At 40.8% G+C, this 540,670-nt stretch overlaps 26 protein-coding genes and 1 long non-coding RNA gene across 38 annotated transcripts; 12 read left to right on the top strand and 15 right to left on the bottom strand.

Moving 5' to 3' along the window:
- Window positions 1-3,160: 3,160 nt before the first annotated feature.
- On the top strand, window positions 3,161-12,464 carry LOC311006781 (uncharacterized protein). Its single transcript, XM_083999733.1, has 4 exons — window positions 3,161-3,616; window positions 9,612-10,037; window positions 10,777-11,208; window positions 12,112-12,464. The coding sequence occupies exons 1-4, from the start codon at window positions 3,349-3,351 to the stop codon at window positions 12,447-12,449; spliced, it is 1,464 nt and encodes a 487-aa protein (XP_083855859.1). The 5' UTR covers window positions 3,161-3,348; the 3' UTR covers window positions 12,450-12,464.
- A 936-nt stretch (window positions 12,465-13,400) lies between these two features.
- On the top strand, window positions 13,401-26,574 carry cog4 (component of oligomeric golgi complex 4). Its single transcript, XM_083995479.1, has 19 exons — window positions 13,401-13,562; window positions 14,719-14,801; window positions 14,933-15,047; window positions 15,435-15,609; window positions 15,955-16,148; window positions 16,963-17,068; window positions 17,175-17,332; window positions 18,783-18,841; window positions 18,931-19,055; window positions 19,387-19,505; window positions 20,440-20,606; window positions 21,346-21,511; window positions 23,410-23,472; window positions 23,610-23,723; window positions 24,070-24,162; window positions 24,246-24,329; window positions 24,440-24,541; window positions 24,885-25,013; window positions 25,735-26,574. Exons 1-19 carry the CDS (start codon window positions 13,410-13,412, stop codon window positions 25,867-25,869), a joined length of 2,340 nt encoding a protein of 779 aa, XP_083851605.1. The 5' UTR covers window positions 13,401-13,409; the 3' UTR covers window positions 25,870-26,574.
- Window positions 26,575-28,842: 2,268 nt separating this feature from the next.
- gnao1b (guanine nucleotide binding protein (G protein), alpha activating activity polypeptide O, b) lies at window positions 28,843-35,216 on the bottom strand (the record flags this gene model as incomplete). Its single annotated transcript, XM_083993086.1, has 8 exons — window positions 28,843-29,030; window positions 29,801-29,954; window positions 30,778-30,907; window positions 31,019-31,147; window positions 31,368-31,528; window positions 31,787-31,928; window positions 34,767-34,809; window positions 35,099-35,216. 8 exons carry the CDS (start codon window positions 35,214-35,216, stop codon window positions 28,843-28,845), a joined length of 1,065 nt encoding a protein of 354 aa, XP_083849212.1.
- Window positions 35,217-38,736: 3,520 nt separating this feature from the next.
- tradd (tnfrsf1a-associated via death domain) lies at window positions 38,737-51,412 on the bottom strand. 2 transcript variants are annotated; one of them, XM_083996060.1, is made up of 5 exons: window positions 51,340-51,412; window positions 46,019-46,172; window positions 44,877-45,157; window positions 42,630-42,777; window positions 38,737-39,582 (listed from the first exon to the last, which is right to left on the bottom strand). In XM_083996060.1, exons 2-5 carry the CDS (start codon window positions 46,167-46,169, stop codon window positions 39,296-39,298), a joined length of 867 nt encoding a protein of 288 aa, XP_083852186.1. In that variant the 5' UTR covers window positions 46,170-46,172; window positions 51,340-51,412; the 3' UTR covers window positions 38,737-39,295. The 2 variants fall into 2 exon arrangements, with proteins under 2 accessions (XP_083852186.1, XP_083852187.1); XM_083996061.1 differs by lacking the exon at window positions 51,340-51,412 and adding an exon at window positions 51,193-51,213.
- A 1,399-nt stretch (window positions 51,413-52,811) lies between these two features.
- On the bottom strand, window positions 52,812-60,394 carry ogfod1 (2-oxoglutarate and iron-dependent oxygenase domain containing 1). Its single transcript, XM_083994434.1, has 13 exons — window positions 60,062-60,394; window positions 58,580-58,725; window positions 58,435-58,481; window positions 56,527-56,627; window positions 56,277-56,393; window positions 56,054-56,145; window positions 55,520-55,648; window positions 54,375-54,488; window positions 54,209-54,288; window positions 53,846-54,114; window positions 53,329-53,457; window positions 53,120-53,178; window positions 52,812-52,997 (listed from the first exon to the last, which is right to left on the bottom strand). Exons 1-13 carry the CDS (start codon window positions 60,273-60,275, stop codon window positions 52,836-52,838), a joined length of 1,659 nt encoding a protein of 552 aa, XP_083850560.1. The 5' UTR covers window positions 60,276-60,394; the 3' UTR covers window positions 52,812-52,835.
- Window positions 60,395-63,658: 3,264 nt separating this feature from the next.
- nudt21 (nudix hydrolase 21) lies at window positions 63,659-68,247 on the bottom strand. 2 transcript variants are annotated; one of them, XM_083992472.1, is made up of 7 exons: window positions 67,978-68,247; window positions 66,676-66,876; window positions 66,510-66,573; window positions 66,128-66,217; window positions 65,820-65,898; window positions 65,616-65,730; window positions 63,659-64,022 (listed from the first exon to the last, which is right to left on the bottom strand). In XM_083992472.1, exons 1-7 carry the CDS (start codon window positions 68,097-68,099, stop codon window positions 64,001-64,003), a joined length of 693 nt encoding a protein of 230 aa, XP_083848598.1. In that variant the 5' UTR covers window positions 68,100-68,247; the 3' UTR covers window positions 63,659-64,000. The 2 variants fall into 2 exon arrangements, with proteins under 2 accessions (XP_083848598.1, XP_083848599.1); XM_083992473.1 differs by having other exon boundaries at window positions 65,820-65,895.
- A 1,422-nt stretch (window positions 68,248-69,669) lies between these two features.
- LOC311008215 (uncharacterized protein) lies at window positions 69,670-87,430 on the bottom strand. Its single transcript, XM_084001684.1, has 10 exons — window positions 87,298-87,430; window positions 76,927-77,082; window positions 75,946-76,222; window positions 74,793-74,896; window positions 73,596-74,061; window positions 73,408-73,500; window positions 73,287-73,323; window positions 72,948-73,019; window positions 71,291-72,856; window positions 69,670-70,322 (listed from the first exon to the last, which is right to left on the bottom strand). Exons 3-10 carry the CDS (start codon window positions 76,042-76,044, stop codon window positions 70,042-70,044), a joined length of 2,718 nt encoding a protein of 905 aa, XP_083857810.1. The 5' UTR covers window positions 76,045-76,222; window positions 76,927-77,082; window positions 87,298-87,430; the 3' UTR covers window positions 69,670-70,041.
- Window positions 78,883-89,692, top strand: LOC311008216 (transcriptional repressor CTCF-like). Its single transcript, XM_084001685.1, has 13 exons — window positions 78,883-79,065; window positions 80,955-81,209; window positions 81,643-81,825; window positions 81,936-82,302; window positions 82,401-82,571; window positions 84,336-84,469; window positions 84,574-84,694; window positions 84,793-84,942; window positions 85,107-85,267; window positions 86,400-86,582; window positions 86,675-86,810; window positions 87,290-87,436; window positions 88,344-89,692. The coding sequence occupies exons 2-13, from the start codon at window positions 80,970-80,972 to the stop codon at window positions 88,622-88,624; spliced, it is 2,274 nt and encodes a 757-aa protein (XP_083857811.1). The 5' UTR covers window positions 78,883-79,065; window positions 80,955-80,969; the 3' UTR covers window positions 88,625-89,692.
- A 4,265-nt stretch (window positions 89,693-93,957) lies between these two features.
- LOC311005636 (uncharacterized protein) lies at window positions 93,958-110,874 on the top strand. 3 transcript variants are annotated; one of them, XM_083998128.1, is made up of 17 exons: window positions 93,958-94,094; window positions 97,163-97,250; window positions 97,417-97,550; window positions 97,713-97,791; window positions 97,934-97,957; window positions 98,081-98,134; window positions 98,548-98,697; window positions 99,521-99,584; window positions 99,677-99,720; window positions 99,826-99,951; window positions 100,754-100,902; window positions 101,887-101,995; window positions 106,495-107,154; window positions 107,248-107,606; window positions 108,102-108,201; window positions 109,142-109,241; window positions 109,387-110,874. In XM_083998128.1, exons 3-17 carry the CDS (start codon window positions 97,459-97,461, stop codon window positions 109,461-109,463), a joined length of 2,187 nt encoding a protein of 728 aa, XP_083854254.1. In that variant the 5' UTR covers window positions 93,958-94,094; window positions 97,163-97,250; window positions 97,417-97,458; the 3' UTR covers window positions 109,464-110,874. The 3 variants fall into 3 exon arrangements, with proteins under 3 accessions (XP_083854254.1, XP_083854252.1, XP_083854253.1); XM_083998126.1 differs by having other exon boundaries at window positions 108,099-108,201; XM_083998127.1 differs by lacking the exon at window positions 97,163-97,250 and having other exon boundaries at window positions 93,971-94,094; window positions 108,099-108,201.
- A 111-nt stretch (window positions 110,875-110,985) lies between these two features.
- vrk3 (VRK serine/threonine kinase 3) lies at window positions 110,986-121,128 on the bottom strand. 2 transcript variants are annotated; one of them, XM_083996021.1, is made up of 16 exons: window positions 121,091-121,128; window positions 119,512-119,711; window positions 119,270-119,410; window positions 118,484-118,597; window positions 118,239-118,364; window positions 116,900-117,046; window positions 116,689-116,744; window positions 116,499-116,565; window positions 115,935-116,019; window positions 115,722-115,824; window positions 115,537-115,629; window positions 114,477-114,609; window positions 113,223-113,340; window positions 112,546-112,604; window positions 112,304-112,440; window positions 110,986-111,433 (listed from the first exon to the last, which is right to left on the bottom strand). In XM_083996021.1, the coding sequence occupies exons 2-15, from the start codon at window positions 119,708-119,710 to the stop codon at window positions 112,304-112,306; spliced, it is 1,578 nt and encodes a 525-aa protein (XP_083852147.1). In that variant the 5' UTR covers window position 119,711; window positions 121,091-121,128; the 3' UTR covers window positions 110,986-111,433. The 2 variants fall into 2 exon arrangements, with proteins under 2 accessions (XP_083852147.1, XP_083852148.1); XM_083996022.1 differs by having other exon boundaries at window positions 119,270-119,383.
- Window positions 121,129-122,368: 1,240 nt separating this feature from the next.
- rab27a (RAB27A, member RAS oncogene family) lies at window positions 122,369-132,915 on the bottom strand. Its single transcript, XM_083992391.1, has 6 exons — window positions 132,679-132,915; window positions 127,981-128,149; window positions 126,455-126,540; window positions 126,251-126,354; window positions 125,742-125,865; window positions 122,369-124,117 (listed from the first exon to the last, which is right to left on the bottom strand). Exons 2-6 carry the CDS (start codon window positions 128,131-128,133, stop codon window positions 123,922-123,924), a joined length of 663 nt encoding a protein of 220 aa, XP_083848517.1. The 5' UTR covers window positions 128,134-128,149; window positions 132,679-132,915; the 3' UTR covers window positions 122,369-123,921.
- A 3,295-nt stretch (window positions 132,916-136,210) lies between these two features.
- On the top strand, window positions 136,211-142,593 carry pigb (phosphatidylinositol glycan anchor biosynthesis, class B). The gene is made up of 12 exons (XM_084001470.1): window positions 136,211-136,602; window positions 137,047-137,176; window positions 137,300-137,417; window positions 137,576-137,680; window positions 138,462-138,592; window positions 138,687-138,827; window positions 138,921-138,972; window positions 139,064-139,275; window positions 139,787-139,851; window positions 140,978-141,197; window positions 142,177-142,354; window positions 142,459-142,593. The coding sequence occupies exons 1-12, from the start codon at window positions 136,491-136,493 to the stop codon at window positions 142,570-142,572; spliced, it is 1,578 nt and encodes a 525-aa protein (XP_083857596.1). The 5' UTR covers window positions 136,211-136,490; the 3' UTR covers window positions 142,573-142,593.
- Window positions 142,538-153,413, bottom strand: ccpg1 (cell cycle progression 1). Its single transcript, XM_084001469.1, has 10 exons — window positions 153,325-153,413; window positions 151,006-151,103; window positions 150,378-150,492; window positions 149,722-149,807; window positions 149,408-149,603; window positions 147,763-148,110; window positions 147,054-147,169; window positions 146,414-146,533; window positions 144,463-145,706; window positions 142,538-143,583 (listed from the first exon to the last, which is right to left on the bottom strand). Exons 2-10 carry the CDS (start codon window positions 151,063-151,065, stop codon window positions 143,394-143,396), a joined length of 2,475 nt encoding a protein of 824 aa, XP_083857595.1. The 5' UTR covers window positions 151,066-151,103; window positions 153,325-153,413; the 3' UTR covers window positions 142,538-143,393.
- On the bottom strand, window positions 153,042-188,293 carry prtga (protogenin homolog a (Gallus gallus); the record flags this gene model as incomplete). Its single annotated transcript, XM_084001533.1, has 20 exons — window positions 153,042-153,051; window positions 159,140-159,429; window positions 159,854-159,967; window positions 160,598-160,739; window positions 160,829-160,952; window positions 161,590-161,745; window positions 163,429-163,599; window positions 163,843-163,970; window positions 164,749-164,935; window positions 165,053-165,148; window positions 171,744-171,932; window positions 173,296-173,601; window positions 175,089-175,253; window positions 177,007-177,254; window positions 177,624-177,783; window positions 177,883-178,179; window positions 178,404-178,537; window positions 178,656-178,800; window positions 186,112-186,414; window positions 188,227-188,293. 20 exons carry the CDS (start codon window positions 188,291-188,293, stop codon window positions 153,042-153,044), a joined length of 3,432 nt encoding a protein of 1,143 aa, XP_083857659.1.
- Window positions 188,294-195,539: 7,246 nt separating this feature from the next.
- Window positions 195,540-224,666, bottom strand: nedd4a (NEDD4 E3 ubiquitin protein ligase a). 2 transcript variants are annotated; one of them, XM_084001151.1, is made up of 29 exons: window positions 224,062-224,666; window positions 222,590-222,663; window positions 221,247-221,325; window positions 221,102-221,140; window positions 220,824-220,877; window positions 207,845-207,895; window positions 207,350-207,411; window positions 207,070-207,172; window positions 206,214-206,377; window positions 206,005-206,134; window positions 203,607-203,774; window positions 203,350-203,433; window positions 202,997-203,116; window positions 202,525-202,728; window positions 202,130-202,207; window positions 201,885-201,939; window positions 201,715-201,773; window positions 201,459-201,524; window positions 201,067-201,296; window positions 199,671-199,792; window positions 199,499-199,569; window positions 199,160-199,255; window positions 198,995-199,068; window positions 198,843-198,903; window positions 198,706-198,765; window positions 198,501-198,608; window positions 198,285-198,381; window positions 197,963-198,035; window positions 195,540-196,548 (listed from the first exon to the last, which is right to left on the bottom strand). In XM_084001151.1, the coding sequence occupies exons 1-29, from the start codon at window positions 224,107-224,109 to the stop codon at window positions 196,446-196,448; spliced, it is 2,733 nt and encodes a 910-aa protein (XP_083857277.1). In that variant the 5' UTR covers window positions 224,110-224,666; the 3' UTR covers window positions 195,540-196,445. The 2 variants fall into 2 exon arrangements, with proteins under 2 accessions (XP_083857277.1, XP_083857276.1); XM_084001150.1 differs by lacking the exons at window positions 220,824-220,877; window positions 221,102-221,140; window positions 221,247-221,325; window positions 222,590-222,663; window positions 224,062-224,666 and adding an exon at window positions 213,453-215,378.
- Window positions 224,667-227,204: 2,538 nt separating this feature from the next.
- Window positions 227,205-247,858, bottom strand: LOC311008199 (DNA-binding protein RFX7-like; the record flags this gene model as incomplete). Its single annotated transcript, XM_084001657.1, has 9 exons — window positions 227,205-233,344; window positions 234,243-234,529; window positions 236,847-237,057; window positions 237,156-237,240; window positions 238,489-238,605; window positions 240,046-240,168; window positions 240,298-240,383; window positions 245,339-245,372; window positions 247,569-247,858. The coding sequence occupies 9 exons, from the start codon at window positions 247,856-247,858 to the stop codon at window positions 230,054-230,056; spliced, it is 4,524 nt and encodes a 1,507-aa protein (XP_083857783.1). The 3' UTR covers window positions 227,205-230,053.
- Window positions 247,856-252,431, top strand: tex9 (testis expressed 9). The gene is made up of 13 exons (XM_084001656.1): window positions 247,856-248,113; window positions 248,785-248,906; window positions 249,469-249,671; window positions 249,782-249,845; window positions 249,987-250,063; window positions 250,297-250,345; window positions 250,456-250,532; window positions 250,642-250,811; window positions 251,091-251,182; window positions 251,333-251,506; window positions 251,622-251,756; window positions 252,090-252,224; window positions 252,305-252,431. Exons 1-13 carry the CDS (start codon window positions 248,098-248,100, stop codon window positions 252,380-252,382), a joined length of 1,392 nt encoding a protein of 463 aa, XP_083857782.1. The 5' UTR covers window positions 247,856-248,097; the 3' UTR covers window positions 252,383-252,431.
- A 234-nt stretch (window positions 252,432-252,665) lies between these two features.
- LOC311008097 (uncharacterized protein) lies at window positions 252,666-276,475 on the bottom strand. Its single transcript, XM_084001532.1, has 27 exons — window positions 276,217-276,475; window positions 271,290-271,414; window positions 270,880-271,094; window positions 270,686-270,785; window positions 270,016-270,240; window positions 269,842-269,913; window positions 269,611-269,717; window positions 269,303-269,487; window positions 267,022-267,179; window positions 266,817-266,917; window positions 266,580-266,726; window positions 265,987-266,121; window positions 265,674-265,900; window positions 264,934-265,074; window positions 264,781-264,849; window positions 264,572-264,687; window positions 264,452-264,476; window positions 261,526-262,489; window positions 256,900-257,106; window positions 255,897-256,024; window positions 255,666-255,768; window positions 255,057-255,286; window positions 254,643-254,859; window positions 254,443-254,550; window positions 253,743-254,000; window positions 252,881-253,006; window positions 252,666-252,785 (listed from the first exon to the last, which is right to left on the bottom strand). The coding sequence occupies exons 2-27, from the start codon at window positions 271,405-271,407 to the stop codon at window positions 252,681-252,683; spliced, it is 4,587 nt and encodes a 1,528-aa protein (XP_083857658.1). The 5' UTR covers window positions 271,408-271,414; window positions 276,217-276,475; the 3' UTR covers window positions 252,666-252,680.
- Window positions 276,476-280,665: 4,190 nt separating this feature from the next.
- Window positions 280,666-282,082, bottom strand: LOC311004501. Its single transcript, XR_014596311.1, has 3 exons — window positions 282,010-282,082; window positions 281,825-281,927; window positions 280,666-281,002 (listed from the first exon to the last, which is right to left on the bottom strand). It is a non-coding gene; the product is annotated as an uncharacterized lncRNA (long non-coding RNA).
- A 1,240-nt stretch (window positions 282,083-283,322) lies between these two features.
- On the top strand, window positions 283,323-374,733 carry tcf12 (transcription factor 12). Its single transcript, XM_084000691.1, has 21 exons — window positions 283,323-283,488; window positions 284,424-284,512; window positions 284,739-284,811; window positions 294,767-294,840; window positions 301,311-301,413; window positions 326,749-326,810; window positions 329,967-330,105; window positions 331,143-331,195; window positions 346,816-346,915; window positions 347,530-347,672; window positions 354,442-354,583; window positions 354,731-354,801; window positions 358,221-358,365; window positions 362,467-362,540; window positions 364,601-364,672; window positions 365,169-365,360; window positions 368,766-368,880; window positions 368,986-369,148; window positions 370,127-370,356; window positions 370,604-370,757; window positions 372,128-374,733. Exons 2-20 carry the CDS (start codon window positions 284,441-284,443, stop codon window positions 370,744-370,746), a joined length of 2,166 nt encoding a protein of 721 aa, XP_083856817.1. The 5' UTR covers window positions 283,323-283,488; window positions 284,424-284,440; the 3' UTR covers window positions 370,747-370,757; window positions 372,128-374,733.
- A 5,654-nt stretch (window positions 374,734-380,387) lies between these two features.
- Window positions 380,388-411,715, top strand: cgnl1 (cingulin-like 1). 2 transcript variants are annotated; one of them, XM_083994631.1, is made up of 19 exons: window positions 380,388-380,579; window positions 383,096-384,719; window positions 385,522-385,616; window positions 387,301-387,406; window positions 387,948-388,049; window positions 388,672-388,808; window positions 389,794-389,932; window positions 390,767-390,979; window positions 401,451-401,657; window positions 401,767-401,871; window positions 401,967-402,119; window positions 402,697-402,867; window positions 405,091-405,252; window positions 405,481-405,570; window positions 408,634-408,717; window positions 408,935-409,059; window positions 409,856-409,964; window positions 410,077-410,240; window positions 410,362-411,715. In XM_083994631.1, exons 2-19 carry the CDS (start codon window positions 383,121-383,123, stop codon window positions 410,510-410,512), a joined length of 3,912 nt encoding a protein of 1,303 aa, XP_083850757.1. In that variant the 5' UTR covers window positions 380,388-380,579; window positions 383,096-383,120; the 3' UTR covers window positions 410,513-411,715. The 2 variants fall into 2 exon arrangements, with proteins under 2 accessions (XP_083850757.1, XP_083850756.1); XM_083994630.1 differs by having other exon boundaries at window positions 383,096-384,731.
- A 6,884-nt stretch (window positions 411,716-418,599) lies between these two features.
- On the top strand, window positions 418,600-429,395 carry myzap (myocardial zonula adherens protein). 3 transcript variants are annotated; one of them, XM_084001691.1, is made up of 14 exons: window positions 418,600-419,162; window positions 419,983-420,063; window positions 424,426-424,518; window positions 425,578-425,742; window positions 425,857-425,949; window positions 426,059-426,172; window positions 426,267-426,431; window positions 426,994-427,119; window positions 427,378-427,506; window positions 427,596-427,690; window positions 427,843-427,948; window positions 428,245-428,328; window positions 428,624-428,685; window positions 428,783-429,395. In XM_084001691.1, exons 1-14 carry the CDS (start codon window positions 419,085-419,087, stop codon window positions 429,381-429,383), a joined length of 1,992 nt encoding a protein of 663 aa, XP_083857817.1. In that variant the 5' UTR covers window positions 418,600-419,084; the 3' UTR covers window positions 429,384-429,395. The 3 variants fall into 3 exon arrangements, with proteins under 3 accessions (XP_083857817.1, XP_083857815.1, XP_083857816.1); XM_084001689.1 differs by having other exon boundaries at window positions 418,601-419,162; window positions 428,579-428,685; XM_084001690.1 differs by having other exon boundaries at window positions 418,602-419,162; window positions 426,279-426,431; window positions 428,579-428,685.
- A 2,741-nt stretch (window positions 429,396-432,136) lies between these two features.
- Window positions 432,137-436,427, top strand: polr2m (RNA polymerase II subunit M). The gene is made up of 4 exons (XM_083994897.1): window positions 432,137-432,458; window positions 433,553-434,149; window positions 434,264-434,486; window positions 435,724-436,427. Exons 1-4 carry the CDS (start codon window positions 432,349-432,351, stop codon window positions 435,865-435,867), a joined length of 1,074 nt encoding a protein of 357 aa, XP_083851023.1. The 5' UTR covers window positions 432,137-432,348; the 3' UTR covers window positions 435,868-436,427.
- A 31,775-nt stretch (window positions 436,428-468,202) lies between these two features.
- aldh1a2 (aldehyde dehydrogenase 1 family, member A2) lies at window positions 468,203-499,107 on the bottom strand. 2 transcript variants are annotated; one of them, XM_083997621.1, is made up of 13 exons: window positions 498,979-499,107; window positions 481,915-482,019; window positions 481,221-481,361; window positions 480,660-480,789; window positions 478,850-478,911; window positions 478,018-478,146; window positions 476,504-476,617; window positions 472,808-472,910; window positions 471,981-472,165; window positions 471,661-471,825; window positions 470,883-471,040; window positions 469,463-469,537; window positions 468,203-469,198 (listed from the first exon to the last, which is right to left on the bottom strand). In XM_083997621.1, the coding sequence occupies exons 3-13, from the start codon at window positions 481,293-481,295 to the stop codon at window positions 469,126-469,128; spliced, it is 1,269 nt and encodes a 422-aa protein (XP_083853747.1). In that variant the 5' UTR covers window positions 481,296-481,361; window positions 481,915-482,019; window positions 498,979-499,107; the 3' UTR covers window positions 468,203-469,125. The 2 variants fall into 2 exon arrangements, with proteins under 2 accessions (XP_083853747.1, XP_083853746.1); XM_083997620.1 differs by lacking the exon at window positions 498,979-499,107 and adding an exon at window positions 490,192-490,392.
- On the top strand, window positions 491,771-504,746 carry aqp9b (aquaporin 9b). Its single transcript, XM_083997661.1, has 7 exons — window positions 491,771-491,893; window positions 491,934-493,416; window positions 494,209-494,335; window positions 497,481-497,618; window positions 497,833-497,951; window positions 498,931-499,148; window positions 502,133-504,746. The coding sequence occupies exons 2-7, from the start codon at window positions 493,315-493,317 to the stop codon at window positions 502,293-502,295; spliced, it is 867 nt and encodes a 288-aa protein (XP_083853787.1). The 5' UTR covers window positions 491,771-491,893; window positions 491,934-493,314; the 3' UTR covers window positions 502,296-504,746.
- Window positions 504,747-506,012: 1,266 nt separating this feature from the next.
- On the top strand, window positions 506,013-513,419 carry lipca (lipase, hepatic a). Of its 2 annotated transcripts, none has more exons than XM_083997640.1 (9): window positions 506,013-506,450; window positions 508,127-508,311; window positions 508,613-508,792; window positions 508,915-509,032; window positions 509,218-509,451; window positions 510,523-510,765; window positions 511,454-511,568; window positions 512,018-512,236; window positions 512,759-513,419. In XM_083997640.1, the coding sequence occupies exons 1-9, from the start codon at window positions 506,369-506,371 to the stop codon at window positions 512,874-512,876; spliced, it is 1,494 nt and encodes a 497-aa protein (XP_083853766.1). In that variant the 5' UTR covers window positions 506,013-506,368; the 3' UTR covers window positions 512,877-513,419. The 2 variants fall into 2 exon arrangements, with proteins under 2 accessions (XP_083853766.1, XP_083853767.1); XM_083997641.1 differs by having other exon boundaries at window positions 506,017-506,450; window positions 508,133-508,311.
- A 138-nt stretch (window positions 513,420-513,557) lies between these two features.
- Window positions 513,558-540,123, bottom strand: adam10a (ADAM metallopeptidase domain 10a). Its single transcript, XM_083969264.1, has 16 exons — window positions 539,808-540,123; window positions 534,032-534,182; window positions 526,423-526,541; window positions 525,383-525,541; window positions 523,449-523,549; window positions 522,507-522,665; window positions 522,115-522,207; window positions 521,772-521,955; window positions 518,560-518,723; window positions 518,274-518,457; window positions 518,032-518,182; window positions 517,342-517,525; window positions 517,126-517,237; window positions 516,763-516,983; window positions 516,498-516,624; window positions 513,558-516,379 (listed from the first exon to the last, which is right to left on the bottom strand). Exons 1-16 carry the CDS (start codon window positions 539,857-539,859, stop codon window positions 516,276-516,278), a joined length of 2,265 nt encoding a protein of 754 aa, XP_083825390.1. The 5' UTR covers window positions 539,860-540,123; the 3' UTR covers window positions 513,558-516,275.
- Window positions 540,124-540,670: the final 547 nt, after the last annotated feature.

Here is a 540,670-nt window from a genome sequence, read left to right as displayed (position 1 = left end):
GTAGTTGGTGAGTTTAATGAGGGAAACCAAGAAATCCCATGAGCCTCCATAGCGTAGCTCTGAGCAGCTCGCGGCTCTGCTCCGCCGTTCTAAAAATAGCTTGCTCCTACAATTTAAAGTAACGAACCTACTCCTAAAACTATAGGGATTATGGCAATGGGCCAATTTGCCAAAATGTTGAACTATCCCTTTAAAATCTTTGTGTAGTTTTACATAACAGATGAGATAACATTTGAATCTCCATTGTACAGTATATAGCATTTTTATATAATTACAAATGTTCTGGTGTCAGCGTGTTCCCAGCGCCAATAGCACCTTATTCTGAATGAAAGTGTTTACCTCAGACGTGAATGTGAATATCAAGTATGAGGGTGATTTGACTAACAAAATACGTCGACCGGCTGCAGTATGGCAGCTGGCAGGATTCAAATAATTTTCCAGTGGAGAGAAAACTCTGTAGATTCAGAATAAGAATAATGGAGCTGTGTAGATTCTTTTTTTTTAAGTGTGTAATAAGAAGCTTAAATTTAGGCTTAAAAAAATTAAGAGGGACTGGTAGGTTTCCGTGTTATGATCTGTCATGGCATACATAAGATACCAGGGATTGAGTAAAATAAGCTATATAGAGAATTGAATGATAAACGTCTGTTTCGTAGCGTCGCCCCTTAAAATATCCTTTTCTTTTTTTAAAGTGGTACTTGATTTTAAATTGAAAATTTGAGTATCACTCAGACCCTATAAGCTGTAAAAGTGGCTTTAAACAGTTGTAGACTAGTTTCCTGCTTCACAGACAGAGCAGCTCCAAACAGCTGGATGGGTTTTGTGTGACAGTGGACATCAGCAGTGACACGTTTTCATGGCATCAAAAACCATCTAAACCTGTTGTCCACTGTCAAAGCCAATGGCCGTCGATTTTAACCATTAAACTGACCGTGTAGGAAGAAACTACCAACTCTCAGCCGTCTCCTGTGGAGCTTACACAGAGGACGGATTATAAGTGGAGTAACACATCGAATCTTTTTTTACATTATGAGAAATGGGCTCGTTCTAAAAAGTGACCTTTTTTATCATTAAACTGTTTAAGTTTTTAGAAACAAAGCCTGAGTTTAAAACGTGCGTGAAGAGTTTGTTTACATGTGTTAACCATTGAAGTAATTTTATATGTTTTTACAAGATTTGTTTTCCATGCAGTCTATGCATTTAAAGTTATTATTACAGATGTTTAAATCTAGAGGATGGGTCTGCCACCCCACCCCCTGAACACCAGTCATCCTGAAACCTTGTTGATGTTTTTGAACATTGAGTTGAACCACTGGATTTGACGTGCACGAGAGTAGAAACGTCGGCCTCTCTTAACACGTTCAGAGGCAGGAAGTGTTGGACCAGTCTGTGGATGTTGTTGTAAGTCTCTCACTGCATCTCAGTTAATAATACTGAAGACAGATGCGGCTCACTGGTGTGATTTGATTGGTCTGTTCTCTTCTTAGACCCACGCGAGATCTGCACATAAAAGGACGCATACACACATTACACGCTTACCTCACGCTATCCCAACAGTGCTTTACAAAAAAAAAACCTGAATCAAGTTTACATTAAGTGTCTTTAACACATTTTGCCTGCAGGACGCTCCATACCACACCACTATTAAAATACATTCCAACCGAGTTTCTACCGTCTTGTTAACGGTTGCTTTTGTTTTGTTTTGTTTTTTTGTTGCTTTTGCACTGATAACTGATAAAATGCCACCTATTTAAGATGCAGTGTAACGCTTGTACCAGCCAGCTCACTGCAAAAATGAATTTAACGTGTGTGTATAAGGAAGACCTTTTGTATTTATTTATGTCTTGGTGTGGAGAAAGTTTCCCCTCGTTCATTCTGTTCAGTGTTTGTATTTTCAGCCTGTGAATTTCTGTTCAAAGCTGTAATATTTATCTTGTTTAGATTTAGTGTTGTTTTAATTGATAACGTGGCTTGTTGAGCACAATGTGTTGCATTTCAGTCGGGAAACTGTACTGTTCATCTGCCTGACAGATATTTCATTTAATAAATACAGTTGTCTTCATTTGGTGTCTGTGGTCAGACCTTGGTTTATTAAATCTGTCAAAAATATTATCCTGTGCTTGTGAGGTTTTAGTCATTGTGCTGAAATGATAGAAAACAGATGTTTACTAGCATTTTTTTTTAAAGATGTGTGGTTCTTAGTGTTCACACCGTTTTTTCACATTTAATATAAGAAGATATTCTGGAAATTAACTTTTTCTGTGCAGACCAGGTGTGTTGGTGCTCTACACTGACCAAGCAGCATGCTAATCAGGTTAAGGTTACTTCATTGTACTCAAAGGTCAACTTGTTTTGCAGTGAAAGTGTAAAGCATCAATTCTTTAGCTATAGTCAGACTTTAAACTCCATGCACTGTGTTCCCTCTTGTCTCCTCCATCATCCCCATAGAGTCACTGTATCTCCATGGAAGCACTGTGCTTTGTTCACATGGGAGCTGCTGAATGAACAGTCTACATGCGTCTCAAACTGCAGGTTTTGCTCTAAGTCAGGGGTGTCAAACGGGCGGCCTTCGTGCCAAAAGTGGCCCGGCAGAGGGTCCAACCAGGCCCTCAGGATGAATCTGCCAAGTGTGAAAATTACACAAAAGACAGAAGAGGCATAATATTGTTGAAATTGCATACTTTTATCAAGAAAATTCAAGTTGTTCATAATATGTTTTGTAAACGGATAGTTCATTACCTGTGAACATCTTAAAAATGTAGCCTACTACAAAGAGAAAAAGTATTTTTATTTATAGATTATCATTTTATTAGTACTGGTCCTGCCCACTTGAGATCAAATTGCTTTGTTTGTGGCCCCTGACCTTAAATGACCCCTACTCTAAAAACTATTGTTCTATTGTTTGCTGCAGGGTAGAGACGTAAACGTTTTTCTGCTTTATCTGATAATCTCTCAGTAAATCCTGTATGAATAAGACCATAAAAAATGTAAATGGTGTTTTTTTTCTCTTATTTAAATTTTTGTTTTATTTTATTTCTTTATTTTCCATGTCTTTATTCTAAATATTTGATATATTTTACATTTCTACATCGAGTAAAGTAAACAAATAAAACGAGTGAATGTCAGACCGGAAGTGACGTAGCAACCGCAGCAACGGTAGCTAGGCTAACTGCTAATTAGCACCGCAACAACAACAACAACAATGTGATCGTGTAGAAATTACAGAGCAGTGGGGAAACTACACGGCCTCTTTTTTTGTTTTATTCACCTGTAGCTACAAAGCTGAGGGACAAAACCAGAGCAACTGGGACCAGGAAGGACCACCGACCGACCGACACACCGAGAGACATGAGCCGCAGGAGGAGGAGCATGGCCTGGAGCTTCTACCGGACCGTGGACGACAGCTCGGTCCAGTGCGTGCTCTGCCGGGGCTACCTGTCCAGATATGTCGAGGGCAGCACCACGGCCATGCTGAGACACCTGCGGTCCAAACACCCCAAAGAAATCGCCAAGAAAAGTAGTAAAGGACGGGCTGAATTTCGAGCTGCTGTAACCGGGAACGGGAACGGTAACGTTAACCGAGGCGCGGAGATGGACAGCGAACAGTACTGCTTCGGTACGGCTCATAGACGACCGATGATCAATAGTAGCTGCTGCTGCAACTACTGATCCAATAATTGAGTTGTCGATTGACAGAAAACTAGGGGACTGTTTAAGACATTTTCAAGCAAAAATAGTCAAAATATGACTGCAGTGAAGTTAGTTTGAAGTTGGATATTTGACAGACATTCGCTCACTCACTCGCTTCTCAATATATTAAAAATCCATATAAAATATTAGATGTGTTCAAATGCAATAAAAACAGGTGTGTCTCATAGAGGAGGCTTAGCTCTACCATCCTGTGTCGATTTTGAGCCAACAGGTCACATGACCTAGGAGTTATTGAGCTATAATGCTCATATTTACTGTATAAAATATATAAAATATTCATATAAAATATTAAATGTGTTTAAATACAATAAAAACAGGTGTGTCTCATAGAGGAGGCTTAGCCCTACCATCCTGTGTTGATTTTGAGCCAACAGGTCACATGACCTGGGAGTTATTGAGCTATTAATGCTCATATTTACTGTATAAAATATATAAAATATTCATAAAAAATAGTAAATGTGTTTAAATGCAATAAAAACAGGTGTGTGTCATAGAGGAGGCTTAGCTCTACCACCCTGTGCTGATTTTGAGCCAACAGGTCACATGACCTGAGAGTTATTGAGCTCTAATGCTCATATTTACAGTATAAAATACATTAAAAATTCATATAAAATATTAAATGTGTTTAAATACAATAAAAACAGGTGTGTGTCATAGAGGAGGCTTAGCCCTACCATCCTGTGTTGATTTTGAGCCAACAGGTCACATGACCTAGGAGTTATTGAGCTATAATGCTCATATTTACAGTATAAAATACATAAAGAATTCATATAAAATATTAAATTCGTTTAAATGCAATAAAAAACAGGTGTGTCTCATAGAGGAGGCTTAGCTCTACCATCCTGTGTTGATTCTGAGTCAACAGGTCACATGACCTGGGAGTTATTGAGCTATAATGCTCATATTTACTGTATAAAATAAATCAAAAATCCATATAAAATATTACATTTGTTTAAATGCAATAAAAACAGGTGTGTGTCATAGAGGAGGCTTAGCTCTACCATCCTGTGTTGATTTTGAGCCAACAGGTCACATGACCTGGGAGTTATTGAGCTATTAATGCTCATATTTACTGTATAAAATATATAAAATATTCATAAAAAATAGTTAATGTGTTTAAATGCAATAAAAACAGGTGTGAGTCATAGAGGAGGCTTAGCTCTACCACCCTGTGCTGATTTTGAGCCAACAGGTCACATGACCTGAGAGTTATTGAGCTCTAATGCTCATATTTACAGAATAAAATACATTAAAAATTCATATAAAATATTAAATGTGTTTAAATACAATAAAAACAGGTGTGTCTCATAGAGGAGGCTTAGCCCTACCATCCTGTGTTGATTTTGAGCCAACAGGTCACATGACCTAGGAGTTATTGAGCTATAATGCTCATATTTACAGTATAAAATACATAAAGAATTCATATAAAATATTACATTCGTTTAAATGCAATAAAAACAGGTGTGTCTCATAGAGGAGGCTTAGCTCTACCATCCTGTGTTGATTTTGAGCCAACAGGTCCCATGACCTGGGAGTTATTGAGCTATAATGCTCATATTTACAGTATAAAATAAATCAAAAATCCATATAAAATATTACATTTGTTTAAATGCAATAAAAACAGGTGTGTGTCATAGAGGAGGCTTAGCTCTGCACCCTGTGTTGATTTTGAGCCAACAGGTCACATGACCTAGGAGTTATTGAGCTATAATGCTCATATTTACAGTATAAAATAAATCAAAAATCCATATAAAATAGTAAATGTGTTTAAATGCAATAAAAACGGGTGTGTCTCATAGAGGAGGCTTAGCTCTACCATCCTGTGTTGATTTTGAGCCAACAGGTCCCATGACCTGGGAGTTATTGAGCTATAATGCTCATATTTACAGTATAAAATAAATCAAAAATCCATATAAAATATTACATTTGTTTAAATGCAATAAAAACAGGTGTGTCTCATAGAGGAGGCTTAGCCCTACCATCCTATGTTGATTTTGAGCCAACAGGTCACATGACCTAGGAGTTATTGAGCTATAATGCTCATATTTACAGTATAAAATAAATCAAAAATCCATATAAAATAGTAAATGTGTTTAAATGCAATAAAAACGGGTGTGTCTCATAGAGGAGGCTTAGCTCTACCATCCTGTGTTGATTTTGAGCCAACAGGTCCCATGACCTGGGAGTTATTGAGCTATAATGCTCATATTTACAGTATAAAATAAATCAAAAATCCATATAAAATATTACATTTGTTTAAATGCAATAAAAACAGGTGTGTCTCATAGAGGAGGCTTAGCCCTACCATCCTATGTTGATTTTGAGCCAACAGGTCACATGACCTGGGAGTTATTGAGCTCTAATGCTCATATTTAGCCTACTGTATAAAATATATTAAAAATTCATATAAAATAGTAAATGTGTTTAAATACAATAAAAACAGGTGTGTCTCATAGAGGAGGCTTAACCCTACCATCCTGTGTTGATTTTGAGCCAACAGGTCACATGACCTGAGAGTAATTGAGCTCTAATGCTCATATTTACAGTATAAAATACATTAAAAATTCATATAAAATATTAAATGTGTTGTAATACAATAAAAACAGGTGTGTATCATAGAGGAGGCTTAGCCCTACCATCCTGTGCTGATTTTGAGCCAACAGGTCACATGACCTAGGAGTTATTGAGCTATAATGCTCATATTTACAGTATAAAATACATTAAAAATTCATATAAAATATTTAATGTGTTTAAATGCAATAAAAACAGGTGAGTGTCATAGAGGAGGCTTAGCCCTACCATCCTGTGTTGATTTTGAGCCAACAGGTTACATGACCTGAGAGTTATTGAGCTCTAATGCTCATATTTACAGTATAAAATATTCATATAAAATATTAAATGTGTTTAAATACAATAAAAACGGGTGTGTGTCATAGAGGAGACTTAGATCTTCTGTTCTGTGTTGATTTTGAGCCAACAGGTCACATGACCTGGGAGTTATTGAGCTCTAACACCCATATTTACTGTATAAAATATATAAAAAATTAATGTGACCTGTTGGCTCAAAATCAACACAGAATGGCAGATGTGAGCCTATGACACACTCCTTTTTTTTATTGCATTTAAACACATTTATTATTTTATATGAATATTTTATATATTTTATACAGTAAATATGAGCATTATAGCTCAATAACTCCCAGGTCATGTGACCTGTTGGCTCAAAATCAACACAGGATGGTAGAGCTAAGCCTCCTCTATGAGACATACCTGTTTTTATTGTATTTAAACACATTTAATATTTTATATGAATTGTTAATGTATTTTATACTGCAAATATGAGCATTAGAGCTCAATAACTCCCAGGTCATGTGACCTGTTGACTCAGAATCAACACAGGATGGTAGAGCTAAGCCTCCTCTATGAGACACACCTGTTTTTTATTGCATTTAAACGAATGTAATATTTTATATGAATTCTTTATGTATTTTATACTGTAAATATGAGCATTATAGCTCAATAACTCCTAGGTCATGTGACCTGTTGGCTAAAAATCAACACAGGATGGTAGGGTTAAGCCTCCTCTATGAGACACACCTGTTTTTTATTGCATTTAAACGAATGTAATATTTTACATGAATTCTTTATGTATTTTATACTGTAAATATGAGCATTATAGCTCAATAACTCCTAGGTCATGTGACCTGTTGGCTAAAAATCAACACAGGATGGTAGAGCTAAGCCTCCTCTATGACACGCACCTGTTTTTATTGTATTTAAACACATTTAATATTTTATATGAATTTTTAATGTATTTTATACTGTAAATATGAGCATTATAGCTCAATAACTCCTAGGTCATGTGACCTGTTGGCTCAAAATCAACACAGGATGGTAGGGCTAAGCCTCCTCTATGAGACACACCTGTTTTTATTGTATTTAAACACATTTAATATTTTATATGAATATTTTATATATTTTATACAGTAAATATGAGCATTATAGCTCAATAACTCCTAGGTCATGTGACCTGTTGACTCAGAATCAACACAGGATGGTAGGGCTAAGCCTCCTCTATGAGACACACCTGTTTTTATTGTATTTAAACACATTTAATATTTTATATGAATTTTTAATGTATTTTATACTGTAAATATGAGCATTAGAGCTCAATAACTCTCAGGTCATGTAACCTGTTGGCTCAAAATCAACACAGGATGGTAGGGCTAAGCCTCCTCTATGACACACACCTGTTTTTATTGCATTTAAACACATTAAATATTTTATATGAATTTTTAATGTATTTTATACTGTAAATATGAGCATTAGAGCTCAATAACTCCTAGGTCATGTGACCTGATGGCTCAAAATCAACACAGGATGGTAGGGCTAAGCCTCCTCTATGAGACACACCTGTTTTTATTGTATTTAAACACATTTAATATTTTATATGAATTTTTAATGTATTTTATACCGTAAATATGAGCATTATAGCTCAATAACTCCTAGGTCATGTGACCTGTTGGCTCAAAATCGACACAGGATGGTAGAGCTAAGCCTCCTCTATGAGACACACCTGTTTTTATTGCATTTGAACACATTTAATATTTTATATGAATTTTTAATGTATTTTATACTGTAAATATGAGCATTAGAGCTCAATAACTCTCAGGTCATGTAACCTGTTGGCTCAAAATCAACACAGGATGGTAGGGCTAAGCCTCCTCTATGACACACACCTGTTTTTATTGCATTTAAACACATTAAATATTTTATATGAATTTTTAATGTATTTTATACTGTAAATATGAGCATTAGAGCTCAATAACTCCTAGGTCATGTGACCTGATGGCTCAAAATCAACACAGGATGGTAGGGCTAAGCCTCCTCTATGAGACACACCTGTTTTTATTGTATTTAAACACATTTAATATTTTATATGAATTTTTAATGTATTTTATACCGTAAATATGAGCATTATAGCTCAATAACTCCTAGGTCATGTGACCTGTTGGCTCAAAATCGACACAGGATGGTAGAGCTAAGCCTCCTCTATGAGACACACCTGTTTTTATTGCATTTGAACACATCTAATATTTTATATGGATTTTTAATATATTGAGAAGCGAGTGAGTGAGCGAATGTCTGTCAAATATCCAACTTCAAACTAACTTCACTGCAGTCAAAAACATGTTGTTTCCAGGTTCTCAAATGTGAGGAATTGTTGACAGTCAAGATGTACTGTTGAATTACTTTATCAGTCTTTATTTATTGTTTCTTGTTAATTTGAACAATATTATGATCAATCAAGACTTTATTAGTAGACTCCACAGGTCCATAAAGACAAACACACAAACAAGCAAGCAAAAATAATTATAAAACAGAAGCAAGATGTGCAGGTGAGATTAAAAAACTCAGAGAGGTTATAGTCCACTGGGACTTCTCCCAACTTTTATGATAATCAGCCATTTTCAGATTTTCTTAGTTTTTATGTCATTATAAAGTGAATAACATTAGAATAACTTAGACACAGAAATGTGTTATCTCCTCATTATATTCAGACAGTGGACAGACTGAACTATTAATGGAGACATGGCTGAATGATTGATTGAAATTGTTAGATATCTTGGTGTTGGACATGATCACTAGTTGCATACCTGGTTGTGATCATTATATTGACTTCCCTGTGTGTTGTAGTACAGCAGCACACAAAGCATTTTTGTTATAGATGTATTATTTTGGTCAAGGTTTTCTCTGTCAAATTTGAGGCGTTGCTGCCTTTGATAGTAAGTTGGGTTTTGGACTGTAAATAAATCTAACAAGTTCTTAATTAGTTATTTTAATCAATATAGAATCAATAGGTGCAGGCCTAATTATAACACCATTTTCCTGTGTTTTAGTGGAGGTGTTACTGGAGGACGAAAACTCTGGCATCCGTACCACCGTGGATAAATCTGCTATTAATGGCATCCTAGAATCTGCACAAGAAGATCCGGCAGAACAACAAAGACATGAAAAGACGAGTGACGATCACTCTGTAAGACAAGGCCGGGGCAAGCGGAGCTTGATTTGGAGGCACTTTGAACGTTTGGTCGGTTCCAATTCTGCTTGTTGCCGCATCTGCATGAGGAAGTTACAGTGTAGTGATGGCAGCACCAGCAACTTGCACCGGCACATGTCAAGTAGACACCCAGATGTGTTTGCTAAGCTGGTGCCTGGCGGGCTAAAACGCCGTCCAACCAGAGCATCACGGGGTTTAACTGCCAACGGTGACACAGTGACCACAGCAGAGGTTTCTGGGTCAGATGAGCAGAGACCGATCTCAGGTAAGCTTTTCTCACCTGTATGAATATGTTTTCTTCAAAACCCAGATTTTTATTAAACAGAGAACAAATAAAAAATGTATGAGTTGATATCTAAATAGAAACATTTTCATTAAAACCTGGAGCCATCTGATCAAAGAAGAGGATTATATATCTGTCCACACAGTTGATGCCAGATCTCAATACTCAATACAGTTTTTGAAACACTGCACTACAAACGCATTGAAGTTACATAATAATGACAGTCAATATGTAAGTTGAATCACTTTATCAGTCCACTGGGAATTCCCCCAACTCTTTTGATAATAGATTTTCTTCGTTTTATGTCATATAAAGTAAATTACTTTGGTCCTTTAGACACAGAAAGCTATTAGAAGTCACCAGGAAATTAGGAAACACCTCATTATGTTCAGACAGTTGACGGACTGAACTATTAATTGAAACATAGCTGAATGATTGATTGAAATTATTAGATATCTTGGTGTTGAACATGATCACTAGTTGCATACCTGGATGTGACCATTATATTGACTCCCCTGTGTGTTGTGGTACAGCAGCACACAAAGCATTTTTGTTATAGATTAATGGTTTTGGTCAAGGTTTTTTGTCACATCAGAGGCTTTGATTGTAAGTTGGGTTTTGGACTGTGAAGAAATCTAACAAATGCTTAATTAGTTACTTTAATCAATAATGAATCAATAGTTGCAGGCCTAATTATAACACCATTTTCCTTTGTTTTAAGTGGACATGTTACTGGAGGACGTCGAAGACCCTGACATCCATACCACCGTGGATGAATCTGACATTAGCTCTGCTATTAATGGCATCCTAGAATCTGCACAAGAAGATCCGGCAGAACAGAGTGACGACCACTCTGTAAGACAAGGCCGGAGCCAGCGGAGCTTGATTTGGAGGCACTTTGAGCGTCTGGACAGTTTGAATGCTGCTCGTTGCCGCATTTGCATGAGGAAGTTACAGTGTTTTGAAGGCGGCAGCACCTGCAACTTACGTCGGCACATGTCAAAAAGACACCCGGAGGTGTTCGCTAAGCTGGTGCCTGGCGGGCTAAAACCCCCTCCAACCAGAGCATCACGGGGTTTAACTGCAAACGGTGACACAGACACAGTGACCACAGCAGAGGTTGCTGGGCCAACTGAGCAGAGACAGATCTCAGGTAAGCTTTTCTCACCTGTATGGATATGTTTTCCGCAAAAAAACACATTTTTATTTAACAGAGAACAAATTAAAAATGATATAGTCACATATCTAAATATCTATTTTGTTAGCCGAACAACATTTTCATTAAAACCTGGAGCCATCTGATCAAAGAAGAGGAATATATACGTATCTGTCCACACAGTTAATGCCAGATCTCAATACTCAACAGTTTTTGAAACACTGCACTACCAACACATTAAAGTTGATGGAGCTACCCAGCTCCATTTGGTTTGAAATATGAACTAAAACTATAACTTTAACCTAGCAGTGTATAAAAGTTTCTCCCAGTCAGTAATTCAACTGGAAATAAAAACATCACCCCATTAATTATTTCCATACTCAACTATCAAGTACTGCTTGATTTTCTCATTAATTTTAAGAAAGCAATTTGGATTCGGAGCCACCATAATTACCCAAGGAACACCTGTGCACCTGCTTATTAATGCAGTTATCCACACAGCCAACCACGAGGAAGCAGTGCAGTGTAGACAGTCATTCAGATACAGGCCAGGAGCTTCAATTAATGTTTGTCAAACATCATCCGAATGAGGGAAAAATATGATGTCAGTGATTTATTGGTGCCAGATGAGTATGTTTGATCATTTCTGAAACTGCTGATCTTCTGGGATTTTCACAAACAGTGGCCTCTGATTCACTCACACAGGGGAATTGAGGCTGTTTTGAGAGCAAAGGGATGCCCCACCCAAAATTAGTGTGGTGTTCCTGATAAAGAGCGTGTAGGTTGAGTCAGCTAAGTGGATTAGTATTGTTTCAAAACAAGATTTGTTTTTCATGTTGTGGTTCTCCTGCAGCTGAGGTTGTAATTAGACTAAACATCTGCTTCCTCTTTTCTAAACAGGTGAAACGAAAGTTATAAGACCGTTTCTACGACAGAAGCGTGTGTTGAAGAGAGAACGGGAGCTGATTGAGGCTCTGAGAAGGACACAGAAGGAGGAGGCCCGAGCTCTGGAGCATCAGAGGGAGCTGCTTGAGAAGCTGCGAGCAGTAAATGCCAGAGAGGCAGCTGCAGAGAGGGAGGAAATTGAGTCACTGAGGAAAGCACAGCAGGAAGAAGCCAAAGAATTAAATGCACAGAGGGAAGAGCTGCAGAGGGAAAAGGAAGAGCTACAGAAGAAGTGGGAAGAGCTTCAGCAGCCAGTCGGCCTGCTTAGTATGGATGAAATGTGTGATAAATAAGCAAATGTTAGTAATAAAGTGTACATATTAACCATACACCTACCGTGTCTTTCTGTTTTAATAGGTATCCTGCTAATAGTTACCCTTAAACACTGAATAGCCTATGGCAATGTAATGAAAATATGAAAAAAATAATATTTTGAGCCAACTTATATTGAAAAAATTGCACATGAATCAGTTAGACAGAACATTAATTTAACCCTCTCCTTCCTTCCCTCTCCATGCATGCAGTGTATCTCCATTTGGTCAACACTGTTGTACTGGAGTGTACAGTTACATTGAAACCAAAGAGAGGTCTAGTTTGGTAATTTGGTGGTAGATGAACTATGAAAGGAAGCCCTGGCCATACTTTGTGTACACTGGTTGCTGTATGTTTATTGTGCCTTTAACAAACATGTCTTTTTTTTTCTCTTTTCTTTTTGACATTGCAAAAGATATTTTGAAGAAAATTTGATTTTGAATTCACCTCTACATTGAAATCACCAACATTTCAGCCCAGTCAGCACAACCACAGCACTGTTTTCATTCGCACCTACTTTCTTTTTGTTATTTGAAATACTTGTGAACCAACAGTGGACGCACTCACATTAGAAATGAATCTTATTGTAGACAGACAGTAGTTTTTTATATGAAAGAACTGCATCAATGTTTATATGGCGTTTTAAGTACCAAAACGTACTGCGCATGCTCCTATTTAGAGTATCTATTTGCCCAGAGGTTTGACTTCTAAGGTACAGCATTTGCGCTGTCACCAACAGCAACATGTTGTAGTTTTGCCTTCTATGCTCGAAAACAATGTTTCACCCAAATCCACTAATACTATAAGACAAAAAAAGACGCTAGTCCATATAACTCACGAGAAACGCTTCCTGACAGACTAAACCGAGTGAGATAATCGCACCCCGCTCTGTTCCTCCCTCCTCCTTGACTCGTCAGTGACCGTTGTGTCGGTGGCGGAAGATGGCAGACACTGGACCCGTGGCAGCTCGGAGATGCGACTCTGGCTCGGCGACCTCCTCCTCCTCCTCCTCCTCGGTCAGTATGGAGACCATCTCCGGCCTGACGGAGCTGGAGGACCTGGAGAGGGTTTACCAGCAGCTCTGCACCGAGGAGGTTCGTAGCAAACGACTGTTAGCGGCGGTTTGTTCGTGGTTGTGACTGACTGACGTTTTAACACAAACGGTTACTCTCGCGATCATCTTGCCTCCACGTAAACACTCGGAAAACAACACGACTGAAAGAAAAACAAGTCAGCTTCAGCAAAAAATAGTGTTGAAAATGAGAGATAAACAACTAAACTAACGATTTGTCTTTGTAGGTAAGGTCTAGATTGCTGTTCACTGTTCTGTAGGCAATGCGGAAACTAGGAGTGACACCAAATTGCCTGGGTGCAAAATATCCCACAACACCTGGCTGTCAAATACAAAGCAGTGTAGAGCAGGATCTAGGATGATGTAGCTCATCTTTGAGTGTAAATTTGTTCCTTTTAGGATTAAATACAGTTTTTATTTTGTTAAGGAAATATTTGACAGAAAAATAGTGGAGGGATATATAGGCTAACATATATTATTCAGGCACCGGTTTACTTTGCTGAAGTACATCCAGTTCACACCACTTCATCCTTCTTTATTTGACTTTATTTATCTGACAGCTTTATTAGTTTGATATAGTTAGTTTGCATATAGCACAAACACACATGTAGATCTTACAGAGAAGTAGGTATAGTCAGCTGTGAGGTAGTAAGTAATAAGTCACTACTGCAATGTTTGTGAATGTGAAAGTAATCATGGTTCTCAGATGTGAGGATTTGCTGTTTTTCCTTTTAATAACTTACACGTATCTTTAAAAATGTTGAGGTTTTGGTTGGTCCTGGTAACTGTAGTAACAGCTTCTCGTTCTTTTTGAAAACCAAATAATAACCTGGTTAATGAAGAAAATCATAATTATTAGCAGTCATCTGTGAAATGGTAAACAGTGCGCTCCACTTCACCTAACTGCAACAAAAATACTCACATTCAACCCCATGAGTAATAGCCTAATGAAAACCACATAATAGTTCAGCACTCATAGGGACATTTTTTCAGGTTTACTCCTAGTTTTTAATACAGTTTCCTTATCATAATAATTGACCGGTTGCGTAATATTTTAGAGAGATACAGAGATTTATCAATTTTACTGCCAAGATTTGTTATTTTCCAGTTCAACTACACACAATATGTTTTTTTTTAAAGACTATTTAAAGATGGATTTTGTTTTCTGCTCACAACAGAAAGAAGTGGAAGCTGAGCTGGACAGACTGGTGGGGCAGGAGGGGACCATTCACACAAAGATGCTGGCACTGCAGAGGATGGGGTACAGTTTGTCCAGACACAATGAATGATGATGATGATGATCTGATTTGGGGTTAAACTCTTTCATTCAACCATCTTTACAAATGGTTTGTGTTGAGTCGTGCCAAATGTGTGTGACTCTTTCCTCCTCAGGCCCAACCTACAGCTGATTGGAGGAGACGCCAGTCAGCTGTCGGGCATGATCACGTTTACCTGCAGCCTGGCTGAAAACGTGAGCCGCAAAGTCAGACAGCTAGACCTGGCAAAGGTAAAAACACACACACTCATTAGGTTAAATCACTTTTTTCACTAACAGAGGAGAGTTTACTTCACTATGTGGACTGATATAAGTGATGGTGACATTTACTTCTTTTATATGGTATACCTACATTGATCTACACCACAACAGTTTCCTACTTTATGTCTCATTTATTGAAGCACTGTCACATTAATCTGCGTAATAAACTGTATAATTCAGTCCAGTGCAATGTTTTGATTTTTTCAAGCAGCTGCTGTCATTGTAATGTCGTCTGATACAACACCACAAACTACAACCTTACAAATGATCCTAGATTGTAAAAATAAAATGTTTTAAAACAGTTTCAAAATGAAGGACATATTGAACCACATGTTTTATTTTTGTTTTTTTTTGCAGACCCGACTGTATAACGTCATCCAGCGTGCTGACGATATCCTCGATCTGAAGTTCTGCACGGACGGTGTGCAGACAGCCCTACGAAACGAAGATTTTGAGCAGGCTGCTGCTCACATCCATCGATACCTTTCTCTGGACCAGTCAGTTATTGAGCTGAGCAGGCAGGGAGAAGAAAGTACGAAGCCCGTTACCTTCCTGTCAAAGTGCATTGCTCTGTGTGGACTCTTACTCTGCAGTGTAGAAGTGCCACAGTCGTGTTTGGTTTTCAATGTTTTTATTTGATTTTCACTTTGAATTTGTCAGCTCTTGGTCTGGTTGTGGAGGTTGATAGAAAGAAAATAATGTGACCAGACTTTCTTATTGGCTAATGCAATCCACCAAAGACATTTTCATAATGAATATGAGCCTGTTAACTTGTTTCACTGCACTGTACGTGTTCCTATGAGCGTATTCCTGTGCTTGTGCATGTTTTGCCACCACTAGATGGATATCATAATAACACTGTGTGATGTCTGCACAGGCAGTGCCGTGGACGCCAGTTTGGTCATGCTGCAGGAGGCCGAGCAGAAACTGAAGGTTATCGTTGCTGAGAAGCTCGACGAAGCCGTGGCTGCAGTCGACCTCGCCCAGGTGGAAAGGTTTTTCAAGATCTTCCCTCTGTTGGGCCTCCACCAGCAGGGACTCGCACGCTTCGGTCAATATCTCTGCAGCCAGGTCAGTAGTAAACTGCACAAGACGACGTGTTCAAGAGTTGGGAGGGTTTGTGGTGAGACGGTTGCCAGTTATAATTCGTTTCTGTTCTTTCTGCTTTCCTGTTACAACTTAGGTTTTATGTAAATGTGCCTGTTTGTTTTTTATTATGTATTTAAAAAAAACAAAAAACTAAAGTAATTCAAATTCTGTTGAAATTCAGGCCATGGGTAAATGTTTTTGTATGCAGCAGGGCTTTTTCATTTTATCATGAATCATTTATTGAGTGAGAAGAGAGTTGTATTCCCTGGTTGCTTAAATGAAGACGAAGTAGAGATACTGGATTTGCTTGTAAAATACGTGCATCCCTCAATGTCTATTATTGCTTGTAAATTTAAGCTTACAATTTCCAGTTTATGATGGATATTTATGGTATTTTTTATTTATTTTTTTAAAAATTTGGGGGGGCTTTTTGCTTTTAATTGACAGGACAGTAGAGAAAGACATGAAGAGAGAGGGGGAATGATACGTAGCATAGGGCACACTGGGGGATTCGAACCAGGGCCAACTGTGATGAGGACTGCAGCCTCTGTATATAAACATATAGCCTCTGCATTTTGTATTTCAAGAGTCAGCTAAATGCTGAAATGTGTTAATATTCTCATCTTGTAAATACATATCTATCTGGTCTTTAAACATCACAAGAAAGCACTTTGTTTCGGTCTTGACAAAGATATGAAGAATACATCTTTGTTTTTTATTCAGATACAGTCACTGACATGTTACACTACAGTATCAGTTATTTTTCTGTCTCTGTTCTTCACACCCGCTCACACAGCTTGCCTCCAAAGCGGAGGAGAACCTGATTTTAGCTACAGGAGGAGAGCTGGGTGAGAAGAGAGCACCGATGATATTTGCTGACACACTAACGCTGCTGCTGGAAGGTGAGAGCTCAAGACCGTTACTGTCACGTACTGTGTGTCTGCAGCGCTACATTTTCTTTTCCTGGTGTGGTTTAGATGTCACTAATACACCGCTACGCGTTCACAGGTATCGCCCGCGTCGTGGAGACCCATCAGCCTATAGTCGAGACGTATTACGGCCCCGGTCATCTGTACACGCTCATCACTCATCTGCAGCAGGAATGTGACCGACAGACCCAGAAAATAGTCGACAAGTTCATCCAGCAGAGAGGATACCACAACAAGGTACGAACTACAAACACAACTTGGTCCAAACATAAAAGGAAATCTAGTGTATTATATCCAATCCAATCCACTTTGTTTATATAGCACGTTTTAAAAACAACAAGGTTACCAAAGATAAATAAAGTTAAAGGTAAAATACAATGAATTTAAAGCATATAAAAGCACTAAGAAACACATAAGATCAGATAAAACACTAAGAAATATAATAATACAGTAAAAGACAAACAGAGACCACACAACTCTCATGCTGTATTAAAAGCCAAGGACTAAAAATGAGTTTTAAGACGTATTATATGGGTGTTACTGGTTTGAATTTGTATTTTTACTGCTTCCACACTTGGACCAGTGTTAATTTATAGTGTTAGAGATATTGCCATGAGCCTGCTGAACTAAAATCTCCCAAAAAGCAGCTTTTAATTGCACAAACTATTTCCAGCAAAGTGTTCTGCAGTTAGTCATTTAATAAGTTTTAGAGTTCAAATGGCAAATTCCTATTTTAATGTCAGATCAAATGCTGTGTGTTCTTGCTCCATTTTAACAGTCAGAAAATGTTTGTGACGTTGATGTGCTTTTGTCTGCAGCTAATTTTGGACTGGCTAGGGATTTAAATCACATCAACAAGTCACAGAGTTTCCAATAACCCGCACGTTCTTGCCTGAAGTAAGATTTACTGTATATCTGCATCCTGTTGTTATAAGGGTCAATGACTTTATGCAACCCAAGTCAAATCTTACTAAATAAATCTGGACTCAAATGTGGAATAAATATAATTCATTAATTTTGCAATGCAACACTATGTTTCTTGGCAGTTTTTACATAATCTGACACATTATTTTGAAGAAAGCGATGTTTTTAGGATATGTCCTGCTCAGTATTGTCAAAATGGATTAAAATTTTAATATAGAAATACAGCAAAAATCTATTTAAATTTAATGTTTTCAGAAGAAAATATAAATTTTTAACAGTAAACTTATATCAACTGTAGGTGGTGTACATTTATTAAAAAGATATTTCTCAATTTCTTACCTGGCAAACCTTATTTGTCACTGACCCATAAATCAAAGGAGGGGAACCATTGTATCTGCTTGTAATTTATGATTGGGTAATGGGTTCACTGTGTAATAATGAGCACTACTGTTGAAGCTTGAGGATTTGTTTTTATGTAGCAAAACAATCTCTCTTTAATCCATCAAGTAGAGATGACACCCCTCTCCCCCCTCCCACCACCACCTGTCTGTTTCCAGCTGCCAGGTGAGGAGGCAGCTGGAGAGTATGCAGGCCGCAGTCCTGATGGTTTGTGTTAACCACCTGTCTGTGGCTCTGCAGCGCCTCTTTAATCTGAGCCCGAGTCGCTCGTCCACACACGAGGAGCAGCAGGACCCTGAGCTGCAGGACATGATTGTTTTTACTGTCGACCTGCTCTCGCTCTGACCTCTGGTCCGTCCTGTAGTTTCAGATCGTTCAGGGCAGCATGATGAAGAGCGTGCCAGGGGAGCGGATTGAGCCCAGGTATTTTTTTTTTATCAACATGCTGCGTTCGCCTCTGTTTTTGTTTGTACTGTATCGTGTTTACACTTCTGTTTTTTGTACACGAACAGGGAACTGGATCCTGTTTTGGCAGAAGTGACCCTGATGAACGCTCGCTCCGAGCTCTACCTGCGCTTCCTACGCCGCCGCATGATGGCCGACTTTGAAGTTGGAGACGCTCAGAGCATCACGCAGGGTACGTTTTTTATATAAACATGTGATGAAGTATGCAAAGATGCCTTTTTGACAGATGGGGCTGGAATAGGAATAGGAATTTATTTATTTAAAACGGGGACAATGCACAAAAACCTTGAGCCAGGTTGTAGCAAGCGACATTTGCTAATTTCCACCTGTAGTCCCTGGACAGGTAAGAACAGATAAGGAGATAACAATATTAAGTTCATTGAAATATGACAGATAAAAGTGATATGATGACCATAATATTTTAAAAATAGACAAAATAAACTAGCAAAAACGGGGAACAAGAGCACCAAAAAGCATGTCTGATTGTTGTCCTATATTTTCAGAGCATCAGCAGAACGTGGAGAAGCTGCTGAAACACTGTCTGCTGAGCACGACCATGCAGGAGCTGATTGGTTACTACATTCCCATGGAGGAATACTACATGAGGGAGTCCGTCAACAAGGTAAATAACTTCTCTTCACATAGTTTTATTTCTATAATTCAGTATTTGATCAAATATCACATCGGATTCTGTTCACAGTTGTTTGGGGAGTTACTGCCCCATATTTGGAAATAAGTGTTGATAAATCTTTTAGTGGCTCCAGTGGGTTCTGCACAAAACTTTGAAATTTGCTGCTAGTAACACTCCAGTTGATGGGGATTGAGTTGCATTGTGGGTAATGTAGGCACTAGGTTTTGTTTTTTTTAAGTGTTTTTTGGGGGGCTTTTTGCCTTTAATTGATGGAATAGAGAGACAGGAAATGGGGAGACACAGAGGGGGGGGGGGTGGTGACATGCAGCAAAGGCCCCCCTGATACGGGATTCGAACCGGGGCCAGCTGCAGCAAGGACTGTAGCCTCTGCATATGGGGCGCCTGCTCAACCCACTGAGCTATACGGCGCCCCAGGCATAATACTGTATATTATAGGAAAAGAATGTCCATAGAGAGGACTCATTTAGGATTTTTTACTAATGCAAATATAGGGATATACTGTATATATTTTAGATATAGATATATTATCCTTCAATAAATGTCGGAAAAAAAACTGATGCAAAAATATATATATATATATATATATATATATATATATATATATATATATATATATATATATATATATATATATATATATATATATATATATATATATATATATATATATATATATATAGTTCTGTGAGTAACTGAGAACATACACTTGATAAATACCAGGTTTGACAGAGAAATAACCATGTGATCCTTTTAAAAACTAATTTTAACACAGAGATAACAACTAAAAATAGTCGCAATATTATGAATGAAGTCCATTGATTGTTGTATATCCCACATTAGATGTAATGCTCACTTATCAGAATGTATTGAAGTAATGAAATAATAATATTTTATTCATCCCCAGGCTGTAGCTATGGACACATATGAGAAGGGTCAGCTGACCTCCAGCATGGTGGACGATTGCTTCTACATTGTGAAGAAGTGCATCAGCAGAGCGTTGTCCAGCTCCAGCATCGACTGCCTGTGTGCCATGATCAACCACGCCAACTCTGTGCTGGAGTCGGACTTCAGGTGCTTCCCCACTCTGTCACTGTCCTGTTGATGTATTTAGTAGTAGAGTATTAGGGGCACATTGAGAAAAAAACGTTTTCACAGACTTTGAGAATAAAGTCATAATATTATGAGAAAAAAGTGACAATTTTATGAAGTAAAAAGTCGTAAATTTATTAGAAAAAAAATCGAAATTGTACCATTAAGTGGATACGGTTGGCTGTTCTGATTCTGAGGTAAATTCATGCAAAACCGCTGATGCGCGTTCCTGTCGGGGGGCAGTTTTCCGGCAAGCGGTCTCTGCATTTACCTCTAAAACAACTCCGTCTCGTAACTTTCCGTTATTATCTCATAGCGTGGTGAATGTGCAGGTCACAACTTGTCCATGAGAGCATTTTGGAGTTGTTGGATTGTGTATTTGATGAGTTTGATGAGGGAAACCAAGAAATCTGCACCAAGAAAATTGCACCGACAATTAAAGGTAACAAACCTACTGCTATGACTATAGGGATTATGGCAATGGGCCAATTTGCCAAAATGTTGAACTATCCCTTTAACAACTTTCCTCCTCTAAGACAACAGGTTAAAATATTATGACCTTTTTCCCGTAAAACTATGACTTTATTCTCGAAGTCTGTGAAAAAAAAGTTTTTGTCAATGTGGCCCTAATCCTCGGCCGTACATATTCAATCTTTTTTATTTATTTTATTTTATTTTTTTTACATCTCATGCATGTAAACGTCTCTTCCGTCCGTGTCAGGGAGGTGTTGTACAACAAGCTGCGTCAGGGCTTCCCAGCGACGACGCTCCAGGACATCCAGCGTGGCGTCAGCAGCGCCGTCAGTCTGATGCAGAGCAGCTTACAACAGGGCAAGTTCAACACGCTGGGCATCGAGAGCGCCGAACACGCCAAGGCTGCGTTTCTGGTAAGATGCACGCACAGTTACACACACAACTGAACATACACACACTTTGAACCTCCATGTTACGATGTTGTAAAGACAAACAGCAGCGATTCAAGGCTTCTGGACACAACTATTGGTGTATTAGATCTAAACTTTGATTTTATGTCGTATCGCCACTTTTTATTCCTTTGAATTATTTATATATTACACATATATTTTATTTTATCAATTTTTTTTATTTTATTTATTCCATTTACATATTGTATCTTAGTTTTTATCCACTCTCTAGTGTTTTCCCCACTGCAAAGTACAAATTGTCGAGGGTAAGATAGCGTTTCTTCAGTATTTTTAATGTTTGGGTGTGTGAATGTGAATGTTTGTAAATGTCCTCTCTGTTTTCATTATTTTTTATCATGTAAAACACTTTGAGCTGCTTCCTGTATGGAAAGTGCTCTACAAATAAAGTTTGATAGATTGATTGAACTAAAAAAAAAAAACATACTGTAAAGTGTGTAGGGTCATTAGGTCTGATGGTTGTTGTGTTTTTTTGTTGCATCATTTCAGCTCCGAAGACTTTGTCAAGCACATAAAATGTTTTTTATTACCTTCTACACTGTTCATAAATCAACAGTGACATGTTCAGGAACCATTGGAAAAACTAAAATGCCTACAAACGTCTTGACCAGCAGGAATCCTTCATTCATCGCGGTCTGTGCTGTGATGTTTCACTCAGAGTTTGACAGACAGCAGTGTGTCAAAATGTGTTAACGCGGGCTCTTCTCTGGACCGTGCCTCTTCAGCTCTCAGGTTTTCACGTAGGGTTTGTTCAAGGCGCAGCAGGAATTTAAGCGAGGGATAAAATGCATGAATGACCTGCCTCTAATTTAAGTAACCAAAGTAGCGCTTTAATTTTTAAAGTGGCTCTCAGCTGAAGGAAGCACTACTTCAAAAACCTTTTAACCTGTTTGTCAAAAGATAAAGTGAAATCAAGACACGCTCAAAAGTCAGATTTACCTTCTCAAAACCAGGATTATATTTTACACAAACCTCCGACTTCATTGAGTCTCCAGAAACCTTTAGAAATTAGTCTTCCTGTGTTACCCAGGTTTGACGAGAAGCAGCTTCTTTGTGACAGAGAAAACAATATCGCAGCTGAATATGGCTCAACATGCCTCTTTTCAGATTCAAGTTTATTTAGTTTAGGATCCGATGACTCTTTTATTTCAGTGGAGCAGTGGAGCAGTGGACAACCTGGGCTTATTCTACGTAGTACTAGTTCAGATGAAGCCAGAAAAGCTTGAACAGCTTCTTTACAAAGAGTTCATAATGCAGTTTTTGAGTTTATTGAACCAGTTCATGTTTGGATCATCAGAAATGTATGAATAAATGAGTCGACATTTAGCCTTAAATTAAATTACTAGGATATATCCAAGATAATCCTACGCAGTTTGCTACTGATTATGAAGGAAATGAGTCGTAGTTGCTACAATTATTAACATCTTACTCATTTTATTCAAGTCTTTAAATATGGGACGTGTAAAACAAGCATTACCGTTATTAATGCAGAGTGAGTGGCTTCTAGGGCAGAGGGCATAAATATTTTAAAGACGAAACTAAATTACCAGTGGAGATGGGAGTTGTAGAAATAGGACAAGATTTCTGTGTTGCTGCTGCTGCTGCAAATCATGGCGGCGGTGGGGAGTCGGTTGCATCAGTCTCAGCATCCCAGCCAGTTCTCCGCCGCTATAAAAAGTCTAAAATCTTTCCACTGATAATTGCAGCCAGGCAGAGAATATCGCTAATTACTGGGATGAACTGTGAGGTTGCATCAGTTTTCTTATCCTCGAGCCGAAAGCAGATTTTAATCCAATGAAACTGTCTGTAAGAATTCATTCACAGTTTTTTCTCTTCTGTTTTAGGTGACTCTGAACAACGTGGAGGTGTGTAGTGAGAATATCACAACTCTAAAGAGAAATCTGGAGGTGAGTCTCACACCTATACCAACACTTGGCCTCTTTTCTTTTTCTTTTTTTTAATCCATTACATGTTTTGTAGTTTATATCTCATTGCAAAGGAACTTACTTTTTATTTATTTGTTTGTTTTGTTTTCTCTCTGTAGAACGACTGCTCCAAGTTGTTCAGTCAGGGCGGCGGCTCCGGTGACCAGGCCAAGATAGAGAGCTGCTTGTCCGACCTCGTCAATACATCCACAAAATTCAAGGATCTTTTACAGGTTGGACACAAACACACACAAAGAGAGCAATAGATGCTAAAAAAAAATGGGGCAAAATGTGTGCCGCCTCTCTAGCGTCACCTGTGGAGATAAATTTTAAGTTATTTGACATTTATTTACCAGGAAAGTCACAGGACAGAAGGAGGCACAGTTCCTCTTTGTTGGAGTCTGTTAATGATTATCGGCCTTCAGACAGTGATTCTGTTATTTTTTTCATTGGAAAAGGAAAAAAAAAACATCTGAATTTTGTTTCCAATAATGTTTTCCCACTAAGCGCTTGTTGCACTGTGTTTTCTTCCTCTCGAGTGGCAACGGTTTGATTCTCTGACGTGGTTTTGTTCCCCAGGAGGGTCTGACCGAGTTGAACACAACGGCCGTAAAGCCTCAGGTCAAACCGTGGATCAGCAGCTTTCTGGCTATTTCACATAACATAGAGGAGGTAATGGTCCCAGAACAGCACACGGAAATAAACCAGAGGTCGATAAAACATCCGACTGTAACTCCTTTGTCTGCCCCCGACAGGAGGAGTTTAATGATTATGAAGCTAATGATCCGTGGGTGCAGCAGGTCATCGTTAACTTGGAGCAGCTCATGGCAGAGTTCAAGGTATCGTCATCTGTATTTGCAGAGCATTATCATCTTTCCTTTCTTGCTCTTTTTTTTTTTCTTTTTTTTGTCTAATACCCTTTCCTCTTGTTGCTCCTCTGCTTCACCAGACGGCGCTCTCTCCCGTCATCTACGACACGCTGACCAGCCTGATGACCAGCCTGATATCCATCTCGATGGAGAAGACGGTGCTCAAATGCTCGTTCAGCAGGGTGAGGAGCTGAGCTCAGCCACAAGATGGCACCGAGCTCCCTGCGCATCAACACATCACATCACATCACTGACACACATGATGAAAAGCCTCCAGCCATGATTTATTAATGAGTCCAGGAAGGCCTGCAGAACAGAACAGGATGCTTCCCTCTCAGCGCCGCAGCAGCTCCTATTCTGAGCTGCGTGTTTCTGCAGAAAACCCCCAAATAGATTCTCCTCAAACGTCAACATGAAGTCTTGAATAAAACATTGCTGTGTGTACATCACACGTCACCATTTTCTTTTTCTCGTTTGTCGCTGTTGTCGCTGTTGTAATAAGCCGTGTCGATCGTTCTGTTGCAGCTCGGAGGGCTGCAGTTCGATAAAGAGCTTCGGTCTCTCGTGGCGTATCTCACCACCGTGACCACCTGGACCATCAGGGACAAGTTCGCTCGTCTCACACAGATGGCCACCATCCTCAACCTGGAGCGGGTAACTCATAACATCTTATACAGAATAAACACCTTTTTTCTTCTCTTTATGACGGTTTAAAATCAGACGTACTCAATCACAGCTTTGCAATATCTTTGAATTTTTTTATTTAATACTATTTTATAGGTAAAAGGAAAGTCCGCACACCAACAACAGCTCCAGGGCAATAATTTATTATCACAGAAACAAGGGAGTAACGTTTCGGGTCAGAAACCATTCCTCAGACTAGTTTCTGACCCAAAACGTTACTCCCTTGTTTCTGTGATAATAAATTATTGCCCTGGAGCTGTTTCCTTTTTCCTATGATTTACTTTTGTTGTCCGGCCACCCAGCGTTTAGACTTGGGGATATGCGTTCCTTTTCTATTGTTTAATACTATTTTATACCTGGATATGTTGCACACTTCCTGCTCCACTACATCAATTCAAACATGTCTGTAATTACAGCTGTTAAAATATGGGGCATTTTTATAAAATATTACACTTAAACTCATATAAAAATGGCAAAATAGCTCCACAAATGGGGGCGTTCAGGTGGTGTTGGGATTTGTAGACACTGACCATCAAACCAACAGTTTAAATCAATCCTCTGTTGTAAAAGTGCCTCAAGCAATGAACAAACTTACACAGTAATTCAGGATAATTGTTTGTATGATGATTTTTTTTTCTGCTTGGTTTATTCCTGGTTGTTTTTCTCACTTGTACTTTTTCCGTTACTGCAGGTAACTGAGATCTTGGACTACTGGGGGCCAAACTCTGGTCCGCTGACATGGCGGTTGACCCCGGCGGAGGTGCGTCAGGTCCTCGCGCTGCGCATCGACTTCAGGAGCGAAGACATCAAGAGGCTGAGACTGTAGCTCATGAACCGTGACGACGGACGGACGGACGGACGAGCGCTTCGGTTCTCAGCGACTGCCGTGCAGTAACCCACCTCATGGTGCTTTTCACTAAAGAGCTCTGCACAATCCAGGTTTAATCCATGTTCCTGTAAATGGACGTGGGCAGGGCAAAGGCAAATGGCCGGGGATTTCTTCTTCTTTTCTCTCTCTATCTATCTATCTCTCTATTTTTTTTTTTTTTTTTTGTCGGAAACAAAAAAAAATGCTTGTTTGCTCTTCCAGGAGATTTCAGCATCCAGAGTTTTCAGACTCGGCCTCCTGCTCCACCCCTAATGTCTAATGCCAGTGCAGCTTTTAAGCGCCACGGTTTGTGATTACGTGACAGGAGCGAGCGACTAATTGACGAGTTCACGACTGTAAAAAAAAAAATATGAGAATCTTCTCTTGAATGTGTAATTAAACGTCTTTTAAGTGTTTAATTGTCTCGCAGTGGGAGTTGGAGCCTTTTTAACCTGTAACTGGCTCCGAGAAATCGAGGACACGCTGGGACCGAGGAGCGGAGCTGTGGGGCTGTCGGTGAAACAGAGCAGTAATGAACATCATACCCATTAAACTGACAGAAGCAGGTCAGACAGCTGATCCAGCCTAGTCATTCAATATATGAATAGCTCCTTGTCTGTGATGATGGAACACTTTTAACCTAATAAATTGAGAGCCGCTGTGCGACGCTCCTGATCCCTGCCATCCGCCACATTTCGCGAAGTGCTGGCCCCTATTGCCATGCAAGACCTGTTCCCAATCTTTAATACATATTCCTGACACTAAACACAAAGCTGTGCTCACCGGGCAGTGAAGCATTAAAAAACGGGTCCATTCTCATAATATTCAGCCTAATTTTCTGGTCTAACCTGAATTCTCTGCTCGGATAAAGCAGGTCAGTGTGTGTTTAAAGTTCTGCTGAGAGGACAACGCTGCAATTGTGTGGTGTTTTTTTTTTTCTCTCTCTCTCTCTCTTTTTTTTCTTTTTTATATCATCAGCCAGCCGTCTCTTACCTTCTCCGGGCGCAATCAGACTCAGACCACGAAGACGGGGGGGGAGTAGTTAGGAAAAGTGTGGCTTTAATGTAAACACAACATTCGATTGGCTCAGCACAAACATTCCACATGAGAGCAACCAATAAAACTACTGAATAGGATGGGGGGTGCAGCACAAAAACATTCACAGTAAAAAAAAAAATCTGGTATAATCATAATATATATATACAGTACGGTGCTTTTTTTTAAGGTGAAAATGGAGATAGGAGGATATGAGGGGGGGAGGGGGATGGGGGGGCTGATATGTGATGGGTAAGAAGAGTATACAGGGATGGGAAGATGAATTTCTGGGTGCACAGGTGAAAATGGAGAGCTGTACTTTGTTTCTCTGTGAAAAGAGAAATGTGACAGACGGAGGAGGGGGAGGAGGGGGAGAGGGGAGAGGGGGGAGGATGGGAGGGGAGGGGAGGGGAGGGGGGGATAATGGTTCCCTGTTTTCTGATCAGAGGAGAAGAGGGTGTGTAAAAACAAACCAACTCCCCACCACCACCACCCTCCCTCCCTCCCACCCACCCGCTGCCTTTAAATAACATTGTTCTCCTCCTCGTGCAGTCTTTCTATTTCTACACAGATTCACATCGAAGGGTAAAAAGCACCACACAGAGAACAAGATGTCGTTGGAGGGTGGCTGCTTTTTGTTTTTTTGTTTTCTTTATCTCTACCCTCTTTTGAACCGTAGACAGGTATCGTGTGTCCGTCTCCCCCCGCCCCCTTTCCCCCCCCTCCCCAGTTTTCTCATGACAGGAAATAAATATGTGGCACGGGATTTTTTCAGGAGGTAGGAGGAGGCATGTAGGGCATGAGGGTTAAATAATTAAATCATTCGATGATCATAAAATGTTATATCTCTTACTTAAATAATATTAGTTGATAGAGTGAGCTATGATTTCTGATCCTAATCCCCTGTCGTTTTTTTCCGATCTGTCGTTCTCAGATGGTTGGCACCGATATGATTTTTTATTTATTTTTTTTCTATGTGTTTTTTTTTTTTTTTTTTTTTTTAGTTTATTTGAGATATCATTGGCTGATAGGCGTTTTTCCTCAGGGTACAGGAGGTGGCCGGTGGCAATGGGGCGGCCAACTCTGAACAGAAGAATCGTCTCTTTCATAGTGTTTTAAAGTAAAAGAGAAAGCGAGAGAGAGTGGAACAGACCTGCAGGCTACTCAGTCATGTGTGGGACTGAAGGAGAGGGGAGCTTTGTCCCTTCTGAAAGTTAAAATAGCCTCCTTCTTTCAAAACCATGACCCTGCCTCAGCCACGAGTACAGCACCTCCCCAACATCAAGAATCATCATCTCCACCTTCACACACACACAGCAGCTTCTTCAAACGGAGCACCAGAGGTTGTATTCAGGACAGATTATAAACGCCTCGAGACTTGCACATTTTTAAAAAAATGTCACATAAAGAATGGGACAATATTCCACGTTGTGCTTAAAAATGACAGTGCACACTCCTCGTGATGTATTTCGGCCGGCGCTGAGGTTTTATATTTTTTCCTTTTTTTTTTTTGCAAAACAAGACTCGAGCTGAATAAAAAAACCTCTGGTGCTGCCGCTTCTGTTTTTCTTCCCAATTGTTGACACATTCATCAACAATAACAACAAAACAAAACAAAAAAAAAAGAATAAGAAGAAGAAAAAGAAAATAAAAGAGAAACATTCAGCTCAAAAACACATTTTGATATGACAAAAAAACTCGGGGGTTGTATAGTACTGAAATCAAAATGAGAGGAAGGGAAGAAATCATGGCAATAATCCAGTGTGGTGTCTGACGGCAGCTCTTTGGGTCCATTTTGGACGTGTAGAATTACATATTTATGTGTTTAAGTATCATCAAAATTATCATTATTAACACCTCATACTCTCCATGACAACCTCTGTGCTTGGCCAGGCCTCAGTATAAGCCACACCCTCTAAGGTTGTTTGCAATAATGATGTCAGTGACGGCATCAAACACTACCTGGATGTTTCCTGTGTCTGTGGCACAGGTCAGGTGACAGTAGATCTCCTTGTTGGGAGAGCGGTTCTTACTCTCGAACTGAACCTGAATATGTGCAGTAGCATCGTCGTAAGTATTAGCACCTGCAGAGAAAAACAGAGAAGAGACCAGAGATGTGACGCCATGAAGGAGGAGTCGATCGTCGGCGTGTGGCTGTGTGTGTGTGGCAAGCCATTTTAACATTTAAAAGCCGGCTGGATATGTGTTGCAGTCAGATATCTGTAATTCAGTTTTGCCTAGTCAAAAAGAATATTTCCGATATCCGCAACTACATTCTTCCTATCCACAATTGTTATTTCAGATATCCACAACTACGTTCTTCCTAGGACAAAATGACGTCACTTTTGCCATTCATGTGTATGGGGTTTGTCATTACAGATATCTACAATTAAGTTGCAGATATCCGCTATGTGAATTATGGATATCTCTAAATGAATTACGACTAGTACTAATTCCAGTTTGAGATATCTACAATTTGATTCTGACTAGTCGTAATTCCAGTTCAAGATATCTTTAATTCACCTCAATTAAAGATATCTACATGTTCCTTTTCAGATATCTTAAATTAAGTTTTGACTAGGCGAAATGACGTTGTAGATGTCTGTAATGGCAAAAGTGATGTCATTTGTCCTAGGAAGAATGTAGTTGTGGATCTGAAATGTACTTTTTGACTAGAGGCAAAACTGAATTACAGATATCGTGAATGAAAAATCCAACTATTCAAAATGTAGTTACGATAAGTCAGAAAGACGTTGTTGATATCTACAATGTTAATTCCGGATAGTCAATTAACTTAGCTTTTAAATGTTAAATCCGCTTGCCATAGTGTGTGTGCACGCAGCGACTCGCTCACCTGTGTATTCTGGAAAACAGATCGTCAGCGGCGACTTCTTGATCTTCTCAGCGAACAGATCCTTCTTGTTGAGGAAGAGGATGATGGAGGTGTCGATGAAGAACTTGTTGTTGCAGATGGAGTCGAACAGCATGAGCGACTCATGCATGCGGTTCTGCAGGAAGAGAAACAATGAGGTTAGTGTTACAGCGATGGGAGACGGAGCTGTAGAGACGCCGCACAGCAGCTTTTTACAGCCGGACTGATACAGCAACTGATACGGTGCGGTGCGGTTTTTGATGATGTGGCAGGTTTATCTGTCCAATGTTGGATTTTTATTTAACATCAGTGAGAAACAAAACAAATAAACACAATCTGAGAGGGTTTTTCCTTTCAGCTCCTGACATAAAACACACAATGTAATGTATACGGCAGGAAAAGAAACTTTAAAATGACCTATAAATGAACTAGACTAAGTGCACATCTCCACCGAGGCCAAAGTCAAACAACACGCACCAGAAATGGTCTGTTTTCTCCCCAGGAGAGAGACGCTGGCATCAATTTCAATGAAAACGGTCAAATTTAGACATTTTAAAATTAAAAGTGAAACCCTCTTTCTGTGTCTTTAAAAAAGAGATTGAATAACTACCTTTTGCAACACAAAAGCTATAAAGACGATAAATGTGTGCTCCAAATTCAATGTTTTTTACGACAAAAGCTATAAAGACGATAGATGTGTGCTCCAAATTCAATGTTTTCATTATTAACATCCTAATGTACAGTATCATAATCATTTTCTATGTTTTGCACCATCTTTATTTAATTTCCATTCTGTATCGGTCATACCCCTGGCGTTATATATATTTGCAATATACATTGTGTATATTTTGTTCTTTTCTATGATATCATTCTGTAATGTACCATTGCTTCAGTACAATAAAAAAAAAGACCGTTAACCCGGTGTCGCTGAGGTCAAGCAGAAGTCGAGTCACACTTACAGTTGTTTCGTCTTCATGGAGCACCTGGTCGTATCCGCTCAGCGCCACGCAGAAGATAATGGCCGTCACATCTTCAAAGCAGTGGATCCACTTCTTCCTCTCTGACCTCTGACCTCCCACATCAAACAGCCTGGAGGCCGGGGGAGAAAAAGGAAAAAGCAACACAAAAAAAAAAGTCAGTTCAGACCGTTGAGCTGTAATCCCTGAATCAACAAAAGGCGACTCTCCGCTCGCTTGCTACCTGAAATGTAGGTTTTTGAAGGTGAAGTGGGTTTCGACGATGCCGGTGGTCTTCACTCGGGTTCTCAGGATGTCCTGCTCTGTGGGCTGGTAGTCGGCCGCCCCGATCCGGTCTAGGCTGTCCAGGTAGCTGGTGACAAGAGGGAGGGAAGATCAATAACGTGTGTGCTGCTGTGGACTGGAAGGGAAGGTCGTTGATGTTGTTGCTCTGGTTTTGTTTCTTGTTTCATTTAAACTTTTCATTGGCAGCCAGAGAGTCAAAGATGAAACAGGAGTTAATCATAGTTACCAATACAATTTTACAGTTCTTCTTATAGAGCAAGAAACGAGGAGAGAGGGGCTCTACTCACTATTGAGCAGAGTCGTTGAGCTGGTATTCCCGGGCGCGGTTGAAACACTCCTGAGTCCCGGCGTCGGTCCATACGCGCTTCATAGCGGTGAGAAGCTCTGCAGAGTACGGCTCCGTGTCCTCCATACGACTGACCACATCACACACCAGCTTAGCATCCGCCTGGACAAAACACATTGAAGATAAGAGGTCACAGAGGTCGGGAGTGGAGTTATATCTGTATGTTTGTTATCTGATGTAATGATGTTGTGGCTTTTTTCACTCAACAACTGAACATCTAAACCCACACAGATGTTGGGATTTATAGCAACGGGATCTTAAATTCTCCTGAAAACACATTTTAACCTCTAGTTTTTTTTTGTTTTTTTGTTGAAGGTTGAGTTCAGGGGGATACATTAGAGTAAAAAAGATGAGACTAACTTTTCTATCCTTGTCTGCAAACTCGATGCCCAGCGAGTCCATGGCTCGGAGGATGGCCGCCAAGCTCTGGATGGTGTTGCTGTAGACCACGGGCTTATACTGCTTCACGTCATCCCCAGAAAAGCCATCTTCATGGATAATCCTGGCGAGCGCACACAGATATTAACACAAGCTCGGACAAAACAGGAAAAAAAAGAGAAAAAAAGCACATATGTCCATATGTTCCTGAAGATCTAAACAATTCCCCTTTCAAAATAAAAGCCCCACATGTTTTTGATGGATCAGTGAGCTCTTGACACACACAACACATCCTTAAGTGCTCTCTCTCTCTCTCCTCTTCTTCCATCTCAGCCTAAAATGCATCTTAAAGTGTGTCAGTGTGTAATGGGACACAAATTGATCACGTTCTCAGTCTGTGATCTGTACTTGGACAGTAATGTGATATTTAGGCCATTTATAATTAATGACGGGCGATGGAGTGGAACCAGACAGAGCACTAATCAATCACACACTACACAAGAGGACTCTACTGTTACATTGAGTACAACGCAGTTTAAACTCCTGATAATCTCTGCAACATTAATTATCCACCTATGACCCCCTCTTCCCCCTCCTCACACTGACCTCACGTGCACTAAAGAAAATCTACAGTCGCATCTTCCTGAATATAAACTTCACCAGCTTCTCTTTGCTTCCTTTCTCATCAATCAATCCCCAATTGATCAATGATTGATGAGGAAAATCAGTAAGGGATGCTGATTTTTTACCTCTTCCTCTCAGCGTTGGAGGATAAAAAGTTTTTTTATAGCCAAGGTCGACCACACTCGGGTGTCGGAGGAGTTCAAAAACATACAGATATCCGTTCAGTTCATCATATGTGATGAAGAAAATCACCCAGTCGTCACATTAAAGCAGCAAAAAGCAGCAAATATTTGGTATTTTTTGCTTTAAAACAATTAAGAATTCAAGCAACTCTCTGTCAATCAGTTAATCAATTGATCAACTCAGTGTAACTGTGACAAATGTTCAGGTTTTACCACCTCCGCTGAACGTTTTCCTTGGGGGAACGCATGTAATTAGGGTAAATGATAAGTGAATGAGCCTCACAAGCCAAAAGACAGAGGTTTAGATTAATAATACAGGTCAGGCTGCGACTAACACACAGCTACACGTTCATTATCGATTAATCTGAAGGTTATTTTCTCGATTAATCGTTTGCCCACCATGACATTTCACAACAGACGTCATCAAAAACAGTAAATATCCACATTGAACATGTGAGTTTCTGCCACTTCTGCTTAACAAACGGCTTCAACGATTAATAGATGATCAAGATAGTTGCAGATTAATTTTTAATTGCATGCACTTATCATCCCCGCCTCGGTCGGCTCCACATATACAGGACGGACGACGGACGGACGTGCGGCGGCGGTGGTGGTGGATGAAAACTTCCCTGACCAATCACAGTCTGAAAAGTGTTAAAAATAGACGCCCTGACATTTCTGCAGCTGCAACTGACGAGCATGGTTAAGTACCGAGTACTACACACACACACACCCTCCGTCGGTGAAGTTGTCTCCTCCATCTTCTCCAGCTGATGTGATGCTGCGTTGATTATCACAGCTTCTTTTCTTTCTTTTCTTTTATTTTAAATAGTTTTTCAGGTTCATTTTTTCCTCTTTTTCACAACCACAACGCCACGAAACTAAAGTCATATCAGGTGTAGTTCAGCCAGGACTGGATCAAACACATTAAACTCTGGACCAGCATGTGATGCTCTGATGATGATGATGATAATGATAATGATGATGATGAGAGACTAAATTCACCATCCAATACCTAAACTTTACGACCTGCAGTGTGTAGTTAAAAAAAAAAAAAAAAACCCAATCCATCTGCTCCTAAAACAAACCATGAGGAGTGTTTGTAAACACTATATCTTGCAGGGCAAAGCCACTGAGTTATGGACAACCAGAGACCACGGGGAGGGTAATGAGGTGAAGGCAAGAAGACGAAGAGAAGCAGCAGGAGGAGGAGGAGGAGGAGGAAGAGGAAGAGGAAGAGGAGGAGGAGGAGGAGGAGGAGGAGGCAGCAGCTATAGGGCGCAGTCGGTGCAGTGCAGGCCGGGGATGGATGGAGGCAGAAAGAGACACAGAGAGAGATAGAGAGAGGGATAGAGATGCTTCCTAGGACAAAATATACAATGGACCGGGCTCCTTTCTGACTGAAACATCTAGAAACTTAACTAAGAGGTTTAGAGAAAACAACAACAGTGATTTAAAAAAAAAAAAAAAAAAAAAACATCAAAGAGTGATTTAGCTTAGACAGAGGAGGGGGGGTTTAGATGCGGTTTTAGAAGCCATATTTCTGCGTAAATCCGCTTTATAGGCAAAGTACTCCCGGCGATATCGGGCACTTAAAGCCATTAAGATTAAAAGCAGAGGTATTCACTAATGGAGCTGTAGTGACCTCACTGTAATTCACACACAAACACACACATACACAGAGAGAGAGAGAGAGAGAGAGAGAGAGAGAGAGAGAGAGAGAGAGAGAGAGAGAGAGAGAGAGAGAGAGAGGAACAACACCCACATATCCCCCAGTCGCACATTTCCCTGTAGTCGAGTCAAACCCTCGTTAACCACATTTCAGCACCGGGGCATTGAACAGCGCCCTGGGACGCACCGGTGCGGCCTCCTCCCTCCTCCCTGTCTCCCTCTCTCCTTCTCTCTGTCTCTCTCTGTCTGTCTGTCTGCTCGAGTCACCGGCACCTCCTCCTCCGGGGCTACGGCCTCTCGAAACATGGCGGCTCAACCAACCTGCCTTAGTAGCACAGATAAGGGAGGAGGAGGAGGAGGGAGGGAGGGAGGCGCAATCTGGGGCCTTTTTTTTTTTTTTTTTTTTTTTCTTTCCCCCTTGAACCGTGGTAGCTCTGAGCGAGTAAATGGTTGCAATAATAATAATGAAATAAAAAGACACTCACTTCATCTGTTTGACGATGGTGCTTTTGCCGGACTCTCCGCCGCCTGTATGGGGGGGGGGGGGAGAGGGAGAGGGAGAAACGGAGAGGGCACAGTGAGTGAGTGAGTGAAGATAAGAGAGCCACCGACCGGCAGCAGCAGCAAGAAGAGAAATCAGTACCACGGAGAGCACCAGCAGCAGCAGCAGCGGCAGCGGCAGCGGCAGCGGCACCTCCGCCCCATGCAGCCAGCACCGTATAGCTATAGCGGCGCTGCAGGAGGAGGAGGAGGTGCAAGAGGAGACTGTGCAAGAGGAGGTGTAGCAGCAAAGCAAAGCAAAAGGCTGTTCTCTTACCGAGCAGCAGCAGCTTGACGTCCTTGGCCGCCTCCTGCCCGTCCTCCTTCAGGTTCCTCTCGATGGCCTTGCTGCGGTCCAGAGCTGCGCGCTCCTCGGCGCTCAGTGTACATCCCATGTTTCCAGGCGGATGAACAATCCCGTCGTCGTCGCTCCGCTGCGCCCTGCTAGAGCTGCTGCTAGAGCTGCTGCTGCTGCTGCTGCTGTCCGCCCGGTCTCGATCCCGGTCCCCTGCTACTGCTAGTGTCTTCTCTCTCTCTCCGTCCAATCAATCAGCGCGCAGCAGCAGTGTGTGTGTGTGTGTGTGTGTGTGTGTGCGCGTCGCGGCTCGGCTCGGCTCGGCGCAGCGCGGTCGGTCGGTCGGTCGGTGTGTGTAGCTGCTACAGCATTAGGCCCCACACCGGATTGAGGGCAGCACAAGAGCCGAGATCCAGAGCCGCTCTTTCTTTTTCTCTCCGTGACTCTGATGAGTGCGAGTCTCTCTCTCTCTCTCTCTCTCTCTCTCTCTCTCTCTCTCTCTCTCTCTCTCTATCCGTCGTCCCCTCTCTTCTCAGAGCAGAGGGGGTTGGGGGGTGGGGTCGCTGCGCTGTGCTGTGCTGTGCTGTGCTCGAGCCTACGGGGTTGGGGTTGTTGTTAGGTGGGGAGGGGGTGTCTCTCTCTCTATCTCTCTTCTCTTCTCTTCTCTTCTCTCTCTCTATCTCCTCTTCTCTCTCTTCTACAGGGCGGCGCTGGTGATGATGATGATGACAGAAGCGGCGGCGGCGGCGAGCGCGAGCGATTTCATCGTATGTGTTCACGCACGCAAGAAGAGGAGGAGGAGGAGGAGGAGGCCCCGCGAGGAGGGGCGCGAGAGCACGAGGAGGAGGCAGTGAGTCCGTGTCCGCGCGAGACTCACTCACCTACCTACCGCAGACAATCTGGCTGACGTCAGAGCAGCCGAGGTTTAATCACGGCCTGTGAAACATTATTCACAGCGGAGAGAGACTCGACTTCACATGGGAGGAGATGAAGATGTCCTCCTCCTCCTCCTCCTGTCAGCGCTCAGTGGCAGTCTGCTGCACAGCACAGTCATCTATAGAAACATTATTTATTTATATATAAGATGAATATTTATAGGTAAATTTAGGCCATACAAGAGAAAAAAACTAAAGATTTTATATAGGCTACACAGTTTTGGTTTAATTGCTACCTGTTTTAATGGAGTTATTTTTGGTCCACTCCTTTTATTCTACTTTAGAAAACACAGAAAGATCTATTCATACCCCTGATGGTATTTTGAGACAGAAGGCACTGGACGACTTTGCTTATAGTATATATCCTCATATAGCCTTTGTCTTTACTTTTCTTACTTCATTTATTTCATTTAACAATGTCAGGTGGTGTATGTCTATTTTGTATGTAGGTTTTTGTGTTGTTTTTTTTCTTCCTTCTATTTTTTGTAAAAAATGTAAAAAAGTGAAAATAAAATATTCAAAAAAAAAAAAAAAAAAAGAAAACACAGAAAGAGATAATAAACATTTTCCTTCACCACATGAATGACTTTTTTATATATTTCAGAGTTCACATGTAGCTAATAGAAGAGTCCTAAATGCAGAGTAGGCTACAATAAATATCTGTAGCCTGCATGTTGTAGTTGTTTTGTTTTGATCCAGTAATCATCTCACAACTGCTTTTCATGCCCAAATACAGCTGTAAAAAGAAAACAGGCAAACAAAAATATGATTTATCTATTGAGAATTTAGCAATCTTGCAGCCTATAACAGCCTGAAAACACAGAAAGAGATAATAAACATTTTCCTTCACCACATTAATGACTTTTTATATATTTCAGAGTTCACATGTAGCTAAAGTCCTAAATGCAGAGTAGGCTACAATAAATATCTGTAGTCTGCATGTTGTAGCCTAGTTGTTTTGTTTTGATCCAGTAATCATCTCACAACTGCTTTTCATGCCCAAATACAGCTGTAAAAAGAAAACAGGCAAACAAAAATATGATTTATCTATTGAGAATTTAGCAATCTTGCAGCCTATAACAGCCTGAAAACACAGAAAGAGATAATAAACATTTTTCCTTCACCACATGAATGACTTTTTATATATTTCAGAGTTCACATGTAGCTAATAGAAGAGTCCTAAATGCAGAGTACAATAAATATCTGTAGCCTGCATGTTGTAGTTGTTTTGTTTTGATCCAGTAATCATCTCACCTCTGAACTGCTTTTCATGCCAAAATCCCTCAAAATAGCAGCTGTAAAAAGAAAACAGGCAAACAAAAATATTATTAATCTATTGAGAATTTAGCAATCTTGCAACCTATATCGTACGATGTAAATTAATTGACATTAAATTTAGTCAAGTTATCATTAAAGACTTGCACCTTATTGTTAGTTTGACGAATGTAACAGTGATAGGATGTTAATTTAAGAGCAGTATAAGTGGTATTAGAGCCATTTTTGCATATTTAGTTTGGTTATTATTATCATTAATATCATTGAACTGGAGAATAACTGTTTAAAAATATGTTTTAAATATTCATAGTTGTGATGAGCCACCTCCCAGGAAATGAGGACATAAAATGGGGGAGTGGGACAGGTGTCTCAGATGAGATGGGGGACCGCTCTCTTTTACTTTTCTATTAATAATTGTAAGTCTTAAGTTGTGGACACTGCAAGAAGACACAAATAAAACTCTCTATTATGTGGCTGATGAATAATAATAATGATAATAATAGATAACATCCTTTAAAAAAATAATGTATATAGGGAATCCTGTTGTGAATAATGAGGGGAAAAAAACTATCATGGGTTTAGGAACAGATGTAAAACATGAGTTAAAACAAGTCTATATTTAGTAGCATCTCCTCCGAGCAGCATGATGTGTTATATGTGGAGAGAGAGAGAGAGAGAAAAAACAAAGTGCAACATTTGCATAAATATTAAATATAATGAAGTCATAATCGACCACAGCCTGGTAGATTATGACGTTAGAAATCTGTCACCGTCGTTCGTCTCTTCAGTGGTAGTTACAGCCCTGGTTACAGCTGATATATTAACTGAGATGTGTGTGTATTTATGACAACTTATAAAACTGTGTGTGTGTGTGTGTGTCCACTCTGGGGGCAGCGGTCGGACCATGCAGCAGAAATAAGTGTTTGTGTGTGATAAAAGCTTCTAATCCACACATCACATCTGGACGGACACGGTCAAGTGGAGTAAAAATGGGGGTTGGGCTTTTTTTTTTTTTTTTCACAACAGCGTGGTGGTCTCTGAATGAAACCGGCATTGGAGACTTGATCCATCAGTGAATCTGCTCATTGACGACCAGGCAGAGATAAAACCTCACAACACACACACACACACCTATGCTCCAACCTCCACCTTTCTGCCCTGAAGCTTTCACACACACACACACACACATCATCAGTAATCAGCAGTTCAATCATATGAGCTGGTGCACGTGTGGGGGAGCGACGGACGGACGGGGAGCGATGGTGGGCCGGGAGGAGATTAACACTAAATTATACCTGAGGGAAATTTGACAAAATTATGTTTTCATTTTAATTACACTAATGCATCAAACACAAACATGAACACTTTTTTTTTTTTTTTTTACAACCATTTAATTTGTATGAACCCATTTTGTAGAAAAAACAATCAATAACCTTCAGTTGTTCACTCATTAGTAACAAGATCCGACTTGTTTCTTGTGTAAATGGACTTTTAAAGCAGAAATAAAAAGGAGGTACACGACCGTTTATACAGTGCTTTAAACTCGGGACAGCGTCTTTTCTTTTTTTTAAACAGTGATAACAGATAATTTCATCTAAATGAAAACAATAATCAATAATACTAGTCATTGAAAAGCAAAAAAACAAAAAAAGAAAGAAAATCACACCACTCAATCCTCACACAGATGTTGCATCCCACCCAACACACACACACACACACACACACACACACTTCCACACTCCCACACACATGTAGAGGAATGATTTTAAACGTGAGGATGACAATCAATCGAGGACAAACACATTCGTATATAAAAGCAGGAAGGACCAGTCGACCTCCTCCTCCTCCTCTTCCTCCTCCTCCTCCTCGTGCAGGGAGGAGACTCACACAAACACGGAGACTCACACAAACACACACACACACACACAAAAACAAAAAAGGCGACAGAGTTGTGTGTTGACTCTGGTGGTTACATGTCCAGTATGTTTTCAGCCAGGCTGGTCAGTTTGCAGTCCTCCAGCGCTTTGACCAGCCGGCTCAGCTTGGCTGCTCTCCCCTCCGCCTGGATGAAGCGGCTCAGCAGCTGATAGGCTTGCTCATACAGCCCTTCTCTCTCGTACTCGTAGGCCAGGTTGTCGATGGCCGGGCCCTTCAGGGCGCGGCAGCTCTTCCCCAGGGCCCTCCCTACGTGTTTCCACTGACGGCCCACTCCGTTGGAAAAGCTCTGAACGTCTGCCCCCGTCAGCATCCGGTCCTCTGACGGCGGGTCACGGGGTGAAAAGGACGGAGAAAACAACAGAAACATTTAATGTAAGCCCGACATAATTGGGATTAAAGATGACAGTGATTGAATGTCTAAATGGTAAACACTTCCCAGCATAAATGGCAGCAGACTTATAGACCTTAACCTTGAAGGACATTAACAGATTTCCTACAGTGGCGCCCACGTTACAGTAGCAGCAGTTTTTATCCATGAACAAAAGCATCAGAGCCACTTGGGGACAGCGGAACAAACACAACACTGACGTATTATCATGCAGTGCAGGGAATAATTGGCACAGAGGCAGACGAACATCATTATATTTGAAGTGCGGTTTCTTTTATTTCACGTCTTCACTGGATAGGACAGTGTGGGCAGACAGCACATAGAGCGCAGAGGCATCACACATTTGAGCTCTCGTGGTGGCGGCGTGCAACCTGACCTAATATTTGCTGCTTAGAGAAGAACAGGATGCAGGATTTGTATCTTAATTATGCTACATTTTGTACCTTAATTAAACAGCTTTGGAGTAATTGTGATGGTTTAATAAATGGCTTGGAGAATGGAGGCTCTCCGTCTTCTACGCGTGTGTCACTTATTGCGTCTCTTGACTGAAAACCAACGCTGCAAGATCTCGTCTCAACAAACGCACCCACCCATAACCCAAAATCTCTTGTTTACGACAGATTAAACTACACAAATATACAAGTTGGAACATTGATATACAACGTTATCCACCACTCCATAGCTTTCTTGCCCTCTTCGTTGAAAACAAATGCACATGGCAGGGAAGGAGTGTTAGCAAAACAGCGGAAAAGTGACCGAACTTGCACAGTTCCTCTTTAAATGCACCTAAAAAATGTCAGTGAATATAAATCTAATGGTATATTTCCCCACATTCCTGTCATCAATTCATGAATCCCACACAACAAAGTTAACGTGAGGTTTACTAGGAGCACAGTCGCCCCTTAAAGGGATAGTTCAACATTTTGGCAAATGGGCCCATTGCCATAATCCCTATAGTTTTAGGAGTAGGTTTGTTACTTTTAATTGTCGGTGCAAGTTATTTTTAGAACGGCAGAGCAGAGCTGTGAGCTGCTCAGAGCTACGCTACGGAGGCTCATGGGATTTCTTGGTTTCCCTCATCAAATAATTTCATGTGCCGAGATGCAGGGCAAATAGATTTAAAAAATCCTGGGTTCCAGTGGCCATTGGTCCTCTTAACAACTGATTAGCACTGTGGTCACTTTAACTCTCTCTGTTTTTATCCAGTGTTGCACTGTTGCACTTTGATTGATGATTGTCAATTGTTGTCCCGTGTCTTTGTTGTGTATTCCATCGTCGTTCTTTTGATTATTAGTTCCATGTCATCGTTGTGTAACTGTATTTTACTGTTGTTTTGCTGCTCGCGCGGCTGCACTGCAAATTGCCCCCCCGGGGAAAATAAAGATTTCTTGAACCTTGAACCTCGAATTCATAAAATACACAATCCAACAAGGTCTCGTGGACAAGTTGTGACCTGCACATTCACCACGCTATGAGATTGTAATGGAACATTACGAGACAGAGTTGTTTTAGAGGTAAATTCATGCAAAACCGCTGGTGTAGGGGGCAGTTTTTCGGCAAGCAGTCTCTGCATTTGCCTTGAAAACAACTTTTTCTCATAACATTCTGTTATTATCTCATTGCGTGGTGAATGTGCAGGTCACAACTTGTCCACCAGAGCGTTTTGGAGTTGTTGGATTGTGTATTTGATGAGTTTGATGAAGGAAACCAAGAAATCCCATTAGCCTCCGTAGCGTAGCTCTGAGCAGCTTGTGGCTCTGCTCCACCGTTCTAAAAATAGCTTGCACCAACAATTAAAGGTAACGAACCTACTGCTATGACTATAGGGATTATGGCAACATTTGGGCCAATTTGCCAAAATGTTGAACTATCCCTTTAAACCTAAAATTTTAGGAGCGCAAGCTGAAAATTTAGGGGCGTACACCATGAATCAACTTGCAAAGCAAATGTTCACATTTCCTTCATTCATGATCCTGACACACACTGGCCTGAAACCTGTGACGACAGATTCTTTCAGTCGCCCCTTCCACGTTTAAACTGTTAAAAAAAAAAGAGGTAAATTTACTGGTTGCACATGTGCAAGTAGATAAAAAATGTACTTACGCTGTCTGAAATTTTAGGGACAAATGCCTCCATTTAGAGGCAGTCTGGAGCCCTGATTACTGTTGACTGATACATAGAAATGTGCATGAATGTACCGTAGGCAGATTCACTGTATGAATGTGTGTAAATTGCTGAATGAAACTAGTAGTGGTCATGTGAGACTAATAAAAATGCGATATAAATCCAAGGCCGTTTACATTTACACTGTAAATGTCATGGACTGCCGAGGCCTTGACAGACAGAAGCTGAATGTAAACCTAAAACCGTAAATCAATTAAACAAGAAAATCAAATTCACTTTCGAGACCCTGTAGTGCCTCATCAGTTAATGCTGATTTCACAGTTCATTATGAGCTGCTCCACAAACCTAAATCAATGCAGCCCAAATACATTATTATCTGCAGCCGCTAATCTCCCCCATAGACTGACCATCGGTTTATAAACGGTCGGATTAGAGAGTCACCTGACGACAGCAACGATTTCATACGCTGTCAGTCGATCGGTAAAGACGAACGTTGTGGAAAAGGGACGTCCAACAACACTCCTCACTGTCACAGATCACATATTACAACCTCGTCGCTGCTATTTCACTGCAACACATTGTTGAACTAAACTGAACCGAGCGGTCGACTGAAAGACAGGAAATCAGTTTAAAACCTCATGATGTGCTTTGGAAAATGACTGGAGGTGATGTAGGGTGTAATATGGGCTTCAGATGAATCTGTTAAATTGCATCAAGCATCTCAAACTGAAGGAGGAAAAAAAAAAAATCTTGATCTGATATAGAAGCTATTTCAGTCTCCACTCTTTTGGTGAGTAAAGGTCACACTGCAGAGGACTCAGAGATAAATAAATAAATGAAAATCTTGACTCACCAAACACTTTGTTCTGAAACTTGAAGCAGTTGCTGGGGACGGACGGCTCCTCCTGCGTGATGACGGCCGACTGCGGCGCGGGGCCGAGGAACTGGGTCTGCAGCTGCTCCTCCAGGCGATCGATCTCCTCGTCACGCAGGCGCTCGGGCTGAAAAAGACAAAGGTCACTCAGGTTGAATAAGATGAACAACAGGATCATTCAGGTTAATTTTCCCTCTGAGAGCAGATAATGTTTATGTTTGAGTGAACGTCCGGACACCGCAGGCTCCTCCCTCCTCAGAAAACTGGAAACACACCAGAGCAAGTTGTTGTAACTCTCAATGAGCTGCTGATATTGATCAGTTTTCTTTTTCAGGTTCATTGGTGAAGTTTAATCTTGTACTTTTGTGCTGTTTGTGTTTTTTCTTCTTTCTTTTTCTCTCACATTTGTATGCAACGTCCTGAGCCCCTTGAATGAAGTCAGAGGCACCGATCCCTTCATTATTAATGTACAGTCCCTTCTTTATAACTTGCAATGTGGCTGCACATCTCTATGTATATATTGTCTAGTGTACACATTTTTCTACTATTGTTTTCTTCTTTACTTTGTGCTAATTTGTATCCAATGGGCTTTATGCACAGCTCCAGGAAATAAAGGAGCTGGCTAAAGTTCAGGAAGTAGTGGAGCTGTGCATAAAGCCTATTGTGATTGAATACAGTTGTTATATACTTTACTTTAACAATCTTTACTTCTCTTTGCTCCTTACACTGATTTACCAAGACAAATTCCTCGTACCTGCAACAACGACTACCTGAAAATAAAAGTTATTCTGATTCTCTGGTTTCTTCTTTGATTCTGTCTCTGTCTCTGTCTCTGTCTCTCCACTTCCTGACCGTGTGGGGCTGTGATGTGTGAGACACAACCCGGGGCGACACCGACGAACCTCTGGTGGTTTCACAGCTTCTTTTACAGCCTTGTTCACACACTTAGATTAAACTAGATAGATATCACAGGTGTGATCACTTTTATCGCCGTTGCTGCTCTGCTGCACTGAGGTTGAGCTCTGGGACCTACATTTTCCAGTGTCGTCTATTAGGGCTGCACAATTAACCGCAGTGTAATCAAAACTGCAATATGGCAAAGTGCAATATCCGAATCACAGAAGCTGCCTTTTTTTTTTTTTTTTTGATAAAAGGTAAAACGTGTCATAACGCTGTCATGAAAACAAGTACAGTACAGAGACAACTCATATTTTCAGGACATAAAGCGACGTGTTTGTTTGATGTATGTTTGTTTAGTGCAAGATTAAACAAAAATCACACAATGAAAAAGTGAAAATGAAAAACAAAAATGACCTTTCAAACTGAAACGACAATCACACTATCTGCCCTTGTTATCACAATATGATGTTTTACAGCCTATGTAACCTGTCGGAAACAGTATAAACACTAAGCTTCGACTTATAAATAATGTGATTATTATAGGATGTTATATTTTTTAATAATTTAACATTTATTGCTAAGCTTCATGGCACGCTCTAAGAAACCAGGTCATCCATGCCAACTAAAGTGTGTCCAAGCAAATTACCATCTGTAGAATTACATGATATAACATAGAAGAATAGGTAACACTTTATAATAAATACACACTATTAAACATTAGTTAAGCATTAATAAATACTGAATTCTTCATTTATAACGCATGAATACTCATTAGTATGTCGTTTATACAGTTAGTGCTTATAAATGATGAGTAAAACATTTTTAACTGTGTTTATAAACTACATACTAATGAGTATTCATGTTTATAAATAATTTTACATAAAGACAAAACATTAAAAAAAAAGAAAGAAGCATAAGACAGAATAAAAACAAACAAAACACTAAAAACAGAGTTAAAAGCAAGAGCAAATAAAAGTAAAAGAAAAAAAATAGATAAAGTTTTAAGTTCTCAGCTATAAGCATGTGAAATTTAATGACTAACTAATGCTTAATAGTGTGTACTTATTATAAAGTGTTACCGAAGAATACATAATATTATTGAACGGCCCCATCACTAAACTTACGTATCGTGTCATGTGTAGGCTGTACAGTGTGGGAATAAAGGTTGAATTTAATTTATTCAACTGTCACAAACTTACTATTTATTACTATTTATCGTACTGACGGAAATTTGCTTGGACACACTTTACAGACGACGGAGGAGCGATGGATACAGTCACTCTCTCTACTGATGTGAACGTGAGTGCAGTGTGGGGCTGAGCGCACCTGTGACAGGTGGATGTGCTGTAGACACAGGTCCAGCTGGTCCAGACAGAGGTCCAGGATGTGCGTCCCGGCCTTCAGCTGCGTTTCCACTGTGAACTCTTGGGACGGCGCGAGGAGCCGGCAGGCGTGTTGGCAGAGCGACTGGCTCACGGCGCCGGAGCTGTAGCTCTCCAGGAACTGCTGACACGCCGCAACGTCCACGAACTTCACCTCCACCCCCAGGAAGGGATCGGCGTCGTGGACCTTCAGGATCTCGTAGCCCCCCAGACCTCCTGCAGAGTCTGACCACAGCAGGGAAGCACTCATTAAGAAACAAAAACTGTAACACTTTACTTGACTGGTGGGTGCACAGGCCATTGATAAGACCTTTCATAGGCTGTTCATAATGCGTTCAGGACAGCTTCATAAGGCATGACTCAGCGTTCATACATTGAGTTACATTGCTAAATGGGATTTTTTTTTCAAAATAAAAATCCCCTAATTGCTCCCCCGAGGGAAAATTTTAATTTTTATGACTATTTCATGAATAGCTTTTGCATGTAATTTTGTACGCCACTTTACAATGTGGTCAGTGAAGGCTTAATAAGGGCTAGGTGTTATTTGTAAACCTTTCATGGATGGTTTATGGGTGTCACTTTGCATGTCACTTTACTATACAGGTGGTGTCTGGTCAACTTTGGGCAACAGGAACAAAGCAAACAATGCATAATTTCTGCACATACATGACATATAATGAAGTCTTTTTTACACCATTGTAGTGAAATACTGAGTTGGTATTTTGTCCCAGGTGTGATAAAGGGACTTTGATGAAAACATCTGGGTAACACACTATGCATTCGTGACTGTGTTATGAGGCCTTCATGAACAATTGAATGCTGAATCAGGGTATTTTGTTCTTGTATTTCCAGGTGCAGTTAGGGGACTTTTATTTTGAAAAGAAATCCCAGTTACTCCATGTGTAACAGGAAGTAACAGGTAACAATGTAACCCGATGCATGAACGCTGAGTCATGCCTTATGAATGTGTTATGCACCCACCCGTCAAGTACAGTGTTACAAACAAAAAACATTGGCATCCAAGAAAATGTACTTATGTAACTACTAAGTGCTTCTAATAGAGACGAACTAGAGTGGCGGCGTTACCTCGAAGTGTCAGCTTGATGACTTTGAAAACGATGAACTTTCCCTCTTGGTCTTTGTAGAGCGACAGCAGGTTGACGTCGGGACAGAGCGACTGCAGGAACATGACTGCACAGCCCGTCCACGGCCCACGATCCACTGTCTTGTCGGCCATCTTCTGTGAAAACAGACGGAGAACAAGGGTTAAAAATCTTTGTCTGTGTGTGTGTGTGATCAAATGTTTTTATTTATATTTTCTTTTTTTTTTATATAAGCAGTGGCATCAACAATTCTGTCAACATCTTCAGTTCAGATGTTTATAAGTTATTTAAAGTAAAGTGAATGGTAATAGATGGGAGAAAAGTGTTTATGTACTTGAGGGTTTTGTGTCTTTTGAGTCCTGCGCTGTGTTTAACCCTCCTGTGATCAGACTGGACGACAACAGACACAACAACACACAAGTCTGCAAAGACACTGAATGTGTAGAACGACCATGGGTTAAAGCCAAAGACGCATTAGTCTGCAGAGTTTATGTAAAATCCTCTGGGAGAAGAATCATTATCCCGTCTTTGTTTGTTCCTCTTCATAACATCATACATTAACGACGACGACTGGGGCTAAACACGCCGGTTTTTGTCATTGGCCTGCGACAGTATCTGTGTTTTCTCAATGGAGAACTGTGTAAACCTGAAGAGAAAAGAGCCATTAACTGTTCACACAGCTACAAAGTTAAGACCCCAAGGGTTTTTTTAAGTTATTAAAAAGCCTCCTGTGACTCAGGGACCTCTGAAGGTTCAAAAGTTACCACCCTCTCTAATGTCGTTTTTTCATCACCTCCACAGAGAAATCAGGACGATTTCTACTTTCTGACTCTCAGGTTTCAAAGCCAACTCACTTACAACACCTATCGACTTAATCCTTCACTGTGTGTACATGAGCGTGTGATAACTTCATGGCTTTTATTTATTTATTTATATATTTTTTAAGTTCTTTCCCATTTGACTTTCAGTTCGGTATCCTCTGTAAAGGGGGCTGATCAATAAACCTGAGTTTATTCTGAGCGACTGTACTGGTTTTGTTCCTTTTATAACAAAGTTGAAGGATTTTTTTTTTTTATTATAAGTGCTATTATTACATAATACTATAACCATAACAGATTATGAGATTAAAAAAAACTGAAACCCCCAAAAGACCAACTGCCAAAAGATTAAGATCACATTAGATAATATTTCAGAACGGACTTTTGAGGGACCCAGGCAGGTACAGTGGGTTTCTATGGGGCGTAATGATGTGTTTGATGATTAATTGATTGGTCGATCACTAGAATTATAATTGACGAAGTTATCAAAGAGTCAATTGTTTCAACTTGTGTCCACTTTCTGTCATTAAAAGTCACTAAATTTACTCTGTCTGTGGAGACAAACTCTATTTCAAACACAAGCCGTCACCTGTGGCTCTATGAAATTGTTTGTCATACATGAAAAAGATTAATAATAAATAATAAATACAATAAGAAGAAATAAGTGGTGAAACAAATCAGTTACAAAGCCACATCTGTTCATCAGATACTGGACTATGCACTTCCTTCGGAGAAAGAAACAATTTCCAATGACTTCTCACCAAAGTGATGAGGAAATGAGTCATATAACCTCCTCCTCATTAAATCCAATGTTAGCCAGGACCAGAAACATCCCAAATGATGTTTATTCCTGGAGTTTAAACCACTTCTTCTGTCCTAGTGGTCCCTGGTGGTGGTTGTGTGGCCTCACTCCACCTTATCCTTTTTACCCCAACCTCCCTTTGAAACCCTCATTACATAAAAACATGTTTAATCTCAGCCCTCCCCCTCCTCTCTCCCCCCTCCTCCCCCCCCCGAGTCCAGCCCCTAACTCCTGCGCTCTGGATGAACCACTGAAGCCCGCTTGGTCTCTCTTGGTTGGTGTTGTCTCCATGCACAGGATGCACATCGCTCTGCGTGGAAAGAGCATCCTCTGAGCTGGATTATACGCATGTCCTCATATTTCACTAATACACAGTATGTCTGGCCACTGGGTCTGCAGGAATCTCCACAACTTAGTACCAGTATGTAATTATATGCTATCCTATCTACCGGTACTCTGGAAGTATACTGTGAGATTAATTCACCAGCTGTATGAGGATTAAGTGATCATCAGGAGCTTAAAATATATCATTTAGCTTTTGCTGCCAAAAGACAATCTCTAGTATTCCCTGGACAGCTCGCCTGACATTTAGGTGGAAATATAATTAATTCACAGCAAGAAGTTGCTTCAACAAACTAATAATATCGCATCTTTGAGTTTAATTTTACACCGACTTGTTTTGTTTGAGAGCTCCAGATGTAAATTAGGCTTGAAATAAAGTAAACTCACCCACCAGGCGGACAAATTATGATTATTTCAGTGTCTATTTGTGCTGGAGCATGTCGTCTTATAAAATGTCACAATGCTGTGACAGTTTTCGAATCCTAGCTGACATATTTCAAACTGATCTTTTTGTCCAACGACCAGTCCAAAACCCCAAAATGATCTGTTTATAATGATCAGAGAAAAGCATCTCCTCACATTTGAAAACAAGACTAGCAAATAAGTGGCATTTCTGATTGAAGACAAATTATCTAAGGTGCCCCAGTTCATATAGAGTATATTATATATGCTGAATATACAGTACATAGAAAGAGTTGGTATCACACTGTCCATACTGGCCACAAAGAGAAACACCCGCCTTGAGGCAAAAGGATCCACACTGAAATAATCAATCAGTTAACCAAACAACGGGAAAAAATGATCAACACAAAAGCAAAACAGCCTTTACACCTTTAAAAGTGGATTCAAAACTTCAGCTGAAGTTAATATGAGGCGTCAAGTCATCTGTGTTAGGCAAATCAAGTCAGCATCTTCCAAAATTAGTTTTTTTTTTTTTTTCAGATTCCCTTTATCTATTAATAGACTTTCTTCTTGCTGAGCTGCAGAGAGAAACACAGAGGAGGAGTCGTCCCACTAAACAGGACAGTGACTTTAGAAATATGCACCACATTTGTCTAACTAAGACAGCTGAAGCCTTGTGTTGACTTTGGCTGAAGGTTAGACAATCAATTATACAGGGGATGGAGGAGGAGGAGGAGGAGGAGGAGGAGGAGGAGGAGGAGGAGGAGGAGACGTCTTTACACTCGTGCAGCTTTCAACGAACACGGACGGACGTGTTATAAAATGCAACAATCCTTTAAAGGATCACAGCTCTAGGTTACACTTTACTCTAAGTGAGCATTTCTGATTGGTATATAAACATTTAATGAATGATTTCTAATACAATACAAGAATATGAATCTGTGTTTATCAATGTGCAGTATTACTGGACACATTTTCTATTATGACTCGTGTTATTTATTACTTTACATTACTACAATTACATTACTGTTTTGTTGTTGGCTGTGCAGCAACTTGTAAAATTATCTATTTAAGTTAGTAAATTTAAGTAAGTAAAAACACAGATTTATGTTGTTGGTGAGTTGGTGATTTGAGAAGGAGACTTTTGTTTTAGTTAGATTTCTAGTAAAAACATGACATTTAAGAGGGAAATCATTACATCCAATTTGTGAAGAAGATTGAAATTGATTGCTCTGAAATGTTTTCCTTTGAACTTAAAAAAAAATCTGTTAAATCATGAGTTGCTTTGGGGTCTTCTTGATTATTGATTAGTGTCTTATAAGCTCATGTGTGCTGGTGCAGGACACTGTAAAACACTCAGAATCAACAACACTCATTATAGTTATTAGCCTATTACGATATTAACAATACCATTTACACACCAGTCAACTAACGGGTGGAGAAATTAATCAGACCCGCTGGCTGCCAACTACTTCTCTGTTCATTAACTAATCAATTCATCTAACTCATAACCTCTCTTGTCTCTACAGCACTAGTTGGTTTCTGAGTAAATAATAAAATTTAAAGAAGTGGTGGCACATCCTGAGTTGTGGAGGAGGACAAAGTACTCAAAAATGACTTTGTTTAATGGCTCACATCATAAGAAAACACAAACACTAATGCGTTTCAGCACACAGCGTTTTCAGGTTTACAAATTTCATTTCAACTGTGTACAGGAGCATCTCAGTGAATTAGAATAACATGGAAAAGTTGATTAATGTCAGTAATTCAATTCAAAATGTGAAGATCCATTACACACAGAATGAAACGTTTCACGTCTTTATGTATTTAATTTCTTATATTCTTTATTGAGATGCACCTGTATATAGTTGGAAAGAAATTTGTAAACCTCAAACACTCTGAATAAGACCATATGCTGAAACGCGTTAGTGTTTGTGTTTTTTGTGAAGTGAGCCATAAAACAAAGTCAACATTGAGTACTTTGTCCTCCTCCACAACTCAGGATGTGCCACCACTTCTTTAAGTTGTATGATTTACTCAGAAACCAACTAGTATTGTAGAGAAGAGAGGCTATGAGTAGATTAATTGATTAGTTAATGAACAGAGAAGTAGTTGGCAGCGGGTTTGATTCATTATTCCATAGAGTTGATGCCTTTTAGCATTTATGAGCAGTATAAAAACATTGAATAAGTTGAAACTGTTGCACTAATAATGTGGGTTGGGTCAGTAGTTAGTCCATTGCTCTCCCCTGCCCTCCCTAGCTCAAGACATAGGGACCAATCAAAGGCATACAACATGATTATACAGTATCCAAAATCAATAAATAGGCCTATTGTACCATGACCCATTGTAAAACTCACCATTAAATAGTACTACTATCCATACAACATCTACACATACAACAACATTAAATAGTATCCAGAATCCGCAAATAGTATCCAAAATCAATAAGTAGTGTATTGTGAAACTCGTTTGTTAGTTAGTAAATAATAAAAAACTGTCACACACACAGTGGTGGCCAACAGGAGCCTCACGACAGGACGTCAATCCAGGTGACCATAGTTACCTGCACTAGGTAACTGTGATTTCTCTCTTTCTTCTTGTTTCACTTATTTCACACCAGTGCAGCGGTTTTTCTGCTCTGTAAACTTCACATTTCACACCTTAAGACACCAGAAAGGTGAAAATATGAAGGTTTTGGGGTGTGTGTGAGTGTGTGAACGTGTTAGTGTAGTAAGTAGTGTGTGTTTTGGGCTATAGCTACGGTTGCTGTGGGTAAAAAAGCTCACGTACAGCAGACACAACTGCCGTAAAAACACCGTCAAAAACAAACCGTTCAAGTCTCCGCCGAGCAGCTGCGAGACTCGGGAGCAGACAAACGTGTCGTCGTTCAGACTGAGCGTGAGGTTAAACTTTAGTTAAAGTCGGAAACAAACTTACCTTAAAACTTTTTGTTATATTGCTCGCTGACGCTTCTTCCTGAGAGATCACACCCACTGACACTGTGAGAACTTCCTGGCCTCTGATTGGCTGAGCGGAAAGCAAGACGCGCTCTGATTGGTGGAAATAATCAACATGCCGCCCGGGGAAAAAATCATGACAGGAAGGAAATGTTTTTTTTTCTTTCTCTCTTTCTATTTCTTTGGACTTTTTTTTTTGTACTGTAAACGTTCATATCTAGTGTTTCGATCACACATCTTTGAAGTGCTATGATTTCTAGGGACTGAAAGTTTGATATTAAAGTGGTCAGTGAAGGCGACAGGCTGCTTCTGTAAAGTAAAAAAAACATGTTATTGATTCAGTTTAACAGCTGTTTTCTCTACTTCCCTGTGTCAGATGTACATGAGCGGTGTTTCTGCGGTTACATAATGCGTTTGTCACTCATGTTGAGTGACAAACCGCTGAAAAACCCTGAAAATGCAAAACGATGCATCAACCTCCTGAGGGGCCCCTTTTGTTCTTTCTCTGTAGGTTAGAGTTATATTTCCAGCAAATAAATGAGTAATCCATAATAGAAACAATCTTTAGATACACCCCAGCTTCATTTTAGCAAGTTTTCTTTATGGAGATTTATCTGACATAATTATCTGCCCTATCATTAATAAATAACAGATAAAACTGCCTTGTTTTGGACCGAATTTGATGTTAGAAAGGGTATGAATGTCAAGTAAAGCCAATTCTTAAATCCATACATGCCCTTTAAATCATTATTTACACAAGTGATCCTTGAAAACATAGAGACAAAAGCTGGTTCAAATGAAATAGTCATAGTTTGACTATGACACGGATTTCACCAGAGTCAAAAGATACCGACAATCAATCCGTCATGCAAGTTATTTCCAGCTCAAACCCAGTCATCTATTTTACAAATTAAAAAGGATCCACTTGTTGTTTTATATCTCCTGCATATCCAAAACATCTTTTCATGATTACTTTAGTGAATGAAATGTTCACAGGACTAAAATATTTTAAAGACCAAGTGAAAGTGTTTGGAAAATAATTATTTTTCACATAAATGAACAAGGTTGAATAGTTTAGTAGCAAAATAAAAATAAAAATTATTGATCTCTCAATTTAACCAAAGACAGGAATCAAACTGTTTCACTTCTTGTTGTTGTAGTAAAGTGAATGGAGAACTCTGTCTCAGCCCATCCTCTCTCACTTCTTTCACACTTAACACTGGCGCCATGTGCAGGAACAACAGTGACAATTTAACCAAAAGCTTAAATTTGTAATTCGCATTACATGAATGTGCATTAATCTAATTCAACTGAAAAATGTAGGCTAAATGAGAATTTACTAATGGGTACGCCAGGGTAAAATAAAGTAAATCTTCCTTTTCCCAAGACTAACTGGTGCTTTACTGTAAAACACACGTATCACACACCAAGAAACCAACGAGACAATATATATATAAATAAATATATGGTGTATATTTATTCATAGTAGACAAAAGAGAAGTCATAAAATGCTCTGGAGGTTGAAGCGCCAGCAGGATCGGAGCAGCTTTTGCTGTTGACGTGTTTGACGAATTTGAGGGTTTCTTTGTCTCTGTAGACGAGGGCGAGGGAGTTGTCCTCCGGGTAAACTGTCAGGAGCTGTGAAGAGGAAGGAGACGCTGATGATGATGATGATGATGATGAAGGTGATGATGATGATGATGATAAGTGTTGGTCACACATGTACATCTGCACTTCACACTGTGATCAGCAGCACTCACCTCCTCATCCTCTTCATTAGCAACGTAACACGTGAAGCCTCCGAACTCCGACTGCCAGTCTACGAGACACAAAGTTCAACAGTTATAAGTTGTTCTTCCTCTGTGTGTGTGCGTTTGTGTGTCTGTGTGTTTGTATATGTATATGTGTGTGTGTGTGCGTGTGTATGTATATGTGTGCGTGTGTATGTGTTGTGTGTCTGTTTGTTCACCTCTGCAGCCAAAAGGTAAGACGAGATCTAGAGCGTACTCGGCCCGTGCTGCCTCTCCATCGTGCAGCAGAGTGTAGCCGCCGTGGGACCATCGACGCAGTTCACCACAACACACAGGTGTGCTCGGCTCTAACACACACACACACACACACACACACACACACACACACACACACACACACACACACACACACAGGTAAGACACACATACACAGCTGTATAAACATGTGGATGAAGAAAATTCACAATGAAATCAACACTGCCAATTCTGTTGTACTTTTGTACATTACATTCTATTTTATTTGCTATTGCTATTTTGCTATTTTATTATGAATAAATTGTTCTTTATATTTTGCTATTTTATTATGTATAGTTTGTTTTTTATAATCTTATCCTTTATATTCTAATACTATATGTTGTTATCGTCACTGTGTGTCTGTGTAATGCTGCTGGCTACACTGCAATTTCCCAGCTTGGGATCAATAAAGTATATCTATCTATAATGCACATTGCACACCTTTCTCTTTGCTTGCGGTCGCTGATGGGGATTCAGTTGAAGACCCTGTGGCTTCTCCATCTTGTTCCTTCTTCTTCTTCTTCTTCTTCTTCTCCTCCTCCTCCTCCTCTTTCTCGTCGTCGTCGTCATCGTCATCAGCAGGACACAGGAAGTGCAATCGAAGGCCAGTGAAGTTGGAGAGGAGCAGGAAGAAAGCCTCCGAACGCAGCAGCTCCCAGCATGAGCTCACACACTCGGGCAGAGTCTCGAGAGACGCCGCTTCGTAGCATCTGAGCGCACAACAAAGATAAATCTAAAATAAGAAAAAAGAAAAAACTTTTCCTACACGAAACTACGTCAAATAATCTGTGAAACAAGAACCACCTCTTATTGGGCGGACCTCTCTTCATCCACTGGATCTGAGTTTGTCGCAGAGCTTCGCCCACCTCCTTAAACTTCTCCTCCTAAACACAAACACGTAAGATCAACGGTCTGCAGGAACTCATGGGCGCAGACGAGGCAGAGAAGAAAACAAACTAGACTTTGTTACTTTGAGAAAGTCTTTGAGTTGGATCTCGGAGCTGTCCTCGAACTCCTCCTGAATCTGCTCTTGGTAGGAAATGTCCAGATACACCGGATTGACCCACTCCAGCAGCAGCGTCTCCTGTCACCAACACATCAACACAACAAACACATAAATAAACATAAACAAACAGCAGTTTTTGTTCAGATTAAACAAAGAGATATAACAACAGTGAGCTTTAAAGGGATAGTTCAACATTTTGGCAAATTGGCCCATCGCCATAATCCCTATAGTCATAGCAGTAGGTTTGTTACCTTTAATTGTCGGTGCAAGCTATTTTTAGAACGGCGGAGCAGAGCCGCGAGCTGCTCAGAGCTACGTTACGGAGGCTCATTGGATTTCTTGGTTTCTCTCATCAAACTCATCAAATACACAATCCAACAACTCCAAAACGCTCTGGTGGACAAGTTGTGACCTGCACATTCACCGTGCTATGAGATAATAACAGAACGTTACGAGACAGAGTTGTTTTAGAGGTAAATTCATGCAAAACTGCAGAGTTTTTCGGCAAGCAGTCTCTGCATTTGCCTCGAAAACAACTCTTTCTCGTAACTTTCCATAATTATCTCATAGCGTGGTGAATGTGCAGGTCACTTGTTTGATGATGGAAACCAAGAAATCCCATGAGCCTCCGTAGTGTAGCTCTGAGCAGCTCACGGCTCTGCTCTGCCGTTCTAAAAATAACTTGCACCGACAAATAAAGGTTGTCGAATTTGCCAAAATGTTGAACTATCCCTTTAAAGATGCTGGCAGAATGATATATATATAAATAATATACTCTTCTCCATGTGCAATATTCCAATAGTCCGATTAAGCTTTTATTTATTATTAAGGAGTGTGATTGTTGTGATGTGTGAATCTGTTATTTGCGGCACCTAACTGAGCAGCACTTTTAATTTTGTTGTATTGTTTACAATATAATGACAATAAAGGCACTTTGACTTTGATTTTGTTGCCTTTAGATTGAGTAACGCTAACCATCCCCCTCTGTTTCCAGTGTTTATGCTAAGCTAAGCTAACTGACTGAAAAGACAGACACTAGAAACTAAAGGTTATTTCACCAAAATGTAATTTTTTTTCCCATGGAGGTGGTAAAATAGCACCAAACTCACGTCTCTTGGTAAGTGTGGACTCCTTGGGACGGGGGGTTCTATGTGGCGGGGCGGACGCTCCAGGGACGGTCCGTGAAACCAGCCGCTCAGAGACAGACGACACTTATCCTGTGACAAAACCTCCGACACCTGGGAAAACCACAACACCTGCTCTGGATTTCCACTTTCTTTTTGGCATAACATCAAATTTGTACAGGATCCACAGAGTTAAGATTTAAGTTAAGATTTCTTTTTAAAAAAGTAGCACAGAGAATAATTAATTTAAATAATTTAGCACACGCAATGAGAAGTAAATGTCAGTTTATTTATATATCTCTCTCATTTTGTCACCACCTCCTGGCAGTATGTGACAGTCAGTCCCAACAATATAAATAATTAATCACTGAACTGGAGGGATCTATGGGATTATCCAGACTTATTTTGCTAAAATCGCATAAAAAAATAGGATAACATACTAAAGGCCTTTGAGGAAAATTAAACCAATGCTTCTCAGAGCTGCAAGGCATCGTGATTGTGAAGCCAGAGGTTTCTTACTTGGTGAAAAGACACTGGAGACACTTCGAAGAGGACGAGTGTGTTCCACGAGGGGACGAGCGACTTCACTATACTCTGTGGCTGGAAATTACCTGATGATAAAGATAAAGAACATACAAGACTTCTGTTGTCTGAAGGCACAGTGATTCACGCACACACACACACACACACACACACACACACACACACACACACACACACACACACACAGTAGGATATTCACCATCTGTCGAGTATAGATCGAGGGTTCCCCCGTCGCTGCTCTGCCACGGAGGCACAAGATACAAAATGAAGGCAACGCGTCGTCCCTCCAACTCGTCATCGTGACACAACAGAATATCTAGACAGAGGAACGAGAGCGTGATGTGTTTGAAAAAGGAAAAAAAGAAAGAAAAAAAAGTCAGAGCAGATTAGTTGTCAAAAGAAAAATGATCAAAAGATCCTGAAAATAAATTTTGTACTTCAGTTCCCACCTGTGTGTTCGTATCTGGCACAAGAAATGTCCACAGTGGGCTCCAGTTCAACCCCCAACACTTCACTGAGCCACGAGCGGAAACGCCCAAACAGTGCTGTTCTAAATATGGTGAAACAGAAAAAATATTTATATATATATACACTCAATATATAAAGTGTTACACTGTGAAATCCTGTATGATAAAGCTGAACCTTTAACGCTGTATGAAATGAGACTTCTCCGAGGCCTCGCCACAACGGACAGATTGTTCAACTTCCTGACAGCCCACCATGACATTTTGTTGTGACTTAAATAATAGATGATGACAAGGGGAGGCCGTTATTGTGCATTTAATTACTGTGTTTATCCTCCTGAGCTGCAGATGTAGTGGCATATAAGTGTTTAGAAGATGTTACATGGTGCTTTATCATATTCATTATGAAAATAAATGAGTAAAAGAAGAGTTGGTGCATTATTTTTGATATCTGACTTGACACCCGGCTCATATTCTCCTCGATTTTGTTTCTTGGACTTGGTTGTGACACTGAGCCTCTTGGCAGATGTGCTGGTCTCTGGCTGCTCAATAATTAAACAGCAGCTTTTTTGTTTTGTTGTAATTTCTTTAAAATATTCAACATTTACACTGTTAGAACGACTTTTGTGTTATGTTCGTGTTCACCGGACGCCAGACTCAAGAGGAAACAGTCTCTCCTCTCAAAGGAGGATTTCATTAACTCTGTTGTGCTCACTGGTGATTCGCTGCAGCTGAATCCATTTTCCATGATGTTGGCTGCAGCAGCAGTTCCCAAAGTTAATGTGAATCATCAGCACCAAATAAAGGAAGTGTTCCTAGTAATTAGGCGGCAGACGTAAACTTTGGCTCCACCTGGTGGAGTCGATACAAACACTCCACCCTCTGGCAACATGAGCATCTCATAATCACTTTGATGCTTCTACTGCTGCAAATAAAAGATTCACCAAATGAGCAACAGAATAAGTACAGTCAGTTTCTAGATACAAAATAATAGAGAATAATCAAGTATCAAGTGTCACTTTGTTGACTATGAGTGTGTATGAAAAGTATATAAAGCATAGACCTCATGTACATAACCTCAGCACTGCATTTACAGCATTGACATTAGCAATAAGTTAAATAAAATAGAGTAAATTGAGTTAAAGTAGAGTAAAAGTGGTTTCAAGTGGGGTGGCTCATCTTTATAAACTATTAGTGATCACTTTATTAGTTACATCCGAGTGATGTGATACAACATAATACACTTGTTCTGATGTAAGGTCGAGTTTTAACGACGCCTGTAACGTTCAGGTCACAGAGGAGTCGATTCGATTACATGTTTGTTTGCCTGTGATACTTTGATAACTGGTTTTAACTCTTGTTTTAACTTTTTTTTTCTTTCGGTTGCTGTTGTAGCACTTTGAGATTTCTTGTTAAATGTAAAGTGCGTTACAAATAAAATGTATTATTTTTTATTAATATGTTTTAGTATTGAGATCAAAGCTCACAATGGTGTTGTACTATATTCAGAAGCCTTTCTAATATTCTGCCGCCTCCCTCATGTATAGAAATGAGATGGACAATTAAAAAAAGAGTTAGAGAATGAGAAACATCTCCAGGTACGAATATAAGTATCTGAATGTTATATGATCCATCTGTGTCAACATACAACTTAAAATCAACTTAAACTAAAAGTGATTAAAAACAAAGCATCTCTTTTCAGAAAGTTTTTGATATTTAATTATCCCGAGGCAGCAGTTCAATCATCATCAATCAAACATCAGCTATAATCCCTGTTTAACCTTCATAAACATCGATCCACCAAATAACTTCACCACAAGAAGTCGAATCACATATTAACTCACACTAGATCGTGTAAAACGCACAGACACAAGAAATCAAACCATGTCTCACCTCAGTCCAGCGATGTGCGGCTCCGTTCTCTTCTTCAGGTCGTCTGACTGGATGCAACAACAATAAAGTGAAGGAAACATAAAAAATAACAACATAAAAGCCACTGGGATACATCAGTGTCAGGAGGATCATTTTGATATTTAACCTGTTTGAATTTGTAGAGATCGTTTGATTTCTCGTGGAAGTTGAGCTGCAGCAGTTCTCTCTGCAGGTTTTCTACGAAGGTCTCGCTGCCCAGGAAGTTTCTGATGATGCAGTGAGGGAACGGGCGACAGTCCAGCTCCAGATCTCCTGCAGGAAAATAACAAACCACGCAAATTAATACAATTTGATTTAAAAAAAAAACTGTGGCAGGAGTACTTGGTGCAAGAAGTACTTTTCATATTCATGTGTTTTTTCTCTCTTCTCCTTAACAATTTTTTTAATATACTTCAATACATACTTATTACTGCCTCTTTACCTTGTATGCTTAAGCTGCTGTTACCTGTACCTTTCCCAGTTGAGGGATGAACAAAGTCTTATCTTATCTTAACTTAACTGTGACAAAGATTCATACTAAGTGAGATATCTTTAAAGTTAAGAATAAACCTCTCTCTAATGTCTCCAAGAAAAAAATGATTTTATGTTCTTCTGAATCCTGTCATTACCAACCAAACAGCAGAGACTCAGGGCATCAAACCTGATTGAGTTGGACTAACTAAGACAAACTTTGTCCAACAGACATTTGTCAAATCCAATCTTCCACAATAGTAGAAGAAGAGAAATGTTTGCTCATGAACAAAAGTATCTAAATCTACTGAGCTGCCATCACCAAGGGAAAATAATGAACTGGTATAATAAACCTTTTAGAAAACTAGGAAGAGATGTCAGTGGAAAAACATTAAAAACACAGATAAAGCACTGAGGTAGCGATTCAAGATTTCAAGATACCTTTATCATCATCGTACTGGTCTAAATAAATAAGAGTGATGGCTTGTTGCAAAGTGCAGTAAAAATAACCTTATTATTAAAGCAGAAGTAAGCGATCCGGTCGTTTTGGCTAACTTCCTGTCAGCCGATGGAGTTAGCAGTCCCCGCCCTCGTCCCTACGTCCCTACGTCACCACATTCACGCGCATCCCTTGGCTGCACACACAGAGAGGACCGCCCCTTTATGCCGTTCTCTCTCCTCATTGGATAAAGGTTGTAGGATACAAGGAAAGTTTTCTCCTCGGCTTACAGCAGAGCAGAGTGACTGACAGACCCGTGTTTCAGACCAAACACTCTATATAAGTGATTGCTGTCGGAAGATATAACTATTTAAGACTTATATTAACACAAATATTCCACTTACTTCTGCTTTAATAACATGTAAAAAGTCTGGTTGAATAAATCGTCCTTGCCTTAAAAAGATATATATAAAAAGTATTGGTGTAAAGATAAGAATAAGAGTAGAGAGAATGTCGAGAATAAATTTGCACTGACTCAATAGTGAGTAGATGATGCTGTCCAGATGTTGTTGTTGTGTTTATATGTGTACTATAATTCCAGATGTAGGGTCACAGACACACACACAGAGAGAGAGACAGAGAGAGAGAGAGCAGAGGGTGTGTAGACTTGTAGCCATGACTTGTTGACAGCCTCCTCACCCTGACAGCAGCCTCTCCCGCGGCTCCACGCCTCCTTCACCGCCTCCTTCACCCGCTCGTCCTCCACAGCTGAGCCGAGCTCCGCCGCCTCCTCGCTCCTCTTCTGCCTCTTCTTCTTCCTCTTCCCCCCTGTTTTCCTGTCCTCCTTCTTCTTCTCCTCCTCCTCCTCCTTTTCCTCTTTCTCCTGTTGCTGCTGCGGTCGTTTTGAGGCCATGTTGGAAACTATACCGACTTGACAACAGAGAAACACGCAGTTTTAAAAGCGCTTTAACAACATCCACGAAGTGTGAGTGTACGTGAGTAAAGCATGGATGTGTTATGGAGTAAATGGACTGAGCGTCGCTGGTAGATGACGTCGTAAAGTAAACTTGACGGTGTGTGTCGCCCTGAGTTCAGACTGTCAGGCTGAGACCTAACTGTGATTTAGCTACTGTTACAGGTAACTTTGTCCCAGGTGGAGAGAGTGAACAAAATCTGTAAAGATTTATCAAGTTGAAGTTCAATTTTATTTATATAGCACATTTAAAAACAACCAAAGTGCTGTATATATCAGACAATATCAGTTCAAACACATTCAGACTAGTGCTATACACAAATTGCACAAGCACACATAGCTGAGTTTTCCAGATTTAACCCGTGTTGAAGGCCAAAGAGAATAGGTCTTGAGCAGGGGTGTCAAACTCATTTTAGTTCAGGGGCCACATACAGAGCAATTTGATCTCAAGTGGGCCGGACCAGTAAAATCATAGCATGATAACCTATAAATAAAAAGAACATTGCATTTTCCCCTTTGTTTTAGTAGAGTAGTACATTACAGTTATGAGCTATGCTTTTACAAAACATATTATGAACAACCTACATTTCTTGTGCAATTTCAACAATATTAGCTCTGCCTCTTCTGTCTTCGATGTAATTTTCACACTTGGCAAATTCATCCTGAGGGCCGGATTGGACACTCAGTTTTGGCCCGCGGGCCGCATGTTTGACACCCCTGGTCTTGAGCAAAGGCTTAAATTGATAGACAACAGTAGTTTTTATGGGAAGCTTATTCAAAAGCTCTGTCACCTTTACTTTTGCATCTCGATCTAGGAACAGGAACCTCCAGGAGAAGCTGATTTGATGATCTTGTTACTCTCGTTACAACAGAACTGATCTGCTTGTCAGATTTATTTTAGTCTACTTTCACTACTTCACTGAATTTGCAATAGTTCATGTGCACATTATTATACACACTGTCTGATGTTGAACTGCTTTAAAAAAAAATAAGTGAATTGGGGTGTGCACAGTGGTAATGTGGGGTCAAGAGGTCAAGACCACCTAACCTGAGACCGAGTCAAGACCAAGACCGGGGGGCGACGAGACCAAACCAATGCAAGACCATTTTCAAGACGATTCCTATATTCAGTACCAGTACTCATGATGATCATATGGCTTGATATTTACATTTATACCTCAGCTAAAAAGAAAAGATAATTTTGTATCAAATCTCAACCATGTTTACTCAAAGCAAAGTTTGGATTGAACAGAACAACAACACAGCACAGAGCCTCCTAAAGCGTTTCCCATTTTTGACACTTGTGCAACCAAGTGTTTAAAATGGTTACACAAGCATATACTTTAGTAGAACAATTTTTTATTGAATTACATTTTTTTAAAGAAAAAAAAGATGTCTGGAGGAAAAAATCCTGAGTCCAGCTCAACCGAGATCGAGACAAGACCAGAGGACCTGGGAAATGTGGTCTCAATTTACCGTGCAATCCTGCTCATATGCGTTCAACTTTAAAATCAAAGGTGTATTAGAGCTCTTTTAACATATACATTGATCCCTGACTTGACTCTTAGTATAACTTTTTTTTTTTTTTTTTAAATAGCATGTGGTTTTTGGTTCATCTATTTTTGGTGATTGTTGAGTTGTTCATATTTTTTTTAACCCTTTTTATAGAGACTGACAGTAAATATGTCGTCACAATAGAAAAAACAACAGATGACTTTTACCAATGGGACAGAAAACACTGAGACAAGTTCTCTCTAAACCGGTGAAACTGGAGTCCCAGGCAGCTGTTCAGCCTTGGTATGATACTGTATTCACATATAGCCTATATACCAACAAAGCTTTTTTCTTTTTTTTTTTACTACAGTTAAAGCATAGTAATGATGATTTGTTTTCATGTGATTTGACCTGCAACTACACAGTATTACATAGTATAATAATGTGACCCAGTGTGTGATGGGATGCCTCCAGCACCCGACGACCCTGAACGGGATAAGCGGTTTAACAGGAAGGGGTGGATGGATATTATGTCATGCAGGTTACAATCAGAAAGTGAGCAGTCAATTTTATTAACCTACATACAAAACATGACCATTGCACCTCCGAGGGCCACAGAGAGAGGTTTTACTCAGCACATCATGAGTATTTATTAAAATGCTGCTATGATAGGGACTGCCCTCAAAGGAAGTCTCGTTGTATAGAAATGTGAAAATAAAGCATCTAATCTATTCACCATTTGATGCTGTTTGGCAACAGTTGGATGCATTTTAGGCAGAAAAAGACAATAGTTGGTACTGAACACCTGTGACCACAGGAGGCGATGGCTGCTCACACTCAAGTCAGATTCTCATTTATTTGACTAATCTATTCATGTATAATTATTATTTAAGCATCATCAGTTTCAGTATTGGGTCTTTTCATGTAAACCAATATATATATAGTGGGGAAAATAAGTATTGAACGCATTATTCTTCTAATAGAGCTGCTATTGACATGAAATTTTCACCAGATGTCGGCAACAAGCCAAGTAATGCACACACACATACAAAGAAATCCAAACATTTATGTCCATAAATTAAGTAATGTGTCATAAAGTGAAATGATACAGGGGATTAGTATTGAACACATGAAGAAAAGAAGATGCAAAAAGGTTTGGAAAGCCAAGAAAGCAGCGGGAGTCTTTCAGTATTTAGAAAGTAAACCTGTCCCCTGTCAGTGCAAAGTAATATCAGCTGGTTTAGTCCAAACTGACGCCTAAAAAGGTTTCTCATCACCAAGGTGTCACACAAGAGGCATCTCATGATGGGTAAAGGCAAAGAGCTTCTCAAGACCTTCAGAAACTTATGTTGCAGAACAAACTGATGCATCGGTTACAGACGTGCCTGAATGCACCGTTTTATCCGTTAGTGCCATTATCCGGAAGTAAAAAGAACAACATTTTACCATAAACTGTCCACAACCGTCCTCACAAGATTTCTGACAGAGTCAAAAGAAAACTAAGAAGAGTCGTCCAAGAGCCAAGGATCACTGACAGAGAGCTTTAGAGAGACCTGCAATTAGCAGGTACAGTTGTTTAAAAGAAAAACAATGAGTAATGCCCTCAACCCCATGGCAACAATTTCATATTCCAGTGCCTCCATCTAAAATTTAAATTAATTATAGGCTAACTGAATAATACACACCAACAATCTCTTCCAAAAAAGGAAAGTTTGAGTCAGCCACTCTTTGAACATCTTAAAAACACACTCAAAGGACAGCTTTATTTAAAATAAAAAAGACACACACACACAGAGAGCGCATTATTACAGGTTAAAACGACAGGAAACTCAATGTTGCAGTTTGTTTAATCAAACACTGGTCTCCTCTGAGACGACATAAAATCAAATTTTGAACACATTGGGATCTGGACTCGCATACTACAAAACCAGCAAGTTCTCAAGATTAAAAAACAAACGAAAAAAAAAGAAAAGACACATGACATTTTCATTTTCTACTAACAACAGTATAAACCCCCCTGTGTTCTGTCAATATACCTGACATGTCAAGCTTTTTGTTTTGTAAGTGAAAGTTCAGCCAGAAATGAGTCTGTTTTTATCACATTGTTTCTCATCTGCAGGCGTCACAGACAGGGCTGCACTCACAGAGACAGCCGCACCCGATCACTCAGGTTAGTTGTAGATGAAGTTGAACCTACAAAAAGAATACAGTCATTTTTAAATAAATTAGAGAAAAATACATTTTCACAATAAGAGCACGGCAAATACACCTCATATATAATAAATATATGCTTTTTTTGCTCATTTAAATTCAAAACAATGAAAAAAAAAGCATTTCAAAGTGATAAACTCTCCCTACACTCTAATATGCTGCTGGTACATTTCATATAAACAAGATCTTATCGCCTCAATATACATCCAGTCTTTATCTGCAGATAACCTGTGAATACATCTTATTTTGCTTCTTCTTAGCCGTGTGGTGTTTAAAAAGTTCTTAAAGTCAGATCCCTAATCTTTTATACCACTATGTTTGGGGAGGCTCTTGCTGATTCTGTTTCATGGTGTGACCAAAGTTAAGACTTAAGACTTGAATGTGTCCAAATCTAAGGAGCTCATAATTGATTTTAGACGTAGCAAAAACACGGCTGCAGATAGCACCATCCATGGAAAAACTGGGTACCTTCATATAAATATCTATTTTTGAAGCATTGTGAAGCGAGGGCAACAGAGAATTCATCTTCTCTGCAAACTCATTCATTAATTTTCTGTCATTGCTCTTATTATCTGTCATTTTTATCTGTCTTTTTTTCTGTGTTTCTCCTTTATCGGCTGGTTTGGAGTGAAATTTAGGGACTTGACCAGTTTTTTGCAACCAACAGAAAAGCAAACAAAATTTTGTCTTCTCCTGATCACGTGCTTGCCAGTGAATTTTCTCTGTTGCCCTTCGGTCGTCGGTCCGTGGTATCTATTATTTCCTCTGCCATTAGTCTCTTAAAGGGACAACGAGGAGTTTCTCCATCGGCAGAACGAAAAATTCTGCGACAATAAAAAAGTCTCGTATTTATGTGGATGAATCTACATTACCCACACACTTGTTAATGGGCCCATTTTCGATAAATATATCGTTTTGTCTCTATCGTTATTTTGTTATTATTAGTGGTGGCGGAGATGCTGGGCGAGCCGACCAGCGTTTCCTTACTTTCGGTTTCACGGCGAGTCATGAGAATAACGCCGCCGAATCGCCGTTTATGGTCGGAACTACGACGGTACGTGATCGCCTTCGAACCTCTGACTTTAATTCTTGATGAATGAAAACATGAGTCTGTCTTGCGCCGGTCAAAGAATTTCACGGTGCGCGCGGAGGCTCATAAATGTAGTGTGAAAATGCTTCGCTTTTCCAAAACTCCTCGTTGTCCCTTTAAATTCTTTATAATCATTTTATTCTTTTTTACCCATGTGCGGTTTTTAATACCTTACTGGTCAACATTGGTAACCCCTTCTATTTATTGATCCTACTATATTCTTTGGCATTTTATTCTACTTGATCTATTTTATTATATGTACTTCACTGTGTCACTGTATGTTAGTATACAGGCTGTTCAAACTAATTACCCCTGGTGGGATTAATGAAGTTGTCTGTCATGTCAGTTTATACATGTCAATGCTTCAGTACTTTCAGTTCTTTAATTTAGCCACTGTGACAGTGAACAGAATAAATGGATGTTTTCAGTTTAATTCAGGATTTTACACAATGAACAGATTCATTAAAAAGACAAAAAAATAATACCTGCTCAACAGCTGTGGTAGACTGGAGATGATCGGTCCATATCCAGGAGCGTTGTCATATAGTTCAAACAACGGCGCAGCCACCAGTTTGTAGTTCTTGGGAACAGCAAACAGAGCTGTAGAAACACAAATCACACACTTAAAAACTTTTCACATCTGGATCTACCATTAAGAAATTTCACACGTTACATTATGATGTCCTGACCTTTTTCCTGCAGCTGGACCAGGAACAGCTTCTTGTGCTCTTTAGGCTTGGTGATGTGAGCTGGAATATACGGGTACTGCTGGACAAACGAGCTGAGGTCAGTTCACATTAGTATGTACCAACATAAACTGTGTCTGAAAGTTCAGGACTAATTGACTAGAGAGGATTCAGCCTGAGCCACAGAGTGCGTTTTTTTTCTTCTTTTTTTTTAAACATTTCACGAAAAATAGCAAGTTTAAGTCAACGCGACCACAACCAGGTTAAAATCTTAAACAAAAAAACCTCAAAGCTACTACTTTTCTTCTAACCTGCGGAGGCTCAAAGTTTGGGCGCCACCAGTTGCCAATACAGTCGTCAATCACCCAGTCCTGCTTCACGCCGTCCTGCCGCCCGAGGATCTAACAATTCAAACAAAAGATTAATACACATGAAGAAAAAATGCTTTGATTGATCGTAATCAGCAGATTTCCATTACAATCACATGATCAGAAGATCAAAATCAATGCATATCACTCTGTGTCTAATATTCTCTGTGTGTGGCTGAGAGTAGCACTGCGTAAAATAGTCTTGTCTCCCATCTTGTTGGCCATGTGAAACTTTAAATAAATGCACGACTGATATAATAAACAACATCATTGATCGGTTGATTTCACTTATATATTATACATCATTCATCATGGCGATAGTTACCTCTGTCATGAGGCGTTTCAGACCCTCCACCTCGTCTTCTCCAGGGCTCAGCTCTCCGCCGGGTCTACGGGACAGAAACCAACCAGAAACCATCAGGTGACCGTTGTTCAGTAAAAAAAAAAAAAACACAGATTCACAGCTGCAACTCTGAACAGCAGCTACTCACAGTTTAAAGAAAGTGGTGCCCAGCTGCAGAAGTAACACGTGAGGCAGCCTGTGTTCGTGGACGATGAGGACGCCTTCCACCGTCCTGCGCATCCCCATTTTATCGAACTCCTCCCGCATCCGCTGGAACCGGGCCGCCACCGAACTGTCCTTCTCGTACAGAGGCTCCTTGGTGCCGAAGGTGTAGTTGGTCAAAGGGTATCTGGAACAAAAACGCACACAGGAACAGACATTAGGCATAAAAATTAACATCTGGTCATTTAATTAATAAATTACTGGGGACGATGCAGCTACTGCTACCTTTATACATATTAACCTTTTATCTGTTATCTGCACAAATTGTTTTTTTTGCTAGACCACATTGATATTTGAGATTCGGCACAATTTTTTTGTTAGAACTTAGGTTTTTTTTGTGTACATATTCTTCTTTCCCTTTTCTCTTTTAACATATGGCGTGCAACTGCAACTAAAATTTCCTGATGAATACAGTTTTTATCTATCTATCTCCAGACTCCAGACTAACTTCTTTTTTTACAAGGAACAAAGTAGTGGCCCTTAACTTAAAATTTTAGAAGTGCAAGCAGAAAATTTAGAGAGGCACACAATAAATTGGCTTGCAAAGCAAAGATTCACATTTCCTTTTCAGTCATGATGCTCACACACATCCCGCCTGACACCTGTAATGAGAGATTGCTGATTCTTTGAGTTGTCCCTTCCACATTTCACCAGTTTAAAAAAAAAATGTACTAGTGGTTGCACATGCACAAGTAGATGATACATTTTAGGGGCAAAATGCCTCCATTTAGGGGCAGCCTGGACAAAGATAAACCGTCTTTGGTCTGGAGCCCTGTCTCTAATTTAAAAAAAGAAAATGTAATCTAGTTTCTTAACTTATTACACCACATCTTTTTTTGAATATAACTGATTATTGTTAGAGATAAGAGATTAAATTAGAGTTAATGTCTGAAAATTGATCCTTTGACACCTGGCACACTTAAAAACGCCTGTCCAGAGATGAACTAAACTATCAGTTTCAGAGAAGTAATAACGATGGGCATTTTTACATCACTCTCAGACAAAAACATCGAGGTTAAACCGAGCTACTTGGACACGTTTTTTTGTTTGCTTTGTTTGTTTTTCATCCCCTGCTGCAGGTCGAGCTGCTTCTTATCACAGTTTCGGCTTCATTTGATCGACGACGGTGCTGCTCGTTTAGCACCGGACACATGTTTTCATTCAGACACCGGTCTCATCAGCGTCTACTCTGCAGCCTGTGTATTGTGCAGCAGCAGCAGCGACTCACAGGTTGATGGTCCTCTCCAGGGTGAGCGGCTTGGCGGGGCCGCTGATGTATTTGTTGCCGAACTGGACGGCTCCACCGCGGGGCCAGCCGGTGGACGAGCGGCTCGGAGGAACCACCGACATCTCGACCGAAATGGATGAAATTATCAAAAGAGCGATACGAAAATGGGGAGAGAGAGAGAGAGAAAAAAAAGAAAGCCTTGCAAGATTTCACCCGGACTTATCCACAACAATTTCTCCACCACCACCACCACCGTCCGTTTCCCCCTCGGCTCGATCCTTCCTCCTCTTCCGGGTGAAGCGCGGTTTGAGCCGGGACATTTTACCCGCCAGCGCCGCCCTGCTGGTCCGGATGGATGACGGCAAGACGAGGAGGGAACAGCACAGATGAAAATTATGCTAAAAAATAAATAAAAATAAATGGCTAAAATAACCTTAAAATAACATATACAAAATAACAATTACAATTCAATAACAATTGAATTGCACAGTTATTTACACAGTTATGAAAAGCTGCTTCTTATCTCAGTTTTGGCTTCATCTGCACTGAAACCATAAAGATCCACAGGTTGAACTCAAATGAAAAATTAAAGGGTAGGCACTTAGCCTACAAGATGAATAGTTTAGAGATCTATGTAACATTTATAAATTAAAGTGGAATTAATGATTGCATTATTATTGAATGTTGATTGATGCCTGACTGTAACAATTTGTGCACAAGATCAATTAACTACAACAACAAAAACTTGATGATGTAGCCTACCAGGGGTGTCAAACTCATTTTAGTTCAAGGACCACAAAATTCAGTAAAATAATAGCATGATAACCTATAAATAAAAATAACTTCCTTTGTTTTGGTACATTATTGAGATGTTCACAGTTAATGGACTTCCCAGATCTTTTTTGATTATGAACAACAAATTTCTTGATAAAAAAATCTGTGCAATTTCAACTATATTATGCCTCTTCTGTCTTCTATGTAATTTTCACACTTGGCAAATTCATCCTGAGGGCCGGACACGTTTGACATTCCTGATGGCTACACGTTTTTCATTTATATTCATGTATATGTGTGTATATTATTTATAAAAGGAAATAATCACACTAACCCTAACCCACTATTGATATGGTATATGGTTATACATATATATATATATATTTTAAAAACAACAACAACTTAAGTATCACCTAGGTTCAGAGAAGTAAAAATCTGGGTTTAACAATGTTTAGTTACATGTTGAAAAAAATGCTTGCAGGTAATTTCACCCTCATAGAAATGCTGTCACATTCACAGTCGCGACACTTTCACGGCTATCTTTGGAAAGTGTTTTCTAATCACACTTTTTAAATCTTGATATCTTCTATCTAATCCTAATTTTAAAAAACAGAGGCTTGACAAGTAAGTCTCAAGTCATGGTTGAACTATTTGCATTTTCCGCAGCTTTCAACATCAACATCTCACTGGCTTTTGTCAGTGACTCTAGTTCAGTCAATTCAAATTCGGCGCCATCTTGAACAGAGACAATAGCACGAGACCAAGACCAGCCATGACAGCAACTGTGTTATCTCCATGACAACCGAGGAAGACCCTGAGATCCAGAAAAAAATTAAAAGTGTAGATTTTTCTGGCCAAAATACATAGAAATAATATATTCATCATGCATTAAAAAAAAGAGGGAATGACTCAATTCAATTCAATTCAATAATCCATTTAATATTCATATCTATGTCTCTTATCCATCTATTGTAAACATGGTGTAATTTACCACAGTAGTTGTCTTATGGTACATAATCATACGTGCAATGCAAAAAAGTCAAACATAAGTTAAAAAAGGACAAAGACACTGCTGGATTTGTTGATTACATCACACCAAGGGGATCTCAGTTCTTTGGTCCGGTGGCCCACCCTCTGTGGTGTGCTGCTGTAATGTGGTGGTCCCTGTAGGAAGTGCCACGGATCGGATCGGATCGTCCCCACACACACTTTTTTTTACCCTTTTACTGTGGCCTCTCCTGCCCTGTCACAGTAGTTGGTCCCATATTTAGCAATTTCTTTATTTTTCAATTACTTCTTCCGCTCTGACTTAGTTTCCTCTTGTTTTTCTTGTTCGTCTACCGCGCCCTCGTTGCTGCGACGCTCTCCAACCTCTTTCCCTGCAGATGGCGTTTCGGCCATTGTGTCTTCTTCTTTTTCAGCTTCTGCGTCTTTTCTTGTTTCTTCCTTGGTGACCAGCGATGGTTTTTCATTCTCACTCTTCTTCTTCTCCTCCTCACCATTCACAATTTCTTTGTTCGCATCCATCTCAGTTTGCTTGCCTTTTTGAATCGTCTCAAGCTTCTCGTCTGCTGTTGGAGGGGGAGAGAAGAAATCACAAAACATGACATTCAGAGTGTCTGTGCAAATTCTTATTCGTCCAGGTCGATGTCATTTCTAGACGGTTGAACCAAGTCAACTGGACTTCGTTTTGTCTTTGAAGACGTTTCGCCGTTTATCCAAGTGGCCAGTGATGAAGCCACTTGGATAAACGGCCCAAGGTCTTCAAAGAAAAAACGAAAACCAGTTGACTTGTTTCAATTGATTTGCTAAATCTAGAGGTGACGTTTAGGGAAATTCATTAAAGGGATAGTTCAAAATTTTGGCAAATTGGCCCATTGCCATAATCTCTATAGTCACAGCAGTAGGTTTGTTATCTTTAATTGTCAGTGCAAGCTATTTTTAGAACGGCGGAGCAGAGCCGCGAGCTGCTCAGAGCTACGCTACGGAGGCTAATGGGATTTCTTGGTTTCCCTCATCAAACTTTTCAAATACAAAATCCAACAACTCCAAAACGCTCTCGTGGACAAGTTGTGACCTGCACATTCACCATGCTATGAGATAATAACAGAACGTTACGAGACAAGTTATTTTCGAGGCAAATGCAGAGATTGCTTGACAAAAAACTGCCCCCGAAGGCAACGCGCATCAGCGGTTTTGCATGAATTTACCTCGAAAACAACTTTGTCTCGTAACGTTACATTATTATCTCATAGCAGGGTGAATGTGCAGGTCACAACTTGTCCACGAGAGCGTTTTGGAGTTGTTGGACTGTGTATCTGATGAGTTTGATGAGGGAAGAAAGGAGAACAAGGAATCCCATTAGCCATTAGCCTCCATAGCGTAGCCGCGCCGTTCTGAAAACAGCTTGCACCGACAATTAAAGGTAATGAACTCACTACTATGACTAAAGGGATTATGGCAATGGGCCAATTTGCCAAAATGTTGAACTATCCCTTTAATGCATGCATACGTCATGCTCACAGAAGTTAAAACATACCTGTGTCCTTTTCTGCAGGCTCCATGCTGGATGTTTCTCCAGGAGTTGATGTCTGTAAATCAGCATCTTGACCTGGACTATCACTGGAGTGGACTGGACTGGTCAAATGGTGAGAAGTGGCACTTGAGTTATCAGTAGCAGGGACGCCAGAAATAGTCGTGGGGGGGGTTGTTGTTGTGGGGGTAGAGGTGACGCTGTTAGTGTTGGGTGGGTCTGAGTCAACCGAGAGGGTGGAGCTAACTGCGCCTGTGGCGTTGGCCGAGCTGGATGTGGAAGTGGTGTCTGCGCGGTTTAAACTGGTGGCGGTGGAAGTGGTGCCCGTCGGGGTTGTTTCGCTGGAAGAAGTGGAGGGAATCGAGGAGTCGGCGGGGCTATCGGTGATGGATGTGGCGGAAGCAGAGGCCGAGTTCATGCAGTCGGTGCTTGTAGTGGTGGTGGTGGATGTGGTGGAGGTGGTGGGAGTGAGGGCAGAAGAGCTCAGGGTGGTGGAGGGAGTGGTAATGGAGGCAACAGGTCTGGACTCTGCAGTGGAAATGGTATCAGTTGTGTTCAATGGTGGAGATGTAGTAGTGTCAGTGACTGATGAAACTACAGTTACACAGCCGGTGGATGTGACTGTCGTGGAGTCATCAGTAGCTTTAGTGACCGAACTGGTGGTGGTGGTGCACAAGCCTGATGACATATTTGATTCGCTGGTGGAGGGTGAAGAAGCTTTGGTGACGACAGAAATGGCTGCATCACCACTATCACCACCACCGCCATCATCGCCAGCAGCAGCAGCAGCAGCAGCAGCAGCAGCAGCAGCAGCAGCAGCGGGAGTGACATCAACTGAGAGAAAACCATCTGGCTCTGGCAAAGTCAGTTTAGTTGACAGATTTGTTGATGTTGTGGTGACTGAGCTATCGCTGCCGGGAGCAGAAACAGTTTGCGAGGTGTTAATGGAAGGCGTAGTAGCTATTGTTGCTGAGCTGGAAGTGACAGAGAGGCTCGGAGTAATGGACTCGGAGGAGGAAGTAATGGAAGTAACTGAGACGACGGCGGCGGTGGGCGGCTCTGTGGGTGTAGCGGTGCTTGTTGTGAGTGTTGTCGGGAAGGTCGAGGTGGGTAGTTCGGTGGTGGTAGTCGCGCTAGCCTCGGGGACGGAGGCTCTGCTGCTGTCAGGCTCTGTAACGGTTGTGGGTGTCGTAGCTGCTGCAGTGGGTTTAACAGAGTCAGTGCATATTATATCTGTATCGGAGGGAGTTACAGTACTCGTAGGGGGAATTGTAAAACTGGCGGAGTCGGGGATCGAGTTTGAGATTGTCTGTGAAGTGGGAGTGGGAGTAGTGGTAGTAGTGGTGGTAGTAGTGAGGGCGGGAGCTGCTGGAGGAGACGGAGCTGCAGCTGAAGTGAGTTTAGTGGGCGTGTTTGACTCCCCTTCCTGTATTTGGGCGAGCTCATTCTCAGGTGTGTTGCGGCCAGATGTTGTGGGGGGCGGACCTGGCTTTATAACTGGCTTTGGAAGCAAAGCAGGTTTCCCAGCCGACTCGTGTGCTGACACACTTGGTCGAATTTGATGTCTCGTATCTAAAGAAAATATATATTAAAAAAATGAATGTACAAATGATTTATATTGTCGTATGGATGAGTGATTTTGTGTCTGTGTATGTTTTTTTACCTGATGAAGCCGACATCGTTCGAGGTTTTGAGAAAGTAGGAGGTGGCTCAGGTTTACTGTCAATGATAGTACCTGAGACACAAAGACCATTTACATTTACCAGCAGTATTAAGTTGCTATTATATCTTTACAATAAATGGAGAACGGCTAAATACTCCTGCGAGTCTTAGGAGCACATTGTCTGGCATATTAAATCTTTTCAAAGAGAGAACTGGTCCATGTCAGAAAGTCTCTTCCTTTTAATACAAATCCGTCAAATTCAAAGATTCATTTTTCTTCATTAACACTGAGCTGGAGCAGAGTGGAGTTTAATCATATTAAACAGATAATGGGACATACCTTCGGATTCTGCTTTTTTCATCTCCCCCTCCTGATTCTACAAGAATTGAAGAAGCACGTTAACACTTACAACGGCGCCAGCAGTATGCAAGTCTAAATTAAGACACAAATATTCACACACCTGTGTCTCTCCTGGTGGTTGTTTGGAAACTCCAATGCGTTGAAGCATCAGATGGAGTTTCTGTTCAAAGCTATGTTGGCCTTCAAATTGTTTCTGAAATCAACCAACACCAAAATAATGAGCTGCTTTTCAAACCTCACGCACTATTATCTACATGTAGATATGATATTTAAACTCTCCTAACTCACCTTTGCAGTGTTTCTGGCATTAGTAGTCCCCGCTGCTGCTGATCCAGACAGTAAAATGAGAGATTGGGACTTCCCCTCTCTGAGAGCTCGGCGGGGAGGCGCCGCTTCTCCCCTCAGCGCTGGAGCACCAGGAACAGGTGTCTCCTGAACAGCGGACTCTCCGGTGACAGCGCCGGGATGCTCTTTTGCTTTCTCCTTTTCATTTTCCTTGTCTTGCTCCTTCACTCTGTCCTTGTCCTTTTCTTTCTCAGCTCTGGCGACCTCCCTCAGCGGGCGGATCAGATCGGCGATGGAGGCCTTTTTGGGACGCCCCTCGTGGCTCGTCTCCGATTTCAGACCTCGTCTCTTTTTGAGTGTAAAGAAATCACCGAGCTTCCTCCTGAGAGTTTTGGCCGGGGGTGGACAAGGGGCAGAGCTGGCGGGAGCCACCTCGTGCACTGTGATAGATTCCTCATCTTGCTTTTTCCTATATAAAGAATCAAATGTATAAAATCTGTTGTGCAGTACAATACTGTTAAAGGGATAGTTCAACATTTTGGCAAATTCGCCTATTGCCATAATCCCTATAGTTTTAGGGGTAGGTTTGTTACCTTTAATTGTTGGTGCAAGCGTTTTTTAGATCAGCGGGGCAGAGACGTGAAGCTGAATGGTATTTTCGTCTTTCCCTCAAAACTCATCAAAAACACAATCCAACAACTCCAAAACACTCTTGTGGAGAATTTGTGACATGCACGTCCACCATGCTATGAGATAATCATGTATAATTATGTAACATTACGACACATGAAGCAAATACTCGGAACTACTTGCGCTTTTTGAAATCACTCCGCCCAGCAGCAGCCGTGTCGGGAATGTAGTTCCGGCTACGCATTTGCCTCGAAAACAACTCTGTCCCGTAATCTTACATTATTAATTCATAGTGTGGTGAATGTGCAGGTCACAACTTGTTGGATTGTGTATTTGAAATGTTTTGAGGGAAAGGCGAAAGTACCATTTGCCTCAATTGTGTTAGCTGTGTTAGTCTGCCCCACCAAAAAAAAAGAAGCTTGCAACGACAATTAAAGGTAACGAACCTACTCCTAAAACTAGGACTAGCAATAGGCAAATTTGCCAAAATGTTGAACTATCCCTTTAAAACAGTATTGTTAAAATCAAGGATCAATAAAGAGAATCTAATCAGTCAGCAGAGATACTCACAGTGTATCAGTAGGAAGTACTCTTTTAGTAAAGAACTCTTCAACTCCTTCATCCACTCGCCCCATGAGCTCGAGGACTTCATTTTCACTCTCAATTATCGTCTCCTAATCAGCCACACACAGACGCAGAAAACACACACACATTTTTACACCAAAGATCAAACAAACTGTTGAAGAGCAACTTGCATTATATATATATAAATATATATAACTTTACATTATATAACCCTCAGATGTGAAAAACCCACACACTCTGGCACTAGTGTTTTCTTCTGCCTCTATAGGTGTATTTTGGTTTGAATCTCTCATCCCAGTCATGCTACTAACCAACCTCCAGGGAGTCAGTTGCTCAGTAACGTACAATGGGGGGGCGTCACTGGCTTTTTGCATGCAGAATGGGACCAAGATAATTCATTTTGCCAATGTAGGTAATGTGATATCAAAATTGCAGCTATACAGTGTTGCATCATCCTGATCATATTAACATCTGTGCCCCCCTACAAGTAGCAATAAAAATCCCAGACTGCAGAACACAATTTTCTTTTTTTTCTTTCTTTTTTTTTAACCAGAAGTCACCGTTACACGATATCCTGTCAGGCATGGGGGAATTGCTTGAATTTGGTCTCCCTGGCCATTTGTCTCCAAGGAGGGAGTGACTATATGTCTACAGCCTATAATAGCTCTGTGACAACAAGATCAGCTCAGTGGAAAATGGAGATGATCACACACACACACACACTCTACATTTTGATAAAAGCCAATAAAAAAAAAGCAGCACAAGCTTTTTTTCTTTTCAATGAGATCAAGAAAAGACATTCAGACCAAGCAAACTGCCACCTGCCCTCGTCACGCTCCTTTAACACAGAATATATAGGCTACCAAAGCAAGTGTGTGCTTCTTCTTCCTCTTCAAACAGCCGGTGACCGCTACAATAGGACTGCCTATATTCAAGCAGGGACCAGGCATCTTTTACAGCACTCCCCCCTCCATCCTTCCCTTCGCTCTCTGCCTCTCCCCTCTGTACCCTATTACATCTCCCCTCTCTCTCTCTCCCTCCCTTCCACCACCTTTTCCTCTCCTCCGACTGCATTTATTGCAAAAAAATGAAATAAATAAAACACCTCTCTCTGATCTGATCTCTCCTTCACAGTTACCTGCGGTCTGCTGGGACGATAGTTCAGTTTTTGCCGGTGAGGTCTCGGTCTGCTCTGGGTGTAGTGCCTGAGCGCTGGTCCGCCCAATGGCAGCTCCATTGGGGAGACACGGCACGCTGTTGCCGTGGAGCTCTGTTGCCGTGGCTCTGTTGCTGAGGCACCGTTGCTAAGAGCATGAGCACAGCAGTATGTAATGCCTCCGCCGAGGTGGGAGGGGCTCGGCCCGGCTAGACTGACAGATCTGACAACAGAGCCTCGCCTTTCACTGCCCCCTCCCCTTTCAAGAGAGAAAGCCATGAGAAAAAAAAAAAGATGGTGATAAAATAAGAGGAGGCTGAAAGAGAGGAGCAAAGTGACCACCACCCTGACGTATATGTTTGTTTTTATCCATACATACAAGCACATCCCAGTAAATGTGTACCAATTTATAGAGGTGGTAGTAGCTGAAATGAACAAAATGTTCTACTGGTTATGTAACAAATTAATAATTTATTTTATATGCGGAAAAAATGCTGTGAAATGCTGTGAAAGTGACAGGCTGACCTGTTTGACTCTTTTATTGCTAAAATGTGTACAAATGCACACAATAGGGCCTAGTAGCTTTTTTCTTTCTTTTTTTAAAAAGTAAATCTAAAAGCAAATTTTGCAGTAATATTGAAGAAAATGTGTATTGCTACAGACCTAATGAATCAAAAGTCATAAAATAAGATGTAGCCTATGCACACATCAACAACGCAGCTTCAATAAATCTTTATACTGCTGGTTCCCCTGAGGGAAAGTGTCACAGGCTTCATATTTTTAGTAGTGTGACAATTTAAACTAGCAAACACTTTTTTCTGGTTTGAAACACTTTGATGTAAATGCATCATTAACACTGGCTAGACTGGTAGATAAGAAAATGCTTTGGATTATTTGTCACTGTGTCAGTATGATTAAAGGAATAGTTCACCAAAAAATGAAATTCAGTCATTGTTGACTCACCCTCATGCTGATGAATACTCCGGAGTAGTTTTTTATTCCTCAAAGTGCATCTGGAAACCCGGGAGGGGGGTTCAATAGGGCCAAAAAGGTCCATCAAACTACACAAAAACCTTGTAATCTTCCTCCATACTGCTCGTCCGATGCAATCCAAGTGTCCTGAGGGGAAAGAGTCCAGAGTTTACTCGAAACAACATCATTTAGGACAATTTTACAGCCTAAACAGTCCTGTATTGAATTTGCCTGGGGTGCGCGCGCTCGAGATAAAATGAATTTCATTTTTTGGTGAACTATTCCTTTAAGAGGCCAAACACCCCAAATTACTACATCTCACAGAAATAACTTTTGTAAATCAATGCCAGGATATCTATGGAGAGTGACATCTGATATTTTAGTTCTCTGGTATAGATGTAACCTACACTAAGTTACTGCAACCTAGAAAGAAAAATAAGTAAATAACCTTAAAAAGATCAATTCTGTCCTGATGGATTAGTGACACATTAATTTACTTATTCAATCTTGACCATGCTTGTTATTGGCTCATGTATCCCCATTTGTAGACCAAGAAGCTGAGCTACAATTATGCTGACAGGTGTTCCTACTATTTTGTCCACCCCATTCAAATCAATGCCACATCAATCCACACACACTACCCTTAAATCTGACCCAGTTTTAGGACTGTTATTGCAGGTTACTTAATAAAATGACAAATGAGTTATACAGTGGTGTAGTATTTCCGTCTGAGTTTAGTTTAATAGGCTAGTTAGTTTGGGATAGTAGTTTGTGTGTGTGTTGCTGGGCCCGCCCTGCACCCACTACATTACTGTCCTCCTGTGGTTGGTTTTGTGAATTGCTTTTTTTCACAACATGTTTAATATCTTGAGTTAACAACAGTGACTCTGGGTTGTTGGTTGGAGGTGTGTGTGTGTGTGTGTGTGTGTGTGTGTGTGTGTGTGTGTGTGTGTGTGTGTGTGTGTGTGTGTGTGTGTGTGTGTGTGTGTGTAATTTTAAGAATATACATAAACATAGGTTATAAAATATTTCAAACTTGGAGCACATATTTAACGGCTTCACAGCTTTTCTGTTGCAAGAGGTAGGTCTCTAGATAGTGTTAATGTAGGACTCCATCTCCTCTTTAAAGGTACAAAAAGGCTCATTTTTAAACACCCTACTTTTATGGATATAAAACTTGGCCAGTAATATGACGAGATTAGAAAGAAAAAGATGTGAGGTCTAATTTTCTGTCATAGTTTGTAAAACCAAATAACAAAGTAGGCTACAAAAGTCCAATATAAAACGACAGATGCTTTGCCATAGATTCTTCGTGTGTTCACTAGTTCAATGCTGCGTTCGAGACAATTCAGAACTCGGATTTTCGGACCTCCTATTTGAAAAAGTGCAATTTGAACGCCACTTCATGTCTGAGAAACAAATCTACCCCGACTTGACGTAACACAACAATCTGCAACCCGTCAATGAATGCAATTTAATGCCAAAATACAGTAAAACGTTCTTTGTTTTGTGTCCTTTGTAATGCTTTTTAATGCCTTAGCTACGTGAAGCACTTTGAATGCAAAGTTTGTCCTGTCCTGGCCCGCCATGTTTTTGTTTATTCTGGTCGTGGTGCGTCTCTTTCAGTCTTTGTTTTGAACGCTTTGAAGTCTGAACTCGGGGTTTTCACCTGGGAGATTCGGAGTTACGAGTTGTCTCGAACGCAGCATATAAGGAAGACAGTCTCTGGGTGCAAAAAGTCACAAAAAAGTGTCTCTCTCTCTCTCATTAGTAATCGGATCATTGATCTGTCAGTTGCATCGATCCCCCCCCCCCTCGTCATGTTTCCACGCCCACTGCTTCAATTCAAATCTGGCGCCCATCAACCCCCACACAGCTGCGTCTCCTCCGCCACTCCCTCCCTTCCTTCCTCCCTTCCTTCCTCTCACTCCCCTCAGTGCCGCTGGGTTCACGCAGCCGTGTTAGCGCCGCTTCGCAGCCGCCATTTTGTGTTAGGCCCACTCTGGTAAAGCGGGAGAAAACTATTACCCCGACACTTGGCGCCTACGGCCGACTACAGCGGGGCTGAGCAGACCAGACGGAGACGCGGAGCTTCGAGTCGGATATAACGGAGAGAAGAAGCTTTCAGGAGTAAGTAAAGTGGCTTTTTTGCCCCCGAACACGGTGAGGTTTTTGTAGGATCCGTCGCCGGCCTCTAGGTGTCACGGTCGGGCTGAGCGGCCAGGCGGCGGCGGCTGGCGGGGGGTGTTTGTCTCCCTCTATCGTTATCCAAAATGCACTAAATCAGTCCATAAACCGTATGTCCCTGTTTCAGTCGAGTGTTCTGGCGATTTTTTAGGCGGATATTTGGCGATTTTCACACAGGGATGGAGGTTATTAGTCGGTGTTTCTGTTTTAAGTTTGTTCAGGCCTGACGTCCATCTTCTCGTGCCCTTTGTTTCCTGTTTTTAGACGCTCGCGCCTCCCGAGTTCACACTAGTTTTACTAGTTTGTATCGATTTTAACTACAAATACTTTATAAAACTGATCAACTCCGAATGCACAGCGTTGGTTTTAAACGACACAGGGCGAAAATGGTAAATGTTGCATAAAATAGGTGAACAAACGACAATCCGAACCGAGGATTGACTGATTGATTGATCGAGTGTGTGATATCTATTATTGGCAAACAGATGAACCTCATCAACGCAGATTAATACATACAGCAGCATATTTCCAGTTCATTTTCAAAACGTTTACCTCGCTATACTATCACAAAAGTGAGTAAAAGTACTCGGCTTACTACAGTTTGAGGGACTTGAATTTCCTGTGTTGTGCGACTTTAAGCTGCAGTAACTTAACGTGGACGAGCTACTGTACCTGTGATTAAACTGTGTATATCTGACAGCTGCTGTTTCCAACTCATTTTGGTGTTTTTAAAATAATGTACAACGCCAAGTCGAGTTGATAGACAGTCAATCCGTGATAAACGATTAATCATTTTGCTATTTCTTTAGGTTACTAAGGTTAGCCTAATATTTAGGAGTTTAACCTTCTCAGATGTGAGGCCTTCCTGCTTTTCAGTTTTGTGAGACAACTACCAATGTTGTCTTTAGTTTTTTAATCAATTGGTCGAATGTTTCACTAATTGATGATTAGTGATGATTCCACATATAGATTTTAATTATTTATTTTTTAAATCTACTGATTAGGCTAACTAAGATTAGAAACAATCACCAGGCACAAGCACATTGAACTCATGCTAAACACATTATTGTAGTAAATGTTCTGTGTTTTCCCACCAAAGACCAGGTTCATTACATCCCTTATTCCCTATGGGGCATGATATACTTTAATGTTTACTGTGGTACAGTAACAGGCAGTTATTTTAGTAACCTGAGCACTATATAACATCTCTAAAACAGCCCAGCCCATCTGATTAGTTTACAGTATTCAATGGCTAAGTCAAGAAATGCAAAACTCATCGATGACTTTTTAAATGATCCACGAAAAGGTTAATTAAAATAACAAAGTAACTTGACCCTGGTTGAATGGGGCCCGGGTCAATGGTAATGCAGTTTTTAATTGGCGCTAGCAGCATTCGGAGAACTGTGAATGATCCACCCACATCTGTGTGGCTTGATATCATTAGGAGAAGTGAAGAGAAACATAATTTTCTGTCTTATGTTGTATTTATTCCTCTGAGATGATGCATTTTTGTCCATCAATTTATTTTTAACCCTTAATTTTAAATCTTCAATAGCAGATATTTCCATTAAATCTTTGGCAGACACTGAAGAGCAGGTCTCTCAATATATTTGTAGTAATAAAAAAAGAAATAACGTTTAACTAGTTTCCCAGACTCCTTGATATCTGTGATTGTGGGACTGGCCCATTTAACATGGGTTAAATTTAAAAGTGGTATTTAATTTCTTTGTGCACACAGATTGAAAACCATGTCAATAATAATAATAATAATAATAATAATAATAAATTGATTCTTGCCTGCTTTTTGATCAATCTGATCTGCTTCATTAAAGAGCGCTGGTTGGCCCATGGCCATGGAGGGCGATGTTGTTTCCATGGAGACCACTCAGACCGATCAGCCAGAGGGCGGAGAGGCCATGATGGAAGGGACGGCCATGGTCGCCCAGGGGGAGGTGGCCGGCAACATGGAGATGATGGTGATGGACGCTCTCGACCCGACTCTGCTCCAGATGAAGACAGAGGTGTTGGAGGGAGGCGGCACGGTGACCGTTACCGGTGGAGACGAGGGTCAGATCATCACGCTCCAGGTTGGTACAGATTCAACTAGTGTTGGTTTATCAGCTTAAAGAGGAAAGAGGAAGCATGCAGGATTTTTAGCTGAACTATTTAACTATTTTTACCTTGATTAAACAGCTTTGGAGTAGGGCTGTCCCGATTAATCGACCTAATCGATTACGTCCACAACTGTTTCAGCCAATCATAGCCTCCGACCCGGTGTCCCAGCTCTCGTCTCTGCAGCACCGCAACACAAACTCGCCCCGTAACCTGTAATCTCTTGTTTATGACAGATAAGACTACACAAATATACACATCGTATATGATAGATAACGTTATGTACCGCTCTATTGATTGCTTTCTCGCCGGCTTCATTGTAAACAAATGCATATGGCTGAGAGGAGGGTTAGCAAAACATAGTGGGAAAGCGACCTTTAAGATGACAGGACGCATTGTGCTTTGTAGGTGGTGAATATGGAGGAGCAGGCCGGAGCAGCGCTAGGCCTCGGTCAGCTTCAGCTGGTTCAGGTCCCGGTCACAACGGCGACCGTCGAGGGCCTCCAGGCCACATATGTGGACGTATCGACTGGTAACAAGGACTCAGAGCCGGTTATCTGTCACACTCTTCCTCTGCCCGAGGGCTTCCAGGTGAGAAACAACACCGCTTTTTCCAAGACCCGTCTTTGTCAACTCTTTTCTTTTTGTTGTTGGAAAGATCCTGTTGCTATAAGAATAGTTTGTGACATTTTTCTTCTTAGGTGGTAAAAGTCGGTGCCAACGGAGAAGTGGAGACCGTGGAGCATGAGGAGCTTCAGGCGGCTCACGACGAGCTTCAGGGGACGAGAGGAGAGGGCGAAGACGAGGCTGCGGGGGGCGAAGCTCTCGTGGCGCAGGAAGAAGTACCAGAATGGACCAAGGACCCGGACTACCAGCCCATCACCGGCATCCGTAAAGGAAAGAAAGGAAAGAAGAGCCGCCTGCGCTATGGAGAGGGCGACCGTGACATGGATGTTTCCGTGTACGACTTTGAAGAAGAGCAGCAGGAAGGGCTGCTGTCAGAGGTGAACGCTGAGAAGGTCGTGGGCAACATGAAGCCACCGAAACCAACCAAGATCAAGAAGAAAGGTTCGACTTCCACTAGAAAGTTACCTAAGACACCTGGAAAAGTTGTAGGTTTGCAGAGCTTTAAACTGACCCGTTTCTCTCCTTCTCTTTGTGTCTAGGTGTAAAGAAGACTTTCCAGTGCGAGCTGTGTAGCTACACCTGTCCGAGGCGCTCCAACCTGGACCGGCACATGAAGAGCCACACTGACGAGAGACCACATAAATGCCACTTGTGTGGACGGGCCTTCAGGACGGTCACACTGCTGAGAAACCACCTGAACACACACACAGGTAATTCAGAAATGTGCCACAATAACATTTTAGTGTAGTTTTTTTTACTCGGATGCACCATAACAGGGTATCCGCGGGGTCTTAAAAAGTCTAAAAAAGTCTAAAATTTGAAAATCTAAATTTTAGGCCTTAAAATGTCTTTATTATTATTGTGTTCAAGTCTTAAATAATTTTAGACAGGTCTTAAATTTTCTTATGCCCAGCATGGGCGAGCATTTTTAAATAAAAAGATGTACCGTATTTTCCGGACTATAAGTCGCGTTTTTTTTCTAGTTTGGCTGGCCATGCGACCTATATTCAGAAGCGACTTATATATTTAAAAAAAAAAACCTACGCTATGACCACAAGAGGGAACCACGGCTTTTATTTCTAAATCCCTCCTCATTCAGTGGCTCATCTTCATCTTCCTCATGTGCTGTTCTCCTCGCTGCGCTGTCTGACCTGTCTCCGTTGCGCCGTAGCGCTTCACTCCGTCAATTCAGAGTATTTTCACAGCGTATTCTGCGGTCAGTCTTCGGTCTCTGCTCCGGTCCCGACTGGGCTCCGGACACGGAGCAGAGAGCCAGGTCCGACAGTGCAAGCCGGAGAGGTCGGCTTCACTCCCGTCCGTCTTCACAGACAGTCCACAAAGAGTTTCTGATCACAGGGTTTCCAGCGCTGCCGCCTAAACTAACGTGTAAAAAAAAAAAAAAAGGAGCGATATTCACCACCGCCGCCACAGGTTGTGGCTCGTGTCTGTTGATCAAAGAAGTTGAAATATTTCCATGTTTGTCTATTCTGGGTCACATTTAGAAGTCATCACATTTCAGGCCAAAGGGGAAGTGTTGGTAAATGGGTCACGTGTGACCCTTAACATTATTCAAGGTTTAAAGCCATCAGCCTGTTGGTTGCCAGTGAATTAAATAAATAATGTGTTACATAAACATTTTTAATTTCACTCCCCAATTTCTTTTTGTGCCCCCAAATAGTTTACTTTAGATGCTCCTGCGACACTTCATTGTGCTTTATTGAATGTATTTTCAACTACAAACAAGCCTAACACGCAACTTATATATTGCAATCAATTTCTAGTTTTGTGACTCCGCATTTCTTTTGTACGTTTTTTATTTGTCATGATAGGTCTTAAATTTAATCCATAATGGTCTTAAAAAGGTCTTAAAAAGTCTTAAATTTGAGCTGGTGAAACCTGCAGAGACCCTGCATAAACTGTCCTCTGCACTTTACACCACAACTGCACGTTACCCCAACAATGTGTCTTATTTATTTTATGGGCTCTTAGGTTATTTACTATCAATTATTATTATGTTCTTAATACATACATACATGTTTTATCTATTTTAACCTACACCCACACAAAGCAGAATACTGACATTGTTATTTATTTATTTTATCTACCCACACATTCATTTTCTGCTTGTGCGTCAGTGTCTTGAGTGCAATGTTTTTCTTTGTTGTTTTTTCTTGCCAGAGCCAAAGAAATGTTTCCATCTCATGTAAGATGAATGGATAATAAAGTTTTTCCGAGTTCTGAGATTACACTGGTCCTGAGAAACACTTTTTATTATTTTGTATTTTTAACACATTGAGCAAAAAAATAAAGAATCTGAATCAAATGAACTGGTTAACTTAAGACATTAGACTTTCCTGTCGGAGCTGGCTAGCTAGACGGTGTACAACTGCTGCTGGTCTGAGTTTTTGCTTTCTAATCTTTACCTAATGCAGGCAGGTAATTTAATTCTGATTTTGCTTTTTTGTTTTTTCCAGGCACTCGGCCTCATAAATGCCAAGATTGTGACATGGCATTTGTGACCAGTGGCGAGTTGGTGCGTCATCGTCGCTACAAACACACACATGAGAAACCCTTCAAGTGCTCCATGTGTGACTATTGCAGTGTGGAGGTAAATGATCTCTACCCGTCTAACTTTTTGTCCTTTTTTTTCACGTGATGGTCTGGTTTTTTTTGTTTGTTTTTTTTTAAACATGTTTCTGTGTCTCTTCCCAGGTGAGCAAGTTGAAAAGACACATCCGCTCTCACACAGGAGAGCGACCCTTCCAGTGCAGCCTGTGCAGCTACGCCAGCAGAGACACGTACAAACTGAAGAGACACATGAGGACACATTCGGGTGAGATATTTGTATTTTCCAGTAGATGAAACGGAGTTTGTCTGCACATTGAGAAGAGAAGCTCATTCACTATCTTGTCTCTTTTTTTTTTTTTACAGGTGAGAAGCCGTACGAGTGCTACATCTGCCACGCTCGCTTCACGCAGAGTGGCACCATGAAGATGCACATCCTGCAGAAACACACGGAGAACGTGGCTAAATTCCACTGCCCGCACTGTGATACAGTCATCGCACGCAAGAGTGACCTTGGTGAGTTACCTGTCACCATTTCTACTTGTGTGGGTGTGTGAGGAAGGCCGGTTCTAGGTCATTCGACTGTCTGAAACTTACCAGGTACTGAATACCTGCGTTTCCATACAACGGGGCCGTGCAGCATTTGTCTGACTGTTTTTCGTGTTTTTTCTGTTTTTAAGGCGTTCACTTGCGAAAGCAGCACTCATTTCTCGAGACGGGGAAGAAATGCCGTTACTGTGATGCAGTGTTTCATGAGCGCTACGCTCTCATCCAACATCAGAAGACACACAAGAATGAGAAACGTTTCAAGTGCGAGCAATGCGACTACTGCTGCAGACAGGTTTGTGTACAGTGTTGGGGAGTAACAAATTACATGTAACGACATTAGGGGTGTGTCCAAACAATTGATCCATCAATTAATATCGATTTTCTATTTAAAAAATTTGATATCGATTCAAAATTATGTGAATCAATCTTTTCAAGTTGTCCCGTTTCCCACATTAATCTTGAGTGACGAGCGAGAAGTAGATGCTGCAGTAGCCTACTCTTTTGAATAATTTGGTGTCCACACATGATTGTGTGATAAAATATGGGCTGACTTACAAAACAGAAACTCTGGGAACATAAAATACCCCTCATTGAATCAGTATTGATATTTAATCTAATCAAATCGGAACCTTGTGAATCGGAATTGAATCGAGATACCCAGCACTAAACGGCATTACGTACTTTAATTACAAAATGTACATACGGTAATTGTAATCCGTTACATTACTGGGGGGAAATGTGTAATTAAATTACAGTTCCTTTGGAAATTTCCATGATTGCAATTTTAGTCACATTTGAAAAATTTCTGCAAAAGCTCGGATTGATCAAATGGTGTCAAATAGTGTCAACATCCTCCTCCCAAAGCCTCAAGCTGGATACTGACGTTCTGATTGGCTCACTCTCTCTCAGGTTGTGAAAGTCTAGATGCAAATTCTCACTTATTTTTCTTCATTTGTCTCAACCCTAACCTACGGTGTCCACAGCTCTATTTCAAATATGTTGGGAGGCAAACACTTCTTGTCTTTAACCCAACTGCATTTACAAATGTGAAATGTTAGACACAAATGTGTCATGATTTTTATTCACATTTATATTTCAAGTTTAACAGGGCGCAAGCGCTGATTTCATTTGCCTAAATTACACTGACTGCTGTGAAAGTTTACATGCAGATATGTGGTGATGGTGATGAGGATGATCTTGTGGAGTTTATTATTATATTCTCTTTAATTCAAACTTAAGACAAGTAATCAAATGCAATTAGTTACATTACTTTGAGATAATTAAAATAGTTGCACTGCTATTACATTTTCAACAGGGTAACTTGTAAATTGTAACCAATTACATTTCCAAAGCATGTAGCACATACAGTGCTAATCATTTTATTTCACCATGAATAACGGCCTAACTTATCCCTTATGCTACAGGAACGCCACATGACAATGCACAAGCGCACGCACACGGGGGAGAAGCCGTTTGCTTGCAGCCAGTGTGAGAAAACCTTCCGGCAGAAGCAGCTCCTGGACATGCACTTCAAGCGCTACCATGACCCCAACTTCGTCCCCACCGCCTTCGTCTGCGGCAAGTGCAGCAAGACCTTCACCCGCAGGGTAGGACTGCGCTCTGACACTGTATCATCTGTTAGAACTAATATTTTAACTTCATGTCACTTAACTATGGCTGTTGTTTGTGCGCCTCACAGAACACCATGCTGCGTCACACCGACACCTGCACAGGTGAAGTCACTGCAGATGAAAACGGAACCCCGACTCCGAAAAAAGGCCGTCGCGGTCGGAAGAGGAAGATGCAGGCCAGGGCGGACGATGACGATGACACAGGTGTGGCCTTGATTCAGTGCATTCATAGCGAAACCTTTAAGTTTGTGTAGCAGCCTCTCCACGGTACATCAAAATATTCTCTATAGTTCAGAGAAGACCATCGCAGTTTAAAGTAGGTATGAAAAGTTAAAATAAATTATAATAATAGAATAGTTTTGATGTTTGTTTGAAATATTCAGTGCAATATTTGGCTTCATGTAAACATCACAGTCCTCGTGACACAATTTAGCTTTTATTTCTGTTTTTTTGTTTCTGATTCTTCAAATGAAAACGGTATTGATAGTTGAAAGTTGTTTTAATCCTGCTATGTACTAGGGATGCACCAATGCAGCTTTTTCAGTCCCAGTGCCGATACCGACACCTGGGCTCAGCGCATCGGCCAAATTAATAAACTGTATAAACTTTGCCATGTGGAGCGTCAGGCCATCAGGCTTGAAATAAACATGTGAATTCATGCCTTATACTTGTTTAATTTGTAGAGGGTGACCTGGATGACATCGAGGAGGAAGATGAGCTGCTCGCTGAGATCGAGGTGGAACAGGCTCCATCAGTCGTCCCTATCCCGGCCCCCGTGGAGCCACCAGTTAAGAGGAAACGTGGACGTCCCCCAAAGAACAAACCAGACAGTACGTCACACTAATGCACTGATAATTTTGAATTTTGAAGTGTTATCACTTCTGCACAGTTAAAGCAGAAGTAAGCGATCCGGTCGTTTTGGCTAATGCTGCGTTCCAGGTAGGCTTTTGAAACCGTAAATTACAGCTGCAAGTCACAACTTACGACTTTGTAGCGTTCCAGGCAACCCACTCGGGTTTTTCCGACCTGTTTTACCGGTGAAAGTCACTATAACGGCCACTCGTAACTTCCGACCCGTGAACTCGTACCAGATCGAACTGGTACGACTTCACGGTCGGAAAAATACGAGTTTCCTTGAACGCACCATAACAGTCCTCGTCGCTACGTCACCACATTCACGGCGTCCCTTGGCTGCACACACAGCCCTGCATGCCGTTCTCTCTCCTCATTGGATAAAAACTGTAGGATACGATAAATGTTTTCTCTTCGGCTCAGAGCAGAGCAGAGGGACTGGGAGACCCGTGTTTCAGACCAAACACTCTATGTAAGTGATTGCTGTCGGAAGATATAACTATTTAAGACTTATATTAACACAAATATATCACTTACTTCTGCTTTAAACTATCAAGTCAAATGTATGGGTTCTTATAAACCACTATACCAGTATGGAAAAGTATATTTGTATTTTACAAAAAAAAGGTTTATTTATCACCGGAAGACAGCAAGGCAACAAAGACACGGTGTAATGTTTTTTTAACGTTTCTCTCTCGCATCCTTCCTCTACGTCATCAGCGTTCCAGCTGTTTTTTTTAGACTACCGCCTCGTGTTAGGTTTACAGTAATACATACTTGACTTTCCGTTTAGTTTACAGGAAAGTAGTATCAGCTCTCTTCTCATACAAGTCCTATATTTGCACTTTATGGTAATGGATTTTTACCTGAAACTCTCCCAAACAGCGGCCGCTATCATCCGTGTCGAAGACGAGGTCACCGGAGAAGTGGACGACATCATCGTGAAGAAGGAGGTCGGAGCCGACGAGGACGACGGCGGCGATGAGGACGCTGCGGAGGAGGTGGTGGTCGGCGGCGGCGGAGTCGAGTCGACCATTCAGATGGAGGAGCTGTCGACCCAGGACGAGACGGCACAGGAGGCGGAGGCGGAGGCGCAGCTGTCTGCCGCAGCGCCGCCTAACGGAGATCTGACCCCCGAGATGATCCTCAGCATGATGGACCGGTGATGGATGTGAACCTGTAAACACACACACACACACACACATCCTTGACCACGTCTTCATTTTAATTATTGGCATTTAGGATAACAAACACTTGCGTCCTGCACAGAAACAAACATCACTGTTGTAATTTAAGATTTGATTGATTTATAATCATGTTATCGATAAAAGATTTGGATGAAATGAAAAGATTTTTAATAAGGATTTACCCACCAAAAATGCATAACGTTACATTTGAGATTGAAGTGGCTGTAATTGACTGTAGAAGTGTCTTGTTTTTGTTGCCTTATTTATTTCATGACTGTGTTATGCAGCGTCTACATTTTATCTACATAACAAAATCTCAAAATCATCAATACTGTATAATGACAAAATCTAGACAGTTTGTGGAATTTAACTTTACTTTTTATTCTTTTCTTTCAAAGTCAATTGTTTTTATTTGTTTTATAATTATTGGTAAGTGCATACTTCTGTACCAATGGGTGTATTTAAAAAGATAGATGGTCGATTTCCTCACTGAAGAGCTCTGTGCGCCTCTCAGTTTATACGTAAAGCTGCTTGTTGTAAAAGTGAAGATGAAAATTGGCTTTTGCAGAGCAGAGGAAAGTAAAACAAGTGAGTATAAACTCACATTGAAAATTATGTTATTAACCTTCATGCAGAAACAAAGGGACGACCTTCAGGAAGATGACACTGCCGTTAATCACAGCCACTTCAATATTTGAAAAATATTTTGATTATTTGTATTTTTTCTTTTTGGTTTATTTTTCTGTGGTTAGTAAATCACTTTTTAAGCCTATTCTAGTTTTTAAAAGCTTGATAGATGCTTATCTTATGCTACTTTTCTTCCTACTGTAACACTCTTAGATGATGCATATGTACTAAACATTGTCTCTGATAAGTGCAAAGAATGAACGTTGTTTCGCTCCCTCGTGTAGCCATTCCACTTTGGGTTGATGTTTTCCTTTTGTACCACTGGCAATGCAATGCTACTTTAGCAGCTTGAATGACATTTTATTAACTGTGTGGCAGATGAGAACAGATGTATGACTGTAAAACCAATAAAAAAAAACAAAAAAAAGATTAGACAATGAAACCGCCTTTTTTTTTTTTAGGTTTCTGCAGCTGTAATAATTTCAATCACGGATATTTAAAATCAGTTTGGGTTGATTGGGCAGTTAAAGGGACAACGAGGAGTTTCTATTCGGTTATAAAAAAGTCTCACGTTAATGTGGATGAATCTCCGCTACCCACACTTGTTAATGGGCCCATTTTTCGATAAATCGCTCTGTCTCTATCGTTATTTTGTTATTATTAGTGGTGGCGGAGATGCTGGTCGAGCCGACCAGCGTTTTTTACTTTCGGTTTCGCAACGAGTCATGAGAATAACGCAGCTGAATCGCCGTTTATGGTCGGAACTACGACGGTATGTGAACCTCTTTGAACCTCTGACTTTAATTCTTGATGAATGAAAACATGAGTCCGTCTTGCGCCGGTCAAAATAATTTTACGGTGCGCGCGGAGGCTCATAAATGTAGTGTGAAAACGCTTCGCTTTTCCAAAACTCCTCGTTGTCCCTTTAACACAAAACAAAAAGATGGCTTAAATCACAGTTGACCCAAATTAAATGTGGAACTGCTGTGTTTTCAAATGTCAAGTGTATTTTTGCTTGCAACTATATTTTTATTAAAGGGAAGAGTTGATATTAAGATCTTCCATCTCTTTGTATGTCCAAATAGGCGCCACAGGGATGTACTGTGGGTTATCACATTTAAAATTGGAGCACAAGATCCTTTTTAACTGGGATTCAACTGAGAAAACAAAACAAAACGTCTTATTCAACAACACTGAGTCAGCGTTGGCTCTTCTACACCACCATGGGTTGTAATTAATTGTACCACTAAAGTGAGTCGGATTTTCCACAGCTCTCGTATGGACCCTGTACAAGTAACACCCAAGTGCAAATGGTGACACACGGCAGCTTCACACCTCCATGCAGCCTCTGTTATTAGTTTTAAAGGATACTGTTCGTGTGGCATCGGCAGTGACACTAGTCGTATTAAATGGTTACACATCTCTGCTAACTAGTACATGCAGCCAAAATACTGCAACAAGTTATGTAGAAAATGTACTTCAATCATATACATGTTCAAATAACCATTTTGTGAGAGCTTCAATCTTTCAGCCAGTTGTCAAACTTGTCACATATGAGAAGCTGAAATTTGGGGAAATGTGTGGTCAATTTGCAAATGATGTTTAAAATAGATTTCAGTTCCCTGTGAACCACTAACTAATCCTCTCAGCTCTAATTTTACGTAATGTAATACACAAGAAAGCATGTATCATAGTGTTTCATGAGTAAAGCCCTAGGTACTCTGCTTACTAAATGAGTGGGTTATCGATCATCCCAACACAAACATTGAGACTGGATGTGGAAGCTTGTTTCCAGTGACCTCTCTGGTAGTTTTAGGTCTATTTGAATCACAGAAAGTCTTTCTCATCAGCTGTTAGTCATCTTTGAAGTTACTCGCTCCCCCTTTATTTATCCTGGTGAGTCTGGTCATGCAATAGTTGAACAAATCCCTGCAATGTAAAAAGCTAAAGGAAACTTAAAATAGGATATGACTAACAGGTGACCGACCGATCCCCCCAATTCTTGCACATTATTTAATTATTTAACAACTGAGTTGTAAAAACTTATTGTCATTGATTATAAAAGCATAAAGGGACATTTAACTGCCTTCACATCTACAGTGGCATGCAAAGGTGGGCACCCCTGGTCAAATTTTATGCTAATTGGAAGATGAAATGATCTGCCAAAGGCATAACGGTAACATAAAACACTCTTTTGCAATATTTTAAGCACTATTGGTGTATTATTTTTGTTTTCTACATGTATCAGACAAGATATTTACTAATTACAAGCTGTGATAAGTTTTCAAGGGGGGGGCTACTAGCTACTAACTATGCTGTGAGCCCTTTTCCTTTTCTGTCATTTTGAAAATGTAGAAGATGAAATATATATATATATATATATACCGTTTAAGATGTAAAAGGAAAGTGTCATTCTTGATTTCGTTTTCCACTTTTGACCAAGGATGCCCAAACTTTTGCACGCCACTGGATCAATTCCCGACCAAAAAAACACCATGTCTAAACTTGTCAAATCTTTACTAATTTATCTTTAACAAGATTAACACTTGATTTGTGAGACACATAGCCTATTTTATTTGTAATAAATTAATAAATAAATAAAATAATCGGTTACTCTGTATTGTAGGTTGAGTTTCCTGTAACTTCAGCATCGTCCGTTACATCGGCTGAAGCCCGTTATTTTAGCAGTTAGCTAGAACGCAGTGACCAACGGTCAGAAGAAGAAGAGGACCGTTCCATGTGGATTCCGGTGGATTCTGAAGAACGTTGGTAACGTTCGGTGACGTAGTGACAGGACCGCACTGAAATGTTTTCTTCTCTGTGTTGCTCTTCTCCCCAAACCCATAAAAAAAAACGTGACTGTAAAACGTGAAGTTAAGTTTTGGACAGGTCTTAAACTAACATTAACATGGATGATTAAGACTTGCGTTGTTGTCGTTGGGTTTTCTTCCCCAGCTGCAACGTCCTGTTTTAGTAGGAACTCAAGAGGAAAGGCGCCACATGCTTCCCCTTCACCGCCGCCCCCTCCCCGGCTCAGTCCAACTCGGACAATCGGCCCTCGGGGCTGTAGCAGCACCTGACTGACTTTACGGCTAAAACTGAACCCACACTTTTTTTTTTTTTTTACTGGGGCCACCCGTCAGGTGACTCCTGTGGTTGTTGTGGGAGACGTCGGTACTTTTTTCTTTCGCTCCTTCCTCTTCTTTGGAAACATCATGCCTGTGTTTTTTTCCGTTGGATTCACCGTGGCGTCGCCAGCGCAGCACAGGCAGCGGTAGTCTGACAAAACAGTGACAGACTGAGGGACATGTTGCCACAGCAACTAGCAGAAACCATTTCCGGTTGGAGAAGACACATTTCAAAATAAAAGCAGATCTTAAATTCATTTTCATGGAAGTGCAATACTGTTTTCACGGGTTTTCAGCTTTTTTACTTTAAGCAAAAAAAGAAAAAGGTATTTATTTTCCCACAAGACTTTCACAATGCTGCTCATATCTTGGGCCATTAGACTTTACAAAACTGGTGGAACTAAATTAGCATTATTTGCAGCCTCACTCTTGCAAAGGTCTTTTCAATTCTGTACACAAATTTTTCAACTGGATTGAAGTCAGGGCTTTGTGACGATGATCACATCTATAGGATTTATTACCATAACTTTGGAAGTATGCTTGGGGTTATCATCCATGTTGTTTCAATATATATGCATTGTTTTTCTTTCTGATAGTACCATCTATTTTGTTCCATGAATGAAGTAGCTGTTTCAGATTTCTGGTAAATGTATGACACTGAGTCAGCAACCTGTCACACTTTCACTTTTACGTAAGTTGCTGTCTGAAGTGATTCATTTGTACCTCTGCGTTTGTGCTGTATCCTTTTTGTAATTTTGTCATTAATTTTGTCTGACACCTTTTCACATTCTTTTGAAGGAAGAAATGAAGGAAGTCTGCAATCCATCAGGACCAAAACATCAGAACAAGTATTTCCTCACCACTGCCGGCCTCACAAAACAAACCCATAGACCCCCACTTACTCTGCCCTCACTGCAACACAACTGGGCGATTCCCTGGACTCCTTTACTTAAACACTGTACGTCATGAATGTCAACTTGCACATACCTGGTCCTATACATACTGCACAGCTCTCCGTATACCGTGTACATTATTTGTTTTTGCTACTGGTTCTGCTTTTTTTTGTCTTTATTTGTATTTTTGTACCAGCACATATCCAACCATTCTTCCTTCTTGTGTTTTTCTTTTGTTGATGACTATTATTTTTCAATTCATAGTAGTGATAGAAGTGGTGGTGGCTATTATTGTTAATAATAACAATAATAGATATTTTGTTATTTATTTTTCATTTTTTATTTGCACCATAAAAATCAGGGACAATTACAAAAACAGAAATGAAACCAGAATAGTAAGTGCGGGAGAGGTTAAAAACCCTAGATGGGCTCCCCAAAAAATACACAAAGATTAAAAAACAATTCAACAACAACAACAAAAAAGAAAGCAATACAAGTGCCTTATTATAGCAAAAAGAGTCGAAATTAAAATTTGATTATGAATGTAAAGTATATTATTATTATTATTATTATTATCCATGTTTGTACTGGAAATTGAGCTTCGTATTTTATACTGAAAACCCTCGACCGGAAGTTGTCTGTGGTAACTTCTGCTACTTTGACTGTGGACACAAAAAACTGCGAAATCAAGGAGAAGGACAGCGCCCAGAATAACTGTAAACCTCTGCGAAGTGTGTGGAGCATCGCGTTGGAAATGGGACTGCGGTCACACTGCGGGTGTTGTGGGACAGTAAAACAGAGGTAGGGTCCGGCCGGGGGGCTTTTATTTCCAAGGTCAAAGCGTAAGAAATCCTGTTGTTGAATTTTTTCCTCTCTACATGGGCATGATGAGTCCGCGTCCGACGTGAAGTTGCTTTATCCTGTGATGTTGTGTCGACATTGCATTGTATCCACCAGCTGCCTCTGATTTGATTCACCCTTCCTCCCCCTGTGTTTTTTTTTTTTTTTTTAGTGTTTATAGTGAAATACTTTGGGGGTCGTGGGTGGGTTTTTTTTTCTGGGGTGGTTGGTGGGGGTCCTGGTGTGGACGGGAGAGGACTTTTTTGTGGCCTGTGATGAGCTGCCTGGGGTAGGATATGTCCAGAATACAAAATCATGGTCTCGGAGTTTTGTTTTGTTCGTTTGGTTGTTTATTGGTTAAAACTCTGTCGGTGTTTTATTTGAAGTAAAGAGCAGGACCTGGGTGTGTGTGTGTGTGTGAGTGTGTTGATCCGCCTCAGTGGCCTTGCTGCTGCCGCCGGGTCAGGAGGATAATCCAGTAATCTGGAACAGAGGTTGGTTGCATTTTATTGTAACACCATTTACTCCTCCTCATCCTCCTTCTCCTCCTCCTCTTCCTCCCTGAAACACACACCGAGACCCCTGAGTGAGGAGTCTGGATGGATGCATGGATGGATGGACACTTGTCTGGATGTGTAGTGGGGTTTAAATCTGTGTTAATTCACTCCTGCAGTCACATAGTATTTGGAAAATAGCTATTTGTTTTGATGTGATTAGGCGATTAGTAGTAGATGAGCCGATCAAAAGGAGATTAATCGCTTCTCGTTTCGATTATGATTAATTAAACTTTTGCCATCTCTAGAGTGAAACTTACTGACTCACAGACATTAGACATTTAAACCCTTTTGATGTTTGTGGCAACTGTTCAGATTGAATAACTTTTTGGTGCTGAAACTTTCCTATAATCAATCATCAGCCAGTTTGATAACTCATTAATAAGGTCATTGATTAGGAAAAACGTTGAGGATTCACTATTTTATTTTGATTTATGACATTGTAAGTTGAATATCTGTCTCTACCCTGTAATGAAGGAGGACATGCTTTATTATTTTTGTGATAGTTTATAAACTAAATAGTCAATTGAAAGATTAAAGCAGCTTGTTATGAATATAATAATTAGTGGTAGCCCCCTTCCTAAAGCCATTGACTAAATGTCAAAAGTAACCGCTGAATAAAAACAGTGCTGGGCCCAGTGAACAGGGCTATATGTGCTTGTGCATGCAGCGAGTGCATGAAAGGCTTTTTTTAAACAAAACTCCAGTCTTGTGAGGTGATTGGAAACAGTGTCCTCTTTGTTCACTCTCGCTCTGTGGAGAGGATTAATCCAGCTAATGATCTCTAATGTAAGGAAAGGGATAAAAGCACATCTGACAGAGAGGAAACCAGGCTACTGGCCCCCATTATTATTAGGCTATTATTATTAATTATCAATACTACTGGTGCCTGCAGTGCAGACCCCGTGTGTGTGTGTGGGCTGTAGTAGGTATGGCTATTTATGGGTGGGTGGGAGTGAACGGTTATGGACGGACTGAATAACTGTGATTTTTAAATTGAGGATCAAAAAAGTGCCGTGTCATTTGATTGAACGAATTTCAATCAGAGTTAGTGAGTCAATTAACATGATGCAGCAGATCTGAGTTTGTAAAGAGACTGATAGGTCGTTAGAATAAAACTAAAGAATTAAGAGTTGGTATAAAAGTCAAGATCTTGGCTTCTGGACCAATATTGACTCTTTTGTTTTTTTTAAACAATGTCCATCCTAAGGAGGGAGTGTGTATGATTAGCATCTTCCTCTGTATGTGTGTGTGTTATGATGATGACTTTGATCTTTTTAATAGCTGCCCCCCCCCCCCCCCCCCCTTCCTCCTCCTTTCTCCTTCCTCCTGACTTGAGCTCTTGTTCTTTGGCCATGTTTGGAAGAAGGTGGTGGTTGGTTGGTTGGTTGGTTGGTGGGTGTGTTGTGTGTTGTGTGTTGGGGTGTTTTATCCGTAAAGGCCTCCTGGTATGGCACCTTTTTCTTTTTCTTTTTCTTTGCCATGTTTTAAACCCCCGACCAACTGAACTGTTAATCCTCCCAGTGTGCAGCAACAGCCAAGATTAGTGGTTTAACTGGACCACTGCGTCCCCCGGGCCCACATCGTCACCGTGTGGCGGGGGGAACATAGAAAGACAGCAGGGCGTATATTTATATATATATAATAAGGCTTTGATTACATAAAACTGTAATCTGCTAGTTTTCCATCTCAACAGGTGGCGTGCTTGATCCTGTCCTGTGATAATCTGACTAATAATAATAATAATAAAGATTAATTTCTCCCCCCCCCCAGTTTTAGTGTGAGACAATGCGGAGCAGATGTCACGCGTGGCTCTGCTCATTCACAGATCCCATGTGTTAATATGGGTTTGGCTCCTGCTTGACAGATTTAGTTTGGTTTTAAGTCTGTAATCTCTTTTGTGACTAGATTAGCTCAGACACGAAACCTCTCTCTCTCTCTTCCTCTCGCTTCCTCTGACTGGGGCATCGTGTTAATCTGTTAGTTTAATACCTTATCTTGGAGCAGAAAGAAAAAGGGGGTCAAGTTTTTACACACACACACTCTCTCTCTCTCTCACACACAAACACACACACACAGCCGCCGAGGTATGGTTTTATATTGTCGGGCCAAACTTCTGTGTAGAATTTCCTGTGTAGAGTCGGCCATGAGACTTCCTGTACGCTGGTGTTGGATGTGGAGGGGGGAGGAGGAGGAGGAGGAGGAGGAGGAGGAGGAGAAGTAGGGAAGGAAGGGGAATCGACGGAGCACGAGCAGACTGTTGCAGCCTGCTGTTGTCAGCGGCGGCCACTGTGGTTGCTGCAATGCACGTCACTCAGACTTTCAACAGAACAACGTCTCTCTGTGTTGACCTTTATAATTATCAGAGTCCTTCATAATCACAGGGACGGTCAGGTACAGTGAAGGATGAGGTGACGCAGGACATTCTTGTCTAATGTCTCCTCTCTTTTTTTTTTTCTTTTTGTATGATTACAGGACATGTCTTTTGGTTTGTTGAAGCCGCAGCGCTGCTCTCAGCTCTCCAAACATGCCCCAGTAGTGTGACCATATCTCTGCTCAGCAGGTGAGCAGCAGCAGCAGCGCTCTGCCTCCTCGCCTCACCTGCTAGTTTCCATGATGTCTGCTTTGAATGTACTTTAATTGAAATAATCAGGCAGCCTTATCACAACTGAGCCCACGCTCTCTCTCTCCCTCCCTCCTCTCTCTCTCTCCCTCTCTCCCTCTCTCAGCACTGTTTGATCCAAAAGAAACGTGCCTTGTAAGGAAGCAGGATGTTCACAGGATCCACCAAACTGCCACCCACTAAAACCCCCCAGCCCGAGCGGCTGGATGAAGTGTACGCCGCCTTGCGCAGAGGCTTACAGTGAGTAAACACAGTCCACACATGCAGTGTTTGCATTGATTTCACTGGACGGCTGCCAGGAGGGGAAATCGCTGAAAACGCAGGAGGATACGCCTGCTTTTAGGTGTTTAAATGAAGAAGTTAAACAGAGGAGGTTGTGTTTCTTTTTGTTGTCATTGTCAGGTCGTACCTGCAGGTCCACCAGCTGGAGCTGGACAGTCTGGGGCAGCAGATCAGAGAGAACAAGAGGAACGGTCGTCTGGTGAGAGCCGCAGTAGTCGAACCAGTCTCACCACTACTGACTGTGATTCAGTCTTCTCTGCTGCTGCTGCTGTTGGATGTTGATGTGACACTTTGTGATGCTAAAACGTCTTCATTGTTTATCTTTTTTGTTTATGTTGCAGGGGTCCTTGTACGAGCAGGACAAGGTGAGAGTTTCATTCACACATGAGGCGTGATTTAAAGGATATTGAAACTGTTTACAGAGACAGAATGAGACCATTTGTTTTACCTTGTCAAGTGTGATCTTTTAATCGTTCTGTGTCTCGCAGCAAGTGAAAGCCATCGAGAGGTTTATGCGCCGCCTGGAGTTTCATCTCAGCAAGGTGTGTATGAATGGACCGAGTTAATGAAAAACAGTCTTGATGTTTAATGTGAAAGTAGTGACGAACCCACAGAGAGTCGTCACTTGACTCTGCTGCTTTCTACCTCGGCTCTGCGGAGCCTCAGCGCCTTTTGATGGATTGTTATGGTTTTTGTATCTGTGTTGTTTTTGTTCACTGTCACGGCTCTGTGTCTCATCACAGCGTCACAGCTTTACACGACCTTTTCAGGATCAAACAGCGGATGACTAACTGTTGAACTACAGTAAAGGGTCTGATATTCAGGAGTCAGGAGACAAAAAAAAAAAAAAAAACTGGAAAAACTGTTGTTATGATTGTGACAAATCTGATGTTTTTCAGTTCAAGTTTGTGCTACAGGCGTTTGCTTAAAGCTGTGTAATGTTTTTCTTTTCCAGGTCGACGAGCTTTACGATGCTTATTGTATACAGCGACGACTGCGTGACGGGGCGAGTAAGATGGTGGCGGCCTTTAACTCGGCCACCGGCAGCAAGGAGGCCCGAGAGAGCCTGAACGAAGCCAATAAGGGCTACAGGGAGTGTACGGAGGCAAGTGACAGAAGCTAAAAGCTATCAAGCTATCACATGTTTCTTTTTTTTTTTTCAATTCTTTTTTTATTGTGATTTTCATGGTTCACATGTTCATTTACATCTCACATTACCAATCTCATCCTTTTATCTGTAAATTACATCTGAATAGCTCAGTAATACATCCACGATTGCATTGACAATACACAGATATGGATGATTGGTCCTCCCACAATCACACAAAAGATGAAAATAATAAAATACAAACATTTAGAACGTAACTCCTTTGGCTTTGAACAAGAATGCTGGGGTGCACATCTGTTATATTAGAGGGAAAAAAATAAAATAAAAAATTAAAATACTGATGCATATGGGTTGACACAGAAAAACATAGATGATGAAAGGAAATGGATATAAAACCTGGTACTAGACAAACGATGGACGAATCGGAGTGACATATCTAATCCATTTTCCCCATCTTTTCAAAAACAGATCCTGTTTTAGTCTTATAGCAAAAGTAATTCTTTCCATTTTAAAAATGTTATAAATGATGTCAAACCACTCGTCCACTGTAGGTTTTTCTAGTTTTAGCCACTTCCTTGTTATAGCTTTCCTAGAAGCGGCACTTAAAATCTGAAACAAGTATTTGTCATTAGAGGAGACATTTTCTGATGGTAAAACTCCTAAATATAATGATACAAACTCAAAAGTCAAGCTATCACATGTTTCATCTGTTTTCCACATAGCTGCTCATTAAGTTTCTCTAAAACAACAAATCATTTAACTGACAGTTGATTTCAATGTTGGAAAATGATCAATAAGTTTGTTTTTTTTGTCTCTGTAGCACATGTGCTCACTTGAGAGCGAGTTAGAAAGCCAGATGGGAGAATTTCATGTCAAGATGAAGGGTGAGTCATTAAGTTTCTACCATCATGTGACTTCCTGCTGCTTCTTTTAGTCCAGTTCTCATTTCTCTGCCGTTTTATTCTTGATGTTTCAGGCCTCGCCGGCTTCGCGCGGCTGTGTGCGGGCGATCAGTATGAGGTAATTAACACCAGTTCAAACACAAACACAAAGACAGAGACTCTGCACTTGATCCTCAATAACTGTTTTCTGCATTCACACTTTGTTTTTCTTAACGCCCGTCAGGTCCTGATGCGTTACGGGCGTCAGCGATGGAGGCTACGAGGCCGAGTGGAGGTCAGCAACAAGCAGATATGGGACAGCGAAGAATACATTTTCCTGCCTCTCGTCACAGAGCTGCTGTCAATCAAGGTAACGAAAAGAAAAGCAACTTTTTACGGAAGACGCTCGCATGACTCAGCATTTTCTCTCTGTATTAGTTCTCTATTATTAGTCCTTATTAGTCATGAAGTTTCATTTTAAAAAAAGGCAAAGTTTCCTAAAACAGCTCTGCACTGTATTTTTTTAAACTTTTTTTTATCAAATCGTGAGCTTAGAATTATAGGGTTCTATCTCCGTTTTGGGTAGTTCCGAGATATTGAGCATCAAAGTTCCAACTCGGCTTGTGTTTTGGTTGATAGAACCTTTTTATTTTATGAATAACTAATTAAAAAAATGTTGAAAATTTAAAAATAACACCACACAGGCATTAACAGACCACTAATGCATGATATTATGCAAAAAACTCAATTTTGAATGGAAAAAATGGAGATAGAACCTTATAATTCTAAGCTCACAAAATGTTATTCAAACAGGAGTAAATGTGCATTTGTTGGTTGTTTACTGCTCTAGGATGGTGCTGCGTATATGAAATACACAATGCAGTATGTGTTCAGTGTAATAGAGTCGACGACGCGTCACATGGTTCAATTATGTGGCTCAGTGGAGGAAGAAAAAATCTATATGAGGTTTTTCACCTAAACAGGAAATGCTCGTTCTCTGTTTAGTTTTGGTCTTTCAGCGTTTGTCGACATTAATAATAATTATAATGAGAATAAGAAGAATAAGAAGATTATTATATTGGACCAAACGCTGTGACTGTGACTGTGTGTCTGTTTCTCCCACTCGTCGTCATGTCTCTTCTTCCTCTTCTCGTCTGCTTCCGGTTGTCAAGGTAACGGAGCTGAAGAGCCTGGCCAATCACGTGGTCGTCGGCAGCGTCTCCTGCGAGATGCTCGACCTGTTCTGCCCGCTGCCGCAGACGCTCGCCGTCGACATCAACGACCTCGGGACGGTGAAGCTCAACCTGGAGGTCACGTGGAGGTCAGGCAACGCAGCTGCTCCTCCTCCTCCTCCTCCTCCTCCTCCTCGTCCTCCTCCTCTTCATCATCATCCTCCTCCTCCTCCTCCTCCTCCTCCTCCTCCCTCCTTCTCCTCCTCTTCTTCCTCCCTCCTCTTCCTCCTCCTCCTCCTCTTCCTCCTCCTTGTCCTCGTCCTCCCTCCTTCTCCTCTTCTTCCTCCCTCCTCCTCCTCCTCTTCCTCCTCCTTGTCCTCGTCCTCCCTCCTTCTCCTCCTCCTCCTCCTCCTCCTCCTCCCTCCTTCTCCTCCTCCTCCTCCTCCTCCTCCCTCCTTCTCCTCCCCTTCCTCCCTCTTCTTCCTCCTCCTCCTCCTCCTCCTCCTCCTCCCTCCTCCTTTTCCTCCTCGTCCTCCTCCTCTTCCTCATCATCATCATCATCATCCTCCTCCTCCTCCCTCCTTCTTCTCGTCCTCCCTCCCTCTCCTCTTCATCTTCCTCCTCCTCCCTTCTTCTCCTCTTCCTCCCTCCTTCTCCTCCCTCCTTCTCCTTCTCCTCCTCTTCCTCATCATCCTCCTCCTCCTCATCATCCTCCTCATCATCATCCTCCTCCTCATCTTCCTCGTCCTCCCTCCCTCTTCCTCCTCCTCCTCCCTCCTTCTTCTCGTCCTCCCTCCTCCTCCTCGTCCTCCCTCTTTTACCTCCTCGTCCTCGTCCTCGTCCTCCCTTCTTCTCCTCCTCCTCGTCCTCCTCCTCCTCCTCCTCCTCCCACGGCGTCAGCTGCTCTGGTTTCTGTCATTTTAAACTGTAACATGTTTACTGAAGTGTTTTTCTCTCTCTCTCTCTGTCTCTCTCTCTCTCTCTCTCTCTCTCTCCTCTCTCTCTCTCTCTCTCTCTCTCTGTCTCTCTCTCTCTCTCTCTCTCTCTCTCCTCTCTCTCTCTCTCTCTGTCTCTCTCTGTCTCTGTCTCTCTCTCTCTCTCTCTCTCTCTCTGTCTCTCTCTGTCTCTCTCAGTCCGTTTGACAAGGACGACCAGACGTCGTCCACCAGTACGGTTTCCAAGCGGCTGCTGTCCAATCAGAGCCCTCCCGACACGCCCTCTATGCGGGAGCAGGTGTTTTATGTGAGTCACACAAACACAGACGCATTAAATCTCATTGTGTTTCTCACAACAACTCTCATCACACCAGTGTTTCACAAAGACAGACTTTAGATTCACATCGAGACTCATCTGTTTGCTATGCATTGTGGGTAAATTCAATTTTTAGTCTTAAAGGGGACATATTATGGAAATATCACTTTCTGAAATTATATCTTCCGGCCCCCAAAATGTGAGAATTGACTAAGAAATCTGTAATGTTCAGGCTCCTTAGGTTGAAATCCATGTGGTTTTATGAGCTGTTCCCTCAGTTGTCTTCCAGTGATGTAACTAGTTTTCAAATTTGCATAATCCCACCCCTACCTGAGACCGGTAGAGGGGGCGGGGCTAGCAGTGGCTCATTTGCATTTAAAGGGACAGGCACTGAAACCAGCCGTTCTGAACAGGGCTGTGATGTTTGATCCTTGGGGTATTTTGACCGAAGCATGTCACAGACACGTCTTCAAGACACCTGGGAACTATTTTATTATGTGGAAAAGGGGCATAATATGTCTCCTTTAAAAACCACAATAAAAAAACAAACATGAGTGATCACGTAGACCACATCAGACCATTTTTACTGGTAAATTCAGCAAAAGAGTGAAATGATTCAGTCAGATTTTCAAGCAGAGCTCAGAGTTTATTGTTGTTCAGCTGTTTGTTGACTGCTCTAAAAACAAACTTAAAACTACAGACAAGTCTCAAATATCTTCATGAGACCAGCTCTAGTTCATAATATGTATGAAATAAGAGTTTGTTAGGGCCTTGTGAATCAATCAAACACTGTTAACTCCTCATTTTCACCACATATACACATACATCCATAAATATATATAAAAAATACTGTCTATTTGCCATTAACTTCACTGATGGCTATTATTACTGTCATGTCATTGGCTTGTTCTATTTCAGCTGCTCTCCAACTGCTTTGTGTGTAGCAGTAGCACTGATGTGTGTGAGGATTTTCACAGACGACTGTGTGTTAGGTCGCGTGGTTGTGGGAGTGGCGTGGCTGATGCGAGGAGAATGAATGAGAGCGGTGGTGAGTTGTGTGACAGCAGCATGTACGAGCGGAGCTGTGGTCCTTGTAGCTGTTTAATAGTGGTTGAGTAGCTCCAATATGTCCCTCCTCTTCCTCACCGCGCTGAAGAGCGTGCCTCACGGCAGGCCCAGGCAGCACCACTCGCTGGTGGAGGCGTTCCACGGCGTCCCGACGGACAGGACGGCGTCCTTGCGCTGTGAACCGAGCCGCACGGCCCCTCGAGTCGCCTCAGTGCAGTCGGTGTGTTGGGATGTTGTCGTAGCTGTAGTTTAGTTGATAGTCTGTGAATACATCTGACTAAAACAAATCAGAGAAATGAAATAACCATCGGGCTGGGTATCGCCACTGATTTACTCAATCAATCTAATTCCGATTCGATTTTGTTTCATTTGGAGATATTTCAGTTTTACTACCAATTTTGCTCGGTTATGAAAGAGATTTTCACAGAACTAAGAAAGATGAAACTCTCTAACATGGTGCATTATCAAAAAAAATCAATGTTTGCATAAAGAATTGGCCCAAAAGCAGTTACATTAATGCACATTTATTTAATATAACCCACTACAGAAGTAAACGGTGCAACTCTTTTGTTGTGGGTGGTAATTGGGATCACGTAGATCTAACAGAGGAAACAAGAAATGGCGATCATCAAAAGATCGATCTAAGGATTTTAAGAATCGATATCAGATCTTTTAAATGAAGATCGATATGAATCGGAAAATCGATTTTTAAAACCCAGCCCTAAATAACAACAATTCATTAACTCAAATGTAATTTTCTGTATCTTAAATTAACTGTTGTCAATTTCCAATCAAATTCAGGATCCTGAAATGATCGTATTTAATTGACTCTTACTTGAACTTGAGCTGCTGTATCAGTTCACTCATTTTTGCTTGTATGTTAAAAAACACTAAACTTTAGACAACTGTTCATATGGTCATCTGTCATCTGTTTAGTGTGTCAAATATTAAATTAAACATAACGACTTATCACAGATTTCCCAGAAAGGTATTTGTCACATATTGCAGTGAGAACAGAGGCTAAATGAGTGGGTGGATTAAGGATTAATGAACTGTTCATCTCTCATTATGATGGAGCAAAGACGGCAAACGCTGAACTGCGAAGCTGCAAGCAGCAAATGTTTCAGTGTTGCTGCGTCTCAGCGGGTTCGGTATGAAAGAAATTAAATTTGTTACTGAAATTGAATTGGACTAATTTATCCGGTGGCTCTGAAATGTTTTCTCTTCCCGTCTCCGTTCAGGAGCAGTTTCATATCCCTGCTCGTCTCCTTGTAAACCAGCAGTATTTTATTAACAACTTACAGTGTTTGGGAAGTTAACAACAAAATAAGTCTAAATGAACTGTTGTAGAATAACATCAGGCCCAGGTGTCACCGGTTTGACTGTAAATCCAAGAGAGTCATGTTAAGTTAAAGGGATAGTTCAACATTTTGGCAAATTGGTCTATTGCCATAATCCCTATAGTCATAGCAGTAGGTCTGTTTCCTTTAATTGTCGGTGCAAGCTATTTTTAGAAAGGCGGAGCAGAGCCGTGAGCTGCTCAGAGCTACATTACGGAGGCTAATGGGATTTCTTGGTTTCCCTCATCAAACTCATCAAAAACGCAATCCAACAACTCCAAAACGCTCTGGTGGACAAGTTGTGACCTGCACATTCACCACGCTATGAGACAGTTACGAGACAGAGTTGTTTTAGAGGTAAATTCATGCAGAACTACTGATGCGCGTTGCCTTCAGGGGCAGTTTTTCAGCTAGCAGTCTCTGCATTTGCCTCTAAAACAACTATGTCTGGTAACGTTGTGTTATTATCTCATAGCGTGGTGAATGTGCAGGTCACAACTTGTCCACCAGAGCGTTTTGGAGTTGTTGGATTGTGTATTTGATGAGTTTGATGAGGGAAACCAAGAAATCCCATGAGCCTCCGTAGCGTAGCTCTGAGCAGCTCGCGGCTCTGCTCCGCCGTTCTAAAAACAGCTTGCACCGACAATGGGCTTTATGCACAGCTCCACTACTTCCTGAAATAAGACAGCTCCTTTATTTCCTGTCTTACGTTATTGGACCAATTGATTAATCCAGGTGTGCCTGACCTCACAACAACGGTCAGGCACACCTGGATTAATCAGTTGAGGGTTAGAAGCTGGCTTATTTCAGGAAGTAGTGGAGCTGTGCATAAAGCCCATTAAAGGTAACGAACCTACTGCTATGACTCCAGGGTTTATAGCAATGGGCCAATTTGCCAAAATGTTAAACTATCCCTTTAAGATAAGTCTCAGCTGCAGTTTTTACCTGCCAAAAATCTGTCCACTGCACTTTAACATTTACATTTTATTTAAATAAATCCTACTGACCTGAAACAGCAGAGCAGAGCCAGCATGAAAGCAACTTTCTTGTTCCTGCTCCACCATGAAACAGATTGTGACTTCAGCTCTGTGTCACATTTTTTTTAGCCGTGTTGTCGTGTCGGTTTCTCTGTGACCGACGGTTTGAGCAGCAGCGCAGGATTAATGAGTCTGATAACTGTGTACAAAGCCTCTCTGTCCGTCCGTCTCTGACCTGCTCCTCTCTCTGAGTTTGAGTTTGAGTTTATTTCGATCAGCAAAAAATAAATAAATAGAACCACAAAAAAACAGTTACACATCCCTCTAAAAGCAGGGCTGCATGGCTGATCGAAAGGGTCAGGGCTGAAGCTACAATAGCTTATAGATGCCCTAACCTTTACACCATATAAATATATACAGTACCTTTACATAAACAAACAAGCATACATGCGATCTACACCCATATACACACACCTACATATAATACAAATACAAAGCACAAATACAAATACCAAGCAAAAAATAGACATTTAACATTTGTCAAATCATTCCTACCTACATTTAAATCATTCATTCATGTGTTCCTTTTTTTTTTTTTTTTTCTTTCAAAAAACTTTATTGAAAGTGACCAGCACATACAAATGCAAATACCATACAATACGTTGTTGCTGGTGTAAACATCAACATAACACCGAGAGAGAACAAAACATTAACAAAGAGATGAGAGGTGAAGGAAAAAAAAGAAAAAAAAGGAGAGAGAGAGAGAAAAAAATAAAAATAATATTAGCAGCAATAAAAGTAAATAAATAGTAATAAAATAAAGAGGTGCGAGAATAAATTATCAGATTACGTAAATACCTTAAAAGTACAGCATACACTCAGAGTTTTGATCGCTTTTTTGTTCTGTGCGGGGGAAATTGTTGAAATATACTGTTCCATTTCTTTCATAAACACAGTGAAGTTTGGTTTTTTGCTTGTGAATTTACATTTGTGAATGTGAAATTTAGCTAACAGTAAAATCAGATTAATAAGAAAAAAAGCATCCTCATTTTTACAGCTGTGTTCATTCATGTGTTCCTCCTCCTCCTCCTCCTCCTCCTCCTAGTCTCTGCTGAAGCGTCAGGGGGAAATGGAGAACGGGACAGTCTGGTCCAACTCCTCCGAGTCCTCCGACGACTCGTCCAGCCCGGCGCTGGCTCATCACGCCCAGCGGCTGACGGCCTCCAACATGCTGCAGACCCCCACCACCCCCACCCCCACCCCCACCACCACTCTCACCAGTCCGCTGTCCCTCACGCCGCACAAGTCCAGCGCGTCGACGCCGTCGCTGTCGTCCAACCAGGAGGAGGACGAGACCGAAGCCTCCTCGGAGGTCTTCGCCCCGCAGAGGGACGCGGTGCCCAACGGCCACCTGCAGACCCCCTGCTCTCGCGGCCGCCACGCCGGCGCCGGCGAGAGCATCCCAGACTGTACCGCGACCGACAGGGCGTCCGTCCAGTCGGCCGACCTCTCCGAGACCTCGGTGGACCTGAGCTGCTCGTTCCCGGACGTCTCGTCGTCGGAACATCCGGTGTCGTTGGAGGAGGAGACGACAACGTTGGAGAGCAGCGTCCCACAGGTGTGTGTTTCTACAGAGGATGTGAAGGAGGATCAGCGGCGTGAGGAGACGCAGGACAGAGCCACTGAGACGGGAGGAGGAAGCCGCCAGGGAGAAGCAGCAGAGAAACTCCCGCAGCTGAAACAAGCGGGGGACGCTCCGACGACGGTGAGCGGAGCGGCGGCGGCAGCGGCGTTGTTTTAGTCTGATGTGTCGATAGAGATTCGTGTTGTTTTGACTCCTGCGTTTGTTTTTCCACAGGTTCCTTTTCCTACTTCCTCTAGTTTCACTCAGGAAGTCGAAACAGCGCTGGAAAGCTTCGACTTTCTCAACTGCTCCGACCTTGAGGAGGAGGAAGAGGAGAAGGAAGAGGAAGAGGAGAAGGAGGAGGTGGTGGTGGAGGAGAAGGAGAAGGAGAAGGTTGTGGAGGTGGAGGAGAAGAAGGAAGCTGAGCAACAAGAAGAAGAGGAGGAGGAAGGAGAGAAGGAGGAGGAGAAGGAGAAGGAGAAGGAAAATGGGCCAAATGAAGAGGACCAAAACAAAGTGGAGGAAGAGAAAACACAGGAAGAAGAAAAGGTGGTGGAGGAGAAGAAAGAAGATAATTTCTACTCTGGAGGAAGGTCAGGGTCACAAACTGGACACTTTTTTTTTTTTCATGTTGTCCTCTAATAGTTACTGTTGCGTTACATTTCTGCCTCAAATTCCTAATGTGCAGCCAAATATGGTTCAAATCTGCATAATTTTTTATATTTTTGTGGATATTTCTAGGAACACTTTAGGCCCATTGTGCATATTCTGATGATTATCTCAGAAAAACCAAAAAAAACCAAATTATTTTAGTTCAGATTTCAAGGTTTTTCAAATACTCAACACAGCACAATTGCATAGAAAACGCCCCAGATTATTTTAATATGACAAAAAGATGCAGCCACAGTAAAAACACCAGTGTGGATCTGTCAGTGTGGAATAAGATATGGATAATAATATTTAGATGTAATAGATAAGATAAGATCTCTTCACATCAAGTGGCTCAGTGAGGTTTGAACAGATGTGTGTGTCTGTGTGTTTGTGTGTGTTCACTGTCACATCAGTCGACTGTTTGTGTCTCTCAGCAGTGACGATGATGATGAGGAGGAAGGAGGAGGCCTTGACATCCTCATGGAGGCGCCAGAAGGATTTAGGAACTCAGATGAAGATCGTTTCTCTGAATCACAGGTAAACAGAGAACAGGTGCTTCAGTATATAACTGTACTGGTAACTATGATATTAATATCTGTAGAAACGTAGTATAATAGATATTGTGTTATTAATACATGTTAGGTTATGTGTTATTAATTCTGTTATCACACTCTTTCCACCTCCTCACACTTGTAGATAATTGAGTTACTTCAATCGCTTGTTACATGAGTCAATGACGTGATGCAACCCAATGTCAAGTGGTGTTACCAGTATTTTTTCATAAAAATCTGACAGGATTATATATATATATATATACAGGAAAATAAATCTGGATTCAAATGTGGAATAAATGCAGTTCACTTTTGCAAATGCAACACTACGTTTCTTGACAATTTTTACATAATTTGTCACATTATTTAGAAGAAAAGCCATGGTTGTAGGATATGTCCTGCTCAGTATTGTCAAAATGCATTAAAATGTAAATACTGAAATACAGCAAAAAATCTATTTGAATTTAAAGTTTTCAGAAGAAAATATGGTAACACTTTATAATAAGTACACACTATTAAGCATTAGTTAATAAATACTGAATTCTTCATTTATAACGCATGAATATTCATTAGTATGTAGTTTATAAATACAGTTAGTGCTTATAAATGATGAGTGAAACATTTTTAACTGTGTTTATAAACTACATACTAATGAGTATTCATGTGTTATAAAATAATAAATATTTATCAATCTTTGGTGGTTACACCATTTGACATTTTCAGGGCATTCAGTCTTTTCTTTAAAAAAGGTGCATGTCAACACAAAATGTACATTGAACAAATCTGATGCATGCTTTTAAACATTTTTTTAAAGATATTTCTCAATTTCTTATCTTGCCAACTTTATTTGTCACTGACCCACATAGGTTTTCTGACTTTGTCTTTTTTTTATACTAACCCCACTCTCTTTTTTCTTTTCTCAAAAGGAGTCGAGTGTGGACGACGTGCAGGACTTGGGGCAGATAGAGATGCCCGAGGAGGTGAAGGAGGAGGAACCCAGTGAGGAAAAGGGAGATGGTGGACACGGTGAGAGGAGCGTCTAGTCTAGTGCCTTGTTTTTCAGAGAGACAGACATTGATCATGTGACACGCCGCCCCCCCCCCCCCCCCCCCCCCCAGCTGGTGGCGTGAGGAGGACTTTGTTAATTTTCCGCGGTTCTTAATCTTTTCAGGAGACGACGACGACACAACACATGATCAAGAGGAGGCCCCCTCCGCGCCCAGCCACTTGGCCACTACCGTCTTTTAAATGACGCAGTGGAGTTGTAACTAAAGCATTTGTCCCACTCCCGATCCGATCCACTCCACTCCACGCCGTCTCCCTCCCCCCCCTCCTGCACCGAGGGACCAGAGGCCTTGAGGGTTTTCCACTTACTGCTCAGACAAACAAGCTCCTCCATTACGATGGACGGAGTTTGTGCACACATTTGCCTTGTTCTGACCAAGAACGATAAAAAAAAAAAAAAAAAAAACCTCCTGGGTTTCTGCATCTCAAGTCATGACTGAAAAACCCACACACACACACGCACACACACTTCTCCCTTCATACGTCCTCGCTCCTTCAACACACACTGGGGTTTTGCCTGGGTTTAAGTGGGATACCACATAAGTTTACACTTTCATAAACTGTTCCTGTCATGTGAAAATTCAATGTCCAAAATGTCCAAAAGCATTTCAGGAACAGCTAAAAGCGGCGGCCTTGTTTTTGGCTTTATTACAGACAGTGCTTTTTTGTTTTTGTTTTAAAGTGATCTTATAATTTTGAAATGGTTTTATAAGTCCAGGATGCATTTCCTCAGAAGAACACAATCACTTAACCGAGTTACATGTCAAGGTTTTTGTCGAAACCATCAGTATTTACAGACGTTGAAAACCCCCTGTTGAGGTTTATGATATTTCAGTGTTAAATTAGCATCCAGCCCAGAGCTGTTTCACTGTCAGCAGGACAGGAAAAGATTTCATGAGCATGTGATGTTTGTCTGAAGATTTTTATCGACATGAGGTCATTTCCAAAGCAGGAATGTTCCCTGAGAAACCAACAGGATATTTTCATTTTAGGGATCTGAGGCGGATAATGAGAATATTCAGAGTGATACATGATTAAGCTTCAAAGCTGAGTAACAAACACACATTATGTAAGAGAACATGAATAGAAACACTTGAAGGAAAACAAGGCAGGGTTTCTCTTCAAAACTCACTTTGGTTCATTTTCTTTTTTTACAAACATGGAAACAATCTGCAGTGTAAAACCTATATTTAAACGTGCATGTGTAGCTGCCTCACACTGCCAGCATGTCTGTATGGAAAAGCTCATCCGATCAGTTTAAAGTGTGTAAGCTAGGCTCCTTTTGTCAGGAAGCCACTGGGTCCTGTAGCTGTGTACAAAAGCTTCCTCACGGGGGCGCCATAGTCTTTCAGCATCATTTGCTTTTTACGTCGTCGTTCTACGAAAGCCTCGTCATTCAGAAAGTGCCTCAAGTGACAGATGGGAAGGTTTTAAATGCCAGAGCAGGAGAGATCAGGCAAAAAGATTAACAGTGTTTATTTTCTGAATTACTTTAAGAGTGTGCACAATAAGAGATATTTACTGTTTCATATAAAGAATTGTATATGTCTTGAAATGTTAAAATGTTTATGTTCAGAAATGTTTAAACTTTATAAAGGTTTCTTTGGAAGTAAACGTTGTCTGTTGGTTGAATGAATCTGCACATGTAAGACACTGTGGTTCAGTTCGCAACAAGAGCACGACACCAACATTTCCTGATGAATTTTTATTCTTAAATGCTGTTTTAATTGATGACGTGTTGTTACGGAGAGCTGCTCTTTGCACTTGTTAAAATCCCTAAAAAAATCACACAAAATTCAAAAGCACACAACAGTAACAACTGACAAAGTGTCAACGTCGCACCAAAATCTGTACATCACAAAGTCAGGTTGAATCTCTCTCCCAGTCACTTTATGAAATGAAATACCGTAGTGCAAATTTTTTTTTTTTTACTAAGGAACCACAACGTGAATGTTTAAAAACAGGATCCCAGTGAAAACACGTTAACACCACCTGACGGTCGACCGCACATAATGAACTCACTCACTCACTCTACTCAGTGCAATAGAAACATCACAGATAAAACACACACACACAGCATGATAAAACAAGTTAAAAAACAAAAAAAAACAGTCCAGTCCAACTCCCGACTGTCGTCTTCTTGTTCAACGGATCTGGAAAAAACAAAGGCAGTACAAGGGACGTCACGATTATAAGATTTTCTTGGTACGATTACTGTCAGAGAAAACACAGTGTCACGATTATCACGATTATTATGCATCAACACTCAACAACACTATGAATGTGTAAAATCAAATATTGTCAAAAAGTCTGCACACCAGCAACAGCTCCAGGGCAATTATTTATTACTCTCCTTTTTTCTTATTGTTTACTTTTTTGTCTTGCACCCAGCGTTCAGATTTTGGGATGTGTGTGGTTTTTCTATGATTTTTCCATTACTAATTATTTACACAAAATATTTTAAGTATCTATTAATATAGGAGCAGTTATTAATCCCCCAGGGGTAGTGTGTGAAATATTCAAGTCATTAATTGTCATCTATACCAAATGTTTACGTTTATTTTAATCTTTTTTTTTAATTACAAATGACACGCTAACATTTAAATTCCTACCAATTCGGTGTTATGTTAAATAAATGGACCTGTATCTGTGCATTTACCTTTACTTTGGCGCACACATCTGCCAATATGGTTCTGACATTATCTTTTTTGGAAAGTGACGGCATTTAGGAATCTTTACAATCAATTAATTGTGCCGTTTAACACTGCGATTAATTGTAAAAACAAGTAATCGTGCCATCCCTACAAACTACTGTATATCCATGAAAGAAGAGACTGTAATGTATTGTGTGTATTGTGCTTTTATTGTTACTACGCATTGTAATTTTACACTTGGTATCAACACTTTGAGCTGAACCTCTAATCATGACAAAAGAAACGATAATTAAACAATCTGCTGAGTCATTACTATTATTACTGAGTTACTAAGAAAGAACCAGAAGCTTCACAGTTAAATGTCCTCACCTAAAAACTCAGCGGCTGCTCCAGCGACCCTCCCATCTGCACCAAGGCGGTGCGGAGTCCAGCCTTCAGTGCCGAGTAGTCGGGCTGCTCGCTGTACTGCAGAGCCATCGCTGCAGTCAGGTAGCTCTGAAATGCACCTACACACACACACACACACACGGATAACAAACTGTGAATATCTGCCATGTATTCACACACACGACTGTTAAAGAGTGTGTTAAATGAGAAACATTTGAACTCACTGGAGACTTTTGTTTTCCCGAAGCAGTGAGTCATCAGAGCGGGGACGTCCTCCATGAACCTACGATGAGACATTTTGAGTTTTTTTTTTTTTTTTTGGATTGGATAATTACTGCATGGATGATTATGTTTCAACTGGCAACAAGTTGTTCAACCCTAACTGATGCAGTCAGTAGCTTCTTCTCATTTCTTAAAGAACCATGTCAGAAGACACATCCTGTGGTCGTGGAAAGATGTTAATCTGTTTCAGAAGCATCAAGCAACTAAAACATCTCAGGAGATTGCTGAAACTACTAAAATTGGGTTAAAAACTGTCCAATGCATTATTAAAAACTGGAAGGATTAGTGGGGAACCATCATCTTCAAGGAAGAAATGTGGTCGGAAAAAAATCTTGAATGATCATGATCGGTGAACACATGACGTTTGGTGAAATCAAATCCTAAAAAAACAAGATTGTTATGACACTGCAGAAGCTTATTGAAACGATGCCACAGCAAATACGTGCCGTAATCAAAGTTAAAGGCCCAACGAAAATATTAGAGTGTGTGACTCTTTTTTTGGACGGGCAATTAAAGGTAACGAACCTGCTGCTATGACTATATAGGGATTATGGTAATGGGCCGATTTGCCAAAATGTTGAACTATCCCTTTAATTGTGTGTGGACCGAACTGTCTCACCTCTGTTTCTGGGCGGCCACCTGCTCCGGCTGAGTGAGGGCGGTCCACGGCAGCGTCCCCGTGTGCCAGCGCAGCATGCAGTAGCCCAGAGACTGCAGGTCGCTGCGTCGCGACGGCGCTGAAAAGCACAAACACACGTAGTCATAGTCGCATTTTACACTTTACACCCTCAAACACCAACACAACATGACACCAACATCAGCCAGTTTGCTTTGGTTTCTAGTTGTCAAACAAGTAAAATGTTGAATCTAACTACACTAACTCAATCAGCTCTGTGAGGAAAAGATCTAATTTCGTTCGGCCCGACAGCTCTGCAGACAGATGGACCGTGGGAGGAACGCAGCTCCCCCCTCGCCGCGGGAGGAAAACTAAACCTGGCAGCGTTCGGCTCGCGCTCTCTCGTAGTGAAACTGTGTCTATTCCCCCGACGCCGGGAGGAAGGAAGGTCTTCATCTCTGTTTGTTTGAGGAGTCGGTGTGTGTTGGTTGTTGACTTCAGAAAGAGGGCCACCCCTCTTCTTCCCCTCCTTATCAATGGAGAGGTGGTTGAGCGGGTAACCCCTTTTAAGTTCCTTGGAACTACCATCCATCAATCCCTATCATGGGAGCTCAACACCAGTCTCGTAATTAGTAAGTGCCATCAGCGACTCTACTTCCTGCGGCAGCTCAAAAAATTCAGGGTCAGCCGACCAGCCATGACCCATTTCTACAGGTCTACTATAGAGAGCATACTCACTTTCTCAATGCTTGTCTGGTATGGTCACACAACCTCACAGGACAAGGCGCGGCTGGAGAAAGTAGTGCGTCGAGCCTCTAGAACCATCGGCTGTAGTAACCTGCCTACACTCACATCACTTTACTCAACCAGACTCGTCAGAAAGGCTAACAAGATCATAGCAGACCACTCTCATCCGGCACATCATCTCTTTAATCTCCTCCCATCAGGCAGGAGATACAGAAGCATTAAAAGTAAAACATCACGCTCATGAACTCACTCAGACTCATGAACTCACATTGACTTCACTATTGCACTTTGCACCATACTGTGTACACGATGTCGCTGGGTACTGTTCCCTGTCATTTGTAAATTGTATTGTATTTTGTAATTTATTCTGTCTCCCGCATGTGTTTTTCATGTGGGGTCGTGTCGTGTTGTATGTACTGGAGAGCAAACCAAGACAAATTCCTTGTCACTGGTTGACATGGCAATAAATTTTCTATGACTATGACTATGAAGCAGAGAAGTGACACACACCTGCTCCTTTATGTGCGTCCAGGCTGATGAACTCTGCGGTGCCCTCGTGTGGCGTCCTGCTGTCCTCGCGGTACTCCACGTGTTGGCCTCCGGGACAGTACCTGAAGGCGTGGCAGTATCCTCCGAGATAGACCTGAACACAAGAAACGCACTGTCAGTGTGTAAAAGACATTTCCATCGTGGACACATTACTGATTTAAAGCTGAGTAACAAACACACATTATGTAAGAACATGAATAGAAACACTTGAAGGAAAACAAGGCAGAGTTTCTCTTTAAAACTCTTTGATTCAGTTTTTTTTTTTTTTAGACAGACAGATATAGTCTACTTGCCAACAATGAGTACCCGGAAATGTTGAGTACCCCAAAGTTTTATGTTAGAAATAGATAGTATGGGTCCCCAGTATTCAGAAACTGCCGGATGCTAACTTATATATATTGGGCAATTAGCATAATTGACATAATTAGCATACATTAGCATAATTGCCTATATGGGCAATATTTCAACAAAATTGACTTGGCTGATCTGGGCAATATTGGAGTGGTTTTAGGGGTTATTGATGATGCTGAATCCATTTCTGACATTTTCAAAATTCAAAATGGCTGTCTAAACCGATTACCAGATTTTGAAATCCATCAAAATCGGCCCACTGGCGGTTAAAATCTGGTCACTTCCGGTTTAGACAGCCATTTTGAATTTGGAAAATGTCAGAAATGGATTCAGCATCATCAATAACCCCTAAAACCACTCCAATATTGCCCAGATCAGCCAAGTCAATTTTGTTGAAATATTGCCCATATAGGCAATTATGCTAATTTATGCTGATTGTGTCTGTTATGCTAATTGCCCAATATATATAAATTAGCATCCGGCAGTTTCTGAATACTGGGGACCCATACTATCTATTTCTAACATAAAACTTTGGGGTACTCAACATTTCCGGGTTCACAATGGGGCCCTATGGGCTGGCAAGTAGACTAATAGATAGACCTGAATACAAGAAACGCGTTGTCAGTGTGTAAAACACATTTCCATCGTGGACACATTACTGATTTCTCACCTGTGACGTCTGTCCTGGTTTGATGTAGATGTTTTCTGCGTTTATATCGGCGTGAACGTACTCGTTTGAGTGGATATACTGCAGGACGTCCAGCTGAGATTAGAGAGAAACATTAACAGCGGGTTGTAAAACAATAAAAGTCTCAGATAAAACAAGTTCAACACAGGCGGCGTGTGAACACTCACTAGTCTGCAGGCGAGCTGAAGGACAGCTTTCTCCGACAGACGATCGTCCTCTTCCTCGATGACGGACTGGAGCGACTGACCCATGTTGGGGAAAATCAAAAACCTGTGACAAAAGAAAAAAGAAGAAGGGTTACATCCAAAACCTGAAGTTAACGTAAAAAACTCTTCAATATGATGTGTAAATGTAATAATATAGAAAGATTTCCTCCACACCTGTAGGACTCTGCATGGGGGCCAAAGCCGACACAAGAGGGAATACCCAGGAAATCCATCTTATTTTGTTTGATCCACTTCTCCACTAGAGAGAGACGACAGGTGTTAACAGCAGAGTTATCACATCAGGCGCACGTGGAATAGAGATGGAGCGATTCCCTGCTCAATTTGTCCGTCTCAGTCTAGGGCATGTACTGTATGTATTGATCAATTCAGGCTTTAAAGGTCCAGTGTGTAATAATTGTCAAGGTTTATTGGCAAAATCTGAATATCCTACCCATGAATATATTTGTATAAGTTTATAATCGCTATAAAATAAAATCTCTTTGGTTTTCGTAGCCTTGTGCTTTCCATTGAGTTGACAGTGTAATGAAAGACAGACTCATCCACATCTTCCTGTGACTGTTGATCAGCATCAAACATAAATACTGACTCTATTTTAGCTTTAACAAACTTTACTTCTCTTGTATTGTAATCAGAAGAAAGACAGAATATTTTCACCAGTTTGCCTGTTTTTTAGTTTTTGGAACCAGAAGAAGAAATGAAAACAGAGGCGACGCTCACCAGATGCAGGTTTAGCGGCTCTCTGCAGGAAGTTCTGCTCGTTGAAAATCCTTCCATCTTTAGCTCCCTAAGAGGAAGAAAAACTTGAGCAATCACACCCAGAGAGAAAAACAAAGAGCTAAAAACACGATGCAATATCGATGATTCACTCTCTGCTGCAAGGAGACAAGAGCCCTGAGGCAGAACTCACCAGTTTGAGGATGTGATTCAACTCCTTGGAGCCGGATCGTGAAACTGTTTGTAAAACTGAAAAGAACAAAGCAATATCAGTCAATTATCATTCATTATTATTATTAATGTCTTAGGATTATATGGTTGGTAACGTCTAAATGGTTTTCATCACTTATAGTGACTGTACCTTCCAACACTTCCCCCGTTAGTCGTCATTCATCCAGTCTCACCTTCGTAAACGATGTCCGTCGTGCTCTGACTGAGCAGTTTCATCAGCTTCCACTTCTTGCCCGTCGTGTCCGTCACCTCCTCGCCCTCCTGCAGCGGCTCCACAGCAGGCGCATGCTTTGCCCTCTTGGCCTTGTTCTTTCCCGTCGCTGTGCAGTCATGCAAAACATTTCAAATTAATTACTTACAGTGAAAAAGTTAAAATCACTAGACATGTAAAAACGATGTACAGAGTGTCTCTTGTTGTTTAAACTTATATCATTATGCCACAATGCTGCTTAACAGTTATTTTCATGTGCTGGATTTCAAGGAAGTCAAATTCATTAAGAATGTATTTAATTCACTCGGTTTCACAGCAGGACATGACTGACTTTCTTTATTGTTAAGATATCATTAGTATCAGGTGTTTTGCTTTTTAAAACCCACTTTTACAGACTTGCTTTTATGTGATGTCACCCTCCTCTTTCATCATCATCATCATGATCTATTTTATCTCAGTTTTACTCAGATGCTCTTAGTTTTACTTTACACCTTCTTCTGTTTTAACTCTTTTATCCTATCTTTTCTTATCTTATTGTATCATCTTATCTATTTTTTATCATGTATACCCTCCTTTTTATTTATTCTATCTAATTAACTGCATCCTGCATATTAATTTGAATCCTCCTGGTCTCAACTTGTTGTTGGGTTCTCGTATTGGTTTCTCTCTCTTATGGTTTTTGGCATTTGTGACTTGTCTCAAGTTTCAAGGTTCAAGTTTCAATACTTTATTGCCATGTCAACAACATTGTTGATTGGGATTTGTTTCAGTGGGCTTCACTCACTGACATAAAAACACAAACATACACCCAATACAATACATAGGTTGTTTCATGAAGTAACTTGTAACTTGTGAGTTTTTTAAAGGTGCTATACAAATAAAGTTATAATTATTATTGTAGAGGATAAGCCAATGCTTTAAGCCACTGAGGCATTTCAACAGGAAACATATCTGACGCTCTTACTTTACCATGAGGGATGGATGAAAAATCCACTCGATTTTTAGTTACGATGCACACAATTCATTTATTTCACATCCAACACTTTTAAAATGACACATCCGCACGGAGCATAATGCTGCACAGCGCAGGTCAAAAACTGTTATTCCTCCTCTGGTTGGAAAACACTGGCCTAGACACAAAGGTTAGGCTGACCTGCCAATCACAGTCCGACTCACTACACAAAACAATCAACATCATAATCTGCTCTTACAACTATTATTATTATTATGTAGCCTCCAAAAAGGCAGAACCGTGTGTGTGTGTGTGTGTGGCACATCTCGTGTTGTGTGATGCAGCTCACCTTTTAAAGGAGACCTGGAGGCTGGTGAGGAGACCGGAGACTGGCCGGCTTTAGCAGAGCCGTCTACTGTCGATTCCTCTGCTTTCCCGCGTGTATTAGGACTGGAGAGTTTTGACTTCCCCCCGACTACACGTAGATCCAGTCACAATCAATAAAGAAATAAAGAAAAGTTTGATGTTTAAAGTTTTCATGGAGGCAAGAACAGATGTGGAACAGATTGTGTTTGTGTTTGTGTTTGAACTCACGAAGTCGAGGGTTTCTAACAACGGGAGACGCTGAAGTCTGTATAAGTGGCTGTATCTCTGGAGTGAGATTGAAAGTGACCGAGGGTTTTGGTTTCGACGTCTGGATCCCGATATCTGTCGATACAAGACACAGATTTCTTGTCAAAAATGAATGTATCACTTGTATTTCTTTATGCTTCATGTTAGATTTCTATGCGTATGTCTGTCTGTCCATCAGTACCGTTCTTGTGGACACAATCTCACAAGACATGGTTTTTGTTCTTGTGAAGGCAATATCCCTACAACGCCGTTCTTCAAATTTGGTGGAGACGCTCTCTCGGACTCAAGGACAAACTGAACACATTTTGGTCAAAGGTGAAGGTCAGTGTGACTTCAGAAAACACTTTTTACTGTAGCCACAACTCAAGACCCAATCAGTGTTTGTGGTTTAAAGATCGCTGCCATTTTGGTAGATTGAAGCCAGTGTCATGAACACATAAGCACTTTGTCAATCACTTTATGTTGCTGCATGTCTAATGTAGGCTATATACTCACTCTTCTTGTATCTCAGATCCAGTTTAATAGTCATTCTCATGCATTTGCACACATAAAAACCATATAATGTTTCGTTTAAAAAAACAAAACAAAACAAAACGGGAGAATAAATAGGATACAAGGAAAGATTTACTAATATTAGTCAATAAATATGCTGAGAATCTATGCTTCGAAAGTGCATATGTTTCTAAAGTGGTTTATTAGAAAACCAAATTAACACTTTTAGGTCAAAACAAATAAAATGCTCATTACCTTGCTTGTTGTCTGCAACAGGATTAGTGGAGGGCACCACAGGTGGAGTGACAACTGTGACATCTTGAGTGGCGAGTGACTTACGAGTCTTTCTCAGTGCAGGACGGGCCGTAACTGGAGTTGAGAGAACAGATGTAATGACTGCAGAAAGAGAAGATTCACATTGTCCAACAATTTACACTTAAAAATAATCTATCGATAACACTAAGTAACTCCTAATACAATACTGCCGTGATATTTACCGCTGCTTTCTGCGGGCTCACTGGATGTGCTCGTGCCAAAAATTGTTTTAGCTGCTGATCCCACTACATCTTTTTTAGGCGGAGAGAGACTTAACGTGGCGACTGAGTTCGGAGCGGGAAGCTTCTCCCCACAGGAGGGACAAAACCTAAAATCAGGCTGCAGCTTTGTCCCACACTGGGGGCAGAAACGGAAAGACATTCTGCAGGAGTAAAGAAACATTTTAATAAACATTCATCCCCCTCAATGCCGTCTAGTCCACTGATGTAATAGTTCACCAAAAAATGAAATTCAGTCATTATTGACTCACCCTCATACTGATGAATACTCCAGAGCAGTTTTTTATTCCTCAAAGTGCATCTGGAGACAGGGGAAGGGGGTTCGAAGTCCAGCGAAAACTTTATATGAGAGTCGATAGCGCCCGACACAAAAACGTCCATAAAACTACACAAAAACCATTTAATATTCCTCCTTACTGCTCGTCCGCTGCACAGTCCTGTAACGCTCTCGCGTTCACACGTGTGAACATCAGTGTGCAATACAGGACTGTTTAGGCTGTAAAAATGTCCTAAATGACATCGTTTGAGTAAACTCTGGACTATATCCCTTCAGGACACTTGGATTGCAGCGGACAAGCAGTGTGGAGGAAGATTACAAGGTTTTTGTGTAGCTTTATGGACCTTTTTGTGTCGGGCGCTATTGACTCTAATATAAGGATTTCATTGGACTACGAACCCCCCTCCCGGGTCTCCAGATGCACTTTGAGGAATAAAAAACTATTCATCAGTATGAGGGTGAGTCAATAATGACTGAATTTCATTTTTTTGGTGAACTATTCCTTTAATATTCAGTATAAATGACCAGAATTGATCCATGCAGTCACTGTGTGAATGTAACTATAACCATGAAAAGAAAAAATAACAACTTTATAAAACCATATAAAATACTCTACTGGCAAAATGTACTTAAATAGTTGTAAACGAAAGTATTCAGTGCAGAAAAACCTGTGACTACTATGAAAGTGATCTGCAGTGCACCGCACCTGTTGATTATGGCTAGTTTCTGTATTGATCATTGAATGGCTGTTTTTCTTAATTGTAACTCCTCTGACCTCAGAATTAATGGATCCATGAGAGGGTTTTTACATTAATAAACTACAAATGACTTTAATGATGTGACAGCTGTCAATCAACCGTGTTACCGTGGTAACATTAAAAACAGCCTAGTTACTTATCTAAGTTTTTACTACACAGCTGCTTTCGAAAGAAACTTCAAATTAGCTACGAAAGGTACAAAGCAGAAGTGACAAGTAAAGGTGATAAAGGTGTTTGTTTGTTTTTCGTTTACACACATTACATCATTTAAAAAACGTTTAAAAGAAGCAACTTCATCCAAAGTTAACAGATTATCGGTAGCTAACTTAGCTAAACATGGAAACTTTTGCAGGATAAAGAAATGTAGTTTTAGTGAGCTGGGCATTTGGCTCTAATTGAAACTGACACGTGAGTACAGATATATACATGCATTATGGTTATAAAGCATTTTAAAAGTTGTTGAAAACAAACTGTGAGGTCCAGTTACCTTCCCCTGCTGCTCCTCCGTCTGATGTTTGGGTTCAATTTCCTTCTTCTTCTTCCTCGTCGCCGGATACAAACTCCTGTCATCGGAGCGGAGCGGCGCCGGTGCTGCCCCCCTGCAGGACGGAAGGAGAACTGCAGCAAGGTTTTTTTTTTTTTTTTTTTTACATTACTGAGCTCAGAAAAACTGATAAATGTCCATGAATGATGATGTAAGGAGGACTGAAAAAGTTTTTGTCAACAGTGATGATACTAAACATTGTATACATTCATTGCAGATAAGGACATGAGGCTATGGGACAACACAAAAAATCAATTTACCTGTTACTGGTCGACAGCTGTAGTGTAGACAGATCCAGGAGGACCTAGAGAAATGTGGGTGACATATCTATAGTTTTTTTTTTTAAAGGGATAGTTCAACATTTTGGCAAATTGGTCCATTGCCATAATCCCTATAGTCTTAGCAGTAGGTTCGTTACCTTTATTTGTCGGTGCAAGCTATTTTTAGAACGACGGAGCAGAGCCACGAGCTGCTCAGAGCTACGCTACGGAGGCTAATGGGATTTCTTGGTTTCCCTCATCAAACACATCAAATAGCTACACAATCCAACAACTCCAAACCTCTCTGGTGGACAAGTTGTGACCTACACATTCATCACGCTATGAGATAATAGCGGAACGTTACCAGACAGAGTTGTTTTCATGGGGGCAGTTTTTCGGCAAGCAGTCTCTGCATTTGCCTCCGTCTCATAACGTCCCGTTATTATCTCTTGGTGTGGCGTGGTGAATGTGCAGGTCACAACTTGTCCACCAGAGCGTTTTGGAGTTGTTGGATTGTGTATTTGATGAGTTTGATGACGGAAACCAAGAAATCCCATTAGCCTCCGTAGGCTCTGCTCTGCCGAAAGTTGAACTATCCCTTTAAGTAAAAGCATGCAAATAAAATATTGTTGGATGTAGTTATTGTATAAATCAGTGATGGCAACACAGATAATTTCCTGTGTTGTGGTGAGACGACAAACATACAGTGATATAGCAGAATATTATACAACAATAGGGTCTATAAATAGGACCTGATAACATCTGTACCTACGCACCAGCCTTCGTCAGCATTTTCAGAACTGATTTACATGTAAATAAGACACAGCTTCGGGGAATACATAAATAAAAATGTTTATTTTTGGACATAATTTACATACGGTTTTGCATTTGTAGCACAACTGAGATGTGACATATTTCAGTTTAGTCTTGGCTAATATGACTCTTCTTTCTTCAATTTTTTTTTTTTTTTACTTAAATTTGTGCACAGATATGGGGAGGAATAAAATAATAAATTTCACCTTTAAACAGGACAAGACAAGCAACGTGTGCATGAAACTAGTAGCCAAAATATAGATTGGACAAATACTCTCACAAGGCCACTCCAGTGTTTTATTAAGTGTAAATATTATGCATTTGTAAAATATGTGTTACACACTGATCTAAAGAGTTGAGCATTAGGATATTAAATATATCCCATCCCAACTTTATTGCTTTACTTCCAAAACGTGCCAATACAAAATCTACTGAAATGAAAATCAACAGACTTGACAGGCTATTTAACATGGTCACATTGATTAATTAACCTGAAACAAACACTTCAACGATGGGATGAGGAATTGAATAAGGGAGAAATCTTCTTGTTTTTTTTTAAACACATTTAAATACCTGGCACTTGCTGTTTGAAATAGCACCTCAGCTCATTTACCCTGAAAGTTATTGATTTACCGTATAATATTATTGTTTTCCAACGTCAGCAGAGATCATCTTTGTTTCAAGCAGGGCGGCCGAAACTCCTACATAATTGAACTTTCCACAAAAATAAGGTTTTAGTCTTTGAACAGTAAAATCTGATCTAGAAATACATTTTGTTAAAAACAGTGAAAATATGCAAAAGAGTTACAGAAAGATTTTGACTTACATTTTTTTTAAACATACTGAATACTAAATTCTACATAATCTGCTAATTTTTTTTTTTTTTTTTACACAGCAGGATGAATTACCTGCATGGTTTACTGTTCAGTTTTAACTATTGCTATTCCGAACACATTTATTCCCCTTATAAAAACACTGATCATCCATTTTTGTAATTACTGGTAAACCCGGTGCTGCACATAATGAAGTGTACATTCAAGCCTGAGTGAGTACTGGTTTAGGAAATAAAATACAGTGTGTGTGTGTGTTTGTGTGTGTGGCACAGGTGAGGTGGCACTTTTCAGCTGCACATTCGGTAGAGCATCAGTAGTTCACATGTGGTTACATAAAGTTTCCTAAAAACTACAATCACAAGCGCTTTCTCTCCACCAACAAACAGCGACTGCATGCATCACAGTCGCTGATCAACTGGCTGCAGAAAGACAAATAAAAGTGGCTTCTTTATTAATTTACAATAAGTGAATCTAAACTAACCTAGAAAAGTATTAACAGTATATTTATATAGGACATCTGGCAGGCAAGGCGAGCCAGCTTTACCGCAACACGGAGCATAAAGTTTATACCTGAAAATATGATCAGCATACCTGGACATTTCATTTAGGCGCACTAAGAAATAAATATCCCATACTCACAATCAAAATCAATTAATCATTCAAAACACCCACGATATCAATCCTCATGAAAATGTCCATATCAAAGGCGCTTAAATCTGGCAAATAATACAGCATGTCAATAAAATGTATGCAGGGTCTGTGAGGCCATGGACACAAATTAATGTTAAGTTGAACCTAAGACAGAAACAAAATATAAACTCCCACTTTGTGAAACATTGAACTTGTTTTTTTCCTATTTCATATCATCCTAACATGCACATTTGCTCCTCTCAGCGCTCTCGGACAAGTCTGGGTTGGCGGCTCCGTTAACTCGGACGGTGCCGTCGGGGATCCAGGACTTGTCGACGCATCGCTCCATCCTCTTCATGATGAGGTCCAGCAGCACGTCCACGGCCTGGTTCACGTTGTGTCCGTTTGCTGCGCTCGTCTCAAAGTACGAGACTCTGGGGGACAGAAGAAAAAAAGGAGGAGCAGGTTATTAAGAGATGATGAAACAGTCTTCAAACGGTGAGGTGGAGTAATCCTACATTTTTCTGATTCAAAAGACCAAAAACTAACAACCTGATATAGGACCTATACGCCTCTCAGTATTTCCTACACTCCCTACCCCGTCTATAAAAACATTTATAACTTCAGAGGAAGTAAATGGTTCTTGTATATCTTTAAAAGGGGGCTCAGTAAAAGTCCTAAAACAGAGATCATTAGTTTTTAGCAAACCTTTATGTTTGTATCACTGAATTGTTTGGAGACCATCTTAAGCTTTTAGTCTCCCAGTGTGATGATGTTGCTCTTTTAGACTTAGAGATACTTTTTTAATCCCAAAAGAAATTCAAGTATCCCTATCCACTACCGCACATATATAATATGATATAATGTAATGTGATATGATATGATATAATGTAATGTAATGTGATATAATGTAATGTGATATGATATGATATGATATAATGTAATGTAATGTGATATAATGTAATGTGATATGATATGATATGATATGATATGATATGATATGATATGATATGATATGATATAAGTCTGGGGATCCTTGCTCCGACTGCTGCCCCTGCGACCCGGACCCGGATGAAGCAGAAGAGAATGGATGGATGGATGGATAATATAATGTAATATGATATAATATAATATAATATGATATGATATGATATAATGTAATATATAATATAATATAATAATATAATATAATATATTTTCATGATATTTTTTGACATTAAGAAAAATACAGATTTTTTATCAACTGTCAGGATCAGTTAGTTTGTCAAGTCTCTGTTGTTCAGGGTTTTTTTTTAGTCCAGTTCTCTGTCTGTGTCTCGTCACTTCCTGTTTTTATTCTGAAGTCTTTCTCTTACTCCTGTTTTCCTGTCCAGTTTCCTGCTCTTGTGATTGTGATTGTGTTCCCCGCCCTGATGTGTTTCACCTGTTGTCTCCCTTGTGTATATAAGCCGTGATCCCCCCTTCCTGGTCGTCTTGTCGAGTGTTAGTCAGCGCTACAGCCATTGTATTTTCCTTATGAGTCTTTTCTGTAAATGACCTACTTCTGTGTTCCCGGTTTCCCTGAGTTTTTGCACCTCTGCCTGTTTGATCCTGATTTCCTGCTTTTGACCTTTTTCTGAATAAACGAAACGACCACTGAGCTGCCTGAACCCTGACTCCTCCTCTGTGTCTGACTGCTCTGAACTTAAAAACCATCAAACACTCATAGATTGCAATGATGATTACATTTTAAAACCGTTATAATGCAGACAAATTGAGTTATCTAGAGGAAGGTAACATGTTATTTTATCTAAACATCCTTATTTACGTATGTTCTTCTCCCGATGACATTTCAAACATCCACTACAATATGTGGTTTTAGTAAAGGTGTGTCTCTCCAGTCACCACCAGAGCGAGATATTTAAAAACGTGCACAAATATTTGCTTTTCGAGGAGGAGGACCAGTTTACAGGGCTGACGTTCTCCCAACACAGACTTGGGCAAACAATGCAGCCACTGCCTCCTTGACAAATGTTTGAGGGAGAGGTTCATGTACAGATGGTTCAAACTGGGACATACCCGTATTTCTCCGCCAGCTCTCGGGCCTCGTCTTCGCTGACCGCTCTCTGGTCGCTCAGGTCGCATTTGTTGCCGCACAGAATGATGTCTGGGTTTTCGCAGTACGCGTGAATCTGTAATTGACCTGGAGGAGACAGTCAGCCATGTCATTTATTTACATATTTATCACTGTCTACATGTCAAGTTGTCATTGATGCGTTATGTAGACATGAAAAAAGAAATGTGAGCAGAGAAATAATTATTAACAAGTGGGAGATCATCCATTTAATCGCACAATATTTCATGTCTACAACAATAATTTAGTGTAAATTCTGCAAGCGTCAGACACAAAAAGCTTCAGTGCACATACAAGTAAAAGGAAATATAATATTAGCAATAGTTTGTATTAATTCAATCATGAATCATCGGTTTTAATGGCTAAAAACGCCCACTTCACTCTGCATCATATACTATACTGTACTAAACTATGCTATACTATACTATACTATACTGTACTATAGGCTACTTACTCATCCAGTTTCTGACGTTGAGGAAACTTTGCTCGTTTGTGAGGTCAAACAGGAGGAGGAAGCCCATCGCGTCTCTGAAGAAAGCAGTCGTCAAACTCCGAAACCTGAAAAAAAAGTTATGGTAAATGCACTTAAAAACAAACAAACAAACAACTGAAAGAAGTTTCATGTTTCAGGAAGTTTCAGTAGCTAAACAGTTAGTACCTCTCTTGTCCTGCAGTGTCCCACAGCTGCATGTGGATTTTCTGTGTTTTACCTGAGGATCCATCAGGACCTGTTGATTTGTAGACCTGAAGGACACAGAGACACGTGACGTTAAATGGATGTTTTCTACACTCAATCGGACCCTGCTTTTCCAGTTAAATAAATGATCTAAACAGGTTTTCTCAAAGTTGTTGAGCAGTTTGTGGAGAACAACTGAAGGCCTGGCTGCTCTGGGTGCTGATCTAGTGTTGATGGTTCATTACTGGAAAGACTGAGTTCAACAGGTGAAGCTGAAAATCTTCATACCACAGAAAAACACAAATTAAACAGAAAATAAAAATCGATTTAATTGAAAACAAACCTCAAATTGTAAATGTGTATTTAAAAAAAATGTTTTACAGTCTAAACAGTCCTGTATTGCGCTCTCGCGTTCATGTGAGTGCGCCCCAGGCAAATTCAATACCGGAGTGTTTAGGCTGTAAAAATGTCCTAAATGACATCGTTTGAGTAAACTCTGGACTATATCCCTTCAGGACACTTGGATTGCAGCGGACGAGCAGTATGGAGGAAGATCCGGAGTCAATAATGAATTTCATTTTTTGGTGAACTATTCCTTTAATACATCTAGGTGTGAACTGTATAAATGAAAAATATATATATATATATATATTTGTATTAACTTTCAAAATCAATACCTACACACACATATTGTATTCTACGTTAAATCTCATCTATATCTTTACTCCTCTGAAAGTATGTCGACCACAGATCTTTCATTTCAGTGGGTTGAGAGGATTTAACATGCCAGACTGTTTGAATCCGTGCAGCCGTGCATTACTGTGGTGTTTCATGGTGAGCTGGATGTCGGCTGCTTGCAGAAACATGTCTGTGATACTGAGGTTTCAGCCAAAAGTTAAGGAAGTGACGATATTAAAAGGCACCAGACTCGACTCCACATCTCATTTAGTGAAAAATATTGAGCCACAAACGACTATACTGTAGGAGCCATTTGTGTATTTGTGAAGTTATCAAAAGCTTCTCTGTAATTCTGTGTCCTTATCTTTAAATGTGAATCTATTATAGCAACACATCATCATAGAGAGATGCTGTATAGTAACATACATTAATTTAACAAAACCGACTGTAAAACAATGATAAAACAATAACTCAGGCATTTTCCTGGAGCTGGAGGTCAGCAGCATAAAGAGAGAGGGAATATTGAGTAAATATGACGACTGTTCAGCTGTTTGCCAACTGTACGAAGTGTTTATTCTTAAGGAGTGTGCTGCCTGCTGCTGCGCACCAACATGAGTCATTGTTACTCAGATTTCTGTTGCAACTTCCATCAGTGGTCTTTTGTTACACGAGTGTTACTTAATGGTGCTGCTGTGGGAATGTATCTAAGCTCCTAATACAGGCGGCCCATAAGTGCTCGCAGTCGATTTAAAACTCAAGGAAAATGTCAAATCCATCGAAGCCGTCTTGTGTGTGTGTGACGTTTTCTCTCCCAAACCGACTGAACTCACCACTCTCTTTTCTCTGAAGTCGATCCCGACTGTAGTGATGAACTTGGAGTTAAACTTTCCATCCGTGTACTGGTAGAGGAAGCTCGTCTTTCCCACGCCAGAATCACCGAGGGCTAGGAACTTGATGAGGTAATCGTACTCCCCATCAGACATAGTGAGTCCTTAATTTCTGAAAAAACAAAAACAAAACAGTTCAGTCGTCCAACTATCACACTATTAAAGTTAAAGAGGGAAGTTGATGTGTTAAATCTTTAGTTTCCCACATGACATCATGGCAGCCTACACCTAAACATGAACACAACATGACAAATTAAAAATAGGTTAATGAATAACAATGTATAAGGTGCTTAAATTAGTTAATTTATAATCTAATGGACCGTATGAAAGTTTGTAAATGAGTACATTCAGGTTTAGTTGGCATTTTCTACATTTTCCCTCTGTATGTTCAAAGTAACAGTGTGTGTGAGCTTAATGCACATGAATCTGAGGCAGTTTCCTCTGTGTCATTTGACGTTCAGTTGCAACCGGCAGTGGGAATAAATACTGTGCAACATCTTTTACACACGACTCCAGTGTTACGCAAGACTTCAGGATGTAGATTTGTACAAGTGATCGTACTGGTTTGTCTCTCTGACGCAGTAACAGGAAGCACTTTAAATTCCTGTCTCTCTCCAGCTTCGACAGAAATTACCCACGCAGACAACGCAACACATACGTTGTTGTTCTCTTATTATCACCACTCATCGTTTATCATCTCTCCTCACAGTGAAGCTTTATTTTTAAAGTGTGTTCAAAGCAGATCTTCTATCATCATAATGAGAAGCCCGTCATCTACTGGGTGTAACGTCCTCGTTTGTGATGGGAGACTAATTTCAGTCAAAACAATCAGGAGAACGTGTGGACGTATCATATGACCGCTGCATAGGAAAGTTTTCCTGCAGTCCTGCATTCTTTCAGCGTTACAAGCCCTGAACCTTTCATCTGGAAACATAAGCAGCTTAAGGTCTTGTGCAAAATCAGGATCCACAATAAATGCACTGGGATGGAAACTTTTTTTTTTTTCCCTCCAACCACCGAACTAAGAAATCCACCTGCTGTGACGGAGGAAGATGAACTATCCCTTTAAAAAGACAAAGGTCTTTGTGTCAGAGCTGCTGGATCAAGATCTGACTGATGAGTTTGGTCATTAAGGAAGACGTTCAATCATTATCCAGAGACTCCTGACTAATACATTTGTTTTGTTTTGAATTCATGACTTGATTTTAAACCACTGTATTTTCAATCTTGTTACAGGTTATTTTTGAACTTATCATGTGTCTTAATTTAGGTGTTGCCACTAGGTAGCTGCATGTTCACTATAAATAGTTTGCGTCAGACTCAGCGCCGACAGCCCGCAGCAGAACTGTAAACATACAGTGTAAAACTACTAAGCAGCTTTATGTTGGTCAGTGAACACCTCGTTCCTCAGACCACATCATGCATGTGTCTTTAAAACCGACACGTGAGCAGCAAAAAAAAACTCTTCTCCTGCCACTTTTCATCTTTCATCACAGCTCTCCTCTGATCTTCCACTGGCAAACACAGAGCCGATCCATCCCTAAACTAAAAACCACAGCTGTCTAACGCAACAGTCCTGCAGAAACTCCCACATCTGTGCAGATTTGAAAGTTCAGTCTTGTTGATGCTGTTTTAGAAAGCTGCTGATTCACGGTCATGATCACTGAGCTGAACTGGCCTGTGTTTGTAAAAAAAAAAGTTTGTCCACTACATTCATATCAACAAGGACAAACGTCCTAAATGACCATGAGGTTGAATCAACACTTGTCTGAACTGGTTCCAGTAAAAAATGATGGAGGAAGCAGGACTGTTTACTTAAACTGGACTTTTTTAAAGCCGTATGCACCAAATAAATTGCCCCCCGAGAGCTCGAGTTCACTGCTGCCTCTTTAATGAGCAAAAAACATGAAAGTGAAAAGTGTCTCTTCATATGTTATCGACATTTAAAAAACCCTTGCAAAACAACTTGAGTCACTAAATGGTGAGTGGTTCAGTAAAAAACAGGTCACAGAAATGACACAGTGAAACAAAACCACAGCCGGAGATATAGATTATGTCTGCAAATTTCTGTCGTCAACTATTATCTGATTAATCAGATGAGTCGTTATAAAGATCCTGTTGAAAACATGAAATAACAAGAACACACGTTGGAGAAGATTATAATTAAAAGGAAATAAATGCTTATGCATTGTAGTACTGTAAGGTGTGTCAATACACAGAGCCGGGCTAAAATCGAAAAATGGTTTTGGCCATTTTCTAATGAAACTGCGCTTCGTCTTATCACGGCTGTAAAAAGGAAGTGAGTTCGTATGATGAGTTTGATCTTGACCTGTGTTGTGTAAGGCAAGAAAAGAGTGCACAATCAGGAAAACAGCATTGTCCTAATTACTGCCTTACACAAACCTTTACGAAACAACAGCAGCATCCCTCCTCGACAGCAAATAAACATAAGCATTAACATAATGCTGCTGATTTAATGTAGGATAAGATCTGATAATGAAGGAAACCGTCAGACGTCAGACATCAAAGCCATAACCTCTCACAGCGGCACCGATGTCCTGCTAATTAAAACATAATAAATTAACTTTCCTCAGTGAGTTTACTGCCTTTGAAATCATTAAAGTTAACCTAATTTATGGCTAAGAGGGAAATAAAGTAAACAGTCTCATGTTTCTCTCACCTTTTTCAGACTAAAGGTCCTGATAAAACAGTAACTGTCCTTCAGAGGAAAAGGCCTCAGGAACAGCACTGACACCATCACTGATTGATTCAAGTGACTGGTTTTAACACTGTGGCTCATCAGTGTCAAATCCAAACTTAAACTATGGTGTCATTGGTCATACATCCGACTATTACAGATACTTTTTAATGGAAGTAGACGTAGACTTAATACAATTTAGCCATTAAGTCAATGAAACATCAAACTAACATCAATTAGTAGTAGTAGTAGTATGAATAGGTCAGTATAGTGCCAATAATCAATGGATATGGTTGAGTAAAGCTGTTACCAACTGTGAGAAACCAAAAAGCTGCAGTGGGTATGTACTTTCTTTTTTTATATGGCACATTTTACTAAAAAATAGTATGTGCATCTCAAACATGACCACAAACTAATAACTAACAGATACAAAATGTGTAGAAAGTGTGAGAAACAACAGGGATTAGTAGATTCCCACAATGCACTTTGGTCCCAGAAGTGTCAATCTGTGTGCATCCTAATTAAAACTAAGACTGGATAAAAGTTTAACAGTTTATCAAAAAATAAAATGTGTCATCTCAGGACCAGCTTGACTGTAAACACTGACCTGTGTTAACTTAACTTATTATAACTTAATGAACTGAAATCTGCTCTACACTTGTTGGACTGTCGTTATCACATGGCTCTTGTGAATTTAATTGGTTTTTGGTGCCACTTGGTTTGGCTAAAGTATCATTAATGTTTTTTTTTGTTTTGTTTCTTTACATTATTAATATGTTTTGTTGTCCGTCTGTAACTAACTGCTGCTCTTGCCTTTCTTGGAAAAGCCATTCAGGCAAAAACCCAACAACAACAGATGTTTAATCTCGGTGACTTTCACATTTTAAATAAAGTTTGAGGGAAGTTGATAGCTGCTGCTGCCAGTATTTTCTCATGCAGTGGGAGTGGACCTACAGTAGTAGCTGTGTTTGCCTGCCTCCGGGTCATATAATAATACTACTAGGCTACTACTACCACCCATGTAGAGTCGACCATGGAGCAAACAAAAAAGTGCTTTAATCATTTGTCAGGGAGAAGTGGGAGACCCACCCTGCATTGGCAGCCGTCCAACAGAGGCAGGCACCTCCTTGGGAGACATCCAGATATGGACATGACATAAAACTTCAGTATTAACTTCTTATCATTAAAAAAAAAGAAAAAAGGATGATGATGTAGAATAAAAGTAAAGTGGCTGCCAGAGCTGTCAGTCAACTATCTAGTCATTAAAATACCTTGGGGGTATTTATCTCCACCAGTCAGGGCAGCAGCAGCAGCAGCAGCAGCAATGAGGAGCAGTTTTATTTAACTCATTATTACCATGCTGAAAACACACAAATAAACTGTCAAATCGATTAACTGAAACAAACAAGACACTTGTAATGACCCTCAGCTGGTCCCTCATGTGGCTGTCACTGCTGGTCTGGTCTGGTGACCTCTCAGACAACAGATAATCACCTTTATAATTAGGCCTAACTTTTAATCTACTTCCTTTTTCCCCCCCTTTTAAACTTAAAAGGAAGAGTAGGAAGTGGATACTAACTTTATCAGACACCCTGGGAACAAACGTGCCTCAGCAGCAGCAGCAGCAGCAGCAGCAGAGTGACACATGTTAGGGAGAAGCGGAGCTAACAGACCGGAGGGGGGGGGCAGGTGGACAGAATGTTTCCCCGGCTCGGTGGCTCTAAGAGCGGCTGGAGGAGGCAGGTGGGGTCGGTGTGTGGTGGTGGATCGGTGGTGGTGCCATCTGTTATTGAATTATTACACCGAGGAGGAGAAGGAGGAAGGAAAAGTTTCTCCTCCTGACAGATGCTACACTGCACAGCCTGAGTTTTTTTTTTTTTTTTTTTTTTTTCTACTTCGACTGACATTTCCTGAAAACACAGCAGCGCACAGCTCGTACTCACCGGCCCCGGGGCGTAGCTGCCTGAGCTCGGGTGTCGTGTCGTTAGAAAAGTCGGTGGTGAAGAAGTAGAAGAAGGAGGAGGAGGAGAATAATAAAAGTGACCGCGGCTGGAGACTTTAACCGAGGCGGATAAACGAGCACTTTACTTTCCCATCAGTCGACATGAGAGCAGCAGCAGCAGCAGCAGCTTCATCCACAGCAGCAGCAGCAACACTGACTTCTCTCCACTTGTCTGAACACCACCTTAACTTTTTGTCCGCGGCTGACGTGTGTTTGAGAAACTCCTCCCCACGGAGGGATCACTCACAGCCGGGGAGCTGCGGGGGAAACGGGCGGTGCAGCTGCTCTGACATCCAGACCAGACTAGAGCTGCTGCAGCTCCTCCACCTCCACAACACTGTGTCACTTTACTGAAATTACTGTAAACTCAGATCTACTCATCCTACTCTTATACGTTTCAGCCGATTATTCTGACAATAACTTGTAGCCTAGTGTGATACTCAGATAGGTAGCTACACCCACTGAAAATAGGTTACATTCATAGTTCAGTAGGCCTATCTACCCACTACAACAAAACTAACTACAGTCTATAATATAGCAGTAGCCTATACCCACTACAATAAATTAGACATCACCACTGCTTCAGCCTAAATAAAATAGCCTATCATTGATCTGTGAATTTGAACAGCTCATCTCAGATATTTATTTATTTATGTTTTAATCGTTTTCTTTTAGTAACATACACATAACTGTATGTGCCAGCTGGGCACAAAACATACAACATAACATGACATGACATGACATTACAGAGGGGGAGAATTTGGGCATTAAGTAAAACAGCAGAGTCAACAAAGGCACATCATACATAAAAATATTAAGATATAGCCTAGATATTTCTTTGTTTTTGCTTTGATTAGTATTTGATTTTTTATTCCCTCCCCCTCTCCTTTCTTCCAAGGGTTGGCTATTACATGAACTACCACTGCGGCCTCCCATATGCAAATGTATTAGCCTACATGGGCACATATTGAATTTTCATATATTGAATAGAAAACACCTATCAGATGTTTCATTTTTCCATATATTGACAAGTGTCTTGCTCACTATGTTTACATATAAGGTTTCTTACACTTTGCCACATTTTTCTTTTTACCTTATCTCTAAGTTTTCAACAGGAAACACTGACATGTGATGTGTAACTGTCACAGTTTCATTTCAGGCTGTATCAAATGTATGAAGCCAGAATGAGCAGCTATGTAACTATTATTTAATATTTGGCAGCCAAGTGTGTGTGTGTGAGTTCCCACACCCAGAACGGATCCAGACAGTTTGACAACATAGTCGAGCAGGAATATGAACAAACAAGCAGCCAAAGTAATCTACATAGCTATTTTCTTGCTTGTCTGAACCACGGTCTGTGTTCAGATGTGATTAGATGTGAATTAACGCCTGTGGGGAAGAAGTATTGTGACGAGCCAGTCAGCTGAAATACATCCAGGTTCATACTCTGGTTTGAACATGGTAGTGAATAACGAACACCACAGTCTACAGAGGCCACACTATCATGGTTTATGAGCACTTTCGTCATGTTCGGAAATAGATTTAAACTCAGATCTATATTAGGACTCATTTTGGTTCAAAAAGCCAAAGTTCAACAACATTTATTCATGTCAAAAACCCAGGGTGAGTTTTGTCTTAGTGCATGTGCCTGCTACAGCCCAGAAACCCATAAAAACAAGCAGCGTGTCATGATAAACAGATGACAAGGCAAACAACCTAATATTTTATTCTGTACATTCACAACCACACAGATTACTCCAAGGAAACATGGATTCATCCATATTGGTCTTGTCCTTGTTTGGCCTCCAGCTTTGACAGTCCAGCAGCATCTCGCTGACTCAGTCCCTCTGGTTTCTGTCCGTGAAGTGTTTTTGTGGGAGGGATGAATTCCTGCTCTTCTTTCAGTCTGTTTCATCCTGTTTTTTTGGCACTGCTGTCTTGCTGTCCTGAGGTCTTGGGAACTGGCTCAAAATAAGGTCTGTAGATATAAATACCACCAAAGACTCCGAGCAGCGTGGCAAAGGCCATCTGTGTGAAAGGTACTCTCCGTCGAAACATGGCTTCTTTTTAATAAGGAGTACCAATCTTGAGAGATAAGACGACCCTAAAAGAAGAAGAAAGAAGTGGTGTTATCCAAGACACACTCAATTATTTTTGTACAATTTTACAGTTATCAGGCTTTATTTTCTTTCGTTACTCATGTTCTTACAAAAGCAACTAAATTTAATCCACAAAATCACTTTTTGCATCTACAAAATCTTTCCATATTCTGCCAAGGCAAAAATAAACTAGTGCTTATTATTACAATTAGGTCAAGTTTCTCAGTAAGTATCACTAGGCCATGATTGGTTTGTCATATTACCTTTTTAAAATGTTGTTTTTTCTGCCCCTGAAATATGTAGGTTTGCTGTTTTGGCTGCATACACTGACACAGAGGGAAATATGCAAAGTGCGATTGTTCAATATTGTAATGATGATAAATACTCAATCGAAACATTAGACAGGCAAAATGAGATTTCGATTTTATGTTCATATTAACCATGGCCTAATATTTAAGTGATATTTTTCCTCTCTAAACAAATTCCTCTAAAAAAAAAAAAAAAAAAGTAAACACAGGTTTCATGAGTCTTATTTTGAAAAGTCCAGACCGGACGTATGAGCAGACCGTCGCTCCTCTATCTCGCCTGACGGAGGTGAAATAATCTCAACAATGTCGCGGTTTACACTCAAATCCTCTGTCACATTAATTACTCACCGAGGAGGTAGATTGTCCGACGTGTCTGTAATCTCAACACACAGATGAAAACCACAGAAAACCACACACAGACACCCAGAGACACCACAGAGGACACTTATGTGCAGCTAACATGCACTTCTTCCTCTTCTGTGTATGAAATGTTTCCAATCGAGAACCGACCTGCATCTCGCCCCCTGCTGGAGAGAGTGAGCACTAACACACCCAAAATAATAATAATATAAAAGACAGATTTTAAGCGTTTTAGACTGGAATTAAATACTTAAATTGGATTATATTTATGCAATTATACATTGATGATAAATTGATGTTTCATGTCACAATGAGTTGAGATTACAAGTTTACTTTATTTGTCACATACACAAGTTACAGAGTAACATGTAGTGATGTCTCCTGGTTGCTCCTAGACTAGCAATATAAGTAAAACAAACAAGGAAAAAAATATATATAAAAGAAATATAAGTAAAATAAAAACTATAGTAATGTAAATAATGTAATCAGAAATGCAAAATATATCAAAGAGTGTACACCTGCGATGTAACAGTGAAGTTGCCTTCACTGTTTGCGTATTTATTGTACAATAATATCATAATAACGCCAACCTGTGCTGCAGAACTGAGGCATAATAACGTTTGTTGAATCGAGCTTTTATTTTGAAGTCAGGAAACAGCGCTCCTCCACCGGAAGTGAGTCTGAGTGCGGAAGCGCGATAAAAACATCCCTGTCCTCTGTGTCATGTGTGCGCTGTGGAAGTTTATATCAATTTATTGTTGTGTAGTTGGAGATGAAATTTAATACCGTTAGTTAAATAAATAGAAAACCTGCAGGTTGTTTAAACGCAGCAGCCATTAGCTTTTTTATTTGTATTTATTTTTAATGCTATTTCCGTCTGTGTGAATGGAAAGTTTGACTTCCTGCCACTGAACTCACCTGTCCTCCTGCATAGAGACAGGTGAGGTGAGCTATGTTGGCACTGAGCTGTACACACAGGCCCACTCATGGAGAGCTTCCGACAGCGTCTGAAGTTTGGAAACAAAGTCGAGGATGTGAAACTGAGGAGGAGAAAATCTCAGCTTTACTCGGAGAAAGATGAATGTCCCCTGAAGGACGGTGAGACTTTTATTGTGAAATGTTACTCACACTTAAGTAGCCTACTTAAACTCAACTCATATGATTTGACACTACAGTAAAATATATGGATCATGATAATATAATTTAATAGCTGTTATTATATTGCGATGCTGTGTTTTTTTCCCCTTCTTTTATTAATTTTTCTCTGGAGATCAACAAATGATAGCCTACTTTGAATAAAACACAGGAGATGAACTAAAATCATAATTGAATTTTGATTTTAAAAACACAACTCAGAGGTTTCTTTTTTTCTACACACTAAATACTCTTCTACCTTATCATACCATTGGATGTTTAATGCTCTACCTTCATCGACGTTGACTGTGAACAGACGGCTCATGTCCTTTAGCTTTGTGCTGAGAAAGTTGATATAAATCCAGTTTATCGAACTAAAATGAGATTTTTTCCCTCTGAACCCAACAGGTGTGCTGAGAGCCAGACTTGTTGTGTTTTCTGTGGCGTTCAGACTGATCAACTGCTTCCTGGTTCAGACCAGCTTCGTCCCTGATGAGTACTGGCAGTCTCTGGAGGTTTCCCATCGTATGGTCTTCAAATATCCTTCTGAGCAAAACTGTGATTTATGCTTTTTATTTTGTTTTTTCTAACTAAGCCTCCAACAATCAGATGAAACTGTTATTTTATTCTTGTTGCACTGTTATAACCTTAACAGTGTGACTTATGGGTATCTGACCTGGGAATGGAAAGAAGGACTGAGAGGATTTTCCTATCCACTCTTCTTCGCCTTCATATACAAGATATTACACCTAACAAACCTTGACTCGGTCCACCTCCTGGTACGTCAACATACATCACTATTTGGACGACTTATCCTCTGCATGTCTCTGACAAAATGAAATTCATACTTGACAAACATTTCAAAGGAGGTTAAATCGAAAGCATTTATATAATGAGAATATGCACCGGCTTACTTGACAAACATGTTTCTCTGCAGATCTGGCTTCCACGAATAGCTCAAGCTCTCTTGGCTGCGTGCGCCGACGTGAAATTCTTCTTCCTCATCCGAACGCTGGAGAGTAGTGATGTTGCAAAATGGACAGTGAGTATTTTTACCTGTAGGCTGCGTTTTTTTTTCTTGTTTTTTTTTTACTGCAGTTCACTTCAAGGGATAGTTCAAAAATTTGGCAAATTGGCCCATTGGCCCCATCAAACTCATCAAATACACAATCCAACAACTGCAAAACGCTCCGGTGGACGAGTTGTGACCTGCACATTCACCACGCTATGAGATAATAACAGAACGTTACGAGACAGAGTTGTTTTAGAGGCAAATTCAGAGACTCAACCTACTCCTAACCTACCCAAAATGTTGAACTTTCCCTTTAAACAGAAAAAGACTCTAATAATGTGTGTTTGTTGAGGTCTAATTTTCTGATTTTCATTCAATGTACTTATAGAAGTGAATTAAGTACGGAAAAGTTACTCTGTACGATGATTTGAGAATTAGTTTGGTCTCTTATTTCAACATGTCAGTGTAACATTTTAAATTTTAATTCATTTATTTAGATTGGGGACAGCGCATATTAATGGACATTGTACACATGTAAATATGACAGATTATAGCCATGGCTATTAATTTCCGTCTAAAGTCCCCAGGCAGGTTGTTGTAATAGTAAAAAAGACACATGAGAAATAAGAACCACAGAAGACCAATACAAGGAATATTACACAAAGAGGAACAGACTACTGACCTAATGAAGAACATACACATGCAAGTACAATAAAACAAAAGTAGTACATATCAAAATCAGCAACAAGAAAAGAAAAGAAAAAACAGTTTAAAGCGTCACACAGTTGTAACCTGTCGTTTTGTCCTGTAGTTTTTCTGCCACCTGTGCTCGTGGTTCTCGTGGTTTTGCTGCACCAGGACCCTGACCAACAGCATGGAGACCACCCTCACCTCTCTGGCTCTGTTCTACTTCCCCCTGTCCGGCTCCAAGACTCACAGCAGGTCTCTGCTTTTCAACACTTTTAATTTCTCATTTTTATTTAATACCCTCATCTCACTTAATCTTCTTTCTTTCTTTCTTTTTTTCCCCCTCCAGCAAAAAGTATTTGATCCTCGTTGCCTTGGCCGTCATCGTTCGACCGACGGCTCTGATCGTCTGGTTTCCTCTGCTCATGTATCATTTCTGGCAGGAAGATGAAAAACTGAAGCTCATCACTAAAACCTGCATTCCTATAGGGTTTGTACTTTTAATCTACATTAATTTACACTTTATATGATGCAGGAAAAAAAAAGGAAAAACACAGTTAATCATTTTGTCTTTTTTTTTCAGGGCTTTGGTCCTTGTGATTTCCACAGTGATCGACTGTCTGTTTTATGAAAAGGTAAAAAAAAACCAAACATTTCCAAACATTTTTCTTTTTGCTGCTGACGTACATGGTGCTGTATGTAACAGCTGCTCTCTCTGTTTTCTAGTGGACCGTGGTGCAGTTCAACTTTCTGAAGTTTAACGTCTTTCACGGCGTGGCGGATTTCTACGGCTCTCACCCGTGGCACTGGTACGTCACCCAGGGGTTCGCTGTCGTCATCGGGCCTCATCTCCCCTTCTTCCTCCATGGATGCAGCCTCGCCTTCAGAAGATACAAAGTCCTGCTGGCAGCCGTCGTTTGGACCATCGCAGTTTACAGGTAAAAACATCTGGGGTCAGAATTCATCAAACTACACTTTAAAAACGCTCTTAGAGACGGAGCACAGTGGTGAATCTGGTGTTAAAACCTGTGCACAATCAACTTTACACATGATGATTCGTCGTGTTTACCTGTGATTGAGCCGGTGAAACATGATGACAACACTGAAGAAAACTCTGAAGAGAAATCTTCAATGTTTCTTTGCTTCCAGATTTCTTCTTGTCTGCCTTTGTTGGGTCAATAATGTCTTTGCGTACCGTCGCCTCCCGGTCAGAGGAGTGTGAAACCATTGACAGGAGTGTGTGATGTGTGCGCAAGAGCAAACAAAACTGGGGCACGCTCATGAAAATATTTCTCCATAACACTGCATGTGGTCAAAAGTGCGCTGCGTTGCCTTTACAGACAAACTTAAAGACGAACCAACTGCTAAAACTATAGGGATTATGGCAATGGGCCCATTTGCCAAAAATGTTGAACTATCCCTTTAATGTATTTTCTGTCTTTGTTTCAGTTTCCTCCCTCACAAGGAGTTCAGATTCATCTATCCTGTGCTGCCGTTCTGTATGATCTTCTGTGGTAAGCTCCTGATGTCACATTCAAAAGATGATATAATAATACATTTTATTTGCTCAAAGACACTTTACATTTTAAAAATCATAAAATAGAGCAAAGTCAGAATAAATAAAATTCAGAAACAGCAATAAAACAATATAAAACATAAACTTATACATCAAAGGAATAATTCACCAAAAATTTTTAATTCAGTCATTATTGACTCACCCTCATGCTGATGAATACTCCGGAGTAGTTTTTTATTCCTCAAAGTGCATCTGGAGACCCGGGAGGCCGGTTCGTAATCCAAATAAATCCTTATAAGAGAGTCAATAGGGCCCGACACAAAAACGTCCATAAAACTACACAAAAACCTTGTAATCTTCCTCCATACTGCTCGTCCGCTGCAATCCAAGTGTCCTGAGGGATATAGTCCAGAGTTTACTCAAACGACGTCATTTAGGACATTTTTACTGCCTCAACAGTCTTGTATTGTGCACTCATGTTCACGCGATTCACGCCCTAACTCTAACCCACGTCATTTGTCCTAAATGACGTTATTTCGAGTAAACTCTTGACTATCTCCCTTCAGGACACTTGGATTGCAGCGGACGAGCAGTAAGGAGGAAGATTACAAGGTTTTTGTGTAGTTTTATGGACCTTTTTGTGTCAGGCGCTATTGACTCTCATATAAAGTTTTGTTGGACTACGAACCGGCCTTATGGGTCTCCAGATGCACTTTGAGGAATAAAAAACCACTCCGGAGTATGACTGAATTTCATTTTTTGGTGAACTATTCCTTTAAAAGATCATTTAAAGAAGTGAGTTTTGAGCATGGTCTTGAATGTTGGTAATGTGTATGTATGTATATAATTTATTTACTTTTTTGTTGACATTCGGCAACAAATGATACATGTGCACCCATTTCAATTATTAGTAATAGAGTATCAGCATAAAAGTCCTTTTTTCTAGGACTAAAAGAGCATAAATAAAGAAAAACATGACAAAAATATGAACACATCAAGTCTGGCCATCGTCCATCTACAGTTAATCTCTCCATCCCTTGTGCTGTCCATCCACATGTTCAATGTTAACAGATGTTTTTAGAGAAACAGTCATCTGTTTCACTCCACATTTCACTCCTCGACAGGAATATCTTTGTCGACTCTGAAGACGTGGCGTCGAGCAGCAGCTCTCTTCCTGGTCGCCACCAACCTGGTTCTGGCTCTTTACACCGGCCTGATCCACCAGCGAGGAGCTCTGGACGCCATGAGCCGCCTCCAGACTCTGTGTCCGAACGGCAGCGACGCCGCGTCTCCACAGCCGGACGTCCTCTTCCTCATGCCCTGCCACTCCACGCCCTACTACAGGTAGCGACGCAGCCCGCCACACCTGTGGTGAACTGCATCATGGGATTTGAGCTGTTGATGTAATGTGGCTTCGTCCCTTTAAAATCCTTCAGATAAAAACTTTTTGGTCACTTCTTTCCATTATTGATTATTTTAAATTTTTCAAACATTTCCAATGGCAAGTTAACAAACCTTTTCCCGAAGTAAAAGCACCAGTTAATAAGTAAATTTGTCAATATAATATCAAGTATTAAAGGGATACTTTACCCCCAATTCACCAATTTTCCACTCACCGTCATGCCAAGGAAGGGTCCGAACTCTTCCTTGGCGTGACGGTGAGTAGAAAATTGGCGAATAATCAATTTGGGGTGAAGTATCCCTTTAAGAAATACTAAAGAGCTGACAAAACATCTGATGCCAGATTTTTATATTAATACTTTCTCCCTCTCTGTTCTACACATTTTAGTTGATACTTGATACTTTTTAGTTGATACTTGTTCAGTACCACACCTAATACATCATTGTGTTTTTATTCGCCAAACTTTCATAGCTGTTGTGAAATGTCCTGAACAGAGTTTTGAGCTGTCGTCTTCAGTGCATTAGAGCTGCATCATAGAGGAGAAATATTTTTAAATGCTCAGCCTGATCCCGTCTAATATTTCCAAAATTTTTCACCAAAATAATCTTGTTAACTGCATGTAATTAAAATGTTTTCCATGTCTTGGCATCATATGCTATCTAATTGGGAAATGGCTTTTCTTAAGCGAGTGATCAAAAACATACAGTATTCTTTGAAGAAAGATGTATCACGTTTTCTTACTCACAGTGAAAGGATTTTTTTTAATAAAAGCATTGTAGACAGGTAAAACTCCCTATAGCCACACAATTTAAAATCTAAACTTAATTAACTTTTACTTATCGACAGTGACATTGAGTATTGACTGATCGATCGTCCGCTACATACAGTACAACAGTTGATGATCTCCTCTCCTCCTTGCAGCCACGTTCACTGCCCGATGAAGATGAGGTTTCTCGAGTGTCCTCCCGACCTCGGCGAGGACGGTTACGTTGACGAGGCTGAGAGATTCTACGACGACCCTCTTCACTGGCTCCAGACTTCGTTTCCCTACAAGTCGTCTCTGCCCACTCACCTGCTTCTGTTTGATGTTTTGGAAAAGGTACGATACTCACACACGACTCTGCTCACATGTGTTTGTGCAGATGTTTGACTTCACAGTTGCCTAAACTTTCATGTGTGTTTGTGTTTTTGGTTTTTTTGTAGGAGATTTCTGTGTTTTTGCGGGGGAATAACTTTGTGAAGGTTGCAGAGATGTTTCACACTCACGTTCCTGAGGGAAGAGTTGGAGGAAGCATCTTTATTTATGAAAGGCACTGACAAACACTGGAACAATTGCAGTTTTCTTTGCACATGATGTCATATGAATCGATACTGAAATAAATATTTTAACTCAAAATGTTTTGAAATATCACTTGTCAGAGGTGCTTTTTCCAATTTATCACAACTAAATTTGGCGTGAAATTATAATTCCAGCTTTTTTTTTTTTTTCTCAATATCCCAACTCATGTTAAAGTAACTTTAAACAGTTGGGTCCAGTTAAAACGAGCCTGAGGTGGAATGTAAGAAAACAGTTTTGTCAAAGCGAGAGAGAGCCACTTCACACAGACCTGTCGATAGCAGCAAATTAAAACAACTACATGGATGAACATGGAAACAAACTCATAGAGGAGGATCAGGGCCACATTGTGTTTCTCCTGTGGCCCTGATCCTCTTCCACACATCCTTAATGCGGCATTTCTTTTTTTTCTTTTTTTCATTTTTCTTAATAAGCACAAGATTTGGGTTTACAATTAACATTGCCTGCTAAATATATATATTTTTTAAAAGTGCTGTGGTTGAAGAGGAGAATCAGTGGTGCTTCAGCAGGAAAAATAAAAAAATTAAGTGGTTTACATTTGATCAATTGTTAAATGAACACAAATCTCTCGCGTCACAAACACATTTGCCACTTGTTTCGTTCAATTCTAATGCTGATCACTTCACTAAACACCAAACAGCTCGAGGACGTTCAGTAGCATTAAAAAGTCGTTAAAATGTTGTGCAAACTTACAAAAAAACAAAAAACAAAAAGAGAGAGAGAGACTTTGCATCTAAATACAACCAAAAAAAACAGACTGTGCAACTATAATATCAAATCCTCAGTATTTGGGATCAAACGGCATCGGACCCAGTTCTATTTTGACGTCGGCCATGTGTCTGTCTGTGTTTCTTCCTGATCTGCTCCACTTGCGTTCACTCTGTGGTCGAGGTCGAGCTCTCTGATGCTTGCGTTGATGTTTGGAGCGCGACGACTCCTTCGAGTCTGTGTCTGGTCTCTCGAACGGCCCGCTGCGAGTCAAACACAAAACAGCAGTGACATCAACATGTTGGCTGAAAACAGGCGTTGGGAGTCACTTCTCCTCCGTTTTGCTAACCCTCCTCCCGGTCGTGTGCGTTTGTTTTTAACGAAGCCTTTGATAATCAATCAGTGGATTGATTAATTATCATATACATGTTACTGTGTGTGAAAACAAAACAAGAGATTACGGTTTACAGGGCGAGTTTGTGTCGCAGACTCGCGGTGCCACCAGGACGAGAGCTGTGACACCGGGTCAGAGACTCCACTCTGATAACAGAACGTTATGAGACGGAGTTGTTTTAGAGGCAAATGCAGAGACTGCTTGCCGAAAAACTGCCTCCGACGGGAACGCGCATCAGTGGTTTTGCATGAATTTACCTCTAAAACAACTCTGTCTCGTAACGTTCTGTTATTATCTCATAGCGTGGTGAATGTGCAGTTCTCTATCGTGTCAAGACTCTCCACCCTACATATTCCATATGTATGGGGGGGAGGTTACAGTGTAACCATCCGGTCACAACTTGTCCACCAGAGCGTTTTGGAGTTGTTGGATTGTGTATTTGATGAGTTTGATGAGGGAAACCAAGAAATCCCATGAGCCTCTGTAGCGTAGCTCTGAGCAGCTCGCGGCTCTGCTCTGCCGTTCTAAAAACAGCTTGCACTGACAGTTAAAGGTAACAAACCTACTGCTATGACTATAGGGATTATGGCAATGGGCCAATTTGCCAAAATGTTTAACTATCCCTTTAACTATTGCTTTAAGCTATGAACAACTCTCTTGTTCCCTCAGTTCTTCAGTAAATGTGTGAAAAGGTTTTTAAGAAGAAAAGTTGTGAGGAAACTTTTAGCATCATTAACTTGTTAGTTACCTCGGGCCGTAGCTTTTTGTGTAAGTCTCTCCGAAGAAGTGCCTGTAGACGTAGTCGTCGAGGTCTCCGAACACGTCGTCGTCGAGGCCGTGGTACTCGTGCATGTCCGTCAGGTAGTCCTCCACGCCGCTGACAAAGTCCGTGAACAGCATGCGGTCGTGGATGAACACGCCGTTGTGGAAGAAGTTGTTGACGAACATCTCCAGCTCCTTCCAGTGGTGGAAGTGGTCGACCTCCTGCTGCAGGTAGCTCTGCAGCAGCTGGTAGAACTCGTCCGCTCGGATCGGCTCCATGGCTTTGTTGAACAGACTCATGGACTCCTGGTAGGCGCAGTCGAACACGCCGGAGCATCCCTTGAAGTTGGTTTTGTGGCTGTTCTGACCTTTATCCTCGTGCGCTTTATACCCCGACTTCCGCGTGTTGTACTGCGAGTCTCTTGTAAACCTCTCGTCGCATCTCTTCTTGTAAAACCCTCGCGCCTTGTCGATGAACGTCGACGCCGAGTCCTTGAAGTGTCGAAAAGTCGACTTGACGGAATCTGAAAACTTCCTGAGGTTCTCCTTCACGGCCTCTTTGGCTTTTTTAATCTGCTCTTTGTGGTGGTGGACGAACTCCTTGGTGGAGTTCTTCACGGCGTCGAACGTCTCCTTCACTTTCCCCGCCATGCCCGGCTTCGGCTTCTTCACTTTGGACTCCGTGTCTCCTTTGGCTCGCTCCTCTTTGGTTTCCACGTACAGCCGCTCCCACAGGTCCGAGCGCTGCTGTTCGAAGCTCAGCCGCTTCTCCAGCTCCATCAGACGAGACTGGAGCTCTTCCGCCTCCGAGCCCGTTCCCCTTCCCGCTCCGGGGACGCGGCTCCTCAGACGACTCAGCTCTCTCCTCAGCTCGTCCGTGGACCTCCTCTCCTTGTCGAGCTTCTTCCTCAGCGCCTGCGCCTCGGCCGTCAGCTCCTCCCTCTGGCCGTGGAAGCCCCGGATCAGCTGCCGCTCCTCCTCCAGCTGCTCCTTCAGCTTCTGGTTTTCCGACAGCAGCGAGTCGGCTCCGGCTCCCATCACCTCCAGCTCTCTGATCTTGGAGCGCAGGTTCCTCAGCTCCTCCTGCAGAGCGGACAGAGACTTCTCCTCGCGTTGCAGCGAGTTTCTCAGCTGATGGTTTTCAGCCGCCAGCCTCTGCTGCTGAGCCGCGATGTTGGTCCTCTCCTCGGCTTTCTGTCGCAGCAGCGTTTCCAGGTCGTCTCTCTGGGCCTTCGTGGGAAAAACACAAAGCAAAAGAGACACATCTGGATGTTAAAGTTTTTTTTTTTTATATATATATTGTGTCAATAATCATGTTTCCATCCACACGTTTTTATTCTAATTAAGCTATATTGGATTAAAAATACCTCATGGAAACAGTAATACGGTCGATCTCATCAGATTTTCTTTTGATCGATACAAAGTTAATGTGACAAATGCTGAAGGAAATTGTTCTTTGCCGATGAATGTGAGTTACGATCATGTTTTATGTCAATTCCGCTACATATTCCCGGCTGTTTAAAGACACAGCGGGAGTAAACAAAGAAAGATGCAGGTGTACAGGCACCCGACCTCGGATAATTGGTTAAAGATGAAGGATGGATGTCCTTCTGTTTTGCGATTTAGTACAAAAATGAATGGAAACTATTAAGATCCATTGCAAGAAAACAATTCGATGCACCAATATGATCGCAAACCAGCACATTACGTCATTACGTAAAGCTTTTTATTCGATTTAAAGGTCTCAGGTGGCAACGCACTTGAACCGGTATTATTTGCAATAATATTTTTTATCAATAATAATATAATTCGATCCACAAGTGGATGGAAACTCGGTTAATGTTCACTCGAATCATCAAGATGAAGAGTAAAACAAAACGTAAAATAAGATTATAAATCAAGTAAATACACGGAAGAATAAAGCCAGCACTTCTTACCTGAATGTTCACCTGTTTGATATTGATCTCCTCGTTCTCTTTCTTTATCTTTTCGATCACCTCCGTGAGCAGTGAAATAACTTTCTGTTCATCCAAGTCTCTCAGGGCGACGTCTCCTCTCTGAGCACGAAAGAAACAAGGAAATAAAAAGTGAGTCACAGTTTTATGTGTTCATCCTTATTGAAGACAAAGTGTTCACTCAGTTTATTAAACATCTAAATGAGTAAAATGGTGCTTCACTATGGCGCCTGGTAATATTATGGGATGTTCCTCCTCCTCATCACACAGACTGACCGACAAAGTAAAAACAGCTGCCTGATGTAATCCACAGAAATATGACACTCAGTTTTGTGGTGGAAAAGGATTTGTAACTTCAAACTGGTGAGTTGAACAAACAGCTCTATGAAACATATTAACAGTTTGTTATTGATTTATTATCAGGACTATTGTATTAGGTTATACTGGAATATGAACTCTTCCTTAGTCTTTTTCTTTCTGACTGAAATTCACAACATTTAATAATTGTGTTAGAAAAAAGTAAATATGTCGAAGCCTTGTACAGAATGAGATCATGATTATTCTTATCTTATTAATCCATTTATTATTTAAAACTCGAGCTGTGATCTGTGTCGTCTCTGACCTGGTTTGTCACATGTTGCTCTCGAACATGCTGCTGCAGCAGATCCCTCACACTGTCGAACTCGTTCCCTCGGACTTTCTCCACAACCTTGTGTCTTTCTTGAATCTGAACTGTGCCTGGAAGTTAGAATAATGACAAAGCATTTACACATTAATTATTTATTTACACACAACTAGGGAAGCATGATGCCTAGTTTCCCCACAGAGACCGATAACCGATATCTATCTGCTTCTCATAACCAATGCCAATAACATTTTTAGTAGTTTATATCCACACGAGGTTAAGAAAATCTAAGATGTAGTGAGTAAAGATGAATTTAATATCTGAATTGACCAAATAATATAACCAACATCACAACAAAAACAGTATGACTCTTCAAAAATCAACATTTGTTATCGTTTCAAATCAACTTAGGGGGCAAAAGGACTGAATTTAGTGAAATCAAAGCAGTGTTGACCAACTGTAATTGGCTCTAGTAATCGGCAGAAACTTAGCCTAGAAATCTAGACGCACCCTAGCGGCAGCAAATATATTTGCTCCGTAGGTTGTACATTTTAATGATATAGTCTGGCTTGTCAGGCTAGCAGAAACTGTCATTATCTGTGTAATTATCGGTACCGATAGTTATCGTCCATCCGTACACACAACATCATCATTACACAAGACATTGTGAAGGAGCAGTGGTGTATAAAGCCTATAAGCGTCTCACCATAGAAGTGACCAAAGCCCATGCTGATGGCTATGATGAGGGCGAGCAGGATACACCTGTTGAGCGTGCTGCTGCCCCGACCGTGGACTTCCAGAGCTGCAGCAGGTCGAACTTCACCCTGCTCCTTCTGCTGCGTCTCCTCTCCAACCTCCTCTTCCTCCTCCTCCTCTTCCTCCTCCTCGTCTTCACTCGGACCAGACTCCAGTGCCTCCTCTTCCTCGGGCTCTGTTGTGATGCTCGTGGTATTTTTCCTCACCCGTCGTCTTCGTACGGCGGTGCCGGCGCTTCGTCCCGCCTCGTCCTCGCTGCTGCTCGAGTTCGTCACTGCTGGCTGCTGCACCGGGAAAACTGCAGCATAAAATACACAGAGTTAAGGCTGCAGGGATCATTATGATGGAAGAAAAATAACTAATTTTATAACTTATACAAGAATAACTCAGACAGCAGTGATGTTAATCGTGCAGATAACAAATATTTTGTCCCAGGTGTTGTAGTGAGTCGGTCCTGAAGGGCTGCTGCTTGCTGGCACAAATAGGCAGAAATCTCCAAAGTGTCATGAAGTTTTATCCCTCCATCATTACCATACCATAGTCTGGACACATTTTAAAGAGGAACTATGCAAGTCCGGTTGCTTTTTCGTTTCCGTTTTGCTTACCCTCGTCTTGGTCATGTGCATTTGTTTACAACGTAGCCAGCGAGAAATCAATCAATAGAGCCGTAGATAACGTTATACGTTATATATCATATATGATGTTACGATGTGTATATTTGTGTAGTCTTATTGGCGGCGCCGATCTTGCAGCTTTGTTTTTCGGACAAGAGATGCTAGGTGGAAGGCAGAGAGCCTCCGTTCTCCCTCGTTAAAGGGATAGTAAAAATGTTTTAAAGTGGGGTTGTATGATCTACAAATAGCCCATAAGTACTTTAATTGCAGTAGAAGACTCTCTGCACTCCTCCCGTTATCAAACCCAGCCCATAGCCCTGCCCAGAGATTTACAACATACAGACCCAAAGACCCAAAGACCCAAAGAAACGGCTTATCTTCGCAGCGGTTTTACCTGAAAAAAAAATACACAGTTCCATTGTTCGCTATAATATAATTTTTTCCAGCCCCTCAAAGTGCAAGAAAAACGCAGTTTTTATTTGGACCAAATTTTGCTTCTCCAAAGAGTGAAAAGACATTAGTGCCTTAAATCTGCTGATCTCTGTTGTATCTGCTTGCAGTGCAGTGTTCTACAAACACACACGCACACACATGCACAAACTGTGAAAGAAAATTCACACAACATTTTATGTTTTTCTGTGGACAGACGTGCTCAGAGGTTCACACCATTCAACAGCGTGTGTCTTTGTGAGCATCATGATTAGTTCGGTGCCATGTTGTTGAGCAAGCTTAGCATCGTATTAGACGCCACTTCACTTCACATTTCAAATCCGGCCACCTGCGAACGAGCGGCGTCCGGTGAGCTGGCTCCGCAGCTGGTGGCCTAAGTTCACCAGACTCTGAGGAAACTTCCAGTGACTCATCGTCAAACCTGCTTTGGTGACGTAGAAAACAGGGCAAACGTGACATTTTCTCTGTGGAAATGAGATCAGATGGCTGAGAAAAGGAACGTGAGGAGGACACAGGTGAGCGGGGTCGTACCAGTCTCTCCGGCGGTGAAGGCGTACTGGCTGCTGCAGGAAGTGCCGAGGTAAAACTCCTCGTTGGCCGCCGCCGTCTCCTCTTCCTCCGTGTCTGCATGGTCGTCATCCTTCAGGTCTCCCAGGGTAACGATGTCGGAGTGATCGCTGGAGGACAACAGAGAGACGTGCCCTTTCCCCTCAGCACCGTCTCCGGCCTGCGGGGGATTTATACGTTTGAGAGGTTTGGCACATAGAGCAGCGGCGGCGGTGGCGCCACAGTGGCTCTGGATCGTTTACAAAAACACCCTGCGGATTATTTTTAGGTCCTCTCACCTCAGAGACGCACAGTGTCTCATCTACGGTTCGTTCTCCCAGCGTGTCGTCAAGGGAATCGCCAGCTCTCTCCTCAACACACCCAGCTGAAACACAATCAGTATGAATTATGATTAACTGTGTGAGTTAGAGTTACTGTTGACTACAGCGAATACAACAAATATTAAACCATGCAGAGAAAATGTATGATGATCAGGTGCCATTAACTATTGACTATCAATTGACAGAAACTATTACTACTAAAAAATGCCTGGCATAATTTCTCAGTCAAATTTCACATGTGAGCAAATAATCATGTTTTGCTTTTCTTAAAAACGGACGGTAACCCTTTAATTCACAGGCCGTTAATTATGTGATAATGTCAAGAAATAGCAAAGAAATAACGGTCAATTTCATAGTAATGTCGTGAAACATAGCCAAGAAGGACCGAGACAATTGATGATGAGGTTTGTTCCCCCCTAAAAATAGAAATAAATGTTGTAGTTTCAGTATCAATATGTATGAGTCACACCCAGAACACATTAAATAAAACTGAAAGTTGTTCAAGAGGCTGTTTTTTCAGGAACATCCGGTACTTTCTTTCATTCTGATCACCTCAGGCTCCTTAAACTGTCTTTAATTAACCAATATTTAAGTGAGTTGCAGTTTCATTTTACCAGATGCAGAGGCCCGTGTGTCCTGCAGCTCTGCCTCCTCCACTGGAGGGCGCTCTAACAGCTCGGCGCCATACTCCACTGCCGCCTCCAGCCCCAGTGTTTCAATATCTGAACCCTGTAAACACAACGAGCAAAACACTTTGTGTGTCGATCACTGAGAATATCCTGAACAGTTTTCAGCTGGATAATCGAGGTCTTTCATTAGAGCTAATTATTAACTGAGTAACAGAGGGATATAATCCTGAAAGCAGCTTAAAGTTTTCTTATCCAATTAAACAAAAACATGGTGAAACATATGAGAAAAACGACTCATTTCACAAGCTTTCAGATTGTCTCTATCCAGCATCACAGAGTTGAACTAATTTACTAATAAGAAACCAATCTCCAATACAGAAGAGAAAATTGTTCCAAGCAGTGAGTTGGAAAGAAATTGTCTAAATGTTTAATATGTTTGACAATCTGCTTGACGTTCAGAACGATTTGCACATTTGAATCGATCAAATAAGCTAAAACGTCCCTTGTTGATGACCTTAAATATGTCAGGCATAATGACAGGCAGCACAGCAGTAATAATAGTATTAACAATAGAAATAGCTGTGATGAAAAATAAAGAAAAAAAGGTTCATACTTCATTACTAATAATGGTCCAGCCACAGGACGACTCTGCATCACTTGACGTCTCTGACATTTCTGGCAGGTGTCAACAAAAAACAGGAAAACAGGGATCTAAAGGAAAAGAAGAGGTGAATACTTTGGAGACGATAATATGATAAATAATATAAAAAACTTAATTTATAGAGCACTTGTGCAAAGTGCTTAACAGAGATGATAAGGATGACAGTTAAAACTTTAAAATAAAATAAAAGCCAGCATGAAACACAAAAATTAATAAAAATAAACAGAGGATAAAATCATTCAGTAGAGAGACACTGGTAGGTAAACTGGAAGTAGGTAGTTGACGTCCGAGGTAAAGAAACATGCAGCTTAGTTAAAAGCAGGAAATGCTTTATGAAAGAGATATGTTTTGATAATATGATGATATCGTGAAAAAAAAGATTAAATCTTGCACATTGTCTATCAAATTATCAATTCAAACTGTTCAAAATGAGCTTATCATTTATTCATTATGTTATATTTCCAAGAATTTCCACAGCCTAAAAAACAACAAACACATGTGACTTTATAAAGAAAAGAAGATTGTGTCCATATGCAAAGACACTGATGTTTCAGGACTTTTGCACCTCTTCAAAAACACACAAAGTAAAATATCTTTCCAAACAATAACCAGGTTGTTTATAGCAGCATTAGATTTAAGGCTCCAGCATTAACAGAGTAAAGCAGCTGCTCCTCTCACTAGTGGATTCAATGGATTAACCAATAACGCAGAGTGAAATCACTCTCGTTACCTGCACCAGGTGACCTCCAACACACCTGAGCCCAGCAGCCTGTGACTGTTCACTACAGGAGACATGGAAAGTCCCTGTATTTCACCTGGGAGGTCCTGGCAGTACCGTATGTCTGTTTGTTTTTGATGGGGAGGTTCATCAATAAAACAGGCCCAGCATTGTGTCATTCATTCACCACCTGAACTTTGTTGTGCTTCGTCTAGTTTCTTAATTATTCAAACTCATTCAACAACATTAAGGCGAGAGACTATAGGCAAAACATTTGTCTATTTTGAGAATTTGGGCCATTTTGCTTCATTAACATGTCTTCTTTCAGAATAGTGGAAAGAAATGGTAGAAAATCCACATTTAGGTGTTTTTTTTTTACATTATTTTGTCTCTTTCATCTGTAGATTTCTCCTAAATTCACCCAAAGTTAACATGCTGCTGTGGCAAACTGTGCCCTGCCTGTTCTTTCACCCATGTTATGTTAGGTGTCGTTGTAAAGCTCTCTTTCTTCTGAACAATGTTGTGGGCTCCAAATTGTCATTCCCTCCTTATTATATATTTACTTATACTTATTAATATATCAGCAACCAATCATAAAAGAAGTACGATTGACAATAACAATCTATGGAATTTTACAGTAAAGGTTGTTTCTCAAAATGTGTTTTTCCTCAGCTACTTACAGACACCAAACCTTCCAGTTTTATTCCTTTCTATATTCTGAAGGTTTTTACAGAGGGGTTTGATGATATATCATTCACAGCCTGAAAATGAATTCTTGCCATGTTCTTAGGATTAAATGTTGTATAAATACAACATTTAATCCTAAGAACATGGCAAGAATTCATTTTTTTAGGGCTGGTGACAGTATTTTCTCATTTACAGAGTGGCAAAAAAGAGATATCCTAAATCCCCTCTGTAAAAATTCTGACTCTAATATGTCAACAAATAGAAAAAATGTGAAAAGTGAAAGTGGCTTCATCCATTGTTCAGATTTCTGTTCTGGAAATGTAATTAGTGCATTTTTCATTAGATATTGCCTCATTTACATATCTAAACATACATTTTGACAGAACTTGTAATACAAAAAATATTTCTCTTAATGTAAGTGATAAACTTGGGAAGTTTCATGGTGATATTTAGTTTAAATGTTTACCTATGTAGTAGTGTCTCTCACAGACAGACAGACAGACAAACAAACAAACAAACATGGCGGTGTATCAGCGGCCTCTAGCGGCGACTGGCCGCAGTGGCAGCGCACTGGAGATGCCAGCTACTGCGGCCTGGATCAAAACAGCCCAATGGTTGATTTATCAGCAGAAAAACCAGAATATGTGAGCTGTGAATTAAATTACAGTCGAGCTTCGACGTTAAATAAAGACCGTCAGCGGTTATTTTCCAGACAGTTAACTAACTTAACTGGCTGGGGTATTAACGTCACCTCTCTGAGCATCGTCGGGGCGTGTAATTAAAGCCTTGTCGACTGCGTCCGGCATCTTTAACTACCACTTAAACCTATTTCTCTTGAAAAAGAACAAGAAAATTATAAAACTCACCGTTTCTTTGTGGCCGACAACGAGGCAGCTGTTTGCAAGCAGCCCCACAGTTGTTGCAATATGCCCGAGCCAAGTTAGCCGTTAACAACACTTCAAAGCCGACGGTGGCCGGGAAATGTAGTCTTTCAGTAGAACGCCGTGACGCACATCACATCGCCCTGGGCGAACTGTTTGGACTACATTTCCCATAGAGCAACGCGGTGGCAAAACAGGCCCAGCGAGGGGCGGAGCGAATCGTGTGGAAACAAATCTTGTGGTTGCGAGGAAAAAAACGTAAACACGGAAACGTGACAAGCGGGACCGCACGAAGAATTAAATAAGGGCGAGAAGGAGGCAGCAATTTAAACTTTAAACTTAAACTTAAGTGTCTCATACTCCATGTTGTAGCGTCAGTGTGGGTTTTTTTTAAAGGCACGTGGTTGATGTTGATAAGTTTTAAGTGTCCGACAGGAAACACGTGGTGTTTATTGTTTTGATCTGAACCCTCTCTGCTCCCTGTTTACATCCTGTTGACACACTGCCAACGTGGTGAATGAAGCCTATACTGCACACATGTAATGTTGCTCAACCGGTCCTGTAAGGAAGTTATTATTAGACGTGCCCATCCCTTGAATACAACTGTGCATGTTGTTTTTGCTTTCTTATGCAGTTTTGCTATCAAGTTTGTTGATTATAGTTTTTAGTTTTTGCATATTTATTGTAAAGATGATTTCATTGTGGTTCAGCAACCCCACCAGACAGGTGTTGTCGATATTATCTTAGTTTTTGTAAATTGTAGCTGAGTGACAAGACAAGGAGTGGTGTGTGTGTGTTTACTGAAAACTACAAGTAGTTTTAGATAAGACCAAAAGAAGTACAACACATCTAGGAAAATTCAGTTTTTGGCCATTAAAGCACAATAAGCTGTGTTTTATGCTGTTACTATGACACACCCCTCAACAACAATGTGACTGTTGTGTCTATAGCAAAGAACAGACCCGTTGCTGCTACACTAAGATAAAGCGATAAATTAAGTGATAAAATAGAGTTCCCTTTGTATTTTAATCAACACAAGAACTCAAGTCTTGTAAAAGTCTTGTAAAAACAACAGCAGATGACAACATTTTTTCTTAGATTTTTCATACTTTATTATTTAAACTGAGAATCAGATGATTTTATAATTAACCATTGTCTAAAATCTCCTATCTAAACATTTTTTGGCAAAAACCAACTTGCAAGTAATTCTGCAGACGAAGACAAACTTACAAAATATAACAAAACATGAACAGAAATGATCAGAAAACAAAAAATAATTACAAAAAGGTACATTCAGTTTTGACACCTGCTTTGTCTTTTGAGGCGGAGCAGCCGCGGGTCCCCCTGAGTTTGACTGAAAATGACCCGCAGCGCTCCACCGCACATTATTCACGCACAACGTTACTGCAAAAAAGGGAGAACGAAGAGTGGCTCTGTTCACATACAGATCACACTCTGCGTTTTATCCCTTTAAATTCACATGCTCGGACAGGAACATAATTCCAACATAACACCATTCACGGGATAAGAGACAGTGGGACAACAACCTGGGTCCTCTCTGTGTTACATCTTGACCTCGGTCTCACAGACAGTAACGACCCAGTCCTATTGCACCTGCATCTATCACATGAAAATGTAAATAATAAAAACCTGAGGTAGCACTTGTGTATCTGTATGAGCGACAACAAACCTAAATCAGAATCTGTTTGACATCTGTTTGGTGTAACAATCACAGCATTTTTTTGTGTTTTGAGCTCATGAATAAGCACAAGTGCTGTTTTCAGATTCTGGATTGAGGCCGTAATGCTCTGCTAATACAGATAATATGAAAACATTATTGGGTTCAAGTTAAAATGTAAATGTCTTTTCAGGATAAACACAACTCTGCTTTATCAAAAACCCATTTTATCTTGAAATAAAACATATAAGACAAAAGTGTGGATATTGGAAATAAATGGTGATTAAGAAACAGAGTAACGTTTTCCATCTGTTTTCTTGTCGTACGACACATTATACAATTGTAAAATGAGAACACTGAAAATGACAACATTTCACACAAAGATAGGATGCTTTAAAATGGATCTCTTGCCAATATGCAACGGTGACATTTAAAAAAAAAATTCTTTGGTTTACGTTGTTTGCTTTTTGAAAAATAAAGTTAAACTGATTGTGTCACTTTTCATCCCAAATCTTTTCCCATGATTGAATCCTCTCTGTAGATTCCTCTGATTAAAATCACAGCAGCGTGAAAACATATGTACATCCACTGACCTTTCCGAATCTCTTTTTTGCCATAAATTCATTCAAAACTACAACAACCTCCATCGGTGAGACCTTAAATCACGAACTTCTCAAAATAAAGACTAAAAAATATGAATAAATCGTCACATGATTAACAGATTTCTTGTTTAAAATGTACTTCATTTATGTTTCTAATAAAGAAATCTCCCATATACAAACATTTAATTCATGTGGTTAATAGTTTTTCATTCATTCACAAGGTGAAAAATCAGTGGGTGCACTTTTACACAAGGCTGCACTGTTGCTTCACAGACCACTAACAAATATAATACTGTATTCATCTCTTATTATTTTCACCTACAATGTACAGACGTCTGCTCGCAACAGTTTTCGAGGAACTCTCCGACAGGACAATTTGTTTTTTTTTCGTGTGCATAAGACTGATTATTAATTGTCACTCTGTTTTATCATTAAGCGCCTGTGAATCCCGCTGGCACTTCCTCAGAGTTTGAACCCACTGCTGTCGACGCTCCTTTTCGTCGCGGGTCAAGGCCACTCATGTGCAAGGCTTCGTTTGAGGAGCGGCCCCTCAACTGATCTCCAAGGCCACACTTCATCTTTGGTCTAATGTGTTTTGATTATTTCACATTCCTCAGTAACCTTCTGCCGGAGATTAGTCGAGAGGCTAAAATAAACTCAGGTAGCAAACAACTCTTTGGATACTAGCGTCACCGTCACCGCTGCACATTGGCTGATAATACAAAAACTACTTGGCAGACAAGTGCTAATCTTTATCTACTCTACAGCAAAACAAAATAACTATTTGGAACAAAAGTAACTGTAGTACATTATCTTCTAACAAAAATATAGATTTTTTTTGTGGTGTTCGTTAATTTCTTCACTTTCATCTCTGATTAATTAAAAACACTTCCATTGCTTTTACTGCCATCATTCTTCATGTGTTGCATCCCCATGTGGAGCTTCTCCCCCTCGGAGAGATTGGGCTTTGGTTTTGGCATCAGAGGGACGATCTCCACATTAAGGCCAATTATTATAAAGCTTTTCTATACCGACATGCCACTGCAAGCACTTCTGGTGTGAATCTTTACACGCATAAAAAGGAAGAAGTCAACAAACAAGAGTCTGTTGTAAAAAAACAGACATTGTAGGACCTGAGGAGAAACTACAGAGGAGGGGGGGTTTCCATCTGCGAGGAGGGCAGCTACTGGCACAGATACATTCATAGCATATTCTAGTAGGCAATTACACACAACAACGGTTTAGTACTGAGAAGATACCCTGTCAGTTCACCATGTAACACTACATGACTTTTCAAATGTACTAAACCTTGTTCCCTGAGTTTAGGAAAACAACGACGACGAGACAATAACATAAATTCTTAAATGAGGTAGTATAAAACAGGATTAGCAAGGGCAGCTGCACACTGACATAGAAAACAAAAGCAGACATTCATTATTTCTTTCATACCATTACTCAATAATGGACAAAAAATAATATTATTAATACTGGCTCAGTACCTCAGCAACATCTGAGGGGATAAATAACAAACTGTATGTGTGTTTTTGATACTTCAGTCCACACAGCAGGTGGAGCGAGAGGAAAAAGCTGCAGCGCCCTTACAATCCAGTAAAATCAGGACAAAGCAAGAGAAAAAAGGACAAAATGGGATGACGATCGGGGGAAAGAAAAGTCATCAGGAAGTATAAAATGCAATGCAACTGGAGCAGCGTATCACATAACGTAGGTATAAGTAGTTAAATATACAGTGGGAAGTTTACCCAGAGGTAAACCGAGGTAGATAATCAGCGAAGAGGACTCACTCTTCCCTTTCGCTCCAGTGATAAACTCTCTTAAATAATGTCAGAAATGTCACTTTTTTCACATTCTTGACTCGTTTTTAAACATTCATGGTGGGTGAGATTTTTTTCTTTTCAAAAAAAAAAAAAAAAAACATAAGACAAATTAAAAGAAAATTAAGAAAACATTCATAAACATTCCTTAAAAGAAAGTAACAAATAATCCGCCCTGCCAACATTCACAGGTTGGGACATTCATACAGGTCATTTCTTTACATCTTTCTCTCTCTCTTTCACACTGACACTCAGGCCTGTGGTGTAGGCTACACACAACAGAAAATATCTTCAGCAGGGTTTTGTGAATGAGACCTGTACATAGTTAAAGGAATAGTGAGACAAGTTGGGAAATCTGCGTCATATTCACTTTGGTGACAAGAGTTTAAAGCAGAAGTAAGTGGTCCGGTCGTTTTCGCTAATGCTGCGTTCCAGGCAGGCTTTTGAAATCGTAAATTACAGCTTCAAGTCACAACTTACGACTTTGTAGCGTTTCAGGCAACCCACTCGTGTTTTTCCGACCTGTTTTACCGGTGAAAGTCACTATAACGGCCACTCGTAACTTCCGACCGGTGAACTCGTACCAGATCAAACTGGTACCACTTCACGGTCGGAAAAATACGAGTTTCCTTGAACGCACCATAACAGCCCTCGTCGCTACGTCACCACATTCACGGCGTTCCTTGGCTGCACACACAACCCTGCATGCCGTTCTCTCTCCTCATTGGATAAAAACTGTAGGATACGATAAATGTTTTCTCCTCGGCTCAGAGCAGAGCAGAGGGACTGAGAGACCCGTGTTTCAGTCCAAACACTCTATGTAAGTGATTGCTGTCGGAAGATATAACTATTTAAGACTTATATTAACACAAATATATCACTCACTTCTGCTTTAACTTAAAAAACTCTCTCAGACATTTATTTCCCCGTCACAAAGTGAATACGCACATCGTGTCTCTAAAGGTCCAAATATTCCTTTAATTTCATGTTAATTCTCCTGCTGTCCTGCCGGGTCAAGGAAGGAAGGACAAAGGGAAAGAAGGAAGGAAGGAAGGACAAAGGGAAAGAAAGAAGGAAAGAAGGCAGGACAAAGGGAACGATGGGAGGAAAGAAGGAAGGGAAAAAGGAAGGAAAGATAGATAAAGGGAGAGAACAGATTGGGTCAAGAAAGAAGGAAGAAGTAAGGACGAAGGGAAGGAAGGGAGGGAGGGAGGCAAAAAGGATTGTGGAAAGAAGGAAGGGGAAAGGAAAGGAAAGAAAGATGGAGGGAGGGAGAGAAAAGACCAGGTCAACTGGATCAAAAGAGGAAGGAAGAAGAAGTAGGGAAGGAAAGAAAGAAGCAAGGGAAAAAGGATTGTGGAAAGAAGGAAGGGAGAATGGAAGGACAGAAGGAAGGATGGAGGAAGTGAACAGGTTGGGTCAATTTGACCCAGAAGGAAAACAGGAGGGTTTTAATCTGTGAAAATAGAGACGTGTATCACCACGGCCTTCACGTCCACACACACACACACACACACACCTGCAGACACACTCACACGCTCAGAGAGAGTGCAGACTGGGAACCTCGCTGGGCGTCATGGTGACAACATCCGTTCTCCTTCAGCTCCGCCCGACTCTCCTCCTCCTCCTCCTCCTCCTCCTCCTCCTCCTCCTCCTCCTCCTCCTCCTCCTCCTCCTCCTCCTCCGACAGCTCGTGCTGCGGCTCTTCGGCGGCGTCGCTGCAGTCCGAGCCGCTGCTGCTGCTGCTGCTGCTGCTGGCGCCGGACAACAGCGTGGTCATCTCCGTCTCGTCGTGAGAGTAACGGCCCGAGTCGCCGGTTTCGTGGCTGCCCTCGCTGTTGGAGGACCCCTCCGTGTCGCCGGGACGACCGAGCAGAGCCTGCAGAGTGGCGTGCTGGTCCTGAGCGACGGACAGCTCCTCCTCGTAGGTCAGCACCGTGGTGCCGGGCGGGTAGGGCGCCGCGCTGTGTCTCAGAGTCTGCTGCTGCTGCACAGAGAAAGTGTTTCACAGCTTTACAGGAAGTTTAAGTTGTCTCAGTGTCATTAGTCGGCGCTTTGGAAGAAAGTTTGATATTTATATTCTTTAATGCATCTTCTGAAAGCTGAATTCATGTTTGCCAACCACAAAATGAGTTCCTTCTTAATTTTACTGCTGCTCTAACATTACAATTTCCAAGACGAGAACAACTTAAGCTGTGTCTTTGTTCTTTTTCACTGCTTTTATTGTTTTTAATTGTCTTTACTTATTCATTTTTATTTATTACCTATTGTAAAGCACTTTGGTTCACCGAAAGGGTTGTTGTAAAGGGCTGTATAAATAAATAAAGTACATTTACATTTGCATTTATCTACAAATTACTGATGGAAATGTCACAAACATGGTTCTTCATTCTTACTCTTACCTGTAACGTCTTATTGTCCTTTTTCACACTATTGCTGAAAGAAAACCACTTCTTCTTCTTCTCAACACTGGGCTGAACAGGACCGAGACAATTGATGATGAGGTTTGTTCCCCCCTAAAAAAGTGAAATAAATGTTGTAGTTTCAGTATCAATATGTATGAGTCACACCCAGAACACATGAAATAAAACTGAAAGTTGTTCGAGAGGCTGTTTTTTCAGGAACATCCGGTACTTTCTTTCATTCTGATCACCTCAGGCTCCTCAAGTTATTTTCATTGAATATACAATTTTCATAACGTCTGTCTGCAAATGTCGGTAACCCTTTAATTTACACGCCGCCAATTACGTGATAATGTCAAGAAATAACAATGAATTGCGTCATAATGTCTAGAAATAGTGTAAAATAACGGTCAATTTCATAGTAATGTCGAGAAAAATAGCCAAGAAATAATTGATTGTAATTGACAATTGCAATGACTTGGTAGGAGAAAAAATCTGGCCTTTCCCTAAAAAGCATGAAAAGCATGTGTAACCTTTTGCCTTTATGAAAGACATGACATTACCATGACATTGACTGTTATTTCTTGACTATTTCTTGACATTATCACGTAATTAAAGTAAATTAAAGGGTTATCTAAATGTCTAATAGAGTATCCCTGTTTCAAATGTCATGTTTCCTCAAAGTATAACAACATTATATTAACATTTATGAGACCACAATACTGTGACAAGTGTTAATTTTACCTTGGTATCGATGAAATGGTTTTGACTCATCATTGGTACGGTCACATCAGCGTTCTCCGGTTGTCCATCAGAGCCCAGATGTCCCGCAGCCGAGGCGGAGGTGCTCACTCCTTCTCCGTATGTTTTCACTGCTGACAGTTTCCTGAAGGGAAAAACAAACATGATATCACTGTAGTAGAAAGAGGATACTCAGAGAAGTTAGGGCTGAATTACTGTGTTCAGAGTACATACCTGTTTTTGCCTCTGCAGACAATGATGAAAGCGCAAATGATGATGCAGATGAGAGCGATGCACACGCCCACAGTGATCCCAGTCATTGACTTCTGGTCCAGGTGGTAGAAACCATCAGAAAAGGCTGCGGGGATGAGGCAACATCGTCAAATTAGATGAATTTTATTTCGAACATGTCTAAATGTCTAAATAAAATAAAGAAATAAAGAAAAAAAAAACATATACATACATACATACATACATACATACATACATACATACATACATATATAAAACAAACTAAAAATAATAATACAAGCATCATCAAATCATATATACACAAGTTCGAAACAGAGTGGAAATAAGTATGCACTTTTAAAAAAAAATTCCCACCCCTTTCTACTCATCACAGTTTATATATCTAACTGTCTATCTACTACATCTTTATCCATATCAATAAATATATATACTTCCTAGATATCCATATCAATAAACATATTTATCACATCCATTAAATTATATAATCATTGGCCTACATACTGTAGTATATACTACATAATTATCCATATCAGCTTATAATATCCCATATGTTTTGCAATTTATTTTATCCCTCATCTTCCATATACCTATTGAGAGAAAAATGTTTGTACCTCTTTTTAAATATATTTATATTTGTACTTTTAGATTAGATGCATAACTTGTGAACGCCATGTTTCAGTTTCAACAGACTCGTATCGTTGTGTATTGAGTGATGGTGTGAGAACGGCGATGACGGCACCGACCTGTGGAGTGGCGGGGGTCCGACGTGAGATCTGGCCGTACTGTCAGCTCCAGAGTGTGTGAAAACGGTCCGTCACCCATGTTGTTGGATGCTGAGATTTTCACCAAGTAAACCTGACCGGGCTTCAGGTTCTCCAGCAGCGCCATGGTGATCGTTCCTGTTGGTGAGATTTCACATTGTGAACACAGAACAGGATATGGTTCTTATCTACACAACTGTTTTAACATGATGGCTCGATCAGTTTATACACATTTTGTCTGAGTTGGTGATTATCTACTAATGTTTAAGATGATAAGATGATCACATCAGTCAACAGCTTTTGTTGTGGAAATTTCATCTGCTCATTTGTGGCGAGAAAATGACAACATTTCACACAAAGATATTATATTTAAAATGGATCTCTTGCCAATATGCAACGGTGACCTTAAAAAAAAAAAATCTTTGGTTTACATTGTTTGCTTTTGAAAAATAAAGTTAAACTGATTGTGTCACTTTTTATCCCAAAATGCTCCCATGATTGAATCCTCTCTGTAGATTCCTCTGATTAAAACCACAGCAGCGTGAAAACATCTGTACATCCACCAACCTTCCTAAATCTCTTTTTTTTTGCCATCAATTCATTCAAAACTACAACAACCTCCATCTGTGAGACCTTAAGTCACGAACATCTCAAAATAAGGACTGTAATCCTACATCCTACAAATCAACATTTATGTTGTGGAAATTTCATCTGCTTACTTGTTGAGAGTTAGATGAGAAAATTAAAACGACTCTTAAAACTACTCCATAATAATATCAAGCTGCAAATCATCATTTTGTTTTTCAAAGACTGGAAACAACAGCTCATAGCTCCGTCCAAAGGACAAGAGAGTTTATCTTAAATAACAAAACAATATATAGCTCCGTTTGTTTAAATGTTGCTGTGTTTTTCTTAGCTTTTTTGGTTGGACAATTGTTCAGCTTCTAATTGTGACTTTCTGATTAAGTGAAACACACAACCAATAAAAACACGGTTCTCTGCTGAGAGCTGATATGTGGGAGCAGCCTGGGGTGGGGTCAGGGGATCAGAGCCATACACATTCCCCTGTCCAGTATCACCCAGTGTCCAAACCAGCAACCGAAGGGGGAGGGGTGTTCGGTTTGAAGTGATAGGGGGCTGGGCTGAGTTGGAGGGGCTTTTTGTGATCGGCTTTACTTTTGACCCCTTGGATGGCAGTAAAGAGTAAAAGTTCTGTGTCTTTCCTGTTTTTGAGTTATCAGCACTTAAAAAATCCTACGCTCACTCACAAACCAGATACAACAACAGCTTTATAGTTACTGACTCTTGTTTCGGAGGCAAATGTTTGATTTACCAAGACTTATGTAGGATTGTTCATTTGTTCATACCTGTATTCTCTTCTGCATAGTTATAAACACAATGCAACGAGATGTAATGTACAAACTCTAATATAGCAGTTGCCTGTGTCTTGCTTATTTACAATGAATTTAAAGCTGGATTCATCTATATTTTGTTGATCCCTGGACCAAATGCAAATCAAAGATCAACACCTGAGAATAGAAGACTAATAAGTGTTTTTGACTCTGCTGCACTGCTGATGGGAATTTGTGGTCTTTGTTTGTAAAGGGTCAAAACGCCGAACCAGAGTGAGCTTGACCTGTCCTGGCACCATTCAGAGATCACAATGAACAGAGACATGGACTGGACGATGAATTACTGATTTCCAATGGACCTTTTTTTATCTTCGACAGGAGAAGAGTCTTTTGTGTGTCTCCGTCCCCTTCACATCTGTGTAACCTCTTTCTCTCACACTTTCTCTTTTCACTCTCTCCTCCTCCTCACCTTCTCTTTGCAGCACTTGCCATTCACCGGCTATCCATTCATGTCTGGAGGCGTACAGGATTGTGTAGTGTGTCACTGATAAGTTGGGTTCATCTGGGGGTTTCCACGAAACCAGCGCGGTGTCCACCTCGATCAGAGTCGCTTTCACATTGGAAGGAGGAAGCATGGGAGCTGTGTGTAGATGGATGGAAAGAATATGGTCAAATAAAAACACTATGGACACTAAGAGAGGGCATCTTTTCATAATTGTGAACTTTGACATGTTCACACTAACTAGAAATGAAGAAAAAAATTCATTTTCCTCACAAAACAGCATCAGTATGTAGTGCAGCCTCATCAAAATCAAATAAAAACAGACACTTCATACAGAGTACACAGTGAACAGTCAATGATATTAAATGTTTTAGTTCTCACCTTCAGGGAACGTGCTCTGATAGACGACGGGGCTCCAGGGACTGGACAGCTGATCAATGTGGAGACGAATCGCAAATTCATATTTGGTGTTTGGCTCCAGATCTCGCACCAGGAGGTTTTGTTCATTCCTGCAGAGTCAAGACATGACACATGCTTAAAGGACCAGTTCAGTGATTTGCTGAGGTTTAAAAGATGTGGATTGTGCATGTGCACGTCATACTGATAAAATTCAGTCAATTTTACTTTGGTCAAAGTTTCTTTGACATGTCTCTCTTGAATTTCACAATTCTGCTCATCCTGCTCATCATTTACTTGGTGTTTGGGGTGAACTGCCCCTTTAGAAACGGCCAATAGATGGTGACATAGAGCTGTGCTAGCAGTGAGGGTGGCGGGACTGGACAACACAGAAATACTAGTGACCTGTAAACTTTACCAGAACAAGTGGTTGACATGAAGTTAGACTTATCGAATGGCCTTCTATGATACATAATCATTGTATCCTCTATTTTCTTTTCATCTTTTCATACTTGGATTGTTTTTACTTTGTTCTGTTTTGCCTGGTTTCTACGATCTTTATTGTTTTTATCTTATTTTGTTATTTATTTTATTGTCTCGTAAAAGCATATTGTAACATTGCTTTTGATAAGTGCTTTATAAATAAAAGTATTATTATTATTATTTAGCTGATTTTATGCTGTTGTCATAAACTACTGCCAGCAAGAGAAGATTGTGTCGAGATAAGGTCTGATCTATGGCATCGGCACTAAGCTATCATGCAGTTAGCCGTGCAAAACACACAGGTGCATGTTTTAATCATCTAGTCTCATATTTCTTTTCTCTGCCACATGAACCTGGTAACGCTGCTTTAAATGAAAGAAGCCTTAAGCGTTAACAAGAAGTTCTCACGTCTGCAGGTAGAGCACCAGCGAGGCGTTCTGGAGGCCCACTGGGTTGCAGCGGACGGTGTAGTTGACCGCGTTGCTGGAGGTGAAGGCCGGTCGGCCCCAGTGCAGAAACACGGCGGACGAGCTGTTAGCCTTGGCGTTCACGTTGTGTGGAGGTGGCGGAGGCGGCACGAGGCGATCTCGAACAGCTGAGAGACACATGGACAATAATGGTTTCATGCCAACTGCAGCAAATAAAAGCAGCACTATCATAATGTATAGTATGCAAATGAATTTTGTTTTTTAAGTATTATTGTGAGACTTACAGACGCATCCAGGGGTGCTGATAGTCTGATCAGCCTGGTAGCCATCTCCGACAAAATTGTAAGCCAGAAGTTTAACGTGGTACTTCTTCCTTGGGTCTTCATTGAGATAGAGACAGAGAGAGAAAAACCAAAATGTGTAAATTAAACATCATGTAAAATGTGAAAAACAAACTTCTTGGTCTATTTGGACTCTCTGATCCCATCTGGTTATAATTCATCACAATGCCAGATGATGTTGTGGTTACTACAGGAAGCAGCAGGGCGGCGCTACGTGAAGTAGTGCTGGACTAGAAGTGCGTAGGTGTGGGGTCAGAGAGGTTTTTCGGGTTTGATAATGTGGTGGGAACAAGAGGTGAGGCGGCGGCCTGACAGATGCTCGGTGTCGTGAGTCCTTTGGTCAGTTTCTGCAGCAGAGCACAAGAGCCGCCGCTGCACTATCCATCACCCTGTCACCAAGTCTTTTCAGTGCAAATAAAAAAGACCCAGCCTCTCTCCAGCCCCGGTCAGGCCTGCTGGTCAGTGGTCAGCCGCCACCTATTTAGGTCCACAATCTGGGGGTTAAATTGACGGACAAAATCCCCTGGGAAGGACACGGCTGACGGTCAACAGCAGTTCTAGGCTTCAGTGACCCTGAAGAAACTCTTGAACAAAAGCCATTTGACCAAATGTCCCTTTTACCCCTTAAAAGAATAATGACGAGGGTCCGATTTAAATGTTGCATGTATTATATTGTGAGTCATTGAGAGAAACTGTGGCAATGATCTCAAGATCTGTACAAATATATTCCAATTCAAGAAAATGTTAAAAGAAATAACAATCAGAATGTAATTAATGACTTATTAATGAAAAAATGTCAGATTGAAACTTTGTTTTGTTTGTTTACTATATTCTAAGACTGTTGCTCAGTCACAGAATATTTCAGAATAATTACATAATGAGTGAAGGGCAGGCAATATAAGATGTATCTTGTCCCTGCTCCTTTCCAACCAGGGAATAAGAAAGTGTTGTGTTTTGGTATGTTTATGGCTGGAACAAAATGAAATGAAAATGAAATTGATAAATTACGTAGAATGTGTTAATAAAATGGCAGCGGTAAAATCTAGTAGTAGTCAGTGAATATCAACTGTTGACTGGTTAAAATGCTGGATTATACATGTACGTAGATGTCAGTCTAATCCAGTGTTTGCAGGCATGTTGTTATTTTAACCTTCCAGAAATATCAAACTTGACATTTGCATCAAACACAAACCATCTTCACCTTATCTCTAAAAGTCTTTCTATTAAAGTTTGAGACATTTAGGGGGCTCGGAGAAGAGGAAGACCACAGGAGATGAATCGGTGTTCACAGAGGTTATTGGGAGGTTTTTTGGGAGGAGGGGGGGGTTAAGTCGAGCTACTCCCACCCCCCATGCAGCCCTGAGGAGTTTCAGTGGAGCCAGAGCAGGGCTAGCAGGTCAGGCCGAGATAAAACTTTGAAAGAATCTGGGGTCATGGCTGTGGAATATGAGATGAGTTTCTTTTTTGCATTGCCTGAATCTTGAGCAGCCATTTTTTTTCCATTAACAGTAAAGACTAAGCAAAAATATTTAATTAACATACTAATGATGAATTTCTGGGAAGCAAATAAAAGTTTGATGATCGGCATTAAAACAAGTAACTTTGTTTGAGTACATCTTTGCAACAAGATAAATGAAATCACAAAGTCTGTGTAACTTTAGTACAAACTACGCTCTCTTGTCCAAACTTTCTGAGCGGTTTGTTGAGCCTGTCCACCTCTAAAGAGGAGCAGGCATGTAGCGTGCACCTCTCCACAGCCCCACAGTACAATGGATGTGCCGTAATTATGCGAGAGAGGAGCTCTGCGAGGGGGGAAGCTGTGACATCTGGGCCACGACCTTTGACATGGAATCTTGGCAAGCTAAATCCTGCAAAAGGAGGAGGGTTACGGCGCTCGCTCTGAAGGGGGAGGGTCAAGCAGAGGAAGTGAGTGGAAAAACAGGGAAACACCAAGAGTCAGAATAAAATGAAACCTAATGGGGGATGACGCAGTGCTCTGATAAGAGAAACAACACAGTGGACAGATTTGTTGTTGACACCTGAAGCTCTCGACAACATTTAGATATGATTATCCCGTTTAAATAGATCTTCATCTGAAAGATCCGATTAGATTGATCTTTTAATGTATGCCGTTGCACTGTTTACTTCTGTAATCTGTCATGTTAACACTTTATAATAAGTACACACTATTAAGCATTAGTTAAGCCTTAATAAATACTGAATTCTTCATTTATAACGCATGAATACTCATTAGTATGTAGTTTATAAACAGAGTTAAAAATGCTTTACTCATCATTGATAAGCACTAACTGTATTTATAAACTACATACTAATGAGTATGAATGTGCTATAAATGAAGAATTCAGTATTTATTAAGGCTTAACTAATGCTTAAAAGTGTGTACTTATTATAAAGCGTTACCAATACATAAATTATAAACCAGGTTAGAGAGTTTCCATCTTTGTACAATTTGCAACATTAGTTTTGTGATAAATCTCTTTCATAACCAAGCAAATTGGTGTCAAAACGGAAATATCTCTAAATGAATCAATATCGAATCGAATCGGGAACTTGTGAAACAGTAGTGTTACCGAGTCCTAAAAGTCACCAGTTATTATTATCTCCTGTGGTGCACACAAACAAACAAGAGCAAAATTAGAAACAGAGTCTAATGTGAGTGAGTGTGACTTTTCCATCTGTACCATCTACGTCTTTTCTTGTTTACTGGTAGAAAATCAAATTATATTAATTTTACAGTGATGCAAAACTGACAACAGCAGCCGATCTATCTACATTTACACTTCTGGAAATACTTATATTTGGCATTTTGGGTTTAACTAAATTAACTGACGATCAAAATAGCTGCCAATAAACTGTCAATTGATCAGAAGATTGTTTCAGCATGACTTGATAGAGTATTGGAAACAAACTTCTGTACACTAAATGTATTAGGACATGTGCTGCAATGAACTGTACGTGTTATTCCTGAAGCGGAGTCCTTCCCCGGGAGAGAAATCCCACATGGCCCTTTTCCCATAAATTATGCTGTTTGTATTTAAGACATATTTGAACCATTTGTAGTGACCCTTTTTTACAGCCAAAATGCAGATCCTGTTGGCCTCTGAGGTTTTGTTGAGCCTTGCAAAAGGCCCCCCAGGCTGCAGCAAACCAGGCCTGAACAGGGGCCATAAATGTCAACTCCTGTATGAACCCTCACACCAGCATCTATCATCTCTCTCTCCTCCCCCCCCCCCCCTCTCTCTCTTTTGCCCTTACTCACACAAATCAACACACACACACGCACACACATACAAGTAAAAATGACCTTTTTAAAATGTCGTGTGCACAACTGCAGATAAATCTACAGTTGTGCACACAGCTCTGCCTGGTGCCAACAGGTATGAGAGGTATTTAAACCCCGACTACGACAACATGTTCCCCTCATGGGCCGTGCAGAGAGTACACATGTAAGGGAAGGTCACATCTCTGTGTCATTTATACCCGACCGGAGCCCCTCACACACACATTCCTGTCTCCCAGGGTGTGCTTTCAATCATCCGAATCGTCATAAGCGATAATTTAACTGCGACTCAGAGCATGTTCCTCTGCTGCTGTACACGGAGCTGGATGCACAGTATCCAGTTTTGTTGCAGTTGATAGTTTAGAAATCAATGCTATTGGCAAAAAAGGGGATGGCTGCTGTGTACAACATTTCAGCAATTATAGGAAATGCAATTTACTGTACAAGCAGATTTAATTTGCAGGATCCCCTGCTGAGATAATCAACATTGAGCATTTTGGTAGTCTTGAAGATAATGTGGAATATCTGGATACACTGTAAATAGTTGAAGCATAGACGTGCAGGAAGTAGGAGCAATAGGAACAGACATTTAAAAATCTATGAAATAATTCACAGTTTAACTTTCTGTGTATTAAAGCACAGAAAACAACAGAGAAAAATGAATCAACCAAAGACCTCTTAATTCAGCTGCCATTACTTGAAGTGAACAACTTAAACTGGGTAAAAGCAGCTGAGACATCGCTGCATTCATTCATAATTAATTAGTTCAATAACTGTCTTAACAGCTAATACAGTAAATAACCATTCTGGATACAGAGAAGTTACCGTTGAGTCGAAAGGAGCCTTTTAAAATGCAACTTCTCAAAGAAATAGCTACCTTTCTTCCTCATGCAAATTAAAAATGACATGCATTGGCAAGAAACCACAAACTTGCGCAAATTGATTCACTCTTACTATTAAGTGAGTTCACCGACTTTATATCTTGTCATCTTTTGTGTTACTGTCAGATTAGCTTTTAGCATTTGGCATAGATTCATATCAGGATTGCCCAATTTTTCAGAAATGTTTAAATTTCTTGTACTCATTTTTCAAGCTTTTCAAGTTTTTCAAGTACAATTTTAATCTAAGGTATTTGAATTCTGCCATATCAATACACGTGTCTCGCGTTTGACAAATGGTGCTGCAGCCATGATAATCAAAAGTAATGTCTTTAAGAAGGAAGTAATGGTAAAAAAAAAAAAAAAAAAAAAAGCTTCAAAGACATTTAGTCAGATTCCTGCAGCACAGCTTTCTCTGCTGCAGGATGTTGGCACACAGGTCAGATACTTCACTTTGCACCTCTCCCCTCATGCTCCTCAGTTCTGCAGCTAATTCATGAGAAAAAGATCTCAGACCAGCAAGATAGTGAGCTCACAAGACCAGCTCATTGTTTGGCCCACAGCTCAGTTGGTGAGAGGCTGCATTTCCTTAATGCCCTGGCTAATAAACTATCTTTGTGGCTCTCCAAGCCAAACACAATGAGAGTCTTTGATGTCAATGCTCCTCCAGCAACACCGCTCAAAGCAGTCATAAAACACATAGTAAATCAGCCTCCACAAAACAGCTCCCCTCTCTTCACAACACAGCCCTGCAATGCTCCTTTATCAAAGAGGAACAAAAAGATCATTCTTTTTTATTCAGCTAAAGCTCTGTTTTTGATGTCCGAAGCTAATCTTGCTGATTGCCTTAATAATTTAATCAGCTGATAACTTCCTCTTCTTCGCACATTTATTCATTATTCAGATCGATCTGATTAAGGAAGAAGGAACTTTGAGGGGGAAAAAAAAACATCCATGTGACTTTTATGAACTGCTACGACTTTACTATTATTAACAACAATACAATCATTATATGCCAATAAAATTACATCATATGGAAGAATTTAAATGAATTATATCAGCAGTAGTTGTTAGCATCGGTCAAAATAACAGCTTAAACTATTGAACTAAATATCTAACTAACTAAATGCCTGCAGGAGTTGGAGTTAACACCTATAGTAATTTATAGTTCCTCCTCGTCTCTCTCTCTCTCTCTTACTCTCTCTCTCTCTTTGTGATCCTGTTCCAGCGCTGAACTTCCTGATTTACAAGTCAGCTGCTGACCACCTGGTTGACCCCTCTGGCCACAGATGGTCAGTTGTCCGCTGCATTGGCCTGAGCCCCCTCTCCTCTCCCAAACAAAAAAAGCCAAAATGAATCTGACCTAAAGGCCAGAAGAGCTGTGATATGCCCCAAACACATCAGCAGCTGCTGGAAGACACACACACACACACACACACACACACACACACACACACACACACACACACACACACACACACACACACACACACACACACACACACACACACACACACACACACACACACACACACACACTAGATCTCTGGACAGAGGTTGGGGGTCATGGAAGTGGGATGTGTTGCTGTTCTATTCCACGCTTCATGAAGCTCTGACCAACACATGACAAGACTTAAGCTAATTAAAGGAATACTTCACCCAAAATCAATAATTCACTCGGAGAACTTTCTGAGTTATCAAAATGCTTTTGGAGTTCCAGGGGGGGTCCGGCTGGCAACGAATTTTCATATAATGGCGGTGGATTGAGTTCACTTTTGAATCGTCCAAAACACACACGATGAAACATCCAGATACCTCCATACTGCTCGTCCGTACTGACCCAGGTGTCCTGAAGCCGCCACATGAAAAAGTTGTTCGGAAAAAATTAATTTGATCTCTGTTTCTAGTCTTGTTGTAGCAGTAGCTCCCAGCGGCTGCGTGAGATTTGCTGTGAGATGTTCTTCCGTGTTTACATCCATTGGTTTACAACAATGAACGAACATCTCGCACAAACATCAACAGAGCCACTGGGAGCTACTGCTAAAACAAGGCTAAAAACAAAGATCAAATACATTTTTTCCCAACAACTTTTTCATGTGGCGGCTTCAGGACACTTGGGTCAGTACGGACGAGCAGTATGGAGGTATCTGGATGTTTCATAGTGTGTGTTTTGGACGATTCAAAAGTGAACTCTATCCGCCGCCATTATATGAAAATCCGTTGCCAGCCGGACCCCCCCTGGAACTCCAAAGCATTTTGATAACTCGGGTGAAGTATCCCTTTAATCACTCATAAGCTCGGCCGTCACCCGATGCTCCTTCTTTTAACCACATTTTTCCACCATGACCTATTATTACACCAAAGACTTTATGAGCTTGGACAACGTAACTTTACTGTTAAAAGACGCAGGTTCGAAGTGAATCTCTTTGGGAAAATGATGTAAAACAAAACTCACCGAGGCCTCCGATGGTGTGTCTGTTATCCAAGGCTCGTAGCTGAACCGGGGCGTTCTCCGGTTGGCTCTCCTCGTGGTAGAAGAGTCTGTAGCCTTGTACGCCAGCTGAGTTTCTGGGTGCCAACTTCCAGCTCACCAAAATAGTGGTGCAGTTTAAAGGCTCCAAACTGAGCTCGGGAGCCGTAGGAACTGTTGAGAAAAGATTCAGAAGAACGTTTTACATGACAGTTTCATTGAGATATCGCTCTGTAAATTAAAATAAATGAGGCTGCCGGCATTTTTTTCATTTTCATACTGTGCTACAGCAAATTATCGTGATACTTCCTGAGTTTTATCTACAGCAAACAAGACGTCAAAGTCAACGCTTGTTCTTAGAAAACTTGAAACCGTGTTGACGAGTGTTTACGTGATGGACGGAGGAGCTTTTACTTTGAAAAGTGAAACTACCATCTGATGCCTCACCAGCTGTTTCACACTCAGACCAAAGACGGCCACACTAATAGTCAAGGGAGAGATTTCACACATTTTTATTTTAGGAATGAGGAGAATGGAGTTTACCAATCGAAGGCTCCTGTGTGAGTTTAAACTGGAGACGGGGGGAGAAATAGAGATGGGCAGGAAAAACGAATCCTCCCCTCCTCCCGCCTCAGAGCTTCAGATGTAGCTCTAAACAGCCATATACTCTTTCCCACCCGGAGGCCTGAGTCGCTCCCTTTATGACCCATGACTGAAACCCTTCCAGTGTCACTGACAGTGGAGGGCAAAGGTCATAGAGTAACAAACGCAATGCCTTAACAAGATTATTAGAGGAAGCTCCTCTCTTTGCTCTGACCCATGGCTTAAACTGAGGAGTTCAGTGATAATGTTGATTTTTGTGTCAACTTCTTTTTTTTTTTTTAATTTGTTTTTTAAATGGGCCTGCACATTTGAAATTCTGAAAAAATCACAAAATGTCATGTCATATTTGTAGTTACACACTGCTATTTCAGATATCATGAAGACAAATCGATAACACTTTGACGCCTATCTGTATAACGCATTATAATCATACTTATAATGAGTTATAATACAGTTATAGCACTGTATAACTATAGTTATAAACACTCATAAATGATCATAATGCTTTATAACAATAAGCATAACACATTATAGAGCATTATAACTCTATTATAATACTTGACCTTATATAAAATGCTCTATGGTGTGTATGCTTATTGTTATAAAGCATTATGATAATTTATGAGTGTTTATAATGATAGTTATACACATTTATAAGCCAATTATAACACATTATAACTATATTCATAATGCATTATCGATGTGGGCATTGTCAGCGAGTTACTAACAACTATAACGTATTATAATAAGTCATGATAAAATGCTTTATAGTGTGTTATTATTGTTATAAAGCATATAACATATATGATCATTTATGAGTGTTTATAACTATAGTTATACAGTGCTATAACTGCATTATAACTCATTATAATGAGGTTATAATGCATTCAGGCGTCAAATAAACTGTTACCGACAAATCTTTCTAAAGTTGTACCTCGAGCACTGGAGGCCTTTGGGGTGCGGTGAGACGTCCAGGCGGACTGCTCACCCCACCCTACGCTGGTGGCAGCAACAATACGCAGGAGGTAGATGGCGTCAGGCTGCAAGTCCTCCAGGAGGTGGTGGGTCTTCTCCCCAGGCAGCTCTATCTGCGAGACGGTATTCTCAGTGCTGGTGCGATAGGACAAACGATAGGCAGAGACTCGGCCACGACTGAGCTTGTCTGGGAGAGGCTGCCACGAAACCTGGATGTCTGTGGGGCTTCGGCTGGTGAGGCTGAGCTCAGGGGCGCGGAGGGGAACTGTGGACAGACAAAACAGGAGAGTTAAGACTGAACAAAAGTCCTTAATCATGAAATTACATGTGTGAACAAAAATTAAGATATGAAAAACGTCTCATATTCAGATTTTTAACATATTGTGCCAGCGGAGAAGAGAGAGCAGATAAAAACGAGGGTTGGGCAATGAAAAAAAGTAAGACTATATAATTTTGCAGACTACTATAACCTTATACCTTCACCCTATCAATTGCATGAATATCCCTGGTTAAATTAGGCCATTATGTGGGCAATACTTTTTCATGGCACTTTTGAATCAATATGACAGATGACCGTGACCTATGAAGCATTGAATTTGATGAATTAGCTGAAACAGACATCCCTGTCTGGATATTTAATCCACAAACAGCTTTTCAATCAATTTTCCAGGGAATATAAAGCACCGTGATATTACGCTATAAAATGATAAAGGATCTTATCCGAACACAAACTGATCGTGAAACTGAAGGGCTACAGAAATTATGGTGGCTGCAGCTGTTGTGATATTGACTATCCTCACAATATTATACAGCCACGCATCCCACTTAAAAATATAAAAGTGGTAAGCAGCTGCACGTAGGGAGCTACAACAAATATTAGCATATGGGGTGCCTAAGACCTGTTTAGTGCTTTATCAATGTAAATTCTCAGACAAAACTGTTACTCCTAGTGACGGATATTTGATCAAAATACTACTGGTGGCAAGCAAGAAAGCTGGGGAAGAGAAACACCACCAACGAAAGGTCATTGGATAACAATTGTGTAAGAAATCTTTTTAATGGAAAAACTGACACACATACTGAGGCAACAGGAAGCGCAACTGGACAGAAAATGGGAAAAAATGGACCCGATACAAGGGTACGATACGATGATACTGGACTGGAATAATAATTGAAGGATATACCAATCTGCAAGACTGTAAGAATATTGTGCATGTGTTAAGTTTGTTTGTATTTGTATAAAATATATATATAGTATGTATATATAAATGTATATTATACTATATTATATACACAAGTGAAAATGAGAACACACATGATTAATGGTGTGAATTAATTTAATTTAATTGAATGTTGATCACATCTTCTTTACAAAGTGCTCACCTAAGGAAACCTTGAGCACAGATATCTATGTAATATCATTAAATAACTTCAGTCATGCAGAACAAACACATGGCAGTCTGACCCAGAGGCTAAAACTATGAACAAAGGGGGTTTGAGTTCAATAATACTCCTGGGGCATGAGTATAACATACGTATGTAGAAATCTGTATACAAACAATTTGATTATTTTTTATGTTAACAGCAAATCTAATTCACTGTGGATGAAACGTCTCATAAACAAATGGTCACTGGGGTCCCACTGAAATAACAGAGTCTAACAGTTTTAAAAGATCAATTCCTACTCTCCCTCCCCATTTTATTTTTTACTATGGAATAAACTCTATTGTCTTCACTACGTTTATGACTCACCATCCTCAAGCGTGTGCTGGAACACGTGGTCCGACATGCGACTGGCTCCCATCGGCATGTAGGCAACAACGTAGAAGGTGTAGTTGCGAGCCGGCTCGAGGTCGTCAATAATGTAGCGAGTTGTATCGTTTCCAATGACGACCTGATATTCCTCGTTGTTTAATCCTGGATAAATGACAACATCATAACACAAGTTGAAATGATTATGACCTCTTATCATCTTATGTGAACCAATGAATAGTAGGATGAGAAGCTTTCGTAACAATTTCAATAACTTAAAGCATATTTTAGCAACACTGAAAGGTGTTCAACATCAAAACCCATCCCATCAGACAAAATAATTGTTGCAATGTAACACACCTTTTGGTGTTTATGATCATGAATATGTGTATGAGGAAATGCATCTTGTGTCCATTCATAGCGAGTTATCAATATAAACGTCATGTCCGCAACAATTTTAACTCTAGCCTAAAATCCTTTTCAAGTATGATCATGTTACTACACAATATTTTACAGCTACTGTGTTTATTTCTGCAATATTTGGTGAAATAAAGTGACATTCATCTTTATGTCACACACACACTATCTTTATTATCATCAACCTTTATTTAAAAAGGCAGAAATGCTAAGAAAACCTTCTTAAAATTTAAAGCAACGGGTCTTACTTTTGGCCTGGTAAACAAGGTACTTGAAATTAAACAAAAGAGCATTCTCCACATTATGAATGTGTCAATAAGCCTCCCTTAAAAAAGTCGAACAAAGTCTGTCCTCCTGTTTAATTCAAAATCTCCCACTGCCCTCGCAGAATGCACACTTCTGGGCTCTCCATCACACACAGACTAATTAGTTCTTCCTTTCGTTAGAGCCTCCAATTAGTGCCAAGCCTCTATGTCTGCGTCCTCAGGTGCAGAGCTGACAATCTGATACTCTGTCAATGTCAATGAACGGCCATTCTTTGTGACTGGGAACAAGGAGATTGTGTCACTAAGTCTAAATCAAGTACAGAAAATCCTTGAAAGATTCCAGTTATTCAAGAATAAAACTGAGGGATTTTGTTCAGCATGCTCCTTTTATTTTGACCTCCTTATCCCCAACAAAATCCAGCAGGTGTTTCTTTTTTACCAAGTGAATTCTGTAGATCTCACTCCCCCCATGGAAGTCAGTGGCATTATAATTAAGTGCAGTACTTGAATGAACAAGCTAGAGTTTTTTTTCCTGAAATGTTGTATTGTTTGAATGTGACTCTTGTTAGCAGCGAGAGTTCCCAGGGAAGCTGAAAGGCTTTCAGGCCTTTCTGCTGCCACACTGCGACCGTTGTGCTTTTTGTGAATAGTTCTGTCTGCATCCTGCATTTTATCAACCAAGAGGAAGGGACCATGGATCTTGAAACTCCACAGGGCTACGGTCTTTGGATGACGAAGTCCTGCTTGTCAAGAAAAATCCATTGTTCTACCTCATTTTGAGGGAGTGCTCCATTTTCTTTACCTTTGCCCACCAACATAGAGTGGACAACTCGTGATTAGCTAATACCTATACTAAGTAGACAGGCAGGCAAAATTTTAGATCCTGAATTGCTGTTTCCTAAGGCTACTGTATAAAGATTAGGTCAACAAAATGTCTTGATTGAAAATGAAAATGTATTATTTTGCAAGACAAATACATAAAACATGTATTTTATTCTCGTTGTGTTTTAATGATAAAGAGAAAGGAAATCCTGGTCCATTGATTTTTTTCTCTACTGTGATAGGAGTTTGTATTTTGCTGCATTTGTTGGTTTAAACGTTGCTCTGACGTGATACTATCGCACGTTAGAAGACCTGATGGTGTAAAGATCCTAAACATAAAATGTCTTTATGTTTAAACACATTCCTTCCTAATTTGTTTTCCTTATGGTGCAAAAAAACACTTCATGACTCACCTTCTGCCTTCATGTAGTGCACTGAGTAAGCGATAACTTTATCAGAGTTATAGAGAGGCCTCTCCCAGGCCAGGAGGATGGCGGAGCTCGACACCGTGTCAGCTCGGATATTCCTGGGCGCACTCGGACGGTCCTCCGACATCACCACAATCAGCCTGGCCATGGATAGGACTGATCCCTGCTCGTTCTCCGCCTGGCATTGATAGATGGCATCATCCTCAGGAATGATCTGGTTTATCACCAGTTTACTGAAAAAAAACCACATACAGAAAAACAGATGAGGAATTACGCAAACAGATGGTTTCATCCCGAGGCTCCTTTACCACAGTGTCGTCATCAATAATTACCTCTAACGAGCACGGGCAGTTGAGAAAGAAACAGGAGTAAATTATAGGGAAACCAGCGAAGACCCCATCTAGACTGCTTTAAATTATTCAGTTTCCTTATTACTAAAGGGACGGTAGTGAATTATTAATCCCAATTGTCTTAAATTGGTCAACAATGACTGTTAAATGAGTCTCAATAGTGTTGCATGCTTAAGGGAGTTAGAGTTCTGCATCTCTGTGCATATAAAGCGAAATTACAGGTATTATCCTTTAAAATGGGGAGAATGATACCTGTTGTACATCTTGATGCGACCATTGGAGTGAACTTTCTCTCCGTTCTTCAGCCAGGTGATGTGAGGTGTTGGGACTCCGTCAGCTTGACACACAAAGCGGGCGGTGCCGGCACGGGGGCGCGTCAGGCTCTCCGGCCACTCCACCAACGATGGTGGCGCTTTGGAAGAACATCAACAGTGAGACATTTGCACACATATAAGAAGCTTTTGATTCATGAATTATCAAAACCAAACATCTAAATAGTGAATGTCTTTACCTAAAACGGTTACGTTGGCTGAGGCGACGGTGTAGTTTCGTGTGCCAGGAGTTGTGGCTCTGCACATATACACTCCTCCGTGCTGGCGCTTGATGTCTGTGATAATGAGATTGCCGTTTCCCAACACTTTGGTGTTATAAACATCAATGGACTTGCTGTCTGCTCGGCTCCAGGAGATGATAGGTCGGGGATTGCCTGTGGCCATGCACTCCAGGACGGCATTCTGGTGCAGCGACACCGAAATGTTCTGTGGCCCAGCGATGATGCGCGGCCTCTGGGGAAACTGGGGGGTGGGAGCTGCAGAGAGACAGGGAAGAAAAAGCTTCAGTGGTTTTGATTGTGGAGATTCAACATGAACTTTATATGTTCCATGGCAGTATTTGTTTAAATATGGTTGCACCATTCAAAAAAAGCTCCCATCCCATATTCCCTGAATCTAGATTTTGGTAATCATATATGCACAAAACCCACTGTCTTGCTCTTTATAAAATACATTTTAACAAGAGAGCTAGGTGTCACACCTGGAGCGACTGTGAGCGTGGCTTCAGTGCTTCGCCGGCGACTGGCAATGTTGGTGGCAATGCAGCGGTAATTTCCAGCATCCGCCCGCTGCACTCCGTGTATTTGAAGGACGCCACTGGGCAGGACTGTGATTCTGGGCGACATTAGAGAATACATTTCATGTCCAGCTTTGAAAAAAAAAGTCTACTGTAGAGTAACTACATACAAAAATAATACCGTGGTGTTAAACTGAAAACAACAGGAGTGCGTACCTTTCAGTGGCGAGGGGTAACGTGACCCGATTGTGCTCCCAAGTGATGATGGGAGGAGGGTGGGCACTGATTTTGCAGGAAAACCTGGCGACTGAGCCTTCAATCACCACAATGGACGTTGGCTGGATTGCAAAAGACGAGATACCTGCAGCAAAACAGACAATTTCAATTAAAGACTTTACATGGTCAATTCATTGATTATTTGGTTAGCTAAATAACTGTTAGTAACTATTAAGATAAGTGATTAATCGCTTCAGTCACCTCTCAAGCAGAAATGTCAAACATTTGCTTCTTAAATGTGAGTATGGACTCCCTGTCTTTTCTAAGTCATACATCATTGTAAACTGTGTCTCTTTGGCTCGGACTGTTGGTCAAACAAAAGACATCATTCACAGACTTAGCCCTGGGCTCTGAGTGATAGTATATAATGGCTTGTACGATTAACGATTAATCAATTAATACAACTTTTTCAAAAGGCAATAAGTAGTACTGGCAGAATATAAAGCGAGAGCAAGAGAGTATTCATGTTTTTATCCCTAATATGTTCTTCTTTTTAAAAAAAAAAGATAATGTCAAAGGAAACTCCTTTGCCTGGGGGTGTTACTTTGTTGTGAAAGCCAGTGTTGTATTTCGCTCCATTTGTTGTCTCAAACCTTGCTTAAACATAATACAGCATATCTGTGGCATGAAGTCAATAATGAAATCAGTAAAACGCCCAACCAGACTGCCCAAAGCCCTTAAACCAGCAAGAAATATGATTAAGGAATTAAATCATCATAAGTATAAGAAAATTCTTCAATGTTTTTTTACAGATGCTATTTTTGAAACACCACCCTGTTTTTCCAAACATATTGACGCGTTTCAAACGTCCATTCATCTCCGTCAGATCCAGTGGGCGTCAGAAAACAGAGATCCCTGTTACCTAAAGCTACAGACCTGCTGAGTGCTGCAGGAAGGTGATGAGTGGAGTGGAACAGTTACATCCTGCGTGGATAGGGTTTCTCTGTCAGCCGCCAGCTGAGCAGCAAGCAAATGAGGCCTGACGTGAAGCACAATAAAGCCTTTTATAGTGAACCAAACAGCCAGGAGAAGTGTATGCATTTTATAATGATTTAAGTTGTTTTAGCTCTCTTTTTTTTGCAAATAAATGCTCCCTTTGACGGCGGTTCCTCTTGGGCCATAAAAGTCCTAAAAGCCATTAAAGGTCACACAGTGTTGTCCCATCCCCCCCCGCTGTGCTCAAAAAGCTGCAGAAGCCTGAAATCAATCATTTGTTAAAAGAAATCAATTGCACTGCTGTTCTGATAGAGCGCAAATACTGACAGCACCAAAAAAAGAAAACATTGAGAATCACAGCATGTTCACATTACGTTCATTACCACAAATAGATCAAAACATCCAGGACATGGAGAAATCGATAAGACCTAAAAGGATTTTTCACTGGGGCAGAAAAATAAAGTTGTGTAACTGTGTATTCAACCAAATTGCTTGTAACTTCAGTAGGTCTGCTTCAAGACGCCTGTTGTCAGGATGAAAGTATCACCTCTTAAGTAATGGATAAACAAACACACTGCAATGCTCTTTTAGCCTCTGTGCTTCCACCCAGAGTTTCATCTGCAGCAGTGGGTCACAATCTTCATGCATATGAAGTGAGGCACTAACCATGAAACAAACATAATCCTTTGCTTATGATTTACACATCACCTACTGCAACTGAGTTTATTTATTAGGAGTTTGTTACTATTTAGGATCAGAGGGTCCAGTCCGGCCCCTCAGGATGAATTTGAAGTGTGAAAATTTGAAATTGCACAAGAAATTTCAAGTTGTTCATCATATGTTTTGTGAAAGGAATAGTTTATTAGCTGTAAACATATGAACAAACAAAGGGGAAAAATTCAAAGTTCTTTTTATTTATAGGTTACCATGCAATTATTTTACTTTTCGGGCCCACTTCAGATCAAATAGCCTCTGTTTGTGGCCCCTGAACTGAAATGAGTTTGACTCCCCTGCTTTGGAGTATGTTTTTTTTTCCACAAAGACACACAACACCATACTGAGGTAACCCCTTTGCTTTCGAGAAAATCCCTGCTCTGTAATAAAAACGCGGTAGTGTGTGTAGCAGGGGCCGTGATGGATGGCTCTGACAGTGTGGGCAGTGATGCCAGGTGTTCTGGTGTGAAACAGCAGCTTGACATTTAGTGAATTATGACTTTTATGACTTTTTTCCAAAAGTATTGGGGAAAATCCTGTCTTGGTTGGTGTTGTAGATCTTTTTTTATCATGACCACAACAAGTTAAATCTCCTTGTGGTTGTTTGGTGTGAAGACAGAAGCAGAGAGATGCTCCTTCCCCTTAACGCAGACTCCTACAAAAATGCCATTAGTGTACTGAAGTGATATGACTGCAGGGCATGAGAGATTAGCTCCACTGATCCTCTGCCTCTCTACTTTGCCTTTTCGTGCAGTCAAATGACGCTGGATTGACAAACAGCAGGATAATCATTGATTATTGATAAACTACTAAGACAAGGTGGAAAATCTATAGCTGCTAGGCTTTGTCGAGCAGTGGACAGAGCACTCTGAACTGAAAATAGGAGCCTGACCTTGTGGTTTGAGCAATGATGTTTGCCAAAGGGCATCTAATGTGCAGCTGAAATTATCAAGGCAATCACATCAAGTTCTTTGATTCACTTTACATGTATGTCTTTACTTATTCATTTATCTATTTTTCCCGTGTTACTTAACTAAAATGATGAAAATGTTTTTAACTTTCACAGAGAGTATGTTTTCCAATTCCTCTACTACATCAAAATGTAACTATAAAGCAAGAATAGACAAGTAAATATAAGCATAAAACCCTTAACCCCAGAGTAAATACCTCTGCCTATTCCCCAAAAGCACGAAGAAATAGTTCTGACCATCTGCCCTTCCCAGCAATCTCACCTCTCACCTCTGACCTCCACAAATCCTAGCGCGCACCCAACTCAAGCAGAGCCATGCATGACCACACAGAACGAGCACTGCCATCCTGCAAACTGCTAAAAAAAAAAAATCTCTCACATCACTCACCAGCTGTGGAAGTTTTTAAATGCTGTTTTGTAATCATATCCTTTTGCTGCTGTATCAGTGACATCTGCCAGTAGCTGCTACTACAACAACTAAACCAACACATGTACTCCAGCTGCTGCAAGTTATTACACCACAACTAATATGGGGAATTAAAAAAGTAGTGCCATGTGAAATCGCAGCGTTACAATAAAATCATGCTGGATTTAAAGAGTCCGGTCGCTTTTCCTCTGGTTTTCTAACCCTCCTCTCCTCCATGTGCATTTGTTTTCAACTAAAGCCGGCGAGAAATCAATCCATGGAGCAGTGGATAACGTTATTTATCATAATACGATGTTACGATGTGTATATTTGTGTAGTCGTATCTGTCGTAAACAAGAGATTATGGATTACGGGGCGCGTTTCTGTCATGGTGCCGCCGAGACAAGAGCTGGAACACCGGGGCGGCGGCACTGATCTTGCAATGTTGGTTTTCTGCCAAGAGACGCTACGTAGAAGCAGAGAGCCTCCACTCTCCCTCGTAACAAGTTACAAGTCATTTATTTAACCATCACAATTACTCCAAAGCTGTTTAATTAAGGTAAAAAGAGTGAAAATCCTGCATAGTCCCTCTTTAAAGTAAAAACACTGTCAAGAGTTCCAGACACAAAGTTGGAGATAACAACTAATTAAGCTGGAGATACAAACAAACACGAGTCTATCCGGTATATTACAGTATGTTGTTCACACTATGGTCCACAATGAACCTGAAGAGCAACGTTGTGGTTTCTTTCCCCTTCAACTTACAACAGATGGGCCTATACTGAAGCCAGCACCTCAACAAACTGAAGGTCAGTGGACAGGTCAGGCCCAAACAAAGGTTCCCTTACAAATACCAGGAATTAGTTCAGCCCTCTCTCCTCTGGTTACCCTGGTCAGTTTCTCAGGCACAGCACAGCACAGCACAGCACAGCACAGCACAGCACAGCAGCATACTTTACCTGCATGTTGTGTGCTATAACTACAGTTACTGCACTGTATTGGATGCATTTTAGTCATGCTTTTAGTGTAAATCAACACTTAGGTTACTTTTAGTTTTTATTATTATTATTATTATTATTCTGTTATTGTTCTACTGAGGATATTAAGTAATTTTACACACCTACTAACACCTACTGAAAGACACACAGCTATTTAATTGAGTGATGAGTCTTTTAACATGTTATTTGACTCCACTGGAGATTAATAAAAGGCTCTGGGAAAGAAAAAAAAAAGCACGAGGGCTGATAAGCAACAAGGAGAAGAATGCAAAGCTGAAAGAGCCCGCAGATCAATCACTAGCTGGTTGGCAGATGTGCTGCTGCTCCACACAGGCGGCGGCAGGAGGATAGTCAAGTGACCACTGGTCAGGCCAAACAAAGAGCTATTCCCATGAGCAGTGTGACCTCTCAACAAAAACGGACATGGTGTGGTGGTGGTGGTGGTGGGGGGAGTGGTGTTGGAAGGAGAACTCATCCCCTCCTCCAGTCTCTTATCTCTCCTACAAAGTTTTCCAATCATTCAACAGCAAACCTCCACCACTCACCGCGGACAGTGGCTTCATTGTCTTTAATCTCCAGATCAGGACACAGACTTAAATAAGTCAATCTGTAAATACCTACTTTTTTTTTATTTTTTTTATTTTTTACAACACTTTTATTTTCCTCTTTGTTGTGTGGGACACAGAATAAAGTGGCAGCTATATAAAAGTTACATTTGTGTTATTGCACCAAATTTAAGCGAGAAACATGTTACTGAAAACAAAACTGATGACTATTGAGGCAATGGATAAAACTAGACTCTGCCTCACTGCCCTCTATCTATTGAACAATTTAAAGAAACCTTTGACCTCTGCGCCTGCCGTTCAGGGGAACCATGGTAACCTTTCGTGTCCAGCAAGGGGGGGAAAACAAGACTCCATGCTTTGAGCCGTCTCACTAAATGCTAAAGTGTTAAGTTCTGCCACTAGGAGTCTTTCAATTAAAACAATAACAAAACATGGTATTTGGTGATGTTGTGAAGTAACATGAGACTTGGCATCAGCTTCTCTCAGTTGGGGGTCCCTTGGGGGGCAAATTATCGACAGCCTACTCTTCAATTCAAACAGAACTGGTGATTATAACCAGTATAAATACATAATACACCAGTTTAGTGTTTGGTTGAGGCTATGTGGACATGAGAGTTCAGGAGTTTGCTAACCTTTGTTTCCATATATTTCTCTGATAACTTAAGATCCAGATGTTCAGGAGGTGTTTACCAGCAGTTAGTAAGGTAAGATAAACTTTGCAAGTGACCTGCAACAGCACTTTTGTATATCTTTCTTTCTGACGCGATCCAAACTGTGATGCTGACATTTCTCACCACCTAATTTACAAAGGCAAACCCACCTGTTTTTGAGCAATCAGATTTCTATTTTATGCCATATCATGTGTGGTCTCACATGATGCACGTAGAAAAACACGTTGCCAACTCCGCCAATCTTTCTGAAATCCCCATCAATCTGAAGTCTATTGACTTAAGTCACATGATGAGGCTCATGTGTCACATACCTTTTCATCAGGACTAAATCCTCTCTCACCTTTGCGCTTTAGCAGCACCACTGTTTCAGGTTACCCTCCATTACCATCACATTCCTCTAAGAAGAGCAAGCAGGTCCACAGCTATAGGATTGAATACATCCTTATCATCATTGCTTTTCTTCACATCTTATGAAGAACTAACGCACAAACTGATAAATATATCAAAGACAACTGAACTACCTCATTGCCAACTTCTTTGAGCAGACGTTGATGCAACAGGAAGGTGATACAAGAGAGTCATGCTGTTTCATTAAGGATTAGGACCATGACACTTCAATCAAAATGTAAACTTGTAATCTATCTGTGTTCTTAAACTTTTACAATTAATGTAATTAGCCTGGCTGTGGCGAGCAGGTCCAGCTGTTCCATCCACTGACACCAGGACAAATAGCTGCCACCAAGGAAAGCCTTTTCTTTTGCGAGCACTGGGGGGTGATGTGGACAAAAAAAGAAAAGCTTTTCACTCTTTCACCAGAGTAGCGAGGCAGAAAACAATTATGTGCAATGCCTCCAGCCCCTACTGACCTGCTAAGGCCTGCAATAAAAGTTTGGTCATTTAGACTCTCCGGGCAAGGCAGTGGTACTGGGAAACGACAATTCACATTTGTGTGTGTGCACGTATGTGTGTGTGTGCACACCACTCGCAACAACCCCCACTGCTAGCTCTGTGTCCTTCAACTGAGCTTTTCTCAGGTATGTGCAAATTTTATGAGCTTCCAGATAGACCCTCAAGCATGTCTAAGTGCCATTTTAAAACAGACTAGTAAAGCTTACAGGCAGCCTTTATCACCTCTTAACTCCTATATAGCAGGTAAACTACTCAATTAATTAATAAAACTACATATACTTTTAAGTACCGGAAGATATTTGAGCTCCGACTACGACATCCACCCAAGAGCACTGCAATGTCGTAGATCTTTTTTTTAATTTTAAATCAACAGTTGTTGCATAGCACAGACTGATGCTTGAAGTTTCATTAACGCAAAGTTCATAAACAGAATTTATCTTCAGCGGGTCAGACGTCACTTCAACAACTACTTCTCAACATCAGCATCACACTGGAAGGGGAACAGACATTAAAGTAAAACAATCTTCCAGCATGGCATCACATTAAAACTGTGATCCCAGGACAAGATATGCAAAACAGCCATTTTCAGTCTTATCAATTCAATCAATTTAAACATTGCTTGGGGATGTTAAAAATGCATGTTTTGGTACAGATGGGCATTGCATGTGCGGCGAAGGGTAAAGATACACTCTGAAAAAGTGGCACAGCGAGATCCATAGCCTTTAGGGTAGGAGGAGGGGACCTTAAAGACTATAACGGCCTGAAGCTTCTCCACTCCCCCCTAAAATACAAGGCCGACTCGCACAGAGCTGCAGGAGAAAGAATTCCAAAAGAACAATTCCTCAAGCAATCAGGGTGCAATAACATGAAAGCCCCGGCCTGTGAATAGGGGTCATCTGCTCTTTAGCATTGCAGAGCCAGTATCCTGGACAGCTCCTAACCTTTCAAATCCCCTGATCCTTCATTAACACACCAATGGGTGTATTCCTCTTCCAAACAGTATTTTCTTGGGCTCTAACTTTGAAAGACTTTGTTTTTCTTCCTACAACCGCAACCAAAGCTGCACTGAGCGCACAACCAAGCAGCAAGAAAATGCAAATAAATAAAACAAACTGTTATGTGTATAAGTTTAAATCATGATTCATGCAACAACAGAGAGATCTAACCTCTTCTACTACGCCACATGGCCGCCACACTGATGTTACAAATGTGATGATGATACTCACTTGCGATTGTAAGACGGGCTTTCTGGCTCAGGATTGCTCCATACTTGTTCTGAGCGAGGCACTGATAGAACCCTTCATCTGATTTGTCTCCTCTTCTGCTCTCCACCTCAGAAATATAAAGGGAGCCGTTGGAGAGCAGGTACACCCGCTCATTCTCCAGCACTCTTACTCCGTTCTTGAGCCATCTGACATCAATGGGTGACTCTCCATGCGCCTGACAGTCCAAAATAGTGGCTTCTTTTCTCATGACAGTGACATCATGGGGCTCCTTGATGAAAAACAACTCACTAAAGCATAACACACCTGCAGAAAGAGAAGGGGGACAAAGACACAGAAACACATGAGGAATGGTGATGGCCATCAGGACTGAGTGTTTCTGTCAGGCACAGAGGCCGAGCACAGCAAGCAGTTCAATAAAAAGTTTAAAGCATTTATACATGGTATGTTTTTTGTTTTGATTATTTGACACATACCGGAGGCTGGGTTAGGTTAGGTTAGGTTAGGTTAACTTTATTGCCCCCAAAGTAAAATCAGTTTGGCAGCAGTGTTCACATAAATTCAAAGGGACAACATAGAAAAACGAAGCAACGAACAAATAAACATGATACATATTAATACAAATAAACAAAACACAATGTGCACAATTGCAAATAAGTGCACACAGGCCAGGATAAGTGCAAGGAAACAGTTGGGACTGATTACTATCGAACATATCAAAAGCACTTGATGAAAGACACATAGTCCTTTAGTCCTACAAACAGGTGCCCTGAAACGAGCACCAGCTCCCCGTGGAGCAGATAGAAAGGTATAGAGTTAGTCCTGTCATAAATATGGCTAAATATCCCGTGGGATGGGGTTTCACAGTGTCAGATACAAGTGTGACACGGATTAAACTGTCCTGCTAAAGTAAAGTGTCACGTTTGAGAGGCTTGGAGGTGTGCCAACATGAGGTCTACTGTTCTGTACAGTAATCACATTGTAGCTGTATAAAGGCTCTCTGCTTTGCTTTAATCCAATTACTTATGGCTTATAAAGTCACTAGCTGAAGGTGAAGCAGTTGATCCTATTAGTTCCAGTAGTCTCCACAGAAACCTACTGCCCAACTCTCAGCATGATCTTTACGTAATGTTTCATTAACGTGACCTTTGAGGACTGAATAGAGACACTCTGTCATTCCTAAAAGGCCACAATCTCATATATCTGAACAAAAATACCTTGCAGGTCCTTCGCATACTTCAAACAAATAACATTACAAGCTGCAGATATGCAAATATTTTCATTTACAACTAGTGTTTTCTCCCAGATCAATGGATGAAGAGGGGCATGCATGAAGCCAGCATCTCCCCACAGTCATTTATCTCCAACATTAGCTCTGCCATTGATATTGATTTTATATTAGCAGATTGTTTTGGTTAGGAGACAAGAAATGCTGCTGGTCTCAGTTTTCACTACTCTGTAATTGTAGCCCCTATGCCTCTAGTTATAGAGGATCACTAATTCCCATGTAGATAAATAGTTTGAATCAAACATCAATATGAACACCACTGTTTTTAGATATAGGCAGCATTTTAACATTTCCATACTATCTAGGGATAGGTTATACACCTACTGTGGTTTGCTATTCAGTGAAAAAAGATGTTTTAAAAGAGTTGGAGCTGGTTAAAATGAGGAGGCGAGTGACGTCACATATATCGCTCACAGTTGAGTTTCTATGGTGACTGACAGTTGAATTAGCTAAAACACAACGGGTAGTAGTAACTGTAAACTTTATTTTTTAGCATTTATTTGGACATTTAAATGTAGTAATTTAACTTCAGTAACTTCAGGTTTGCTTGTTAGAGAATATAAATGTCAAAAAACAGGCTTTTCAGGTCACAAACTTATGGGTTATTTGCTATTTTAAGCTGTTCGTAGCGTTTTGTCAATGTAAAGTTTGACGTTAAAAGTTTAAAAGTTGAACGTTAACGTTACGTTACGTTACGTTACGTTGCACAGCAGCGGTTAAAGCTCCCGGTCGGTCACAGTGATGATGAACCCTCCACAACTCAGGGCAAGTGTTTTTACTCTTTCACCATTTGGTATTAAAAAAAAAAAAAAAAAAAAAAAGCTCCTTACCTGAGATTGGCAGAAAAATGCCGAAGAACAGCAAACGCTGGTTTAATTTCCTTGTGTAAGGCGCCATTTACTTGAATTGTCCGTGCATGCTAGCTAACGTTACTCTCTCATAGTTGTTTCCTCCAGATGAGCTGCGCTGCTACTGACGAGCAGCAGCACCGGCGGCGTTGAGGGCTGCAGCCAGGAGGACAGGACAGCTTCCCAGTCCCTTCCCTCCTCTGGGATGGACCGACTCCTAATCACAGCCCCCCGGTCACAGGGAAGTTTAGTCCAGCGTCCTCTGGCTGCAGAGACACGGACTGCAACCAACCAACCACACATCCTCCTCTGCATTGACTCACTCCACTCACTCTTCATCACACTATAATCATTGATGTAGCCTACATTTAGCCTATTTATTTATCTAGTTAGATCTTCATGAACTCATAAGCAATACTTCAATGTATGAAAAACACATGTAACAATTTCATTTCTTTATACATATAAAAGGAACATAAATTTCACAATATCCACATACTTTTGCTGTGTAAACAAGTACAATCATAACATTTGTCTCGGTCTAGAAACCATCTGAGTGAACACCCAACACTGTAGGTCAACAAGCTCACAGGAAAGATCACAGATTGATATTTGACTGAGATAAACAGTCAGACTACCTTCTCATCTGCTATGCAGTTTATATCAATGCCTAAAGGCCTAAATCCTTTCCTGAAGCCCATAATAGACAAGAAACAGTTTGGTGCAAAACGCAGAATCCAAGTAGGCTACAATCATAAAGATGTCAAGAAATAAGGTAATTAAGTCCAAGTCACCATTGCTCAATCTGTGCAAGGTGGCAACAGGAAAAAATGACCCTCAGTAGAGTAAAATAATGATGTCTGTCTATCAGCAAAGACAGACAGTTGTTATGTTGACAGAAAAGTATTAGAGAAAAGCAGAGCGATTGTTATATAAATTGCTCTGGAGAAAAGTAACTACATAACAGAAGCTAATTTATCAGAAATGTTGTTGTGTGACCTCCACAAATACATGTTGGTTCAGGTGGTAAGATGTTTTTCTCTACTGTATTCTAACATTTTGGAAACAAAAACCAATCATTTAGACAGCTGAAAACTGTCAGACACATTGATAAGGCACATACAGTAGTTTAAACTGTGCAGCTCTCCGAAAGCCATTTAAGAAAACGCACCATAGGCTACATCAAATTCGCTCAGTGTGAATAAAAACAGTATCAGGTTTTAATTAAAACAAGATTTCTGAACCCATATCCTCCAATTGGTACCAGGTCGACACGATGGAGAGGTGACCAAGGTTTAAAGCCTACTTCAGATCACGTGGACCCAGTGGATGTGGATAAGGAGTAAATAGAGTTTCCAAGCATCGTATTTGACCACTTTAGTAATGTTAACACTACATGCTGCTTTCTGTCAATAACTCCACTGTTTTTCTGTATAGTTCAGGTCGGACACCAAAACCCTGACTGACTCATGATCAATGTTCTCGCTTGCTCCACCAAGAACCTTTCACTTTTCCTATCAATACAACAGAGGCTGTATTGATGAGAGCTGATCCCTCGGTATCAGAGACCAACTGCACAACACCACATGGCCGCTACAGGACGAAGAAGAAGAAGAAGAAAAAAAAATGTTAATGTAAATGAGTTTGTCTCTTGTCCTTTTAAAACGGGACCATGCAATTACGAGGAAGCATTGATAGGAGCAGGACAGCTGCTGTGTCAATGTCGATATTGATCCAACGTCCATCACTTATTGTGGAGAGGGATCAAACCCCCTTTCCTCCCACGGCCCTCCCCCGTCCATATGAACCTTTACCCAGCAGCAGCCGGACCGCAGCCCAGCTGTGATGTCCAGCCAATCAGAAAGAAGAGGAGGAAAAAAAATGCTGATTCAGAAATAGAAACAGATCCAGTATTGATGAAATATTAGTGATATTAACGGATGTATCACTGATCTATCACAGATAGGTGTTAGCAATACCTGGGCTATATGTGACATATCAAGAATTTTATTTATTGTGTATTTTGGTGGGTTTTCATATCTGGAGGATCCTGTGTTCAAAAGTTCAAGTTGAATGACATTTTTTTTTAGCAAGGAGCTTTATATTTGTTGTTTTTTTGTATCATTACGATTACTTCACCTGCTGTAACTTATTCTTTCTGAATATTTTATTAGAGAAACAGATAAGTGATTCTAAAATTGTTTACAGTAACTTTGGTCAGATTATTTTAAGAAAAAAAGTGTAAAAGTGTACCTCCAAATTTAATCTGTTTTATAGTGTTATCTGCATGAATAAAAGTGGGGGGGGGGGAAAGATGTTAAAATAAATGCTAACTTTAATATCCAATGGTTCAAAATGCAAAATACCCACCTTAATTCCAAGACAAACCCAAATCCAACCCAATCAGTTCAATTAATCATTAACATAATCAATCATCTGACATGCTGTTATAACTAAATGCTCTTCAAAACTAACCTCAGCAGCAACCATTGATAAATTAATTGTTTTATAGCTATGTTTCTCTTTGAAGAACTTGTACTGTGTTACATAACCTACTACTGTAGATGATCAGAGCCTCAGTTCGGGAGGCCGAGCCCTTTTCTTACATAACGTGAGAAAGTGAGAGCCTGCCTGGCCTCATTCATGGTCAGCGAGGGGCTTTCTTTCCCCATGGGTGTTTAATTAATCAAGAATTCAGTTTCGGCACCTGCCAATATGGCCCAGTTTGTGGGTGGAGTGATGCATGTGAGCTCCGGTCAAGCTCTCAGGCCAGATCGATGGAAGAAAAGTCATTATCAGGTTATGAATGTTGGTGAGGTTGTGGGTAAAAGTCTCCCAGTGCCTGCTGCCATTGGCTGAAACCCCCCATGCCTTTTCGCCTACCACACACATGCCCATCCCCACTGACCCCAGAAGTGTCCAAAAGGCCCGGCCTGAATCGTGTGTGACCTTTCCACTGACCTGTGTGCATGGGGAGGAGGAGGGTTTTTAGTGCCACAATAGGGGCGGGGGGTTGAGTTGAGTTGAGGAGAAATTAGGGCTCTCTGGGCTCTTCAGCTGAATCACACAAAAGACCCTTACCACAGAGATGCTGACGAAACTTCTCGAGACGATGCTCTTGTTAACATCTGAGTGAAGAAGACCCAACGCTGTCGGTCAACAAGCTCAGGGGAAAGATCACAGACTGAGATAAAGATAAAGTCACACACTGCTCTCTCAGCTGCTGAAATCAATGTTTCCATGAAGCCCATCAGAGGATAGGATAGGGATTTATTTATTTTAAACAGGGACAATGCACAAAAACATTAATTTCGTGAGACAAGAGAAGATGCATTGAGCCAGGTTGTAGCAACATTTGCTAATTTCCACCTGTAGTCCCTGGGCAGTTAAGAACAGATAAAGAGATAACAATATTAAGATTGTTGAAATATGATTGATAAAAGTGATATGATATGATATGATAGACAAAATAAACTAGCAAAAACAGGAAACAAGAGACGGGAAACAGTTTAGTGTAGGACACAGAGCCCGAGTAGAAGAGCTGATGTTTTCCAAGAGTTTCTATGATTTGAAACAGTTTTGTTTGTCAGGAGGTGAAATGTTTGGCACACTTCCTCAAGAGGAATACTGTGTGTTTCATCTCCCCCCGCTGGTGTAGCTCAGTACTACACTCCCAGTCCCCAGTGTGTATAGGTACAGTATCTTATTTATGGACAAGATGGATATGGTTTGGTCAAACAGACAAAATACAGCTCTGCAACCAAAACGGATTTAAGGAATTTAAAGATTGGAAAGATGTGAGATGTCAGTATTAAGCCTGAGCTCATCTCATGCTCACTTCCTGTCTCCTATTTCCAGACCGAGGGTGATGGATGTGGGACAAAAAACATTTTTATGTGGCACAATGTGGGACCACCAATACCAATGAAAGGTAGTCTTACATTTTTTGAAATTTTTGAAATCATCTTTTTATTTGGAGAGGTAAATTTTGATCACATACATTAATAACAGCCTTAGTCATTCACGAACATAGGAAAAGATGGAGGCAGAAAGTGATATTGTTCATACTGCCTTTCTGGGATATTCTTTTACGGACCACTAATTGTTCCAGTTGGGAACAATAACAGAACAGCGCACCACTTCAGACAATTAAAACATCACATAAAAAAGAGGGCAGGTTCACACAAAGCACAAGTACAGTCAAATTAAACCAGATCTGATTGGTTTTACACACTCAATCCATTTCGTCCAGATTTTATAAAATTTTCCTTTTTCAACTTTGAGGGAAAAATATATTTTATCCATAACATAGTTGGACGGATTTTGCTATGTTTCAAAAATTAAACACAGAGAGAGCAGGTTTTCAATTAAACTACTGGTGCTTTCATCCTCCAGATGCAAGACTGCATTATAAAGTAAAACATTTTGAGAGTGACATGGGGGCACAGCTTAGGTGTGATCACTATCAACCTAGATATCGAACCCACAACCTTTCAGTAACATCAGGAGTTAACACGTTCCACACACGCAAATGAAACAGACACATGATATCTCTCTGTCTGACACTTACAGTACAAACCTATAGAAATAAAATGCTTAATAATGATTAATACTCATGTGTACCTAAAGATCCCATTAGAGCTGCTGCTGACGAACGATTTGCACACATTGTATTGAATGTAGATTATGTTTATATATTCTCTATAAATAGCAGGAGTTAAAGTGCGACTGAGAACTGTGTTAAATGAACCAAAAAATCTAAAAAAATATAAAATATTGCATTTATACATCACTTTCCTGATTTTATCGACCACCCAAAGACACAAAAACAGGACGGAGCAGCAGCTCAAGGTGCATGTCTGCCATCGGGAGTGACTGAGAGTTCATTGTGTTGCTCAAGGACACTGCGGCACACAGACACCCTGAACACTACAGTGGCTGAAGAAGAGGGAGAGTTAGACAAGACACGAAGACACTGCAGAATTGTTTTTATATTTTATTATTCTTCAAATAAATCTATTTTAAATTTGGTGTGCTATAGGTCATCAAATTGGGATTTAACAGCTACAGTTCATTTTACCCCTTTAAACTGTTTATACATGTATGCTGCAGGTATGTTGTTGTTGTAATGCACTTACAGGTGTTATAATTGAATTGTATAATAACAAAATTTGATATATCAGAAATGAAGTATTGACCGACTCAATATTCTTCAGAACAGAACAATACATATATGACAGTACTTTCATTTGGAGATTATAACATCAATAAACACAAACAGATTCTACAATATATTACAAACAAAGGCCTTGGTATTTAATTTTAAATATCGGTGAAAGAAGAGAATGTGCTTATTTTCAGCGATGTTCACATGTAAACATTTAAACACATGTGCACTTGAAGCATAGGATCATGCTTTTAAAGGGTGATTTAAGCAGTCGGCAGGTGACAGAGTGGCAAAGATTCAGACAGTTCAGAAGTAAGACTCCAATATTAACAAAGTGCTTCACTTTATAAAAGCATAAGTATAAAATTGTGTTGTCAGAGACAAGAACTAGCCCACGATATCTTCCTTTATCAACAAGCTGTAAACATGGCAGGCAGTGTAAACACATGTTTTACCATTCAGAAAATGTTAAAACTACTGCTTAAGTACAGTTACTTTCTTATAAAGGTATTACAAGTGATTACACATTTTGAAAACAATAATCTGTACACATTTTGACAACCAACAAAACAATTTTTAAAGTTGTACTCTTAAAAATAGAGCACTGTGCTGCAATTAGACACCCATGATGAGTAGAAGAAAACAAAATGATATCACTCATTGACAAAAGGCAACAGAACATGTTTAACATACTGTATAAGGTCAGTTTTGTCTGAGAAGGTTTCTGTAAGCTCATGATGTGAATATATACATTTATTTACTATTTGATACATAAACAGTCAGTGTTGAACTTGGTATGAATGGCTTCTGATAATAGTTTTTTCTGTTAACAGTTTTAACACCAGTTGTTTTGACAGTCTGTAGAAAGCAAAGTTGTATCTGCATGTACAAGATAATGTGTAATATCTGTGAAACTCAAAAAACTAGAGATATTAAACTGCTATGTAAATATGTACAATTATGCATAGAGTTTCAGCACAGTCTAACACTGCATGTAATCACTTCTTTTGATCTGTGAACTACACAGATGACAACAGTATAATTAGTTTATAGCCTTTAACTGGTCCTGATATTGGTACGTCACTACTATAATGCTTAATTGATACACTGACACGCTTTGTTTAAGAGGAGTTGCTCAAACTTGTACATGACCTGCACATTTTTCTGCTATAAACGCTTCTGAGGCAAATGGATTTTAGATTTCCTGCGTCTGTGTTTCTAATATACTGGAATGAAAAAATGTATAATTATATAAACTGAATTTAAATGACATGAAAATGGGAGAGAAACGCCTTCACATCTGTCTTTATCTAGGTTGAATTACCAATCTATATATAAAGATTTGTTGTTTAAAACATCATATACCCCAAATTAGAGTGACAAAAGATAACATACATGGGCAGGGAGAGAAAAAACTAAAGAGATTTCAGACTGTGAGGGAAGAATATAATTTTAATTTAGTTTCCTCCAAATCAACATTATTTGAGAACAGAAAGACGTATAGTTAGTTAATTTAGGAAAAGAGACTGAGGTAAAGATTTTTCCTTTAACTTGCCTATGACTCTGAATGCAGCACCAAAATTATTTCCAGGAGAGACAATTCACCTTCCCAGGGCGAATCATACGAGGCACTGTGTATGTCAAGGAGAAATGGGACAAAGACGGTTATAGTCGGGGTTTCTCTCTGGGGAGAAATGACTTTGGTTAGATTCTCCGTTACCGAGATACAGAACTATCAACATGGGATCGTTGAAGGCAAGACCAGGCCAAAAAATGTGAATTGAAATCATATCTGTTCGTCTTGCCATGTTCTGTCCAACTAGTGGAAGAATATCCATGAGGATTTAGGAAGGTCATTAGAAAACCTTTCTTTCTCCTTCTACATTCAATGTTCTGTCTCTGGAGTGAAACTCATGAAGAGCACGATAACAACTCTACCGACTGCAGGTACGAAGCCATAAACTGCAACTCATTTAATTCCCAAAAGTAAATCTACCAGTATTTAATAATCTTTACGATTATTTAATTGTGGCGTTTAATACCGCGATTAATTGTGAAAACAAGTAATCGTGACATCCCTGCTACCAAGGTGGGTTGGTCACATCTGACCCAAAACAATATTTGAATATTAATGTCCCCCGGTTGTTTTGTGTTGTACCAAGTTCTGCTCTTTGGTACCAAAAGTGAACGACTGTGAAATATTGCCAATGAGGAGGAAACCTGATAAATCTCAATCTGGAGATTCAGATATGTTTTATTATGTTCACCTTGCCCTTGATCAATATGTTTTTTTCTTTATTTCCTTGAGATATGATGAATTGTCACTTTTTTTTTCTCTCTCTCTCTCAAGCACTTTAATTTTGTCGTGATAATATATGAATGCAAAAATAGGAGTTAGGTTAACTATCTGTGACTGGCTTCATCTAACAATATCTAAGTGACATTGTGTTATGGTTGAGCTAATCTCATGTTTAAAGGGATTTTGGACTGAAGCAATACTGTACAACTACATTAAGTCTCACTAATACCTGATATGACAATCTGAGCTTTATGTGTTTCTGAGGCAGTTCAGCCCAAATGAAATTAATGTTTTTTTTTAAGTTAGATAAAATTTTTTTAGGCTTCACATTCACATTAATGTCTGTAATATTGTCATTTCACAGAATCGTGTTCTTTAAATATTTAAGCATTTTAGCAGAACAAATAAAAGTGAATACACTTTTGAGCAACTTACAATACAGAATCAAATAATAAGAAAAGCTGATTTGTAAACATTACAACACGTGGAGTAATTAAATACCTCCATCTCTCCAGATTTAAAGTCTAACTTTGTCCAGGTGTGGTGTGCCCCATCGGAGGACCAAACTGAGAAGCTGTGAGACTGTCCTTCATCCGTCACACAGCTGGCAGGTTAAGATCCAAGTCTGATGCACAGCTTGTTTCTCACACCAGCATCAACCACATCAAGCTGCTTGTTAACCTTAACTCTCATGGCAGCAAATGTCACTTCAGCTCATTCACTGCGTTGCCTGCGTTAATCCACCCCGTCAAAGCCTTGTGCATTCTCGATGGCGATGTGAAGTTTCTCCCTCAGTTCCTCAAAGGACTCGTAAGGAGGAAGGTCCAGCCGGTTGAAGCTTTGAGGAGGAAAGTAGAGACAAAGACAGGTGAGTCAAGGTTAAAATTAAATCCAAACAGGTGTCATTAAAAGGTGCATCAATTTAGATTTTTTGCTCAGATCCGATTTTTTTGTTTTGCTGTTCTCATTACCATCTAAAATGTGGCCTATATCAGATTCCAATGTGAATGGTTTGCGGTTCTGAACTGACCCGCATGCGCAAAAGAACAATAACAACAACACCAGGCGCAGCAGCTGTTGTACAGGAAACGGAGAGGGAATGAGTATTTTCACTTTTATTTCAAAGTGTCTGTGAAATGGAAGTTGGAAAATGTCTGAGCAGCTGCCGAGGAGGAAAAGAGTGAAGAAAAAGAGCCAAACTCTGTATCTTAGTCTCAGTTACCATTACGGTACTTTAGTTTGTACCCTATATAGGAATAAACCTCCTAAAGTGTCTCAACCCGCTGGGCAGCGTTCGGTTTATTAAGAAACAACATCAACAAGATTATTACAACCCAAAGTTGAACACTACGTGTCCTTTTTTATTTATAATATCTCATGTTCGCACTACAGCTGTTCTGTTGTCGGTAAACACGCCGCTGCATGTCAAATTATCCAGCGTTTTATTAAGCCATTTTTTATTGCTGTGTGTGTGCCGTGTGTATGTGGTCCTGCTGCCGCTTCTTAAAACAAAACCTAGAGTAAACATTGTAAAATGATGTAAAAGTCGCATCAAATCCACCTTAGCTGTTCACACTGGGGTCGCATTGGAAAAAAATCAGATCTGAATCTGATTCAGGACCACATATGGAAGTGGCCTGATTCTGATTAGAAAATGTCAGATTCAATGCGACTTATGCTGTTCACACTGTCAAAAGCAAATCGGATATGGGTCACTTTTGAGCGAAAAAATCGGATTCAGATCACTTGTAACTGCACTGTGAACGTAGCCATAATAGAGTCATCACTGAAATCACTTCCCCAATAGCTGAATAAGAGTTGTTACTGTTTGGAGCCACTAGAGGGCTCAAACCCAATGAGCTCAATTTAACATCAGTTTGAACTTCTTTCTAACCTTATTTGAAGACATTATCACTGAGCTGTGGATTTTCTGCACACAAGGTTAACATTATTTATAGATACACTGCAGCAACATTACAGTCACATCATCATAATGGTGCACATTTCTCAGTTGCAATTAGCGCCAGAACGGAAATCCCTACTCTCATTAAAAACCTCACAGCTAAACATAAAAAAAAACTTAGCAGCACTGAGAGCTCAAAGCTGTATAGTCTTTTTTAATGTGCAATCTCCTGTAGCCTCATTACACACAGGCAAACACTTTGAGTTAATCTGAAAATGGTCTTGAATACACTGCTAAACATAACTGTGCTAGATGTTAAAAATAAATAAATCAAAGTGAATGTGCTCACCATGTGTGGGCTCGTGGGAGTTTCTCACGTGTCCCCCACTGCTCGATGGTGAACAGCTGTGGTCCGTTCGACCCTGTGAGATAAGAACCATCAAACATCAGACAAACACATACGTACATCATTTCAACTGGAATTAATTTTTCTAGAAGAAAAACAAAGTTCAAGCCACCTGTACATTAAAGTATATAGAGTACAGACAAAAACACATAATACTGAATGGAGAATGAGGCAGAGGAAAGAAAAAGCTGGTGCTAAGTGGAAATAAGAATGAACAATCAAGACAAAGACATATACAACAACATAACAATGCAGGTCAGCTCACCATAGAGTTCAGCGAAGCCGTTCATTGGGACTCTGGAGGTTCCCGTCACAAACTGTAAGAGACGGATTCGCTTCTCTGCATCCATCAGCAGCACCGTCTGCAACAGAAAACAAACAAACTAGTCATTCAAAGCTCTTCTTAGTGGAGGAACAACAGACAGGTTGATCCCATCCAGCTCCAGTTTGATGTGGCTGCAGGCGTGGAAAGTTGTCTTACTTTCCAAAACCACTGGATAACCGGGTGGTTGGCCATGTAGCTGTTCTTGTACTTGGTGTTCTCCCTCCAGTCGTTCACATCCACATCTCCAAGACCACACATGAGCAGCTGTGGGAGGAAAGAAGGCAGGTACACAGATTCATTATTCACCTTGCTTGGGATCAATCTGATTGATTTCAACAAGTTTAGATCAACTGAATCTCACCTCAAGCTCGTTCTCATCAAAGATCTTGATCAGGTCTTGTGGTATCAGCTCAAAGAATCCCTGAAACACCAAGAAATTAGTTAGATGGTTTGTCAACGGCTGTCCAGATGTTTGCTAAGTTACAAATAAATTGTTACCTCCTTGAAAGCGGTCATCTGCTTCTGTATCCTGTTCACAAACCTCCATTGCATCACCAGACTGTCAAACACAAAGCAGATTATAATCTCAAACCATAAATTAACAGTTCAAATATCTATTTTTTTTTTCAAACAGGAGTTGTGCTGCTCACTGGATGTATTCCTTCTTGTTTTCATTAGTGACGACAATCTCAGCGCCGCCTGGTTTCAGTTCATGCTGGTGAGTCTGAAACGCAGAAATGGGACATGTCGTATGACTTAACACAGAGAACTAATTATCACAAAACGTTGAGGCAGAGACAAGATGCTGCGCTCACCTGTCCAAACAGCTCCTCGTCGATGGTGAACGTCATATCCAAGTCTGTTGGGTCATTCTCCAAAATCCACATCAAGGAGTTGAAATATTCACTGTCCTGAAGATAAAATAAAATAAAAATAAGTATTAGCTTCATTTGTAAACAAGATCACTCTGCTTTTCAGGGGAAAAAAACATCAAGTGTAAATATTCCAGATAATAAAATGAATTAAAAACTACAAACTACAACAACTACAAGTCTATTTTTTAAAGAAGCCTTTTAAGAAGTGATTTTAAAAGGACAGGCACATTTACCAAAATGAAAACAGATCATCAGTAGTTTGAAGAAAGTGATACTCACAACAGACTCCATGTCTTGGAGGATGATTGGCTTCTGCAGCATCATCTTGTAGAAGGGCCGAATGAAGAAAGCTTTGAAGACAACAAGCAAAGGCGTCAGGATCTGTAACGTCTTATTGACTGTGGCTGTCGTTTCCAACAGCATTTATAAAGATATTTGCATCACCACTCACCATCAAGCAGTTTTCCATGATAGACAGCCATGCCTGCCACTCGGCCGATGAACTTGAAGTAGGACAAGTGGTCCTCGTTACACAAACCTGAGTTGGGGTTAATCTGCAGCGTGTAGTTGTCCCTGAAAGACAAATCACATGATCACTAACAAGACAACATTTCTGTTTTCTAACAGCTGTGCCAGTCCCCGACTCCCTGCTTTTTTATGTGATTTAAATTGTGACTGGCATGACTTGAAAGCTGTATTTTCACTGATGCAAACAGGATTAAAGAGGCTGATTCCAATTCATTTTCCAGTGTAAAATCACAGTTTTCCAGACCGTATGAGGAGGTTTTTAGTGGAAAAAAGAGGTTGGGACATTTGAGTCTTTAAATATGGCCAGCAGGGTGTAAAAAAGAATTAATCTCCCCAACAACAAACATCACATGGGGTTCATGATGAATGTACAAAATGAGAAGTGATACAATATAATTATCTGGAGTTGGTAAATTTGCATATTTCCCCAGAATTTCAGCGCATACAGGGCCGACTACGTTACAGCAGAGTGGCCTGACACTGAGTAGGACGTTGGTCTCTTGTGCTAACACTCATTAGCTATACTGTTATCTTTACAACTAACAGTAAGTCTATAAAACTCTCAACGGGCTGGCCCCTCCCCCGTTGGAGGAATTTTTTTAGATGGAGTGACCACACACTCAGCACCAGATCTGCCTCCAGAGGGGACTGTGACTGTGAGGTGCAGTTCAGATGTAGCCACATGGGCCAAAACTCTCTAACTGTTAAGGGCAGTACATGTTGGAATAGTCTCCCAACCCCGATGAGAGACAGTCCCACTTTTAATGCATTCAAAAAACATCTTTCTTACTGTATCCTATTCTTTATTGTAATTTATTGTGTAACTGCTGCAAATATTCAGTATTCTCTTATATTTATGCAGATAACAATGCCATGCAGCGCTGCATGGCATTGTCATCTGTTTTCTTATTTCTTACTGCTATAACTGCTGCTAGTCTCTTATATTTATGCAGGTTGTTATCCATTTTCTTATTGTTGTAACTGCTGCTATTATTCTGTTTTCTCTTATACAGAATTTACGCAGGTAGCTTCCTTAACTGTTTTTTATGGTATGTCTGTCCGTCTTTAAATGTGAGGACTATGGATGGGAATTAGCTTTGAGCTAAATCCAGCATATTTACATGACGTCATGTGTGCGTCACCAAGTGTTCATTAATGTGCATTGTCCTTGTCAAATAATAAACAATGAATGAAAAATGAAACAACTAGTTGACATCCACCGGTCACAAAATAGTTACAATATCAAAATACACCACAATAAAACTCAGACACTAAATGTGTGAGACTGACGGAGAAGGTAGACAAGTTTTTGAACTTACGTGGCAGAATACTCAAACAGCCCATAGTACGGGTTGAACATCTCCTTGGACATGAGGAAGAACCACTCTCTGGCCAGGCCACCGTAGTCCAGCCCTTTTTCTCCCTCAAACTCCACCCACAGTCGTGCTTTGAGCAAGTCTGGCCTCTTCACTGAGAGGATGCGTCGGTACGAGTCCTCCAGCACAGTGTTTCGCCTCGTCTTCATTTCAAAGCGGTTTGGGATGTCAGCCTAGGTTCAAATATATTAAGATCATTAGGAATCAATTTCATATTTGAAAGTGAGACAGAGAAACTGATATTGGAGGTAAAAGCAAGCGACGATTTTCTTTCCAAATATAATAGGCAGAGTCACCAGTCATGTAAACAACAGCTGCCCTATGAAGACACTCACTGGTTTCTTCAGCTTCTTCCGGAAGTAGTCATACTTCTGTTTATAATCTCTGGAATAAGGCACAGCCTATAATAAACAAAAAAGGCATGTTCAGTAACAAGAACATCAATCTTGATTTAACAGCCTACACGGCGGTCAATGATGGGAATAATGGTCAGAAATGACAGATCAATATTTACAGGAAATCTGTAATCTATAAAGAAATGCTAATGACATGTTGCTGAAGGATGATCTGTTATGTAACATTGATACTCACTGGTCCAGTTATAGCTGAGTTCTGTAATCTGGGATCATCCCATTGTGTGGTCCTGGTGTCTAAGAAATAAAATCATCAGAGGCCATTAATATATAAATAAATAACAGAGAAGACATTCATTATCAAATGAGTCATAAATGTCTTTTTTTAGTATTCAACGTTTGACGCACTGTGATCTATGTAGAATATCCTCCCATCAGTGTGGACTCTCTCCTCCCAACCAGGCTGCGAAATGAAGACAAAAAGGTGCATTTAGACTATTACATACAATAGACTGCCCTGTCAGGTCTGGTAATACGTATATAACAACACTGAGCACACTGAGGAACATTGTTCAACGTTTTTGCCTGAGATCTAAAATGATCAATGTTTTCCAATTGATTGGTAGATGATTTCCTGTAATTGATTAACTTACTGGCATAGCACCGAGATCAGAAGGGTCAAGTGAGGGTCTCCTCCTCATCTGTACAGGAATCTTAAGCCTGGGATCTTCCTGTTCGAAAGGAAAACAAGACAGGCATTGTTTCAGTCCAACAGGAAATGCTCACACAAGAAAGTCAGAGATAGTGAAAGAGACTCTGTTATTCACATATTTTACATAACTCAAGTTCAGATAAGTTAAATGGGATGCTTTCTTGTTGTGGAAATAAGAAACTACTGGCTTTGCATCTGTTGCTGGATGTTTTTCTACTGACATTCTTTAAAAATCGGCCACGAGGGGACATTAGAGGAGCTGCTCCCCCGAGAGAGCCGTCATCACTTGGATATTAAAAAGAGAGAGAAGCCCTCTAATGTGCGCTGCTCTCTCACCCAGGTAGTCGTCTTTGTAATGTGGTCGATGAAGAAGGGTCTTCCATTGGGAGCGCTGCGAACTTCCCATCCGGTTGGCAAGCCTGACGTGCCCTCAGGACTTGGGGTGTGCTGAGGAGACACCTCAGGGGACACAATTTGGGGCGGTGTGGGGCTTTGGGATGAACCTGCACCACTCCGCGCTGCTGGTAACTCCGAGGTTTTCTGTGCAAAAGAAAAAAGTATATCTTTAGATTTTAGTTAAAAAGGTATAAAAAATGACATGCAAGGTGTCTGTATGACAGTATAAATAAAAAAGCCCGCTGTGGGGTGTAATTTAGCTCAGTGGGTAGAGGCTATAGTCCTTGCCACAGCAGTGGCCCTTTGCTGCATGTCATTCCCCCACTCTCTGTTTCCCCATTTCCTGTCTCTCTACAGCTGTCCTATCAATTAAAGGCACAAAAATACTTAAAAAAAAAAGCCTGCTGTGTACCTGAATGAGGGGTCGTGTCCATGTCGTAATTCGACTGTGGTGGTTGACAAAGTAGCGTCTTCCTTTACTGTCCCTCTTCTCCTCCCAGCCTGGAGGGAGCCCAGCTGCGGCTGGAAACGGCTATTGAATGACATGAAAACGAAACCAGTGATCAAAACTGAAAACCTCAAGCTCAATGGCATAATGAAAACTATTTCTTAACTTCCACACAACAGGAAGTGACAGAAGCCTTGACCATTGAAGAAAATACCTGTGAGACTTGAACACTTTTGTCTGTACACTGACACAGCAACATGCTGATGAAAACACAGAATGGGGGGAGGGGTCATTTCAACAGAGACTGAAACACTCACCACAGGATTAACAGGATGTTCCTCTCTGGCTGAAGTCTGGGCACTTCCTCTGAGACTGGAATGGCTTGAATTACTAGCGTGATCCTGCAGCACAGGGCAACATTTTGAAAGACAACAGTCGTCACTTGGCCAATTAATGCAAAGATACTTTCCACTCCCTGTGAAAGCTCATGGTTCATATTAATCTCATTAAAAAAGTCTCTCCCCCTCTAATTTTTGGTAACCAGAACCTTATGCTGTGCACAACAATGACTCACCGTCTGGGAGGTGCGCTGCTCGCCAGCTGTGGCTGCAGAAACTTGCATGTTTCTCAGGTCACCACAGAAGGAGTGATACTCCACAGGCGTTTGGGCTGAAGGTGACATTGGCTGTTGGTTGTTGCTGTGGTACAACGTGGACTCATCCTCTGTAATCACCTCCCAGCTCTACAAGGTTGGAGAGAGAGAGAGGACACACCGGTGAGGTGATTCAAGGTCATGACGCAATGACGAATTAACCAGTTTATGTGTGCAGTGTCGGAGTGCAGCTCTGTTTTGTGGCAAACCTACATGTTGGTTTGTTTAGTGTTGTTGACAGTGGTTTTCCTCAAGTGCTTGTGCTAAAACTCCCACAGAGGCCTGGTCTAAGAGGTTCAAATCTTAACCCTGGAGTTATTATTATGACAGTGGCTCACTTCTTACCAAGGTAAATCACCATGGTAACTCAAGCTGCACATATACTGTAACCCACTGCTGAGGAGGGATGCATTCAAGATAATAATAATACACTTTATTTGTAAAGCACATTTCACACAATATATTGTAGCTCAAAGTGCTTCACAATAAAAGAAGGAACATTAAAAGAAAATAAGAACATTTAAAAAGAAACATGACAAGAAAAGAAAAGAGATAAAGCAACAATAAAGTACAGAGCATTAATGATGTGTCAAAGCCATTTCGTTGAGCTTTTGTATATCATCATCCTACAACAGAGACTGATTGAAGCACAGAGGTCCAGCACTTGTTGCAAAAGAATTGAAAGAAATGTTTAAAAAAGAAAAAATAAGTGCTTACAAAAAAGGAGAAAGAGAAAAAGAAGGGAAAAAAGATAGATAGACGAGCTGTGTCCATTGCTATTTTGTTGTTTGTTGTTTTCTTGTTGTTACTATTGTTTCATCATCTTTCATTTTTTGAAATAGTGTATGATATTGGGGTTGATACTAAGCCAATGCAATTATAACTATAGAAAGGGGCAGGTACTGTAAGTTTTTCTTCATCCTGCTCCTTTTCATTTATGGTGATTATGTGTACATCATGTAAATACTGAATGTGCAATCATGTAAACCATGAATGGAATAAATTGAAACAAAATGAAAGTTAGGTTTTTTCATTTCCTCCAACTGAAACGGTTGAACGGATTCACACCACAAGAATTCATTGAAGCAGTTAGTTTGTATTTTGCTTAAATGCTCCATGCACTTTGCTAAAGACCAGGCTGTAGTCCCTGTTTACGGCAGGTCATATGCTGCAAACACTGCTCCTTTTTATGTGAACGCACTCAGGAAAGTTGAGTTGAGCTGATAATCATCATCATGTGCGTGACTGCAGTTGTTAGGACGCTGAGCTCTGCAGTACAGGCCTCTGGACTACGCTGCTATGACCCCCACTGCCACTGCAGAGATAACAAAACAAACCTCCCCCATTCCTCACACAATAAGCATTTTTTTTATTGTGTTGTGGACAGGATATGTGAATATTCTTCTATTCTTTGAGCCCAAATTTCACTCTCCTCTCCATGTAGCTTTGTTTTCTGCCTCTACCAACTCCCGAGGGAAAATATTTGGCACTTAAACCATTAAATTCCCCTCTATGTTCACCAGATGTGTGTCTTTGTGGTTTGGTGCTGCACAGGTAGTGTACAGTGGGGTTTTTACTTTTTAATTCTGGAGTCTAAAGTTGCTGCCTTTATTTATACTGACTTTATACTTATACACTTTACCTGACTAACAGTTAACAGCGTTATCCTAGATCTTATATCTTATACAGTGCCTTGTCTGTGCACATGCTATTTATACTGATGTGTGTTTCTATGTCATTTTGCGTTTCTATGCTTATGTTTTAATGCTTTTTTTCTGTGATCCTATGAGCTGCAACCCAAAATGCCGTTTGGGACATTAAATAAAACTGAGCTGAAGAACTATGCAAGTTTGGTCGCTTTTCCGCTGTGTTGCTAACCCTCCTCCCAGGCCATGTGCATTTGTTTACAATGAAGCCGGCGAAAAATCAATACATGGAGCGGTGGATAACGTTATATAACATACACGATGTTACAACCTGTATGTTTGTGTAGTCTTAACTTTCATAAACAAAAGATTGCAGGTAACGGAGTGCGTTTGTGTCCCGAAGCCGCAGAGACAAGAGCTGGGACACCGGGGCGGCGGCCAGGTGAGACACCAGAGAGACAGCCTCCATTCACAAGTCACAAGTCATGTAGTTGACCATCACAATTACTCCAGATGTTTTTAATTAAGGTAAAAAGGTAGCATAGCCACGGGAAATATCCTGCATAGTTTCTCTTTAAGTTACCGTCATAAAATTACGATAATGAGCTTAATGACACCAAACAGGTAGATCTCAACAATAATGGAAATTTATAAAAAGAAAAAGTTGTGTTTACCTCAGGAGACTCCTGTGTGGTGTCCTGTGCGGTGTTTTCATCAGGGTCTGAAATCTGCCTGCGCGTAATAAATGCATGCTCCACGTCCGTGTTATTTCTCTGTCTTCTTTGCATCTCCAAATCACTGTCCCTGTTCAGGACACACACATCAGTACTGTACCACCAATGACAGTGGTGTATCTTTGCTTGGACCATGGGAGAAGTCTTACTGTATTGTGGGTCGTTGCCACTGTGTGGTTCTGCTCTCGTGATTGACAAAGTAGATCCTTCCCAGGTTGTCTTGACGCTCTTCCCAGCCAGGGGGCAGAGGGGGCAGCAACTGGCTTTGCCTGGGCCCAGACATGTCCTGAGTCTCCAGAAGCTCCCAACCAGGCTGCACAACATGTTTTGAAAAATTTAAATTCGGCGTGGCATCAATTGGACAGAGATAATATCCTAAAACCAGCTGCTTAATTACACGCTTTCAAAACGCCTTGGCAGCCAGGGGAAAGTTCACTGGCTCAGATGAGGACTAGAGCTTTCAGTTGGCTGAAACTCATTCTAAAGAAAATTACACGGTGGTTTAAATATGAAATGGATTCATCGACTTACCAATGCAATTCAATCTCAAACAGCTCATATTACTAGTGACCATTGATTGCTGAATACAATAACAATGCCAAGATTCTGTATGTGTTTTCAATATGATCCTTGTCATGTTGCAGCTAATAAACATGCATCAGTGTATTTTTTTTTATATATCTGAGTAAAAATGTGCAGAATTGTATTAATGAATTTATATTGTTCACAGTTACAGTTCGATCACACTTGCTGTGACTCAAATACACGTGCAAGTAAAGAAAACAAAATCTTGCAAAAAATACCCCATAGCTATTTTGGAGGTTGCCTTTCTTTTTACGGTCACCTTCAATTTTATTCTGGGTAAATATACAACAATAAAATGTCAGAATCTGGTTTATATTGTAAACTCATAAAGGACCGTGAACAGAAATCTATGATGCTTTGGTTCAGTTACAGGAGGGTGATGAGTGATATTTGTTTGTGTGTGATATTAGCCAAACTTACGTCGGCATCTTCAGTCTGATCTGCTGTTTCCTCCTCTGAGCCTGAGTTTTTTGGCAGGTAGGTCATTTTGAGACGTAAATGACCTTTGACTCTGGACTTGTGGCTGCATGAGAAACAGAATACGTTTTTGAACGAGCAAGAAATAAATACTGTCAGCAATGATTGAGAATAAAATATGAACTTTGGCCTATCATTGTTCCTTCAAATAAATATATATGTAAAAATGGAATGTAAAACAGGAAAAAAACAAACAATTAAATAACAATGAAATCATGCCAACCTTCGTGGGTGAAGCAGAAAATCCTTGAATGTGTATGGCCTTTCTGTATTAGGATTTTCTGTCTGAGAAACAAACAAGAAACAAAAAAAACTTTAATTCTAACACTTTCAGAGCTGCAAAATAAACCTACTGCTTGGCAAAGTATCATAACAAAGTATATTTAAAGATACTATTACATTTAACAACAATGACAGTGTACCATGTGGGCTAATGTGGGTGTTGTATTTATAATAAAACAAAAGCAAGGCTGTAACATAAACATGACCGACTGTGTTTCCAAAACTATAGACAACGATGTGGAACAGACACTCGACTAAGGGTATTCGTGTTTATATTTAAATGGCAGTGTGGGTGAATTTGAGGTCGAGAGCATGTACAGTAAAAAAAAAAAAAAAAAAAAAAAGGTACAGCAAAAACAAAATGCACTCAACTTACAATGAGACAATGACATGCAAAGAACAAAAGAACAAGGATTTCCTGCAACCTAGGACTCACCGGTATCTGATTCAAGGGGACGTCCACCTGTCCCAGAAAGTCATCACGTGTCTGACAGAGAGAGTGAAAAAAAACAGTCACTGTTATCTGCTCTTCATGACACCATCTTTAGAAAAGATTTTAGTGATATTTAATTTCCTATTTCTGTTGTGTCAGGACATCTATCTATGATTCACTATTTCTTGTGAAATGTGCTCCCTTCTTTCCAGTAAACTTTCCTCATCATTAGACAGCAGAACAGACCGAAGCTCTCTCTTATCCTCTGCACTAACACTGCACCATTCTCCTACTTGAAACAATGTCAGGCAGTTGACTCTTGTCTATTTCCATATATATTTAGTATGTAGCCCGGACTACCAGCCCAGAAGTGAATGGCTGCTCTGTGTTAGTGCTAGAGAGGCTGTGACCAAAATAATGAAGCATTTGTCAGATAAATTGTCTTTGCTTTGAACGCGTCGCACATTCACTGCGTGCCTTTACGGCAGCCGTTACAGCCTTGAAGGCAGAGAGGGCTAACACTCTGCAGTGTGAGAGCCAACTCTGCGACCAAATTAACACCCCAGCAGATCAGACTGTGTAACGGTGGTATAGAGCGTTTACATAGGCAAATATAGACGGAAGACTCCTTTGTCCTGGCTTTGTACTTCTAACAGTGTGACTACGAACAGTGATACAATCTAGGTCAAACGCTACATGTTCATCAGGAGTGACCAGTCAGAATAACATTTACATTCATGAAACCCATTCAAGTATCTGCGACAAATTCTAACTACAACAGCAGGTCCCATTTCTTAGAGTGAGTTTAATGAGCAGAGGTCACTGGTGGTCCAGGGATGATTTCTTTTTTTTTAAATCTATGCTACAGATTGCTTGTAATTTGGTTGATTAGGGAATTAAATCTTCTTCCATGGCGGCACTTACTGAAAATCACTCTGGTGAAATGGAGATCATAGTGTACAAAGTAGAAGTGCAAATAACAAAAAATTGAAAATGAGTGAAAAATGTGCAGATTTTTCTTTAAGCAGCACTTCAGTTTCAAATTCCCTTTATAATTTGTCTGTTTTTTTAAATGCAGTTTTAATTATAAATTAAATATTAAATATTTTAATGCATTCATGTAAAACACTAGAAATGTGCTAAAAATGTGTATTTGCCTTCCCTTTCCATTTATGCTCTATGTGTTTGTTATATTGCTATTTTTTTTTTTGCAAGCTGTTGATTTCCATTTCAGTGAGTTACTGTAAACTTTGTACACTTTGCTGTGTTTCCTTGAAAGTGAGGACCTTGAAAATACACATTTTTAAGAATCTGTTTTCAAGCTTCAGTACTACTGCCATTAATGTTGGATATATTTCTTTCCACATCCCACAGGAGTGGTCAGTCAAAGGACGTCAAAGTTTGTTGTATATATTGGTGTTATTTACATATGGCCTCTACAACGACCAGTGAACTGGGGATAGATAAGTGTATATATAGTATAAACAGTATATGTAGTGTTTTCATATAGAACATAGTCACGCATTTCCTTCTGGTTGTGTATGATCACAACAGTTAATGTGAGTAATGAGGAGAAAATGAATATCTCATTTCGACTAAATGCGACACAATAAAAGGACATTGCTGAACTTCAGTGTGTCACATGTTGTCTGCATGACTTATCTCATATCATAACATTGTTGCCCAGGTCCTCTAACTCTAAAACCACAGTGAATTTCTTATAATAACCCAAGAACACGTCACCCACTGATTCTGTAGTTTACAATAACAACAATATAACAATATTAAACCATTTTCTACTGTCGTTCATAACATGTAACACTCTGCTCAGATGATCAAACCCAAACTGCACTATCACAGACTAATTGGGCAACTGACCCCACAGCTTAATAACCTCAACTCATAAACAGAAATTGATATGGAGCTAAAGGCTAATGCTGACAGAAGTCCCTGCTGATTAAAACCCTCACAAGACCATTCATATATCTCTGACAGACAGAAGCTTCCTGGATTGCAGGGTGAGATGAGGCCAAGCTTAACAAAGAGTAAGAGGATACGTAGGACAAATGAAAAGACTGCCCAAGATAAAAAAGATAATCATAGATGAAAAATCATTCAGAGCATCCCCGAAGAGTCATGTGACACTAAAAGCGACTCAGTTTAGCATGTGGCATTAAGCAGCGCTGACCCCATACTGAAAGAGGCCGTGGCAAACGGTCGGCTACAGACACATGTTTTGGTATCTGAAAGAAAGCTAAACGATATCCATCTCAGCTCGGCAACGACAAACTACTTTTGACAGGTGGACTGCAGCTTGTGAAACTTAAACTTCTTAAGAGCTACACGGCTAATGTTAATGGAGCGGTGCCATAAAGCAAGCTAAAGAAAAGTAATATTTTGGCAAACATGCTTAGCAGGGAAATGAAAGCTGGCTCATGAGACTGCCAGAGCTGTGAGGGCCTCTGTTGTTTGTTGTGAAAAAGTTAAGTCAAAAATGTAAACTGGTGTGAGACGAGGTTCTGGTTTTCCAGACCTGGAACCATTTGCTTTCATTGCAGGAGACAGACACTTAACGTTGTGCTGCCTGCAACCTTCATTTGTTATGCTGCAGGAGAATATATAAACATAGCATATTTATTTTAACGCCAAAATGAAGAAAGACTTCATGTTTTTTCCTGACTGCAGGCTATATTCCAGTTTACCAACAGTTTAAAACCTAAAACTTAAGCTTGGTGTTGAGCATGAGGGGGAAAGGACAATTTTTTTGTTTTTTGGCTGCACCAGCCCTATAATCACAAATGACTGACTTTTCATAGTTCCACAAATGCAGTGTCCATGCAGTTCACTTTTCCTGCGCCTTCTGAACAATATTGTATATTAGCTGTGATCTAAGCAGATGACTTGCTATTGCATATATACCCTGGACACTAAAAAATATATAGAAGTGACCACGGCTGCTGATAACAACAACAACAACAACAACAGGACTGGTGAACCAATAGTTTGATCCAAGGAAATAACAAACACACATGAAACAGCAGCAGAGCAGCTTGCAAATTACTTGGAAGACGATGACACTTAGTTGTCTCACGTTTAAGTCAGAGTTTCAAACCTGTTTTAGTATCTGACACCAGAAGCAGTAAACCATGTGAATGAGACCTGCTTCATTGATAACTGGACTGTTTTTTTTAATACTGTATATGTGGGAACAGAGGAAGGGAGAGAAGCTAACGGATAAAGGGCTGACATAAGACAGAATATAAACAGCCTATGACTATGACATGGTCCAGCCATTTACCGGGATTTGACCTTGTCCTGTCTTGTTATAATGGGTGACTGATCTCTTTAAACCATGTTATCACTTTTAAAGGAATTTGAGTTCCGGCTTTAACAAGGAAATGCAGCCGCCCACCCCACCCCCCCACTTCAAACACTGCGGCAGTGGCACAAAACTTCAAAACTTGGATAGTCAACAATGGCAAGTAGGTTATGTTCAATGTTACATCCTGGAATTAATTGTTGGCCCAAAATTTAGCATAATTAAAATTTCCGGAGACCACAACCTCTTAAGTGAATGATCATTCACTTATTAAAGAGCTAAATTAGCCTATACCTTCATTAGGTTTTGTAAGGCTATAAACTTTGGGGTGATTCAAACAGCAAAGAGATTTCTGGTTCACTCTCACCCTACTGGTGTAGGTACTGTGGCCAAAGCTGGTTGTTCATTTACTCGTGACATGATATAAGAGGTTATGAGGGCACTGCAGATAAGAACAGCAGACCTGAAATTTTCATAAAATTTTCCATTACATGATTCTTTTTAAACACCACAGCCAGATGCATCACAAGTGACATAGTCCAGCTAAACAGTTTGTTTTTTCCTTTGATTTTGAAATAGCATTTGAACAAGTCAATAACCCTGAAAGAAACCAGCACCAACACAAACATCTGGCCTGTATACTGTAGGTCTAGGGATAGGGTAAATTTTGTTTTCGTTTCCTCATCGTCTGACAGAATTATCATCTTAAATCAAAAATTCTCTCTGGTAGATATAAAACATTGGATTTAAACGTTGTTTGATTTGTACGCACTGGGTGACTAATTTGCGAACACAAAGCTCATTTAGCCACATAAGTCAATGAAGTCAGCACCAATTACTTTGAAATATTTTCATTTAAAAGATATGAGAAACACTTTTGCATGTGTTTCCTTGTTGTTTAAATGATCATGTACTTGATTAAAGTCACCTTAAGAGTCTGAATCACACTGTTGTTGCTCCGCTGTGAATGGGCACCAATGTTAACGAAGGTGTGTAGTATTTGATGCAGACTTCCAAGAGGGATGTGTGTGACATGACACTGGACTAACTATGCTTGAAGGACTACAGTATGAACATGAAAGTTAAAGTGCAAAAATACAGGTGTAATATACTTGATACTTGTTTCTATTTGTCGCCCGTGAAACTTTTGGATGCGTTTTAAAGCATGACAATACAATCTACATTTACAAAAGCAAATTTAGACATTTAAAAAGTAAGTGAACTGGCTAATTACTGGAGGAGACTTCTCACTTGACAACCTGCTAAATGCAGGGGTGGGGTGGGGGGCTGACACCTGATACTTCACAAACACTGCCTGGCAGCGAGACCCATAAGGAAGGAACACACCACCCCTTTTACTGGGAAAGGCTCAGGCTTCCATCTTGCCTACATTACATTACCAGCACCAACACACACACACACACACACACACTCACAGACACACACACCATGTCCACAGATGGCTGACATGACTGTGCGCTGCTCTAGTATCATGCTGTTAAATTTGAATCCACGGGACTGGGCAGTGCTACAGACCACCAGACTATCTGGAGTCAGGGGGAATATTTCAGAGGCACTTTATTTATATCAGCAAGGGGTACTGCTTTTCCCACCACTAAAATTAGCACGGGTAAATACTTAAGACGATTACTCATAGCGCTAACAGAATAATAAAAATGGAGAACTATTCTAAAGTTGAGGATGAGTTCACACTCATACACAACAGATAAACAAACTTGCAATGTGAAAACTTTTCGTTCTCATTTATGTTTTTCTTGGAAACCAGTATGCAATTGGATTTACTGTAATGTAACTGAAAACCTCTGAATGTTTGTCCACATTGGGCTTGTTAATTGCATGACTTAACTGTAGCGATCTTCTCAGTTACCGAATGTCGCTTTAGCTTGTGGTGAGCCTAATGGCCGACACTGAGTAAACAGAGTTTTAAGGATTTGAATGGCGGCAACAGTGAAGGAGAGCAATGTTACCACAGCTTATTTTTCAATATTAAAAATTATCCAATGCCAGAAAAAGAATCTCTTGATTTTGGTTTATCATCAAAAAATCTAAGTTCTGAAATTTAGCAAATCACCAATTTATGGATTTAACATGTGTAGACCTGAGCAGTCGAACCAAAGCAACATGTAACCTGCTTTAACCAGTTCAACAAGATTTTATATTTCATGTATCTGGAAAAAAACAGTCAAGTCAATGTTTGGTTTTGGGCTTTCTGGCTCATTCACGGTGGCCAAGCAGCATCAACTAATTCCAGTCAAGAAATTTCACACTCACCTTGGTGTTTTGACCTGGACTCTTTGATGTATTATTCACTTTGTGGCTTGAGCTTAAATTAGTAACAGAGCTGGGCAACTTAGCTGGGCAGCAAGGAGACAAATGAATGTGCACATGTGGAGAGCAAGGGCTGCTAAGTTTTGGGTTCGAAACATGACATGAAATTCCAGTGTTGGCGTAGGGCACCTCCAGGGAAAAGCTCCTTTGTATGGCATGGTGACAGTGCTTTTCCTCTGCCCTTTCCTGGCCTTTTCTGTACAAACAGACGTTATGGTTTTTCTCCAATGGTTTCGTCGAGGAGAACAAACAAGCAGAAGTACTACGATACAGTTTTTTGTGAGGTTCATGTACACTCTCAGGTTGTGTGGCTGGGTCAGGAGGGTATTCCATATTGACAGTCGCTGTGGTTGTAGCTCCCTTCCCGGATATTATTGGTCTCTGGTGGGCGAAGTGCAGCAGCACGCTGCTAGAGTGGCGATTAGATCTGTCTAGAGTTGATGACAGTTCCATTACTTTACTCCTGTCCTCCATTTTGCATTTTGGTTCATCCTGTAAAGGAATATTAAATTGCACCATGTGCTTGGTGTCTCCGGCTAAACAGCTTCCTTTTGGGAGATGGTAGCCACATATTGCCGTCGTGGTGGACCCTTTGCAAGTCACTTCCTCGTCATGCGACCCCCTCGCTGGTGGGAGAGCAGGTAGAGCCACTGGACTCACAGGGGAAGCAGGTGGGGTGCTACAGGGGCTCTTTGGAAATATAACCAAGGAAGAGCACCGTCTTAGTGGGACCTTGGACTTGCAGCGGCAGAGTAGACTCCTCTCCTGGGTGGTCCTGTGCTTTTCTGATGCCTCTGGTTCAAAGATGCTGTTGCTGCTACAGTACCCGGCATCACTGGCCATGCTGCTGCTGCATGAGCCTCCATCAGAGCCAGTGCCTGCTCCTCCTTCAGTACCTCCCTGGTCTCCATCCTCTACAGCGCCATTCAGCTCTCCATCAAGTTTACCATAAGGCTGAAGCGAGATTTGCAGAATGCTCTTCTTATTGCATCCACCGGTGTTAACCCTGGGTATGAATACTGAAGAGTACTGCTGTAAATTAGCATAGTCTGGTGACAGAGGAGTCACCTTCAAGTGGACAGAGCTGTGCGCCAGACTCTCTGTGGGGCTACGAGCTGACACACTGACTCCACGCTCCTCACCATGGCTGCTGAGGCTTTCTGACAGAGGGTCCGTGTTGCTTCTCCTTGACGCAAAATGCAAGCGGAGCCGACGTGCCATTCGTTTAACTCTCTAATCCCTGCAGCGCCAGTGAGAGCTGCATGATCAAACTTGCTGGTAGGAAAAAAGGAAAGCAAAGCAACTGCTCCGAGCTCTGCTCTGTGATCACAATCATTAGCGGCTGTACATTGCCAAAATAGCTCTGGTGACAACCTACATTCCTCTCCAGGCTGATCTCAGCTTTTAGTCAGAGGAGGTCAGTGGTTCTGTTTGGAGGCATGACCCAAACATACGACCTTTGAAACTAGAGCATTCCCGTAGGTTAGCCCCTTTAAGGAGCTCAAACACTATATGGTAAACAAAACAACACTGAATCTTAAAAAAGGACAGTGTCCAGTGCTGATCTGTTTTTACAACTTGAGCTTAGCTGCTAGTTAAATGTACCTCTTGAGTCCCAGTCAGATTAATACCTAACAGCTTGTCTTTCCCAGCCGCCTCACTCCTGTTTACCCCAGTGGGGGGGGAAAAAACTACAAAAAAACACGAACAACAACATGGTAGCTCTGTGCGTTGCATCTTAGACTTGAAGCTCTAGCAAACTGTTACATCTGCCTCAGGCCACTCACTCAAGACCCTACTTCCTGCTGCAACTCTGCTTCTAATGTTTCTGCTGCTTGGTGCCCCCACAAATATTTTTACCCACTGCTATTGAATTACAGGAAATCAAAGGGAATGACTTTCAACATAATTCTGATTCAAACTAAAAGCTGGGCTGCAAAATAGCACAACAGGCACATAAGAAATTCTCCATAGCCTGTGAAAATTGTCAACGGCAAGAGTCATTAAACGCAAGAGAAGAACTAAAGCTATAAAATGTTTTTTGGTCTTTACAGTGGACAGATAAGAATGACAAAGAACTGGGATTGCTTTGACAGTGACATGACACCTGTTACATGACACCTCATGTAACAGTCAGTGCTGGTCTGATTTCCTCTCCGTGGCTGTTGACAGTCCTAGTATTTATTAATGGCAGCCTATTGAGCCAGACAGACCTATTTCAGGACATTACTCTGCTACCAAATCAGTATAATGTTTAATAGTAAGAGGCACCGCCAGGATAAAAACATGATTCACCAGAGAAGACACATCACGTCTGCAGTGGACCTCATCGTTTATTTTTTAAACCAACACCACGAGCTGATGGGAAACCTCATGACTGGATATTAATTGCTCATCTTGCCCAAAGCAGGATAATTGATGGTGATGCGAAAGCTATAAGATAAGATGGGTGACGCACACCACACAGTTATGCCAAGTCATTAGGTAAGGTGCCGATAATAAAACGTGCAACGTGCGTTTGCAACCAAACGATGGTCATGCCCAAAGGAAACACAAAAGGAAAGGCTATATATAATGATACGTCAACACGTTTGAATGTCATTAAAAAGTGCGTCAATATTGGTATTGATAAGCAGCTGGTAAGCAGGTATTAAACCAGTACCAGTCATACAAAGCACCACACAGACAACTTTCTATGAATGTAGAATTATGGCAAGAAATATTTTATTTTTCTCCACCAGTTGGTTTTAGTTGACACAGATATATTGACCATATTCACAGTGTCGCCATCTTTCCTTACGTCATCACTCGGGGTGGGTAAACAAACCGTAACTGCTGCGTCCCAGACTGCAAACCGTACAAATGTCGGGAGTCTGATAACCTTTCATTGCTTTCCGGTTGATACAGATTTAAGGAGGGCATGGGTTGTTAACGTCCGAAGGGACATCAGGCCATATACATATAAGTAAAACAACATTTGGGTTAAACTGATTTGAATTAAGTAAGTCGGCATTAGCTGCAACTGCTAACGTTAACGGTAACGTTATGTGAGTCTTCCCACCCCGAATGATGACGTAAGCAAAGATGGCGACGCTGTGAATATGGTCAATAGCAGTTGAAATGACGTTGCTACACCCAGACTCTGTCCGAAATCATCTTTCTATCTACTATAATAGTGCTAAGACTGTGTAACATTGTCCACTATTTAGTAATGGAACAAAAAAGTGGTGCTCATGACATGTGCACTATGTAACAATGCAATGCTGTAGATTTTATGGATATAAAAAGCTACTGTTGACTACAACAACTTTCAGTGATGAAGCAAGATGATTAATGATGATGACGACAAGTAAGCGTTGGAAATCACTGTCCTGTTGGATCTGTTGAGCCAAATATTGACAAGAATCTTTCGTTGACTCCCCGCGTGACCTTTCAGGAGCATTATCTGTATGTCCTATATAGTACAGCTGTTCAGTTTTTCTGTGATCAACGTGCTGCAACTCGGCGAGCCACTACTCATTCTCAATAACTATTAAGGTCAATATTATTAACTACTGAAAACGTTCATTAGCCTATGTCTTCAGAGTTATCAAATGTTCTTGTTCGTTAAAGACAAAGTAAGGTTTTCTTTTTACCTTCACATGTTTTGACCGCTGCCTTTATCATCTGATTAACCACTGTTATTATTTTCATCCTTGTGGATTACTGTATGTGTATGTTTAATAGATTAAGTACTGTGATCTGGGGCGGTGTGTGGCACAGTGGGTAGAGCGGCCGCCCCACGTAGAGGCTACAGTCCTCAACGCAGGCGTCCCCGGTTCGAATCCCGCGTCGGGCAGTCCTTTCCTGCATGTCATTCCCCCTCTCTCTGCCTCCCCGTTTCCTGTCTATCTCTACTGCTTGCTATCAAATAAAGGCAAAAAGCCAAAAAAAAACATAAGTACAAGTACTGTGATCTGCCTCCTATGGAGCCTTAAACTTGAACTTTCACTGGTGTCTTACTTAATTTCTTTCTAGAATAAAACACAGACTATCGAATTGGACCATTACCATTTTTAAAAATATGTAAATCCAATGTCCTTGTTACTGTAACGGTTTGTTCTATTTGTTTTGTCATTGTTTTATGAATTGTACGTACTGTACTAAAAACCTACAAGGTAATCAGGCTCTTCACCTCTCATGTAAAATGTATCCAACTGTATAGCTGTGGCATAAAGTGCACTGAATACAGCCTGAAGATGTGTAGATGCCTGATTCTATTTTTAAACTTTTAAACTTATCAGCCTGATCACAGTCACCTATACCTCATACTCTGCTTGTCTGAGGACTGGTCTGACTACCAGCATAAGTCTGGACCATGTGTTTCCTTTTTTTTCTTTACAGGAAACAGTGGATTTGATTTGCAAAGCACCATTGCTCCTTTTCCCCCTCTAGCATTCAGCTGTCTGTAAAAAAATCTTCCTGAATTCTTTGTGAATCTGTTTGTGCAGACAGTTGGACAACAGTTGTTTACAATTTCTGTCAGTGTTTCCATTACCCCACCCTCTCTATTTGAATTCATGGACGAGACGGTAAACACAGCAGGTTTTGCATATGGTGATGTTACGTTCATAACCTCTATCCATGCTCTGAAATGACATCTTCCAAAGTGCAAGTTTTTGTTTTTGATGTCTACTACTATCTGTGAGTATGTCTCCACATCGTGGTGAGGTAACTTGAAACCAGGAAGAAGCTCTGGGGTATCTGGAGGTCCAAAGAACGTGATCGAAAAGAGAGAAAAAGACTTGCAACAGTGTACCTGTGCCAAATTAAAAGTACTTTATAATATAAAACGGACAACGGTTCAAGCCGGCAGGGTGTATCTGGAGGTGTAGCCTCAAGTCTTCATTCTCCTCCTTCTCTAAACAGTCTAACTTGATCGGCAAGCAGCAGAGGTGTTGAACTACCATTTACAAAGTGACTGATCAGAAGCTGCAATGTTCATCATCACTCTCAAAATAACAGTAAAGTGTTTTGCTAGTAAAAGTCTTTCATAGCATCTACCTATTTACATTTATGTGGTATGACATAATTAAATGTATTCCCCTGAAAATAACATTCACATCAGGTCATTTTTGTGGAGGCCTCTGTTTACAGCTAAATACCTGAACAACAAGAGAACAGCTACATTTCATCATCTCTAGCTGGCAAACAACAAACTCACTCATCACAGCCAACATGTGGTGAGAAGTGGGACAGTCAGTGCAGCTGGCTGTTCACGTAAAATCACAATGAACACAGATGAATGACAACATTAATGACAGCAATGATTACAGGAAATGTGTCCCTGTCTATTCTACACACACACAGTGTCGGCCGATTACACCTATTACACCTTCTGTTTTGTACAGCAGGAGGGTTGTTTTGTTTCATTTGATTTGTGTGATTTACCCCATACACACTGAAATACCAAGCCAGTGTTTTCACAACACTGAGGCCAATTTGGAAAAGGTCCATATAGGGGTGGATAAAAATACCATTTTAGTCTGGACAAAGGGCTGAAAGAGAGAGGACATAATGCACTCTAAATGTGGCACAAGAGAAAGTGTAAGAAAAAGCAAAACCTCAAATCTGCTAAAGAAATATCACACATATCTGCCAGGCCATGCTTCGATATTTCTTTGTTGAAATGCTGATTGATGGTACTGTTACAGGAAACTCACAATGGCACTAGGTGAAAGGTCAAAATGTGGATTAGTAGGATTTATCAGTGTGACCGGTAAACAGCATACGTCATATCTTGTGAGAGGGACGACGGGGTAACCCAGTTTCATTCTGCTCTGCTGCCTGGTGAGAGAAATAGGTTTCCTGTCTGCTGCTCTCTGCATTTCTGTTTGGCAGAATACCAGACACACACACACACACACACACGTTCACAGAAACACGTTCGCAGCACTGACACACCCTCCAAATAACCACCCAAATCCACCTGGAGAATGACGAGGCAGATTTGATTCAGTCACACCCGGGTTTGTTTTACCACGTGACTGTTAACCCTGTGACGTGGTGACAAATTCTAGAAACATTCAAACTAAAAATAACAGAGTGAAGAGGGAGCTACGTTTACTTGGTCTATATGTGCATGCATGTGACTCTGTGGACTATTTTTTTTTTGTGTGCGTGTCCTACTGAGGTACTGCAAAAATCAAATCTACACCAAAACATGTTCATCTGCATCTGTTCAACGTTGCATACGCTCCTTTCTAAACGAACCAGAGGGAAAACAGACTTCACAAGGACACAACACACAAACAGAGAGAGAGAGTGTGGGGCAAAACAATCACATGGTTTTGTTTTTTACTGCACAGTGTTGTAGAAATATGACATATTGTACGAATGAACACAACTGGACATCTGACACATAGCTGTGCTGTCACTTGTCTCTTCTGACAGCCTCCCTTGCTGCTGAGCAGACTTAACCAGTAAGACAGGTTGAAAGATATCCCCAAACAGAACTGCAGGGCACCAGAGAGGGCAACACTGGGGTTGAAACAGCTCAATGCTTGTGTGCACTGCATAACCAATCAAAGGACTCCTTTCTAAACAGATACAGCACGTAACTGTGCAATTAATAAGAGGACACCAGTAGATAGTGGCATCTTTATTCACTGGCGGTTGACTATCGCTTAACTCAATCAACAAGTACACAACCACCCAAACTGCACAACTACACACCCTACAGTATGTATACGTGTCATGACAAACCGATTTACTACATACCACTCTACACATAATAGATCCATTATTATCTACTTGTACCATACAACTCTTGTTATGTTCTTCAACAAGTGTAAGCGGCAGCATTTACAACACCCTTAAGGCTGCCAGATTTGCCCGTATTTACAGTTATGAAAAGCGCACACTGACTGGAGGATACCTTCATCTACAGAAAAGTGACACATTATTTTGTATGCAGGTGCTCTGACTTTGGAGTATCCAAAGTTCCAAACCTTCGTCAGACTATTTGCTGGTTTCAGGATGTTTGTTCACCCAAATCAATGTTACACCACCACTTACCACGGGTCAGTCTAAAGCAAAGGAGCTCTTTAAATAGTCTCTGGGGCCAGTAGACCCGTCAGTAAAGAGCTTGTTTTTAAGAACAATTCAGTTCATAAAACACATACTTCTGTAATTGTAACTGCTATTTACCAAGGTTAACCACCTTTTTTTCCTAACATTTATAGTTTGATATCTCAGCACAACAAGCTACAGCCCCAAGAGTTCAGTATAATTAAATTTATACACAGAGAAGTTGAATACAACTTAATTACTCACCAGGCGGTTCTCATCAAAAACCTCCAAGAGCAGACGATGCTTACTGGGATTAACCTGAAACGTAACATAAACTGTAAAGCAAAAATGCAATGCTGGGTTCAACCAACAATGTGACTCATTATAGTTAAATATGATTACATAAAGTAAATTAATTTAGGTCTTTGTTGTAAAAAAAAACACAATGATCTTCTGGAACATACACTACACTAAAAGGTTAGACATTCACACAGCAACAGAGCGAAATATGTTTGATGTTATTGACTTCAAACTTCACTTACTCTGAAAAAGAATTCCTCGTTCCATTTTGGGTCCAGTGTCTGCAAGTAACACGGGATGACGTATAAAAATTGCATCAGAATAAAATACCTACAAGACCACATATAAAGCAACCATAGCTGAAAGAGCTGATATTCACTTACTCACCTTTTTAATTGTTTTAGTCTGAAGACTAGTGATTTCTCCATTGACGGGGTCGTAGAGGGACAGCCTTGTGTATGGATCACTGCAAGAAATTAGTGGGAAACATTTAGACACATTGAGTGAACATCCATCTGGAAAGATTCAAAGTGTTATGCACTGTTATCTACTTTCTGTGCTCTCTGCATTTTAGTGGTTTATGTGATTGTTCTGCTGCGAGTCACTACTTGATTTCAAAGGGAAGAAAAACACTACACATTATTCTCTGATCAGATCACGGCCTGCACTCAGACTCGAGAAACATTAACATAATGGGTCCAGCTACTCCATGCTCGAAACAAACCTGACTGCAGTTGTTATTTTATAATCGTTTGAGGCATTGTGACGCTATAAAAACCACAGCCATCAATTATATTGTCCATTACCCAGGATCAGTGCCACTTTAAGTCTGCAGCAATAGTTGTCATTTGTCATTTTATCACATCAGAGACAAAACAGGGAGATGTAACATGAATGATTAAGCTTATAGCCGAATGAACATAAGTATACAGTCGGACAGAATCACTATTTCATGAATCTTGATTATATGACATTGTGAGAATATGATTCGGGGTTATGGAGAGGTTTTAATGAAGAGTTTTAAAGAAAACTACAAGTAGCACAAAAACAAGGTTTTAAGAGGTCATAACCAAGACATTAAGGCAGAAATGTCACGAACTGTTTGTTGTTACTAAAACTCCCAACAACATGCTGATTAACCTATTCAGCACTTACTGTAGCCTACTCCCAATTCCTGCTTTTAGAGGAAATGCCTTTGTTGCAAAAAACCACACTGTCTGCGCAACATTTACCAGGAAAACATTTTCGGTTGAGTGTTTTACATTAAGATTCCTGGTAAGGCTGATGGTGCATTTCATTTGTTTCACTTGAGATTGCCTTACCATAAGGATTTTCTCCTCTTTTATAGCAAATTCCTGATCTGAAAATAGTAGAACAAACTAATTCTCGCCCATTAGTTAAACCAATAATACAAAAATACAGTACTTACACAATAAACCAAATGTTTAGATATGCCAGTGAACAACACAGAGCTTAATGGGATTTATCAGGAAATGACAGACTAATGAAACAAACTTATTTGTGGTTCAATGGCAAATGGCTGCTGTTAATAAAAAGAATCACTGTCTTTAAATCAACAAACAGCAACTTCCTGTCACTATTATAGTTTAGAGGATGAGTTTTGAGCAATGTCTGATTGTCGAGCCTTACTACAGATAAGACAAAAAAAATGACAGGGCATGATCACCACATATACAAAGGTAGTTTTTTAAAGAAAACAAGTAACTTACCTGGCTCCAAGAATGTCTTTTTTGGCCAGTCCAATTCCACCGACGACTTTCACTTTTAAGATTCTGGTGTCATCCTAAAAAAGATAAATAAAAAATACTATTAAATTTATGAACAATAAAAACCACACAAGACATGGACACTCAAGAATGAGATAAGCAAATAAACAATGAAACAAGATGTGCTGATATTGAACTAATGCTAAAAATTAGGACCACACTCAATTCTGATGTGATGTTACACAGTGGCAGTGCCTGTCTGGTAATATTGTTCTGTGTTGATTACAGCTCAGATGATTGGTCAATAAATCAATCATAAGATATTTAAAACATACAATATACATACAATACATACAATCAACATACATTTTCACACTAACACAACATCAACCAATGACATATCAGTTTTACCGTTATTCATTTTGTAAGGAAAATGCCAGAAAACAGTAAAACAAAACAGCTGTTTCATTTGTCCAACTATTCAAAGCTCAAAGATATTGAGTTTATTATGATGTGTGACATGTGAAAGAATAAAATCCTCATATGAGAGACGCAACAAACCACAATTATGTGACATTTTTACTTGAAAATTGCCAAAAAAATATCATTTAGTCAAAACAAACTCATCAGCTAATGACCTCATGGTTTTATGGCCCTTATGTAGACGCAACAAGGTGCCTCTGTCCATCCATACACTGTATATTATCAGTCAGTCCAGTCAGTGTCACATGCTCGCTGTTCACACCCCCCCAGTACAATCAGTGTTACTTTACTCTGAGACACTGATGTAATGTCCTGACAGTACTTGTTGGCTCTCATGCACATTTCCTGTCAATAGCCAGCCTCAATTATTATGCCTTTACTGCTTAAGTTAGTGAATCACCACGAGATTTCGCAATAATCGATCTGGCGTGTGCTAAGTTATAGAAACGACACAACAACGACGGGCCCCCAAAGCATAACGTTACTGGCGCCTGGATCCCAGGGTTAGTAGTGACAGTATTAATTATTATTAATGAGATATTTGAGAGTTTGGTTATTGTTGTTGTCGCTGTGTGTAAGAAAGAGGACGGGAAATAAGCTCAGTACCGACTGACTGAGGGAGAGAGGGAGGCGGTAACAGCCTGTCAGAAGCCTGTTGTCGTTGGGTTTCCTGGTTGATAAACTACAGTGCACAGCTGGAGCTCTAGTGTGATTAAAAAAAAAAGTCACGGATAGAAAAGTCACGACTTGTAAATCTCGTCGACTTTTTTTTTTTTTTTTTAATCACAAAAGTAGCCGAGACAAAGCTCCAACTGTGTCGACTTCACAACATTTCCCACATACATGAACCACGGTAACTTGTTAGCCAGTTAGCCTAGTGAGCTAGTTATCTGGCTAACGCCTGGATCACATGAGCAGCAGCCTCGTTAACGGCTGGAGAGAAAAAAAGGGGGAGAAAAACCGTGACAGGAGCGGATTTATTATTATCTTACCTCGTCTGCGGGCAGTCCTCGGATCTGTGGAGAAAGTGCAGCCATCATAATATCCTCCTCGCCCGCCTTTTCTTCTTCCTCCCAGAGAGAAAGAGACAGCGAGCGGACAACGAGGAGAAGGAGAAGAAGGAAGAAGACGTTGACTACGGTCGTCCGGCCAACGACGGTCGCCTCGCGTGCGGTTACTACGCCTCTATTATTCCTCCTCGTGCGTATGTGTATGTGTGTGGGTAAGGTTACGCTGGTAGGAGCCGTGAACCTGACCCTTCACTTAACTGTGACACCGTCTTCCCTCACTGTATCCCTGCTCTATCCATCCTCTTCCTCCTCCTCCTTCCTCCTACTTCTCCTCCTCCTCTTGTTTCCTCCCCCTCCTCCTCTCTCCCTGTTTGTTACCTTCGCCCTGACAATACAGCTTTGGAAAAGTACTGGAAAAGTAATGTGAAAGTTAAGTAGTTAATTATTTTATATTACATTCAACAGATGCCAAAACAATTGTGCAATAAGATTTGTTTACTTTTTATTGTTGTTAACTTTTTGTTTAACTACTTAAATGCTGTTGGCAGTGGTGTTGTAGTGGGCATAGCTACTGCTTTTTAGGTGAGTAACTGGCTGTATCACATCACTACTATAGTTATAGTTTACTGAAATATTAATGCATTTTCATTGAGTATACTGAGTAACCTATACCTATCACATACACCTCTGGCCTGGAGCGCCGAAAAGGGGGGGTTAAAGAGACGGATTCTAGGGGCCCAGAGAGGCCCCTAATGATGATGAAATGATAATACAGTAAAAATGACACCAAGTTATTAACTAACATATAATCACAAATGTTTTATTTTCAATGTCCTGGTAACAATAACTTTATTGTTTTGGAAACATCAACGCCTGCAATAATAATACATTTTACTACAGTCTCAAAACATTACAAAGGTGAATCTGTTTTGGGAAATGAAAAATGAATTCCATTGTATTCCATTGAGTGCTCAGTTCTTCCCCTACTGTACATGTCAACTGTCATGTTGTTCCTCTTTCACAAATATGGTAATGATAGTCAAAAATACCATCAAAATGCATAATTGTATATAAAATAGCATCAAAAAATTTCGCTGCTGTGTTGGGGGCCCTGTAAAGATTCTTTTCATGGGGCCCAAAATCCCTAGCGGCGCCCCTGCCTCTGGCTGTTAGGTAGTTTAGTCCTGTGGTTCCCAAACAAGTTGAGTCGCAGGGCAAGTCTGGGATTATCAAAACCTAACTTTTGCTAATGAATTACCCATTATGCTTTGATTTCTCTAATATCTGTGCAATATTGGATGTTTTTTTCTTTTTCAGTGGGAACTTTGGAGAGGCCACAGCTGCATACTGGGAAAAACATCATTACACTCTTACTGGATTTGATACTGATCTGTGTCATATGGAAGGAGTATAACTAAGGTAAAGTCAGTGACCTGATGTCCCTGTTCTATCTCAGTCAGTTTCACTACGACTGTTCATAGTACGTAGATTTACTAACAGCAACAAAAAAGCTGTATTTATAGTGTACAAACAAGGGTCAGACATGTTTGAATTGTATTATTATGTTTGTGTTAAGAACTGTTTTGTTTGAAATACCTTCACAAAAATCTCTACAGTTTTTTTTGCTCTGCTTTACTGTATCAGAATTTAGTTTTGAGATGTGTAATGGTCACATGTTGGTATGAGGATGTGGTCGCACTATCTTCATTTACTCATGGGCGGTAACGTGTACCGGTAAGTTGATGGTCACACCTCTTGATGAATCTCACGCAAGTGTTAACTTTATTTTGACAGATTAAGAAGATTGGAGATCATAAGACATCAGGCCTATATGTTACTGCAATAGTAGACAATAAAAGTTAAACATTAAAAAAACAGCATCTTCCCTCATTCATGGCGCCCCCTATGGATGACAGTGCTGCTTGCATTTATCTATATGTAGTACTGTAACACTCCTACATAAAGATATGCATTTGAATTTATTTTAAAGAACAAAAGTATTATCTGCAAATAGAATATCTTCGGTCAGTTACATTGCTATACATTAAAATATTGTTATTATTGAGGCAAACTGGATTTATTACCTGACTAATTTCAATCAATTTACATATGGGTTAGATTAATCTGCAATATTTTCCAGTATTCTCACCTTGTAAATAATTATACAGATTGTGCTCATCATTCTATATTCTGTATTTAGCTATAAAGCTTTCAGGTGAATATGTGGAGTGAAGGTACTATAAATGTAGAGGATATGTAAGAAGCACAAACAAAGCTAATTAAAGTGCAAAAATGTCACTTTGGTTCAGTTTTTAAATGATTAAATGTGCATAGCAGTTACCAGCCACCACAGTGGGAGTGGTGACATTAACCAGATTTACAGCGATTTTGTGTAAGTGCTGTACAGGATTGATTTTTTTCTCGGATTGTTAATGGCCGCACCATATCTGGTGAGCTGTTATCGTGTGCAGCCACTTTTGGCTCGAACACAGGATGTTTGAAGCAACGTAAACAGCAGTTAGTCAGAAAAGGGCAGTGGCTCTTTGGGCTGTCATCAATCAAACAGTCCGTTTTGCTCAGACAGGGCACAGTGTTTTGAACTGGTGCACTAAAAACAAAGAGTTCAAGTTTCAGCTGCCACGCCACTGTACTTGACCGGGACTGGTTTCCAGTAGCTACGGCTTTAAATGTCGTTCGAGCTCTTGTCAGAGTTGCAACTATTATTGAGCAGAACTTTAATGTTTACATTTACCTCAAATTAAAATTTGCACTGGAAATACACACGTATTGAGTAGGCTACTACTTTATAGAGATTACATAAACATCATCTTTAATGATCTTTGAGTTTAAATACATAAATATTTGAATATTTTTATATGTATATGTCAAAGCATGATTTATCTAGTTTAATACAGTGATGACAAGATTTATGCAGTATGAAGGAAATATATAAGGGCGTTTTCACACCTGCAGTTGTCGGAACAACTGCAGGTGTGAAAGCGCCCTAAGTGTCAGTGTGTATGAACATGAGGTCACCAAAGTTCATGCACTCATAAGAATAACAAAGGTTGAATTCTTTTATTTTCATTTTTATGCAGATATTAAAGAAAAAACAATTCCAGGATTCTGAAGTACTTAAAAATGTTTATTAGTGTTAAAAAAGTCTTTAAAAATCAGTATCAATTAGCACTTCCTCTTATAAAATCACCTGCTAAATTGCAAAAAAAACAAAAAACAAAAACAGTCCCCTGTAGACTGAGCACAGCGACGTGACTACAGTGGAGGGCAGTTCTACAGCTCTATACCACTTATAACAAGAGGAAGGGTAACGTCTTCATAAACACAAACATGAGTGCTGACAAAATAAATGCAAATGTTTTCACATACACACAGTTAAGAAAAGGTTTTTCCTGAATACTCAAGTATCGAGATGAGATTATATGATACAATCTGCTTTTACAGAAGTTCAAAGTTCTGTAATCTGTATAAAACAACCGTCAATTTATCAACACACTCAAAGATTCAGTTAATATTACACCATCTAATCATGCATAGTCTCATTTCAATTTTGTAAAACGTGTGCAAATCTAAAGTGTGATAATTTTCTGCCAAAAATCCAGTTCTGAAAGGTTTTACATTTTACAAGCTGAATCTTGAGGGTTTTGGTAAATTTTCTCATCATTCACCATCATCTGCAGAAAAAATAAAGTACTGTGTATGATAAATGGTAATATGACACGTGAAATAATGCTAAGAAGCAGTGCGAGTTATTGTGAATACGGTACACAAGGTTAAGTGGTTTGCAAGGTTATGCCTTCTGTACAAACGGCACACTCTAAATAAATAAATGTAAAACAAAACACACAGGACAACTGGCCACAACGATCTGTACAGCAAACAAAGTTAATGTGACCGACAATATACACTCAGGGAACCTAAAGCTACACAGGGAAACTCCTGAATCCTGAATACATTACAGTGTATTTTTATTCCCCTCCATAAAAACACAATCTACCTGTTTGATTTAGAAAAGCATCAACAATCATAACAATAATTGAAAAAAAAGAAGAAAATCCATAATGTTGTACTGATGCACTTCCAGTGCTGCAATTTTTCACTTTTTTAGCCTGCATTTGATAGAATAAGCTTGTTTTAACTGTTCTCATCCATCACATTGGAGATTTATATTAGACACCCAAGATATTAGTGCATGTTATTGCAGGTTATAGTCAAAAGTCTTTGGTATGGACATAAGGCTCAGAAACCAAAAACCACCCCGAAGCACCTCTGAACCAGTGGTTGCATCCCTTCTTTCCGCACTGCTCATCATCGGTGTGGAAGATGTAAAAGACTTTTCACATTTGATCAGTACTGTAGCTGTTACACATTTTGATTCATTTCTCAGGTCAGAATATTACTTTATCATCCAAACCAAGCACAGTGCATTGCTTTTTGTAAAGAAAAAACAGCTCTTAGAGATTGTCAGTGCAGTTTGATGAGTTAAAGTGTTTATTTAGTTCCTTTCATTTTGAGATGAAAACTTTCCCCTTTAACTTCCAATCGGTTTTATTTAATCATACTCTAAAAGTGCAGAAACTTACCCTAAGGGGTTTACTTTAATCCCTATATAGATGTTTTTGTCCCAGTGTTTGGATTTCCTAATCACTAAATGCTTCATGATGCCCTATGTGATAATTGCAGTATAAATGCCATGTAAACAGATGCATAATTAAAGCTATTTTTACTGCCTCAGTGCTCCTTCCAGGTTTAATGTGTCCACACTGAAAAACTCAGAACCAAAAAGAGAACTTTTGTCTTCCTTTGACATGAATCTGTATTATCTTTTTCATATGGCTGTTATTTCTCAATATATCTTTGGATTAAACAATGAACAAAGGCTGCTTCTGCATGCAAATTAAAGGGATTGATTAGAGCTTCATAATTACAATTACATTGTATAGCAATTAAGCAAATGTGCATAAAAAGCCAGTTATTATCATTATTATTATTATTATTATTGACATTATCTATAAGTCTTTTAAATCCTAGACAATGTGGCTATGATAACTAGGCATATGATCACTTTGTAAATGACAGTTATATGACTCATATCACTTCCTTTTATGGCTCTGTTACACTTCAAAGTACTAAAAGATACTCTTCATATATTCAACTATTACATTTGTGATTAGATAAACAGATAAAACATTTAGTATTAGTAAATCAGCCACGCCCCTATATACGTTCCAAGCAAACTCTTTTAAAGTCAGAGATGACTCATCATGAGATTATTTTTAATGGATTTACATGGATGAATTCAGCTTTTGTCACTTTATGAGATTTCTATGAACTCCACGTGTTTATACTTTTAAACATGCTTCGTTTGCTACAGTGCTGCAGGCTCCGACACCTGAGGCTCCTACAAAGACGATTGCACTTGCACAGATGGCAAGTTTCTTCATACTTGGTGCATGTCATATTTTAGTTTTTCTAGTGACTTTACACACAAATGTCTCAAATACAGTCAATTTTGTAATTTTGTACTTTAAGATAGTGCCTTGGATTTAGATGCAATGATATTAGTAGATGTTGTTAGACCCTTATTAATTCCTCAATTATAGACACACACATATATATATTGTTTTTTTCTTTAAATTACTGACACTGCATATTCAAACATAATATAACAAGACAGGATTAGGATTCGGTTTCTTCTTTCTTTTTTTTCAGTAACCTGTGTTTACCTGTTGAAAATGCACTTGTTCAGACAATGTGAGGGGATGTTCTCTGATTAAAGGGAAATGACCAGCATTTTAATCAGAGAGTTGCAGCATCTTTGCAGTTCAGTCTGGCACTTAAACTGGACAAACCTCAATGTGTCCAGTGTTGCATTATTAAAGTGTAAATGCCTGAAAATAAATAAAATCAAAACCACCAACCAAAGATTAACACACTCTTTTAAAAAGCTAAGCCCTCAGCCCATCAAACCGACGGTTGGATGATCTTTGCTCTCTAACCAGTCGAGGCCACTTGAATGCGACGTCTCGCCGGTAATTTGCTGAAACAGAGCGTCATTCGCCAACTCGTCCGGAGTAGCGTTTTGATATTGCCCCTGCTGCTGGTTGGGGTCGAACAGCAGGTTTGTGTCCAGTGCGTTAAGGTCGTTGATGCTACTCGAGAGCTCTGACGTCATTCTGATTTCACACGGGAAGTCCGGCCCGCCCGTCGCCAGCTCCGACACCTGTTCGATGAGCTGACCGCCGGCAGCGAGGCCGTTGTCCGTCAGCAGGTCTTTGACGGTGCTGCTGAAATCCAGCTGCTGGTGCTGCTGCCGTAAACCTTCTTGCTGCTGCTGCTGCTGCTGCTGCTGCTGCTGCTGCTGCTGCTGCTGCCTGTTGAAGCTCAACAACATGGACTGGGCCTGCTGATGCTCTCCAGAGGCTGATTGCATCCGGCTGTCGTTTGCGGAGAGAATCATTTGTTCGTTAATGGCGTTTTCTATGAGGTAATCCGGCCTCTGCATCTTGCATGTGCTGGTGCAGTCGGAGGTCATCAGGCCGAGGTGGCCGTCGGCGCAGGGGAGACCGGGGTCGGACTCGAGGATCTGGGTGAGGTTCATTCGCGCAGTGTAGCTGGAGGATAAATTATTGATGCCCAGACCTCGCAAAGCGTCGTCGTGGTCCCCGTCCAGCTTGCTCAGGAGGACGCTGCCGATGTTCTTGCTGGTGCACTGTTGGCGCATCGGTGTGGGCAGGACCTCGGTCTGCATCATGATGTTGAGCGGCACGGAGCGGCTCCGCTGAGCCATGCTGCTCGCCCCGAGATTCGTCTGGCTGTTCGCAAAGATGTTCGACACCTCGGGCGTCACGGGAGAGTTAAAGGGAGACACCACCGATCGGAGGATGTTGGGAAGGGCGCCGTTTCCTGCGCTCCCACTGAAATTCCTCAGATGCACAGCGGGGCTCACGCTGCGACATCGGAAATTTGCGACAGGCACGTTGGTGGTTTTGCCATCCAGAGGCGCGGGCACAGCAAAACCCTCCTGCTTGGTCATGTTGGCCATGCTCGCTACCTGCTGCTGCACGGGCGAGATCGGAGTCAATCGGCCAAAGTTGCCGTCATGGTGGCGTGCGTGAGGGACGGCGAAGGCATGGGGCTTTTGAAAGTGGTCGTCGATCAGGCCTTGGTAGCCGGGGAGGATTCCCATCCCGCTGTTGGACTTGTTCAAGCTCCCGCTGACGCTGCTGCTGCTGTTGTAGCTGTTGTTCATCCACTCCAGCCTCGTCTTGTCCGGGTGCGTCGCCATCGGCCGCTGCATCGGCTTGACGGGGCTGCTGGAGACGGTGCTGCCGTCGTGGAAACCGGTGATGCTGGAGTTGATGGGCGTGAAGGCGAACGGGTTCCTGCACTCCACCGGACTGGGCGGCACGGTGGTGCTGCTGCAGCTGGAGTGCGGAGTACCAACCGGCGTGTGGCGGCTGCTGCCCAGCGCGCTGTCCACCGGCGTGGTGGAGGACGCCATGCGGGAGCACGGGCTGAAGCCTTGGACTCCTCCCATCATCTCCGACGTCGGCGTGGGAGTGGGAGTCGGGGTTGGAGTTTGGATCAGGTTGTTGTTGTTGTGGTAGAAAGCCGGCATGGTCTGACCGGTGGACATCATGCCGCCGGGCGCCACGGCGTGCTGCGCCTGCAGGCCGACGCAGTCTCTGAACTCCTGCAGGTTGTTGAGCTTCATCTGCTCCTCCATCTGCACCAGCTCCTCCACGATGCTGTCCTGAGTCACGTCGTCGTCAAAGGTGAAGTAGTCCATGTCCGTCTGCATGGGGAGGTGACTGGACGACGGCGGCGCTTGGCTCAGGAACTCCATGGGTTCGGCGGCGGCGTTGGACTGAGGGAAGGTTTGTTGATGAGCTCCTTCCAGGCCCCCGGGGGTCGGGTTCGAACTCCTGCCATCACCTGGATGTTGTGTCTGGAGGCCGGTGTTATTAGGTACGATATGCACGTTAGTCATTGTGTGCCCCTGCTGTTGCTGTATTAATGCGTGACTGACTGAGGCGCCAGTTTCCATAACAGTGGGAGTGTTTTTCCTCTGCATTAAGCTCTGTGTTTTGGCAACAGAGTAAAAGCCGCTGGCTCTGAAAGAGGAGGTGCAGAACGCATGGGATGGAGTGGAGTTCATTTTCACCTCCACCTCTCTGGTTGCTGGTGCACTTTCAGGTCTAGCTCGGGCTCCTGCCCTGGAGACGTAACCGCCTGCGTTGCCTCTGATGCCGTATCCAAGACCGGCGGCGCCCCCTGCTGGCTGCTGCTGCTGTGGCATAAAAACCCTCTTGATTGGTGAGAGGTCTGGGCTGAGGCCTGAGCGCTTCCTGAGGCTCTTAGTGGACAAGAAACCTTCCTTTGTTGCTGTGACGCTGCTGCTGTCTCCAAATGAAGCTGCTCTGCTGGTGTTCGCTGAAGAAAGAGCACTGTTGCCCTGAGTGGAGGGAGGGAAGTGCAAAGTGGTTGCGTTATTAGCACTCATGTTGCCGCTCTCAGCCGCTGCCGCTGCTGCTGCTGCAGTGTTGACGCTCGAGGACTTTCCATTGCATTTAGAGATGGTTTCCTCCAGACTCAGGAAGCCTTTAGTTTGAGGTATGGGCACGCTGGCGGCCCTCTGCACAGCCCCGCAGTCTCTATTCGCCATCGCTCCTTGAGACAAACTGAGACAGTTCGGTTTTTGCATTTGACTGTTTTTATGTATAGCTTCAACTTCCATTTCAACATCGACGCCCTGGATGCCGGTCGTCTGCCCCGGCCGGGCTACCGGGGCCAGGATGGGGACCGTGGAGGCGCTCCTCGTGGTCTGACTGGAGGCGACGTCTTCTCCAGCTGCAGAACTGCTGATCCCTGCAGACGCCGGCCGCAGGGCTGCGTTGGTGAGGGACGTGGTGTTGGTGCTGCTGCTGGGCGCCAGCGATATGGCGGTCATCTTGACCAAACTGACGGGGTGACACGTAGTCATCACCGTCTTAATGGGGCTGTTGGCGATGATCATGGTGGAGGGCGAGCGCAAGGTGATAGCAGTCGTGGCCGAGGGTTTGGGGAGGATTTGAGCGTAGCGCTGCCGAGCCGTGCGTTCTCCCGCCGGACTGGCCAGGATGTTTTGCGGGGTCTTGGGGCTCTGTTTCACCGGCTGCGTCACCATTTGGAAGTTGATTGGCAGCATTTTGCTCTCCATCGATCCCACCGGACTGGGAGACATGAGCTGTCGGCTCCTCTGCACCTGAAGGAAGCAGAGGTCAATCAGAAAGTGGAACAACTGGATTCTCTGGTATTTTTTACAGCATCAAATGTCACACCTGAAGGGACTGCTGTGGGTATAATAACCATATTGATAGATTATTCCATATGTCTAAAAAAGATAATTCTATATTAAGTATAAAATGGAGAAAGTTTTCGCTTTCTGTTTGCATGTATGGATAGTTGGTCCTGAGTGATGTTTCTGGCTTTGAGATGATTCATGAATTACTAAAAGCTGCGGTTTTATAAACACCATGCAAATGTGTGTTTTCTAAATGTGTAAATATATAAAAACAGCAGCGATAATGTCCCAACCATAAATGGAAGATACATTTCCTCTTTGATAACTACGGTATTATTATCTGTCATTTTAAACATAATTTTAAATATAATTTGCATCAGTTTGATTATATTGATTGATTTTAATGAACAATCAGACTCTACTTATCTTAATAAATGTATCCATACAATGAGTAAACCCTGAACATAGCACCAGGCAACAGCAGCAGTGAAAGAGTCCGAGTTGGATAAAAGAGAAAACAAGTTAAAACTATTACATTTTCAGAGGTTCAGGAGAAAAACTTGAATCCTAGTGTTAAGATAATATATTAATTAATCTCAGGGTTAAGAAACTCTGAGTTATCAGTACTGAATATTGTCTGTCTTGCCTCTCGACCGTTTTTGTGCGTGTGTTTTTTCTCTTCCTCTCTGTGTGTGAGTTAAGGAAGGGGTTTGGAGCTACGTTTCTGTATTTTGTTGTATTTTGTTGTATTTTGTTTCTGTATTTTGTTGAAAACTGTAAATAATATATTCTTTAAAAAAAGAAAGAAGGTTTTCACCAAAGCCTCTCTCCTCTCTCTGAAATAAACCTGTTCTCTCACCGTGATGGGGCTCGGCACAGCAGCCACCACGATGCCGATGGCCGGCTGAGGCGACGGCGGAGTGGGGCTCCCACACAGCCCGCTGTCGTCCGCCCTCTTCGTCTGCCCCTCTCCGGGTGACGGAGACTGCAGCTTCTGCTCCTGCTGCTGCTGCTTCCTCTGGATCTTCCTCTGGAGCTGCTGCTTCGCATCGACAGAAGGCGACGACAGGGTTGTGGCGTGAGGCTGGAAGGAGTGAGCCTCGGCGGTCGGCATGAACGCTGAGACCGACAGTGGAGACTTGACCTCTGGAGAGACAAACACAGGAGGATTTAGGAAAATAAGTATTGAGCGTGTTAATAGACTTGCATTGTGAGCATGCAGAGACCATGGTGGTGGGGTAGATGAGCTGACAGAGAAATATATTTCCCTTTGGGGATAAATAAAGTAATTCGTATTCGTATTTGTACTCATTGTTTTTAACTGTACCTGCTTACTCCAGGCCTCTCTAAAGCTCTCTTCTTGGTTTTCTTTTGACTCTGTCAGAAATCTTGTGAGGACCTGGCCAGTTTATGGTAAAATGTTGTTCTTTTTAGTTCCAGATAATGGCATTAATGGATGAAATGGTGCATTCAGACACTTATGCACCCACACACACAGTCATCCTCATTTATCCACGCATGCACATGCACATGTACGTGCACACACATGCACATCCACTACAATGGCTACGGTCTGCAATTTTAAGATTTATTTTTAATTAATTTTAAACTCTACACTTGCACTTTCATTTATTTTAACTTATTTTATGGTATGTTCTTGTGCTGTCTATGCTCTATGTTAGTTTGTGCTCATTTGGATGAATTGGTGTAGCTGTCGTTATCTGTTTTTTTTTTTGGGGGGGGGGGGTTTGTGATGAGATCCCTGACATTTGAATTTCCGTGCAGGGATGAATAAAGTTTTACTCTACTCTATTCTCTCTATCTGTAACCGATGCCATCAGTGTTCTGCAACATAAGTTTCTGAAGGTCTTGAGAGCTCTTTGCTTTTCCCCATCATGAGACGCCTCTTGTGTGACACCTTGATGATGAGAAACCTTTTCATAGGCGTCAATTTAGATAAATACTGACAGACTCCACTCCAGCTGGTTTCTTGGCTTTCTGTACCTATGTGTTCAATACTTGTTCCCTGTGTCATTTCACTTTATTACACATAACTTAATGCAGGGATGCAAACGGGTCAGGACCAAAAAAGAGAGGAATTTCCCGGGGGGGGGGGCTCACCATTAACAAATAAGTACATTACAATATCACGGAAAAGTCAATTTCCAGTAGTTCAACCCCAACCAAGTAGTGCATATAGATGGACATAGTTTTCAGAAGGCCAACATTTCTACGGTATATTAAAAATGCTTTAAAAAAAAAATTCCTTTGCAATATTTCCATTTTGGAGATACTGATTTTTAGGTCTTCACTGAATGTTAGTCATAATTATTACTATTAAAATAAACTGAATAAATAAAGACATGGGATGTTTCATTCAGTGTGTAATGGACATATAGTGTTAGTTTCACTTTAATTTAACACATTCTACATCGCGGAGGCGACGTCTTTCCACTCAGAGCTTCCTTCACCTCTGAAACGGGGCAGAGCTCCGTGGAAACATCTGCCTGACACAGCAACGTACGTAGGGAACCGTGCATGTCCGCGGCGCACAGCTCCACGGTGCACGGGGGGAAAAAACGGCGTCGCCGTCGCACCGAGTCCGACTGCACGCGGATACGCGCCGCTTTAATGAGCGCGCACGTCGCGCGTCAACATTGGAGGTAGGCTGTTATCAGTATAATCAGAGACAACCATGAATGAGTTCGCCTCAGTTTCACGTGATTGTCACTGTCAGCCTGTTAGAAAAACATTTTACTGACCCCAGCTGAGACGCTGAGACCCCCCCTCTCAAAAACAAAAACTCTTCGGATCTGAACGATTCACACAAGTCACCTAATTGGTCATGAAAAAAGCGAGTTTCGCTTTTCGGCGCTGTTTGCATCCATGTTAATGTATGGACATAAATGTTTGGATATTTTGTATGTGTGGATTACTTGGGTTGTTGACCACATCTGGTGAAAAATTTAATGCCAATAGCTCTGTTAGAAATATATTTGGACGATTTGCACTGACGCTGGCGCAGGAAGAGCAGTGCTGGGAGCTTCCGCTACAAACAAGCTTAAAATATAGACTTATTAAATTTTTTTTCGGAACAATTTCTCATGTCGGGGCTTCAATACAAGAGGGACATTACAGACGAGCACTATGGAGGTATTTGGATGTTTCTGGTGTGTCTTTTTGGACGAAGAAAAGTGAGCCCCGTTCTCAACTGTTATATGGACATGCAGTGCTGCGCCGAGCCCCCCTGTAACTCAGAGAAGCCACGGAGGACTCTGAAACTTCTCCCAGCCCTTAGTCAACATGAGGGTGAGTAGATAATGAGTGAAATTTGAATTTTGGGTGAACTATCCCTTTAAATGTGACTTCAGCGGGCAGCAGATGGAGGCAGTAAGCGCAGTAACAGGTGCAGGCCACCAGATGTCCCCATTCACACAAGGCAATGAACACCACATCGTCCTACCTGCTGTGCCCGTCACTATGGTGAGCGCTGCCAGGGACTTGTTGCTGATGTAATGGCTGTCGATCAGGAAGCGAGCCAGATCTTCCACGGCATCGAACTGACGTTTCAGCACCTTCTGGGCCCACTCACACACCAGGTCACAGGCCGCAAAGCGCACCTCCTCCTTGATGCCGCTCAGCTGGCCCGGAGACTCCAGGACGTCGCACTGGAGCTTCACACACACATAAAACAGGACAATTAGTCAGAAAACAACGACACAAACAAGATTATTCTGAAATACAGTTAAGTAGGGTGTAAAAATGTTCTTACTCCTTCTCCTGTCTTATGGAGGTCCAGAGTGGGCAACGATGGCATGTGAACAAAGGGTCTCTTCCTTAGTCCACTATAGCAATATGTACAATATGTGGTGTTAAGATAAATAAACAGATGGCAATGAAACATATCAATAAAGGTAGATATAGAATAATATGGTGAATGTCTGATTCATGTCACATTTGTCAGTTAAAGCAGAAGTAAGCGGAATGTTTGTGTTAATATATATATAAGTCTTAAATAGTTATATCTTCCGACAGCAATCACTTATATAGTGTTTGGTCTGAAACACGGGTCTGTCAGTCACTCTGCTCTGCTGTAAGCCGAGGAGAAAACTTTCCTTGTATCCTACAACCTTTATCCAATGAGGAGAGAGAACGGCATAAAGGGGCGGTCCTCTCTGTGTGTGCAGCCAAGGGATGCGCGTGAATGTGGTGATGTAGGGACGAGGGCGGGGACTGCTAACTCCATCGGCTGACAAGAAGTTAGCCAGAACCACCGGATCGCTTACTTCTGCTTTAAATTTGCCAAGGAAACAAATCAATAAAATAATATTAATAATGGGTCGATGCTTTCCTTTTTCCTTTATAGATTACAGAAAGGCTTTGCCATAGTCACTGTGTGAAAGAGCAATAAAAACGTTACAGTGTGAAGCCATGAGCTGCTGCGACAGTGAATGAGAACTCTTTATTAACTTTAGGTGGTAATCTTTACTGAACTGATTTACTTGTAGCAACAGTGAGTCTCTAATGTTTATTAACGGTAAAAAAAAGGGTATAAAATCTTTTTACATTTACTATAATACAAAAATATAATTTTCCTGTGTTTCCCGAGGTTCGGCGAAAACAGAAAGGCAGCTACATAAATAATTTCTCATGATGTTGTGTTTAGGCTCATTTAAACGCTAAACATGTGTTTTATATGTTGATCCTGAGCTGGTACTTTTATATATTCTTTAAAACAACTGTTTTACTGAGTACATGAAAAAACTCATCATCATAACCAATGAAGCTAATTACCAACAATGTCACACAATGATAATTTCATTGCCCTGAATGACTGGAGGTCAGGTCATAATAATAAAACAAGTTTTACACTTTGATGTCCTCAGCAAAACATGATAATTAAATAAATGAGTGCTGAATGAGTGGTGAAGGTCAAGATCACGGTGACTCCCCGTCGGTCCCTGTATTATGCTTCTGCTTCCGAGGCGGAGGGGACTTTATTCCATTTCACATCTATATTTAGAGAGCTTATGAACTACAACAGCAGATGGTCTGTGACCAGAGACAGAGGCCAGACCGTTACAATCCATTCCAGTAAAGGATATTTTGATTTTCCTCTCATGCCAAGTCGACGCGCCTTCATGTTCGGGAAGACATTTTTCATCATTTTTCCGAAGTCGGCAGCACTCAGTGGGTGGTAATTAAGATTGTCACAGAAGCTCCTGAAACACAAAACAGACAGAACAGATGTAATCGACCAAACCACAGCCTGTGCCCTCAATCTTTTGGTGAATGAGACATGTTAATATCTTTTAAAATTACTAACTATTTGTCCCTATTGTACAATTAATTTAATTACATTGGTTGTAATAATTACAGCTGCTGTAATTATCAGTGTTTCATTAGGAGAGGATTAAATCACTTGATGAACTGTCAGAGACTGGCTTCATTCTGCACAGCACAAAGCGTTAGTCAGCTTGTTGTTTTGTCATGTTTTTCACCCATTTTAACAGCTTTTAACATCAGTTAAAAGGGAGTTAATACTCAACTTACATCTATGAGGTGGCAAGACACATGACTCCAGATGAATAATAATGTTTCTCTGTGACTGACAGGTGAGTAAATACTGAGTAATTCATTTGTTTCTTCAGCCTCATAAGGTGATTTATTGTGTTGTACAACTTTGTGTTACTTTTTACTGGTGTAATATTATTATGTTATCATCTATTTAATCATATACTGTGTAGAATTGCAACAACAGAGAAGTAGTAGTTGTATAATAGAAACTTTAGTCTGACATATTTCTAAAATAAGACCTTTGTAAACTGAACTCTAAGTGACAATCAACAGCTAATATTTCTGTTTTGGTATTGATTCCATATATCACCTCTCCTATCTAATATAAAGTGCCCTTCGTCGTTACAAGCCCAGAATAAGTGCCACACATTGAGCTCCATTTAGATCTTTGGATACAGATACTTTCCCTTCATTTGTCAGTCACACAGTTGAGATTAACTTGTCTTTATTTATTCTAGTTCAGTTAAATACTTTACATGGTATGTGGCTGTAAAAATACAGTGAATATCACGTGAACTAACTAAATTAGAAATACTTGAGTGGTCATTGTAATAAAATCTGAAAACAGCTGTGACATACGTGATTACTTGCACAAAATACAATGTTTTCATTGTTTTGAAGTGTAGCACGCAGAGTCTCTTCAAAGCCTGATCACCTGTCTATCTTAAAGGCGCCAATATTTCTGGAGGCCGCTGTATTTCTGTTCTGGTAGAGTTAAAAAGGCAGTTACATAACACTGTCAGAGCATTTCAATGGCTGTCTCAGACTTTCCATTCTAATATTACCAGCACATGCTGCTGTGATTCTCATGCCTGCGGCGTCTATTTATACTGGCGCTTTAGCCGCCAGTAATTTGTAGGAGAAAGAAAGTGGCACAGTAGTAGCCGTGAAGTAAAACATCACTGATAAGGAGCAAACAAATCGTTTGCCGTTAAGTAATGTAAGAAGAAACTGATTATTTCAGCCTCTGAGTGTTTTATAGTTTTGTGAGAGCGTGAAATTGGTTAGTTATGGAAATTACAAAAACATTAACTCTCATTGAAACTTGTAAAAAAAAGTGTATTATAAAAGAAGAAAATACATACTTGTATTCATCATAAACCTCCTGTTTGGGCAGAGAGGTCTCTGGGTATTCCTCTAAATGATTGCGGATCCAGTTGAACGCATGCATCTGCTGTGTGCGGCTCGATGACAGGGCGCTCTGGTCACTGAGGAGAGACACGTAACATAAAATGATTTGCGTTCTTTCTTTCTAATTGTTTTTTTTTTTTTTTTTTTTAAATAGCCGCAGATAGAAATGCTGTGAGTGATTGATCAGGGAACAGGTGTAGCCTTACCTTTTATCAGTGCTACTGCTGGGGCCAGAAGGCAACTTAAGGTAGAGGTAGAGCTTTTCGATGTCGGAGAACTTCTCCACATCTTGCTGTAAAAAAAACAAAAAACAAAACAGAAATAATGTTTTAGTGTTTGCTTTTCCAGTCCACCAGCGCAGAGTGAAACAAAATCACAAAATATCTGAATGTGAGAAGCCGAGACCGGTCGATGTTATTGTTTTAGCTACCCGAGACAGGGAGAGAGTAGATTGTGGCTATAAATGTGACAAATATATATAAAAAAGATCAATAACACATCAAAAACAGCTGCAACATCTAAAGCTCATTCTGCCCATTTTGCTTTCATCAAGTCCATACCAACACATTCAGGAAGCCTAGCAGAATTTAAGTCCAGCCTAAAGCTCTGGCTAAAAGCAGCACAAAAGTGTAACCACCAATGATTGACAGGCATGTATTCATTGCATTTATCACACTGATGGCGTTTTATGTATTGTTTTTATGTATTGTATTTGTTGTTTTGACTGTCTTTGTTTCTTCTGACTACCTGTCCAGGGACAACAGATGTAAATTACCTGTGAGCTAACTCTGGTGCAATTACTTTTAATTGTGCGCTGCTGTCCATCTACAACTATTCAACCACAGCAAAGGTCATTAGGCCATGATTCAACAGTGGCTCATGCCTGTAAATCATGGATTGTACATGGTGATTCATTCATTCATTCAACACTAAACACACCGAGCCAGTGTCTATCTAGTAGAGTGGAGTGGACTGACTCAAGGTCCATGAGCTACAAACTGTCTCCAGCCGCTCTAACGCCGCTCTTCAAAGAGGAAAAGGAACATGATAGTGTGACGGACGAGCAGTTTAAATTCTGCAGCAGACAAAAGTGTTGGACACCGAGCCGTGCTGAGTGAAGCCAGTGGGGCGGCGGGGGGGCACACACAGTTTACAGCAGCGCCTTTCAGAAGTGTTCACCCTCCCTGGAAGATTTTCATGGTCAATTCAACATCAGTCAGTCTGTCTCTGTGTGAAAAAAATAAGTCATATCGAGCCTTTTTCCGCTGCAGGGGGAGCAGTTAGCGTCTGTTAGGGCCGAAGACCACAAGTCTGAGAATGAAAGAAATCTGGGGGTGGGGGGGGGGGGGGGGGGTTGGAAGCAGTAGTGAGGTTGCCAGAAGCGGATGGCTGCGGCTTGCTCGCTCGCTCGCTCGCTCTGCTGCAGGACAGAGGCTCCAGATTATATTAGCTGCTACTAGTAGCTACCCTCAAAACCTCAACTGAACTGTTAGTGGTTGAGTTGCATTGTGGGTAATGGACTGCAGGCACCAGGTTTGGACAAGGAAGCAGAACATGTCAAATAAAGTAATAAAATAGATTTACAGGCTCAGATTGGAGAGACGGTGTATATGACAGTACAGTAGTTCACGCAAATTTGTGAAGCGTTTCCATATTTTTTCATAATTTTATTGTGACTCTTTTTGTTATAATAATGCACTTGTATTGTTTTCTTTTTTGTTGTTGAATTGTTTTTGAATCTTTGCGTATTTTTTGGGGAGGTATTTTGTACAAGCCCATATAAGGTTTTTAACCTCTCCCGCACTTACTATTCTTGTTTCATTTCTGTTTTTGTTGTTGTCTTTGATTTTTATGGTGCAAATAAATAAAATTAAACTAAAACTAAAACTACTTTGTGGTAGAGTGGCAAAAAGAAAGCCACTTACATGACATCTCACCTGAACAAGGTGTTTGGTGAAAGCCAAATGTTGCACATTATCACAGCCACAGCATCCCCACAGTGAAGCACTGGGAGCTGGGGAGCCATGAACACAGTTTTATTCTGACTTTAAGCCTGTGCAGTTCACAGTAATGAAGCATAAATATAGTTCGATCAAACAAAATGAGACCGTGCAAAAGGTGCAGACAGACACACAGAGACAGACTGGCTTGTGCAGAGCCTGTAAGGTGAACTGGCTGCAAACACACACACTCACACACTCACACACTCACACACTGCCAACACATGCCTTCACTCAGACACACACACGTCCCCCCCTCGTTCAACTGGCCTCTAAGAATAAACACCACCAGTTATGCCGAACACGGACAAAATCATAAAATAAAAATGCTCATAAATAAGCACTGTCATTTTTAAACTGGGTTAAATCCTCGCAGTGATCGGCCTTTCCAGCGTGACTCACTTCCTGCTCTGCTGAGGTCAGGTCTGCACAGTCAGTGAACTCTGTTGGCTCTTTAACTCATTTTACCTTGAAACTAAATGTCAGGTGTGCAGGCGCAGGCGCAGTATGGGTTCAGTAAGTAGACAATGTACAATTAATAGTGAAGTCGACTCTTGACATAAGATGTGGTTTTGTTATTGTATACCTGTGGGGAGCTGGACTGGATGGCTGGACTGTGTCTGTGCATGTGTGAAATTCAGGATGTGGTTGAAACTGTTGTGGAAACACTGCATACAAACGATATGATCATGTTGTGTCAGCCACTATCGGCCCTTCATCTGTTTGCTTCTCTCACATGTACAGTACGTTGATAAAACTGGATTTCCAGTTAAACCGATCCTATTTATATGTTTCTGTTCATTTCAGTGAAGCAAAGTTTGAAACTGTGACTGAAACACGGCCAATTAAGACGTGTTACATGGTAACCAGCAGTCTCTTCTGAGACATTGCTCCTGATTTTAAAGGGATAGTTCAACATTTTGGCAAATTCACCTATTGCCATAATCCCTATAGTCATAGCAGTAGGTTCATTACCTTTAATTATCATTGCATGTTCTTTTGAGATACCAGGTGCAGAGACGCTAGCTGCTCAGTGAACACAATGGAGGTAAACGGTAGGTCCCCTGTCCCTCAAAACTCATCAAATACACAATCCAACAACTCCAAAACGCTCTAATGGACAAGTTGTGACCTGCACATTCACCACGCTATGAGATAATCATGTAACATTACGAGACAGAGTTGTTTTTGAGGCAAATCCGTAGCCGGAACTACTTTCCAGACACGAAGTGATTTCAAAAGCACAAGTAGTTCTGAGTATTTGCTTCATGTGTCGTAATGTTATTTAATTACACATGATTATCTCACAGCGTGGTGAATGTGCGGGTCACAACTTGTCCACAAGAGCGTTTTGTTATTGTTGGATTGTGTATTTGATGAGTTTGATGGGACCTGTACCGTTCACCTCTATTGTGTCTCTGCCCCGCTGATCTCAAACATGTGCCGATAATTAAAGGTAATGAACCTACTGCTATGAGTATAGCAGGGATTATGGCAATAGGCGAATTTGCCAAAATGTTGAACTATCCCTTTAAAACCACAACCTCAAATCATCAAACAGACAAGTTAAAGACACGGGCTGTGCTGTGATTTCAGCTATATTTACTTGTAAACCGATCACACAGAGAGAAGGATAGAAGCGACAGAATACCTTTCTTATTTTGTCGGTCACACAGCTTCTGTCTTGGATCCACAACAGTTTTCACCTACTGTATTTACAAACATAGATGTTGTCCCAATCCCATGGTTGGCACCCATACACCATCCCACCATATGCTAGGTTTATATCTAGTATACTAAGTAGTAGTAGTAGTATATTATACCTGGTCATGTTTGAAAATAACGGTCTAAATCTAGAAACAAATGCACTACTACTTGGCAACATTGACGGCCGTAAACGCCCCCCTAATAAAACCTAATTGTGCCAAAACAGTTTGAAGGCGTGACTGCTAATGGGGAAAATACAACTTGGTCATGTGGCATTCAGCTGACCAATAGTGGAAATATGATCAGTCAGTCAGTCAGTCAGTGACATTCATGATTACAGGACTGGCCACAATGTTGCAGTCCAGACAAAAATTAATTATTGTTATATCGTCGTTAAACAGCAGCAAGGGGACGTCCAACTATCTCAGTGTAGTTGTACAGTAAAGTGTCACATTATCTCTCAGTAGTTTCTTAATGTAGTTACAGTTGTGAAATTGAAGTGTGTGACTAAATTAGAAACAACACCGGCTCTGCCACAATTTACATATTTACAACTGTGGACATCAAAACCAGAACTCATGATGATTCATTATTCTGCGCCACACTACAAATAAATACACTGTAAATATGTACGTCCTAGTCCTAGTCCTAGCATAGAATGTAAACAATCCTAATACTACAATGTGTGCACAGGATTAAATATCAAAATGTTATGGGCAGTGAAGTAGTGTGTAATAATCATCGCCAGTTGACTGTGGTTGACTGAACCAAATACACGAGCAAAGATAGTCAATAAGCTGATTGGCTTACCGATTGATTTAACAAACATTTAATTCAATTTTGCTCATGAGGATCTGCTGCTTGTTGTCTTCTACACATGACCCAATTGTCTTTCATTTAGCGTCACCCTTAATGCAATTACTATCAGTCAACAGGTTAAAGCAGGAGTTAATACATCTTTTGTTCTTTGGTTTTTCTTATTTTTAAGTTTTTCTTTCGCAGTTTAAATCACAATGTTTGATTTGACCTTTAGGAGGTTTGACATATTGATCCACACTCCATTCACAGAAGAAACAAATAACGCCACTCCACTGAAAGCATATTTAACCTTTACATGAGCCTGGGGTCACGGGTTAATCCCTTGTTAGTCTCTGTTCCTGAACTCACTGGTCGATCGCAGACCCACATAAACGTTACTTTTCCAAGCCACTGTATAGTTTTACAAATATTATTCCCCCATTAATCAAAATTCAATAACAAAAAGTGGTCAATGACTTTGTCATTATGTGATACAGGATGATATCTTGATCTATGAAGCGGCTGTGGACCGATTTTCTTTCTTTTTTTTTCAATAAACTATACCAAGAAAGATACAAACACATAATAAAACAAGAATTTTAGCCCTATACATGAGAACCCCTAAATAATACCCAGTTATATTCACAGATGAGCTAAATAAAATAAAATAAAATAAAACAGGTTGATTAAAAAAAAGAAAGAAAAGTAATCTATATATTAAGAAAATGTCAAAAACACTCACCAGAATGTTTTCCACTTTCGATTGAACAGATTTGCTGTAAAATAGAGACAAAGTATAAATTAGTATGAAGCCGATGTAACATGAGCTCTTGAGTCTAAAGTGTATTTATTTATAAAGCAATGGAATGTTTGGTATGAGAGGACCCTCCCTTCAGCATCTCTCAGGTCATGTATCCCACCATCAGGAACACATGTTGTCATATGTAAAGAGACAGAGACAGACGCTGTGCAAACATTGTCTCAGACAGAGGTTCCTTATCATTCAAAGGAACCTAATTCATCCGTAATCACTCAGCAAATCGACTGTAAATCAGCTCCTTCTTATTTGGATTTCAACTTAAAGGAGGATTTATATGAGACAGTTGATTTTCAAACTTTATAATTAAAAAGGAGAATGAAAATCACACATGTAAATCCTTTGAATGTGTCATATTAAACATAGTCATTCCTTCTGTATTCTGCAGTAAAATTAAAGACAGACACGGACATCCTGTGCATTTAAGCACAAAAAAAGCAAAACAATGGATGCATCTTTTGTTAAATCGGAGCTGTGTGTTCAGAGGAAGATACATGAGTAACTTCTTCAGGTCTAATTCCTATGGGTTGTCAGGTTGTTTTTGACGGCGAGACAGAAGGTAGGTCACATTTAAAGACTCTTACTCAGTGACACCGGGCAGGTCTGAATCAGGAGATCAGTCTAAGCCATGACAGGAACAGTTCACTTTAATTCACTGTTACTAGGGGGCCGGGGATCTCCCGGTACTGAAAAGCCATCATTAAGCTGTTTGTGTGGCAGATTTGGCAGGTGCACTGAATGGCACCCAAGGCCATTTTTAACTGAGATTTCCATAAGAAAAAAGAAAAAAAGAAAGAAATATAGGCTAAATCCAACAGTGAATGATATATAATCCAACCAGAATTCAGGCTTGAATGAAATCAGGCCAGTGTCGTGTGGACCATCACTTCAGGTGAAGACAGGGTGACGGTGTGGCTGCAGATGAACTTGCTGACCCCAACTAAGACGGTCTCGCTCTACTATGAACCACTCAGCAGGTTGTGGAGGTGAACATCAATATTTACACTCTAATCCTCTTAAGAGTTTAAAGATGTAGGGGGGTGGGACACATATTCAATAACCCAATATGTTATTGACAATTGAATCTAGCAAAAACACACAGCAGTAGTTTTTGTCGGAGTGTTTCCTAAACAGTCACACCTCTAACTACTAGATGGTTTGGCCTCTTGACATTTTATGACTATTTTATGACTATTTGCTATTCAAATTACAAGTTTATTAACTTTCAGATCACAGATGATGTTTTGGGTCAGAATATGACTTGTTGTAATCCTGATGTTGTTACATTTACAAAAACATTGCTTCACTGTTTATGATTAAGAGTCATGGTGCCAGTTTGGCTGGCTGGTTTATTTTTTAATGCAAATCCAGCAGCACTGAAACTATAAATGAACATAACAGATCCTGCTACTACAGGATTGTTCCTGTATGTAGCAGCTGGTTTCAACATGCCAGTTTATAGGGTCGATGATGGAAATAGAGGGAACATAAAACAACACAACAAAAAAACTGGTTTGACAAACAGGCTGTTACTGCAATAACATCTTTAACCAATCAATAAACAAGTAAGACACAAGGGGTGGGGGTGTGAGGGGAAAACAGGGGTGCCTCTACTTAAGCAAAAATACTAAAATTACATTCACTCAAATTAACACAGTGACAGGATGTGTGAAGTTATTCAACAACTTTACACTTTTTGAAGAACATAGTCTATAACTACTTTACTTGAGTATTTCAGTTTTCAGCTGCTTCCTACTCCTCATGTTCCCATTCATTTCAAAGGGAGATGTTGTTCTCAACACAACTTATCTAGCAGCTACAGTTACTTACATAAGTGAACTTCTATAAATAGGTTATAGTATATATAGTAATCTATATCTGTGTATATAAAACTAATCAACATGCCTCCAACATATGCTACTTTGGGATTAATGCATCATTAGCTATCCACTGAAATAATGTAATAAAAGATGGTTATTATTATTCTGCTTATTCCTGTTTGCTTTAGTAGACTATCAATATGTCACACTTTAGATGCATAAGGAAGATAACCAGAAACACGGTAAACTTTCTCAGTTTGGTATCTGATGATGATTTGTCCCTACAGTAAACACAACATGCATGCACACACAGTACTGGTACGTGAACGCCTCACCAGATGGAGTTCTTGATCCGGAGCTGCAGAGCGCTGGCCTCGGCCCCCTGCAGCCCGGGGAGCAGGCCGGGCAGGCTCCCCGGCTGCGGCTGCTGCTGCTGGGGCTGCGGCTGCTGCGGCTGCTGCTGGGGGTCCTCCTCGGCCATCACGACCACCGGGACCGGAGATCTCGGGACCTCGGCTGCAGCAGAGACCACCACCACCACACCGGACTGGACGAGAGGCGCGGAGGAGGAGGAGGAGGAGGAGGAGGAGGACGCGTGTAGTCGCCCGGCAGCGTTAAACAACATGGACCGGAGAGCGTCGCGATGCTAATGGGACATCAGCAGCAACAGCAGCAGCAGCAGCGGCAGCAGCAGCAGCAGCAGCAGCAGCAGCAGCTCGCCGTGTTGTTGTTATTGCCACCCGGCCCTCCTCCTCCGACATCGCTCGCTCCAGGTCCAGACACTTGCTGAATTTAGAGAGCCGCCGGTGCAGCCAAACTCGTGCCGCTGTCAAACGCTTGTTTGGAGACACATGTATAATATGGATGTGGATGAATGCAGGTAAAACATAAAATAATGGAATAAAATAAAAATTAAAAAAAAAGGAGTGAAGGGAGAGCAGGAAAACAAGTGGTCCGTCCCTCCAATGAGCTCCGTCCCTCACGTTATGGGATTTCTCTGCATGTGCATAGTGAGTAGGAGCTGCAGGGCACACGCATGCGCACTAGCAGCCCCTGCATTAAAAACATGTAAACATGTCAGCAGACGACGTTTATCGGGCATGCTCTTGTGAGAATCATTTCATTAATTCATGGATATATATTTCTGAGCTGCTGATATCAATTCAACAGTTAGCCTACATAAAAACAATTATTAAGCTTATTAACCAAATAATAACTAACGGCAAAAAAGACTGAATACGTTTACATAAGTATTGTATTTGAGGTACTTGTGCTTTACCTGAGAATGCACTTCAGTGGTGGAAGAAGTATTTTTGTTATATAAAGTATGTTAAAATATAGGCTAGATACCTTTTAGACAGAAATATGTAAATATAGAAAAAAAAAGAATACCGGAAATTTACAACAACAAAAAAACACACACACAATCCAAGTAAAATTGCTCAGCACACCAAACACTATATAATGCCGTTGTTTTAGTGTTAAACTATACATTTTTTACTGATGCACTAAAAAGCGAACAAATTAATATTGCCTTAAAATGTCTTTCAGGGGCTCCCGTACTGTGTGCATGTTGCTATGCAACCAGAGCCGCGTCCTCACTCCCTCTGATGTCTTTTCCAATAATGGCTGAAAGAAGTTGCAATAAAAAGGCCCAGTCCGTCGTTTCTCAGGTTTGTGGCGTTATTTTTTCATCTTTATACCTCGGAGACTTAAACTGAGTAGTTTCTGAGCCACAAGTTTACAGATTAAACCTGATAAAACCTTTGTTTCCAACAGGGGAAGTCGATGGTTTTATTACCTGCGAATCGTCTCTTTACCATTGACTCCAGTGTTTAGACAGAGGAATACAATACATTTAGCATTGTTAATATTTATATTATAAATCCTTCTAACAAAGTGTTTGGGTATTTGGTTGTCTCCGTTTAAATGTGAAACTCTTCAGAGAGCCTCAACGTTTGTCAACATAAGTCAGCGACAAACAGCGAAACAAACAACACAACAAAACGACACTCAGGGGCACAAGTTTAGTAGCAGACAGCATCCGCTCTGATATGAATCTGTTCATTAATATGATGAGTAATATGAGTTGTATATGATGTAATATTGTGAATAATATAAACTCATTCATTAGTTATGGGACAATCAGATTTTCAGATATATCCATTGTTGTTGAAAAAAAAAGTAATAAAATGTAATTAAAAAGCCCCTACTCTGTGTTGTTTGGCTGTTTAGACTAAGAAACGCACTTCCTCAAGCTCCAAGGCTGAGAGGTCCACGAGGGCTGAAGTAAGACCACGGACAAAATCTGCTTCTGGTCCAACAAAGAAGGATCCAGATGACCTTTTTGCAAAGGAAGATTGTTCTTCCTTTGCCAAAAGGTCATCTGCACCAAAGAAGGATGCAGATGACTTTTTTGCAAAGGAAGAACAATACAAGTGAGTTTCACTTTGACAAATTACAGTTTTCAAATTGAATTGGAGAATGAATTAGCCTATGTAGAAAAAACCCCAGAATAATTCATTAAAAAAAATCTTATCTCAATCAGGCTCTTAAATGCTGAGCTGGAAGCCAAAACAGCAGAACTAGTGCGACAGGCAGAACAACTCATGGTAAGTTATTTTTCTGTTTGCATTACTAAATTGAAAAATAACAAACAGTTCAGAATAATTGTACTTAACACTGAAGTAACGGGGGGCCAGACCTACAGTACTTTAAACTGAAACTGGCTCTTTGTGTTTATTGGGTTTTAGAGAGATCAGAGTGAAGCTCTGTCGAAGCCTTTATCCACCCTCCTGTTGACAGAGATTGAAGATGAAGAGGATTCAAGGTAAGAAACATCTAAGACTTGTACCTTGAGAGGGTGGAGCATGCCAGAAGAATAAGAATAATACGGCCACTGTCCACCTTTATTCCTGTGAAACTGTTCAGCATTCAAACAGGCCTTTAAGAAAAAAGAGAGAGAAATAACTTATTCAACAAGAATTATGCTTTGATTTCTGTCTTTCTTCATGCATCTATATCTACCAACCTCTGTCTGTGTGTCTGCCTTTTCGCCTACAGGATGATAAAGCCTCAACAGATGAGCTCTGTGCAGGAGCCTGGTGCAAAGGTATCAAATGAGAATATTAAAACTGTGAAACTTAGACATTTTGCTCTGTGAAAACTGTTTGTTTATGCCATGTGTTACTGTGCTACTCTTTTTGCTGTTCCTTTACTTAGGTGGTGACTAAGAAAAGGGTCACATCAAATTTACAAAACATGTGCACTGGAAAACAAGGAAAAGAGTCTAGGACGGCGTGAGTTTGATATTGTTACACCATTGTAAACTATGTCTCTCATGAGATAGACAATAATGTGTTGCCACAATGTTCTCTAAAGGTTTTCTTGTTGGTGGCTTGATTACAGAACCTCGAGGGCGTCGCGTTCAGATGAGTTAGACACAGCAGAAGACTCAGCTGATTTGTTTGTGGCACAGACGATACGTAGCATGGAGGAGAAGATGAATGACGCTGTCACCTACGAAAATGTTGTGGATGATCATGATGAATACAACACAGGAGGCAACGTTGGATCAGGTATTTTGTTATAAGAAAAAATTGCAAATACTCATATAAGATGTGTGATTTTGTTGTATAATTACTAAAGAAAGCAAGATATGACAAATTTCATCAGTCAATTGAAGTATTTTTTATCAAATGTTTTCATATAAAGGCTTTCTGTTAGTGTTCGTGCATGTGTGATGTGAAAGTTGCTGCTCAGGAAACCTTTAAATCTGCATTAACACTTTCACATTAAATAATTAACATTAAATGAGTTCCTAAGTCTGATTGTGTCTCTTGCTGTGTTTTGTGAAGCTGTTTCAGATGCTCAAATACGAGTTCTCAAGGCAAAGCTACGGATTATGCAGGAGGAACTGGACCAACTCTCCAGTGAATATTATAGAAAGGTACAGTAAAGTTACCTTAATCTTAAAAAAGAAAGAGAGATTAGCAAATCAACGACGGACTTTTGAATCACTGTGTCTAATATGTTATATCAAACTTACCTTTTGACAACACTGTAGTATATGTTCAACATCATGTGTCTGTTTGTGCAGGATGATGAAAACGCTAAACTCAGTGCAAAAATTAAAGAGATTGAGGAGGATCGAGTCAGACTACAGAAGACCATGAGCATCCAGAAAACACAGATCGACAAGCACAGAAGTCTAGCAGAGGAGTCTGCTAAGAAATGTGAAGGTCTCCAACTCCAAGTGTCTGGTTTACACAAGGTTTGTGTCAACGCACAAACTGTCTTTTGTGTCTAATAATCCTTAACAAATGGTGAAATCTGACAACATCTTTCTTCACCTGTGTGTGTGATTACTTCCTGGTTGTCCTGTGTAGGAAATAGAAAACCTGAACAGATCCAACAAACAAGCGGCAGTGGTCCACGGCACAGCGGAGGTTCGTCTGAACAGAGCTCTGGAGGAGGTGGAGAGATTAAAGACTCAACTGAACAAGATGAGACAGACAAATGAGGTGAGCAAATTACAGTTCTGATAAATACACATGTTTTATTGATCAATTCAAATTTAGATGTTTCATCATGATTAAGTTATAGTCTCATGTACAAAAATAGTGTTAAAAACTATGGTTTATTTGCAGGTGCTTTCATCTCTATGTAAATATAACTGATCAATGTATTTAGCCATGTAATTAGGAGTAACTCAGTATTATGTTACGTTGAGTAGACAGAAGATTTACTAGTACAAAGTGTCACTGAAAACACAGGTGACTTCACACAGTAATTAAGTGTAGAAAACAGTGCTAACATTAAACGTGAATCTATTTTCTTGAATTCTGTTAAATAAGGACAAGATAAGCAAGGAACATCAGAGTAAAGAAAATCTTCTTGCTGAAAACAAAATGCTCAAAAAGCAGAAAGCAGAACTTGTCGTGGGTTTCAAGAAACAGCTCAAGTTGATCGACATTCTCAAAAAACAAAAGGTAAGTGCCTCTTTTATACCAAAACATACCCTGTTCGTAGATATTAATCAAACTCTTAACAGAGTGTCTTCTGTGTGCAGATGCATTTTGAAGCTGCCAAGCTGCTGTCGTTCACAGAGGAGGAGTTCATGAAGGCTCTAGACTGGGGAAAGTCATAAACACTGGGATACTAAGCATGTAATGTGTGTAAAGTTGAAGTGTAAGGGATTAAAAGTCTTTCACAAGTAGTTTGAATTAGTTTGAATAATAAAGAGTTCAAAGCTTGAATTCAGAGAGAAGTTAGATGAAGAGATTTCTTTCCTTGTTATTCCCACATTCACTCATCAGATGTTTTTAGAATAGATTTTAATCAATTTAAATGCCATAATGAGCATAAAGAAACAACACAACAATGCTACAAAGAGTTATCAGTGTAACCTTAAGCTGCCCTCTAGTGGCAGACTGGAAGAACAAGGTTTAATCTTCACCGTCCCAGCCGTCTTCAAAGACAGGCGGACGTGGTTTAAAGTTCTTTCTGAAGTCTTCATCAAAGTGATCCAGGTCGTCTTCGCGCAGTAAGCCCTGAAAACAGATACGCTGATGGTCACACACTCGTTTGATCTACAGATGAGGTGAAGCTGTGTAAAATGGTTTATGATTCACACACGGCCACAAACCTTTGGTAAGTATCCCAGGAGTTTTGTGGCGTGACGTTTGAGAAGCTGCTGCCTCTCGTCTTCAATTATCCGTCTGCGCAGCGCCTCCCTCTCCTGCTCAATCGCTCGTTCTTTAGCCTCCAGTTCCTTGAAGAGAACGATTCAAGTATTGTTATCAAAAGGAGGTTGTTTAAAAGTGACCACGAAAAGTTGATACAGATGCACCACATGTTATGTATAATGTGTTTCACTGAATTTGCTCAAATAAAACTCTGTGGGAAAATCTGTTAGTAATCTTTCTGACTCCAATTTCTCTTGTCATACTCCCAGTAATTTCAAATAAACATCAGACAGCAAGATAAAATCTGCTTACTTGTTGCCTTTCGTAGTGAAACTACTAGGGAAGCATGATAACTACCAGTAGAGATAATTATCGGCCCGATATTGGCTGATTATTATCGGCCAAAATACACAGATGAGTCCGATAATGACAATTTTTACAGATTATTAGAGCCAATTATAGTTAGTCAATATTGCCTTGATTTTGCTCATTTTCAGTCCATTCATTCCCTAAGTTGAAAGTTTATTTGAAACATTTTTGAAGAGCCATAACTGTTCTTGTTTTTGTCATAATGTCAGTTATATTATTTGGTTAATTCAGAGGCAAAGCTATAATGTTAAATTCATCTTTACTCACAACATCTTAGCCTTTCTTAATCTCAGGTGTGTACGTATATATAAACGTATTATGTATTATATAACTGTTATGTTATCAGTTATCGGCATTGGTTATGAGAAGCAGATAGTTATCGGTTATCGGTACCCTAAAAACTACAGCACCTTATTCCTGATGTATAGCTGTACAAACAAGCGTAGTTCATACCATGTCAGCCTCACGCCGGCGTTTCTTCTCCTCTATCAGCTTCTCCACCTCGCGTTTGTGCTCTAGTTGCTTCATGCGTCGTTTCTGGGCGTTCATCTGCTCGATCCGGTCGTCCTCGGCAAACTTGGCCATCATTATTCTCCTGAAGGCCTCCTCCTCTTCTTTCTCCGCCTGCCTCTGCATCTCTTTGAACGCCAGCTGCTCCTGGCAGGTCTGCTGCATCATCAGCCGCTGTCTGATCTTCTTCTCCATCGCTTCCTGTCGGAGGAACATTTTAAGAAGATTTTAGGAGAAGTCAAGCCCATTAACACAGGACAGTCTACTCTGTTCTGTGTGTTCACAGAGGGAGCGTATAAAAAGAGCAGCAAAAATACCTGTTAATTGAGAGCGACACCTATTCTAGTTGCTCAGATTCAGTTTGGTTTGTGATGGAGATTGAGAATGTGTCACTAAAGAGTCTGTCACTTCAAAATAATTACAGCAAGACCTCGATTATAACTTCTACAACGAATATTTAACTGGTTCTGATTGGTCACTGTTTAGCGACAATGCAAAATGTCCAACAGCTCTGGTTGTAGATGTTCAAATGAGTAATCATTACATAAAGCCCTAAACACAATATTTTTTGGGATATCTCCTTATCTTATCTCAACTGTCATATGTATTTAAGCCCGAACTGCTGAACAGTACTGATCCTTACAATTTCTCTCCGTCTGTTTTCCTCTTCTTGTTCCTCCAAACAAAGCTCTTCACGGATTTGCTCCATCTCCTCACGCTGCTGCTTCTCCTCTTCAATCTTCTTCGACAGCTGGAGCAGAAGAGAAGGGAGTGATATTTCAAACCAGCATGTGTCACTGAATGAAGGGAGGAATGGATGACAAAAAAGGAAGTTATCTCAACCATTTTAAGGAGATGGTCTTTGGCTTCTTCCCTCTCTCTGATCTTAGCCATCCTGTCCTCTTCCATGTTTTGCTGACGGGCCACAAACTCCATGATGCGTCTGTTCTCCTCTTCCATCCTCTCTTGCTCCATGCGTCTCCATTCAGCCTGTTGTCTCTTGAATTCATCGATGTGCTGCTGAGTGGCTCTGACCTTCTCCAGTTTCAGCTGACGCTCCCTTCAACAAAACAACAACACTTCTTTAAAAAAAGGCTTTTAAAACTACTGCAGTTTTCATGTTTCCTGTACAAGGAAACCAACCGTGGAGTTCACTTCAGGTTTTGCTCCTAAAGAACTTGAATGTTAAGCAAGGACAAAGTTATTGTACTCACTGACTCACGTTAAGCAGTTTAAAACTAGTAATGAGGGACTCACATTTGATCCTCCTCATAAATCTTCCTGACAATCTCATCCACCAGGAGCTTCTCCTTGAGGAACTCCTCATAGGCGTCCTGTCTTTTGCGCTCCCTCTCCACGAGCTGCTGCTCCAGCTCTCCCTGATACTGCACCATCTCCTCGTGACGTTTCTGCTCCAGCTTCTGCTGCTCCACAGCTGCTTGCGCCTGTTCGTACTTCATCTTACGAGAAAAGTCTGCCTCCTCACGCTAATGAAAGAAAAGGAATACACAGTACATGGTATATATGTAGGCATCAACACAGAGCTATGGTTTTTGTTTTTGTAATTTTCTGTTAAAATTAAGATAACATTGTAGTTGAAAATTAAGTGAAAAGAAATTTATTCTCAAAGCATCCAAACCTATAGGAAGAAGAAATGCAATACTTTCTTTCTATTCCTTTGTCATTAACAGGAATAAGATGAAATCACTTTTTTTTGGTGTAATTCTACATATGTCAGACAAACACAAGCCCATAGCTGAACAGACAGAACATAATTCATTTTAGCCATCGCAGTCCCCTAAAGTATCTGCTATATATATCAAGTTCAAGTAGTAACTGATTGAAATCAACGAGGACAGTGCTCACCATTGTCTCAAGCCTCAGAGCCTCATGCTCTGCGATCTGTGCAGCTCTTTCCTTGTTCAGATATGCAGATTTTAGTTTTGACTCCAGTTCTCGAAGCTCTGTGCTAAAAAGAATAAAGTTTGAAACATAAGTTATGTAGAGCATGGTTTGTAAAAACTGCACAAAGCAATGTGTGTTGCAGTTGAATACTAACCCAGGATATATAGGAAGTTAAGGTAATGAGGTGTGTACCTGTTCGCTTTGATGTACTGCCTCATTTTCTCATCTCTTTGCTTCTCATGGTTGATGCGGGCCAACTCTTTGGCCATTCGCTCCTCCTGTTGAAGTTGCTTCTCCCTGTTAATTCTCTCCTCCTCTGCCTGCAAATCAAATGTAACTCTGACTTTCCGCTCCTGAGCTCAGGTACAGAACACATACAATACCTTGACTTGTTTTACCAGTGATTATCAATCCAACAAAAACAGACAAGTTGTTGCCTCAGTGGAGATGTTTGTCATGATACTCAATCTGCTCTAACATTTATTAATTTGCTGATTAGGTTGAACAGCAATTAAATCTAATCAGAGAAGTTACGTTTTATCAATTTGCATGAATATTTTTGCATGAATTTTTCAGCGTGCCAAGTAATTACATAGGATATTTGGGCAAAGAAGCTTAAATCCATCACAAGAGCACTGTAGTCGTACAATTTGACATATTTGACATATCTGTTATTTTTTCATAGTAAAAAAGTAATTACTTTTCTTTGAAGCCAAAGTTAACATATTTAGATTTACCCGGCTGTCAAACACACGCACATGTCGACTTCACTATCACAAAGAACTAGCAAACAATCTCATCTGAGAGGCTGGTATTAGATAACTTGTTTGATAAAATGACGCAAAGTGTAAATACATTTACTAAATCATCTATTAGGTCAACTAATGAAATGAATTAACTGGTCATTTCTGCTGCCTGTCTCCTGGGGAAATACTGCATTTTGCCCCTAAAATTTGAGACAGTGCAAGTGATTTATTATTTATCTACTTGCACATGTGCAACCAGTAGATTTGCTGTTTGTTTGTCTTTTTAAACACTCAAATAATGGAATCTGTCATTACAGGTGTCATGCCAAGGTGTATGAGGATCATGAATAAAAAGTTGATTTGTGCCCCTAAATTTGTGCTCCCAGTAAAGAAAAACGGAGTTAGTCAGGAGCCCTGTGTGTACTATCTCTAACAGAGAGGACAGATACCTTGAGCAGGGCGCTCTCCATCTCCCTCTCCTTGAGCTCCTGGATCTGCCGCAGGTGTCTCCTCCTCTCGGAGCTCTCCTGGTCCCGCAGACCGGCCACCAGCTGCCGCTCTCGGTCCACACGGCTGATCTCCTGCTGCCGGTGCTGCTCCTGCATCTGGCGTTGGGCGATCAGCCTCTGCTGGTGGCTGTAGGTCCAGTTACGACTCTGTACCACGGGGGGAAAGAGAAGAAAACACGACGGATAAAACAATGGAAACAGGTGAACGGCAACGGGCTCCATGTTAACCGCTCTGTTTGTTGTAACGTTAGCACCCCAGCTAACTGTAACTTCGGTTTGCTAACGAGGATTTTTACCATGTTTGTCCTGAGTTTCGTCGATGTTTTGACTTTACTCCCTTTAAACCAGTGGATTTCCTTGAACTAAACTTGTAGAAGTTGTACAGTAGATGTTAAGATGTACAGCAGACGGTAAAGAGACGTTAATTAGCCACCTGTAGTCGATACTTGAACCGGAGGTGTCGCTGCTCGACTGTTTAGCGTCTCGTTGTCCTGGAAACACCGCGTCGCTGTACACCCAGCCAATCACAATGAGCTATGGCAGTGACGTCAGGTCCGGGAAAATTAAACTGGACCTCCATCGCCTGAAAACATCCATGCTGAAAACATACAGACCACTTTTTTTTTTTGTTACACTGACCTTGTCTTCTGGTCCTTTTTACGCACTGTACTGCTATCTGTTTTTAAATGCTGTTGATTAAAAAATATATATATATACTTTTTTTCCTAAATGTTATATTGTGTTGTTATATGTTATGTGTTTTTATGTGGGAGTGAAGAGAAAACGATATTTCGTTTCCCTTAAAGGTTGACTATGTAGAAATACAAGAACAACAACAGAAAAAGAATTCCAGCAGTCGATTGCCAGACCGTTGCTAGGTAAAACGGGCCGTTGCTAGGGACTCCGCTCTGAACAGAGGACAGCAGAGGAGGAGAGCTAAGCAGGATATTTACCTTATGTTTCATTTTTACCGTCATTAACAGCATAATAAATGACTTGTAGCTTGTTACAGGGACAGTGGAGGCTCTCTGCTTCCACACCGCTGCTGCTCAGAGCCTCCGCTGTCACTGCTCTCCTCAAGTTGGAAAAAAGCTCCGTGGCACCGAAAGTCCGCGACGATAAACGTGTTTATGACAGATAAGACTACACAAATACACCCATCCTAACAAGTAGGGTGAAGTCAGGTAAAATGGGCCACTTTTTGGTAAACGATTAATAAGACCATCAAAAACGCTATGCATGAAATCCATTGATATTTTTAAAAATCGACATAGGTCTCTTAAATGTTTCTGTGTGAAAAAAAAATTAAAAAGTATAATTATTTTGGAATTATGAGAGTTAAAGTATCGGGATATTCCCTCTCGAGGTACGATGAAGGTTCAGGTAAAATGGGCCAGCCGTTCAGTTAAATTGGGCCAAGAGAGAACAACACAGTAATTTTAGCAGAAATCATTAAAATTTTAATAATTAATTGACACTACTACTAAACTACAACACTAAACTTAACATTAACAGTGAATACATAAGAGGTTGAAGACATTTTTTAATCTTAAAATGCATTTTAAAATTACATGATCATGTTGTTGCTATGCTCTTTGTTAACTGACTATGTTATAGGCTCTTTTACTGTGTGTGTATGTGTGTGTGTGACATTATAGATGCCATTTTTTCCCCCACAGTGCTAATGGCACCATGAGTGGCACTGACCAACCTTGGATATATATCTAACTTTGAACATGTTTTGCACCCTCAATTTCTGTGTAACTTCAGTGTAAGACTGTGTTTTGTATGTGGCCCATTTTAGCTGAAATGCATGGCTCAATTTACCATGATGCATTAAGGTAAATTGAGCCACCCACAAAAAATGCATTTAAATTAAAAATAAGTAAGCTTAGCAAGAATTATGCATTCTACCCAATGGGGGGAATCACAATGTGTATTATAAATCACATTTTTTATTGTAGATCTGTTTTTTTACGGAGTTATCAACCTTATCAGTTTCAAGTGAAATTTGTTTGCCAGGCCACTTTTCGCACACTTCTCCTCAGCAGGCTGGATATAAAGCATTGTCCCACCCAAAACAGCAACCAGAGACCACTCAAATCTATTGTTTTTTGTCAAGTACAGTTGTAGCAACAATTTGAAATCATTTACAGCCATTGCCTGTTAAAACTTAAAAAGCTAGGAGGCTCAAACCTTAACTGGCTCATTTTACCTGATGGCCCAATTTACCTGATGTCACCCTATATGATAATCCATTGATCCACCGATTGATTATTAAAAAGGCTTGGTTGGAAACAAACGCATAGGACCGGGAGGAGGCAGGAAAACAGCTGAGAACTGAGCCACATGCCGGCTACAGGCAGGTACGAATGTAAACAGAACGTTGACAGAAAGTCATTGTCGAGCCCGTCAAAAAAATTAAAAATAATAATTCAGACTAAAAAAAAATTTTTTGTGGAAAAGCAATACTTTCATTCTGTACCCCTCTAAAGGCCCCATGGATGTATTATTTTTGAAAAAATATAGCTTTTAATAAATATTCTACATATTCAACCTTTAATGTTTTTACATGCTGTGGCAATTACAAATAAAGCCTCCTTGAATCCTTGAAGACATATGGGTTATCGGACTTTTTTACATACAAACATGCCAACATTAGTAAATACAGTCAAGACAAGACAAACAAGTCTTTGAAGTAATTTTAAATGTTACCTTACCTTGTCACACCCTACTAGGCCTGCTTATTCTTCCTTGAATGAATACAGAAGTGAGTGACAGTACTTTAGATTTATTAACTTATTACTTTTTGGTGATTTATGATATAATTTATACAGAGCTGTAGTTAATGATTATTAATATTCTAATAATTTTCTGTAGACAGATTTTTTGCTCTGTAAAATTTCTGAAAACCTTTTACGCTGCTTTGAAGCTTCCCCTGAAAACTGCTGTACCGGTCAATACAAAGTAGCACAGAAAAAAAACAACTAATGTAACAGGTAAGATATTAATTTAAGAGCAGTACTTTCCCATGTCCAGACATTTGAGGTCTGTGAAATTCACCGTTGACCCTCTGGACCTAATGATGTGGCTGTTTTAGAGAACAACCTGTAGAAAATGAGCAGCCAAAGACACAAACCTCTTGTATTAAAGATTTATTTACATAACAGAAAAACACTGACCCAAACCCTGTAACTGACAGATCTCTGAGGAAAAGTGTGTCCCAAGGGGAACACAGTATATCTTTAGAGGAATGTATTCAAAACAGACTTGGGGTGGGTTTTACATTTACAGTGTCATCATAGACATAGATGCATTTACAGGCTTGTTCTACCGATACTTTATATACAAAGGGTTAACCCTTTAAAAATCTATATGAACAATGACTTTGACATCGTCAGCCACACAAAGTAAACAAAACGCAGTGTATAAAATATTCTTAGAGCTACTGGGAATTTGCCTTTTATCGATAAATGCAAAATAAAAGGCAACTTAAGCAACTGGCAGCTGGGACATGATGAGTCAACACATTTAATCAAGTTGTCATGACGTGCTTAGCACCTGCGCCCTAATGTGTACATGTTTCCTTTACAAGCTGGCACTTAACAGTCAAACTAAGACAGTTATTATTTTGCTCATTCCTCAGAGAGCGGTGGTCATTTTTCCTCCTTGTGTCCATTTCCATTGATAACTTTTAATGTTTTGCCCCAGCCACACAAAGCTACCATTCGCTTCCTTAGGGAATAAAATGTCATACTAATATTTTGCTCGATATGCACTACTTAATTTACTCATTGTTTTAAAGCAACTTTGTGTGCTGAGATAGTAGTTACTGATACATTCACACCATCATCTCTTAACAATACACCTGTCTCACATCAATTATAGACCAATATTTCTGCCACAAACCAGGAACTACCTTTAAATGGTGTATACATACTCAGTAATACTGTATGTTTTTGTCACAAATTCAAAGGGAACTGCTTGTGATCACAAAAAAAAAAAAAAAAACTTAACACATTATACAATGAGGGGAAACCACAGATTAAAAATCTAAAACAACCATTTTAACTTGGAGAATAATGGAGTTTTACTGTTGAAACTAAATTGATTCTAAGGAAAAATTTGATTTTTTTTTTGTTCCTGGAACTGAATGAATATAATTATCCAAAACTGACCCTGGGCATTAGGAGCACAGCCAAACACTGTCCTCGTCATGACCGCTGAGGTTTCTTCAAGGACAACATCAACCAGTTTTTGAAACATTTATGAAATATTAAAAGAGCTACAATCTTTTTTAAATCTTTTTTCCAATTAGATACTTTATAAAGTTGTAGGGGAGACATTTTTTTTATTTATAAATACATTACAGAAATTTGGGGAAGGCAGAGGAGTTAAAGGAAGTTGAAACCAAATTCCCAAGCAAATAAATCTTGGCTAGTAGCAGTAGAAGATACCAGCAGCCAAAGCAACAGCATCATAGCACTGATATTTGTAAAAGAAAATTCAAAGCAGTGGGTTTTTTTTGTTTTTTGTTTTTAACTTTGCAGACTTTAGTTATTCAGCTTCAGTTTGCTGGTCTTTATTCTCAGGGACGTTCCCTTCGACAGGGAGCTGCTTTTCCACATCTGGACTTCCGGAGTTCTTTTCCACATCTTGACTTTCCAGGTTCTTTTCCACATCTGGACTTTCAGAGTTCTTTTCCACATCTGGACTTTCGGAGTCCTTATCCACATCTGGACTTTCCAGGTTCTTTTCCACATCTGGACTTTCAGAGTTATTTTCCACATCTGCACTTTCCAGGTTCTTTTCCACATCTGCACTTTCCAGGTTCTTTTCCACATCTGGACTTCCGGAGTTCTTTTCCACATCTGGACTTCCGGAGTTCTTTTCCACATCTGGACTTTCCGGGTTCTTTTCCACATCTGGACTTCCGGAGTTCTTTTCCACATCTGGACTTCCGGAGTTCTTTTCCACATCTGGACTTCCGGAGTTCTTTTCCACATCTGGACTTTCTGGGTTCTTTTCCACATCTGGACTTCCGGAGTTCTTTTCCACATCTGGACTTCCGGAGTTCTTTTCCACATTTGGACTTTCCGGGTTTTTCTCCACATCTGGACTTTCGGAGTTCATTTCCACATCTGGACCTTCTGGGTTCTTTTCCACATCTGGACTTTCAGAGTTCTTTTCCACATCTGGACTTTCGGAATTCATTTCCACATCTGGACTTTCCGAGTTCTCCTTGGACCCATCGCTGACGTCCAGAACCGCGTCCGACTGGCAGGAAGACGACGTAGCGGGCAGCGCAGACCAACTGGCTTCTCCCTTCGGGGAACCTTCGCTGGCGCTTTCTTCTTCTGTGGGATCGTTTTTCTGATCAGCTGCTGGTAACATCTGCTTCTCCTCTTCCATGGTAACACTTCCAGGTGTGGCACTCACAACTTCCTTTAAGCCCGTCTCCTTGGATTTTTGATTAGGTCCTGACGTCAAGACGTACACGACCTTTGTTGGCTGTCCAATGATCAGTTGCCTGCATGGAAAGAGGAACACAGCATAACAAAAGGCACAGCTCAGGTTAACACAGTATTTCCCCTAGAAACAGTCGTCAATGGCCCAAAACGATTCCTACAAAACGAAGGATGTAGTCGGTCGAGCTCACAGTGCGCTGGTGAATTCAGTAGTAGCCTGTTGATATTAATTCATGTGTGTCAAATTTTAAGGCCGGCATATGTAAGAACAATTCCTTTTTGGCTCATTGGCGGCCTGGTGGGTGGCCAGAGGGCTGTACTACGGAGTGAGTTTAGTGGGTTAGTGAGGAATGTCGAGTCTAAAGCCAGGCTTTCCTGTATCACAAAGGTGGCTCTCTTTTAACCCGGCTGAATCACCATGGTAACTTTTGCTTAGCTCATAACCTGGTCCTGACCAGGTCCGACTGACAACTGATTTTCATATAATGGCGGTGGATAGACCAGAGCGGCTTTTTTATGCAAATGAGAATGACTGATGCATCCTGGGTAATTTAGGGGCAGCACCCGGCATTTTTACATTGCACTCAGTTAGTCTACGCTCCATCAAAACACAAAAAGCCACTAACAATCAATTTGAATGTTTTATTTTTTGTTTCTTTTGTAGCACTATGTCTCATAATTATTTTGACACCCTCTTTGAAACCCACCGTTCACGCTATCTTGAAAAATTACAATTAATTAATCTACCGGTATGCTCATTTAGCCTCCCACAACGATCAATGACTCCACAAAGTGGCCAGAAATTTCTTACCCAGACATCTACACGTATTTGGTCGAATCACCGGGTAGGTTTTGGCTAAGTGTTGTCTGTAAATAGCCTGTTAATAGCCAACTTTTTGTTAGTTAGTTTGTCAAGCCACTTTAGGCTGAACTTTTCAATGGAGGGATGCCGGGCGCTGCCCCTAAATTACCCAGGATGCATCAGTCATTCTCATTTGCATAAAAAAGCTGCTCTGGTCTATAGAGTTCACTTTTGAATCGTCCAATACACACACTATGAAACATCCAAATACCTCCATACTGCTCATCCGTACTGACCCAAGTGTCCTGAAGCCGCCACATGAAAAAGTTGTTGGGAAAAAATTTATTTGATCTCTGTTTTTAGCCTTGTTGTAGCAGTAGCTCCCAGACAACATCAACAGAGCCAATGGGAGCTACTGCTACAACAAGGCTAAAAACAGAGATCAAATAAATTTTTCCCTAACAATTTTTCATGTCGCGGCTTCAGGACACTTGGGTCAGTACGGACGAGCAGTATGAAGGTATTTATTTATTTAAATGAAAATCCGTTGCCAGCCGGACCCCCCCTGGAACTCCAAAAGCTGATCTGCTGGTATTTCAATCATATGATGCTTAACGCCTCCTTTGATGTGAAAGTGCACAGAGCACAAAGCTGAGAGCCGGACTTAACAAACCAAGTTGTTAACTCTGACTGGGGCTTTAGGTTTTGTTGAGCTGGATCATGAACACAAAGCCTGGCTATGTTGAGCCTCCTTCGTGATACAGCCCTCAGGCCTTTACAACAGTGGTAGGGGAAACACTGCTGACATGCAGTCACCAACAGGCTCTTATCAAGTATTACCAAAAACAGAAAACAAATATCAAACCAATTTTAATATTTGAAAGCCGTTTTGGACATCTAAGGGAAAGTTGAGGTGCAAATATATTGAGACTGTGTTGTTTTGGTACCATAAAGAGGGACTCTACCACTGAAACACATAAATGTTACTTTACTAATCACAGGAGGCTGAGGAAAGTCAAAACAAATGACGTCATTCTTATTTCAGACACTTGACTTTCTTTTTCTTTTTGTTGATACTTAAACTTCACAGATGTGCGATAGGAAATCGCTGGGTTAAGTTGGATTTAGTAAATGTTTCTTTAGTATTGGTCAAGTGTATTTTCTGATATATTAAATACAAACAGATGGAAAACAGTGACGTCGGCAATAGTTTTCTACTCACAATCGATCTTTGGCTTTGGCATCTGCTGGGTTAAACACAAGAGACAACTTTTCAAGAAACTTAAATCAATCAACAAAACCCACCATCACTCAGCTGGTACACGAGGAGACAAAAACCTACCTTTCTCCTGAATGACTTTGCATACGTGGTTTGGTCGATCAGTTAAATGCTTGGTCATCAAGTCGCCACCTGATGCATCCACGAGGAGGTCACAGTTGAGACACACCAGGGTTAATCTGAGGGAAAAAACAAACAAATCCTCCGTCATGTTCGATTTCAGAACAGAAAACTCTGAATTCTGTGTTGTGCAAGTTATGACGTTTACTTACTTTAATGTAGATGCATTTTTCTTGTGATCCATTTTGAAGAATCTGTTTTTTTTGATGGTACTGTGAAATCTAAAAAACACAAAAGGAGGAGTCGTCACAAGATAATAAATACAGTGGTGCTACAATATTGATCCAGTTTGAACTGTTACTCACCTGATCATATGATTCCCGATGGAAACTTTGCAACTGGTCCGATATTTGCATGCGCCGCAGTTCGAAACCATCGGGAAATGAGAAAAGAAGTGGTCGATGTTTGTGTTGCACTCGATGCACGTGTGATGTCGGTTGTCAGCTCTGCAAATTGAGAATGAGAAACAGCACAAAGGTTGAGACAAAGTTTAAGATAGACATCAGAAGGACTTTCCCACAAATCCATAACCTATCACCTTTGTTAACCGTAAACTCAGACAGCTGCAGGTTTTGTACTTTCCATCTCATCATCTCACCTGCTTGTGAGATGTGAAGCGTCTCTCATCATGTGACTGAAACCAGTATGTTTTTGATTACTCAGCCCAATTAGCCCATTTTGAAGGAGATCTCAGTCTATCTGCTATCCATATTTTTAGCCAAAATAATTAAGTGTGTCTGGAAAATTAGCAATTAGCCGCTTTGTGTATTGCTAGGCTTTAATAACATCAATTAATTTGCTGTCATAAATACCCAGGAGATGGGGGCCAGGATGAGATGAGGGATTCTGGGGGATTCAAAGGGCCCAAAAAATGGACGTGTCTGGGATTTTCAATGATTTATTTTTGGGGGTCCAGTTTTTCCAAGCCGTCCGAGAGCCACTGCCCATTCGTCAAAAATAATCTCCACATTGGATATAATGGATTTTACCTGTTTGTGTGTATTAAAAAAAGAAATGCAAAAGTGGAAAAAGCCGATTAACAAACCTGAGGCTCCTGAGTGCCAGGTTGTTCTTCGAGCTGGTTTTGTCTTGCTTTTTGTTCTGGGCCGTCTTGTTTTTTCCTGCTCCAGTGTGGTTTGATTTGGACTTGGATACGCTGACTGGAGGTTTCATTTGCTGACTGAGACTTGGCGTTTCTGAAGGTAGGCCGGATCGCTCAGGGGAGACATGCACTAAGGGCGTCTTTCCTGTGAGGGAGGCTCGAATGGTCACCTGGAAGGACGAAGGAGGAGATTTATATTAATCAGTTGAAAAATAAATGGCTCAAAAATGATTATGCTGATTTAGTCATGTCAGACCTTTGTACCCGGAGGCAGGCCCTCCAGGGCTTTAGGTTTTCTGAAAGTCTTGTGGACGTGAGTCCTGTGCTCCACTTTCTCCTTGTAGGTGAGGAAATTCAGTCTGCATTTTCCACAGCGATGGATCCCTTTTTTCTAAAGTAGAAAAAAAACATCACAGTGTAGAAACACAAAGGTGTGATTAACAAGCAGTGTGTGTAGAGACCAACCTCTGAAACACTTAATTTGGATTTACTGAAAAAGTCTAACAAGCATGAGATCAAGCAGCAGCTTTAATTTCTATTAATAGAGCAGCAATTAATTTTGTTTGGTGCTACTTTGACTATATTTATTGCTCCATTCAAGCAGGTTTAATTGTATATATTTTATGTATTACAGCAAGGTGCTGGGCAGAAAACCAAATCAATCCAGCCTCGCAGTTGGAGCTAAAAATACAAAACCAAAATGATATTCAAACTGTTGCAAAAATAAACTCTGAAGAATCTCCAGAATCAGGAGATTGAAAGAGAAACACTCAGCTCTGTGTTACATTTGAGATGACATTTAAAAGTTTACTAGCTTTACAAAAGACTGGATACAATTCAACATTATACCTGATGTTTCATGTAGTGCTGCATGTACATGTGACTACTTCTGTTAACTTTGAGGCAGAAGGGACAGAGCAGGTCTTTGGTGTTTCCATGGACACTTCTGAAATGAGTCTCCACGTCTGAGAAGAAAGACGACCTGTAATTGCACACCTGTGGAAAAAAAAACAAAAAAGAGTTTCAGCACTGTTTTTTTTCCTTCAGATGTTAAACCGAAGCAGAGCTGAGCGAGAGGCAACAGACCTGGCAGACATAAGGCATTTCCCCGGGCTTGTGATTATCCTTCATGTGTTCCAGGAGCACTTGCTCCGACTCAAACGCCAGCTCACATATCTTGCAGTTGGCTGAAAAAAAAAGGAAAAGAGAAGGAAAATTATAAATAATGACTGAGACTCTTAACTAAACTGTCAGGTCTACACGTTGAGCTCAGGGGGTCGTCATGCTGTACTTGAGGATTCGATGGGGCTGTGAGCGCTCTCAATGTGGCACTGCAGCTGGAACGGAGTCATGTACTGCCGGTAGCAGTGCTGACACGTCGTGTGGCTCTCCCAGCTCTCGCTGTTCTGCTTCTCCAGCTCCAGGTGGTGTTTCATATGGTTCATGAACCTGCAAGGCACAGAGGTGGTACAGAAACATTTAATACCAGTGAGCCGACAGCTGAGTGAGACCACCGATTCACTTGACAAAACTTATTCAAAAATAATATTATTAATAAATATAAAACTGAATTATAAATACCAGTGTGCTCATAAACTGTTGTATGTAGAATATGCAGGTTTTTGTAGGCAAAATAAGCTGATGCTTCAGCCTACACCTTTTCGGTCAAAGTGCATTGTATTGCTTTGTGGTGTTTTGTTTTGCATCTATACTTTTATATTTGTCAATTGTACTTGTTTTTATAAGATCGAAATAAAACCACTAAACTAAACATGGGGGCTGTAAAAAACAAAACAAAAACAAAAACTTACAGGATGGAAAACATGGATGGAAATAAAATGAGTAATTTTACATGTTTATCTGCCAAAGCACTGCGGAGCACAGACACCTATTAGTAACAAAGCCCAAACCTTTAAAAAATTATTTCTAACACAAGCTTCACAGAGTTCAGCTTCCAAGATATTAAGAAGATATTTTTTTGCCATGGACAGGATCAGTGGTCACTCTACAACCCAACAGACTGTAACATCAAACCAATTCACTGTTTTAAGTTAATGGAGTTCAGAGCTGAGCCGATTTTCTGCTTCGTCATTAATTACAAACTTGTGGTTGTTCTTTCTGTGCCGTCTTATAAAAACTAGGAAACATGGCATTCATCCAAAATGGAATAACGCTGCTCTGAGGGCAGAGCTAAAAAGAAGATACCGTTTAATAAGTCTCATATGAAAAAAACTAAACAAATTTGGCAATTTATCAAAAAACTGAAAAAAATGTATCTTTATCTAGATATTGTAAGAAACTTGAAGTGGTTTTCACAGTTATAAAAAGTCAGACGTACCAAAAACAAAACCAATGTCAGCTGTTGGGGGAAAAAAAATTAATATGCATGGCCTGTGTGTATGTCGTGGTTATGAACCAGGTCCCGAGAGGTTTAAAGATAAATGAAGTACTCTCTTTGCACCTCAGTTTCTAAGCACGTCTAATGGTCGTTATAATATCAGCAATTACACACAGATTTTTATTTTGCCTAATGATGTAGAGCTCCGCGGCTGCACCGACAACCTCCACGGTTACCTGCCACAGCTGCCCTGACGAGGCACGGCCCATTTTTCAGCCCGTACATTCTGCCACCTCAGCTCCCCTAATAGAAATTTTTATGTGGATGACCTGTGACCCCGGCTGTGAGAGTGCGGCTGCAGTACAAATGTGTTTGCCCATTAAAAGAAGCTTACAGAAGCTTTTTTTGCGATGTTCAGAGGCAGAAGTTATTTAATCAAAGGAACAGTTCTTACACCACCTAAACTAGCAGTCATTTTTCATCTTCAGGCCCAAGAGGGAAAACGGTCCGATACCGTCATCCATCTAAGAGGAAAACCGCAATGAGGGCCCCAGAACATGTCCACTCCTTCTTTATTGGACAGATCTGTTTTCAGCTGGTCCTTCAAGTCACAGTCTGCCGTCTGGGAGATTTTTCATTTTAGTGTGTGGACAGTTTGGACCATGTCTTCTTCTCACATTTACGTTCAACGATGGGTTTATTAAAAATGGAAACTCAAACTGCAGCCTAAATCCATGTCAGATACACACAACCATGTGTATGCAAAAAAAAGAAGTGAAAACAATGTGACAATATGAAAGGTTTCACTTTTAGCAAATCCTACAACACAGAGAATTATCACCCGCATCTGCAGCTCCTATTGTTGCAAGATAAGTTTCACCTCAGTGTTTGTTTGGCTGTCTGCAGTGCTGACATTGTGACGCTGTGGCCAGTTTACTCTCACTACTCTCTTTGCAGTCATTTCTGGCTGCAGCAAGAAACACAAAACACTTACAGAGTCGAGCTGATGAACAAAGTGGAGCATTGAGCATTTAGCAGCTTCAGGGACAGATACTTGGTAAAGGACAACAGCTAAAATAAAGAAAATACTGGACTTTTGCATGCAACATCCAGAGCTGCACTGTGCCCGTATTTCATATTTTTTAGTTGACATGTTACTTGAGCAAAAAAAAAAAAAAAAAAGACAATGACACAGGGGAAAAATCATATTACTTAAGTAAAACTATTGTCATACCTGATGTTGTTCTTGAGAACTTTCAAACAGCTCTGGCACTTGAATGTAGTGTTGGTCTTGGGCGACTCTTTGGTCCCATCTCCCTCAAACAGGCCGTAGTAAAACTCTGAGACCAGCATGATGCGCTTGTTTGCATTCATGTTCTGACCTGATGAAGTTGTACTTTCAACATTTGCACTGCAACCCTGAAACAAAAAAATGTTTTACATGAATATTTCAGTGTCTCACTAGTTTCAACAAAGATGCATATGTACATTTGTGTGTTTTTTCTCCATTTGTGAAGTATGTTCTACAACAGCTTTACTCACTTTCAGATGAAATTTTAGGGCGCCTAGTGTAAGAAACTCGTCTTTACAATTGGGGCACACTTGCTTTACAATCCCGTTTTCCACTCGGACAGTTACTTTTGCTGGTCCTATAAAAGAAACAATTAGATGTTACAAGTAAGACGATATTGAAACAAAAGGTTTTGAGGTTTGTTTACAGAAATAAACATACATGACAGTGTTTATAAAATTCCTGTGGTAACAGACACTTACCCGCATCAAGCTTTGCTCTTTTGGGAGTGGTGTCCATTTGTGGTGGTAGCAATCGTTTGACTGGATTTTGATCTGTATAGAATCCATTAAATGTAGGAAAAATGCATTTACATTCCAGTCACTGCTAAATGATTGAGCTACAAGTGTGGTAAGTGGTTAAATACACAAAATTACCTCTGTTGGTGCTGTTGGTCTGTATAGGCAGACAGAAAGTCTGAAGAGGCTGCGTGTTGGGCCGGCCGGGCTGCAGCTGATTAGCTTGTGTTGAATACACAGCCGGGCTCTGGACGTTAGACAGTGTCACAACATTGTTGCTGATTTGTTGCACCTGAGGCCTGTGGACGGCACCAGGAACCACCGTGGCTTGACTGACGTGCTGAAAAAGCTGCTGCTGACCAGCTGAAAAAAACAGAGAGGAGAACACTAATCTGAGACAAATCTGACATTTACCACATTTAAGTAAAAATATTCTGATAAAGCTTTTTGGTAACCCTTTAAATTTACAAGCTGCTAATTACGTGTCAAGAAATAGCCAAGAAAAAACAATTAATTGCGTCATAATGCCTACAAATAACAGTTATTTCATAGTAATGTTGAGAAATATAGCCAAGAAATAACGATTGATTGCGTAATGCGTAGACATAGCCCAGAAATAACCGTCAATTGCAAGGACTTGGTGGAGAAAAATTCTGGCCTTTCCCAAAAACATGTGTAATCTTTTGCCTTTATGAAAAACATGACATAGCGGCCTGTAAATTAAAGGTTTAGCAGCTTTTCTACTGTGCTACAAAAACCAGAGGAAGAAGATGCATGCACAGCTTAGAAATATTATATTCAGGTTTACCTGGTACAATTGTAAATGATGTCCCAGGGGGGTAATGTGACCCCAGAGAGGCAATAAAGTCACTGTTGTTCGCCATTTGTGGAGAAGTGACGATAAACCCCTGGAAAAAAAGTTGGAAGTCATAACTTCATTACAGAGTTGATTCAGAACAATTTTATTATTCAAAATTATTCGACAAGTTAATGCAACAATACCTGGTTATTGACAATAACAGGCTGCGGAGTCACTGTGGACAGACTGTTGGGTGCTGCTGTATCCAGTGTTTTTCCAAGCACATGCAGTGGCAGCATTATTGGTGAGGTGCTGAGGGCCGGCGGAGGAGCCAGACGCTTTGGCTCTGGTTTCGCCTCACTGATCCTCTGAGGTGGTGGCGGTGGAGGGTTCGGCTTAGCATCCTTTGGAGTATTAGCTGTGAATGTGAACATACAGGTGGACCAAAATAAGCACTTCAACAAGACAAGAAACCTCCTCACAGACAGAGATTATGTGCAAAATGCTGGAGGACAAATGGGCAAAATAGAGCAAATATTCATTGTAACAACAAATAATTTTCCTATTGTGATTCTAATGTCTAACATTAATATAATTATGGGCTATGACATACAGAGCACTCCGACGAATATGGGTTCATCATCATCGTCCTCGATCAAATGAACCTCAGGAACTTGTTTCTGCCACGGCTCCAGCTCCTCCTCAACACACTCCATAAAAAGTTCAGACATTTTGGAGCTGCAACACACAAATGCAATAATTGTTACAAAGCAATGACCAGATAAATGCTACAAGCAACTTAGTCAGGTCACAACTAATTCTGTGGAAGGAAGCTGAACTGAAAAGTAAAATTGGTCAAAAGAAATCTACTAATGCTAATAATTTGATAAACTCTTAAGAAATGACAACAGACATGATGTATTTTGATGTGTAGGATGTATCTTGATACACCTAACAGGAAATCAAGACACAATTGTCAACATTTTCAGGTTTAACAATGTAGTCTCGGACCCAACAGATAGCAGAGAGGTCAGTACTCATATGAGAAAGAAAATAGTTATAAATCATAGAGTAAACAGGTCTTTTTCAATAAAGATGTTTGGATGTCATGGTAGGAAAAGCCCAGATGTAGGAAACAACTGTATGATGGCTGAATTGAGTTTGGCTGCTCTAGCTTTAGTGTCCTCCTGTCATTGTTTATGCTGACTTCTCGGTCGGGTCTCGGCCGGAGGCTGCAGCTGCACCACAATCTGTATTATTGCTCCAGAGCAGCAGGTGTTTCTTTGGATGGAGTGGACACTTATTTTTAGGTGAGCCTCTCACTTAAGAGAGTGTTGTGTTACAGGTTGTTTGTAGCTTTAATTTTGCTGCACTGACAAAGGGATAGTTCAACATTTTGACAAATTTGCCTATGGCCATAATCCCTGTAGTCATAGGAGTAGGTTCTTTACCTTTAATTATCGGTGCATGTTGTTTTGAGATCAGCGGTGCAGAGACGTGAGCTGCTCAGTGAACACAATGGAGGTGAACAGTGCAGGTCCCCTCTCCCTCACAATCCAACAACTCCAAAACGCTTTTGTGGACAAGTTGTGACCTGCACATTCACCACGCTATGAAATAATCATCTATAATTATCTAACGTTACGACACATGAAGCAAATACTCAGAACTACTTGCACTTTTGAAGTCACTCCGCCCAGCAGCCGTGTCTGGAATGCAGTTTTGGCTGCGCATTTGCCTCAAAAAACAACTCTGTCTCGTAATGTTATATGACTATTTCATAGCGTGGTGAATGTGCAGGTCACAACTTGTCCCCCAGAGTGTTTTGGAGTTGTTGGATTGTGTAGCTATTTGATGAGTCTGATGAGGGACTGTTCACCTCCATTGTGTTCACTGAGCAGCTCATGTCTCTGCCCCGCGGCCCCTTTAAAAACAACATGCATGGATAATTAAAGGTTATGAACCTATCCCTATGACTATAGGGATTATGGCCATAGGCAAATTTGCCAAAATGTTGAACTATCCCTTTATGCATCCACCCATCAGTCTATAGAGTTACTGCTGTTAATCAGGCCCCCAAAAGCAGCCACTATTAAATGTATCTGCTGCCTAATGTTATGTTTATCTGCTAAAGAAAACATATTTCTGGGGAGGAAGCTCCTTAGGGCAATAATGGAGCAGCCAGAATCATGTTTCAGCAACAGGCAGCTGAAAAAATATCACAAATATGTTGTGGCACACAACATGGTGAACTTCTAAACCAGTCTTGTTCTATTGGCAACAACCAAGAGGTTAATCGTGAGGAAATAATGAAAAGAGGATCCTCCTACTATCGTTCAGTGGCTGGACATTGAAGAGATGTATGAAAAATTGACTCCTTAACCCATTACAACAACACAACTACAACCTTTATAATATATGACACTCATTCCTCTTTTTTTATGGCAAGATCAAATTAAATAACATTTACCGTTCTTTGATTGGCCGTAAACAAACTCTTACAGCTAAAGACCCAAAATCTCAACAATACTGTCCACTTCATAAGTTGTTTAGGCAGCAATAGACATACACAAAGTGGCATTCACTAATTTGGAGCCCTCGTTTCTGGTCTGATGGAAGTCCAACATCTACCCTTTCTTTTCACACAGCAGCCAGTTGCTGCTTTAAACATTGTTGATAAAAATTGATTTTATGCACACGGGCACCTGAAACAATTGACCTAAAAAAAAACCTTTAAACCTTTATTGCTGCTTTCATAGATTTCTTTAACCACTTGGAGTAAAGGCAACATGTTATGACATTATCATCTTACACATCAATCAGACACAGTCAGAGAAACAATGACAGTCAGGTGGAGTCATGTCTCTGCCTGTTAATCTGCCAAACCCCTTAAACTTTGACAGCCAGCCTGTCTGTCAGTGGGTTTGTGCGGTCACCAGCTGTGGTTAAAGCAGCTTTGGTGAAAGTGGAGCAATAAAAACCAAAACAAACGTCCAAAAGACAATAATATGCTCTGTAGATAGACGACACTACATTTTCTGTGGATTCAGTAACGATCATATCACTGATAATTGTCACTTTAGAGGAAGCAGAACAGTATAAAACTAGAAAAAGCATTTCCAAGAATGGAAATGGTGTGACTGCTGATAGCAACTGAACGCTGTTGCAGAATTAGCAAATAGTGCAAGCAGTGATCACCATACAAATGTTTGACCAAGGTCGGAATCGAACCCACAACCTCATGGTCATTAGACTTCCACTCTGCCTCTAGGCCACGGTGCACACACAGTTAACATCAAGAAAGCTTGAGAGTCAAGCTTGAATGACTTAGAATGAAAATTTCTGTGAATTTCAGGCTGAGAGCAGCAGTTTCAACATGAAGCAAGTTATCAGAAGTCAACAGAGGACAACTGGGAAAATAATTCACTATAATTGTTGTTGAGGCAAGATTTGAACCAGCAAACCTTCAGGTCTCCAGACCAGCAAGCTAACCACTAGGCTACAGACAGAGACAGTATGTGAGGGGTAAAGAAAACCTTTGATACAATGAGCTTTATACTATGAGGAATCAAAGACTGTCCAATGACAGCTGAATAATTGGAATCAAAAGTCAAGCAATGATGTGAAATGACTAAGGCAGGAATCGAACCCATGACCATATGATCACTAAACCTTTACTCTGCCACTCGGCTACAGAGAGCACACTGCTTTCAAGACTGTTGTCATTCATTGTAATGTGATGATGTGCTGCAAACTGGTATGAGTAATCAAGGAGATAACAAACACCTGTAACCAATTGAAGGCGGGGGAGGAGAGCAGAATTCAACATAACATAACAAGAGTTCTTCCCTTGGATTCGAACCAGTGACCTTAGGGTTGGCAAGCAGCCACCCTAACCCCTACACTACAGTGGAGTTGTGAAGAAGACTGTTGTCTGTTAATGATCTGCACACTGTCAACATCTAAAAAGTTAAATATTTGAAAAAGTATAAATAGTTAAAAAGAGAAAAGTAATGCCAATAAAGTTCAAAAAAAGCTGCACGTTTTGATATATGAATTGTTGAAATAGCACAAAATATGAAGGACTAGAAGAAGACCGTAAAAAGGCGGAAGAAAATGGCCAAACAGAAGAACAATAGTGTGACTGCTTCAGCAGTCACACTAACTAGTTTCCTTTTTGTAACAACCAACTAGTGCAGGCGCAGCCTCGTCAACAAGTTATGCAAATGCCTCTCTTCCAGGAAACACTGACTGAATCCGTCAGAGGCCACGCAGCGTAAACTGTGGTTATTCTGGCATTAAAGCAGAAGTAAGCGGAATGTTTGTGTTAATATAAGTCTTAAATAGTTATATTTTCTGACGGCAATCACTTATATAGAGTGTTTGGTCTGAAACACGGCACACTGGCAGTCACTCTGCTCTGCTGTAAGCCGAGGAGAAAACTTTCCTTGTATCCTACAACCTTTATCCAATGAGGAGAGAGAACGGCATAAAGGGGCGGTCCTCTCTGTGTGTGCAGCCAAGGGATGCGCGTGAATGTGTTGACGTAGGGACGAGGGCGGGGACTGCTAACTCCATCGGCTGACAGGAAGTTAGCCAAAACGACCGGATCACTTACTTCTGCTTTAACAATAATGACAATTATTATTATTACTGGAAAGGCAATTGGTCCAAGTCAACTGGGTTTAGTTTTTGTCTTGAAGACGCGACGCCCCTTGTCCAAATGGCTTCATCAGTTTGTGTAGACTAGACTGGGTCTACAAGACAAAAACTAAGTCCAGTTGACTTGATTCAACTGCCTAGAGATGCCTTTGACTTGGAAAAATGAGACAAACTGGAACAAAGCTTTTTTTTTTTTAAAAACATCTTCCAAGATGGCGTCAGGACTGGTTGCCATAGGAGATGGCTGATGCAGCTGTCCAAGCCTTTTCTAGATGAGGACACATTTCTTTTTAAAACATTATAGACAGGGTTTTCTTTTCTTTTTAAAAATCTGTCGTTGTTTCTATGTTTCTATGTTTCTATTAGGTGACAGGTAGGTAGGCTGTCTTCTAGTGGGACTGTTTGGTGAAATGAAGGTGCTCAAGATGTTTTAGTTTTAGTTTTGACTCATCATCATCGGTGTGCGTAAATATTTTATCTTCACAACCAGATGATTGATTGATTGATTGATTGATTGATTTTATCTGAATCTTAAGTGTAACTGTTTGAAAATCAAGAAAACTTGTTAGCACAACGCCCTCTGGGGTTTATACCACAAAAACTAGCAGCTAACATTAGCATGCTAGCTTGGCGTTGTGTTTTTCATGTTATTAACAGCAATGTGGCTAATGCTAACGAGCTAACTGCTGCACCCAGCTTCGGGACCGATTCCCTGAGCAACATATAGACATTTTATAAGACATCCAACACATCTTTTCTCTGTTTTTATCCCCACTTTTCCCCACCGTGTCGTTACATTTCCAATAGTCATCAATAATGATCGATCAGAGCCCCACAACATTAGCTAGGCTTGCGTTTTGCTTGCACGTTGGTCCTACCTGAGAGCTGGTGGATGTTGGGACAAAGACTGACTGCTCTCTGAGTTTCTGTGTCGCTCTCACACAGCCATCCACCTCGGCCCCGGGTCTGGATCTCTGCAAGTCCAGCAAAGTCTTCCTCGGACGACGCAGTTTTGTAAGATTGTGCGGGACTAATTCACCACACACAGGGACAGAGGAGGGAAGAGGGAAGGGGGGGCAGCGAGCAGCCTACATCTGCTGGCCCGAGGCAGCGGAAACAGTCTGACCGTCTGCACCAATCAGACCACCAGCCGCATAGTTTCCTCTCTCTTCTTCTGCATCCTCGTCTTCTTCTTCCTTGTTTTTGTTGAATGCAGTCGCAGTTGAATGGTGGATGGCGACTGACGAGCCAGAAGCATCACTGCCACCTACTGTACTGGAGTAACAGGCAACCCCATTAAATATAAACTATTGTATGTGGGAGGCCATGTCAGCTCAACACTACAACTTAAAGCAACACTAAGGAACTTTTCAACCTTCATAAAATATTTTCATAACTTTTGTGATGATACATCGACTTACAACAAGTTGAATGACACCTCTGTCGTGGCCTGAGGGGGTCTGTATCTCTTTCTCTGGCACTAAGCAACTTTGAGGAGCATGGTAGGAACCCTGCTCTCACTTAAGTTTCACTTTCACTTTTGCGAGTCACAACAAGGAGGGAACAGGCAAAACAGCACTTTAGCAATGGATTATGTTTGTGTTTTCACTTTGAAATGATCCACTGGAAACAGAAACTTAGTTTTGATGTCTTCTGTTAATTTTAATGCAGGATATTTACAGGGCTTAACCATAGACTGTAAAAAGAATGGACGTAGCGTCCGTGACGTCACCCATTGGTTTTGGGGAGTCTGTTTTGTGCCGCTACTACGGGGGTTAGAACCGCGCCATGTTGGATTCTACTTGCCATATTTGGAGCGGTGCGGCCGTTGGCCGGCCGAGAGCCCGCCCACTGGCCTCGTAGCAGCGGTCGCCGGACCTGTCGCTCAACGGTTCTGCGCCCTGATTGGCCAGAACTTTAACCCTAATAATAGTAAAACGGTAGAGTTTAAAAAAAATTCACCCCCCTCAGAGTGTGTGCGGGGGTAGAAACTATCGATTGAGACCAAAAAAATAAAATGTACCAGGCTGTAAATATGTTTTTTTAAGCTGTAAAATCGGCTATTTTAACATGGGGCTCGATTGGAGTTGCTCCCTTCTGGAGCCAGCCCCCAGCGACAGCCGGGGGGATTGCAGCTTTTTGAATGCGGAAGTGAGCTTCACTTCTCAGACCGACAACTGCCCCCTTGGGCTTAACACTATGTGTTCATGGGAAATGGAGTCTTCCTTCAGGCAAAACACTACCGCTTTGGTCCACAGGCGCCGCCAAACTCAACCAAAACTGAAAGTTCTTTAGTACTGCTTTAAAGCAACACTATGTCGTTTTTCGACCTTAAAGGAAACATGTTATGCCCCTTTTCCACAAATTATAATAGTTCTCATGTGTCTTCAAGACATGTCTGTGACATGCTCCGGTCAAAATACCCAGAGGATCAAACATCACAGCTCTTTTCATCCACTCAAAACAGCCCTGTTCAGAATGGCTGGTTTCAGCGTCTGTCCCTTTAAATGCAAATGAGCCACTGCTCACCCCGCCCTGCCCCCTCTACCATCTCACAGGTAGGGTATTATGCAAATTTGAAAACTAATGACATCATTGTTTGTCAACTGAGGGAACAGCTCGTAAAACCACATGAATATCAACCTAGGCAGCCTGCAAATTACAGATTTTTGTGTGTGTTAATTCTCACAATTTGGGGGCCGGAAGGCAAGACAAACATCTAAATATATACAAAGAGCCTTCAAAAAGGGATATTTCCATATGTCCAATTTAAAATAAAGTTTCTAAATCTGAATCGTTCCGCTGCTGCAGCCTGAGTGGGGTCGCGCTGGCTGAAACTGCACTATGTAACTTTCCTGATCAGGTAGGATACACAACGCCATTGTGGCCCTGGTACACTGCAGTTCAGCTCAGCTCCAGAGACCGAGCTCAAGCCCAGCCTCCCTGCTCCTCTCACCCACACACATGAGCGCCCTGTGCTGGGCAGCACGGCCAGCCAGCCTCCCCTTCAGAGCTCTGGCGAGCTCTGGAGACGAGCTATAGACAACGGCGATGGCACCGCTGGTACTGGCAACCGCACAGGTACCGGAAAGGGCAACGGTACTGGCAACAGTGACAGCCACAGTACTGGCAAAGGCAACGGCAACAAATTCATGTAGGTTACTGTGCTTCTCTGTGATGCACACAGCAGACAGTTGCCCTTCTGAACTAGTGTACCAGTACCAGGTAACCTACAAAGTGTTGCTTTCAGGGAACACACGAAAGACACAAACACACAAAAGGCACGCACACACACACACAAAAAAACTTAATCGATCTGACAACACGTGTGTTGCAAAAACACAATGGAAGAAGTATTTCTGGGGACACAAACAAGTGAGACAAAGTAGAGGCTTCGACACACTTTCGATCAAGTTCTGAAGAAATGTAGCCTATCTCTTGAGTGGCGTTTGTTTAGTTGTGATAATGTCACTTGAAAAACACTGGTCTACTACAGCCACCATTTCTGAGTTGTTGTCTGTAGTGCACCGACCAACAGTCTGCTCCTCCTGTAATTGGTGAATGTGACAGCCAAACACAAGCGTGCACTGACTTTGTCGCATAGCTTCCTGGGGAAGTGTGGTTTTCAGGGCTTTTAATCGTCGAGGAGTAGAGTGGGTAGAGGAGGAGAGACTGCTGCATCCACTGACGGATTAGTGAACAGGCCAATGTGCACAGGGCCAGGTTGGAGTGACTGGTTATAGTCAAATGACCACCAAGAAACACAAAATGACCCCAAAGATGTGGAAACAACTACAAGACAATGGCAAAACACACTCCTCAACGACTCAAGCTGATGCAGAACAGGAACTGAAATACCACAGAACAAAACGTGAAAACAACTGCAGAAGCAAACAGAGACAAAAATAAGTAGAAAAGAGACAATTTAAAGAAATAAATAACCCCAAAAGAGATATGAAACAGTACAAAGTGTTTCTTATTCTCATTTTTATCTATTTTTATTTTAATTTTTTGGATCATTTATTTGCATTTTCATTAAAATGTCCTTGATCAAGTGTTTTTGTTTTATAGTAAGGGCACTTTAATTGTTTTCAGCAATGAGTGTAGCTCTACTGCAGCCTGCCATGATTTTCTCACTGGGATTTGTTGACAAAGATCAGCTAAATTTCTCTCTCCCTGACAATGATAATACATGCAATAGTATTTCAGCATTCAAAGTGGTTAACTCAATTCTTTATTTGCAATATCTGTGAAATAAATAAAACCACGATAAATGTATTTTTATCTCCCTCTCTGAATATTTTCATTCAGTGAAGAACATCTGGAGAAGTTTGGATAATCTCAGTTTGTCCAACAGGTGGCAGTCTGGAATTAATAATACAGGGCGGAGGTGTCTCCCATAGATTCATTTTTCAGTCTATGAGAAAACCTCCCTACAGATAAATTATTAATGTCCTACTTGATGGTTTTGATTTTTAAGTTTAACGTTTATGTTGCCAAATAAAAAAATGCTGTCCTTCACAGCTGCACTGTAAACTGGAACTAGTAAAAGCACTCTAACAGTAACTATCAGCAGCCTCTGCCAAACTTCACAGTGCTTGGAGGTATTTTGTTATGTAACTAAAATGTTATTGTACATATTGGGCCATATGTAATTTTAACAACTGTTCCATAACAGTCTTTCCTGTGTGGTGTTATAGTTATAGCTTCAGCTTCAAACATTCAAACTGCAATAATGTTTACAGTTTGTTTTTGATGAGACAACCCTATTTTTTAATAAGCAGATAGCTCACCCCGATTTTTCTTAAAAAATTTACTTAAATACAGTGTCATCTCATGTAACTCTCTTGTGCCAAATATGTCAACAGGATTAATATAATCACCATAAATGGTGGTAATTACATGCAACATGCAATTTTTATACTCTGTCTATTGTGTGAGTGATGATCTGATGCCAAAAGTGTTGGTGGTTCTGGGACAGAGTTCACCGAAGCTACTGTAGGTGGAACAGGGCACATTCAAAGACACATCTGCAGAAGATAGGAGGGGCAAACCCCTAGTGATGCACCTACACCCCACTTGTTTCTCATAAGGTTCAAGCGTGAATATAAATCTCATAAACACAGCCTATAACAGGAGAGAGCGGTGTACAGCCGATATCCATGCCCTCTGAACGACCTTATGTTCTTTTCAGTTTCAGTTTGAAGGTTGTTCTTTTGCCAGTCATTCCTTTGCTTCCTTTGCAACCTGAACACCCACACGGCAGGCCTAGAAACCATTTCAACTCAACCATTCAAACACAAATAAAACTGTAGAGTGGCTTAATTAAACATTTTTATACCAAAAGATTACAACATCTCAGTTTCTTTTTATGCATTGCTCTATTCATTCACCCTGTCAGGTTAAATGAGAATTATCCTGTCTTTTATCCTTTTAACTGTCCTTTGTTTTCCCCATAATATTTATGATCAATCATAAAAGCACCAGTTCAACGCACCATATCTGGTGATATTTTATACATTTGAATTAAAGCCAAACCACAGTGGCAGCCAACATGAGCCGAACTTTACTACAGTCCTCTTGTCTGGCTTCTGGCCAGTGCAGCTAGGAGAAAGTAGTTCCACGCAATGGAGCAGCTGCAGAGTCCTGTGTTGAAGGGCATATCTGAAAAAAATGTAAATATTTAAGTACAACAAGGGAGGAAGGATGGAGAAAAAAAAGCATTTAATGTCATGTTGTCCAACAGTTTGACATTATCATTAACTCGAGGCTATGCTTTACTTTGATAAACCATGTAATCCCATCTAATCATTCTATGATTACCTAAATATGACAATAACATTTTTTATGTTTGGTTCAGTTCTTATATTCTCTTAATAAATACAAAAAAGTTATTGATGTAACTTCTAGATCCCGAAAATCCAATTCCTGAACAGGACTATAGTGGAAATTACAGCCAATCTGATCAAATCTTTTAACTTCAAATATGAGGAATGCTCAATTCATAACTAAGGTCACATTAAATTCAACATGGGCCTGATTGGTGTCATCTTCATCTTTATCTTCAACAAGAATCTGGTGAAAATTTCATAGGGATTTTTTGATAGGAGAAATTATAATTGTGTTGTAAAGTAAAACAATTTTATTTTTTACATAGGAGGATGCAAGAGGGCCATCCTGAGGAATATCTGAAACTTATGACAAAGATGGACATTTCATAGGCCTATTAGTTTGGAGGTTTTTGTTTTTTTGCATAAGAATCAGTAGCTTTTTATAATTTACATTTAAGTTAACGTGTAATATTATGTCATTGATCACATGTGAAATTACTGTAAATTGGTCTTTCTTCGTCCTTTTTGGCCGTTCAGGGCACCCATACCTTGACACCAGGAACCAAAGACGGTAGCCTATCTTTGCCTTTGCCAGGAATATAGTCCTGCATATAAAAGCCAAACATTGGCTGACTACACCCGGGACTTCACAAACCTGAGCTCGGGTGATTAAAGGGAGAAGCAGCTCCGCGGTTCTGGGGGAAAGAGTCAACAAAAACCTCCCTCTGACCCACCGGCTCTGTTACCCACATGTCGACCTGCAGAAACAGAGCAACATCTTTCTCTCTTCGCCATTTCTTCCTCTTGACAATATACTGTTATGGAGGTAAACATTATTACCATGTGCCAGCTTTCTTCACCATCTCTTCTTCTAACTTCTCCATCCACGGCGCTCCCAGCTGCCCCCTTTCCCCCAAAACTCCCATTTTCTGCCTCGTCTTTCTAGTTCTTGCCCTGCTGTGCACGAGCACTACGCCCCCTGCCTCTGATTGGCTGCAGCAGTGTTGTGCTGCTCCGTCCGAGCCACGTTGTTTCACAGAGCCAGCTGTGTATTCATCTGCAGCACACACCCCAGCAAGCGAGTTAGTTAGTAGTAGACCCCCGTGTCCACTGAATCTGACCAAAAACTATACTAGTTAGAGGAGAACTACTGTCTGCATTTAAATGTTAAAATGCCAGAGACACAAACAAACTAGGTGGAGCCTTGCGTAATGCTTTATAACACGCATGCAAATTTAAAATGCATCCATAAAAAAAAAAAAAAAATTACATGCAATTGAAATGACAGTTCATTATGTCTTTTCTGTGTAAGAGTCTTATTACACTAAAATGGCTTTCTATGTAAAACATTAGCCTACAGTGGGAAAGTGATATGGTGTAAGTTGTAAGTGGCTGCAGGAAAATAGGCCTATTAAGTGGCCTATAGTATGGTGGTATGGTGATATTATAAAGATCAGCTGTGTGACCTTATTTATAAATCCAGTTCAGGTCTTACATGTATCACTTGTAAAATGGCATCTGCAGACCTGCTATTTGTGAACTTATATTTAATTGCATGCCTTATACTCATTACAAAGTAGGATGTAAAATCACCTAACACTGTTCGACACAACTGAAACAGCTGGAGAAATACACAAGTTTGTAAAACAACCACATAAAATGTGATTTATTAGCAAAGTCTATCTATCTATCTATCTATCTATCTATCTATCTATCTATCTATCTATCTATCTATCTATCTATCTATCTATCTATCTATCTATCATATAGCCTTATTTGTTGTAGTGGGTAATACTCTTCATCACATAGAGTTGAATAGTTTTGTTGTAGTGGTTACTGCATTTTCGGTATGCCTGTAGCAGACTACACCAGCTTTATGAATCAATATCAATCAATGCACCGTTTTGCATTTTGCAGGTATTCAAATATCAATAACTCAGAGGCGCTATGACGCCCATTAAAACAGATAGCTGTGGTGTTGATGGCGGTGATAAAGCAGAGATAACTGGGTAAAGGAGGTGGTGGTGGTGGCGCTGACTCTCACCGCATCTCCCGCTGCTGCCGCTGCTGCTCGGGACCAGCGTGTCACTGCGCCCGGCGGAGGGATACAACAACCAGTGTCATCGTGGTGCTGAGGCTCCTGCAAAAGCAAAAATGTCTGCCTAAGGGAAACTCGTAACTGATATATATATATATATTGAGGAAATCTTCCCCAGGTTATTAGCCTTTTAAAACCCACATTTCGCTGTTTGGAGGCGTACTGCAAAGAAAGCGAGTCTTCACCAGAGCACCCTAGTCGGGATTTTAATCGAAAAAAAGGTAAAATTATCAGTGGGAGTTTTTTTTTTCTTTACCAGAAGCTTTTCGGACCAGTGAAAGAAGTTGAGGAGTTGAGGAGAAAGACCCATCATTGCGTTTTTGTGCTCTTGAGCAAAAGAAGGAGGGGGGGTTGACTACTGATTGATCTATTGATTGATTGAGACTTGTCATTTGTAGTATTTGTTTTTATCTGTGTTTTACTTTATCTTGAACCAGTGTGTAATTTCTGAACGGCTGTCTCTACTCATGTCTTCATGGACAAAAAACCGCTGCAGCTGGTTTGCAGGCAAGCAGCTCGTTAGCTCCTTTTAGCCAGCGAGCTAACGTTAAACTGACGTTAGCAACCGTCGTTATGTTTTGGTGTTAGTGGTTGTAGAGAGGGGGGGGGAAATCTGCCACACAAATATCTGACATTTACTTTTTTTATTGGTTTAAATCCTCGTCAGCGAGTCATGGAAATGTGTCAGCGGCGGCAGGCAGCATGTGGTGTTATTACAGCGGAGGAAACACTGCAATAACGCCGCGATGCTGCTTGCTTGCTTGCTTGCTTGCTGCAGGTCCTGGCCATTCAGAGCTCCGATTAACGACATTATCTCCTGTTAATGAACGCAGCATAGCAGAAAAACTACATGTGCGTGAACATGTTATTTATTTTTTGGGTGAATTAGTGTGTGTGACAGGTAACTTAGCACTGTCAGTGTCTGTAACATCAGAGCTAACTTTATACTCTTTCCACAGTGATTTGTCTTTTTTTTTGTTTTATTATTATGCATCCATAACAAATGCATGCATGTCTCCTCTCCTGGCAGTCATTTCCCGTGGCTCTCTAGTCCTCTCCCCCCGCCCCCCCTACCCTCCTCTCCGTCTCCCCCCGTGTCGTTAAATAATAAACCAGCAAAGATGTGACCTGATGCACTCTTGTTTGTCTTCTTCAGGTTTCTAGATCGCCAGGATGAATCCTCAGCAGCGGATTGCCGCTCTCGGAACAGACAAGGAATTAAGTGACCTGCTGGATTTTAGTGCGGTAGGAACAGCTTTTCACTCTCTCTTTTTTTATTTTATTTCATTAGCTTAGAGGCGTGAGGACTTAAGAGGACAAAAGCATGACTAATTGATGATTGTTGATGACTAATATTATTGTGCAATCTTTGATAAGAGCTGCTTTGATGATAACAGTCTGAATATTTCCTCAACACCCTTGAGTATATTTGCTCTTAATTGTGGGCATGTGTCCATATTCTTGCTTTCAGATGTTCTCTCCACCTGTGAGTGGAGCTAAAAACAGGCCCACCACACTTGGAAGCAGTCAGTTCAGTGCATCAGGTAGGATCCTTACTGTCAAATCTTTTCATATGTAGGCTACTCTCTCTCTCTCTCTATTCCCTTCTTGCATGACTCATAGATCTGCACACCAAAATCAGTTGTTTACCGACTTGTACCTTTTGTATAAATGGCGTTTGGGTTTATTTATAAACGGAGTCTGCAGGAAAATGGTCTTAGTTTCCAATCTTGCATGTGATTCTTTTCCCTCCTCTGTGTGAACGCTTGCGCGCGGTTGTTCACATCTGGTGCCTGAAACATGAGCTTCCCACCTGGAATTGTTGCGGAGAGAGCTGTAGTAGTGAAGCTGTGGAGTAAAAAGCAACAATGTGGGCCATAGACATGTGTAAATGTTTTATCGAGCTAATTACCATTGAGTTGTGATACAGCGAATGCCATTCATATTTTACTCTGCTGTCAGATGCATGAATAAGGTATAAGACAGGCAATCTATGGCTGCTTTGATCAAGGTGTGTTGTTGTCAGTGCAGCAAGTGTTCACAGAAACAATACAACTGTGTTCCTCTCAGGTTTTCTTGTGAAGTGTGTTGGGTGTAAATATCTATATTGAAAAAACCAGATGAATTCATATACATTCTTGTGAAAACAATAAGAACTGGAGCTGAAAGTCACTTACAGCACAGATTAATGGGATTGTAAAACAACCTCTCATTCAGTTCATCATGTAGGAGGAACAGTTTGATGATTGCTCAGTCCTGCTGTCATATACACACATGTTGGACAGTCGTCTCCACACAGCTCTCTGGTCTCTTTTTTTTCTTCTTTTTTTCTTTTTGTGGTAATCTATGAGCATCTTTATTGTTAAACATGTTGTGGGTGGTTTGGTTGTGATAACAAGAGTTCAGATTCCCTGCTTCTGGATCGCTTCCTAGCTGTAAATGCTACAGGACATTAATCCGAAGAACATCTATTGTCTGATGTGCTACTAGAGAAAGTCAACAATCAAGCATTATGTTTTCTGAAGGCATGTTTTGTGTGCATCTACAAAGCCTCGTTGTTAGTCAGTTATCTGTGAAACGAAAGACACACATTGAGTGGAAACTGAACAAAAAGACAAAGAAACAAGAACAGGGCTGTCACACATGAACTATAGAGTTGTGAGGATTAATTTTAGGAATAGCTAATCATTGAAGTGTGGAGCATGTTGTGTGTCTTCTCTTCAGTAAAACAAATGACAAGGAAACTGAGACGTCCATTGTTCATGATCTATCAATGACACAAAGATTTCAGACAATCATTGTTTAAGAATTAGCCTACTTTAGGGATGTTTTTACCTACATGTGGATTTTACCACAATGCAGTCCAACACAACGATTGATCAACTTCTTTCTGAACCACTATAAGTGTCAAAGACAAGGTGGACCACAGGGCTTTGTTACTGGATTACATCAGATGATACAGTTATATCTAATGAACTGGTAGCTGAGTGTTTATTTTCTAATTGTGGATGGTGAAGTGTTTTCACAAGCCAGGGGTGTTGTTGGTTGTGTCATATCTAAAACACACCAATGATACATAGTGAAACTTGACTCTTTAAGGTTCATTGGTTGGCAAGCACGACTTCTCAAAACCAGGCAGCTTTGACGACACAACACTACCTAGAAGTGAGGGTCGATCGATCTCAAACACTGATGTCAGGCATGTGTTGTATTCAGAAAGCATTGCTCCCCCTCCCTCTGTGCCGTATGATTTAATAAAGTAAGATGTGGACGTCATGTGGACAGCCACCTTTAGGCTGGGCCTTGCACTCCGTGACTTCCAAAATAGACCGGCATCAGCATGGTGCTTTTTGTTTGGAACAGAAAAGAATTGGAGACTGTCAGGAGAAATGTGTGTCACAGCCAAAGCTCATTGTCATTGCTGTTTGTTGTCTGGTGACCAGCTTTGTCCTTTGGAAACACAACACAGTCTAAATGTGGGGCTGCTGTTTTGTACCAATTCCAACAAAAATGTTAAACAAATTTGAGCAAGATTACTAACAATATACAGTACGCAGCTGAATTCAAGTGAATGGTTGTATTGATAGATTTCTTTTTTATTTATTTATCATATTACAATTTGTTATAAAAGGTCTGGTCAACTATAGCTTGTGTAAAGTGTGGAACTGTGTAATAATAACCACGTCTTCTGTAAAAATCAAACATCATCACATGTATCAATCATTTTTCCAAATATCAACTATCTAGAATTGACCAAAAAAAAAAAAATTTGCCAGGCTCAGAGTGTCAACAGCCTAAATGCTATTTTCTTTTATCTGATTAATCATAGAAGGCAGCCATAATAATCTGATAATTTGGTGGCACAAGATATTTACTGCTTGCATATGAAATGGTTTAAATGATGGCGGACATTGTTTTTTTTTCTCCCCCCATTGTTTTTTCAAGGGAAACACTGATAAACAAGATCTGCGATAGCTGTTTATTATAGGATGTGATCAGTTTCCTGTTTGTTTGGCCTTTTTATTGAACTAAAAACAGAACGACATGCCATTAGCCTCATTCAACTCAAACACACTGACTGTTGCATTCCTATGGCTGGTGGTATGCAGCGCTTTTCAGCCTCCAATGTCTGAATGTACAGCACATGGTGAATCAGAGTAGAGCATGACTTCATGTATTGCATCCAAACAATTTCAATGAATACACTGTATTTGATTTGTGTGGTTATTTATATGGGCTGTTTAGTGTTTTTTATGGCCGATCTTGATCCAGATTTGAACTGTATGACTTTTAACAATCAGCTTTCTAAGTCTGCATCTGTGTGGATACCTTTTAATGTAAATGTGCTATTACCGAGAGGTGGTCACATTTCTTTTTCTTTTCACTTAACTTCTACGCCAATATCGCAAAACTTGTCACATAAGAGATAAAGATGTCAAACTGAACTGCTGTTGCTCTGTAGTGGGTAAATCCCTCCTCAGTTCAGCCCACAAGTGTGCTCCTGTGTCTCTGATCCTCAAGGTAGAGGAGGAAGCACCTACATAAATGATTGTGAACATAAGGCAAGTGAGTGTGCTGCTGACACAAGTGTGGAAATTGCAGGGAATGAGAGTTTGGATTATTGTATCTCAGCTGGGCATAGCCAGATAATTGAGGCAGAGTGGCACCGGCAAGACCCTTCAAAAAGTGTGCCAGAGAAAGATGGATTGGAAAAAAAAAAAAATAGCCCGAGTGGCTCTAACAGAGACTCATCATTTCTCTCCTCCAGCTGTGTTGATGATGCAGATTTGATGAAGCCATTGACTCTTTGGCGTAGTGGGGGCAGTGGATGATGACTGCTGTTAAATGGCTCATTTTCATTTAGTGGTATGTATGTAGTGGTACATTTGTCAGCGGTGACCGGCAGCTAGAACAGGTTAGTGTGTCAGTCCGATGATGGATCCCAAAACAAAACAAAAACATAACTGTGTGCACAAGGCGCAGCTGTAGAAAACCTCACTGCTGCTTCACTTTGAGGCCTGTAACCACAGAGAGTCTGCAGCACAGTCCTATGTGATATGATTCAGTTCGCACCTCTGGTTAGAGGGTGATAATATTATGCAAATCTTTCTTTACAGATTCATTGTTAACACTTAATGCAAGCATGAGATAGTTAACATTGTTTTGAAGCAGCAACAGCCCAGTCTACATTTAGAAGGTGACGTTTTTCAGGCTGTGTGGACATTTACTTGTTCATCACAGTGGCTGTGAGATGGTGTATCTTTGCATGCATGGACATTTATACTCTCTGGTCTGGTCTCTGTCTTTTTTGTGTTGTTAACTGTTGTTTTATTTTTTATATAGGTCAAAAAAGGTTTAAATAAAAGCAAAAAAGCATTGACGGTAACCCTATATTTGTCATTCACCCTTGTCTGTCTCCACAAATCATAATGTGTTCGTATGTACAACATGTTTGTTTCTGTTAGTAACATGCAGCCAGTTCCCAGCTCCTTTAAGAGGAGCACCTCCTCTTTGTCCAGGAATTTAGGACCTGTTTTTTTTATTTGTTTATGCCAACATAGATGTGAATTAAAACCTTAAACCAGAACTTGATCTATTAAGAAACAATGTGGCACCAACCCAATATGAGCTATTAAATTATGTTCTTTTTGGAAGCAGGTAAACTAATCACGCTGCAGTAGAGCTTTGCTCAAAGAGCAGCTATTTTTAAGAATCAATATTTCCTGTAGAGAGCAGGGGGCCTTTGCACATAGGGATAATTCATTTATTGTGGGTCATAGGAAATAATAGCAAATAATGTGTGCTGGGAATCAGGTTAACTTGTTTTTAAATAACTGACATTTCTCATTTCTCATTTGTTCAAGATGCTGCCTGGACCAGATGTTTTTTTTGGGTGTTTTTTTGTTCTTTTTTCTTTTTTTCCCCCTTTTTTTAAACCTCTTTGGGCCTGTAGCTTTTCTGCCGGCTGTTGTTGCATGGCGGGAAGTGTTCGATACCAGAAGCAATTGGATTTGATAGATTCCTCAATCAGATTCAGGTGCTAATAGATGAAGCTGATCTTTGTGTCCGAAGGTATTTCAAGGTGTCTGTGAGTTAATGATGAAAGTTATTCTTTATTGTATGTCCTGAGTGAAACTTGTTTCGCCAGTTTAAATGATGATGTATTTCTCTTGTTGTAAATGTGTTGTGCTTTGTATTGCCTGATTAAGATCTTGGGTATTGTGAGCAATTTTTCTTTTTAAGAATGAAAATGTCCAGCATTGTTGTGGCATCTGACAATGCTGTAGCCTCTGTTTTACCATAAATTTCTCTCGTATCGAGAGGTTTTATTCGTAATTCATTTCTCTGTCCATACAATTCATCATTCAAATAAATAAATCTAAACATATTTCATGGTATTTTGTGGCAAATCATCAACAAATCAAATTTTCATGAATCAGAAAGACTAACAAACAAACAAAAAATCATTATGCTTTGAATGTATTCATTGGTATTAAAGACACAGGCCAGTAAACCATTGAGAACAGTGTGTGTTATGGTGTTGTGTTTAAAGGTGTGTTCGCACCTGTACTTAGGTTCAACACTGACGTTTTACAACCGAGGAAGAGTAAACAAAGTCAAGTAAACGGTCACTCACTGATAAGACAGTTTTATTTGTTTCATCTGCATCATCACTTTTACATTCAGCTATGTAAAGAGAAAACAAGTTCTGGTGACTGGCAACAAAACTAGGTGTACATTATGGCCTCTAATGCAAAGAGCTAATGCAGATATAACTTATTATTAGACTTCAAATGAATTGCATGTTATGAACAAACTGGCGCCTCACACAACAGTAAATCTGTAACACAAGCTTGTTTGAGTTGCACGACAGTGAAAGTTGCTTTGACCCAAACCTTTCATTATATTATATCATGTGAATACACCCTAAATCTAAGAGAGAACTGCCTTTCCTTGCTTATTCATTGGACCCCGAGATGAGGCAGCATAACCAGCTGCGGTTGTGAAATTGCAAATAATAAGCTGACTTTTGGACATTTTTCCCCCCCTGCTGTTTGTGAGGCTGACACTTCCTGGCGCTTCAGCCCTTTTTAGACGATCTTACATCAGGGTTATTTCATTTCATTCAAGTCTCAGAAAAAAAGCTTATGTCAAGAACACGTTTCATACAAAAACCAACTCGGTGTGCTTCACAAGAGAAATACACATAAAAAGACACAAATACTAGGCTATATATCATAAAACAACAAATTAAGCAGATAAATGTGTGCGTACATAAAAGCAGAAGCATTCATGTATGCACACATAAGCGATGCGTAAGCTATGGGGGTTTACTGTTAACAGCTGGGGATCGATGTAGCTGTTTATGTAAAGACTATATGAGAATTCAGCAGTCAGTTATTATAACCAACATCTGTGCTTACGCTGTCAGCTCTCCACACTCTCCCCACAGGTTTACACACAAAACTCAAACAGTACAGCTAATGTTAATGACTTAAAGTTGCTGAATCCTGTCATCTCGCCTGTACATCTTTAATTAATGCATGCAGACTTTAAAAATGCTTAAGGGTCACCGTACTTACAGGACATCCAAGGATATAAGTGAATCCACAATATGGCCTCTAATAAAATAGCTGAGTGTTTTTTTTTTTTTTTTTTTTTAGTTGTGAGGTATTTTTAATAGGCCTGCTCTCTGCAAGTGCAGTAGTAGGGCTGCAACTAACGATTATTTTCATTATGGATTAATCTGTCGATTATTTAAACGATTAATCGATTAGTTGTTTGGTCAATAAAATGTTTAAAAAAATGTTGAAAAATATCAGTCAGTGTTCCCCAAACCACAAGATGACATCCTCAAATGTCTTGTTTTGTCCACAAACCAAAGAGAGACTCAGTTTATTGTCATAAAGGAACAAAGAAACCAGAGATATTCACATTTAAGGAGCTGAAATCAGAGAATTTGGACTTTTTTTCTTAAAAAACCACTCAAACCGATTATTAGATTATCACAATACGAGTAATTTAATAATCGATTATTGTTCGATTAATCGATTATTGTTGCAGCTCTATGCAGCAGTGAGGTTATAAGTAAACGAAAAGACTGGATCCTCCTGTTGTGGTGGGAGTAACGAGAGCGACTAAGACAGGATGAGAACTTCCCTCTTGTGCCTCCCACTAGTGCAGCCATCTTTCATCCAAGGCTTTGTTATGTTTTCGTCCACCCTTTTCCTTTGGCACACAGTCAAAATGTAACCAAACATGAAAATGTCGGGTCTGGTCGTCCCAACAGTGAAATTCTGTACCTACTAGTACTGTAATTTAGTTCACTATTATCTGTTTTTATAGGAAGAAAAATGTAGCAGAGTAACTATAACTGAATAGTTATAATAGTGGATCTGTAGTCCACAAACATCCTTCGACATAACTGAAATCAACAGCTTTCTGAAATAGATAACAAACTTGAGTGTGTGTTTAAATAATATTTTTTATTAAATTTTCACTTTTACAAGTAAAGGATGGATACATAATATGGTCCACAGAAATAAAAAGCAAACAGAACAAAACAAACAAATCAAAAACAGAACACCAGCTCAGATTCATATGTATTCGTGTGAGCAGTCAAGAAAATCCCTACATCATGATATTAGAGACACCAGACTCTACATAGTTCAAATAGGGTTCCCAAACTTTATAGAATTGGTCTGTTGTAAATGTAATATACATGTAAGGTACTCTAATGGCATCAATAGATCAAACACCACTCTTTGCCAGCCTTTAACAGTACAATAAAATATTCTTCCTCGCTGCATAAGTAAGAATACAACATGTTTTGATGTTAAGCGTCGGATTGGGAAGCCCAATATGAGAGACACAGGGTCCATCTCCAGTTCTAAACCCAATATCTTTTCTATTTTAGATAAAACATTAGACTAATACATTTGCAGTTTCCAATATGACCAAAAACAATGAGTTATGAATGCAGGATTTATTACAGGACTGTAGTAAATGGATAAAGTTGTAACTAAATGCAGCCAATAAAGTCAACTTTTTTAGCTACTTGCTGCTGCTGGTCGATTGTGACTGACATGAAAGTGTAGCTCTGCCAAACTGTGAGTTTACAGAGGCCAGAAAGCTCAGTTAATAATTCATGGGTCCATCACTGTATGCTCCTTCACACCAATTTGGTTCAGTGTGAAAATAAAATGATCGTGACTTTTTTTTTTCAACAACAGCACAGCTCTCCTTCCTGTCGTAGGGTTTTTCAACATTGAGGACTCAGCAGTAGAGCCGCATTAGTTCTCCTAATTTGTTATCTTTACATTATAGCCAGTGCATTTTTGTGTGTGTATATGTGTATGTGTGTATGTGTTTTTTTTTTTTTTTTGCTTCAGCCTCTCGTGTCAGTGAGTAATCTTATTGTGCCGGCTGTCTGTGCAAGGAGAAGAGAGGGGACCCTTGAGCCCTGGTAAGAGATGGTAATCAGACGAGATGACAGCCAGTGGCCCACAGAGCAAACACTGACCATTGTTACATTCAGCGTGTGAAAGGACTCAGTTGGGCAACAACATGTCACAGTGGTATTGTCAAACTAAAGAAAATTTTAGACTCTGTTGGTATAGCAGTTTGCAGTCGTAGCTCAGTTGGTAACACATGAATGCGAGTGGCAAACGCAGGCAGATTACGAAAGTGAGGCCAATTAACTACTTGTTTTTTTTTCCCATAAAGAGACCGAAGAAGAGGAAATGAATCTTCTCTGTGAGCGAGCGGCAAAACAGCATGTTTGTGAGGATGAAACTCATCTTTGACTCTGCTCACTGGAGCGTGATTTCTGGTCAGAGATATGTCACTGACTTTCTGGTTAAGTGTATAATTAGATTAACGACAGAAGTTTCTGACTAATAACCTATTGGCAGCATGACAGTTGAGAATAAATTTCCATTAATGCCGCAGTGTAAGGATCCACTTTTATGTTCAAAAATGCGAAATGAATCATGTCTCAAATTGGCCATTGTTTTTAATTTATGATATCTCAGAAGAGCTCTGTGTGAAATTAATACCTTTACTGATGCTTGAAGATAACCAGTTCACCTGCGTTACACTTATTCATAATTATAGTCTTAATGTGGAGCTGCACTTTAACACTTTGAATCAGAGGACACCTCCACGTGTTTTTGATCTGTGATTAGCGCCTCACTTTTCACTCTGCAGATCCCACTTCTGCTTTTGTTGGAGTTGTTTATTTCAGTCAGCCACTTGAATTAAATGTCCAACCTTGCAGCGAGGAGACACCTCAGTGCAGATCATTTTAAAGTTGAAAGAATATGTTTAATATTGAAAAGTTTTGCTCGCTACTTCTCATGTCATTATTTCCCCGAGCATACACGATTGCTTTCAATCTGATATATATATATTTTTTATTTGAAGTTGAAAATGAACAAATGGTATTACATTTTACGGAGACAGATGAAATTACAACAGGGACAATCAATAACTTGGAGAATGTTGATGCTTTATCTGCTCCGCAATTATGTTTTGTTTGCGGGGTTTGGCTGTTACGGCAGCACAATATTGTCTCCAACAGCAGGAACAATTGAGGCATCAAATATTTTTTACTGACTATATCACATAAATTAGATTTAAAGATCAGATATTATATTTTTGAACATATGCCAGATGGTCTAAGCTTTTTGCAGTTTGGTTGGAGTTATTGATTTTATTTCTTCTGTTTTGTTATTCTGCTCTGTTTGACTACTGAAAACAGAGGCTTTCTTTAACATAAAAAAAAAGAAAATTGGTAGAAGTTTCTGTGCTCAGCTGTTTGGAAGTAGCCTGGCATTTATCAATGCCAAATCATGAGGCTGTAAGTTCCTTCTTTTTGTACTCTGAGGTTAGGGGTTACAAAAGGATGCACATTTTTGGCCATAATTCACAGAAATAAATGACACCACCACATTTTTTTCATGTCATGAAGCGGAATCCTCATAGATATTAATGAGCCATTTCCCCTTTATATTTTGGGAAATGGGAAAACAAAGTAAGCAGAGATTGAAATCATATTTTTCTCCATCTTGTGAGTTTGCACGGGAGATATTGTGACATTATCTAAAAAACTATTACAGCTTGTACTTGGGTGACATATTAATCAGACATTTGAAATAACATGAGCCTGCCTCTTTAATCTTCTGTTGCATTGCCAACTTTTATTCAGGTCACTTCTGAAGGATGAAGTGAATTTCACGATCTTGGCCTCTGACTGTGTGTGTGTGTTGTGAAGCCCCTGTTGAATATAACCACAGAGACGCTGCTTAAGCCTGTGTAGTTAATGACCAGATTGTCCTTGTCTTTGTGACTCAGTTGTTCGCAACTTCTTCAAAGTGTGTGTGTGTGTATGTGTGTGTGTGAGAGAGAGAGAGAGAATGAGGATGTACCGCACTGACACTCAACCAAATCAGTGATCTGGACTTGCAGACTGAGTTGTTGAATCTCTGTCGCTGACAGGTATGGAAGAGCGCACCAACCAAGCTTCTTGGGCCCCAGGTGGCGAGTCGAGCCCTTCCCTTGAGTCCTCCCGGGTAAGATGACCGACACCTTACCACCTCTGAGTGACCTTTCTGCTCCACAGCACACCATTTAACACATTACATTCAACATCATTACATCACTGTGGCACATTCACAGTGTCATGTCTTATGACCTTTAGTAGACATTATTCCTCTGTGACAGGGAAGATGGGTTCATTTACTGATGGCAGTGTTTTTTTTCCGTCTGAATATGAAAGACTATACTATCTGGGATTTGATATTACTGTTAAACTGAGCTTCTTTTTTAGTAACAGAGATCTCTTTAAATATTTCAGCTTCAATCGTATGTTGTGTGACACACCACAAATTTTATCTATTGAGGTACATTCAACAAGGCCGATGAGATCAGTGATAAGATGGAAAAGGTCCCTGAATATTTACATATAGACAGTTGCCCATAAAATTGGAATAATTTAGTTTTTAGACACAATCCTCTTTTTATTGCTATTATAAAGGATAATTGTGATTTAATTTTCACAGTGATACGTCCGGAAGAGATTGGGAAATAATGTTTTGAGAAGATATACACTTTATCTATCAAGAATAAATCACATTGTCACAATCATTTCATGAGAAGAGGTAAAAAAAAAAAAAAAAAATCCAGTTTAATGGGCAACCGTTCACATATTTATTTTTCAGCAGTTATGTAACTGAAGTAATAATCACAAAGAACGAGCTTGCTCTAGATCAACAGTAACAGCGATCAGTGTCATAACATCAAACACTGAGTAGGGAGGTAAATATCCTCAGGTGATATCTGGAGTAGAGCAATAGAGAAGGATTATTTTCATCATGGGAATTAATTAAATTGATTATTATTAATTTAAAACGCATTGTTGAGTTTACAAAAATGTTGGAGTAGTGTCTCAGAGCACAAGGCGACATTTTCAAACGTCTCGTTTTGCACAAATTACAATCCGGAGGTATTTAATTTACATTGATATAAAACTGTGAAACAGTGCAGATCCAGAGAATAAAAATCGTTTTTTGCTGGGAAGAGCAACAAATGATAATTGGCAGTATAGCAATTAATTGGCAACGTTGCCAAATTCATTTTCTATGGATCAAGTAATTGATTGATTAGTAGAATAATCATTGTAGCTGTGATTACCTCTGCTAGCAAGGTTGTGTTTTCACCGACAGTCGTTTATTTGTCACATTTGGGCAAAAAGTCCTGAACCAATCCACACTGATCTTGTTGCAGCCAGGGATGGGCCCACGGAGGAACCCATTACATTTTGGGGCAGATCCATATCATATATAGTGATGTATTTACAGTAAATTTGATTTGTCACTGAACATGGCAACCAGCTCCTATGTGACTGGATGCTGGGGAACGTGACTCCTGCCTCTGCCCTGAAGCAGCGAGGGGGAAATTGAACTGAAATGAACCAAATCATTCAGAGTCATATTTTCAAAAGTATTTCAAAAACACAAATCCTTTCCTTTGCTAGAATTACACAAATTTAAACTGTTTTCTGAAGTACATCAAAATAATCTATGATATAAAATGGCTTTGAAGCAAAAAAAGAAAGAAAAGAGGTTTATTATTCTGCACTGTGCTGAGAAGATCAGTTTCTGTGCTGCTGAGCAATTCAATACCTGACTGTATTATGACATTTTGTTGAAGTTCAGGAAGAAAATGAGAATTTCATATAAAAATGACCAGGTATTCTCTTGAAGCAGTAAGTAAATTATTGACATTAAATCAGATATCTGAGTTTGATTTTTTTGTGTATTCCTTTTTAACTTAAGCTTGCTGCTCTACCTGCCTCTTAATTGCCCCTAGGGACAAATAAAGTTCTTTGAATTGATTTGAATTGAATTGAATATCCGTTTTAATACTTAGAACCAAGATTTTAGTGTAAAGCATTTTGTGAGGGAAAGTCATCCTCAAAATAATCGAAGTGTTAATGATGAATTTGTCTAATAATAACATATTAACGGGTAAAACTGCACGTTTAACTGCACCTTTCTTGTTCAGTTGAAGTGAGAACATCTCACTGCTTGTGTGAGCAAGTGTGAACAGCTCTTCCTCTGTTTGTTTGTCTCTCACACATTGGTTGTTCTAGATGCCCTGTATGAATTTCATTTAATGTCAATCTCCTGTCACTTTCTATTAGAATTCAGTTAAATGTCAGAGCCACTCGGGCTGCGTTACCTTGTTTATTTCTCTGTGCCCTTCCCGAATGAACATCTACAGGCTATGGTAACATAGGCAGCTTGATTTGAATTATAAGACAGAGACGCTTGAGATATCTTTGCTCCAGGTGCATATAAATGAGTGTTTCTGACATTGCAAGGCACAGCATCAGCCAGCAGACAGCTGTTTGCGCCTCCATAAGGCGTGCACTCGAACACTCATATGCCACATTCTCCACACTTGCACACAGCTGCGCACACATCTTATATGGATACAGACTTGATTTATATAGCCTATACAAATATATTCTGTCTATTCTGCTTCAAGAAGTGAGTGGCATTTCATATGAACCTCAGCGGTGTATAAGAACCTGTTAAATGATCTGTGTTTTTTTTATGATTGTTTCATCTTGCACTTCACAGTTACGAGTCACGACCATAACCATGTGAATGGTTTACCAGATTAGATTGAGAGAAAAGTAGCGTGTTCCAGTTATGCATGCTAATCATTTATTGATGAAGCTTAAATCAATCATTAAGAATTAATTCAATCCACCAGGTGAGTGCAAATGGAGTAAAGTCATGAATGGGTTCAGCTAAAATGGAGAAAATTAGATGAGTAAGAAAGTAATTTCCTAAAAGCATGATGAGCTGATATGAAATGATACACACAGAGCAGTACCATTACACATAGTGGGAAAAAAATATAGATGTATCCATACAGACTAATGCACAGAAATGAATGTGCGCTGTTCTTATTGACAGTCAGAGGTGTTGAAACTAGGGCTGAAGATTAATAGTATTTTCATCGTCATCGCAATATGAACATGCGTGATAAACACAGCGCAAAACGTTGCCTAAAATGCGATAAGTAGGCCTAGGTAAGAAGAGAAGGCAGGAAAGGGTTAAATTAATGTTATGTGTAATCAATTGATTATTCATGTACAATTTGTTCAATAATGGTATGCTCGAAGTATTTGTTCTGTTATTTTATTCAGTGTTTCAGGTTACCTATTTAAGCAGAAAGACTCAGGAACTGTATGGTTAAATATGCACACTTTCTGGCTTATTTATTTCAAGTCATATCGTCATCACAATACTGAACATTGTCATCGCACATGGGACATTTTGCTCATGTCGTGCAGGTTTAGTTGAAACCCTACAGGTCCAGTTACACAACAACCCCCAAATAGCTGAAGTACTACTCCCCAACTTTTCCTCTTGTTTCTCCAACCGTCCTCATCCCGTCTCTCTCCCGTTTGAAGCTCACTTACTTTGAGTCTTAAGGGACCAGAGCCGTAAAAGCCAGAAGAGCAGAGCTGTTTGCACAAATGCTCAAAATTTAATATTGGACGACATCTGGGTCCATGTCCAGGCTTAGGTCCATCTATTAGTGACTTCAACTGTAGAACAACTTTACTCTGAGCCATGACAGTGGGGCTGATATCGTTTATCATCTTGAATCTGAGTGGGTTGTGCCAGAGACGTTATTGGTTGTGCTCTTCTTTTTACAGTCTATGGTTGTGCTGCGAAATGTGGACTTGGAGATACCTACAGTACTGTAGCGAGGACGACTGGCCGTTACAACAGCACTAACAAACTAAGAGACATGATTTGGCCTTGATTAAAAACACTTACTGAAGAGATCAATACAACTTCTCTAAGTCCACTTTGCCCTTGTGTTTGCAGAAATTATTATGTTCCTGAGATTTGAAGATGTCTCCTGTGTAGCCAAGCTGTGGTAACTGTAGTGTTGAGTGCTCTGAGGTGAAACCTTGCCCATGGAGATAAAATGTGTTTCAGAGTGACAAGTTTCAATTCATTACTTTGTTAAACAAATTTGATAATTGATCAAAGTGAGAGCTATCTGTTGAAATGTCCCAATCTGCGCTGTGTTCACAGTGCCGGTCCAAGGCTCTTGGAAGAAATCCTCAGTGCTTCATCTTTCAGTCAGTTACAAAGGGAATTCAGCCTTGTCCCTGAGCTTGTTTGAGCTGGTGTGCTACGAGTGTGTGATCAGTCGACTGTGAACACTCCCGAGCCCCGCCGTGCTGACCTTGGCTCCCAGCCAGCCGCTGCATCCTGGGCAGCTGTGGCTGTAGGCTGGCGGTCTGACAGTCAGGGCTGTGCCCACCGCCACCGCACAACAACCCCCACTTCCCTAATGCCCTGCCCCCGACTTGATACTCGACCCCACGCGCATCCATCACGACCATATCATGACTTCCCCGAGCTGCCACATGCAGCCACACGTTCACCTGGGATGCAGGACAAAGTGTCGGGGAGAGACGACTTTTTAAAACGCTGCGGCGGGTCGTGTGATTGGGGGGACAAGGTGTGAGCTCAGGTCCGCCTGCTGCCACGGTGATCCGACAGTTATTTAGCCAGGAGTGCTAATGTAGCCCCGTGGCAGCGATGACAGCGTGTGTTAGTGTCTTAGGATAGATGTAGGCCACCAGTGTTTGGGGATGATGAAGGATCTGTGATTGATGATCTAACAGTCCCAGAGGAGCGAAGGCAGTGTGGTAGCATTGACACAGAAACGTGCACAGTGAGTCTGGATTGACCATTATCGCTCTGCCTCCTTTTCCTGCTCTACTAACCTCCTCCACTGACCTTTTCCTGCTCCACAGTCGCAGCTGTGACCATTATAGAAGACTTAGAAATGTTCATTAGCACCATATTCTTAATAAGATTCATCATTGTATGGAAATCCCTTTCTTGCAAACTGGCTTGCATGATAAGATCAATGCCACTCTCATATCTGTCCATTAATTTGAGGACTATTCAGTGGGAAACAGCTATAGCTCCAAAGCTCTCTAACCAACATGTTTCATGTAGTTTATTATTTCTTCTTACATTTTTTTGTACAGATTTTTATCATCAGATGTTTATCAATGTCCAGAACCCCCTGCCTCCATGCTTTATGCCAAGATAAACTAAGCTAATATATTCATATTTAATGGACAGGGTAGAAAGCTGCACATTAAACCACTGCTTGAAAACGATTACATCCCAAAAATGTTAAACTGTTCTAACCAAGTGTTCAGTTTGAAGTATTTTCCTTGTTTTGCAGTAGGAGAGAGGAAATGGTTTGTGCTTGCTGAGGTTAGCTGTGTGTGTAAGTTTGTGTGTGTGTGTGTGTGTGTGTGTGTGTGTGTTAGTTTGCTCAGGCTTCTCACGGGGCCGTTGTTGTTATTGAGTCTGTTCATGGTGTGATTAACAGTGTGTGCGGCCTGGCAGAAGCACAATAGGAAATCTCTGAGGATTCCCTCGACACAGCACAGCACTCCACTGCCTTTGATATTACTCCATCACCATCCACTCACCAAAAAAAAGATGGATAATAAGATTTACTTTTTTTTTTTTTTTTTTTTTTTTTTTTAACTGTATGTTGAATGCAAAGGGTATGAGTTGGTGAAAATAGCTCTATAGAAATGCAAGCCCACTGCTGCTCAGTCCCTCTGGTGGGAGTTAATGTAGTTTGGGGAGCTGTATTTGACTGGAGCACAGGAGGATTTTCACAGGGCTTGGGATTAGCACTGTAACGGAATATCTTTTATTACATGGGACCCTGAGTTTTCAAAAACCATACTGTGACCGATATTTAGACCTAAGCCCTGGAAGCTGATAACTGTCATGAAAAGGCACTGTTAAGCTGCAGGAGAAAAAGGCAATTTTTTTAAGCTGCAGGTACCTGGGAATGATGTAGGATTGCATCTCTCTGTTTCTTCCCCTTGTATTAAATGACATTTTCTTATGAACTATACGCGCATGAAATGGTGTATAAGCCTGTTATCATACAGATGAACTGGTAGCATCAAGAAGGAAAACTTAATTTAATATGGTTTAGATGTTTTATTGATGTATTGTAAGAAAGATAAAGCAAAGGTTTCTACAGGCCAAGAACACAAACTTTCACATGTTAACAGCTTTGAGCCTTTTATTGGTAATGACAAGTTGTCTTATGTGTATTTGCAAGTGTTTATATGTATATACATAGTAGAATTGTGAATTGCCTCAAAAATGGTCTTTGACAGTGGTTGAAAAATTATTTTTTAAATGAGAAGCCAATACAATGATTGGTTTATGATAGATTATGGATTTCTGTGTGCCACCATTTATTGAAATAGAGATCTCTTTTTCTTCCCTGTCTCTTCAAATTTTTGGGGCAATTATGTGCAAGAGAGCGGACAGTTAATTGGCATAACCGACCAGTTGTGCTCTGCTCTCCCCTCTCACTAATTAGTGGTATGGCATAGCACTCAATTAGTGAAGTTGCCCAATAATGTGCTTAATATTCTGCTCTCTACCCCCAGGGTTTCGCAGACAGCCCTCATTACGGTGATCATTTGAGTGACAGTCGATTAGTGCCCCATGAAGGATTGTCTCCAACACCTTTTATGAACTCGAACGTAATGGGTAAGTAAATGATTGTCTTCAACTCACCCGTCACATGCCCTTTGGTAGTGGAAAGACATCCTGGAGAATAAACGGCCTGATTGAGTTTAAGGCATATTGTGCATCTGGAGGGAGCTCGACTGAAAAGCTTGCCAGGCTACAGGGCTATTTTTTTTTTCTCCCTTCCATCTCCTGCTGTCTTTATTTCCTCCCCTTAATCCCCCTCCCCTTTCTGTATCTCCCTCTTCCTCCTCCTGCGATGACCCTCCCCCAGGCTGGAAGTCACGCCATCAGTATAGCTTTCCGTCATAAGGAGCTGTCTCCGAGACATCAAAACTGCCCTCAGCAACTTCCTTTGGCAGCAGGGCTTTGTTGTGTGTTTTGGGTGTGAGGTTAAACACACAGTTGTACCAGAGACCTTCTCTGGTGCAACACTGGGAAAGATCAGACGTCTGTTTGAATTTAAATTACACGTTTCCTTTTTGTTGTTGTTGTTGCTGTTTTAGCCCTTGGTTTTATCATACTCATCATTTCACTATTTTGTTGATATAAATGAGAATATTTCTGTTTCTGTATTTTATATTTAGCTTTACAGCAACTCTATATTCTTAGATCAGTTAATCTTAACCTCTCTGGTCTATTGTACCACACAGCCCTATTAGATTCGTTCTGTTACCCCCATTATCAACACAACCAACCCAGTTATGAACCAGTAACGTTATACTTCCAACTTGCTTTATTAGTGTGACTGCTGAGCAGTCACACTATTGTTCTTCTGTTTGGCCATTTTCTTCCGCCTTTTTACGGTCTTCTTCTAGTCCTTCATACTTTATGCTATTTCAACAATTCATATATCAAAACGTGCAGCTTTTTCTGGACTTTATTGGCATTACTTTTCTCTTTTTAACTCTTTATACTTTTTAAAATATTTAACTTTTCCAGATTTTTTTCAGCTTTATAATGTGTGTGTATTGCGTCTAACGAGCAGAGCTAGAGTGGTGTCAGAGTGGATAGAGGCAAAAAAACATTCTAGAGTTTTTCTGGCTAAACTGTCAGCACGGCCACAAATTAAACTCTAGACAAATTATTTTCTCCAGTTTTGTAGCCACACTTGTCTTCTGGCTAAAATTCTGGTCAAAAATGCAGAGAGACTTAGATAATAATTTTAAATATTTTTTAAATGCAGCCAGGGAGCTCTCTGCTCTCATTCAGCTCAATGCATTTTTTTCACATCAGCAGGAGAAGGAGCTCAACTTTGTAACTTGCTGTTAAGTGCTTTTTAATTCATTTTAATTCACCAAAAAATAGTCACAGGTCACAAAAAAGTCCTCTTCTTGCTTGGTGTGGCTAATTTATACTAATTTCTCTTTATTTTAAGAATCATTGAAAAATCTCACATTCATGAAAGTCTCAACCTCTCTTCACCACAACTCCCCTGTAGTGTAGGGGTTAGGGTGGCTGCTTCCCAATCCTAAGGTCACTGGTTCGAATCCAAGGGAAGAACTCTTGTTATGTTATGTTGAATTCTGCTCTCCTCCACCGCCTTCAATTGGTTACAGGTGTTTGTTATCTGCTTGATTACTCATACCAGTTTGCAGCACATCATCACATTACAATGAATGACAACAGTCTTGGAAGCAGTGTGCTCTCTGTAGCCGAGTGGCAGAGTAAAGGTTTAGTGATCATATGGTCATGGGTTCAATTCCTGCCTCGGTCATTTCACATCATTGCTTGACTTTTGATTCCAATTATTCAGCTGTCATTGGACAGTCTTTGATTCCTCATAGTATAAAGCTCATTGTAACTCAGGTTCTCTGTGGCCATATGGTTAGTGTGTTAGGTGTTGTGCTATTTCAACAATTCATATATCAAAACGTGCAGCTTTTTCTGGACTTTATTGGCATTACTTTTCTCTTTTTAACTATTTATACTTTTTAAAATATTTAACTTTTTCTGCCACGATTCCTTACTTTTTTTTTTAAGCAGAAGCCAGTGATCCTCTTATCAAAGGTTTTCTTTACCCCTCACATACTGTCTCTGTCTGTAGCCTAGTGGTTAGCTTGCTGGTCTGGAGACCTGAAGGTTGCTGGTTCAAATCTTGCCTCAACAATAATTATAGTGCATTATTTTCCCAGTTGTCCTCTGTTGACTTCTGATAACTTGCTTCATGTTGAAACTGCTGCTCTCAGCCTGAAATTCACAGAAATTTTCATTCTAAGTCATTCAAGCTTGACTCTCAAGCTTTCTTGGTGGTTACTGTGTGTGCACCGTGTCCTAGAGGCAGAGTGGAAGTCTAATGACCATGAGGTTGTGGGTTCGATTCCGACCTTGGTAAAAAATTTGTATGGTGATCACTGCTTGCACTATTTGCTAATTCTGCAACAGCGTTCAGTTGCTATCAGCAGTCACACCATTTCCATTCTTGGAAATGCTTTTTCTAGTTTTAAATAATATGGAAGTGAATTTGTTATTTAAATGTGTTTGTATGTGGTCTCTTTATTCATTCAAACCTCTACCACTTCAGTTGTTTATGCATTAGGTCAATTTTACTCCTCTGCTTGCTAAAAACTTTCCAGTGCAGTGACGACGTATGTCAAAATATTTACACAACCCATCTGTCTGTATCTATAACAATCCCATTGTCATAAATGAGATGCCTCTTGATAAAAATGTGATGGTCAAAAAGGCCAAAGTCCATATGACATTGGTCAGTGTTGGCACACGAGCGCTAGTCCTAAACACAAATATGTGGCTGTGTTTGTTTGTTCCAAATCATTATTCATGTTTTGATAATGATCTAAAAAAAATCCTCTTTTGCAACTACATACTCTATTACTGGGTTGTGATATGTTCTCCCATTATAGCAATTAAAGGCTGTATGTTATCCGGCTCTTTGGCCTGGCATCATTGTGATGTGTAACCACTCGACAGTTTTATGGCTAACTACATCTCGGCTCATTATGAAATGGCCCTGGAGACTGGTTTCCAAGCAAAGCGATTAGTTCACAAATGACTGCCGCTGAATTGGAAACAAAATGTTATCATTCTTGTAATTGATCACATGACTGCATCACATACACCGTGTATCTCGCCGCCCTTCAACTGCGTCTATAATTATACTTATGAGCGGCCAAATATGGAGGTGATCTGAGTCTGACACAGCGATATGTCAGATTGAGTCAAGATGATTGTAAACCGGAACTGCCTGTGACTTATCTCAAGCCTGGAATTCAAGATGATCGTGGTTTTGTTGAATTGTTTTCCCACAGTATTTTCTGGGACTTACATGGATTTATGGAGTTTTCAGCGCTGCCATTAAATCATGTGTGGAGGCTCGTTCCTGATCAGTGAACAGTAGAACAAGCATTACAAATATGCAGTTATGCCTCTTCAGTTGCTCTTGAAGTAGAGGTAGGAATGACTGGATCCAGTGATCTTAAAGTGTATAATCGAAGAACAACGATTATGTTGTAATTTTCCAAGACTATTGGAATTTCATTCTGAAAGACAGTTTTTTCTACCCACATTTGTCAGTTAAAGAGGAACTATGCAGGATTTGTATCTTAACTACATTTTTACATTAAAGCAGAAGTAAGCGGAATATTTGTGTTAATCTAAGTCTTAAATAGTTATATCTTCCGACAGCAATCACTTATATAGAGTGTTTGGTCTGAAACACGGGTCTGTCAGTCACTCTGCTCTGCTGTAAGCCGAGGAGAAAACTTTCCTTGTATCCTACAACCTTTATCCAATGAGGAGAGAGAATGGCATAAAGGGGCGGTCCTCTCTGTGTGTGCAGCCAAGGGATGCGCGTGAATGTGGTGACGTAGGGACGAGGGCGGGGACTGCTAACTCCATCGGCTGACAAGAAGTTAGCCAAAACGATCGGATCGCTTACTTCTGCTTTAATTAAACAGCTCTGGAGTAATTGTGATGGTTTAATAAATGGCTTAACTTGTTATGAGGGTTAGGGTTAGAGGGAGAGTGGAGGCTCTCTGTCTTCCACGTGCGTGTCACTTATTGGGATCTTGGCTGAAAACCAACCTTGCAAGATTGGGGCCGCCGCCCTGGTGTCCCAGCATTCGTCTCTGCGCACTGCGACACAAATGCGCCCCGTAACCCGTAATCTCTTGTTTATGGCAGATTAGACTACACAGATATACATCGTATATGATATATAACGTTAAGTACCGCTGTATTGATTGATTTCTCGCCGGCTTCGTTGTAAACAAATGCACATGGCCAAGAGGAGGGTTAGCGCAACAGGGTAAAAGCGACCAGACTTTCATAGTTCCTCTTTAATTCACAAAAGCAAATGTCAGGAGATTGTTGGCTGGTGAGTTAATTAGTTAGCTCCAACATAATTGTGTGAAAAATCGTGATTTCAATATTGGCCAAAATAATCATGATAATGATTTTTTTTGCCATCTCAAGCAGAAGTTTATGAACTTCTGAGTTTGCCAACAGGCTGGTGTGAGCCTTAAGACGTCCTCATGCCATCAGGAGACTGGACAACAAAGTGTTACCAGTAGTTGTACTACTCCTTACTTCACTGTCATTGCCAGGCAGGCAGGATAAAATGATCGTTTGCTTGCTTAAAAGGGAAAAAATCAATGCACTTTAGTGGCTTAAGCTAGACTGAAAAAGCCAGCAGTCAGACAGCGTTGTCTCCTTGACGTCCTCCGCCATGCTGGGTTGGACAGACTGCTACTGTGAGGTCTGCCTAGAGGAAGAAAGTAAACTGTGTTGCATAAACTGTGGACAATAAATGACTGCAGAAATGACCCAGAGGTGGTCGGCAGCCAGCTCAGTGTGTCAGGGCCCTTAGGACCAATTTATGTTTCCTGCCTGTTATTCAGTGTATTGTCCCTGATGGGAAGTGCCCAATGCATAACCCTAATGTCATACTTTCCATATTTACATGGATATGTTTAGTCTGGTTTATCAGCACGGTCGATCTGAACCATGCTTTGTGTTCGAAAATGCAGCACTGATTAGAAATTTCCTTTGGAAAAACAACTGACTTAAATATTTTTCTTTTACTAGAGCAGAGTATCAGTCCTTATTGTTAGTCATTTCTCTCATGCTGCCCATTAACCGAGAGGTCATCATACCACCGCTCGAGTAAAGAGCTTCAGGATTAAATTTATTGTACTTAAATCTCTAGAGTTTGAACACAATGGAGGAAAATCAATGTGGAGGAAAAAGAACACTTCACTGCAGGTCTGGTCCTCTGCGACCTCCACTGTCTCATTTACCCACCAAATGTCAAAATCACAGTAATAATGCAGATCAAAGAAACCAGAGGCAACAATAGCTAAGTACGTATTACAGTGTGTTCTGTTCTAGTACATTATGACCTGCATGCTGGGGGGTTTTGGCCTGTATATGGTACACCTACACAAATTATCATCGACTATGGCACTATGTGCAATGTAAGGTGCAGTGTATTCTTATATAGTCGCCATATTTGAAATGCTTGAAAGGGCTTGTTGTTATTTAACTTAGAACGACAGAAAAATAAGCAGATTTACAGTCGTCTGCGGCGTAAAGAGAGGCCACTTTGTCTTGTTGCAGTAACACAAACAAGTGATTTTGAAACAGACCTCTGAGATGAAGTGGTCCCAGTCTCACAGGAGAAGCTTGTGGGGGTTTGAAGCTGAAGAATGGGGGGTTTTGGTTGAATGCCGGGGAGCCGCTGACTTGCTTAAAGATGACTCTGTTCTCTCCCCCGGGGGGCTCGGCTCCCCATGTCAGGGCAGACTGTGGATCAGCTGGCCTGGGCTTCACGTGCATTGTTGCCCCGCCCCCCTCTCACGCTACAATCCTCTTACTAACCTGCACGTCATCCTCTGCAGGTGATCCCTAGTGATTCTTTTCAATCATTGTGTTGTATTATTGTTGTTGTTGTTTTTTTAGGATGCCCATTGTCATCTGGCCGGGGACTACAGCAGGATATTATAGCCATGCTGGCTAAAGCTGCCCTTTTTACTGTATTTAATGCAGTTGATTAATTGGGACTGTCCATGTACAATAAAACAATAAAGTAAAGTAAAAGTGGCAGCCACATTGTTCATGCTGGTCTGCTATAAACAAACTTTTTCAGAGTCTCCTCGCTCGGTGAGTCCCTTTGACTCAGACGCTCGTCACATGCGTTCAAGGAGGCGGCGCTTGGAGAGTCTGCTGACAGGTCATTAGTGTGTTTCCTCTGGCAGGACAGACAGTATTGATGGAGCTGATTGTTACACCAAACAACAGCTGGAAAAATTGGACTGATGCATGGGTCATTTACCGTACCGTAGTGCACTTAAAGGGATAGTTAAACATTTTGGCAAATTCACCTATTGCCATTATCCCTATAGTCATAGCAGTAGTTTCATTACCTTTCATTATCAGCGCATGTTGTTTTGAGATCCGCAGGGCAGAGACGTGAGCTGCTCATCAAACTCAAATACACAATCCAACAACGCCAAAATGCTCTCGTGGAGAAGTTGTGACCTGCACATTCACCACGCTATGAAATAATCATGTATAATTATGTAACTTTATGACACACGAAGCAAATACTTTGAACTACTTGCGCTTTTGAAATCACTCCGCCCAGCAGCCGTGTCTGGAATGTAGTTCCGGCTGCATTTGCATCGAAAACAACTCTGTCTCGTTATGTGACATGATTATCTCATTGCGTGGTGAATGTGCATCCAGGTCACAACTTGTCCACGAGAGCATTTTGGAGTTGTTAGATTGTGTATTTGATGAGTTTGATGAGGGACAGGGGGACCTGTACCGTTCACCTCCGATGTGTTCACTGAGCAGCTCCCGTCTCTGCCCCGCAGATCTCAAAACAACATGCACCGATAATTAAATGTAATGAACCTACTGCTATTACTATAGGGATTATGGCATTAGGCGAATTTGCCAAAATGTTGAACTATCCCTTTAATTGTGTCTAGGTACTGAATAACGCAAAACACCGTTGTCACAATACATTACGCATGATAACACAAACACACTCCTTGTCCTGAAACCTGTGTGTGCTTGTGCCAAGGTGTGTGACAAAAGACCTGTGTTCACCTGGCTGCTGAAACAGCGTCCTGTTAACCTGTTATGTGTGTTTATGTGCAGCACAGCACAGTCTCTGCTCTGCTCTGCCTGGTTTTGGCAGCGTTGTGTGTTTATGGGCCGTTCATGTCACATTGTTTTTTATCGATTTTATTTGTGCCATGAGCGTTGTGCAAGCAGATGAAGATCCAGTCTCTCTCTCTCTCTCTGGTGAAACAACCTCCTCTGTGATTTGTTTTATCCTGCTGTCCTCCAAATCGGCTTTTTTCCTGTTGTGAGTTTCATCTTCATCTTTCTCTTCTTCAGGTTCATTCATGGTTCATTTGATTGGTGCCAACACGAGAGGCATGAAATAGTGACTTTGGCTCATGAAATTAGACTCCATGTAGAGCGCCTACATGTTTTAACTAAAAATATGGATATTTGGCACCGGTGTATCAATAACATATCAGACGAGGATGTGGTACAAGATATTACCATTTCAATATTTTGCCCCAACCCCCAGTAAAGGAAGGGACAGGGACTCTATCCAAATCACAAATGTTCAAGTTGCCAGTTCAGGCTGAGCTTCCATGATTTCTGTATTTTCATTTCTCATGGGCTCAGAGTTCCTGGCTTTTCTTATCTGCAAATATTTTTTTGTTTTTATGGAAACTCAGCAGGTGATTTTTTTTTTTCACCTTAGATTGTGAGACATTTATATTTTTCTCTCCTTGGCCTAGTTAAAGCACAGCGCTGTGCTCCTACCAAGCAGCTGCCTCACACCGAACTCCTGACAGCTCAGAGTCGGAGTCAGTTACATTGTGCAGCAATTTGGGTCCAAATTTTTCCCTTTTTGCCGTGTCTGTAATCATTTTTCAGTTTTTTTTATAAGTTTATTGATTATTTGTTCTGGTGTTGGAGTGAACCCAGCCTTTGCCATCTATCCCCAGAGTTCAAAGATAAGAATTACTTTACTTTATTAATTCCCAAAGAGAAATTCATACAACTTGTTCTTTCTTGTGCTGCTTTCTGGCTTTTCTTGAAATTCTGTCGATGCCCAAATCGCCACCAAACATTTCGTTTCCTCAGCAGACCACGACAAATTATTTTTTTCGAGGTTTGTCAGTCGCTGCCTTCATCTCCTCCTTCCTGCTCGTCTTCACTAGTACAGTATAAGACACGCCCACTGATGATGTCATGGTTCCCAAGAAAGAACCGACTCTTTCTGGAGGCGCGTTTCCACTGCAGGAACTTCGGGGTCATTTTTACGGGGCCGGGGCCGTTGGTGCGTATTTCCACTGCAGTAACTTCCCCTGAAGGGCTGTCTACAGGTACTTTTACAGGGAAAGGAGTTCCTGCTTGGGGGATCGGCCCCGAAAAACTCCCGGATGGGGCTTGAGGTTTACTCTGTGCTGATTGGACAGACTCAAAGCAGGATGTGACGTCAAGAGAAACGGCCGGAAAAAGAGAGAAGTCAGTGAAAGACATATGAGAATGCGCGATTGCATGATTAAAAACCCCAGCTTTTTTTAGCAAGTGTCTGTGCTGCTGGAAAAAAACAAAAAAAAAACTGGGCAATGATCGAAACTGTTGCAAGATATTGGGTAAATATTGAGACAAGACTTGCTTTATAAAAGTTTGCAGCCTGCCACAGAGAGATATTTTATCCTCTCTCCATTCAGTGATTATGCATTTAACCTCTTAAACTTACAGTTAATCACGACTCGAGTGTCTCACGTACCTGTGCAGCTGATGAGTTCGCTGGATGCGATGCGCTGAACCTCGCTTCCTTCTCCATAGGCAGTAATGCTTGACTTGAGGTCTTCTGCAGGTCTTGTAATGGAGGGTTGGCTCTCATCCGGTTGTTCTGATTGTTTAGCCACTGTGATAGCCGACAGTTCATAGCCCTGACGAGGGACGTTTAGATCTAATTACCTGCTGAGATTTTGTCGTGTGGTGTCGGCTCATTGAGGAGAAGTCGGTGGGGGAGGTTGATTTCAAACAATCTGGGCAATTACCACAGGCGATGAGCTACAACTGAGGGAGTGCTGCACTCTGCTCCTTTATTTCACGCTGTATTGGGAGTGTAGATGTCTGCACACGTGTGTGTGTGTGTACACGATGCTTAATGTTTGTGTTTTCGGTCATTATTTACTTAATGGACTGCTACTGTTTTCCACTAAGCGCAAAGAGCCTTTAGATTCTCAGGCTGAACCTCAGAAAATTTTTTTTATTTTTTTTATTTAACCTTTATTTAACCAGGCGAAAAATCATTAAGAACAGGTTCTTATTTGCAATGATGGCCTGACAAAAAGCACAAGCTTCTTGTGTTGCGTTGAAGTTACGACGCTAATTAGCAAGAATGGGTTGCTGCGATCTATTCACAGCTGTAAGTGGTCACAGTTTGCATGTTTTTATTGGAGTAAAGGAAACTATGGGCAGTATCACCCTTTTAGCAGGTACAAGCATTATTTAAAAACATAGGTTAACCTGCTAATAAAAGCCCCTTCATCTCTTTGCCTTTGTGTTCAGGCTGCTGCAGAGCAAACACACACACAGATGCGGAGGAGAAACAGTGAGGTGCTGCTGGCCACCGAGCTGGTAACTGGTAAAACAGATCCGTCACGTCTCGACCCGGTTTGTTGCTCCTGTAAAGTGTCAGAGTTTCTAAAACTTACTTTGGGGCTGCAGCTCACTCTTTCATCTCCGAGCGCAGTGAAGCCGCGGTGTTTCTGGTGTAGTAGCACCGTGCTGGGCAGGTGTCGTGTCTTTCTCAGCCTCTCTACAGTGTCTTCATGCATTTTTAAAGAAAACACATTAAAAGACAATTACAGGCAAATTTGACCGGAGCTCTAATATTTTAAGTTTAAAAGAATGAATCTGAAGATTTTCCTTTTCATGTGTCCTGTTGTGCAGTAGTTCTGTCTGTCCCCACATCACCACAGCAGCGTATAATGGGAGCGGACCGATCTTAGGTTGTTTAGGCTGTTTTACATCCCACAAAACCATAATTTCTTTTCAGATCGCTTCAAACATACATCGATGGTTTTGTTTACTTCAAGAAAGCGACATGTCTGTAAACGGAGCTTGACACGTTCAGTATGTTTACAGGTAGAATAAACAACGTCCAGACTTACTCTTACTGCTATGAAAATGTTGAGCTTCCAAACAGGAGCGCTTCAGACGACCTATAAACATAATGAACCGTCAACTTGACTCTCGCGCGAGACTTTGTATTACAGCTCCGTTTACAAACATGTCCTCTTTCTTGAAGTAAACAAAACCCTTGGTGTCTGTTTGAAGCCACCTGACGTTGTCTCTGGAAAGAAATTGTGGTTTTGTGGGATGTAAACTGTCTGAACAGCCTAAGATCTGTTGCCTCCCATTCATTGCGATGTGGGGACAGACAGAACTTCTGCATAACAGGAGCAATTAAAAACAAAATCTTCAGATTAATTCTTTTAGACCTAAAATATTATAAACTAGAGCCCCAGGTTGAATTTGCCTGGAATTGTCCTTTAAGTCTCGCTAACATTGTGTTTTTTGCTGAAATAGAAAGGGTAAAATTGATCAGAGCAGAGCAGGGACATTGTGAATTGCTCAATACAGATGCAGATAACCTTTTGTATTGGAAGTTTTCAAAACAAAGTTGGGTCTCATGTTGGTTCCCATTGCATCACCATGGTGATGACTGGTTTGCATCAGTTCTTTCCAGCCATGTGCCCGAGGACGTGACATCACAACTGCTGAGTTGTAATTTCCCAGTCACGTTTCTCCGGTGTGCTTCATGCATGTTACTCATACAGCTTTAGCCCGGCATAAAAGCTAATCAGCTTAATGCCTCCATCAACACGCACATCCTGCGACATAATACACATGACCTAATGTGTGAGTGAGCGGTCGTGTAGCTGTTTGATGAGCATGTGGAGTCTTTAAAGTTGGTATCACAGAGACAAACAGAGCATTAGAAGTAACTGATGAACAACTTTCTCTTATTTGTGTATCAAAGCTGCACGGCCTTCGTCCCTATTTCCGAGTTTTCTCTCTCTATTGGAGTTAATTACACAAACTCAATGAGAAAACGCCTGGACAACACACACAGCTCTAATGTTTAACACAAAAAATATGTTTTTTGCCTCCCAGAGACGAAGTTTCCCAGAGCTGGTGAGACTGTAGCACTCAGCAGATTTCTGCCTGACAGCCACTTATTAACGTTTTGAGTTTGTTTCGTTTGTTTGTTCACAGGAAAAAACAACTTAACAACAACAAAGAACAAACAAACATGGAGCTGAGGCTACTGAAATGTTTTGCAGACTCGACTCAAAGTGAATTCTCCTCCCTTTGAACTTGCTCTTGTTTTATTAGAGAGATTTCTAAGAACTTTATTGATAAATCACTGATTATTCTGCTGTAATGAAGATCGTACAGGGTTAATGACTGACTGGACGTCTGGGATGCAAAACTAACATCTGCCCAGTAATACATCACTTCAGTGACTAACATATTTCCTTTGTGGTCTCTGATGAATTAGAGAGTTGTTACCCTTATTTGAGAAACCTGAGAGTTTCAAACTAATTTCATGGCCCAAAGCAATTGAATAATCTTAGAAGTTGTTTGTCTAAAATAATTTGCTTGCTCAGTTTTTATTTGATGGCTTAAATTGTCCCAAGTGGCCACATAATAGAACAGAATAACAAGGGACCTGGACCAGTTAACAGTGTGTTACTGGATGTAAATAGCACTTGAATCACACAGCATGTTCACAGTCTTTTCAACAAATTACGTTTGATAACTTATAGATATTTCCTGAAATGCAGAGAACTGAAACAGATATCCAATCTTTTTTTTCTATTGACATCTTTGCCGCTGGTAAAAAACCATGAGCCAGAGGGAAAGTCATGAGTGCTGTGTAAGTGTAAGATTTGCATGATGTCAGCATTTAGTAAAGGTTTGATGGTGCAGTTCCCTTTTCTTTTTTAAAGTTGTGTCAGTGTCAGTAGATATTTTAAGACACAAACACATGCACCCAGTCTGCATTGCGTATTTGCATTGGGCGAATTAATCTCCTCCAGTCTTTCCCTTCCCTCCTTCCCTCCTTCCCTTTTTTTTATTTCTAATTGTTCCTCAAGGCTTTTTGTTGAAGTGTCAAATCCCACATCACACTGGCATCCCCCAGTGTGTTTTTACTGGGGCAGGTGTCATGTGCTAATGCTCCGTCCCGTGGGAGACCCTCCTCAGACCCGGGCTGCTGTGATTGTGGCCAGGTGCTGTTCAGGTGTGCAATCAGTTTCCGCTGCAGTGTGGGTCACAGGTGCTGTCAGCGCTGCTCCCTCTCCCCGTACTGTCATTCACACACCCACATGTACAGTACATTCATTCACACATATAAACACAGTATATCGCGAGCTCTCCGCCGGGTAACAACTGAATTCACTATTGTCGCCCCAACAGTTGTTTTTGCAGGAACGACTTAATCAGCACTAGTGATGCCTGCAAAAACATACAGTATACAGTATACCCACTGTATATATGACAAGGCAGAAAGCAGAGGGAGGACGAGGAGATGTGGTGCAGTACAGTTTAGCGGATGTAGCCAGTCATTATGCAGAGCTGCAGGGTGTGCTTATCTATTACTGTGGTCATTGGAGCATGAAGAGCTGAAGACGAGCTGAAAGGGCGCAAATCCCTTTTCTCCTTCCCCATGCCGCCCGCCCACATCTCCCCCACTCATCCCCGCCGTCCCCGCCTTCCTGCTTCTCCCGGTCCGTCTTCTCCTTGGCCCTGCCCGGCCCGGCCCGGCCCGGCCCCCTTTTTTTCCTCGTCTTCCTCGGGCCCCGGCCCCCAGCATGCGACTGGTGAGGCTGCCCAGCTGCAGCGGATCAGCTGTAGTCTCAGTAGGCCCCGAGGGCTGCGGCTCTAAAGAGGGAAGAAGAAGGAGAAGAAGAGCTCGGGTATGGCCAAAATACGATGACACGAGTCTGTAGGAAGCAGCTGCAGGGGTCAGAGCTCCATGACTGTATTTATAATCGGTGTAAAGGTGTCTCCATTTAGCTTGTTTCAGTCACGTCCCTGAATTTACGCCAGAGAAAGCTCGTGACGCACGTTGAATTAGCAAGTCTGGGAGCAGGCAGCTTTGATGGTTATATTATATCAACATACTTGTGCACAATTGTATATGTGTCTGCGCTTGTTTGCACAACAGAGTCACATTTAGTTAAAAAAAAAAAACTGCTGAATCGTAGGAAAAGGAAGTTTTGATGAATCCATATTCTGTTGCTAAGGCCCATTTGCCTTCTTGTAGATTCTCCATCTCTCCCTGTTTCCAGTCTCTTGCTTTCTGTCTCTTCCCCCTCCCCCTGTGTTCTCTCATTTCTTTCTCGCCTCATGCTGCCTTCAGCTCATGCCAAGAAGAAAGCTAGAGATCATTTAATACGAGGGCAAAGCTAAAGAGGAAATGATTCATTCAGAAGAATCACTTGTTAGTAGAACAATTAGCCGTTTCTGACTTTTTTTTTTCTGGCAGCACCGAGTTAAGGGACTTTGTTGGCTTTTAAGTGTTAATTTAATTTGCAGGTGATGTCTAGAGATAATGTGCAAATCTAACATGATGCATTATGCAGTGTTGACATTACTGATGTGAGCTTAAACTTACAACTTAACAAGAGAAGTAGCCTTAGAAATAAAAATGTATCCACAGTGCAACTTGTCCTTTCAATAAAAAAGAAGACTTGATTGATGTATACAGAGCAGTTTTTATGAACATCAATTTATGTAGATGAGAGACGGCTGCATCAACACTAAGCGCAGTGTGCATTAGGGATGCAGTGGTCTGCTTGTATTGATCACAAAAGGGTTCAACTTCAGGGCTGATTGAGGTAAACTCCCCTCCTATCCGGTGGACTTGTTGTTCGAACCCAGGCTGGGCACAGATGGATGACAAATTCATTTTAGCCCTTCTTCCTCTCTTGTTCCTGAAACCACATGTGAATGCATGAAACTGACCCCTGATTACCGGACAGACGCCGTCAAGCTCAGAGTCAGGTGAACGCTGTAAACCTGAAAGCCGCTCATTTGAAAAACAACATCAAAAGGTTGGATCCTCGTCGAGATGCCGCAGATTTCTTGGCAGACAGTCGCCAGTTTGGTTAGTCACAACTGTTCGTCCAGGCGCCCTGTGTCCATGCTGGGTGTGCTGGCAAAAACACAAAAACACCAGATTATGTTGCACTCCTCGACGCTCGTTGGGCTGTTAGCGGATCACGATTGGTTAATAGAACGCAAACATTATAGCTTCACCCTCTACTCCCACTTGACAATGCCTGACATTTTCTCCTGCGCTGGGCTGGCACAGCCCTGGGAGTGGGAAGTGTGGGAAGTGTAGAGAGACTTTTTCTTTGCTGCCAGGAATATGGAGGTGGGAAGGTACTTTTTTTTTTTTTTTTTTTTTTTTGTCAGTTTAAAATGAAAACAAACACACACAAAAAAAACTCTGTTACAGTTTTGCCCACATATAATGCCATCCTCCCAGAGATCACTCATTAAAACATCCATGCCCCTTCAGGCTGTTTTGGTGTTTTATTTAGTGCAGCCTTGTGTTCTTAAAAGCGATGGCGGCTGCTCAGGGTTTGCAGGGGTTTTCTGTTTAGGGAAAAATGCCCCCAGTGTTTGGAGCTGGATCAGCATTCCTAACCCATGTGTGTATCCTTCCTTGTCCTTCACCTCGGCTCTCTGTTGTTTTACTGTTCAACAGTTGTTTGGCATCAAACACCCAAACATCAACACATACTTTGATGTTACACACTGACTTAATTCCAATATCCAACTGGGGGACATTTCTCCGGCTTGTTAAATGTGCTCTCGCTCCCAAATCTAAAAGATAGAGAGACTCATCGTGGTGGCGAAGCAAGCTCACACGTGAATGTACTGTATGATGCGTTAAAAGTCTTCCCATTACCACCCAAAAAGCAGCAGCATCCATTACAGTGTTGGTGTTCACATGGTGGGAGACGTTATTAGGGAGCTCATCGCCTTTCTCCTCTGAGAGAATGGATGTGTGATTATGAAGTCATCAGCCATGAACCGGCGAGGCTGCGTGGAAGCACCCCTCCTCATGGGTCCTCAGGGTGCCATTGATTGGTGACCATGTGTTTGTGCCTGATAGACTGTGAAATGGTGTGTTGCTGCACGGCTGTGTCACACCTGCGTCCCACCAAGGTGATTGATTGGTTTGGTCATGTGGAATGTTCCCATCTGGTCCGCAGTAATGCATTTTTTTCCTCATTTGTGAATAACAAGCACTGGCAGGAGAATAGTTGGGCTCGGAAAAAGGCAAAGGCCAAGCGAAAACATTTTCCCCTGTCCACCTCCCTCTTTTTTTTTTTTTTTTCTCTCCCCTTTTTACCGAGTTAGAGAAAATTTAAATAGACCGACCGACCGACCGAGCCATGGCACCTGATTATCCGGGGGAAAGGGATAAATACAATCAGGAAATCCACCTATCTCTCACACCGAGGAGGAGAAAATAAACTGTTTAGCTGGTGCGATGGGCAGCAGCCAGGGATAGATACATGTAAAAACAAAAGGATATGTTTCATCTCACTGAGACTTAAGCTATCTATCCTTGATTAGTAACCCTTCCAGTGTAAAAGAGCAGTGGAGGTACCCCCTAAAGCCAAATGTGTTATTTTGTTTCTCATTGCTCTCATTCCTCCCTGGTTTGATTTCTCTTAATCCCGGTCCCTCGCCTTTAATTGATCTATTCATTCCACCTAATGGCTAATTACACATCAGGCAGCATGAGCAGATGCATTTATCATCATAGTACGTAATAATCAGTGACATTTCAACAAAGAAAAAAATAAATATGCAAATAAGAACTCATTAACATTTGCTCTTGCTGTTTTGAATAATGTCACTGCTGACAAGGCTGCACGCAGAAATTGATGTTGAGCTCAGGGCAACGGAGGCACGTCTCCATAGTGTTTACTGGCTCATCATGTTTCTCTATCCTACTGTTGTTTGTAATCCTGGGCTGGAGAGGGGCTGCACTCCCCCCCCGGCCCCCACCCCGAGCCACGGAGGGAGCTGATTTTGGTACGCTATACCTCCCTTACCTGTGTCTAACCTCAAACCAAGAGCTTTTATTTTCTGTCAGACAGAACCAGGTGGAGGCATCAGAGGTTTTTTTTCTTTTTTTCGACAGGATGTATGTACACGAACTCTAGAGAGAGGAAAACAAAAGGAAGGTACAGGATAAAATGAGTAGTAATACCTGCCACAGAGCTCGTCTAATTTCACTTCAAAGCTGTCCGCAGACACCAAAACCTGTGGTTGAGCATCACGTTGGTATAGTTTATTATTTAAAAAATCTGGATCAAAGTCTTTTTTCGTGGAATTGAAAAGAAAAACAACAAAGCCGTGTAACCGTATTTAAATTTCTCAGTAGAGATTATTAAAAAAACAAAACAATAATCATTAAAGTTCGTCTGACAATAAGAATTGGTCCATTAACTTGATAGGCATAATTTGTGGTTGCATGCCATTGAAGTCATCACATGGGAACATGAGTGAGGACACGCGGACACCAACAGCAAACGTGCGCTCAGAGGAAAATAACAACAACATAAAAAACAAGTGAGCTGGCGTGTGATATGTTCATTTGGTTTCTACATTAACAACATTTCCTCATCCTGTATTATGTGTTTGTTTTCATGGTCTTGGCTTTCCTTGGAGCAAGAAAAATGGACTCGTTTTCTGGATGGAAAAACAGACGCTCTTGGAATGCGTCGGAGGGGCAGCGAAGCACGCTCACTAATTGGCTGTTTTTGTGGCAAGGGTTTTGAATTGATCCCTGGAGATGCTTAGGTCACTAGCTCTCACATTATTAAAATTAAGGGGCTCAATGCAATGCCATGCTCTGCTGTACCCCGGCCCTGTGATCAATAAGGAGGTGCACTATGAGAATGACTTGCCCGCTCACCTTTTCTCTCACCTAATGTAGTTGTTGTTCACTTCACAAGCTCAGCAGATACTGTACAGTAGGTATCTGAGGCTGAACGTCAATCAATATTGAAAATAATGCACATATAAATAGATTAGCCTGCTCATTCATTAAGTTAAAGCACTTTGAGTTTGTTTAAGTATCAATTATTAATTGTTAATTATTAATTTTATAATCAAGAAGTAGACTAAAGGAAATCCTCATGACAGATGAAGCTCACCCTCTCTTTCACATTGTAACGGAGAGTTAACAAACACTTTGCTTTGTAAGTGGCAGCTCAGTGTTGTTAAAGGACAATTCCAGACAAATTTAACCTGGGGCTCTAGTTTCCTAATATTTTAGGTCTAAAACAATGAATCTGAAGATTTTCTTTTAAATGTGTCCTGTTATGCAGAAGTTCTGTCTGTCCCCGCATCGCCACAGCAGTGTATAATGGAAGCAGACAGATCTTAGGCTGTTTAGGTGTTTGTTTACTTCAAGAAAGCAGACATGTTTGTAAACTGAGCTGTAATACAAAGCCACGTGCAAGAGTCAGGTTGATGGCTTCAGTATGTTTACAGGTAGAATAAACAATAGCCAGATTTACTCTTATCGCTACGAAAACGTTGTGCTTCCGAGTTGATTCCTTGTAGTTCCTTTGTTGATAAAAACTAAACGGGAGCTTAAAGCAGAAGTAAGCGATCCGGTCGTTTTGGCTAATGCTGCGTTCCAGGCAGGCTTTGAAACCGTAAATTACAGCTTCAAGTCACAACGTACGACTTTGTAGCGTTCCAGGCAACCCACTCGTGTTTTTCCGACCTGTTTTACCGGTGAAAGTCACTATAACGGCCACTCGTAACTTCCGACCCGTGAACTCGTACCGGATCAAACTGGTACCACTTCACAGGTCGGAAAAACGATACGAGTTGCCTTGAACGCACCATAACAGTCCTCGTCCCTACGTCACCACATTCAGGCGCATCCCTTGGCTGCACACACAGCCCTTCATGCCGTTCTCTCTCCTCATTGGATAAAAATTGTAGGATACGAGAAAAGTTTCCTCCTCGGCTTACAGCTGAGAAGAGTGACTGACAGACCCGTGTTTCGGTCCAAACACTCTATATAAGTGATTGCTGTCGGAAGATATAACTATTTAAGACTTATATTAACACACAAATATCGCTTACTTCTGCTTTAAACATACCGAGCCGTTAACTTGACTCTCGCGCGAGACTTTGTATTACAGCTCCGTTTACAAACATGTCCTCTTTCTTGAAGTAAACAAACCCCTTGGTGTCTGTTTGAAGCCACCTGACATTGTCTGTGAAATTTTTTTTGAAAACCTTCAGATTTATTCATTTTGACCTAAAATATTAGGAAACTAAAGTCCCAGTTTGAATTTGCCTGGAATAGTCCTTTAAAATAATTAAGCAATTTCGGCAAAATTATTTTTATTTATAGAATCACAACTGACAATACTGTCAATAACCACTGTGCCCACATGGAAATATCCCTACCAGAAACCAAAGTTTGTCAGTTAAAGGTAGTAGGAGATCCTGGAAAAACGGGTCATACCAGGCTACGTTTTGAAAATACACAATTCAGAAGTCCAAACCCCTCTCTTCAGACTTCTCCCCGAAGCAACGCCTGCAGAGCACAGGAACTTTCTGTCATAACGTTGCTGCAGCTGTCTCGTTGAATTATGCAAGCTAGCATGAGCTCTGGCTCTGGCTTCGTCTTTTCCGTATCGCAAATTGTTGAATACTCTGAGTACGCGGGCGTATAGTGCATGAAGAGGAGTTCGGATTGGATGGTGTTTTTACAGGCTTGTTTGTTCCACAGGTGACTGACATTTTTCATTTCTGTGAAAAAGCATTTAATTAATTGGTTGCGATTGGGGTGTGAAGAGGATTTCAAGGAAAAGATCTCCTCCCGTACCTTTATAAGACGCATCACAAAGATGTTGCTGACAGCTGATTTTATTGGCTGAAAGGGAAATCAAAAGGAGTGTAGTGGAGCTTGGTGGAAAGGTGTGTAGGTGCTGTGTGTGTTTGGAGTGAGTGAGTGAATATTGGTGTTTCGAGGATGATCACTAAACAAACTCTCAGTTGATCATGTGGTTGTGACCCCACTGGTATTTTATATTGCGGTTGTTGCAGAAGAAAACTATGTATAATGCAGTTTGAGATCAAACTCACATCTGTAAGGGTTGCTGGTTTAAACTTGTGCAACAGTAGAGAACATCTGGATTAGGGAAAGAGAAACAAGCCTTATTTCAATTACATCTGTCAAATTTTCTTTGAGCAAAACCCGTAACCGCCATCACTGGGAGTGTAGCTGAGTGTGCAAATGGCAGATTTAGAGAGCTGGAGGCCTTGCCAGAAGAGGAAGATATCAGAGTAATGCTTGTAAAAATTTTAGGACTGTATGGTGGAATATGTTGAATCAAGCCACCACTAATTATATTGCGGTGGTTCTGAGAGCTCAACACACTGCAATTTAATAAGACCAAACAGGCGAATACACAAATGTGCTGCGAATTCGGAGAACAGCGTCATCAGTTTGACAACACATGTGCTGCAAATTCATACAACACAACAAAAGTGTTCAGCAGACACTAAAAAGTGATGAATGTGGCTGTGACACTTTGTGGACTTCAAAAGTTAAAAGCAACAAAGAACAAGTGCAGCTTTCATCTGTCTTTTCTTACCCTTTTTTTAATTTATTTATTTTTATTTTACCATAAATCTAAAACAAGACTGAGAGAGGCAGAGAGTCACAGTGCCCTCCACCCTCACATTGTGTCCATTGGAAACATTTCTATTGTGTTTCATGGGCTGAATCTGCAGCCTGTTTGTGTATTTTGTTGTATTTTGTTTTCTGAAGTTGCAGTATGTTGAGCTCCCAGGGCCAAGCGTACAGAAGCTACGTGACAACAGCCTGTTAATATGAAGGAAAATAAAACAGCCATAGACTGAAATCATGAGGCAAATAGACTCTTGGATTTGGCGAAGCTAGAGTTGAACTGCAGTTGTGCTATATTTAGCAGAAACTGGGCAGAAATGAGACCAACTCCAGGAGGCAAATTATTAAGATTATTCTGCTTCACTGTGCCAAAGACTTAACAGTTGCACGATCATTTATGAGATGATCTCAGGCACCTTAAACTTAACTGTTGAGGCAACACCAGAGCGGCTTCACTGACAACCACAGTTTGTGAAAGGCCTAAAAGCAACACTTGATGAAAAGCCTTTCAAATCTATTGAATGACTCTCCAGCTCTTACAGTTAAATATTTGAGTGTGCTGAGCTCATAGAGATACAGACAAGAAGACCTAAAGCTATGACTACTGTCAAAAATCCATTAGCAGTGTATTGAGTAAAGGAATTTAAAAGTTTGAAGTAAGTTATTAGGTTTTTTCCCCACTATGATTCATAATTTGTAAACTTTTAATTGGCCTATTGCAGATGGTAAATGCTTTTCCATGTTTGTTTCATGCCTGCAGGCTTTTAGGTTTTGACTAATAAAGACCTGAAGAGCAGTTTCAGCACAGGTAATAAAAACAAAAACATAAGAATGAAATATTGTTGAAGATAACTTGCTTTTATATTATATTATATTATATTATATTTGCAACTTTTTCCTTCTGTCTGTTTCGAACATTTCCAACTGAGTATAGATTTTCCTCTGCAGCAAAATGCTCCACGATCGTAGTTGCACCTTCACGCCTCAGAGTGATATGCTAATGAGCAGCTTCACAGAATATTTTAATCAGAATTGATGGAATTTTTTTTTTTTGCTCATGAGAATGATTTTCCATTGCTTTGGGGATATACTGTGTGATGGCACTTTGCATATTTAAATTTATATTATTGATGGTGATTGCAGTAATTAAGCCGCTTTACTCATGTTGCTTTTTACATTTTGTGTCTTTTGCATCTGTGATGTTTTAAGATAATTAATTTTGCCTGCTATTAATCACTGCACTTTGGACTCATTTATAGGCCTGTGACGCACACATAAAAAAAAGCAACAACTTCAAACACACACATGTCCTAGTCCTATGTAGCTCTGCTCACAACTAATGGGCGTACACACAAAAATAGTAATAACAATATTAGTGTTGCTCTTGTTGTGCGGCTGTGATCACACGGGCCTGTTCAGAGGAAGGAAAACAAAGCATTGCTAATAACAGGCTTGTACCTCATGTTAAATTGATGAATTGGTGAATTGGGCTTCTGTTGGTTCCTCCTTTCCTCTCACTAGGAACAGTTTCAGATTTGTATGCTGGTGTTTCAAACTTAGAAATGACCAACTTGTTTTTTTTTTTTTTTTTTTTTTATCGTGAAATAGATTATTGCAGTGACCTACTTTCCTCAAAAATGAGTTGCTGTATTTGTGCGTCAGACAGGATATTGTGTCACTGCCTGATAAGGGTACATTTTATTCAGCTAATTTAGGCGCCTGGCTGTAGAAGTGGCCAACCCAGCAGTATGCTCCACTTGATGTATCACTTTGTTCTACTTTGCTTCAACATCAGAGATATGAATTCTCCTAAAAAATTTGAATAGCGATTCAGCCACACGGTTGCAAACTGTAAATGTTGCAGTCTCAAATAACCAGAAGTTGCAGAGTTGTTCTTTGTTGTCGTAGTGAAGTGTAAAAGACGAAACAAAGGGATTCAAACTTGCTTCTCTGTTGCACATGTGGCAAAAGGGATTGGCTTCAAAAATGATCGTCCTTGATGATTGTTTCAATACAATATCTATTTTCTCTATTAGTTGAAATTATGTCCTTGTGATGTTGTGTACTTTATCACTGTTATGAACCTGATTAGTAAATTAAATACTCTACTAATAAAGCAACCGATTGTCTGTGAGGAACACTGTGCATGAAATTGATGCACCACTAAGAACACCAGTCTTTCTATTAATGAGGATGTGGAGTCTTTTATTGTGAAAACCATCTGGACTTCTGTCATGTTCAAAGAAGCAAAAAACTTCAGTGATACAATGGTGTTGCTCGTCATAACCCGAAAATGCTGCCTCTTACAGCTCTAATTTGAAAATGTCAGATATTCTTGCCCCTTGAACCAACTCTGTCTGACGATGACGAAGCTGTGAGATTTCTAGGTTTTAGCACAGAAACAAAGTTAACCAGTGTTTAAAAGAAAAACATTTATAACATTTCATCTCTTATGTGTTTATACAGAGATTTCCACATTATAAAAGACAAAGAGAAAGACGCTCAAAGCCTCGGCAAAAAGATGCAAGTTGAACAACACACTGTTGAAAACTGCCCAATGGAGGAAAACGGAGACGACTCGACTGTCATATCTGTTATATTCTCTTAAATAGAGAATAAAAGAACATCAAGTTGCAGCTTTGCTTTTCATTTTTTCATTGAAGAATTTAAAAACCGCTAAGCCAGTTGTCACTGCTTTAGATATGAGGGGAAATAATGTTATATTGATGAGCTGGTTTACAGCTCCATGGATATATCATAATGTACTCTATGCCCAGTATGAAGCGAAAGAAACCACTCATATCATTTCATAACTGTACCATTTCCCATTGTAACAAACAGTGGTGTCCTGGTCGGTTCATCATCACCAATAAAAGAGCAGCATCTCGTTGCTTACACATGCAGTAAATGTTTACACATGATAGTTTGCACAGTGATTCCTTGGTTATACTGTGTATTCCTGTGTATTCGAGGCCTGGGCCGCACTGTTGATTGAGCGTTGGACGCAGAACAACTTTGTACACTTTGTTTTGCCAGGATCCACAGTTTCTGGAGGAGCTGCTGTGTGAGGCTTCTTCTTCTTCTTCTGTGTCATAGTGCGGGCTGAGACATTTTCACAAACACATCTGTCCGCCCTGCTGGGCCCTGAAACTCTAACAGTGAGCATCAATTATTCACATCAGACACAGTGTGTGTGACAAAACACATGCTGCCAATGAATATTTAACTCCTGCACTTGACCAGACCTTTCCTCAGAACACCTTTCAGGACTAAAAAATGAATTTCATTGAACCACCTTTAGATATTAGACGGGAAATAAAGAAATTATATATTTAAAAAAAAAAACCCGTCAAAAGAGGTTTCATCATCCTGCCATGATAGTGAACGTTGGTGGTAGTCGACAACTTAATCCTATTTACTTCTGCAAGAGCGATGGCTCAGAACTGTATCGCATTATTGTTACCAGAGAAGCAGCTTTGCCAGTTTAAACCATCTCGCCTGATTTCCTCAGATTCCTTTGGTCTCTCGAGACACCGTCTGCACAGATGCAGAACAACTGTCTCCTGCAGGACTGCTCAGATAAGCACAAGTGGATTCTCTTAGATGTGCCTCTGTTCACCTGCGCTTCGCTGCATGGGAAAGCAACGTTGAGATCAGTCATTGTGTAACAAAAGATCCACTATGCAAGTTTTTAACTCGACAAAAAAAAAATTACCTCTTCCCCAGGGTAAACAGAATTTAGTTCCACACTTGTGTCTGTGCTTGTAATGTTTGGGAAGTCTGACAAAAAATAATGTACGACGCTGTTATAGTTATTCATCATTCTCCCCCAGGAGCCTCTCATTTGTTTGTTTGTTTGTTTTTTCAGGGGAGCAAAACTGCTGAGTTTGGATATTGTGATGTGTATGATTCATGCGCGTTGTGTGCTATAAGTTTTATTTTTCTCCTGATGGCTGCTCGGGAGCTTTGCTTTGAGGTGTGCACACTGGATGTGACACTGATAAAAAGGACTCTGACAGTTTTCACTACTGGTAATCTATTCACAGAAAATATACTGTGCACTTGGAAAACTCTGTGACTTTTATAGAATAACTATTTGGGCTTTTTTTTAAACGAATTTTCAGGAATCAGACTGTTATAACATCAAGATCTATGGACTATTTTCAACATACCGGTAGTACGTTCAAACAGGACCTGAGGGAGTCTCAATTCTATGAAATGCACCAATGGACATCTGAGTTAATTTGGGTTGATTGTTTTAAAAGCTCATGTCGGGTATACTATAGACAGTAAACTGCAACACAGTGAAATGTATGATCTGTCCCTTCTTCCTTCCTTCTTTCTCTCTTCGTTTCCCACCAGCATCAGATTATATCGAAGTAGAAGGGAGATAAAAGTAAAAGCAAACAAACAGGTGCACTCAGTAAAAAGAACAGCACCTTTAGGATTTGTCAGTGGTACTTTATTACTGCAGTAAAGAAAGAAAAACAGAAAACAACAGCACTGCCCTTGTTCCAGAGTAGAAATCTATATTCCCCAGCAGCCTGTGAAACCCAGGGTGTGTTTAAGTCCAACTAACACATTTCTGTACGTGTATGTCCCTGTATGTTGGTGCGGTGTAAAAAACAAACAAGAGATTGCCTTCCTAAATTTTCTAATCTATCTTGGAACTGGGACTGTTCATCTCTGAGACATCACCTCTTTGTCAAAGAGTTATTGTGCACAGAGAGGAGGACATGGTGTTCGTGAAGAAATTACAATGTGAGAAATCACACTTTGCTGCTGTGTCTTGATATGTTTGACAGAAATGAATGGATAGCTGTGCTTATCTCTTAAATGAGTAGCCTGATTTATTAATTGACACACCACATTTTTTATTAGAGGTTAGATTCTCTCCCCCTCCTGGGCCGGGTCTGGTCTTGATGCCAGACAAAAGGGGAGTCAGTGTGTCTCCTCCCTGTTGCTCATGTTTCTGTCATTCAAACAACTTAGCATTTGGATTGTTACGGCCCAATCTAAGCTCTTACGTATGTCTTGTTATTGGACATTATGTCAGTATATTAAAGCACATAAGTTGTGCATTAAAAGAAACTATTAATCAAATCAGATCTTAAGTCTCACCACCTTCAATCGATCACTGCTTTTAAAGCTTTCAGTTTTTCTTCATCTGCCACTGTGAAGACTTGATGTAGCTCAGCTACAGCTCATTCTCACTCTTGTCTCACTCTCTCTCTCTCCCTCCCACATTAACACACACACACTTTGATAACAGACGTGTCTGTCACGGTCAGACCAGCCATCGGGAACAACTGAAAGAAAACCTGTCGATAGACTGTCAAAACAGTCCATAATGATCTTATTGGGCCTGTCAGTCACTTTACTGGTGTGCAGCCAGAGTGCTGATCTAACCACGCTAGAATAGATCAGGCCTCATGCAAATTATGTTTAAGATTGTTTGTCATCATTTTGCAGTGGTTTGGTTCAGGTGGAGAAGCTAAACAACAGAGCTGTGGTACTGTGTAATAATCCACTGTTAGGTAATAATCCATGTGTACGTTTCATTAAAGCTGCCCTTTGTGTTTTTACAGGTAAATCAGAGCGAGCGTCGTTTGTTGGCTACGGGAGGGACCCTGGAACATCTGGCTGCCAGGTGAGTCTCTGAACAGCTGTAAAGTTCATGTTGCTCCCACAGTTTCTGTCAAAGTAGAGCTATAGACAGTTTTAATATTATGTATTACATGTGGATATTCTCTGGTCAAAGAGTGGCACTGCCATGAAGATTATTATAAATCGACCAAGAGAAGAGTATCAGTCCATAGCCTGCTTTTCAGCCCTGTGTATCATTTCAGTGGGTGCTTTATTAACTGGTTAAGCCTAATAATCAAATAAGAAAATGTATCTCATGATCTATTTGCCATATGGCAGGTAGCCATGAGCCCACTTCTGTGAGTCAACAAAATGCTTGAGGCGTGGGACAGAGGCGGCCTCGCTGTGGTTTTGACTCAGATTTTCTTATTCAGTCAGTTGTGACTGTCAGTGCTCGGATGCACTTCACATGAGCTGCAAATGACTTTGTTCTGGTTTCAGGTCCGAATCTCTGGATCTTTTTGCGTCAGAAAGTTTCCTATCAATCTCTGCATGTAACATGGAAATTTGTACAACAACTTGAACTGTTAAATGTTTCAAAGTAGTTTTCATTCTGCAAGAATTAGATTTTCTATTTCTTGCTCGTTTGACCTACATCTTCAGAAAGAGGTGCAGCAGCCTTCAACAACTCATTATTGGGTAATAAAACTAATTCAGAGGTGTTCACAGTCCAGGTCAGAGACAGTCAGCCATCCAAACTCGCTTGAATCCGTAATAGTTCCTGCCTGAATAGCTTATATAAAGGAGACCAGAGCCAGTGTTGCTGCAGGGCTTCAGTATCATTGAACAAAGGCAGCGGCGGCAGAAGTGGGTTTGTTGTTGTGCCAGTTGTTTTTCACATTGCACTTGTGTCATGATGTCTCTGACGGTTTTTGATGACCCACATTTTTCGTGCTTTTACCGAGCATTTTATTATGATCACTATATTACTGTTGTGAGAGAAGGCCACTGAAGTTCACTAAGCTTACTGTCGTGTTCATGAAACCAGTTTGAGACAATTTTTGTTTTGTGATGAAGTGGAGTATCGATCTGGAGGTCATCTGCTCATCAAGGCTGAAAGTATTTTGCATTGAGAAAAAAGCTTTTCAGCTCACTACAGTCGTGCACACGGTGGTTATCTGAGTCGTGTTTCTGTCATCTCCAACCAGTTCCTCCTCTCCTGGCGTCTCTCATCAACAACGCCCTTCTGGCACCAACAGCTACAACACTGTCAAAGTCACCGGGGTCACATGTTTTCCCCGTTCTGATATTTGATGTGAACTGTTAAAGGGAAGAACATCTGCTGTAAAAAGGTCTCAGTGGTTACTGTGTCAATCCTCTGCCTGTAAAGGAGATTTTAAGAGGCCACGTGAGGCGCGTTTTTGAGCCAACGACTACACATCCCTCACATGATCCCTGCTCTGTGGGTCTGCAGCCGATTACTCTAATTAGACCAAGCTCTTAATTGGCCTCTTAACCCAGTTTGTTGGGGTTGTAGAGGTCAAGTAGACATGAGTGATAGGAGGACGTGGAGAGATCTCGGAGGCTGACAGTCTGTCCCGTGATACAGAATAAATTATTACACCACCTGATATGTTATGTTACTGTAATATTTTTTTTGTTTTAGTAAGCTGAAATAATTTTATGTTTTTATTGTTGTGATGTTTGCTGTTCAAAGTGAATGCATGTCATTAGGGCTGCAACAAACGGTTATTTTCATTATCGATGATTATTTAAATGATTAATCGATTAATTGTTTGGTCATAAAATGTAAAAAAAAATGTTGAAAAATGTCAGTAAGTGTTTCCCAAACCACAAGATGACATCCTCAAATGTCTTGTTTTGTCCACAAACCAAAGAGATACTCAGTTTATTGTCATAAAGGAACAAAGAAACCAGAAATATTCACATTGAAGAAGGTGAAATCAGAGAATTTGGACTTTTTTTTTCTCAAAAAATTACTCAAACCGATTATTCGATAGGGGTGCACCGAAAGGCATTTTTTGGGCCGAAGCCGAATACCGAATAAAATCAAAACGCTTGGCCGAATAACCGAATAATACCGAATACTGAAAGTGGTTATAAAGTTTTTAAATAAAATATTTTTTTAAACTTAATTTTCAAAGAAAGTAAATGTTTATTGACTATTCTGACAGTTTTTGAATATTCCAGTTGCCGTTGCTCATCAAAAAAGCACAAGAAGTTAAATAAAGTTTTTCATTTATATCGGCCCATTGTGAGTGCTGAAAGATCTATGCAAGTACATTCCAAAAAAACCCAAGTGTCTTTTCAAACAGTGGTTCCTAACCTTTCTTGGTCAGATTTTTTTTAATTCATCAATTAGGCTGCTAGACATTTCAGGCGACCTCATTTGAATTTCAGGCGACCCCACGTGGGGTCCCGACCCCAAGGTTGGGAAACTCTGTTTTAAAAGACGTCGGCCACGGACGGAGTGGGCGACATGCTGGGACGAGGAGCTTTCGTTTTAACTGCTGCAGCCGTCTCTCCCTTTCGTAGCCTACTCAGCATGTTGTTGTTTGGTTTTTAAATGATTCCTACAGGAACGCGGTCCCCTCACTCAGCCCTGTCAGTGGCCGTGTCTCCGCCGCAGACAGGACGCACCGGCACCGGGCTCTTGGAGCGACGTGCAACGGTGCGCACGGTCGCTGTGCAGCTTCCCCCCACTGCTCTTGTTGCTGTTGTTTTTCCAGCAGCAGGAGTCACCTACTAATAAAGCTCCATGAAGTTTAAGCTGCCGTTTCCATCGTCGCGCGATCGCGTATTTATCTGACTTTTTTTTTTTTATTCGGCCTTGCTTTGCGCTCATTCCACCGAAGGCCGAATGTTGCTTTTTTTTGCAATTTTCGGCCGAATATATTCGGTTACCGAATAATCGGTGCACCCCTATTACTCGATTATCAAAATAGTTGACGATTAATTTAATAATCGATTATTGTTTGATTAATCGGTTAATTGTTGCAGCTCTACATATCATATCATCAATTAGTGTTATTAAGGACAAAACTGTTACATAATACATAAATACTGTATATAACGAAGGGGGAAAAAAACATAGTTGGACTCATTAGCTGACTGATTAGATTGTTATTTTTACTACTCTGAAGCAAATGTTTGTTTTTCCTGTGATTTTAAACCGCTGCTCGTTTGTTTTCTGTCTCAGCCTTCTGCGAGGACGGACGTTGGCTTGACGAGTCCTAGTTCAGTGACCACATCAGGGAAGTCGGCTGCTGCTGCTCCGTTCTACTCCTTCACTGCAGCCAATCCCAGACGACGCCCTCTCCAAGACCCTCCAGCCGCCGGTCAGTTCCCTCTCAGAGCAAGACGTTTCTAAAAATGATTGTTTAGTTTTCTTTTTGTCTCTTTCTGTAGTTTCCCTAAAAGAATAAGTGCAAAGTCAAAAGTTCTTAGATAAATAAATCTTGTAATGAACCGTGCTCCTTGATGATTTAAATCATTGTTTCAGAATAGACCTAAAAGAAAAGTCCAGCATCTGACATTACAACAGCCCATTTAGTGATGATTTGATTTCATGATTTATTGGGTCTTTCTCAGTGTTTCCCTCCATCAGACTGGAGGAAGCTTCTTTTTTTTTTTGACTTATTCCATTTTTACACATAATTAAAACTTCACACGGAGCCAATTAAAAAAAAAAAAAAAAGGAAAAAAGCTAGAAAGATGAGCTGCTCCTGTGGGAAGAAACCTCCAGAGATCCACTTTAAAAAAAAAATACAAGGATGTCACTCTGGATGGGCTTTAGATGACAGGAGGACTGACAAATTTGCAGAAAAAAGAAAAGGTAACTGCAGCTGTAATTATGACAGAGGTGGGAAGAAAAAAAATGATCCATATGTGCTCTCTGCTGGGGATTAAAACCACTGACCAGAGCAGAATTCACCCCACCTGCCCTAAAGACATTAATCCTGTCCGAATGGGGCTTAAGACTTAAAAGAATAGAAACTATTATCAGAAATATTACCAAAAAAAAAAAGACAACAGTAATCTTCCTGCTCGTTTATGTATCATCCTCTTAACATTGTCAGTGACAAAGTGCTGTTGAAGTTGAAAAACACATATAAGTAAAGCTGAATTAGGCTGAAATGAAACATGGTTGTAAAAGCCGACATTTCAGGTTGTTAGTGTGACAGCTCACACAAGTGTATTCCCCGAGCCGTGCTCTGAATGAGTTTTGTTGGTGCAGCCAGCCAGGCAGGCAGGCAGGCAGGCAGGCAGGCAGCCGTGTTGTGGAAACAGAGAGTTATGACTTGTTTACAGCACATTCACAGTTGCTTCCTTTTTCTGCCCGTGAATGAATGGATGTGCTTTCATCTCTCCACAGATCCTCTACAAACAAAAAAGGTTCGCAAGGTCCCTCCTGGCCTGCCTTCATCTGTGAGTGGAAGATCATCTACCTCTCATATAAATAGATTTCACAGTGAGCTTACTTAAGCAGACACACACACACACACATACACACAAATTACTCACACTCCCTCCCTCTCACACAAAGAACGCTCTTGACATCACTGCTGCACTTCCTGGATGGGAATTCATTTGTTTTTTGTGACACCGGTGATGCCTGTTAATTTAGAAAGCAAAGTCCTGACCTTTCATGTTTGTTGTTTTTAATAGCAGAATGGAAAATTCTCTGTAGGCTAACATCTTAGTGTACATTTTTGTGGTTGCGTGTGCTTGCGTGTGTGTGTGTGTGTGTGTGCCCACATGCATGAATGTGTGTGTGCCTGGCCTGCATATACACATGTGTACCTTGAGGTGATTGATTTTCGGCGCTGCCCTGTCACAGTCTAGCCTCCTCACAGCCTCTCCTGGGAGAAAGAGAGGCTGTCAGAGCGGATCCCCAGCTCTGCTCTTTTGATGTTTAATTAGTCATTACGTAGCCGAACAGGAGGACAGACAGAGATTAATAGCACAGAATATCTGAAATTTCTATTGGTAATGATCCCGGTGGAGCAGAAACCATTAGGATGCAGAGAAGTGTGGAGCTCAGCTTGCATTCGCTTAGACAGGGGGTGTTGAGGTTCATTAATATGCATAAATCAGTAAGTCAGATGTTCATTGTTAAAACCCCGGTGGATTGGCGAAGGTTTTATTAAGCCTTGCCTTAAATTCCTAGAACTGGTACAAGACGATGATTTCTTTTTCTTCTTTTTAATAACATGCAACTGGTTTACCAAAATCCCTCCCTTTTCTTCCCTTAAACAATGAAAAGGTTTTCTTTTTTCTTTTTCTTTTTTTTCTGGGTGAGGGAGTCTGAGACTGGATTTGCCTTTCAGAGCTTTGATAATCGTCACCTCTACTGCTGTTTCTCTGAAATCAAATATGGAACAGGCCGGGGAACATAAAAGGCTGGCATGTGTTTTGTTTCTGGATTTGTGTTTGAAAAGAAGTTTGTCAGAGCATGAGGGAGAGAAGCAGTGTCTGGCAGCAGCAGGAACGTGCGCTTGCCTTCCTCTTAAGTAAGTGATATATTTGAGGTCTTGTCAGACGGAGGGAGGGAGGCGAAGAATGGTTGCCTCGCGGGTTACATCTCTTTGTTGTGTAAATGGACGCTGGGCTTTTATTTGTCAGTACTTAACACATGGGCGCAGGTGCGGTTCTGTGACTCATAAGAGTACAATCAAGCAGTACAATGCTAGATGGGGAAAAACAGTGACAGAGCATGGGATAAAATGCAGCTTCTTCTTGTCACTCAGTGCTGCTCAGAAGATAAAGCCTGGAGCTTGGAGGAATTATCCCAGTTAGTCTTTGATCCCATTTGAAAGAATAAAGATGGCAGGGTTGAATAAAAGGGCTATAGGTCTCTTATAACCCGCTGACAGAGAAAGGAAAACATAAAGCCAGTTTTCTGATAGGTGGTATATGTGGAAACAGTTTGAGTGGGTGGTTGTCTGGCAGCTTTTAGGAGGTGTTGTTAGGATAGTAGTGCTTTCCGTCTAATGGGAGATACGTCGGCACGACTATTGAATGATGTCAAAAGTTACCTGCGGCCCTTTAAAAAAAAGAAAAGTGTATACTAGTGATCATCAGAGTGTGCCGAGCGTGATTCGCTGTAGGATGGTTATCGGGCCAAGACCAATGTTTGTGCTGCTGGCAGCGACGGTGGAAGTCGTGAGGTTGGTGTGTGGAGATGTGTCGAGGTTGGGTGGGGGGAGAGGGAGGGAGGGAGGGGGGGCGCACCTGGAGCCGGAGCTACTTTTTTCGCCAGAGGCAGCTGTGTGAAGAGCCAGCAGTGTACCTGTAAAGCATGAATGCAGCTGCAGATGCCACTGAAAGCTTTTGCTTGTGTAAGCAAGCGCGAGAGCCTCACCAGAGACCTGAATAGCTGCTTGATTTGAAAAAAAAAAAAAAAAAAAAAAAAAAAAATCAACACAGTGCTTCCTATCATTATGTCTACTGCTGGGAATTTTCTTATTTATTTATTTCATTCTCAAATCCCCTTTTTCCTCCAGTCTCGACCCCTCAGTCTAAAAATAAATGTAAGACTTTTTAAATCAGATGGGCAATGTAAGTTTGCAAGTCCAAGCATGATGTGTGTGTATACGACATGATGGAGCTGAATCAAAATATTTACGGGGAGCACATCCTCCGTGCATTTAGGTTTTGACACTGCAGTGCAACCAGGATGTGAAGGCTATCTAGACAGGCCAGATGGTGATTGCAAACATTTAAATGTTTATAGGGCTTTTTCATCTTATATACAGACACACTCCTCCTCCTCCTCCTCCTCCTGCAGCCACACACACACACACATACCTTCCTCTGTGGTCCTGCTGGATGTGAGCTTTGCAGACATGGGATAATGCAGATGTGGTAGTAATTATGTGATGCATTGCATATATACCTAATTAATCTCTTATCTGCCATTATTTTAAGGATTATTTAACGCAGTTTATGTGCTTGCTTTCTTGCCACATGCTGGAGCTGAACATTCAAAAAAAAAAAAAAGAAAAGAAAAATCTCTGCTTGAATATAGCTGAAGCTCACCGCCACATGTGAAAGATAACATCTTTAAAGCACTCATACATGAAAGCTTTACCATTTATTTTTTTGCTACAGTAGACGCCGTGGCTATAATTGGATCCCCTGCATTATTTGACTGTATAAGCTGAGCACTGGGAGCAAAAGGACAGAGCGTGTTGTCATTGAACAGGCAGGCTGCTGTGCCGAGGACTGCTGATGGGCAGCTGTGTGGGCACCTGTCTGACAGGGGGACTGAAGATGGAGAGAGAGAGAGAGTGAGTGTGTGTTTGGTAGCTCGTGGGGGGAAAGTTGCATCTTGTAGGATATTTATGGGAAGCTGCAAGGGCATGGTGTGTGTGTGTGTGTGTGTTTGTTTGTGTAAATAGTGTCCCCCTCCTCCCCTACAAACCCCTTGTCAGAGGCGCAGCGGCTCGATGTGACACTTCCTCCCTGGCTTTGGTGACGGTGACTGCAGGAGGAAGAGAGGGAGAAAGTGGTGGGCTGAGATTCAGCTCTCTCCCCCCCTCGGGGACTTTTTGCAAGCGAGAACCCTGAGTGTGGATGACAAAAAAGATTGACATTTTGCTTTTGACAGATCACTCAGGCGCCCTTGTTTTCTGAGAGATTTTCTGTACCGTGTGTGTGAGAGCTGTAAGAAAGGAAGTCTGCTCGAGGCTCTGAATCTGAAGATGCAGAAATGTTCCTCGCAGTGCTGTCTGGTGCATGACATTCAAAAGATATATCTTCTCTCTCCATCTCTCTCTGTCTCTCTCCCTCCCTCTCTCCATCCATCTGTCTTCAGAAGCTCAAAAACAAGAGATCATAATATTGTACTACAACAGTAACTTAATGTTCGTGTTGCTGAGAGAGCAGCTCCTCTTTGTTTCTTCCTTTGAAGCACTGCAGGGTGGAACATAGTAAAGAAAGAAAAAAAAGGGCTTGGTGAAAAGACTGTGGATGACATGCATCAGTAAAGCCCTCTGTAAACAGCCAGGATCACCCCAGGCCTTTGTAGGTCTCAAGGCAAAATTAGATTGAAAGAGGAACCCAGCTGAACGGTAGAAAGCTGCATGTTTCATATTGTTTTTCCTGATTATTCTAATGCAAATAAATACATTTAACATTGACACTGAGAATATAAATCAATGTACACTCATGTATTCTCCATTACATCCTTAACTATTCACAAGTTTTTGTGATTTTGTTAATGTGTTCCTGGACAGAGCGTTATTCCCCCGTCCACTGTTGTTATTATTTCTTTGTGCAGTCAATTCAAACACAAGCATGATGAATGGGGGCGGGTCAGGAGAGGAAAACATTTGGTGAATAATAAAGGCCGATGCTGTTTGTTTTGAGACTCTAATGTGTGTTCTGACCTGCATGTAATCAAATCTGCAGAATGACCGACTGTTCACAGTTTCAGTACTATCGACTACTACAGTTACTCACTCATTATACGTCGTTTAAAGTGCTTGGAAATAAGATTTTAAATCACTGATTTATCTGATAAAATAGGAAGTGAGACATTTCATATGCCCGGTAATGTTACGTTAACATAAACAGGAGATTAAAGAGACCCCGAGGAGTTTGCTTTTGGTTATAAAAGAGTCTCATATTAATGTGGATGAATCTACGCTACCCACACTTGTTAATTGGTCCATTATCGATAAATATATCGTTTTGTCTATTTTGATATTATTATTTTATTATCATTTCCTAGTTTCGGTTTCCTGGACGCTGCCCGGCGGGTCATGGGAATAACGCCGCCGAATCGCCGCTTATGGTCGGAACTGTGGCGGTATCTAATCGTCTTCGAACCTCCGACTTTCGTTCTTGATGAATGGAAACATTCTTTGTCCGTCTTGCGCCGGTCCAAGAATTTCACCGTGCGCACGGAGGCTCATGGGAAATGTGTTGTGAAAACACTTTCCTTTCCAAAAATCCTTGTTGTCCCTTTAAGAAATTACCGGGCGTGTTTGAGTCGTACCATCACAATTACTCCAAACTGTTTAATTAAGGTAAAAATCTTGCATGCTTCCTCTTTGAAAAAACACAGGTTTATTCAGTTTTTCAGTTAGTGTCATAATGAAAATCTGAAGTGCCACATAAGAGTTCACCGTCATCTGAGTTACTCACTATAAAATGTATGAGTCAGGTGTGTGTTTGTCTTTGTGTGAGTGTGCAGGAAGGTCTGAGTCTGAGACAGTTCACATAAGGTCACAGATGGCTGTTATTCAGACCCAGTAGCCAATTTGCCTTTTTATTTACTGGAATTTTTTCCTCTGTAGTGTCCACTTTGAGGTATAAAAATGAGTTATTTATCCAAAAACACTCAGTAGAAATAAGACAGAATGGATTTCTTTGTGTGTTATACAAAATGCATAGTGTGTATTCTGTTATGTTAGTCTAATCTAAAACAACAGGGTTGTTAAGTCTGGTCGTGTTTGTTATTTGCCGGTGATAAAAAAGAAGAAAAGAAAGAAAATTGCTCAGCCCTTTGAACTGACAGGGGAAACATCTTAGGCTTTGACCCGACCCCAGTTGGTGCGCTCCCCAGAGATGGCCTCATCAGATGGCTGATTAGATAGATAGACACCCTTGGTTTGACGGGGATGATGCTGAACAGTCGCAGCCACCTCTGGGTCCCTGGGCTTTGTGTTTATCTTTGTTTAGGTTGCTGAAATTTACCACCGACATTAGAGGCCGCAGATAATGGAACAGGCAAACAAGCCAGAGGCCTTAACCTCTTTCATCTGCGAGTAGAACAAGGAGTTAAAAGGACAAAGAGTATGAAAATAATGGACAGATTAAAGTCATTACTCACATTCTGGCCTGTTGTAAATTATTCATGTAGGGCTTGCGTGAGTGTACAGCATTAATGCAAACCTTGATTTCGGGATCGCTGGCAGCGCTCGAGAACACACAAGCCTGTCAGCAATCACTAAGGTAGAGTGTTTGTTATTTAGAGACCACGAGAGCCAGGCGGCCTTGACCTGGAAAACACATCTCTGAACCACATGAAGCCCATGCATGTCCTCACTGAGCTTCTCAACTCCAAGACTCACAGGTTATATTTATATATGTTTGTGTGTGTGAGTGACAGATAAATCATAGCAGTCCAGTGTATCGGTGGTAGTGGGTGACCGACTGTCCTATTCTGCTAATAATGACTCACTTCAATTATAATATATAGCTGATGAGCTCAGTATGAATCATTACATTATCATTGTCACATAGCTCATGACACATATATAAACATACCTCACTCATGTGTTTAAGAATGAAACCGTGTATAACTTCAGAAGTAAATGGTGCATACATTTTTAAACTATCCCTCGGTCGACACATTTACATTGTTAATGCACAGTGCTTGTGGTGCAGTAGAGACCACACACAAGCATAACATGAGAGAGGAATTGTGCCGGAGTAACATTAGCAGCTTACACACAGGGGGATTATATAGTTTGAACTCTCACTGTAACTACGGCGGCATCTTACAGAGTGTGAAGCATCGTTAGCTCCACAGGTGTTTCCCATATTTCCATATTTCCATCAAACGCTGGCAAACGGTCTCATTAAGCTCTGCAGCTCCTCAGTTTCAGAAGCTTATAGTCTGCTGGTGATGACACGATCAATAATTAAAGATATAGTCAGAGGAATGTGGTTCCCATCATCTTATGAAACAACTTTTAATATTCCCTTGACGTGTTTACGCATGTATTTCTAGGTCTATGACGAAGACTATCGTGTTCGTCGAGTTAGTCTTCATTAAAACAAAAATCCAGAGACAACAGGAAACAGAAATCTTTCATCTTCAATCTGTTTGTCAGGAAAACTAATATTTTTGGGTTTCAGGGTTTTTCGTTTTTCCAGCAAATGGTTTAAGACAGATGTCCAACAAATGTGGTTTGTCAGTTTTTTTTTTGGTTTTATTCCTCTTCGCCTGGAGAATGGATGTAGTTAGTAGCCGTGCTACATACATTAACAGCTGTTGGACATTTAAAGCAACTTTTTAATGGCCATTGTTTGAAGACTGCTGTTCCCAATTATTAATCCGTATAGCCTTCTTGCAGTATTGCATGATTGGAAACATAAATACATGCAAGACTTACACCAAAGGAAAATTATATGAGCAGAAATAGTAAAAATTTGCAGCATAATGAATTACTACCACACTGCCTGTACTAAAATATAATTTATATGACTTTGTTATATGCAGCATGGAAATTTTTGGACCAGTGCTTCTCCGTTGTGTTTGTTTGATGTTATTTGGAAAAAATCACATCACATACAGCATAGCACATAACAGCTGAATGGTTACAATACAACCTGTTTAAAATCAACAATTATGTCATTTTAAACCTATTATTGAGATAATCATGTCATTTCAAACAACATCATTTACATCCTAAAATTATGGACCTGGCCTGCCTGATGAGAGCGGAGGAATTTGAACCGAGAGCAAAGAAAGAGTTGTGATGCTGTGTTTGATGATCTCTGAATCTCAAGTGAGTCGCAAATTAATTTAAATTTCAGATTTATTAAAGTTCGTGATGTCTCTCCACTTACTGTCTCTGCGTGGATCCAGACAGGCTCAGCAGTCTGTGGTTGTGTCTTCTTATGAGAGAGTGTCTGTCAAATAAAACCTAGCTGTAAAAATCAAAACAAAACTTTATAAAACACTGATGACACCAAATGACATATTACAAATCCTCACCACTTATATAATATTTACATTTAGAAACCAGAATGGCCTCTTGTCTTTTGAACACTGTTTGTAGAATCATGTGTTTCATTTAAACTGGATTTCATAGCAGTGACATAACACAGAGTCTAATGAACCTAAATAAAAGCAAGTACAACGTTTGAAAAGATCTGAGAAAAGTTTTTAATATTTTCTCCTAGCACGTCATAATTTTAGTCATTAAATATTTTTGTATCCAGTTGTGGGCGTTCAGGAGATGTTATGTCATAAATTTATAAAAGATGGACTATTTAAACAGGATTTTTTATTTTTTATTTTTATGGCACAGCAGGTTGAAAGCACATCTTGTAATGGGTGTATCAAGTTTAAATTAGCGAATCAAATCAATCCATTCTCTGTCACTTATCTGGATCCAGGTTGCATTGATTTTTAGATAATAATATTATACATTATTATTATGATATGCTGCAGGGAAATGCTAAATTGTTTTCTAAGGCCAATTATTTTCCATCATACCTTTACACACAGGCAGCATGGCCATGAACCAGGTATTTAATTACCTTGTACGTGGCGTTAAGACGGTTCGTCTTGAATTAAATTCAGCGAACCCTGGCTGTAATGTTTTGAAACCGGCCCGGTGTCGATGCAACAGTTTGGACTTTGAGACAGCGAGGGGTCTGAATCCCCCGGTGCACCCCTCACTCTCCGAGTCATCCCTCCCTAATTAGAACCAGAGCTTCTTACAGGAAACAATCTTCCCGTCTGATGACATCACCTCTAAATCCTTGTCTCTGTGTGTGTGTGTGTGTGTGTGTGTGTGTGTGTGTGTGTGTGAGTGAGTGAGATGGGGGTGACCTCAGCTCGTGGATTTGCTGCATGTTTTTCAACACCCAAACAAATCCCCAAGAAAAGCACCTTGTGATGACTCAAGTGTCTTTGGAGAGGGTGGCGTGAACAGGTGGGTGGAGCCCATGCAGCTTTCATCTCCCCCCACACACACACCACACCGATGCTGATGCTGATGCTGTTTTCCACAATATCAAGGCCGTGACCCCGTGTGTCACGATCGCTGATTCATGAGGTTTAATTAATACAACTTAAAATGCACACGCACACTCTCCGGCCTCCTGCAGAGCCAGTGTTGAAAAAAGAAACGAGCTGCCACAGCGTCCAGAGTGAACCGCAGCGCTGCCGTTGATATATTATGTGCATGTATTTCCCCCCCCCAAAAAAAACTGATGCCCGGCCCGGCCGTCTTCTCCTGCTCTCTTTCTGCTTTCATGTCTTTACCTCACAACACTGTGCTGTGTGTCTGGACTTGTTTTAGACCCCATCAAACACTTCTATCATGACCATTTTTCCTTAAAGCATCAACTTGAAACGGCGCCAGATGTAAAGCGGTACCAGCGCGTAGAGCCAGTGTTTTGGATGAGTTTAAAAGAGTACCAGAAGAGAAGAAAGGGGGATAAATAATAACAGAACTAAAAGGAAAAGCATAATAAAGGCCTAGTTTTCTTAGGGAAGTGGAAGCTTTCATCTTTCTATAATAATTATGTTCTCAATGAGTCTACAGGCCTGTGTTTAGTCCAGGAAGCTATGAGTGGTAGACATGAAAGGCTCCAGTCAGACTGTACAGGCCGGGCTCTCAGTGGAATATGGTATCTATCCTCTCCTCCTTTCCTTTCTTCTCCTCTCCTTTGCTCTCCCCTCCTCCCACATGATAAAGGTAATGGGGAGCTGTGTGGCGTGCAATGACAGTAAACCATGGTAAAATGGCTGTTGATGCCCCCCCACCCCACCCCACCTCCCCACCCCTTGTCTGAGGCCCCCAGGGTTTAGGAAATGGAGCATTATTTTCCTGCTCTGACGTCACGAGGCAGCCCGTTTGCAGCTGTTGCATGCCTTACAACTCTGTGTTTACAGGCACTTCTCAGCTAAAGCTTCTCGCTCCTCCAACACCCAAACTGTCATATTTCACGTTTTTATAAATACACTGGTAGTCCGTCGTTTTATTCCCTCTGCCTCTCATTACCTGGATTTGGCTCCAGTTTTTTTTTCTCTTACATGTTGAGCCTTCTCTTTCTCTCACTAATGACACCTAATTGGTGTGTGAGCCATGTGTGGGAACAGGTAAAATGTGTTGCCAGATGGCTGCGCACTTGCAAAAGCCATATTTCACCTCCCTGCCTGTAGATCCGTTAAATCATCACAAAAAAAAACAAAAAGATTAGACACTCAGGATTAAAATGTGTGGAAGGGACCAGGCTCACCACCACCACACTTATGCACTCGCCTTCGAATTACACATATTAATAATGAAATCCTGCTTAGAATAAAAATTATTTTAGTTCCCGTTTGTTGGGGTTCCCCTGCAGAAAATCTGCATTTTTTTATGCCTGGAATTAAACATTTTTTTTCTTTCTCTCCTTCTAAATCCGCTCACACATTTGTTTTCCGTCCCACCCACTTCCCTTTATCTTTTTTATACCCACCTCCCCACCACCGCCGCCGCCTCCCTTCCCCCTCGTCCTTTTCCTCTCTGCCTCAGCACTTAGAGGCTTAAGAGAGGGACGTACCACTTGAGCCACTCCCTTCTGACAGCCACCCCCTTCCCACAGTGGAGAATGGTACGATCCTGCTTTGCATAAGTTTCCTCTGAGTGGGTCGTGTGTGGAGGCCAGTACTGAAAGAATTATTAGTCCCTTTTGAGCGGTTTGGATGTATGTCTAGAGAGAAAGCTTGTGTGCTGCCATAGTTGTACCTGCATCACTTCCACTGCTAAAGCTATAATGTATTGCGCCTACCCTGTCCCTGGAATGGGCAGTAACTCTTTAATGTATTACTACAACGGGAAATCGGTGAGTACTCTCACTTTGGGAATGTGTGTGTGTGTGTTTTGGACAGAGAAGATCTGGAAGAAATGTGTGTGTGTCAGTGTCAGTGTGTGAGAGTGAGTGTGCGGGTGTGTGAGAGAGAGAGAGAGAGAGAGTGAGTGTTGGTCTCAGTCTGCTCGTCCATCTGACTCTCCTTGTGTCCATGATTTCTGTATTTTGTTTATTCTAAGATAAAAGCACTGTGTTCCTCTGTGTGTGTGCGTGACTGTGTGTGCGTGTCTGTGTGCGTGCGTGCGTGCGTGTGCCTGCAGGCTCCTCTTACTGATTTTCCATTACATCAGTTAAAGCCGTGTGACAGTAGAGGTAAAATAATGCACTACAGTAAGTTATGAACTTATTTTAGTGTATGTTTTCTTTATTCCACCTTGCGCCCCAGCTGTGCACACAGAAGTCAATATTCAAGGCGACACGTCTTTGAAACTTTTGATCGCACACAGGATGAAACGGTGCAGCAGAAAAAAAAAAGTTTTTTAGCAGCCTTGAATTTATTTTTACTGGCTGGTTGCTTCAGCTCTGAGACTGGGTTGAAATAATAACAAGTGGGAGTCTGGGAATGATTAAGGGAAAGAGGCTGCCTGTTGAGGTTAGACTTTCCTGTTTGCAGATTGAGCTCCAAGCACCAGTGTTGCTGTTATTCCATCTGTTTTTAATCACTTTCGCATTCTTGACGCCACAGGGAGCCTAATGTGATTTCTGAACTTCTCTGTAATGACCTCTTTGATTTTTGTTCCTCTGAAAAACGCTCGCTGCATGAATACTTTTTCTGTAAACACATGTATATATTTTTCGGTGAATGTGTGTGCACATGCGTGTTGCTGTTGCTGCTGCACTTGAGCTTGAAGGAGCTGTTGTTGTGTTGAGTAAAATTACTAGTTGTGCTCGAGTTGCAGAAAGTTTTAGGAAGGTGTTTCTTCTGTTTTTATGGTAAAAACCCACAAAATAAAACAAAAAAACAATCCAGTGGGTTTATGAATGTGCTCAAGGACATAGTCTAACAATGGCTGAGTGAGTCCTGCAGTGCAGTAATCCCTAAGTAATCATCCTGTCATAAGCAAATTACACATGCAGATTTCCACCTGTCTCTGCCTGTGCTATTTTTGCCTTTTATATAAAGCGCATGTGCATTTTTGAAGGAATAATTAGGAGGTTAGCTATTTATGATATTCTTTTGAAAAGGTCATCTTACGCAGACTTGCGTTTCAAATTTTCCTTATAACCCATTACAGCATTTCCTCTTTGTTCCCACTACACAAAAGATGACTTTGATCTTTTTTCATATTAAGTATTAACAGGCTTGTGTTACAGTTGGTGATGGGGAGAAAATTGATAGCATGTGGACAGAACAGGCAAACTTTATGATCAAAAGCACTTTCTAAGTAACCAGCATCAACTTTTTTTTCTGTTTGCCTCGCAAGGGGAAAGAAAGATGGTGCTCATTCTTTGCATCAACTTGATCCACATTAATTTGTTATAATGCAGAGTTGCATAGCAGGCTCACCATCTGGAGCACTGGGAGAATTCGCAGTGGGCCATTGGCTTGTGAGCTGGTGGCACGGAACCAATACAGATGGAGCAACTCACTGATCTTTCTTCCGTTGCCTATTAGTGAAAAAGAAAAAAATTAAAGTGAAAGCCCTGCAGTGATTGTTGGACTTTTTTCTGTTTTCTTGTTTTGCTTTACAGAAAGCCCCCCCCTCAATATAGAGGAATGTGATACAATTTCATTTGAAATAGTAAAACACACTAAAGAGACAACATGTGTTTCTCGTGGAGAGGACGTGCCTGTTGTTGTCGCTGTTGTTTTTGTAGCGCAACAGGTTCTACTATCGTGCTTTCTAGAGGGAAGCGCTCATCAACAGAAGCTAATCCTTACATCCCCCAATGTGCACATGTGCTGCACATGCAGTCAAGCATGAGTGCTTGACTGCATGTGCAACGCAAAGTCGGTGGTGGCGGTGTTGGTGGTGGTGGTGTGTTTGTGTGTGCTGACCTATCATACTGTATATACACTACGTATACAACACACATGTTGCGAATCGTTAATTTACGTTGGTGCCAAAACCAAATTTTTGTGGCATTAACAACTGGAAGATATTATCCTGCAGTGTTGGCTGCTCTATTTTTAGAGAACCTGACTCTCAGTAGGCAGCTCTGCTGTCAAAATCTGCATTTGGTTAAAAGATTTTACTGCTTTACAGACAAGAAGAAAACCAAGTATGTATATTAGATGTAGATGTATTGTATATCTATATTCATATGTGTATACATATTTATATTGTGTCCTATCTAACCTGTTCACCTGTGGTTGAATGTAGTGTAGAACAGGCTTTTGAAAGTTTTAATATTCTCTCTGTGGCTGTGGCAGCTCTGTCCTTTTCATTAGAATATAATTTTTAACACAATAAGACAAAAAGTACTCAATCAAGTTTTTTCAAAACTCGACCCAAAAGTGTGAAACTTTTCTTTTAAAGGTTGAAGCCTTGGACACGTCAGCATCTCGGTTTTTTATGTTCCTCTTGTCAAAATAACTTGATCTGTCTAAACATGGTGCCAGTGAGAGTTGGTCTTTGTGAGAGAAGGTTTGATGTCACAGTTTTATGCGTGAAAACACTGAGCCCTTGACTTTATAGAAAGCACTGGCAGGTATCACGTGTTAAAGAGGCATTGTGCCTGTTGTGTATACGAGACCTTGTAAGTGTGTAAGATTTGGACTTGAAACAAAATGCCCCCAGAGATATGGATCGATTCCAAGTAATGACATACAGCACAAAAACAGGACGGGCCATTAAGAGAGCGTTTGAACTCGTCTCTTTGAGCTTCTTGGCCATCAGCCTGACTTTTTTCCCGCTTAGTTTTGTTTTTTTATATTTCCTTTCCGTTCCTGTTATTATCCGTAGTGTCAACTGACAGATTGTGTTTTAACATTTGATATTTTAATCGGCATGGCATGAACTTCAAAGGCTTTGAGGCGTAGTGGAAGGTGTACAGGATACATTCACTTCTCAGTTGAGATGCTGTTGAGCTGAAGCAATAACTCAAATAAAAGCAGAAGCAGGGTTTTATCATCAGTATCAAAATGAGTCATGAATGAGGTTATCATTCATGCCAGCTTATTGCTAAAGGGGAAAGGAAATTAATTAACTGTAATTAATTAAGTAATTAAGTAATTTTCTGCAATGTCTTAATTTCTTATCCTGATGGAGCGATGATGCAATAATAGTCGAAATTGAACTGAATGCAACTTTGGTTCTTACTACTGATTTTTTTGTTGTATCTTAAGTGTTGTGTAAACATCCAAAACTGTTTTCTTTTTATAAGATATAATTTTAAGGTCTATTAAGATCAGCCATAGATTAAAAGCACAGAAGGACTTTTATTTATTCTAATAAAACATACCCACTGATGCTAAAACAGCCCGTGTTTGTCTATGTTGGTGTGCTGATCCGTGTGAGTGACGGCTTTTAATTAATGGCCTTGTAAAAGGAAACCCAGGCGGGCCCTCTCTTCCATAGGCCGGCAGAATGAGGCACCCAGTGTTTGGGATGGTTTATTAATGCCTTGACTGGTTAGCCCAGGGTAAAAAGGACAATTAGCATTATCCGCTGCCATATGCTGCACATTGAACGTCTGACAGAGGCAAAAAAAAAGACAAAAGCCCCGGCTCCTGTGTGAGGCTAACCTGAGATCTCCGTGGAACTCCTACTATCAGGCCTGGTCACATGTGTAAGCCAGAAGACCCATGAGGGCTCCACCCCTCCCAGAGCACTTTAATTACACACCCAGACGACATCACGCTGGAGTCCTGCTCACTCAGCCCCGAGTCCGTCCCCCTTAAGCTGCACCCTGAGCCAGTGATTGAATATATACCATTATATTAATACGATATTACACACTGTATCGGTTGTAATGCGTATTTCCCAACCAGCGCTGAGCAACAAAACAACCAAAGTGAATAAAAAACCTTAAAGGGATAGTTCAACATTTTGGCAAATTGGCCCATTGCCATAATCCCTATAGTTTTAGGAGTAGGTTTGTTACCTTTAATTGTTTGTTTAATTCTATGTAATAATAATGAATGTTACGAGACAGAGTTGTTTTCGAGGTAAATTCATGCAAAAACGTTGATGCACGTTCCTGTCAGGGGCAGTTTTTCGGCAAGCAGTCTCTGCATTTGCCTCCAAAACAACTCTGTCTCATAACGTTCTGTTATTATCTCATAGCGTGGTGAATGTGCAGGTCACAACTTGTCCACGAGAGCGTTTTGGAGTTGTTGGATTGTGTATTTGATGAGTTTGATGAGGGAAACCAAGAAATCCCATGAGTCTCCGTAGCGTAGCTCTGAGCAGCTTGCGGCTCTGCTCCGCCATTCTAAAAATAGCTTGCACCGACAATTAAAGGTAACAAACCTACTCCTAAAACTATAGGGATTATGGCAATGGGCCAATTTGCCAAAAATGTTGAACTATCCCTTTAATGGCTGTCATTAATTGCAGGTGTTGGAAAGGAATCTTAATGCCACAACAGCTAAGTGCGATGTGAGTTCGGCCTTTAAGAGAGACCCCGGGACACAAGCTGGGAATGTGCAGGTGTAATGTAGCTGGCAGGTCTGGCTCTCATTAGCGCTACATGACGGTGGGGTCATCCAGTCTTGTCTGTGGGAGGGAGAATTTGTTCGAACCTTTGCTCCCCTCTTCTCTCCTCTCTCTCCCTCTCACCCTCTCTCCCTCCATCTGGAGTGGATGAAGTCAGAGACCACATCACTGGCCTTCAGTGTCTTTGATCCTCCCACCTAGCTTGGCACACACACAGCTGTACAACAGCATGCCCATTGTGCCTCTCCTTTCACTCTCCCACCAGCTTGAAGGTACAAATATAAAAGAAAGCAAAGCAGGCTGTTTTTGCACCACTTATTTGATTTCTGCTGCTCAGGGAAAGCTGTAATTTGCCAGAGCATTTAGTCTATGCATGTAAGCGGGTATCATTATACTTCCATTAGAGGTTGAGTTGATCTGAAATGCAAATACCCCTGATAATCCACTCCTCCCTTCATGAGCTTGACTGCTTGCTAGTCATTAAAGAGTGCGTGCATGTGTGCGTGTGCATGTGTGTGTGTTTGTGGTTTGGTGGGCATATCTTCAGTGCGTGTGTTGTGTGTACTATGCGTGTGAAATCACATCTGTGTGTCAAGTTCTTAATTGTGGTTGTACTTGTGCATTGGCGTCAAATTTGTTTACTTCACTGGAATTGGAAAAAGAAAGCTCACACTTTTTATAGGTTTTCAGCATCATCATCATCATCATCATCATCATGCTCGACAATACTATGTTTGACAGTCACGCTTTTGTACTTTATACTTTGATTTATATCCAGCACAGTGAGCTGCACTACAGTAATAACACACATTCATGCTCTTCTCCCTCCTCTCCTCGCAGGTGTACGCACCGTCTCCAAACTCAGAAGACTTCAACAGAGATTCACCTTCGTACTCTTCTCCTAAACCCTCCAGCAGTATGTTCGCAAGCACTTTCTTTGGTAAGTTCAAAGTCAAGTTCCCATCTTAACTTATGTGCCGACATTATCTGGTGCTGCAGTTGAGTTTCACATCTTTTTTTTTGTTTAATCATAAATGCACTCTAACCATAGATGCTTCAAAAATATCTAGGAAGTATGTGTGATATTGAGAAAATCCAACTTAATAATAATTTGTTAATTCGCCACCATGACAAAAACGTATTGTACGACTTTCAGTACAGATGCTCAGAAGTTGCCAGACGGACGCAGTCGTTCCAGCTGGATTTATTAATATTTAGTCTGTGCTCAGTCTTTATTTCAATGTGACTGACTCCCAGATCTAGATGGAAAAACAGGCTTCTTGTTGGTTTTAGCTTCGTGTTATCTCAGCTGTGTTCAGGACAAGGATCACGTTTCAGTCCCAAGAGCCAAAAACAGTATACAGTACTCCTTGAATGACCCCCCGCCCCTCTGCCCCCCCCCCCCCCCCCCCCCCCCTGGAAGTTATAAGGGTGGGGTTGGAGGTTAGCCGCTGTCTGGTGCTGAGTCAAAGCTAGACTATGTAATGTGGCCATCAAATGAATTGAATTATGTACTAACGCTGTTTATTTATTTATCTATTTATTTATTATTAGACGGTACCCACAGTTCGTCTGACCCGTGGAGCTCGTCCAATGGGATCAGCCAGCCCGGCGGCTATGGGGGAATGCTCGCAGGATCTTCATCTCACATGCCACAGTCAGGAAACTACAGCACCCTGCACTCACACGACCGTTTGGTAAGCAGCGCCGCTCATCCGCTGACAAATGATTGTTAGTAAGCCGGTGCATATTCTCATTTGCCCAGGTCATAGTATTTCAAAGGAGGTTAAATCGAAAGCAACTGGACTTAGTTATTTGTCTAGGAAGACGATTGTTAGTAACTTTTTTTTTTTTTTTGCTGTCACACTTATTTATTTACTTATCTGTTTATTTGAATGGGACAGTGCATTAATGGACATAAGAACATGTAAATATGCCGGATTATAGCAGGATGTTTGTTTCCGTCCTTAGTCCCAATAACATAAAAACAGTTCAAAACAATACAGCATACAATTCAATTCAATTCAACTTTATTTATAAAGCGCATTTCATGCACAAGGCAGACTCAATGTGCTTCACAACTGGTATACATAGTTACAGTAAAAGCAGTCATAGAAAATCAATTAGAAATCAATCGGAGAGTGCAAGTTCAAATAAACAATCTTATGGCATCTTCACCACATACACACTTAAACTCACACATGCGCATGCACCCACACAACCACACATGGACACGCACACACAGTTCAACAGAATGCTGTTGAAAAAAGAAAAAAGATTTTTAATCTGTTTTTAAAAATGGCTACTGATGTGGCATGTCTAACTGTGTCAGGCAAGGTCTTCCATTTTTGTGGGGTATATACACTAAAAGCTGCCTATTGCACATAATAAAAAAAGCAAACAACACAAAAGGCAACAATAACAATGAAAAACACATTGAGGACTTCCGGGTTTGGACATGGAGTGGTAGGCTGCGTGGCATCAGAGCTCTCGATAGTCAAGTGTAAAACTCCCCGAAAACTCGAATAACTAAAGCTAGAAATCACACAGACTTTAATGTGAACGGGGAAAAGCTGGAATGGGAAGGAAAACAAGACAAACTCATACTAAGAACACGACGACAGACGAAACGGAGGAACCGCTAGCTAACCGTGAAATGGAGGAAGACGGCGGCCATGACACAACACACCTCACTGCAAGTGAGGCGGTCATGGGGTCAGACATTGAAATCATCAGCAAGGAGATAAGGGATTTAAAAACAGAAATAAAAGATGCCCTTCGCTCATTTGGTGAAACGCTGAGGAGCGACGTGAAAAAAGACTTGGACGATTTCAAACAGGACATAAACCAACAACTTGCTAAAGTCGCCACTGAGCAGCAACTACAGAGCGGTAAGATCAACGAGGCTGAGTCGCGGATTGAAAAGCTGGAACATTGGGCACAGGAGGCTAACGACGCTCTTATCATTTCACTGCGAGAACAAAAAGCCCTGCAAGATAAGTTAACTGATCTGGAATCCAGATCGAGGAGAAATAATCTCCGTATCTACGGAGTTACAGAGGGAGAAGAGGGCGAATCTGTGGCCAAGTTTGTTCAAGACCTGCTCAGACGTGAACTCCACCTGCCGGAAGATTTTAACTTCAAAATTCAAAGAGCGCATCGGTCACTTGCACAGAAACCTGCAGACGGAGCCCAGCCGAGACCCGTCATTGTGAACTTTCTGGAATTCTCCACTAAAGAGAAAGTCCTGAGAGAGGCATGGAGAAAGAAAATACAGCTGGGGAATAAAGTCCTGTCATTCGACCACGATTACGCGACAGAGGTTGTGCAAAAGAGAAAGGAGTATAACGCTGCGAAAAGACTCTTGAAGGAGAAAGGCGTCCGGTTCCAGACGCCGTTCACCAGGATGAGGATCCATTGGGAGACGGGAACTCGAGTCTACAACAGCGCCGGGGAGGTTAAGCAGGACCTAGAGAGACGCGGACTCGCAGAGAAGACACCGGCGACACCGACGACACCGACGACCGCGGCGGCGGCGGCGGCCGGGCTGGAGTCACGGCTCCGCTCAGCCATGGAGTGGCAGCGTAACGAGGGATCCCGGAGGAGCTACTCATCAGCAGCTGCACGAGCCAAGGAAAAGCTGCAAGAGTACCGAAGATTCTTTGATTAAAGATCACTGATTACATAATGAAGCAAAACCGGTAGGAATATTCTGATAAAACCAGTGTTTTTAGTTGTCAGAATAATGGCTACGATGCTATTCCTATGCTAAAAGAAAAGAGACTATCTGAGGTCTGGGTTACTTAATTTTCTCTTTAAGTTCTAACGTTGGACTCATTTAGAATGACTATAACCCTCACTGTAGGTCCTGTCATTTCTAAGTTAGGCCCCTCTTTATCTAAGGGGGTTTTCCCTAGATCCACCAACGGGATCAGATCGTGGGAGGACGGAAAGATCCTCCCCTTCTGTTTGGAAGTTCACCTGTTATATTTGACCTGTTTGTTTCATGCCACTGTTTTGGCATTGTTAGTGGGGCTACTGATGTTTTCTTTTGTCTTTTCTTTTTGCAATAAGTGATGCAGAGTAACAACGTGAGAATAGCGTCCTTAAATGTGAATGGGTTAAACAATGTGATTAAAAGAGGAAAAGTAATGGCAAAAATTAGGAAAGAAAAAATTCAAGTGATATATTTACAAGAAACGCATCTAACTCAGCAAGAACATGATAAACTGAGGAAATTTGGATTTAAAAATACCTTTTTCAGTTCATTTAAGAAAGGTCCTAAGAGAGGAGTCGCCATATTAATTTCCAACTCTGTTAATTTTGAACTCATTAAAGAAATAAATGACAAAGAGGGGAGATATGTAATAGCAAAAGGGAAATTGGATAATCATTTAGTTACTTTGGTCAATGTCTATGTGCCACCTAACTCTGATAGAACATTTTTGAAATTATTGTTTGAGATCATAGCCCAGGAAAATGAAGGAATTCTAATATGTGCGGGGGATTTCAACATGATTCTGAATACTAGACTGGACACAACTAATAACAAGAGAACTAAGACTCATCTATCGAAACTTGTCAACACCTCTCTAGCTGAATTGGGGATGTTCGATGTTTGGAGAGAACTCCATCCGTTAGAGAAGGACTTCACACATTATTCTGCTCCACATTCGGAGTACTCCAGAATAGATTTTTTTTTTATGAACACAATAGACAGATATAGAGTAGAGGAATGTAAAATAGGGGTAACTGACTTATCTGACCACAGTATTATTTACCTCAATATCCATCTAACTAGGAGAAATAAAAATACACTCTGGAGATTAAATGTGGGTATGCTGAATAACCAGAAAACACAGGAGGAGGTTAAGAAAGAAATTAAATGCTGCATTGAGGACAACCTAGACAGCCCAGTGGATCCTACCATACTTTGGGATACGGTAAAAGCTGTAATGAGAGGGAGGTTAATAGCGAGGGCAGCTTACCAAAAAAAGACTAGAGAGGAAGACTATAAGAAGTTGGTTAAACAATTAATAATACTGGAACAGCAACATAAAAATAAAAAAGATGATCCGGCTTTACAACAAATAATCAATGTGAGACGGCAGATAGATGACATCCTAAGTCAAGAGGTCGAGAAAAAACTAAGATTCATTAAACAGACCTATTATGAATCTGGATCTAAGGCAACTAAATATTTGGCAAGAAGACTTAAGGTCCAGCAAGCTTCTCACACAATACATAAGATTAGAGACCCTGTTACGAAACAATTACTGTTTGAGCCTGAAGAAATAGAAAGTGTTTTTAAAGATTACTATGAAAACCTATACACCCAACCCACAGCAAAAAGAGAGTGTGAAATGAAAGAATTCCTTGATTCCTTGGACTTGCCTGCTATTGGAAAAGAGCAAAATAAAAAATTAATTTCCAGCATTACAAAAAAAGAACTAGATGCCGCAATTAGTAGATTAAAATCAAACAAAACGCCAGGTAGTGATGGATTCCCCAGCGAGTGGTATAAAACATTTAGGGAGGAATTATCCTCACTACTTCTGAATTCCTTCAACCAGACACTGACAGAGGGCAAACTGCCTCCCTCTTGGAAAGAGGCCATAATCTCAGTTATTCCAAAGCAAGGTAAAAATAAAGAACTTTGCGAATCCTATAGACCTATTTCAATCCTAAATGTGGATTATAAAATTTTTACTTCAATAATTTCCAAAAGATTTGAAAATTTTATGTCTGACTTGATAGACGAAGATCAGTCAGGTTTTATTACAGGTAGGCAGACTCAGGATAACATCAGACGTATTCTGCACATGATAGATGAGATCCAAAGACAAGGCCTGAGAGCAGTACTAGTGAGCCTCGACGCAGAAAAGGCCTTTGACTGTGTCAATTGGAGGTTTCTGTATCAAGTTTTGGGAAGACTAGGGATTCATGAACAAATTATACAATGTATCCAAGGCCTCTACCAAGAACCAACAGCGAGGATAAAAATTAATGGACACCTAACTGACCGATTTATTTTACAGCGAGGAACTCGCCAAGGATGTTGTTTTAGCCCTACTTTGTTTGCTATATTTATTGAGCCGCTGGCACAATTGATCAGACAAAGTAACAACCTAAAAGGAATCCATATAGAACAGCAGGAGCATCGGATAGGGCTCTTCGCTGATGATGTTATTGTGGCTCTTCAAGACCCAGATAGAACATTTCCTAATTTGATGTCGATATTAGAAGATTACGGCAAATACTCTGGCTATAAATTAAACATAACAAAAACACAAATTCTTACACTAAATTATTCCCCAGGCCGAGAAATTAGAGAAAAATATAAAATAAAATGGAATTCGAAAGTAATTAAATACCTGGGTGTGGTATTGGCAAGAGACCACATTAAAACATTTGAAATTAATTATAAAAACATTAACAATAATATCAAGACAGATATCGGGCGGTGGTCTGCTTTTAACATGGACTTTGAGACACGAATCGAGGTAATAAAAATGAATGTGGTACCGAGACTGTTATATCTTTTCCAATCCATCCCACAGATGATTCCAGAATCACAATTCAGACAGTGGGATACACTTATTTCTAGATTTATCTGGGCCGGTAAGAGACCGAGGGTCAGGTATAAGACACTTCAATTACCAAAAGAAGAGGGGGGGCTGTCCTTGCCTAATCTGAAACAATACTTTTACGCAGCTCAAGTAAAGTTCCTGGTTTCTACATGCTGCCCTCTATATCAGGCAAGGTGGAAAGACATAGAGGCCCAGATGGAAGGTTTCCAGATTCAGGCAATATTAGGGGACATGGGAAACAAATTGGCTCGACAAAGCAAAAATGAAATTATTAAACAAACATTGACAATATGGAACAAGATGGTAAAAGAATACAATATGGAGGGAGACATCAAATTATTAATTTGGCCTGCTCTAGATCCCAGATTCGAACCAGGAATCAGTGATGCTGGATTCAGGCGATGGTGGGACAGAGGCATCACAGCAGTATGCACAATAACTCATAGAGGGCTCTTAAAAAGTTTCAGTGAGTTACAAAAAGAATTTGGGCTGGAAAACAAAGATTTTTTTCGTTACCTGCAAATTAGAGATTTTTTCGATAAAAGAATCAAACCAACATTGTCCAGAGAGGGCAATACAGTGATAGATACTCTAACTGAAGCCTATAAAAAGAAGAATAAAAAAATAATATCTAAAATATATCAAGGCCTTCAGAAACAGAATGGGATCAACACAGGATACATTAAAGCAAAATGGGAGAAAGAACTAAATATAGAAATATCAGAGGAGGAATGGCGTTCTATGTGGAGTGCACAGCATTCATCTACAAGTTCAAAGAAGTGGAGAATATTTGGCTGGAAAAACTTGATACGTTTTTTCATTACACCTCTTATAAAAAGCAAATTCTCTCAATCACAAGAACAGTGCTGGAGGCAGTGCGGAAACATGAACGCTGATCATTCCCATATATTTTGGCTATGCCCAAAAATTCAAACCTTCTGGGGTCATGTATGTACTACTGTGACAAAGATCCTGGGATACACAATCCCTAACAATGTGACGGTCCTCTATTTCTGTGTCCTAAATGAAAATGTGGTTCTTAAAAATGACTGGTATCTGTGTAAAATACTGTTGATGGCTTGTAAAAAAGTTATAACAAAATGCTGGTATAAAACAGAACCTCCAAGCATTAACCAATGGATGGACAAAGTGAAGGAAATGTGTTTAATGGAAAAGATGACTTTCTCTCTCCGATCTAGAGGAGCAACCTTCTCCAGGAAATGGGAGAAATGGACTGCTTTTATCAAAACAATTGAGGACACTACACACTAATCAAGTAAAGACACTGGACATTATATATAGGTCTTTCAACTGAGGAGCCCCCATGTTTTTGTTTTTGTTTTTGTTTTATTGTCTTGACAGTCTGTTGTCAACTTGTTCATTTCTGAAAATACTAAATAAAAAGTATCAAAAAAAAAAAGAAAAACACATTGAGAGACACAGAGACACTTATGCAAGAAACAAAGTGTAAAACTGCTCTTCACATACAGGTTGTGAATTCTCTCTCCACCCTGCAGCGGCACTGCTTCCACAGTTGGAGTGGGCGTGTGCGCCGTAAGTTGTTGTCTGGTTATTATCAGCGAAGGCACCGCTGACCCTCTTTGTGTCGGTGTTTGATCTGGTCTTGTCGGCCTCAGCCCGCCTGCTTCAGCTGGCCGGGCATCACAGGGAGCCTGCAGATGCTGCCTGCCTCCTCTTTATCTCTGTCCCTCCTCCCCACTAACTTTTGTTTCATCACAACCCTGGGAGATGTCAAAGGAGAATATAAAATTTAGAGAATAAATAAGTTCTTTCTTCAACACACACATGGACGCACACACACACACGCTTGCACACATTGACTAAAACCAGAGCATTTCTGTTTTTTATCTTCCAGAATTACCCTGCACACTCAGTCTCTCCAGATGTCAATGCCAGTCTTCCTCCCATGTCCAGCTTCCATCGAAGCAACACCAGCACTTCACCGTTCGTCAGCGCAGCGCACACCCCGTCCGTCAACACAGCCGATGGGGTCATGGGTACGTGGCGTCCTTGTGTTAACTCGAAATAATTATCAATGAACATTTATTGCTGTTAAGGTAGCGAGTTGGACAGCTGCTGCCTCGTGTGCTGTGACCGCTCTTCGTTTATCTGCTGTTACAAAGCTTCTCTCTGTGTTTTCGTAGCTGCTCCAAACCGGGGGAACGCCACTGGAAGCTCACAGACTGGAGATGCACTAGGCAAGGCTCTGGCCTCGGTGAGTGATGACCGCATCTTTTAACCTGGAGTTCAGTTCATCATCTTACCATGTACTGTATCCATATTTTAAGTGAGTTAAAAAAAAAAAAAGAAAAAAGCTGGAATCAATTATGGTTCATTACATAAAATTCATCGACGTGACTTTGCTGTCAACTAGCACAGATGCATCTCCTCTCACTCTCACGTGTGACCTCCTCTCAGGTTATGAAACTCAAGTAAAACGTTTACCTGCTCATGCACTCAAAAATCACAAAAATCTGCAAATCAAAACAGAGGAATGTCGCATGTCAGTCTCTGAAGAAGGTGACCTCGGTAATTGTGCAAGGAATTAAGTGCTCTACTGAATGCTGATTAAAAAAGCCCTGTGGAGATGTTTGTACCCGTTTTTTTTTTTTTTTTTTTTGGTCCTAAGCCTGGATAATTGTGAGCTTAAACTAAAAGAATTCAAGAAACAGAGTTGTACATTAAACCACTCCTGAAGCCAGTGGATTACTCATTACTTTGTTAAAGCAGCCATTAGTTATCTGTGACATCCTTTAATGCAGCGTAGGAAGTAACTCGTCCCTCAGTGGCTCAGCGAGGTTCATCAGAGAAAGAAATAGGTCTTTCCTGTTGACGTTGATGTGCCCACATGGACCGATTGATAGATTATAGGTCATTATAGTCTGAATATTTTCTCCTTTACTTGCAGTAAAATTGTGACACAAGCAAATTTGGAGATGTCCAATATGGAGAACATAAACAAATTGAATTGAATTGAGCAAAACTGAATTGAATACCAGTGTTTGCATTTGTATAGAACAGTAGAAAGTGCACTTATGTGGAAGTCAGCTGAACATAATGGGCCCTCGGTAGTTCCCTTCACTGTTTCCCATACTTCCCAAGAGGAATAACATCCTGTCTCAGGAACTGTGTTTGCTTTTTGCCTTTGTTTTAATTTTTGCTTTTGAAGTCTAAACCTTATTAATCCCATTAAGTGTCCTTCAACAGTGTTTAGCATGTTGCATAGACATGATATGTAACGCTAACATACTGGCGCTAGATATGACAGCAGTTTAATTTCACACATCCAAGCACATGTTCCTCTACGTTGAGGAGGAATATGTGTTTCTTACTGGTCTGAATCCAAAATATGAGAGTTTAGCCTTTTATATTTGCAGACTCAGTTCTATTAGCATGACAAAGCTGGAGTGAAATGGACACGGTTGGACCAGAGTGGGGGTGGGTGTTTGGAGCAGGGGGGTGGGGGGGTGCACAGGGGAGTTTATAACTGCTCTGGCTCAACTCCACGGGCCGCCCATTGTGGAGCTTTTGTTCTCCGCCCTTTTAAATTGGCCGTGCTTATTGGCCCCATGCCGCCTGCGGGAGCGTAACTGATGACGAGGCGGAGCTTCATTTATTCCAGTAAAATGAGCCATGTTTCACTTTTTGAATGCAACGTCGGTAGCCACAGCGAGTGTAAAGAATAGAAAGTCATATATTGTCGGGGTCAGAAGTCACGGTTGTAAAGGCCTCGCTTTTGAGCAAAGGAAGAAATATTTGGGAGATTTGTTTTGAGTCTTATTGGTTGCAGACACAGTGGTGGCCACGCTATTAATCCTCACTCCGTTTTTGACTGAATTGCAGGTCTTAGAGTGAAGATGCTGAGCAGAGAGAAACACTGAGGGAGCAGAAAAGCATAAATAGTCATTTCTCCTTTTAGACAAGAGCCGATCCCTCCTCCTCCTCCTCTTCCTCCACAGTCCACACTCGGTGACACACTTCAGTGAAACCTCTATCCTGATACTCCAAGTTGATTGAAAAACTAAAGCCCAGAGATCAAGATTGAATAAGGAGATTATTAATAATGAGTGCATTCTATCATCCCCACAGAAGTCAAATGGTTTCCTGCAAGCTCAATTTGATCTTAACTTGGAGGAGAAATCTCTGAGGATCTGCTGTTTTTTTCTCCGCTAATTAGTCAGGATCCTCCCGTAATACCCTGAGTTCTCTGAGACATGTTCCATTGTGGCACAATATCCTCTTATTAAAGGGGAAAAAAAACAATCAGGGACGTGTTTGTGCTTTAATCCAGCATTTGTTTAAACAAATGAAATCCCAGTGGAAGTTCTGAAGACGTAATCTCCTCGTTCCCTTGCGATTGACATGTCATCCTAAAACTCGGTGACCTCAGTGTAACCTGGCAGAGGATGCACTGATACAATAAAGTTACTGTGATTATCGTTGCAGTAAAGCTGATGTAACCTGGGTTTGGCTTGTTGTGGCATCAGGCTGGAAAAAACAAAAACAGGACCTTTGCCCCAGTTGTGGTTCCTGTAAATTTAACAAAGTATAGAAAGATGCAAAAACAAACAACATTTGAATCCTGCATGATTTTCATATACGATTCACGTCACGATATGTTCTGGTGCAGGCTGACACGCAGCGCTTTAGATTCTGTTGTTGGTTTAACTCGAAGTTGGATGTCTGCATTTCCTGAAGCCACAGTGGAATAATAACTGGAGTGAATTGAGCATCTTTATACAAGTAAAAAAACTAACTATGCTCCCATAAAATAGCATGTTTTATAAGTCATTATTTAGCCAGTAGATCAGACCTTAATTCAACCTGTTACATATCATGACTATATAATAATTAAAGTTATTTGTAATTTATTATTGCAGATTTTTTTAGGGGTTAATTCTAACTGTAAAGCTGGACTTATATTTACTTGTTTGAGTTCAGCTTCTCTGTTGTCAGCTCATCTCAACGTATCAATAGAAAATGGAAGTTATTGTCAGTTTGGGAGCTGCTGAGTTAACAGATTGTTAAAAAGAGCAACAGGAAATAATTTACAAACCTCTCCCAGAATTATTCAGCCCTGTTTTCTCCTTCCTGTTAGTCAGCAAATTCAGTGACACAGGGATTAAAAATAGTCATGAACATATTTTTGCTGTCACAAGCCTACAGTATATCGTGCGGAAACTTTTTTTTGTCAATTTCTCAATTAATTGATGAGTAAATGTGTAAAAAAAAAACAAGTTAATAAAAGGTTTCAAAACGCTCTGATGACGTCATGATTAGCCAGCAGCATTAATAAGAGCAGTTCAGCTTTTTACTGTTTGTCTCCTGGTGTTCGTCGTCGTCACCCACAGTCGACTGAAGTGGATCCAGAGCAGGACGCAGGCACGAAACATCAAAGCGAACGTTGTTTGTGTTTCATTTTTATGAAGGTCGTACTCATATGTTTTCACTGAACATTTTTATAACATCCCTGCCCTGGGAAGAAAATCCTCACAATTGATGACACAGTTTTGGTGTGGGGGGAAAAAAAGAGTGACCAACCAGTGTTGTATATTTTATTTTTTATCCAGGACTGCTGCTGCATTAATGGTGGATCTGACTTTAATCTGTGTCTCTTCCTCTCTGCTTCCTCAGATTTACTCACCTGATCACACTAGCAGTAGTTTTCCATCCAACCCGTCGACACCTGTGGGTTCTCCTTCACCTCTGACGGCCACAGCCGGCGCTGGCTCAGCAGGCGCCGTGGTGACTGCTGCCGGCCCCCCGTCTGGAAGGCCAGGTAGAGCAACCACTCTCTGGATTTTAATCTCATACACACCTCCTGTGCACTTTGATACCAGCTGAGCAATAAAAAATAAACAAATAAATAAAAAAACACTTCTCTGAAACTGCTTTGTAGAGAAGTTTCCACGGGCGACGCCAGTGACAGACACATGTCAGACTGTGTTGGAATTAGGCCTTGACCTGGAATAGCCAAGTTAATGAAGAGGCTTTCATGAATATGTCTTTAATTAATTTAATTACTTATCTACTTGCTGCATTAGTTGGATTAATTGAAGCCTAAGCGGAGTGTGAAATGTGAAAAGTTTCTCTAAAACTTACTTTAATGCCCCTTTTTAGCTTTAGAGTAGCTCTAATCATTTGGTTCTCATCCTCTTGCTTTATCTATGCCAGGGCAGTTAAAGCCATTTTTTACATTAATCCATTTTTAAAAGAAAGCTTAGTTTATTCAGGGATAAAGGAGCACATCCATCGAAACAACAGTCATGTTTAGTATTTGAAATCATACTAAAGAAAATCTTTGTCACTTTTTTATTTTTATTAAATGTGTTTTTCTGAGGCTGAACAACAAACACTGATCTCAAGCAAAGAGAAGAGATTCTTGCTGCTTCCTCTCTGCTGCCAATTGAGTCTCACTAAAAACATGAAATCTATTTTTCAACATTATGTTAACAATACAATACACCTGCACCTGAAAACGGCACCTGAATTGTTTGGTCCAGTGTCCAGAACATGGGCTTCATCTTAAAAGCCGAGGGAGCTGCTCTCCATTGACTCGTAATGATGTCACTGGCTTGTTTTGTCTGGCGGCTTATTTCGGAGCGTCTTTGTTCATGCTCATAAATTTAGATGAAGCTAACAAGTACTAAGAGATGTTTAGTCTTGTGTTTTTATGTCGAAGTGTTGGAAAAGAAGATTGACGTGCTCTGGAGTGGCAGTGTAAAAGAACGAGACCGAGGCTGTGGCTTTCAGTGCGTAACGATTTGAAAATCCTGTAATGGAAGTGTTTGATGTGGGTCCTGGATTACAGCATTGTAAAGCCTTTTGTATTTTCCATTTTTGCAGAAAAATGTTATCCACACTTTTATGACTTATTATAGTGGCACTTGTCCTACTTTGTAACAAGACAGTTTTTTGGGGGCGGTTGGATTTAATGTAACATAACATCGTCCTGTTTTTCCAGACTTGTGCTTGTTAGTCAGTATCTCCTCTTCCTTCCTTTCCAACCCACGCCACTTAGAGAAAACCGAACAAACCGAACACACTGGTTGTAATGAGCTGGGTTTAAAAGTACAGTGAAAAACTAAACGATGTGTATCACAGAGGTTATCGAACATGTTGACAGAGGCGGGAGAGTAATGGAAAGGGAATGAGGGGAGACAGTAAGGGAAAGCCCAGTGTGTTGTTTTAGTGGGCAGTTTTGTCATGTGTGGTAATGGAGTGGCGACAGCTGTCTCTATGTAGCCCCCCCCCTCATCCTCAGCTGTTGCCCTGCCCTATGGACAGCTGTTCCCTCCAACACACACACACACACACACACACACACATACACACCCGGATCAGGCAGCAAAAGGCCTTGTTTATCTGCCAGTGGGTGAAGGAGGGTGGCTGTGACTCAGCTGATGAGGACGACTGTGACGGCCTCACTCAGGGTCCAGGGAGATCCCCCCTCTCGACCTATTTACAGTGCACCATGCCACACCTTGCAGCATACAGTACAGTAACAATGGCATGACTGACATTGTTTAAATAACGTAATATGATCAAAGAATTTAAAATATCTGCCTCTACTGTAAGTTTGGATCGGAAACAAATTGAATGAATAAGTTCAGTGCTCTTTTATTAATTAATTATATAGATTAATTAAACAACCCTACTGCAAAATAAATACCTGTGGAACTGTAGGAAATGGATGTTGTTTCACTAATTATTCACCCTTATTTCGCTTCTGGGGTTAGTAAAAGAGCGATACTTTGAAATTGGCACAAAAATTGGCTGGCTGTTGATGTTAACCACCAAATCCATTCATCATTAGGATTACACCAATATACAGCACATTATTCAAGACGGGTTTGTTCAATTAGCCCTCTCTAGTGCACGTGGGGACCAGAGCCCCGGGCTAATTTTTCATAGCCGGCAGCCAGCGAAGAGGCTCGTGTGGAGTATCTGTCTCATTCACCTGGGAGAAAGCTGAGGCAGAGCAGAGACTTTTTCATTTCCTCTTTCAAAGTCACTTTTAATAGCCTGTTAATTAAAGTCGGCTTTTTCCAGGACTATGTGTGCAAGGGAACATGAAAACTCAAGTATCGAAGACCGCAGAGGTTTAGTGAGATATTTCATTGGAATGAATCAATGGAAAACTTTTATAGTTTCCTGAGCTTGGGGGTGGAGGTGCGGCTTTTGCATTTGCAAAAGAAAACATACAGTAATTGTCTTGCTGTCTCTCGCTTTCTCTCTTTCTCATACAGTGTTTCACTGTGTATTTGAACAGAACACAGAGGCCTTGATTTGTGAAAACAGACGCTGAGCAATTAGTGGTTTTGCTCGTCTCGTCACAGATGAGACTCTGAATGTCATCCTACACTTTGTAGCTTTCAAACAACTCTTTATATTAACAATGAAAACAATTTGATCGCATTTAACTTCCCCCCTCCAGGCCACACTGCTATTAAATGGTTTCCCCTTGTCTGTATTTTTCTTTGCCTTGCTATTGGGAGAAGTGGATGTACACAGTACCCAAAATGAGATTTGAGAATCATGCTAAATGATAGATAACCAGAACAAAGTCTCCATCAGTAGATTGTGCCGCAGCGAGCTCCATTTACCAGGATGTAGGTTTGGCCTCCGTCCACCATAATGGACACCAGAAGAAGAGCAGCGAGAGCTCCGAGCTGGAAACGGCCCACAGACATCCTATCCTGTGAATTACAGGGAAGGTTCATTATTGTCAAATTCCATTAAGGTTATTTGATTGCGTAATGCATTGCCTCCTGTTGCACATGGCAGGCAGGTTAGTTAGATGATTGGGACTCAGAAAGAGGACAGAGAGCAATGTTGTACTGGATCTGGAAATGTGATGAGCAGATGTGGATTCCTTCTCCTTTGCTCTAATTTACACCAGATCAAATCAGCTTGATTTGCTTTCCTGTACTTTCCTCTTTTTCGTTTTTTTCTTTTTGGCTCAGACAAGCATATATATATAATCCACTGTGAAATTCTTCCAGCCCAAGGTAAATTATAATCTCTAGTACAGGGTATCTTATATTTCTTTGTATTTAGTTTACATAATTTAATTGCATGATTTTTCATGTCTGTGCCAAAGCAGATTAGGCCCAACTGGATGTATTAGTACAAATGAAGAGCTGGTGCTCAGATGTTTCCAGATGTGAATCTTGTGAAATACATGCAGACAAACCAAACCGACTGTACAGCGCCAGTCAAAAGGTGTTTGACTGACAACAACCTAACGAGGAAGATAACTCAGCAATGCTCGTGAACATAGCGGAATAGGAAGAGCTTGATTGAACCCAGATGCTCGAAATATTTCCTTCATCAAATACCCTGATGAAGGCCATGTGCCGAAACCCCGTTCCACCTCGCTGCATTTTTGATCACGCCGATGTGTTTCTAGAGCCTCGAACGTTCCAGAGCAAATTAAAGTGTGGGGGGAAAATGAGTGTTAAAAATCATATTTGTCAGCGTCCATATTGTCTCCCAGCCTCTGTCTCAGCTATATGCGTTTTTTTTTTTAATGTGCAGATGCAGCGAACATTTCACAGAGTGGAAGTGGGCGTTAGATGAACTCTCCGCTGGCTCATGTGTCAGGATGCAGTCCAGCCATCAGGAAGTGATGCAGTTAAGCCCCTCGGAGATAAAAATATCTCATATAGAACAACAAGAAACCAGAAAATCAGGATGTCAGTGCCTGCACGGCATTTAATGTGTGTCAGTTAGCTTTTTTTTTTATTCGGTGTACTGTACTGAACCCAGTGGGGCAGGAAACATCCATCAGCCAGGTTGATATGTACTGTAAGCGAATCAGAGGATTTCTACTGTAATGTTGACTTTGGCCGCGTCTCTTCTCTTGTCTCTTCGTCAGGTACCAACCAGTGGCCCCGCACCAGTGGACACACCCCCTCCTCTCCAAATTATGAGAACTCCCTTCACTCGCTGGTAAGCTCCTCGTCCACCTCTCATCCCTCCACTGGGCGCAAGATATGATGGATGCTCACTTTAGCTACGTTAACCCATGGAGGGCCCAGCTAGCGTTACAGCCAGATTCCTGTCTGACAAATGTTTTTTGCCGAGGAAGATGGTGGTGGTGGTGGTGGGGGGGTAGAGAGGGATAACCAAACCGAACAATACCTGTCCCTTGGGGGGCTTGCCATCTGTCCCCTACTCCGTGGGCCAGGACGGAGATGACAGTTGGGGGATGGGTTCAGTTAAGGGGGCTTGTGTGGGCCTGGCAGCTGTTTTGCTGAACCACATCTCCGGGATTCCTTTGCTGCCACGCGCGCTCAGCCACAGATCACCTTTCATCTGGCCTGCCACCTGATGCATGCCGTGTATTTTACATTCCCTGCTGTAATAATGCAAAAGTACAGGAACAGCTTTCCATGATTGTTATTATTATTATTTTTTTTTTTTAATGCAAATCAATACAGAAAAGCTAAGGAAAAAGGAAACAAAGCATGACCGTGATTAAAGCCAAGTGTGTTGTCATTGATCGACCTGGAAGCCTGATGTATTTGTGTTTAATCATTTAAGAAAGTGAGACACTACAAGCTGAAAAACCTGCCTTTCATTTCTTTAAGTATAGAACATGACTTGAATCAGTCCGGCTGCAGTCTTATTATCACCAAGTTCCCTTCAATCAGCCAAATTGTATGTGAAGAGGACATTGGATATGGTCGTGACTCATGGAGACGTTTCCTCCCACGCTGCCACAACCTTTGTTTTGTATCTTCATGGCCACCAAAGATAAGTCGCAGGACAATTGAAGGTGACCATTAAAGTGAATAGTGTCACATAACCTGAACATTAGCTGCTGTTTAACACCACGTGAAAACAACTGTAAGGGGGAAATTGAGGACTACACTATTATATAATATTGTATGTATTGTGGCTGACCTGCAGTAAATGGCAGCAGCCTTTTAGCGTCTGATTCACAGATGCTTCAGATATTTCAGCGGTGAAAGGACAGAACCAGTTGGTCCAGCCTGATATCATCTTGCAGGCTGTTTGACAACCTGCGGGCTATAATGGAAAAACTGAGTAACCCCTCCGTCTTGAACTTGGACTGCATGACTGAAAGTATTTATTTTCAGTTTTTATTCAAACAGCATTTCGTTTGAATATCAAACATATTTCAGAACTGAAGCTTTGAAACAATCACTTAGACAAAACTGTACACAATGATGAAGAAACTGAACCAAACAAAATAATTGACTCTGTTATATGCTCAAACTTTCTGCCAAATCAGAACTTGTTTTTAAAACAAGTTCTGATTTTCTGTACCTGGGAATTGGGTGTTTTGAAATAAAAGCATGCATCACAGTTTCTCGGTAGTTGAGTCAAAACTGTTCATGACATTGTAAGGCCCTGTTAATTTTCTAGGAGAGTGATAAATAACCGTGGAAGAAGGCGAGTTCAAGATTAGATTACAGACAAAATGATAGATCTTGTGAGTGGACCGGTTCATTGACATCAGTTTAGAATAAGACTTATGTAATATCAGAATTAGCCGATTATGATAATCCACAAATCTGTCTGGTAACTGGCTGCTTGCTTCATATTACTTAGATTTACTGAAAAGTACATCTCGATTTAATGAATATAACAATTCAGAGGGATAATCTGCCGTGTATTTATATCACTCAGTGAATACTGGTCAGCGGAGAACACAGGTTTGGACAACAAAGACTTTTACGTAATAAAAAGCACAAAGCACTGCAGCCAGTGGTGTAAAAGTGCTTTGTACTGTTGTGATTGTAACGTTATAGTTGTGACCAGTGATGCAGTAATGACTGTTAATATGCAAACAACAAAACATTTTCACGCCTACAGACTGGATGGTCAGACGCTCTGTGCCTCCTTCAGAAATCCCACTCTTCTTTTCTGTGTGTGCTTTGCAAAAACAATTTCAATCCTCAGTGTGTTTCCAGTATTTATAGATACTGACCTTTTTTTTTTTTTTTTTATAATCCTGTCTTATTCTTATTTGACTTTGCCAGAAAAACAGAGTTCATCAGCAGTTACATGAGCATCTTCAAGATGCCATGTCTTTCTTAAAGGATGTCTGCGAGGTATACTTCAAATAGAGCCTTTACTCATTACGTCTTCCATACATACTGTACTTTGCGTTTCTTATATTGTTTTCTCTCACATGCTCGACTTGCACTCTACCTTCCTCACAGTGAAATGCAGTTTCATTTTTCTTGCCTTTGTTGCCATGTTGTCATATTATGTTGTTGGTTTTTAGCTGTTCCAGCTTGCAGTAATCATCTTAAATTAGTCGACTGTAAATTAGTGCATGTGTCTGTTACTCAGTTAAGATAAATAATGATGACTTTTAAAACTCAAGCTGAAATAGCTCAATTGATCCTGCATTTGAATTGCCTTCTTTATCTTATGTTTCAGATGTTTGTAGTTTTTTATTTTCCTTCTTTTCACATCCACACCATAAAATCAGTGTTTTCAATTTTGGCCCTAATGTGCTTATACTAAGCTGCTCTGTCCTCCTTTTCCTCTCTTCTCCCTCTCCCTAACCCCTTCGCTCCTCAATCCCTCTGGTCCTCCCAGTCTCGAATGGAGGATCGTCTGGACAGATTGGATGATGCAATCCTTGTTCTGAGGAACCATGCAGTGGGCTCCACGGCCAGTCTGCCTGGCGACATCCACAGTCTGCTGGGACAGGCGCAAAACGGGCCAATAGCAGCCATCGGAGCCAACTTCCCCGCATCTGCATTGGTCCCGAGTCGGACAGCAGCGATGGTATGAGAACTTCACACAAAGTATTTCGATGTTCAGTTTTCTGTGTAATGATCTGCAGAGTGTTTATATCACTCTAGGACGATGCTGGTCAGTGGAGAATGCAACAAAGACATTTATTCCAACTCAGACATAATAAAAAACACAAAGCTCTGTAGCCAGAGGTGTGAAAGTGAATAAACATTAGTGACCAGTTATGAGGTAATGGTTGGTAACAAAACATTTAAATGCCTACAGACTGGATGGTCAGACGCTCTGCGCCTCCTTCCAAAATCCCACCCTTCTTTTCTGTGTGTGCTTTACAAAAACAATCTCTATCCCCAGTGTGTTTCCAGTATTTACAGATACTGATCTCTCTCTCTTTTTTTTTATAATCCTGTCTTATTCTTATTTGACTTTGCCAGAAAAACAGAGTTCATCAGCAGTTACATGAGCATCTCCATCTTAAAGGATGTCTGCGAGGATAGAGCCTATACAGTCTTGCATATATAATTTGCGTTTCTTTTGTAGTTTTCTTGACTTGCACAGTGAAATGCAGTTTCATTTTTCTGGTCTTTGTTGCCATGTTGTCTCTCTGGCTATTCCAGCTAAAAAATGTTGCAGAGAGCGTGGGATAAAACACACTTCTTTGGTGTATTCCTACACTTGTATTACGTTTTTTTAAACTTCCCCACAGACGAAGCCTCGCCCACCTGTTTGAAACAGGTCTGCTGCCATGTGTAAAAACTAGACATTTTCCACACATGAACAGTTGAATTTATCCTAACATATTTTCCATAAGCGTAATGGCTGGCCGAAGGCTCACCCTCCTCCTGAGAGCGGCTGTATACACAGGGGTGAGAGAGAAATGAGAAAAACAGGCGTAATGGAGTGAAGTTGTATGCTTTGTAGAAAGTGTTTGTGTGTTGCACTCTTTTTACAGTTAAAGTCAAAGCCCTTTGAGACGCAGGGGAATGCAGGTCTCCGTATAAATCATGATGTGTTCGCCCATCCTCCATCCGAGGTATTTCATTTTAAAGAGCCAAGAGATTTAAAGACATCTGCAGTGGAAATTAAAATCAGGAGATACTGTATGTCCAACTGTAATCTGGAGGTGTTTGGAAATAATTAGGTTCATATACACAAAAAAATCCTGTTGCATTCGAGATCAAATGGAAAGATGAGCATTATGCTTTTTTTTATTCCCTCATCTAAAGTCTGTTAAACTGATGTAAATTACCTGATGTTATTTACCTATAGTTAAGATTAAATTAGATGATAACTTCACATACAGACCTGTGATCCTATACTGTTTTACTGTTTTTCAAAATTTTACAAAAATAATTCTATTAAGATACTTATTAGGTTTTAATTGGATATTAGTGAGCAATACTGTACAATAACCATTTTATTTGTGCTGCAACTAACTATTTTGTTTATTGGCAATTAATTATTCAGACTTTAGGCTCTCAGAAATGAGACAGTGTCCTCAGGCTTATGATGATGTCTTTAAATCGCTTGTCTTCTTGTGGAAGATGAGCTGGAAAGTGACACATTTTTGCTTCTAAACTGATAAATGATGAATGAACTCAGAATATCTGTTGATCATTCCTTCATCTATCTAATCGATCTGATTGACAATTTATCATACTAACGTCTCCCTCTGACACAAACACATTGCATGAAGATACTTTCTTGTGATGCCCAATTTAGTGCAACAAAAAAACGACAGATTTGTTTCATGTTTTGATTTTTGTTTTGACATCGTCGTGTTTATTCTTCCGCCGGAATATTTCCCGGTGTCTTGTTGGCATGATCATCAAAGCCGAGCCGCATTTTGATCCCACTTCTTATCAGGATTTTTTTTATTTTTTTTATGTCCCTCTCTGCTCCATGATCTCAGATCTCCATTGCCAACATGAATTTATTTTAGAAGCAGTTAAAGGTTTTAGTTTGTTTTGGGCAGCGTGTTTTCTGTCTGTGGTTGGTTTCACTTTGATGCTGTTGGATCTCTCCGACTCCGAGTAGCTTGTTTTGTCCCCAAACAAGAATTTTTCTGTGGTTGTCAGAGGAGCTCAGTTTGATGTATTTGTTACACAGAGCGCTCGGTTGTGGCCATGATTCTGACCGACTGCGACTGGGAGATAGAACATATTGTGTCTGCACTAACACAGCACTTCCTGTGTGGGAAGAGGTCCCCTCGGCCAGGGCTCACCAAGCCTCGGCACGGCACAGCCACAGGCTTTTTACTCCGGCCTCTACCCCCTTCCTCCCCTTTTCATCACTTCTTTTTAACAACCCAGGAAATCTGAATCGTTGGAAACGTGTGTCTGAACCCGCGGCCTCCACCCAAATAGAGGTCCTCAGCTGTATGGTAATCAGGCCCAGCCATGAAAATGGCAGCGTTCTTTTCTTGCCAGAACCCCGGCTTCCCTCCTCCTCCGCCAGACAAAGAGTTGTTTGGACACCTGTTGAGAGCACAGCAAAGATTAGCGTAGCGCCGAGGAAAGGGGAGGGTCTCGGGGTGGCGGGGGTTAACAGAGGCCAACAGTGACTGAGGATCACATTCCTCAAGAAAAAGGGGGGGGGGGGGATCATCATCATACCCTCCACCCTCGGTGACGATGTCCCCGCCTCTCCGTGGTTCTTCTCAGGAGGGAAATCAAATAGCATGAGAACATGTGGTAAACCTCAGGAAGGAGCGACTCTGTGGTGCAACGTGGTGGGAGCTGCTGACCATTTTCATGTTGTGAATGTGGACAAAACTGTCGAGTGGGTTCGGCTTGACATCTTATAAAACAGAGCACAGACAGATTTGTCTCACTTTAGACATGAGAAACAGACTCAGCTCTCAGTTGTGGTTCCACAGAGCTACGACCGAACGTCACATCAGTGAGCAGTGAAATATAACATTACATGAACAAGGACAAATAAAGAGGTTTTTAACATTGTGTCGTAAAGTAGGTCATTTTTTTGAACATACTGTTACCCAGATGTCTTTTAGTTATGTCTATTTGGTTGTGCACAACACACTAACGGTGACACAAATCACTAAAGCACCCCCCAGTGTTGGGAGTTATAGATTTAAATTACTCACCAGTCACTGAACGTTTCATGTGAATAGTCAGACCTGGCTGTAAAAAACATCCAATCACAATTTCATCAAATTTTTAAAAGCTATTAACTGGGATTTAACATTTATTTATTATGGATGTTACATAATAAAACATTTTATTTTTAAATCCTTGACCTGTGTGGATGAACCGCAGCTCCCTCATGGCCACTTGTCAAGGTTATTTCTCCTGTTTGGAGCCACAGGATCTCGCCTTTGTGCCCCCTCTCTGTCGTCCAAAGGAATTGTTTTATGCACCGTCTCCAGAGTGCGTCTGCTTCCTTTTCTTCACATGTTCCTTCCTGTCTGTGTTGCAGCAGGGTGGTGCCCACGCCGACGACGCTGCCAGCCTGAACAACAGCCATGGAGGCCTGCCCAGCGCCGGCTCCACATCCACCGCAGAGCTCAACCACCAATTGGAAACATTCAGAGGTCTGGTGCATGACACACACAGTCGTATTGGACTCTGGTTTCACATGGATCGGTTTATTTGTTATTATGTCTCATCTTTATGCTTCATTCGTCATTTTTCAACAGGTCTTGCTTCGAGCCTGGCCAGCCAGATTCCTTCTGCCCTGGAGCTGAAGGTGGAGAAACAGGACAAAGACGACATGAACGACAGCCTCACCAACGACGACAAGTCTGATGACGAGAGCGACAGAAGAGACATGAAGACACCCAGAAGCGGCACACGAACAAGGTGCAAACACACAACATATTTAAGAAAAGTGAAACAGTTTAGAGTTTATTCATATTCATAAAAACATTGGGGGAAAAAAAGGGGAAATTAAAGCAGAAGTGAGTGATATATTTGTGTTAATATAAGTCTTAAATAGTTATATCTTCCGACAGCAATCACTTACATAGAGTGTTTGGTCTGAAACACGGGTCTCTCAGTCCCTCTGCTCTGCTCTGAGCCGAAGAGAAAACATTTATCGTATCCTACAGTTTTTATCCAATGAGGAGAGAGAACGGCATGCAGGGCTGTGTGTGCAGCCAAGGAACGCCGTGAATGTGGTGACGTAGCGACGAGGACTGTTATGGTGCGTTCAAGGAAACTCGTATTTTTCCAACCGTGAAGTGGTACCAGTTCGATCTGGTACGAGTTCACCGGTCGGAAGTTACGAGTGGCCGTTATAGTGACTTTCACCGGTAAAACAGGTCGGAAAAACACGAGTGGGTTGCCTGGAACGCTACAAAGTCGTAAGTTGTGACTTGAAGCTGTAATTTACGATTTCAAAAGCCTGCCTGGAACGCAGCATTAGCGAAAACGACCGGACCACTCACTTCTGCTTTAAGTCCAAATTTTTGGACTAATACTGTTCTTTTTGAAATAGAGTCAGATTCAGAATACTTTATTAATCCCAATTTCTCAACCCATTACATAATAAATAGAAGATATAATAAAGACAATGACAATAAATTCAGCAATCTACAATCAGCATCAGCTCCAACCGGTCACACAGAGTAAAAAAGCAAGATGCCAGAACCAAGATCAGTGGATTACGTGTCATGCATTTTGTGCATTTAACAGCCTTATGACCGAAGGAATAAAATTAGTTGCATAACAATAATTATTATTTTTCATAAACTTATTTTACTTTCAGTCAAAGAGTGTAGTAAAGACTCCCGTGCTCCTTGGTTTCAACTAATGTTTGATCCGTTCACGCACATTCAGCATCACCGAGGATGAGGATCTGAATCCGGAGCAGAAGGCTGAACGAGAGCGCGAGAGGAGGATGGCCAACAACGCCCGCGAACGCCTGAGGGTGCGAGACATCAACGAGGCCTTCAAGGAGCTGGGCCGCATGTGCCAGCTGCACCTGAAGAGCGAGAAGCCCCAGACTAAGCTGCTCATCCTGCACCAGGCTGTGGCTGTCATACTGAGCTTGGAGCAGCAAGTCAGAGGTCAGTGTCTGTCCAGCTAATGAAAGCTTTGTCCCCGCGTTGATGCTGTTGAACTGAAATGTCAGCGTTACGTCACATCGAATCAATACTGATCCCTCAGAAATGGCCAACGTATTCACAGACAGTAATACTCCTGGATGAGATAGTTTACTTAATGTCACATCCACTCTGCAGTCAAAGCTAGCACTATTTGTTTCCAAAGAAAAGTGACACAGAGTTTTGATTTGATGTCTGTCTGGCTGCACAGAGAGGAATCTGAACCCCAAAGCCGCCTGCCTTAAGAGACGGGAGGAGGAGAAAGTGTCCGGGGGCTCCGGCGACGCCCAGCAAGGCCACACGGGGGTTCATCCAGGCCTGACTGACACATCCAACCCCATGGGCCACCTCTGAGTAGCAGACAGGTACTGTACTCTCACTCTCTTATAGTGTTGTCACGATACCAACATTTTGGTACCGGTATCGGTACCAACATGTTTTTCGATACTATTCGGTACTTTTCCAAATAAAAACACAAAAAATGTCATTATTGGCTTTATTTTAATAGAAAATCTTAGAACTATAATATATGCATGCAGGATTAACATTGAAATGTCCTCCTTTTCTCCTAAGTTAAAACATGAGTGGTCTGTTTAAAAATGAATATCAACTTGTTTTATTTGCATTAGCCTATTTGAGGTCTGAAAACACTGCATCTTTTTTTGTTATTTTGTCCAGTTGTAATTTTTGGGAGAAATTGTTATCAGTAGTTTATAGAATGAAACACAAACGGCGCAAAATGAAAGTACCGGTCCCATCTAAGCGCAGTATAGTACCATTTTAAATGTGTCAGTATCCCGGTACCAATCTAGTACCGGTATACCGAACAACCCTACTCTCTTATCATAACTTTCCTAAGCCCTGCTCTCAATATTGATTAATCTGAGGTCTCAAATAATTAGTTAACTCATCATCTGAGGATCTGAGGCAGGAAAAGTTGGTATCTACTTTTGTCTTTTCTCGAAACCTGATGGATTTTTTTTGCATCTCTTTCAAATAATGGATTTTTGTTCACAAGTTAAAGAGACCCCGAGGAGTTTGCTTTTGGTTCTAAAAGAGTCTCATATTAATGTGGATGAATCTACGTTACCCAAACTTGTTAATGGGTCCATTTTCAATAAATATATCGTTTTGTCTTTATAGTTATTTTGATATTATTATTTAGTGGTCGACTCGCCCGGCGGGTCATGGGAATAATGCCGCCAGATCGCTAGTTGGCATCGTTTATGGTCGGAACTACGACGGTATCTGATCATCTTCGAACCTCCGACTTTCGTTCTTGATTAATGAAAACATTCTTGGCAAATGTTTTCGCTTTCGTCCGTCTTGCACCGGTCCAAGAATTTCACCGTGTGCGCGGAGGCTCATGGGAAATGTAGTGTGAAAACACTTAGCTTTCCAAAACTCCCTTTAAGTCTTTCTTTTACTGAAAAGCACAACAGTAACAAAAATAAGAGGATTTAATTTGTCGGACTGGTTGTTACAGCTTGTTCTTGGAGATTATCACCACATAATGTTGCTATACAGTAATTGTGGCAGAACTTCATCTTCACCATCACAGATTACGTTTACATTCAAAAAGCAGAATAATATCATTGTTGACAAGTTACTGACTTAACAGATCAAGTCTTGAACTGAAAGTACAGATTTATTTTTATTTATTTAGTTTCTTTATTTTTTGATTTTCAACAATATCGATCACCTCTCATGTGTCTCCCTCTCTTTCCCTCTCCAGATCAACGTGATCCAGATCATTTCTGTCCCGTTTTGAGTCGGTGACCTTGCTTCCCAGTGACAGACAGGACTCACAGATTGTGACACCAATTGGAGGAGACAGACCACTCGAAGCAAAACCACGAGACTAACACAATCCAATCCTAAGACTGAGGAGGAGCCGAGCATCCAGCTCCCTGTGACCAGTTTCCATCTGCAAATTTCTCCCCACAAAGAAAAAAAAAAATCTTCAGCACATATCACTGTCTGCAAGAAGTGTGTTGCTTCTGAACAATCAGAGACTTCGCAATCTCCTCGAACCACATGTGGAAATTGCCTTGTGCCTAAACTGAATTGACGAATGCATTGTAACAGCAATTGTTTTTGTTTGTCTGTTTCTGTTTTTTCTATTTATTATTTTATTGAGCTATAAAGTGTATGTCTAAAGGGAAAGTTAAGCAAATTCAAAGAAAAGTATGCGGCTTTTCAGTGGATCTATAGTTTGCTAGTGTCACCATTAAAACTGAGCACTCCACCCTGCGAGATCTTTGGCGAGACCGAGACGAGGGGAAATATTTGGGCACTGAAAAGATTGAGATTAATTTATTGGCCAGTTTAGAGTAATATTTATAACCCCAACTGAAAATAATCATTCGGTGTTAGATCTGAAAGACTAAAGCACCCCAATTTTTTTTTATTTTTAAAGAAGATATATTATTTATATTTATATTTTATTCATTCTGCCACTGGCCACACCTGTTACCAAAACTACCTAATGTTTGTTTCTGCGTAGTTTAGATTTGTTTCCGTGCTACTGACCAGTGGAATAAAAGGCCCAAGTACGTTAGCATCAACAATATTGTCTACATAGGTGACAAGACGAGTGACAAACTGTAGCTTTACTGAAAGCTCACATTTAGTTGTGTTCTTTATTTCCTCGGTAGTTGAGCAGTGAAAACACAGAGAGCAAACTGTTTGCAAACCTTAGCATTCCCTACATATTTTTAGTGTCTTAACTAAAGGAAAAGTGGACTTTACTGCCCCTCGGTTCCTTTGCCATATAGTGTTAAATGTAAGCAGTGACTTTTTTTTTTGTTTTTAGCCTCTTGACAGTTACATGCTCCTGACGTCAGCACAGAAGTGGCTTGTGATTTTTATTTTGTCATTTTACTGCCACCAGCTATTCGGAGATTGCTTAAAGAAGAAGTAGTTTGAAATGAAAAAGGAAAAAGGAAAAAAAAAAAAAAAAAAAAAACGACGACCACACTTTCTCTTGGCCTGATGAAGTTACCACTTTTTCAATTTTCTTTCTGTTAATATATCAAGACCTTCAATTTCAAAAAAACAGTTACTCTAAGTAAAACTTAGTTATGCTTATTTGTGTTGTAACAAGTCCTTTCTTTAGGCTTCCAGCATTACAATGTCCAGTTTCAGTCAGCAGAGAGAACCTCTAAGTTATTTTTTCAACAATGTTTTCATGCAAGCCGTGATATACTCAATACAGTAAGCCAGACTAGATATTTCATGGATATCGTAGCACAATAATGAACAAAAGCAGTTAACAGGATTTTTTTTTAATGTTTCAAGACATATGCTCATGGTTTTATTTTGTTTTTCCCTATCAGTGTGCATGCTTTATGTTTTCTCCTTTTTATCAAGTCTTCAGTCTTAAGACTTGCTTTATATTCCATTTATTTCTTTGTATATTGTCTTCTATCATCATCTACACCTTAAACAAGGCTGCCACATTCAGAATGAGTATTCTGTACAAAAAGGGACTTAAATTAGAATAAAGGATGCCACGACAAGAGTTTACATAAAAAAATTATGTTTCAACAGCTTTGTTTTAATGAGAAAGAAAACAAACCCAAACGGTTTCTGTGTATTCTCTGACTGAATGTGGCCTTGTTCTTCATTTCAGTATTCATGAGCTTGTATTCATGTTGGCAGACTTTGATTAAGGGTATAATGTACGTCACTTCCTGCTCTCTAAGTTTCATTTTTAAATTTCCTGTCCTTCCTATATGTCTTTGCTCTTCTGTTTGCCAAGTTAGACTTGCTGTACTCCCAGATGCTTTCCCTTGTATAATATATGAAAAAAAGAAAATCAAAGTTAAAAAAAAACAAAAAACATTTGGCTTATTTTTCACTGTAGTTAGTCTTTTATACAATAATACTGTAAGAATATTTCTTGAATTCTAAATATTACTCTTTCTAGATTTTTGAAAGCAAAAGTTTTGAGTAAAAAGTTTCTTACTTTATTTTACTATATTAGATAGTAAAATGTACGGTTATTTACCATAACCTGTCCATTATTACAAAAAAAATGTACAAATGGCATCTCAAGAACATAGACGAATTGTTGCTCGTAGTCTAGTTCTTAAAAAGGCTTCGTACGAGCTCCAAATCCCTAAAAGTGCGACCTCCATCCTACTCTCCAGAGTCCATTGTTGATTGATTAAAGATTTGTTCTTGTGTCAAATGAAAAAGGTATTGTCGATGCACACGAAAAGGAAAAAAAACAAACAAGCAAACAAAGAAAAAAAAAAACACACAGCAACGAGAATTTGAATTTTCTGTCTTTTTCAGCAGAAAACAACAATGTATATAACATTTATGTTGCAATAAATGTGCCATCTTTTTTTAAACTCAGTTGTATGTGCATTTATTTGTGTCACTGAGCGAACATGTTTGTTTCTGTTTCTTCTCCATATTTACATTCTCTCCTCTCCATAAAGTTTTATTTTATGAAAAGGCACAGGGACGTGGAGAGAGCTCAGAAACATGGGGGTTCATTTAGACTTCCTTATTGTTCTTTTTTCTTTTCTTAATTTGTTTGTTTATTTGTTTTTTAAGACGTTTCTACAGTGGATTTAGGCCAAATGAGTGTTTTATAGTATGTAACTCATTTTTGAAAATAATGCCAGTGGACCATTGTAGTCTGTATGAAAAGTACTATGAATATATGTTTCTATTTTTAATAAAGTGTGATAGCAGCGTACTGTACATGTGCCATGCCTCTACTTTATTTTTTACATTTACGTAGATTCATGCAGCATGAAGAAAAGGAGAGAGAAGCTTTGTATGAAAAGCCATTCCAGCAAAAATGCATGAATATTTATCAACAGGATACATAAAATTCATATTTGGGAACACATTTTTTAATGTTTGAATATGTATTAACTAATTATTCTGATGTGGACACTGGACAGTGTAAAATAGAAGTTGATTGTAAAATGCATGAGCAAAAAAAGACAAGATGCTTATAAAGAAATGGATGAACTGAAAACAAGAGTGCTGGAATGAAATAATAACCGATGCAGGCATTATGAAAAGTAGACACGTAATTGTATTTTCTAATAAATGTTTCTGGTGGTAGCGGTATTTGCTAATGAATCCCAAAAGTGTTGTGAAATGCTGCTCTAAACCCGGACGACCGACGCTTGTGCTGTAAATCTCCGACCGTGTACATCTGCACAAAATTATCCTCTTGCAGATGCGAGCATGAGAGTACTCATCACTTCCTGAGAGGTCTGATCCCAATTCAATTTTCTGACAGAGGTGACACTCAGAGGAAAACTGCTGACTGCTGTTCTGTCTGTGGTGGGCTCAGTGAAGCAGCGTAAATCATGACTGTCATCTCTCACTATTCCCTGCAGGGAGGAACAGAAGAGATGTGAGTGAATTGGGCTGATGGTGGTGGTGGTGGTGGAGCTGCTGCTGCATGTTTTCTGTAGGAGTGGGACCACCAAGTCTGAAGCCTGACTTCCTGTCATGGCTGCTGGGCCAAATGACAAAAAGTCCTTGGCTTGCATCCTTGAAGCCTTCTGCTCCTTCTGCTCCACACAGTGAGATCGTCTTCTTCCTCCCTCATACTCCCAGGATGAACGATGCTGCTCCAAACATGCTTCATCTCCTTCTCTCTCTGCTTTGGTTTTTTGCAGTTTCAAAATTCAAGTCTTTATTGTTTTGTTTTGTTTTGTTTTTATAGCCAATTGGAGCGTGCACATGACACAAAAAACATCAGTAGATAATATAATACATTGTAAAAACTGAAAAATCAACAGTCATTAAAAATAATGGAATTATAAATGAATAGATGAGCACTCCCATGAGACACTCTGTTGTATATATCTGCTGCTGCTATAGCCCCTAACCCTTTTACAGCACGGTTACAAATACAAATCGTGAACTAAGCTTTACTTACGACAGCGATAAATGTGCAATTTTTTTGTCAAGCTGAAGCTGATGTAACTAGTAAAGCATTGGTCTTACTTCCTGAGATAAAATCCAGTCTAAGATTAACCCCACTTTCTCTTATTCTTTTGCTCTGACATCATTTTTTTTTGGTTTCTTCCGCCATGACGAACATGCAGAGAATAGTGAGTTAGATAGTTTCTTAGCTAGGCCAGAGGTGTGAGAATCTGACCTGTTGCCGTAAAGTGATGAGTTCTCGTGACAGCGTGCTTATGGGCAGTGTTAGATCCCAGTAACGGACCTTTACTGGTCTCCTTACTGGACCACCTCTCCATTTAAAGGGGACATAGGCCTATTATGGAAATAGCTGTGATTTTCAGTGTCTCGAGGTTGAAATCCATTTGGCTCTCGGCCGGCCAACGGCCGCACCGCTCCAAATATGGCAAGTAGAATCCAACATGGCGCGGTTCTAACCCCCGTAGTAGCGGCACAAAACAGACTCCTCCAAACCAATGGGTGACGTCACGGACGCTACGTCCATTCTTTTTACAGTCTATGATCGGTACTGGTAGAGGGGGCGGGGTGAGCAGTGGCTCATTTACATTTAAAGGGACAGCCACTGAAACCAGCAGTTCTGAACAGGGCTGTTTTGACCAAAAGAAAAGAGCTGTGATGTTCGATCCTTGGGGTATTTTGACCGAAGCATGTCACAGACACGTCTTTAAGACACCTGGGAAGTATTTTAATTTGTGGAAAAGGGGCATAATATGTCTCCTTTAAAGGGTCAGAGTCTTCAGTATGAGGAAATATATAATCCAACAGTAGGCCTATTCCTTAAGACTTGTTGTTGCGGTGGGGAAACTTGCCTACAGTACAGTAGCTTCTCATTGCCTTCATCCAGACGTCTACGTCCCCACTCTACCCCAGCAGCACAGCCACCGCTGGCAGAGGAGCCCAGCCAGCCAGGATCAGCTCCCTGGCACCACTGTTAACAGCAGCTTTCCTCCAATGATCTGGGCTCTGGTTAGGTTGCTACGTTATATTCAATGGCCTAGAAAATAAGCCTTAGAGATCTGTTAAAACATAATAAACAAGTGGACACAAAACTAGGATAACCTTCAAGAACCTCAAGAATGTTAAATGCTAACTTTTCCATCATGGACAAAGCCGATGTTACATACCAGGCCAGCAGGGGATGCTGTGTTGATAGCAGGTGTTCTCCCTGTCAAAAGTCAATAAAACATAAAAATGATTTCGAAACTATTATTTAAAGCTAAAATATTTGCATAGTTTTGCTTTAAAACAGTACGTACATGCTCATACAGCATGTTTAGTTTACTGATCATCGAGCTCAGAGTTTGTTCTGTACAAAATGACCTCATGTGTTCGGCCTCAGACAAAACAAATCGGGGATCTTCCAGAGTTACACTCAAGTTCAGATCGGTGGCAGTTGCTCATTCAGATGAATCAACGTTTCCTCTGGTGATACAGAGCCGGAGTTTCATACTGTGACGACTCACAATCACTATTGGAGTCACTGTTATCAGTAAAGCAACAGAAACAGGACGGTGAAATATGTCTGTGTGGAAATGAAGAAAATGAAAACAACATGCTCTAAGGATGATTCAATCTTTTGCTGAGCTTCTTCTCAGTACCACTGCAGTGTTGCACCTACAAGTTTGTTGATTTACTTTGTCGTAGGAGGCTGCTGTGACTCTAAATCTCCACTACTATAAGTCCTTTACTTTGACAAGTTGTTTTCTGCACACCAGTTCATTATCTAAAGTTATTTGCATCCACTAATGTGCTATCAACAGCTCACATTTTCAGCGGTGGCTCCTGCCAGATTCACTGCTCTGACATGAACCATCACAGCAATGGAGCAGATTAAATCAAGTGAGCCAAATATGAGCATCTGTGACATCTCTGCTCCCTGTCACTTCGGTTTCCTGCAGCCTTTTCTTGCAGTATAATCAGGATAAGGCCAAAGCTGTGGACTGAGCATGCCCAGAGGTCCCAGCTGTGGCACCTCAGCAGAGAACAGAGCTCCCATTGTGTGCTGCTGTAACCCAACGCAGTGGCACAGAGCTCAGATTAAAGGCTGTGGTGCTGCGCCGTCTCTCTGCGGACACAAATATAAACAGTGGGCGACTACAAAGGCGAAGGGGCAGCTGAGGCCTTCAGTTTAATGTAGTTTATGCCACAGTGGTAAGAGCTACACAAGGAAACCTACAGAGTGTACGTCAGAGTGAACGCCACAGTGCTGTTACTCCAGGAACTGCAACATCTGGAAACTGAAAACTTTGCACACTGTAAAATTGGAGAGGAAACAATCAACAAAGAATTACTATAATTTATTTTGTTAACTAATATATTAATACCATACATTCATATGCGGTTATTATGTTTATTAATCAAACATTTATTCCACAATGTATGTACAGTCTAGGGCTATTTGTATACAAGTTGCATCTCTCTCTCTCTCTCTCTCTCTCTCTCTCTCTCTCTCTCTCTCTCTCTCTCTCTCTCTCTCTCTATCTATCTATCTATCTATCTATCTATCTATCTATCTATCTATCTATCTATCTATCTATCTATCTATCTATCTATCTATCTATCCATCCATCCATCCATCCATCCATCCATCCATCCATCCATCCATCCATCCAATCTCAAACCATTAATTAACAAAGCAAATAACTCAAAAAAATGATGGGTTAAGACCTATTTTGTACCAAAATAATTTAGTTTTCATAATTGAATAAAAAAAGGACAAAACTTAATCAACTAATTCATTGTATTTCCTCGACATAGGCTATTACGTAACTTTAATAGTTTTTTTTCCTAAAGATTTTTAGTTCTATGAGACATTTTACATGTATGCCTACAGTATGTGTGAGAATATCTATACACAGTACTATACAGACGCATCAGTGAATCCACAGTATCACTGAACTGAGTAGTCCTACAGTATTCCTGCTGCTACCTGTTTATTTATTATTCATCATTGCTCTGTGTTTTTTTTTTTTTTTTTTCACTTAGGACTCTTCATATATTCATTTAACACATGCTTGGCCCACCACAGGACTCAGACTACGTCTCCAGAGTCTCAGTCTTTCCAACATGCCTCAGCACAACTCCCCTCCTGTTCTCATCACACTGCAGACCTGGACCCCCACCACACCTGTGCATCACAGAGGATGCTCATCTGTGGTGATGCGTTCACTGCACTATCTGTGTGACATGCTCATACATGCATGCACCAGTGGGTACCACCAGCACAGATGCTCATTAACTCCCCACTCTCAGGTCAGCTGCCTATCCACTAGATGACGCTCTCGCTTTTTAAAGACATGCAGCTGCAAATCGCATTTATGCAGAGTGCAAATGATTAATCTTATATAGAGGGTTGGAGGCGAAGCAACACATGTATTTAATTCTCCCAGGGCGTTAAATTATTCAAGAAAACATTAGTTTCTTCAAGCAGTTATTATCCCTTATGAACTTAGGCTACAGCGTGTAGGACTTGTTGATTTAAAGTCCCAAGATTTTTCTCAAACGTTTTTAACATGATGCTTTTGGCTTTTTTTTTCCTGTAATAATTTGCACAAGATTATGATTATACTATCACTTGGGTCTGCTCATGTACTTTTCCCCTCTTGCTTTCTTATTACATTTTTTTTAAATGCAAAAACACTGGCTCATATCTCAAAATGCATTATCTCGTTTTTTTTTTCAGTTTGTGAAGTTTTCCATCTTTTTTTCTTTCTTTTTCAGGATTTTGGCCAAACTTCTAGCAAACACAAAACAAAAGATTTATTTATGTTCTAATTTAATCCTAATGTTTATTGAAGTTAATTGTTTTCTCTTATGAAATCCTGGGTGAGTGTCAGGTCCAAGCCTACAGCGCCTACCCAGAATCCTGCTGCGGTGAACCGAGCCGAGCTGAACCGAGGCCTGCAGGAGTCCTGGGCGGATCGCGGGGGTCTGAGCGGTGGGAGCTGGTCCTGGACCTGGTTCAGGGCTGGATGGGCGGTGCTGGTGGATGCAGGAGGCGGGGCGGCCTCCGGAGGTCGGCCGTCCCTCTCAAACTGTCCTACTCCCTCTGTCTGTCTTCAGAAAACAACACAGGGACCAAATAAGTTAGCCAACTTGTGGTGTGTGAGCACTTTGCTCAACACTTCAACCTTTTTATTTTTTTTATTTCCAAAATATTTTTAAACAAACGTGGAAAAAAAAAACCTGCGATAAGTGAAACGAGTGAGAAAACGACGCCGGTGAGTAACGAGTCAACTGTGTTCATTGTAGATGTGCTGCTGCAGTCCGCTGAGGGAGCGTTTACAGCCATTAAACTCCAAAACAGGCGAAAATTTCAACATTTAAAGCCAAACATGGACAATTTAACCACGATATGAAGTCACATTAACGAAGTGACTGGTTGAAGTCGGAAAGTCGTGATGAAAACTGTAGTTTTACAGTAAATCTCAGGCTGGTGGTGCGTTTGATGCCACCTGTTGCACTGAGCTGCGATGTAAATGATCCAGAAACTGCGTCAACTCAAAACGCCGCTGTTCCTCACGTTAACTTACATGCTACTTTAAACGGAGATTGTATTACTAAAATGTGTTTGTACTTAGTAATTAGCGCATGTTTTGGGTGATTTTTCTTTTTTAAATTATGTGTTTTAGCCACATTTGCTCCTGTACGCTCACGTTGCATTCACCTGCCTGCTCCACATCAGCTCAACAGATTATGTAACTTCATGTTTTCCTCCAGTGTAAATCGTCTTGACTGATTTACTTCACCTTTCACCTTCACTTTCTCAAGGTTTTGGTCTCTATTGATTTTCTTTCTTTCTTAAAGGTGGAGATAAAGACATAGACAGAGTCAGGAGAAAACAAACCCCACTTCTCATGATGAGTTTAATATCTTTTAAGTCTCCTCTCGGCTCAGATCAAAGTCAGGGCCTCTGACCCGTGCTCAGTGATGACCCCTCTGCCCTGGCTGCAGCATAGGGGTCAGTGAATGCAGCATGGTGACTGGACTCAGTGAGGGTTTCCTGCCTTTGCAGTAAAAAATACAATGCAATGGAAGAAGTTGCACACTTGTCAGAGCCCTTGTGTGTCAGATGCATGTGAAACTGCGGATTAAAGGGTCTATTGTGTTGTCCTACAGTAGGCGTCCTCCTGGGCAGGACACTCTACCTGGGCCCTGTATGGTTTTTTTTCTTCTCCCGGTGGAGACTGAAGCTGACTAATTCTGACTAATTGAAGCACCAGGTCCAGCCAGTCATGAAAGTCGATTTGTCAAACCCAACTGGAGTTGAATTATCCTCACGTTGTGCCTGAAACAAAGACAACGTCTCTCTCTTAAGTTGATATACTTCGATTAAATAAGGAAGAGGAAGAAACCACAGCAGTTGCATTTTTACTGAGAAACTTGATCCTGAGGCAAACAGCTGAACAATTTACTAATGGGAAGTTGGGAACCCAGAAATCTTCCATACTGATGAATACCCTTGTTTGATAAACACCTACATATTGTCATTAAGCTGTCCTGCTCATTGATTTACATTTTGAAACTCTGCCCACAATGCAACCTAATACAGAGAAAAATGTGTGTCAGTTGACAAATCTGTATCTCCTCAAGATGAATATCACCAAACCCTGGTTGGTGGTGTTTTCTGAAGAGGTTATCGGTTGACTTTACCTGTTTCACCCCAGTGTGATACATCCTGCTTTTGCCATTGTTGTCAGTCTTATCAGCGGCCCTTCTTCCAGGCCCATCTCAGCCTGCGTCTCTATTGTCACATGAGGTAGAATAGGACACTATCAGTATGGCAAACAGGAACCTGTTGATGTTGAAAGGCCATTGTCCAATAAGACACATGGTGGTGGCTGCTGATGGCTTTGTCTTCACCGGCATCCCAGGCATAAATGTGTCTGATGAACATATTAAGGGCTTATCTAGATATTTATACACAGTTTGGTATTTATTACCATCTGCGTTCCCACGATCTGTTTGCAATTTTACAACAATTATAAATGTGACAAAATAACAAATAACAAATAACATGTTGTAGTTCTCCATTCATGACATTTCCCATCCTGTTTGACATATATTCTCTGTCATGCATCCTGTCATTTTCTCATGCTACACCAATTAGTCACTCACCTATGAGGCCTTTATAGAGATTATGTTGTTGTCTTTGTCGTTAAAAAGGTATGTGGCTGAAACTGAGTCATATATTTCTGCAGTACTATATGGTTCTGATAAATTATAGGCAATTAAGAGTTTGGTCTCCTTTTTTTTCTCTTCAGTTTATTCCAAACCAGACCACAATAGACACAATTCAACAAGAACAACCAGACAAAACAAACAATAAACACTAACATATTATAAATACAGTAACAGTACAGTAAGAAAATAACAATACCTGGCTTGAAAAGGGGATGGGTGAAGCATAGCTTTTAAATTTCCATCCCCCGTTTACATACATATAGACACATAAAAACACAATCAAGACACACATGACAACAAATAATAAAAAAACATAAATTTAACGTTTGGTCTCCTTTGGTCAGAGCATATTAGCCGAACCTCCATGGAGAGAAAACAGAGCATTAGGAATGCAAAACAAGAAAAGAAAATGAAAGCAGATGCCAAAATTAAATGTAGCATTTAGGATTTAATGTTTCATTAGAGGTTGATTGTGGAACTGGGAAACATTTAGTTGATATTATTGTTAGTGTCTCATCTCTGATTGTCTGTCTGAATATTTTTGCTTGCACAGGTGGGCCACCTGATCTGTTTTCCTGATGGATTCGTACAGAGTGACCGGCGTTCCTAACAGCGGACCACAGCGTGTCTACACGCAGCCGCCCCGCTCCTCCAGGCCTCACAGTAATGGAGCCGGTTCATACGGTCTCAGCATTCGCGTCCAGGGCATCGATGGACACCCCTACGTAGTCCTCAACAACCAGGACCGCGCTCCTCAGCCCTACAGCGACCCCAACAGCAATGGGTACATTGACACAGAGGGCTCGTTCATTGAGAACTACCAGGAGTATGACTTCCGAGGGAGCAAGGAGGCCGGGTCCACCAGCCCCTTCATGGAGTACAGGTCTCAGAATATGATGCATCACACCGTTCCTCAAAACGGTGTCACAGATGCACAAGGGAAGAAACCATCCAGCCTTCTGAACTTCCAGAAGCACCCAGAGATCCTGCAGCCGTACGATCCAGAGACCAACTCCCTCAGCCTTGACAGTCTCCGCAACCCGCCTTCGAGGCCTCTGCCTGCCGCCCAAACCGGACAAGACCCCCAGAGTTTCCCCTCCAGAGCTGCCGGAGCTCCACCGTCTCGTGCCGGCTCGTCAAGCCTGGATCGAAACAGACCGACCGCGCCGCAAGAGAGAAGGCAACCTCCGGCGCCACACGGCCTTGAGAGTGAGACTGCTCCTCCGAAGCCAAAGTCGCTGCCTCAGCCTGCTGCCCAGGTCTCTCCGCCTCCGACCAGGCCACAGCCTCAAACGCCGCAGCCGCAGTCCAGGCCTCGTCTCGCCAACCTGAATCCACCTCAGTCCAAGCCGGCCTCGAAGACCAACCAGCAGTCGGTGCCTCCGCCCCAGCCGCAGCCGCCGCCGTCCGCTCTGTCAAGCCCCACAAGTGAGCAGAGCAAGACCTCGTGCAGATCCCCCAGTTCTATGAGCAGCGCCAACTCCAGCCTCGAGCGCGCCCGCCGCGAGCCCGACGTCCTGCCGTTACGCAGGACCGACTCCAGCGGCCCGGTGCTTCATTCCTCTTCCCGTTCGCGCCACTCCTCCTCGTCCTCCTCCTCTAAGGCCCTGGTGGATGAGCAGATGGAGGCCCTGTACGCAGACACCATCAACCGCCACGAGAACCGTCGCTACATCCCTTTCCTCCCCGGTTCGGGCAGAGACATCGACACGGGCTCCATACCCGGCGTCGACGAGCTCATTGAGAAGTTTGACGGTAAGGACGGCAGCCACCAGCGCAGGGGGAGGGCAGGGCGCCGAAACAGGATCAATCTAGAGGACAGGAAACGCTCTCGCAGCGTGGACAGCGCTCTCGGTCTGCGAGGTGGCTCCGGTTACACGAATGAGTTCAGCAGCAACCGAGGTTCATCGATGGAGCATGTCCTGCGGCCGTCGCAGTTGCGGCTGCAGAGAACGGCCAGCAGTCAGGACACCGTCAGCAGCGCACCCGGCTCCCCACAGAGCACCATCTCTAAAGGTCTGGGCTACATCCAGGGCTACAAAAAGCCACAGACTCGCTCCTCGTCTTTGCCGTTCAAGAGTAAAGAGAACGAGGACAGCGCCTCCTCATCTGGAAAGACATCGATGTCAACGTCACTGTCAAAGCCTTCGTCTGGAGACAAGAAGCCCAGTACAGAGGTAGATGCCCAGGTAAAAAGAGAGAGATGTATGATTAGAAAATCTGTTTCAAAGGGATAGTTCAACATTTTGGCAAATTTGCCCATTGCCGTAATCCTTATAGTTTTAGGAGTAGGTTCGTTACCTTTATTGCAAGCTGTTTTTAGAACGGCGGAGCAGAGCCACTAATGGGATTTCTTGGTTTCCCAAACTCTTGGTTCATCAAACTCATCCAACAACTCCAAAACGCTCTGGTGGACAAGTTGTGACCTGCACATTCACCACGCTATGATATAATAACGTAACGTTACGAGACAGAGTTGTTTTAGAGGCAAATGCAGAGACTGTTTGCTGAAAACCTTCCCCCGATGAGAACGTGCATCAGCGGTTTTGCATGAATTTACCTCTAAAACAACTCTGTCTCATAACATTATGTTATGTATCTCATAGCGTGGTGAATGTGCAGGTCACAGCTTGTCCACAAGAGCGTTTTGGAGTTGTTGGATTGTGTATTTGATGAGTTTGATGAGGGAAACCAAGAAATCCCATTAGCCTCCGTAGCGTAGCTCTGAGCAGCTCACGGCTCTGCTCTGCCGTTCTAAAAATAGCTTGCACCGACAATTAAAGGTAACGAACCTACTGCTAACACTAGATTATGGCAATGGGCCAATTTGCCAAAATGTTGAACTATCCCTTTAACTTCTGCTTCATTTAACTCCAATGTTGTCATATTGTCTGCACAGTCTTTCCAGAATGAAAATGTGTGAGAGAACACGCTTTTTGTGCTTTGTCAAGACCTCTCTTTAATTTCCTGTCTCATCAGACGACACCTGATCTCCTGAAAGGTCAGCAGGAGCTTTCACAACAAACAAATGAGGAGACAGCAAAACAAATTTTGTTCAGTTACCTAAAGGATGGGTGAGTTATCTTGACTTCTCTGCTCTTATCAATGTTCTTTTTTTATTTTTTATCTTTCTTTACTCATACCAGTAAAAATGTGCTGTGAAAACATTACGGTCTTAAATCCTCGGCTGTCAGCTGAATCATGAACCAAGTGTTTTGTTCCCAGTACTGACGCCTCAAACCAACATGTTGCACCATATGGCAATGCATTAGGAAGGGAGAGACTTGTGTGGGAGCATATAAGTGGTTTTTATCATAGCTCGACTGTTTGTGATAAAAGTGAAGGAATGTGCTCCTCACACGCCCCCCCCCCCCCTCCTCTTCCCATCCAGGCTGTGAGTGATCCAGCTGTCTGGGGTGTGTTTTCTTGCTGAATCCCACTTTCTCTGCTTTCTTTTAAGCTGCAGCGTGAACGTTGTGTTTGTTTCTGTAATCAGACACCCGCTGCCCGTCAAGGGAAGGCACGTTGGGTCAAAAGGTTAAATTCAGTTTAGGTTTTAGAGAAGCCATATTGGAAGGTGGTTTATTTTGTGCATGCCATACAGTCTTTTATTCAAGCTATTAAGTCTTTAAGTGAAACTGGGGCTCTGCAGTAGTTGCACTACTTGTGCATGATACAGTGAGCAACAGTTTGCAGGTTTCTATGATTTTTCTTTTTTTTTTTTTTTTGCGTGTGCTACAGGCTTAGGGTAAAATAGAAATGGAACAGGAAACTCTTTGGGTGTGTCTGGCCACAGGTCAGGAGTCACAGGACAAAGGAAAGGAAACACAGATGGAAGTGCAGGGGCTGAAACTGAGCTACATTCCCAAGGCCCAGAAGACAAACATTCACCGACAGGGGTTATAAAGATTTAATGAAAATCATCTGTATGAGAGGAGGGGAGGGTTCAGGGGGGCTGGCTCTCCCGTGTCGGCCTTGTAATATATTGAAATGATATGTCACCGCTGGCACGTGAAAGTGGTGAAATTCCCTTTTTGTTGGTTCTGATGTTTTTACTTTGACCAACGGATTAAATGTTCTTGTGTGGGTCGACATGAAGTCCTCCCATCTTTGGCCTTTCGAACATCTGTTGATAAACTCAGAAATGCCTACTATGACACACTGACTGCTTTGTTTTAGCTTCTGACGAGTTGATGTTTGGGAAATGTGAAGTTTTAACTGTTTTTGGTCTTCTATGTGTTTTTTTTTTTTTTTTTATCCCTGATGGGATGTGTTGTTAGTCAGTGGAGAGAATTGGCCTGAAGTAGAAACTTTGTGGGTGTGGCTGCTTCTGTGAATCTAGGCTGCTTAAAGACTTTGATAAAATTGTGCTTTTATTTCAGTGATTCACTCTCATGCAATTTGCTTGATGTGCAGAGTCCAAGATGTTTACATTTTAAACTCCTAGAAATTGGCCTGGTTCTTTCAGGATGGTTATTCCTCCATTTTTTTTTAGCCCTGGTTCTTAATAATTCACTCTGTGCATTTGGTTCCTCCACACATGGACCTCACAGTTTACTGGACGGGTGTGATGAAGCCGTTTGCACTGTGAAGTGACACATCAAAGCAGCATGATCCCCCTAACCCTTTCTAAGCTTGGGAAGAGTTACTCTGTTCCCAGAACAGTGTGGGATTTCTTTCGGATCCTCCAAACACTGAGAGAGAGAGAGCTGTTTTTAACCTTTAATAATCATTGTGTGTTAAACTTTGTCTCTGCAGAAGCAACGATACTGATGAAACCACGAAGAGAAAAGTCAACCTTGTGTTTGAGAAGATACAGACATTGAAGTCCCGGGCCACAGCGAGTGCACAAGGCGACACCAAAGTGAGAGGCTGTCATATTATAATAGTGACACAGCAACAGTTATATAACCCCTGCTGTGCCAACTACTATACAGTACATATAAAAACAGCATTAACTTTACATATTTTATACTGACATTGTAGATTTGGGGTTATTAAAATGCGCCTTAGGCTGTGAATGGGTTTGAGAAGTGCTTTTGTGTTTTGGCTTCCCAAACTGAAGCCCAGCTGGTTTTTATTTTGAATAGGTTGATAAATGCAGGGAATTTATTTGTGTTATTTTGAATTTTCAAAATAAAACGAAATTCTGGCTTAGCACGCTGTTTGATTCAAATTTAGATCAAATCAATTTAATGGGATCTGTACAAGAGTGTGAACGGCTTTGGCACTCACACTGTTTGTTTTTAACAGCAGACACTGCCAGCTATCAAATACTGGCCCTTTACTAAATAACTGAGGGCAAATCAACTGCAAATCAATAACGTATTCCAAATAATCACTTTACACTTTTATTTCTAACGGATCAAAAAGAAATAACCTGTTCCACATCTGTCTTCTGTTAGCCCTTGGACATCTCTGCACAGACCAAAGCTCTGCAGGAGCAAAACACTGAACTGGAGAAAGAAATGGCCGAACTGAAGAGACAACTTGAAGAACTAAGCACGGTAACAAAAGTCTTACTGTATCTGTAACTGTGGCTCTGACACAATCCTTATTATGTTGGCATGTCAGTCTATTGCTGAACCTGTTGTTGTTTGAGAATATCCTTTAATCAAGAGTTTGGTTGCAAAGGAGATTTAAAGGATTACTGTTCAACTTGTTGAATTTAAAGAGATATTTTGGGACCATTGGTTGGATTTGAAACTGGCTAAGCCTAATACAAAGGCACATTTTCATCGACTGAATAATGAAATAAACAGGCTACACCCCTTTAACCTGTACAGTAGTGTGGGGATGTTTAAATGAAGTTAATGACTTCAAAATACTGTTGTTTCTTTGAATTAAAAGTTAAATAACTGTTGTGAACATATTTACAACATTATGTATAATATATGCTCAACTTCCATATAACTTTGATCCTCCTTTGCAACAACAAAAAAAGGAAAAGAAATGAAAATGACTAAATTCTCAATGATTTGGCACAATCAAATCAATTTAATCTAAATACCAAAAGCTTGGTGCAGGAAATGCAGGGGAAAAGGCGCTATATAAATACAAGCTATTATTATTATTACTTATGTAAAAGACCAAGATGTCAACATTGATATTTGTGCGTTTCCCCATTAGAGGAATGAGGCGGACAAGAAGACAGCAGCAGGTTTGAAGGAGCTGCAGCAGGAGCTGGAGAAGAGTCTGGAGGAGTGCAGGCGTCTGAGGGAGAAACTGGCCAAAACAGAGGCCGAGCTGCAGACCACGGTTGAAGAGTAAGTACAAGGCGACAGTGGCCGGTTAGATTCATCAACTCCCTTAGCCTTGTTTATTATTTACAGGATGTTGTGTTGACTATTTTAATTGTCGTTATTACCATTGTTACTTTTGTTCGACTCCACTTGGGTGGCATTGAGGCGAAGCACCCTAGCTCAGGTCCCATGACCGGTGTTGGTCGTATGCCCCAGTGAGCACATCTGGCCTGTGTTTGTTGTGGGAAGCTGGTGAGGGACTGTGGTCTTGTCACTTCATCATTAATCTCCTGATTAGTTAGGGATCCTGCACAGACAGGTGGGAACGGGGAGGGATTACATGAACTTCTTGCACTTTACACCCTCCTGATGAAGCTGCTCGTTAGCAGGTGATATGAAGAATCGGTGTTTTGTAACATTTCCACGCTCTCACGCTGATACCAGTGTACAGTGCTATGTCTGTTGACAAACCTCTCAGACTGTTGATAGTTACTGAAGAGGTTACCATGCAACCTTCTCTGCCTTATTATACAGCCAATTGTGTCCTGTCTGGTTTGTTAGGTTTATCTTTTACCCTTCATATTAATATGTGTGTACTTGGTGACACATTATTCAGTCTTTGTTCAGCTGGGTTGGAAGGTGGGAATAGTTGAAAAATGAATGATCTTTTGATCTCTTCTGTGATTTTTGGGGCTTTCCGTGCTGCTGAGCTCTGCTACCTTTTAGTTCTGCCTCCTAATGTGTTGGGCCTTTTATTATTGTTAATATGACTCAGTTGGGATTCATCAGAGTTTCAGCTTTACTGTGTTTCTTACTCATGAATGCAGTTGAGACATTACTGGTTTGCCATTGTTCAGGTATTTGTTTTAACCGCACATTCAAATCTAGGCCACATGTTGCTCTTTTCTTTGTATGTATGAATTAAGGTGTAGGTGCATTGTTCTGGGTGTGCATATGTACAGTACAGTGTGTGAAAGTCTTGAACTTTGATGTGACACTTGTTTGTCAGGCTGTTCCAGGTGAAGATGGAGCGGGAACAGTACCAGACAGAGATCAGAGACCTGCAGGACCAGCTGTCGGAAATGCATGACGAGCTCGACTCTGCGAAGAAGTCATCTACTGACGGAGAGAAAGACATCCTTCTAGCGGTAATGCACGGTGTTCGTTGTCTGACAGATGAAAAGGTTACTTTAATGAGCAGTTGCCATCAGAGACTAATTATAGGAAACCAAACTGGAATTGTATATCTCACACAACCACGCTGCAGCACTATGTGTTGTCGACTACAGTGTCTTCTCATGTTGACATTACAATTTCTGTAACTGTGCGATAAATGTGCACTGCAAAAATAATGTGGCGAGTGGACTGAGCAGCTGGATCTCAAAAGTGTCCTGAATGCATCTTGGGTGTGTTCATACCTGTAGAGCTGATCAGATCACTGGAGACTGATGTTAAAGAGGAACTATGCCAGATTTGTAGCTTAACTGTGCTACTTTTTTAATCTTAATTAAACAGCTTCGGAGTAATTGTGATGGTTAAATAACTGACTTAACTTGTTACAAGTGCATGCGTGTCACTTATAGCGTCTCTTGGCTGAAAAACAACTTTGCAAGATCAGAGCCGCCGCCCCGGTGTCCCAGCTCTCATCTCTGCAGCACTGCGACACAAACACACCCCGTAACCTGTAATTAATTTTTTTATGACAGATTAAACTACACTAATATACACATCGGTCCATCCTATACTGTATGATAAATAACATTATCTACCGCTCTATTGATTGCTTTCTCGCCGGCTTTGTTGTAAACAAATGCACATGGCCAGGAGGAGGGTTAGCAAAACAGTGGAAAAGCGACCAGACTTAAATAGTTGCTCTTCAATACCAGGTCTGAACCAGGTCACACTTGGTCAGCCGACTCCGGTCCGATCCTGCAAACTGCAGCACTAAAAAAAGCAACCAACCTGTCCTGGTTTTTTCACAGGACATGATGCAACTCAAGTTGGAGATGCAGGAAATTCTCCTGGCCAAGGAGGAGCAGGAGGAGATGCTGAGGAGGCGAGAGAGGGAACTGACGGCCCTGAAGGGAGCGCTGAAGGAGGAAGTGGCCGCTCACGATCAGGAGGTGGACAAGATGAAGGAGCAGTATGAAAAGGAAATCAGCAGGCTGCAGACATCTTTGGAGGAGGCCAAGCAGGTAAACAGCCTCCCCCCCATTTGTTTTTCACTCCCTCTCCTCCTCTCCACAAGTTTGACTCATTTCCTTTGCTCGCACCCTCCCCCATTCCCGAAACACACCCTGTCACAGAGGAGTGTGCAGATAAACGTCTCATCAGGGGAGCTGTAACTGCCTGTGCGTGTGTGTGTGTTGTGCTAAATGTTCGTTAGAGATCTGGATGTTGCTTTGATGTGGCATTATTTACACTTTTTCATTAGTTTCAGGGTTGTTCAGGGCACTTATCAAATATCAAATTACAGAGACACAGGTTTTAGCTTGTAGAGAGAGGCTGATTATAAAGAGCTTCAACTTCCAAGTTTTTCATAGGGATATACTAATTGCGCTGCTGAAACAAGGTAGTTGAAACACAGCAGGACACTAAACTGCAGGAATGAAACATTATTTTCACATGACACAAAATGAAAAATGCAGCTCTTCTGGAAGTTTTACACGCTTGAGCTGCGTCCAGTGGAACAAAGTGACAAAATGAAAACGAAAACCCAGATAAATGTAGCGCGTCATCAGTTTTCGTGGGAAGTCTTTCTCACCAGTCAGGAGTGGAGGTGTTTTCTTATCTCAGCTTTTTTTCCTCTTGGAACAGTTTACAGGAAGAATCATGCTTGATAATGTCATCATGTAACAACATTGTTACATGAAATGTGCCTCACTGGCAAGGTCACTAAAGTTGACACACTTTTGTTTTATTTTTATAACACTGACCAAAGAAAATTAACTTCTGTAGAGTTGCACATTTCAATTAAGAAATTATAAGGAGAATAGTACCATTGTCTAAATGTCAGTGATCAGAAGTGATTTAACTTCTATAGAAAGCACAGAGGGTCTGTAAACTGTTGTTTGGAAAATAAAATGGAGGGAGGTGAGCTCAAATGAGACGAGCAGCAGCGCATGGCAGGGGACAGCGCACTGAAAGGACTTAAAACGCATTGTTTTCAATAGGACCCTGTGTGACTCACGTGTGTCCTGTTTGTCTCAAAGAGTGGAAGTCGTCCTTGTTCTCGGCTTCCTGCAGGCCTGTTGGGGGGTCCACAGCAGTTACTGTGCAGCCAGAGTCTATGAGAGCATTTCCTCTTTGTTAAACAGAGGTACGGCTCCCCCGAGGGAGTTCGTCACCAGGGGTTTACCCTCAGTGCTTTGTAAACACTTGGCAAGATGAAGTCATTGTTTGTCTTTCTTTTAAGATATAAAATAGTTTTCACTCCACAGAGCCTTTCATTTATGTCCAGGAGCTAATGCTCTGTCCTCAGGTTAGACTTTGCGAGACGTTTGTAGGTTAGAAGATTTAGTTATTATCAGTAGAAACATTAACAAATTCCGCCATTCAGGCACCGTTTATTCTCCGTCTATTTATATATGGTGTGTTGTATGTTGGGGTAGTGTGCAAAGGCATGAGATAAGATGTAATAAATCGGCATATGAAAGGCACATAAATGACATATATTTGCACTCATAGCCACAAAATTAGTGTATTTCTAGATATCATATATTATAATTTTCTGTGTAATGAAAATACAGAATGATATCAAAAGCCTTTTAGGTCCAAAATGTTCACAGCATGTGGCCATTGGTTTGGGCTACAAGTCTAATGTACATATCTACTTTGTGTTAGGGGTGACAGGCAGACAGTGATTCAGGCATCTTTTCATTCTTGTGTCCCGTCTCAAACCAAAGTGTTGCCTCCCTTTGTGTGGCCATGACGTTTGGCTGACCAGAGCGGCCCAATGCGGGGAAGAATGCTGGAAACTGGAGCACCAAATTGCTCTGCATACTAGTTAATTGCGGTGGCAAGCCATCACTAATCTAATGAGCTACCGTTCCTGAGTTGTGATGTGTCCCCTCTTCTTTCTTTCTGTGTGCCTGAAAGAGTGGGGGTAATTGTGGACCTGGGTTGATAATGAATGATGAGTTTGTTTCACACAATAATAGCAGCGGGGGTTGCTGAGTAAGTGGGTCAGTGTGTTGTAGAAAAAGAGGGATGCGTGGCCGTCCCAGTTGAAAGGACTGAGGCGCCTGTTTTGTGTCCTTAAATTGAAAGCTGCATTGTGTTTTTCACAGAGCTGAAATCTGTGGAATTTCTTTAAGGTTTAAGAAAATAGTGATCATACTTCCATGAGAAAGATCTGACTTTGCTTATTTTATCGAGTATCGCTGTAACCTCTGCTTAAGACCTCAGCAGTGCATTTGGAAGTGGATTTCATCTCTTCATGTCAGCATGTGCTGGTATGCAAAAAATGTGGAAAGATGAGGTGCGGCTGGTGGAGAGAGAGGGGTTTGTTTCCAGGAATGTCGGGGTCAAAGTGGAGAATATGCACCCTGCAGACCTCCTCCTTGCCTCAGCTCCAGCTCTGTTACAGTGCGGCCCGCTCTGACCTGCGGGAGCGGCGCCGATCTTTTCATTTCTGCCTCTTCATGGTGCTGCAGTTGCATCTCCATCTCTGCAGCGCACCGGACTCTCAGTGTTAGAGGCTTTAATAGGTCTCAGCTATATTCCTCCCTCCCCCCAACTGTAAAGACAGAGCCTTGTGCTTATCACACCATTTGCAGCTCTTGTTATGTTTCACCTACAGCCCCCGGCCACAGTGTGTAACACGGCCACATTGTTATCACGCTCTCATCTGTAACCTCAATCCCGAATGCCGTATTTTTTCATTTCCTAACTCCACAGTTTCCACACAAGACTCTGCAGTGATCTCCTGCTCACCAGTTCATTTTCTGGCCCGCGCCAGCCCATTCTCGCCCCCGTATCTCAGCTTGCCTCTCGAGTAATCTCTGCCGGTGTGTGAACTGAAGTCTCACTGTCTGATCATCAAACTTACGTAGCCCAGAGAAGAGTTCCCCCTCGGGCTTGTTTTGAAAGTAAGGACTCCTGCATGAGTCTGTGTGTTTGATGATAGCGCTATATTTCCCAGCGTAGCTTTAGGAGCTGATTTAGCAGGCAACTGGAAAAGGGGGGAGTAAGGAGATGCAGGGCAGTGAGCGTGGAAGGAAATGATGGGAGAGAGTGTCTGGATCTTAACAGAGACGGTGAGGAATTAGTCATTTATCCGCGCTGAAATATTACTTCTTCTAGGTCTTCAAATGGCTTCATTGATAACTTTATAGATCGATGACATCAAACGGTCTGAACAGGAATTAAAATACCCAGCAGTCGGGTTAGAAAGTGTTCAGTTCAGTAAAAAAAAAAAAAAAAAGCTGCATAGCCGGATCAGGTTCAGGTCTGTGTGGAACCAGGCAGCAGCTTGAATCTTTCTGTTTATTGTTTCTTCACCTCGCTACCTGTGATTGCTGATGTGGTGGGAGCCGAGTCTACCAAAACAACTTTCAGGAGTCAAGTTAAACACACACCTCCTGTTGAGATGACAAAGAACAGTTGGGTTTATTAACGGTGGTCAGTGAGTTATTTTGTGAAGTTGGAGGCAGTTGTTCATTTTTCACGTGGTTCACATTGTTTTGTTCTCTTAAAAAGATCAGCCTGAGATTTTTTTATACTCTTTGATCTTGCAATTGAATTTATTCCAGTTGCCTAGAAGCCCTGACTGATTGTGAATCGTGATATGAACATGTGTTAAGTTACTGTAACACTGTTAACACAAACATGGGACATGAGGAATTAGGTAGAACAGGTAGTGTTGGAGAGTTGTTGCTTCGCTCGTAGCACTGAGGTGTAATTAAAACCTTTGTTTAAAGTTAAAAGTCAGTAATAGAGTTAAAAAAGAGGACTGACTGTCTGGAAAGGCTGGTGTCTGACGCACTCTTGAGTGAAAACTGAAAAGAGAGATGTTTAATTCGCAGGAAGGGTCCAGCGCATTTTGACACATCAGGGGTGTAAAGTAAATTGATCGACAAGCTTTAATCATGTGGGAAAGCCACTTTTCATCTGCTCTCATCCAACAATGCACTGGCAAGTTGTTATGAACAAACTACAAGAAAAGCTTTCTGTTTTAATACGCCACAAATTTTGGTAAACTGACAGCGATACCTGCCTTGTTTAGTAGCCTACACTCCTTTTTAAAGTAATTTAGACGTCTCTGGGGCGTTCCTTTTCTCAGTCATGGGTTCAGTCAAACCTTTTTTTGCAAAACCTGAACATAAACAAGTTTTTCTCTCCCCTCCCTGTCTTCCTGCTGAGACGTTGGACAGGATGGTGGTGCATCATTTAATTGTCTATGAGAGACCTGCAAGTAAAAAGTGTGAGTCACTCTCAGCTGACTCTTGAGCTGGACAATTACTGTGTAATTATGTTTAAGAAGTGGTTGTCCTGTCCAGCGCTTCACATCGTGGAAATTAATGGATATACAGACTTTTGTTCTATGAAAAATAAAAGGAGAGAATAAGTTATTATATTATTCCAACATTTTTTCTTCATGCACAGAAAAAAATCGAGCTTAGTCCCAGGAAACCTAAAAGTAATAAATGTTGATGTTAGATTTGACTCGTAGCCGAACCCCTAGAGAAAACGTTCCTAAAGTCTTTGGGATGTAAGTAGTGAGTGATTGGATCAACCAAACGTGTTTACTTGACGACTGCAGCTTTAGCAGCAGTCGTCATCAGATGATGTTTGTGTTGTCAACAGCCAAATCCCAAGAATCTAATTTGGTTCTTTGGGGAGGATTTTGGATTTTTCTTTAATGCACGTTTTTATTATTATAATTTTATTTATAAACGTAAATCATGTCAGAGTATTTGTATATGGTCCTAGTCTCACTGGTCTCTGTAATTCCCTACCCCAGCAAACATGCAGCTTAGCTTTACATAGAGACTCTTTTAAAAGCAAGGCGAGATTTGATTACTGTCTTCCGTTGACCAAAGAAATGCCATCGCTTCTCAGTTGTCACCTTTTAATTTCTAGTTCAGTCTTTCCTTTCAGTTCATGACAGGCCTTCTGTTCCAGTTAACCTCAGGTCTGGGTACCGTTTTTAATGAGGGAAGCTGTTGTATTTGTAACGCATACTTTGTGCTGGCAAAGCAAATCAAGGCAACTACACTGCCAAAGCAGTTTTCCCCTCACATGAGGGTTAAGTTCAGATAATGTGATACCACACAGGAAATGACCTGTACTGTGAACAACCTCGATCAATTTTATTTCATTAAATTGTGTTTGAAAATGTTGCTTCTTTCCAACAAAGGAAACAAAGATATTTCTTCTTGGGCAACTTGTCTAAAACCTGCAAAGAGACTGGTGACCTTGTTTTAAACGCCTCATACAGTATAGGCCATTCAAACATTAATGCACAATGTATTTTGCTAGCGGTGGTGCCAGACAGGAAGTGATATTATAAGATATTGCATTGATATCTGCAGGTAATGGGAGGTTAAGGTGGATGCAGAAAGAAAATTAAATGTTACCAGTTAATAATAGTTATCAGTGATGTATGACATTTGTGAATGAGGGCAACTTTGACAGCACAGGAAAGAGGAAACAACTTAGAGGCAGGAAGCGTTTAGGTGAAGACTGACAACAGGATGAGCAGGAAAGGGAGGGAGGATGTGAGAAAAAGGATCTTGGCAACATAATGTTTAAGTTTATTAGAAAACCTGAAACAACATATCGTCTAAATCTGTGATTTAACAAAGACTGTAATGTGTTAATCAGTAGTGAGGTGTAATTCTGTGGGCTCAATGTTTTCTGGGGTCGTCTGGAGGCCTTGTGATTGTTGCATCCAGGGTACTTATATATGTTTTGGAGTTTAAGAAGGACTATTGTTACTATAATGTAAAAACAACAAGGATTCACTATCATATTGAGGTGTAATAAGGATAAACAAAACAAGTCATCATCAGGAATATTGACAGCCATGTTTCAGTGTATAATAGACCATTGTATTGGGTTGTAAATGTTTTTGCCAGATGGTGGACTTGGGGAAAACATATGGAAAAATACCTCCAACATCTTCGTCTTCCAAAAAGAAAACAAAACATACAGCAACATCAGTAATGAGGAGGGGAGCGGGGCGTTTGGCAATATGTTAACAGCTGGTTTTCAGGAAAATGACTTAATTAGGATAGACTCAGTCTGTTTTACAGTAAATCTGAATGATATTTAACAAGGCCACATTGCACCTGCAATGACTGTTGGACAAAATCACGAGTTTGGCTCTCAGAGTTGCATTTGGACGTAGTTACTTGTATCTTAGATGTTTATAGGTTTATTAATTAAGTTTTTTATGGTTTATTTGAACTTGAATCTATTATATTCATGTACACATGTTTATTACTGTTCACAGAACGATTAAAAGACAGTACAGGAAAGTCATGGACACTCTGCCCGGTCGTAGATTTCTGTTTCAGGTTCCTTTCAGTCGTATTTATTTTTAGACCATCAGCTCTTTTCTCGTGTTTGAAGTTGATCTGGAGGGAATAAGTCAGAGTCAAGATTTCACCACAGCACACGACCTGGGACACACATTCCACTTCAGCATTCGTGCTGCGCTTCAAAGGCTGCACAAAGTTAGTTAATGTGCAACTTTAGACAAACAGATTGAATACACAAGAGGACCCAAGTCAAACTTTGAGTTAAGGTAGAGGAAAAAGGAACGGACCAGCGGTATGATATTACCACATATTATTCACTGAGATTGTGCTGTTTCCACTGACGTCAGCTTGTGCTTTCAGTCTTTTTGTGAAATTTGTTTATTTAAAGAGGTCATTAATAATTTTTTTCATTAAATAGACAAACAAATTATTGTTTAAAAGCTGATAAAGTGATTTGTTTTGTTAGTGCTAATCTGTCAGTGATTGTTGGGTAATCTTTAATAATGCCTTCACACTTGCAATGAATGATTAACTTTTTATAGAAGAGAATAAAAAAAAAAAAGAAAGAGCCAAGTTAGTGAAGCCTTATAGACGCTAATATTCACAGACATTTCTGAAGCAATAGCCAGGTTGTGATGCTCTGTCGTAAATATATCAGAGCACTATCCAGACATGTTAAAATCCCTCCAAATTAAAGAGTTAAGTCAAGTTAAAGTCTTATGGAAAAGAGGCTGAAGTCAGTGTGTTCGCTGCAGCTTCCTCCCACCGACAGGCAGCAGCAGCGGGGTCTTCCTCTCTCTCTCTGTCTGGGTTTGAACTTGTATGACCCAGTGTGGGAAGTGGGACAGGCAGAGGAGTATCATCAAGGCCTGAGCTTGTTGTGTATGTTATTAAAATGGAGCACTGGCACAATGCTGACACACACCATCAATGCTTTATTATTGTAGTGAAAGCTGTGTTTAGCCCCAACATCCCACCCCAACCCCCTCTTTTCCATTCCTGGGCAACCTACAGTGTAACCAGTGCGACCGTGTTTATTACTGGAGGCCCAACATGAGCAGAAATGTGATTGTAAAGCAGCTTGATCATAACAACCGCTGCTGTAACATCACATTACACAAGAGACTGTTTTGTCTTTGCCCAAACTGTTAAAGCATCAGTTCAGAAAACAAATGTATTTACTTAATTTCTAGTTTATAATATATTATAAACCATGGTAGACTTTGATGTTAATTCAACTGTCCTGCCTTCAGTCTACTTTCATATAAATTATAATGTCGTTTTTGTTGTTTTCAGAGGTGTTAGAGGTTATTTTGTTGTTTGTACTGCTAAGGACTAATTACAATATGTCAAAAGTCACACTTGACCTCCAAATATCCACTTCACACAGCAAATACAACAAAATTTCACACCAATGCTTAATATTTTATATAATTCTGGCTAAATAGGGATGTAACTTCAGACTAATCTGAGTGTCAGAGGCACACAACTGGTTCAAGACCATAAGTTTTAGTTCATTGTCAATTGTTCACTCATGTGTGAATCTTTTCAGATCACATTTCTCTTGTACAGTACCGTGTCCATTCAGTTAGTTCCTCAGATTAAGGGCTTCGTCTTTACTCTGTTTCCTTGTGGTTGCCTTCTCGGTTGGCAGTGGCACTGAAGGAACTGTCACCAGGTATCAATCGTCACGTTTTACGTTCTCTGTGTGTTTATCACCACAGGTCTTGTGTATATACTGTAGCTTAATGACAGTGCATCACCATACTGAGTATCTTGGAGTACGTCTCCAAAATAAACAAGTGTGATCAATGTTTTTTTCTCTCCACATCCTCCAGCATGACAGTCATACATGTGGGTGTTTTCTTCTAATCTGCAGGCTAAACAAAAATTGAACTGAACTATCTTTCCAGCAGAATTTGCTCCATAGCAGGAGCTGATGGCTGTTTGCACCTATGTTACATATATTTTACTAGTTTTCTTTAGATATTTGTATAGTTTATCCTATCATAAGGTGCATGTTTTCTGTTGTTATTTAGTTGATTTGGATTATTTTTTACTATTATTTGACATTTGTTTGGCTTATCTTGAGAGATCAAAGAGTTGCTGCTGGTTTTGAGAGTATTGAATCTGGGCTCATTGCTTCCTTTACAAAACATTATGAGCAAGTGAGGCGTAGAAGGGCGGCTCGGTGGTGACAGGGGAAACAGGTCTGACTGGCCCGCCAGCACCGACACAGGGAGGAACTGTCACCTTTCTACCTCCGTGAGCGCCTGCGTTAATGGCTGTGGATGACAACCAGACGAGCGCCTTAGTCACGTTTAGTCACAGAAGATATTAAGAGTTGAACAGAGTGAAGAGCTATAGGCTTTGGATTATAATGGAAACAATGTTTTCATTTATATAAGATAAAAATACACCCTCCAAACCCTTCAAATAACTCAGAAAACTGTACATTTGACTGCTACAGGAAAAATCTCATGACAGCCGCAGCCTCCCCTGTGACAAATATTTGCCCTTTTTAAGATTAACACATGCAAGGTCGTCCTGAAATTTGAAAGTGAAAGAGACTCATATTTTATGATTTTATCATTAATTTCTGTAGGAAGTTCTGGAGCCACATCAGGATGATACAACCTGAGAATAACAGACTTGTCTTTAGTTTACTGATGAATTTTTTCATTTTTCATTAGTGTGTCAGCTTCTCGGTTATAACTCAGTCTGTTTGTTCCTCGAGGTCACAGGGTTGTGTGTGTCTGTGTGTGTGTGTGATAAAGAGAGTGTGTGTGCTTTCATGCTTTCATGCACTTATGCAGTAACATACTTGGATGTCAGTGATGTGTGTGATGAATAACCTACTGTATGTGTACAGGAAAACAGCATGAAATGTATTTAACCCTTTGACTCATTTTTTAAATGAACCTATAATATAAAGAGAGCAGCCGTGTTATATTGTGAATCTATACTGTAGGTTTTTCAGATGTCAGCTCTACTGTAGTTCTGGGTCCACAGGTTTTTGTGAGTGCCTGTGTTTGTCACTGTCCTGACTTAAAGATGAAATTGCCAGACCAGTTTTCTAACATTCCTCCTCCATGCTAAAAAATGTTGTTTCCAAACAAACTTTCTAAGACGGTTGTCTAATGACACTGCCGCGAGTCTTCACCAGTTCGTTGCAACTGAAACCTGTTATCAGTCGTGAAAATTGAGTCACTGTGTTGTTAGTCAGTCTTTGTCTTGCAGCACACGGACAGGCATTTCCGTCTCTGTCTGTCTTGCTTTATTTTCACTTGCACACACAGCACTTCACCCTGAGACTCTTCATTCATAAATTCTTACTCTACGTCAACTCTGTAAAACTCTCTTTATCTTCTATTCTAGATATTCATCTCAAAACAGTACAGCATGCAAAAGTTTGGGCACCCCTGGTCAAAGTTTCTGTTAAGATGAAATGATCTCCAAAAGGCACAAAGTTACAGATGACACATTTGCTTTACATTTTAAACTATATGATTTTTTTCATTTTTCTACATTTTCAAACTGACAGAAAAGGAAAAGGGCCTGCAGCAAATGTTTGGGCCCCCTGCATAGTTAGTAGCTAGTAGCCCCCCTTTGGAAACTATCACAGTGTGTAATTAAATAGTAAATATCTTGTCTGATACCTTGGTCAAAGTTTTCTGAGAGCTCAAGTCTCCTGGGTTTTCCTCATTCTTTTGCAGGCTGCTGCTTTGTTTCCTCCTTTTCACTCTATAAACATGTAGAAAACAAAAATAATACACTGATATTGGTTAGAATATTGCAAAAGAGTGTTTCATGTTTAGCTTTATGCCTTTTGGAGATAATTTAATCTTCCACTTGCTTAACTGTTCACATATATTTTGACCAGGGGTGATCAGACTTTTGCATGCCACTGTACATCAAGTGGAAAAACTTTGAGTTTGGTGACACAGGAGATGAACACATCTCTCCTGATTGACTGTGTCAGAGCGGTCTCAGCCAGTAGAGGCTTGTGTAAGCTCAGGAGGAGGACATTGTTATTCTATGTCTCCACAGCAAGAGCACTTCAAGTAGCTTTTTGTTGCATGAGGTATTTGAGGGAGTCTAAAATGTTCTATAACGTGCTGAGTATCAGAGACTCCTGCCTCCTCAGTACTGAGGCCTTCTGTCTCGTTCTGATCTACAGAGCAGCGCGGCGGTGGTCCGTGAGAAGGAAGAAGTGGAGGCAGCCAAGGATGCAGTGCAGGGCCAAGCGGGGCGGCTGACCAACGAGGCCGAGCGGCTGCGCAAACGGGCACAGGAGCTGGAAAATGAGGTCGCCAAACTCAACCGCATCATCGATGAGGCCAAGCTGCAGGAGAGCAGGCTGGGGGACAGAGTCGGCCGACTGGAGGTGAGGGGTCGAGGTCAAGAAGAATGAAGACGACACATTACTGGTTTACGACACTGTTATTGTAGCATGTTATACTGTATGAGAGTCTTAGTATATGTCCACTTCACAGAGAGACAAGAAGCAGTTGGAAGAGTCCTTGGCAGAAATTAAGGAGCAAGAGGAGGAGATGTCACGTGCAAACCGGGCGCTCACCTTGCGGCTGGAGGATGTGCAGGTGAGACAGGAAACACGGAGCTACTGTACTGTACACTGCACGTACTGTAGAGGAATGTGGGTTTTTAACACTTTACCTACTCTGTTCTTTTACAGAGGAACTTGACAAAACTGAGTGGTGAACACAAGGAGATGGAGGAACGGTTACAAGACGAGAGAAGTCAGAAGGAGCAGTTCAAGAACATGAAGAACGACATAGAGGATGAGAGGAGGCTGCTGGACCGCACGGTGGAGAAACTTCAGAAGGAGGTGAGAGTTGTGTGATCCTGTAGTACAGCAACTCCCCCAGATAATCGGACTCTCATTTTGACTTTCTTACATATCAGTTTAAAACACCAACCAGTTTTTGATCTGATATCATCAGGATGGAAATGTTTTAGTTTTTATGTTTGGCCATTAAATGATGGCCAAACATATGTAAGTCCGGACGCTTTTCCGCTGTTTTGTTAACCCTCCTCCTGGCCATGTGCATTTGTTTACAACAAAGCCGGCGAGAAATCAATCAACAGAGCAGTACATAACGTATTAAATATGATGTTACGACATGTATATTTGTGTAGCGTTATCCATCATAAACAAGATATTACGGGTTACGGGCCGCGTTTGGAAGTCCCTCGTAACAAGTTAAGTCATTTATTAAACCATCACAATTACTCCAAAGCTGTTTAACTAAGGTAAAAAATGTAGCACAGTTAAGCTTCAAAGTTCCTCTTTAACGATTAAAGGATGCCAAAGGAAGTGTTTCAATACAATGACATGAAACCCCAAACCTGCCCTTCAGCCACTTCATCACAGCTCTGTACATTTCTCACATTTGTCCCTCCAGATGAACAATATTGTGGACGCGTCCCAGTCCTCCACTCAGGAGCTGCAGGAGCAGATTGATATTTATAAAGAGAAGAACCGCAGGGAGCTGACGGAGCTGCAGAAGCTGCTGAAGGAGCGAGGACAGGAGCTGGACAAGTACCTGCTAACCACCAAAAACCTGCAGGAAGAGGTACAGTCGGCCTCGTCTCACATAATGGGCACTCGTCATAGGTTTTAAACGCTGACACTGCTTTCTGTGGTGAGACTGGTCAATTAAGGCCGTCATTAGTCAGGCCAACTGAGCCCTCCCATGCAGAACGGCAGATGATGAGCCATTGTTCCTACTCAACCAGTTCGACCACTCCCACCGACATAATCCTCTCCTTTCAGAGAGCGATGTCATCACTTAGGTATTCCTGCTCCACGCTGTCCTGCTATAGGGAAGTCACAGAAAATCTGCTCTGTTCTCTCTGCTCTTTATTTGAATTAATATTCACATTCATGGTAGAATTAATGCAGTGAATCCCTTTGTTTTGTTTTTTAAATCTGTGGTCTTAACACCATAATGGTGAAATGTAACGACCTCTGACCACCCTGTATTGTTTGCATTCAATCAATTTATCCTTTTCAGCTCTCTGGAATGTGAACAATGTTTTTGTTGGAAGTAGAAATAGATTAGTGTGGAGAATGGGGGCTCAGGTTGTTTGTTTTCATATATATATATATCAAACATTTATCTAACAAGGTAGGGCTATTGAGACTGTATTCAGTGAGGTGAAGGCAGAAATACTTCAGGACAGTGTAGAGATGTATTGTAACATTGGCAGAGAGCAGAACATTGAAGATCTCGTTTCAGACCGTACTTAACGGCACCCTGTGGAGAAACTGGACTCTTTAGATGAGTGAGCGCCTTTGTTGTCATGTGGTCTAGTAACATGTGCACAAGGACGTCATGAGCATGTGTATCACTGCTGACTGCTCAGGGAGGTAACACTGTCTGAGGTAATGTGCCCAAAAAGGACTGTAAACAAGTCAGTGTCAACAGTGCTGATTTCAAAACATTTAAAAGGGGGGCATGCAAGTGTTTATGATAGGAAATGCATTAATTATATTTGTAAGGCCTAAAGCATACACACAGTGTACCCAACTCTAACCTTGTAAACAAAAGTGCCTGTTTATAATGAAAGCTCCACTGGAGACCTTTGTAATGGAGGCTTTGGCAGGCCGGTCTTGATTTAAAGCTTGAGGCTTCTTTGCAAACAAAAAGCACAAGTCATTTCCTTCTGTAGGAGGAACTACCTCCTGAAATCATTAGCCGCACACTACGTTTGTCATTCATAACCGGCAGCCAGCCACTCCGTCTTTTACAGATTTTACAGCTGTACATGTCATGTGGTGAGTAAAGTGTGTATGTCAGGATAAGGTCAGCATCCAGGTTCTTCCTTTTTTTCCCCGTCTGTGTCCATGCTCGTGCGTGTTTGTCCAGCTGCTGCACAGGAAGAGGAGAGGATGTCATTGTTGTGATATCATTGTTGTGAAAGCTGTGCTGGCTGGATTCACATCCTCCGCCTCGGCCTCTCCTGAGAAACTGATTGATCTGGACTGGGCCGAGTGAGTCCACTTTTCCAGTTGCTCCTAAACGCTCTGTCCCCACCCATACTGGATTTGGCAGATTATAACTAAAACAACATGTGTGTAGGGCTCAATACTGAATGCTCAATACATTTATTTGACCATCTCTGGCCAGGATGCAGTGTCACATTAACAATAAATCACTTTCATTGACAGATGAATTCATTAATTTCCAAACCTGTGCCTGGATGTCCATGGCTTGCGGGGGGGTGTGCAGTTATCCCATTACACTTATTACTGTAGTTGGTCTTTGAGTGCTCAGCTTTAGCTCTGTGGCTTAAATTGGATTCTGCTTAAGTATTTACCAGATGAAATATGAAATGATTTTGCACTAATGGCCTAATATTTGTTCTGGGTGACAAATAAGGGTAGATGATGAATTTTCATTGTCTTAGCATTAAGCAGTGGGGGGCAGTTTTCCAGTGGTCGATGAGAAGAGGGGGGTAACACGAACTGTGCTGGATTCATTAGTCACTGAGAGGAACCATTACCACCACGAACTAAACTGTTTAGTCCTCGCTACAGTGGTTTTATACTTGATAAGAAGCGGTGTGAACAGTGAGATGGACTTTCAACAGGAGGGCAGAGTTTAATCCCCCTTTGCTCCAGAAGTATTTATAACATGCAGAGGGGTCGCTGAACCCGCACCAGACAGGTTTCACTGATCTTCAGGGGTCAAATAATGTGATTTTTCTAAATATGTGGTTTCTGGTGTGTTTTACAGAACGATAAACAATCAATTTAAGTGTGTTGTGTTGTTTTGTTTGTCGTTTTGTTGTAGCTGTCACGCCGGGAGGAAGACCTGCGGCAGAGTCAGAGGGATCGGGACGAAGCTGAATTCAGGGAGAGGATGCTGGAGAAAAAGGTTAACGATCTGGAGGAGGAGGCGGAGAAGAACAGCCACAACAAAGAGGACAAGTCCCGACACATCAAACTCCTGGAGGTACATACAGTAATGATGTCAACTAAAGCCACCGGTAGATGATACGGTACATATAATTAGTGAAATAACTGCACAAGATGTTGTAATGGATGTTGGAGAGGATACTTACCAGTAAACACATCAATAGACCATCAAGGGGAAAAAGACTTAAGCCAAATTACTGATAGAAAACATGTTTGCATGGCAACACTTAGTGACCGTAGTGGATGCAACCGCTTCGTTTTGCAGGACAGGATTGAGCAGCTGGAGCTGAACCTGGATGAAGAGCGTCAGAGTGGAGACGAGCTGATGAACAGGATAGACCGAGGGAGAGATCAGGTACAAACGACACACACCCACACACACACACACACACACACAACCTCAACACATTTCTCATTATCAGCTCTCACATGTGTCACTGACCTGTTGTCCATAGTTCTCTGTAGTCCACGTAGATGTGTCTCTTTTCCATCCCAATCTGTAAATGATACCCAGATCTCCTGTTGCTTCGTCTTCCACCCCTAACATCACAACTGCAACCAACTAATCTCTAAATGAAAGGAGTGTCTGCTGGCCTCTACAAAACAATTTCACCTCTCAAATCTAATCCTGAAAGGGCCATTTCACCTCACTGATGTGCAGGTTGATGGGTGATATCGCTGTCTCTTTGAGGCGTGTGCGTACACACTCCTCTTCAATATCCACAATCCCAGTTTTACTTCTGGCCTGGATAAAGTGGACGCCGGGTTATTGCTTTGTAAGGTGATCTTGCATAATCGTTGAGATTGGCGGGCCGCCAGCGTGCTGCTCTATCCAATTTTCATGCATCAGTCACAAAAGACCCTTCTTAATGCATCACACCGAGCCAAAATATGCGAGCTGCCAAATGTCTCAAGTTTTCAGGTTGTGGAGTTCACTGTGGAAATTAACGCTCAGTAACTTCATCTTGAGAACAAATCCAGCTCTTGTGCTTGAAGTCAGTTTTTTTTATATCCTTGCAAGCGAAAATGCTCCAGTTTTTCCTTCCTCTGTGATAAAGCTGCTGATGGAGGCACTGTGAAGTAAGATTTAGATAAAGCACATGTGCTTTTAGGATTGTTGTTTGTGTGTGGGAGAGTGCTTACTAATCACGGGGAGGATGTCGGTTCTGGACGTCTTGAAATAACACTCTCTTATTGCAACTTTGCTGATTTTATGCTAATGTGTATATCATGTGTCCCGCTGTGGTCACAGCTTGATGGCATCTTTTCAACTTTTTATTTATTTATTTATTTTTTCAAACTATGACATCCAAAGACAGGCTTGACAGGTTTGGCTTGGTTACAGGTTCCCTCTCTCTGTGTAAGTGACACAGATTCAAAGGTTTCGGACCGAAAATTTAGTGACATGAACGAAGAAAAAGCTTATAGTGTGGTTGAGTAGAGTTTTTAAATCTCCTTAAATGGTTTCACCCTTTAAAAAAAAAAAAAAAAAAAATCTGGCAGAGAGAGAAGAAGAGTGGCATTGTGACAAAGTGGCATTGGTTCAGCATGAGACGGAGGTCAGTTGTCAAGGCAACGCTCGAGCTTTGTGCACTCGGAGTGGAGTAGCTTGAGTGCTAGTGGTGTGTGTGTGTATGGGTGCACACACATGCATGTGGGTATGTGCTGGTGTGTGTGTGTGTCTGTGGGGAGGCGTGTGGGTGGGGGTGGTGAATGGCTATGGAGGGGTGGTGGGTTTGTGGGGTGGGGGGGTAGTGGAGGGGTAGGGGGGGTTGCAGCAGAGGCAGCAGGAAGAACACCTGCGTCTCTCCTGGCACCAGGTGCTCCTCTCCTGTCTAAATGAGAGTAATCTCCCCTCTCCTCTCCTGCCGTCTCTCACAAAGCAGATTAGTTTCGCTCTATGTTCCAGTCTGCTGATTCAGCTCCCTCAAGCACAGTGCTGGGTGCACCAGTTATAGGGGCCATCGTTCATCAGAGCAGCCCACTGTCACCCACTAATTGGCATAAAATATCACCAATTCTAAAGCTCCTCTCACAAAAGAAAGAACCATCACCGCTGTTATCGATTACTCTCTCTTCTTTTGAACTGGACTGTCTTCAAACACTCGGGTCCGTTTAATGTGCAGGGAGTTGATATGTGATGACACCAGATTAAGTGTTGAAGAAATTATGTGGTATTTTGGGGGAATACACTTCCAGTCGTAATCAATGTTTGTCACCTATGATCAGTTCATACCAGCCATACTCCCAACTGCAGCGTGTGGACGTTTATATTTGTTTTTGTTCAAGAATCTGTCCTTTTTATTCCTTTTTTTTTTCTACAATTTTAAAATTCGCTTTACAATTAAATTAAAGCAAAATTCGGACTTACCGCGGCTTCCGCATTGTTCCTTTCCGGGTCAGAGGACACAGTTAGTAGAGAGAAACTCTGAGGCGTTTGCTCTCTGACCCGGAAAGGAACAATGCAGAAGTTGTGAATTTTGATTTAATTTAATTGTAAAGCGAATTTTGAAATTTCAATGATGGTCAAAAGGACGTTACTTGCAATCACAGAACAATTTTAAAATTAGCCCGGAGCCCATTAATGAACATTGAAAAAAACGATAGATTCTTGAACAAAAACGAATATAAACGTCCACACGCTGCAGTTGGGGGTATGGATGGTATGAAATGAACTGATCATAGGTGACCTGATATCTGAGTGTAGGGTTAGAACATTGATTAACATTGATTAACATTAGCATTGATTAACATTGATTATGACTGTAAATGCCCTTTAATTTACTTCCTTTGCAGAAACTTGCATGAGAAGATCTATGCCACTCTCATATCCCAGCTCAGTTAGCTACTGTAAGCATGAAGACTGTATACAGGGTGGAGGAAGCTACTTCGTAACAAGATCTGTGTTTATTAGTGAGTTTTAATGCTGGTAGGTGTTTTCTGTGAGGTTGGGACAGAGCCAAGCTGCTGGTGGTAGTTCATCATTCATATCTTTGATCTCAACTCTCAGCAAGAAAGCAAATAAGCACATTTAATGTCAATATATTTTTCTTTGAGGCTGTTTAATAATGCATACCTTACACTTAAACTAACACTAATTCAAAAAACCCACAGGGACATAACCTTTACAGACGCAACCTTTTACATGCAACATATCCTTTTTTCTACGAATCACTGAGCGTCGACATGAGGATTTCAACAATAGGTGGAATGCCGCCAAACAAGAAAGTCCAGCTCACCAATTAACTAGAGCCCTTTGAGAATTAACTCCTCTATTCTTCAGCATTTTGACTCACGGAGCGCTACAGTGGTTCCTGTAGAGAGTGAGTCTCAGACGACGACGGTGCCTGCCTGATAATAATTGTCATCAGAGTGTGTGGGAGCGTAGCAATGACAGTGTCTGGGCTCGGCTTGACAGGTGGAGCAGATGAGGAATGAACTCCTGCAGGAGAGGGCTAGCAGACAGGACCTGGAGTGTGACAAGATGGCTCTGGAGAGACAGGTACACACTCTCCTGTCTGGAGGAAAACAACTACACACAGTGTTGCTCTACAAACTCAGTTCAAAGCATCAACTCATTCAATTCATTCATGTCTTCTTGTCATTTTCATTTGGTTGTATCCATCTTCACTTTGCTGTTATGTCTCTGGTTTATGATTATGGTTTGATCTCTCATTATTAGTCCAGTTCAGTGCCTCATCGTGTCTGACTCTCTCTAGAATAAAGACCTGAAGAGCCGAGTGTCTCATCTCGAGGGCTCCCAGAAGTCCAACAAGGAGGGCCTGGTATCCCAGCTGGAGGATCGCATACAGGAGCTGGAGGAGAGGCTGGAGGGGGAGGAGAGGTGAGATGACGACTTCAGCTGGGAATAGAAATGAGTGGAGATGAAGTGATGGAGGAGAACGACTCTAGGGAGAGGTTTGGGAAGTTGGAGAGGTTAATTAAGCCAGGGTTGACACCCAGAAGGTTTCCTGTAAAAGTTAAAGGGATAGTTCAACATTTTGGCAAATTGGCCCATTGCCATAATCCCTATAGTCATAGCAGTAGGTTCGTTACCTTTAATTGTCGGTGCAAGCTATTTTTAGAACGGCGGAGCAGAGCCGCGAGCTGCTCAGAGCTACGCTACGGAGGCTCTTGGGATTTCTTGGTTTCCCTCATCAAACTCATCAAATACACAATCCAACAACTCCAAAACGCTCTTGTGGACAAGTTGTGACCTGCACATTCACCACGCTATGAGATAATAACAGAACGTTATCAGACAGAGTTGTTTTAGAGGCAAATGCAGAGAGAGACTGCTTGCCACCAATGGGAATGTGCATCAGCGGTTTTTCATGAATTCACCTCTAAAACAACTCGTAACGTTCTGTTATTATCTCATAGCGTGGTGAATGTGCAGGTCACAACTTGTCCACCAGAGCGTTGTGGAGTTGTTGGATTGTGTATTTGATGAGTTTGATGAGGGAAACCAAGAAATCCCATTAGCCTCCGTAGCGTAGCTCTGAGCAGCTCGCGGCTCTGCTCCACCGTTATAAAAATAGCTTGTACCGACAATTAAAGGTAACAAACCAGTTAGTGGTTATTTGTGTTTTGAAACTGCCGTCAGTCAGTGTGATGACAGTACTCTGAATGTGTTACAGAGAACGAGCCAACCTGCAGCTGGCAAACCGCCGACTAGAAAGGAAGGTGAAAGAAACGATGATGCAAGTCGAGGAAGAACATAACTCATTACAGGATCAAAAGGACCAAGTATGAAAAACACACTCATTCAGCAAACATCATCTTGAATTGAATAACTGGACTGAACAGTGACTTATTCTTAAACCATTTTAACACATTTGCTCTCGTTTCTTCCCCGAAGCTGAATCTGCGTCTAAAGGCCCTGAAGAGGCAGATGGACGAGGCCGAGGAGGAGATCGACCGCCTGGAGCACAGCAAGAAGAAGCTGCAGAGAGACCTGGACGAGCAGCAGGAGGCCAACGACCAGCTCCAAAGCCAGCTCAAAGCAGCGCGGAGTGAGATGAGGTAAAGGACAAACAGCTCTATCCATAATTAATCATCCATAACGGACGGATCGATGCTTTGAAATAAGACAAGCTTAAGGAAAACAAGTGTCGTAATCATAATATTGTTCTGTCTCATCCAGGCGTAAGAACACTTCCGCGCCGCTGCTCAACAATCTGGACGACGACGACGATGACGACATCAGCACTGATGGGGAGACTTACTTCAGCTCAACTTCAGGGTACAAGCGCTCCTCGAGCCAGGACAACATCCTGTCCACCTTCACTCTGTAAACACGCCTGAGGCTGCTTTACTGTACCATTCATCACTATCGGACTAAACCGCTGGAGAAAAACTCTACATGTTAACACCGAAAGATCCGTGTCGTCATTCAGAGACTTTCCAGCCGAGTGAGATCATTTGACGTCGACAGAGTTCATTACTTCACCTGGATCTTAACTCTGGGTGCAGAAATTCACTCTGTATTATTTGAGCAGCTCTGACATTAATGGATGAAATCGTACAAGTATTGATGTTTTATCCTTCGCTGTAGAAATTAAATGTACATACTGTTTAATTTGCTTACTGTACATTCTCACATGAAGTCAATTCCTTTGTTAACAAATTACTGTTTTGATTACACATGCTCGTCAGCGATTATCTTAGCATTAGTAATTTTGAAAACTCTTCTTTAATGCACTGTAAAACAATCAGAACTGCTTTTATGAACAATATGAAGTCATTAACACTTTTTTATGCCTATCAAATATGTTAAATTTACATAGAGCGTCTGAATATAATTTTTGTATTATTCAGTTGAATGAAATATATTTACCTTTTTTTTTAATGAATGAAAATCAAATCCAAAAATATAAGTTGAAGTGCATCAGGATATTGTTTTATTTATTCATGGTTGAAGATACAAAACTTGGCGCAGTGAGGTTTTTAGGGAACAAGAAATGAGGGACTTTGTACACATCCATTTTTATACAGTTTTATATTGTTGATGACCAATAATACTGTTGCTCCATTCAGTTTGTATCTACACAATTTCTTTTACTCATATACTATATGATATCACAGTATTGTCTATAAATTACCTGTGGAGGACTGCTGCATGTGAACATGTGGCAAAGCCTTAATTTACTTTTCTTTAACAGTTTGAGCACTGAACAAAACTGCAAATCTCAAAACCATTTAATCTCTCAAGACATTTTTATACTGGAAACACTTCAATATAACTTTTATTTCTGGTGATTTCTGTCCTGAATGGGTGGCAGTGTTTATATTGAACATGGTGTCAGTCTTTTTGTTTAATCTCATTTGTGTGTGTGCGTGTTTTGAATTGTTCCTCTGTACATAACGTCCTTACAGCATCTGGTTAACGAACATATTTGGACCTCCTCAAAATTTCCTTTACTAAATGAGGGAATTTGTCAGATGGGATAAATGTACAATCTGTTTTATTTTTTCTGCTACACTGTGATGATGATGATGATGATTTGCACTCCCTGATGGCTCTGCATATGCCCGGCTTTGACACCTGCAGAGGGGGAGAGTGGACTGAACAGATTCCCGCCACTACCTCTCTGTACACATTTATATGTTCATAAATCCTGCTGAGACTAAAATAAAGTTACTTTCAGTTACTCTCACATGCCTTTTTTCCTCAATGAATATTTCATACCAACTCACATTTGACATTTTAAAGGTCGCCTCCTGACATAAAACTACAGAGAGATGTCCCACCTTTGGCAGATGAATCTTAAAAGAACAAACAAAGTTCAAAACACAGTGAGTGAAAGTGAAACAACAACGAACAGTGGAGAAGGACTTAAATTCCTACATTACAGTATGTAAACAAAAAAAAAGAACATTATTTTATTATTTTAATCATCTGCATTAACATTTATGTAGGATTAAATTGGTGCTGATTTTATATGATCATTGACAGTTTTGTTCTGGAGACAAGGTAGGAAAATCAGTTGTGTATATTATATTGTTTAATCCCATATTTTACACTATTCTAGTTTTTTATTTGGACTTTTATTTCATCACAAAACATATTTGAGGTTTCAAATAATAAAAATACTATTCTCAGTGTAGTTTCACACATCCCCTCTCTCAGTCTTTTCTGTAGAGATCTGACTTTGAGTGGTGACTGTATTGTTGTGACATCACAAAGTTTGGAAAGTCCTGACGGGTCATTTTAGTTTCTTTATAACTGTCACGGTTTGTGTCTTTCGTCCCGTTGTAGTTCCTGTTTTATTTTGAAGTTTAGTGTCCTGTCAACCTGTGTGCTCCCTCCCTGCTGCGATTACCTCATGTGTCTCACCTGCGTCTCATTTCCTCATCTTCATCAGTGTTTTCCTATTGTCCTTGTCAGATCATCTGTCGTCCATGACTGCGTTTGTCTTGTGTTTCCTCCCCAGCTTCCTTGTGAGTTTCAATGAATTATTATTATTATATTTTGCTCCTTATTCAGTTACCATGCCTGTGTCTGCATTTGGGTCCAGATACACCAAAACTGACAATATCAGCTCATTAGATATTTTTTTTATCAACTTAAACCTGCTTTACAATGAAAAGATAGTACAGTATTAACTAGAATCTCTCAATTATAAATATCAAGTGGGAGAAATGTAAATTAACTTGACGCTGTCCGGGAGCTCTTTTTTTTTGACACAGATGATTTGATCAGTCTGTCACTGAGGGTCAAAGCAGCTGTGTCAATAGCAGCTCTCTATCTTTCATTTCATGCCCAGCAGGTCAGTATTTTTCCTGCTGGAACATATGAAGCACATGCATCCTGTGTTTGGCTCTGATCACCTCTCAGCCCAGAGCTGTGACCCCCCTCGGCCTCTGGGGGATACAAAAAAACAAACAAACCTGTGTGTTTGTTATTAATTTATTATCAAAGTGCTTTTACTTTGATATTAAAAAGTTTATTTCTGTGTTGATCAGAAACAATCTGGGAACTCTCTCTCTCTGTCCATTCAGACCTACCGCTGACTGCTGCAGCTAAAGGAGGTGAATGGTTGATGCTTTCTTCTGCTCGCTGGCTGACTGGCCATTGTTGGCAGGGCACGACCTTCATTTGTTGCTATTCTGTGTGCAACAGACAAATCAACCTTTCAAGTGCCACAGTATTATCTCTCTCTCTTCTGTGTCAAGCCAAGCAGTAAACTAATAGGGGCTGCAGGCTGGAGGGCTTAAGGAGAAAGTTGTGTATTCTTAACAAGGTGATCATTCTTGGGATTCCTTTATGTGCTTGAGTGACTTCGACCAGAGTGACTGCTGGGAAACACAGAGGTTAGACAGCTGAGCTGAGGGAGAGGGATGTTTTGGAGGGAACTGAGTGAGTGAGTCTTTTCTGGTTGTAGATTTAAAGTTGTTTGCAGCTTCTCTTTCTCACACAGAGATCTGTTTCACAGCTAAGAGTAGAAAACATACAAGTTTTACAAGTCTTACAGCTCTGGTGCTCAGTAGTAGCGTGGGCAGACAGGAAAATAATCCAAAATTGTGATTTCTTTTAAAAGATCTCACAGTACAATGCTGCCCCCTAGCTGCTGTAACGGGAACAAGGTTGTGATAGATAGTTTTGACTGCGGGTCTTCAACATTTTTCAGGCTTTCTGAAGCAGGGACCCCCTACTTTAAATATTTATAAATTTGTGTATTATATTAAACTAGGCCTAGTAGCCTACTATGTATAAACGTACCCTGTATTCAATACTCAGCTATTCAATTAATACACAGGTTTGTATATTCATGGTCATGCCACTGCCATTTATAAACAAACCTTGTTAACTAATACCAATGCCAATATCAACAATGTCTTTCAATCGAGTGATAATCCTGCATACAAGCTATTCAAAACGTTTTTATTCTAAGCATAAACGTGGAAACAAAAAACAAAAAAACAAAATTGTATAATCAACCAAAGGTTTCACGACCCCCCTGCAGCACTTCTGTCTTCTCTCTTTCAAATATTTTTATTAGAGCACATTGTAACATTGTTATATTATCCACATCATACACACAAGTATAATGTATATCCATATAGAAATATGTGCAGTTAGGACATACTGTCCTCTTTTTGTTTTTAGAACACATAACAATGGTAAATGAAGAACAGATACACATGTATTACAGAATACAGAAAAATAAACAAACAAAAACAAAACCGAAATAAATCCCTCCCTCCCACCCACCCTACCCAGCCTTACCCTTCCGTCTAAATACTACTTTATTATAGTTAGGGGGAAACATTAATTTCCACTACCAGGTGTGAGATAGTGAATGAGAGGTGACCAAATGTTTTCAAAGTGTGGAAGTTTATCTATAAGAGTATATTTTATTCTCTCAAAATGGAGAGTGTTAGTAAGATCACTAAGCCACATCTTTGTGGTGGGTGTTTCTTTCTTTTTCCAATGCATGAGAAGTAGCTTCTTTGCGATGATGAGACTATAGGAGAGGAAACATTGTTGGTAGTTATTTAACCTTTTAGTATCGTCTGAAATTCCCAAAATAATAGTATGTAGATTAGGCTCCAACTGTATGTTAAGTATTTTAGAGACTAAACTGAAGATATTAAACCAAAAGATCTTAACCTTGGGACACAGGGCGACCCCCTGCAGCACTTCTGCGGACCTCCAAGGGGTCACGGACCCCCTGTTGAAGACCTCTGGTTCTGACTGTGGTGAAGGATTTCTAAAACAAACAGGATCAAATTGATGCCTTGAATATTAATTAGCCATAAAACTGATGATGGATTTCTGTATAAAAAAGGTGGTGACTATCAATGCAAACGTCTTTTTCTCTGTTCCACTGTTTTTCTATGAGGATTGATAATGAAGAAGTAAACGGCTCAGGGCTCATGTGTGTTGGGGAGTGGGGGGCTGGATTTTGTCATCATCCAGTCGGGCTGTCAGAGCTCTGTGGATCCAGAGGGACGCACTGTAGCTACAGCTCCCACACCAGCAACTTGTCTAACTCCCAAATACTTCCAGCTTGAAGATGATTCATTGTGATACTTTAAATAAGTGATCATGATTTATGACTGGCTCACCCAATAGCACAATGACCTACTTGTATTTCTTGCGCTACGTGGTCTTAACCATCTAGATTTGGTTGTCACATTCTTGTACGAGCACTTCTTGGACCAACACCCACACAGTCTGATTGTGTTTCTGTTTTCAACATTACTAATAATGCTACTCAAAGTAAACAATTGGAAGATGCCTCAGGCGATGGATGCCTCAGTACAGCAGGACAAACCTGCTCCAGGTTTTGTGTTGTTAGACACTCTTAGTGATGGAAAATAAAGTAAAAGTCAAATTTTAAAAAATATAGCACTTCACGTCCAAGTCCACCCTAACCCTAACCCTAACCCTAACCCTAGTGAAAATCTTATTTAAATGAAGTATAGTTGTTTAACTGGCTAAATGTATCAAAAGTAAAAAACCGGTGCATATTCTCATTTGCCCAGGTCATAGTATTCCAAAGGAGGTTAAATCGAAAGCAACTGGACTTAGTTGTTCCTAGACAAATAACTAAGTCCAGTTGCTTTCGATTTAACCTCCTTTGGAACAAAAGTAAAAAAAACTACTCATTATGGCCATTTCTGGATGTTATTGAATTGTTTATTGTAAATGATTAAGTAAATTTGATCTATATTGTTGATTGACCCTTTGATCTTACTCGAGCTCTTAAAAAGGATACAGTTCGTCAAATACTAAAGTGTGTGTGTGTGTGTGTGTGTGTGTGTGTGTGTGTGTGTGTGTGTGTGTGTGTGTGTGTGTGTGTGTGTGTGTAGCCAAATCCACTCGTGATGTTTAACACAGAAACATCAGGAAAAGCCCAAGTCCCTCCCCTCTGATTAAGTCAGATAACAGGAGATTTATCAGTCGTTATCAATCTGAGACAGTTACCATGTTTGTTTGTTTTTGCCCTGATCCTTCACTCTGTCGAAACTATAAAAACATGTCTGTACTGTTGTGTTACGGTCTGTTTTCTTTGTTTTTGCTGAGAGAATCAGCTCGACCAGCAGATTGTATCTATGACTCCAAGGTTATTCAATTACCTGGCAGCTCTAGTAAAAATATTTTATTCTTAACTCATTCTAATGTCTCGAGCCAGGACATGACCACAGCCCTGAGATCTTTCACGTCAGTACAAAGGAACAATAACACAACCGCAACCAAAATGTTTCTTTTTGAACAACACATGCAGATTTTGTCGAGTTTTTGAGTTTTGCCACAGATTTCTGAAGACAGTGCAACTTTGTGCGGCTCTGTCATTTCATCACAGACTGCACATTTGTCTGTCAGCAGCAGTAACTATCTGTCAAACCATCATTAAAACAGAGGTCAACCTAAATTCCACAGCGACTCGTGTTGGTTTCAACAACAAAGTCCTACTTAAGCAACTGCAACTACCACACAGGAAGCTCAAATACCTGCACAGTGAACCGCACGCAGCAGCACACAATGGGCTGTTATTACCCGGACAACATGACCTCTTAATTATAGCTACAGAGTAAAACACCCCCTTACAAATAGGCTACAAGTCATGAATTCCAAATTGTTGAATTTAAAAATACCAAGTCATTATGACATGCATCAAAGGTTAAGGCTCTGTAAATGCTGAACTATAATATCTCATTCATCAATAGGCCTATATAAGCAGCATGTTATCGTGAGGTGTGGCTAAATTATTCAACATAGCACCAAGCTAATGACTATTATCATTTGTAATTACTTTCTTGATTAAGCAATTCATTGTTTGGTCTATAATACATCAGAAAATAAACATATCCTTCAAAATTTCCCTGAACCCATAAAACAAATGACTCTGTTTACTGTTTATTTAAGAAATGGAAAAGCATCAAATTCAAATAGTCACATTTAAGAAGCTGGGACCATGAATATTTTAGCATGAAAAATGAACAATTACTTAAATGACAAAGTATCACTTATCAATTAATTGACTAATTAACAATTGCTTCAACTCTATAAGGAAATAATAAGCATAATATTTTAGACAGTATTTATGTGCATAAAGTTGTAGACGAGTAAAAAGTAAAATATTTAGCTGTTTAGATGAAAACAGTAAAGTATGAGTTCCTCTTGTACTTCAGTACAGCACCTGAGTAAATGTACAGTACTCGGTTCGTCTTGTTGTTGACGCTGAGTCAACATACAGAAGCTCTGTGAGTTTTTTCCATCTCAGTCATATGTGCTTCATGTAAATCTGGTTGTTCTTGTGTGACCAGCCGAGTTGGGACAAATCTTACGCTGATTCAAGATCTAGATCACAAAAACAGTGAGTATGTAATCACAACAGGAAGTGACATACATTCATAATGTTTATGGGAGTGGGTTTCCTCATGAAACTGGACTTGACAGCGGCTGAGAGAGACTTGTCCACTGATTGCAGAAGCAGAGAAAGACCATTTGTTTGTTGTCTGGTTACTGATTAACCCCCTGGCCCTATAAAAAAAAAAAAAAAACGCCTCTTATGTTGCTCTCAGAATTGTTTCTTTTCATATTTAGTGACGTGCTTTGACAGCGAGCGAACAGCGGGATCTCTGTTGAATAATGATGTAAACGCTGAACGGGCAACTTGATTCTGTTGCTCCTCTGTGACTCTGTGTTTCTGGTTTCTATTAAAAGGGAGTGACTGCAGGCCATTCATAGGAGGAATGTGATCTGGCTGTCTTGACGGCTATCCATTGAGTCCTATAAGATGTTACACAGCATAAAGTATGAGGTATAAACTGATGAGGGCGAATCCACTGTGTAAAGCCAAGTGATGGTGATAGTGTAGTCGTGAGGCAGGAAGTAGCAGCAGCATTAAAAAATAATGTTGTCTTCGTTTTCATCACTATCCACTATCAACACACAGTATCAATAATTTATTGACTATAGCAACTCCTGTTGTATCCAACTCACCTGCTGCAGCTTCGGTTTAAACCTATTTCAGACTTTCAGCTGCTAAAGTTCAGGTTTCAATTTCACAGTAAAAATGCTGCAATCAAAATTTTAGTTTCTATAAAACAAAATCATCAAAGATCTCAGTTTTATATTGTTATATTATTGGATTGTTATTGTTAATCTCTTACATAGGTACATAAACATTGCTTTTAATCAAAGTAAAGCTCAATTTAATACATCTTTGATAAGGGTTATAGTTTACTTTAAGCAATAATATCGCGTACAGCCCAGTCTAGCCATAACAGGAACTATCAAACTCCTTCACTGGGAGTGAATGGCGGCAGCGGCTCCACCTATCAGCCCCTCCCGTTGATAACAATTGCTCCACCTGTCCTGGCCCCAGTCAGAGGAGCCGCCCTATGAGAGGCAGGTGAAATGTGGCCCGACAGGTCTGATGGGAATACAGAGAAACAGAGTCACTGTCAGACGGACAAGGAGGGAGGCTGGGAGGGAGAGAGGGAGGCTGCTGAGTGACTGACAGCTCTGTCAGGCCCATGGATTAAATGAAGAGTCTGACTGGAAGAAGGACAATGACATAGTTGTGTTTGTGAGTGTGGAGCTGCTGGACTGCACCTGGTCATTTACCTGACAGACAAGCACACAGACAGAGAGACAGAGAGGCAGGTTGGGGGCCCCTTCGTGGACTCGCAGCATTCACCACCACCACCACTGGACTCGACATACAGAGAGAGAGTGGAATTTCCCTCCTCTTCCCAGGCTGGGGCCGGGGGCAGATGGTCGCTCTGAGACTCTGAGCAGAACTCAGGAAGGAGAGTGAGAGGAAAGGGAGGGAGGGAGGGAGGGAGGGAGAGAGAAGGGCTGGAGAGAGGGAGAGGAAGAGAAGCGAGAAGTGGACAAGAAGAGGAGACATGCTTCGCTACGGTGCAGGACGAGCTGTTTCCACCACCACCACTACAACAGAGGACTCTCCAGAGTCTTTAAGTGAGGTAAGAAGTCCCAGAAAAGTCAGGACAGTAAATGCTCCCTCCGGCTCTCCCCTCTGTCTCTCCTCCTTCTCCTCCTCAGTGTTTTGCAAACAGCCCAGTGTTTTTTCCTCCCTTCTGTCCCTGCTGCTTTGATTCTTGTCTGTACAGTCAGAAAAAAAAACTTTTCTTAATCCAACCTAACATTTTTTTTTATTCCCCAATCCTCATAAAAGTTCATGTTTGTAACTTGTGGGATGTGTTCACTTACATGAGCACGTAATGGGAGCTGGGTGTGCAGCAGCAGACTGGACATGTCATGTTTATTTGAACAGCCCTCTGATAAAACAGGCCTTTGTACTACACCAGCTTTTAAAGTTTTTCCCATTGTTTGTAAATGAGGAGACACTACAGTAAACAATACTGTGGGAACACATTACTGCTGTATGTTTTGTTTTTTTAAAATGGGAAATGTCTTTAGATAAAGTCTTTAAAGATCTTAAACTGTAGAAAAAAAACAAATCTTCATGTTTGTTACACAACCAAACGAAGGAGGTTGTGTATAGTGTAAATATTACAGTGGATGTGTCAGATGTGTTCAGAGCATTTACATGAAATTTGTTTGCAGTTCTGTTGCCATTGTCTATAAATAAACCCATGTGTGGTGAACTGTTAGAGGTCCGTGACATTTGTAACCACTCAGTGTCTTAGTTGCGATGATGTAATGCGGTTGACACTCATTCCATATTACAGTATCACTATCTCTCTGTGGCAAGAAACACAGAAGTGAACGTGCTTGTATAACATTGCCTTTATTTGCCCATTTGTTTGTTGTTGTTGTCAGAGGAGGATCAGACGCCTCAGGTTGACTCTACACGCCGGAGACAATGGAAACAACAAGGCCAAGACAGAAAACTCAGACACGGTAAGTCATGCATCTCGCTCTCATTGAAATTTTACGGTTAATCAAACTGCATCCTGCCTATAAATCTTGCTTGACAACCATATTTAGATAGGTAAACAAGGAATGAATAGAGTTAAACCCTGCGCAGCCTCTTGGTAAACTGGACTGTGGCTCCCCCACTAACAGATAATTGTGACGTGGAATAATGAAACTGTAGCATCAATTCATCATAATACATAAGAAGAAAGATGAAGGAGCCACTGAGATTTATGGGTTTTTTTATCATCTGGTCCAGTTACACAATCATGACAGGAGGGTGTGTGCATGTGATAATGCGCACACAGCTGCTTCACATTTTCTTCAAAGCTGCAGCTCCGACTCTATATTGTAAATCTATTCCATATAGAACATATTTAAGATGCTTTTGCAGAACAGCATGTGTGCTCTCGGTCTCGGAGGCAGCTGACACAGTGTTAGCTGGAACAGTATTAACGCAAACAGTATTAACTAGACAAACACAGCTCATTAAATTGGCTTTTGCTCATTAGAGTGCAGAATTACACTCAGGCGATACAGTACGTGTGTGTGTTGATGAACGAACGTTGTGACAATATGAATCGTTATTGTGAGTCTACGCTGCAGGCTGCATGGGTGTTTGCTGTCTCATCCCTGGCTTTTGTTTGTGGTAAGGATCAGGGCGTCTGTTGCCAGAGGTTGGTAGCGAGAGTGTGAGAACTGAGCGTCATGATGCTTTACCGACTCTTGGCCCCTTAAGAAGGCTCCTGGCCCCTCTTACCTGACAGAAGTGTGGTGGCATATTTTCTATGAACCTTGGCCTGCAGGGAGTGTGGTGTTCGTCAAGTTGCCACACCTCCACACACTCCACTGATACCACAATCTCTGAATGTGCTTCACTATGGGAGGAGGGCGTGACCACTACTATAGAAACTGATGACAAAGGACAGTGTGAATACATAGTGTGGAGTAGTAACACACATGTGCTTGGTGGTGAGGTGTGTGTTTAGTGAAGATGTAAGTTTGCACCCTACTGTATAGGCTACAACTGTGCCGCCAGTTTGTCTGAGGGCCGACACCAGCAGCTCCAACAGCAGAGGAAAGGTTTCTACATACTTGAAAGAAAACAATAAGAGGAAATAAAAACAGTAAATAAAAATAATGGGCCTACATTAACCTTGGAGGAATAAGAACACTTACTACACAAATAAGCATCATTGCTCTCTTGCCAAGAGTTACATGATAGGAGTAAAGACTCTGTCACGCTACTGTCAGCTACTTAGCGTAGTTTAGCACAAACACACAGCTACAGGCCAATTTTGCTCTGACCAGAAGCAACGAAACTGACCTCTCTGTGAACTTCACTTTTTAACACACATTGCTTGTCATGGCTATAACAAAATAAATTGATAAATTATTTTAAAAACACCGCGATGGTGGTTTCCCGGTTTCAAGTCTTTGTGTGGCTACCAATTACTGCAAAGATTGGTCATAATCTCACAAAAAAAGGTTTTGTGTTACAGTAGATTATTTCTGTAAGATCTATATCATGTGAAAATATACATTAAATAATGCAAGCACAACGTATTCACTGCAGTAGGCCTTGACAAGCTGGTGTGGGCTATATAATTTGCATGTGAAGCTGTGGCACGCAGTGAAAAAGCCTGTTCAGGAGAATTTGAAGAGGAAGATTAGGGTTCAGGAGGTTAAGAGCTCACTTCTGTGTCCTCCTCATCTAGACTCATTATGTATTCAGCTCTGAGTGCTGTCCAGGTGCTGCTGTAATTGCAAAGAGGTTCAGTTCAGATACTTGTACAGTGTTTTAAACAGGCTCGTTTTGATGGTCCAGTTTTTTGTTGTTGAATTTCTCTGCCCTATGAGCATCCATGTCCTTGCATGTTTTTACAGCCCTGCTCAACCTTTGGTCTCAGATTAAATTTTTATTGAAGGTCAGATGTAGGTCACTTAGATTTCGTTTGATTTCATATTGAAAAAGGAACAAAAAGGGTAAAAGGGAATAAAGTTAATCATGATGGATGAAAATAAACTCTCTAAATTTGCTCCTCACCATAAAAATCAGAAAGGAGGTGGTGGGGGAAGTGCAACCTGACACATCATTGACACAATCCAGCCGGTGACTATGACCTAGATGAGATGAAATACATCTGCACAATGAATCACAGAGGACTAAAGGACACAGGACAGCTACATGTAAATGTTTCTACACCTACAGCATTGGATTTCATCTTTACAATAGCAGAAAGTGAAGATAATTCAACCCAGTGAGCTACATGAGAGGCTCTTTGTGCTGGGACTTCAAATACAACTACCATGTCCGTGTTGGGAATAAGGAGCTAATCCATTCAATCGAACCCGTCACAAAACAGTCATATGGCAGAGCGGTCACTTCATGTGATGCAAACAAATGACAGAGAGGTGTTTGACATGGCGCATGATTCAGGTCAGTTTCCCTCAAGGCAACAAAACAAAAGAACCCATGTAAGCAGCAGTTTGAGCAAGGAAAATGTAAACACTGGCCTCTATATATTATTGTGCTGCTGCTGTGTCAATACATTACAGTAACATGGCTGCTCTTCCCTCCCATCTGCTGGAATTCACATTTCACAACGGTCTGTTCTCTGTAGATGAGGTTGTTGAGAAATGTGAAGCTCAGACACAAGGAAACACTGGTGTCTTTGTTCTGGTTTCTCCTCAGTCTTATAGTATCTTTGAGATGTGGGGGCTGACTTTCTGTTTGTCTGTCTGTCAGTCAGTCTTACACACCAACTATTAAAGTAACAAAACATTAGACATAAGACTTTTTATTGATCCCACCGGGAAATTCACTTGCAACAGTAGAATAGAAGTACAGGGCAAGTAAAGAAAGTAAGGAATTCAAATATAAAGACATCACTATGTAAAACAAAAATAAAGACAATTTAAATAGAGATAAAACTACAATTTGCTTTATTAGAAATATTGCAGTGTGGGTGGGCATGAATACAAGTGAATGTACAGCAGGTATGAAACTAAGCAAGGTAAAGATATACAAGAATAAATTGTGCAGAAGAAAAACGGGTCTTTCATCGTTTGAGAAACACATTATCACTGCATGTCATATTTATAGTATAGCCTACTATACATGTATGTTTGACAGATGACATAGTGTTCGAAAAAACTGTAAAGATTATTTCTGCATTTCTACCAGTCATGTAGGACCCTATTTCAAAATCTAGTTTTAGTTTCAACCTGGTAGCTTATTTATTTTGCTGTTATGCTTAAAGGTATCCCTTTAAATTCAATATTTTTGGCAAATTCGCCTATTGCCATAATCCCTAAAGTCATAGAGGTAGCTAAGCAGCTTTGATTATCGTTGCATGTTGTTTTGAGATCCGCGGGGCAGAGACGTGAGCTGCTCAGCAAACACAATAGAGGTGAATGGTACTGGTCCCTTATCCCTCAAAACTCATCAAATACACAATCCAACAATTCCAAAATGCTCTTGTGGAGAAGTTGTGACCTGCACATTCACCACGCTATGAAATAATAATGTATTATGTAACATTACAACACATGAAGCAAATACTCAGAACTACTTTATTGAGTAGATGGAGTAGCTGCACTAAAAGTGTGCTTTTGAAATGACTCGACCCAGCAGCCATGTCTGGAATGTAGTTCCGGCGGCTATGCATTTGCCTCGAAAACAACTGTCAATGTTACATTGTTAGTTCATACATAGGTTTTTTTTTGTTGGATTTATACATTCAGGAGAGGCTTGGACTGGTTGTAACAGTTTAAACATTTCTGTCTGTATCTTGAGCTCTTTTATGTGTGAATGAATCATCCACCTATCATCAAAACAGGCAGGTATCATCTCTGAATACGGATCATTAATGCAATTTGCTTCAGTGAATGAGAAATTTTGATCTGTAGTAATGGCAAACTTATTGCCCAGAGATTTGTCCAATGTTTTTAAAAAATGCTTTTCTCATTTGAGAATTGAGCCAAAGTGAATGAGAAAAAGTTTGACTCTCTATGCAGTACAAATACATGATATTTATTCATACACAGTTAGACAGACACATCCTAATGTAGAATAACTGGAGAAAAACAACTGTGTTTGCTTATGTTGAGGGTCTTTGTTGTGTGGGGCCACAAACAGTCAAGTTTCTTGTGCTTCAACCGAAACTTTGCTAATTAGTATAGGTATCACTGAAGGGGTATTTGCACTAAATAACAATACTTACATAATCTGAACCCTTTGAACTTTGAAGTGTCAACACAGTCAAATGCGGTGAATGATTCATGACAGCAATCTTACGTAAATATTTGTTGTTCTTGTGTTTTTTTCACGTTTTTTTTTTGCAGGCGGAGAAAGAAAAAGATGTCAACGGGGTGTGGAAGAAGAAAAATGGGCTTGTCCAAAGAGAGAGGCCAGCTGGCAGGGAGTCACCTCAGCAGGTAGACAGACACATCCACCACATGAATAATTGGCATGACACCGAGGCGCATGTGTGTCACTGGCATCCCTCTGTAAAACACGTCTCTGTGCGTGCACTCGCCGGCTGTCATTAATAATGTCTTCATGGATATTCAGCAGGAACAGATGCTTTCGAAGGTGACTGTAACAATTCCTGTGTATTTGTTCAAATGGGAAGGAGACAGACACATTTGAGACAAAGGAGACATACAGTATGTTCTGAGTTTAGGAGATTTCTGTAAATATCTAGAATTACTGTGATTAAAACTGAAAAGATTAGACAATTACAGTAAGATTGAGATTAAGACAATGATTGGTTAGAAATAACTGATTAATATATTTATATACGTATGGTTCCTTGGTGTTCTTTCTTTAGATATAGATCGAAGGATCTGAATGAATTGATTTGAAATTGTGATGGGCGTTCATTATTATATTTTGACATTTTATAGTTGACATTTTATTGATCAATCAAGAACTGTATAAACATGTCATGTGTCTAATGTAGTGAGCATTACTTGTGGCCTTACAACTCTTTGCTTTTTACAGTGTCTCTGAAATATTTATAGAGACTGAATCCCTAAACTGCAGTTGAGAAATTAATCTGTGTCCATGACAACAACTGTCATTTGTTATTTAGTTATTGTATTGTTTACCGTGCTGCACTGCTCCCGTGCTGGCGTGCATCCGTTTTCAGTGGTGGCCTGGCTGTTAGAGATACAATAGACAGAAACGGCAGCAGCTCATGTACTGGGTTGCAGAAACACGACACCTTGAATACACCCTGCACTTTTTTTTCTAGCCCCTGTCTCCCAACCTCCTGTTTCCAGTGCTCAGCAGCAGTAGTGCTGGAAATACCTGATCAAATATACATACGTATGCAAGCATGTGCATCCACACACAAACATGTGATCCACCTGCAAGTGTGCATGTCTGCACACAAGCATGCACATAACTACACAAATACAATGACGGTCTTAGTTAGCCTCAGTTGGAGGGTGGCTACAGAAACCTGACCGGTGTGATCCTGTCTCCCTCAGCACCTCGGAGACATGACCAATGGGGTGCCAGAGTCCTCGCTGCAGCATCATGGGCCCAAAGTGTACGGTGTAGTGCAGAGGACGGGCTCGGACAGACGGCAGGAGGTGATGGCACGAGAGTGGACGGTCAATCACCTTCACGATGAGATGAGGTACATCAGGGAGGTGAGTGGAGATATAACACAACAAGCAGCCAAGTGTTTAGGTGAACACATCTCCGTGAGGCTGTTTTTGTTGCTGTGTTGACCATATCTGTATGTTGTACGTGTATGTATCCAGGTGAGAGATTCTCTGGAGAAGGTGAGGGAGCGAATGTACGGGCAGTTTGGAGGAATGCAGCAATCAATGCAGAAGCTTTCACAGGAACTCAGGGTAATGAATTATGTAACACAGTGAGACAAACTCACAACTCCTTCATCAACCTCCAGTCTATGAAGCTGTGAATAAAACTGAAAAAGTAGCGGACCGTTTGTTTCTGCAGACTTCCAGCTCACACCGGAGGAGTCTGGAATCAGAGGTGAGGGTCCGCACGGCAGCCATGGACAAGTTTGATGAGATGAACAGCTCCCTTATAACTGCCAACATCGGCCTGCAGGTAACAAATCAATGTAACTGAACCTGTGAAGATGTTGTGTACACCAGGCACATGTCTACATCACAGAAAATGTTGGCTTGATAAGAAAAAAAAGCTTCCTTTGCAGAAATCCCTTCTGGAGAACTGTCAGAACAGAATGAACACGAGAGACGGGACGAAGAGTTGGCAGAGGACCTGTGAGAAAACCCAAGAAAAACTCAAAGACAAAGAGAAGGAGCTGGCCGCTGCACAGGCTGAAAACCAGAGTTTGAGACTCCAGGTCAGACCGAGTTCACCCTCATTATTTCATGTGAACCCACATGTGTATCTGCACGCCTCAAAACATTACTGTGGGAAAACCTGCTCATTGAGATACTCAGACATTCTGGTCATCCAGCCGGTGTGACGAGCGCTCAAATGACCTGTTGCAAAACGGTCTGATGAGTCTCTCACAACAGAAAAAGATAACGTGTTTAGTGTATAGTGTTTATAAATTATGACTCCCTCCCTTATACTGTATCTCACCAGTTTTCCGTTTCTGTTGCAGGTTATAGTAAAATCACAGAGTCATAAAAGCTCTGAGAAGTCACATTGTGCTCTAGTCTGTGATGAATGAACAAAACAGCGACTTTTCAATAGAGAGCGAATAACTACAGTTTCAAAGAATAAAATCATGAGAACATAAAACAGCATGCCTTGATCCCCCGGATCTAAAAACAGATGATCCCATTGCAGCACAGAAGCACATCAGCTGCCTCCTCATCTCCTATTCTTGTGTCAGTACAGAATAATCAGATGAGCACAGTCTTAATTTGTGCTGTGCTGCGCTGTGAATTATCCAGGTGGAGTCTTCGCAGGAGGCCAACGCTCAGGCGCTGCAGGAGCTCTCAGCAAAGCTACAGAGGGAATATGAAGAAAAGCTGCAGGAGGAACAACGGAAACACAGGGAGGAGATTGAAAACCTACAGGTCTGCATTCTTTACTGCTTATGTATTTACTCTCGTAACAGCACATCACACAGTTTTAGTGCCAATAGAAACCACAACTTGCTGAATGTGACATAAGAGCAAAATGGATGAGCTATGATTACTCAAGATACTTCAGATGCTTTTGATTTATTTTGGCACATCTAACAAAGATAAAGGATGTGAAAAGAAAAAAAAGATAAATAATAAACCTCTTGACAACTAATTCATCTGAACTGAAATGTATTTCTGTTCACCCAGGCCCAAATTGATGACTACATCAGACGACTGGAGGAAGCAGAAAATAACATCCGGATAGCAGAGGCCAAGATTGCTGAGAGGGACCAGAGGATCATTGAGGTAGAGCGACTACTGGACTGTATGGGAAAGGTAAGACATGAAGATAAATAACTATTCAAGTCAAACTATTCAATGTGTTTAACTTTTAAAATTCTTAATGATTGAACGGATCTTCACAGGAAAAGGGTGAATTCCAAAAGAAGCTGCAGGAGTGTGAACAGCGTCTCCGCTTGATGGAGCTGATGGATAAAACTGATACAACTGTGGCCAAAAGGTACAAATGGAGGAAGTTTGCTCATGATACTCAGAGGATGCATCAAAACGAGTGTCAAGTGTCTAGGGAGCTTCACTCAATAGATACCATGTTGCACTGTAACTGCTATGCTTGCAAATCAATCAGTGTGTGTGTGTGCTGGTCGTGTTTAGGTCCAAAGAGCTGGAACGTGAAGCGCTGGATCTCCGAGAGAGAATCAAACACTTGAACGACATGGTGTTCTGCCAGCAGAGAAAAGTCAAAGGGATGATCGAGGAGGTGAGCATGGTTTACTTATGTCATCTGTGTGTGCGAAACTGCTCGGCCACAGGCATTCAGGTCTGAGGCTCTACTTTGTGTTTTGATAATGGGTGTGGATGCATACGTCATGCTGAAGAGGTTTATTTACCAGAGCTCCAGAGCATGCACGAATTCAGTGCACACAAAGAGTATTTAACTTAATGCTGATCCAGGAGCCATAAGGGGAGGTGCATTTTCTTTTTGCCAAGTGCAGTGTTTCTGTTCTGGAATCTGTAATAACGCAATCTCTCATTTCCATTGATTGTTGTGTGAAGGTTGAAACACTGCGAGCTCAAGTCGCTCAGAAGGACATGTTCATCTCGGAGCTTCTGGACAGGATTGCAATAGTGGAGTGTGAGGTAAGACAAACCTTTCACTGAATGTACAGTATACCGCCCTTTTTAAATTTTGGTGTGGTGTGGTAATCTCCTGCATGACCACAGATGATTGCCTTGGCTGCTGAGCACTGGATCTCCTGAGCTTTCAGCAGTGTCTGTGTGGTTTTTCTTGTGTCACTGCATCTATCAAGTCACTTTCACGCGTAAAGTGACTGCAGTCCTTTGCATGTTTCTGACCTGACAGTGTTGTTTCCTCTTTTCCTTTTCCCAGAATAATGAATTAGAAGACAAGCTGAAGTATTTTGTGTCCACACAGAATAGGGAGCGAGATTCTCTGGAAACCAGAGAGGTAGGAGTAGGCTGTGATCTGCTCCCCAGGTAAGAAACAGGACCGCAGAAACATATTTAGTAGCATCAGGTTATATTTGGTGCTTTATTTAGAGGTGGTTTCTCATTCTGATGTGTGCATCTGCAGACATGAGGCACAGAGGCTTGATGTTCAGAGTGAACCCAGTCATCTTCATCCCATTCAACTCCCGCCATCCATTCAGCCCCCATCACCAATGTACCCTTCATCCCCTACTGAGCGGCTATCACCCATCGAATCTCTGTCACCAACAGAACCTTCATCTCCCACTCAACCCTCATCTCCCTCACATGTCTTTTCTTACTTACAACCTTCAAGCCCCTCATCACCCATTCAGCATCCATGCTTCTACCTGACAACGCCCACCCAACCAAGGACATACAGGTCTCAAGACCCTCCACCCAGCAGGCTGGAATCTAGTTTACTGAGGTACACTCCTGTTGAATACAGCCGTTTCCTGGACTCCCAACCTTTGGTGCAGAGTGGTGGGACATCCTCCTACACATACCAGACTGAACGGGAACCTTCTTTGAGCCCGGTCAGGTCCAGGAGAGATGTGGTGGACACAGAAACAAATGCAAACACACCCTCAAGTCCGGGGGAATCGCCTTTGGCCCCATCCTCTTCTCAACCGAGACGAAGAGCACCTTATTCGCCGTTCCTGAAACTTATGGAAATGACTGCAAAGATAAACATTGACGAATCTTAAAGTAACATATCTACCAATGGACATCTGAGGAAATACTTATTTGTGACAAGGATTACATGGTCATCTCAATACCAAGAGAGAACAGTCAGGTAGCTTAGCTTGGTTTAGCCTCTTAGCATCAATTCTGCAAACAGGAAGAAACAGCTACCCTGCAGGCTTTGTCCATTTTGTGGCAACAAAATCTAAGCAATGAAGTCTAAAACCCACAACTGTACAGGGTTAAAGCAGCAGTTGCCAAGCAACTAGTAAAAACTCTGTTTACAGCCAAGAAGTAATCCAGGACAAAACCAGCATTATCAGTTTTTATACATAATCTTTTGTATTGAAGACACAATACGTAAGAATAACTATTAGTAGGTGTATTTCAATACTTTTGGACAGAGCAGAACAGGACAGTCTTTTCCTGCTTGTCTTTATGCTAAGATAAACCTTGTAGCCTATTGAGAGTGAGGAGTTGTCGTCACAGCTCAGAGCCCTAATACATCCATGTCAGAGCCCCTCCCCCCTTCTCCGCCATGATGGAAGGATTCCGGTGGCAAAAGCCTTACTAGTCTATGGGCAAAACAAAATCGTCTACTCCGTAATTTACTGTTTTACAATGCCGGAAATCACTGCTGTGTTAAAAACTGCTCCAGTGATTTACTTTCTCCTTATTCTTTCTAGTAATTTGTTGATCTGTTGGCGCAAAAAAGAGCTAGAATTTAGTCGCGTCTCTGTGATGTTCTGATGTGTTGCCCCTGGCAACCGATAGCGTCTCCTTCCATCATGGCCGACCATAGGCACGTGACTCCTCACTCTCAATAGCTGAGCTTTGTAGCACCCTAATATGTCCTGACTCCATAGTTAATGTTTTCCTGCAGGTAAAACTACCTGCAACCTTACAGTACTGAACAGATATGAGAGTGGTATTGATTCTCTCTTTTAACCCTTGGAAATATAGCTTTTGAGTGCAGGCTAATCCTTATATATTCCTTTAAAACACAGTCATCTGTGGTATTATTTTCACTGCTGACTGTGTTTTTAAATTAAACGTGTGACACAGATCTCATATTTTAGACAGTCAGAAGTCAGACAGTCTTTCTTGTGTAGAATATAAATCTGGACTCGTGGATGTCAAAAAGTCATATGTAGGTTTTTCTATCCTATTCTGATTCTATGTTTGCACATTACTGTTAGTTACTGTATAATGAAATATTGTAGGGTGTAAGTAATATGAAGGTCTGTAAAATATTTTGTAAATAATATACTGAAGAATTTATTTGTTTTGTTTACAGTCAATGAAGCCTATGTATGTTGCTCATGGAGCTATGAGCATTCAGTCTGATGTGAAGGTTGATAAAGCATTTGTGTTAAACATTTTATATTGGGCTCTGTACAAATTATATGAATATTATTTTGTTATTGTCACATTATGTACAAAATATTTATATCATGCTTTGTGCCTTTGTGAGCCTACCATCTGATACTGGTGGTGGGAATGAATCTCTTTGAATTGGCAACAGGGTAGTATGATAATACAGTATAAAGTCAATTTCTGTGTTAATGATAAATTTGTTAATTTACTTTGAAGATATTAACCTTAATGAGGTGACTGCCATTCCTGAGCCACAGGCACAAGTATTATCCAGCTGTTGTCTGCACTGCCACAACTGTGATTTGAAAATGCTTTATGATGTGCCTTTTCCTTAAAGTTACATATCAAACTGAAACTAATGGAAAGAAGCCAGCAGAGTGTTTGGCTAATAAAGACTTTACTGTGCAAGTATGCTTACTGCATCATTGGACACAACACACCTACATACAGCTTGATACATTTACTTGATACCTTTGCTCAATGATGGGGATTATTCTAAATTAAATTGTCATAGAAAAAAATAGATTTTTTAGAACTGGTTTGTACAGCTTCCATGGTGTAATTTCCACACATTTCCATGTTCCAATGTTATAGCCTACATAAGCACTGAACTACATGTTCAGTAAATATGCAAAAGATGTCACTACACTACTTTATTTTGCGGACACATCCTATGATTAATATTCAGATCATGCTTATTCAGAACTGCGGTTCATTGCAAATCCGTAGTTTGCCGATTAAACTTTGTTTCCCTCAACAAAACTAGATTATAAACAAACCCCAAAGCTATGTAGTAAATTTAGTCAGTACTAGCCTATTGTATATTCTGTTTTGAGTGTATTATTAGGTTCTATAGCCTACCTATTTCTTCTGGCTCTTGAATTGTGGTGGACACTATGCACATGTGAAACAATTGCAGGTCATAGTGTTTTTCCGGTGTAGGTCAAAATGACATTCCCATTCTACTAAAATCTTGTTCCAGCTGTGCAGCCACAGCCAATCAGTTAAACCCACTTTGAACTCTGAGAGGGGACATTAAGGACACAGCTGTAACCTCCTGGTTGAAGTTTGGGTCATTGTCTGTTGCACTGGCTGATAAATGAGTTGGCATGGTCGCTGGGAAACATCCGGACTGGACATGCAGCTGTGGAAAATCTGAGACGTTGAAGCCTGTTCACACTGGCTGCATTGATTAGAGAGAGAGAGAGAGGATACAGAAATATGTCACTGTCAACAGGGAAGTGTCATAATCCGCTGCTGGTAACTACGTTTGCCCCGAAGAGGGCAGCAAACCACCTTGCCTGGCTGTTTGACAGGAGGAAGCGGTGCAGTACCCCGGTCGGTGCGGTAGGTGGCAGCAGAGCGCCGCCTCTCGCATGTCACTTCCGGTTACGAAGAAGAGACACACTTTGAAATGTTGCAGAAGTAAACCTGCCGCTCTGAAGAGGGTTAAATCTCTTTAACCACCAAAGAGACGGAGACTTTGCTATGTTTTGACCCGGGTAAAGTTCAACCAGAGTTTTTTATGTTGTGTATTGAAGTGAAACGTCAGCTGCTGCCGTTAGAGAGCGGCTGTAGCTAGGTTACAGTAGCTGTGAGCAGCTAACAGCGATGTCCGCGTCGAGGACAGAGAGCCAGGGACAGGTGGGAGACCTGAGACACCAGAGCAAAGATCAGCTGCAAGAGCTGCTGCTGCGACAGGAGAAGATCCTCTCCAACACGTAAGTCCACATCGTGTATATATAAGCCTCAGTTTGAGCCATAGACTGTGTGGTTTGGACCTGTCGTGTTTCCCTGTCGCACATGAGAGTCAGACTCTGTGACAGTGACGGATGGTTCATGACAGTGACAGAGGAGAAACACTGTCACTTCTGGTTTGTTGTGATAAGACTTCAGTCTTCAATAATATGGAGTTCATCATCTCATACTGTAGTAGGTTTTTTATCTTCATGGTGCAGAGTGACAGCAGCAGACTGCAGCAGGACAACATTGTACCATGTGTTAAAATATAGGCTACATGCTAAAATGTGGTTCTAGATATTTGTGTAAGTTAAACATCCTTTAATTTATGATTATATAGTTCACATATACAGTATGTGTACTGTACTGTGCACAGCCGTTGCCATCAAATAGATAAACGTATAAATAAAGACGAGTGTTGACTTTACTTTCATTTAAAACGTTATGGTTTTATTGTCATTGATCCTGTTTTAAAACTTGTCTTTTGATTTGTGGATGTCCAAACATTATATAGGTCTTACTTGAATTAAATGATAATCCAGTCTTGGATACTACACTGATATTGAACCTGTTGAATTTGCACTAGTGCCTCTTGATTTTATAGATTTTCAACTAGAGGAGTGTATAATTGTGAAAGCACCTTCCACGTCCACATTATTTAGATTTCATACATTTACTGAACTGAACATCAGAGCACAGCATCTTATTTACAGTATAGATATAGATATATAGATAGTTATAGATTGTCATTGTCTGTTGTCAGTCATTGACTATGACTGCTCTTCCATAACATTTTCACAACATCTTCTTCACTACTATAGATGGCAGCACACAAACATGACTAACATGATGTCAGTCATGATATATAACTTTGCAATTGAAAGAACAGACTCTTCTGTGGTCAAAATAATTCTGCACATCTATTATGGTTATAGTGTTATTTAAATGGTAATATAATATACACAAGTGTGTATGTGTATGTGCAAAAGAAAAAAATTGTTTACTGTTTGTAGTCTTGTATGGTTTAATTGTTGTTTGAATCTACCATAAAATGATGGGTTTGTACTGTTTGCAGGAGGTTATTGCGGTCTCTTCCTGACAAGGGGAAAAGGATATCAGAGTTTGCAGAGAAAGTGCGGCTTGCCATTGAGCAACACAATGAAGAGGAGAGGAGACAGAGCTTGTTGTCTGCTGCCAGGACCGAGTTACAGTCCAAATACCAGCAGGCGTTCACTATGCAAAGCCGTGCTCTCCCCAACACACCAGCAGCCTCACACCACAACACGCAAAGTGCTGCTGCAGGCGACATGGTCCATAAGAGCGGGACTTCACCTATCTCAGCTCATGTGCAGGAAAACACCACTTTGGATGATGAACAGGACCAGTTTGTCTCCATAGCGGCTGCCGGTGAAACCATGGAGACGGCTGCTGCTGGGGCCTCTCTGAACTCTGATGAGACAAAGGAGGGTGACCTTGTGGAGGCCTTGGAAAGGGTCAGACTGTCTGAAACCAGTGCTGGTTTCAGTAGCGAGTCCAAAGACCCATTAAACAGCACGGCAAGAGACAATTACTTTCTCAGAGAGTACACACCAAAAAAGCCTCACTTTCTAACTGTCCTGGAAAAAACTGAGAACCCCTCGGCTCCCAGGAAGCAGAAATTCAAACCAAACCAGTGAGTCATGATGACATTTATAAACATTTACTGCAAAAAATGCTTGGATGATGATGTACATTTCATTCAGTAACATTGTAAGTCACATCTTCTTCCCTCCACTGTGTTTTCCAGGTTGCCCCACAGGAGCGACGTTTCTCCCTCAGGATCCTCGTCACCCAGCCAGCCGCCTGAAGGCTCAACGCCGCTCTCCGCGCAGGCCAGGAGGGAGCGGGACAGAAAACACCTGGACGACATCACCTCAGCCAAACTCCCTCTCCTCCACCACAGCCCGGCCCAGCTCCTGTCTCTGGAAGAGTCGGCCGTGCTCATGAGGGAACAAACCAAGAAGCAGCAGGTTAGTGCAGCCAACACACTCTTATACATGCAGACTGATGGGGTCAGAAATTTCCACTTGACAAAAGTAAATGTCGTTGACCCGGACTTTGCCATCCAATCCAATCCAATCCATTTTATTTATAAAGCACAATTTTAAATAAACACAAAGGTTTCCAAAGTGCTGTACAGTGAAATAAAAACCATAAAACATAATAAAAAGACAAAATACTAAAGATAAAAGACACAATAACATAATAAATAAATAGACTGTCCACCCCAGATAAAATATCTGTGCACATAAAATCAACAACCTATGTAGTGTCAAAAGCCAAAGAATGAGCAGAAACATGTGAGGTAATAAATGTATATTGCACATGTTTGATTGGTCACCGCAGCACCTTGCTGTATGATCCTGCATTGCAGTCCAACAACAGGCGAACAGATTCAACTATTTTGGCAGATGACTGCATTTTTTTTTTTAGCTCGAACACCTTGTGTCTGCAAACACGAATTGACCTGATTCAGCTGAATGAGAGCTCTGTCTTTTTACGCACTGCTGCAGGAGCTCTGAACACAGTCTTATATAATAATAAATGCCATTTATATATTTGTAATGAATAAATAAACAAACCAAACAAAGATTTGTTTGATGATTAATAAGTCTTTACTTGTAAGTCTTCTTTCTTTATCTTGGTCCTTCCCTACTTTAAAAGAAAATACATACGTATTATGTCCAGATTTGTGTTATTCCAACCATAATGTTCCATGTACAGTAGTGGATATAAATAGAAAACTCTTTGCATTACAATTGCATAACTGTATTGTAAAGAGCACATTAATGTATTTGGCAGTAGAGAGTTTGGTGTTCATATTGCACCTGGATTCAAACAAACTGAGTTCATATACAATGTCAACGTGACATTTTCTCATCTAGTGAATGTTGTGATGATATAATAATGAATCTGTGTGAATAATGAAGTGTGTTTATACGCCAGGTCCACTCCATAAGCTCTAGAGGGCAGCAGCGAGGTGGTGTGGGCACCGTGTATCACTTCACATCCAAAGTACTGACGACAGAGCCAAATGTCAAACAGTGTGCTGTTGTCAATTTACAGAGGCCTGTTAAGCTTAGTATCAGTCCTACTTTTGTCGAGGGTTTAATAGCTATGGCTGTGCTGCTTTATAATAATGTGCTTGTTTACTGTTTACCAGCCCATTCATGTCAACTTTTTTCTCTGTGTTGTGTTTAATTTCAGGAGTTGCAGGCCAAGCTGGCAGCCCAGAAACTGTCTGAGGGATTGAAGACCTCTATGGGGAGCTACACTCCTGACGGTGGCCCCATGGCTGCCTACAGAGAGGTTCACGACGAAGGAGCCCAGCTCTCCTCAGAGGAGGACTGATGCTTGAAGGCCAGAGCTGGGGAAACCAGTGAGACCTTGGCCCTGAGGGAAACGGGCTTTGGACCTCGCAATCAGGACCCATCACACAGGATTTTCACTCCGAGGACAGGGATTCTTAGCAGAGGAAAAAGGTCTTTGCATGGTGTGAAGGCATAGTTGGTATCCCAGACTCAGGACGTTGAATGGCAGGTTGAGACACTAGCTTGCTTAATTGTCATTCAGTTCATATTGGGATCAGCTGTCTCAGTGTCCCGCAGTAATAATAATAATATCTGTGGTCCTGAATGCTAAATTTGAAACGCACTAGAGGTAAATAGTTCTCCTCTAGTACGCTGAAACTCATGGTGTTGTTACTCTCTGAGCCCTGAGAGTATTATAGACATACATTGAAATTTCTATTTCAGTGTGTTGACAAGAACATGCACTTAAAGCTCATCGACAGGTGGAGCAGACTGTTTTGACACAAAAGTGGCCGTTTGAAGCTTTGTCTAGATACCAGACACGAGCCTGCAGGTAGTTGTGTCAGATTTTAATTTTTGCTGAATGTGTAACAGGATTGAATAAACACCTCTGATTGCCCAAATGGTAACGTTTGTGTGAAGTCAGTGACAAATCGAATTTCCGACACAGACATAGTGAACTACCGCATCTGAAAGAAATTGCAGCATCAGGAACATTATTTCATCCTGCATTCATTCATTTGATTAAGTCTTAACACCAATTAATCTGCCATCTGAAGGTCAGCTTTAATACGAGATCCCGTGTTACAAAGTGATAATGTGCATGAAACACACTGTATATTGTTCTCTGCTGAGATGGAGCATGAGTGTCCAAGAAAAAAACAACAACCTCAGTGCACCACACAATAGTATTTCACTGTGTAGCTTTCCACATGCGGAAACTGTCCCTCAAACATGATCCGCTTTCTATAAACCTTTTTTTTTTTTACAGACCTAAGTTTATAAACCTATAAATCGCTACTTTCTATAACCTCATATTTATAAGGTAAAATGTGGTTTGTTAACATTTTGACGTCTTTTTCTGTAGATTCTCATAAAACAAGACCCGGTTTCCCCTGTGCAAATTGAGTTCCACTATTTTCCGATTAATAAATAGCTGCAACCTATACACTATCATCTTATTTTAGTTCTTTTATGTGCAAAAATAACTCTGTAAAGTGATATCAATTTCAGTTTGAAGCTATGGTCAGCTGCAGGGTTGAGTTTCTAAAATCCAGTTAGATGTTATCAAGCAGGGATCTGTGACACACTTGATAAGATTAATGCAGAGGTAGTGAAATATTGAAGCTTGATGGTTGAGACATCTGGAATGCATTTGGATCGTGTTGTTGCTGGGAATGGCAGGCGATGATGGGGCGGCAGCGGGCTAATGCAACATGGCAAATGCCATTTCTCAGCTTCGCTAATATGTGGTAGATAAGAAGTGCCAGCTACATTCAGCATCTTTCCAAACTGCCTTTCCCATCATCGCTCTCACAGCTGTCACAGAGGACCCGCGGCAGGCCATCGCAATCTAAATAACCTGATTCGGGGAGTTTAACGGAGGAAAGAAATAAGCCACTGAGGCACGTTTCTGGGGAAATGAGGGTGAGTTCATGTGGGTCAGATTCTGGTGGTAGATGCCCCTTGATAACCTTAAGTAATTGTTACTGAGGCATTGGTGGGAGACATTTTTGAAAGAAAAAACCCGTCTGATTGCTGTGTATTTAGACACTATATCTGATGGGCTCCAGAGTGGCCCTGTGGTGACGTCCAACAACAAATACATGAGCGGGCTCCGCAGAGGATCCTCATTGTGCTGGGATTAATTACAGCCTACCTTGCTTACATACATTCAGAGACTGTTACCAATTATGGGGCACATTTTTGCTGCAGCTTTTGGTATCTGGCGTCAAACCTGACTCTGAGCGTATGTCGATGTTGTTGAGGTGGAACTGAGCACACGGTCTCTACAGTCAAAGCTTTTTTTTTTTTTTCTAAATGTTGTCCATTGATGATGAAGTCGTTTATACTTCAACTTGAATCCCGGACCCCTTGTCTCAGATTAATAAGCTCCTCATGAAGTAGTCTGCAAGTGATTTGCTCCAACTCTTGAGTCCGAAATCACACGTCTCCTGGGAGTAAAAATAATTTGCTGTTTGGGAGGGGAAACTGGAATGTGATTTCAAAACTGCCTCTTCAAAGACCAGTCAGCTCAGCCTTAAATTAGATATACAGTATGATGTATAGACTGGCGTTAAACACGAGTTAGGCCCTCGGCAGAATGATTGGATTATATCTGCCAGGTTACAAAGTCTGAGGTCATGCTTTTTCCATTCTCTGATGTTTTTGTCATATTTTTTAGGGCACACGAGGAGATGAAATAATGCAGCACACAGCAGTTTTCTGCAGATAAGGTTACAGCCTATCTCCTCATCCCAATTAGAACCAGCTCTCCCTCCTCTCGCTGCACTGGGAGTGAATTTAAGGAAAACTGTTTTTTTTTATGCCAGTAGCACGGCTCTAGGAATGGCACTGTTGATCTGTTGGTCAGTCAACCCATCGCTATTTGATAGATAGCCAGTGAAATGTTGTACAGAGATTCATGGTTCCCAGAACAGGACTCCTAATGACCGCAGGTGTCCTCTTCTTATCTCTATAGTAGTTAACTGGTAGTTTTGTTAAATCTTTGCTCACTTTATGTCTTCACACTGGAAACACCTTGAGGGAATTTCTACAAATTCTACAAATTTAGTTAAAATGGAGACTCAGACCCAAAGTTTAACTGTATGTATTTTGGTGGCCATATGACTTCACAAAACACATTTCTGTTCTCTTAAAGGAATAGTTCAACATTTTGGCAAATTGACCCATTGCCATAATCCCTATAGTTTTAGGAGTAGGTTTGTTACCTTTAATTGTCGGTGCAAACTATTTTCAGAACGGTGGAGCAGAGCCGTGAGTTGCTCAGAGATACGCTATGGAGGCTAATGGGATTTCTTGGTTTCCCTCATCAAATACACAATCCAACAACTCCAAAACGCTCTGGTGGACAAGTTGTGACCTGCACATTCACCACGCTATGAGATAATAATGGAGTGTTATGAGACAGAGTTGTTTTTGAGGTAAATTCATGCGAAAACGCTGATGCACGTTGCCGTCAGGGGCAGTTTTTTTATATTTGGGACAAATATTTAATTGGAGTCAATGATGAACTATAGAGTTTGGTTATCATTGGTCAAAGGTCAAATGATGAAGTCATTGTGACTTCATAATGTTCTACAAAAATCCTTCTGGCCATTATTCAAAGCTGTAACTCAGGAGGAGGAGATTGTGACCATATTTCCTGCAACTTGGCTGGCTGGTGGAGGCAAACTGCTGCGAGGTCGTAGTTCCCGTTTAGAAATGTATTTTGCTTATGAATGGTATCAAATACATGGCAATTTATGAATGACACCAAATATATTGAAGAAAAGCAAATCTCCCTGCACAGCCACAGTTCCTCAGGTGCAGGTGGGTAGCAGGAGTGCGTAAAATCAATAGAAAAAGACGGCCACCGCACACTGATAAGACTCTGCTGATATACTTTATTAATGAACAACGCGTTTCGCTTTCAGCGTCGTCCAAATATATGTTTAATCTTAACATGTGGAGGTTACAGGGAGTTGGAGAGAGACAGTGCTGCTCATTGGTGTTTGTCTTGAGTGCGACTGTTGAACAAATGTTGGATATGAAAACAGAATGAGCTATTAATGACAAACAATCGTGTGTGTGTGTGTGTGTGTGCGTGCGATGGGGAAAGTGAATGCTTTCCTGACATGACTGAGGTGCTGAGGTCTCCAGTTATCTCACTATGAAATGTGTGTGTGAGAGGAAGCCTGCACATAGTTCATGTCACGACTGTTGACTGCCTGAGGAAGTTTGATATGTGGCTGTAGCATTCAAGAGAGTCCTGAAAAAATACTGGTGTGTGAATCCGACGTCCGTTGAAAGAAAAAAGAAAGAAAGAATGAAAAAGAGAGAGGTGTTTGGAACTGAGTACTGGTTGTAAAATATAGCTATGGAAAATTTATTACATTTTTACATTCTTAAGATTGTTTTCTTTTTTCTTTTTTCTTTAAACATTCACCAGACATGGCTAGTTTATTGCATATGAACCTGGTCTGACTGCTTGTCTTTCACTGACATCTCACTTATAAAAATCAGATCACCGAGCTCTTCACACAGACCTCGATGCACGTGCATGTCGGTGTGGATTCTTACCACAATTTTGTCAGATTTTTTTGAAGCACATCTTTTTTTTTTTTTTTTGAAGCACATCTTTAATTCGGTCTCATTTCTACAGAAATCTGCTGAATGTAAATGCATCTCCAGCAGAAAAGATATGATACTCCCCCACACAAGACGGTGAGCCAGCTGCACAGGGATACCCATTATCTCCATGCTCTGTTTGTTTCATGATTTTTACCAGCTAATTCTCCATAATGGTAATTACTGACAATTACTACAGTTATAGGCAGTATGTCCCCTTACTGTATAGAGAGTGAATCTTCAAAAATGGCTGTCATCAGTGTAGCACAAAGTTCAGCAAATACTCAAACTTCCCACACATATGTGATTAAAAAAAAAGAAAGAATTAAATCACTACTATAAACTAGAATATAGTATATAAAGGTGATAGCTTTCCCGTCGTCCTGGTCCCTTCTAGTTCTTCTGTTTCCTACGTAGACCAGGGTCCATTAGAGAAAGTGTGTGGCCACTGTCAGCCTTATCCAGTGTGTTTTTGTTTGTACACATGGTAAACTGTTCTCGTGTGGACATCTCAGTAGCTCTGCCTAATTTCACACTTTCAAATGTTGTTTGGAGTAAAGGTCCACTTCTGTATCCCTGATAAGAGCAGCCCATGTCTTCATCCTTCTCAAAAGTCTTCATCATTTCCATCCACTTTTAAAATGAATTGGATTTAATGGGTGTAATCAATAAGGAAATGTAACTTTAGCTTTATTTTGTTGTGTTGCAGAAAAAGAACATGTGCTTTTAATAGTCAGTACTGCTCCATAAAATGCACATGCACTGTTATTATATTTTAAACACTGCAGTTTTCATTATGAAACAGACTTAAGTGCTTATTTTTCCACCAACACATTATTAGTGCTTTATGCCAGAGGTTAATTGACTACCAGGTTTAATGTAAGCGCAGTAAACCAGCCCACAGAGTTTCTGAGAGATAAGAATGTCACAACACAAGCGTTATGTGTTTCCTTTTCCTTGGAACAATGTTTACAGTTCAAAAGCCATAAAACTGACCACAAATGGAAAAGGCATGGTATAGCTGTAATGAGTTATCCTTGTGTAGTCACATCTTGTGTTTATTTTAAGGCTCTGCAGGTAGTACCCGTAGTCCCACACTGGATGGCAGTAGTGCATGTTTGTTCCTTGTCCCGGGAGCTCGAGCTTTTATTCTCATGCTGTAGTTTTCACGATGGATCTTTAAAACACCGGCATAAGACACATCATCAATTCTCTTCCTTTTTTTGCTGTGGCTGTTTTTGATCTGTCAATGGGCATTTTCATTCATAGTCCATTCAAATCTTAGAAACTTATAGGAACTAGAGGATTGTTATGGACGGTTCGCCATCTTCAAGGGGAATCAGCAGGATCAACAGCTGTCAGCAGTTATTTGAGACAAAGAGCTAAAGTTACTGTTTGAGTCCAGATAGAGACGCTCTATGTTTCAAAGGTGTGGTGCATGCATGTCCCAGGTGAGTCGGTCCGCAGCCTCGCACCTGGCTCCTCAGCCCCAGATAACAGGAGCTTTGAGTCCAGACCTACATCTCTCACTACGGCGGGAGATTGTACAAATATGATCTGGATACATCTGTGCCTGAAAGAACTCCCACAATCTCTGCTTGGAAAAGCTTTGCATAACAATCCTGAGGCACTAGAAAGAAAGGGCGGAGAGACAGAGACAGAGAGAAAGAGAGAGAGAGAGGAAAAGGAAGGGGTGGGTGGGGGGGTAAAATGGGTTGAGGCCCGTGATGCATGGTGTGGGCCAAGAAGCTGCCAGCATCCCAGCCGCTCCATGTCTGGCCTGGCACAGCATTAAGCAGGCTGTTTTGGGGCCTGTCAAAAGCTCATCACGGCAAGGAAGCCGTCTCTGTGGGGATGCTGCAGGGGTGCCAGGGCACGGCAGGGGGGAGAAACCAGAGACCCTGCCCGGCAGCTTGGGTATAATGAGGAGGAAAATTCTTATTCTTGTATTCCCATTAATATAACAACAACAATGCACTTTTGTACAACTCCCCTCACCCCACACACCCCAACCCACCACACCACACCGCACCCCCCTCCCTTTTTTTCTTTACACTTCACTTTTTTGTTTTCTCATCTTGTTTTGAGGCTTCAGTCATTTTTCCCACTTTGTGACAGAAGAAGCTCTTGCACCGAACCAGGTCGTACGACTGACACATCCGCTGATTGTGAGTGAGGTTCTTTTAAAGCAGAAGTAAGCGGAATATTTGTGTTAATATAAGTCTTAAATAGTTATATCTTCCGACGGCAATCACTTACATAGAGTGTTTGGTCTGAAACACGAGTCTGTCAGTCACTCTGCTCTGCTGTAAGCCGAGGAGAAAACTTTTATTTTATTTCCTTGTATCCTACAACCTTTAGAACGGCATGAAAGACTGTGTGTGCAGCCAAGGGATGCGCGTGAATGTGGTGACGTAGGGACAAGGACCAATAGATCCATGACGAGGGCGGGGACTGCTAACTCCATCGGCTGACAAGAAGTTAGCCAAAACGACCGGATCGCTTACTTCTGCTTTAATGTTAGAGCCATCTGTCACCATTATCTGACACTGATTACCAGCGAACATGCAAAACACTGCTGGTTTTCTCAATGGATTTTATTCTATAACCACCTGGTTGAGGGATCATAACATCGCTGGTGGCAGTCGCTGCGTTGAGTTATAATTTCTTGGCCAAAGTTGTTTGTGACGTTAATCTGAAGCGTCATATTGTTTTGTTTTTTAATTACTGCTTGAGAGAAATCGAGGACACCCCAACAATCACCAGAGTTATAAATCCAGCTCCCTGGAGTCCTGCCAACTCACTAAAACTCTCATGAAGCATAACCTTTATAGTGTCAAAGACGCGTTGATGCCAAATGCCCTTTTTGTGTTGCAGGTGTGAAACAGTGTGTAGGTGTTGGAAATCACGTCCATCGAGTTGAAAGGACAGTTTAATCTCATCTTATCTCCGTGGCCAAGCAGAGCCTCACATGCAGCTCCGGTGAGTTGTTGATGTCATACAGTTTTTCTGGTTAATTCCTCTTTGTTTGTAAAATGATGTTCATAAAATCTGTATTGGTTGGTTTAGTTTGGCCCCGGATCTTGTGTCTTACAACAATAGTAAAACTGTGCAGTGAAAAAAAAAGAGAAAAAAGAAAGAAAAAAAGCAGAAATCCTCTACAGTCCAACAATTATGGGGCCTCTATATGGAGTAGTTGGCTCGTTTATATGCTGTAATGTTGTGACCATTCCAGGCCCCGAGGCCAGGTGTTTTTGATTGCAGTACAGCATGTTGGTGTGCAGACTGTGCTGCTCGGCCCTGGCCCCACAGGATGGTGGTTGGATACGAGTATGATAAACCAGAGGAGACCAAGTGGGAGTGGGAGGCCCAGACTGTTTTTTCTTATTTATTTATTTATTTATTTATTTATTTATTTATTTATTAATGTTTTGTTTTCTCTAAGAGAAGCTGTCAGACACACACACAGACAGACACACAGATGGACACACGGATGGACACACACACAGACAAACACAAAGACAGACAGCTACACCCTCTTATTAGACGACTTCCTTCGCATCGTAAATACATTCCAGCTGAGATGTAACTTCTCAGCGTGCAAAGTGTTTTTGATAAACAACCAGAGACGAGGACAGCGGTGGATTTTATAGCACAGACAGGATTCTGATAAAAAAAAAACACAACAAGACTGTGACGTCACTTACAAAACAAAAATCTGCTAAACTTTTTCCTGGATATTCTAGACATTTAGATGTTGGAGGGGGGAGATTCATACCTACACCTTTGACATTCCCGTCACAGTACATGTCCAACATTCTTGTCTCCCTGTTGTTGTTTCCTGTAGACATCTCGGATGTCACTGCAGTAGTTGTGACTCCAGAGTGGTGGTAGACAACATGTGATATTTATACAAAAGTAAAAAGTTCCAGTGTATGGTAAAGAGTTCGTTTTAGCTGTGAGCTGACAGCGTGATAACAGCCCCCTCTGGTGGCAGCATTTCTACCTCTGGTGGTTGCAACCCTCTATTTAATTCTAGTACGACACATAGAAGATTTTAATAGTGTAGAGTAAAAGCATTGGTCTTATCTCTGTACTTTCTCTCTTTTCACATTCCCAGATTCCAAGATATTATATTAACAGTTAACTTGCCAAGTTTTGCACGTTACACAAACAGTAAGACAAACACACAGGCTCCTAGTTTTTATCTCATCTAAACATCTGGTTTCAGACATGAAGCCAAACGTGAGCATCTGAAATATTTGGCTCAACCTGCCACTGCATTGACAAACTATGAATGCGGTTTCACAGTAAATATGTGGCCAGAAAACCGAAACAATATAAAACAATGAGCTAAAAGAGAAAATGCTCAGTTGAGCTTCAGAGTGGGTTGGGTGGTCTTCAACAAGTAGCTCCTCCTATTATAAAATCCTACAATATAACTTTTTGTTCTTGTTGGGTAGGACAGAGGGAATTTAGGTTTGTTGTTGTTGTTGTTTTTAAAGATATATAATATTTTACTATTCGTTATGGTGTAATACCTACATGTATACTATATAGACAAAATTACATTCATTCAAATTTCATTTGAATGCACTAGGATGTACTTGAGGTTTGTGTTTCTTTGTCCTACAGAACAACTTAAATTCAAAGTGACACAAACTTTTATAGTGACACATCCAAAGTAATGATCTCTAAAATGAAATAATAATTTCATAACACATCTCCAACTAAAACTCAAAACAACCAGACCCCATTTAATAACAACAATAACATGTATGTGTGAGTAGGTAATTCATTTCTACTGAGGGTAGAGTGTCGTTTAGCCAAATTCATAAAGGCTGTTTGTCTTCCTGTGGCTCTTTCTTCTCTGTCAGCACAAAACATAACAACATTACAAAGAGAGCCATGACCAATGAAGAATGCATCACACTTTGGCAAACATTTACAGGCAGCAGATGGTCCTGGTTGATTTGTGTATACATCCCTGTCTCAGTCCCTACAGGTGCCACGGCACCAGCTAATAAAAAGCAGAGTGTGGAGGAGTGGTGGATGCAGGAAGAGGCGGAGGAGAGAACATGTTTTACACACTGCATGACGAGCCTCTTCAGACAGGTGCTGCTGGTCAGACTGTAACATCCATGCTCTCACTCGAGCTATTTTTACAGTTTGCTAATGCTTTGGACAGACTTGATTTGGAAAACATGTTCCACTACACACAATATTTATAGATGATCTTTATACTCAGCTCTCACAATGCTTAGATATGATGATGTGTTTTACAAACATCACCCTAATGTGTCACAGACTTCATGTTTCTGATCAAAAGGGACTTTTTTTTTCCAACACAAAGATTCCCTCCACACCCATAACACCACAGTCGACCAGCGCTCTGCCTCAGTCCTTTTAGTGCATTCACACAAGTAGAGTGAGGAAATCGTCCGACGATTAGGGATGAGTCATGATGTAATCTGGTGACTGGGAATTATGCAAACAATTTGGTATAGAGATTTAAACATGTATTATATTTTGTGTGATTTGTTACAGCTGGTACATTTGTACAGTCTAGTTCAGTTTAATACCACAGCTCTGCTGCTGCTGCACTGTCTGAAGTAAAGTGATTCTACTTATACCTCTTTTGAGGGCATAGTATACTGTATGTTGTAGTGTACAGGTGAACCTAATGGTGAAGTCATACTGTAGTTTGTATTTGTACAAATCTAGTGCAAATTTAGTGCTTTGGTGACTCTTTACTGTAATGGCTTATTCAAATGGCAGCTGTAAATACCAGGTCATGATAAACTGCCTTAAAAAAAAAAACTCTGTTAAAGAGGCTTTGAAATGACAGCATAGTAATTTTAAAGGCCTTTTTTTTTTTTTTTTAACTAGTTGCATCTTACAACAGGTGCTCTGCTGTACCAGTGGAAACTGAACATGCAGGTCCAGAGGGTGATGACTGTCAGACTGTCTGACACACGCTGGGAAAGGGCAGTGCCTGTAACATGACTCATCTGTGTAGTCATCTTTGTAATTTTGATGTCACTGCTTCAAAGTTAAATCCCCCTTTTCATGTGGTTTTTCCATTATTCTTTTCATCCCTTCTACGTTGCTCACTGAGCTGCACGGTTTTAACTGTCCTGGGAGTCGTTTATCCAAACTGGAGGATTTAAGTCTTTTAACATAATGTGAAATATGTTTACCATAAAACTGTTTGAAAACTCAATATACTTATAAATCTTATCTAAATTCTAATAACAGGACCATATCAATAAGATATAAATATTGTATATATGTGTTTTTTGTTTGTGTTGTTCATGTGTTACTGCTCACAGTGCTGTGGCTGAAGGTGGGTGGAGCTATAATGAGAGTTAATGATGTCACTGGACTCTATGAACTAATCGGGAAGATGAAGGTGTAATTTATCATTCCCTAACACAAACAATAATCTAACTGGACAGGTAGGGGCTGTACTGGAAAATCATCCCCTATAAATTCTGTTCTCTTGAGAAACGACAACATCATTTGTTTGAGAAAGTGCACGAAAATCACATCCATTTACTTTTAAAATGACAGTGAAGCTTTCTGACTGGAGGGATTATGGGAGCTGGAGGACAACAGTTGTGGTGGATGGATCGACAAAACAGTCTTTTTTCTTGTTTTAGTTTTTTTTTTTTTTTTTTTAACATAACCACGATTGTCCCCGAACCTTAAACACATGTTTATTATTGTAACCATGGCAAAGTGGGTTCCCTAACCTCAGCAACTTAGTCATTTTAAAACAAACCACATTGTTTCTCTAAGTCAAACCGAATCCTAACCAGCGTTTTGTCACAATATCAACAGGGTGTTGTCTCTGAATAGAAGATCCTTCTGTGTTAAGGACCAACAATGCGTTCTGGCTTTGTTGTCCTTATATATTCAGTATATAATATATTATAATTCATTCCTGCCACGTTAGAGAGCCAAACTTGATAAATAGTCCAGTGTCCAACAGGGCTCTCTGTAGATTGGCCAATGACAAACAACTTTTCCACAACTCATAGTTGCTTCAATCTGAGCCATAGGGTCAATGCGGGTTTAACAGTTTTGAACTTGATCATAATTACTTAAATAGGACAAATTGATTGTCTTAACTAAAAAGACAGACAATATACACTTACTTAACATATTTAAAGAACACTTTTTCCAGTTGGTGCGTTTTGAAAGGAATATGTATTCAAGGCAAAGTCAGACCAACCCTATCTAATCCCAGTCCGTATCCAGTTCCCGTTTGGCCTTGCACAAGCCATGCTCATCATGGGCGCATATAAAACCTTACGGTGGTTTTGGACTCAAGGTGCAAGGTAATTGCAATTATGATTTTGTTGCCCAAGTGTGATAACACCTAGGGCGGGCACTCGGTTTAAAGTAAACACTCATTTTTACGTCAAGCTTGCATGTGAAGTGTGGCTGGTACTGTACGTGCTTGGAACAGCTCTGCACTAAACACAAGTGGTCCAACAAACTGCACTCAGCTGCCTGATCTGCACAGTCTCACTTTGTTGGCACACCTGTACACTATAACCTAGACTCCCTCCATAAATGATTGTGTTTCCTCCCATGTACTGTGGTGTAGGATATGAGGATTTGAAGAAAATGTTCCGTCAAGTGTGATTGATTGGGAGTGATTTTGTTTTCACTAGATTTTCTTTGGAGATCTCACAACATAATCAAATTTAACAGTGTGTTTTGACACTTAAATGGCATTGCAGTGTATGACATTAATTGTTTCTCACAATATGTTGAGTTACCAAACACAGGTGTTGTTCATAACATTAATGATGGCTCGGTTCCATTTAGCCGCTCCGGTGCCAGGGTCCTGCTATTGTGCATGCTGGCTCACTGTCATGGCTTACTGGGGCACCTCAATGGAACAGGGCCCTTATTAATGTTATTAGTTACACCTGACAAGTCAGACTGTCTGCTGTGAGAAAGATCTATATTAATGGCTGTGATCGTTTCCCGTTTGAGCCGCATGTTCACCAGAACCTGGACGAACCTGATGTTTCCATGGAGACAACTTCCTCCTAATCGAGACCGTCCTCCTGTAAAAATGGAGCTTAATACTGTGCAAACAGCTTTTTTTATTTATTTATTTTTTTGGGGGGGGCTCATGGATAGGTTGATGAAACTCAGGACTTTACTGACTCAGTAAACCTATGTTTATTTCCTGTTTGAAAACAATAGTCACAGATAAACAACCATAATAGTGGTTTATGTTATTGTGACCATGATGACAAACCTCCTCTAACTCTAACAAAGCACAATTTTTAAACTCAATCACTGATTTTTCCCAAACCTAACCAAGTTGTTTTCGTACCTAAATCTGCTATGGCGATGAATATTCAGTATGTCTGGCTCTATGGGACTGTTTTGTTCTTCTTTACTGTTTTGAATCACTCTCACCACTCCCATGGCAGGTTTTTTCCCTCAACTTTTTCAGTTTCAGCTCGAAACAAACAAACACCCATTAAAAGAGTATGGACAAAGTTTGCAGACACTATAAAGACCTAAAGTTGATCTCTAAAAAGCATAAAAGTTTACGGACCAACTTTAGAGTTTATATTTTACATCTCTTTCCCTTCCAGATTAATCAGACAAACCTGCAGGTCTGTTTACAGTCATGTGACTGTTTGCCTGTCTGATCTATTTTTAAGAACAATGTCACATTGAGACCTAAACCATCGCTTTTTGAGTACAATGTTTTCATAATTGACAGAACTGATGGCCAGAGCCATGGAAGTAAAACCCAAACTATAAATTATAAAACAATAGTTTTAATTTTGATGGATTCTCGATGATTACTTGGACAACCCCTCCTGCAACACTTTCCATTGTGGAGAAATGACTTGTATTTATTGGTTCCAGAAACGCTGGCACAGAAAATGACTGGTTGACACGCTCAAAGAAAAAATAGTTACATGCTAGTTACTGACAAGGAGACGTATGAGCTAGACACCCATGGGTGTCTGGGTGCTGTTTTTCTTTTTTGTTGTTGTTCATTAGCCTAAAGGATTGCATACGTCAAAGCAGTTATGGTAAAGCTCTGGTCTCTGGAGGTTGGCCTTTCATCCAACTCAGCGCTGGTCCTACAAGACCGTCCCACTAAACAGAAAATAAATAGTAATAAAGGACCTCGCAAAAGGAGAGAAGCAGCTGTGGCTGTGTCTGTGGCCCAAAGTCCTTTGAGAGTATTCTTTAATCCTGACACCTGCAAGCCATTTCATCATGATTTACAGTGGGGAAAATACAGGCTGGGGGCAGGGAGGCCACCAGAGGAACTGTTTTCACAACAAATGATGAGGAACACACTGTTGTTTCTTGCAGGCAAGGCATTTGTAGTGTGTTGTTCACTAGCGTAGGGATGGCTTAATCTGACAATGAAAGCATTGACAGGAAGTAGGCTTCTCAAGAGACTGTTTCAATGTTTTATTGTATTTATGTACTATGTAGTTACTGTCTCGTGTTTGAGAGGCAGAAGAGAGGACTGAATTAATGAGTGTGTGGTGTGTGTGTGTGTGTGTGTGTGTGTGTGTGTGAGCGTGAGCGAGAGAGAGAGAGAGAGGGGGAGAGAGAGAGAGAGAGAGACCAACGTAAGATAAATGATAAATAGGCTGGAGGTTTTGGGACAGGATATGGGGCTCACATGAACGATCATTAGCTGGATCTCTGCAGACCAGAGCAGCAGTGTTTGGTGGCTGAGAGTCGCCCAGCTGCTCACCCATAATGTCCTCATATTATGTTGTTGTTTGGATCCATTCACTTTCCAAAGTCATGACCTTTGTATGTGTGTCACATGCTGAAATACCAACACGCTGATGCGTTCTAATGTGCAATGTATCAGCAGGAATTATCTGTAACGCTGTTCACATGTGGTGTAAGGATTTAGCTGACTTGTCCCAACTAAGCACATTTTGAGGTTGTCGTAAATATGATGACAAATTCACTGTTCAGTTTATCCCTTCAATGGATTATTTCATGCAAATATTTTCTCCAAAGTTTAATTGTCCCGGCCCATTAAATATGAATAAGGCAAACAAAAACACACAAAGAGACTGAATTAAGAGCTTTCCTCTCGCAGCAGAGTGCCCTTTAACAGTATTCACCCAACTGTAACATCCACTCCTCTCAGTCCGCCCAGAAAAACACACAATGTGCCGAATCTTTTCTTTTCCACTCGGCCCACTCACACCAGAGAGGTGTGGAGGAAAGAATGAGCTGAAAGTGAGATCCTCAGGTCCTGCGGCATCACCACCTGTCGACTGCACAGCTACATGCTAGCCCCTTCAAACACATCTGCTCCAAAACCACTTCTTCTCAGGTTCTTAAAAACATACCACTCAACGTTTTTAACAAATTGCACTTTGCCCATGATTTGACATTTTAAGCCTCACTTCATTTATCAAGATGTCTCAGAGGTGTAAGTTTCCTATAAAGTGAGTGACTCGGCCGAGGTTCGGTTTACCTCCAGGAAGCTAACAGATCAAACCTGATCAAAACCAAAACTGCCTGTGTAGTTGAATACCAGAAGGTGAGGAAAACTTTGTATTTTTTGTTCTTCTTCTGTTTCAACTTTAAACAATGGCACAACATTACACTACAATTCTTGAAAAAAGAATACTTAATATCATTTTACCGCAAATTTACTTGCTTTCAGGTAACATGGTAGTAATTTTCAGTGATAACTAAGGATGCAGTTCCCTCTCTGTGTTATCTAAATTAAGCCTGAAGAAGCTTGTAACACATTACAGAACATATATGCATCTATGGTATGAATGTCAGTCAGAAAGAGGAAATTATATTGCTGTATGCAGATGATGTGCTTCTGTGCCTATCACTCTGTGAAACACACATCAGATTGAATACTGAAACCAGTACCTACATGCCAACTAAAGCCCTTTATTGGTTAAACACTATAGGCCACACAAGGGACCTCAATATTGGCTACAGCTGATTGAAACACTTTTGTGCAACTTAAGTCACCACAGCTTCGATACCACAAAGGATAAAGGCTGTTTTCCTGCTGTAGATAATAAATACACATGATCCATAGTTGTAAGTATTTGGCTGCCAACTAAACCCCTAAGAAAGGACGTAAACCTTACCACGTGGTGTATATCTTTGATGTCATTATTATATTTCACAAACCATGAAATAAGGGAGATGTGTTTTTATTGATGTGAAATTTGTGTAGACTATGCAAATCTTTAGCGAAGAGTTGCTTCAATATGTTTGATTTCTATGACTTTATAATCCTTATTTTATTCCTTCTTGTGTTTTTTGACAGACATGATTAATCACGTCCAGTTTTTTGAACCAACTCACGACACATTCAAGCAACAAGGTGAGTGGGGAACTGTAGAAACACCTGCAAAACGTGACTACACAGCTTCCCCACAGTTATATTGTTAGGTGATCACTATTTGTTAAAGCATTCATGATGGGAGCAAAGGAGGAAGTCAGGTCATGTGGTAGAATGAGCGGAGAAGACTGTGGAGAGAGATGGGTCAATAAAGCCTTAAAGGAATAGTTCAACATTTTGGCAAATTGGCCCTTTGCCATAATCCCTATTGCCATAGCAGTAGGTTCATTACCTTTAATTGTTGGTGCAAGCTATTTTTAGAACGGCGGAGCAGAGCCGTGAGCTGCTCAGAGCTACGCTACGGAGGCTAATGGGATTTCTTGGTTTCCCTCATCAAACTCATCAAATACACAATCCAACAACTCAAAAACGCTCTGGTGGACAAGTTGTGACCCGCACATTCACCACGCTATGAGATAATAATGCAACGTTATGAGACGGAGTTGTTTAAGAGGTTTTTGTGTTGTTAACACGAAAAAGTAGAAGAAAAGAGAAGACAATAAGTGGTTTTGTATTGTCAGCAGTGAGAGGAGATTTGGTTTATCGAGAGACATTAAGTCCAGGATGTTCTTGAAATTAACCATTTGTTTGAGCACGTCTAAAGTCCCCTGATATCTCTGTTCAGTATGGATGAAAGGAAGCTGGGTAAAAAAAAAACCTTGGAGGCTTTGAAACCCACCCAGCTCTGACATCAGTAAGGTGTGGGGGAAGGAGGTCTCAGCCGCCATTGGATCGTCCAACTAGTACTTCATCTGAAGCACACTGATGCCTTGACACACTGTAGGTATGAAATGACACTGATAGTCTCCACAGGGTGAACTTCTGAACCGTCTTGTGTCAGTGAAACTGTATAGGCACAATGGCTATTACCCAACATGGGGTTTCTTTAAGGCATTCCAACACAATATCCTATCCTATCTCCGTTTCCCACTTTGACCTCTGGATTACAGGTGAGGAGCCAACCTGTCATATACTACATCCTTGAAAAACCCTGTATCAGATGTTGTCTTTTGTCTTTGGCAAGAAAAACCTTCTCCCTTTCTCAGAGATAGATGAAGTCTGCCAAAAAACTTCTTGCACCTCCCTCCTCCACCTCCCATGTTGGCCCTTGTTTTTTCCTTTATAACCATTAAAATCTTCAGATTTTGTGTTTTATAAATCTTAAGATTTAGTGTGTAGATGTGTGCAACAACAATTAAAAAAACATTGATATATGTATATTTGTAAGGATTTACATTAACCAAAAACCAAAACAAAGACAAAAACATAAACCAAGAAAAAAGTGTATAAGATTTTAAATAATTACAGATGCTGTGTTAACCTCTTCATTATTATTACAGTAATAGTATGGCGGCAAACAAATGCTCATCTGATATCAGAAAGCCAAATGAGGCACAGGGGACTGGCAACAGTTATGAGTGTTATGTGTATACTTTCCCTCGGCTGCAATAATGGGAGAAAAGCTTTTCAACACAACACTGGAGCTCAGACGGAGAGTTGGACAATCAACATGCCCTGCAGATCGTTTGTTTCCACCATGCTTATCTTTCCATGATATAATGTGCTGTTGCATAAATCACAAAGTGGGCTGGTATCAATAAGCCCCCCAAAATGGCTCTCTATAACACAAAACATGTTCAGGACATTGGATATTTATCTTCTGACCTGCAGATCTTTATCTTGCAAATTACAAATGAGCCTGATGGCGGTGAAGGTTATTTAATATCCATCAGCTGACACATAAATCAACCAGAAACAACCACAAAGGACCACAACATGCACTGGAATCACCACAAAAAATACTCAATTGCAAAAGTGTGCAACAGAGCACCACACATTTTATGTAGCACATGACAGATTTAGCTTACATCACTGTGGTCATGTCTTGTTTTCTGAGACAATTTGTCATTATAAATCTGTTGTAATATACTTAATTTATTCCTCGGACATAAATTTTACTATTGTGTTGTAAAATTTCAAAGTATTCTTTGTTGTTGCTTGGCTAAGAGTCATAATGAATTTATGATTAACAAAAACCGCAAAAGCAAAATTTGTTGCAAAACAGTTTTTGGCATTTACAATCCAGTCTTGTTTTATGTCTTTTTCTGGTGCTCTCAGCAAAATGTCTTATCTCATAAGCACACATTCGTCAAAATATATTTTTTTTGTGCGTGTTTGTGTTAATCATCATATTTTTGGACACTTTTTGAAATATTATATTGTCAAAAAAGATTGGATTAAATGTTGAATCTCTACTTTCTTCTTAATTTTGTGCTTAGTATTTATTTTATTTTTTTAATCAGTTAAAAGGCTAAAATTCAAAATTCACCTTCCAGCACCACTGAACTCACCTCGGGCTCTTTTCTTCTCACACTTTTTCCCCCCACTCTTGTTTCCCTTTTCTCTTTGCTGCTCTCCCTTCACAGAGATGACACTGTCATATTTCGAAACATCTCTCTCTCGGTTGGCGCTGCTGTGCTTCCCTCTGTCTCTCTGTTTCTCTTTTGTTAAGGACCACACAGAGGGATGACATGTTGGAGGCACATCCAGGCTGGGTGGCCCGGCTGCAGGAAAGATGTGGGTGACAGGATCAGCCTTCAACAGACTATGGGAGTAATGCGTGTAGACAGTGTAAAACCAGTCTTTTGGAGACCTGTAGAAAGAGCAACACTGGCAATTCTGAATAAATGCACTTTGAAAAAAAAGGAGGAGAAAGAAAAGTTCTTTGGGAGCCTTGTTTTAGCTGCAGCCTCATGCACTGGACTCCCATGCACTACTAATGTCTTTAAACATCCTGGGCAATAGAAGTAACTCTGTTAACTTTCAGTTTCCCTGAGTTCATTAAAAGAAATATCAGAGGAATTTAGTATCGAAAGATTTCAGTGATAAACTTAAAATAAAAAAAACATTAAAAACATGTTTTTACAGAAATAAATCTTGATAAAATTATTGCCCCACTTTTACTTTTCAGGATGGTCTATCATTTCCAAACTGAAATGTACCCTTTACTACACCCAGCTTGTCTTTTTAAACAATGTTTTGAACAGAAACGCCCTGCAAAGTTATTGTGCAGTTTTCTCTTCAAGACATGACTCTAAAAGTCTGTTCATGTTTTCATTTAAATGCTCATATAAGTTGCCGTTAAAGCACTTTGTGACTCACTAGTGGACTCGTCAACACTGAGGGCCGAGGTGTTCCCTGCCAGAGTTATTAAAACTCTTAAGTCCCTGCAGAAAATGGAGAAGATCACCCCCTTTCCTGATAATCGGCTTGTAGCATTTAGCACATACTTAACAAAACAAATGGCCTGAGTGTGTGTGTGTGTGTGTGTGTGTGTGTGTGTGTGTGTGTGTGTGTGTGTGTGTGTGTGTGTGTGTGTGTGTGTGTGTGTGTGTGTGTGTGTGTGTGTGTGTGTGTGTGTGTGTGTGAGAGAGTGAGAGAGAGAGGGAGAAAGAGAGAGAGAGAGAAGTCTACTGATGCTGGACTTTGTCAAGGCTGAGAGGCTGCAGAGAAAATAGATCAGAAGTGTCATCACTAACAGGCCCCTGGTTCCCAGTGTTTCGACAGCTTCTACATTCTTGCTCCGAGTGAATAATGGCGCGACTGGTGATTGTTTATTTTGTTTCTCTATCTTGTCTTAGCAACCCCCTTTTAATGAGAATGTGCAGTTTCACGTTAAGCTGCGCTCGACCTTCCTTTCCTGCTAACTACTTAGTTTTGAGGCAGATAAACAGAAAATAGCCTTTGGTTATTCTTAGATCCACAGATGTGGTTATGTGAGAAGCTGCAGGAATCTCATACGATATAAAAACAAAAACACTTCATTAAAAGTCACTTCATCTCATCTTAATGCTTGACTTTGTACAGATTTTTTTTTTAAACATGTTTTAACGTTTTGCTGAACAACTGCAGAGATAATGTGAGTCATGAATATCCCAAGTGTAAACAAATCAATATGAAACCTCTACACCCACAGGCCTAGCGTCTGACATATATTATCAACAGACAAAACACTTACAGATTATAACAACATGTCAGAGGAGGTGGATGGAAATAAAAGGTGGATGGTCTTGTGAATGGAAAAAGAGGTGCAACAGCTTCATCATTTCAAACAATACAGAGAAAAAAAAAGCCTACGCGCTAAAGTTTCTTAAATAATCCTCAGAGCAGGGACCAGTTAGCTGGGACATGTAAGAGCCTATTACACATCACAGTGAATGTGGTTTCATATGTCAACATAGAATAAAGCATGTTAACTCACTCTATAGCAGGGGAGGAGAAATAAAGAAACATTCAAACAAATCTGCTGTCAGTAGACAGATAAAGACACAATCAGTGGTGTGTGTGCGTGCATGTGTGTTTGTGTGTGTGTGTGTGTGAGTTCCCCCCGGGCATCAGTAGGTGGTCAGGTGGTCCTCTGTGCTCTCCAATCAAGCGTCTCACCACCCCACCAACCGCCCCAACGCCATTGTGCGACGCAGAAGCTGCATGACTGATGTAACAAAAGAGGAGACATTGATCTTCCAAGACAAGCTCTGCTCTCAGCGCACTGTGTTGTGTGGTGAAGGAAATGAGCTGATCCTCCTGAGCAGACCGCAACTAAGCTTTGCCTTTAAAAAAAAAAAAAGAAAAAAAAAAAAGAAAAAACATAGTAGTGCCTAATCCACAGCTCCAGGAGGATGGAAAACTAGGGAACAAAATAATTTGTGTAAGAGGCCTTGTAAGATCCAAGTAGACTGAGGGAATAATCTTTGATAAAGGCTAAAAGGGAAATCCCAAGCTTTTACAAACTGAAGTAAATTCAGGAAAACAAATCTCAGAGGCTAAATTTTATGTTTTGTTAGATTATTTTACTCGGCGTGAACACATAGTTCTCCAACCCCATCCGGCACGCAGCACTGACAGGTGTGGCATTTCTAGTGTACCCCTGAGCATGGTACTTCAGCTCACTTATCACAGCTTAATTCAATTGCTCTAATAAAACAATCCAGCTGCATAAACATGTGACAAAATGTGTGAAATCTAAAACAGAGAGCATCTTTAATGCTCCCTGGATGACGCTGTCTGCTACGGGGGCCAATAAATCATTTCACTCTGTAATTTAATGATTTAAGAGCTCACTATTTGTCACAATGTCAAGTGGCATCATGCTGGGCCAAGGTGTCGTTTTCTTAAGTGTCCATTACTGTGAAAGTCCACTCTCCCAAATGGCAGAATGGGAGGCCCCATTTGGGGTGGCCGGTGGAAGCTGTGACAGCATGAATCTGCCCCGAAGGCCTGGGGCTTTTACACCTGTGTGTGACACAGGGGATGTTCAGCAGTGAGTGGGTGAGTCAGCCAGCTGTGCTCTCTTGTGGTAGCTCCGGGGATAGCCTGGAAAATGTCAAATGCAAAATCCCTTCCCTTGTAAGCCACTGAAGTCACTGTGTCTGTTCATGATGGTAAAAACACACTTTACAGCGTCGTCTTAAACACAAAAAATGTTGTGACTGACTTAGCTGCATTGTGTTTGTTTGTTTGTTTGTTTCTTATTATTTAACTGCAGATGCAAATGAAACCATACCTTTATCGAGATGCTGCAGTCCAACAATGAAGACTAAAGCCGGTATTTTCTCAGGGGTGGGGCTCATTGCTTGTTTCAATTGTGCTCGATGTAATTGCTCAGTGAATAGCCATCTCTCAGGGGTGGCCGGCCTGTCATTCAGCACAGGTCTGCACAGCGTCCTCTCCCGCTCTGAGGCCGGTTCAACACGTACAGTGGCTTTGCTCTGTCTCCCAGGACGGCTCGACCAGCAGCTTCATCAAGGCTGATTGCCGGAGACATTCCTCTCACACAGACATAGTCACCTGATGTGAAGCAGACCTGAGTCCATGTACACTTAACTGAGGCAGAGGGAAACAAGAGGAGTCTCTCCCTGCTGCAGAAAGTGGAGGGTCCAATTTGGCAAAAGGCCACGGTGAAAGAGCCTGACAACGAGACTTCGTCAGCTGATAACCACACACACCGTAAAGGTATACAGCCACACTGACCCTTGGTGTCACACCAGTCTACGAGCCTCTGTTGAGTTTTGTCCTGCAGCGTCGTCACTGTGAGGTGCAACAAGAAGCTCTGCGATCCAGACACAATCCTCTTTTTTTTGTTACAATTAAAATTCATATACAAAAAAAGATTTGACCCCTGAGACAAATCTTGTTGTTTACACAGCACCTAAAGTTGCTGTAGTGTTATTTATACAGAAATCATTTCATCAGAGGAAAAAAAATCTTTATTTATGACCCTGACAATGACACAAGAATAGGTTCAAGCCCTTCTCCATCTGTTTGCAATCCCAGTGTAATGCTATCATCACCTGTTTCCATGGTCCCGGTCACATCTGGCTTGCATTACAAAAAAAAAAAAAAAAAAAAAAAAAAAATCACACAAGGTGCATTTTTTCTTCCCTCTTTGTGTGTGCTTTACTTTAGTATTTGGCTCATATTTCTGAAATAGGCTGCAACAACAAATTGAGATCTGAGACAAGGAGGAAAAAAAACACTAATATCGAGCAACAATTTGCTTTAAATTTCAGAATCAGACTCCCTGGGGGTCCGGTCATATGAAACACGGGAGTTTAAGCACGGTGAGGTTTATTGCAATGTAAAGCAAGTTCACTAAGATAACAGAGGGTTCGGTTCTCAAACTTGGCAAGAAATGACTCCAATTTGTTTGCAGTTAAGTCCATCTACTTGTAAATAAAGTGGAATCTCTTCAATGTGCATCTAATTTGAAGGTCCCACTATATTTATTTAGGGGGCAGAATGCTGAATTATTAACATCCTGCAGTCGTCTGATCTGATGTTGAGTTGATATATAAGTCTGTGTGTTTATATTTCAGCTCTAATATCATGCACATGTTTGATGGTCTTACATAGTTGCATGTCTGTGGTTTAAGAGGGGATAACATTTGCCATATGACACCATAATAGTAAGGACACACACCATAGGACAGTCTACTGTAAGACAAATCTTGCCCAAGGAAGTGTATTGCTCTGCCTCATAACAGTCTGGAATTTGTGTATCCTCGCTGTCTCTCCCATGGACACCAGCTGTGCAGCTGGTGCTCGCTGGAAACTGCAGTTAGCTCGTACTCAGGAGGGATTTTTAACACAATTCTCCCATGTGCATTCAAGGAAGCAGTAATGTCATGCAATCGGGGCCATGTTATCATTGTGTGGATCCTGGAGAGTGATGTCAGAGGAAAAAGGAAACTAGCTAACTCCCAAACCAAAAGAGCAAAGGTTAGAGGCAGGTTGGCAGAGACCCAGACTGGCTTAAAGACTTTCCTTATTCTCTTTCCCCTTTGCTTCCCCTTAAAAGCATAGTTGCTTCATCCAAACGGCGTGCATGAACAGGATGCCGCCTGCTTTAGGATATCTGCTTATGAGCTGTGATTTATCATAATGGTGTAATAGTTGTCATTTTGGGGTTAAAGATAACAGCTTTATAAATGGAACATCCTGTGAGATGGCTCTGCATCGATGAAATCTGCTGTTGTAAATGGATGAAACTGAGAGAAGTGGTTGGATGGACAAACTAATTCATTCGCTACATTAACGTGAGCTTTCCATCATCTGTAATGAAAAATCAACACCGCCTAATCTATTACATGAAAGGTCGTTTTGCGTCCCTCCGTGGTTCACATTGTATCTCTCTGGTGGACGGTGGGATCAAAGACGACTTTTTTTTCATAATTCAATCCGTGCAGCATTTTAAGCATCTGCGTCAGTTTGCTATGATTAAATTTGTCAAATGTCACCATATAAAAAATGAACGCAGGCTGTGACACACAGTGGTACAGCTCAGGCCAGCAAATCTTTGATCGCTGGAAAAAGAAGTTCACATTTTTAACCTCACATTTTTTCAGTTTCGTAGGATCATCACTCAGTGTAATGACTCAGCACCGCTCTTCAATCACCATTTATCTTGGAATAAGACAAGACAGGCAATTATTATGGGAGTTTGAAGCAACAGATTCATGAGAAGAGGAACTCAGTGTTTCAAAATTTCTTGCAAAATCAGCTCAAGAGCAGAATCAGCAGACTCACTTTTACATCTTATATCATGCTTGGCTATATATGGAAACATAGTAGCTATAGGATATGCATACATTTGTTTGAGTGGAGAATGATAAATAGACGGTGGTGAAGTTCAGCAGAGCACCTGGTTCGTTCATAGGAAGTGCACCTGTATTACATTGGATGCACACTCAGTACCGAGACTGGATTATTGATGGCTCCAGGCGGCCCCGCGGCCCCAGGTTGGCTGCGCATCAGTTGGTTCGGGAAATTTGATTGCATGCAAATCTGTTTGGAAAATACAATATCATCTAAAGAGATAAGATCCTTCCAGCAGTAATACTCTGGCAGCAGGTTAATGCTTGGATCCTGGCAACCTACAGGCACAATATACTGTTATCTGGCCACGTCTGTATCTGAGTCTCGTCCCATACGAGGCCATGCTAACAAGTTGTGATTTGTGAGTGCGTACATGGTGTGCAGATCTACAGAACGTGCTGTTGCAAAGACAGTGCAAGAAGTGATAGGAGCTCTGTAGCAGGTAGAAGCTTGATTACAGATTTTAATTACCGGTATTTCCTTAAAGGGATAGTTCAACATTTTGGCAAATTGGCCCATTGCCATAATCCCTACAGTCAGAGCAGTAGGTTCGTTACTTTTAATTGTCGGTGCAAGCTATTTTTAGAACGGCAGAGCAGAGCCGCGAGCTGCTCAGAGCTACGCTACGGAGGCTAATGGGATTTCTTGGTTTGCTCATCAAATATCATCGCATCAGCTGTTCGGCATGAATTTACCTCGAAAACAACTCCGTCTCGTAACGTTCCGTTATTATCTCATAGCGTGGTGAATGTGCAGGTCACAACTTGTCCACCAGAGCGTTTTGGAGCTGTTGGTTTGTGCATTTGATGAGTTTGATGAGGGAAACCAAAAAATCCCATGAGCGTAGCTCTGAGCAGCTTGCGGCTCTGCTCAGCCGTTCTAAAAACAGCTTGAACCGACAATTAAAGGTAACGAACCTACTCCTAAAACTATAGCAATATAGCAATTGGCAATGGGCCAATTTGCCAAAATGTTGAACTATCCCTTTAAACTTCTCTGCCACTATATTATACACTTATGCGTGTTTCCGCTGTCCTGGCGTTTCCAGGTTTGCCTACCATGGAATATCAATGACAGTCACTTCCCATATGAATATTACCTGATGAAAGTCATGAATAAAGTGAGTACAGGTGGTCTACAGAGAGCAAAACGACCAGGTTTGAAGATGAAATGTCTGATCGTAACAGGGTCATATTAATGATCAAGAGCTATTTTCTTCATGTGCAATTCTTATCTATTTTCGCTACATCTATTCTGGATTTAGAGGCATCGACCCACCTGTTTGCAAACTGCAGCTCATAAGATTGTTACTGATCTTCACTATACCATAAGCAGATAATGGCGATGATGGATGTCTGATATGCAGCCAACTGGACAACCCTTATTTGGTTTTGATGGTTTGCAGCTTGCCCTTGTTGTACTGTCCTGTCTGCAGGAAGGGGAGAGAGGACCTAAAAGAAAATAACTTTATTCTGCTCCTGTTTTGAATCTCAAAACAGAAAATTTACTTGGTCTTTATGTGGATTTAAAAGACTTTATAGTAAGAATAAATGTTTTCGTTGTCCATCTGTCCTGGAAACCACAAGCAAAACAAGAACAGAAACAAAGCTAAAACTAAAAACTACCAGCAGCCAAACACTGGACTGTAATAAGAAACACTGGAGGCCCGTCCACCCTCCCTCTCTCTGGGAACAGAGTTAAATGGACCAAATGGTGCTTTTCAAACCAACATCAGCTGAACTTCCAAATGGTTTCTGTTATTCTGTTTGTTAAACCATTCCTGGTTCTATAATACACCCCAGTAGCGCTATATTATGAATAGAAACAAATAGTTCTGTGTAGTACAGTAAAAGCTCCCCTGGAGATCAGCTCCTGCATGCTGCCTGTTGCAACGTCCAAACATGTAAACAACACTAATTTGTTGTAAACACTGTGAAGTTTCTGTAGGAGTTTTGTGTTTGTATACTTTGGTTTGTAGAGTTATTCTTTAGGTTTAGAAGAAAGATTTGTTTCTTTTCACTTTCACAATTAAACAAAGCCCTCTCTGGGCTGTTTGAAAACCGACATAAACATTTTTTTTTTTTAAATGCGCCTATTCAATAATTATGGGTTAAAGTAATTCTGTAATCTGTTACTAACAGACCAGAGAGTGGGTAACAGTACTGAGGCCATCTGATCATATAATTTATTTTAAAATGATGATAGACTATGAAAATGTACTTTGGAAAATAGGTTTTACACAGGAATGTGCATATTTTTACGACGATAATGAGAAGACTATGAAACAGTCCTGTAGCCCTGGGATCCAGTGTCAGAGCCACATGATGTTAGTCACAAACTGCCACATGTAGTTTGGTTCCTTTTCATAACAAAGCTGGTGAAAACATTTGAGGTCTCGTCTTCGGTTATATGACATTCAAGTCTGAGGTAAAACTGATCAGCCAGGAAAATTATCTATTGGGGAAAAAAGAAGTTCATCAATGACACAAGAGTCTTTTGGATTGTAAACCTTGATGTACTTCTGGTAAATTAAGTTACTCAACCAACTTTCTCAACTTTCTACTGAGGCATCGTGTCTTACATGTGGATGGACAGATTATGAAACAATGCGTCTATTAATGGAACAACCCCACACCTGAGACTGACACTTTTATCTCTGTGGTGGTCTCTGGTATATCTTTTCCTACTCAGTGAAACATTTTGGGCTGTTTTGTGTAGTTTTTTGATCATTTTGTGTCTCACTGTTGTTTATTCACATGTCTTCATAGCCGATTAATTGACTTTCTAACAAGAAATGTTAACAGTCCCTACAAGGGCATCCTGAGTCCCCTGGGCCTGCTCTTTTATATGCATCTATGACAGTATGATGCATACATGTTTCCTGCTCTTTCCTCCTTAATTTTCTCACGCTCTCTGTGTGTGTCATGGGTGTGTAACATCTTTCCTTAAAATGTGCTGCGTGATCAAAAAAAAAAAAAAAAAGAAGCACTTTGAGTCAACTTTGCTTCTAGGTCACATCTTTCATGCAACACTGGTGAACCTCTTATTGCATTTACTTTCCCTGTAACTACAGATAGGAACTCATGCAGGCTGAAGCATTACATAGGAAAAAAGAAAAAAGATGAGTGGGTGGTACTGTAGTTCATACATCCATCTTTGCGTCACACTCAGTCGTATAGACAGATGGAAACTATTTTAACATCATTAGTGACTATGAGCGTTAAAATCACTTGTACTGACATCACTCTGGATGCATGCTCGTGGTTATTTTTGGATTTTCTTTTTGAACAAATTGACACCCCTCCCAACTTTCAGAAGTAGTTCACTGTGATATAAATAAAGTATATGACATATTTTCTATTTTTTCTCGTGCACTGATTCATTTACCAATGGAGGAAGAAGCTGTAATATTTGCAGTCCCAAGCCTACACAATTCGGTGTGTCTCCGCCTTGAGGAGGGAAGTACTGAAACCTCCCGTTGGGTCAGTCTGATCGGCGTCATCCTCTACCTCTCTTGCCCCCTTTGTATTAAATAAAGCACTACTCAAGCTCGGCCATAGACATGTCAAGCACAAATTTTATGATGACATTCAAAGCCGCAATGTCACCATCTCATTTAAGTCCTTAAGATACAAATGAGTCATTTCATTAGTCCCAGAATGAATTTGGCACACCATGGAAAACCAATAGATCAGCTCAGTAATTCTGTTCTTAAGGAAGTTATGTCCGAGCGGTTGAATCTCAGAAACTGTGCTGCAAAATTGAATCTTTGAGGCTATTGAGCAGATGGAGAGATTATCATGCAAATGGCCCTCATAGATCATCTTTCTGAGCATAGGGTAATGGCTGGTGAATGATACTTATCAAGCTCCATAAGTGCTCCTTCCAATAAATACATACTCCAGGTCATTTGTACTGGGATTCAAGTGTTGATGGATATGGGATTACCACTTAACCTTGGAGTAATTCCAAGACACCTCTTAAATCATCTAATACATTATCTATCCCATAACGGCTTGACCAATCTTTAAGGATATCACTTCTTAATGCAAAATATGTTTTATGTGATGAATTAAACTGGAGGTTTTAGAGACCTATTAATCACTCTCTGTAGATGTACTCGTGACAAGGCATTGCTATCCTTTTATTTTCAAAAGGGTGTTACTGTGCAGAAGTCGTCTTATTACAATGCTCTTATGATTCTTTGTTGTGTGTTATAGTGCTGCAGACAGGACCCATAGACTACAAGAGAAAACTTCATGTTGTCTGGCTGCAGCACAGTGAAATTAACAACACAAAATCGCCCTCTCAAACCTATTTAATCTTCTTCGGGTTGAGCAAGTTTGAAACTGCCTCCTAGCAAAGCAGGACACTGATATATGAAAGTTGATTATGATCATGTGCTTCTCGTTGGAGGCTGGCTTTCATTTCCAAACCAACACTTGACCCTGACCCTGCCTGTCACAGTTATATTTGAAGGGTTTCTTTCCAAGGCGCTGTAAAATCAAAAAGGAAGTTTGGTCTGGCTCGTGATTCCTCAGAAACTGTTTTTATATGAGAACATCTGAAACCGTATTCTTACTTAATAGTTTCTCAGATTTGACTTGATGTATGTGTTTTAAGTGTATAATGTATCTTAATACAATACTTATATGCTCAGATGGTCTTTGTAATCGTTCATGGGCTACTGAGGTCATTTCCTTGTGTGAATCTGGTGTAAGAACAGGGAGATAAAACCCACAGTTCTCATGTTGTACAAAGTTATAGCCCCTCTCTATGAGACATTGGAGTATGATCGGCTAAATACAAACACCAACTTGTTAACAATGTCAGTATGATAGTATGATGTATGATGCTCATCAGGGTTGCCAACAAGTCAGCATGCAAACTTAAACTAAACACAAACTGCAAATAAGAATGATAGGATTTTTATGTATTTATTATTTTTATCTTAACATTTATTTAACAGGGACGATACATACAACATTGCCACAAAAAATGGGAAAATGTGATGCAAGACATCTAGCTTCAGCTAATTTGCAGTCTTTGTCCCTGCTCAGGCTTCAGAATAGGATATACTGAATACAATAAAATGCAATGATTTTGTTATGTTCTTGATCACAAACCAAAGTGTTAAACAAATATAAAATTGTTAGAATGACCTGATGACAGCATGATATGAAGAGTGAAGGCTCATCAAAGCTGTTGCAGTTTATCCTCTGAGAATCATGAATATAAGAAACAGATTTTATAGCAATCATTTATGTAAAAAAAATACAAATATGAATCTCTTGGTGTCTCCGGAGAAAAAGCCAGTTGCTCATCACATTCAATAGGAAACATCTTCTGGGGACTCTGACTCTCTGTAAACATTTTTCTTGCCAATCCAGATGTTAAGCTATTTCAGTCTGGACCAAAGTGCTGAACCGACTGAATGACCCACAGACCAGAAATACCATGCATATTTTCAAGCTGCTCGCAGGGCCAAAAAGACTGTAACTTTGGACGTTGCTTTTATTGTCTTGTTTAGCTTTGGCTGAACTTGTAATATGGGTTTGCACATCACAGAGACTGTGAATTTTTCTCCCCAGCTTTTCCGCTGGATTTACACTGGGAAGGGATCAATTCATGTCCAGGGTGGACGAGAAACCACCAACTGTTTCAGGACATTAAAGTAACAACTTAAGAAGCATGGACATAGAAAAATCTGAATCTATCCTTTGAAACTCTCAGTTTTTGTAGTAAAAAGGTTTATTGTTACTCTTTAGCTGCTTCCTCACATTAGGTTTAAATCCTTTTGGATATGGCACTTCTCTGTTTCTACTCTTTCCAATATCAAATCCCTAATAAGCATACAACAAGCTTCTGGGGTTAACCTTTTTTACAAGATCATGTCTTGCTGTATATTATGAATTGAAATTGTATTTAGATTTTAAAATGATTTGTAAATAAATAAACAAAACAAAAATTTCAAACTCTGAAGTCCTCAAGTATACACACAAAGTTTATGTTATGTTAATTTTTTTTTTGTAGCCGCGTCATCTTGTGCATCACACGGAGGAGAGAGACATGGAGGAGTCTCTGGTCTCTCACCAGATCTGTTCACTCACCAAGTCCTGACTCACACTACACTGGAATGAGAGGCATGTAACAGAGACGCTTGCACAACATTTAGTGAGAAGAATCAGACCTCTCCTGCAAGCACACACACACACACACACACACACACACACACACACACACACACACACACACACACACACACACACACACACACACACACACACACACACACACACACACACACACACACACACACACAGAGAGAGGGGGGTGTATTGCTACACTGCAACAGAAGTCACTAAATTGTAATTTAAAAGAAGAAAAAAAACAGCAAATACATTTTAAAGTTGACAAATAACAAGGACCAGACAATGTCACACACGATTGTCCAGAGCCAGAGAGAAGTCTCAGCTTGGTTTGTTAACTCATGTGAAAAAATATTATGAAAGAACAGATAACAGGAAAAACAGTGCTATCTTGCTGGAATATTAACTGAAGCTATAAACATGGCTTGTGAAGGATAAGAGTCCATCTGGACAAAGGGTGAATGTCCCTGTCAGTGTGTGGTCTGTTTCCAAGCTGATGTCCTTAACTGCGGGGTTATGCTGCTTGTACACACTAAGAAAATGAGGCTTTCTAAAGGGTTCTCGCTGAGGCAATGGCGGACCAGACTTCTTATTGAGAAATCACAAGCATGATTCATTAAGGATTTCAGACACACTTTTTCTGCCTGCTACTGAAATATTTATCGAAGGAAGCTCCCTTAAACTCTTCCTTACCATCATTTGTCTTCCTCATATTATTTCACCTATTCATAATCAGTCAAACGTGCGATGTTGCAGCCTCGATGATGGGTTTATCTGTGGAAAAATGTGGTATGTTTTAATAAAGAAGGAAAACTCATATTTGAAAGTTGTGATCTTCCATGTGCATGAACCCAAAACCCAGTGTGGTTGTATTTCATTAGTTCTCCTGCTAGAAGACGCATGAAGATGCATGGTTGTGCTTTTTACTTAAGAGAGTGTGTGTCCATAGTCTGCGCTTGACGTTCCCTGTTGTGTTAACAGAGTGCCGCAATAAGGAGATCACTTTTTCATCCTCTCTCTTTGAAAAGGCTGTAGATACCAACTGGGAAGGGAATTGTGGGAAAATGTACCCTGATAATTTAAAAGCTGATTGCCAAACAAAGACTCTGGTGCAATTTCCTCACATCTGTTCAGCTCCAAAAAAAAAAAAAAAAAGAGCAGCAACACCCCCAGACTCATATTAATGTTGATTTAGCCCCTCTCAGGTGTCCTCATGTCTCTTTGAATATGTCAGAGAATAATGCAACTGTGTGTGATTATTGCTCAAAACCACATGATCGCTTGAACTTTTTAACCTTGTTTATCTTTTTTTTGTCAATAAAACTTTGTGTGTTTCATTGTATTATCCAAACTCACATTTTAAACAAATCCTTACATTGATATTCATTATGAAATACGTCTTAATACATTTGTCAGCTCCAGTTTCAGGACTATGGTATAAATACAAATTACAAATATTTATATTTATCCCTTAATTCACATTATTTACATGCACTGTCTTTAATTCATCCACTCTTTTCTTATTTTTTGTTGGTTGACTTTCCTCAGTGGCTCTTTAAAAAAGCTTAATTAGGCATCAGGACAGTTAAGTAGCAAGACTTCAGGTCACACATACAAATGTTATAAGTTGTTATTAAGCAACTTCTGACCTCATCGTGACCTGGATTGTGACCACTATAGAGGAAGCTCTGTATAACTGTAGTAAAGAGGGGATGTAGTAAAATGTATGAACTACAAACGACTCTTCTCTCCAGGGCCGTGCGCCCTCTCCCACTGGTGCGTTGTGTTGGACGCCAGATACATATGATGTAACATCAATCCATGTGAACTTGTGATGTGTTTGTCTTGCTTCACTGATAAAATAAATAAATAAATAACCTTTGACCTTGGAAGCTGCTCATCTCATCCCGCCCTCCTCTGACGGTCATGAACCTCTCATCTTGATGAGTTGTCAGTGGGAAGTTCGCAGACACTGATGAGCAGAAACATGAATCAACACGGAAAATGAATATGTGTCTGAAATGATCTTATCTGCTACGTTTGTGATTGATTTCCTGAATTTATTCTGTTTCATCACAGTTTCCACCTCCATGTAATTGTAACTATGTATCTCTAGTGAAGCTAACATCATGAACAACACCAGGACCTAGAATTTATGAATGTTTTTGTACGAGAATGTGTTTCAATACAATCATCTCTTATGATCGGTTAATTTTCATGACCTTTTTATATACAAGTTATTAAAATATTGAGGTGTTTGATCCACATTTACAGTATAAGTCTTGAGTCCTAATGATGTAGAGAACACTCAGACAAAAACATGTTTTCCAGGAAAAAGTTTTTACTGAAAAAAACTATGGTCATTTTATAATTTTATAGCATATGATTGTATAAACATAAACATAGATGGACATCAATGAAAATCAGTTACATAATGTTTAAAATACATCTACTCCTCTTTTAGCAGGTGAGAGTAAAATGCTTTTAAGAGGTTAAAATCTTTCACGTTTACATCAGTCAAAGGTTGACATACAGTGTTAAGTCATATGAGCTAAAATATAAACAAAGACAATTAGAAATCAATTTTTTAATTCTGAATTAACATTTCATCCATTCATATCTGAGGCTGACGACATCAGTGGTCTTGAATGAGCTGACATGCTTGAATAAATTCTACCAAGACAATGACACATGAGGTGTTTTGATGAACATGAACCGCACAGTACAAAGAAAAACTGCCTCCCAACACATGACAAGTTGCTAGTAAAGGGTTGATTGCAAGTGCGGCGACTGAGTCTCTGAGCATCCAGCATCGGGTGGGAGTGAGGATCGGGGGTGTAGCGGCTGGGGAGAAGGGGGAGAGGGGGTTGTTACTGGGGTTCGCAGTCAGAGGAGCCTCCCCCATCGTCTCTGTGAGTGCTTTAGTGTAGTTAGTGGAGGAGGTGGTTCAGTGGTCGTCGGTTAGACTACTAGAGACAGTCCACGAGATTCAAGGAGAGAGCGCCGGACAGGGATCAGCGGACTGTCCGTGACACGAGCAAAGGCGGAGCTGGTGGAGGGGACTGAGAGGGCAGCGAGTGGTGGTCACAGCCTGTAGTTACCATGCAGATAACTAATTTGGGGGGTGGTTAATGTGGTTCGCCAACTGTGGGATGGACCGACAAGAGGCTGAGGCTGAGGCTGGGGGTCAGTGATGATGAGGAAGACGCTACCTCCTCCTCCCGCGTGAGAAAGTGTGGCTGCCTTAAGAGTTCTTGGCGACCATCTTCATCGTGATGGTCTTCACTTCTGAGTACTCCTTCAAGCCGCTTTCTCCCCTGAAAACAGACGACAGGAAATAGTGACGACGCTGCTCATATTTTGTTTTAAACTATCATATTCTGACAGCAACATTGAAATATAGTGGAGACACTGGTCAGGGGCCCTAGGGGGGGGAGACTTGTTGCAATATCCTGTTAGATAAGGATTTATGTCATGTTAGGCAATTTGGGAAAGTAGGTTTTCAAAACAAAAAGTCAGGATTAGTAATACTGTGGTTAATTTGTGTATATTCAGTGGGCAGTCAACCAAGTCATACTCACAATTCACGCCCATTGCCAGACATTTTATATCCTCCAAATGGACACTGTGTGCTCAGAGCGTTGAAGCAGTTTATCCTGCGAAAACACACAAAACATTGATCACCTCTGTGACGATTTGTCCAAAGCAGTAGCATCTAGAAAAAAACTGAGTTAATAACACATTTCCATATTTTCTGCTACTTTTTTGAAACCCTTCTGGATTGTCAATATCAAACAGATGGTGATTTGATTTTTCTAACAGCAGCTGCCTGGGAATAAAACAGAGACCGAAAGAAGAAATACAAATGTTTGAGATGAGTAAAAAAAAAACAAGGTGAAGACAGTTTGTGTTTTTTAGAATTGAGAAAGTCGCCGGGAGACGTGTGACTGACCGTCCAAAAATCCCCTCATGGTTCGGCTTTAACAGTCAGTGACCCAGATTATGAATTAGACCCTATTTTAAAAGCTGGAGGAGCTCTGACTGATCAGTGTTTGGGAAAATGAACTTGAAAAGTAAACTAAATGTAAGTCTCTGCATCCACTAAGAGCAAATCTTGAATTATGTATATCCTATTCTAAAAGCTTTTGATGGAAAGCTGATGAGTGTCATGGGAACAAAGTTATGACAAAATATTAAATGAAAAACTGAAACAAGTTCCTCACGACATCACCAAAATCAACAGACAGTAAAAAAAAAAAAAAGACACATCTATGAGATCAGGGGGGAAACTGGAGACACAGCTGGTTGTCTGTGGTCAATCCCACATGACTTACTACATTAGGAGAAGCGGTGATTGTGGCCGGCATTAGTGGTGAGGAAATGTTGCTTGGAATAGGCAGGATTAGTTGAAGAAGAAAAGAGGAAGAGGAAGAAAGTTTTCTGTTGAAAAAGGAAAAAAGAAAAAAAAAAGTTCCCCAACAGAGGAGGAAGAGTGGGAGGAGGAGGAGGAGGAGGATGGAGACGGGGTGGCATGAAGGATGAGGGTAGAGAAATGTTTTCTGAGCTAGCGGAGGATTGCAGTCAAGTATGACAAGTTGTGAAAATTTCTTGGCAGGTCCCGTATGTTAGCTATACTTCTACCCTGCTCATAACCATCTGCAGCTAATTACAACGAGAAACAAAACAATCTTAGGTGAAATCAAGAAGTAACATTTTATGACCATTTCATTTATTCTGATTATAAAATTAGGGTGTCAGTTTACATTTACAGTTTATGTTTTTACGCTGTTGTCTTGCACTGGCACATTACTTCTGATATTTTTACATCTTGAATGTCTGAGTTGATGGAAAAAAAAGGGAAGGAAAACATTTCTTTGTGGCTTGTGTAATGATAGTAACGTGGCATTTTGCCAGTTTATGGTTTCTAGATGCCTGAATAACTTCCCACATGAAAAATATTCCTGATTGCAGCTACGGGGAGAGACGGCGGATGAAGCTTACCAGACAGTGCCGGCTTGCATGGCTGTGGAGATGGTCATGGCTTTGTTGATGTCGTTGGTGAAAACGGCCGCAACCAGACCATAATCTGTGTTGTTGGCTCTTTCTATCACTTCCTCGATAGTTTTGAACTTCATGATCTGCTGGACTGGTCCAAAAATCTGTAAACAGGCGATACAATACACAGGTTCATTAGTAACGCCACATGTTCTCATTTACTTGTCTCATATCTGTTATAGTTACACATTAGTGGTCATAAACAAAGAGGTGTGAAAGGTTACGGATACAGTTCAGTACAGTCACGAGTTTACTTTATCAACTTATATTTCCACTATGTATATCAGAGCCAATTAGTCTACTTTTTTTGTAATTGACAGCTTTAGTAACTAATGACTCAGAATAGGCAGAATACAAGATAAACACATGAATCATCAGGCATGTTTATAGATTTATTAACCCAGTAGATTATAAAGTGGTTGAAATTCACTCTCCTTCAACCAGTTACAACATGAAATTCTGTTTTCATGGCATCAATAATAAGATTACATATAAAATGACATGTGACTCTCTGAAAGGGGAGAATCTGCATGATAAGTACTTTTACTTTTATAACTTTCGTACTTAGACTTAATTAAAGTCAAAGTACTGACATGAATGCAGTGTTTTTAGTGTGTGGTATTACTACTTTTATTTAAAGAACTTCCTTCACTACTGATTCACCCACAGATATACTGTATGTGCATTAGTTGTGTTGGTGAAAGCTTCCTCTTTATCACCGTACCTCCTCTCTGGCGATGCGCATGTCATCCCCCACATTAGAGAAAACAGTGGGTTCAATGTAGAACCCTTTCAAGCCCAAAGCTTTGCCGCCGCACTCCAGCTTGGCTCCTTCGCTGATGCCGCTCTGGATGAACTCCAGCACACGATTCTGCTGCTCCCGACTGATCTGTGGAGGTGGAGGACAGAAAAGGATGCAGAAAGAGGAGAAAGAAGGACATTAAGTATGTGAGATAAAATGATAGAAGGACAAAGAAACCACTGCTTGAAAGTTAAAATCAGTCTGTAGCTTGATGAGGTGGCCGATGCGTTGTGCTCACTCACCTGTGGACCCTGCTCAGTAGTGGGATCGAAGGGGCTGCCGACTATCCTCCTCTTGGCTCTCTCCACGCTCCTCCGGACAAACTCGTCATATATGGGCTCCTCCACATAGATGCGAGAGCCCGCTGTGCAGCACTGGCCTGCGTTGAAAAACACACCCTGGTGGGCCTGTTCTACAGCCAAATCCACTGGGGGAAAAAAACAAAAAAATTGGGATTATTGCAGATAAAATAACTTAATTATCTTTTTTAAAACTGCCTCAAGATTTTGATTCTTGAAAGTGAACTTATGTAGAAGCTAATGTTAACATAAGCTACATACATATAAAAACTTTATCTTGTTAAAAAAAAAAAAAAAAAGAAGCTTTGTATGCAGGATATTGTTACAAAATTTGCCCCAATATTTATTGGAGGTATCCTGTGCAAATCTGATACCTGACACCTGAGAGACAGGACCCTGCTGTTGTCCATGAAGGGTTAACACACCCCTGTGATTTATGGGTCTCGGCTGAAGCACCCGACTGAGTCAGGGTCCATTCTCCTGATTTACAGGCCTTGGGGAGCCCCTCTCACGGCTGCTGAAAGCATTTGAAAGCCTCAGCACCCCCAGTTTGGTGAGCCATATAGACTTTATATGAAAGCCATCCATCCACAGGTTTTCATAGCACTACAAAACCTTTGAGCATTTTAGGATACTCAGCCCATGTGTGTTTATCCACAGACCGAAGGGCCTGAGAATGGGGATGTATAACTAAACAAAACAGGGATAGTGGTGGAGCAGCTGGTGAGGGTGACACAGGCAAAAAAACAGAGCGATGAATAAAAACTTACTATCAGCATCTGCAAATATGATGTTGGGATTCTTTCCTCCCAGCTCCAGCGTCACTCTCTTCAGGTTACTCTTCCCAGCTGCTTCTTGGATCAGCTTGCCGACCTAGCGGAGGAAACAGATCTGAGGTTTACTCACAGTGATGCAGGCCTGCAGCCAGATCAGTAAATCAGCTGGAGCCATTAAACAGCTTAAAAGAGGTTGGTTAGCTCCAAACAGGGAATGCACCGGTAGGCCAGCTGAAACATGAGTTCTGCAAACACACAGAATGAATATCTATTTCAGGTTTTTGGAAACAGCAACAGGAAAATAAAATTATGTTTTAGCTGGGAACAGCATCTGATGTCTAATGGAGGGCAGGAAGGAGCAACCACAAGGTGTGTGGGTGGTGTCCTGTGATCTGACTGACAGACAGACAGAGAGGGAGAGGGAGAGGGGGCTGCCGGCCCGTCGGTATGGAGGACGATAAAGTCAAAGCTTCAGCCTCTCGTCTACAAATCATGTGTTTCGTTCCGCAGACGTCTTCAAATACCTGCTCTACAGTTTCAGATTTTATGATGATGATTCTCTTCTTTTGAAAGATGTATTTTGTTATCCTGATGACAATGATGACATGATGACAAACGATCATTTTAAATGTATGTGTGTTATGTTAACTGGCGATATAACTCGAGCAAGTTTCATGAGTCTGTGGAAACCAATAGATGGTTGAAGCAGTTCACAAAATACACACAGTTAAGTAGACATAAATTGAAATAGTTCGATTTAAATCTATTTCAAAATAAAGAGCTAAGAGACAGACGAGATGTGATCAGTATTTGAAGTCATGGTTGTAGGAGTCATGTGGCCATTATATTAAAAGACAAGAACATATTAATACATTATACTTTATATTGAGCTGCTCTCTCAAATCGAATCGACCACTAATCGATCGGGAGCTTGGTGGTTTGATTCCCAGCTGCATTTTAAAATGACTCTGCGGCAACATACTGAGCCCAAACTGTCCCCAATGTATCAACAGTGAGTAAGAGAGTGTGTGTGTGGTAGAAAAGGAATGAATGCATGTGTGGGAGTGAGTGAGTGTGGCTTGAAGTGTAAAAAGTGTTTGATAAGACTAAGAAAGTGGCGTGTGAGTGGAGTCCACCTACTTATTACTAACACTTTCCTGCGTTTGTGGAAGTTTCAAGAGTCAATATTATGACAATGAGAGATTTCAGTCACACATTGTGATAGTTTTGTTAAAACCGCACAGGAAATAAACAACATTATTTCCCCCGCTGGAAATTTCTGGAAACATGATTTTGGGACAGAGTGAAATTAATCAGCTGCTTTATCTGATATTTTTTGCAGTGTCTTGAGATCTTGACTCAAGAGATAACAAGTCTGAGAAACCCCATACACACACCTCCCTCACAACCCTACACCCTAAACAAGCATTCATCTTCCTGTTACTCATACAGCCTGTTTTATTTTCCGAGAGAACTGACAGGATAAAGTGGAAAAATACCCTCTCGGTGCCTTAACAAGGGGGGGAGAGAAAAAAATCCCATTGAAGCACATGGAAAAGACTCATCTTCAAGTTACCAAGATATAATAGAAAACAACAGAAGAGAGCAGAATCAACTGACTGCTGTGCTGTGGCTTGTACCGAAGCTGTATAAAAACAACACAGCACTTGGCTTGGCTTCATTGTTTCTGATGTGTTTTTGTCTGTCTTTGATCAGAAACACAAAGCGGCTGGCTAAAGGGGGAGTTAGCGTGTGTTTATTCAGGGGTAAAGGAAACACGCTGGGCTGCCAGACTCCTCCATGTGGAGTCACAGTCACATGTGAATGAGTACGAAGATGAGCTGTTGGTCCTTTAAAATCCACCTGTAGCTGCGCCGCCACCACCTTCCAGCCTGCGAGGAGATGCGGTGGCGGTGGTGGTGGTGGTGGTGGCTACTATCCCCCACCACTAGCTACTACAGCGCAGTGACTCACTGTCTGGGCATCAGCAGGCTCTTACAGCACTGGCTGATTCGCTCAGTAATTGACTCCAGATCACATGAAACAACAGGAAAACTAGTAAAAAAAAAAAAAAAAATGAAAGAAAGAAAGAAAGAAAAAGAAAAAGAAAAAAAAAAAAAAAAACTGGGCCACTCACAAAGGAAGTGTTCAATCAGGACGAGATGATAAAACAAAGAAGATGTTTGTGTTAGAAGGTGCACACACTGATTGGGTGTGTCTGTGTGGGCTTGTTGTACTATAGTTGTGGGCTCCAAAAACAAGCAGACCACTATACTTGTGGGGACCGACAGTTTTGTGGGGACCAAAATGCTGGAGTCGAGTTTAACTAGGTTGATGTCTTAGTTTTTTTTAAGAGTTAGGGTTGGACAATAGGTTGTGATAGTTAAGGTTTGGATAAGAAGCTGGGGAATATGTTGTGTAAATGACAGGTCCCGACCAACGATGTGTGTGTGTTTGAGCGATAGCGACAACTGGAAAATGTTTGTGTTACATTAAAGAGCCATTCATGGTTCAGATTTGTACAAGGACTTGGTCAATATTTGAGTCTAATAGCTTCCACGTTTTCTTATGTTTGTCAGGTCTTGTTGCCATGTTTAATGTTTTCATTTTAAAGTCTCAACAAAAGGCTGAAACCTTTAAGATGAAGTGGTTGTAATCAACGAACAAGACTAAGATTACAATCAAACCAAGACCAACATCAGAATCCTTGTGGTACAGCTGTAGCTGCTGAGTTCATTATTATATTAATTGATGTGTGTAACATATTAATGCCATTGAATCCGTTAACTCATGACATTTCACTGGAGTAAGTCGATAAAGATTCTTCGACCAGCTCAGGTATCATGGCTCAAAATCCTCTTCATTCACATAATGTCCTGTCCTTCTTTTTTTCCTCTCCATCTTTTCTATTTTTGCTTTCACTGCTGAGTCTGTTTGGCTCCTTATCAAGGCCAGTTGTCCATGATGTCTTTACCTGCGTGGGGTTATTGGAGGTCACACACACACACACTGTTCCTCCAACATGCCACCAGGGTCAAAACAGACATCTCCATAAACCACAGAGGCTGATCCAAATATAATATAAATCTGGCTCATTTACCGAAGATACATGTGAAATACAGTCTTGTCACATCAAAACATAAATTCTCCACTGGAATTGCTGTAAATGGTTTTACCAGAGAGGTTAGTTTGCAGTTAGATATAACAGATGTTTATAAATGATCTGCAGAAAAGGAATCTGCTGTCACTCTGGCTGTTACCTCCGGCCGGAGGAATGCATTTGGACCGCAACACCCCCGAGCGCTCAACACCTAACATGGTATACGTCCTTGATGATTTAGCTTTCCATTAACTGCCTCCCTGTTCTGCAAACTACAATGGTTTATCCTTTGTGTGTGTGAGAGGCAGTGTTTTCAGAGAGATGTCTTTGTATACTCTTGACAGCGCAAATATGTGCATGTGTGCGAGATAAAATCAGAGCCCCTCGACATGAGGAGTAATGACAGGGCACACAGCTTATGTAAGAGCCCATTTGTTTGTCATTTAGACTTCAATACAGGAACACAGCGTCCCCTAATTACGCAGCCTGCTCTTATGCTCTGCACATGTTGGTCACTGTGTCACTTGTGTTTGCTGACAAGAGCGAGTGGTACAGAGTGGTTTTTATCTTCACTTAGAGCACAAAAGTACCTCAGTCGATCCTGTGAAGGCCACTTTGTCAATGCCCATGTGCGAAGCAATCGCAGCTCCTGCCGTTGGCCCGAATCCTGGCAAAATATTGATGACTCCCGGTGGAAACCCGGCCTGTCAAAACAATATGAGAGGAAACAAGCTTTAGCGGAGATGACAGCAGAGCCAAGCAAAACCACAGGCAGTGTGGGGGAATCCGGACCCAACCCAACCTCCCTACCAGCAGAGAGTGGAGAACATCAAAAAGAAGAAGGCAACAGACAGATAGTCTCCAAAAAGGGGAGAAGCCAGAGAGGACAGGGAGGATGTGGACACTGAAATCTGCACTTGTATTAACTTTTCTCTATCATATTTATGTTGACTGTCGACCTGCACTGAAAACTCTGTGATGATTTATGTTATGTGCTTTGTGCATCAGTACTCTGTGGTTAAGTGTCAGCAAATTGATTTCTATAGCTATTTCTAAGATGTGAAAAATATGGATTTAAATATTTCAAAGCCACCTTTTCTTAAAGCACATCAACACTGAAATGCACATCTGTTCACACATCATTAAGTGCTAATGATGGCTGTCTTCAGCTCTGTGGTCCATTAAGTCTGTTGCTGATTTAAACTGCAATGTGCAGCTTCATATAAGCTGATATTAGTCTAATGTTGGCAGCATAAGAAAAACAGGAACAACGTCCCTTACTTCATCTTGGGACTGCGACTCCAAGCTGTTAGCTTGTTCAAAGCGCTAACCTTTAGCTCCTTTTGCTGTTGCGTTAGGTATGTGCAGTAATTCGTTACCAAGTGAAACCAGACACAAACAGTGCGTGGCTCCAATAATATGAGCTGAATTGATTATTATTGCTGCTGATATTTTATGTTGATCTAACTGCCAGCTATGGTGCAATGACATCCACTTTGCCATGTCTGTACTTCCTTTTATCACGTAGGCGATTCAGTGGAGTCACAATTTCCTGATATCTCAAATTCAGAATTCATTCGATTCAGACGCTGACTGGAAAGAGTTTCTGTGGCTTTTAATGACCTTTAAACGGGGAAGTGCAGTAGCTGAACTGACAGTGATGCTCGGTGATTCAGTGCACAAAAACAAAACGGTTATGACCTCTGTTGTTTTTATCTACTAATGAGAAATTTCAGCACCTCAACTGATATAATCAAAACTATGTACACGTTATAAACTCTAGTGTTGTTGGCTGGAGTTCATCTAAATGTGGAAACAAGGATTATGGACTCTGAGAAGATGCACCAGATAGACAAGTGACGCTTTATCAAACATCTGTTTTTTGTCACTTTGAGGTTACATTAACATTGCACTATCCAAAGGAAGTGTTGGCCAAATTCGTAGTGAACACTGTGTTCTTGGCTGAAACTGAGACTTGTAAGTGATTCTGATTCAGTTATTGGACTATTAATGTTGCTCAGCTCAAATAAAATAAAAAAAAATGTTGACAAAATGCCTTGGGAGCACATTTGCGGCGGTTGGCAAAAGCGATTGTGTCGTTTACCTCCTTGATGAGAGCGGCCATGTAGAGACAGGTGAGAGGCGTCTGCTCAGCAGGTTTCAGGACAACAGTGTTTCCACATGCGATCGCCGGGCCCAGCTTCCATGCTGTCATCATCAGAGGGAAGTTCCACTGTGCAGGACACACACACACACACACACACACACACACATGCCGGAAAAAGACATCATGCATCTGACTGACACACTGGGTGGTCACAAGTCAAGCTCAATAAGTCATCGCTCTTAAGTCACTTACTCTCATTTTCACTCTGTCTAAACATAGTCAAGTGAGAAAATGTTCTCGGCACTTGTACAGTATTTTCTCTTCCCACAGTATTCTGAGAAAGCTGGGAAATTGCAACACATGTGCAATAGACCCATATCACTGTACAACACACAGGCCTGTGTTATTTCTGCTTTACACAGGAGCCCATGGGGCTCAACACAGAACCGCACGCTTTCTGCACTCTTGCACAATCAACAGTGTCTCTTTCTCCTTGATCTTTTCCTCCTTTCTCACCATTCTCCTTTCCTCAAACCCACTACGTTAAATCCCCCCAGCTCAGTCCTCTGCCTCTCACTTCTCGTTCCCTATTACTCAAACTCACTGGCACAGTCATTTTGGGGGCTTACCAGCAGATTTACCCGAATAAACAGTGACTGTCAGGGAATTACTGGAAACTACAGCATGTAATGACAACAAACAGCCAAAACTAACAACGTACGATATCTCGGCAATTCACTGTTATCTGCTTCCTTCATTTTTTTTTTTCTTTTTCTTGCGTCCATTTATTTCCATCACACATGTCACATGTATGAAGGGTAATACTCACAGGGATAATTTGTCCACAAACTCCAATGGGCTCATATCTGGTAAATGTCAGATACTCTCCATCTGTGGGGGAACACACACACACACACACGCACACACACACACACACATACACACACACGCACACACACATACACACAATGCTTTTAAAAAAATGTCTTAAACACATGAAAAATGTCACCACCTGATACCCCCGGTGTTGTTGACTTGACATCTTAATTTGCAAGTGAATCCACGCGCTACATTCCTCGTTTCTTTACCCTGGTGAGAGATTACATTTCGTTTCGAGCCTCCAACAGCACAGGCATGTGTGTAACTGTTTTAGGTCATAGAGATGGGTGTTATGCTGGAAAGGTTTTCTCATTCCTCTTGCATTACTTGAATAAAGAGGAGGTACTTATTGAGGGTGTGCCATGCTTGTTCATCATCCACAAAAACAATTGATACTGAGAAATGTGTGTATAAATTTGTTACAACAGTCGCCAGCTGGTGAAACATTGCTTTATGTTGCTTTTGGACTTGAATGATCAATGTGGAAGACGAGCCAGATGAGCATGAAGTATGACAATGGGCCCACAGCTACATAAGTGGATAAAGTTCAGGTTAATACATAGCATGTCAACCTTTTTCCTTCAGTCCAAAGTGGATGTGGGATCTTTCAAAACTGTTATTGTTTGCAGGATGAAACTATAACCCTGTCAGACATGAGACCTTCAAGAGGAACTCAAGTATCTGCGAGGTTTGTTTGGAAGTATGACGTCTGCAGATGACTTATATTTCAATTTGGATCATGCAATGTAAACTACACCAAAATGTGTAGCCAAAGCTCCACATGAAGACACTCCCCATTCATTACTCACTGTGATACTATGATACTCATTTAACACCGTGGCTGTATCATAATGGGGGAGATGAATAGATGCCAGGGGGGTTGGTGATGACAGATGTGCTGCACCTCATCCTGACAGGTGAACAAATATGATGTACTGACTGTCGTACCTCACACAGGCAACAGGAATATCCCTGCTTATTTTCTCTTAACGTCTTACAAGAGGAATAACGCTAAAAACCAAAGCCCTGAGAAAAGGCTCAGCATGGTTGGTTTGGCAGCAGTGTGCAAAAGAAGCTTTTTAGAGGGACCATACAGTGGTATCAGGAGGTTTCCCATGTCCTCTTATCTCTCTTATTCCTTTTCCACCCCCAAATTCAGCCGCCTTAGAGCCGTGATGATCAATGTTAGTGTTTTGGATTGATTTCCAGTTTAATATCTTATGCAACTGGAGTATAGGTATGGTTTTTATACAAAACAATTTATCTCTTTCAACTAAATACGCCTTCAGTGCAATCTTAAAGCGGCTATGATCGATATCCTCAGATCTAAAAAGAGCAACTCATAGTGCTCTATTGATGATTATCTGACTCTGCAGGGTCTCTTTTTTTTTTTCTTTTTTTTTTTTTTAAATAATGCTAGTTATTGTATTACATCTTGTGACTATTGCTCTTTCCAGAAACAAAACGTCACACAAATGATAATTTGACAGCTTCTTTAGTTATGGAGGCTTTTTATGATTCTATGTTTACTGTCCTAATGAAAGGAGTTGTACAAATATGACATTATTATTAACTTGTAAATAAATGAACAGAAAGATAAATAAATGTAGACAAATAGATAAATGGTTTAAATAAATAATTAACTTTTGATTTGATACCCAGCTGTAATAATAATAAAAAAAATCTATGGCTTCTTAATGGATAAACAACCCCTCTGTTTCTCATCATCTGTTTCCCTGAGACGGCGTACCCAACCTTACCCATTGGGATGGAAGTGCCGTGGATCTTGTCTGCGTATCCAGCGAAGTATCTCAGCGTCTTTATGGTTCCTTGGAGGTCCACAAACAGGGTGGGCAGGAAGGGCTTCCCACTATTCAGTGACTCAATAGTCTGAAAAGAGACGGGGGGAAGATGTTTGAGAAATATGTGATATAACCTTGTGATCCTCACATAATTCCACGCTGCTCCAGCCTTAACACTCTCTCATGGGTGAAATGTGACACTGAGATAACACTAAACTTCAAATATAGCCCCTAAGTTACAGTTACACGCTCTCTTTAAGGAAAAGCATGTTTTTTTGTGTTTTCAAACACGGTGGTAACTCAAAATGTTTTGCAGAAGGTGTAAAAATGTATAATTACTGCAAAAACTAAGACAAATACAAACTATTTCATGCAGTTACAGTGCTGTTATAAACACATAGATAAATCAACAGGGTAAAAAACAAATCCCCTGGATTATGTCCATGGAATAAAAAGGTTTCAATTAAAGTTTACACTATTTAATTCAGAGTTATTTAATGCCATATTCAGTAAACTTACTGCTAGATAGACACTGTCTCTCTCCACCAGGTCGGCCAGTTTGGACAGCAGACGGCCTCTCTCAGACGCGTCCATCCTCCGCCACACGGAGCCCAGAGAAAAAGCGAGACGAGCCGCCTGCACTGCTTTATCCACATCAGCCTGGGAGAGAATAAGGAAATTATTAATTATTGAACCTCATCCAGTAGACAGGTGTGTTTTTACACTCCCTCACAACAGTAGCATACATGAATACATGAATATTTTTTTTCTGAACAAAGTTACAGTAACTAGAAAAGTGCAAGAACAAGTGCCAGTTCACCAAAAAACAATAAGAGCCCCATCTCATATTGTGCTTCAGTTTATCTTAATTCTTTAGAAACAGTTTACTTGTGTATAAAAAAACTAAAAACAAGATTTAAGTTGAGTAAAACTGAAACTAGATTTGCAAACTATGAAGCGATGTAGGAGGAAAATACTGCACTCCTTCCTCTGCTGCATTGATTTAATGGCTTCAGATAGATTTTGAATCCAAAACATACAAGAAAGAACCACTGTTGCTCTGAGGCGACCAACTACAACATCAAACTGCCATATATTACCGTATAAATAATAATCATCCGATAACACAATAATAAATATAAAGTAAAGTAATACTTTTTGAGTATGGATCGTTTATAATTGTGTCATTGTTACCTATGATGTGTGTATTTACCTTCTCTGCTTCTTGGACCTCACAGATCTGCTCTCCAGTGGCCGGGTTGTAGGCGGGGAAGACCTTCCCACTAACAGAGTCCTGCCACTCATTGTTGATGAAGATCTGCAGCAGAAGATGGCAAGCTTTAGTATTCAGTAATAAATAACCAGCTTTAAAGAGATTACAGGTCATGAATCTAGTTTCTTTACACGAATGAAACGCACAAATGGATTATTAAACCCTAACATATGCAAAGATTTGCAAACATGCTGAGCTCGAGCGGGGAGGTAGAGTAATGACTACCTTATTTTATTTTTAAATATTGATGTTATGTTAAGTAATCATTTCATTACACCATGTTGGCCGCGGTAACATGCCTGCTGCAGCTGAGGCTGTGAAACACTAACAGCCCCAGCACTTCCAGGCTCTTGTGTAAGGGATATGGGAGAATCTCTGGAAATCTGGACAGAGATTCCTGCCTGTCCAGCATTGCTCTCTGGGGAGTGCTCCACCATCCAGACAAAGGGGGTGGGTGGATGTAGGGGGTTGGTGGTGGGGGGGTGGGGGCAGATAAATCCCTATCAGACACCAGACCCCCACCCCTACCCCCACCACCACCACCACCACCACCCTCCCCATGCACACAGACACACGTTTCACAACATCACTGCTCGTTTACGAGATCATAAAACACGTGCCGCGCTTGGTTTCTGTGATGCGTTAAAGCAAGTCTTCCGTTAAACAACCGCCTGGGATTCCAAACAGGACACATTCGACATCTATTGAGACCTAAAAGAAAAACAAATGTTTACACAATCACAAACTGAGAATTATGTCAGCGGAGGACAAACAGAAATCCTTCATACCAGGCCGATGAAAAGAGGAACAAAATCCATGGTGTGATTTGAAATTTGCGACTATATCTTACGCAAGTTAAGTAAGTAAAAAAAAAAAAAAATTTCCTTTCTTACTGACATGTTTAGATCCATTAGGCAGACTACTCACACACTGTTTTTAATGGCTGTCAGTCTGTCTGATAAATAGAGTGCAAGGAGAACATCTGCTGGCACAAATCCCTCTGTGTATACATATGCTCTTACCGTCCTTCTACTTTAGAGGAGCTCAGATGCACTGAGAGCAAACCTGAGAGCAGGGTTCAAGTATCCCACTGGCCTAAGCCTCCCTAAACTCTCCAACATGTTTACCTCCATAAACGCTGAGCTTTAAGTACTATTTAATTGGCTGTAAACTGTTAGCCGTGTTTACTTTTGAGCTGGTATAAAATGCCAGGGAGTCTAAAAAACTGTTGGGAGTCACAGCAAACACATGACTCCGCCTGCCTTCGCCTCCTCCTTCGCCTCCTCCTTCGCCTCCTCCTCCTCCTCCTCCTCATTCCCACGGCTCCCGAGCTCATAATGTGGACTCTGCATATGAATAACTCACATGCAAGACGTTTAAGGTGTTCAGTATCTGTGTGTACCACCCAGCAGAACCATACGTTAGCAGACTCATTCCTTTGTAGTGGTCACACACCTAAACACACACACACACTCACGTAGAGACAGACACAGGCCAGAGTGGCTTCTCTCTGCACCAGCCCGGTATTCTCAGGCGCCTTCCATCAGAGGCCACCTTTAATCTGCCGCTCATTAAGAGCACTTCATAAAATTGTCAGTAACGATAAGGAGCAGAGGGCCAGCTACAAAAACAGAAAGTCCTGTAGAGCACTGAATTAGCTTTTAAATTTATAGGGGCCACTGAAGTGGGGCGCCCTAAATCAGAGGAGCCCCCTGACAGCCTCAACAGTCCAAGCAAGAATGCAGACCATGGGTAGCTTTATGCATGGCGTAACCCCTCTCACAAGACGCTGCTAAAGGAGAACGGATGAAGCACGAGAACAGTGGAGCAGGCCGCCACCTAAATCACGGCCAGAAAAGGACAACTGTCAGCCGCCGTTTGGCTCGGCCCTCTCTCTGGGCTCGGACTGGTGTTAGACTTTTGTCTCGTTCCATTGAGAGACTTGATTAAGATGACAGGCCCGAGCTGTAAATCAACTCTCAAGGTTTCTTAAAATTGCTTTTTAGGATCATTTGGACGAGGGGCAAAGAACACAGGAATGAAAAAACAAGTGCAAGAGTGCACATTTTCAAATGACAAATAGTGTTTTCTTTCCCATTCCCAGTGGGGTTGTTATTATCACTTCACATGACGGTTTCATGTTTTTAAAAATCTGCACCACCAAGTGTTTCCTCGGAAATAACTTGAGGATGGTGACAACAACTTTTTGCGATGAAGCCAGTTTAAACATTTTGCACAATGCTAGGTTCATTTTTAAAAAGCATTAAAACTGACAACACGCTCTAATATGTGATGCCTGACATGTATAACGAGGAGGCCTGATGTGGATGAGAGCAAAGCAGTGAGCGTATAGGTCAGGACTTTGTGCGTGGGCCACAGGGCAGCTGCAAACATTTAGCAACTCCCATACTTTTCTTTTCAAAAGCTGTCAATCACATCATCCACAGACAAGCCCGGCCATGGGGATAATGAAACGATGACACATGGAGTAAACAAACACGGTTTTAAGTTTGTTTGTCGGATGCAAGTCGCTGCCCTTTTTGCTAATTTGGTCAAAAACTTTAAAGACTCTAAATGAAAACAATTAGTTCACCTTGTCGCAGAAGGATGTTAAAGTTAAAAAAAAAAAAAAAATGATGTGTGTGTGTGTTTGTGTGTGTGTGTGAGAATTCATTTTTTTAGCAGTGAACTGTAATGGGAAGTAAGAAAGGCCAAAATAGTTTCTGCAGCCAACAAAACATCTGTTTGGCTCTTTGCTTCTTCTCACAGCTCAGATGCTAAAGGCTGAAGGAATATGTAATGCTCCTTGGTTCTTGTCTGTGTTTTTTTGTGTTGTTTTTAAAGCAGGGAGAATAAGAGGAGGGGGGGTTGATGAGAGGTGGAGTGGGTAAGTGTGTGTGTGAGGGTTTAAATATATATATATATTTATATGTGAGTGTGTTTATCCGCAAGGCGCCAAGATTCCACAGCCACACGAATCCTAGCCGGGCACCTGCAACGCTCGTCTGCGCAGGAAGTTTCATATCCTCCTCTATCACAGGACCTCGATTTCCTTTCTGTTCCTGGATGGCTTTCAAAAAGTCTTATAATTACTACTGTTACAAGTGAGTGGAGAGCATGTGAAAGTGGAGACCAGCTGGTGTTTTTTTCTCCTACTCCTCTCCACATGTCTGACACCGTGGAGCCCTCATGTTTTTCACTCACACACCCACAGACAATGCCACCCAGCGCTCCCGGGTTTTGGCGAGGGCGACCTGGCTGTCACTGACTGGCAAACGTCTTTGTCTGGTCGGTGTGTGTGTGTGTGTGTGTGTGCAGGCAAGTGGTTAAAAGTCGCTCATCCCGACCAAGGAGTTATGTGAGAAACATTAATTTGACATAAGGCTGTAATTACAAATATTTTCTTATTCAATTTTTCAGTTGATTCAGAAATTTAATACACTTCCCCGCAGTAGCAGACTGTGCACATCACTGCAGCACCACACACTTCACATTTAAATCCTTCTTATAGGTGCATATGATGATAATTTCCTAATATATTTTGGAAAACTCTAAGAAGGAAATTAGATTTTACAGCTGAAAGCAATTCAAGAAAGTTTCTGGTCAGTTTCTTATCCTATAAATACATATATATCCAGCCAATAGTTACATTATTAATTCATCCAGTTAGCTAAATCAGTTTCCATTTCCAAATATCTGAGAGGGGAAAATTGCCATAACACAACAGGCGTAAATGTATCGCCTTTCAGACTTGATCTAAATATTTTCCCCTAGACAAAACATGTTATAATTTTTTCTACAAGCTTAGTGAAAAATAGAGGAAAACACAGAGGCGACATACACGCAGTCTAATTTTCATGCATCAACAATAAAGCTGACCTCTCCTCTCACTACTGGTGTTTTTCTTCCTCTAAACATCTGAGGTTCAATGAGTTTCCTGTGTATTCAACCGTTCTTTAAATCTCAGGTCAGGGAGAGGTTCAAAGAAACATTTTTCACGTAGTTTTCACTGAAAGGATCAGAGGACAAAAAGACAGAAAGTCGTTTTTTAAGAGAGATGTGACGTTTTCCTACAGACGAATAAACATCTAGAAGAAGACTTGTGTCTCTGCTGTGTCTGATGCTGCAGAGCGAGAGAGCCTCCGCCAGCAGATTTATGAAGCCAAGTGTTTTTCATAATGACACCATAAGGATTTACACGTTCCTTGTCAAGAGGGCTGCAGAGTGAAGGTATGGGAAGTTAACAGGGTAACCTCGCTGTCACTGCTCTTCCTTAAACAGTGATTAAGAGACAGGGGACACGATGTTGACGTGTCTACTAAGATGATAATTTACACTCGCTGCACAAGTAGGCATTTCACACCAATGGACATATTAATGGCAGTGCACACTTACCCTGTCACAATCAAAGAGATGTGTTTTAGAGAGTATATAGCCGTGTGTGTGTGTGTGTGTGCGCGCGAGAGAGTGAGAAACAGGGGATTGTGTAAGCAAAGACATAGAAGGGGGTGGAGGGGGTTCTCGCTGCGCTCGTTGTGATAAATCATTTAGTTGCACAGTATCCCCTAACTTTGGCTCTGTTTGATCTTGATCGCAGTAAGATGGTGGTTTTGAAGTGAAAAACTCCAGAGCTGCAGGTCAGGCTCTGGCGAGGCAGGGCCACTAACCCACACAGTGAGACAGGGTCATAATTTACACCCCAGTGGACAGCACCTAGCATTGGGGAGCCCCAAGCCTCCATCTGTACTATCTCAATCAGTGACAGACTGATGGAGCCTCTTATTCATCCAAAGTGAGTAGATGTCTCTCTGCATGGAGAAGAGCTCTACAAACACACACGGGTTTCTGCACAGGTTCCCATGTAGAAAGTGAATTAACGCCACAGTGAGCAAAGCAACAAAGAAAACTTACAACGGCTGATTAGATTAAAAGATGTGTAACTCTTAATTAACAAGGCCACTCATCCTGATCCTAGTTAGCTCTTTACACTGTTTTCTATCTCATTCCTGTATTAGTTCCACAAACACAGCAAATAAAACATATAAGTGAAAAATGCAGATTTTTTTTCTTATAAACCAACTACGCTCATTTGTTGAAGCTTGATAAAGGACAAGGACATGTTCACTCGCATAATTACCACACACACACAAAATAAAACCCTTTATAGAGTGCTCTTTCAAAGCAAAAACAACAAGGCCCTGCGTCTATTTCCACTCTTGTTAATTTTGTCCCACTGAGTGGCTGGTTTAACACCGAACAGTGTGAAAAACCACAGAGGTCGAAGGTATCACCCACTAAAAAAGCGTCAGGAAAAGTTCCTCCTTAATTATTCATAAATGAGAGTCTCTCCTCTCCACTTCACGCCACAATAAATAGCTATCATGGCAGTCTTATTTATGGCTTCCTCCGTGGTCCTATCAACCTTTAAACTATTTCTATCTTGTAACCCAGCTGCTGCATGGAGCCTTCGAGTGATAGAAATGTGGGGGTAGGACGGGAGAAAGCTTTCCTGCTTGTGGTTTTAGCGACTAGAGAAAGTGTGTGTGAAAACTACAAACTCTAACTATTAGCAGAGCTCCGCTTTAATACAGATGCACACGAGAAGGAGGATCGCTTTTGATGATACAATCACACAATGTGCCTTTGAGGGTGAACAGTTCATGACTCGGTGAAAAGGACAAGGGGCAAACCTCGACTGCAATAACACTTTTTATCACATGCTTCCCTGTTACAGAAGCAAACCTGTTAAGTAATGATAGTCTATCAGTCGTATCTCTGTTGCGCAGATGTAATCTGTGCATTGTAAAACAAAGAAAACTCCCAAGGAGTGAATTACTGATGTTTCTCAAATTGTTTTTCAAATTTTAATGCAAGTAATTAAAAAATATTAACATTGTAGGTTATACTGCAGGAAAAAAAAAGTTTGCACATTATCATTAAAACTACATCTAAGGAAAAATCTGCTTGCAGCTCCATCCACACACCCAACAGGCCAGAGAGCAGTGTTGGCTGTTTCCCCTGCAGTCAGTGGGGTGGAGAACAGGAACAGGGTGTGAGGAGAGCCCACGCCAGGGGTGCCCATAAATCAGGGCCCTTCTGCCCCCTATGTCCACCAAACCAACAGGGACTGGATGATCCAAATTCCTGGGGGTTAATTCACCAAGTCGCTCCCTAAATTTCCTCCTGTACACCATTGTGTCCACCCGTTTAACTAACCCTCTGCTCTGCGAGAGAATGGAAAGCTTGCAACACGACAGAGCCCATGCAACACGTAGCGTCCTCTTGTACAGTGCAGCGGCAGCGTTGCCCTTTGCACTTAAAACACTGAGGTATGTGTTAACACGCAGCAGTAATAGCACTGAATGAACTTACACCACACTATCATTAATCTGTCCTCTGTGAGAAGTGCCCTTTAATCTTACAATCATAAAAAAAAAACACTTGTTCTGCAGCTAAAAGACCCTTTCAGGACGGATGATGAGACCTCGAGCTAAAAGTGTCCGCACACGTTTACTTCAGATAAACTTAATAATAACATAGATTTTCAAAACACAGCAATTACTATGAGTTGCATTTTCAGTATGTGTGTCACTGGCTCAACGTTAAAAGTGGGTGAAGAATAATAAAAATGATATTATTGAGACTGACTGATTCATTATAGCTTTAATTATCACTGTTTTTAACTAATGGCAACAAACTGGTGAAGCTCCTCGCTGTAGATTCATTGTAGAGTTAACTCGCAGCATCCTGAGTTATGACCTAGTGTTTTAATTCAAATCTTTCTGAAAGCAGTTTTTTTTCTCTCTGTTATATTCGCAACATGATTTGTTTTATGACTCAAATAAAGTTCTTTGTTTGACTCATGCTCCTTTTGTCCAGCTGTTTCTGCTGCATCCCCCTTTCTTCCACCCACACACTTCTGGCTGCAGAGCGACTCTACAAACTTCTCTGATAACACGTTCTCTTTCTTCTTTGACAAACATGCAATTTAATCCTAAACAATTTATTCACAGATGCAACTTTGTGATTGTAGTATAATAATGAGACAATGCCTGTGAGTGTGTGAGTGTGTTCTCACACTGCTTCTCAAATTGCTGTGATCACTGATGTCATTAAAGGAAAATACTTTCAGACCAAGTAGAGAGGCTGTTAGTTGTATTTAGTTCAGCTTTTTCCACTGATGCCTAATATGACTGTGAGCGACCTTAATTACAGAGAATTAAGAAACACTAAGTGAGAAATTATAATAATTAAAGGAAAAAAGGTTTGGATTCAATCTAGCTATATTTCAATTTTACATGTATCCCTTCAATTAATTTCTTTATGTCTCTTAATTAAGAGGCTGTAATTGAAAAATACTTTTATTAGGGCTAATTGACTTCCTGCAGTAACCTGAAGATGTTGGCTCTGTTAAATTATTATTTCAGGTGCAATGTTGAATAAATATAAACAATATAGTAACAGTTATAAAAATCCTCTACATGCCCCAGAGTTATATAAATATTTGCAGCTTTACTCAGTTTATTGCTAAAACACACTCAAGCTGTGACACGCCCTTTATTAATACGTTATTGCCTCTATAAAATAAAATAAAAATGCGATTTTGCAGCATGTACAGTCATAACTGGCACAAAATACATAAAAATCCAAATTAGGTTTTATCATAAGCTCAAGTCTGCGTTAGAGATGTAACGTTAGGCCTTAAACTCATGGTTTAAAAAGTCAGATTAGTTTTTTTTTTTTTTTTTTTTGGAAGTTGACACCAAGATAACATAACAATTAAATTATTTAGTAGCCTACTTTATAAAAAATATACATTATCATTTTATATTTGATCTGCTTCAGCTATGAAATAAGTTGTTATGGATCATTTAATGCTGATCTACACTGAGCACGTGGACGCGGAAAAAAAACTGATCGGGACTTTTAAAACGTGCGCTCGTCCGCTATCAGGTCTGAGGTGGAAGCTACGACGCTTTTGTTCGTGGAAGTTTTCTCAGCTCCAGCTCCTGAGTGAGCTGTGCTGTTGCTCTGATAACCGAGAGCTCAGCTGCTGACACACACAGAGAGTAGGGGGAGAAAAAAAAGTTGAGCTCCGGCTGCTGCACTTCTCTAAAACTCTGGTTAAAGGTACAGGAGACATCTGCGAGGAACAAGCCGAGTGTAAGTGAGTGTGAGTCGGTCGGCTGAGTGAGGGGTGTGTGGAGAGGAACAGACCTTGGTGTACTTGATCTCCGGGTTGGGCACCGGTGAGGGCATCAGCTGGAGGGATGCCATGAGAGCAGCGGGGTCGCTCTTCACCTCTCCGGGGATCTCGATCTTACTGGAAGTCATCACGGCCGTCTCTCTCTCTCTCTCTCTCCTGCTCGTCTGCCTAGCTGCTGCTGCGCCTCTCTGGGTTTTTTCTCCAGATTTGTGATTAGGACTTTGGGTTTCTTCCTGGGTTTATAGCCAGGTGTCAGCCGCGGTTCATTTTCATTGGGCAAAGAGAAGGGCTGTCCTTTTGAAAATTAAATTCGCGCATTTACATAAACGACCTCAGCCATGCGTGTTAAGGAGGAGAAACACGTCCACCCCACCCACCTCGCACTCCCGATGCACTCCGGCTCCCACTCCCCAGCAGCTGACTGCTCTCTAATTCAAACTTTACCAAACTTCACTTCAGAGAAGCACCAAGCAGAACATGTTGCTTGGTGTCATGTCATTCACGAAATCACTGGTACATAATCCGAACATACTGCCTTATAATAATTCAACATGTTGTTCACACATTTGGCTTCCACGTTTCCCCATTTGGCTCTGACTTCTAAATCACACAGGATCTGTTTTGCGCAAGTGTTTTATAAGTGGCCACATGGGTGAAACAGACCAGCACAGCTCCACAGGACGCACAACGAAGTCTTATACAAGGTCAATTTAGTAACTTTTGGATCTTATCTTGCATGATCTTCCTCTGCAGATGGAGTTTGCCCCACTGTTTGTAAATGTTCAGATGCACCTTTTTTTCTGCGCACTTTAAGGACTTTGGCTCGACAGCTTAGATTAAAAGTTAATTCTTCACCTTGAAAACAGCAGCGCGCAGAAGAGACGCAGCTGCTCTTTATTGAAAATATAAACTGAGATTCCTGGCCCATCATTAACCATTTCCTAAGTCACATAAAGGTGTCAAACTGCTGTCCTGGGCTCACTATCACCCCATGGGCTCTTATTTACCTTACACAACCTCCCCGCGGTCTAAGATGTTATGTAAATGTGGAGAGCAGTGATTGCTGCTACTTGCTGTGGTGTTGTTGGCTGAGATTTGTCCTGCAGGTGATAATTCCTCCCAGCGCCTGCTTTAAAACCTCCCAATAAACATCCATTAATTAGCCCCGAGAGAGCCCGTCTCAGGAAACTATGGGGGGAATTAAAGCAAATCCACTGCATGTTATTAGCACACCCGCAACAAAATGCACATCCTCACGCATTCATGGAAGTCCCACCTCCAGGTAAGTCAGAAGTGTGGTTGTGATAATGTGGATTCAGTACAAAGAGAAATGGATCTCACGTCTGAGGTCAGTTTAGTTTAGATGTAAACTATATAATCAAAGCTGAATCTCCTCCAGCAGCGTCTTGAAATGTTAGATTTGACGGTGTGGGCCTGTTGACAGGACAAAGGAGTGCGGAGACAGATGTATAGGCCCATCATTTGCAAATCCCGGGAGGATGTTTTCTCTCCATCAGCACATCAGCCTTTCTTCACAGCATGGGCGACACTCTCCAAAGTGTCTGTTTCACATCAAAGCGGACGGGCCTGAAACGGTGACATTGATTAATGCATTCAAAACATCCCATCCTCGGCCTGTCGCCTCACCGTTTCACAGCGCTCAGTGAACGGAAGATAAGACGAACCGGGGCAGAGACGGTGGAGGTGGAGGTGGTGGAGGAGGAGGAGGAGGAGAGGCCAACTGCAACTGCAGCAGGAGGAGGAGGAGGAGGCCACAAATGCATTCATGGAGCTCCCTCTGTTGGAGGAACGGGGGCCTGGGACAGGACACACACACATACATACACACACTAAATAAATAAATAAAACCCCTTATAGAGGAGAAAATGACTGCGTAAAGTTTAAACTTTGTTACCAGAAAAAAAAAAGTGTGATGTTTTCCCCAACACTTTTTTTTCCATAGACAGCTGGAAGATGAGGACGGATGGATGCAAAAGTATTATTCATTTATTTTAGCATAAACCTTTTTTTTTAAACTTTTGTTTTATATTGTCAATAATTTCATTATCAACAAAGATATACAAATAAATTACGTTTTTCAAAAGTTGCCCTTTTGTGGTCTTACAATGAATTTCTTGTTCTAGTCTAACAGCAAAACGTCTCATAAAGTTTTAGAAACATATAGCCTAATGATAGATAGATAGATAGATAGATAGATAGATAGATAGATAGATAGATAGATAGATAGATAGATAGATAGATAGATAGATAGATAGATAGATAGATAGATAGTATCTTTTTCAAGTAAAATCATAATCTAACTTGAACAAATTGTGTTGACAAAATGGAAAACCAAAAGTCTGTGCTGTATTAAACTGGTTATCTAAATGAAGTTTTGTATTTAAATAGATTGTCTTTAAAAAAAAAAAAAAAAAAAAACCTGAAAACTTTTCAGAAAAATAAGCTGAAGGTTTTTTCTCTTATTGTTTTGTTCTTGTTTGTGCTACCTAGATAAATATATTTTATATCACCCACTCATCTGAAGCTCTGATATAAACTATAGAACCTCTGTGCCATTTTTTCACTGGCAGGAGCTCAGCTAATATAACGTGATCACTATCAACATCATGTGATTGTGAGTCACAGCTGAGTGTGATTGTGAAGTTGAGCCTTTCAACAGTGAGTTTATTGATTAGCATCTGATAGCCTATAAGCCGTGTGTGTCCGTCAATTCAGTCATCTTAATTCTAATCGATTGTCCATATTAAGACAGAAACTTTCAGAAATTGCATTTTTAAAGCCACAAATTATACTTCATATATGTTATCCATGCAAAGATGGATGAAAACAAACATTTCAGATAGATATATAGTCAGATGTGAATGGCAGTGCAACAATGTGAAGCCCACATCAGTACTAATAAAAAAAAAAAAGTAGACCCCTTGTGGTTAGAGAGGGAAATAGAAGCAGAAAGCTTAACGTGGCTGACAGCCTGCTGAGGGCTGCACGGTCCGACCGCACCGACTGGGAGGCGGCAACCTGCACCGACTACTACACACACTACTCTGTAGTTGTTAGCTGTTTGTTCTGGCCGGAGGAAGACATCAAGAAGACAACCGGGAAGAAAAAAAACCATGGAGAGCGACAGCAAGAGGAAGATGAAGGAGAGATTTGGCCTGAGGCGGGACATCTTTAAGGAGTTCCTGGCGGAATTTCTGGGGATATTTGTCCTGATAGTGAGTACCTCCCTCTGCACCTGTCATCCAGCTTAAACAGCCGCTTTAAAGCTGTGAACCAATATGCTAATAAGGTGTCAAAGTGGGTCTCCGGGGGCTCTGAGTGCTGTCTCTCATATGTCTCTGTTAACACACAGTAGAGTCTGGAAGGAACAGAGTCTCTCTCTTTGATGTGTGCTCAGATGTGATTTGTGTTTGTGGAAATCATAACAAGATGTGACTGATGCGGGACTGTTTTCTCTCACTCACAGCTCATCCAGAAGTGTACTGTACTGTAACACAATATTTAATCCATTATAAACACAGTGAGTCATTTCCTGTCACTTCTAAAGTCCTGGGGGAAATTATAAGTGCTCTAGTAAATGATCAATTCACTTTGCACTTCAGAACAATATCCTTCAAGAAGAAGAAGAGGAGGAATAATGTGTTGTATAGTCTATATACCTGTCTCACCTGAGCTCCACCTGTCACTCCTGCGTCCACTGCAGATGCTACACAGAGCAGTGGAGGAGTGATGCATGCAGCCTCCCCAGCAGCCCTTTTTATTTTTGGATGACTGCTCTCATCCCAACACGTTTTTTTTCTCCTCTAAATTGCTTCTGCCTTTTACCTAATAAGTGGGGGATTAATTATTTTCTCCAAAGCTCCAAAGTTGGACAAATTGTCCGTGGCAGTCGGAGGCTGTTGGTGGACAAGAGGGCTAGTGTTAATGGCGGGTATAATTGGAATAATTAAAAACAATGAGTCTTTCTACCTCCACCCTTTGTGTTTTTGTTCTCGTCTGTGTCCCAGCTCTTTGGATGTGGTTCAGTGGCCCAGACGGTGCTGAGCAGAGGGACTCTCGGGGAGCCCCTCACCATCCACGTTGGTTTCACTCTGGGAGTGATGATGGCCGTCTACATGGCAGGGGGAGTGTCAGGTAAAAGTCACCCACGCTTCATATGGAAACATGCACAGCTCACAGTCATAACAATACAGAAACATTCACTTCTCAATTCATTGTCAAATAATTGATCCTACACAGCTGCATCTGACAAATGTCTCTTTTTTTGTTTTAAAAATTGACGTTTAATCAGCATTAATCAATTAATCGTTTGGTCCATGTGTCAGAAAATGTTAGAAAACGACAGCTCCAGTTTCCTTAAGCATGAGGTGATCACTTTGAATTGCTTATATTGTGAGATCTACAGTCTAAAACCCAAAGATATTAAATTTATAGAAAGCAAAGTTAAACATTTGTAGGGGCTAGATAAAACATTGATTAGTTAATTAATTTACCATCAATTTATCAACAGATAAATAGACTAATGATTGTTCTTGTAATTTTTGTTCTCTTTGGTTTGGCTCTCTGGGGAAGAAACTTCAGAGTTATTTAATATTTCCTGCAGCAGGTAACAAAGGTCACCACTCAGTGTTTGTGTGCAGCGGAGATCTGAGATAATCTTTTGGTTGTGAACGCGTGGCTCATCTCTTTGACAGTTTTCCCATTCATTCATTCATTCAGGTTGCTCTGGTTTACTATTATTGCCACATTCAGCAAGTACATCCAATAAAAACTCAGTGCATCTTCATTTCGGATCACTGACATCATTGCATTAGTTTACTGATCTAGATAAAGTGGCCTATGAAGGGTGTAGACCTCCACTTGCAGTGTTACATAATGGGGAGCAACAGACCCATAGTAACTGAATCACTAGTGCTGATGGGAAAAACTGTTGTTTTTATCAAAGAAAAAAAAAACAATTTCGTGCTGTTGTGCACCTTTACTCTTGAATGGACTGATTTCAGTGTAAGAGTGGTGGTGTGAGTGTACCGGAGATGTTTTGTCCAATAGTGTCCAAATGGGACTTTACCAGGTGCATTCCTTGAGGATTATAGCAAGAAGAGCCTGCTGAAATTTGGCAGCAACGACAGGGATAGGAAGGAATAGTTAAATGTCACGGTGCTTCTCGAGGGCTTTCTGAGCCACAAATAGTGAATGTCCATTAAAGAGCAATTTGGGGATTCTGTATGTCAACGGCTGCATTGTACAGGCGGCATGTATAGTCATTTTCATCATTTTTTGGGGGAGGAAAGAAAGTGTAATGATCTAAAGGCGGAAAGAGGAGATTATATGAATGTTGTGGTGTCTGATGCCATGATAACCTCTGTACGTAATGGACGTATTGGAAACAAGGGGAACCAGCTGTTTAAATGGGACAAATTCAGTTTCTGCCATCACAAGAGCTCTTAAATGTATACTGCATATCTAGTATGTTTAATGTTTGATAAAAGAATAAAGAATAGTCATAGTTTTTAGTAATTTATGAGGACTTTGAATCATGCAGCCTGGTGAGACTCCCATAACAGTCCGACACACAACCTTATGCAAAATGGCAAATTTGTGTTTTTACACTTTGGATTTTGTACAGATTAAACAAAAAAACATAAAAACATGTTAGTTAGTGAGTTTAAGAGTTGTTGGTAGATTGATTTTTTTTTTTTTGGACAGAGCCATATGTTAATTTTATAACCCTATATTTAACATATAAACATGAAAAGGAAGAGATAAAATAAACCTTAATCAATTTCACTGCATGTGTTTTACTACATTATAATATTGAGGAAATATACTGTATGTATATTGAATAATATATAAGGAATTACATACAGTTTGTGTTTTTGAATGAGTCATTTAGAAAATGGGAAGCGGCAGACGTTTAAAGAAGCTTTGCGTGTTTTGTTGTTGTTTAGTGTGGTTGTGGTTGTGGCGATCACTCTGACTCACGTTACAGTGTTAGTTGTGCTACACGTTTAATGAGAGGGGCCGTAAAGCTTCAGAGGAATAGTAGAAAAGCCTGAGGACACGGAGGTTAATATATGGAGAGCTTTTGCTGCATGACTGGGCCATTCAGCCCCGGGGTCCACAGCTCAGTGGGAAGCTTCTGTCCAACGACATCTCTGAAGATGATCATAGGTATTGGACTAATGAGCTTTACTGGGGCATGGGTCTCTGGAGAGGAGGGGGGGTCAGGTGTGACAAGCCTGGCTTTCTAGGCTTCCCTGGCAGGACGGCCCCATAGGAGAAGAAAACACAATTGTTTTCACTTTGTAGTCTCAGATTTTAGATGACAGAGTACCGTAAGTGTGACACATCATGGTCACTCTAATGACCTGCAGTCTACGTGTGCCTTAAGCAGATTCAGGCAGATTATGTCACATGCAATTCAGACAGGCAGGTCTGGCTGGTTGTCGTGGTCAGTGTTTGTGAACAGGATGGGGAGATTAACAATGGGCGCATGGCTGATACCCCCAGTGGTGTTACCACAGCGAGGTCAAAGCCAAGATCCCAGAGTGTTAAATAAATGACCCCACACTGCCATCACAGCCCAGTAACAACTGGGCTGTGGTGAACTGGAATGTGTTCAAACATTTAGAGACAATGTGTAGACTATAGGAAAACAGGACGACTCTGACAGCCACACAAACCCAGTGCCCTTTGTTTTGGAAATGTCCTGAAAGTTTTGAATGAATGAGTGAGCAGCAGAGGGTTTAAACTGAAGCACTGAACGATCGGACAGCTCGTCACCGACTGTTTTAATCCACTTACTTTGTCTCCCAAAAAGACGACAAAAAAGACTTCACATGCTTGGCTAATTAGTCGATTGTTCAATTAATCAATTAGAGGAAGAAGAAAAATAATCAGCAACTGTTTTGATCATCAGTTATTATTTAAAGGGGAAATCCATCGATTTCACACGTCAGCGGTTTGAATGAATACCACAGCTATCTCTGGTTGTGCTGCATCAGTATTGATTGTTTTTGCTCGTCAGTCATGGTTCACTGTTTGAAATCAATTTTAATTTGCTGACTGCAGCTTCTTGAGTGTGAGGATTTTCCACTCTTTATACTATTATACTAACATTTTCCAGTATTTTACCCAGAGAAAAAAAGATTAATTGTGAAGATTGATATAGATGGCACATTAACTGATAATGAAACTAATCATATCAGCCATAATCACTCAATTACATTATGCAAATGTTGCTCTCTTTTGCTCATTTGTTTTGTTGCATTGCATCCAGGGGCCCACGTGAACCCTGCAGTCTCTCTGGCCATGGTCATCCTGGGGAAGCTACCGCTGAAGAAGTTTCCTGTGTACGTCGTGGCACAATTCCTGGGCGCCTTTGCTGGCTCCTGTGCCGTCTATGGGCTGTACTATGGTAGGTGATCAATACATCATGTGTAGATGGCATCATTACCAAAGAACTGTTAAAGAAAGTGGGATTACAGAACCAGATGATTGGAGTGAAGCTAATTTAATGATCCTGCCTCATGAGTTCTGCTTTATATGTCTGACTTATTAACAAAAAAGAGTTTGTTAGTTGTAATGACAACAATCATTCGCTCACTTTGATTGTGTTTTCATTTCCGCAGATGCTTTGATGGAGTACACCGATGGAGAATTTGCTGTGACTGGTGCCAATGCCACCGCCAACATATTCGCTTCTTATCCTGCGAAACATCTCTCAGTCCTGAATGGCTTTGTTGATCAGGTGGGGGATGAAGACTAAATGATAAATAATGTCCCCTGATATTAGCCTACTGTATACTACATGCACATGGATATTAATACTTAATATAGACAACACAGATTGACTGAAATTAAAGCAGATTTTAAATGTTATATTAGTAATAAGCCTTGAGGGACTTCTTAAATTATTCTGATGTGGATGATGTTATTACTAAAGCACAGAGACACATGTGAGTGTATCTTTTGTGCAGTCATGGGCATGAATGTAGACATAAATTGAGTTGTTTACTGATGTATGAACAATACTGCTCTGATGCTGAGAATAGCTACCATCTGGTCTGGATGAGTGTGAGTGTGAGGCGTGATGCACATCTTAGTTTGTGTATTTGTGAAGGCAGTTAGGATGTTAAAGTCTATTTTGTCTATCATATAAATGTCCATATAAATTACATTCACATTCATAAGAGTTTGTTTTATGGGTTAAAACTCAGTATTGTGTTACTGAGCTGATTATTCAAAGTCCTGAGCATAACTGATGAGAAACATGAAAAGTTTAATTTAATTTATGAATGTTTTGAGTTCAGTCGACATCAATGAATTACACAGTAAAAGCATCTTCTAATGTTGTGTTTTGATAATAGATAATGAACAATGGGAGTTTTAGGAACCCAAATTTGAACCAGTAAAGTGTAATAAAATTAGCATAAATAATATGTTCAATATGTGAAAATATAATATATATAAAACTTTGATAAACTTAATTAGGAGTGTTTTTTTATATATACACATCTATATGAAACTATATAGTGATGCTGCTTTATGCGGACTGAAACCAGGGGAAAGGGGAAGCGCCATAATAAGCTTAGAGGCAGGTCAGAGGTCACCATAGTAGATGAGGTAACTGGAAAACATCCTCTCAGCAACAACAACAACAAACAAAAGAAAGAAATCACACATCACCGTTACACATGAACTAACTTCCTGATGCTCTCGTTCTGAAGGTAATTGCGACTGGCGCTCTGATCCTGTGCATCCTGGCCATCACTGACCGGAAGAACATCGGCGCTCCAAAGGGAATGGAGCCGCTGTGCATCGGCCTCATCATCCTGGCCATCGGCGTCTCCATGGGTCTGAACTGCGGCTATCCCATCAACCCGGCTCGGGACCTCGGCCCACGGTTTTTCACGGCCGTCGCCGGGTGGGGCATGGACGTCTTCAGGTAATTCTAACAACGTAGAAACAACAAAGTATCAGTCTTTAATGTTCAGGGATTATATCTTATAACAAACAGGAGAAATGTTTTCTGAGAGAAGCAGGAGTCCATTATGTATCTCGCCTCAGACACAGTGAAAGTGTGATGTAAGAAACTCCCAAGTTTAACCAAGTGGTTGTTCTTTCCTGCCCCGCACGAAGAGCAGCATTTGTAGCTCCATCTCTGCTCTCTACACAATCTGAATGAATATTTCAGAGACCATGCATGTTTTCTCTGCATTTTGAAAAAGGGCTGTGGGATTCAAGTGAACTGGGAGAGATTCCCCGCACATGAATATGAAATATTCAGCACATCTTCACTGAAATGGCACAATTGGTTTTCTCACTCTCTCTGTCTTCATTTTATTTTATCCCCATTCATAACAGCAATTCATATTTAGTTATTTTTATTATTATTATTTTGTATATGTTTTACCATCTAGCACATTCTTGGTTGAAGCACTTTGTTGATATTTGACCACGAGCGGTGCTATGGAGCCGTGCTTTGTTTGAATCACATACTGCACAAGCGGTGGGATGAGGATTTGACTGTAATTTGTATGTCCGCATAATGTAGGTGACAGCAGATATATGTGTATATTTCTGCTGATGGTTTCACTCTGTCCCACTGTATGACAGTTGTGGCCATAACATAACAAATAGATGCAGGGACGAACATGGATATAGACAGTGAAACTTAGCAAATATTCAAAGAAATACAAATGTAAATGTAATGTTTTGTGGTTTACTTGCATGTAGAGCCACTGCACACCTTTAACTCTTGTAAATGTGACTGTTCACTTCTGTTCCAGAAAAGGGTTCCTTGTATTCACACGTGATAGTAAAAGGCAACTTTAACGGTGCTGTTAAAAGGAGCAAAGCAAAAACAACCCAGATATCTTTACAGCACCGTCCTTGAGCTTGTCCTAAGGAAACCCCTGACACTCTCAGGACACACAGGAGACACTGTCTCTTGTGCACAGTCCAGCCTGGTCCTGCTCCAACCACTTCAGTTGTCTTGTTAATGAAGAGAAAGTGCAGCCGCAGCTGAATAAAACCCAAAATAAGATCAGCCAGCACCAGGAACCACTCTAATATCAGTGCTTTGTCCGTGTAAAATACTGTCTGCACGCTGCAAACAGAAGAGAGGACAAGGTGCACCCCTGCCTCAAATCGACTCTGGACTTTGCCAAGAGTGCAAACAAAGCCGTCACTCCACATGTATATAAACTCGGTGGCATTTTGTGTGGCCTACACCCACAGGACACCTCCGGAAACATCTCCAAAATCTAAAAACATGTACCAGCTGGACAAACAAACCTGTATGCCCCCGTTGATAATTTGTGTAAGGTTAACATTTTTGGTCAATTATTTTGTGTCCTTGACATAATCCCTATTGTTCTTCCTGAAACTGAGTAGCTTATTATCCAGCATCTTGATTCAAGCTTTTTAATTCCCACTCAGGCAGAAGCTGTGATCCCTGGAAGAGACTCAGACGCTTTGTTGAACACTGTTGACTCAGTCGGTGCGACGGCCTCTTGTGCCAGTTCAGAGCCTCTTTTCCCCAAAATCCCTGTGATATTGAAGCAGTGTATCAGCCGTGGCACCCTAAAATGTCCAACGCTTCTTCTATAGCCATTCAGGAGCTGATCTCATCCACTCCCTGGCCCCTTTCCACTGAGGAGATTTCTAACTCACCACTGAGCGCTGCCAACGCTGTAGGCTCAGAGCTGCAGGTCCTTCCAGGCCACATTTAGTTTCTCAGTGTTTTCTCTCGCTTTTCACAAACCTTCCCAGATCAAGTCGGTGTTTTCATGGCTGTGAGCGGTGTCCTGTTTTCTGCTGAGATGACAAATGGTTTACCAGAGCATCTTTAAAACACTTTCTTTTACTCACACACATGTATGGTGAGATTGTTAAAATGCATTCAGAGAGAACGTGTGGTTGTTAAGTTGAGAGCAAAACACTTCTTGGATGGAAAAGATCTGTTGGATTAAAAGGTTGTTCAGTACAACCAAGGATTTTTAAAAGCAGGATTCTTGACTTCACATCTTCACAATAACATAACATGAAGCAGTCTACAGCTTCACTGTGGGACAGATACACTTTCCCATGCTCATACTACAGCTTTAACCATCACCAGATGGCTTGTATGACCTTTACAAATATAGAGCAAGATTGCTTTAATGTACATATAAGCCCTCGGTGCTATCAGTTTCATGCCATCCATGTGTGCTTCATGCGCTAAATCAAACATAATCTTTTACAGATATGATGTAAACAGTGCAATGTAATGTAAAAAAGGCTGAGGACTGTGAGTGAGGAGTGTGAAGGGTGGCACTTGGCTCCATACAATGTTCATGTTGCGTCAATGTGACCCACTGTCTCCTGGCCTGATCATCTTAGCTGTGGCAATAGATTAAAGTCTATAATCCAGCCGCCTCCCTCCTGTAGTCTATTTCCTGAATGCGTTCAGGAGGAAAAGATGACCCGTTCAGACGTTTGTTTACTTTCAGGCCCGGTGTATTAGTTCTGTGAAACGACGCCCTTTCACCTGCAGTGAAGTCTCTCCGAACAGCCACATTGACCAGAAGGCCTCTAATCTAACCCGTGCTAAGTAAAACGGTCTGTCTGAGGTCAGCCACAGCCAGAATGAGGACAGTAGGTGTGACACACAGAGCTCCTTAAGACTGTAATCCGGGGTAATTGCACATAATTCTCCTCAGGTATAAACATTGCAAACTGAGATATCTGACTTTTTTTCGTCAGTGGTTTGGGTTAAGGTGAAAGTTCACGTCATTACATGTCATAGGTATGATTGCAAAGCCGATAGTGGACCTGATTATGGCAAAAGTTAAAGATTTTAAAGGTTTTATTCATGCAGCAACGACACAGTTAAACTGTATTTTCCTAATTATTTCTGTGTGTGTGTGTGTCCTTTCCTTACTGCAGAGCTGGAGGCTGCTGGTGGTGGATCCCTGTGGCCGGGCCCATGGTGGGCGGAGCAGTTGGAGCGGGCATTTACTTCCTCTTCATTGAGTTGCACCACCCTGAGCCTGAAAAACAGGAGGAGAACAACATCCAAGACAAATACGAAATCGTAACTATGAGTTAAAATGTAGAGCAAAAGCCACAGAGCAAAATAACCAAGCTGCTGATTTCTCTCTCTCTCTCTCTCTCAGATGGCAAAAATTAAAAATGTTCTTCTTGATGAAGCCGTTTTATACATTTCTACAATAACTTTGCGGTTACTGGTTTAATAACTCTCTCATCCAACTTTACAGTTTCATAGTCTTTTGTAAAATATAGATGTATGAAGTCTTTTTGTCTCTTTTTGTATGAAGTCTTGTCTATTTAAATAAGTTCCAGGGGCTCCTTCATTTATTAGAATATTAAACTTGCTTATAAAATATATTATAATCAGACACTATCATATGATAAACTTGTATGGAAAGTTTCTGCTTTAATTGTGCAGTATTCTTTATATTCTCCTTTGTCTTTACCAGGATCAACCCTTTTCATTAGAAATATTTGCCAAGTTTCTGTACAGCATTTGTATTATTTTTATTTCCGTCTATATTACAAAGATGGGCATTATATTATTACATTATACTGTGCGTAGCACTTAGGAAGAACTGGTTTCATGTGGAAGTGTAGTAATTTATACTATTTTTTAATGTGTTACAGTAATGTGCTCATGTGCTTTTTGAGTGTTTCATTTGTTCTGTTTCTGTTCAACCATTGCATGTGTGTAAAAAAAAAAACGTGTTTGATATGCTTTATCTTGCTGACAGCATTGTAGCTTTATACCACGTTTATATAGAAAATCCAGCCTTAAAAGATTACTCTGGTGTTGCTTACTTTTTTCAGTTATGTCATAATCCTGTGACACGCAAACTTGTGTCCCATAGCTGGATTACAGATTTACTTACTTACTGAGACCCTTTGATATCATAAAGCCATAATTTAACATAAGACATTTCAGTGTCTGCTTTCTTTAGGGGGAAAAAAAAAATTGTTTCCAGCAGAAACTTTTTCAAATCTCACTGAACTCCTTGATGAATTGCGTTGGAGGCAGTGTGCACACTTTGTATCAGGGTCAATACAAACACCGACTGTAACTGTTTACATTAAAATCTCTTCCGAGCTGAGGTCGAATGTGTAATCGAACACCAATGTGTGGGTTCGGCACTGAAAAACTAAAGACATTATTACAGGTATTAACGAGACACAAACAGCACCGCTCGGAAAAGTAAACTGAAGTTGTAAAAACACTGGATTTTCCTTTATTCATTTTGTTTGTGTCATTCATGATGTTTGTATCCTGTGAGCACAGAAATGTGACTTTGCAAAGACAATCCTACTGTCAACAGACGTCACTGTAGAGCACTACGACTTGTAATTGAGCCTGTAACAATGGATAAAATACTGTCAGATAAAAAGATGCACATAGATCCACTGTATGCTTATGTTAATGTGCAGAGCTGTTGACGGTTACACAGGCATTTATACATGAATTCATTATGAGATTATATTGTATTGTATTGTATTGTATCGAATGTCATTTTACAGCAACAAAGTGTTTGTGAAATGTACAAGGCACTTGTTTGACAACATGACAATCACATAGATTAAGAGTTCTTTTCTTTTTCTTTGTCTGTTTTACTTTTATAAAACAGAAAAAATATATATGAATATATATGAAAATGTCCATCACACTTCAAACCCTGTATGTGGCCTACGTTTGAATCAGAGAAACCACAGTGTGCATGTTTAAGAAGCTGTTTCAGGTGTTTGTGTCACTGAACCTGTCCAGCTGTTGTTGGTACTTTAGCTCCCTGTCTCACGTTAGTGCTTCTGTCCTGAGTGGCAGCCTGTCACTGAATAAAGTTTGTTACAATGATTTAACTGTTTACGCTTGTTCTATACATGACTGACTATACTGACTATAGATGTGACTATATTTAATGGATATTATTTTGTAATATCAATATCACAATGCTTTCTCAGAGGCATCTGTGGTTTTTTTTCATTTGGAAAAGATTTTTAAAGAGTGAAAAATAAATATATTGCAAAACTCTCTTGGAAAAATTCCCTGATAATTTTTTAATATCAGGAAATATTTTCCAAGTGATATACCAGCCAGAAAATTAAACTCACTTTCTGTGAAGATAAATGCATTTTCCAGGGAGATTTTTATTGTCCAATCGGTTCAGACATTTGCTTTTTATTTGAATTAAAAATTTTGCCAGATATAAATCTGTATTCTGTAATATTTTAACGATTCATGTGGCTATAAAATTAATGATGTTGATTTCTTGCTCTCGGACAGACATTTGTAGGAACTGATGACCAGCCAACACACACACGCACGCACACACACACACGCACAGTTATAGACCAGGTGCAAATATTAATCCTACAAATAAAAATCTTAAAGCTTTCAATCATAACTCTGCTCCAGAGGAATCAGTCATCCAAGTAATTACACACAGCCGTGAATCATCAATGGGAGTAGCAAGTATGGCAGTAATACATCAAAATTTAAACAGAAGACAACTGGAAAAGCTTACATAACTTCATGGAGAATGGATGAAGAGATGAAGAGTGTACGTCTTACAGTTCAGTGCTTTCAGTGCTCTTCCCCCACACTGTGTTCACTCTTTGACTTCAATAATAACAGCTTTTGATGGACCACAGCAGCTACCGTACCAAAGACTTTGGTTCATTTCAGAAAATATTTCCTCTGCTTTTAATCTGAAAAGGAATTGTGCATTTTATTTTATTTTATTCTTTTAATTATCATAGTATTGTATTTTCTTTTTCTTGGACTGGATACGCTGCTGTATTTGTGGATATGTTTTCATAACAGCGACCGTTGGCTGCAAAAATGCAGTGTCCAGACACATAGACACAGAAGCAGACACGCAAACACACACACTCACACACTCAATACTTGGAAAAGCAAAGGTTCAATGTGTTTGCTGCAGATGTGACATCACACATTAGACAAACGGTGATTTTAACTCCTGTGCTGCTGGACTGAAATGAGCCTTTACATAGTATCATGTGTTTACAGGCTGTTCATGCTTAATGTACCAAATAAGAGGTGGACACTCACTGAAGCTTGAAATATCTATAGGAACTATGTGTCTGTGCATGTTTGTATATGTGTGAATATTGGCCTGATTTGGGCCTCGGCCGACAGTTCCCTGCTGTAATATTCATATTCTATAAATACATCCACTAATAAATAGTGCAGTAATTCACCAGTGCCAGTTTAAATATTTCTGTCATTTCATAACCTGAACCTCTTTTTTTCAGGATTGCCCAAGAGTTAAAAAGAAAAGGACCAGACTTCAGACTATCAGTATTTAAGGCTCTCCGTGACCACTGTCTGACCATTAACCTTGTTTGTTTACTGTGCTTACTCACAGCATTTACCCTCTGCAAACTTATCCTTGAAAATATTCCAGTGAGATGGTGACAGTACATACCTGAGAGAAATCATTGATTTCACTGAACGTCATATCTGAATACAATCTGGTTGCTTCGGCTCATGAAGTGCTATTTTTCTTATGTAACTGTCCAAACACAATGCAGGTAAATTCACCACTTACTCTTAGAGGGATTTACTCATCAGTGTTTGATCCAGTGATTACATTTTAGCCCGAAACTGATCCTTCTGCAGGTTTGTTGGACTTTTCATCCATCGATCCATTTACAAAGGCAGTTCAAGCTGTGCTGTACTAGTTTGGGTTCATTTAAACTGCATAAAGAAGGTACACACAGATGTGGTGTCATTTCAACCTGTCAGCACATTGTACCACATCCCCTCCCTTGCTCATACCTCCGCTCTTTCACAATGTGTTCGATCTACACAGTCCAGGTTCCCAGCCAATCAGGATAAAACTAAATTCCCCTGATCCATAAACCATTACTCCTGGTGTCCCCTCTCTCTCTTTCTTTCCCGTACAGTATGATGTGTTTCCCTCTCCCACTCTGTTCAAGCCTCGGGACAGTGATGAGGCCTTTTTGAAAGAGCTTCTACACTTGCAGACAAAAGGATTTCACCTTCAGACTCTACATTACCTGTTGCCCCCCTCCCTTACACTAAAGATTTTAAGCGTGTGCTCCTCACCTCCGACTGAAGTGTTGGTTCAAAGGAAGTAGAGTCTGTGAGACGCCATGTCTGTGGTCAAACTCCTGTGCTGTTTGCTGATAACATGGCACCTCAGTGAAGGGAAGAGAATCAAAGGAAGCAGAGCAGGTGAGTGTTTAAAAAAAAAAAAAAAAAAAATCCCAAAAGACATTTGTTGCATATTTAACAGATTTCAAGAATGAATGAATAAATATGGATGCATGAATGAAATCTACAAATCAGCAAGTGATTCAGAAAACAGCTGCCTCATTGACAGTCTGGAACTGGATTAGAAGGCTGATTTGTTTGACTTAAAAAAATTCTTCCCATGTGAAATGTGATTGACTGTTAACATTATATCCAAGGCCATGTCATATTAGTAATTTATAAATTAATTAACTAATACAAAGCTCCTGATTTGGAGCTGGGTACCAAGCTGCGGATCAAAAAATTGGGCCTTTAACCTCTTAATCTTTTTATTTATTCTCAAATTCCATACACCATGTTTCCTGTAAATCTCCACTGTCCTGTCAAGTAAAGGCCCAAAAGTAACTTTCTATTCTAATTCTACCACATTTCTTTTTAGGAAAACTTTCAATTCACTTGTTCTATCTTATTTGAATGTTCAGATTAAGTTCCTTGATATGAAATATATTAAGAATGTTAATTTATAATCCACCGAACAACATAATGCTCAGAATTAAGATAGTGTCTCCAAAGTGTCTTTAAAAAAAACTAAGTAGTTGTACTGTGATGTATATTTTATTCTATTAAAGGCCCTATTATAAACCAATTCAGGTTGTTCAGAAATCTGCTGAACTGTTTAAATTTGTTATTGACTTTTATAAAAACAAACAAAAACTAATAATGCAGTTTTCTATAAATAAAATATTCAACCACATCTAGAAACATTCTGGAGAACATGCTCGCTGCACATAACATTCAATTTATTTTTTTCACATTAAGACTGAATTGCACTAACGTCAGTGCATGATTTGTAAAATACACCTAGCACTCTGTCAGTACAAATTTCTGGATTAGAGTGTGTTTGCACTCCGACTTTTGCTCAGACTGTTTCTAATTACTCTCCATGTTCGTGGATAAACAGTCATAACAGGGAGGAGACACACCAAAGAAAATGTGGGATTGAATTAGCAGAGGGACTGATGTTGATTGATGAATGAATAATTACTTTCACTGTTGAGATGTTTTCATCATAGGCCTCAAGTGAGCAACCAGAGCTCATCTGATGGCGACTGTGTCACTGAGTGTTCAGGCGCCTGGGTTTCTGGCATTATTAACATTAAAAACTTAGAATAATAAAGACGCTGGATTGAAATCAATATTACAAACTATAAAGGAAATGTAATGACCGATTTTCTTGGAGGAGGATCTATGAAGTTTGCGAGTGGGATTTCTGGGGTTTCTGGGCTGTGGTTTCCAACATGTTGAGGGAGGAGGAGTTTAGATAAGAAATTATGAGAAGAGTCTGGCAGAGTTTCACATGATGGGACATTCTGTGAATTGTGCATCTGCCAAAAAAAGGTCTGCATGACCTGAAAACACAGAGAAATACCTCTGAAAGGGCATTAGTCCAAATTGGCCTCGATAGAAAGGGATTTGTTCCTGTTTACCTTCAGATAATTGTATCAAAGCATGAATTTAAACATTTCCTCGGCTCTCCGGTGGATAGAATAAAGTGACTTTACATGTATTATTTGTAATTATTCACCTCAAAATAAACACGTCCAGTACCTCAGTATGTTCTGGCAGGGATATAACTTCTCTGCTGTTTGATTTTGGAGGTGCAGTGGACACAGAGCAGAGGAGAGTCCTGACAGAGAGAAATCAGTATGTCAGCAGCTCAGTCTTCGGGCTGTTTTTAGAAGGTGAGGACACCTGCACACTGGACCCTCTGCAGCTGCACACTCTCACCTCCTGTGGCTTCAACAGCAGTAATCCCCTCATCATCATCACTCACGGGTGGTCGGTAAGGTCAACTCCCGCTTTTCTCACGCTTCACTGACTTGAACCACTGCATACAAAACATGGAACTTAACTACGGGGAAAAGAAACATGTTCAAAAGCCCGTAACACACTGAGCTGAGGGACAATCTGTACATGAAACAGAGATAAATTCAACTACATATTAAAAACATGGACTTTTTTGGGTTTATTTAGTTTCTTTCCACTTTTAAATCTGGATAAGGTTTAGATCATTGTAAATAGGAGTAATACTGTGCACATATTCTTTGATAAAAACACATTTCTAACAGGCTTCTCTTCCGAAGGTGGATGGTTTGATGGAGAACTGGGTGCTCAGGTTAGCCTCAACCCTAAAGGCACATCTGATTGACGTCAACGTGGTCATCACCGACTGGCTGACCCTGGCTCATGAACACTACCCAATAGCAGTGCAGAGCACACGCACTGTGGGAAAAGACATCGCTCACCTGCTGCAGTCACTTCAGGTCAGGAGACATCTTTCCACTGAAGGCCACTTTAAGTAAATCACAACATAGAAACAATATAAAGCTGTACCTTTATGTTGCAAGCTGCCACAATCACCTACATGTCATAAATCCCCTAACAGGAGGAGTACCAATATCCAGTTAGAAAAGCTCATTTGATTGGCTACAGCCTCGGCGCTCACATCTCTGGCTTTGCTGGAAGCTATCTACAAGGTCGGGAGAAGATTGGAAGAATTACTGGTGAGTTTTTCCACATTGAGAGTTGCATCAGCTTTGCTATCTTACATCAGGTACACGTTTTAGATCCCCTGTCCAAAATAAACATAATTTGCAAAGCTAAAGTTTGGATAATGAACTTATTTATTTATCCTGTATTCTAAAACAAACCTGCTCTTGATTGCATATTGTGTGTTTTTTTTTTCCAGGCCTTGATCCAGCGGGGCCGCTGTTTGAAGGCATGTCTCCCACAGACAGACTGTCTCCTGACGATGCTGAATTTGTGGATGCCATCCACACCTTCACCCACGAGCGTATGGGCCTCAGTGTGGGCATCAAACAAGCTGTGGCGCATTATGACTTTTACCCCAACGGAGGAGACTTCCAGCCCGGATGTGACCTGCACAACATTTACGAGCACATAGCTCAGTATGGGCTCCTTGGTACGATTTGGACACACGCTGTAACACCTTAGAAAACTGATACATGATACTAACCTTTGGAGAATGGGAATTAGATCAAGAAAAAGGTTTATCCTCCGATAACCCTGACCATGCTCAAGAAAAGAGTCATGGTAATACATTCACTAGGGTTGAATGGTGGAAAAGTCAGAGCCAAATCATGAGCATTTGTACTAAAGCAGAGCAGCGTATGGAGAAAGGATCCATCCTCTGGGGAGAATGAATTTACTCAGTTAATTTCATGACTAAATCCCAAGACACTGGACTTCAACATTACTTGTATAAAGAGATTTGGGCCTGATACTGGTGTAAGAAAGGTCCACAAGTACCAATATAGTTAGAGTTCAACCATGCTTCCTTTAGCGGAGGCCATCTACCAGCAGAGGAAAACAATCTTTCATCCCATTCATCTCATGCATTTTGAGTTTTGTGGTCTGCAAGGATGAAGAGAGAGGGGAGCTGTACATCAGAGCAGTGTCTTCTGCTGCTTTAACTGCTCATTGGTTTGCCTCTTCCTCTGCTCTATCATAATATTTTTTTTTCTTAATTGGTCTGGCCACCTCAAGACAGTGGTTTAGAAGACATATCTTGGGCCCCGGTTCATCTTTTGCTTGCTGACAGTTCCTCCAGCTCTGTGTTCAAGCAGATGCGTTTAATTCCCTCCAGTCGAACACAAGTGGCTCTGGGATTTATGGTGCTTCTCAATCCAAAACACATCCGCATAATATGACATTGAGATCCACATTAAAGCATCTGTCATCCTCAGGAGTTAATTAGCAACATGTGCCTTCCTCTGCTCCGTCCATCCCTCTGAGCTGAGCTGCCTCCAGGCTACTGGAGTCGACTCAGAGAAAAGACCCTCAAAGCAGCTTCAGGCGTAATGAGACTTTTCCCAGACTGGACAGTCTGATTGATGTCAGGATTTGGTGATAATTAACTCATTCCACAGATAATAGGGAGGCATTTTGAATCAGGTTCTCCCCAGCCAATCAATCTTTGTTTAAAAGCTCATGTTTTAATTTTCACCATGTTTTCCCCTCTTCTCTCTCAAAGGCTTCGAGCAGACGGTGAAATGTGCTCATGAGCGATCCGTCCATCTCTTCATCGACTCTCTGCTGAATAAAGACATGCAGAGCATGGCCTACAGGTGTGGTGACAACAGCGCCTTCGACAAAGGCATGTGTCTGGACTGTCGCAAGAACCGCTGCAACACGCTGGGCTACTACATCAAGAAGGTTCGCGGTAGCAGGAGCAAGAGGCTCTTCCTGAAAACACGCTCTCGGATGCCTTACAAACGTATGTGGTTATTCCTAACATCTGAACACTAACATGCACTGTATATCTCCAATTACTCTATCATCAGTTTATTGACCACCTGTTCTTCATGTCTTCCTTGGACATTCAATAGGCCTTATTCTACTGATATATAGGCTAGACTGGCCCTGATCAATATAGATAACATATCTTAGCAATATCAAACACATATTTATCATTTAGATGATGCTCTATACAACAAATCAAGACCAAAACTGGGACTCTTTTTCTATATTTACCATGTAGCCAGAGCCTGATATGGATTATTATTCAGTGTGATAGAGCTCCATTGTTTTCAAAAGAGTACGTTTTAGTTAATCCACCTGCCACTTTCCTCAATAATCATAATACTCACAGCTAGAGCAGCAAATGTGTATTATTCTGCTGCTAAAATAGTTCGTAAAAAGTGCATAGTTTGTTTGAGTGATGTTCAAATGTCAAGCCTTAAGGTAATTAATAAGGATTTAAACTGAATATCTGTGATATAATTCACATTTAGTTGGGACAAATGGTTTTGGGGCTATGTGCTGCAGAGAGGGAAAGAAAATGTGTTGGTTCTCACTGGGCATTCTGTGTTACTAAACATTAAAAACTGAATGGGATCAGCTTCTCACATTATCACCACTACTTCTTCTTCCTCTTCCTCTGTTTCTGGTTTTGCTCTCTGAAGTCTATCATTACCAGTTCAGGATCCAGTTTGTCAACCAGATGGAGCGGATCGAGCCCTCTCTCACCATCTCCCTCACTGGAACAAAGGAGGAGAGTGGAAACCTCCACATTTCCTTGTGAGTACTGTACCACCACCACCGCCGCCCATCAGGCTTACATTACATCACATCTCTGCTCGGCGTGCACAGCCTTTGACACATGCAATATGCAGCTGGGCTCTCAACTCTATAAAAGAAAGAAGGCAAGTTAAGAAGAGCAGCTGACACACATGGAAACAACTCGGAGCCCCCTGCATGAAAGAGAACTATAAATGTGGATGATGGAGTAAATAATTTACTAAAGACACTACTCCCTGACAAGTGTGCATCAAAGAGCCTCAGGCAAACCAGTGTGAGCAGAGGAGATCTCATGTGCTCTTCTGCTGGTCTCAGTTGTAGACAATCACAACAGCTTTGCTTTGCCAATGAAAAAGCACAGCAGCCTGTTACGGGATGTAATGTAACCTGCTCTAACAACTCAACTCTGTCTTACTTTTGTGTATTACCTCTTAAACACTTCCCACTAGCCCTGAAAAGATCACCGCCAATAAGACGTACACCTTCCTGTTCACCCTGGACCAAGACCTGGGGGATCTGATGATGCTCAAGCTGCACTGGGAGCGACCTGCCCTGTGGAAGAACGTGTGGAACCAGGTGCAGACCATCATCCCCTGGGGCGGCCAGAGGACAAATCCACTGCTGACTGTGGGCAAGATCACCGTCAAAGCAGGCGAGACGCAGGACAGGTACTCCACCACAACACAAGCAGCAGCATTTTAAAGCTTTATACCATTTAATTCAGTCGTTTCTCTTTTTGAAAATGCAGACCAAGTCTTCCACAACATAGTCATCTCTTTGGCCTATTAGTTTTCTATGCAAGGCTGCAGTTTCTCGTACTACAAACACCAAAAACATGAATTTAGCCCCTACACTGAGGAGATGCAACTTTGAGATTTATCACATAAAATGGAATAGTTAAGTAAAAACAAAGAGACAACAACAAACATCCTGACACTCAAGTTCAAAGAGGAGTATTACTATGGGGTGTATTTAGACTGGTTATATACAGTATCGTACACTAGTTAAGAAAAACTGTTATGAGACACAATAACGTCTCCTATATCTTCACCAACGCAGACTTCTAATGCCACCTAGTGGTCTGTTTCCCCAACCACAGCGTCCTCTCTCTGCTGTACTCCACTGTTAAACTCTGTGAAACTTGCACTACGTCAACATCACTGTCCAACAACACTGTCCCCGTTTCCTAGGACATCTTTTTGTGCCATGACGGACGAAGGACAACACGTCGAGGTGTCGCAAGATAAAATGTTTGTGCGCTGTGAGGAGGAAGACTCACCAAGGCAGCGAAGGAGAAGACCCAACTAGTGGACTGGGGTCGGCTCTTTAATCTGCTCAAAGGACAGAAGACGTTAAACGATAAACGGTCTGGATGAAAATCTGTTTTCTCCTGAAAGTGAGGTTGTGCAGGTTTAGGCAGCACATTAGAAATCCTTAACTGTCTGACAGATGTGGCACTAAACAATGGTGTTAACAGTATAATGGGAGAATTGAAAACTGAAGTGAACTGTGTTTACAATTTACAGAAATATTTAAGATTGATTATGTAATAAAAATTATCAATAAGTATTGTTTGTGATCTCAAGCCCAGATTTACAATGCTGGCGACTTCCAAATATAAACAGTGACGAGTTTAAAATATGATCCACACAGTGATCACAGAGTCAGAAGTTCAACAACATTTTGATGATGTTATTTACAAAGACTGTAAATGTATTTTTTAAGTGTGTGCACTGTGTAAAAATGATAAATCTCATTTAAAGACCCACATTAGTTTTGCCAATAAGAAATACAAATTCACTTGTTAATCACACTCAAACCAGAGCAATAAACATACTCTATTCTTTTCTATTCTACCTTGTGATGTGTTTTTTTCCTACTCCTGTTGGAAGGTGGATTCATGTCTCAGAAACTTCCTGTACTTTAACAGTTATTAATGATAATGACACTTCCTTTCGCTATTATGACCAAACAGGAAAAACAAACATCTGATCAATTCTTGTTTATTAATGTATTTCAAGTAGTTCAATAGAAATTATATTTTTGCACAGGACCTTTGCAAATTTAGTAAAATTTACAAAGTAAGCAGAGTCGGAAACAGAACAAAAAAAAAGTAAACAAAACAAAAACAAAAAAAACACACACACACAGAGGAAACATTAAAATCAGACAGCAGTACTGAATCTGTCATTTTGGATTCTCAGTTCATGACTTACACGTCAGTGCACATTTTCTCAACATCACAGAAAAATGAAAGAAAGTACATTTTCCCAGAGAGTATCAATGCAAAACACTCACCACTGTCCACATCATACTACAGCAACAACAAGCATAACAAAGATTCAGCAAAGCTGCACAAACACGCACACACACACACACACGCGCACACACACAAAGAAAAAGCTTTTAAATTTGCAATGAAAGAAAAGAGAAAGCTCTATCAGTAGCACCGAAAAGACAAACAAAATCAGCAACACAAGCAACAGAGGATTGTTCAGTAGCAAACACACAAATTACTAGTTTGGTTGAGGGGAACACAACATAAGCTCTGCATGTTCCCGTTTAGGAGAAAAGGATGAAGGCATTTCACTGTCAGGGAGGAAAGCTGTTTGCTGTTGAGCGCTGTTACACTCTGCATAGAATCTATCTGATCGACATCCTCGCACTTCACACAGAAAAACACTGCAGAGCCGCGGCTGTGCTCGATACAACTCTTCTTCAAGGGCAAGAAAGAAAAAAAAAAACCTCTATCATCTATCTGCTCCATCTTTGCACCACGAAGTTGTTCCCTCTCAAAAGAACTTCAATAAACTGTACACATACATTTCTATATTTGACAGTAACTCTTGATAGTCTGCTCTCTCATCCGTCTGTCTGTCAGCGAAGTTGACCTTGGTTTCATCAGGCAGAAGACAAGTGAGAAAGTCAAACTAACCCGAAGCAGAGCTGGACAGTGATATATCATTAATAGAAAGACAATCTGGAAACAAATTGTGTAATATAGGAAAGAAATATAAGAAAACTTGTGTTTAGTTATACAATATTCTGTGCGTTTGTCAATCACACCCTGACATTTCACATGAGTATCATACACTGCCATGCCCTAAAGTCGCATCATCACTGGACTGCAAACGCTGCCAACTCATGCATCGCTCTAGTCAAATGTAAAGATCACTGACTATATTCCACTAATTTCAGTCACGCTGTTCTGAGTAGGCACATATTTAATGCAACAACATAAACCAACATGATGAAACAAGGATGACAAAGTTCCTTGAGAAAATCCTAATCAGTAGGAAAAGAAAGGACGAAACAGAAGAGAAGAAGAGCGGTGGATGGCTGAGACATAGTGATTGTTCGCTCTGGTAAATGTCTGTTAACAACAACAGCAGCAACGCAACAATAAAATAAGGATCTTTAGTTCTTCCCCCACCCCGGTTGATTCAATTTTCCAAATATACAAATAAACTGAACTGCAAATAAAAATCTATAAAAAGCAAAAATCCACAATCACATTACAACCAGACGGGTTCATTCATCTGGCTACAGAGGCCGAGAGGATCTAACTGCTTTTCAGTGGTTTTAACAGGTTGTAATCATTTCCTCTAACAACTGCACAAGTGTGTGAAAATCCAAAAGGTGTGATACAATCAGGTTTATAGAAAGCTATTATCTCACCGTTTATTTCAGCCCCAGACTATAGACCATTATGTAAACGTAGCTGCAAAATAATACCACAATAGGAAATATATATAGATATATATATGTCCAAAAAAAACAAAACAATTTCTCCTCCAAAGCCCTCCATCTAATAATAGATGATACTATAATCTGATTAGGATAATTTATCTACATTCTCTTCATACAATCTGCACTCGGCGTCCCACAGCAGCTAACGTGAACTCTTCTCTACACACATCAGCCAGGAGGGACTTTACCCTGAAATATACATGCAGCCATTTTTTTTTACCCCCACCTAATACACTTGTTTGCTGTTGTTTTAGTAATCCTGAGAAAGTGAACAGTAAATCATCTTCATTGTAAAGAAAATCAATTTCATTTGAAACAGAAAAAAAAATAATCTGATGAAGCATCTGTACAACTACACACTAAAAAGCTTCAGCTTCAGAAATAAAAAGCTTCAGGTTTGATGTTTTTTTTATTTAAAATGATCTAATTAAATTGGCAAAAACAAGAGTTTTCTCCCAAGACAAAGTCTGTGTTTGTTTTTGATTGGCAGCAAAAACCCATGTGAACTGCAGTCCTGCTATTGTGCTGGTGATGGCAGCACTAGGAGGAAGAACAGGAAATAAAAAGGTTGCGCAGATGAAGGACAGAGGAGGGCAACTCAAATACAAGGCTGCTTCTCTCTCCTCTACTCTTTGAATAGAAAAAAAAGCTATCAAAGAAAGAAAACAGATTAAGACCACATACCAGAGATCAGTGAATTTCTCCTCCTGTCCCTCCTTGGAAAAGTTATTTATTTCCTATAAAAGCTGTGTGAACCGCTGCTAAACTGGCTCTTAGAGCAGAGGTGCTGAGTGAGTTTGTTAGGCCTGGGACAACGTCCAGGCTTTGTCCAATGAAATAGTTTCAGTTGCAAGTTCTTTGAATTTTGCAATTTGTGGTATTAAAGGTAACTCTTTGGAGTGAAGTGCTCCCATTGTAGGCACTAGGAAGAACCAAGGCAAAGAGCAGAGCAGAGTCTCAGTGTCTCATCTGTCCCATCTGATAGTTCTCTCTGTACTGACGCTGCTGACGCTGGCCCTGCGCCTGCTGGTGTCCCTGCTGTCTTCTCCGTTTCAGTGTACCTACGGGACATCAACACCGCAGTTAGGGTGAAAATTGGGGACAACACATACTAAAATATTTCACTCAATGTACCTATTAAACCAAATGCATGTATTAAGCATATATGACATCCTGTACCTGGCAGGGGCTTTGGTGGGGGCAGTTTGGGGTTGCTGCTGGGGGTGTGGACGCTGCAGATCTTGATGAAGCCCGCCATTAGCATAATAAGAGCGATGCCCATCAGCAGCACTGCCCACCAGTGATCCTGGATAACACATGACAAATTAAATGATATCCCACTAAAGCACTATACAAACATCTTATGTTACGTACATGTTTTTTATGTCACTGTGGTCACCAGACGGGAGAGAGTTACTGCTTTCACTGTACAGCTCACACTCACCACTATCCACTCTGCAATATTCTCATAGAGCTCTGCGTTGAAGATGGCTTTCTTTAGCCTTGCCAGAGGGCCATCGGCGTCCACCAGGCGACACCTCATGAACACATCGCAGTAGCCCTTAAAGTCGTTGCAAGGCGAGCCGGGCTGCAGCGTTGTCACCTTCTTGTTGAAGAATTTGGCCCATCCCTCTGAACCGGTGCTGCTGCAGGTGCTGGGGTTCACTGAAGGGAGGACGAGAGGGGATGATCTTTAATATACTGTCAGTTCTTTACCTTAAATAGTACAGTCACTAATGTATTTTCCAGATGAATTTTACTCCTGTGACTCCGTATATTGATTCATGACTTTCAGGCAGCCACTTACTTTTTTCCATGCAGCACACATGGCAGAGCTCAGCTGCCTCATCCTTGCCCTCTTCGCTGGCACAGGTGCAAACCTCAAGACCATACTTTGAACAAATGGAACCAGAGCACACCTGGTCCAAAGAAGCAGAGAGCGGGAAATAACATTTCAAAAACACAATCTTAAAAGCTGCAAATAGATACTGATCAGAAAGTGGGGAAACTAAAACTAACGTACCCCGTTGATGCAGACTTGTGTTTCTGAATGGCAGGAGGTGAAGTTTTCCTTTGGTCCTGAGGTAGGACACTGAGCAGTGGCTCCATTGCATACGCCTTCAAAGGCACACTCTGACTCAAGTCTGCAAGGCATGTCATTGCCCTTGAAAGTGCACTCTGCTGAGCAACATGGCCCTTGAGTGGGACTGTGGAAAAAAAATAGACAAATATACAATCAAACAATCAATAACGCTACAGTTTTAACAGCACTTATTTGTGCTTATTAGAAGTTGTTTATTATTATTCGTAGGATAAAACCCCCTTGAGTTGTCACAACTCATTTTCGAGGGGGTCCTACACACATCATATCAAGATATAACACAACTCAGCACAATACAATAAAAGGTAACAAAACAATACAATAAAAGACAAGTTGCAACCAAAGTTTGAACGGATGTTCAATAAGATATGGTGACAGAGTCAACAAAAGCATGAACAAGTTGTTTCAAGATTGGAAGACATGGTTAGATTAGAGCAGTTTAGAGATGGAGAAGATCTAATACACACAGGAAAGTGATTCCAATCATTTGGTCCTTTAAAATAAAATGCTTTTCTACCGGTTGATTTACTAGTATGTGGAACTGAAAAATAGGGATGAGCAATTCTTTCACAAACCACAGGACCGTACAAAGAACTGCTAATCACATCTGACCTGCAGATTTTGCCTGGTTTGAGTTTGCATTTCTTGCCCTGCTCTTCATTGGCACTGTAGCAGCAGGAGTCCTGACACTGGTCACTGTAGCCGCAGTCGCACTCTTCTCCAGGTTCCACTAATCCATTGCCGCAGATAGGCTGACCAGACTCTGTACACACAGACCAGACACAAAAGCATTAGAACAGAATCTCTCCATTTCACACAAACAGAAACAAATAACTTTATAAAAGAGAAATTACCAACAAAGCAGTCGTCTCTCTTCTTCAGCAGAACCGCACTTATATTGCGGATGCTGCAGATGGAGAACTTGTTATTGTTTTGCTTGTCCCCAGATGTGGCTCTGGCGTACATGATGTAGTTGCCCATTTCTTTCATGTTCTGTACCTTTGACTCTCCAGGGGTGCATTCGCTGCCAGAGTCATGCTGGGCAAAGTCAAGGAGAGATGGGAGAGAGAGACTTGAGACAGAGCTACACACAATATGCTGCATGGCTCGACAGGAAGTGGTTAAAGTCATAGTACTTACAGGAGAGCCAAAGTTGTGCCCAACCTCATGAGCAAAGGTGATGTGTGAGACTTTGGGAGGGACATGGGAGGCGTAGTTCTGCACAGTGATGATACCAGTGTTCAGAGACTTCTTCTTTCCATCAGAATACAATTTGTTCTTCTCACAGATGCCCCCAGAGCTTCCTGTGACAAAGAATATGAAAATATTATCACACTATTTAAACGCCAAACAAGGCAAGTTTTTTTTTTTTAAACAAGAAGCAAATTCACAGTCGCATATTTGTTGCTGTGTTGTAAGATGTCAACACATAGGCGGTTTGAGCATTTGAAACCTGCTGCCAGATGCCGTATCAGGGTAAACATGAACACGATTATGCACAATATACAACACATCACAACTGCACAGAGGGCAGGGAGACAGAGCGACCTGCCGGTGCCGGTAGCTGCTCCTGACGAGGACAACAGCAGGTGTCACTGTTCCACGGTTCACAGAGAACAAAGTTAATGAACTCCTACACATGAGATAAAAATCACCGAATCACAAACTACAACTACTAAGTTCAATCGATGGAGCAAGTTATCACCCAAGTCTCTGTGGTGTCAGTTAACTTAAACCACAGTGTTCTTCATGCATGAGGATTTGAAGTGAATGTAGTATGTTTTTACAGAGCTATAAAACCTATCCTGTTAGAGAGAACACCGGTCAGTGTCAACGACTCCGATGCTGCAGAATATTTTGTTTGAAATCGTCTAACCACTTGTTACTTTTTCTACACTATGAATTATTTGAAATCACAAGGCCGAGAACAAAATCAGATTCAAATAATCCACTTGCTCACAGTCAACAATACACATTCCTGCAGTGTTGCTGCTTTTCCCATGATCCATACACACAGTGATTAGCAACTTCAGAGGCAGCTTTCTAGCCACAAAGCAGCACGAGATCGAGGCACTTAAAACAATAAACAATGCATCAATTATGTGCAACTGTGAATGAGCATGACCATGCATTTTTATGTTTGTATGTGTGTTTGTTCTTTCACAGTTGTACATGTTCTGTTTATGTAGCTGGCCACATCAAATAAGACACGCATTAGTTGTGCTTCACTAGTATCCCTGATGGCTTTTTGTTCTTGACTCTCTTTGTTCAAATATTCACCCCACAGCTCGCTGCAACCCATCTCTTACCCTCGATCGATTCTTCCAGCTTACAGCTTTTCTAATTTGCCAGTATTGATTGTGTGAGTTTGCGGCTGTATTCTTCAGGCTGAGATGGTGGCGGCTGGATGTAGGCAGAGGAACGGGAAGGAGAGCCCATCACAGCCATAATTCATACATGCTGTGTTTTTGAGAGTCACTTTATATAAGATTCTCAGGAATCATTATAAACAGATTCCGGGCATATACTGTACTGTATGACCAAATATCAAAGTCATAATAACACAACTACGTCGTTCACAACAAATTTACCTCCTCAAATATATTAAAGGGATATTTCAACATTTTGGCAAATTCACCCATTGCCATAATCCTTATAGTCTCAGCAGTAGGTTCATTACCTTTAATTGTCAGTGCAAGTGCGATGGAGGCATATGGTATTTCTCGGTTTCACTCATCAAACTCATCAAATACACAATCCAACAACTCCAAAACGCTCTCATGGACAAGTTGGGACCTGCACATTCACCACGCTATGAGATAATAATGTAACATTACGAGACAGTTATGTTCGTAAATACATAACCGGAACTACATTCCTAACACGGCTGCTCAGCAGAGTGATTTCAAAAGCGCAAGTAGTTCCAAGTATTTGCTTCATGTGTCGTAATGTTAGATGATTATACGTTATTATCTCACAGCGTGGTGAATGTGCAGGTCACAACTTGTCCACGAAAGCGTTTTGAAGTTGTTGGATTGTGTATTTGATGAGTTTGATGGAGGAAACCCGGAAATACCATATGCCTCCGTTGCGTCGTGTATATCTGCCCCTCCGATCGAAAAACAGCTTGCACTGACAATTAAAGGTAACGAACCTACTGCTAATAGGGATTATGGCAATGGGCAAATTTGCCAAAATGTTTACCCCTTTAATACTACTAAACAGTTTGCATGCTCTATACTCCAGGACACACACTATTGATAATGAAGCATCCTCTGTGCCCCATTTCCACCTTGATTTGTTTTATGGCCGACTGTCAACATGAGATTTGTGCTTTATGCGCAGAAGTTTGCCACCTCCATGCACTCCAGCTGATTATTGCAGCAGCACAAGGCTATTAAAGCTCTCTTTTTACTCTTACATAGATGCCATAGATGTTTGTGGTGTGATACATGTCACCCCTGGAACCTCTGTCTGAAAGCTTATATTCAGGTTCATACCATGGATAACACCAAACAACAAATATAACAATATTACTTTGTGAATTTTTAAAGCAAGGCCATGATCTCTCGAGAAAAAAAACTAGAGATCCTGATGAACAACACAAAGAAAAATTGCTGACAAAATCTAACAACTTTAAAACGTTTACCGTTAGCTGTGCTTTCAATTATTTAGGAATGTGTGTGTGTGTGGTACCACGTTGGTAATGCAATGACAAGAGATGGTGTAAGGCTTATCAGGGTCTGCTGGGGTTAACAGAGACACAGTCCTATCTGAGATTTGTTCATTATTTAAAGGAACATCAATAACGCGATAACAGAGGAAGGTTTGACCTACTGACATTTCAGCCTGTGTTCATTCTGTTCGTTCATTCTGCTCACCACAACAATACTGCTGAGGATGCTGAGATCAGGGATTTCAGTGAAAAACTGATCTAAACTGAGCAGCAAAAGTTGAAGACACCTCACGATTGCATGCCTCCACCAACCGGTCAATTTACAGGACATTCGGCTACAACCTCCCCCACCCGAGTTACATCACAGAAAAATAGCCAGAGGTGTTTTTGTTGAATATAAGGTCACTGTAAAGGTCACCGTGAAGTTGAACCTCCAATCAAAGTAAAATGTCATCACCTCATTATTTTATCCTATCAGACATCCGTGTTAAATTGTGTGATAATTAGCATGTAAATTCATGAGTCGTGGATTTTGTCATACATGTCTTCACACTCTGAGGGGACAACCTGAAGGAAGTCCCTGTGCTACAAAGCAGCCAAACTGGTTTATAAATGCCACATAGGATCACCTCTAGGGCTGTGTGCATGTGTGTGCATGTGTGTGTGTTGCACAGACCTGAAGGGGCTCCAACCCAAGCCAAGCCAAGCACACCGTCATCGAAGTCCCTGTCGGTGAAGACGTAGGCCAGGCAGTACTCATCGTGGTTCTGCTCAGAGTTGAGCTCTAGAAATTTCTCCACTCCGATGTTGGCAAAGCGGAAAGGATTGCTTTTGTCCTTCTCATCAATAGTGGTATTTATCTGAAAGGGCCAGGAGGGAATAATCAGATGGAGTAGTGGATTGAGCTTCAAGAATCTAAAAGGTCTTTGGTGACAAGTATTCACACTGAGGAAACCACATCTACACCAGAAATGTGGTGGTGAACAGACACCGCTCCACTCAAAATATTCGCAGCTCACCCTGATCCTTTTCACCATGAAGCTGATGGTTCGGATGCCCAAGAAGTCTGTGGCCTGGTAAATGGAGTCGATGGCTCTTACATGACTTGAGATCTGAGGAGAAAGCATTAGCAAAGAGGTAAAGATTACTAGGGATGTGAGAAACGACAATTCATGGCAGCTCTTGCTTCTGTTATTTCCAATTCACTGAAGATATTAACATTAACAACGTTGCTGACTAATAACTACTGACAGTTCAAAAAAAATCAGCTCAGTATTTTCTGAGCGATTCTTTGAGGGAGAAAACAGAGCCTGGGCAGATAAATAATTGAGCAACTGGTAATAATTAAAGTAGAGCAGAAGGAGGCGAAAGAGCATCTAAACTCAAGTCATGTTACTGTGAGGCTGCATACCTGGGCAATGACCGCTTCTCTTGAGCCGTAGTATTTGAAGAACAGGTGGTCCGTCTGGATGAATAGCTGGCAGGTGTTTTTCTCTTTCCCAGCCGCCCTCTTCCTCCTCAGAATGACAGGACCATGGGAGCCGTCCTCGTCCACCACTCTGCTTACACCCTGTACAAAAAAAACACCCAACAATGGTCAAGACCACACAGGAAAAAGTTGGAGTGAAGGTGAAGTAGTCAAACACTGAGTGGAGTAAAAAAGAAGGTTAATCCTATCCCTGGATGAATACAGTGAGTCATTTTCTCTTACGATAGATGGCTCTTATTATGCGAGGCATTACAGTGTGGTTAAATAGTGTCTGATGAATTTTCAGTGCAGAGAAGAAAAGACTTTCTGCTCTGATGACTCTGCACAGACAGAAAAGGGTTTTGTATTGTATTACGCTTTACACAACAACAATCCACTGCCATATTTAAACAGGCTGGGCGAGGCCTCAGCATCTCTAATAAACTGCTGCATCTATTCTAACTAGAAATACCACCTTAAGTTGTATGCCTGTGCCAACCTGCTCAATAGCAGGAATTATGGTCACAGCCATCCCTTCCTGAGTCTAAGTACTTAATAACGCTAATTATCAGAAGTGTTTTTTTAGATTATGATGCAACAATCATCAATCTTTGACCTTTTGAGTGTAAACTATCATTGCTTCATCATTTAACTTGTTAATTTGTGTGATAATTAAACAGATATCTGGTTTACAAGAGGGGACAAACACCGCTGGCTCTGACTGTCACCATCACAGTGGTATGAAGACACACACATGCCCATACTGTTATTGTAAGGAAGTTTGGATATGACATCAGGTCTTTCTTATCTCATAAGCCTTGTTCATCATCAGTGTCTTTAATTACGAGCTGCGAGGAGGGGGAGGTTTTTTTTGTTGGCACTTACTTTAGCCGGCTCTTCTGTTGCTGATGTCTGTAACTTCCTCATCCTCTCAAACACTGAGTGGTCAGCGCAGCCGCCCTCTGAGCCGTACTTATGGGGATAATCTGTCAGATACGGAGAGAGATAAGGGAGTGATCGTGAACGGCTTACACTGCATCATGGATTTCTTTAGGGTCATGTTTGTGGTGGGCTGAAGGAGGTGAATCAGGGTGGGTCCAGTGGCAGGAGAAGCTGAATGAGCAATAGGATTTCTAGGAAGAAAATGACTAACCAGCAAATCAAGTGTTTTTCTTCTTCCCTCTCCTCCTTTCTCACAGTATTTTCAATCACAATCTCCATTACTTTCATATCTAGACAGAGCACTGCGTACAGAAGGACTCCATTCTTGTTTTCACATTAATATTACATAAATCAGCAACATTTGAATCTGTCTGTCTCCCACTACAGTACAGTCTGTGTGCTTCGGCAGCAGCCTTTATAGTATCACAAAAATAAAAAGGGATTAGCCAGTTACATCCACAATCTCAGTTCAGCACTGGCCACACCAACACAGCAACGCCACATCAAATAATGTGTGACTCACCGTTTCCCAACATCATTGAAAAAGCAGTTTCAGGGACAGAAGGAATCAATGAACAGACAGGTGGCGATGAATCAACAATATTTGGGCTTATTAATTTAAGAAAACAGAGTTTTATATCCCTAATTGTGTAAGGCAACCAGCCGATGCAACCTGCTGCTACATATTTATTAAGAAAAGTAAGATTTACCAGCAGCCAAATGACTAAGTGTAATTTAGTATTGTGTCTTTATAAGCCTGATAAGAGTCAGCACTGCAGCCAAAGAGCCAAATCACTTGAACAATAATGACCAAGTGTTTTAAATAAATTTAAAAGGGCTGATGGACAAAATGAGTTTAAAAATTTAGCAAGGCCTGCAAATCAATGTGTCCTTATGATGTTAGTTTCGATCGATGGATGACTTGCCTCTGAGCAACTTGTATTTGCAAAACCCGTGATCCCATTGAGAGCAGTGCAGGACATCAGGCCGAATGTCTCTCAGCCACTGATGGTTCATTCATTAAAGAGAACAGGCCTATGCTGCTTACTAAACTGACATGAGGACACACACTGAAACAACGCATTCAACCTCTGACAATGTGTTTCCAATCTTTACAGAGAAAGCCAGCTTTGTCTCTTAGTGAATGCCATCTGATTCAACAGCTGATCAAAAGGCTCTTACAATTTGGACAGAAGTAGAAAAAAAAAGTTCAAAGAAAACCCAGGAAGCTCACACTGTCCACAAAACTATTACATTTTATATCTTAAAACTCATTTAAATGTATGAAAAAAGCAGCAGTTCACAGTAGTGGGTGTAGTGTTAGATGAAACTTTGCCATGTTCCTCTCCCTTTATTTCTCACATTTCTCCTCCAACACCCAGCAGAACAAACTGCAGTGAATATTAGGATCCAGATCCAGGGTGGGGTTCATATCAGACTCACTGCCTGTGAACGAAATGCATTTCTTTGAAATAGTGAGTCTCAAGTCTCTGGTTTGAGTTTTCACTTGTGCCATGTTGGCTTGCTGAGAACTTCTCTGTTGGTTGTAGTCTGACCTTTAGCAATGGCTATGAGTCACGCCTCTGCTGTGTCGTGCAGCAATCCTGTTGTCAGTATAAATACTGACCATCTTGTCTGTGACCCACGACCCAGAGCCAAATCCTGCTGCTGACAGTCTGTTAGATGTAACCTCTTCTCCAATCTTGTCATGCTAGTCTAACCACCAGCTCTTTACCTCAAAACATTTCTCACACCAACACATGAGCCCTATTACTCATAATGCAACAAGCAGCATTTCCTCCCAAAATGATATTTTCTAAGTATTCAGTTTCTGTTTTAAATAGCTTTCAACATAAAAGCTGATTCATTTTACTTACTGATGTCATCCTCATGATAGATGACGGAGTGGTAGGGCACATCCTTGTCCTGTAGATACCTCTCTGAGGGTTCAACATAGTATGTTCCTTGGTGTGTCTTGATGAAGCCCTCAAAGCGTCCATTGACCACGGAGCCATGGGTCAGTGTGCCCTTTTCACCTGAAAGACACAACAGAGAGGATGAGCAAATGTTTTCAGCTAAAGGCCAAAGTAACCTTGTTCTATGCTGACTTCACAAAGAAACACATCCGGTCTGAATATCCAAGCAGCTTAAAGACTGATGTGATCTGTTCAATAAGCTTCTTCAGGCACAGAAACGATTTAGACGAAAAACACTGAATGCAAGCGCTCAATCCAAACATTCTCTGATATTACAATAAAGACAATTTCTTGCAGCAAAATTAATAAGAAGTGTAGCTTCCAAAATTCTGGAAATCTATAAAATGTAAACAATGCAGCATGACAAACACTCAAGCACACACAAGATATCATAAAATCGATGTTGAAAAAACTAAACGCTGAATATAAATCATGTTTAATTAGTTTAAGGGCTTCGTATGGGTCTCCACTCCACAGCTATGCTGTTTTCAGCCTGGAAATCTGTGAGAAGAGATTAAGGAAATTTATTATCAAGGCCCCACCCTTGATAAAAAAAGAAACATAAATCCGTCTCTAGTCTTGCTGTTTCATCCACCCACCCACCCACACACACACACACACACACACACTTTTCACAACAAGGAAAACATGGTTGTTTTTTTCTCTCGTCCATTTGAACTCTGCAGGACACAGGCAGCAGGAAGACATGCCGGAAGGGAGGGCAGTGAGCAGAAAGAAGAACAGGGAGAAAGGTTTTTCTCTCTCTCTCACTCTCTCTGAGTTGCAGAGATGATGTAGGGCATAATGTATGAATGATTGAATGTGAGGTGGTGGCACTGACAGTCAACGTAATTGAAAAATGAACCCCATAATTGGATTAAAGATGTTTCCCGCTTTGAAAATGCACCTCTTTCCAGGATGTGCTGTGCATTGCAACTTACCAAAGAGCTCTCCACTATAAATATGTGACGTATCAGTCGGCGTCTCTTCTCCCGATACTTCAATTATGAGATCTGGAGAAAACAGAGTTGTATCCCTCTTCATCCGCAAGTTAAAATGTCTAAAAGAGAAGAAAATGAGAAAATGTGTTGTTAGCAAATATATCATCAAGGTTGTAGCTACTTTGATATGCTGATGTAGGCAACATGATACACACTCCCACTGACAGATCGACGCTTAAACTCTAAACCATGACGCTGTTAATATCACACACTCAACACAGAGCTTCGGTGTAAAGAACAGCACGGAGGAGGCTTGGCAGGAAAAGCAGCATTTACACATTTTCAGTGCTGTTGTGCTGCTTGGTGCTCGGTGCTGCTGTGCTCGGTGAGTCAGAAGAATTATGTCATGAGGAAAACCACATGAATACTTGCGCACACCCATAGAACATTTTTTTGTAATCCTTGCTTTCACTTTAACAAGATGCCTAAGACAAAAATGCATCACATGGGCTGCACATGAGCCACTTGCACCCGAGAAACCCATGCAGTGATGCAGTGGGTACTTCAGAGGAGAACTCCCCCAACATGATCACATGGCTTGGTCTCAAGGTGTGAAGGCTCTGCCAGATGACTCAAATGCTCACATTATTCTCTCTTACTGAATTGTAGCCCTCTTGTTTTCTAAGATAAGACAGTTTCAGGCAGGGATTAGCATGTGTAATAAGCATCTATCAAGTCTAGTCTGTGCCCCTGAGTTCTAATCATTTGGGTTAAGCTCCACAGACACGAGATCATCCATTGCCCTGAACACAACATCAATTCATTTGTTGTGGCTATGTTTTTCAAAATACCTCAGCCTGTAACTGAGGTTTTGGTCTCCAAGCTCAAAATGAGTCAATCTGATGGCATCAGTGAGGATATTTTCTCAGACTTTGGAAAACATGTGTCACACCCACGGAGGATTTAATACAAATGTTTTTTAAAGGGGGTGAGTAGTTGACTTAAATGTGAGTGAAATCTGAAAAATGCCATTTTAAACCATCTGTTGTTGTTGTTTTGGACAGACCCAGAAAAAATAGACAGACGTTTCTAGCCTATGAAACTCCGGCACACTTCAAATGATTAACTAATCTGATGTGATGTATGGGCAGGTGTGTCCTGGAGCACGAAAAAACACTGAGGGTGAACAGGGAGAATTACACTACTTCAAAACATTAGAAGAGCAAAATAGGGAGGAACATGAGCACAAGAGAGACACAGGTAAGTGTGGGGGAATAGAGTTTGTGCTTGGAAAAAGTTTTGGGAGGATGAGATAAGCAAATGACGTTGTGAAGGTCAAACACAGACCAGGATTTCCTTCTCCAGGATGACTCCTTGTCCTGCACCAGCCCTCTGTTTTCCACACACACAGAATCAAGTGAATGGGCCATTTCAAATCAAGCCATGGGAAAGAAAAAGAAGAAGGAAAAGGGGTTGAACCAAGGGGGGAGTTGTCGGTCTGAGAAGTGAAGCTCACTTCCGTGTTCAAAAAACTGCAATCATCTCTGCTGCCACTGGGGGCTGGTGTCAGAAAACAGCATTCTCCATAGACCCCCATGTTAAAATCGCCGATTTTACATCCTCAATAAACATGATCAAAGCCTGGTGTCATCACATTTTTTGGTCTCAACCGATAGTTTCTACCCCCGCACACACGGGTGAATTTTTTTTTTTAACTCTACCGTTTTACTATTATTGGGTTTGAAATTCTCGCATAAATTAGGGCGTGGAAATGTTGAGTGACAAGTCCGGAGACAGCTACCGGTAGTTAGCTCCTTTGCTAAAGCTTTGGTTGGTTGCTTCGAGGCCAGTGGGCGGGTTCTCGGCCGGTTGACCCATTGAGTTACCGCCTCTCCTCCAAATATGGAAGGTACACGCCCACCAAAATCCAACATGGCGCTGTTCAGGCCGCCATATTTGAGTGACAAAAACAACTCCCCAAAACCAATGGGTGACGTCACGGATGCTACGTCCATGTTTTTTACAGTCTATGGGTTGAACACAAAAATGAACTGTGAACTGTGGAGAAGAGACTATGGTCACTTAATTTTCTTCTGCTTATTATTCACTCTAGTACACTCACTACAGCTCATACTGGCCTATTCCCACGGCCTCTACAGTAACCAGTATGATCCTATGACTTCATCTATGCCTCATGAAAAGCTCAGTCAACCCATGATGCCATGCTGGTCTCTGCTGAATATGAATCCATAAATGGATATTCCAGTTACCCTTCAGCGTCTGTATTGTCAATGATTTGCAGAGCATTTTGATAGCACCCATGATTGATTTTGCACTGTCCTCAAAGGTATTTCAATGCATATTTTGGACAGAGAATGATTTCAGACTGGGAAAGACACACATTTACAGTATTTGATTTAAAACTTTATGGTGCAACTTTGTCATGTTTAACCACCAGCTTCCTTGTCCACAACATTTGCATATAACTGAAAACCATAGATACACCAACATATCCCCGATCCTTCAAACATCATCTTGCTTGCATCGAAAAAATAAGAATCACGAAAGAAATAAAGAAAAACACTGTATCATGTCCCAGGCAAAAAACAAAGTGACAAACTTTCAAAAGTACAACAACAGACAGGAGGAGAGAAGTCTGGGGATCAAGTCTGTACTACTCATCTCAGCGAAGCAGCTGACTATTAAATTATTCAGACATATCTCAAATTCTGAACATAGTAACTCAAGCATCTGACAGTCATACACTTTGCTGGGTAAGCAGGCTAGCTCAAAGAAAGACAGCGATCTCAAGCTGTGTCCACAGTAATGGTATGACTACAAAGGAGACAATATATCTAACCTACATTATAACATATTTAATGTTTTATATCACAGAAAAACAGCCAGATGTCAAGGACAATGGTGTTACAAAAAAAAAACATTATGGCCATGATTCAAGAATTCAGAATCTAATTATAACTAAATGTAAACACAAATGCCTCATGATGGGACAGGAAAAGGGAAATGATTAATTGATAACATTTTATTCAAAAGGTCAATGGTCAACATTACTGTGACTTTGCAAGCCATTACTCACAGCTGGAACTCAGAGACAGGAGGTTAGACTGTGAGCATGCTTCACATTCGGTCAGATACTGAACTGTCTGGAGGAGACACTAATCTTGGTATTGACCTTGAAAGACTGTTGTGATTGTACAGATGCTCTAGTCTGTGCTGTCAGTTTAAAAACATGAGTGAAGCATCCATGGTTTAGAATGAGTCGCTTATCTGCAGCAAGAACTGCATTGTCTATTCTTCACTTCAACACATACTACGTAAAAGAAATCTGACTCTGTTTCTTGTTTCTGTCAGTCGTTTTACACACTAATACAGTAGACATCTAGCAGGACAGAGAAATCAAGTTGCATTAGTGTTATTTATTCAAATACATACAAAAAAAAATAATGAAATAACTTACAACCTTTTATAAAATCCCCTCACAGTCTTTACTATCATGACCCTGGACAGACATGGATATAAATTGCAATCTGGCTGGTTGGCAGGGCTGTAAATCATGAGGCCATAATTCTTGTTCCTGTTTAATTATGAAGCACTAGAAGCTCCACATGCTCCAGACAGGAAGATAGAAATCACACATTCATAAGCGGCTAATGTATGTTTGGTATTAGGAGTTTTTCCAGACAACATAGATCGCTATCAAGCCCAGATACAACATACTGTAAACAGACTTTATCTCAAGGGAGGGCATATTTGCTTGTGAACAAGGATGAGCCCTAAAGATTTATCCAGAAGTGTCTGGAAAGCCTGACACTAAAATGAACTGTGAATTGTGTCACTTCCAGCAGTGGATTAAGCCAATGGCTGACTACTTTTTTGGCACCTCTTTCCGTAAAGAAGCCCTCCACAGAGACAACTGCCTGCCCTGCCTCGTTCCGTCACCTGATCCAGCCACAAATATGTGAGTGGGCATACACAAGTAAGCTTTTCTCTTGTTACAACAAACCTCCACAGTAACACACAGCCCTGCTCTCACAGAACAGACCGTGTTTGCACCGACTGCACACACACACATGTAAACATGATGGATTCAGTGGAAGATATAAAGAATAAAACACAAGCTTTATGACCGCTGGCTTCTGTTTCTCTTAAAACTAATTATTGAAAACACAGTTGCTAATGTACAGTATAATCTCAGTAACAACACAAAAAAGACAAACGCCTTGGGACAACAAAGGTAAATGAATGAAATCATGTAAGCAACACAGTTAGCTTGTATGAGGGAATATGATACTGAGTCCACCCATGATGCTGCAGACAACTGCATCGTTTACAACTAGGAGCTAATAATGTGAAGCTAAACGTCCTCTACAACAACATAAATTCATATTAATGAAAATTCACAGAAGACAAATGTAACAGTCATGCTACATTACAGCCACAGGGACTGTTACGTTAATAAGTAACTAGCAAAAGTGAGGCAGCATTTCCTTAAACTATGTTTAGATCTCTCACTGTGCACCATTTACCTTTTAAATGAACTGGACTTATTCTACACTGCCTTAACCGTGCCCCTGCATTTTATTATCTGTGCATTGCTGCTACTTTCTTACTCTACTTGAGCATCGTTTAGAGTTTATTTACAGCAAACATGCTGCAGGTCCATCTCCGATTCAACCTGTCCACACACTGAGAATGGCCATGCTCTATGACTCTGTGATTACCTCACATTTCCAGGCAGGGCCAGCTGTTTCTCAAAGGCCAGCAATGGCAGGAAAAAGCAAGAAAGCACAGGAAAGGGATCTGTTGGACAGATAACTTGCAACAGACACGCTTTGTGAAGAGGAAAACAAGGGGAGCTGGCTGAGAAAACAGTATTTCTGAGGTAAATTATTATTACACTCTTCAATTTGGCAAAAAAAAGAAAAAGGAAGTGGGGAAATCATAGAGGTTTCCTGTGAACTGGGACTGTAAACATAAATAAGTGGTGTGTGTGTGTGTGTGTGTGTGTGTGTGTGTGTGTGTGTGTGTGTGTGTGTGTGTGTGTGTGTGTGTGTGTGTGTGTGTGTGTGTGTGTGTGTGTGTGTGTGTGTGTGTGTGTGTGTGTGTGTGTGTGTGTGTGTGTGTGTGTGTGTGTGTGTGTGTAAATTGAAGGTAGCACAAAGGAAACTTCTATTGTTTCTGAGTTACGGCAAGCCAGCTTGTCAACATTTTCTATGTCATGTGTTGAAGCCCTGTGCAGCCCTAAGATGGGGTCTAGTGAGGGAAAGACAAGTATGACTCAGTGTTTCCCTGGAGTTCAGATCATATTTTGAACTCTGTCTCTTTCATTCCTTGAAGCATTTACAGTGCTGTGAATAAAAAGTATTCTTCCCCTTTGCATGGTAAAAATGAAACTGCAAATATCAGCTGTTGCATTCAATGTCATCGTTTTAATGAATAGAATCATACGATGACTGTTACACAGCATCTGCAAAATGTGCAGGTGTGGAAGAGCAATGTGACAGAATAGGAAGTTTACACACTGCCAGCATTTATTTACTTGGTTCGGCATTGCAAGCAATTTATGTGCAACTGTTTTTCTCACACACACACTCTGCTGCAGCCAGCTGTCGTTATTACCAAGTGACAAAAACTCAGCTGATCCAAATCTGAAAATATTTCAACTGGGCTTGGAGTCGTCTGTTTCCAAAACATGCGTGGCACCGCTGTGCTCAGACAACCTGGCCTCTGACTAGAGACAGATCATTTAAAAATGACATGTCGTTACAAACTGTTGAGCAGAGACAGGAAGAGCTCAGAAAGAGCACATGGGGACACCTTTACACGTCTGTGGTTAAATCAGCTTTCACACTTCTTGTGTAATGCAAAGACACTAGGTGCGTTTCCATTACCCCTTGAAATGCGCAAAACCTAAATATCGAAATTAAAAACTGGTAATGGAAACACCTACATTTCGAAAAAACTCTCAAATATCGCAAAAAAGTTTTTACGCTCTCATGAGGTGGTTTTTGAGACGTATCGATACAAACGTGTATCGCAAAAGTGTAATGGAAACACTTCTTTCGCTTTTCTACACATCACCAGCGTCAGCGGAGTTGTGTGTGTCCACGCTGTGTTGGTTTATGTAACTTGAGGGGACAAATGAACCACATGTTTATTGTCATGCATTGCTGACCTGGGTATTGTTTCTCAATAAATTAGAAAAACCTTTCCTATCATTCCCCTCTTCCGTGCATGGTTGAAGGAGATCCACGCTCCCACTCCCTCCTGCGCCGAAATGTCACCTTAAGTCACATAAACCAGTACGGGTGTGTGGACACCACCACCTATATTGTTGTCAGCGCCTCATCACCGCTGGTGTTTAAAAGGCTCCGTTCTTTCTGCAGTCAGGTTAAAGCGCACATCCGCCGTGTTGGTAAACAAATAATCCCTCTGTATCAACGGAGGAAACCGTGCTTGAGCAGCTTGGGTTCGAGGTGGTGTGAGTGCGGGCCAGCGGGGGACAGGGGGGGACAGGGGGGGGCATTCGGGCTTCAGCACGGTGCGGAACAACTGGCCCGTGTGAGTGCGTCCTTATTTGTGGCCGCTGCCAGCGCCACACAGGCTTTGCCTTTCAGCAATCAAGCGCTGTTTTCGTCAAAGTTAAAAACAATAACAGCAACAGCTGTAGGCAGCTGAGGTCGCTGTGCCGTCACCATAGAAACGCAAGACGCATTACGGCTCATTCGCAAAATACCTTTCAATGGAAACACCTGCAAATAGCAATTGCACTTTTTCGAAGTTTCTGAAATATCGCTTTTATTTTGCGAAAATCTGTAATGGAAACGCAGCTAATGATATATACTTTCTCAGAATTGGTGATTTTGTGCTGAGGTTTTATGTACAATAATATTCAACATATGTACAACATTCAAGACCATGCTCAAAACTCACCTTTTTAAATTTGCTTTTAATATATAATTTTGTGTGTTTTATATTGTTTTATTGCTGTTTTTAATTGTATTTCACTGACTTCGCTCTATTTTATGATTTTTTAAGTGTAAAGTGTCTTTGAGCATTTGTAAAAGTGCTTACAAATAAAATGTAATTATTATTATTTTATTAATTTTGCCTTTCAAACTGTTCTTTTATAACCAGATGGTTCAATGAGGAAATAGCACAACTGAGCCATAAATTCCTCCAATGCCTTATCGAATGGCATTGGAGGAACTCAATAACCATTCATTCAGTTTCATTGCCTGCTAATCATTAATGTAAAAGGAATATATGTAATCTTGTGTTGATGGCATAGTAACTATGGTAAACACAACAAGCCCAGCCCACCATAGGTCAAGGTAAAAACAAACATGACAAGATAAACCTCCATTAAATTATTGGAAAATAATTAACAGAATAAAGATTCAGAATAAGCAGGTGCTTTATTTCTGTTTTCTGTAAAACTACTGTGTTAACAACTAGAGTGCATGGAGAAGGACAAAGTGTGAAACAAAAAATGTGGGTGGCGTGCCACACTGTGAAGTTACACTGGAGGACAGAAAGAGAACGATAAGTGGATAAGTGGATTTTGTGTGTTTGCACTCAAACTCACCTTCCATGCGCATGGAAGTCCAGGTGCACAGTCCTGTCGTGCGGAGAGAGAGCTCTCTTGGCTCTCTGGTGACTGTTGTGCAAGGCTTCTGTGTCATATGACAAACCCTCATAATGGCGAATATATTTGTTCAAGCGGTTCTCAAACTGACCTGAAAGACAAATAAGTTGCTCATCAATATTTGGCAGAAAGACAGAGAAGTCACATTTTCTGTTGGTATTTTAATATAATATAATATATTATAAAGAAAGTGGTATCTTAGTGGTAAAACAGTGAATGAATCACTTCATGTTTTAATCGATGCAGTGAGTTGTGTCACATCAATAAACCTAAATAAATATCCACAATTTCAACAGTCATTTTAATGAGACAAAGTTAAAAGTGTTAAAAAATGTGTTACTAATAACATTAATGATGGCTATGATTCATAATGTATTCAAACATGGACAAGAACAGTACCAGCATCCTAAGGTGCAATCTAAACGTCATATATTTCATTAACCACTGAGATATCAGAGTGTCCTCATGGTGATGTCTTACGGAGCAAGGTCGAGAAACGAGTGATGACTCTCCTCGACCGTGGCCAGCTATAGTACAACCTGTCACTCACTAGATATGCTTAACAGGCTTACTCAGCTTTCTGGGGTGACCCCACAGAGGTAATCCTGCCGGCTTTTTATACTGACCATTTTCTTTGTTCTTTTCACAAAGACAAAGAAAGCGGTCCGTTTAAAGCACAAGTGAGGAGCATGTGATGACCATCAGGTGACTGAGGTTCTGTTTCAGTAGTACTGTATGTCATTGTGCGAGCTCACTGGCTGAGTTCGCTGCAGGCTGTTCAAATGCTAATCTACATTCCAAGGCAAGGCAGAACAGTGCTAGCAAAATATCAGTCTGCAGTTTTGGGTTATAAAAAGAAAAATTGCTAGTCAACCAACAAAATGAGCCTTTGGTTCTCTAACAAGGGCTCAACTTCAAAAGCTAGGACTAGCACTGAGCTCTAAGCTCTAGTAGTGAGAGACCATACAGAGACTCCCACAGGCCAAAGAGGGATAATATGGGTGCTTCCCTGAATTCTTACACTGCACTCTTCATCACTGTAGGGCTCCATGTGGTGGGAGTCATGACTCCTCAGAAGGGAGAGGCTGTACCAGGCTAGTAGCAACTTGTCCGTGAATGTACGGAGAAAATATTCCAACAATCGGCTTCTTGAGCCTTTCTTTGTCAATGAGAATAATGACAGCAAAATAAAACTGGACAAACAACGAGCTTGGCAAAAACACAGAAGTTGTTTTGCGGTTTAGTAGAGCAGGTAGGAAGTGAGGGAGTAATTAATCATCAAATAGGTTGATTTTGTACAAAAGCAAACACTGGCAGCTCAGACTGCCCTGATAAGCCTTCTCACTTCTCAGTGGACCGTGGCAACTCCATTAATATACATAATTTGACAGCACAAGGCTAAATTATAAACAGCTGGTTATTTGCATAATAACTTGGCACCACGTCTGACATTTTTAGGATGCTATAATATTTCAGCTCACATTAAAAAAATAAAGAAACAAATATATCATATAAAAGAAAGTAGCCACAGTTTAATTTGCTGCTCACTTTAAGTGCCTTTAAACATATGTATGTGTGTGCGTGAGCACTTTGTTTGGAAATTTAAATATCATATTCTGGTTTCAGATACCTGATTACCTGAATAAGCCTTGGTCTCAGTTTTAGAAATGTCAATATCCTTGAATGTGCCAAAACACCCTACAGAGTCATCTCTTCTACAAGAGCAGTATGTGGGGCAATACCACCGGCTGAGAAGTGATGGAGACTTAATCAGACGACACACCTTGACAATCAGACACCTGGAGTGATAGAATCATCAATGAGCTATGCAAACTAGTTCATACTCTTCCCGTGGAAATGTCACACCCTGAACATGATCAAAACTACAACATAAAACATGCTTATAAAGACAGGTATAGCTACACACGCAAACCAACAAAAAAAAAACATTTATTTGCCCACAGCTATTATAGACATAAAAAAAAAACAGCTGTCACGCAGTTGACTGACACATCCGTTAATACAGAGGCAGACTTAAGACAACAACAAAATCTGAATTATTGATAAGATGACTGCGAGGTTAACGAGGCTAGTAAGTCTAAACTCTGGGAAGCAACGACAGCATCCAGGTGGCTGAGAGGTTGAGATGCTGACCATGAACCACAAAGTCCACCACTGGGCTCTGATGATCACTTTAAGTTATTAACTCAAACTGAGAAACAAATTATATATTAGAATCCACACATAAACTCATGGAGACCCTGGATCTTTCATACTCTACCTCTCAACCATATGGCTCAGTTGGTGTTATATTTCTCACCGGATTGAGAGGCAGCATTTACGCAGAGTGGCCACCACTGCAGGTCATGGACCTCAAATAAACCTTATCATTGACAGCAACACATCAATCCTCCTTTGTTTGGTCCTAGATTACCTCATCAAAGGATAGTAGCTGAAATTCCTGGGTAGACAGCAAAACTGAGAAAAGTCTGGCAGTCAATTTCGCTATAAAGGCATTGTCATCATGATTTCAGAGCAATCTGTTTCAGCCAGGAGTGCCCCAGTGAAGCGTGAAGTGCAATTCTTGACAGAGAGGAAATCGCTGACAGGAACAGAGGAGGTGGTAACAGCATGGATCACAACTGATCTGAGCCTTGAGGGGTATTACCATACATGCTGGGTGATAGCAGGCTAACAAACAAGTCATGCATCAGAAACCCCACAGCTCACCGCAACCTAAATGTCTCTTCTATCTTACAGCATCGGAAAATAACACGTACAGTAAGGGGTTGGCTGTGACCTGTAAACAGACCAAGTAACAGCAGTCATTAATAACCTTTCACAGAAACACCAACTTCCTCAGACATAGTTTCCAGTCTACATTTAAAGCACACACATATTTCTCTAATAGTCTTGTCATCTTAATCACATTTTTAGAGCAGCGTGTAGTTTCATGGAAGGAGTAAAAAGCCTTTGAAGCCATTTTGGCTGAGATCAGGACATCTATTGTCCCAGCTGTCCTATCTCTTGAGAGACTAGAAACAATTTCTCTCTGTTTTCATGCACTCAGCCCTGTGGGTGCGTCTGACACACTTCAAATCAAAGATGTACCATAAAAGAAGGGTGAAGGAAGGCTTACTCAAAGTTCACAAAGTACGGCAGTAGAACTTGCTCAGGTTGCTGATCTGTTTCAATCAAGGCTTGTACAAGGAAGGGTTTAAACACTCGAAGTTACTTTGTGGAAGAACACACAAAAGGGTAAGCAACAGGAAACTGGGGTAAAAAGAAAAAAAATGTTTTGACTTTTTTATGAAAAGCAGTCAAATTTACATGCACCAGTGATCACCAAGGATCATAAAGAGGAGCACAGTGGTAACTGAAGAAGATTTGTTATGTAGTAGTGCAGTAGAACTAGTATAGTTATTTCCACAATACTGCAGTTGTTTCAAGGTTTATAAGAGGATGTTGGAGCATATTGAATTGCTGCCTTTAAAGCAGATATCAGCTTCACGGCCGTTTCGGCTAATGCTGCGTTCAAGGCAGGCTTTTGAAACCGTAAGTTACAGCTTCAAGTCACAACTACGACTTGGTAGCGTTCCAGGTAACCCGTAGCTCGTGTTTTTACCATCCTGTTGTCTGTGAAAGTTCCCTATAACGGCCACTCGTAACTTCCGACCCGTGAACTTGTACCAGATCGAACTGGTTTGACTTCACAGGAAGGAAAAACACAAAGTACGAGTTTCTTTGAACGCACCATGAGTTAGCAGCCCCCGCCCTTGTCAGGCATCAATTGGTCCTCGTGCTACGTCACCACATTCACGCGCATCCCTTGGCTGCACACACAGCCCTTCATGCCGTTCTCTCTCCTCATTGGATAACACTTGTATCCCACAAGGAAAATTTTCTCCTCGGGTTACAGCAGAGCAGAGTGACGGAGAGACTCGTGTTTAGGCTGAAATACTTCATGTAAGTGATTGCTGACGGAAAATAGGACTATTTAGGACTTATATTAACAAAAACATTCCACTGATATCTGCTTTAATTACTATCTTTTATTCAAGCCATTTCCTTGTATTTGCCCAAATCTGTTTCTGGATACAGTTTACATCAGCCCCATAGTAGAGGACTCCACTATTAGACCATAACAATTCCTCAGCAATAAGCATTATATTCTCAACATCTGACAAGACAGCCACTATATTCAAGTTAAACTGATTTACTTGCATATTCATAATTACACAACAATGAACCTGTGCTCGGCTTTATGACTCATGTTGACCTACTGAGGCCCGGAAACTATGATAAACTTCAAGGGATCCTCCGATCTGAACTTCGACAACAATTACTGCAATAAACGCATTTTATTAGGCTACTCATCTCTCGTAGAAAGTAGGAAACAGTTGTCGAGCACCTACAAATTGGGCGCGATTCCTTCAGTTACTACATAACATAAATGTACAGCAGCAACTTTCAGTACGGGTGTGTTACAGCTGAGCTCAGTGGAGTGGATATATTTTTTTTTACAGTATTTTTAGCTTACATAGCCTACTTGCTCATGGGCAGATAGATAGAGTAGCTGTCAAACGTCACAGCAGCGGATCATATCCTGTATCTGCATAGGAACCTGCCTTATCCACACACACACACACTGTCTTTTCCGGGGCGAACAGACGTAACTAGTGTTGTAGTCAAGACCAGGACCAGCAAAACTAGGACAAGACCAATGCAAGACCATTTTCAAAACTATTACTGTATTCAGTGCCAGTATTCATAATAATCATGTGGCTGGATATTAAAATTATTCCTCAGCTCAAAAGAAAAGATCATTTTATATAAAATATATACCATATTTGAATCGAAACAAAGTTTAGACTGAACAGAACAACACACTACAGTACACAACCTGCTAAATGCCAATTTCCCACTTTCGATACTGGTGCAAGTAACCAAGTTACACAAGCATAGCCTATACTTTTGTAGAACAATTTTAATTATCTGAAAGTTATTATAAATCAAAGTGAGCGAGTGACAGGGAGAGACATTTGTGGTTAACAAAAAAAAGGGGGGGGGGGGGGTACTGACTGCAGCTGTGGTCTTGACAAGTGGTGGTCTGCATTGTTTGTAGTGGGTATATTACGTGGCTACACTGTATCACTAGTTAGATAGTTTTGTTGTAGAAGTGGGTAAATAAATACTTAAATATTAACGCATTTCCAGTGGGTATACCTGAGTATCATAGAGACTACTACACCACTGGTCTTGAGGAAAAAAGCCCCGAGTCTAGCTCGACAGAGACCTCGGAAATGGTGTTAAAAGGTAACACACACACAGGTGAACGTGTGTAACCGCCGAGTCTGTTGGCTTCATCCTCGCGCGGCTGTCCGTGACGTTTTGTTTGAAGACGGTTAGCGTCGTTACGTTAGTTCAACAGTCAGTTAACTGTCATTAAAACACACACACACACACACACGGGCGGTTCACCTGTGTCTCCCAAAGGGGGAAGATAAATAATGTTAACCGACGTCCGGCCTGTCTACCCCAGCCTGTGTACACATCGTTAACCCGTAAACACCAGAGTTATGTCATTAGCCACCTAGCTAGCAAGTTACAGGCAGCCAACAACAGGAGTAACGTACAACTGCCTGATCCGATAAGCGCCAAGCTCCACTGACGGTCACTCAACACTTTCTTCTCTTTCGCTGTGTGTCAAACTTACCTGTAATATCTTGTAGGAGGCAAAAAATTAAAATTAAACTGGCAAATATCATATCGAAAAAAATCCCCCAGCACAGCAGCCGTGTAAGTAAAGCCCAGTAAAGTCAGCAAAGAGCGACCAAGGCAGGCGGCGGGTAACGCTGATTGCCTCTTGTTTCGTTTTCGTTCACTTAAAGGTGCAGCCGACCGTCGTCCTTCCTTCCTCTCTCGTTAGCTGGCTCCCATCACAAACACCGACTCCCCCCGCCTGTCTCAGCAGCAGCAGCAGCGACGTCAGACAGATCAGAGAGAGAGAGACAGGCCGACAGACAGACAGATTGGCCCTCCTCCCTTCCGCTGTAGCTTGCCAACAGAGACCAAGGACACACCCATTATCACAAGTGTACTATTGTGGTTGTAGGTGGTGGTCGAGAGTGAAAAGAAAAATAATAATAGCCATAAACCACCTCTAGACTAGACCAGCCGTTCATATTCACACACTAACAAGTGATGTCCTCTCGGTGGGGGAACTTTTCTGCAATCAGTCTGCAAACATACCAAAACTGCGTTCAATCAATCAATCTACAAGTTGTTTACTTCCTTAGATCAGGACTTCCGCATTTAAAAGAATGAACGATTCAAGGTAATCAAGATAACTACAAGTCATCCTGCGTGAGGCTTTTTTTTTTTTTTTTAATTTACATTTGCAAATAGCCTAAAAGAATGCACTCACTACAGAATCTTCAACGATGATTTTTTTTCCCCCCCAGTAATTTATACTTTATTAACTATAATTGCAACACATCAACGCAAAACTCACCTGTGTTGTTTCATGAAATGATTCACACCTCATCTCATATATCTCATATTTAAATTCTTTATTTA

Source organism: Trachurus trachurus (genome assembly GCF_905171665.1).
Source record: "Trachurus trachurus genome assembly, chromosome: 3".
Classification (NCBI taxonomy): domain Eukaryota; kingdom Metazoa; phylum Chordata; class Actinopteri; order Carangiformes; family Carangidae; genus Trachurus; species Trachurus trachurus.
This window is presented reverse-complemented; position numbering and strand designations above follow the sequence as displayed.

Bases quoted from the DNA above. Each gene is read 5' to 3' on its own strand.
- LOC311006781 (XM_083999733.1), top strand. From the start codon at position 3,349: ATGAGCCGCAGGAGGAGGAGCATGGCCTGGAGCTTCTACCGGACCGTG. The intron at 3,617-9,611 runs GTACGGCTCATA...CCTGTGTTTTAG, and splicing joins CAGCGAACAGTACTGCTTCG to TGGAGGTGTTACTGGAGGAC. The intron at 11,209-12,111 runs GTAAGCTTTTCT...TTTTCTAAACAG, and splicing joins TGAGCAGAGACAGATCTCAG to GTGAAACGAAAGTTATAAGA.
- cog4 (XM_083995479.1), top strand. From the start codon at position 13,410: ATGGCAGACACTGGACCCGTGGCAGCTCGGAGATGCGACTCTGGCTCG. The intron at 18,842-18,930 runs GTATTTTTTTTT...GTACACGAACAG, and splicing joins GGGGAGCGGATTGAGCCCAG to GGAACTGGATCCTGTTTTGG. The intron at 20,607-21,345 runs GTGCTTCCCCAC...CGTCCGTGTCAG, and splicing joins GTGCTGGAGTCGGACTTCAG to GGAGGTGTTGTACAACAAGC.
- tradd (XM_083996060.1), bottom strand. From the start codon at position 46,169: ATGGCCGACAAGACAGTGGATCGTGGGCCGTGGACGGGCTGTGCAGTC. The intron at 42,778-44,876 runs GTGCGCTCAGCC...TGTCTTTTTCAG, and splicing joins AGCACATCCACCTGTCACAG to CCCGAGCGCCTGCGTGACGA. The intron at 39,583-42,629 runs GTGAGTCAAGAT...ACCCGCCGTCAG, and splicing joins GTTTCAGAACAAAGTGTTTG to AGGACCGGATGCTGACGGGG.
- ogfod1 (XM_083994434.1), bottom strand. From the start codon at position 60,275: ATGGCCTCAAAACGACCGCAGCAGCAACAGGAGAAAGAGGAAAAGGAG. The intron at 56,394-56,526 runs GTGGGAACTGAA...TCCTCTGTCTAG, and splicing joins TGCCAGATACGAACACACAG to ATATTCTGTTGTGTCACGAT. The intron at 54,489-55,519 runs GTGAGTTTGGTG...TGTTGGTGACAG, and splicing joins GTCCACACTTACCAAGAGAC to GAGACGCTGCTGCTGGAGTG.
- nudt21 (XM_083992472.1), bottom strand. From the start codon at position 68,099: ATGTCGGTGGTTCCTCCGAGCCGCTCGTCCACCGGCTGGCCCCGCGGT. The intron at 66,574-66,675 runs GTGAGTAGCTGC...TCTGTCCCGTAG, and splicing joins GGCACCACTTTCTTTAAACT to ACCCGGCGGAGAGCTGAGCC. The intron at 65,731-65,819 runs GTCAGGACATCA...GTGTTTCTACAG, and splicing joins GGTCCAGCTGCAGGAAAAAG to CTCTGTTTGCTGTTCCCAAG.
- LOC311008215 (XM_084001684.1), bottom strand. From the start codon at position 76,044: ATGGAGCTGCCATTGGGCGGACCAGCGCTCAGGCACTACACCCAGAGC. The intron at 73,324-73,407 runs GTGTGTGAATAT...CAATTCTTGTAG, and splicing joins AACCACCAGGAGAGACACAG to AATCAGGAGGGGGAGATGAA. The intron at 70,323-71,290 runs GTATGTTTTAAC...CCCCTCCAACAG, and splicing joins GCCTGCAGAAAAGGACACAG to CAGACGAGAAGCTTGAGACG.
- LOC311008216 (XM_084001685.1), top strand. From the start codon at position 80,970: ATGGCCATGGAGGGCGATGTTGTTTCCATGGAGACCACTCAGACCGAT. The intron at 81,210-81,642 runs GTTGGTACAGAT...TGTGCTTTGTAG, and splicing joins GTCAGATCATCACGCTCCAG to GTGGTGAATATGGAGGAGCA. The intron at 86,811-87,289 runs GTGTGGCCTTGA...TTTAATTTGTAG, and splicing joins GGACGATGACGATGACACAG to AGGGTGACCTGGATGACATC.
- LOC311005636 (XM_083998126.1), top strand. From the start codon at position 97,459: ATGTTCACAGGATCCACCAAACTGCCACCCACTAAAACCCCCCAGCCC. The intron at 98,698-99,520 runs GCAAGTGACAGA...TTGTCTCTGTAG, and splicing joins GCTACAGGGAGTGTACGGAG to CACATGTGCTCACTTGAGAG. The intron at 107,155-107,247 runs GTGAGCGGAGCG...GTTTTTCCACAG, and splicing joins CGGGGGACGCTCCGACGACG to GTTCCTTTTCCTACTTCCTC.
- vrk3 (XM_083996021.1), bottom strand. From the start codon at position 119,710: ATGTCTTTCCGTTTCTGCCCCCAGTGTGGGACAAAGCTGCAGCCTGAT. The intron at 115,825-115,934 runs GTGTGGAGGAAA...CTTTTGTCACAG, and splicing joins CCCCATGCAGAGTCCTACAG to GTTTTTGATTTTCCCCAACA. The intron at 113,341-114,476 runs GTGTGTGTCACT...TGTGCTTTTCAG, and splicing joins GGACGCACATAAAGGAGCAG to CGCCGTCGCGACGCAGCGAC.
- rab27a (XM_083992391.1), bottom strand. From the start codon at position 128,133: ATGTCTGATGGGGAGTACGATTACCTCATCAAGTTCCTAGCCCTCGGT. The intron at 125,866-126,250 runs GTAAGTAGCCTA...TGTCTCCTCCAG, and splicing joins CAACGTCAGAAACTGGATGA to GTCAATTACAGATTCACGCG. The intron at 124,118-125,741 runs GTATGTCCCAGT...TCTGTCCCCCAG, and splicing joins GAGCTGGCGGAGAAATACGG to AGTCTCGTACTTTGAGACGA.
- pigb (XM_084001470.1), top strand. From the start codon at position 136,491: ATGGAGAGCTTCCGACAGCGTCTGAAGTTTGGAAACAAAGTCGAGGAT. The intron at 137,418-137,575 runs GTACGTCAACAT...GTTTCTCTGCAG, and splicing joins TTGACTCGGTCCACCTCCTG to ATCTGGCTTCCACGAATAGC. The intron at 138,828-138,920 runs GTTTGTACTTTT...TTTTTTTTTCAG, and splicing joins AAAACCTGCATTCCTATAGG to GGCTTTGGTCCTTGTGATTT.
- ccpg1 (XM_084001469.1), bottom strand. From the start codon at position 151,065: ATGTCAGAGACGTCAAGTGATGCAGAGTCGTCCTGTGGCTGGACCATT. The intron at 146,534-147,053 runs GTCAGAGACGAC...TTTCGTGCTCAG, and splicing joins AGCAACATGTGACAAACCAG to AGAGGAGACGTCGCCCTGAG. The intron at 143,584-144,462 runs GTAACTAACAAG...TTTGACTCGCAG, and splicing joins ACAAAAAGCTACGGCCCGAG to CGGGCCGTTCGAGAGACCAG.
- nedd4a (XM_084001150.1), bottom strand. From the start codon at position 214,730: ATGGCACGTCGGCTCCGCTTGCATTTTGCGTCAAGGAGAAGCAACACG. The intron at 203,434-203,606 runs GTGAGTCATTGT...CCTGTGCTGCAG, and splicing joins AGCAGCGCACCTCCCAGACG to GATCACGCTAGTAATTCAAG. The intron at 199,069-199,159 runs GTGAGCGCAGCA...TCTGCGTTTCAG, and splicing joins ACGAGGAGCTGTTTGGACAG to ACTCACCAGCATGAACTGAA.
- tex9 (XM_084001656.1), top strand. The intron at 248,907-249,468 runs GTTTGTGGCGTT...TTGGCTGTTTAG, and splicing joins CCCAGTCCGTCGTTTCTCAG to ACTAAGAAACGCACTTCCTC. The intron at 249,672-249,781 runs GTGAGTTTCACT...TATCTCAATCAG, and splicing joins GCAAAGGAAGAACAATACAA to GCTCTTAAATGCTGAGCTGG.
- LOC311008097 (XM_084001532.1), bottom strand. From the start codon at position 271,407: ATGTCTGAACTTTTTATGGAGTGTGTTGAGGAGGAGCTGGAGCCGTGG. The intron at 271,095-271,289 runs GTATGTCATAGC...TCACATTCACAG, and splicing joins CATATTCGTCGGAGTGCTCT to CTAATACTCCAAAGGATGCT. The intron at 253,007-253,742 runs GTATGAACTACG...GTTCTCTTCAAG, and splicing joins GCCGGCGTGAGGCTGACATG to GAACTGGAGGCTAAAGAACG.
- tcf12 (XM_084000691.1), top strand. From the start codon at position 284,441: ATGAATCCTCAGCAGCGGATTGCCGCTCTCGGAACAGACAAGGAATTA. The intron at 284,513-284,738 runs GTAGGAACAGCT...TCTTGCTTTCAG, and splicing joins ACCTGCTGGATTTTAGTGCG to ATGTTCTCTCCACCTGTGAG. The intron at 294,841-301,310 runs GTAAGATGACCG...CTCTACCCCCAG, and splicing joins CTTCCCTTGAGTCCTCCCGG to GGTTTCGCAGACAGCCCTCA.
- cgnl1 (XM_083994630.1), top strand. From the start codon at position 383,121: ATGGATTCGTACAGAGTGACCGGCGTTCCTAACAGCGGACCACAGCGT. The intron at 384,732-385,521 runs GTAAAAAGAGAG...CTGTCTCATCAG, and splicing joins GTACAGAGGTAGATGCCCAG to ACGACACCTGATCTCCTGAA. The intron at 405,253-405,480 runs GTACATACAGTA...TTCGTTTTGCAG, and splicing joins GACACATCAAACTCCTGGAG to GACAGGATTGAGCAGCTGGA.
- myzap (XM_084001689.1), top strand. From the start codon at position 419,085: ATGCTTCGCTACGGTGCAGGACGAGCTGTTTCCACCACCACCACTACA. The intron at 424,519-425,577 runs GTAGACAGACAC...TGTCTCCCTCAG, and splicing joins GCAGGGAGTCACCTCAGCAG to CACCTCGGAGACATGACCAA. The intron at 426,432-426,993 runs GTCAGACCGAGT...TGAATTATCCAG, and splicing joins ACCAGAGTTTGAGACTCCAG to GTGGAGTCTTCGCAGGAGGC.
- polr2m (XM_083994897.1), top strand. From the start codon at position 432,349: ATGTCCGCGTCGAGGACAGAGAGCCAGGGACAGGTGGGAGACCTGAGA. The intron at 432,459-433,552 runs GTAAGTCCACAT...TACTGTTTGCAG, and splicing joins GAGAAGATCCTCTCCAACAC to GAGGTTATTGCGGTCTCTTC. The intron at 434,150-434,263 runs GTGAGTCATGAT...TGTGTTTTCCAG, and splicing joins CAGAAATTCAAACCAAACCA to GTTGCCCCACAGGAGCGACG.
- aldh1a2 (XM_083997620.1), bottom strand. From the start codon at position 490,308: ATGACTTCCAGTAAGATCGAGATCCCCGGAGAGGTGAAGAGCGACCCC. The intron at 471,041-471,660 runs GTACGGTGATAA...GCCTGTTTACAG, and splicing joins TGCGCATCGCCAGAGAGGAG to ATTTTTGGACCAGTCCAGCA. The intron at 469,199-469,462 runs GTGAGTATGACT...GTCTGTTTTCAG, and splicing joins TCTGGCAATGGGCGTGAATT to GGGAGAAAGCGGCTTGAAGG.
- aqp9b (XM_083997661.1), top strand. From the start codon at position 493,315: ATGGAGAGCGACAGCAAGAGGAAGATGAAGGAGAGATTTGGCCTGAGG. The intron at 497,619-497,832 runs GTAGGTGATCAA...TCATTTCCGCAG, and splicing joins CGTCTATGGGCTGTACTATG to ATGCTTTGATGGAGTACACC. The intron at 497,952-498,930 runs GTGGGGGATGAA...CTCGTTCTGAAG, and splicing joins TGAATGGCTTTGTTGATCAG to GTAATTGCGACTGGCGCTCT.
- lipca (XM_083997640.1), top strand. From the start codon at position 506,369: ATGTCTGTGGTCAAACTCCTGTGCTGTTTGCTGATAACATGGCACCTC. The intron at 508,793-508,914 runs GTCAGGAGACAT...ATCCCCTAACAG, and splicing joins ACCTGCTGCAGTCACTTCAG to GAGGAGTACCAATATCCAGT. The intron at 512,237-512,758 runs GTACTCCACCAC...CCCGTTTCCTAG, and splicing joins GCAGGCGAGACGCAGGACAG to GACATCTTTTTGTGCCATGA.
- adam10a (XM_083969264.1), bottom strand. From the start codon at position 539,859: ATGATATTTGCCAGTTTAATTTTAATTTTTTGCCTCCTACAAGATATT. The intron at 518,458-518,559 runs GTAAGTACTATG...GACTTTGCCCAG, and splicing joins GGCACAACTTTGGCTCTCCT to CATGACTCTGGCAGCGAATG. The intron at 518,183-518,273 runs GTAATTTCTCTT...CTGTGTGTACAG, and splicing joins GAGAGACGACTGCTTTGTTG to AGTCTGGTCAGCCTATCTGC.